We start from the raw sequence: 573,594 nt of genomic DNA on the forward strand, positions 1-573,594 counted from the left end.
ATAAATTTGCACATTAATCTGTTCAGAACCATAAGATGTCATTGTCCCCTAAGTGGAATTATTGCAATGTAGGCACAGATTTCATTTGCATGCAATCCCATTAATTAGAATATCCTGTGTTTTATAAACATTATTAGCTAAGAATTAAAAAATTGCCAGGAATAACTTAGCAGGACATTACTTTCACTCTCTAGTTGTCAATTAGAATACAACTTCATCCAAGTTTTTTTTTTTTTTTCAGCTATTACTTAGCTCAATGGCTTCAATGCTCATGGTTGCAGAACTCTGCCATGGGACATTCATGGCTATTCTGGCTATCTCATTTAAAGTACAGCGTTATAATCTTTGAAGTATATTGAATAAACTCCAACTTCAGGATAGCTAAGAATTAGACCAATGGTGAAATGCACTTACCTTTGCTACCGGTTCGGAAATGTGAGCCTCTTCTGTGCATGCGCAGAGGGTCAAAAATGGGACGTAATGACATCCTGGCAGGTGGGCGGAGGCTCCCGTTGCTGGCTCTACCAGTTCGTGTGAGCCAGATAGATCTGGTCGGATTTCACAGCTGAATTAGACATTGCTTTGATTTCAACTGTGAAACACAGTGATGTGCAGTGACAGGTCCAGCTTGTTCATTTGTTTGGCTTACATGGCTACCCATCTTCTATACAATAACTCTGGAGGCCATAACCCAGCATAACAATAAAATGTAAGCATGATACTAACAAAACTATCCTTCATGGTACCCCTAAAGCAATGCTTCCCCATACATCTAATAGCTCCAGTCTCACCAAGGCCTAACACTTGAGGGAAAAACCAGCTCTTCACAGCCTCCCAAAAGGCCTCCCAAAAAGGTGGTGACCTGCCAGATCTCTGGGAAACAGTTGTTCAAGTCAGGGAAAATGGTTCCTCTCCAGTGTTCGGCTAGATTATAATAGTTAAGGAAGGGGACTTGTAGCTCCCCCAACCTCTTGGAACTGGTGGGATGGGCAGATACCCTCAGGGATAGGTGGTTCCAACAAATATATTTCTCTTGTACCATATTTATGGAGAAGTGATAGGATATGTGAAGAAACGATTATTTGTTGTATTTTAAATTTGTTTTTGTTGTATTTTAAAAGAAGATAATACATTATTAACAATGTTTATACTTGTGGTGCAGGGGAAGTCATCTCTTTACATATTTCTTTTCTTTTTCCTTATTCCTTATTTCTTATTTTTCTTTCTTTTTTGTTCTATTTTTCCTTTTTCATTCTTTTCTGCATTTTATACTCTTCCTTTTTATTCTTCTGTCTTTTCTCAGTTTGTGTTAGTTTTTATCATTGTGATTGTAATCTTTAATAAAATGACTGTTTTTTTTAAAAAAAAAAAAGTGTTTCCCAAAACAATAATGCTGATGATGGCAACAACCAACTATTCTATCTGCAAAGTGGAGAAATGTAACGCAGGTTGTCCATTAAGCTATGGAAAAGTCAAGAAAAAGAAGTGTTAGAGTTAAAATGCAGTGGATATTAATGGAGACCCCAGGCAAACACATTCACACCATCAACAGTTTTAACTGAACCCATTCTACTATGCAGTAACAATTCTTACCTAGCTGTGCTGTAACAAATGTCCTGCAAACTTCTGTTGATCTGAAACCAGAGAACCAGACAAGTAGGAAAATGCACAACTTTGCTTGGGAAAGTAGACTGTGCATGTTTTCTCTGGTAGTACTTCTACCCAGATGTTTGGGAGAAGGAGTTATACATTTGGCTGGAAGTATTATTTGCAATATCTGAAGACACTGACTATGATCCAAAGTTCATACACCACAATTTCTTATATAGCTTCCGGGAAACTTACATTTTTTGTTTATGTTTTTAAGTGGGTTTTTTTTTTCATTCCAGATTTGTTCTATTTTATAATTTGGTACTGTTTTATGTTTTTCGATGAAAGTAGCGTGTCCTCAAGATAGAGAATCACAGGCTGTAAAATGTTCCACTTTTGCTAAGAAACAGGAAAACACCGAAAAGACTAATTCTAATTAACAATGCTACTCTAATCAACATAAATTTTAAATTCTTAAATTATAATCTGTGGGTTTGTCAATGTCCTTGCTAGGGGATACACAATTGACTTTGACCTCTGCATTGGACTTTTTTGTATTCATTTTTACTCAGAAGATGCTCTCAGGCGCAATCTTATGGGAGCAGATTTGGAGCATCATCAGGGATGGAGGAGGGTAGGAATCATTTTATAGATGAATAGAAGTAAATAAAATACATTAAATCCAATAGTCCAATGTTTTTCCAAGTCTGCTTATCAGAAAATGAAGATGATTTCTTTAAGCCCCTTTCAAAGAGAAATTGAAAAGATTTCTTTCCTTTTTTCCCATTCAAAAGCAACCTTGATTTCATGTTCTACTAAAATAAAGCACTTTTTATTACAGATATAATTTATATCCTTTTTTTCCCCCTTTTCTTATGCTTTGGTGTTACATGGAACTAAATCAAATGACCCATATAAAATTAGTATTTCAAAAGAAATGTGATAGAATGGCACAATAACAAAAGTATATGTTCAATATCCTCTTTAAGATCACCAGGGGACATGATAAGAGGAATGGTATTCAAAATATTGCAGGGTAATTTCTAGTTTTAAAATATTTCAAAGTAGGAAATGAAATGATTTATTTATCAAATGTCCTATCCAAAATGCCATTGCAAGTCTACATGATGTGCAAAAGTCATCTGTGGAGACTGATAATGCTTTTGACAAAAGAAATGTTGTACCAGAACATTCTAAATTCCTAAGTGAAGAAAATCCTTGAAGGCTCATAATCTCTTTTGATATCTCTAAGTAACAATTTAGAAAAGGATTAGGATTTTTTTTTTAGAAAAGCTAAGAACTTATGTTTCTAGATGAAAAAAAATGATAGCAATTTGTATGGTTTGCTTTTATTAGAGTGTTTTAGAATGAAGAAAACTATGTTCAATTTACCTTTAAGGCAGCATGAATTCCAAGATGACAAACTTCAGTTTCAATGAATATAAACATACACATACACACAGAGAGAGGGAGGGAAGCAGGCAGGGAGGGAGGGAGGGGGGGGGAGAGAGAGAGAAAATCCAATGAATCCACTAAATCAAGAGAATAGTTAATGTGATTACTGGAACTAAAAACAAATAATTCTGTGCTATGGTTTGGATCCAAATCCAGAGCAGACTTATTGAAATTAGTAATTAGCTATAGTACACTCTATCAAGATCACAAAAATGTATCAGACATTTTATTCAAACAATGAATGTCTGAAAATAGGAGATCAGTGAAAATGGACATTCATCTGTTCATGTTTGTTAACAATCACTAATGTATCATTTGAGAAAGCTAGCAAATGCCAGTTTAACACCTTTAATTTATATTTGCAGATAATCTCAACAAACAGTATCCTTGCTATTACAAAGTTGAATGTTATATTTTATAAAGCTCATCTTATTTATTCATATAAAAAATCCATGGGGCAGATAGGATGGATTGATTCTATTTGATCAGCAGAGAATTGAAATAAGTTGCTTTATTCATGGTTTCCATTTATCAGTTGGGATTTTAATTCAGGGAACATCTTTCAATCCAGTACTGGAAAGTCTGGAATATATGCATGTTGTTAATTAATAACAATTTATATACATAATTTTATTAATCTTATGAAAAATATAAAATAGAAATGAAAATGAAAATAGTGGGGAAAGGAGGGAGGGAGTAGGGGACAGATGAAAGTGTAGGGGAAAGGGGAAAAAGAAAGAAAAGTATTGACTTCTGATTCTTTTTAGCATGATACAATAAAATAATATTACAGCCTCAACTTCTTAGTTTTATATACTTAGTATATACTAATCAGCAACACCCAAAGTGAAAGTTTCATTTTTCCCCCATATCAAGTACAAAATTCAGAAGCAATTTCCAAGTAGTAGCAAAACTGGGTATCTTTTTTTCTTTGATTAGAGCAGTTAATTTGGCCATTTCTTCTAGCTCCATCAGTTTTTCCAACCATTTATTCATTGTGGCAATTAAAGTATCTTTCCATTTTCATGCATAAAGCATTCTTGCTGCTGTCCAGCTATATCCTCATTTTTTTCCAAGTTCTTTGTCCATTAAGTCTAAAAGAAAAGTCTCTGTTTTGATTTTTATATTCATTTTAAGAATTTTCTGTATTAAACTATGAATCTTACCCTAGTAATCTTTGCTTTATCACAAATCCATCAGAGCTGGTAAAAAGTTCTTTCTTTACATTTACATTTCCAACATACATTTGAAATACCATTGTACATCTTTGACAATTTATCGGATGTTAAATAAAAATGGTGATATGCACACTCTTCATAGCCTAGAAAGTAGCAAGTTGGTTCACCTGGAATGCATACACCTGTATTGCATATATTCATCATGGTTATGTGACTTAGGTGTGGAATGGAAGAAAAGTGCCCCATTCACTTTCCATCTCCATATTGTGTAGATTTCTTAGATGCTGACATTTTTGAAATGTCATAGTTTATGAGGAAAAAATGGTAATCCAGATAACATGGCAGGCCACTGTGACCTTTCCATAAGAACTTGATATGAGTTCTCAAATAAGCTTAGGAAGGAATTTGGAGATAAAAATCAGGTTCTAATAAGTAATTGAAGGCTTCAAAGGTCAGAATTTTAGCAAAATTTGTCTGAATATATTGAAGCCACCACTCTTTATATTAGAAATGCCATTGTGCAAAACAACTTTTCAGACTGCAAAAATAAAGTCAAACAGGATTGACAATTTTAATTTAAAAATTGTCATAATTTTCCTAGTGGAGATTGAATAATTACATTTAGAGACCAACAAATACCGAAATTGGTTGCCTGGTATATGTAAGTAAATTCTCACTGGCTTTTATATATAAGCAACTGTGTCAACACATCAAGCATTTTAGAGAACTCTACATTTCAAAAGCATTGGAGTGTGATACATGCAATAGCAAACATTCCAGAAGAATTGGTGAAAGAATGGGTATGTACTGAATACAAATCTGATGTGAAAGATGATAAAAGATGAAGAGCAAAGCTAACAGGACACAAGAAAGAGACTTTATTAGGACTTACTTTGTGCCAGGAAGGAAAGCAAAGGAAGCTCACTTCTCCACTCTGATTTCATATGTAGATAGCTGGGCAGTGGTCTATTTCAGGTGACCAGATCCCTGAAAGAAGGTGTGAAGAAATACCTGCAAAGTTGTTGGGAGGAGTTTTCTCAGCACTGTCAGGTGCAGTTGTTCAGCTTCAGCTGCATTTGGATACCAGCAAAGCACATCCTATGCAAGTGCCCAAGGATAATCAGGGAAGAGTTTGAACCAGTTGACAGGGAGAGAAGAGAAGAGAAGAGAAGAGAAGAGAAGAGAAGAGAAGAGAAGAGAAGAGAAGAGAAGAGAAGAGAAGAGAAGAGAAGAGAAGAGAAGAGATCCTGCACATTGGTCATCTGTGTTCGGGAAGTGGTATGTAGTAAGAATCACTACCTTCTCACACACTATCTTGTGCAAGAAGGTAGTGATTCACCCCTTTCTCAGGAGGTTCTCCTTGAATCCAGTGGTGTTTTTTTATTTTTTTATTTTTATTTTTATTTGATTTATATGCCGCCCTTCTCCGGAGACTCAGGGCGGCTTACAATGCGTTAAGCAATAGCCTTCATACTTTTGTATATTTATACAAAATATAAATGAATCCAGTGGTGTTAAATAATGTCCAATCAATCTCCAACCTTCTATTTATGTGCAGATGTGCAAGATTCTGTTAATATACTGTAACGTATAATAAAGTTAGAGCTAGTACTTCTGGATGTTCATCATATTTGGACTACCTTGCAAAGGTGATATCAATATTGCAATTTTAAAAGTATATTTCTCCCTCCTTGCCTTTACAATCCAAACAACTAGGGAAGTCCCTTCTGAGACCTTTGGCATGTCCCCATTGATTCTGTGGGATAAACTATTTCTTATTTGACTGCTGTCTAGTATGCACTTCTTCTATCTGTCTCTCAAGGTCATTTCCACATAACGTTAAAATGGTCCCTGGAAGCCTTTCCATTCAAACTGTAGTCAAACTTCTGTAACTTTTGCCTTGGTGAGGTTAAACTAAACTATATTCATGAAATGAACACAATTTTCTCATTCATCTTATTCAGTATTTGGATATCAGTTATTAGTAATAACTCCAATCTTACAGATGACTTCTGATTTGTAAACAATTACAAAGACTTGAATTAGATTGAGAAGACAATTTAACCTAATGTCTATGGAGATTCTCAGTCATCCAGGTCGTGGTTGTCCCAAAGGCGCTTTCTCAAGAGGCAACAGGACTTTCTTGTCTTTTCTTTGAAAACATTTCGTTTCTCATCAAAGAAGCTCTGACTGAATGGTCAGGAATGGAAGGATTTATATTCCTTGCAGATAGCTGGTCATTTGCATTCTTTTTAGAGAATTATTGAGGCCAATTGGAGGTTTGTCTGTGTCCTCAGGATCACTTGAGTAGTGCAAATGGGTATGAAGCCTTCTTGAAACTACTGAAAAGACTGTGTTGTGGAGCTGTGCTTTCTGCGGGATGTTTTTCTATGCCCTGCATCTTCACTGTTGAGCACAGGTGCAGGCTGTTGGGGATGAGTCTGTGTTGTCTGCATCTGGGGGAAGGGGGACTGTTAGAATGCCCTCTATTGAGGGCTTCTCCATCAATATGCTGAGTGGGAGGGGCAGGTATGGCGGGAGCAGGGGGGCGTATCATGTGGTGGGGGCACGCACTCGCTATCTCCGAGCGATTGCATGCCCCGGTCCCCTTAGCTCTTCCCGTTCCTCAGGCTGCTTAGAGTCTCAGGGCCCGAGTCTCCGGCTGATGTTGTGTAATGCCAGGTCCGTAGTAAATAAAGCCCCCCTCATTTGTGATCTTATTCAGGAGGGGGGAGCGGACCTGGCAGGTATTACGGAGACCTGGTTGGGCCATGAGGGGGGGTTCCCCTCATGGAGATGTGCCCATCAGGCTTCCGTGCATTTCATCAGCCGAGAGCTCAGGGCAGGGGCGGGGGGGGTGGCGGTCATTATAAGAGAGGGTCTTGATCCGAGGGAGACCACTGTGCCTCAGATAGCCGGATGTGAGTCCCTTTTCGTGAAGTGGGGTCGTGGGGTGCAGATGGGTCTGTTGATCACGTACCTGGCTCCCTGCCACGTGGCGACGACCCTGCCCGAACTCCTCAATGTTATAGCTGAGGTGGCGGCTGATACCCCCAGACTTGTGATCATGGGGGATTTCAACCTTCCATCCATCGGTGAAACTTCTGAGGTAGCTCGGGAGTTCATGGCTTCCATGACGGCCATGGACCTGACCCAAGTAATTCACAGCCCTACTCATATGGGGGGACACACTCTGGACTTAGTTTTTGTCTCTGGTCAGTGGTTGAGTGGCCTTGATATAGGGGATATAGATACTGAACCCTTGTCATGGTCTGACCACTCGCTCCTTCGACTTGACTTTCTGACCGCCGCACCCCATTGCAGGGAGGCAGAGCCGACCAGGTGGTTCCGCCCCAGGAGCCTGATGGATCCTGATAGGTTCCAGATGGAGCTTGGGCCATTTCCTGAAACTCTAGCTCATGACTCGGCTGATGACCTGGTGGCCGCCTGGGATAGTGTGGCTGCCGGGGCTTTGGACCGGGTCGTGCCTTTGCGGCCTCTGACCCGGCACCGAACTCACTTAGCTCCTTGGTTCTCTGAGGAGCTGAGGGAGATGAAGCGCCAGAAAAGACGCCTAGAGAGCAGTTGGAGGGCCAGCCATTCCGAATCCGACTTGACACTGGTAAGGTCTCATATTAAGACCTACCTAGTGGCAATAAAAGCGGTGAAATCTAGCTATTTTGCCGCTCTTATCGCGTCATCAGATAACCGCCCAGCCACCCTGTTCAGAGTGACCCGCTCCCTTCTCCATCTGGGAGCACGGGAGGACCCCTTGCAGGGCCGAGCTGAGGATTTTGTACAATATCTGGATGATAAAATAACTCAGATTCGGGAAGACTTGGCCGCTGACTGGGTTAGTTCAGACGAGATGACTGAGGCAGGCCTTGAGAGTGTTTTGGGGTGGAGTTCCATCAGTATGCTGATGATACTCAGCTGTACATCTCCACCCCAGACCATCCCAATGATGCCTTGGAAGTGATGTCCCAGTGCCTGAGGCCGTGCGGGCCTGGATGGGGAGAAACAGGTTTTGACTCAACCCTTCCAAGACCGAGTGGCTGTGGCTGCCGGCGTCCCGGTATAGCCAGCTGATGCCATCGCTGGTTATTGGGGGCGAATCACTGGCCCCCACGGAAAGGGCCCGCAACTTGGGTGTCCTCCTGGACGCACGGCTGTCTTTAGAAGGGCATATGACGGCCGTGGCCAGGGGGGCTTTTTATCAGGTTTGCCTGATATGCCAGTTGCGCCCCTTTCTGGATTGGGACTCCCTACGCACAGTCACTCAAGCACTCGTCACCTCTCGTCTGGACTATTGTAACGCTCTCTACATGGGCTCCCCTTGGGGTACACCCGGAGGCTCCAACTGGTGCAGAATGCGGCTGCGCGGGGGATTATGGGAGCGACGGGGCGCTCCCATGTGACTCCTCTCCTGCGCGAGCTGCATTGGCTTCCGGTGGACTTCCGGGTGCACTTCAAGGTGTTGGTGATCACCTTTAAAGCGCTCCATGGCTTAGAGCCAGGGTACTTACGGGACCGCCTTCTGCCACCAATAGCCTCCCTCCGGCCAATTCGCTCCCACAGAGAGGGCCTCCTCAGGGTGCCGTCGGCTAGACAATGCCGGCTGGCGACCCCCAGGAGGAGAGCCTTCTCTGTGGTGGCACCTACCCTTTGGAACAATCTACCCCCAGAGATACGAGTGATCTCCGACCTCCGGACTTTTCGTCGGGCCCTAAAAACTCATCTCTTTCAGTTAGACGGTCTCTCTTGATTTTATGATTTTATGGTTGATTTTAAATTTTGATATGGATTTTAAATTGATAAATTTTAAACTATGGGCCAAATTTAATTATTTTAAATCTATTTTTAATCATACTTTATGTATAAATGTTTTATTTTGGCTGTTCACCGCCCTGAGTCCGAAAGGAGAAGGGCGGTATAGAAATTTGAATAATAAATAAATAATAAATAAATAAATCTCAAACTGAAGCACAAATGGTTCCTGTAATCTGATTTTTTCTTCTTTTTTTTCTGGAAATCCATTCATACTCCCACACCATTCAAAAGGTGTTCATCCCAAAATGCATAGCTGTCTATGGAAATTCTCAGTTGTCCAGTTCGTGATTGTCCCAAAGGTGCTTTTTCAAGAGGCAACTGGACTTTCTGTTTTTTTTCTTTGAAGACATTTTGCTTCTCTTTCAAGAAGCTTCTTCAGCTCTGACTGGATGGTGGGGAATGGAAGGATTTACCTTTCATTTTTCCTTTCAGATAGCTGGTCATTTGCATTCTTTTAGAGAGTTGTTGAGGTCACTGGGAGGTTTGTCTGTGTCCCCAGGGTCACCTGATTAGTGCAAATGGGGGTGAGCCTTCTTGGAACTGAACGGTATGGGAGTATCAGCCATTAATTTATTTTAAAGAAAAGTGCTCACACTGACTCCATTCATCCGAATTGCACACAATAAAAATGGGGCATAGATGTATAAGACAGTTAATCTTTGCCTCAGTGAGACTTTTTTTACACAAAGCTGATGCTGTACACCTCACTGAGATAGAAAGAGCACATCATCTTCCTCATCAAAGTGCTTTGACATCTGTGGTCATTGCAGCCAGAAGAAGCATCTGTAGACTTGCAGGTTTTTTGTTTCCTTTTAGAAATATAGGCATTTTTCAAAGAAGCTGTTTCAAAACAGATTTTGGAACAAATGTTCAAAACCTACATCTCCTTCAAAATCATGCATAGCTTAATATAGAATGTATATAGGGGAACGTTTGTTTGTTTAATGGAAACAAACCTAGCTTTTTCTGCAGCTTGTGGGATGTTGGATGATGCTCCAAGAGATACAGTTTCCTTTCACAGATGGAAAGTCGGTGTTAAGGTTATTAGCTGAGTCCCCACCAATGAAACCTCAAAGGAAAACAAGGAGTTGACAGGGAAAAGGCAGAAAAAAAACCCACAAGGAACTAGAAAGTCTTCAACTAAGGAAAACAGCTTTTATCTAAGCAAAAGCAGAAGCTGGTAGTTAAGATTGACAGGAAAGGACAAGAGGCAAGAAGTCTAAGAAGCTTACTAACAAAAAAAACATTTCGGCAAAACCTGAAACTGAATGCTAGTTTTCTCCTCTGAATTAAGCAAGGATAAATTTAAACTTTCAGAGGCCTTCCAATGCTTCTTTCATGATTTGCCCAAAAACATACGAACAAAGAAATATGTTTTTGTTCACACAGACCTATTCCTGCACCCCAAGCTTTAACTGCACTCCTCGTTAACTCTCTAGTTACTTGCAGAGCCTCAGTATCTGTTTTGATCAGGAGCAGGGAATTTTATCATCACCAGAGTTATTGAAAACACCATTTTGCCTCTCTTTACTAATATACAATAGTCAACATATGGTTCTATTTCTTCCTAAAGGCATAGCCATATCTACAATTTAAGTTGCTCCTGTCCTCTGCTCGCTCTAATCCAAGTTTTGACAAAAACTTGAAATTTTAAATTGGACTACAGGGGACCATGTTTCTCCCCTATTCCTAGGCCTCCTATTTTTCTTTTATAGCAAAGAAGAGATATGGATATGTAGATATAGGTGTATGCAAATATATATGACTGTAGTAACATATGAATGCACTTGTGGCAGTCCCAGTTGTCCTCATTAGGTAAATTGCATGTAGTCACAGTGTCCAGCAATCATGTGGTTTGATCTGAAAAAATGAGATCACCATTTTTTTTACTTTCTGCTGGCTTCCCCATTGATTTTGCTTGTTAGAAGCTGGCAATGCAGGTCACAAATGGTAATCATGTGACCATAGGACACTGCAAAGTCATAATAGTCCCACCACACACACACACATTCCTTTTATGTTTATTGGACAAAGAACCTAAAAACAAATCTTAAGCCTTTTTGTTGTATATGCTGCCTGCAGCGAGAATGCTTTGTGGGCAAAAATGGAAAGAAACACTAATTCCCACAATGGATGAATGGCAGGAAAAACTGTTGGAGCTAGCAGAGGTGGTCAAATTAACTGCAATAATAATAATAATAATAATAATAATAATAATAATAATAATAATAATAATAATAATAATAAATAGTTTTTTTTCTTTTTCCCCTTTACCCCATACTTTTCTCTTCCCCTTCTTTCCCTCCCCCGTTTTCCTACTGTCTTTATTTTTATTTTTAAATTGATCAAAAAATTATATATATGTTTTCTCAGGTTTTCGCGGGTGTTTGTATGTAGGTCTTTGGTTATTCGGGTCTTCTCCCACGTAAAATTGGAAGTGTCTTGGCGACGTTTCGACGAAGTCTCATTCGTCATCTTCAGGCTGGTGTTCTCGGCTTCGTGCTACAGTTATTGCTACAGAAATTTAATGAGCAAACCCCTTGGCTGATAATTTTTTAAAAAATCCTGGGCAAAATCTAACTTCTGGAATGAGGTCCATCTTGAGATCTGGATTCTTCTTCCCTATCCTGATAGTATTCTGGAAGGCCCTGAAGATCTTGCTGTTTTCCCAAACCTTGGGGTACGGTGAATGGAAAGCCTTCTAGATAAGTTTGGGATCCGGATTGCCACTTTATTTTCTTTCCTTATTATATTTTTAAATTTATCTTGTTGCATTTATATATGAGAGACTCAGAGTTGTTCTGAACTTGGGTAGTACTAAAGTTGAAATAAATATAAATAACAACTCAAAAAAAGAAAACTCTTTTAAAAAAAACTTTTCTGCTGGTTTTTAAATTAATTAATCACTATGCTATTTCTGCAGTACAACTGTGCATATGTATAGGTATATATGAATGAATCTGTGTCTGTGTTTCTGTGTATAATTACAGAGAGAGAGAGAAATTGTATGTATGTGTGTGTATCTATCTATCATATATATATATATATATATATATATATATATACATATATATATACATATACATACATATACATATATATATATATATATATATATACATACATATATACACACACACACACACACACATATATATATATACATATATATATATATATTTATATATATATACATACATACATACATATATGCATACACACATATACATATGCACACACACACATATATATATGGTGTGTGTGTGTGTGTGTGTGTGTGTGTGTGTGTGTGTATATGTAGGTCTTTGGTTATTCGGGTCTTCTCCCACGTAGAATTGGAAGTGTCTTGGCGACGTTTCGACGAAGTCTCATTCGTCATCTTCAGGCTGGTGTTCTTGGCTTCGTGCTTCCAGGAGCAATGTGAGATCGCAGCTGTCTCTTCCTTTTAACTGCTAGTGGGGGTGTGAGCACAACCAAGCCCCCACCCAAACAGAACACACCCCCAGCCAATCAGAGCACAACCAACACCCCATCCAATCAGAGCACAGCCAAGCCCCTAACCAATCAGAACACACCTCCACCCAATCAGAACACAGCCAAGTTCCCACCCAATCAGCTCACACCCCCACTAGCAGTTAAAAGGAAGAGACAGCTGCAATCTCACATTGCTCCTGGAAGCATGAAGCCGAGAACACCAGCCTGAAGATGACGAATGAGACTTCGTCGAAACGTCGCCAAGACACTTCCAATTCTACGTGGGTCTTGCTCCCGACTCTAGGGGGCAGTACTCATCTCCGTTTCAAAGCCGAATAGCCAGCGCTGTCCGAAGACGTCTCCGTGATCATGTGGCCGGTATGATTAAATGCCAAAGGCGCATGGTACGCTGTTACCTTCCCACCAAAGGTGGTCCCTATTTTTCTACTTGAATTTTTTATGTGCTTTCGAACTGTTAGATTGGCAGAAGCTGGGACAAGTAACAGGAGCTCACCTGTTCATATATATATATATATATATGAAGTCACGATGAGAGATGAATAGCGTATATAGAGGTACATAACTGAGTGCTCAGGAGAATAATGTTCAGACAGGATAAGTGACAAACAGAAGCCATGCTATTTACAAGGGAGTTTCTTCAGGATATAATTGATAAAAGTTATCCAGCATTCCCGGCAGAGGGAGCACATAGCTCATGGACACTGTTGATCTGTCTGTCCCCATAAGAACATGTGCACTAGTGCTGTATTTTATAAAAATTCATTAAAACACCCAAAGGCATGGCCAAACAAAATTTCAAAACTATGATGGAGGATAGCTACGAAGCTTGCTTGTATTCATTTGTACAGACTTCACAAGGTGCATGGCAGGAAGCCACACTTAAACAGATTTAAAGCTCAATATCCAGATATACTGTTTAAGAATAATTCTGATACTTTCAAAACTTATTGGACAGAGGGTCACCAACAATGAATTTAAGGGGTGAAATTTGTCAATAACCTTTTAAAGTAGATTGATCTAAAGTCTAAGAACTTGTAGGACCTACTGGGGAAGAATATTAGCCAAAGTTTAAAAGGTAGCACGAAGCTCTAGCATCCACAGCAACCAACCTTATCTCTAAATGTAGAACAGCATTCTTAATACATGTTGAGAATACAAAGTTAGCTTTAATGAGGGACAACTTCAAGGATGTCAAGTTTTCTAAAACTACAGTCTTGGACATCATAGAGAAGTTGAGAAATGACCTTCGCTATGAAGATTTTGCATCTTGCAAAGGATAAAATAAGCTCCCTTCGTACAGAAAAAAATCTCAGAATATCTGAAGAGCTGGGCTGCATAATACTTCTTTTTCTTCCTCTTCTTTTATTTATTTCATTGTCTTTTTAATTAATAACAAAAAAAATCAAAACACAAAGATAATAATGCTGGAGGTACATACATTATCAAAGATAAGAGGGGGGAAAAAAAAGATAAAAAGTGCTACCAGATACTTGCCAGATATAAAAAATGTTCTCTCCAGGACTGGAACAGCATTCCATAAATGCACAATTAAGTTACCAAACATAGATTTTATCATAGTTTTCTTCACATACTAAGACTTTAGTTTTCTGAGAGTTTATAATTAGATTTTCCTCCAGAAAAAAAGGGGTAAATTTGTACAGATTTCAGAGAAGTGAAAGGGGGGGCGGGGGAGGCTAAAGTGCTCAGTGTCCTTTTCTTCCCATCCCAAAGATGGATCTGAGAGATGGATCATAACATCATCTGAATACAAAATATCTGTAAATACTTGACTTGATAATTCAGACGGATGTGAGTGAATCCAGAAAGGGTCTGGATGACTGGGCTAATATACATAATATATGAGTGAAAAAGTAGGACAACAAGCATGGACCCCTGCCTCACCTACTTCTGGGTAGTAGCAACTACAGAGAGATGTCTTCCTTTGACTACCAAGGTGGTACTGAAATAAATGGATTGCATGCGAAGTAATATTTTAACTACCAAGAATCTCCTTAATTTTTACCATAGTCTCATTGGTAAAATTAAAATTGAAAACTGGTTAGAAATCGAAGATAGTGAAAAGGGGATTTCTAGGCTGGGAAGAGTATCTGGTAGGGGAATCAAACAATGGTCAAGAATTGATTGGTACCCTCTAAAACTGGCCTAATCCTCAACAAAGTTTTTTTTTTCTTATTATTACTATTTTTCATCCAATCCAATAGGTGTACAGTAGGTAGAAATATCTGGCATATAGCTTTATGTTAATCATATTGAAGGATCTTTAGTTGATGGACTCCAGTCTATTTTTATACAATGGGGTAAACATGGAAAATATACTAATATGGATTAAGAAAGCATCCAAGAGTAGCGCTCAGGAATCCTAGTTCTCCCTTAGTAATTTCAGGGGAATAAAATCTCCTCTAAAATTTTTCCAAGCCTAAATTAAGAAATAAAATCTTTGATATCAGATGTGGCCACAAGAGGCTAGTCAAGAAAACATTTCAGAGAAAGCAGATTTTCCAAAGGATTTTCTAGTATAAAAATACTCTAGAAATAGTTTTCTCAAGTTTCTACAAAAATTTAGCCATCTGGACCAATACATCTATCATTAAGATATCTGTTAACTAAGTACCAGGACCAAGAAGGATTCTTGAGTTTAGCAGCTGTAGTAAAATTTCCTAATCCTGTCTCAAATTTTCCTTTGATGCCAGAAGGTTTTTGTGGATCTCCTTTTGCTCTATAAGTTATATGTTCCAATATTCCGGAACAGCTGCTAAGTCAGAAAGTGTTTACTGCAACCAAGGTCTCTTTTGCTCTGCTATAATCAATATCATAGCAAAGCAAAATGAGGGAGGCTAGAACAGTGTGAGGGTAATTTTGATAAAGGAGCCCAAACAACAAGGACAACCAACCGATAATAATTTAACACCTGCTCAGGGGAATCTGCTAGGCCAATTGAGGGAAACTGAAAGAATGATGCATGTCTGAGAGATCCAGTGTGCTACACTGGAGGACCACTTACTTTGAAGATGCCCTTTGTTTTGCTATAAAGACTATGAAGCTTTCTCAGAATGTCCTGTCATCCATAAGCAGAATGCCAAAAGCACTGATAAAATGGCTCCAACTGCATCATGCTTGGATGCATAAAAAGACAATGTTTAGTCATAATTTCAATGGAGGCACTCTAGAGGAACAGCTTCTCTAGTTCTGTCTATGCAGAGTCTTATTTTCTTCAGGAATGATAAATGAGTTAGAAACGGTAATGAAAACCATGAAGGGTAGCTGGTGGTGGGAGATAGACCTTAGTTTAAATAATCTCTGTGAGAAGTAGAGAATAACACTATTGTTTTTCTAGTTCTGTTTGATGACCCCATTCAAGCACCTCAAATCTATTGGAAGCTGAAATGGGAACTGATGCATTTACAGCTTTCTTGACCAGTAAAAGTTTTTTTTTATTGAAAAGTGTTTATCTAGCTTAGATAAAGGTTGAAGTCTGGGACTGGCACTATGGCATTTCTACCTTTTGCCCATTTGCTCTAGGCAGATTTCCTCTCATAGCTTCTCTTAAGGGGATATATAAAACCAATTAGAATATATGAGAAGCATTAGCTCGTTAAAGGAGCAGCCATTCTTCTGTAAAGAACAATGAACTGCTGAGTTTGGCTTGCAACATGCTGAAGTGCTCATTGAACAGGAGCACTCTAGGCAATGCAACAGAGAAAAGCATACTTCAGAAGTGGAACAGAAAAACAAAACATGCCCTGAGGTACTTTCAAGGTGAGTGGGGAATTAATGAAGGATGATAGTATCTGCTTCTATTCTTGCAGAAATAGTTGTCTGGCCTGTTTTGGTAATGGGGCAATCAAGCAGTGTGGATAAGCCCCAATTGTTGTTATTATTTTAACTAAAAGATGGGGGAAATGGTTTTGCATTTTCATAAAACGTCACTCATTTTGTGTTGCCTCAATAAATGTACGAATTAGAACATAGGCATAATTGAGTATTTGCGTTTCTCAGAATTTTTTTTAATGTACTATAGTTCTTCGAACACACACACATACATGCATGCATATATACTCTGTTTCCCTGAAAATAAGATATCCCCTGATAATAAGTCCAATTGGGCTTTTGAGCGCATGTGGTAAAATAAGCCTCCCCTGAATATAAGCCCTCCCAGAAAAGAAGCCCTCCCCGAAAATATTTAAACACATGCACAGCTGGTCCCTTCCATTTCCTCTGGTTAGGGTTAGGGAAATAGAATTGGAAATCAGGTAAGATGGCAAGAGGAGGCCCGTCTTGCTCCACGCGGCCCAAAATAATAAGACCTCCCCCAAAATAAGGCCAAGTGCTTATTTTGGGGTTCAAAAGAAATATAAGACTGTGTCTTATTTTTGGGGAAACGGTACATACTGTGTGCACACCCAGAAATCTTAAATGTTCATTTTAAAACAATTCAACAAGAATTGAATAAGTTTTACAGAAGCAAGACCAGCTTGAAAAAAAATGTAATGACTCCAGTTTTCAGAAATTATCCCAGTTTAATGAAATAGGCAGTAAAAATTAATCCAAGAGTTAGGCATGAGTTGCCTGCATATATTCTTATAAAACATAGAAACAGGGTGAGTTTCAGGGGCATCATCAGACAGGGTGTTTTGTTTGTGTGTATTTGTAAAAAGTAAAGATTGTGCATGTAAGAATGTGACTGAAGCCCTACCCTTTTTAAAATACATGTCAGAGTCACAGTATTCATCTTCATTTTGTAGGGAAAAAAATATCTCCCCTTGTAGACACCTGTTAAGCTTCAACATCTTTTGACTATAGTTCCATCATTCTTACTGGAGGGGAGTGATGACAGCTGAATTCCTGAAAGCTTAACAGGTGCCTGCTTGCCTACCTTGCCTGCCTTGGTTTAGCATCTAAATGGCCAAATTAAAATGCACTAGCTAAACCAAGTCTTCAGATAAGCCTTGTTGCCCTATTCATCTTAGCTGATTTTGAATACACTCATTTTTTCCCCCAGCTTTAGAAACTTCATTGGCATTTCAGAGCCATATTAAGCAGCAATCAGGTTGCATTTTTCACTCTGCTTAATGACATGTCTCATGACTCAATGTCGGCAAGGAGTCACAGTGTGTACTAACTTATGATGTGAGTTTATCAGCATATGTAAATAGTGATGTCTTCAAACAAAACCTACATGATGCCGACTTCATTCACCAGTGCTCCAGGTATTGTTTCTTATGCTTTATTTCCCAAAGGGCTTCAGTAAACCAAGATGTAATCTGGGATTGGTCCCCAGAATGACTTAGGACAACAAGCAGTTTCTGAAGTTTTTCAAACTTTTTTCTTCCGTGGAATCAGGGAAAACACTGTCCCTGAGTTTTACTAAGCATTGTGAAACCACAACATTCTTTCTTCTTTCATCTATTCCTATGACTTGAGAGTTTTGCATAATGTAGTAGATTTAGAAATAAAGAGAAAACATTTTAAACAAAACCTCACACCTTTATTTTGGTACAAGGAAATACTGGATTTATACTTTGTATGATTAATAACATTCAGCAAATTTCATTTTTGTACTTAAAGGTTAATTTTAAAACTATTTTATGCCTGACAGCTGATTACATAAATCAGGGGTATCATCCACCTTGCCCCTAAGTTTGTTTTTCACGTAAGCATAAACTAAAAAGCCTAATTTTCATTGATTGACATGAAGGGGAGCACAGCTTTTCATCTACTGACAAATATGTCTAACAGTCCTATCCTACTCTTAGGCGACTGTGTCCAGTGGTGGTTTAGATGGAAGGGATAAAGGCAGTGGTGGGTTGCCCCCGATTTGGACCGGTTCGCAAGAACCAGTAGTAAAACCAGCAGGAGGCTCCACCCACTGACCCGGATGTCATCATAGGTGATCTGTGCATTCGCAGGCGCGATGCAAACCAGTAGTAAAGGTAAGTAGAACCCACCCCTGCATACAAGTGTGTGGAAGACTTATTAGGAATTCGAATGCTACGGAATGCTACCAATGCTATTGATTCAGAGATAGAATATTATCTATGTCATAGATGTAATTCATAACAAAATGCAGAAATCATTTGAATTTTATTTCTAAGGACATTAGGACAAATGATTCTGTGAAACTGAGGATGGATGCAGATGGTCTCAATCCCTCTCTCCTTTACTTTAGAGGTATAGGAATGATTCAAAAGCTGAATGCATGTTTCATATGTAGATATGTTGTGGGGTGGGGATCCCCATTACTCAGAATAGAGAGCTGTATGGATTTAAATGCCAGCCAAGTGTTTGATCAGCCAAATCTGGGTGGGGAGAGAGAAATATTGTCTGGTCAATTTCAACAGAGAGAGTCAGTTTTGATAAGATTTTGCATTTCTAGACAAAAGATCCTTAGTAAAGCTGCCAATTTTCATCATAAGAAGGGTATTTCTACAGAAAAGACATTTCACAAATACTTGCCTTTGAAGAAGATCTTGGTATTTTATCACAGGTAGCCCAATAAAAAAGACAATGCTTTTATTGTCAAAATCATTATTACAGGATTGACAATATCAAGGACTTTTGGCTGGGTAAACACTACTGCCTCCAAAGACATACACAATTGGCAAAAGAGGAGAAAATTGTTTGTAAAGATAATGTATGGGATGACACATGTGGGGTCTATGTCTTTAACCTTTACAAAAAGGTCAAAAGGGAGAAGGTGGACAATGCCAGGAAAAGATTTAAAGCAACTGAAAGTCACTTCTGTGTTCTGAATTCATTGCCCCACCAGTGGCAGGCATGAAATATATTGTTTATGACTTTGAATGTTTTCAGGCAGCAAGTGATGAAAGTGACACAACACACGTTTCTCACAGTCACAGAAGGGGGCATTGTTGTATGTTACCCTGGTATCTATCCATCTGGTTCTGTACATGTATTGGGAGAAAATGGCAAAAATCACATTAGCACCATTAGATGGCTACTGGTGGACATAGAAAAAAGTATTCCGCCTTCTTCATTAAAATGGTTGATGTATAAAACATATAGCAAGAGGAATATTTAGCATACATTTCACGGGGCTGAAAAGACAGTTATAATTTTTTTTGGGGGGGAGAGGCTTTGCTTTCAACAACACCCACCACAGCTTTTTCCCTCAGTGATCTATATTTTATTGTGCAAAGGACTTGACATGCTCATGAGATTCTGTAAATCACGTTAGGTTAAAGAAGAGTACCTCAAGAGTCACGTTTATACTGAACGCAGGATTAGGGAATACAAATAGGATGACAAGATGACTAATACTTCTTTGAAGCAGCTTGTGGTTGAGAAGAGTAGTTACTGATCCCCTTGAATGTGAAATATGATTTGGGGGGCAATGGAACAAATGCTACATATCTGCATTTCACCCCAAAACTAAATCATAATATTAAAGAGTAATACTGTTTGTAAATCAGTCTATTGTGATACCGTTTGAGGAACTATTCACTAGCTCAGATATTGCTATGTAGAATACAATTGTCAAGATGCCCTTGACGTTACTGTTCTTGTTGGGAACATTTGTTTTGATTTAAATTCTTTCAGAAGTTATTGCATTATTATTTCTTTTATCTTCACTTGATCTAGGTTAGAATTTCAAAAAAGGTCTCAGAAAGATAAGTCTTCTAACAACAGAAGTATTAAAAGACTTAGTCTTCTGAGTGATAGAAGTGCGAAGGAATAAAATAATTGCTTTTCTTCCATGGAAATGAATTAAGATGGATATCAACATTTTCAGTGCACCATCTATTTTATACATGGGAGAAAACTGGCACATCTAATGCCCCACACACTTTTCCCATGGTGTTCTTCCACAATTCCTGTTTCTTCAAAGAGCTAGTTGCATGCTCTTAAACATTGGGCTGCACTATAACATCTTATAACCTGCTCTTACATATAAGGTATTTATGTGTTTACCTTGAAGAGTTTCATAATTTCTATCTTGGTCTTCCTTTCTGGTTTTGTTGTTGTTGTATGTTTGTGATTGGCTGCAAGTATAGGAAAAACTTCTCTCCTGTCCTTTTATTTCTCCCTGCACTTTTCTACCACCCAAAAGAGATACCTGGCCTACAGAGATCAAGACTTAATCATGAGAGTGCAGACACTAAGCAAGGTTACATGCTGCTGGCATGAAAGTATTTTGAAGTTAGTATGTATTCATTTAGAAGCAGACCAAACAAATATGCAGCTATACATTTGAGGATAATTGGTGGAAAAGATGGAATTAGCTGTTTTGGATTCAAACAAGAGGCAAAGGATGGAAAGGTAAATTTGCTTCTCACTTGGTACTAATAAGCAGTACTACAAAAAGACCGTAACTGTGCCAACTCTCATCCATTAATGAGAGTTAGCAGAGCAATGGAAACCATCTCAGTGTCCTGTGCCAATATGTTCCTTGCTTTGACTCCCAACTTTAAGGACAATTCATGGTTCTATATATTAGCATTTGATTTTTGTCATGACATATAGTGAACTTCAGTCAAAGCAACCCATTTGAGTTAAATTTTTCAAAGCACAATGCCAATAACTCTTTCCACTGATGTCAGCATATGGGTCTGCAGGACATCACATTGTAATAATTAAAAAATCCTGTAAGAAAGAAATTGACATGATTGCCTATGTGAAATCATGGTTCAAACATATTAGTAGCTAGAGGTTCATTTATTTTTCTAAAACCTGTAGGGGCAGCTTGGCATGGGCTAAAAGAAAGATATAGATGCTATTGTGCTCTTTTGCATAGTAAACATCAACTGGTGAAATTACAGATTATTCCAATCAAATAGAACTGGAAATCTATATAGAAAATAAGCAATGACTGCTTCATGGACTGCTTCATGGTCCTGAATTGCTTTTCACTAGGTAGCAGAAAAATCCAACATCAATATATTATCTGTGCCTGCTCAAAAGTAAAATTTGATAAGTAGAATTCAATGTCACAGTTCTGGAGAACCTTCCAGAGAAGATTTTGAAGCTGCAGAGGAGGCAATACGCATTACATTTCCTCATTTCTTCTCTGTGAGGAGAGCCAGTTCTGTTCACAGAAATACAGTACTGGATTCCATTAATTGAAATCCATGGAATTTACTTCCATGCATGGGACTGCATTAGAAAAGATCATTCAGCATTATAGTAAAAGAAGATGTGATTTTTATTATGATTTTACACACATACACAGAGAGAGAGAGAGAGACTGACTTCCCTACCCTCACCTCCACACCAGCTCCATTCTTGAGTACTGCCTTGCAATTCTCAATTTGTAGAATTCTCAATAATTTGTAGAAATCAGACATCATGGTAAACTTCAACTGATCCTTCTCCCCTTTCTCCTACAGCTCCCAATCTCCCACTTTGATCTTTCCCTATTTTTGCAACTGAAATATATTATCACAAGCATTTGAAATTTAAATATATGAGAACCAATCCCCAAGAAATTTCACTGGGCTCATCTAAAATCTTTGTGTTCTCCAGAAAATACAGTACAAGTTTCAATCAAGGAGAAAATATCTGCATGGTAAAATTCAGAAGCCTTACTATTTACTTTTATGTGAAGTTTTCCATAATAACTGGAGAATTTCCAGGGGGCGCATCAATATATCCCAAATAAATTTTTACATTTCACTAAAACAGTAACTCTAATAAATATGAAATAGGATTGAGGTAGAAGCTTTTGAATTGCTCTATTGCCAATGAAGTTTTCTAAGTTGTGTTTTCATGAACATTTTTTTATACCCAGATTCAGAATAAAAATTAATTTATACACTTCTTGGACAATCGTTAGTTCATAAACAATATGTGAAGAAAGGAAAAAGTATTTTAATAACATGCTGTGTTGTTTTATTTTCATACTGAACATTATTACTTTGGTGTAATTCACATACAACAGGCCACAAAGGCTTGCCTTAGGAAAAGGAAACCAAGGCCTGCCTTTTCCCCATAGATTATTAGCCAATAGAAATTCAATTTCTATCATTGCAATTATGTAGAGCAGGGGTGTTAAACTCACGTTGCCATGAAATAGTCACATGGGAGTGACCAGTGCATGATGCATCTGGACCATGGGCCGGGAGTTTGACAGCCCTGATGTAGAATTTTAAATAAGAGGTAGGAATTACCATGACACTATGTTTCCATCATTCTGCTAGAGAATTATCTGTCCATTGAAAAGAAGAAGGGTAGAATGGAACACCCTGCAAGCATATTAATTCTCAGAGATTATTTCATATTTGCCAATTCTGGTTAGAGATTCAGAATAGTACACAACATTCTGGAGGACATACAGTTCCCTTGATGCTGCTATTAGGATAACAGTAACTGTAAATGGACATTTGCCTGCTAAAAATTATATACTTTCTCTAATTAATTAGATATATATGCAAGACCATGAAAGATTGGACAAAGTTATCTTAAACCCTCTGAGATAGGCATAAATCCTGTTTGATACTAGAAGTCTGTGCTCATCTGTCTTGAACTTTATTGTCAACATTCCCACATCTTGAATAACTACACTTTAAAAAAAAATCAGCTATGACCAACTTGTGTTTCAGAGGTAATTCAGAACAGCCTATTGCCTTCCTCTTAAACAACAGATTGTGAACTAAAATATGAAGCTGCTTCCCAATGGAGTCCTAAGAAAATATTAATGCAGGCTGGTAATTAAACTATAAGGTGACTTTAATCTGTCTCTCAGCAGTACTGGGAATTCTACTAGAAGTTTCTTGATGAGGGCACATGATGTACCTGGCATCTTTATCTCCATATTTGTGAAAGAAAACTCTAAGATTGTTGATGCGAAAGAACTCTGCTTGAAGTCTGGAGTGCTGCTGCTAGTCAAATTAGTACAGTTTTGACCCCACTGGAAAAAGAATAATGCTTGGTATATCTTTCTTATCACTATCATGATCTGATGGAAACTTCATTGTGTTTTTGTATGTACATGTATACCTGTCCCACATTCATGGATGGAGGGGGAGAGAAGGGAAGGAAGGGAAGGAAGGGAAGGGAAGGGAAGGGAAGGGAGGAGCACTATGCAAGGAATATAAAGTGTTTATATGAGCCAGTTGGGGGCTACTTGATTAAGCTTATGGACAGATTAAATCTACCTGACATCTCTTCAAAAGCAATAACAAAAGCTCAAAACCTGTAAGTGTTGATTTGGAACAAAATTTGGAACATTTGTTCTGAAAGGAGAAACCCTGCCAAATTTCAGACAGGTAGGTGCAAGGTTGGAGGTGTAGAAAGCTATTTATAGATTTGGAATTAAGAAATATTGTTTAGTAGGCAATTTTATGGAAACTTTAGTAATTGTAGATGCACTTTGGCAAGACACCTGCCTAAAATCAGAAAAATAAATGCAAAATATTGGGAGATAGGCTCTTTTCATTTCAAAGAACCACACAATTAGTCCAAAACTTCCCAATTTATTGTCTAGTTTCTGAAATTTATTTTTAATTGATTGGTTTATTCCTCTGTGTCCAATTCAGTTTACTAACTTCCAAAAATGTGTACCAAGCATGATAAGCTTTGTCACTTTTCATAGTTCAGACATAGGAAACCTGTAGCCATCCAAATATAGTTACCTTCCAACTAGTTTTCTAATATTTATGGTATAGGAATTATATAAAGTCTTATAAATTATTTTTTAAAAAACCTTTTCTTTTTCTTTATTTCAGCAGCATACAATCCAAGAGTACAAAGGCAGGTAACCAGGTACTCAGATAATCATTTCAGAATGAGCAGTATGAAAGTTTAATCAAGTTACTCAAGTTTGACTTGCTAACCCAGGGTTAACATTTTGCATGTTTAGAATCTGCTATTGTCACTTAATCAGTTTGAACTAGAAGCTATGAATACATTCTCTGGTACCTGGTAATATTATGTTACCCTGTTTCCCCCAAAATAAGACATCCCCTGATAATAAGCCCAATCGGGCTTTTGAGCCAGTGGTGGGTTTCAACTGGTGTTACCACTGATTCACTTCATGCATGAGCTTCGCGCACATGTGCCAAACTTGCACTCCATGTATTACAGAACAGCTGAGACGCGGCAATCTGCTCTGCCACACCTTTCAGCTGGGCTAAAAATGACCAAATATAAGGTATGTATAATGCAGGGGCGGGCGGGAGGGCCAACATAACCGTCAGAGAGAACCAGTTCGCTCTCAGGTCACCATCGTCGCTACCGGCTCGCCCGAACTCTGTTTCTTTGGAATAAAATATAAGAAACCTAAGAAAAATGCTGCAAGATATATAGCATGCAAATATGTTGACCTCTCTAAAGAGTTCCAGCTTTCATCTGTTACATTGAGTTAGAATTTGTAACTTCATGGACATCTTCTTGCCTTTTAATTATTTAAGTATAAGTATAAATTTGGCTTTCAGAACAGAGGACCTCAGCCTCAAATTTTATATGAGAAGGAAGGAAGGAAGGAAGGAAGGAAGGAAGGAAGGAAGGAAGGAAGGAAGGAAGGAAGGAAAATTTCAGAGTTTGTATACCATTTTGAGTGTGTGTGTGTGAGAGAGAGAGAGAGCGAGAGGGGGGGGGGAGGGAGGGAGATTCTATGACTGTCCTTGGGTGTTCTGATAGAATGTACTGATAAGATGCTTACTCTATTAAAGCTATGATTCAAATTTTCATGCATCATTTGACAGAGAAAATGAGAATATGTAGAAGTAATAGCTAATGTAAAGTATATTAGTCTGCAGTGCAGTGAGACAGGTGAGAAAATGAAGTTTACATGTTGATGCCATAGGGAAGAATAGGAAGACACAAAAAGAGCTTTTTCAGATATACAAATTTGTAATAGAATAACTGTACCTGACTTGAACTATGAGTGAGAATGTTGATTCCACTCCTTCCTTCATAAAATTTCTGATTTTATTTTGTTCCTGATTAAATTTTGATTGGAATGTGAAGCCATACCCGCCCCCCCCAAAAAAAGGGGGGGGGTTAGGTCATAAAGAAATTGAATTTCTTCTGAGTGATTTGTCCAAATTCATCATTATTTTTTTACTTATTTACTATGTAAAAAAAGAAGGCAATTCACTGAAGAAGGCCCAGGGTTGAATACTCTTCTACAACCTACATATACTTATACAGTCTAGCAGTTTTCTTGACTATTCTTTGTTCAGTTGTTTTCTTCTCTTCAATCTTATGTAATTGCATCTTTTCAACTCTTTAATCATGTTTGAGCACATCTCCAAAACACTTCAGAGCTGGAAGAAATCATTCTGCAAGTATCTACAAATATATTTCTAAATAATAATAATAATAATAATAATAATAATAATAATAATAATAATAATAATACAAAAAAACACCTTACTCGGAACAGCTTACATCCTCCGACGATACCTTAACAGTTCCTAGGTCCTTGGTTAGGACTCGAGTTGCTGAGCTATTAACCAGCCTCAAAGGCTGTGAATCTCACTAAAGATTAACCAATATAATAATAATAATAATAATAATAATAATAATAATAATAATAATAATAATAACAACAACAACAACAACAACAACAACAACAACAACAACAACAACAACAACATCCTGTCTCATCCAACTATGCATGTTCAATTAATTCTTGACTATCTAGTTTTCTGATTTATATATTCAATAAAATATTTTATCCAGGAATGGGAAACCTGTTACCATTAGATGATGCTGGATTATAACTTTGCCTCTGTAAAGGGCTATCACTTGTCACTCATATGTAAGACTGTTGAATTCATGGAGGCAAATTTTTTGGCTAGTTTACTCAACCAGATCCATTGTTAGGCTCAAGGTTGATTCATCCCTCCATCCTTTCAAGGTCAGTAAAATGAGGAGCCAGATTCTGTACCACTTAGAGAGAGTGTTAAAGCTCTGTACTTAGACACTGTGAAGTCTAAGTACTATTGCTATTGCTATAATGACCAGTCATGAGATGAGTTCACTCTAGGGCCTTCATTTGAATAATTGAGCCATTGTCTAAAGAAGAGTTAGTTGAGGGTCTTTCTGGAGGGGAATTTTTTTTTTATAATGCTTCTTTATAATCTTCTATTACCCCAGTATCTGACTCTAAACTTAGCTGGAAAAAGCCACCTTTGTGAGGATCACTTTAAGTATTTAAATAACAGCCCTCTTTCTCATTATTTTCTCCATCATTTTTCTATCCGCCTGCAGTAAGTACTCTCAGCTTTACTAATTGGATGCCTGTACTATAGTACAACTTTACAACTGGATACCTGTATTATATATTACAAACTTATTTATTTGTAAATAGGTTTGTCAGATAAGAAGCTTGGAATTCCACTTTTCGTTTACATTCTTTGTTATCAGCACACCACACTTCTGCAGTAAATGTAGCTTGTTGCAGTCAAACCATAGCTGATACTGATGCTGTATGCTTCAATTTTCAACAAAAAAAAAAAAAAAAACCCTCCTACCCAATATTTATAGAATAAATTTTAAAATTATCAGATGGAGCTCACATAGAGTACATGTGTCGCCATCTCACTGGAAGTTCCCCAATTATAACTTTATGATTCTTAACTGCTGGTTTCACTGGCATAATTTGAGGAACTCAAATTAAGTGACATATGGCAGAATACAAGCATCCCACCTCTGTTTTAGTTTAAGCTATGAAAATTGGCTTACAAACCATCCTAAATTTGAGGAGGAGATGAAATAGCTGCAGTACTTTGAAGGCACATATAATTTCCTTTAGCTACATGAACAAGGTGTACCTCAAAATAAGTTTTGCAATCATTCATGGGAGTACAACGCATACAAAACAATAACACATATTAGAGAAAAGTTGTTATGAAACACTACAAAGCTTTGTACAAAATCAGTGTATCAGAATTTAGAATATATACACACAAATAAAAAAGCGTATGATTTCTCTGCGTTTTTCTAAGTTTATAACTGCTGCCAAAAAAGGGGCATGAACCAATTATAGAGTCTAATTCTATCTGTAATTGCTTACCCCCTTCAAAAGTTTAGGGATGGAGAAGAAGATAGTCTCACTGAAGTACGGAAGAATATTGTACACACATCAAAATGCATAAAAACCACCTGAATATAAACCCTGATGGTTTGAAACCAAAGATTGGTGAGAGTTAAAATGATCTGTTGCACATTCAGTTGTGAAAGTGGCTTCCAGTGACAAAATATATTACAAGCATTAAAACACCTCAGTTTTTGAGGCACATCATCATAGCAGGCAATCATAATGTATTTGATTTCTACAGCTCTTCATTGCATCTGTAACTTGATGGCACTCATAAGCAATAACCTGAATTGCCTTTCAGAAAAGCCATTTTCCTTTATTTACAAAAATGGGAAATAAATAATTTTAGTCATCACTAATGTCATAACGAAATAAGGTAAGCATGGCAAATATATATAATGATGCAAAATATTGCTGGTACTTAAACCTGAAAATATGAATATTCAGTACATCAAGATTTGTTCAATAAAAGTTCACTTTGGTAATATTTTTCTTCCTGAAAGACTTCCTTTCTCTTGAAGAAGAGTGTATTTCAAACAGAAAGCTAATCAAGGATAAACCAAAAGAATTAAATAAAAGTTTCATGGAAATTCTAACATTCCAGGGATCCATTCAAAGGTGAATTTTCTTTGGAAATTGCTGGTGCTGACCTTAAGGAACAATTCATACAAAACAGGTGAGTTGACAGTCAATCTATACTGTCCTTTGATTTTAGTTGCACTAAAGTTGATATTCTGTTATATTAGTTGATATTCTGTTGGGAATTAAGAAAAATGAAGAAAAGCTTAACACATTTATGTATTAAAGATTAACGTATGACACCTGAGATAAAGACTCTCTGGATTTAACTTAAAATGAAGTCTCAAAATGAATTTCTGAGTTTCTAGTTGGAAGAACTGGGCTAAAAATTAACTAATTAGTTAGAAATTTGTTGGAAAACAACTAATCTTTCATTTAAAATAATCCTAGTTATGCCCACTATTCAAACGATCTTATGGTAACTTCGGTTCATAAAAGCAAGATAAATCCAAAGTAATTAAACCAAAGCAATAGAATGTGGTACTTAAGGAGAGAATGAATGCTAACTGGATACAGTTGAGTGGCAGCTATGAGGCATGTTGAAGTGGTATGATTAAATAGAGAGTGTGAATAAGAATTGAATCACAAAACAATTATATGTGGAAGGATGAATGAGTCAAGCAGGGGAATGTACACCCGTGTTTCAAAAACATGGCTATCATAACTGGGAAGGATCTCCTGCATCTTCCCATAATGCATGTCTTTCTGATGTAGGATCTCTTTTCACTTCCCAGATCTTAATATTTAGGTAGATGCCATACATATTAGTTGAGATTTGGGGCTCTAAATGTTTAACTCCCAAGGAATCATAAATTAGAAATCCAGCCATTAATCTATGGGCTATCAATGTAGTACTACTTTTAAGGGGTTAAGAGGACTTTGAAGGCTCTTTTTAACCCACTTTCCCAAAGCTGGCTGAAGTGTTTCCAGATGGCTAACTTTAGAATCACCATAGCCTTTGCTGAAGCTCCCCAACCTGGAAGACTTTTAGCATGTGCTAAGGGAGCTCCAGCCAAGGTGCCTCCAGGACTGCTCAAGCTGATAGACGTCTTTCAGTTGATCTCTCCAGCACACGCTCCAGCCTTTCTTCACATTACTCAGCCTGCAAATTTCTTCTGCATCCTGAATGTAATGTACATTTTAAGAATCTGGCTGGTGTTTCTCCTAATACTGTTATCAACCCACCCACCCACCCAACCTTCAATAGAGGCCCCACATTCTCTCTTTTCTTACAGCAGGATATATAGATACAACTTCCACAGACATTTACTCAGTAGAAATGTAATCTAGTATGACTAACTAGAAACACTACACAGATACAGACATACAAATACAAATAAAAATACAAAATGGATTATGAGATAAGATAAAATTACATTTTTATTTCTCTGTTGCTTTTATATTATTCATCTATAACATGGGCATTGAACTCGCCGCATCACGTTGCCATCACGTGACATATTATGACCTTTTTCCCTTCGTGGAGCAGGGGTGGGTGTGGCCTGCATGTGACGCATCTGGCCCACAGGCCCCCAGTTTGACACCCCTGAGCTATAATGACACTAGAATAAAAATATGTTTGAGTGTAAAATAATGTATGTGTATGTGTGTGTGTGTGTGTGTGTGTGTGTGTGTGTGTATACACACAAATACATACACTGGGAATAAACTATCTATGCTATATATATATATATATATATATTCCATATAGATGATGATATAGATATAGATATATACACTTAGATAATTATGATCATCCTTGGAGACAAAATACAAAACCAATAACATTTTTCAGTCCTGTAAATATTGTTACTGCAGTTCTTGGTATCTTGTAAAATAAATACAAATCAGATCTTTTGTTTCCAGTCAGAAGATTACAGACAAAGTCAAAGGAGATCTAAGGCAGTGAATAATTTTGCAGATTTGAACATATCATATCTTAAATTAGACTATTGATCCAAATAGACAAGAAATGTTGTCACTGACAATATTTCTCTAGCGTGTCTAGCAAATTCCTATTACCTGCTGCCAATCCCTTTAGCTGGAGATGATATAGCTGGGATCTTTTCTATATTCATCATCACTGGCTGTGTTGTGTCTTTTCCTTAAATAAGATTCAGAATGCTATTTGCATAATCTGTTAATTTCTGAGTTCCATTATAGTATAGAAAAGAGGCAGAGTTAATCACAGTGAATTCATATGCCATATCTATCTGTATCACACAAACATACACCCACCCACCAAAATTTAACTGCTGCAGATTGTTGAACTATTATAATTAATCCAGCTCATGTTTATAATCTGAAGCCTAGCTAATTACAAATAATGTTCTTGTATTAATAATGCAGAGGAAGCTGTTTCTATAACTCTACAAGTTTATTTGTTTTTGTTTTTTTTACTGGCCTCTGACAAGTCTCACCTCAAACCTCAACAACTAAAGGAGCGTTTTCTCTTTGTCTTCAACCCATCCACCCACCCTCCTTTTTGTCATCCTTATCTTTCTCTTCACATTTCTTGTTCTTCTTTTTGCCTTTAGCAAAAAGAAGCCTTTCCTGGCTTCTCCTTCAAGCATCTTCTATTGAGGTTCCTTTTTTCCCAATATCCAATAATTTTATTAGAGTTTACAAATTTGTATTTATAAATACAAAGATAGTGTCACTAATGCTAAGAAAAATATAAGAAGAAAAGAAAAAAAGTGCAATGGGATAGAAAAAAGAAAATATAAAGGAAAAGGTATATACTGTAAAATAGTGGCAACCCTCCTTCTTGGCAAAGATAAACAGCTTCAGTAATTTAATAACTTCTCTAATATTTCTAATTAAAAATACCTTCCTTTATATCATCTCATATCAATAATCAAATTATAAAAACTCATCACTCTGTTTTAATCAGCAAAAGTTAGTTAAGAACTTACAGAAATTGAAACATACCTCATGTATTTTAACCTTAGTCAAATAAATTAATTTTGTATTCCAACTTACCTCTTTCTCTAAGAAATAATGCAAAAGAATCTTTCCCCATTTATAAACAGATCATTAAAGCCTCATCATTCAGTCAAATGATCGGTCAAAAAGAAATTCCATTAATAACTACCAGAAACCACAACACACATATATTTGGTCCTCCGGTTGTGATTCAAGGTGTTGGTGACCACCTTTAGACTGCTCCATGGCTTAGCCCCTGGATACCTACGAGACCGCCTTCTGCCACTGAGAAGGCCAGTACGCTCCCACAGAGAGGGGCTCCTCGGGGTGCCGTCGGTCAAACAATGTCAAGTGGTGGCCCCTAGGGAGAGAGCTTTCTTTGTGGGAGCTCCTGCCCTCTGGAACAAGCTCCCCCTGGAGGATTCCGGATTTACGTACTTTCCGCCAGGCCCTCAAGACTTTTTTATTTCAACAAGCAGGGCTGGCCTAACCTCTCCAATTGTTTAATTTTAATTTGAATTTTAAAAGGGGTATTTTAATTGTTGGGCCAAAATTGTTTAATATATTTTTTAAAACTATTCTTAAATTTTTGTATTTTATGTGTTTACCTTTGGCTGTTCACTGCCCTGAGTCCTTCGGGAGAAGGGCGGTATATAAATTTAAATAAATAAAATAAATAAATAAACAAACAAACTCTGGTCAAACTTTATATTTCTTCCACCATAATGGATGCATGTTTGAAATTGTTTGATGTCTTAATTACTAAAGAAGATGCACAAATAATAAATCAAAAGTATTATTTTGAAAATCTTCTAACCCTGTATCTACAAGAGTGATGTATTAAACTACTGCAGTTATTTCTGAAAGGCTAAAAGAAAAGGCTAAGAAATAATTTTGTAGGACATTATTTGATGGGACTAACAGTCAAGGCTTTTAAAAATAAACCTCCTATTTAGTTTCTCCTATTTAGCTTCTTTAAAGCTGTGGTGACACAGTGGTTAGAACGCAGTACTGCAGGCTACTTCTGCTGACTGCTGGCTGCCAGCAGTTCAGCAGGTCGATTCCCACTAGCTCAAGGTTGACTCAGCCTTCCATTCTTCCGAGGTCGGTAAAATGAGGAACCAGATTGTTGAGGGCAAGATGCTTTCTCTGTAAACCACTTAGAGAGTGCTGTAAAGCACTGTGAAGTGGTATATAAGTCTAGGTACTATTGCTATTCTCTATCTCCTCAGTTACTGTTATTGTATATGGGAGTGGCCTTGGGACACAGAAGAAAGAGCCTCAGAGCAGGCAACCATCATACAAAAGGGAGTGGGAAGCATCTCAGAATGGACCTGCCCTTTTTGGAAAGTAAAAGTCAATGAGGGAAGAGATGCTTTCAGACTTGTAAGTTCTGTTACTGCAACATTAAAATAAAGGCTTGTGCTTCTGTCTGAACTGCTTCAAGAGGCTGACAATTCCAACCATTTCTTGTAAAACATACTGTATGTGAAACCTTTTATTCTCCTTTCCTTCCCCTACCCATATTTCACAATTCTTTTTCCAAGGAGGACTTAGAATCAAATTTCACATTCTCTTGGTAGACAGGGAAGGACAGGCATTTTGGAATTTGGCCATTTATGGATTTTCAATATAGAAGTATGGAAAAGGGAAGGACTCTAAGCCTGCAGACCTCTGGCTTTCCTTGAATACGGTTAACTTTCTTGATTAGCCATGAAATATTCATTCTACAGATTGTAAGAAAATTTGACACTTCAAAACATAGAACAGAACATTCTGAAACTCATTCATTTCTGTGGTGTTCCCAGCAGATAATTGCCACTCTTAAGCACGTGATGAATATGGCTTAAGAGAGAACTGAAAAACTATCAGAAAGATTCCTGGCTAATCTTAATAGATGAATTTTTCACTAAGAACAGAAGCCACTTAAAACAACAGCATGTATTCCCTATTAAAAAATATTCAATAAAGTAAGCCAATATGTTCTTCCATTTGGTCCTGCAAATTTCTGCTCATAGTTGGAATTGAGTACAAAATGAATTATTTAACCTTATAAAAGCTCTTTCTATTATGAAATCCAGCAATAGGCAAATGGTTTGTTTTGCCTGCTCATATAGAGAGACCTTTAGTGAAAGAGTGGTAGTGATGTGGAGCATTTCAACTCAAAACTCCCTCCCTCCCTCTCTCTCTCTCCCTCTCTCTCTCTCTCTCTCTCTCTCTCTCTCTCTCTCTCTCTCACACACACACACACACACACACACACACACACAGACACACACACACAGAGAGAGACACACAGACACACAGAGAGACACACACAGAGAGACAGAGACACAGAGAAAGACAGAGACAGACAACATTTAGATGAAAAGGTGAGGATGCCTAAATGCTTTCTTATTAAACAAGTGGATCACTATCTCAGTGGCTGCCATCAAAAATTGCTTTGGGAAAGGAAATTTAATGTAATTTACTTGAAATGGATTAAATACAATTGAATATTTAATGAAGCAGTGAAGAATTTTCAGGTTGATGTTTGCATGTTTACTTCCCGTGAATTTAAAGATTTCTCTGTTTTATCATTGGTTAATTTTTTATAAAAGTCATTGGGAATATATCTATAACTTGGATGAATCATATTTGATTCATCAGGAACTTCAGCAGGTGGTAGACTCTTGTCTTAAATGGTCAAGTCTTGTTCTCATGCAAAATCTTAACATGTTTTGACTTTAATTTTTATGGCTTAGCAGATGGATATAAAAAGTTAAGTTGCTTGAATGGCATGGCATGCAGATCCTCAACATAGATGCAACAGAACAACTCAGGCAACAGAAAACTGTTAATTGTTTTGTGTTTGACCTCAGGGGCAGGGTGGGTGTGTCCAGGCTGTGGGTGTCCAGCTTGACATCACTTGTGTCAGCATCTATGGTGGCTTGAGCACTCTGCCAGCGAAAACAGGCTCCCGAGCTCTGTTTTTGGCTGTGATGGCCTCCTGCCACCCTCTGCTAGTGAAAATAGAGTCGGGGCGGCCACCCAGGCCCCATTTTCAGCCACGACTGAAAACGGAGCTTCCCCCAAAGTCCCCCAAGCTCTGTTTTTGCTGGCAGAGGGTGGCAGGAGGCCGTCGTGGCCGACAATGGAACCTAGGAGGGTTGCACGTGGCCCTCCCGAGCTCCATTTTTGCTGGAAGAGGCATCATGAGCCGGTTCTTCACTGTTTCCAGGAAGCCCTGTGGGCCAAATCTAAACACTCTGTGGGGTGAATACATCCCACAGGCCTTGAGTTTGACATGTTTTAAGGTGAAAAAAACCTCACTTTTCCATGTAATGGATCCAGACCTCAGCTGAAGCATTATAATATAAGAGTAGAAGGCTACAATTAGGCATGTGGAGATCAGGAGAAATTCTGACCATGGCCATCCTTAGACTAATTTGTACATTTTGTCAGTAACTGTTAAATATTTTTTTAAAATAACTTTTATGTTGTTTATATGGATTTTCCTGAAGCTACTGAATCTAGACTACAAAACAGCAGATATCCAGTGCTCTGTGGGGACTGGTTTACTGAATGAAGGCAAATATACATATTCCTGGATCCAATCTGTGTCAGTAACCAAGATCAGAGGTTTTATTTTCCAAGCTTTTGGACTCATGCTGGAGCCCATCTTCAGAGAACTTCTCTCTAGCAGAGTGAGTGCTTTGGGCTGTTCTGTGTGTGGTATTTATATAGTGCCTGTTGAATGTGGCTTTTTAAATGCTGTTGTTTTCTTGTGCTGCCAAGCCCTTCCTTCCTAAGTACTTGATAAGCTGATCGTAAATCAGTATTCCTGTGGACTGACAAGAGGCCCATTTCCCAGGCTTCAATCACTTCCCTGGCTGTGCCTGCTTGTCCAACAATCTTAGTAGCTGCAAAAATGTATGTTCTTGTTCATTGCAGTGTGAGGCTACCAATCTGTTTGAGCTCTTCATCTGACCGCTTGCTTCTGTTCTTGAAATCTGGTGGTTAGTTTCCTTCCCACCTGTCCTACATAGTGTTGTAACCCGTCAGTGGCCTTGCAGATTGTAGCTGATTCCGACAATGAGGAGGCTGGTGTGGTGCTGTGCCAACAGCCTGTGCAGCTGCCGCTCGAGTCGGATAGTGAGGAGGCTAGAGAAGATGTGATGCCAGAGGCAGGGATTCAGCCAAGGCCTTCAGAACCTCCAGAAGCTCCTTTAAATGAAGAGGACGAAGAGGAGGAGCCTCTTCTCAATGCACGGGTGCGCAGAACTGCCAAAAGGCAGGAGTGGCTCCTCAGGAGGAGGTCTCCTCGAGAGTAAGGCTTGGGGCTAATTGGCCACTCCCTTAGCCTATTTAAGGAGGAACGCCAATTGCAGCAAGCTGTAGGGAACAACTTTAGTTCACTCTCCTCCGCGTCTGGATTCTCTGCAAAATTGCTTCTGGGCTTTCTGCCAACCCTAGTAGGACTGTGATTACCTTATCTTAGAATTCTTGTAGGCTGTTTGAAAGTTTATAAACAGCCTTTGGTTGAAAAAGACTGAGTTATTTGAGTAAAATAAGCTTTGTATAGATTTTGTGTGTGCTGCGTTCTTTGGGGTCCGTAGCTGGGGCAGAACACATAGTCACAGGGGCAATCCCTATGGACTGGTTTAAACCAGTTGTGGAGCCACCTTTTTTAGTCACACTAGATGCTGTTTTAGGACTTCTTTCCAGAGCACGATACCATAGTCTTTTGAGACTGAAGGATGCCAATGGAGTCACCTAATGGACATCCTATATAACCCACACTTAACTAGTTTATTCATCAAACTGTCATGGGGTACTTTGTGAAAATGTTCTGGAAATAATATATTTTAACTTGCATGGCAAAATGAAGTCTCATAAGGTTTTTTTTCTTGGCAAAACTAGGTTAATTTATAATAATCATTTGAGAGCGTTTCTAACCATGGTGCTTTTCTTTTCCCACGAGCTAATCAAACTAGCAAAGGACATGCCAAACTAACAAATCTAGCACAAATAAAACTTTTTTTTTAATGCAAATGATCTATGTACAGGTCTATGTAAAATATGGTTCACTGTGATAACCTGCATTCATCTGTTCTGCTGAGTAAAGGACACCACTGGAGTAAATGATCAGATTAGTCATGTCATTAATAAAGGTAGGGCATAGAAAGGCAATATTTGCTAGGATCTGAAATACTGCAGCATTCCCTAAAATCTCTATAATGCAGCTCACCAAGACAATTCCAGAGACTAGTCATTCGTGAACTACCAGCATACAGAAAGACCTGTAATTACATTTATGCTAATTTTGGTAATGCTGCAAATGAATAACAAATCATTGTGAGGGCTTCTAATTAGAAAAATATACATGGAAGTTGGCATGTGCCAATGTAATTTGCAGAAGAGAGGGAGGGAGGGAGGGGGGAGAGGGGGAGGGGGAGAGAGAGAAGAGAGGGAGGGAGGGAGGGAGGGAAGGAGAGAGAGAGAGAGAGAGAGAGAGAGAGAGAGAGAGAGAGAGAGAGAATGCCCTAGTTCTCTAGTTATATGATTTTTTAAAATTCAAGAATATCAATGTGATTGGGGAAAAGATGGACAGTATTTCTCTTGGCATCTTGCTGACTTTTTACAATTTTCTTTAGGAAAAAAGAAAAAAAACCCAAAAAGTGACATTTTCCCCACCTAATAGCAAAGAATAATTAGATTGCAGCATTAGATTTGTCTTATTATTTAATGTACCTTTAAAAAAGGAAAGAAAGTATATGTTATATCAGGATAATATACAGCATAATTCCGCTAATTCACTATAAATAGGTTTCTAGGTTCTTCCAAAATTACTCATCCAAATCTTAATTACCAAAAATGAAAGTATCCATAGTATTATATTCACTGAAGGAAGTAAAGATTATAATGTTAAAAAAAATGCTCAGTTTAATTTATACAATGGATGACTGGTCATTGGCTAAACAAATTACTTCTCCATGTGTATTTGGTCCAGTGAGACTACGGTAATTGAATTTTCCCTAATATGAGTTACTTCCTTGTAGACATGGCACAGAATCTCACATTCAGATCTACAGAGCCCTGAATCTCTGAAGCATAACATAATTGTACATAGTATACCTGTGTCTCCAAAGAGATCCAAGCTCCAAAGAGATCTAAGCTGTGTCTCCAAAGAGATCCAAGCTATGACTTCATTTTGTCCTTTGGGAGAAAGCCATATGTAGATCATAATGTAGGGAGAGCCACAGCTACTCAACTGCGCAGAAACATGCATGCTATATTTCAGCAGAAAAATGCGGAATTTGCAGGAAACTTTTTTTCTGCCCTTCCTAACTTTGTTTCTTGATGGACTAAAGAACTTTCAAGCAACCATTAAGAGTGCTGACTTAAATCAGTTTGCAATTTAATTTGAGTCACTCATGTTAAGGTGTGTCACAAGTATATCAAATGTTACATATATCAACATTCAATATTTCTTGTAGCAATCCATTATGATGTAAGTTGTAAGTTATGGTCAGAAGAGCTTGAAATAGGAGGAAAGATAGTTTCACTGCCTTCTTATTGGAATTTGAAAGAGATGATGATGATCATGATGTTGATCCAAAAGTCCCTTTAATTGTAATCCAAAATTAATCATAAATTATCATTATCACATTACTACCTTACCTTTCCAATACATATGCATCATCTGCCAGCATTAAAAAAAGAATAAAAGCATTTTAAAGAAAAATATAAAAAGCAAAAATGAATATAGATAGATGATAGATAGATGATAGATAGATAGATAGATAGATAGATAGATAGATAGATAGATAGATAGATGATAGATAGATACTAAGAATTTATATTAATATTTTATTTATTTATTTATTTTGTCAGATTTATATGCCGCCCTTCCCCCGTAGGACTCGGGGCGGCTCACAACAATAGAAAAACCTGACAATAAGTAAAAATTAAATAGTATTAAAACCAAATTAAAAATCCCCAAATACCCAAATTAAAATCCGTGGCAGATCAGGGAAGTTGGTGGAAGAGCCATGCCTTTAGGTCGGCACGGAAGGTGCAGAGGTCGGGGGCCGTCCAGAGCTCGGTGGGCAACCCTTCCAGAGGGTCGGTGCGGCCACAGAGAACGCCCTCATCCTGGGGACTGCCAGCCGACACTGTCTAGCTGAGGGGACCCGGAGGAGGGCAGCCCTATGTGAGCGCACTGGGTGGTGGGAGGCCAGTCGGAGGTGATCCTGCAAATACCCCATGCCCGTGCCATGAAGGGCTTTATAGGTGAGTACCAGCACCTTGAAGCGAATCCGGAGGACCACCGGCAGCCAGTGCAGCTCACACAATAGTGGTGGAATATGGGAGTAGCAGGACACACCCGTAACTACTCGCGCGGCCACATTCTGGACCAGTTGGAGCCTCCAGGTACACCCCAAGGGCAGCCCCATGTAGAGGGCATTGCAGTAATCCAACCAAGAGATAATATCAGATTTCCACATCCATACTGCACCCACATGCATAATAATCACACCAAAAGATTTTAAGAAAGTTACTGTAGTGTAGTGTATAATTTGTTGGACTAAGAATGAGAAGCCCCAGGTTCAAGTTCATTCTTAGCCAAGGAAACTTATTAGATGAAATTAACATTACCAATCTTCCTTTCTATCCTATCCTAACCTATCTCACAAAGTTTCTTTCTTTCTTTCTTTCTTTCTTTCTTTCTTTCTTTCTTTCTTTCTTTCTTTCTTTCTTTCTTCTTTCTTTTTCTTAAAATACTAATATTAGAAGTTACAATAACTGTACAAATATTGGAGATGAGGCAAAAGACAAGGTCGCATTCATACATGCCCATCCTTCACACATTCACACCTTACATTGTTTATGTTGGCTGCATGAAAAAAGAGAGATACACAGATGGCAAAACATAGAAAGATGAAAATTGTTTTAACAATGAAAATATCCTCAGCCACCTTGCATAATTGCCCAATCCATATAATTATGGAAAGTAGCCCCCGATTTCCCCAGAAATATTGAATGCTTCTATCTAGCATGTTGTTTTCGAGAAATCAGGGACTGAGCATTTAATATCAAGCAAATTGAGCAACATCCAATTTTATTCAAAGTTGTAATTCCTTCTAACATCTTGCATTGTTTCCTGAAAGAAAGACATCAGTAAGTCCGATGCAAAATATCCAATAAGCTTATAAGAACTGTCAAATTCATTTAATCAAATCACAACACTAAACAATAAACTTATACATAATATATCGTTCAAAAGCAGATGCTTAAACAGTCAATCTTTTATGTTCCATCCCTTAAACACTGAAATATTTTCCTCTCCTCCAATGTTTGTTTATTGGCTCAGGGGATAACATTTATTTTTAGACACCATCAGACTCGCTGACAACATTTCAATTAAATGTTACCAGATCTGGGTTGGAAAGATTGAGGAGACTACTACTACGTTTTTGTTTTTTTCTCCTGTCATCAGCTGGATATTCAAGGCTTGTAGCCCTAAGAACAACAGTATGGACAAGGAAGAGAGAAGAAAGATTTTTAAATTAGGATCTAAGCAATATTTTAAATTATTTTCAAATTTTCCACTAGATGGGGCCATTACAAAACAATTTCCCTAAAAGGCCAGCTGAAAAAAAGCATTTTTGTTCTTTTTCTATTATCTATTTCATGTTTTATTAATTTCATGTGCATATTATTACATGTGAATAGTTAATTTGTATTAACTAATTTGAATTTCAAATTCTTAAACTGTGTCACCAATGTTTATTAAACAATAAACTTATACATAATATATCGTTCAAAAGCAGATGCTTAAACAGTCAATCTTTCCAAGGAAATCCAGTTGCCTTTTTGGAAAAAAACACCCTTGGGACAACCATGACATGGATGATTGAGAATCTCCATAGACACTTAAACATAGGTTATAATCCTATGAATACCTATTTGGTCACACATTCCATTCAAGAGAACATGATTTACTGCCACTCAAAACAATATCAACGCCTTTACACAATACCAAAAGAATCCCACCCCCATTTATTCTCATACCTATGGAGAAATAAAATTCCTCACTTGCTACCTTGTCTGTGGGCCATGGGCCATTGCAGAAAGCTATTTATTTGGAGAACATAGGATAGACATGTACTATACATGGGCAAGTATTTGAATTCAGATTGTGAAATGTAAAAAGATAATAACAGAGGGAGTGGGGAGTGGGGAGGGAGAAGCATTTATAAAAGCCCTAGTACCAAGTTTTACCAAGAGGACTTCAGGTGAGAGACAACCCATACCAGAATAATTAAAAGTGCTTTCAACTCCTTCCATAAGAAGTTGGATAGAAAGCAGTGAGCCTTTATTAGGCCCTCAACTAAATCTATGAATAAGAGCAACAACCACAGCCTTGATTTAATAAATGAACTAAATAACAAATTGCTACTAAATATCAATAAGAATCCCAAAACCTTCATACAAACGCCTCTACAATTATATCTTAAGTCTATCTTCCCCCTATATTTCATTATACAGTTCAAAAGTGTTGCAATCTCTTCCATAGCCCAAAAAGGAAAGTCTCCAACTCCCCCCTCTTGCTTTATACACCTTCTATATCTACATTTCTTGTTTTGTTTTCTTCTATGTTATTTTCTTATTTTAGAGCATTTTTCAGTAATGACCTCTGTATATCCTGTAGCAATGAAAAACAGCCAATAAAATGGACTCAGTTGCTTTAAGTCAGGCCTGTCAAACTGGTGGCCCATGGGCCAGATGCGTCACGTGCAGGCCACACCCACGCTGGGTCCGCAAAGGCAAAAAATCACATCACATGACACAATCGAGTTTGACATCCGTGCTTTAAGCCCTTACTTTTGAAATATGTGAATGAAATCCTCCTCTTTTTTTGTATCACTAATACCTACACCAGCATCAGGTTTCTGAACCTCATTTAAAGCCAGGGACAGCAACTTAACCTCTCTTTTATAATGAAGTGTGACATGTTAAGAGGAGTGATAGAAAAACCAAGAACAGGTCATGTTTGCCAACAAAGGGCTGCGTGCAGTATTGAATCACCTGCTAGGCCCAAACAAAGATCATTTTCCAGCCATAGTAAAACTATGGTTGGAAAAAGTGCTTTGGATTGTTCTCAAAGTTATTATGATTACAAAGGATTCTTGAAATACCAAGTGGCATATTAAATGAAGTTAAAACAAAACATCAAACATGCAGCAAATATTGAATTCTACAAAGAAGAGATAAGAACCAAAACAAAACCCTCAAAAGGGATGTTTTCTGAATGTGAAGAAATTAATTAGCCAAACATTCTTTTTGGACCACATCATATGGTGAATACTGCAGCATTTTAGAGGTCAAATATTGTCAAAACTTTTAAGGCGAACAAATCCAGCATCAGATATTGATGTTCAGAATTAGCTATTTAGCTATGAAGTCCAGCCTTTTCTCACATCAACTGGGTCTGAGTATTGCATAAAGAGTCTGCCTGGAGTTTAACAATCTCTTAATTAGCAGAAATTCATTATTGACTTGAGAGGACCTCACCCTAGTTCTTCTTATAGCTTTGGTGACCTGAAATATGATGGATAAGAAGGAAGAAATCACTCATTTTGAAACCAGGTAATATCATGATACCATTCAAAATGTGACTGTGATTGGTTTTGTCCTCCAAAGTCCCAATAAACCTCCAAACCAGTATTTTCCAAAGATAAGCATGAACTTCAATGTCTCTCCTTTCAATCTAAAATATACTTGACTTGCTATAATGAGAAATAAGGGTAGAATTCCAGAATCTTCCCACTTCTGAGTCTAGACTCATTTGCAGGAATAATCAATCCTCTTACAAATCGAGGCAAAGTAGCACTTTGTAGTTCGGCATGTACTGTTTTCGTGTTCCTGAAGAAAAAGAAAGAAAACTCCTACTCAACTCTGCTGGAGTATAGCAGCTATTTATGTGAGAGGTTTGTGGGTTGGCAATAAAAAGTTGTACAGAACTTGTTATAATCAGAACTCCAATTAGCAATTTTCAGATAAAAAAACCCCTGAGTTTTAAGAAATTTGAAAAGCGATGAAGAGTCTCATGGCACCTTAAAGGCAAATAATGTTTAAGGAAGAAGTATTACTCAACTACAGCCTGCTTAAACCCATTGGTAGCTCACTGACAGAGAGCTATCTAAGCTAGAACTCTTTTCTCTAAAATTTTGGTCCAGGGTTCTCCAAGATTCTTTTGCAGGTTTTTGAGATGAGGAATGATCTTCACAAAGAATAGGTTTTTCTATTATAGCCTCAATATTTTGGACTTACCATTCAGACAAGAGGGAATTTGGCCTTCTTCCCTACTTCCTTCTCTGAGAAAGTTACAACTTTCAATATTAAATTGTCACTGAAATATGATGATGAAATATCTTTAGCTCAACAATACCTGCTTCAGGATTCTTGTGGGATTAAGGCATGGGAAATTTGTAGGAAAATGGAAGGCATGGGTTATAGTCACAATTCTCAATTGTTTACCAATTCTCAAAGGTAATGCAACAATGTATTATGTAGATTCTGCTTATCTCCCCCCCACCCCTTCAATTCTTGGTATAAAGGGTCACAGATACAAAATTAAGGTCATAAATTTCAACAGTCACCACAGAATAGAAGAACAGAACTGGGTTCAGCATGCTTTTGCCATGAGGATATCTCTTTCCTTGCTACACAATAGCTTCTTACTCTGCACCATAAGTAGATGACAATGGCTATCTTTCTAAACATGCAATGGTTAAAAGGACAGAAAGGCCAGTGATAAAAGAAAAGAAAATAAGGATAAAAGGAAAGTGATTTAACTTGAATAATCCAGATAGACAATGAACTGATCTTGAAACATAGTTTTGAAAGAGTCTAGACCAGTGCTTAATAAATTGGAAACAAAGTTCCTCCTACCATAGCATGGAAAAGGATTATAGATAAACTGGAGTATGACTTAGAAATGGGCAGATTTCAGAGCAAACAGAGCTTGACAGTTTTGAGATGTCTGTCATCATGGTCAATAAAGCATGATAAATACATAGTAAAATATTTTCAAAGTCAACAGCATATAAAAATGCTAACTTTGTAAGTTTTGAAGTTACACCGTTATCCGTAACCCAGTTGTGTGTGAATGTATGTGAATAAGTGTACGTATATATTCTCTCTTCTCTCTCTCTCTTTTCACACACACATATTCATGAGAACTTCAGAAAATAAATACTTTCCAAATTCTCCAAATCATTAATGCCATTAAATATAACTAATGATTGGGAAGTTACATCGGCATCTTAAAAGTACTTAATTCCCTTCATGCACAATAGAGCTATTTGTTATTCAAATTGCAGCAATCATTGTAAGTGAAAGTGGTTTTAAAAGAATGCCAAGTCATTAATGAAAGTCCAAATTTTGAAACAAAGTAGTACAAATCTTTCCAACAAAGAAGTAACTAATATGCATAGAACATCACTGTGGGTTGCACTAAGAAACAATAAGAAAAAAGGTGGCAGGAATGACTCTAAAGGTAGCAAATGTTCCTCCCAAAATAGTTTCTCTCCCTGTCCCTCCGAGTGCATCAACAAAATGTCAGACAACAACACATTATATTATAATAATTACTGAAACAAAAAAACTTCATCCATTCTGATGCTTCAGTATAAGCAGCCAAAGCTAACTCCAAAAGAGATATTGGCCAGAAGATCCTAGCTAGGTAGTGAATTGGGTGTGCAGACCAGAGGTGGGATTCACTTACCTTTCCTATCGGTTCGCAAATGTGAGTGCACGTGCCACCTCTGCGCATATGCACGGCCTTCTGCGCATGTGCAGTAGTTGTGCATTACGTTTGGACAGGTGGGCGGAGCCTCCAGCAGTCGCCGTTACCGGTTCGCGCGATCTGGAGAGAATCAGCTGAATCCCACCACTGATGAAGACCCTTCTTTTCTGCAGTGTTCAGCCAATGAATCCTTGGCAGAGAGTCAGTTTGGTTTAGTGGTTAAGACACCAGGCTAGGAGACTGTGAGTTCTAGTCCTACCTTAGGCATGAAAGCTTGTTAGGTGACCCTAGACAACTCAGTCTCTCTCAGTCTGTCACAGGGATATTGTTGTGGGTAAATAGGACAAGGAAGGGGTATGAGATATGTTCACCACCTTGAGTTGTTTATAAAAATAAAAAAGTGGGATATAAATAAAACTAAAAAATCTTCACCAACTTGTGCTAGGACATGTTCCATACGGTGTAATGAGGAAACAAAACTAGCCTGAAAATTAGAAGATTTGACCCAATCAAAAAAATATGAATACATATGAAAATGTCACAAAAGTAATCACTGACAATCATAAAGCTTTTTTTGAAACAAAATGCCTCAGGGAGAAGCAGATTACGAAGCATTCGGTAAGACTTGCCTTTCATAAGAACAATAGCAAGAAGATTTCTCCCCCCCACCCTAATACCGAGGAATAGCGATGAGGCTGTCATGAATAATCAAAGTCTGTTGACACAAAGGAAGTTGTAAACAGATTAGCTTCTTGTCTGAACCATTCAGTTTTATTGATAAAGTAAATAAAGTAACATTAAGAACATTACTTCTGTAACTATTATAACAAAATCTTTGTTCCCCTAACAGCATTCTTTTCCACTCTTTTGCGCCTTCAGGTTATTTATTTTAGAAAATCCATTATAAAAGAGTAATGTGAATGATAGTATAAAACTATCCATCTATGATCCTATAATCAATGATAGCATAAAGTGAATATGCAGCAGTGGCCCCCAACCTTTTGGGTACCAACCACCAGTTCTGTGGAGAGAGGTTTTTCTGTGGACCGGAGGGAGTGTGGTTTCTGTGTGCTGCCTGCATCCTGTGGATGGGGCTTTGTTTGTTTGCATGGCCCGGTTTCTGGCATGCCACCGCCCAATGCCGGTCCACTGACTAGGGGTTGGGGACCCCTGATATACATTGTATACAATGCTAAAGTGTAGTACACAATGCAATAATCTATAGTGTACAATGTATAGTACTATAGTATACTGTACTGTACTAATACTAGACTAGACTAGACTAGACTTAGTATATTCAAAGTTAGTATAAAGCCAATGATAATATAAAATGACCAGTCTATAGCTACCATATTTGGTTGCAAAATATCAGGTGTCACCTAAATGGCAGCAAATAATGAGTTTTCGTTGCATCTTTTTTGCTGCCATCATCTGAATATTATACCTATATATGCAGCCATAATTTATATTTAGAGTGAAGTTAATCTAGTACTACTTAATTATATTAAATACTTATTGCTAAAACAGCATAAGTAGGCAATCTTATATTGTACTAATATTTATATTTTACTTTCCTTGCAAAGAATTCAGAATAGCATTTGTATGATAGGTTTGGCTGAGTTAAACCAAGAATATCCAGAAATGAACATTTTAGAGATTCCTTCTTCCTGAGATGAAAAAATTAATAATCATTATCTGGAGTAAGAAGTTTAGCAATTAAGATAGCTGCACAAACTTTATTTTCCTGCTATTGAATGCAATGTGAAGTTAATAAAACATTTTGTACACACAGGCAACAAACAGCAACAGCAGGCCGACATTTTATTTCATTGCAAAATATAGTATGGAGTTAGTTTACAGTCTCTATCCAGGATTTAATAATGGTAGTTTTAAAGTACTTGTGAGATCCTTAGACATTTTATAAAATCAGTTATGTAAAAGGTTTTGCTTTGCTTTGCCTCAGTTGCTTTTTTAAAATTGATATCAAAATGCTTACTATTAAATGTGGCTTTAAAACAATTGAGATGTTTGCCAAGGAGCAAAACTTTTAAGTTTTGCTGCTTGTATCATTGTATTGATATTCTTGACACTTTGCTTCTGTATTTGAAAATTCAACCTGTTTATGTAGTGTGAGGTGTATTGATTACTCAGCATGCAAATATGTCTGAGGATGGGGACTGATGTAATGATTGTTAAAGATACAGATGGTTCTCTTTGTAAAAATCTACAGGTATTTTTCTTCATAATTCTTAGACGGGAGAGGAAGAAAATGTCATTTTCAAAATAACAGAATAATGGAATTGGAAGGGACCTTGGAGGTCTTCTAGTCCAACCCCATGCACAAGCAGAAGACCCTATACCATTCCAGACAAGTGGCTGTCCAGTCTCTTCTTAAAAGCGCCCAGTGATGAAGCACCCACAACTTCTGAAGGTAAGCCATTCCTCTGGTTAATTGTTCTCACTGTTAGGAAGTTTCTCCTTAGTTCTAGGATGCTTCTGTCCTTGTTTAGTTTCCATCCAATGTTTCTTGGAAACCTTGGAAAATAGGTTGACCCCTCTTCTTTGTAGCTGAGCCCCACAAATATTGGAACACTGCTATTCCCTAGTATTTCTTTTCACTAGACTAGACATATCCAAGTCCTGCAACTGTTCTTCATATGTTTTAGCCTCCAGCCCCTAATCATCTCTGTTGCTCTTTTCTTCACTCTTTTCGGAGTCTCTACATCTTTTTATAATATGGTGACCAAAACTGGATGCAGTATTCTAAGTGTAGTGTTACTAACAGTTTATAAACAATACTAATACTTCACATGATCTTGATTCTGTCCCTCCATTAATGCAATCTAGGATGGTGTTGGCTTTTGTGACTGCTGCTGCTCTTTTGACAGCTGCAGCACATTGCTGGCTCATATTTAAGTGATTGTCCACTAGGACTCCAAGATCCCTCTCCAATATGAATGTTTTCTCAGATATAGTATATGATTGTTCCACTCTTTCATCTTCCTGATACTACACCCCCGCATCTATATTTGTAAGACAGTTCAGAAAAAAAATGGATAGAAGTTTAAGTGGGATATTACTTCTTAACACCATTGCTTCTATAGCTAAGTAAATTGTTAGCTATTCACAAGTTCATTTTACAGATACCTATTATTATGATGGGTTGCACAGTCAGCTAGATTTTTAGGCTAGATTTGGCATTTTGATCCACCTGTCGAATAATTCCCAAGGACCTGTGATAGGCAGTGTTGTTTTTTTATGGTGTTAAAGGTATTGTATCATCGCAGGATGTAAGGTGTTCCAAGTAAATCTGCCTTTTGTAATTGACTAACGATAATTTCATATCTTTCAAAAATCCTGGCGCCCTGGGGAAGTGCCTGAGGATTGGAAAAGGGATGATGTAGTTCCCATCTTCAAGAAAGGGGGAAAAAACCAGGCCCAGGAAACTACGGACCAATCAGTCTAACATTAATACCTGGGAAGATTCTGGAAAAGTTAATAAAAAAATAGATCTGTGAACTACTTAGAAGCAAATAAAGTTATAACTAGTAGCCAGCACAGGTTTGTTAAAAACAGATCATGCCAAACCAATCTTATCTCATTCTTTGATAAAGTCACTAAATTAGTAGACCAGCAAAATACTGTGGATATAGTATACTTAGATTTCAGTAAGGCATTTGACAAAGCAGACCACAACCTACTTCTTGGTAAGCTAGAAAAATGTGGAATAGACAACATCACCACCAGATGGATTTGTAGCTGGCTGACAAACCATACTCAATGAGTAGTCCTTAATGGTAGTACATCCATATGGAGAGAAATAAGTAGTGGGGTACCACAAGGCTCCGTCTTAGGCTCAGTACTCTTCAATATCTTCATAAGTGCTTTAGATAAGGGAATAGAAGGGGAATTCATCAAATTTGCAGATGACACTAAACTGGCAGGAACAGCCAGCACCCCAGAAGAGAAGCTCAAAATCCAAAAAGATCTTGACAAACTTGAACAATGGGCCCTATCCAACAAAATGAATTTTAATGTGGAGAAAAGCAAAGTTTTACATTTAGGCAGGAAAAAAATCAAATGTTTAAGTACAGATTAGGTGAGATCTGGCTCAAAAACAGTAACTGTGACTAACAGTTCACTCCACCAACCTTGGGGTCTTAGTGGATGATCCCTTGAATATGAGCCAGCAGTATGCAGCAGCAGCCAAAAAAGCTAATACAATCCTGGTTGTATAAACAGAGGCATAGAATCAAGATCACACAAAGTATTACTACCGCTTTATAAAAGTCTAGTAAGACCACACCTGGAATAATGCAACCAATTTTGGTCACCATACTACAAAAAAGATTTTGAGACTTTGGAAAAGTTCAGAGAAGAGCAACTAAAATGATCAAAGACCTGGAGACTAAAATATATGAAGAACGGCTGCAGGATTTGGGTTTGGCTAGTCTAAAGAAAAGAAGAATTAGGGGTGACATGATAGCAGTATTCCAGTACTTGAGGGGCTGCCAAAAAGAATAGGGGGTCAAATTATTCTCCAAAGCACCAGCGGGCAGGACAGGAAACAATGGTTGGAAACTAATCAAAGAGAGAAGCAACCTGGAATTAAGGAGAAACTTCCTAACAGTGAGGACAACTAATCAGGGTTGCAGGAGGCCAGAAATGGAGCTCGAGAGCCCGTTTTCGCTGGCAGAGCGCTCGGACCGCAACAGGCACCCCCAAAATGTGTAATGTTGAGCTGGCCATGCCCACCCTGGACACGCCCACCTTGGCCCCCCAAGGTCAAAATCAAACCTGATGCGGTCCTCAGTGAAATCTTTTTTTTTTAAAACAATTTTTTATTTTAAAACAAAAACAAAACATAAAACCATCATCATTCCAAACAATTACAGACAGTGTATCGATCGGTTAACCTCCTTTTGTGCTCAATCCCATCTTCAAAATATCAATATATGACTAAAGCTTATTTTCCATAGAAAAGAATTTCACATATTTTATCTTAACTTCCACTTCATATTTCATATTTCATCTCCATGTTTTATTATCTATCCATTGATAAAACAAATCCCATATCAAATAATATTGTTTATCTTCCTGTTCTCTTATTTCAAATGTCAATTTACTCAAGTGAAATCATATTTGACACCCCTGGTATAGTCCAATGAGAAGTAGTTGTCCCAAGGGTGCTTTTCAAAAGGCAACTAGACTTTCCTGTTTGTTTTGTTGAAAACATTTTGCTTCTCATCCAAGACATTTCTTCAGTTCTCCATGTAGTTCGACACCTTCACCTAGTGTCGACCAATTCTTGATTTCATTGTCCTTTCCTCCACCATTTTTGCTCTTGTCACTGCGTTTTTGTATTTACCAGATGAGCTCATATTTTTGGACTTTCAGACTTTCCGTAGTTTGCCAAGTTTGTTATCAGTAAGCTAACTACGCATATCCGCATTCCTTTCTTTCTACTTCACTTTTTCTTTGTTCTCTTGCCAAGAAGTCCGGCTGCAGAGAGGTGGCCGGCAGGAACGTTGCCAAAATGTAATTATTTAGATTAGTAAGATGTTTTATTTTCTTTATAACAAATAAATGAGTTTTTCTTAGAAAATATCTTCGGGGTTTATTTTCTTGCAAAAGTATGCTTCAAGGGAAAAGTCACGATCCACGTCTCTAAATCAAGATGCGATTACCCAAAAGCAGAATGGGATTAATTAGCGCCCTGACAAATTCTTTCATTTTTGTTTTTTATTGTTATCCACCTCCTTATCCCAACTGTTTTCTTGTTGTATTTCTTCAGGTTATCCTATAGCTGCACCCAGAGTTGCACTGTTTCTTTTCCTTGTCAGGTGTTGGCTGATTCATTGATAGAAACATTTCTGATTTGACTGAAATTGGAGATTCTCCTTACAGTGTGCAGTTCACACTATATTGTATTTTCTGATCTGGTCAGAAAATAGCTATTTATTTATTATTTTCACAACTTCCTTGATCTTCCTTGTTTCTAGGTGATATTTCTTTATCTTGTATTTCTTATCTTTCTTGTTCTTCAGCTTCTTTTCTTTCATCTGTTCTAGCTTGCTTGCATCTAATGTTTGCTTGCTGTTCTTATTTTCTACCCTCATCTTTGATTTTGGTGGTGCCCTGTTTGGAATTTTTCTTGTTGATTTTGCAGATATTTAGTTACCAGTGCAGTGGGGCTGTACATGGATCTATATGTATTGTTAAAATCCTATTGTTTCACTTGTTCCTGCCTTCCTTAAAGCTAGTCAATGACAGGAATGTAACAATGACTTCACAAGCTATTGTCCTCCCTCCATTCTTTAGTTTGTCAAATCTATGTTTAATTTTTGGACTTTTCCAATTAAAAAAATATACTAGGTGAATAAGCACATGTAAAGCAATTATTCAAATGACTGTTTTCTTACCCATCAATATAACAGCTTGATAGAGAGCTCAGCAGGACAGACCACAAAATGAGATGAAAGGAAACAAACACAAAATCTACAAATTCAATAATAATCTTCTCCCAGTAACACCATTCAAATGTGTTTCAGAGTTATTGTATATATTGTACACACCCACCCCAACACCCAATATATACAGAACAGTATATATTCCTTGATAAACCAAGCATGTGTTAATTTTTCCTATTCAGCTCTATATTTTTATCATTGAATTTTTCCATGTGAAAAGACAGAGAGATTTTCACTGTTTTTATTTTCCTTCTTTTTTTTTTTAAGTTTGATTCTCTTTATACTTCGTGAAATTGATTTGTCTCCTAGTGGACAGGGAGTGATTTATTTAGTAACATGCCCCAGTGTTAAAGGGCCAGGAGGTAGTACTATATAATGTTTCGTTTTTATATGTAGTTCAAATTTTATATTTGAGAAAAGGCAGTTGAGTATCAGAGCCAGCCCTATCTTTCTCACTCATTGGTTGTAAAGACATACTAAAAAGGCCTTAGGATACAGATGGAAGAGCCACAAATTAGACAATGGTCAGTTAAGCAGCAACTGAGCCTGCCGAAAGAATGTGGGTATGAAAATATTTCAAAAGAGAACCTTCCTCACAGTCTAGTTTGTTGGACTGTAAAGGCAAACAGGGAGAGATGTACTTTAAGCAAGAATTTATTATTTCAACCTTACCGTGAAGCTAGAACAGTACTTCTAGATATGCTTCTATCTTAGATTACCTCACAAAGCTGACATTAGATTTAAGCAGGAGGTATTGTGGGAAGGGACTCCCTCCCAGAAGACAAATGGCAGAAGCAGAAACTACCGAGCTCCTACACCAAGGTAGGAAATTGAGGCCAGGTTGTGTTGACCCAGATGGACTCTAGGAGAAAAGTTTGAGATCTTTCATACTTTTACCTTTCTGTCTTGCTACTACAAAATTCATAATTATAAATTACATTTCTACAACTAGATCATTCAGGTTACGTGATCCCTAACTTGGTTGGAAATTCAGTATCTAAATCTAGGAACAAAGAATATAGTTTCAAAATCCAGTTGTTGATAGTATTGTTGGCTGCTTGACCAGGAGCTGTAGAACGTAATCATTTAAGCCAGGAGGCTTATTAATCATAGAAGATGCTGACACATAAACTTTTCTATTAATTCTGCGGCTGAGCAATTTTACAAGGTCTGTGGATATTGTTGATAGTTCCAATTAATTTATTTTTATAACTCATGCCCTTAAGTCCTATCTTTTAGAATAAAACCCTGCATAAAATTGAACTCAGCTCTTCCATTCTGGACATTCACCACTAATTGTTTTCTTGAACATATGGAAGGATCAGCTGACGTTGATGCAAATGAAGTGTCTGATTACCATTTCTTCTTATCAGCCAATCTGAATCATACAGGAAGCTTAAGTGAGCCAAATAGATGTGGCAGTAATGACTCATCTCCATATTTCTAAGAGCCATAGTAAAGCTGTTCTTAATTAAAAACTGGGGGAACTGTAATGGATTGTCCTGCGCACAGAGTGAAACTATTTTCTTCCTTTTCAGTCCTGATAACAAGGCCATTTTCACCTGGATAGTTAGAAACTTTAGGCAAAAATAGTTATTATTTTTTCTAAGGCTTCTGTTTCCAATATATTTTGGGGAAGGTGCAGAGTATTTGGACTGCAGATGGTGATCAGCCTGCTTTTTGTGTTCAGGCCTGTATGAATAACTATTGTCCCATGCACCAATAAATAAGAAAAAATAAAAGTATGCTGGGAGCACATGGAAATTTGAAAATCTTGGCACCCCAGATTCTGTCTAACATATGTCTATTTAGAAAGATATTCCACAAAATTTAGCAGCACTAACTCTGAGATAAGTGGGCATTACTATGTCAGTGAATAGTACATTCAAATTCTACCCTAATTAGACTTATCAAATAGCTTGTAGATACTCAAAAATGGACAATAATTGATTTTTAGGCTATGCTTGCTGGGCAAAGGATAGGAGGACAAAAAGAGGACATATCTCTTTTTTTCTAGATGTCTGATAGCTTTAATCCTAACTATGGGGACAACTGGGGAACGTGGGTTTCAATTCTAATTGTACAAAAAATGTACAAGTAAAATTTTCCTTTTGGCTTGTCTAACTGCATTCTATCCTTTCTACCTGTATATCATACCAGTATCAAAAATTGGCTCAAGAAAGCGGCATGGTGGCCTAGAGATGGAACTTTTGCCTGCCAATCAGGAGGCTGTGGGTTCGATCCTAAGTACTAGCAAATATTTCTCTCTCTGGGTGCAAAGAGAAAATATCTGCTGTGAGCTCCATATAGGCATCAGAAGGATACCTGGCCAGTAAACGCTCAGCTCCATTTAGTCACCCCGACTCCACCCTGATGCAAGGAATTACAGGGTTGTAAAAAAAAAAAAAATAGAAAATGGCTCAAGAAGGAAGGAGACAGATAGCTTAAATGTAGAAAAATATAGCTGCCCTCTCATCAGGTGTTAATGCCAGAGGTGTGACATCTTTTTTTTCTTGTGTTAATACATGGATTTGCAAATGTTACATTATATTGACTCTGATGTGCCCAAAGTCATCAACAGGTAACTCCCTAGGGAACTGTAAATGAGACCCAGAAATACTTCTTGAAACCAACATAATTGGTGCATCTGTTGATCCATGCTGCCTCCTTACAGGACTAATTATCCTGAAAATGCATTTTGCTTTCCTGAACAGATGACTGCTTCTTAGGCACACCCAACAATTCCCAGTTTTATTTAACTGGCAAATTAGAAGCCACTTTTTTCAACTTTTTAAAGGGGAAAAGTACGGAGACTCTCCCCCCCCCTTCCCACTGTACACACACAGAGAAAATATTCCATCTGTGTTTAATAAAAAAGTTTTGAATTCTACCATTGGTTAAATGGCTTACTAAGACTGAGTAAAGATTGTTTTCCACAGGAAAAGAAATGCTTCCAATCCATGCATTGGAAGTTTTTATTAATTTTGTAATGTGTGTTTCTCTCTGTGTGTGTTTGCATGGCAGATGTGTGTGCGTGTATGTGTATGTATACGTGTGTTAGGATGGGAAAGTTTCTTCTTTGGAAGAAAGGGAAAAAATAACATTCAAAGATGATTAAGGTATTTCTTTCAAGAAAGGGCTAAATAGTAAATTGAGTATCTTCTCTCTCTCTCTTCTCTCTTCAGTTGTCACAGAATCACTTAGCAAGAGTCCAGGAACAAAGGAAACTATGACATGATTTCCTGACATTGAGCATATATTTTAGAAAAAGGTGAGGAATTGTGAAATCTAAATTCATGCTCAAAGTTCCAAAGCTAACGTATTAGAGCAATGATTTTTAATAATGAAACTTTTTATTAGTTTTATCAACATATAAAACACAAAACAAAAGAAAATAACGAGAAAGTAAGAGAGGAAAAGAGGAAGAGGAAAAAATGTAGGGTAAAAAGGGGAAAGCAATGTTCCTCAACCTTGGCAACTTTAAAATGGGTGGACTTCAACTCCCAGAATCTGCCAATTTGAAAAATACTATATTAAAGTCATGATATAGAACCTACATTCCAACAGTTATCAACAGATGTAAATTTTCTTTCCCCCCCTTCTTTCTCTCCTTTGTTTTTTCCATCTTGAGAGAGCAGGACATCAGATGGCTATGATGCAACATTTTTCACCTAGTCATTTATGTCTACTTTCCTTTAAGTTTCCTCTCCACCTCTTACTGGTCTATAGTGAAAATTGAAGGAGGAGAATTACTGAAATTGGAAGTCAGTTAGGAGACAGATGCTATTGATGAAGGTATCAGTGGAAACCCTTAACCTCGGAGAGTTAGGATCAGTTGTGGGATTCAACTGGTTCACACCATTTTGGACAAAGTTGTTAAATTGCTGGCTGGCCCCTCCTCTCTCCGCCCCTTCCAGAACTTCCCATGTGCCCTGTTTTTGCTCCCAGGAGGTTGCAGGGAGGCCTACTAGGCCCAAAATGAGGCATGGGGGGGGTGCAGCGCAGCTCCGCTGCAGCCCGTTTTTGCTCCTAGGGGCCTGAAATGAGGCCTACTAGGCCCAAAATGGGGCGTGGGGTGGTGGTGCTCCCCTCATGGCCTGTTTTTGCTCCCGGGGGGTGCAGGAGGCCAAGTGCTGCCTGTCATATCCCCTGGCCACGCCCACAATGGCCACAGCCACCCAGATGGTCATTAGGGTAGAGAATCGGTTGTTAAATTATAAATTGGTTGTTGAATCCCACCACTGGTTAGGATGCCAGGAAAAAAAAGATGAGGATCCCTTTAGTAAGTTATTTTTGCATTAGTGACTTATTTAATTTATAATTGTTCTTCCTCCAAGAAACAGATGATCCCATGATACTTTATGTTATCTTTACAAAAACCTTATCAAAACTAGTAGCTGGTCCAGTTTGCTTCTTGCTTGTGCAGGGGACTCAAGGATCCCCGTCCAAAGCTAGCTCTTTGTTACCCTGCTTTCATAATAAATTATCTAATATGTTGTGCTTTAAGAAAAGGCAAACATGTAAGTGAAAGATGATCTAGCAGCTTCCTGGACTTATAGCAATCAAAACTATATAAAATTATGCCTATAATTTAAATTGTGTTTTAATTTAATTTTATTGATTTGATGACAAGACTAAAATTGCAATATGAAATCTCATTATCAAAATTATTCCCTCAGGCAGGGAAAGATTGCCGTTCTGTCTGCTGGGTAATTATTCAAAAGAAATTGGACAGATCATCATAATCCCTGGAGCTGTGTACTGGATGTCAATGAAGAATTTGATGTAAGTTACCTTTGTTTATATGATTTGTCAACTTCTAGCCAAACAATGGCTTCTATTTTGGCTGAATGAGCCTTATGGCATTGATTTTTAATGATTCAGTGACAAATATTTCACCTAGTATGCAGGAATGAGGGTGCCATTCCTTTCTGTCTAGAATCTTCAGAATCCATATTTCAAGCTGAATTTCAACAAGATCATAATCCTGAATACCATTCTGAAAAATATAATATGTCTGACACACAGCCACAACTTAACAAGGCCCTATTGTGGCACATGTATCTACAATCCTACCTTACTGTTTAATTAAAGGAAATTCAGAAGATTATAAAAAAAAATATATCTAGAGTTGGAATGCTTATAGCTGGATTAGGAAATTACCTCAAAACTAAAAGATGTATTTGTTTACAATACAATACCCCCAAACTGAAAGATTGTATTTGTTTACAATAAACAAAAAGAAAATATGGTTAGATAAGAGGAAGAATGCCAAAAACAAGGGATAATGAATGTCTGGAAATGTATATATCAATGTATATCAAGATATCAAGATATATTGAATTTGTGAATGTAATATAGATTTACTAAATATATGTATAGCTGTTTATCAAGTAAAATACTGTATACGTGATATATAATGAAATAGGAGATATGTAAATTTGTATATAGATTAAGGAATATATTACTTATTAACTTGAATTTGATGCAAATGTTAGAAACCAGAGATGTTGAGAAATGTCCATTGTTTTACTTTTAAAACTAATAAAATATTTAAAAAAGAAAAAGAAAAAAAGGAAAATATGAATTAATGTTTGGTATGATAGTTTGTACGGTTTCACCTTCATAGAGACTTCTACAGCTTCCTCTACAGCACACCCAAAGTAGATCTGTGATATCCATTAATACCGTACACTTTTTATCATGTAACTTTCCAAAAACCTTAATTGGTAATTCCCTTGGGCGAAATACCAGCTTTCTCTAGGGCAGTGGTTCTCAACCTGTGGGTCAGGACCCCTTTGGGGGTCGAACGACCCTTTCACAGGGGTCGCCTAAGACCATCGGAAAACACATATTTTCAATGGTTTTAGGAATAATTTTATGGTTGTGGGTCACCACAACATGAGGAACTGTATTAAAGGGTCACAGCATTAGAAAGGTTGAGAACCACTGCTCTAGGGCCTAGGATTTTTTGGCTCGAACTCTTGGCGCTGCCTGTTTCTCCACCAGGGTTTCGCCTCTGTATTATTACGCCTCAGCACTTTGGGCCACGGCCCCTCTGTTCCAGTCCCTTCACCGCGGCCCATTTATCGCAGTACAGCTCGCATTGGGCTTTTGGGTGCAGAGGACAGTTCGAAGCCAGCCAATTGGTGCAGGGGCTTGGGGGCTTTGGGAGTAGAGCAGGGGCTGCAGTTCAGAGGGAGTCTCTATCAGTTTGGAACCTCCTGAGGTGGCTGAGAGCAGTGCGGGGGAGGGATCCAGCCACAAAAGATGGGGGAGAGGGACTGTAGAGGTTCCCAGGGCTTCTCCCTGTGGAAGAGGGGGCTGGGAGGCAGCAAAGGTTTTTCTACTCTGACCGGGGCTGCCCTAGTTAGCAGCGCTTGGGGCTCTGAAATCCCTGTCCCGGCCAGGAGCCCCTCGCCTGTCAGTTCGGAGCCTCCCGAGGTGGCCAAGAGCAGTGTTGGGGAAGGAGGTCTGTAGAGGACGAGGGATCCATCAGGTGGGGCTTTTGCAACTAGTTGGTGGAAATGGCTGGCTTTTGCTTTTGCTTTTGAAGATTTTTTGCTTTTCCTTCTCCGGTTTCTGAAGACCCACCTGTCCCAAGAGCCCTGCTCTCTTCTAACCCCATCCCTACCTCTTCATTCTCTCTCTGCTTCTCCCAGATTTCTGGGAGTGAAGTACCTGGCATTTGTCAAAACATATGTCTCACCTTTGATCGGAGCCTCCCCCTTCTGCCTAAGAACATATCTCAGCTTTGATCTGTTCCCGTCACACCAGGGGGCCAAATGGCCAAAGATAAGAGATTAGACTGATAAGGCTAATGAGGAGGATTCTGTCCTTTTTGCAGGAATACACAAATCTAATTAGGAAGCCAGGATGTTATTTTATGATGTTTCTGACTGTATAAAAAGGAGTTACACCTTCTCTAAAGTGTAGCTTCTGTTTAAGTTTCTTGTTTGGCATTTATGAGCTTAAACTTATTGGACCTTACAGATGGAAATGAAGAGGAGTGAGGAGCAACACTAATTCCAATCACTTATCCTTTTCACTTTCTCTGCTCATGTTCCTTTCAACCTCCCCATTAAATTCCAGGGAAAAACTGTCTACCCTGACCTGGGGCTCTAGCCCTCCCAGGGATGTTCCCAGGGGGAAAGGAACCTGAGCAGAGAAAGAGAAAAGGATAAACGATTGGAATTAGTGTTGTTCCTCACTCCTCTTCATTTCCATCTGTAAGATCCAATAATAATACATTTAAGCTCATAAATGCCAAACAAGTAACTTAAACAGAGGCTACACTTCAGAGAAGGTGTACCTTCTTTTTATACAGTCAGAAATGTCATAAAATAACATCCTGGCTTCCTAATTAGATTTGTGTCTTTCTGCAAAAAGGACAGAATCCTCCTCATTAGCCTTATCAGTCTAATTCCTTTCCTTTCTTTCTCTTTTTCTTTCTCTCTCCCCCCCCCCACTTCTCTTCTCATTCGGTGTCAGGGAGGCAGGATCAGGTATAGGAGAGTTTTCACACCTCCCCTTCCTTCTCCTGGCCCTTCTGAGCCTCCCTCTGAACTGCAGCCCCTGCTCTAACTCTCCCTCCCTCCCTCCCTCCCTCTCTCTCTTTCTTTCTCTTTTTCTTTCTCTCCTCCCCCTTGCTCTTCTCTTCCCCTTCAGTGTCAGGGAGGCAGAGTTTTCACCCCTCCCCTTCCTTCTCCTAACAAGCACCTGAGGCTGTTTAGCCTTGTCCTAGTAAACTCCTTCCCTTTTCTGGGAATTTTCCTTTCTGTTAGAGGCACCAAAATAATTCAGATGATATAAGGTCTCCTGCTAGAGCAGTGGGTTGGACTAGAAGACGTCCAGGGTCCTTTCCAGCCTGAATCTATGTCTAATTATAATAACATCTGGGAACCCCACCTAATGGATCCCTCGCCCTTTACTGCCCCCTCCCCTTGTCTTTTGTGGCTGGATCCCTCGTCTTCTATAGCCCCCCTCCACACCTACCCCGCTGCTTTCGGCAGCCTCGGGAGGCTTCGAACTGACAGGCGAGTGGCTCTTGGCCAGGGTGGAGGGGCAGAGCCCCAAGCGCTGCTAACAAAATACCTTTGCCACCTTCCAGCCCCCTCTTCCACAGGGAGAGGTCCTGGGAACCTCTACAGCCCCCCTCTCCCATCTTTTGTGGCTGGATCCCTCCCCCACGTTGCTCTCAGCCGCCTCAGGAGGCTCCGAACTGACAGAGCCTCCCTCTGAACTGCAGCCCCTTCTCTACTCCCAGAGCCACCAAGACCCTGCACCGATTGGCTGGCTTCAAACTGTCCTCTGATCCCAAAAGCCCAATGCGAACTGTACTGCAATGAATGGGCTTGGCGAAGGGACTGGGTTGGAGGGGCCATGGCCCAAAGTGCTGAGGAATAATAACGCGGAGGCAAAACCCTGGTGGAGAAACAGGCAGCACCAAGAGTTCAAGCTGAAAAGTCTCATTCCGCTTTCTCTAACATCAACCACCAAGCAAAAAGCCTCTCTCAATTAGTATGCACAACACTCTGTTACTTAAACTCCTCACTGATTTATATATTTATTTTAGATACTCTTTAATATTATGAGTTGAATATTTGTTCTGTGGCATCTTAGTGCCACTAGTTGGCATGGAGTTAAGATTTTTGTTGATTATACTTGAACAATTGGAATTTGAGAAAGGTGTTTTGCTGTGGGAACCGGAGCAGAACCTGTAAAGTACTCCAAGATCACAATGGGAGGAGAGGAAGCAAGGAATCAGGCTCCTCTAAGTAGGGCAGTCCTTGGGAATGGCATTCTTTGGCACATGAAGAAGTAAAATGTATGTTCTCCTTTTACACTAGTTCTTCTATCACAGCCAACCTAATCGCAGAAGTATTGTTACAGGAAAAATAGAGACATTATATAAGCTGTTTTGAACTCCTGTACAAAAAGTGGGATATAAATCAAATGAATTAATAAATAAATAGATAATAAATCACTAGCAGAAATGCATGATTAAATCAATTTAAGTAAATTCAGGTTCATGATTATGTACTCTCTAAGTCCACCATTTGATCTTTCCACTACTAGTTGGTAGCATTTTTTTTCTATCTTAGTTGTCTGACTGCTTATTAAGCTGACTGATAGACTGCAAAGAAGGAAACTAACATGTGTAACAACAAAAGAACCGAGCTTTATAGCAACCCTTTCATGCAGTTTGTGAAATCAAAAGAAATATAGTCAATGTCAGGGGCATGTGCTCTGCAGAAAGACTCATTCCTTGATCAACTCATTTATAAGGGCAGTGGAGCGTGGGAGGGAGAACTGCTATAGCCACCAGTGGTTTATCAGTGGATAACTGCAAACTTGCTTATTTCTCCTTGAATGACAGAAATTCATTTTAGCAAAATGTGCATATCATATTAGCACCTACCTAATGCAAAAATGAATGGGAATAGCATGTGGAAAATTGAAAATTTACACATAGAGAACATATTATCTTTTTCTTTCATTCTAGGAGGAAGCTGAGAGAAATAAGTTTATAACACACTGCGAAAATTAAGCAGGAGTGAGAGGAGGAATAAGAGGAGGAGACTATTGTTGATCTGCACCTTACACTGACAGTCATCTCATGCCAGTATTGTACTGTAATGGAGCTTAGACTTAGAAGACTTCATACAGCTCTCAAAGGGTCATCACTTCCATTATACACTAGATAAACATGAATAAATAAATAAATATAAAATTATGCATAGTATGCATATTAGACCCCAGACTAAGAAACTTGCTGGGTGGACAGACACAACCACCAATCCCTTATAGTAAAATTTCATCTGATTTAACCATAATATTCTGATGTATAAAACTTCTGACCATGTCTTAAGTTCATTTGTATTTAACCAACACAATCATTTGTAACTAACTTCAGAGAGAAGCACGGGGTTAACCTACTTCATATTATGTGTTCTCCCCTGTCTGTGGGGGCGGGGAGCACGCAGAGATGTTAAAATCTGTAAAATGGCAGGCAGGCCTTTGACTACAATGCTGCACCTGGCATCTTGCAAATTTTGACACATGCACTCACACAACACAGGTAGACACCTCTGCCTTGAGTTACTTATAAAAATAATAAAAGTGGGATATAAATAAAATAAAATAATAAATATAAATATAAATGATAAAATATAATAAATATAAAATAATAAAATAATAAAATAACAAACATAGCATAATACAACACAGCATAAAACATAACACAAATAAAATATAATATGAAATACAAATATAAAATAATAATAAATAGTAAAATATCCCCATGTACAATGGATCTGGAAGAGAGTTTTTTCTCTATTTGATAGTGTATATCCTGTATAGTGTTTTCAATAAGGCTGGCTGATTCCTCATTAGGAATCACTAAACATAAATAGCCAGATTTTATTTTGTGGGATGCAAACTCTCTATTGGGAATTTAAGTCTTGTACCACTCAATTTATATAACATTTTATATAACACTGTATAACAATTTACATATACAATATGTTAGCATTAGAACCTCTCCGTGCTCAGTATCAGAAGCAGACTTCCTATTCTTTTCTCTTCTATTGAGACTTCCTATTGTAACTACGGTACATCGTATTATATCTGAACAGACTTACTATTGTACAACAGAAGGACTGAATAGTTTGTTAAGCCAAAGGCCACATTTCACATGGCATGCTTGATCTGTACTCCACTACAAATACACAAATAAATAAATACACTAACAAACAGGAAGCAGCAGGTGAAGCTAAGCAGAATTGCATCAGATACCTGTACAATGAGCACAGCCCCCCCCCAAGGCAGTGTGCTCTCCCCACTTCTCTTCTCTCTGTATATCAATGACTGCCTCTCTAACGATCCATCTGTTAAACTACTGAAGTTTGCAGATGACACAACAGTGATCGGTCTCATTTGAGACAATGATGAATCCGCATACAGATGGGAGGTTGAACAACTAGCCTCATGGTGTGACCGGAACAATCTGGAACTGAACACGCTCAAAACCATAGAAATGGTGGTAGACTTTAGGAGAAACCCTTCCATACTTCCATCTCTCACAATACTAGAAAACGCAGTATCAACAGTAGAGACCTTCAAATTTCTAGGTTCTACCATATTGCAAGATCTAAAATGAACAGCTAACATCAAAAACATCATCAAAAAACCACAACAAAGAATGTTCTTTCTGCACCAACTCAGAAAGCTCAAACTGCCCAAGGAGCTGCTGATACAGTTCTACAGAGGAATTACTGAGTCTGTCATCTGCACCTCTATAACTGTCTGGTTTGGCTCTGCAATCCAACAAGACAGACACAGACTTCAGAGGATAATTAGAACTGCAGAAAAAACAATTGCTACCAACCTGCCTTCCTTTGAGAACCTGTATACTGCATGAGTCAAAAAGAGGGCTATGAAAATATATACAGACCTCTCACATCCTGGACATAAACTGTTTTAACTCTTACCCTCAAAATGACGCTATAGAGCACTGCACACCGGAACAACTAGACACAAGAACATTTTTTTCACAAACGCCATCACTCTGCTAAACAAATAATTTCCTCAACACTGTCAAACTATTTACTAAGTCTGCACTACTATTAATCTTCTTATTGTTCCCACCACCCATCTCCTTCCATTTATGACTGTATGACTGTAACTTTGTTGCTGGTATCCTTATGATTTATATTGATATTGTTCCTGATTGCTTATTTGTACCTTATGACTATTATTAAGTGTTGTAGCTTATGATTCTTGATGAACGTATCTTTTTTTTTTATGTACACTAAGAGCATATGCACCAAGACAAATTCCTTGTGTGTCCAATCACACTTGGCCAATAAAAAATTCTATTCTATTCCAAATAGAAACCTTCTTCCCCTTTCCCCCGCCTCCCCAAAATCCATCAGAAATAACAACAATCAGTGTCAACAATGGTTATAGATTATGAAAGTTTACACCTATTTATTGAAACACACTTCCAAAACATTTGTAAAGTATTTTCTTGTTGAATAGATATTATGAAAAATGTAACTACTAGACAAAAACTGAGCTGTAATCACAGCAGTTTCAGAATCTTTATTTTTCATTATGAAATGTTTGGATCAATGACAATGTTTTCTAATATATTACACTAGTTTATTTCTTGATATTAAACATTAAGGAAAAGATAGTAAAGCCAAGTAATCTGAAATATCATACCAGGCTTATTTAAAACCTTTCCAGTTTATAAATATAAAACAATTTTTCATTAAGCCTACAATCAATCATTTCCACATAACTTCTCATGCTCAATCACTTAGACAAAAAAACCTCCCAAAATATAAGGTACCAGCGTTCTCCCAGCTTCCGCACATATTACTAAATTACTCCTAAATTAATCACTCCTGAGTGGAATGGAATTACTCCGTTCACATGAGGGATCAAGCTGTTCTTATTTCCATTATCTCTACTTTCAGCTCAAATTTAGTTGAAAAGCAACATACACATAGAGTTCAACCATATTCACAAGGAAAGGATCATGATTGCTTAAACAAAATGTGTTTTCAAGATGAGTGTCTTCAAACTGAATTCAAGAAAGTACCTCACAAAAAGGAATTTTATCAGGTTTTATCAGCTCTATAATTCTCCCCTGTGCATTATTTGGAAGCAGAATACATGTGTATCTTCTTTGTGACAGTACTTGCCCTATAGAACAGCATGGCCCTTAAGAATAGGATGGCCCTAATTTTGCTGGCTTTTGAAGATCATTGGCATTGCACAGGATAGTGGATGAGACTGTGTTGTGTGTCTTATGTTAGAGGTTTATTAACTTGTGTGTTGCCATTGTGGTCTCTGCTGATCAGGATGTCCAGAAAAGGTAGCAAGTAGTTGTTTTCTTCTTCTCTTGTAAACTAGATTCCTTTAAAAATGTTATTGATGGTTCTGTGGGTGTTCTCTAATTGGTCTTTTTTATTATGGTGAAGGACAACGTTTATTATCTTGGCATATGTTTGTTCTTTATTTTTTAATTAAAAAAAAATAATTGTGAGATTCCCATTCATATGTGAGTGGCTGAATGAATGCATGAATAAATGAATGGTACTTGCTTCTCTTTTCTATGACTTGGAAGAGGGGACGGGAGGTGAATGAATGAATGAATGTTTCTTGCTTCTTTTTTCTATGACCTGGAACATAGGAAGGGAGATTATCAATTCCTTTCTCTTCACTAACACAGATGAGGTGTAAGTAAGAATGATGTTTGTTTCTTCTCTTTTCTTTTCCCTTCAATCTGAGGTTACAGAAATAAATTTAAAAAGAAAGTTCCTTCTTAACTTTTTTTTTTTCAATTTTCAAAATGAGCTTAAAAAATACAGCAGTCTTACCAACCATGCTGAAATCTCGTCAATACTATGGAATTAGAATAAACTTGTGGTGCTTAGATTTAGGGAGGGGATTTACATATCCCAGTAACTTTTTTAGAATAGTATTTTAATTGCCATTTTTTCTCTCCCCCTACTTTCTCTCTTTTTAAAAAAAAAAATAATAGAGTTCCACATGAGTGTAATCCTCAAAGAGATTTAGATATTCATTAAGCCATGAGTCTTTTACAGTGAAAAGAAATGGGAACTTTAAGGAAGGCGTGATGCTTGACGAGATTTCATAAAGAGGATTAAGTTCTACCATGCCATTAAAAAAAAATATTTCTAACAAATGCTTTTGTATTGTTCAGGACTGCAGAAAGTTGGTAAGTGAAAGGCAAGATGAGACAAATACAGCTCGGGAAGTATAAAAAGCCAGCAAGGTGGCCTTGAAGCAAATATTCAGAAACAATTATGTAAAGAAAGAGATGAGAAGAATTGGGACAATATTAAGAAGAAATGCAGGACAAGGTAGGATCTCATCTGCCTCAAAGAGCTGACAAGAAGAGACAATTCAGATTGCAAGCCCATTTTCATTTATATAAGATTTTAGTGAGAGTCCAATAGATCTCAAAAGGTGAGTTATTATATCCTCTGCTTCTGAAGTTCCAGAAATTCCGTATATTAATTATGCATGGTATCATAATCACCTTAACCCAGTTAGTTGATTTTATGATGCTTTGAGAAACTCCCCCAAACTTCAGCCAATAAAAAGACAAGATAAAGTATAATGCAAATAGGGAAATACTTTATAATAATAAGCAGAAATCCCATTCTAAACTTTACCTGCTGAAAGACATTTTTGTTGGATTATTTTCATAATATGATATGCTCAGATATGCAAACAAAAGTGCATTAAATGGTACTTCCCCTGCCTCCTCATTGCATTTATATTGTAGGGGGAAAATAAACATAAAATCACAAAATCTTAGACAAGGTCATTTATCAGCTATCATGGATATCATAAATAAACATATGAAGCTAAATACCTGAAAGATTAGGAAATGGCCCAAATAAGCTTTCTTTACATTCATTAACCTGAAAAAGATGAAGAAGACAAGCACTGGATATGAATGTGAAATGAATGACATCTCGCGCTAACTGTCAAGCCAAAAAACAAATGCAAATGTGATCAGATCATGATCTTCCTGACTAGCAAAAGTGGAAACTAAATGCCTTTGTATCATCAAAGGAAAAGACTCCTACATATTGAAGACTTTCAAATTCAGCCTGTGTGCCATTGCCTTTGTTACCAGCATTATTTATTTATCCTTTTGTTTGTCTCTTAGTGTGAGTGACATTCATAACTTTTCAAATAGCCCAGGACAGCATTTATGAATCATTTGCTTTAACGTCCAATTTATGATTCATTTGCTTCTAGATTGAGAATTAAATGGCACCAAAGATGCAGAAGGAAGCACCATGCACTAGTTTTTAATGGTGCTGCTCATTCAAAGTAGCACACACATATACACTCACACTCCTGGAGTATGCAATTAAAATGTTTTGCCTCAGAAAAAGATTGATTTTTATTCTAAACAATTACACAGCAATATTTTGATGCTTTGCTTTGGGAATTTATTTTAGCTCGTTCCTATTTTATAAAACATTTCTTTTCCCTTTAAGCCAAATCTGTAAATCATTTGTAGAGGTCACTTTGACACATATAATTACATAATTTAAAAGAATACTTTAAATGCCTGCAGGTTATTCAAAGTATAATTGATTTGAAGAGGCATCGGATAGCAATTCTGTCCGTTTCAAAACTTCTGAAAATCCTCAAAGCACAAGCAGGGATTTTGTTGTTATTGTTTCAACATAATGAAGTCTTAACCTGTCTAATTCTGGAAATATATACCTATGTAATGTTGTACAGTTATATTTTCATTATATTATTGTATTCATTATCTAGAAAATCTGTTGTCTACAAAGCCTGTTATTGTTCTCTTTTATTATCTGCCTATCAGTAATGGAATAACTTAGAATGCAGGAAAAAAGTAATTATTCAGAAGATTTCATTTCTGAACTTTGCAGCTGTATTTGATATATACAGTATATTTAAACTGTGCATTTTTCAATTAAAAACAGAACAATTTATGGGATGGAACTGAAGAAATCTATTCATTCTCATTTGTTTAACATAAAACCAAATAGCAATAGCACTTAGACCTATATACCACTTCATAGCCATCTCTAAGAGGTTTTTACAGAATTCACATATTGCCCCCAACACTCTGGGTCCTCATTTTACCAACCTCAGAAGGATGGAAAGCTGAGTCAACCTTGAGATGGTGAAATTCAAACTGCCGAACTGCTGGTAGCTGGCAGTCAGCAGAAGTAGCCTGCAGTACTGCATTCTAACCACTGTGCCAGTATGACTATATATATTGCATAATTCATTTTCTTCACCTGTGTTGTTTATTTTGGTTTTGCTATCAAAGAGAAAAAGCAAAGAATGTTATATGGGACTATAGACCTGAATCACAATATTTTATTCCATTAAATTTTCTGGAATGCTGATTTTCTGACAGACTTGACCACTTCAATTCTCAAACAAGATACTAGATTTTTTTAAAAAATAAAAATTCTAGTATCATCAGAAGTTCTATTATTTATTATATTATCTCAATTGTCCTGATCTGAATACACCACTGTAATAGACATAACAGGGATCTTACAAAGTCAAACTACTTAACAGATATTTCTTATCATTTGCTTTGCTGTCAAGAAAACAAAGAAGCTTAAATATTGAAGTATTTTGGTTCTTACACGGTCACAAACTGGAAAAATGTTGTGCTCTAACTGTTTGGCATTGTGAAACAAGAAATATCTTCCTCTCCTAGAACCTCCTCTTCATATAGAAATGGGTTATACCATGAATCTCCTTGTACATATTAAATAAAGTGCATAAATGAAATTTCAAAGGTGCTTTTTCAAGAGGCAACTGGACTTTTCTGGTTTTCTTTGAAGACGTTTCATTTGTTTTTTCTTGAAGACATTTTGCTTCTCATCCAAGAAGCTTCTTCAGTTCATTAGAACTGAAGAAGCTTCTTAGATGAGAAGTGAAATGTCTTCAAGAAAAAAACAAAGAAAGTCCAGTTGCCTCTTGAAAAAGCACTTTTGGGGCTACCATGATCTGGTTGACTGAGAATCTCTATACACATGTGCATAAATGAAATGTTTATGCATGACCAACATATAGTAAAAACGATCCTTTGTAATGCAGACCAAAGATTGGAATAGCTTAGGTAAGAAGAACCTCAGAAGGAAAATTGATATAAACCCATCAAATTTACCCACTCTCATCAAACACTGTGGACTACATTCTTAAAACTTCTCCATATCATCAGTAGGATATTAGGAAACCTAGTGCATTGGACTGTAATGGGTTAGCTAAGGGAAGGAAGAGTTGTGCTTGAGAAGAAATGAAATCAATACCTCAATACAAGGTAATGCACCAGTCCATTCCAAGGCAATCCTTTAGACTTGGCACACTGAAAAATCTGAAAAATCTATCTATGCACTGCAACTACAGGGAATGTAATAAAAATTACTGCTGTTCAGTGGCTGTGTCAGTCCTTTGGAACAGCCTATTTGTGCCCATTTGTGCTCCTGTCCTGATTGTTTTTTAAAAAACTACTCAAAACAGAGTTCTTTCAGACCTTGCTGAGGAAGCCAGGAATATATACTGTATCAGAAAAATCTCATTTTATTTACACTACCTAGTAGTAGATAACTCAGTTTCTCAAGAACTTCAAGTTCCATCAGTCCCAAACAGCATGCATCTTGACAAAAAATATAATGAGAGCCAAAGTCCAAAGATTTCTGAGGATATCTACCTCAGAACAGGGCCGGATTTTCCTATAGGCTAACTAGGCTTCAGCCTAGGGCCTCAAGATCAAGAGGGGCCTACATTCAAATTGTTAGCAAAATTAAAATTACACTTTCACTATAGGTGAAAGGGCCTCATAAGTGGAATAGCCTAGGGCCTCTTTTCATCTAAATCCGGCCCTGCCTCAGAAAGGTAGATTTACCATTTTTTCTGTAAATTCCAAATCTGGAAGTTCATAAGCCTCCTTTTCTGCATTAAGCCAAATCTTAGATTTTTGTTAGAAAAGGATAAGCAGAGACAGCATGCATTTGGGGAGATGACCTTATGACATTCACTAAAAAAAAAGATACTAAGAACATCTTATAATATTCATCTTTTTCTTTTTTAAAGCATTTTAAAAAGAATTCTTGCTTTGCCAAAATAGTTAACGTTCACTTTATTTTTTAGCCACATGTTTCAATGCAGTATCATTTTCTAGTGTTAGGGATCAAGAATATTGCATGTTCTGTATTGCGCATCCTGCTATGCTGAGAATGCAGATGGTTTTCAGGCTGGGGGCTACACTTGGTTTCTATATGATATGCAAAACTTGCATACAAGAAAACATGTGGGAGCCAGAACAAAAAAATAGATGGAGTTATAACAAAAACTAAATTTAATGCAACCAAAATGGCCATCCCACCTATACTTTCTTGTGCTTTTCTGAGCTATTTAACACAAAACAAAGAGTTCACAGATGTAACCTTAAGGATATTAACAACCACAGCAATTGACACAACCATGTTGGATACTTAACAAGAATTCCTAGTGGCAAGTTCACCATTTACTAAAAATGGATCATTATTTTATTCCATAAACTGACCTATTTGGGTACGTACAACATCCCTTTTTCACAAATGGACACTGAGGAAAAGTTAGCGTGCAATGCCAAGAAGTGATTTATGCATGAGAATCACATGCCTCAGTGCTTCACAATTACAATGTTTTGTCAGCCAGTACCTACCGAGGCTGCTCTAAGGCTGTATTTGTTTGTGGAAGAACTTATATCATTTTTATTTGCTGTTTATCAGCTAGAAAAGCTACACACTGTTTTCTTTACCTTAAGTCAGAAGGTAAAGATATGGATGAACAGGAAGTAAATGATATCCACTTTGCTCTCTGAACAATGATTCTTCTGTTGAAATACAGCCCAAATATTTTTGTCTTAAAATATCTCTCTTAGTGATGTGCAGAGAATATACACACATTTAGAATTTTTACAATGCTGTACTTATGCAGAAAGTGCTCAAGAGACACTTTATCCATGCTTGTGGTCATTACATAACCATTCTGGAAAATTGTATTTACCTACCCTGAAATGGGTAATTTTTTTTTCTACTGTGTTCACACAGAGTCAATAAAGTTCTGACAATGATATGGTTATAATCACCATCTTGACATTTTGAGTCCACCTCCTCTCCGACATCCATTCACCATATTTCTAATGCTTTGCCCAGCAATCCAAAATCTGTGTAGTTTCATAACTCCATCTAGGTATTAAATTTTCAGATAAACCACTTCTGAAAGAGCAGGTAATATCCAAAGCATTTTGTGATAAAGGCAGCAGTCACATTTTCCAAGGGAACTAAGAAAACGTCCACTGATTTAAAACATAATCTTTTCAGTCTCTTTCTATAAATACACACATTGATGTAAGCATTTTGGCTTCAGCTGACAGCCGCAGAGGGGGAATTGTGTAGAAATCATTACAGATTAGAAGGAATATTCTACATAAGAAAATGGCTTTTATTCATTCACACAGCTGACAAACAAAAAATAGAGAACTAAAGAAATTATCAGTGCATGTGGCTGGAATCATAGCTGCTTCCTTACAATGAATACAACAGTCATTTAAAACACCGTCAAATGCAGTAAACAATCATCACATGCATGAATAATTTAGTTGAGCAATTTTGGCATCATTTGATTTGTACACATAAACTGGTAGCAGTTTTTTCAAATAATATAGAAAACATAACCTGTACATTTAATGCGAATAATAAGTTAAAACATCTCTCAGCCTTGCTCCTAACTTATTCCTCTGTCCTATGTATGTCAGCTTTTCTATTAATCAATAATATAAAGCAAATAAGCTTACATATTAACTAATGTTACAGAAGTAAAAATTATATAAACATCCCAACTCACACTAGAAACTTTGGATGGCACCTTTAAAAAGGCTGAGGGCTGACTATGTTTCTGTGCAGCCTGATTCTATCAAGAACTGTAAAGAAAGATGATACCATTCACATGGCTTCATTTAAAACAAAGATATTGTCTGGCATATCACTGGCCATCCAAAGTGACTCCTACAATTCCACAACAGACATTATCACTAAAGCCCAATCAAAAACATGATCCCTGTTTTTACCTTTTGCTTATCAGATTTCTGTCTCTTATTCAATAAGACTGTAGGCTAGTGAGTCTTCATACTAACTACTCTTCATGTATACACAATACACACTGGAATTTGTATTCAAGACTAAAACTGTTGGTTTACACTAAACCGAAAAAAATCTATGGATTGCTTTGGGAATCCAAGTCTTTCTCCCAGAGAAACTGTTGTCTCCTTTACTCCAGAAATCTGGAGATATATAATACTTATTTTCTGTTTTGACATTCCAAGTGATCTACCATCAAAGGAATAGACTGGGTAATCATCCCAAAGCACCTGCAATGCTATATCTTCAGAGTCCACACTCTTCAAGCATCTTTAGTAGTCCTTAATTTAGCTATTGGTATTGCATTCAGAAATAAACTTTTTTCCCCAAAATAACTTGGTGTTCTCAATGAATCCTACAAAATCTTCCAAATTCCTCCTTCCTGTACAAATTTTAATAAATATTTAAAGGCAATTGGTTTCCACACCATTTTACATTCTTAGCATTTGGGATCCATTTTCCATTTTTCTATTTGTGAAATGTTTTAATAGTGTGTGGTGAAAAGGTGTCAAATTGAAACAAACAATGGTTTGAAAATAGCATGGAATTAAAAATTCTGGAAAAATATATGTTGTGTATAAAAATATAATGGGCTAAAGGAGGCAATAAAAATACATGGCTGATTATTATTGCTCAAAGCTTAAGCAAGCAACAAACTTACTGAGCTTTTATTTGGAATTCCAATTTTAAGATAGTAGAAAAGGGAATTGTCCGAAACTTCCTTACATTATCATTTTATTTGCACAAACCAGAATTTTATAAATCTGGAATGCAGAACTTACAATATATACTATGATATTGTGGTCAGAAATGATTGCAGAGTGGTTAATTGAAACCAAAATAACAAATATGATTTGGAGTACAGCATTACTATTTTTCTACTTTCTATTAGCAAACCATAGCATACTTGCTTAGCTTTTTATATATATATATATATATATAGTTCTGCTAATTTTAATTCCAGGATCTGAATAATTATTTTAAAAAAAACTCAGACAATTTTTCAGAATCATTCCTATAATTTCAATAAAACAGTTGTTCTATTAACATCCATTGACCATTATGTTCCAGTTCTCAGAAGAGTCCAGTTATACTAAATTCATCACCAGTCAATTCCAAAACAGTTATTTGTATAAAAATGTCTTTCCATCACTGAACCATGTGATGTATCAAAGTTGTGTTTCTTCTCTGGTGTCTTGCCCAATGGCATTGCAGAAGCTGTTTTTCTGGCTAGATGCACTTTTGGGAACATATGACAATGGATCTGGGCGGATCAAGTATCTAAACACAACAAAGAAAGACCATTCTCATTCATCAAGGTGTAACACACATACAAAAAAAAAAAAAAATCCAGATGAACAGAATATTCTACTCTAAATTCTGCAAATGTACTTTAAACATGCTAGAATACTCTTTACTTTAGACTAACTAAAAAGATTTCTGTAACTGATGATTACAAGCAGCATGTTTAAATATATATATAAAACAAAGGAAGATAATCAAGTAGTGAGATCCAACAATTCACATTAGTACCTTTCTCCAAACCTAAAGATCCTATTAAACAATGCCTTGCCCAGCATTAAAAGTTTGTGAAGTGTTTTGTTGTTGTTTTTGAGCTAAGCAACAGCACATTATCTTCTGATTCATTACTACTTCTTTCATTGGCTCTAGTCCAGATTTTACTTTGCCAATTTTCCAAAGGCATTTAATGTATAGAATAACACATCCTTAACTGGATGTGTGAATTAAAAAATAAAAATAAAACAGGAATAAAAAAATAGTGCACAATGGGAGTGGCTGTGATTGCCCTGAATCACCAGGATCATCCGAACAACTGGAAATGGCAAAAAAGTGAAGAGCAGACTGTAAACATTTTTATTCTTTGGAAAATTTATTTTCAAAGTTAAAAGATCAGGGTTTTTTTTTTTTTAAATTATTCCATGAAAATACAAATCAGAAGTCTGGCAAATACTATATACTTACACAACATCATTCAGCTCAAGTCGGGTGTCTGGAGAAGGATTGATCAAAATGTATGAAAGGGTGTTTTGATGATCATTCATTTCATCTACAAGGGGGAGGAGAGAATATGAAGGCTGTTTTGAATAACTGATCATAACATTACTGGGATGAAAAGGTCATGTCTCAATCAAAGTTGGTCAAATCAAAAGCAATGTTATATTTTTGCAATTTTTTAAAAAAACAACAAGAAAAGACAGAAAAGCAGAAAAGCTCATAGATGATCAATAATATATGACCAATAGCTCATGGTTATGTTATATGTTGTGGCCAGAAAAACTTTTTTTTAAAAAGGACTCTTTCTTTTTAATTGTAAGCAAAAATAGAGGGAAATGGTCACTTTTCTTATAATTATCTTTAATGCATAAGATACAATACTTTTATACCTGGTAAAGTTTACCAGGTATTGAGATATGAACTCAATATGAACAAAGGTCCAGCAAATTCTTAGTATGTTTCTTTGTAATCAATTCATTTTAAAAATGTTGAATCTGTTTCCAGAATCTAATGCTACTGCTGACACCTTTATTCTTCAAAGTTTGAAAAGCTATGGCCTTCTTAAATAGTCTTGAGGAGACTAATCTGCTTGAAATTTGGTGAAGTTGAGCCCCAGGGTATGGAAAATTGCCAGATTGTTTTACAGAATAGTTCAGCAGTAGTGATTGTTTTGGGAATAGCTAAGCAATATCACTTCCGCTTGGGAAAATATCTACAATGTAAACTTTGGATTGAATTTATATTTGTTTGTTTGTTTGTTTGTTCGTTCGTTCATATAAAAGTGAGCTGGCTTTCTCACTTTTACATGATCCAAGGTGGCTTACAATAAACGAAATAAAAACAGCAGCTGGACATAATTTAAACTATCATCCATACAACCAAGAGACAGGGTCAAATCCAAATGCCCAGGTCTCAGGTTCAGGCACAAAACCATGTTTTTAAGGTCTTGGAAAAAAGGCGAAGTGAGAACTTCCTTGGCATGTGCACATTGGAACATCATTCTCAAGGGGAAGAATGTTCCAACGGCACATGCCAGGACAGAAAAGGGTCTCCTTCTATCCTCTGCCAGCTAACACTCTGTTACTGAGCATATTTTCTACAAATATTGGAACTGTTTGTCTGGACTGCTGGAGCAGTCTTTGATGATAACTTTGCTACTGAATTTTGACATGAGTGATGTGTTCAATTTTTGACCTGGGCTGTTTAGTTGACATCTTTTGCTTCTCTCCTGCAGAACACTGAGCAAGCTTTAGTACTGTACTTATTATCTACATTCTTACTCTGAGGGAAAAAGAGGAGAGGAATTTATCTGTTTGGATTTTTTTTTTTTTTTTTACAAAAAGAGAGAAAGATTTAATGTCTTTTTTCAAAAGCTATAGTTGTTTCCATTTGCCTGTAAATAATTTAGTGAAGAAATTTCAGGTGGTATCTTCTTAATGGAAGCTTATTACCAATCAAATACCACTCTAAAGCATTAGTATTTAATAAAATATTATTGTAGCATGAGGAGAGCCAGTTTGGTGTAGTGGTTAAGAGACCAATCTAGAAACTGGGAGACCATGAGTTCTAATCCAGCCTTAGACACAAAAACACCTGGGTGACTTTGGCCTGGTTACTTTCCCTCAGCCCTAGGGAGTGGATTTGAAGACATGCACACACACTGCAGGAAATTTAATAGGAAGGTCATTTATGCATGTTGAAAGACATATGTTCTAATTCTAAAGAGATGGATATATAAATGTATGAAAAAAATGTCAATTTGTACATTTGATTTTACTTGAAACATTTAGTTATCTGTAAGAGAAGGTGACTTTTACCCATGATTGCTAAATTTTCTCAGGAACTTTTGATGAGAGAATATTTACCATTTTAGTCTTGATCCAATGAACTTCCCTAACGTTTATCTATCCCCACCATATGTACATTGGTGTGGGTATATATATCACAGTATCCTACCATATCCTGCTGTTGAGAGTCCCAGATGTTTCATTCTGTTTTTCACCAGTTCGGCTAGTTCTTGTCTTTCTGACCTTCTGTAAAGATTCATTCTCTGCTGACTTATTTTCTCTGCTGTTTTTGCTGAATGCTTTGGTACTTTTCTGCTTAGCCGTCGAGCCCACTGCATGCTTTTTCGTCTTAACAAAGGATGATCTGACTGATCACTTGATGTTGAGTTACGGTGGTTGCTACGGTAGTTACATTGTTCTTTACTATCCTTGGTGTCTTCCCACTCTTCCACGCTGATAGAAATTTGAGACTTTGAAGAGAAAACCATGACAGAAATTAAATTCTTTGGGGAATACTTTTCCACCAAATAAGTAATCTTGCCTTAAATTTCTTATGCTATTTCCCATTCTTTATTTTCTTGATTCCAATCTTACTAGCCTTGCCCAAAGGTTTTCAAACTTTTCTTCACCATGGACCCTCCTTTAAATGCCTTTTGTGGCCATGGACCATGGTCATGGACCCCCATGACTAATCTCAAGATTTAAATCATAACATTTCTTCAAATCTTCACGGACCCCCTGTGATGACATTGTGGGCCCCCAAGACTCCGCAGACCACTGATTGATAACCACTATAGCCAATATCCACCACTATGAAATCACAATATGATTTATGCAAAGAAAAAGATGTGTTTATGCTTTCGATACTTGCTTAATCAATATTATGCAATTATATATAAAAAGCCAAGTATGTTTATATGTACGTTTATATAAATTCGTAACTTCATATTTTTGTACCCACTAATGCTGTGCCTAAATTATGTACACACACACCCACCCAGAGCCAAACACTGAAGATTCATGAATTTCTCTTCATGAATTTTTCCATTCTACTATTATGCTCATTCCATCCCCCCATTCCTTGATATGAAGTACAGCAGGGGTATCAAACTCAAGGCCTGGGGCCTCTCCTGAGCTCAGTTTTCACTGGCAGAGGCCTGCAGGAGGCTATCGCAGCCAAAAGAGCTCGGAGCCCATTTTCGCTGGCACAGCACTCGGGCCACCAAAGGCGTTCCCAAAATGAGTGATGTTGAGCTGCCCATGCCCATCCTGCCCACGCCCACCTCATGTCCCCAAAGTCAAACACAACCCTGACGCGGCACTCAATGAAATTGAGTTTGACACCCCTGAAATACAGTATATGTAAAGCTATGTATTCAAGGAAGCTAAATCACATCCCTGCTTTTAACAACGTCAGTATCTATGTGCAGAAGCACATACTCCATATAGTGGAGTAGCTCAAAAAACCCACATATATCTGCCAATCTGTTTAGTTATGTTAAACACATAATCCTGAAGACTCTTAAATATGCCAGTGATGCATGTTTACAAAAGTATATAATATTTCATCTTGCATTATGACTGTGACCTATATTGTAAACTACTTACTAATGAAACTATTTGGAAGAGATTCCTAGTAGGTATTAGAAGCATATTAAGCATAGAAGCTTAAGCTTAAAGATTTTATTGCTAGATCCAATCTGGGTGGGTCACTGTGACCAGAGGTTTATTTTTCTGAATAAGATGAGGTCCAGACTTGTTCTGGACCTCATCTTCAGGGAACTGTAGAACCCTGAAGATGGGCTCCAGCATGAGTCCAAAAGTTCGGACCCAAATTGGATCTTGAAATATTATCCTGGGACACATATATTTGTCTGATTTTACTTTTTAGGCCAACACAAGGGACATAGTAACACATGACAGATACTTACTTGTGAAGCAATTTCTCGAGACTGACAAAAAATGGAAGTCAGAAGGAGAAAAGAAAACAAAACACCATTCAAACAAAGTTTCCAAACAAAGAAAACACAGACAATTTCATGATATTATGGTTGTACAAGGAAATATAGAGTTAAATCCTTGCATAGTATGACATGACAAACTTCAGGTTTGAGTAGAGGATAAATCACCTGATCAACCAAATTTCTTTATTGCCTTTCTTCTGTTTCTACCAACTGTAATATGATTCTAATTCTTGATCATTTTAATCAGTATGGACTTCAACTCTCAGAATTCTCCAACCAGCCATGGAGAAATGGCTGGGAAATTCTGGGAATTGAAATCCAAATATCTTAAAGTGGCCAAGGTTGAGAAACATTGCTCCAAATAGAAGCAAAATTATACATATGATATGGAAAGTGGTAAAAGATCAAATTCCTATTGAAATTTATTTTAAATCAAGAATATGATCAAGAATATAATAAATTTAATGGGGTTTTTTTACTAATAAATGTTTATACCAATTTTAACATCAAAGAATTTGTTTCAAGTTTGTTTTACATTAAATCTTAACAAAGAGGGAAGTGAATTTATTAAAACAGTGAAGCCTTCATATTATAGATTAAGGCTCTTGCCTTAGTAAATAATATTTGAATGGACAATTAAAAATACAATTCAAAATTTTCTTAAGCATTTGAGAAAACACATCCCTGAATTAACTTCTATAACAGCTGAACTGTATTCTAATACAAGAATAATTATTTCTGTGCTTAATATATAGATGAGATTATTCTATATTTCCACATTTCAGTGTTACAATCCATTCCAGTTGTGCAATTTATGTATTTGCAAGTAATTTAAAATGGTAACTCAGGCAAATAATGCCAATTTCACACATAAATAACAGATTCAAATTAAATACTATGCTACATAGTTGAGATAATAAAATTCTTCCCAGCTAGAATGTTTTAGATTGCAGGTCCATAGGATGTCCATAGGATTCAATGCTCTTTCATAATATACTGCTCAAAAAAATAAAGGGAACAAAAGCAGAAGACATCCGAGATCTGAATGAATGAAATAGCCTTATTAAATACTTTGTTCTTTACATACAGTAGTTTATACACTGCTCAAACAACTAAAGGGAACACAAAACTACTGTATGTAATGAACAAAGTATTTAATAAGGCTATTTCATTCATTCAGATCTCGGATGTCTTCTGCTTGTGTTCCCTTTATTTTTTTGAGCAGTGTATAATAAAATATATTACATGGATGAGATCTTGACAGGCATCCCATGACATGCCAGGTTGCATATGACTAGATAGTTAGATAGCTAGATAGCTAAATAAATAGATGTTTTCTGGGATTATGAATTAGGACCAGTCACAAGAAGGGAGCTATTGCCTATCAAGATCAGGGTGTATCCTCCATTGTCCCAAAGTACAAGACATAGAAGAGTAAATTTAAGTTACAGCACAGTAGATTCCTTCTAAATGTTGGGAAAAACCTCCTTATGTTACAAGAGGTTCGATAATGGGACCTATTAGCCAGGGACTGGTGGGTTTTCCTTCCTTGCATCAGTTTGAGGGAAGACTAGACAGCCATCTGCCAAGTGTGCTCTAATCTGGATTCTTGCACTGTGGAGGAAATGTGTTTGGTGGCTCCAGTTTGCATCCTTCCAACTCTGGGATTCCCCTTCATTAAAAAAGTCTACCATTAAAACAAAACAAGTTTAACAAAATTGAGATACTAAAAAAAAGAAAGAAAAAGAAAAGAAAAGAAGCTGTTGCATTTCTAACCCTTATTAGGGTTAGAATTAGTATTCCTACTGAGTATTCCTACTCAGCATAGGAATATCAAGAATAGATGGATAAGAATATTGGGGCAATGCTAGCATCAGTACCCATGTCTGCACTGCTCTAGTCCTCATCCAAATGGGTGGAACATTTACACAGACATATATTAATGGATGGTTGTAACACATGGACTAAATATGTATTTGAGCTAACAAGAGTTTTTACAAAATGATGGCATACACATTATGACAAATACATAAAGATTCATATATATCCCCATTATCAAATCTTGTGGACTATTAAGTCAGAATGAGAGCCAGTTTGGTGTAATGTTAAGGCACTAGGCTACAAACTGGGAGACCATGAATTCTAGTCTTGCCTTATTACAAAGCCAGCTGGATGACCTTGCCAGTCATTCTTCCTCAGCCTTAGGATGAGGCAAGGACAGAACAGTAGGATTATGCACTTGACAACACACAATTCTGCTTTATTTCATGAAAACTTGCTTTGCTATAAGCAATTTAATATTATTCATTTAATACTAAATACCAGTTCAAGCAATCCAAGAGAAAATTACCAAATTCTGCAGATAAATTGGGCTATTTAACCAAAATATCTTCTATATCATAGCTTTAAAGCCATTACAGTTTGCATAATCATGGCATGCTACATTTCTTTATGTACTGAAGTGAAATGGAACAGTTATGCATGAATATTTAAGGTTAGTATCAGATTGAAAATTGTCCTCCAAACAAACTTACATAATTATGGATCCCCTCCACCCTCCTTGCTGTCTTGAATTTTCATTTCAATTTATATTTCTTACAATATTATGATTGCTATATCTCCAGGTAGATGGCCATAGGAACAAGTTCTTTATATTTGCTATGGTTAAGTTAAATAAGCATATTTTTATTTTATTTTTATGTTGGCATAATCCAATAACAACAACAAATCAGTTAAGTTCTCATATCCAGTCTCTTGCTCACCCCTTTCCCCTCACCAATTATTATTTAATCATTTAATCATCAAAGCACTGTTATTTCTTCCCTTAAATACTGTATCTGAGAAATGGCATATGTTTTGGATGAGAACTTTGAAAGCTTCAAAAATTATACCAAAATGTGAAGGCTTTTGGTATAATTTTTTCTCATTTGGAAATAAGATTTGAACAAATGGAAATCCGAAAGGTGCTTTTTCAAGGGGCAACTGGACTTTCTTGTTTTTCTCTGAAGAGGTTTCACTTCTCATCCAGGAAGCTCTTCAGCTGCCAACGTTTCCTGGATGAGAAGTGAAACATCTTCAAAGAAAAACCTGTATGAATGAAAATCTCCATAGACATTTCATGGAAGTATGCTCTGGATATAACGTATAGGCTTCTTCAGATGCACTCTTTGAATTTTCATGGAAAGAGTTTTACTTTCACATGTCAATTTGTAGGGATAACTATGCTTATGAGGACAAAGGGGAAAAAGTCAAGCTTTGACCTCTTTCTCTATATACTCAAATATTCTTGTAGAATCTGTAAATAGATTCATATGTGCCTGATTTTTCAGTAACTAAATGTGAGCCGAGTGATTCCCAATAGAGAGTCAGGATATAGCTTTCTTCTAGCAGAATTTACCAGAAAAAAAAAAAGAAAAGCCAGAGCAGAGAATCATGTAAACACATTATTCTCGGAACAGAGGGCTAGGACCTAAACCAATTTATATCTTTCACCTTGGCAGAACAATTTGGGAAACATTAATGTAGAATATGTATGTGATTCCCAAACACATAATAGATAGATGTCAGAGGCTAAAATCAATGCTGTGTGAATCATATCCATAGCACGTCAACAAGTATTTTAAGATACTTGCTCATATTTTATGTGTATCATGAAACAGAAGCATTCTATAAGGGATAAATATAATCCCACAATGAAATATCAGTCAGTATGAGTGAAAAGTAAGTGAAATATTGCTAAATAAGATTACTCCCCCACAAATCATTACAAATATTTCATGGGTCACATTCTTTACAAATGTCTGTATGAAAATGTCCAAACCTCAGATGTCACTAATTTCTGTGATTCGGTCCTGTAGATTCCTATAGGAATATCTCCAGTCGAAGAACAAAGCTTCTGATAAAGTCTGGCATATGTTCTGATCCACAAATCATCTTCTGTGATTTTCATCTAAGCAATGAGAACAGAAACAGCACAGCTCAAATCACTGATTTATTTATTCAGTCAAACGGGATCACCCAAAATATTACACTAAGCAACAAATCTTACAAAGCAAAGCATTATTTATTGTACTCTACAGTCCTTCAGTCCTTCCTGAGCATAATGTATGATATCAATCCAGATCTAGGTTCCAGAAGTGTGTAGTTATTACATATACCATATATCACAAGGCAAACAAAGTACAGAAGGAAAAGTGCAGCTTGTGATTGAAAAAAATCATCACAAACTTTGTGCTTTGCATTGTTACAGGTACTATTTAAATTTAAATGAAGCAACTGCAGTACATTTTAACTTATTGTAGAATGGCCCAGTGGTGGGATTCAATTTTTTTAACAACAGGTTCTATGGGCGTGCTTAGTTGGGGTGTGGCTTGGCAATCATGTGACTGGGTAGGCGTGGCTAGCTGGTCACGTGACTGTGTAGGCGTGGCTAGCTCATCATGCGACCGGGTGGGCGTGGCTATGTGCATAGGGACTACTCAGAGGGCTGAAAAAAGTCATTTCTGACTGGGCCTCGCACTTTTGACCGGTCCTCACACTTATGACCATCCTCACATTTATGCCCGTGCAGCTTTCTTAACAACCATGTCACTCATTTCACAACTGCTTCTCTTCACCATGGTGACAAGATAGGGCAAAAACGTAAAATGTGAGGAGAGTCGTAAGTTCGAGGACTGGTCAAAAGTGTGAGGACCAGTCAGAAATAACTTTTTCAGCCCCATTTATTGGAATAAATAGTAGTGCGGAGGGGCGGGGCAAGGGGCGGGGCGAGCCAGCAATTTAACAAAGGGTTCGGCCAAACCCCCTAGAACCCCCAGAATCCCACCACTGGAATGGCCTATATACTAGGGCCATCAAATACGTCAGGAAAAAATGGGTTGATATGCTGGTTTGAAAGTTGCTTCAGTCTGTCTCTGCAAATACAGTTCACACATCTCTATGTATGTTACATTCTATGTATGTTACCTCAGCTTCTTTCCCTCTCATCACTTTAGAACAGGGATGTCAAACTTGCTGCCCACGGGCCGGAAGGTCATGTGCTGGCCACACCCACCCATTTTAGCGCAGGAGAAAAAAGTTGTGATACGTCACATGACGACGTGTCATCGCAAGTTTGACACCCTTGCTTTAGAAAGAACTTGTCTTCCCAATAAAATAAGTTATAAGTGCTTTGTAAATAGTCCTTTTGAACATATTTTCTGTCAGTAAAGAAATGGCAACCATTCCTTCATGGAGGCAATACCCAGCTACCCCCTGCAGAAGAAAAAGAGCAATATAACTATTTAATCGAATAGTTTAAAAGTGTTAACTTACAGAACAGAGAAATCCAGATCCTGGTGTAGTATCTAGTCCCAGCAGAAGTCTAGTGATTGAGATCATGTAATCCTTAACGAATGACTAAAGATTTAAAATAATGTAAGAAATGTTTAAAACATTGCCTAAATCATTAATATTCACAAAAGAAAGTGTACATACAAAATTGCCGTTTTTGTGGGCGGCGGATATTCATTTGATAGAGAGAAACCTGGCTTTATGACTTATGCAATGCCTGTCTTTTGAAAGCTATAGATGTGCTATACCCATAAAATGACTTATTCCTCCAACCTTGGCAAGCTTTTTAATTCTTTTCAAGGTTTCTAATGGATGGCAAGTACACTGTACTAAATAGTACAGTTCATCCTTTAATTCATACAGTATGGTCTAAATAGGCCCTTGTACACCTGACAACATAAGGATCTCAGTTAATTCAAACCTTGGAGAATTCCTTGCCCTGTGCATGGATAAAAATTAAATGATAGAAAGTTGCCCTAAGAACTTTGCATTCCATTACAGAGACTCCACTGGCAGTTTGGCTCAAAAGGTAGTAACAAGAAAAAGGGTGCCCAAAGCAAAACAAGGAGGAAATAAAACCCAAAATGGCTTTTATACATTTATACAATGTATACATTTTATACATTGACTCATTTACTCAATCATGTTTATATAACTGGATAACAAGCCTGCTAGAAACAGTAGGTAGTTTCTGGTATAGTAATACTATGCTAGAAGAAAACACAAATTGTTTAAAGAAGAACAAGGGACTGGAGACCTGATTGGCTTACAAGCATGTTGCAAAATGTTTTCAGTGTAAAGCCTGATGGATTTCCCCGGTTGGGATGGTGGAACTATTTTTAAGTCAGGGAAATAATACATGGTCAAATGGTGAATGCCTTGAACCTAATCCAATCCTATATTCCAGACCTGTCTTTTTCTTGTACTTTTTAAAAATGATGAAAAAAAATATAAATTAATGCAGTTTGATAAGATGCCCAGACTCATGATGGTGATGTTTATGTGGAGTAAGATGCCTTTCTATGCAGTAAAACTTGTACTCTGGTTATCAAATCTACAGGTTTTTTTTTTTAAACTGATGAACTCCTGTTTTTCAAAATCTTTCTTTTCAAACAAATAATCAGCTTTGGAAAAGACAAGAACACAATTTAGTTGCTCAGAGGTGAAACTCAGGTCAGGAAAAAAAACCAGCATCATTTTTATTGTTAATGGCAGCAAACATCTGAAGCCTAGTTGTACTATGATGCGGTTGTTTGAAACCTCATAGCTCCCTAAACACAACTCAGTAGCAGCATATTCATTAACTCTGTGGTAAGTACTGTGATGAAAAATGAATATCTTGAAATTGTCTGTATTGCGTGCCCAGCTTTTGTTCCCCTGACCCTAATTTTTGAAAAATGGTCTCCCATTTAGTTCACATGCCAGAACAAGATAGCTGTTTGGCTGCAATTTTAATGGTATAGATATGTTGGGCTATATCTAGAGCAATCCTAAAAGTTAAAAAATGATAAATATGTATGGATGTGGATGTACTAGTATGTCTACACAGCACATTCAAATATTTAAACAAATATGCAACATGGAAATGTTATTAAATGACTGAATATTAGGCATTATTCATTATTATTGGAAAATCCAAAGAGTTACACTTCCAAAATAAGGAAATTAAGTATAAGATTTATAAGCTTTAAGAGCTATGTGTGATGTCTTTCTTGGACGACTCCCCAGATTCTTCCTCAGAGGTCAGCTCAAGGGAGGATGAGCTCATTCCTGGCATGTGAGGAATGGAGTTGATTAATGGCTCTGAACAGCTGGCCGAAAGAGAATTGGACGAGGCTTGGGGAAAGCTTACAGAGGCAGACAGCCAGCAAAGAGTAGGAGGAGCTGCCTTCTGCACCTGATCTGAGAGCAAGCAGGGCAGAGAAAAGGCATGAGCAATGGAGGTCAGCCAGATTACTTGGGAGGAAAGGGCCCCACCCATCTTAATCAACTGCACTAAAAAGCTTGCTATTTATTACAGTAGGTAGAGGGACACGTTGCTGGGAGCAATAAGTTGGTTTTGTAGGTGTTTGTTTGATTGTTGTGCTTCCTGCTTCATTATGTTTGGAATTGTGTTTTGGAGACTTTGAACTTTTCTTGCCAAGTGAGCTCTTGTGTGTGTATTTAAGTTTTGCCTGGTGGATTTAAGTTTGTTTGGTGGACTTATTTGTTTGAGCAACTTCCAATTGCTTTATGGACTATTGGCCCATTGCTTTGTGGACTAATCTTGGCCTGCTTATGGCTTGGCTTATTTGGGACAATTTTGAGTCTTCGTTAATAAACTCACTAAACCACGGTTACGTCTGTGTGGGTGAGTGGGGCAGCACACTATGTGATAGAGTAGTTTTCAGGTGTTGGACTAAGAGCCTACCCTCAGGAAAGAAAAATCTCTCTGTAACTTTGGACCAGGTCCTTTCTTAGTCCAACAGGGGAAAAATAGGAATACTGTGTATATTGTCATGTGGTCCTGATGAAAACAAGGATAAACAGAGTTCTCTTTATGGCTCAACTTGGTTGATAGAGGAATTCTTAAGAACATAGGAATCAAAATGATTTGGTATTTTTTTTTTAAAAAAGAATACATTTTACCCTTCACAGTACCTGATACAGCAAGGTGTCCAGCATGCTGATACTGAAAACTCTGCCAGCAGCAAAGGGCAATCGAAACATGAATGCCAGGTTAGAACCTTTCTCTCGTTCTTTCTGTTTCACATCAGAGTGAAATATATGGAGGGAATTGGGGGAGGGGAGGTGTTTGGAGAGGTGGAACAGAAAAAAACAAAAAGACAATGTTAACATTTTAATGCCTTAAATAAATTGCACTTGAGAGGGGTCCATGAGAAACATTACTGCCACAGTAAACATTTCCTTAGTCCTTGCTGTGAATTCATTAATTCACTACTCAAGGCGGTAATGGTGTATCTCAAGAGCATTTCTTCTTTTTTTTTTTTTCAGGACCCAACATTTTGAGAGTTATCTTCTGAAACAAACAACAATGAAATAGGACACTTGTGCATACTTATATGAACTTGTGCCGCCAGTGCGATACAAACCAAATTCCAACATGAATTAAACTATTGGGAGTCTCACAATATGAGGGTATGTCACTTTCCAGTCTGCAAAGAGCTACCCAATACTTTGAATATCATGAGCGGTGGTTTCTCTATCGCCAGTACTTGCCGATCCACAGGAAATTCCTTGCTGAATCTGCATCTTGGCATGGTTATCTATTTCAGTTCATGTGGGCTATAAACGAGACCTACATGACATCATGATCAATCTCTGTGATTGAGAAAGGACACCTACTACATCTCTGAAAAATAGACTGCAAATGGCAGACAAGCTATCTCTTAAATAAGCTTTCTTACCATTTGATAGTAATGGCTGTAAAATTAATAAAAGAAATGAGAACATTTCAATTTCCTAAAATACTACATAGCTATTGATTTAAAAGTTGTAGTTTTCCTACTAAGGATTCCTTTGAGTATAAGCAAAGATTATGGTTTCCCGTATTAATTGCCTATTATTAGCACAACACAATGTTCTTTTAATGATCTTCTGAATAGGGGCCTGTTTTCTATATTTTCCTACTTCATTTAAATTGACACTTAATATACAGTGTACGAGATTTATTTTAGAGACTTCCCTAAGGACTTCCCTGAGCAATTTTAAATTTCAATCCATTTGCTTTCAAGGCCAATATTGTAGGATATGAAATATATTTTCCTGCAAAAATGGTGAGCAAGAAAATAAACTGTAATTTTATAAAAAAATCATTCTCCATAGTTTAACAATATTGAACATATCTTAATATTAACATATAAATTGATTTGCATTCCAGTTTGTATATTTTACAGTAAGATATTATTGAAACTATAACGCTCACTACCACCAAACTAGTCATCCATCTGGGCTGAGCCCAAAAGTAACATTATACCCAAAAATGAAAAGCAACTATGATAAATCAAATGAAAACATGAAAAATAGAGCATTTGACTGCTTAACGGTATCACAATTAATACAGTCAACCATTTTATTAATTACAAAACCAAATCTGAAATTTATCAGTATAAAAGTCTTTCTGGTGGTGATGTTAGTACTGCATTTCAAAGAGTATAAAGCATATGTCCTGATTAGAAAACAAAGATCTATTGTTTGCTGTTGGAATAAGGGATGTACTCTAATTACATTTGCTATTATCAGATTCAGATTAGATCAGAGAATTTATTATGGTCAATGATCAGGAAACAGGTAACAAAGAATATGATCCCAAAGCAAAATCAATTTGTAACAGTTAATAAACTGAAACATTTATATAATCTTGAGTTAGCTATGGATATCATTATAAAACTGATGACATAACAGCAAATGTGACACAATATCAATTGTACCTGCAGGAAGAAAACACATGCAGAGATATATCAATATTTTCTTTCCAGTAAGGACAAAGTTAGGGTATTAAAACAAGCTAAAATGAAAGCCTCGTGGTATTTTGCAATCTCTTCATTTTATTAAAAAAAAATTATCCAAGGAAAAAGTTTTCCTTAGGTTTTATTTCTTTGGGTTCTTAGCATTATTTCTCTGTAAATCAATATCTATTATTTACCATTCTGCAATATATTTAACTTTGGAGAAGTCCAAGGATTGCAAGATAATTTAAAAAGACCATAGTTGTCTAGTTTTATCTCCAAAGTCTTCTTTCAATTTGAGTGAAAGTTATCTAGTCGACTCATAAGGGCTAAACTTGTCAATTGAAGCCAATAAGTGATCTTGCTTATCCAAATCTGTGCTTCTCCTGAAACAAATTCTGTCTCCAAGCTATGAACAGATTAGCAGATTCCAAAGAAAGCCTTCAAACATTTGAATTGAATTGTTTCTAAAGAGAAAAGTCCTTGAAAGAATGTATGTTATATAGCACTTTGGCAACTCCCTTGTTTCGGAAGACTCAAATGACAAAGAAAATTGGGAAACCCTTTTTGAGGGAGAAGAGAGAGAGTGGGTGGAGGGGGAGAGAGAGAGAGAGAAAAAGAGGGAGAGAGGGAGGGAAGGAGATAGTATAACAGAGTTCGAAGGGACCTTGGAGGTCTTCAAGTCCAACCCCCTGCTTAGGCAGGAAACCCTATACCATTTCAGACTAACGGTTGTCCAATCTCTTCTTAAAAAGTTCCAGTGTTGGAGCATTCACAACTTCTGGAGGCAAGTTGTTCCACTGATTAATTGTTCTAACTGTCAGGAGATTTCTCCTTAGTTCTAAGTTGTTTCTCTCCTTGATTAGTTTCCATCCATTGCTTCTTCTCCTGCCCTCAGGTGCTTTGGAGAATAGCTTGACTCCCTTTTCTTTGTGGCAAGCCCTGAGATATCCGAACACTGCAATCATGTCACCCCTAGTCCTTCTTTTCATTAAACTAGACATACCCAATTCCAGCAACTGTTCTTTATATGTTTTAGCCTCCAGTCCCCTAATCATCTTTCATCTTTGTGGGAATAAAGTGGGAACCTGCCTGTTAATTACAGTTGAAGATTGAAGACTAGGGTCAGAGACTACTTGGATTAACAAATTAGACTAACACACTTCGTATAAATTTAAATCATAGCAAACCAGAAATAAAGTTTTCATACATTCATAAAATATAAATTCTGCATAGATGATTAGTTATATAGCATGTGAAGTTTTCATGCAAGTATCAAGATTTATGACCACATATTCCAAATGGGCAGTTATTCTCTTTCTAGGCAGCTAAAGAAACTTAATCTTTTTCTCACACACATTTAAATAAAAACAAATGTCATGTACATGTTGAAAGATTAAATATTTGCATAAGTCTATGTACCTTCCTACATTTTGATTGTAATTCTTTTTTATCTTTTTCCCTGCAGTTATTAATCATACAAGCATTTTAGAATATGATCATACATTGAATTGAATCAATGAGTTGGAACCAAATGCCAACCAATGAACTTCACAGAAAATACTATTTAATGTATGCTTCATTTGTTCTAAACATTAATTCAGTTTTAATTGCAAATATTAGGACCATATTAGCAGTATTTTCTTTTAAAGAAAATATTGGATTGCCCTCTATTCTTTTTTATTTGTGATTTTCAAAATAAAATCTACAATACTCCATAATTAGTTTCATTTTATCCTATCTACATTACTCAAAGAGCAGGAGGACCTTACAAAGGTAAAAATGGAGGAAAAAGTGAGGCAAAACAGCTTTGGTAAAATATGGACATGGTTCTTTTAATTTTTATGTTCTTGCCTGCTTATTCTGCTTTGTTTTCTTTTAAGGTTTTCCTCTCTAACTGCTGTGAAGTAATCAAAGATTATCTGCACTATGTCTGAGCTGTTGTAATGTTTCTTCCATTTAAAGGAATACTGGGGAGAAGTATGGAAATACGTCTGAAAATACTCTAAAAATACTCAGCCTCTCACACTAACAAATCAATGGCACTTCTTTTGTTCTGAAATTGGGTTTCCGGGGTGGAAAAAAATTACTTATTTGCTGGACTTCTTTTAACAAACTGGTAGAATTTGGTGAGCCCAAAATTTCTCTTCTAAGAATTGGCTTCTTTCCCTTTGCCTGTATGTTTCTGATAAGACCAAAAGATATGCATACCAAACTATAAAAACCTGAAATAACCTCACTCCTGAAATCATAGGAGTGAACCTTAATTGGACCTTAAGTTTTCATTTTAGAATTGTATTCCAGTAAATATACTAATTGCATTTTAGTTAACTTTATCAATTGCTTATCATTTTTGAAGTTTATTTGTAAGCAGTAAAATGTGGGCTGGAATATCTTTAACTATTACCAAATTTATTGTAACCTTTGTTGCAAACACTCCCTCCCCCTCAACAAAAGTAATAATACTGTAGCCCCATAAATACTTGTATTTCATTACTTATTGTCATATTATTGACAATCTTAGGGATCATTTTATATATCTGACAAAAGGGTCCTTCCTTCCTTTCTTCCTCCAAAACTCAGCTGGTACAATTCAGAAAAATATTACAGGATTAGGTTTCCTTGTCTTAATTCTTATGTCCAGTCTTAATATTTTTTTGCCCTTAATAAATCTGAAAATGAGACCAGAATTTAACACTGATTTCTTATGATCACACATTTCCCCCACAGCTGCCAGCAATTGTGTGATAATTTAAGCTGCAGCCTAGTCCTTGGTATGTGATATGAACAAAATGTTCTCCTCTTTCTGTTGTCATACATAATGATACAACCATGGATATGACAAGATAGAAGTATACATCACCCAAATCTCCAGTAAAGGGGAGGGAGTGTCTATTTGCTACTAGATTAAGAAAAAGAACCTCCCATTCCTTAAAAGTACTTAATTCTCAAAATACACACTTAAACAGAATGAAGAAAATTCATTAGCCTTCAATCTGCGGGTTCTATCTCCAAAAAGTAGTGGATTAAGAATATTTTTATAAAAAAGGTTCGGCAGAAGGGCGAGCTTCTATCAGTTCATACAAAAATAATGTATAACATATTAATTTGTTTGGGCTGCTGTTGCTGTCAAGCCCATACCAACTGCTCATAACCAAGAATGCAAAGAGCTCATTAGTCAGATTTATTGAAAGAAAAATATCTATCTTGGAAACTGGATATTCATACTTTCATTCTCATTTACCTGTGAGTACACTAAAGCTTTTTTTTTTTTTTTTTTTTTTGTAATCATCTTTTTAATAGTCCCCTTGACAGGGTTGAAATGTTCCCCCCTGCTTGCCAGTTATAGAAAGAATATACAACTGTTAGAGTTCAGCAGTATTTTGCAAATAGCTATTCCCATTTCAGGTTCATAAAATTTCATTATATCTGCCTTACTGTCTGAGTTTACTCTTTAAAAAAAAATAATGGCTCTTTTAACAGCTTGTTTATGATTGTTTTACATATGGAAGCCATCCAGAGTCTTATGAACGGGTTGGCACAGAAATTATTTTAAACAATCAACTAAATCCTCATATTTATGGAAATGACTTTGTATCCTAAACTGAACGCATTGTAAACAAATTTTTAAAAAATTCTGCAAAAGTTAAGGTTGATTCATACATATTTGCTCATCACTTTATGGTTCTTGCATGAGTTTCTTGAAGCATCAGAGCTGAAAATACAGGGAAATGTTTAATTTCTCTTCACTTCACTGAAGTTATTTCACATAACCAGAAGCTCATCATCAATTGTATTATATTGAAATAATATACTCACTGTTGTGAACTAACAACATTCTTAACTGTTTTAATCCTACTGAACACAATAGGAAAACTTTAATTCTGTATAATAGGGATGGCCAACTTGTATAATAGCGATGGCCAATTTTAAACATGGCTGGGGAATTCTGGGAGTTGAAGTCCACAAGTCTTAAAGTTGCTGAGGTTGGATACCTCTGCTATCTAGGATAATAGCTAGTTCCTCTTTTTAGCAGAAAATTAAAAATAAAATACCCGTCTTTCCTGGAATATATTCATCTTCCTAATCATACATAGAAACATTGGGGGAGGGGGTTCACTTGAACTTTAACTGGTATGAAGCAACCAGAAAAGTTAGAGTTTGACTTTGGGCATATGAATCCTCACATTTTTCTGCTGAACAAAAGGCTCTTGCTTGATCAGTTGCCAACTGTGATTGCTTAGCTATTTCCAAAGAGAAAAACAAGGGAAGTTACAGCTGTAGCACCAGATGGAGTCCTCTTTCTGACTTAGGGAATTCTTGCTTCAGAAGCCCATTAAGCCACCAAGTCAATTTTCCACGTTTGGTTATACACTTTTGCTGAAGGCAACAGTTGCATTTTGGAGTGCCTTTGTGCTGCAAAAATCTACCTCAGGAATTAACAGTCAGCTACGCATCGTATCACACAAAGCAATTTCCTGTCAAATATTTAATTGCATTTCATTGTGTACAAGGGAATTCTGGGAAGCTTAATGAACTGCAGTTCTACCAGTGATTGCTCACTGAAAAAGGTGGGGTGAATTAAAATACATCAATAAACACAGCCCCAAGCAAGAAAAACTGAGCTAATTTTTCAGTTTATGGGCAAGTAGAATTAGGCTGTGCTTAGTAGCTTTCCACAAGCATTCACATTTTTAGGTTAAGAATGGGCCATCTGCTGCCCCCAACTTAATTGAAATACCTTTTGCAAGCAATCAGTTCAGATATGGGCCAAGATCAGTCTCCCTCTTGGCAGTCTGTTGGAAAAGAACAGAGGGAGGGAGGGAGGGAGGGAGGAAGGAAAGAAGGGTGGGTCACCCTTCAACACTAAAGTTATATTCTTTATGCATATGCATTTCTGGCAATATGTTGGAATGAGTCATAGGAAGTATTCAATATGACATATCATATTATGAGAGGTGAGCCAAATTACATGTATTTCTGCAAACACAAAACCCGCATATATTCCGCCTCTCAAGACATAAAGGAATAGATCTATCAGAATAAGAAATTACTAACTGAGTTTGCCACTGTGGGTATCATAAGTATTTCTGCCAGGAGCCTTCTATGTCTCAATACTCATGAGCACTGCAGTGAAACTGTGAAGGCATGCATAGTTTCTTTTCTGGATCATGGCTCTCAAAATCTTCTGCCCTCTGCACAAGCATGAGGAACTGAATAGAGTATTATTACATTTTGGCTTGGATTTCTGTGTGGTAAAAAAACCTTGAAACCCTGCACGGAAGTAATAAGCAGCTTTGAAATATAAACTTTATCTAGAGATAAAATTCCTGGACTGTAATCATGAGTATCTTTGAAAAGTAAAAGATTGTTTTAAGAAAGGCCATTGCATTCATTCTTTTGTCCATAGCTATCAGTCAATGCATTCTTTTAGGCAGATAGCACATGGTTTACAATTTTCAAAAATACAAAGAAAGGTGTTATCACTTCAGCCCACAGCCTATAGAAATCCAGTAATACATAAGCTTGTATACTCATAGGAAAGTACTTAAATAGCTCAAAATATATTTTAACTTGAGAACTTTAAAGGAATAAATAACTTCAATAGTAATGGATGGGTAATCTCTTAAACATAACTAAACAATTGGAGTTATTTTCTCTATGTATTTAACTCGAAAGGATAAGACAAGAATGGCAAATACATTTATGGAACAATCTGATTAACATAAGAAATTTTAACCCCCTCATTTCAGTGGAACAAATAAGGAAAATGCTTTTGCTTTGGGGCTCACACTAACTGAGAAATGTGAAATTATGCAAAATATACTTTCATTTCTCATTTCAATCAGATTTTCCCAGTTCTTTTCCAGGAACAAACTGACTGGTTTAATCACTTACAGGATTGCTATTATGGGGGTAAAATGAAGGAGGATTCCCATATAAACTCTCTTGAGGTCTTGGGGGAAAAAATCTGGGATATTTATTTATTTTATTTATTTATTTGTTTCCATTTCTATACCGCCCTTCTCCAATAGGACTCAGGGCGGTGAACAGCCAGAGTAAAAAACAGAACATACAAAATTTAAAAGCAGTTTAAAATGATTAAATATTTTTGGCCGTAATTTAAAAACAACCCAATTTAAAATCAGTTTAAAATTTAACTCAAGCCAGCTATAAATCTAACAAACAAATGGACCACACAAATAAAACCCTTAAAAGGGGTGGTGGTGTTAAATAGGTGGTATTTAAACTTACACTTTGTTTAAAGTCCATAATAAGTTTGCATGGAACAAATAACAGTGTTTAGTTCCCTAAGTGATATTGAGAACTTCTTGAGTAACAGTGATATGTTATCAGTCTTAATTATACTTTCATTTTTAAAAAATTAACCAGGATTCCCTGGTTAGATTATACCTTTTTAAAAGATTGCAAATAACGCAGTCACCAAAACAACCAAAAAGGGGAAATGCATGATTAATAAAAATGCATGGGGTCAGACAAAAATCCTTTTCCTTGAAATCACCCATGTAAACAACATAGCTTTAGAGAATAATGAGTATCTCCACCAAATACAAGCCTTGCTGTTTAATTTTAAAGATATGTGTTGTCCCAAAGGTGCTTTTTCAAGAGGCAACTGGACTTTCTGCTTTTTCTTTGGAGACGTTTCACTTCTCATCCAAGAAGCTTCTTCAGCTCTGGCTGGATGGTTGGAATAGAAGGATTTATGCTCCTTCCAAATGACCAGTTGTCTGCAAGAAGTATAAATCCTTCCATTCCCCACCATCCAGCCAGATCTTGGATGAGAAGCAAAACTTCTTCAAAGAAAAACCAGAAAGTCCAGTTGCTTCTTGAAAAAGCACCTTTGGACTAACCTTAAAAACCTAACATCATATGTGGTTGCTTTCTAAACCTGTTTTTGTTAAGAATTTAGAGGAGAACATGTCCACACAAATACACTATTAACCAAACATGGAATGTCTTCTGTGACTTCTTTTTAGAAATAAGATTACTAAATGTCAGAATGATTTTTCACTTTCCCAAGTGTTTAATAAGAGCAACCGCAAAATAGCATCTTATGCTATTTGTACATTATGTACCTCACTTTTATTTCTGAAAATATATACAGGAAAAGCTAGTTTCCACTCCAATAAAAGTTGCTGTGAATCCATTTATCCGGATCCTGTTGTGGCCCGCCAGCTGCCAACAGAGCTGGCAGCAGACTCAGACGATGAGGAGGTTGGGGAGGAACTTGGGCCAGTTCTGGAGTCTGGGGAAGGCTATGATGGATGCTCTGCGTCGGACGCAGAGATAGATCCAGGGCTATCCGACATTTCCCAGCCACCGGAGAGGCAGCTGCCTTTGGAGGCTGATATGAGTGAGGAGGAAGAACAGCTGGGGCCTGTTCCAGATGCACGTATGTGCAGAGCTGTTAGGAGAGGTGAACAATGGAGGACAAGAAGTTGACTCGGGAGGCAAATCCCATGTGGATGCTGAATGGCCCCTCCCTGGCTGGGGAATAAATAGAAGGAAAAGGAAAAGGGAGTGGTTGTCGTAGGAGACAACAATTCATATTTCTGAAGATTTTACTCATTGTGTTTCCTGCCACAAAGACTGCTTGCCAGAACTTAATTTGCAGCCTTTCGGCTGGGAGCAAGCGGCCTTGCAATTATCACAAAGGAACTGATAAGGTCTGTTACTGCATTTAACTCCTTGAAGGACTATTGCCTGGACTTCCCGGTATGTGAATGCATTAAACAAATCAAATAAACTAAACTAATTCATAAGAGATAAATAAAGAGGGGGTTTTCGTGACCAGGAGTCTGTTTCTTGTTTCTGCTAAGGCTGGGTCAGAACAGGTCCAGGGTTAGATATAACTTATGAAGCTTGTTCCTCAAGACACCTTTTCTCACATCCAAAACAGCTATTTCAATATTTTGCATTGCTTGTACAGTATAAAATATTAGATATGACAGCAGCTGAAGACCAACAGATGTGAAAGGCAACAGATTGGAGAAGACCTCTGCATGCACTCACTATAGACTATAACAACTACAAGGGTGATTGCTCAGTCCATGGTTTAAGGCGTGAGACATACAGTCACAGTTTCATCATTAATCATATGGTGAACTAGGAGAACATGGCTATATATAATAAGAGAGGAGGAATGGGTAGTAAAGAATGTTTGGAAGACCCAAACATACGGCAGTGGACAGGAAGGTAAATTGTGGCACTCTTCAGGTTTCCCACATTAATGCCAGAGAATATGAATAACAAACAGGAAGAAAGTTACAATAAGAAGTCTTTAAGAAGTTACACAATTGTGTTCAGACTGTGCTTCAGTTTATACTAGAGACAATATCTTCTTCTTCTTCCTAGCATTATTCGCTATGTCAGGGTCCGCTTATATTAGAGGCAATATAATACTGTGTAAATCTTTCCTAGAAATAATTAGGGCAGACATATAACTCTTCCAATCTTCACAACAACCAACTATGATAGTAGGTACAGTGGATATACTATCAATGTAAAAAGACCAAATGTGAGTTTCAATAAGCGTAGCCGGGATTCTGAATTATACAATTAACTATAACTCAGGATCTTCTGCAACAAGACAGACTTCCATAATCTTTAAAAGACATACCAAATTTGGCCTCAGAAATTCTCATCAAAACTTTCAGAATATAAGTTTTATTATGAATATTTTGATATTCCCATGAAACTTGATTTCAATTCAGATAGTCTACGACTTATGACCACAACTGCGACTGGAATTTCTATCATAAGTGGTTAAGGTCATAAGTCAAGTTAAACCCAATTTTATGACAATTTTTACAAAAGTTATTAAGTGAATCACACAGTTGTTAAATGGATGCAGCTTCCCCTATGGGAATTTTTCCCCAAAAATTATTTTAAATCCTGGACAGCAGCCTAGCAAGATTCGAACCCTGGATGGGAGACTATAAAAATCAACAATTTCCCAGATTGTTGAATACAAAAGTGAAAATATTGCAAAGTAGCAAAGTATTTGTAACAATAATATATTGTTCTAAACAATCAAAAAACCATAGCAGAGTATAACATCGTCTCAGATATGCACTAATATGAAAACATATAAACAGGATAGATAAACAAAGAAGGCAACATTATAGTATAACACTGTGTACAAATATAGGCTTAATATGGCTATATGAATATATAACTGCAAATATATGCCATTTATTTCAAGAAGCCATGGGTAACTACAGTAACTTTGAAAGAAAAATATACAAATCAAATTATCTTTAATTTGGTCCTACACCAAATATAGTCAAACAACAAACTGCTAAATGTGTTCTGATTTCTATTTTCTCCAGCCTTTGTTATTGGAAATGCCTGTTTGTATATTGATATAAACAATTAAAAATTGTACAGTTTCTATTAACTGTAAATCAGCATGTCAGGGCTACAGCAATTTTTAAAGACGATGGCTTCAAAACATTTTGTCTCTATAGTTAAAATTGTCGTTTATACATGAAGTTAGTCTCCCACATTCTGAAGAGGGTTCTAAAGGATATTTCCAAGAAACACATTTAGTTTACATAGAGAGCTTCTCATTTTCAGCATTCTGAACTGAAACAACTCTAACACTTTTATGAGTCCAGGCTGTAGAGATAAAAAAAAAAAACCAGTAGTGTACAAATTATCATGAAAGAAAGCTTATTTACTATGGTCTCTATGAAGAGAGCTAACTACATGTGTTAAAGGGTATGTGTTTTAAGTATTTTGTAAATTGGTATACTGGCAATATTTGTCGGCTGAAAATAATGACACTTTTTATTTCACAGTACAGTACAGAAATCAATATTAGACCATTGACAGTTCATGAAATATCAGAGATGAACTTATCAAGGATCCAATCCTATCTTTAAAATATGCTGATATGCCAACAAAGCTAATACATTTACATTCAAATTGTTGCATTGAAAACTCACATCAGCATATCACATTTCTCCTAGAATTTGGCAAAACTGACAAAACTAACATCCACAAATATTAATGCACAGTAAACGACACCATTCCTTTGCTCACTATTAAGAAATTCTTTACATTGCTTAGTTGCTATTATGGCAATATTTTAAAATAGGCAACTTATTTCAATAATTGATTCATATAATATATGTAACAGAGAGGGAGGCGGCATATATCATTCACATATAACCAATTTATATACTGACCATGTTTCGGAATAAAATTCTTCCTTTTGGACACTGAATGTTTAGTAAGAATTTGATATATATTATAGATAATAGGCTTTAGTTATTCCTGGTGTCTTAGCTAAGAGAGATGTGATACTTTTGAATAAAATATTTCTCCAATACAATCAGTGTAATAGCACATGAATTATTAGTTTAATCATATTGGCACCATTTGAGAAGATAAAATCTGTTTCTGTGAAGCTTTCGTCAAAAGGCTTATAGAAGTACAGAGAAACACATATAAATTGTGAATAAAGAGGCTAAAATGATGGGCAATTATATTACACATTATATTATTATATTACAATACATTATATTATAAAGTTACAGTCATCTTTTGTGGATGGAGAGGATTCAGGCTGGGAGATGCAGTTAAATAATTGTTTCTCCGCAGTCTAAATTAGATGAATGTCCTGGAAGTAAAATTAGCCAGTTTGGAAAATCAAAACTGTTTTGAATAAAATCCTATTTAATCCTTTTCAAAGTTGGAGTAGACCTAATCAGCTGCTATAAATAATTGTTATTTGAAGCGGTGCGTTTTTATAGAAATTTCAGAGCAGCAGATGTATCAATTGCAAAAGGCCAGAATTTATATCAAAATCTATTTTTAGAATTTGTGTCAAAGACTGAGTTCAGTAAATAAAGCGCCGATGAAATTTATGACTGGATGTGGCCATATTTTCAACCACCTGGTATAATATACAATGTACATTAATAGTTGACTTTCCTTCTCTGAAGCCAGCCTACTCATCTTCTAAAATGTTTTCAAACTTACCATAATTATCTGCAAATAAGATTCCCAGCATAAGTGTACAAATTATATTTAAACTGATTGATGAATAATTGGAAGGGCTAGACATGGTTCCATTCTTATGAATAGAGAAAATAACAGGTAGTATTTCTTCAAGAAGACATGCTGTTTTATTCATTTATATCTAAAACTGAGTCTGAATAGCCATCATTTCTTTTATTCAGATCAGACGCTATATGTTCCCCACCTGGAAACTTGCCATTTTCATTTAGGATATCACTTTAGTAAACATGACTAGAAGAATCCATTTAAGCAATGCATCCAATGCATTAAGCAATTATCTCAGGAATAGCACAGGGTTCTGTCTGAGACTATTTAAAGGGATCTTTCTCAAACTTCAGCTTCAATATGACAATCTATTCTTGTTTTGTTCTTACTAATGCTTTACACTATCTTTTAAATGAAACAGATCCACTGGTAAGGATGGACAATTATTAAATCTGTATACTCTGATTTTCCAAAAGTGCTTTTTTGGTTAGTACACATTTCCCTAAAAAATCAGCGCTTGGATTTTAAATGATTCCATTTCATTACTAAGAAGATGCTTTTGTATATTTCACTACAATTTGGTACAGCTATTTCAGTGGGTTTAAAGTTGTTAAAAAAGACTGAAACTTAAGAATCTCATTTATATTCAGTACAGGTATATCTAAGTGCTCCTTAATTATCCCTTTCTGTTATTTCCATATTCATATTGGATTAATTATACAGCTCCATTTTTTGAGTAGATATGTAATTCACTGGTATTTAACCTTAACATTACAGTAGTATATGGTTTCTATTAATTCTATGTCTACTCTTATTTACAATGATTACATCACTAATACTTTTGACTCAGTAAACATAATTAATTATAATGGCTTCCTGACAAGGCTATAATATATTTTGTCCCTTTTCATCCCTCTCTACCAACTTCTCTCTCTCTCTCTCTCTCTCTCTCTCTCTCTCTCTATCTATCTATCTATCTATCTATCTATCTATCTATCTATCTATATATATATATATATATATATATATATATATATATACACACACACACACACACACACACACACACACACACACACACATATTGCTATTGCTTCTAGGAGCAATGTGTGTGATCGCAGCTGTTTCTTCCTTTTAACTGCCAGTGGGGGTGTGAACTGATTGGGTGGAAGCTTGGCTGTGTTCTGATTGGGTGGAGGTGTGTTCTGATTGGTTGGGGGTTTGGCTGTGCTCTGATTGGATGGGGGGTTGGCTGTGCTCTGATTGGATGGGTGTGTGTTCTGTTTAGGTGGGGGCTTGGTTGTGTTTTGGTTAGTCTGAGTAGCAGGGGGATTAGAGCTGGTGAGCTGTGTTGCTGTTGTTTGGCTTCGTGTTCGTGGCCGTGCTACCTCTTCATGGTGGGTGTCAGTCTGCTTCATGCATGGATTGGAGGGGTTTAAAGGGGATAATGATGCAGCTGTGGTCTGGCTTCTGGTCCGCGGTCGTGCCTCATCCTCAGTGTGGGTTTGAGTCTGCTTTCTGCGTGGATGTATGGTGGTTACATCCTGTGTGACTCTCGTGAGTGTGGGTCTGGTGTCATTCTTTGTGTTGGGGACTCGTTTGTCAATAAGGGCGGGTTTCCAAATGGCTGGTAGGCGGGAGGTATCATCTCGTTTATTCATGCTGTGTGGACATTTTTCTATCTTGATGGCTTCTCTGATTATTCTGTTGTTAAAGTGTTCAGTTTTGGCGATAGTTCTGGTCTTTTTAAAGTCAATATCATGTCCTGTGGCTTTGAGGTGTTGGACCAGGGAAGAGGTTGGTTCCTCTTTTTTGACTGAGTTCTTGTGTTCTTCAATGCGTGCACTTATTCTTCTGTTGGTTTGTCCGATGTATGTGGTGGGGCAGGCAGTGCATGGGATTTCATATACTCCTTGATTTTCTAACTCAATTTATACACTTTTATTAACTTTTATTATAGATACTCATAACTTCATAGATGTAAAAATATCTGGATCTCCCAAGTTCTGACATATCCACAGAGATAAGCAAACAAGAAACTTAATCATTATTTTCTAACATTTATAACTAAAGTCTCTTTATTTTTTTTCACTAGTAAATTGGTCTAGCTTGTTAGCTAAGGGTACAATATCACTAATTAATAGGAGCAGATCCCAGGGTTATTTTTTAAAACAGTACTACTATTTATTTATTGTTCATATTTATATAGCTGCCAATCTCACAAACAAATGACTCTGAGCAGCATTCAACAAAGCTAAAAAACAGTGAATATTTACAAACAAGGATATTATTACTATTATTAAAAGCTCTAAAATTATGGAAAGCATAAAGCTAAAAAGGAATAAATAGTGTGCAAAGGACAGATATTAACAACAGTGGAGCCACCTCAATATTTCCTTGAGGTCTCCGGACCTGATGGCAAAACCAGATCTTGAAGGATAAAGCCAGCCTCACTTCGGAGGCGTGAATAGGAGGAAGGATGGAGTATAACCCAAGGAGCAGATGCCCAGAGAACACTCACCACCTAGGACACTTCAGGCATAGCCCTACAGTTGGTGACATACCCTGTCTGCTAGATCTGGTGGGATGGCAGATGTAATCGGGAGAGGCGGTCCCTCAAATAATCTAATCCCATGCCATGTAGGACTTTAAAGATCAAAACTAGCACCTTGAATTGGACTGGAAACTGATTGGTAACCAATGCAGCTCACAGAGCAGAGGTAGTATATATAATATGTTCATCTAGAAACTGTCTGTGCTGCTGTATTCTGCACCAGCTAAAGCTTCCAGATTACCCTCCAAGGGCAGCCTTCTATCTATGTGGTGACAATACCACAGAACTATTAAAAGTTTCATTTATCAAACGCAGAGGGAAAATTACTGTAATCAACTTAGCTAATGTAAGTGGAATTTGAAAGATTAGTTTTAGTTCTTACAACTTCAAAATTATGCTCATTTGTATTTCCACCTGCAGTGGTCCAATAAGATTAATTTCTTAAAGGTCTTATTCTGCCACTGTATAGAATGTGTGCATCATTTGCTTTCCAGATTAAGGGAAGAATTTCTGTCTAGGGAAGTGTACTGTACTACTGGCTTCTGCTGATTACAAACAGTAGCCTTTCTTGTTAAGTAGCCACTTTGTCATAGTTAGCACCATACGTTAATTCTGCCACTTAAATGCTTGAACTACTGAATTTATAATCATAATCAAATTGTCTCCTGTGAATGTTATTTTTAGTAAACCTCAGCATTACCAGTTTCATTTGCAACATTTAGGCTGTACTATCAATATCATTAATTCTGAAAATTTTGCAGATTCTTTTCACTTTCTTTTTGAAAGGGACATGCACTTTTATGTATGTGGATGGTACTTATTGCCTCAACAAAGGTTTCTATCATAACTCAAACAAGAATCATGTTATATCTCTCCTGATTATTTGCAGTATAAGAATTTATCTTTTTTATCATCATTTAAAACAAATACAACAATGCACAGTTTCAGCTGATCTTTCTTTTTGGCTAGCTGTTTGGCATTGACAATTGCTGTAATTGCTGTTGAAAAGTATTGTTCCACCATTTATTTTGACCATTTCTGTTTTAGTTTAATTATGCTTACTGACTCTTATTTGCAGTGGGCATGATATTCTGTGTATTCAAAATGGCAGAATTAATACTTAATAACTCAGCATAATGATGAGGATTAAAGGATTCTCAGAAAAGAGATGATGCTTTTTTACTAGGCCTAGTAGAGAATCCTGCACACATAACACTATGACAAGATTTACCTATTGTTTTCTTATAATTTCATCTTTGGGGTTCATTCTTGGTCACTTTTCTTTGGTTTCCCATCGGTAATTTTACTACTTGATCCAGCACTCCCTTGAATCATATTCCATGGGTATTTCACAATTATATCAATTAGGCATAGACTATTTTGAATTATCAGTTTCCAGAGCAAATTAAAAAAGACAACTACATCTGATCCGCGAATCAATAAATTACATATATTTATTATAATGCAATGAAGCTTTCTTACCTTCTCCAATTTTGATAGAGCAAGAGAATAACAATCTTTGGCCCTGAACTGCATGAATCTCATGTTGGCAGGATGAGTTAATTCAGTAATTATGCTCAGATTGGAGAACAACCTAAACGTTTTTCCAAGGAGATAAGATAGTTATTCTTCTAATAATATCAGGTGAGCAAACATGGTAACATAATACAAATTAATACAAGTACTCTGAAAGTATAATTACTTGCAAGGAAATGCTACCTACAAAAAAGAAAGAAAGAAAAAAGAAAACAGAGTGAAAATAAAAAGGAAAGAAAGAAAAATAGAAAATATTCAATGCAGATATAATATCAATAAGTGGACAAAGATATTTCAAAAGTTCTACAGTTAGTGCAAAAAATGAAAAAAAAAATCTGAACTGAACGACGGTGTCTCCATTATTTAGTTATTTGAAGATCTATCTATCTATCTAATCTTTTTAGATGTCCAAAAACATTCCTTCTGCCTCATGGCATTTCCAGCCCTTATCACTAGATTTGTCTATTCTGAGAATTATAAGCAGAATTGTACACTATCTATAAAACATTTTATACCAGTTTTCTCTTAAGTATTAGTCAGTGTAAATTGTACAGATTTGTTCCAGCTTTTCCCTTTATTGTATTTGCAACCAATTTATCATTCAATTTTAGATTTGTTCTATCTCTATATTACATGCCCGTGATTCTGTATGAGTATTTCAAATTCTGTCATTTTTCCTCCTGAAAATGCCACCTGTTGGTGGAAGCTAATTAAATCCTATAATGGGATAAATGTCCTGCAGAGATTCAGAGGAGCTCCCTTTCGCCTTTCCGCTCCAATCCAGGAGCCCTCAAGCAGTCGCATTCACGACAAACCATTTAATACCAAATTTATATTTTGCTGATAAAGAAATAAAGGGAGACTAGTATAGATCTATTTCAAGCTTTTTAGCTTTCATCAGCTAGCCATACCTTTACTCGGATTTGAACTTGGGCTTCCTACATGTTAGGCAGTTAAGCTGATGAAGGGAGGAGAACTTGTGGCTCAGAAGGTTAATTCAACTGTATACTTGTAATTATACAAATATCAAGTTTGTATAATTGTCTGAATGAGCTATAAATACTTTTACCAATATAACATTATAACCAGGGGTGAAATGCTCCCGGTTCGGACCGGATTGCCTGATCCGGTAGTGATGGCAGGTGGTGGTTTGGAAACCGGTAGCAAAACTCCCTGCACCCCCCCACCCCCACCCCCATGCCCAGCTGAGCCGCACGATCATCAGAGGCTTTTTTTTTCTTTTAAAAGCATTTTTTCATCGGAAGAGGTTGTAGAAAAAATACTTTTAAAAGTAAAAAAAAAAAAAAGTCTCTGATGATTGCACGGCTCAGCTGCGATCATCAGAGGCTTTTCAAATCATTTTTTTCTGCAACCTCTTGGCCGAAGAGGTAATAAAAAAAATGCTTTGAAAAGTCTCTGACAATCCCAGCTGAGTTCCCTGATCGGCAGAGAGGCATTTTTTAAAGAGCCTCTTTGACGATCCCAGCTGAGTTCCCTGATTGGCAGAGAGGCTTTTCAAAGCATTAGAAAAAATGCTTTGAAAAGTTAAAAAAAAAAAAAGTTGGCCACGCCCGCCCAGTCACATTACCCCCCACCAAGCCACGCCCACAGAACCAGTAGTAACAAATTTTACATTTCACCCCTGATTATAACTATGTTGAGATTTAACTTGCAATTGTGCTTTTTGAAAACATTAGCCTTCTAGTCAAGAATCAATCAGCACTTTGCATTAGCATTCATTGAGAGGTTTTGTTCATTATCTAAAGAGACATTTAAAAAGTATTTGCATCAAAGTTCAGATGACAAGGTCTTTGGGATAATATTCTTAATCCTTATGCATAGGAGATGAAAATAAGGTTTTGTAACAGGGAAGGAGATGTTGTGATAATAAGGAGCAATTAATTTGATTAAAGAAATGCATATTCAGATCCTTGTATTCTATTTTCCATTTGGTCCGCTCCCCAAATGGAATACATATTCCCCAAATATATATTGGGGAATATATATTCCCTAAATGGAATAAAATTACCCATGGAAATTATAAATCACTCCTTAAATAGTAACATCTTCTTCACAAAACAAGAAATTTATAGTAGCATGAGGATACTGAAAGAGAATTCAACAACATTTCTAAAAATGATGCATTTGCTTTTTTCTTGAAGAAGCATGGATTTCTCGAAAGTGAAATGCTAACTGAGATGATCACAAGACAACTGTAGTTATGATAATTTGATATTTAAGTTCCCAGGCCATGTTATAGTACTTAACCACTATTCTTAAAGTTGAGGACAAGTATCAGTGTTTTGTGATTGTTGGCTTGACATGATAACTGAGTGACTTTCTTAATATGGACACTGAAAGCCCAACATAGTAAAAAAAATGAAAGGAATAACCCGGGCATTTAATGCAGCGTTCTTAAAACACAAATAATGTTTATGTAACTATTAACTGTATCAGTGATAATAATGATGCCACCTGCATTTTGTTTCTGCAAAAAATCAAAACTATAAAATAAAGCTAACTAGTCTCTACCACACTAACTCAGTACAATTGTAATAAATAAACTGTAGTTTATTAGCCAAGACTGCACTCTTGTGGATTTTAAAAGTAGAAAATGGACAGATTTTGCAAGTATTGTATATGAAAGAGCAAGAAAAGTTAGTATCAGATCATCTGCCTCACTACAGATATATTTGTAGAAGCACATGGTTAATAAGAAGCTTGAAAATGGGAATAGAATGGAATTATTTACATACTTACTTGGGAGTAAATTTGCTGGACCCAAACAGATTTCAAAATACAATGTAACATATGAAAATTAATTTTTACCTAATTGTTATGCCTTGATGCTGTGTATGATTTTGTTCAAGTGGGTAACTGAATCTACCTTTGGCTAGTTAGTTAGGTGCCCTCTTAGTTAATTTTGATTCCTGCTGATTATTTTAATTTATTTTACCACAGTTATATGCTCAACCAAATTCAATCTTTGTGCAGCACACAATCAAATCTTGAACTATTTTTAGTCATAGTTTCCAGCTCTTACAGTTTCTGTAATCTCTTTGATCCCATTCATCCTTCTTACTGATTTTCAATCATGTCTTCTACTTCCCCAATCTTTTGTGTGTGTGTGTGTGTGTGAGAGAGAGAGAGAGGGAGAGGGAGGGAGGGAGGGAGAGAGAGAGAGAGAGAGAGAGAGAGAGAGGGAGAGAGAAAGAGAGAGAGAGCTGGAGCCAAGTGCCCAATAAATGTAAGTAAATAAATAAAATATATAATGATCTGCTTGTACTATAAGTCCAAAGTAAATGAGTTTCTGCATGCTGATAATTGTTTCAAGGAAGAAGTCAGCCTTAATGTGATCTCAGACTTATTGTTCTTCAGTCTGTGGTTCTCTCACTATCTCAAAATCCATAATACCTTATTCCTCTCACTCTTTCACAGTTCTTCCTCACATCTGGAAAGGTGATTTATTGAATTGCTTAGATCTTTGTTATCAATGAAATGTTCTCATTCTTCATGATGTTGTTTAAACTTGTCATCTTTATAATTAATTTCCTTTTTTTAATGTGTATTCTTCAATCTCAGTTCATCTTCCAGAGGCTGGGAGTTTGAGGATTCTGTGCAGTGTCCTAGCTATTACTAGCACTTCAGTCTTCTGGATAGAGAGATCTCGTGTTGTTCTTGGGATCTGATGGAGTCACTCTTTCAGCTTAGAAATCACAGCCGCAGATGCTCCAACTGGCCATACTGACATTATTATGAGATTATCCAACATCTTACTTTTAATTATATAGTTTATTTTAATTAAACTGACAGCAATTAATGCCCAGCCAGAACAAATAAACAGCTCAAAGTACAGAAAATTTGCAGCAGTCTTTAAAATAATACTTTTTTCTTTTCTTTTTTTTATCAATGATGCATATTAAATTATTTTGACATATAGATAACTTTGCCAATATGTGATTTCTAAGCTATTAAAAAGGGACTGTTTAAACAGAGCATTTTAGTATTCGATTCTGTAAAACTATTTGCATATTAAAGTTCCATCTTTCTAAACTTTTGATGTTGGCTAGATCCTTACACTTCAAGCATCAAAATTGCTAATATTCGTTTTTCTAATAGTGTGTGAACTGTATCTATTATGTCAAACTTGAACTGAAATCTTTAGTTTTTAATTGTTTCTTTTCTTTGTACAAGGAAAATCCCTACATTTTTCTTTTTGTGTAGTTGCCAGTACATGTAGAAAGGCTGCCATCTAGTGGTTGTATGCTATAGTTAAACTAGGAAGAATCCAAACTCTTACAATTTCATTACAAAGTAATCACGCCTGCAAATGTTTTTACATTAAGGATATGCAATTTTTATTAGCTACTCAAGTACCTTTTCTGAATTGTGAAAGTAAGCTTTAAATTACATTTTTACAGGATCTGTTGGATATTTCTCTAGTGATGTGAAAATTAGTGTTAAATTAAGAAGAAAAAGAGACTACTGAACTGAGAATAACTGCAAATAAACTGCTAGAAGGCTTTTTTTTTTCCTTTGGGTAGAAAAAAATAAGAGTTGAAATAATTATGGACACTATAATACAAAAGTAAACATTTTTACCTCTATTAACATTCAGATTCCGTGTTGAGTGTTTTTATCACTATTAATATTCCAAGTTACAGATGAAGAGACTAGGCTTAAGTCATGCCCCATATATCTGGCTACTTTTGGGAACAAGTTTCCAGAGTAGAATCTTTTCACTATTTTTTTTTAAATCAAAGAATCTGAAGACAATTTTTCCAGCTGTGTGAGTAGAGGAGGTGGAAGAAAATGCTAACGGAAAAAGCAGCCCCCCGATGAAAGGCCTTATTAATAAGTATGCAGGACATTTTTATAGAAAAATGACGTAAAAAAGATGCACATGCTAATGAACTAGAGAAAACCTGGGCATTTTATGGGTCACACACCAGAACTGGCCCGTGAGCAGTTCCAGTCTGGCCCACAGGGTCGGTACTGTTGATATTGTGGGTGGGGAATCAGCAGGATGGCATTGGCGGTGGGTGGGTGGGGGGCATTAGTGGAGGAGGCGGGGGACTGTTGGTAGAGGATGGGGCATCAGTGCAGAGTTGGCAGCAGAGGCAAGGTGGCAACAGCAGTGACCCTTCACAACAGTCCTAGCTTCTCATGTGGTCCCTTGTGAAAATTAACTAGAGTCTGCACCACACAAACAGACATAGAAACGTTGTTAGATTCTTCTGTAGAAGAGACTGCTACTGTAGTGGTGACAGGTATCCATCCTATGCCAGTGGTTAAATCAAAGAAGAACGTAGACCGGCTAGAAATGGGGCTAGACTCAGATAACTGGGCCAATACCATTAGAGAAATGTTGAAGCAACAGCAAGGGGAAATATTTTGATTAATTAAAAAAGAGAAAGAAGAGCAGTTTTTGGGGAAGACAGAGAGGCAATCAAGTAATGGTGACAGCAATAATCTCTAATTTAATTTAGGGAACTCAGGAAGAAAAAAAAAAAGATGCACATACCATTGAACTTTTATAGGTGAAAAAATAGGCAAATTCCATTCCACAAAGATGTGAATGTTAATCAGACTCATGCAGAGTTGATTTCCTAATCTGCTCCACCTAGTGTGATTGGCATGAAACCAGAGGTGGGTTTCAGTAGATTCTGACCAGTCCTGGAGAACCAGTAGCAGAAATTTTGAGTTCAGAGAACCGGTAGTAAAAGTTCTGACTGGCCCCGCCCCCACCTATTCTCTGCCTCCCAAATCCCAGCTGATTGGGAGGAAATGGGGATTTTGCAGTATCCTTCCCCCAGAGTGGGGTGGGAATGGAGATTTTACAGTATCCTTCCCCTGCCACGCCCACCAAGCCATGCCATGCCCACCAAGCCACACCCACAGAACCGGTAGTAAAAATTTTTGAAACCCACCACTGCAAGAAACTCAACTGAAATACTCCAGTAATGCATTTCTCCAAGGCACATGCAGCCACAGCCCAACCACCTTCTTTGGAAAAAAAGAAACTGGATGAGCGTTGTCCATTTGAGTCCAGCAACAGTTTCTTGGAGGAGAAAGTATAATTCTATCTCCTATAAGGCTAACCACACCACTCCCTCCCTAAAGGAAGCTAACACCATTGCATAGACCCAACCATACTAGAAGAGGGGCATAAGTTGCTTGATTTGCCTCAACAAACAATGTATGCCCTCCAAAACTGCTCTTGGAGAAAATGTACCTATACAGATGACTGATTTATAGTCTGAAAGATCTAGTGCATTTCTTTGGGAGTTTCAGGCTCAAACTATGTTTCTCTACAAATGATCATGCAGCTCACTTCTCCCAAACAAGTAATGTCTCCCTAAAACAAAGTGACTGGGTAATTATCTTGGATATGGTAAAAGTGGAGAAATAGTTAAATATCACCTTTCTTACTCTTTTTTATTTATTTATTTATTTATTTATTTATTTATTTTTACAATCCTGTAATCCCTTAATTTGGGGTAGAATTGGCAACTGGATGGAGCTGGCTGAATGCCCTTCCTGACTCCACGTGGAGTTATTTTTTGCACCCTAGGAGAGAAACATCTGCTGCTACCTAGGATTGAACTCTCAACCTTCCAAATGGGAGGCGAGTGTCATCACCAATAGGTCACCACGCTGCTCATGTCACCTCTCTTACTATCATGATGTAATCCTGAATATGGACTCTCATATGTTCTTGGACAGATTTAGTCTTTGTCATTCTCTAAAGGTGCTCTAAAGTTCTCCAAAGGTATCCTAGAACCAAGGGGTACCCTGGAATCTTACTCTCTTAGAGTTTTTTTCCCCCAGTTAATCTTGTGACTCCCTCTTGTGTATAGAAGAAGTATATTGTGTATTATCTGAAATATTTGGCCTGAGGTTCATATATTGAAATAAGAAGAATATCCCAACAAAGCATATCCTTTCTATGCAAACCTAGTCACCTCCCAGCCTCATACTCTTCTTTTGTCCTTCTCATTTGTCTCTCTCTTTCCTAAAGACACCATGTATGAATCTCACAGGTTTGTTATGTTATGATGATTGTACTTCAAGGTCAAAGTCATTTCTATCTATGGAAGTTCAGATATTAAATACAAATGACTGTCAATGAAGTACAATCATCATAATATAATAAACCTATGAGATTTACATAGAGTGTTTTTTGGAATAGGCTTTAAATAGGTCTACCTGATGACTTTGATGGCCAAAATATTACTAGAGAAATGGTTAATAGAAAAAAAAAACTACCTCTGTCACAAAATAAGGTCTAAAACAGTCTGAACTGAAACATGTTCATGTTAGACTTCTGCTAGCTCTTCATTAGTTGTTGGCCTTACTAATTCATTGCCTCAGTTCCTCAAAATAACAAGAAGATATATCTGAAGCTTGATTTGGGAATGATTATCTACACAACTTGAATTATCTCTTTTCTAAGAAGAGATAGAACATCTGAATCAATCTGTTACATGATTTCCTCACCTACACTAAATTGTATGCCTGGTTTCACACACAAGGTTTGCACAAACTTAATGCAGTGATCCAAACGAAAAATATAAAAACACTGTTTACAGAGCACAATTCTCTTTTTCAGCCCTTTATGTGCTAGAATTGGTTTGGCAAGCATGTCCAGCTGGAAAAGAAGACCTTAGTTAAAAAAAAAATGTAAAAGTCTTCTATAATTCTAGCAGCAACATAAAATGAAACATATTATGAAGAATATTATCTTTCCCAAAAACATTTCCAGAGTAAGATTGTGGAATAGAAACATCGTCCTCAATTCTATTTGCATTGCTGGTTCTTGATAAGACAATATCTGTCATGGAAAATACCTGCATGAGATAATATGTCCACGAACTCTTTGGTAGCCTTTTTCTTAATCAGAGAAACTGGTATACAGTGGGTCTTTAATAGAACTTCTTTTTTAGAGTCTTAGCGTTTTGGCAACTTGTTCAGCCTGGGAGGCAAGCCATTATCCAACTTAGCCACCTCCAAACCTTACTCTGTTCTTGAGACTTCTTGTTTGTCTTTTGTCTCACAACTGATATCATTTTGTCCAACAGGACAACTGGTAGTAGCAATGCTTTTTTCTCAAGACAGAAATATCTATGGAATGAGAAGAAAGGCTTCTCTTTTGTTATACTAACCTGCTTTTTTCATTTCCATCCATAGTTGAACTCAGCTATGGGCAAGCAATCCAGCTCTGAGTTTGCCAGCCTTTTGTTTAATCCAGAGGAACCTCTTTGAGTCATCTGAAGCTATCAGACAATGGAGCAGTATAGCTTTGAACTGTTTTGAATCCCCTGCTCCAAGACAGCCATGGTTTCAGAGAGCCAGGGAGTGCACTGACCAGATGCAGCCAAAAAAGCACTGGCAAGAAATTATTGATAAGGATCTACTATACTGTATATCTTCCTTTCCCTCCAACTGTTTGAGGAGTCATCTAATAATGATCTTCATGACCCAAACTTCTGAACATGATATAAAGGAAAGGGGAGGGGGAAGGGAATTTTCTTCCCCCTCTGCTTTTTTAAAATCCAGAATCTTTCTCTTATTCTCCCTTCCTACACAAAGTAGCATTTATCCAAAGGTACTATCCCTTAGCATATACCATCTTTTTTGGACCATAAGACACTCCCCCCCCCAAAAAAAAGTGGGTGGAAATTTCTGTCCATCTTATAGACTGAATACAGCACTGTTTTTTGCCTCCTGACCACCCCCCCGGGTGCATCCCATTGTTGCCAAAAATGGGCCCATTTTTGGTGAAAACGGAATGCGCAGAGGGTTTGGGAGGCCTGCAGAGTGCTCCTAGGGGCTGGAAAGGGCAAAAACGGAACATGGGGGGGGGGGGTCAGGAGCCCTGCAGAGTGCTCCTTGGGGCTAGGGAGGGCAAAAATTGGAACTTGGGGGGGGGGTTGGAAGGGCAAAAACAGGCCAATTTTTCGCAAAAATGGGATGCACAGAGGTTAAAAACTATTTTTTTTCTTGTTTTCCTCTTTGAAATCTAGGTGTGTCTTATAGTCTGAAAAATATGGTATTTGTGTGTAAGTATGCATAAGTGAACATTGCATTTCATAAATCTAAAATGCTGGCTTTCTTTGCTGTTCCAAGAATCTTTACAATTCTCTTCCTGCCTTCCACTTTCATAATTGTACACAGGAAATGCTTTCGTCAAACTTTCCAATTTTCCCATCATTCTTTAAATTCAGTATGTCACTGTTACAACTTCCCTCTTTTTTCCATTGAACAAAACACTCTTCTTTTGGAATGCTTTACTATTTTATCAATGAACAGAATAATATTCTAATTTTTTCACAAATTATTTGATTTTTTGATTTTATCATCCCAAATATTAGTTGATAAATGGTTTGGTTATTAACTATAGTTTCATTTCTGTATCTTGAGAATTCCTAAAGCTGTTTAATAATCTATATAATTCGAATAGAATTGGCTTTAAAAAGGCCCAGTTTATAAGGAATTTCTCACTGCTGCAGAAGCTAGGCACGGCATATAGATCAAACCTAACCAGGTTATGTTCATTGATGAGCAGCAAAAGGACTACTTAGTAACCAGAAACTTATTAAAAGCAACAAACACAATACAATTAATTAGCAATGGACATCTGCTTCACTGTGAGTTACCCACACAGATTACCAAGAGGTTAAATACAATATAGTAATTTATTATTTGAAAATTATTCATTTGTAGGATTACTAGGCAAAATGCCCAAAAGATATTGTCTACTGTGAATATTTACAGTATATGCTCAATAGAGATGAAGCATCAAAGATCATCAGAAACAGATGATGAAAGGAAAGTATAATGTATTCTTACATCCTGGAAAATTCTGACAAGGATATGTTTTATGCACCTATGTCGTGACTGCTGGAGATTTAAAGATGAGAATAAGGAAGATTCTTTCATTAAAAAGATGTTGTGACTCCAACCCCCGAGGCCGATTTATCGGAGGGAAAAGGCTCCGAACATGAAGGAGAGGAGTTGGCCAGGTCTCCCCCTCCAGGACCCTCCTCTCTGGCAATGCCTCAGGTGTCTCCCGAAGGAGAAGAGATTGGCCAGGAGCCAGGTATCTCTTCACAGTCGGCCAGTGACGGAGATAAGTCTTGGCTGGATCCACACCAGCGTTGGAGAGACAAGCGCACGCAGCAGAAAAGGAGGCATGCCAGAGATTAAGCTGAGTCACTGGACCACACCCCACAGGGGATAAAAGGGGGTGATGTGGCCATTCAGACCCTGTGACGGACAAAACTAAACTACTAGCGAGTCACATTGTATCTTTGGAAACAATGTTATCTGCCTTGGATTTAATACGGACTGAACTTGACAATTTTTAACAGTGTGTATCTTGTTTGGTTTTATCTGCCGGAGGAACAACCCCTCCCTTTATGAGTAAAGTTCTTGGCAAGCAGCTACTGGGTTGCTGCCAATCCTCTTATCGAAAGAATTTGTTGTCTGCCAGTTTTATTTTACCCCTGGCTGTCTGTCTGTGTGCGTGTGTGAGACAGGGACAGAACAAGAGACTCCTGAATGCTATGAAACAAGATTGAACGCATAAAAAGGATTTAAGGAGGTTTTTGATGCATTGAATGTTTTGGGGGGAGTGACTTTAGCTTGAATATATGGTTTTTGGATTACTGGACAAGAGCGGGACTTGAGACAAGATGTTACATCAGGACGAAATGAGTGGAATTTGGGAAAAAATGGCATCGATGTTTCAAAACATCAAGGACATTCTGATAGGAAATCACAAGGAGATTAAGAACTTAATATATGGCATGAATGAAAAGCTGGGAAATATTATACAAAGGACAATGAGTGATCAAGACACCCAGGAAAAGGAGGAGTCAACTGAAAGAGCAGATGAAAAAACAGAACCAGCAAACAAAACAAGATGACAAAAAGGACGCAATAACAAAAACAACAATGACTGATGAAATAAACCAAGGGAAAAACATTTTAAGACATTTAAAAAGGGAACCGGAGATGCAGGAAGACATTTTTGAAAGGAAGACAGGGGCGTGGGTAGATATTTTGGAAGCTAGACAATGGAAAAGGGCAGAGATGGGAGAAATGTTTGAAATGAATAGTCAGGACGTAGATGCAGAAAGGATAAAGATCCAAGAGAGGAATATGCGAGGCAAGTTAAAAAGCAAAAAAATAAAGCTTTAAAGTGGGCAAGAGATGAAGGATAGAAAGGATTTGTTCTTAAATATAATTATGGTATGATTAAAAGTTAGAATAGGTATAGAAATAAGAGAGAGGGGGAATATTAGTATTTTTATACAATAAGACAAAAGTAATAATAAAAAGGAAAATTAGAAATTGAATAATGGTATTATTATATATGTTTAAACAATATTGTGATTGATATTGGCGTAATGTATTGAAACATTGAAAAGTTAAATAATGAAAGTCTACAATTTAATACAAATACGTGTATGTGTATTAATACTAGAACTACATAAGCTTGAGGAATGTAACAAATATGATTAATAGCACTATTTTTATTTGTACTAAAATGTATGATACCCAGATGCCACTCTGTTCATGCATTGATATGGATATATTGTAAAATAAAATAAAAAATTTGAACAGATGATTTCACTCATAACATTTGATACCCAATGGAAACTATTGTTGCTTCCTAAACCAGGTTTAACTTAATACACTAGGACTCGTGGTGTAATCTTGGGAAGAAATTGATTTGTTTTATTGCTTATTTTTTCTATATAATATTAGATCAAGTGAAATATTTTATGGACAGATTAATCACTAATGTCACTAATAAATGTGATATGATCAAGTCTATTTATATTATTAAAATTATACATTTTTATGGAATGTAAATAGAACAGTGCATTTCAATAGAAACAAGGGAAGTAACTAATTGTGCAGCCACTTACCTAAAGAGAGTTTGTACATTTACAATTGTCTTAGCATCTGCCATGTATTCTTCTTCAGCACTCATAGTGCTTTCCTTGTCCACCACAACCATATTGGCAGCAAATGTCACACCACATTTTAGCAAATCATCTAGACTTTTGCAACAGGACAAAAAGTTACATGAAGTCAAATAAATATTGGTCATAACAAGTTAGCCATATATTTTGACAAATGCTTAGTGTTTTATAAAATAAAGTAATTGTGACTAAATTGTAATCATAACGTTGTTCTTAGTAGCTGCTTGGATAGATTTTATCTTCCCTACAGTATTTTACAGTTGATAGGATTCATCCCATATTACCTCTTGGAATGTCATAGCCTTATTTTTTTATATAGAGAGAGGATATTTTTTATAATTTGTAGGAATGAATGAGACAAATGGACAAATTCATGCCATGTTTTCAAAATGCTTAATTTGTTCCTCAAATGATGTAGTGTGAAAAGGCGAGCAGATATCTAAATCTGGTTCCATTTTATTTATAACAAACAAAGCAGGAACAGTTTGAGAATGCATGTTTGTTCTTCTCCTCTCAAAAAAAATTCAGTTAGTAACTGTGATTAATTTTATCTGCAACAGTTTGTTTATAGTTAAAAGTTAGGTTTTGTACATTGCTAATGGAAAGTAAACTGTTAATGTAATTTAGTACCAGATAAGTACAGCCTTAAGTTCCCTTTAAATGAAGCTCTGAAATTTACTATTATTATTTACAAGTTTTTATTAAATATGAACATTAGTTAATGATAGAGAGTGTCATAAACTATATAACCATAGGTAAGTGAGGAAGAAAAGAGAATTACTTAAAGCAGGAGGGAGAAATTGTGCAAAGGAATGTTATAATTTGTTGTGGATTTAATTGCCCAGTAATTCTACTGATAGCCGAACTACCTTCTGGATAATAATATTATCAATAAACAGAAGTGACTAAACCTGCTAGAAACAATGAAAGATGTAACATTTACAGGCTTGAGCATTTATATTAAAATTCTATTTTAAGTCAAAGAATCGTATTTCCTAAGAGCTTAATTAAATTCCATTCTAAATCATTATGATGAAATGATTTTTCTATGCAGTATTAATCTGCATCAAAGGAGGGAGACAAAATGTAGAAATAGTTCACATAACATAATCCAGACAAGGCATGGTATAATTAAAGCTTCTTGACTCCGGTGACATTTTTGGTAGAGAAAGCACATTCCTACCATCATAGGCCATCTATTCTCGCTCACTACAGCCAGTTGATATCTTTTATTATTTCATTCTCCACATATTTCTTACTTAGATGAAATTATATGTATCTATTACAGGGAATCCTAGACTAAGGACCATTCATTTAAATACTGTTCAAAGTTATGATGCTACTGGAAAAAGTGACAACCAGTTCTCGCACTTACAACTTTTGCAGTGTCCTTATTGTTATGTCCTTATAAGGACATCCGCCCTGATTGGCTGCCAGCCATCGGGCGGGAGATTTGAATCCCTGTCTAGGGGCGGTGCGTCTGCCGGGAGCGAATATAAGGAGAGCTCCGGCAGCGCGCCAGCAGTCTTCTTTTACTTGTTACATTGTAAATAAAGTTGTTACATGTATCGAGCTGGTCACGTCTTCTGTTCCTGCGCCTGATCTAACACTGGCGACGAAGGACTAGAGAAGAGAACCTGAGAAAGACTCACGGCACGATCGCCCAAGAGCTGAAGTCACTTCACCACAGCGACTTCCAGAATGGCTACATCGCAAGCCCCGATGACCGCGCTGAACCCGTTCGACCCATCCCGGGAGAAGTGGAGGTCATACATGGTCCGATTCCGGCAGTTCCTGCGAGGCAATGGATACCAGAACCTCGATGATGAGAGGAAAAGAGCCCTCTTCCTGGCTCATTGCGGATCGGACGTCCTAGAGATGGCGATGGACCTCGTGGCACCTAGGGACATCGAGGAGATGTCCTGGAACGACCTGCAGGACGTCTTACAGGAGCACTATGCACCTACAGGCACCCCCATCGCAAACAGGTTCACCTTCCAGCAAAGAAACCAGCGGGAAGGTGAATCCATCAAAGAATTCGTGGCAGCGCTTCGCCAACTCGCTGCCAACTGTGAGTTCGATAATGTGGACAACGCCATCCGGGACCGCATTGTTTTTGGAATGCGAGATGTGGGGCTGCAAAAGAAATTCCTCAGCAGGAAGAGGATTCCGCTTAAAGACGTCCTCGACGAGGCAACAGCGGCGGAGACGTCCGAACAAGCAGCCGCCGCAATGGTAAAAGCAAGAGGGATCCATAAGATCCACAAGTCGGGCCCAACCTCATCAGACGAGGCAACCACTCAATCCGAGTCTGATGAGGAAATGGCCGTCCACAAGGTGTCCCGCCCTCCCAGGCGGGAAACACCACAGCATGGCGACCGTGGAGAGCGATGCGGCAGCTGCAGAGGCGACCACCCCAGAGCAACCTGCAGATGGAGGGACGCGACCTGCCGCCGATGCCTGAAGAGGGGCCACATCGCCGAGGCCTGCAGAGCCACAGACCCAGCCCCGGAGCCGCCCAGACCGCGATTCCGGGAAAATCGCAAAGATAATCAGAGGACATCCAAACGGTCCTCAAACCAGTCCCGGCGCGGGGAGGAGGAATATCCCCGAAACAGAACGGTGCACCAGACCACCACCATTGCTCACACAAGCGACGAGGGGACCACCAAGTTCCACGTGACGCTGCTAGCAGAGGGGTCTCCGTGCAAGATGGAGGTAGACTCCGGATCCGCCTTCTCCATCATGGACTGGCAGCACCTACAACAGCTGAAACCGGCATACAAAAGGACCCAGCTGAAAGCCCCGAAAGACAAACTTGTGGACTTTAACGGAAACCCCATTGAAATCCTAGGCAGAGCAACCATCCATGTGAAGTACAACGACTTCGATGGAAAGCTACCCATCACCATTGTGCAGCACAGCCGACCGAACCTGTTGGGCGTGGAGTGGTTCAAGCCTCTAGGACTTTCACTCCAGGGCATCCACGAGATCCGCAGGGACGAACTCGACTCCATCATCGAAGAGTTCAAAGAAGTCTTCGATGGTAAGCTGGGGAAATTTGTGGGGAGGCCAATCTCTTTTAATCTGGACAAGGGAATCACCCCAATCAGGCTCAAGCCCCGCCGAGTTCCATTTGCCCTGCGGCCTAAAGTAGATGAACAGCTGGATAAGCTGATCGCCCAGGGCGTACTGGAACCGATCGATCATGCCTCATGGGAGACCCCCATTGTGACCCCACTGAAGCATGATGGGTCTGTGCGCATCTGTGCTGACTACCGTTGCACCATCAACAAGGCGTTGGCACAGAGCGCATACCCAGTCCCAGTGGTGCAACATCTGCTGCATTCCCTGGGATCTGGATCAATTTTCGCGAAACTGGACCTGGCCCAGGCTTACCAGCAACTGCCAGTGGATGACAAAACGGCGGAGGCCCAAACGATTGTCACGCACAGAGGGGCATTTAAATGTAACCGCCTCCAATTTGGAGTCAGCGCTGCCCCTGGCATCTTCCAATCCATGATGGAACGCCTTCTCCAAGGCGTTCCAGGGGTGGTGCCTTACTTCGATGATGTACTCATCTCCGGTGACTCGAGACCCCAACTCCTTGAAAGGCTCAGGCTTGTCCTGCAGCGGTTCAAGGCCAAGGGTTTGAGGGTCAGGCGGGACAAGTGCATCATAGGAGTACAGGAAGTCGAGTTCCTGGGCTTCCTCATTGATAGCACAGGCATACACCCCACCAAATCAAAAGTGGAAGCAATCCATGAAGCTCCAAGCCCAAAAAACAAAACGGAGCTTCAGGCTTTCCTTGGGTTGCTCAACTTCTACGCCATTTTCTTAAAACAGAAAGCCACAGTTGCTGAGCCACTCCACCGCCTGCTGGGGAAATCGGCTTCCTGGAAGTGGGGCCAGGAAGAGGAAGCAGCATTCCGGGCCATCAAGGGACTATTGACGTCCAAAAGCGTCCTCATCCAATACAGCGAGACGCTCCCCATCAGACTGACCTGCGACGCGTCGCCCTACGGGGTGGGGGCAGTCCTCAGCCACGAACTGCCCAATGGCTCGGAAGCCCCAATCGCGTACTTCTCAAAGACTATGTCCGGCGCAGAACGGAACTATAGCCAGCTGGACAAAGAAGCCCTGGCCATCGTGGCCGGAGTGAAGCGCTTCCACGAATACCTCTACGGAAGACGCTTCACCATAGTCACAGACCACAAGCCTCTCCTGGGACTCCTCGCAGGCGACCAACCAACCCCGACCTTCATGTCCCCAAGAATGACGAGATGGGCCATCTTCCTAGCTGGCTACTCCTATAGGCTCGTGCACCAGCCAGGCACAGCCATAGGGAACGCTGACGCCCTCAGCAGATGCCCGTCGAAAAAGCCGGTCGAGGACCCAGCCCCCACGCTCCACCTACTTCACATTGATGACGACGCCAGCTGCCCGGTGTCATCCGCAGATGTGGCCGTCCACACCCAAAAGGACCCCACACTCCGCCAAGTGAAGTCATGGATCCTCAGAGGGTGGCCAGCGGAAAAGCCAGAGGAAAGGTTCAGCCCGTTCGCCAGGAAACAGGAGGAGCTGTCCACCATCAAAGGCTGTCTGCTATGGGGAGACAGGGTGCTGATTCCAAGCACTCTGCAACGGCGGACGCTAGAAACCTTACACAAGGGGCATCCGGGCATCGTCCGCATGAAGGCCCTGGCACGGAGTTATGTCTGGTGGCCCTCCATGGACAGAGACATTGAACAATGGGTCTCCAGATGTGACCCGTGCCAAGAAGTCCGCCCAGCGCCACCGCAATCCGAAGTCGCGAAGTGGGAGACCCCCAGCAACCCCTGGTCGAGGATACACATTGACTTCGCGGGTCCGATGCAAGGGCGACACCTCCTCATCGTGGTAGATGCCTTCTCCAAATGGCTCGAGGTGGTGCCCATGGCATCTACCACAACAGACGCTACGATCCGAGCCCTGCGCCGCCTGTTTGCCACACATGGTCTACCGGATGTGCTGGTCTCAGACAACGGCCCCCAGCTCACATCCCTGGCCATGGAGTCCTTCCTGGCAGGACTGGGCATCCGCCACGCCCTGTCCGCCCCTTACAGGCCGGCCGGAAACGGACAAGCCGAACGCATGGTCCGACTGACCAAAGAGGCCCTCACCAAGATGGGCCCGGGGGACTGGCAAGAGCGCATAGACAATTTCCTCCTCACACAGCACATCACGCCACACGCCACCACCCACAAGAGCCTGGCCGAACTGTTGATGGGCAGAAGATTGAGGTCACCCTTGGACCGGCTGCACCCCCAATACAGCCCGGAAGTGACCGCAACCGCCAGCCGCCCGCTTCGCGCCTTCAGCAACGGAGATTCAATCTTCGCGCTAAACTTTAGCGGCTCTCCTAAATGGCTGAAAGGGAAAATTGCCAGCACAACCGGCCCCAAATCCTACATCGTCGAGTTGGAAGATGGACAGTTCACGAGACGCCACATCGACCAACTCCGAAAAAGGTGGGGGGGGGCACATGAAAACCAGCCTGACGAGGGAGGCCTACAACACCCCGACGAGGTAGGCCTCCAACACCCCGGCGAGGTAGGCCTGCCACACCCAGACCAGGTAGGCCTACAACACCCCGACGAGGTAGGCCTACAACACCCTGACGAGGTAGGCCTACCACACCCCTGCGAGGCAGAGCAGCACCACCCCGACAAGGTTGGCCCAGCCCACTACCAGATGCTGTCACATCGGCAGCCCAGCGAGGTAGACCGGGGCCAGCCCCACGGGGGATGGCAACACCAACCCAGCCAGGTGGGCACCGGGCACGGCAAGGCCAGGGACCACCAACCCAGCCCGCAGGTAGACCGGGACCTGCCCAGAGGAGGAGCAGCGCACCCCACCAGTTACAGCAGCCTATGCCAGCCCAGCCCGGGAGACTGCAGTTCCAGGCGAGTAGACCGGGACCCAGCCAAGATGGGCACCCCACGACCCACGGGCGAGGGTGGCACACGGCTCACCGACGTGGGGGACCCCCGCCCATCACGGAAGACAGCCAACAAACGACACCCTGACCCGGATGACCCCAGGCACCACCCGACGGTAGACCAGGGACTAGGGGGAAGGGAAAGCCGACAACAACCCGGCCAGGTAGACCTGCACCACCCCGGCAGGGGAGACCTCTGCCGCCCCGCAGAGGTAGTGCCGCAACAACAGCCCGACCAGGTCGACCACCACCGACCAGACGGGGTAGACCAACGCCAGCCCGACCTAGCCGACCAACGCCACCCCTGCGAGGTCGGACAACGCAACACAGGCCAGCACCACCCGCAGCCGGCGGGCCGGTCCAGAGGGCACCAAACAGAACCACCACCCACCCAGCACCAGGCCGAACCGCAACCGAACCACAGCGCCCGGGAGACCAGGGAGGAGCAACCGATGGACTTACCGAGACTCAGACGCTCTTCCCGGGTCGGAACCGAGCCACCGAGGCGAGGCGACAGATCCACAGGCCAGGAAGAAGACCACCAGAACCAGCCATCCAAGGTCTGCGGTCCGGCCGGAGGCGCTGGGGGTGACCCCGCTCACTCGACAGCCGAACCAAGCCCGGTTCCGGAGAGGGAGCCGGGAGATGACAGAGCCCCGTCCATCCAGGTCGGAGACGGAGAACAAGTGAGACTGCGCAGGTCAGCTAGGGTGCCGAGGCGTCCTACGTACCTGCGGGACTACGTGACTTTTGTGAACGAGATTGACAGTTCAGACTAAGGGGGGAGGAGTGTTATGTCCTTATAAGGACATCCGCCCTGATTGGCTGCCAGCCATCGGGCGGGAGATTTGAATCCCTGTCTAGGGGCGGTGCGTCTGCCGGGAGCGAATATAAGGAGAGCTCCGGCAGCGCGCCAGCAGTCTTCTTTTACTTGTTACATTGTAAATAAAGTTGTTACATGTATCGAGCTGGTCACGTCTTCTGTTCCTGCGCCTGATCTAACACTTATGGTCACATGATCAAATTTTAGGCAGTCAGTAATCAGCATGTGTTTATGACAGTTGAAGCGTCCCAGGGCTATATGATCACTGTTTATGATGTTCCTAGTGGGCTTCAGGCAAGCAAAGTCAATGGGAAAGCTGGATTCACTTAACAGTTACAGCAAAAAAGGTTGTAAAATCAGGTACAACTCATTTAATAACTGCACTGCTTAGTGATGGATGTTCCAGTCCCAATTGTGGGCATGAGTTGAGGACTACCCATTATTTATATACACATTCTCTCTAGGATTAACTCACCTATTTTTCAATCTGAGGGAGGAGTTAACACTATATAGCAGGGGTGTCAAACTCAATTTCATTGGGGGCTGCATCAGGGTTGTTTGACATCAGAGGGCCGGGGGGGCATGGAGTGTGGCCAGGGTGGGGATAGTCATGGTAGACAGGGCCAGGGGTGTGTGGCCATGGTGGGTGTGACATGGGACTCGTGTCGGGGGGGGCACCTGTGGTGGCTATTTTGCTTCTCATCAGAACTGAAGAAGCTTCTTGAATGAGAAACAAAACATCTTCAAAGAAAAAACAGAAAGTCCAGTTGCCTCTTGAAAAAACACCTTTGGGACAACCATGATCTGGATGACTGAAAATCTCCACAGACACCTTACTGTAAACTGAGCATATGAGGGATCTAGGTTGCATGCTCCCCCCACCCCACACCCTCAGTCTGTTGAAAAATTGTTTTCCATGAAACTGGTCCCTGGTCCCAAAAAAGGTTGGGGACTGTATGGTAAAGAAAAGAATAATATGGAACACTGACTTTTTGTTAAAAGTGCCATGGTAGCAAGACAAGTAGCATAATGAAGGTGAAGGATTGGATAAGCATTTCTTTTAAGTGACAATGTATTTTGAACTATATCTCCCATTGCTTCTCTTGCTTTGTTCATTATCAACATAATTGTTCCGTGTATTACATCCTTTAATCTGAGTGCTCAGTTTTATCTAAAATGTATGAAATAAAGTATGAGTTGCACCAAATATGTTAAGAGGCATTTTTCTTATACTAATGTTCTTTGAGGAGGTACTAAAGTAAAGTGAATTCTCTGCTGAGTGTAAAATGAACCAATTAAAACTGTGCGTTGTTGCCATGTAATATATGAAACAGCCTTTGGGTACAAATATATTCTCTAATAAAAAGTATTAGAACATCCTTATATAGTATCTTTCCCATCTTTGAGAAAAATCGGAAAGATACAAATATTTTTTTTAAAAAAACATTTTATTACAGGCTATTATAAACAAAAACAAGATACTTTAAGTTTGAGGTATGCTAAGTTAAATCTGAGCAAAACAGGATAAACAGCAGTCAAGTGGCAGTATCTTGAAGGATTTTTCTTCTTTGGGACCATAAAAACGAAATGAGTATCTCAAAGTGAAGCATCCTGTTTGCTTAATGATAAATTCTACATTATCTTAAAATAGCAGCTGCTGGTTCAGCTAAAATTTAAAGTTTTGTTTTAAAAGAGTTTTTAAAGGTAGGATTGGGAGCTCTAACTGTTTGTAACAACTGCAATTCCAGTTTGGATAATCCAGTGTGGAGGTGGCGATATCCTAATGCAGGGGTCCCCAAACCCCGGTCCACGGACTGGCACCGGTCTGTGGCATGCCAACAACCAGTCCGTGCAAACAAGCAAAGCCCCATCTGCAGGATGCAGGCAGCATGCAAAACCATACCCTCTTCGGTCCATAGAAAAATCTCTCTACATGGAACTGGTCCCTTGTGCCCAAACATTTGGGGACCACTGTCCTAATGCACAAGGCAGCCTTTGGAGAACACCCAATATGCATTCTATCTGAGTATTTTGCATATAGGGTTTAATCAATTAATTAATAAGTTTGCATAAGGACTTAGAGATGAGAATTCCTTACTATACATCCAAACAACAGTTCACCAGGTTCTAGAAATAATTCAGAAGTGGATGAAAGTGGAAAATTGGTCAATTAGCCCAGCTCAATTCTTGTGCAAATTGAAGCTTTTTAGAAAGATGGTTTTCCAGTCCCAAAGGTGCTTTTCCAAAAGACAACTTGACTTTGTTGTTTTTTTTTCCTTGAAGGAAAAAACAACAACAAAGAAAAGTCCAGCTGCTTTTTAGAAGAGCATCTTTGGGACAACCATGACTTGAATGATTGAGAATCTCCATAGACATAGGTCTCCAGTGTTTACTTAACTCAATCAGTTATGGAGAGCTGATGTAATCTCAGCAGATCTACTGTGTGTACTGTGTACATATACTGTCAAATATAGAGTTACTATATATAAATGTAATGAATAAATGAATGAAGACTGAATTGCATATCAATTCAACTGTAGATGACCATGTATAAAACTAGAAGTCTCTTTTTAAAAAGGAAAACTTGATAAGCAATGTAAAAGGTTCAGTATGTTGAAGAACAAGTAAGCATGCAACGATACAACTTCAAAACACTAGCACTACATAAAAGCATGCAACTACATGGTACTGCACACTACAATACACTACAATATTTAGTGTACCAAGAATCATTTTACCTACTTGTCAATAGAGCCCACCATGTAGTAAACCATTGGAAACCAACAGATTGCATCCAGAAAATGCATATCTGGCCTAAATAGCACATGGGTCACAAAGTGAAAGATAGTATCACAAAAATTGTGTGGGTACTGGAAATTATTTAGTAGTAATTATGTTAAATACAATTGGAAAGTGGAAAAATCTCTAACATTGCTAATGTTTCATTCTAATAACCACGTTTGTTTCTTTTCTGCTTTTTCGTTAGTTTGAAAAATCTTACAGTATGTAAAATTCTGCTTGGTTTTTCATACACATTTCTTCTGATAGATACATTTTTAGAGACATTCTTACCTATTGAGAATCTTTTTTTTTTTTTTTTTTTGGTGTGTGTGAAAAATTCCTTCATATATTTGGCGATTATTTTAATAATTTCTCTAATGCAGTTATGTACACATTTCTGCCTCAAGTAAGCAGAAAGACCACTTTGGTCTTGCAGGATTGGCACCCTCTGGGTTCCCTCTATTAAACAGTGTCATCTATCGGGACTGTTCAAGCCTGCCTTCCTTGTACCTGTGCCTGCGCTCTGGAATGAGGTGCTCCCTGAGACCCAGATGCCACCCCACCCACTTGGCTGTTGCCTTTGGAGAGGGAGGGCGTAGCCCCATCTTTCATTTCATCTGGTCTGTCACACTTGCCATCTTTTATTGATATTGATGTACAGGAAGTCCCTGAGTATAACAGTTCATTTAGTGACTCATGACCGTTTTTCACATTTACGACCGTTGCAGCATCCCCTGGGTCATGTGATTAAAATTCGGTTGCTTGGTAACTGACTCATATTCATGATGGTTGCAGTGTCCTGGGGTCATGTGATCAACTTTTTGCTGCCTTCTTATAAGCAGAGTCAATGGGGAAGTCAGATTTATTCAACAACCATGTTACTAACTTAACAACTGCAGTGATTCACTTAACAACGTTGGCAAGAAAGGTCATAAAATGGGGCAACATTCACTTAATGACTGTCTTGCTTAGCAACAGAAATGTTGGCCTTGATTGTGGTCATCAGTGAAGGACCACCTGGAATAATTTTGTTTGATGGTTGTGAGATGCGCAGAGTCGTTGGGAGTTGGTTATCAATTTGAAACAATGTACACATACAAATAAAAGCTACATTTGGGCTTGCAAAGCTGTTTGAAAATTATAAATTTGCTTAGGGCAAAGAAGGCACGGTCTATTGTGCTTAATAGCTATTATGCATGTTGTCTGGACTGGATTTCTCATTATCTCCCAATTTTGTATGGGAAGTTATTGGGGATGTTTTTATCTTTAAAAAATTGTGTTAAGTTTATTTTAGAGTTTACACAACAGTTTACAAGTATTTACAGTAATATGGTGAGTGCAAAAAGAGCTGAATGCAATGGTATCAATTCAATGGAATTTAAGCAATAGTGAAGACCACAAATAGATATTTCTTACGCTTCTGGGGATGACTAAGGAACTTACATGTAAACCATATTTATTACAAACATAAAAATGATCCCTAACATATTTGTTATGCTTGATGCTGGATCTCATAATAACTAGTGCTGGAAACGCTGAAAAATTCCCTCCAAAAAAAGAAAAAAGAAAACACAGCTAAAAGCCATAAGGAAATGCAATTAAAACTATAATAAAGAAATTATATATCAAAAATCATGTAAAGCATTTAAAATATGAACCTTAAAAAATTCAGTTAAACACTAGAGGGCTCTATACTTCTACACTAAAAATATTAGTCCACAATGAGATTTGCAATTAAAGTTGGATGTAATATTAAAGACACCAACACACACACAAACATATATATGTATATATATGGATGTGTGTGTGTGTGTGTGTGTGTGTGTGTGTGTGTGTGTGTGTAAGAGAGAGAGGGGGGGAGGGAGGGAGGGAGGGAGGGAGAGACAGAGAAAGAGGGAGAGGGAGAGGGAGAGGGAGAGGGAGAGGGAGAATGAGAGAGAATGACATATCCTATGCAAGAGAGATCCGAAACATCTATAAGAGTTGACAGATTCAAGATACCAATGGCTGTATACGGGTAGTCCTTGACTTATGACAGTTTGCTTAAACAACAGTTTGAACTGATACCTCTGAAAGTCAGTTAGAATTTATATTTATAAATTTATAATTTATAACTTTATATTTGAATTTATGATCATGTGTTTGCAATTCGTGTGCTTGACTTTGGCTCCCCATTTAGGACTGGTTGTGGCATTCAGTGGTCACATGATCACAATTTATTATGATTTTTGTTGGTTTCCGGCAAAACTTGCCATTGGTAAAGCTGGATTCGCACTTACAACTGCATGACTTGATTTACAACCATGATACAAATTATTGTAAAATAATTGATGACTCAATTTATAATTTACAGTGATAACTTATGATGGAAATTCCATTCCCAATTTTGGTCAGAAGTCAAGAACTATTTGTAGTTGAATTTTTCAGCATTATATGACATAAAGTAGGAATGAGCAACAGTCAGGTTCATATCAGGTTTTGTACCTGTCAAGGGCTACATTTCAAAAATACTGATCCATTATTTGACATTTCATGGATTTTAAAGGCTGCAGTAAGTATATCACGAGAAAGTTCCTAGAACTCTAAGAACTTCAAAAGAGATGGTGATAGGCTGTATTTTTTGCACCTCTGGAATAAGAAATAAAAACCTAATCCTTTGCTGTACTCTGAGTGCTTAAATTAGCCAGAAGTTTTTGCTAAAGAAAGAATAACAATCTATGCAAAAATAAATGTGAAGCAACTGGGCACATTTAAAGTGTTCAGATATAACTTTCACTAGAGACATATTGTTAATATATTTTATTGGACCAAAATAAAAAAGCAAATTAAAATTCTGACATGACGGTCTGCCAAGCCTGGATCCCAATTGGAATGTTTTAAAGATTCAGCAATTCAAGTTTTACAGATTTTCTTTATGATTTCATTCCAACAGTGATGTCAAAATTAGATTTCTTTTTCAAGAAAATGGCATCAAGATCTTTTGCTTTTTACAATGGAAAATTATCCCTAATACAACTTATTTTCAATGGCAGTAGGCAAGTACATAAAGCCCACAGCCTGGAAAGTTACTTAAATAGTTGAGGCAAAACCTCTCCAATTCCAAGTAAAACAGCAGTAGTGGTACGAGGAGGATAGTTCTGATATAATAATCATGAAAAATTTGTTTATCCTTACTATGTGTAGGAGAAAAGGAGGTGGAACTGGAGGGCAGGGCAAAACGTGTCATCAATTTAGCCTCTCAGACTCTTAAGTCTCATCCCCACCCTTGAATTCCATTGACTTTTATGTAGCACTAATTTAGTACTGACCATTAGCTGACCAGATTCTTGTGTATAGCCTTCAATAAACTGTTTATATTGCAACCTACACGAATGGTCCTGATTCTTTGTGCCTGATACTATGGCATCCAAAGTCATTTGTCTGTAGCAAAATTATATCTTGGTATTTCAATCTCTATCTTTGATGCATAAAATAAAGTTCTCCTATAAATGACTGTCTCAAAGTACCAGTGATACAATCCTTCTGAATTAAAACACATTTATTAAATTAGGTATCAACAATACGTAATACATGCAAAGTTCCAAATCTGACTCTGTAGCTCTGAGATAAAAGAACGAACATTCTACTTACGGATTATCCAGCAGCAACACAATTGGATTGAGTTCTTTCTTTGGTCTGTAATAAGCCCTGAGAGGTACAATAAAGTTGTAGAGTCCGTTTCCTGCAGTCTCTGCAGCGACTATAATGATTCTGTTTTTGAATCCATAAGCTTTGGCATCTTCATAGTAATTATGCTGGCATCCCTAGAACCAACAGCAACAGATTGGACAACAGTAACAGAGTTGGAAGGGATCTTGGAGGTCATCCAGTTCAACCCCCCTGTTCAACCCGCAGACCTATACTAGGGATTTGAACCACCGAACTGCCGACCTTTCTGATCAAAAAGCTCAGTGTCTTAGCCACTGAGTCACCAATTAATTAAAACAGACCCCCCCAAAAAAAATAAAAAAAATAACAATACAATATCTATCATCTGTTTGTTGTAAAATTTTCTAGCTTCTCAGAAAATGTTTTTAAAGTACGAAAGTATACCTCAAAGTATATCCACAGTTAGATTGAAAGTATTTGTAGCATTTTATGTTCAGCTTTTAATCATTGAAGATATATTTAAATTTTCACTAGCTCCATTTTTAAGGAAAGCCTCAAATTATAAACACTGATGTGTGCTGTATATTTGACTTGATTTTTGAATGGAAGATATTTACTGTCACTGAAGATATTTGTGTATATATAACACATTTATTGACACTAATTCTTGGCTAGATTGGCAAAAGTTTCATTATAATCAACCTCCCCTGAAAAACATGGAAGATTTGGTTTTATATTTGCATGGTGGGATTGGAAATGTATAGGAAGGTTATATAATCTGGCATGCAGGTAATCCTTGATTTACAACCAAAACTGGGACTGGAATTTCTGTTGTTAAGCGATGCAGTCTAAATCATGATTTCAGATGACCACGTTGCTGGGTGATGACAAACCCAGAAATCCTAATTATTGTCATAATTACAGATGTGTAGGTCCTTAAGAAAGAAGAGAAGGAAGTAACAGGTAAGAAGTGCAGGGCTGCCATAATGGGGTGGCAGAGTCCCTGGGAGGCGCAACACAGGCTGCACATCTGCTGGGGGCAGTGGTGGGTTGCCCCCAGTTCGCACCGGTTCTGTAAAACTGGTAGTAAAACTGGTGGGAGGCCCCACCCACCGACCACGACGTCATCAAAACGCATCTGTGCATGCACAGAAGAGCACGCGTCCCCGCTTACTCAGCTTAGTAAAGGTAAGTAGAACCCACCCCTGGTTGGTGGGTTTAGTGTGGCACGAGTGCAAGGATAGACTGCGACTCAGAGGCTTCTTGGTATGCCCCAGCTCTGGGGCTACAGAAAGCCAGAGCTGCCACTGGAAGGCTCAGTAGCCTTCCATACATAGGGTCAGACCAGGAACTTCCTCCTCAGCAACAGGAAGAAGATGGACGAGGCAGGTTCTATGAAGTACAGGATGGGGACAACAAGGGTTTTCAATGTGGTGGCTGGCCACAGTATGAAGCTTGAGGAGGCATTTGGCAGTGGCAGCAGTAGCATTAGGACTAAAATAGAGGCCTAGGAAGTGAAAGGGTGGCCCCAAGGATTGCCACAGTTCAGGATGGCTGAAAGGACATAGGTGTGGGGGGAGATAGGGGAGAGTTGAAGTGCCCTGCAGTTTTAAGTGTGGGTGGGCTGTCAAGTTGATCACGATACAATGTTATATGGACATTTTAACAGCCATAAGTCCATTTTTTTTTCAGCATTGTTGTAACTTTGAAAATTCGTAGACTGAATGGTTGTAAGCCTAGAACTACCTGTACCAAACAAGAGAAGCATTTTCTCACCATGGACAAGAAAATCTTTTCCTTTCTCAACATGCATTGCCTCATGCTGAAATAAAATTAGGCTGTGCTTAGCTATATATAAGCATACAAAATCTTAAACAAACAGAATAAAGCTAGAATTTGAGTATGTTATGTTTCAATTCTATTACTCACAGCAGTCACTGAAACTTGAACCCAGCCCAAGTTTTGAAATGAAATAATACTTTAGAATGTGGGCAGATTATCCGCTTCAATTTAATATGGTCAAAACCGCAGTGTTTTTAGAGTCTTATAGTTGATTTATCAAATAGAATGGAGAATAAAACCACAACCTGTAGGGACTCAGTATTAACTGTGCATTCAAAAACGTGGCTTAAGTGCTTTTCCTCTTAAAACAAATATATGCACAGCAGTATTATATCTACATACCTTGTCTAATCTCAGGCAGCAAAATGGCACTTTTTCATGGAGCAAATGGCAGAAAGTAGGTGAACTTCCTATGTAAGGTGAATAAGGGGGATAGCCTTTTAAATACCTAGAACAAAGAAGAATCTGGTCTCATTTTTTTGCATTTAACAGCATATGCACACCCGTTCATTGTGTTTCTTTTGCCACAGATGTACAATGACTTCTCTTTTTTAAGCAGACATTGAGAGATACTCAACACTAAACCCTATAACTCTGAAGCAGCACTGTTTCTCTGTGTTAAATCTCTCTCTTCTTGAACTTTCTAATGTTCAGCCTTGACTCAAATATGGATGATGTGTATTTGTCTCTATCTCCTCCCTCTGTGTGTAATAAACTTGTTACTTTTTTAGAGCATTTACTGTACCTTTTTGCCGTATTCCTAGACAGTCTCACTATCCTTAAATGTGAGACTTGGTTCTCTTGCTAGTTATATAAGTTAAATAAGTGGCTGTATTAATGATAATATCGCCGCTCTTGTGATCTAGGATTATTTATTTCGTTTTTAGCCATGCCTATTGTTTAACTGAGTGGCCCCCAACTTTTTGGGCACCAGGGACCAGTTCCATGGAGGTTTTTCTGGAGGGGGTGTAGTTTTGCATGTTGCCTGCATCCCATGGATGGGGCTTTGTTTGTTTGTGCAGCCCATTTGCTGGCATGCCGTGGACCAGGAGCTGAGGACCCCTGGTTTAACTTATTTAATGTTGATTTTATTATATGTCACTTTTATCAAGAGGGGTGGCCATAAAAAAAACTGATACATAAATGAAAAAGATAATAATACAACACCTAAGGTGGCCTCATTTTGCTTTGATGAGACACTTTGGGTTGCAAAGGTCACAGCGTTGAAATCAAGTGGGGGTCTAGTTTAAGCAACCTAGTTTATCTCCATGAAGGTTCGGTGGCATCACCTCATAGGTTCACCCAGCACTTGCAAAAGCTTCTCTACATAGCACATGCACAGAAGTCTCTTCTGCTTTTGCAAGCACCAGGGGAAGCTGTAAAGGAAGCCTTGGAGAACAATCACCAACAGTGACATTTCTAGAGATGTTTTGCTGAATCCTTTGTCAAACCAAAACAATTTCTTCAGTATTTACACCGGCATAAGAGTTACTCTGATTCCAATAAATTGCACCTGTGCTTGGTCATTGTCATGAGGTGTACTATATAAATGAATGGATTTGGGAGTGCCTTTTCATTTTATATTTTAATTTCAGTTATATATTGTAAAAACTGAACTTTTTAATACTGTAAACTGAATGTATTGTAAAAGGGGCACAAGGGCTCAGCTTGCTTGTCATGCTGAGCTTGTCAGATGGAAAACTGACCTCCTGGTTCGAGACCCAAGCACCGCATGACAGGGTGAGCTCCTATTACTTGCCCCAGCTTCTGTCCACCTAGCAATTTGAAAGTCTGCAAAGGTGAGTAGATAAATCGGTACCACTTTTGGTGGGGAGGTAATAGAGTTCTGTGTACCTCGGCGTATAGTCATGCTGGCCACATGACCATGGAAAGGGTCTTTGTCAGGGGTGAAATGCTCCCGGTTCGGACTGGATCACCTGATCCGGTAGCGATGGCGGCGGGTGGTTCGGAGAACCGGTAGCAAAAATCCCTGCGTCCCCCCCCCCCACCATGCCCAGCTGAGTTGTACGATCATCAGAGGCTTTTTGTTTTTTTTTTATTTTTAAAAGCATTTTTTCTACAACTTCTTCCAACGAAAAAATGCTTTTAAAAGTTAAAAAGTCTCTGATGATCGCGCGGCTCAGCTGGGATCGTCAGAGGCTTTTTAAAGCACTTTTTTCTGCAATCTCTTGGGCCGAAGAGGTGGTAAAAAAAAATGCTTTGAAAAGTCTCTGATGATCCCAGCTGTGTTGCCTGATCGGCAGAGAGGCTTTTCAAAGCATTTTTTTCTGCAACCTCTTCGGCCAAAGAGGTGGTAAAAAAAATGCTTTGAAAAGCCTCTCTGATGATCCCACTGAGTTGCCTGATCAGCAGAGGCTTTTCAAAGCATTTTTTTGCAACCTCTTCAGCTGAAGTGGTTGTAGAAAAAATGCTTTGAAAAGTTAAAAAAAAAAAAGTTGGCCACGCCCACCCAGTCACATTACCCCCCCCCCACAAAGCCACGCCCACAGACCCGGTAGTAACAAATTTTACATTTCACCCCTGGTCTTCATCCAATGCTGGCTCCCTCGGCTAAGAAACAAAGACGAGCACCGTCCCTTAGGGCTGGACACGACTAGATAGGGGAAACCTTTATTTTTACTTTATTGTGAACTATAAAAGTATTATGTAGCTTTGCTGCTGTTTCTCGTTGTTTCTTAATTTCTTCTTTCTTGTTACTATCCAACCCTTCAGACTAAGTCTGCACAACATATGGCCTGTCAGTGGTTTTTTTAAATTAATAAATTCACTGTGGCCACTCTGATGCTGTCACTGCTCTGCTAGTGATCTGTGTGTGAGGTTGTGGCTGGTGAGGGCATTTTTAATTCATCAACGTGGTCCATTCCCCATTACGGGTTGCATAGGCCTACTTTAGACTAAGCACAAGCAGCCCTTGTTTAGCAACCATTTAGAGTTATGGCAATGATGAAAAAGTAAATTTGTGATCATTGCAGGAGTATAAAGCAAGGAAAAACTGAATTAAGATTACAAGCACAGTCGCGGTTTTACTAGGGGCCACTTCATTTAACAACTGAACGGCTGGTCCTAATTGTGATTGCTAAATGAGACTACTTGTATATATTGTGGACCTGTCAACTCTCAAAACGACTTTAGCAGAAGCCGTATTCTTTTTACTTCATTTCTAAGTTGCCATGCATATGGGGGTAGGGGGAACTATGGGGTGAGGGATAATTTCCTCGCAGGTGCCAGACATAACAGCAATAAGGCCGGTGGGAATCAAGGTCATCTCAATGAGAGCCCTCCCTCAGCCGAAGGGAGTAGCTGAGTAGCCTGCCATCTACCTGGTTGGTCAACATGAGCAGTGACACTGGGTGTGATATCTATTTCTTTTATTATACTGAAAATGCGGGAAATATTTAGAGTTGGAGTCACATATGAACGTAATGATATGAAGTACCCAATAAAATTGATTTTTGCGAAAAGCTACAGTCTCAAAATTTTGAATTGATTGGGACCATTACTCGGTACCATGGCAGAACCTATCTGGAGATGTCTCAAATGAACTCTGTAACAAGCTACTAATTTCCCTTTTCTGCATTGTTGTTTAAAAACATAATCAATTAAAAGCACACTTTACATACTCCAGACCATTCAACACTTCTTCATCGGAGGGTGTGGCTTCATCTTCGGACTGGTCACTTAAGAGATCACAGCTTTGAAGCGCTGAAGTGTCTGCAACCTCCAGAACAGGTGCAATGCTTGGCCTTCTGCCCGTTTTAGGTGCTTCTGAAGGAAGAGTTAATGTAGCTGCATTTGGAGATCTACAGCCTGTATCTTGCAAATCTATAGCAACGGTACCTGGGGGTGGAAAGAAGCAGACAAAAATGAAAATGATTTAGGTTTTGAAGGGAGGAGGGAAAGCCATATCAACATTCTGTTCTCTTCTGTTCTCTTTAAACTCTTCATAAATGACTTAGATGAGGGAATAGAAGAGGAAACTCATCAAATTTGCAGATGACACTAAGCTGACAGCAATAGCCAACACTACAAAAGACAAACTCAGGTTCCAAAAAGGTCTTGACAGACTTGAACAATGGGCCCTATCCAACAACATGAAATTTGATGTGGAGAAAAGCAAGGTTTTACATCTAGGCAGGAAAAACCAAAGGCACAAGTACAGAGTAGGCGAAACCTGGCTCCAAAACAGTAACTGTGAGAGGGACCTTGATGTTCTAATGTACGATCACTTAAACATGAGCCAGCAGTGGGCGGCAGCAGCCAAAAAAGCTTATACAATCCTTGGTTGTATAAACATAGGCTTAGAATCAAAATCATGTGAACTATTAGTACTGCTTTATAAAACACGGAGTACTGCATCCAGTTTTAGTTAACATATTATAAAAAAGATGTTGAGACTTTGGAAAAAGTGCAAAGAAGAGCAACTAAGATGATTAAAAGCCTGGAGATAAAAACATATGAAGAACGGTTGCAGGAATTGGGTATGGCCAGCCTAGAGAAAAGAAGGACTAAGGGTAACATGATAGCAGTATTCCAGTATTTGAGAGGCATCCACAAAGAAGAGGGGGTCAACTTATTTTCAAAAGCTTCAGAAGGCAAGACAGGAAACAATGGATGGAAGCTAATCAAGGAGAGAAGCAACCTGGAATTAAGGAGAAACTTCCTAACAGTGAGGACAATTAACCAGTGGAATTTTTTCCTTCAGAACTTGTAAAGGCTTCATCATTGGAGGTTTTTAAGAAAAGACTGGACAGCCACTTATCTGAAATGGTATATAGCAGTGATGGCTAACCTTTTTGCTGTCGTATGCCAAAAGCGGGGATCGCGCGGGGGGTATGTGTCACGCGAGCATGTGCCCACACTCATAATTCAATGCTTCTCGCTGACCCCCCCGCTCCCCCTGCTTTTGGCACGTGATGGCATGGTGGGCCCAGTAGGCCCGTTTTTGGCCTCACCAGGCTCCAGAGGCTTTCTAGGAGCCTGGAGAGGGTGAAAACAGCCTTCCCCACAGCCCTGGAGGCCCACCAGAAGTCAGGGGGGTGGGAAAGGCCATTTTCGTACTCCTCAGGATCCTAGAAAGTCTCTGGAGCCTGGGGAGAGCAAAAAACGGGCCTTCCCTAGCTGAGCTAGGGCAACGCTCGCGTGCCCACCAATATGGCTCCGTGTGCGACCTTAATAAATTCTGATTGATTAAGATGTGACCATGAAAACTAAAAAGCCTAGCAAGGAGGAGTGTGCAAGAGACTTTAAATGCTAACAAACCTGAATGCAAAGATTGTTTTGAATATTCAGAGCTGGAAGCAAAAAACCCCATCTGAGTGTTTTCTTTCAAATTCAGAACAAAAGTATACACTCTTTTAAACAATGTGATTGGACCTTAGATTTGTTGCTTGTGATTGGGTTCTTTCTGAGTTTTTCCTCCTTCCACACTATAACCAGTATAGCAGCAAAAACTAGTCAATATTTCCTGCTCATGGTTTAGACTGAATGGTATGATATGAGGGCGGAGTGGAATGTTGTGGCAGACCAACTATTGCTAAGCATATGGCTTTCCCAAAAAAGAGCCATTTTAATAGGCAGAAAAAAAATCTATTCACAGCTGCTTCCCTGTAGATAAACTGTTATTGTCTTTTTAAATCCTTTGGTGAGAAGGAGAGACATATGGATATGTTCAAAGAGTCTATAAAAGAAAATAGGTAATGGAAGGAAAAGGAAGACAGGTACATGAATTCAGATGATTCACTGAAAAGTATTGCCAAGGCTGAACATTATCGATTCAAAAGTCACTACCAGGACTAGAGTGAAGGTCTAGCTTTGCTGCATAGCTGCACTTGGTATATGCCTTATTTCAATATATTTAAGGATAGATTTTGCTGCTTTGTTGAGCCAGGGTCTGGCATATGTATGTGTATTATTTGTGCATGAGTAAAGCAGACACTTTTTTTTAGCCCACTAAGCAAAGGTTGCTACTCAATTGTAGCAAAGACTACAAGATCAGTTGGTATGCTGGACTTTTTGGTAGGCTTGTGAGGCAAACAAAATGTTGTAGAAACAAACCAACAAAAAAGACTTTGCTTGGTGGTTGAGATTAAATATTAGACCATGCTGATTGTTACCTTCCACCCAACCTATAGAAAAAATGGTCAGGAACTGTAATTAGAATCAGAATCAGAATAGAGCTGGAAGGGACCTTGGAGATCTTCTAGTCGAACCCTTGCTTAAGCAGGAGACCCTATACAATTTCAGACAAGTGACTGTCCAGTCTCTTCCTAAAAACCTCCAGTGATGAAGCACCCACAACTTTTGATGGCAAGCTGTTGCACTGGTTAATTGTCCTCACTGTTAGGAAGTTTCTCCTTAATTCCAGGTTGCTTCTCTCCTTGAATAGTGTTCACCCATTGTTTCTTGTCCAATTACAGTGGTTAGATGCACAGACGTTTAGACTGGATTTGCATTTTTATCCACCTTTTATCGAGTCCTTCCCAATAATCTGGGATATACAGATGTTGTTTGAAGATGTAAAAGGTCTAATGAAAAGAAGGACTAGCGTTGACATGATAGCAGTCTTCCAATATTTGAGGGGCTGTCACAGGGATCAAGGGGAGACCCATTATCAAAAGCACCTGAGAGCAGGACAAGAAGTAATGGATGGAACCTTATTAAATAGTGATCCAACTTAGAATTAAGGACAAATTTCCTGACAGCGAAAACAATTAATCAGTGGAACGGCTTGCCTTCAGAAGTTGTGGGTGCTCCAACACTGGAAGTTTTTAAGAAAAGAATGTACAGCCATTTGTCTGGAATGTTACAGGGTCTCCTGCTCAAGCAGACAGTTGGATTATAAGACCTTCAAGGTTCCTTCCAAATCCATTATTTTATATTCTGTATCATTACATGATGTAAGCTTTTCTAAGTAAAGCTGTTTTATTGCAATTGACTGCTGGTGATTTTGTCAATGTAGATGGAGTTCAAATAGTATTCCAGTTGCTTTGGAATTGCACCCAAGCTGCCTATAATTAATAGCACTAGTATTGAAAATATTTTAAAAAAACCTAAATAAATATTTAAACTCATCATATTCCATCAAACGTATGAGAAGAAGACTGTATGATGATCAAGGTATAGGACTTTTCTTTTTCCTTGAAGTTGCTGGTATACTCAGCTGCCAGTTTAGTGAGTTCTCCAAGGCCTTGCAGGCAGGCTGGAGCTATCTGAGGTGCACCATCTGATACTGGAGATTATTGGCTGTGGACAAGCATTATTAGATGGGAGCGGGTGGCATTGTTGGCCCACTGGCACTGACAACATTTCCTCCTTCTGCTTGTTTGCAAATTCCATCCTCTTTTTATCTTTTATGACCCCCGTTGTCACCTCACTTGAATGGTCACCACATAAAGACTGTTTATTATTGAGAGACTATAATTCCAGAAGAGAAAAAGTAAACTATATTTTGTTTATGTTATGTTTCAAGTTAATCCTTGTTCAGAGAAATCTTACACGAGTAAGAAAATAGACACAAATAAAGTAGTCATCACATGACACAGCAGCAACAAAAACTTCTTGGATCAGTCAGGGGAACAGCTACAACACCAGAGCCAAGAAGGACAGAGTATGGGAGACAACAAACAGAAGAATAAACTGGAGAATTCCCAGAAACAGAGGCTTGCTGGAAAAAGCATGCAGTCATCCAAGAAGTGAAGCAAGGAAAAACCAAGATGGATGTGGATGGATAAAGACACTAATGCTGGGTGAAGTCAGTGAAATATCTCAGTGACCAGGCTGCTAGATAGACCAACAATAGAATGAAGTCTTACACAAGAAATGTGTAACTAAACCTAATCCCTTGACAACATTATCACTCTTACCCTTAAGTACTTTCCCTTGAGACAATATGCTATTGTTAAATGCCTTAGCTTAGGGAGTAGCTTAAGTAACAGAAGACTGTTTATTATTGAGAGACTATAATTCCAGAAGAGAAAAAGTAAACTATATTTTGTTTATGTTATATTTCAAGTTAATCCTTGTTCAGAGAAATCTTCCACGAGTAAGGAAAACGACACAAATAAAGGTGTCCTTTGACAGGATTATTCATTGCTTCTGTCTTTCTATTCCACCCTTTGCGAAATAACCTACCGCAATATAGACGATGTGCTGACATCGCCTTCATTTTGCCAGTAACTGCAAAGCCTGAACAACAGTACCCATAATTATGATTTCATTTACTTTAAGGAGTCTGGTCATCAGGAAGGCATTTCTCAGAATGGGAGAGTGAACAATAAAATCAGTTTCATGTTTGATTCAGTAACATGGAAACTTGGGCTGATGGAATGAAAAGTAAGCACCATTTCAAATATAATTAGCTTGTGAATGATAAACCTTTATGTATCAGTTATTTAAATGGAAAATTCAGTATTCTGTTTCTACCACCCCAAGTCCATTTCACTGGGTGGATTATTTGAAGAAGACTAAAAATTTATATTTATGAATTCTTTTATACTTTACATACTCTTCTAAAACTGTCAGCATTCTCAGGTAGACCAGACAGGGAATACAACCTGATGGACTAATTCTGCTTTATTGTAAGATTAAACTAATATAATTTTGCAAGTCTGAAGGTACAAATTTCTCACCGTCTCTTTTACAGCCTGAGAAGTTAGGGAGCTTCCTTTCTGACTCTTTTTTTCTGCCTATTATGCAGCTTATTTAATCATTCCCTAGGCAGCATCTCTTCCCCTCCCCCTCCCCCTCCCCCGTTCTCAAGGTCTTTTTCATATACCAGGAGTCTACAAACTTGGCAACTTTAAGACTTGAGGACTTCAATTCCCAGAATTCCTCATGCTGGCTGTGGAATTTTGGGAGCTGAAGTCCACACAAGCCTTAAAATTGCCAGGTTTGGAGTGTCCTGCCATATACCATTACCTTACTGAGGCAACATTACTTAGTGTGGCTTACCCATACTAGCAATTATGCTGTGCACTGGTAGCCGAGAAGGACCATGATAAAACAATCTTGTTTGGTGATTTTTCTGATGATGCTCTTGTTTCTTAAAAGCAGAATTTTCTTCTTTTGTGATGTTAATATAAAAACATATATCTGAAGAGCTCATAATATACCGGGGACCTGGGTTCAGCAAAATATTTTTGTTATCTTCCCTCCTAACACCGATTAAACAAACACCAAACCTAATGTCAAAAGTAAAAAAGAAATGTTGTTAGGAAAAAATTGAAAGGCATACAATATATGTGCTTACATCCATTCCTTCACATCTCATATTACAATAAAATCAAGAGAGACAATATGAAAATATTTTAGATTCATTTGGGCTGCTTAAGACTCTGTATACAATTCAGGTCTAGAGCAATGAGTTTTTTTCTGCTTTTAGAAAATGTAGTGGCTTTGTAAAACATCTCAAAGAAAGGCTCTCCTGAATTATAAAGGCCTCCCTTCCCTTCACTAAAATTCAAGCTTCCAATGAAAGATATACTGATAAGATATACTGATAAAGATATACTGATAAGTCATCTACCCTGGCCTCTTATAATCATCCTTCGGGCGTGTTTTGTTTTTGTTTTTTTGCATTGTAATGTTTAATTTGAGGAAAGAAGTCAACTTAACAGCCTCAGATTCCCAAATAATCAAGATTACTTCTACAGGCTACATCCAGAAACATTCCAATAGCCCCTCAGCTGTAGGCTCGTCTTCTTACATTGAACCAAACAATACTATGAAAACCCAGTGGAGCAAAAATTTATCAGGCTATACAATAAAAAAAGAAAATGAAACTATTGGGGAAAGGGGGGAGGAAAGGGGAAAAAATGTAGGAGAAAGGGGAAAAAGAAAGAAAAGCATTGATTACCAACTCTTTAGCGCAATAGAATATAGTAATAACATTGCAGTCTCAGTTTTTTACTTTTACACGTTAATATATACTAGCCACTTCAGTAACAACAAACCTATCTAATCAATGGAACCCAAAATCAAAAATTTCATTCAAAAGGGGAATTTTTAAAAGGATCTTGATTGCATTTCAGTGTAAGAAACTAAACCTACCTTTTGTGTGCATGGAAAGATGCGTATGTGAAACTCTTTCCTTCATATTCAGCAAAAAACACACTCTCCTCTAAGTTAATATGATATACTTCATTCCCTGAGCATCTCCCATACATTTTCTGCCACTGTTCTGGTGACTGTTGGCCCTCTCTGAAACACAGATATATACAGTGAGTTAGCATTAATCTGTGCATGTAAGCGGTAGATATATATAACATGAATAGAATCCCAAATGTGATTTTCCAAAAGGCAACTGGACTTGAAAATGTTTCACTTCTCATCCAAGAAGCTTCTTCATTTCTGAACTTCAGAACTGAAGAAGCTTCTTGGATGTGAAGCGAAAGGTTTTCGAGGAAAAAAACCCCAGTTGCCTTTTGGAAAATCAGCTTGGGACAACTATGACCTAGATAAGGGGTGTCAAACTTGCAGCCCATAGGCTGGATGCATGATGCACTGGCCCAGCCCTGGTTTAGCAAAGGGGGGGGGGGGAAAAGTTGTGACATGTCATGTGATGATGATGTGTTGTCGTGAGTTTGACACCCCTGATATAGATGATTGAACATCTCTACAGATATGACCTGCATGATTGAGAATCATCATAGTCCCATGCCCAACTATGTTCAATCTTACAGCAAAGATGGCATCCTGCAGCAATACTTAAGCACTCAGTTCTGGTCTGCTGATATCACAGAAAGCACAACCTGAAAAAAAATGGAGATTTCTTTTTCCCCATTACAGACCTTTTTTTTTTAATCTGCAGTATACCCTTTGCCCTTTGAAACATTTTGCATTATTGGATAAAGTTACTGTTTGGAAAGTTCACAATGGGGAAAAGGTCAGGAATTGTTTTGTTACATTCCAGATAAACATAGATAAAATGCAATTTGAAATTAAGACAGAATAGTAATTAAATGATCATTGAAACAATATTTTTATGTTAGCATAAAGTCATATGTTAATGAATATGACTTACTGATTTACTGAAAATTGCTAGATTTTCAACGTGACTTACCAAAAATTGCCAAATTTTCACCAGTTCAGAATTCTGCATATACTTGGCTGAGCATAGTAATGCTAATGAAGTTACTGTACCATTTTTCCCTCTGCCACTTTCAGCTGGCAGGCAAGGCTGCTTTTCAGCTTGCCAATAACATGCACCTAGATATTTGCCTGGCTCAGTATTGTGGCAAGGTATCCACCTTGGGATATACTGACCAGCCACACAGAAGGCTAAACAGGTTTGTGGGTTAACGTCAATTTTTTATTTCTAGCTTTTCCCTAGCTTTTATTTCCAACTTTTGTATGTTCTTTATTAAGTACTCTGCTATATAACTTTACCCTGAAATTCACACCTTTTGCTTGACAGACTCTTTTGTTTTAGAAGCTGGAGGGCTGGTAGAAATCTATCAGCTACATCTTTTGTATTCTTCTAATGGAAAGTTACAGTTGTTCCCTGCTATCTAGCTTTTTAAGGTTTCATCAGGGATGGAGGGAGGAGGGAAGGATTCATAGGTTAAGAAACAAAAGTATAAATAATAGGATTTTACAAAGACGTACAAATTAGAGGTTTAGGGCATTTCATGAACAGCAGTCAACTTTTTTCCTCAGATTATAATACAAACAATCTATTTCACCTGCTTTGATTGGAAAAAAAACATTTTGAGAAAATGGGTATGATATTAGATATTTGTAAAAATAACATCCTTTTGCAAGTACAGTTAATAGATTTGGTGGGGGAGCATTTATATAATATGACAGATCTGTCTTCAGAAGTATTCACCTTCCTGGAGTAAATCTCTCTTCTTGGCCTTAATTATAGTTAGTGTACATGGGATATCACATGTCGATTTTAGTATCTTCAAGAAGTGATTACCTCTATTATTTATATACCAACCTTCTGAATATTTTTTTAAAAATAAATACAAAGTAGTTTTTATTATGTTTATTTTTTTTTACCACAGCAAATGGACAATTTTAACACTATCTATTTAACTGGGTGCATAGATAGATGCATTTACTTAAAGCTAAATTGAATACCATTTAGCAATAGCAATAGCAATAGCACTTAGACTTATATACTGTTTCATGGTGCTTTACAGACCTCTCTAAACGGTTTACTCTCTAAGAGTCAGCATATTGCCCCCAACAATCTGGGTTCTCATTTTACTCACCTTGGAAGGATGGAAGGCTGAGCCAACCCTGAGCCTGGTGAGATTCGATCTGCCAAACTGCTGGCAGCCGGTGGTCAGCAGAAGTAGCTTGCAGTACTGCATGTTAACCACTGCGCCACCGAGGCTCTTAAGTGAATGAAGGAGCTTTTTTCTCCATTGCTAGCCAGTTTAGGAATCTTTTATTCCATAATAACCATGTGAAATGGAGTAAAGATTTCAAAAACTACATTGGGTGCCAATACAGGAAAGCTATGCTATCTATCTCTCAGAAGAAAGAATACAAGATGAAGTCTTGAATCTTAGAGGCTTGGAAAAAGCACACAGGAGAAAACTCTGAAAATAATTAACCTAGTCTTTCCTAATTTGTTGACCTCCAAAAGTGCTATACCTTATTCCCTGTAACTGCCAGTAATCGCCTGTGTTTGTTATAATTATAAGAGCAGAAAGCACAAAACACTGAATCAGTCATGGATAGGATCAATGTACAGTCTTTCCTGTTCAAGGAATAATCAAAATAACAGTCACTTTCACATGTTCACTCCATCCAATGAGATAATTGTTATACTTACTGCCCTCTTGAAGTATGAACTAATAAAGTGATAAGCGTTGATGTAGCTGGGCAAATACAGTTCAAAGCCAACATTGCATATTTGAATTCCTCTTCACATACAACATGATCTGCGGAAGAAGAGGAGGAGGAAGAGGAGAAAGAGGAGGAGGAAAACAACTTTTGTTTATTTGAATTGCCAGCTTGCATCCTGGAGACTAAAATTGGTCTGTGAGTTCATTTGTGAGTTCATTACTTTGGCTGTACACCGCCCTGAGTCCTCAGGGAGAAGGGCGGTATATAAATTCGATATAAAATAAAAATAAATAAATAAATAAAAATTTGTTGTTTTATAAATTCTAAGGAAAAAGAACAGAAAGGTGTGGAAAACAAAGGTACCATAATATGGTATTATACCTCCTTTATTTTTGTGTACAAGATGGCAGTTAGAGTAAAATGTCTTCCTATCAATGAAGTTCCACTTCTAGAATGTATTCCCAGGAAAAGACAGTAGTCTGATATGGTTTAAAAGCTAAGCAAAAGCTATTTAAAAAACAACATCCTAGAAATTAAACACAACCTAGCTAACATATGACCTTCTTTGCATTTCACACACACCAAAAACATTTCTACAGGAACGGATACAAACCAACAGAAAAAAGGACATGTCGTTAAGCTTAAATGAAGATGTGAATGTGTAAAACCTCAACATGCTCTTCTATGTGAAGTTTTCAGATTTGTTTGAAAAAGCAGCATATGAGGAGACTTGGTGGCACAATGGTTAGAATGCAGTATTGCAGCAAACGGATTTTGAACGCATGGAAATAAGGCCAAGCACTTATTTCAGGGTTCAAAAAAATATAAAACAGGGTCTTATTTTCAGGAAAACACGGTATTTCAAGAGCGGTAGGTTTGGAAACAGCTTGCACTGAAACTATTCTGTGCATTTTCATTGCTTGGTAAATTTTTGATAAAAAATAATTGCTTGGTTCCTATTGTAGCATGAGTAAGCGTATCAATATGATAATAAAATGCAGGATTTTATTAGAATTGACAAGGGTGAAAGAGTTTACTGCAGATATCCAGTTGCTTTTAATGGAAATTTCATGAGTTTTGAACAAAAGGGATTTATGTTGGCAAAATGTAACGTGGAAAATAATATGAACAAGAGAGATAAATCATTTATTTAGTGCAATTCATAAACCACAAAGATTGATTTATTCTAGAGTAGATAACATCCATTTATTTTCACCTCAGTATTTCCCTACAAACCTCCTGACTGAATTAAGCATTTAGATACTTGAATGGGATTGAAATATAGTTTTATAAAATAAATCTGAAAGAAGAACTATATGCTTTTGCTAACGTGGAAGATAAGTCTAATGTCCCGCCTAAAAGCACTGCTATAGTGAGAATGTGAAATAGTTTACAAAAATAATACTCACTGCAATTAGATTTATGGGAACACCTTTATTTACAGGAAATTGCCTGTGGATCCTATCTTTTGATGTCTTCTAGAAATATTATGTACTGGCTAGCCAGTAATCCAGAATGCCAAATAAAGGGGGAAACAGCTAGAATGTAAGTCACAAGACATAATTCTTTCATAGCAGGGAATAGGTCCTCATTTTATTAAGCCAAATTTAGAATAGACAGCCTCCAGAATCCAGCAAGACCTATTGAATAATTCTACACTTCAGCTAGCAAGGCAATTACAGTTTTATATCCTGGTGTCATGGATGACGTCTTTCTGCTTTAGGTTTTAGTGACGGGGGAAAAAATAGTTCTAGGGCAGCTGATAAAATGGTGGAGTTATGCATACATTTTCTTATCTGAGAAGATTGAGAGCAAAACCAATCTTATGAATGAAATTTTACTTCTTTTAACAGATGCCACAGGAAGAGGCTCTGAGTTTGATCACAACCGAAAAAATTTTTTGTGGACACTTAACAAACATGCTGAATAGATACAATGTGTGGTGGAATGTAGTCTGGATTTCCCAGGAGGTTGGGACTACATTCCAAAGAAGAAAGACATCACCAAGAGAATTTTGATAGTTTGATTGGGAGAAAGAAGGTCAAGATAGCTCCTCCTTAGATGTTTTCAGAGTATATCTTTAATGAAGCAAAGCAGTTTGCTTTAGTTTGGTAAGATTTCTGTCTATAGGTGAGAAACAATAAAGAAAACTGCTGAGAAGTAATTCTGTGTCTCTTTTTTGGTTTTTGGAGCCTGACACAACATTGAATTATTGACCTCCTTACCACTGGAGACAGAGTTGCTTGCACGAAAGTATCTTTTACAAAAATAAGAGGGCAAAAATCTCGATATTGTAACTGTTTACACAAATTTTTAAACTTTCACAAATATTATTCTTATATAGTAAGAAAGGAAAGCATGACCTAAATTACATATCTGCATGGTTGATTAATAGGTAAATACTTCAAATAATTTTATATTTGAAGTATGTGATGACAGTTGACCAAAAGTCAGATGTCAGAATTTCAGATGAAATGAAATTCATCATTAAGAAGACTGAGCAATAATTTTTGCTATTTAAATTAAGAGGGGATGGCATTTCTGAAAATCTTAATCTTAAAGGGCACATTTGCATAAAGTTGCTGAATCAAGCTGAGAGTTTGTAATGTAGAAAGGGTGCTCATTTCTAGAAGGATCTACAGAAACTGTACCAAATGAGAACATAATGGATGAGGGGAAGCAGGGGCAAGAAGGTAAACAGATTTGACTTTTCCTTGAGCTGGAAGTAATGAACCATTAATCTTAAAACAATACAATATATATTCTGGACGTATTTATTTGGCCCTAGCATATTTCAGTCATAAAATTTACTTTTTAATGCTTTCATTTTCTGTTTTCTGTTAAGTTTTTGTTTAAAATCTGTACACAGGAAATAAAAAGATACAAGCTGTATCTTGTATTGTCCTAGTGGATTATAGTCACCTCTCAAATTGCTTTTACTTGCTTACTATGCCACAGAATACCTGGCTAAGAGAAGCTGGGCCTGTGGTGGGTTTCAAATTTTTTTACTACCGGTTCTGTGGGTGTGGCTTGGCTTGGTGGGCATGGCTTGGTAGGCATGGCAGGGGAAGGATACTGTAAAATCTCCATTCCCACCCCACTCCAGGGGAAGGTTACTGTAAAATCCCCATTTCCTCCCGATCAGCTGGGACTTGGGAGGCAGAGAATAGATGAGGGCGAGGCCAATCAGAATTTTTACTACCGGTTCTCCGAATTACTCAAAATTTCCACTACCAGTTCACCAGAACTGGTCAGAACCTGCTGAAACCCACCTCTGAGCTGGGCTGATCACCCGCCTTCAAAGTTAAATCCTTATTACAAAAGGTCTCTAAATCACAGCTCATTTTAGCTCTGTATTTTTTGCAGTCTATGGGCTCTCAACATAGGATATTGCTTTAGTTAGAGAAAAAAATAAGGATAATATTTGTATTTTTTACTTGATCAAGATTAACATCAGACCAAAAATCGAGTAAACAATACCCGAATCAAGGAACTGCCAAACAAGTTAACAGGTTAAGCAGCTGAACCAAAGAAATGCAAAGATCAGCCCCATCAACACTGACAGGGCAAGCCGCTAGAATATAAACTGAGAGCAAACCCCACTTCTTACTAGCACTGATGGTGTTACATAGTTTGGGTAAGGAAATGTTTGCAAGGAAACAACCAAGCTAAGAGACTCCTTAGAGAGAAAAAGGCAGGGCTGGTCAACTAAGATGATGATTATGTAATGAGTAATCGTGCAAGTTATCCTCCCCCACTATTGTCAATTCTAACTTCCCACTTTCAAGTGTCCCAAAGGTAAAGGGTTGGCTGACCAACCCTCTGACCATTGCACGGGCTTGCTCATATGGTACGTGGTAAAACACAGTAGTAAAAGTAGCAGCAGTTAGTAATATTGCCTGGTCTTCTGTCTCAGTTAGTGGGTCTTCCAGTGGTCTTGTTGAGTAGAAAAATCTAAAAATATATGCCACTATATGTTTTGTATGTTTTACCATTGTAAGTTATTATACCTTTCTTGACGTTTAGAGGTATCTAAGATACAAGCACAAGAAAACCAATGTCCAATCATTTTATTGATGTATATTCTTTCACTTATATTCCATTTTGAAATCTTTTAATTAAACACGGTGGGTGTTATTATGAAGCTGGTGCCCCGTGTTCTTGGAGAAAAGCCAAACTTCCCCCTTTATTTGTTCATAAAAATGGCTTGCAGGACTACAATCTGATACATGCAGAGGAGTTTCAACTCAACAAAATATTTTCCTTAGAGACAAATATTGTAGAAAATGCATTCCAGCTATATATGGCACACACAAAGCTACTTCACTTTTGTTTAACTTGAGTAAATAACAGAACATTAATATTTATTATTCAGTATGCAAAAGACTTCACAGATGGGATCAGGTGCAGAAAATAAAAATTAAATGTCAACCCTACCAGGATAACAAAGAAAACACTTAGGGATTTCTAATGGAAAAAAGAAAACTACATGGAATATGATAGAAAAGTAGTTTTCAAACTGTGCTTGGAGAAATCAAAATTATTTTGTAAGTCTATTGATGATTCATCAATTTTTTTCTAAATATTCTAGTAATATTAATCATAAAATCAGTATCATAAATTTGTTAATTATTAATAGAGTTCTTTGGAAGGCTTACATTAAATCATAAATTTTGCACGGACTGTATCATGGTATTATACAGTTAGGTGTTTTCATACTAAATGAATAAAAAATGTTTCTATACAAGTGGGAAGTCATTTGTTTATAGCCTAATTTTTTCCCCACTACAAAACATGCATTTCCTTGCTTTGCTCAAATGATTAATTATGTGAGCACCTATCTGCATTCTAACTGGCATGGTCTACGTGCAAATTTATCACTGCATTTCTTGTTGGTGGAACTTGGTTTTATTTCAGGCATGAACCTCCTGTTCAGTCAAGACTTTCAAAGAAACAATGTGTGATTCACATTGTTCAGGCAGTTGCAAATTCATTCTCCAAGAGCAGGTGGTCCCATCTGATCTTAAAAAGGTTGTGTATCCAGTGAGATCATCCAACACCACAGGGTCAGATATCATCCATACACTGATAATAATCAGTTATATACTTCGACCTCTGGTCGACCCAATGTTCTTGTTAAGACTCTTTCTCAGGATAATGAGCACTGCTCTACTGTGCTGACTACATTATCAATAGTTTTCTGGGTGCAATTCAAGGGGCTGCTTGCCATATACAAAACCTTTCATGGCACAGGGCTGAATTATTTGCAGAATTTCCTGTCTTCAATTATTTCTGCTTGTCCCACATGTTCAGACAAACTTGGCATGGTTTTAGACCCCTTGATTAAATAATGCCATTTGATGTGAACCAGGAAATGTGTCTTTTGCTTTATCTGCTCTGTGCAACACCAAGTACCAGATTTTTTCTGACCATTATGGCTTTTGTGCTGCATTAATAACTTGGCTTTCCTCCTGTTCCCAAGTATTGAGGTAGGAAATTAAGTGAGCCTGTTTGAAGTCTTGTTTTGATGTGCATATGTGTGTGTTACTCTAAACACAATGGGACAAATTGAATGAATGGGGGAAAAAAAACCCAACTCAAGTATTTGCATCATTCCACCTAAAATTAGATTGGCCCAAACTCTTCTTAGAAGGCCATTCACACTTGGTTTGCCATCAGGCTCTATGGAATCGTGGAGTCCATTTACCGTATTTTTTGGTGTATAAGACGCACTTCCCCCAAAAAAGTGGGTAGAAATGTCTGTGCATCTTATACAGCAAATGTTGCCGAAGCCCCACCAACCCACCGGTCCCCACCCTTTGGCCTCTGCCTCCCAGCAATTTGCCTCCTTGCAACAAACTGCAAACAGCCTGATCAGCTTCAGCACAGCCTGATTTAGCACGAGCAGCTGATTGGTGGTTGGATCTGCCTACCAGAATACTGTCTATCAGCTGTTCCAGGCTGCAGGGATTGCCACTGTCCATCACCGCTGCTGCCTAGCTCCACTCCTTGCGCCCCATTTTTGACCTCTGTGTGCCCCATTTTTAACCCGTTCTAGGCGGTGGGGCTAGATGGCAGGGCTACCTGTCTAAACTGCATTTTCCAAACAAATGTGATAATGGTTACCTGCAACTTTGTTCTAAAAACCTAAAATGGCAAAGCCCACAGCTGACATTTGGTAGGTTGATTTTTTTTGTGATGAATTCAAGCTTCCTGCAGCACAGAAAGGGGAAGATATTTCTTTGGAGCTCTCCCTGGATTTTCTGAGTTAGAAGTGATTAAAAACCATCTTCTGCCTGACCTAACTTTGCACTGGTATCTGGCTAGGTTAGGGTTCTGCTGATGGCCTTCTTTATTTCTGATAGGTGTCCTCTTTTTGCAGTATCTTCAAATGAAACAGGATTTCAGCTAATAGAAATTACTGATTCTAATAATCAGTTTCGGGCCATTTGTGGGGCCTTAAGAGTTTAAGGGTAACTTTGAATTAAAACAAAACAAAATGCACTATGAGATTCAGTGAGTTTGTTTGTTTGTTTGTTTTACTGAGTTTGAGTAGAGTGATCTATGAATGCTGGGGAATAAATTAAGTCTTGTGGGCCACAATTGGCCTGAATGTTGCCCACACCATTCTTATTGCAGAAAACATTAAATGGCATTGATGAGAACAGAAAGAATTATCCAATTCTACATCTCAACAAGAATCAATAAGCTATCAGACTTACCTGCAAATTTAATATGAAACTTATTTTCAGGCTTCAGTATCTGAACATACAATGGACAATTTGGAGCAAAATCTTTAACTGCCCAAGCTCTTAAAATGGTTTGATGGTCCTAGAATAAAATACAAGACAGCACATCAGAATGTTTAAGACAAAAATACAAAATTGACTATATTAATGAATATAAATGCTCATGTATAGCTGACAATGTGCTATTAAAAAAGCAAAAAACTAAACAAAACAAAACCCTTTATTTGACACATGCTTTGCAAGAAACAAGTCTTTTAGCTTCTAGTTTCTATACTTTAAACTATTTTTCAAACATAAGAATATCCCATACTTTTGTGCCAATTATAGCAGAATTCATAAGTAAATATTGCTGTTAAAAATAACACAAAATGATTCAGACCAGATTTTCCCTTAAATGACTTTAATGTGATTTACAGTCTGAGCTTCTGGAGCTCAGGTAGATCATGAATGTTTCCAAAGCAATTTCAAAACAGGATATCTTACCAATGCAAATATTCTTTTTAAAATCTCTATTTAACTTATATAATGCATTTTTGAACATTATCATCTCTACATGGGCACTTTTAGATAGTACACAATTTGAACTGGGAGCCACTGGCTTGTAGATCCCATTGCATAAGACTACACTATATCACAATGTCTATGGAGATTCTCAGACTTTTGTCCCAAAAGTGATTTTTTCAAGAAGCAACTGGGCTTTCTGGGTTTTTTTTTTGAAGACGTTTTGCTTCTCATCCAAGAAGCTTCTTCAGTTCTGATGATAAGCAAAATATCTTCAAAGAAAAAGCAGAAAGTCCAGTTGCCTCTTGAAAAAAGCACCTCTGAGACTATCTCAAAATATTACCTGTTTTATTATGACATCTTTGAAGAGAAATTGGACTGCATTACTAGTTAAACAGTTTTCATAAAAATAAGAATCCCAATAGCAATGACAAAACCATATATGCAGCAGACATCTGGCCAATAATTTTCTGCAATTTCTATATACTGCCATATAATAAACAGTATTGTTACATCCAATGAAAGTGAGAAATCAAAGGCTTGTTCCCGAACTCTATTATCCTATTCCATCCCATCCCATCCCATCCCATCCCATCCCACTCTACCCTACCCTACCCTATCCATTTGAAAACCTCAGAATATTTTTTCATGTGCAAGGAAACATTCCTTTGTGGAAAGTTTGCTAATGATTATAATTCGAGGAAATGCATCTCTAGCATAGATAATTTTTCTGGACAAAAAGGAAGAGAATTTTTTTCTGCTACTCATTCAGAATGCTTAGAGCCTTATATCACTGACCTTAAGAACTTAACAACTAGTTGCTACAAATTTACATAAACAAGGCTCAGAAGAATGAATAGATATAATTAAGCAGTTGACCTGAGGAAAAGATTATTGTTTGGGGGAGAGAGGGAGGGAGGGAGGGAGAGGGAGAGGGAGATTTACATATACATGCATAAGGAAAGCAGATTGTTAAGTATTTGGAATCAAAACAGTTTTAACAGAAAATTTTCACAGATGCAAATATACACAAATGGAAATTGTTGGAAGAATTATCAACAGAATAATAGATCAATTAATTCATTGTATTTTATTTTTTTAAGATCTTCACTTTCATTTCAGTACTTTACAACCAGTTGCTCTTAGCAAACATAAAGAGCTTGACTGAAAAGTTCTATTAGAAAATCACAAAATTTCAGCACATTAAAATGTTCCTTTTCAAAATGCTTCTAAATTCTACAACATTGTTCTTTTGAGCTCTATATCAGTCTTTTTATATTTTTAATTGTCTTCTAAAAATTACAAGACAGAATAATTTACAGAAACTAATGATGCTAGGAAATGAAATGGATTGTCTAGTCATAAAGTTGCTTGGGTAAGAAAAGAGAGAAAGAGAATAGTATAATTCATTTATATTGTGGATGTCAGCAGATAAGAAAGGCTTCTATGGTCTGATAAAGAAAGAAAAAAATCATTTGAAAAGTTAAGGACAATTAATATTTTTAAATTAAAGGCATTATTCCAACAGAAGTAAGATGAAGTATTTTGGCTTAGAATTAAAAGCAACATAGCATGGCTAAATTTCAGGTTTTTGAACTCTTCAGGCATGAATTCAATTGATTGGTAAATTTCTGTTCTCAGCTGAGAATGCTAAAGAATAATAAACAATCAGAGGGGGATGTTTTCAAAACAGTTTTAGCAGGTGGGCTTTATATTGTAATTTCCTTGCTGAGCTTCAATAAATGATGCTTGAAATTGAACACTGACCAGTCTCTGTGACAGCTGACTTTTAACTTCTCCAGACCATTTCTTGTTGTCCTTCTCACCTAATATTGAGAGCAACTGATCTACAATGAGATACTTACTACCAATGTAGTGTTATGTTGGGTCTGAATTACTTCTATACCATTTTTATTGTTTGAAGCTTAAATCCCTGGATCTTACTAATCTTACTTCCCTACTTTATACCTTTTGCCTGATAGCCTGAAGATTATGATAAATACATCAAGCTAAAGTACAATTGCTAAAAAATCAAAGTGTGTTCTCTATCTAATCACAGCTTATATGGACAGACTCCTGTGAAAGTAGACATTAACGTCATTTTATTCTAATTGATTTAAGATGGAATTCTTTCCAGACAACTTGTCTGGACAAATTTATGGTTCATCCCTGACAATACAGAGCTGACCTAATTTCTGAATGTTCAGGAAAAAAAGTATTACACTTACAGTCACACAGACTTTTACTGGATTAATATCCAGTATTTCTCCTGAAATCTTGAAAATCTGCAAATAGTCTGCAATAGCCTACATGGACCAACAATTTGATTGGCTAGAAAACAGCTATCCCAATAACTTTAATTTATTTTAAATTTAAAACAGTATTACATGATATAAAACTACACATTAAACTTTGCTTTTATAAAACCATCTTGATTGGGTCATATCTAAGATTCCTATTTAGCTAATTTTCAATTCTCTGTGTTTTTTATTCATTTGTTAATATCTGTCGTACAAAAGTATATTGTAAATAAAATCCTGGAACTAAAATAGTTTGGGAGAGGAAAAGATCTTTAAAAATAAGGACAAATCAATCCTGTATGTTTTATTTATGCTCTTGATGCATTTTGAATAATTCTGTTTTAAAGGGAAGTTTAAAAATGTTACAAGGAAGATGGCCTTATTTCAGTCAAGTTAATCAATGAATTATTACTGATGTTGTTGCTTTTGGGAGGGGAAGGAGGTTGCAGATACTTAGTCCTAAATGAAATGATGATTTCTCTTTTCAGGAAACAAAAATGTGTTGTTGTAAAAATAGAGCAATCCCAAATCTCACCAACCATCCCAAACTATCAGTTATAAAATCTCTCTCGTAGGCATTTATTCATCAGATGATGATTAGATGATCCATGAAAATATATGCAATAATAAAATTAGTGTTTAAGATTTCACAATTCTTTCTCTTTCTCCTCTAAATGATTAATAGTTACCTCTTTGCAAATTATTTGATTTACTTTTTATGATACGATAATAATTCTCACTATACATAATTTGGAAATAAACTGGAAATACAACTATTCTCTTTGAAATCATAGTCATGTGTGCAAAATTTCTACCTAGTTCTCTCTGTGTTTCTGATCAGCAGAATGCATATTATATAAATACAGCTTTGTTATTTTGTATAAATCATTAACATCATCATTATTGCCACCATCACTGGCACTGTTTTCATATAGCCTAAATTCTAATACCCAGCTTCTTGATGTAGGAAAAACACTGAGAATTTAGACATGTTATTGTGGAGAACTAAATGAGTTCTTTAAAACATGAATGTTCATGCTCCCCTTAAATAAAACTGTCAGGATAGATTATGATAAAGTAATAAAAGCAAAAAATGATAGATATAAAACTAATAGCAATCAAATGGAAAAACAGCTAAAAGCAGCAGTTAAACAACAGTGCAGTTGATGAAAGATACAGGGCTTTGATAGATTAGAAAGCAAATCACAGTAATTTGATGATAAATCTACTGTGAGCCTTATGCTTTGTCTCAGTTATCAGTGACCATATAGTGTCATTTTACCACTAATATTTTTATTTCTTTCCAAATAGTGGAAATAAATAGGTTTCAATCGGCATGGAGTTTTATGCAACCACATATTTTCCTTTTGGTTTATTTTTTCTGTGTGCAATCAAGTGAGACTCAGAAGAATCAAACGAAAGCTAGGGGAGAAAGATATAATTTATGACCAGCAATTTAGCTGAAGTTACATTTTCTGGACTGAAGTGCAGAAGTGACATATTTTGCAACATTGTTGTGCACCTCATAAAGTTGCCTCCGGTGATATGGGTGACTATATAAATTTGATTAATATATAAATATACTAAATATAATACCATAAAAAGGGGGAAGCGTTAGTACAAGCAGTGCCGCCACGACAAGGCCCTTCCCCATAGGCACTGGTTATAGGGGGGAAAAAAGATACAAAAATGATATTTGGCTCCAGTGATACAGCAAAATCTGGTCTTATAATCTTTCTTTTGACAAATGTGGTATAAGCCAGTCTTCCTTCCTATGTAAAATTACCCAACTCCTACAGCAATTACCACTGGCACATAAATCATACATATGTTACTGTGGATACAATGGACAAGAACATAGGCCTGGTACTCCTACATGTACTCCTAATGTATGAAATTCAAGTAAAGCAGAATTGTGAAATCCATCCCAGTTCTTTTCTCTATCTGATTCTGATCAGAAAGTCTAGAGGGTTTCCTAAAGACTGCCCCCAAAATAGCACTTAGATAATTAAAAAGGAATGTGGTAGCTACGGTGCCCACAAATTAAACATTGTTTTTAATTTCAGTATAATGGCTTCAATCTTGCAGAAAGAATGGCAAGGTATTTTTAATGTCTTGCTTTTTTTTTTCTCTGTATGTATAATGTAGGTAAGGTTGTCAACATTATATATCAGGATAAGCAAAATAAGAACCAGTCATTCATTCTTCCCACATTCTGAACATTAGACACCATTTGGAATATGCAAGGAATTAGAAGAGCAAATATTTCCTACCAAGCAACCATGTTGCCAGAAACCCTGAGATAGATGAATCTGAAAACCTAAGCTAACCAGCAGAATGTGAAATGTGGTAAGCAAGCAGAACATCCAGAATTCCCAGGTTGAAATGAAACATGGCTTTCAAAAACATACTGTAAATATAGCTTGAATAAACTATGTGTTAAAGAAATCTAGGATCCTCTGGAAATTTATTAAGAGCTTCTCACTTAGAATAATGGTAGGACAAGCCTAAGAAACTCCTTAAATAGTGCTATTAATATTTATTCATACTACAGAAAACACTAGACCGTGTTGTCATTCAGGTCAGAATATATGTTAAATCTGATCTATATAAAGTGTTCTCTTATATAGTTCTCTCTCCCTCTCCCCCCCTCCTCTCTCTCTGCCTCTACCTAGGATCGAACTCACAGCTTCCTGATTGTATTTAATTATATATATATAATAAACTATATGATTCAATTTTTTCTGCAATATGTGACTGAACAGATAAAACAATATGTAAAATATTTCCTGAAGGTTAAAAAAAAAGAGGAAGAGAAAAAAAAAGCTAACTTAGAATAAGGATAAGTAATGACTATTACTTAGATCTTCCTTGAGTGATTTAGCTATTCTACTGCCTTTGATGGAATTGTTTCACAATATGAGGGTATTAAACTCGGAAGTCTAGTTTTAAAAATAGTCTGCTTATAAGAGAGCAATTACTATTCTAATCATTTTATTGTAAAATTGACTGTATGAAGTCACGATACTAATATAGGTTCATTTATCATATTTTAAGAGGACTTAATATACATTTTAATAATATATGTCTTTATATATATATAGAAGACTCAACAGAATATATAAACATATCAGTTCAAAAAACCCACAAAACTCTACATTGATTATGTGCTGTCTAATCAATGTCGATTCATAGCAACCACATACCTCTTTTATTTCTGACCAATTAACTTAACCATAAAAAGATAAAAATACACATATAAAACAAATCTGTAAATGCAGATATAGATATATTTGGAACCTACCGCTGCAGTTCTGTCCACTTCACAACGGCTGCTTAAAATAAAACAGGCCTCCGCATTATCCATTCTAAAAATCAGAAAGTTTAGGGGGGAAAATTAGGAAACTGCTTTTAACATACCCAGGAAACTTCTAAAGATAGTTTAAATAAGTGCTTGCTTTAAATGTAAACTTTAGGCCAAATTAAAAAAAAATTTTTTTTCACTTTTTAAAGAGAAAGTAAATCATATTAAACAAAATATATACTTCTTTTAAAAATACATTACATAAATATAAAAATAAGGCATCAAATTTAAACAGAAATTATACAGCTGTATTTTTCTCATTCTAGATCAGAGTAAAATTCCTATATTAGACCATGTGATATGATGTGCATCAACTAAAAAAAAAAAAAAGGAAGCAAAATTGGGGCTATTCCCTGCAATGGTATTTTTGTCAACCAGAATATATTTTAAACTCATCTATTCTGCATATCACAATGTGGATTCCATCAGCTAAGTTTGTAATGTACAGATGAAACTCGAAAAATTAGAATATCGTGCAAAAGTTCATTTATTTCAGTAATGCAACTTAAAAGGTGAAACTAATATACGAGATAGACTCATTACATGCAAAGCGAGATAGTTCAAGACTTGATTTGTCATAATTTTGATGATTATGGCTTACAGCTCATGAAAACCCCAAATTCACAATCTCAGAAAATTAGAATATTACATGAAATCAATAAAACAAGGATTGTACATAGAACAATATCGTACCTCTGAAAAGTATAAGCATGCATATGTACTCAGTACTTGGTTTGGGCCCCTTTTGCATCAATTACTGCCTCAATGCGGTGTGGCATGGATGCTATCAGCCTGTGGCACTGCTGAGGTGTTATGGAAGACCAGGATGCTTCAATAGCGGCCTTCAGCTCTTCTGCGTTGTTTGGTCTCATGTCTCTCATCTTTCTCTTGGCAATGCCCTATAGATTCTCTATGGGGTTCAGGTCAGGTGAGTTTGCTGGCCAATCAAGCACAGTAATCCCATGGTCATTGAACCAGGTTTTGGTACTTTTGGCAGTGTGGGCAGGTGCCAAGTCCTGCTGGAAAATGAAGTCAGCATCCCCATAAAGCTCGTCTGCGGAAAGCAGCATGAAGTGCTCCAAAATCTCCTGGTAGACAGCTGCGTTGACCCTGGACTTAATGAAGCACAGTGGACCAACACCAACATGACATAGCTCCCCAAATAAACACAGACTGTGGAAACTTCACACTGGACTTCAAGCATCTTGCAGTGTGTGCCTCTCCATTCTTCCTCCAGACTCTGGGTCCTTGGTTTCCAAATGAGATGCAAAAGTTGCTTGCATCAGAAAAGTGGACTTTGGACCACTGAGCAACAGACCAGTTCTTTTTTTCTTTAGCCCAGATAAGACACTTCTGACGTTGTTTGTTGTTCAGGAGCGGCTTGACGAGGAATACGACATTTGAAGCCCATGTCCAGGATCCGTCTGTGTATGGTGGCTCTTGATGCACTGACTCCAGCCTCTGTCCACTCCTTGTGAAAGTCCCCAACACTTTTGAATGGCCTTTCCTGACAATCCTCTCCAGGCTGCAATCATCCCTGCTGCTTGTGCACCTTTTTCTTCCACACTTTTCCCTTCCACATAACTTTCTATTAATGTGCTTTGATACAGCACTTTGGGAACATCCAACTTCTTTTGCAATTACCTTTTGAGGCTTTCCCTCCTTATGGAGGGTGTCAATGATGGTTTTCTGCACAACTGTCAGGTCAGCAGTCTTTCCCATGATTGTGATTCCTACTGAACCAGACTGAGAGACCATTTAAAGGCTCAGGAACCCTTTGCAGGTGTTATGGCTTAATTAGCTGATTAGAGTGGTACACTTTGACCCTAGAATATTGAACCTTTTCACAATATTCTAATTTTCTGAGATTGTGAATTTGGGGTTTTCATGAGCTGTAAGCCATAATCATAAAAATTATGACAAATCAAGGCTTGAACTATCTCACTTTGCATGTAATGAGTCTATCTCATATATTAGTTTCACCTTTTAAGTTGCATTACTGAAATAAATGAACTTTTGCACAATATTCTAATTTTTCGAGTTTCACCTGTATGTAACAGCATTCCAGATTTTGAGACATGAAAACAAGATTTGCATTCATATGCAATGACACATAAGAAATATGTGTAAAGTCACTTTTTGAAAAAAGTTATAGTATACAATGCTTGTTCCATTGAACAGAAATGATTTGTTAATATTGTTGATTTGGAACAAATCCATAAACCAACCTACCTACCCGCCTACCTTCCTTCCTTCCCTCCCTCCCTCATGGCAACTTACTGTATATATTATACCTTAACAACAGATACATGAACCAGATTTAAATTGATTTACAAATACTTAATTCTACATTACAAAAAACTGTAAAATTATTTATTATCACTTGAACCAGGAGCCTGGTTTAGCTCAACAGACAGAAGCACTGTAATTTAACACCAGCTGTCTGCAATTAAAGTAAGATCGAATCTCACCAGGCTCAAAGTTGACTCAGCCTTCCATCCTTTCTAAGGTAGGTAAAGTTTGTGGGGGCAATAAGCTGACTTTGTATAAATATACAAAAGTATGAAGGCTATTGCTTAACGCACTGTAAGTCGCCCTGAGTCTCCGGAGAAGGGCAGCATATAAATCAAATAAAAATAAAATAAATAAATAAAAATAAAGTTGGTACATGAGCTGTCTTGGAGCCACTTTGGTCGTTTCAATGAAGAATTATAGAAAGCACATTTACCAGCCTTCTCGCTGTGTTCTGTTCTTTACTCAGAACTATATTTAGGGCCATTACAGAAATCCAGAGGCTTTTTATTTATTTAAACTACAGTACAAGGGGTAGGAGTTTCAGGACAATTGGCAAGTAAAGGACTGAATAATGGAGTAAGGCAAAGGGTTCTGGAAATTACTAGTTTAACCAAAAAATAAAGGAAATAAAGGCATTAAAGAAAAAGGGGACTGAACATAGGAAGTCTAACCCATTATCTTAAATGTTGCTATATACTGCACACAAAATGGGTAACAGGCAAAATCAGATGGATCATGGTATCAAGACAAGTATAACATAATAGGGATTATAGAAACATAGTAGGATGAGTTCCAGCAGTGGAATAAATTTTTAATGGGTAAGCTAGCTTCAAAGTAAAGGGCAACACACGAAAATTTGTCATAGATTTATATATTAACCTCTATGAACAGAAGTCCACTGATCTGATGTGGAAACCACTTAGGTTAAGATAAAAGGATGATGTAACAGAAGAACTCACTTGTTAAGAATTTACTACAGACCACCAAATAAATCAAATTAAAACAGATAAAGGAATCCTCAAAAAAACCCCAAAACAGGTGTGATGGGGATACTTCAACTACCCTGTCATTTATTGGGAGACTAATTTTGCCATAAACAAGTCAGAATATTTGATTGTATTGGTAATAATTTTCTCCTTCAAACAGACTCTGTTAAGTAAACAGAGCATCTGCTATCTTGGATTTGGTCCTTACTAATAAGAAGAGCTGACTGAAGATATTAAATCTGAAAGAACTTTTGGTGCAAGTAACCATGTTGTTAAAAATTTTTTAACAAAAGACCTAGTAAAAAATAAACCATGGCTAACAGAAAGAACAATTTGAATAAAATAAAATAAAATAGAGAAAATGTCACAGGGAGAAACACTTAAAGCCAAACATGCTGCTGTAACCAGCTGGGATTTCTTAAAATGAAGTTAAGAATAGTGCAATTTCAAACAATATCAATGAGAAAGAAAATTTAGGAGATGTTGTCAACCCCTCAAGGTAAGCCACGTGAAGACTACATTTTATTGATATTGATCAATTTGAACAGAATCTTGAAAGGCTGAGTTTTTCCCGCCTACCATCTTATACTCTTAATGAATTAGGAACAAGTCAGTATTAGCTTCTTTCTCACAGCTTCCGTTTCCTGGTCTTAAGGTATGTTTTCACAATAGTCATCTCTGCCTTATTTCTTTAATATTCTAAGATATTTTTCTAGGGAATTTAAAGACATCCTTACTGAATTGTACCTTCCTTTATTATATTTAATCCCAGTGTATGCTATTCAAGATTTTATATCCTTTGAATGTAAAAACAGAAGTAGAAGTTGTGGTTATCTGTTTTCTTGTGATCATCTGTTAAGATTTGTCTATTTCGAGTAAGAAGTGAGCCAACCCAGCTAAAGACCCTTTTCAATAATCTTTGAGTAATTCTGGAGAACTGAAGAGAAGCAAAGGGACATATTTTTTAAAGTGTACTCAAGAGAAACAATCCCAGGAATTATAGACCAATGAGGCTCACCATCAATACCTGGAAAGATGTTAGAGCAGATAATAAAGCAGGCCACTTATAACCATCTTGAAGACAATGTAGGGATTGCTAAAAGTCAACATGGTTTCATCAAAAATATAGAGCATGAGACAGACCTTATTTCTTTCTTTGACAAGGTTATTTCTTTAGTGGACAAAAGAAATGCTGTGAATATAAACTCTCAATTTCAGTAAAGCTTCTGATAATCTTTCATATGTCAGTCTCATTTCTAAAAGCTTTTAAAAGTGGTTTCTATGGCACTACAGTAAGTTAGTAACTTACTAACTTGGATGTACAAAAAGGTACATCCAAACTTCATAAGATTTATATGCCAACCATCTCACACACAGTAGACAACACAGTATCAACAGTAGAGACCTTCAAATTTCTAGGTTCTACCATATCTCACGACCTAAAATGGACACCCAACATCAAAAACGTCATCAAAAAAGCACAACAAAGAATGTTCTTTCTGCGCCAACTCAGAAAGCTCAAACTGCCCAAAGAGCTGCTGATACAGTTCTACAGAGGAACTATTGAGTCTGTCATCTGCACCTCTATAACTGTCTGGTTTGGTTCCTCAACCCAAAAAGACAGACACAAACTTTAATGGATAATTAAAATTGCAGAAAAAACAATTGCTACCAACCTGCCTTTCATTAAGGACCTGTATACTGCATGAGTCAAAAAGAGGGCTGTGAAAATATTTACAGACCCCTCGCATCCTGGACATAAACTGTTTCAACTCCTACCCTCAAAACAACGCTATAGAGCACTGCACACCAAAACAACTAGACACAAGAACAGTTTTTTCCTGAATGCCATCTCTTTGCTAAACAAATATTTCCCTCAACACTGTAAAACTAGTTACTAAGTCTGCATTACTATTAATCTTCTCATCATTCTTATCACCCATCTCCTCCCGCTTATGACTGTATGACTGTAACCTTGTTGCTGGTATCCTTAAGATTTACATTGTCTGTTTCCCTATTACTATCATTAAGCGTTGTACCTTATGATTCTTGACGAATGTATCTTTTCTTTTATGTACTTCGAGAGTGTATGCACCAAGAAAAATTCCTTGTGTGTCCAATCACACTTGGCCAATAAAGAATTCTATTATATTAACCCTGGCTAACTAACAACCAAAAAAAATCACTACAAATATATTTTTAAAAAGTTCATCCGTTTTTTAAAAAAACAACTATCACACTCTTGCCAAGGAGCCATAATAATCCAATCTCAAAATACACGTATGCTGGGTTCAACCCCAATGCCAGCCCAGCAACTAGAGGATGAGCCAAGTCTTCATAGCTTTCCAAAAGGCTAAGAAGATGCCTCCAATCTCAAGGCAGGCCATTAGGCAGGCACTTCTATCGAAAAGACATGTATCCTAGGTCCCCCAGATAAGACTGTTTAATAGAGGGGATGTGGAACATATCACAGGCAGATACCCTCAGGGACAGGTAATTTTGCAAATCTTTAAGACTGCGGGGTTATCCTACCTTGTTTCATCCACCAGTTATCCCCTCATTAAAATATAAAGCAAAAAATCATCATAACCTGTGGTGGCAAAGTTAACAGCATTTCCTCCAGCTCAATTATGTTGAATCTGAAGCAGCTCTCTGCCTTTTTATTGCTCTTTTCTATGGAATTATCAAACACGAAATTACCTCCTTTACTTGACAAAAAGGAAATATATGATTTAAAATTATCATGGTGTTATTTTAACAAAAGATGAACTTGAGTCCCTTATATACCTTGTTTTTCAAAGGGGTTAAAAAAGAAGAGTATACAAACTGAGATGCTGAGGAACAAAAAAACTCAGTGTTTTATTTTTTAAGTTAGTATAGCCAAAACATACTAAACACTTCATTTACTAGAAAGATTATTAGAGAATGTGATTATAAGATGCTCATTATAAAAAGAGAGAAGCTCACTGCTGCTTAGCAACTACTACTACATTTCTTACAATATGGTCTATTAAATTCCTACATTTATGCTGTGTTTCTTAAAAATGGTCTTTTAAACTGCTTCCTATAGTGTTTAAAAATGATAAAAGTACATTCAATTACATAATTTGTAAGGAGAAATATACATTTTAATGGTTGCTTTGCTTTGAATTTACTAAGGCTAAATAATACTGCAGGTATGTTTAAATGACAGTTTTAAAAAAAATCACATTTACTATCTAACTCAGAGAAAATCACAAGATTCTTTTTAGCAAAATAGGGTATCAATCCATGCATGTTTATTAGTGATTGAAAATAAATTATCGCAATCACTAATAAACAGGCAGGGACAGATCCCCTAATTTACATTTAAAATTGGAAATGTTTTGAATTTTTTTATTTCTTATTTAATGATTTATTCATTAAATGGCATATAATACAGGTAGTCCTTGACTTGCAACCACAATTCAGCCCACAATTTCCATTGCTAACCAAAGCAGTTAAATGTGTTTTGCTACATTTTATGATTTTTTTTATCACAGTTAAGTGAATTACTGAAGTTGTTAAGTAAATCATGTGGTTATTAATGAATCTGGCTTCCGCCATTGCTTGTTGGAAGTCAGCTGGGAAAATCACACATGGTGATGACATGATCCCAAAACAGTGCAATTATCAAAAATACATGCTAGTTGTCATGAGCTCAAATTTAGATCATGTGATCATGGGGATGTTGCAACAGTAGTAAGTGTGAAAAACAGCCGTAAATCACATTTTTCAGTGTCATTGTAACTTCAAATGGTCACTAAATAAATGGTTGTAAATTTAGGACTACCTGTATTATTTCTTTTGAAAATTTGTATTCCTGTATTATTATTATTTTTATTATTTATTATTAATCCAATTTATATGCCTCTCTTCTCCGTAGACTCAGGGCGGCTTACAGTGCATTATAGCAATAGCCTGCATACTTTTATGTATATACCTGCTTATTAGGACTTTTGGCCCCCCCAAGTGGTGTTGTTCTATACAAAGCTGGCTTATTGCCCCCACAATCTGCATCCTCAATTTACCTACCTCGAAAGGATGGAAGGCTGAGTCAACCTTGAGCCTGGTGAGATTTGAACTCGCACTAATTGCAGGCAGCTGGCAGCTAAGTGCTAGCACTTAACAGTACTTAGTTCGCTGCACCACCAAGGCTCTTTTCTACACCATTTTTAAAAACAATCAAGAATCATTGGGAGTTGGGAATCAAATAGGTTTCATAAATAAATAAATATCCATTCTTAATAGGAAAACAAACATCTATTTTATAAGAACTAATTATGCAAAATGATTATGTATTACTCCCATATACTCAAGCAGCTGCAATCCCATAACTATATATCTAGGAGTAAGTTTCACTGAAGATTACTTCAGAGTAAAATATAGAAGATTGCACCACAGGAAATTTTGCAGCTCCTAAACTTGGAAATCCTGGAAGTCATAAGAATTAAGTGATACAAATTATAAAATAATACTTAACATGGTTATTGCAATGCTGGTTTTGTTTCAAATGGGTTCCTATCTTCATTATTCCATAATTTATTTTTAAAATCATTAATAAATATTAAAGCAGTGGCCAGGCTGTTGTTAAAATCAAATAGTATAGGTCAGGGGTGTCAAACTCACGTCGTCACATTGTGATCATGTGACATATCGGGACTTTTTTCACCTTCGCTAAACCAGCGGTATGGGTGGCCAGCATGTGACCCATCTGGCCTGCGGACCATGAGTTTGACACCCTTGGTGTAGTTAAAGCTAAAAATGATTGAAGATTAAAAGGAAATGAAATTATGGAAATGCTTAATCCATCTGCATGGATTAAGTCTTTCACATAGATTTTAAGAATTCTTTAAAATCAAAATATAACTTCACAATTAATAGAGATGAATGCCAAAAAGAGCCTATTTGGTCTACCAGGTTAAAAAGCATGAGCCTGTGAGTTCTAGCCCTTTCTTAGGCATGAAAGCTGGCTGGGTGATTTTGCACCAGTCATGTTCTCTATCAGCATAAACCACCTCATAGGGTTGCTGTTGTGGGGGAAAAATTATGAGATGGGTGGCATATAAATGTAATAAATAAATAAAATATTAAATACGTTTGTGCCTCCATTTTTTTTTAATGAAAATAATCGAGGGATATAAACAAAACAGATAAATGAAGTAAAATGAGAAATCTATGAATCAAATCCGCCCATACTACATATCATGGTCCCACAGGGACTCAAATATTTTAAATTATTTTTTGTTTTTTTTTAATGGAAAATGTAAATAAAGATTATTTTTTTAAAAATAAATAAATAAATTTGGCACTGTCCGAGAATGGACAGGAAGGCAGAGTCCATATCGAAAAAAGATACTGAATTACTAGCTTATATTGAGACTCTCCTTTGTTATGACAAAAAATCTTGGTGCACAAAATGGGATTAAGGAAAACAACATAGTGAAACTTTAATGAATGCTTGCCCCAAGGTGTTTCAAAGAAAGTGTAAACTTTTAATAAAAATATAGCTTGAAGCATTGGAGACAGAGTTATATGAACGCCGATCAATTCTGTTCAGAAGTAAATTTCCAAAATAGTTGGAAGGAAGAACACAGCTGATAAGAAGCACACAAAGAAATGTTTTTAATTAAATATCTGTTTAGCATTAGTTGTTTATTTATCTGTTAAATTTAAGGACTGCCCATCTCCCTCTGTGACCCTGGACAGTTTATATCTAAAAGCATGTAACAAATGTTCTCTGGGATATCCAGGAAATTTGAAAAAAAGGGTCTTTTAGTGAATTAGTTTTATGGTAAGATCATAAGTAACCAATATATTCTTTTAAGATCCTTATCCATTGTTTGGTACCTACTTAGCTCTCAGGAGATCTTGATCCTTCAGTGCTGAACCTTGCAAGTAGATGACTCTTTGGGACCACATGGGAATTTGAAGCACTCTTCGAACCTGAACATCCATCTCAGTGGGACACAATATAACCACATAGTAGTCCTATAAAAATGCACGTTGTAAGAATCAAAAAGAACTAGAAGAAATATTACATGGTTATATTTCATGGATATTTTCCATTTAAAATTTGGAAAAACTTAAGAGTTGAGAGAAGGATAGTTGAAGGATAATTTATTTTTTAACATTTCTAAAGAAGAAAAATGTTCCTGCTATTTATTTCAATAATGATTATATTGATGCCAAAGTTGCTCTGCCAGATATCAACCTGTAATGCTTAGCCTCATGGAGAGATGAGTTTAAATCACTTCCTCTGGCAAAAAATGTTAAGCATTACGCACGCTGAAAAGGAATCTATGTTCAACAGCAGAAAATGTCAGCTTTGGTAGCTACTACACAGATCTCATTAATCATTAGAAAAGGCTCAGAATTGGCTCTAAAGAAACAACATAAGTCTAGTAAAAAGAAGTGCTGGATGTTTTATAGCCCTTTTCTAAATTTTAGAATAACTTACATTTAACAGATATAAGTCTTTGACCCATGATACTGCTAAGATTTCAGTCGTATGTGTATTTAAAATGTTTAAAAATGAGAATATTTCTGGCTGAATTGAGATAAATGCTGATCTGCTTGACTTACCTGGAGTCTAGGATGAGCATAGAATTCATTTAGAAAATCCATAAGCAGGTCAATCTTAAGAGAACTGACACACAAAACAACATGTTTCTCTGTCTGAGCTCTATGTCGGCTATAATTTCCACCTGATTTTTGTCTTTCCATCCACAAATAAGCCAGTTGCTCAAACTGCAATAAAATAAATTTCAAGATGAAATATGGCCTCAAAAAGTCAACAAGGAGATGCTAAAAAACCATATAGTCCAACTGTCTAGAGCATGGTGGGGAACAGTGGCCCCTTTATGACTTGTGGACTTCAACTCCTGGAATTCCTGAGCCAGCATTTAGGTTTTTTAGAAGCCTAGCCAGAGGTGGGTTCCATTTACCTTTACTACTGGTTCGCAGAGGAAGCGCGCACTTGCGCTTCTGCACAGATCATCCATGATGACGTTGTGGCGGGTGGGCGGAACCTCCCGCCGGTTTTACTACCGGTTCTATAGAACTGGACCAAACCGGAAGCAACCCACCACTGAGCCTAGCCCTAAAAGCTCAGGAATTCTAGGAGTTGAAGTCCACAAGTCATAAAGGGGCCATTGTTCCCCATCTCTGGTCTAGATATTTGTTTGTTGTGATTTTATTTAATATGGCTCACAGTAATATCTCACATGCAGAATAAATAATAAGTGAACAAAGAATAACCTAGCAGTACACATTTCAGTCAAACACACTTGAATATTAATGTGTATTACCATATCACACATACTGTATTTTCTAGTTAGCTGAGTGTGGGCAGCAGTATGTTTGCTTTCTTGGTTCTTCTGTAAAGATTTTAGCTGTAATTTATTAATTTGTATGTGCACTCACTTTGACTTAACTCCCTTGTTGATGAGAGAGTCAAGATTTAGTGTCAGAGAAGACAACCTCTAAAAAAGGAATCGTGGCTTGTATTTCCATAATAATTCTTTGATTATTAATAAATCAAAGTAAAAAAAACAAGGTTTTTTTTTTAAAAAGAACATCACAGCCATAAATGATTATTAGATGGTGAGCCATTAGAATGGAAGGCAGATGCAAGATATTCAGGAAGCTGCATGAAACAGACCCAAAAGAATTAAATTACTGAACACCACAAAAATAGATGGGGTTCTGGAAATAGAAATAAAAAAGGATTTGGTGTAATGATAAAATGTCTAAAATTAAAATTACTTCTAATAAAATTAGAAGTAAATATATATGTACCGATAGAGGAAAGTATTTGTAGCTCAGGGTTGAAACAAGGGGTCCTTGGTACAATCGGAACTCATGGTTTTCTTGCAAACATTTCATTTACCCAAACTAGATAACATTATCATGTGTATATAATTTTGCATGGAGATAATGTGATATTGTTGATTAGAACCTGAATGATTTCTGATAAAGTTTGCAAGGAAGAATATGGATTTGAAAATTAATATATCACTGACCAAGGAAGCTGTTTTTGACAAGAGAAATAGAACAATTCATTTTGTTCATTTCTAAATAGTAAAACAGCAAAGCATATGTAGATGAACCAGTGTAGCTTAGTAGAATGTTTACTAAAGATAACATAGATGGAGAAATTTAAAAGGCACAAACAAACAATGAAACAGTGGATAATATTGTAGGCTTGTGTAAGGAATTAATATTTATTGAAGGAGCTAAAGTAGGGAAGAACATGCTTTTTCCTAATTTGTTATCTGAGTATTAAATATAAGTTTACAATTTATTCCTAAAGCAAAATTGTTAATCCTCTTACTCCCACACACTTTCATATATATTATATTATATTATATTATATTATATTATATTATATTATATTATATTATATTATATTATATTATATTATATTATATTATATTATATTATATTATATTATATTATATTAGAGTTGGAAGGGACCTTGGAGGTCTTCTAGTCCATCCCCCTGCTTAGATAGGAAGCCCTATACCATTTCAGACAAATGGCTATCTCTTCTTAAAAAATTCTAGTGTTGGAACATTCACAACTTCTGGAGGCAAGTTGTTCCACTGATTTGTTCTAACTGTCAGGAGATTTCTCCTTAGTTCTAGGTTGCTTCTCTCCTTGATTAGTTTCCATCCATTGCTTCTTGTCCTGCCCTCAGGTGCTTTGGAGAATAGCTTGACTCCCTCTTTTTTGTGGCATCTTTTTTGTGGAACACTGCTATCATGTCATCCCTAGTCCTTCTTTTCATTAAACTAGACATACCGAATTCCAGCAACCGTTCTTTATATTTTGTAGCCTCCAGTCCCCTAATCATCTTTGTTGCTCTTCTCTATGCTCTTTCTAGAATCTCAACATCTTTTTTACATCATGGTGACTAAAACTGGATGCAGTATTCCAAGTATGGTCTTACCAAGGCATTATAAAGTGGTATTAACACTTCATATGGTCTTGATTCTATTCCTGTTTATGCAGCTTAGAACTGTGTTGGTTTTTTTGCCAGCTGCAGCACATCGCTGGCTCATTTTTATTTTTATTTTTATTTATTTTTATATGCCGCCCTTCTCTGGAGACTCAGGGCGGCTTACAATGCGTTAAGCAATAGCCTTCATACTTTTGTATATTTTATACAAAGTCAGCTTATTGCCCCCACAAACCGGGTTCTCATTTTACGCACCTTAGAAAGGATGGAAGGCTGAGTCGACCTTGAGCCTGGTGAGAATTGAACTTGCAGTAATTGCAGGCAGCTGGATGTTAAATGCTGCCTTAGTAGGCATTAGCCTCCTACGCCACTGGTTGTCCACTAGGATTCCAAGATCCCTCTCACAGTTACTACTATTGAGCATGGTACCACATATACTGTACTTGTGCATTTGTTTTTCTTGCCTAAATGTAGAACCTTACTTTTTTCACCATTCAATTTCATTTTGTTAGATAGTGCCTAATGTTCAAGTCTGGAGCCCAATGTTAAAGTTATATTATACTATATTATATTATATTAAGTGAAGTATACTAATGCTCTACTGTAAGTAGAGAACAAAGAAATTATTTTATATATAAATGAAGATTTTGAGATGATGATGTAAAATACAAGTATAGTCATTAAAAATATTCAAAATTAAAATGCTATTATTTTAAGTTTTTTTTTATAAAGAAAATAATATTTTACCTGTATTGGTAATACTACAAGGGCAACACAGATCATAATTACAACCAGCAATTTGGAAGGCCAGATCTTGGGAGTAACATCCCCAAATCCTACAGTGGAAAATGTCACTATGCAGAAATAGAGGGAGTCAAAGAGAGTCAGCTTGTTTCCTGCTCGTTCCAGATGTTGAATTCCACAAATACTATAGAAAGAATGGGTTAAAAAAAAATAATCTGTAACTAGATGCATTACAATTCTGTTTGGTCAAGGGATTAATTATCTCATAAACACATTTGTATTAATGTAAAAGAAAAATCAAAGTATTGTTTTATATTTCACAAAAGTCTGTGAGTTTCAAAATTAATGAACCAATGTTATCATTGATCTCAAACACTGACATATATATGAGACCCAATTAACTGAATGTAACAAGAGAAAAAAATGCACTTTTTCATTTGAAAACACTGAGCAACTTGAGATCATATGAAAGCAATGTGTCTCTTAAATAGCCATTATGGTCACTTAATGATCATAAAGTTGCCTTTCTGGAAAGAATGTTAAAATTATAATCTTTCCTATTATAGGACCTATAATAGCTATCATAGCAGCAGGCAGAAGACAACTGAACTGAGATTTTACAGCATTAAACGATACTGAACAGATAGCCTCAATTACTAAATACTTTTGAGCAGTATTTAGAGACACAGTGTTAGCATATGCAAGCATGTATATATCACTCCATCCTATCCTTATCCACAGTCAATTTAATGAAATTGAACTTGATTATCTATTATCTAAACTTGATAATAAAACCTAAAAAGCTTGAATGTGTAGTTATACTATATTGCACAACTTAACGAAGTGATTCAATACATAAAACAAGCTTGGATATCTTCAGTGCAAGTTACCTCAACAATATTCATTTATATTCAGTGTTCTGCTATTTCTTCTCTTGGCCATACAGATATGTCATTTTACTCAAATTGATCTTTCCACAACTTGAATGGGTCATGGCTGAAGCTATCAATGTTTCCCTGCCTGAACATCCCATGATGTAACTCCCACAATATGTGTGTGTGTGTGTGTGTGTGTGTGTGTGTGTGTGTGTGTGTGTGTGTGTGTGCATGCGTGCGTGCATGTGTTTTAGAATTATACTTAAGGGAAAAAGAGTGGTAAGGTTAAAAAATTGGGCATCAACCACTTGAAATTAAAAAACAAAGTGAAATCCCAAAAGAAAATAATATTCTGAAAGAGTTCTGAAGCCAGGTTTTACAGATTTATGATTGAATGCACAGATCACGCTTTGTTCAAAGAACTCTCTTGAGCAGACTTAGAATCCCTTTGAAGAGTTCTTAAGGGAATTGAAATTTTTGACACTATAATAACAAAGGCAGTCACATGCGGGGGAAAAACAAACGGATATGTTCCACTTGATCATTTCCCAAATGGCCCTATGCAGTACGTTGAACTCTGTGGCATGGAAACCTGCTTGGGATTTCTCATTACTGAAAAGAACAGCTTTTCATAGATAATTAAAATTGTTTTCCTTTAATAAACTCTTCTCCATCTGAATTATTCTTTGATACTTTTTTCAAGAGGATGTGGAAGAACTCGGAGTTATGAAAGGGAAAGATTCATCTTTAGCTCATCAGTGAATGGTTATGTACTGGAGAGTACTCACTTATGTACTCACTTATGTACTGTCTGAACTTTGGAATATTGAGTCATTGTTTGCTGTTTTTTTATCTTTAGTACTTCCCGTAAAAAAAAAAAAATTGCACTTCATGTTTATCCCCAAAAAACCAAACAAGCAAAGAAAAAAACATTTCAAGTATTTATTTCCTGAATGTAAGGTTAAAGTTTAACCATAAATTGGAGAAATCATGGCACAACAGCAACTTTCCTCATGTTTAGAACAACTGTTCTAAATTCTGGCTTTAGTCAAAAAAATGGCTTCCTCTCCATAATGTTAACCATAGAATTGAGGTTTGATGAAGATATTGGGGGGCATGTGAGTCATGCCTTTTTGAACAGCTGATGGAGAAAAGCTCTTTATTTGATTCTCATTAGATGTAAGAAATATACCTTTCTGTGCTGTCCTATCATTGTGGAATTCTTTTTTTCACAAAGTCCATTGAAGATCAGTCCCTGAACAGGAGTTGACTAAAGTTCTATTTGTTCATTTCAGAATGCTGAATGCTCACTGGCAAATTTAAAATGACTGTCATGTTTCTTCTCACCCTCATTATAGTACTTCAAGAGCAATTTCCTTACAGCTGCAGATATTCGTAGCCTAACAATAGCACTTATTTTTAAAAAGGTTGTTCTTCCAAGATAAAACTATTCATGGAAGATCTCAAAGCTAAAAAGATACATGAAAAGTTACAGTGAGATGCAAAATGTATAGCAATTTCTCTTTCATCTCCTTTAATTCTCCATGGTCAGCACTCCTAGTTTGAAATGTCTAAAATTATGGAAAAACATAATATTGTAGAATGTTCTACAGTCTAATACACAATGAAAGATGTTCTGGTAAGAATATTCAAGGCATTCTACAAACATTCATGAGATTCTAAAAGGACTCAAATGTACAATTTTGGAGAAATTGTATAAGGTAAAGGACATTTCTGACAATCTTCACTGTGACTGTTCACTATTTTTCTAGCCTTAGGTCTATTTTTTCTCTGGAAGAAAATTTTAAAGAACCAGGCTGCTACTTTGTTATTGCTTGGATCTTCTTGTTTATAATATAATCACCTGATTTTAATTTTGATTTATTTTAATACTGATGTAACATTTTAAACTAATGAAAGCCATTTCAATATACAGATTTATATTATTATTATATTTTTAAAAATAAAACTAATGTTTTAATGTTCGTTTTCTTTTTCCATCTTTTTCTTCTCATCTTGTTTTTCCCCTCTTTGGAATTGTGAAATTAATGCTTTAATAAATTAGGAAAATAACACAAGCATGACAAAGGAATATTAAAGCTTTTTGGACTGCAATTCCCAAGAAGAGGCAAAAAACTACAGAGTAACAACTATAGCATAAAAGAAGGTAAGCTAATGGTTATTAAGCAAAACTCCAAAATACAATTACGTGGCACAATATGAATGGGACTGAAACATAATTTTAAGAACAACTACATTGCATGTGAAAACAATAATTAACAAAAAAAAAAACCCCTTCAAAAACCATTTCATGTGACATGACTTAATGTCCATCAATCGATGGATTTAATAATTTGCAACCCAGGCACAACAAAACAAAGCACTGCTATATACATCTAAATTTAGGTATTCTGATACTATAAAATGGAGTTGGAAGACAATGTTGTCCTATTCTGGTACTATTTTTATTTCAATGTACATTTGCCTAAAAGAGGGAGAGTATAACAATCAAAATTGTTAGCTGGTATCTTTTATTTATTTTTATTTTTTTATTTTATATCAAATTTATATACTGCCCTTCTCCCTGAGGACTCAGGGCGGTGTACAGCCAAAGTAAAAACATAAACTACAAACATTAAAATACAATTAAAAAGATATATATATATATATATATATATATATATGGCCCCATAATTAAAAACAATGACAAACCAATTTAAAAACATTTTAAAAAGTGTTAGGCCAGCCCGGCTTGCTCAAAAAAGAAAGTTTTAAGGGCACGGCGGAAGGCACCAAGGTCTTGGATTCTCCTTATCTCTGGGGACAGCTGGTTCCAGAGGGTAGGTGCCCCCACAGAGAAGGCCCTCCCCCTTGGGGTCACCAGCCTACACTGTTTGGCTGATGGCACCCCGAGGAGGTCTTCTCTGTGGGACCGCACAGGTTGATGGGAGGCCGTTGGTAGTAGAAGGCGGTCTCGAAGATATCTAGGTCCTATGCCATGGAGCACTTTAAAGGTGATAACCAACACCTTGAAGCACACCTGGAAGACCATTGGGAGCCAGTGCAGCTCTCGCAGGAGAGGTGTTGTATGGGAGTGCCATGCAGCTCCCGTAACTACCCACGCAGCCACAATCTGGACCAGTTGGAGGCTCCGGGTGCCCTTCAAGGGGAGCCCCATGTAGAGAGTGTTGCAGTAGCCCAGGCAAGAGGTGACGAGGGCATGAGTGACTGTGCACAAGGAATCCTGATCAAGAAAGGGCCGCAACTGGCAGATCAGGCGAACCTGACAAAAAGTCCCCCTGGCTACAGCCGTCAGATGTTCCTCCAAGGACAGCTGCGAATCCAGGAGGACTCCCAGATTGCGAGCCCTCAATAGTCAGTGATGGAGTCAATTGACTATATCGGGATGCCGGGAACCACAGCCACTCGGTCTTGGAAGGGTTGAGCTTGAGCCTGTTTCTCCCTATCCAGATCCACACAGCCTCCAGGCACTGGGACATCACTTCAAGGGCATCGTTGGGGTGGCCTGGGGTGGAGATGTACAACTGGGTGTCATCAGCGTACTGATGGTACTTTACCCCAAAGCCATGGATGATCTCACCCAGCGGGTTCACATAAATGTTGAACAGGAGGGGCAAGAGGACCGACCCCTGAGGCACTCCACATATGAGAGGCCTCGAGGTCGACCTCTGCCCTCCTGCCAACACAAACTGCGACCGGTCTGAGAGAAAGGAGAAGAACCACCGTAACACGGTGCCATGGTCGATGGTATCAAAAGCCGCTGAGAGGTCTAACAGGGCCAGAACAGAGGAGCAACCTCTGTCCCGAGCCCTCCAGAGATCATCTACCAACGCGACCAATGCTGTTTCCATGCTGTGTCCGGGCCTGAAACCCGACTGGAACGGATCTAGATAAGACGTTTCCTTCAGGTACTGCGGAAACTGTCGTGCAACCACACTCTCAACAACCTTCACCACAAAGTGAAGGTTGGAGACAGGATAATAGTTGGCTAATACTGCCGGGTCCAGGGAAGGCTTCTTGAGGAGAGGCCTCACCACCGCCTCTTTCAAGGCTGTGGGGAAGTGACCCTCACTCAACGAAGCGTTGATAATTCCCTGGAGCCAGCCTCGTGTAACCTCCCGGGAAGCCAATACTAACCAGGAGGAACATGGGTCCAGTAAACATGTGGCAACACTAAGTCTCCCTGAATCCTGTCCACGTCATCAGGGGTCACAGAGTCAAACTCTTCCCAGATAACATTCTCAAGACTATTCCTCGTCACCCTGCCCGAATCTACCCAGTCAGAGTCCAAATCCCCCCGGATCTGAGCGATTTTGTCATACAGATATTGTCCGAAATCCTCAGCCCTGCCTTCCAGGGGGTCCTCCCGCATTCCCAGATGAAGCAGGGAGCGGGTCACCCTAAACAGGGTGGCCGGATGATTCTCTGATGATGCAATAAGAGCGGAAAAGTAATTAAACTTTGCCGCTTTTATCGCCACTAGGTAGGTCTTAATATACAACCTTACCAGTGTTCAGTCAGATTCAGCGAGACTGGCCCTCCAACCGCTCTCCAGGCATCTTTTCCGGCACTTCATCTCCCTCAGCTCCTCGGTAAATCAAGGAGCCACAAGGGATCAGCACCGGGTCAGAAGCCGCAAAGGCACGACTCCAGCACGACTCCAGCCGCCCGATCCCAGGCAGCCACCAGGTCCTCGGCCGAGTCATATGCCAGATCCTCAGGAAATGGCCCAAGCTCCATCTGGAACCTATCAGGATCCATCAGACGCCTGGGGTGGACATCTTTTTGGCTCCGCCTCCCTGCAGTGGGGTGTAGCAGTTCGAAGGTCCAGGTGAAGGAGAGAGTGATCTGACCATGACAAGGGTTCCATGTCTATATCCCCTATAATAAGACCACTCAACCACTGGCCAGAGACAAAAATCAAGTCCAGAGTGTGTCCCCCCCTGTGAGTGGGGCCATGAACTAACTGGTTCAGGTCCATGGCCATCATGGAAGCCATGAACTCCCGAGCCATTGCAGACATTTCACCAATGGACGGCAAGTTGAAATCACCCATGACCATAAGCCTAGGTGAATCAACTGCCACCATGACTATCATGTTGAGTAGCTCAGGCAGGGCCGTTGCCACGCGGCAGGGAGCCAGGTACGTAAGCAAAAGCCCATCTGAACCCCATGACTCCATCTCACAAAGAGGGATTCACATCCGGCAATCTGTGGCACAGTGGTCTCCCTCGGACCAAGACCTTCTTTAATAATAACCACCACCACCCTGCCCCTCCCCTGGGCCCTTGGCTGATGGAATGCTCTGAAGCCCGGTGGGCACATCTTGACCAGAGAGACCCCTCCCTCCGGTCCCAACCAGGTCTCCGTAATACCCGCCAGGTCCACTCCCCCCTCCTGAATAAGATTGAGAATGAGGGGGTCCTTATTTACCACGGACCTGGCGTTGCACAGCATCAGCCGGAGGCCCAGGTCCTGAGTATTTGTGCCACCTAGTATCCGAGAGGAGCTTTGGGGACCGGGGCATGCAATTGCTCTCAAACAGCAAGTGCACACCCCCAACACATGATATGGTCCCCTGCTCCCGCCATATCTGCCCCTCCCAAACACCGTGCTGATGGTACATCCCTCATTAGGATAGCCCTCCGTCCCCTCCCCAGTTCCTCGTCCTGCACCCTCCAAACCGTTACCCCGTGCCGTTACCCCCATCCCCTTTGGTCATCCTCCCAGTTCCCCTTAAAAGATTATTAAAAGCCCTAATTAAAAAAACCCCTCAATCCCCGCTTTAAAACATGCCACCTCTCGGGGCTCCAAAGCCCGTCCTTAAGGTAGGCCTTCGATAAAGTGGAAGGCCATCACCGCGAGAGGGGGGCATCTCGCAGCGCAAGCAGATCTGCTGAGGTATAAGCCTCAGAGGATCTTCCTACATGCATTATCTTACTTCTTTTCACTTGTATGCTCCAAAGAACAGATTTCTGCCTGCCTATCCTGCTGCTTCACTTGAAAAATCAAACACATAAATTGGATTCTGTCTGTAATTTAGAGTGAAAACTATTGTAATATTGCACTTTATGTGATTGTGTAGCCAGTGATTCTTGAAAGCATAATACATCTCAGTATTGTTCTGCAGTTCTGTCAATAGTAGTAAACACTAAGAGCAAGAATACAAAATAATAATATTTGCTATTATTTTTAAGATGAGTTATTGATGATGTGCTACTTTTAGATATAAGCAGTTTCCTTCTGCAACTATAGACACAGTCTGTACAGCTGGATTGAAACAACAAAACTGTGCAACTACGTCATGCCACACTGGCAGGTCATAATCTAGAAAGCAAGATCAATTATTCAGAATACATACATTTATTGCAATGAGCATGGAATTGGATTACAGAATCCTGGGATTGGCTGTGCCAAGTTTTATCAGGTTTTTTTTAAATTGCCTTTGATCCTTCTTTTAACAAAATGTTGGTTTTATGGGGAGGATATTAATTACCTAATTGATACCACAAAAATGTTAAACTAGTCATCTTCAGTAATATTTTGAAAATGTCCACATCAAAAAATTACCTCACAAAATAAAAGTTTAATAGATCATTCTCAGGGTGTAGTTATAAACAATAAAGAAGAGGTTATGCATATATATGCCTAGTCCTATTTTCAGAATCACATCGAAAGGTATTAACACTAATCTGCTTTCTGCTAATTTAATTGGCAAGAAATTTAGTCCAATACTATGTCCAATTTCTTCATTGATAAGGCCTGTCCTGGAAATTTTGTTTTTCCATAAGGCAAATTTATGACATAGAAGTGACCCTTCCCTACCTTAAATCTCTTGCCTTGGAATTTACAAATTATCTCTTCTTCCATTCACATGGAAAGGAAGTAATTTCTGTCAACTCTATCAGCAACCCATGGAATTCCTATAAACTTATAAATGCACAGGTAAATGCCAAGAGGATGACACACAAAATCATAATTTTGTTTTATGTAAAGTCTTCACTACATAATTGAAGTCAGAATGCAGCCTTTAGCAAAGACTTAATGAGCAATGTGTAAATATATGATTGATTTGTCAGGCTTGGCTCTTCTTTAACATGCAATTATATGGAAATTAAAAAAAAGGTCACAATGCAGCATTTATGGCAACACTTTCTTTACAGGCTAACATAAACTGTTTCCCACACTTTGGAAAGTGACAGGTCATCATTCGTGGGAAGGACATACTATGGCTCACTGCAAACTGCTTTTGCAATTGTGGTCTGCAAAGCATAAAATGTAAATTTCTAATACTGAATTTTACAGTCTATCCAAAATGCTGGGCCTTCACTTATTGAATTTGTTTCTAAGCTAAACAGGAATATAAAAGCTGTTATATTGTGAGCCATTAAGGTCCATCTACCAAAGACTTTATCAGCCCTATTTAGAACTTTAAACTTGCAAGACAGATTATTTACCATTAAGCTAAGCACTTGCATTTGTTACACAGCAATACTTGGAAAATGTCACAAGATTTAACTGTTGAATTATATTATATGGTACATAAATATTAACTATTGCTTGCCAAATCCATGTGTCTTGCCAATAAATAATATATTACATATATTAATTCCTCCTAACCCAATATTTAAAGATATGCTGAATTCTAGCATTGCCTATAGCATTTTCTTACTTCAGTGTGTGCGTGTGTGTGTGTTTGAATCAGTTTTTGATACCTGCTGATTGTTTGGAGTAGTCCCTGAAGTTTTCTTAGCAAAGTTTTTTGAAAGTAGTTTCCTTTGCCTTCTTCCTAAGGCTGAGAGAAACTGGCCCAAGGTCACCCAGCTGACTTTGTATCTAAGATAGTCTCCTACTTTCTAGCCTGACGCCTTATCATCACTCTAATAAACTGGCTCTCATCATGGAGTTTAGGGGAGAAAAAATGAATAACTTTACTGCTGTATATTATGGTTTTTATGCTTGACACTTTGGTAGATGTGCAAAGTCTTTGCAAATCTTTGGGACGTAACGCTCAATATGCTTGATGAATGAAACAGAACCTAATGTCTATGCCCAACTTAGCAAACACTAGTCCAGGCACAAATTTTGGAAAATTATTTCTCTAAAATGACCAGAAGTTCATAAAAATGTTGCTTCATAAGCCTGGATAGATAACAAAGCCAGCAGCAATCCCACGTTCTCCTAAAAGTAACTCGATAGAGACTGCCATGGGTATCAATTAGCTGCTATTTCACACTACTGGAGCACAAGCCACTCTATAACCATAGTCTGTCTACTATTCAAGATGCCCCACCTAAAAAATTCTATCAAGAATTCTATCAAGAATTGTATATTATGTAAATGGTGCAACTCCTCTGTGAAATTATTAAAAATAAGGCATGATTATAAATGAATTATTTGAGTAATTTATGCCAAAAGGAAGATACTTCAAATAGATGTTAATCCCCAATGCATATTTATGACATCCAAAACAAGGACTACTTTATTCAAAACCTGTGATAAATACATCAAGTAGACACAAAGCAAATTGTTAAGCAAGAGTGCTCATATAGTTAAAGAAATCAAAAACTTTGATAGACAGTGAGATTAATTTTCTGTCAGTAAAATAAAATCCCATTCCTGTTACAAAACAGGTAACCCTTTGAAAGCACAGGTCTTCTTAAAAAATTCATTATATTAATCTTTCCTAAACATATTGGAGAATATTCATGTTTGAAAGCACAGAAAAATTTGAAAATAAAGGTATTGGTGTAATGGATAAAGAACAAACCCTCAGTTCTGCCCTATAAAACTTGTCTTTCTCTCAGTTCATATTATGAGGCATAAGAGAGTGAAAAAATAAAAGTAAGAATTCCTGAAATGATATATGATATCACATGATAACCCAGAGTGCCGTATAATTTGAATCATAATTGAGAAATGATCAATCAGCTCTAATATTCCATCTCATAACAAAGCAGCAGAATGGGGCAAATAAATCAAACTATGTTAATTGGTGACCTACAGGTAGCTAAAACTGAGATGTGTCCATCAAAGACCCCGACCCTGTATTTTATAAAACTGTATTTTATAACATGACAGAAAAGTAACATGATTTACATTTTATCACTTTATATGCCTGCATGGCCCATACTATCTAGTTAAACTAAAATAAACTTTATTTGCATGAAATCAAAATTAGCTTTTGTTAAACTTTATTAGTCAGATTAAAATCCTGCTGTTAATTGAAAAACGCTGAATAGTTTACCCAGGCATCCTTTTTATTTTTATTAAATCAAGTTTATTGAATTTTTTTCTGCATCCTTTTTTATTTTATTCACAATTTAGAACAATTCAAAACTGACTGAGGTAAATCCAGTGAGCTCCCATCACTGAAATTGGGCTTGAACCTAAATGAATACCCTAACCTCTAAACCGCACTCAGTCTTGTGTCTTTTTTTTTTTTTTTTTTTTTGGCTCTACCCAGTTCTTCATTCTGGGCCCAGTTTACTATTTTCTTCTCCCCTAATGTTTTCCTACAAGTGCTGGGTCTGTTTTTTTTTTTTTTTTTTTGTGGGGGGGGGATGCAACAGGAAATAACCAACTGGATTTTTACCTGAGCCTGATGTTGTGGGCTGAGACAGACTAACTGTTATGTTTTCATGCTTAAGGAAAACTAGAATTCATAGTCTGCTAGTTTCTAGGCTGGTGCCTTAATCATCAGACCAAATTGGGTCTTTGGGTCCAGCTTACTATGTGCTATTATAGTATGACCCTATTTAGAAACTCATAGAATGGAGATAAAATAAAGAAAATAGTGAAGAAATATCAATTTGTTAGTTAAGTAATTTGCAATTGCAATTAGCTTGAGGGGAAAATAGTTGGCACCTCATTCAAAATGGCCTGTTTTACCAAGCTGTCTGTGCATTTTTGTCATTGTTATATAATAAAGTAATAAAGTATCAGATGAGAGAAGGAGAGAGAGTAATGTAATGATGGAGAGTGGGCCCTCTCCATCATTACACGTGGAAAATTGACATTATTAAACATTCCTGTCCACATGAATGTACTTCCACATGAAACCCACTTTGATTAAGCTGATTTTTGCAACAAATTTTCAAACAAACAAGCTAATATCAAAAAAGTATCAGAGTGTGGGACTTCCGGTCTGGCGCCGCGGTGCTACAGTCGGGGATATGGCAGGCTCTAACGAGCCCACGAAAACCCCGACTGACAAACCACTGATTGATCAGTCTTTGAACCGACCCAGTCTTGCAGGGATGGGGAGAGAAGGCCAAGAGGAACAGGCAAGTTCCTCGGAGGCCAGAAGGAATCCTCAAAGTCGGCGGTGGGGATAGGCAGCCATGGCGGCTGTCGCAAAGCCGCAGCGGACTGTGAAAATATCGTGCAGGAGAGAAGAGGAAAGGACGAGTTTTTTCGAAGCTGGGTGAGTGACACCAACCCAGGCAAGAAACAACGTAACTGCATGGATTATTACAAATAAGACCCCAAATTTTAAAAAGCGGCTACAAAGCATTGGGGCTTGAAAATTTGATAAGGAGAAAAAATTGGAAACAAAGACCCATGATAGAATTTGTTTAAGTACAACTGATCTGGAAGAATTGGCTTTTTATGAACCAGAAAATTGGGTTTCTCTTTTATTTTATTTTTATTTTATTTATTTTTTTATTTTACTTTGATTTATATGCCGCCCTTCTCCGGAGACTCAGGGCAGCTTACAAGGCATTAAGCAGTAGCCTTCATACTTTTGTATATTTTATACAAAGTCAGCTTATTGCCCCCACAAACCGGGTCCTCATTTTACCTACCTTAGAAAGGATGGAAGGCTGAGTCAACCTTGAGCCTGGTGAGAATTGAACTCGCAGTAATTGCAGGCAGCTGGAAGCTAAATACTACCTTTAACAGTAGCATTAGTCTGCTGCGCCACTCAGGCTCAGGCTTAATTGGAATAGATTGGAGAAACATTCTTTTTTTTTCCTTGGGAGTTAATAACTGTGAAAAGTTAATGAAGAAAGACAGGCGGATGGTTACATAATAGCTATGGAGTCTGCAGTGACTAAGCGGAATGTGGATTGAAGAGATTTCCCTTCTGTTCGGAAAAGAAACATTTTGAATGGCGTTTTACTTTGGATTACTTTGAATCTAAAGTTAATGGACTCTGGAGATTCCTATTCTGTCACTGGGTGATTTTATGAAGAAGAAAGAAGAAATACTCTGGATTTACTAGAATTGAAATTAACTGGTTTAGCAAGAAAAAGGTGTGGCGCAGGAATAAAAGAGAAGGAAGTTGATGTATTATATATGGAATAGATGTTACTAAGCATTAAAGTGACACACAGAGTTTTCAACTTGGATGTATGGATTTTTAAGTGGAACACTTATGGACAGATAGGGAAAAGAAGAAATAAAGTAGATAAAATTGAAATGTAATGTTTTAAAGCTTAAATATATAAATGTTTTTTGGATAAAAACAGGAGGGCTTTTGGAGTAATAAGGATGAAAAATAAGAGATGGTAACTAAAATAGAGGATTGATGTTTAGGTGGTTAAAGATAATAAATAAGAGTATATACTAATATGAGATAACTCCAAGAAAATTTAAAATGTTAGATGTAATATGTTTTAACTTTAACTTGTAAACAAACTTCAGACTGGTGAATATGATTGATTAATATTTTATTGGATGTAACTACAAGATACACAGACTTCAGTTATAAATTGTGATTACTGAGAATTAATTTGGAAAAACATGCTGCAAGATACATAGACTTCAGTTACAAATTGTGATTTAATTCAATGTAAACTGGAAATGATTAATATTATGAAACATACTGAGAATTAATTTTGGAAAATATGCTGGGAAACTAACATATAATAGATAAATATATTAAAATAAGAGATGATGGGCAGCAACTAAATAAAAGTTTGAGACTTTGAGGAGAATATGATAGAAACCAGTAAAAATGGAAAATGCTGGAAATTAGCCAAATAATAATGGGAGAGTTGGAGGAGACTATGCTGGAAATCAGCCAAAAATAGGGGGAGTTTTGGAGAAGACTATGCTGGAAATCAGCCAAACAATACGGGGTGCTCAGGAGGAGACTATGCTGGAAATCAGCCAAACAGTAGTTGAAGGTTTGGAGGAGACTATGCTGGAAATCAGCCAAAATAGAATATGCTGGAAATCAGCCAAACAAAAACTGGAGGTATGGAGGAGAGTATGCTGTAAATCAGCCAAAATAAAAGATGCTGGAAATCAGCCAAACAATAGTAGGAGTTAGGTGTAATAGATAAGCGGGGAAAAATTAAAGATAAATTGATAAAGTTTAAGATTTTAATATTTGATGAAATGGGTCAAGAGACTAAGAAAAATGAATAGAACTTTGTTTTATAAACTGGAATAAAAATAGAGTTGTATTGAATTTGAAATTAAGATTGTGGTGATAAAAATGTAAGGTAAATAATTAAACTATGAGGTTAGAAGATTGTTAAAATTTATACTTTGATATTGATGTTAAAAGATGTAAGGAAGAAAAATTGGAGAAGAACCAGATACAAGTTGGACATGGATATAAAGATGAATTGTTTATTTGGAAATTAAATTTGCAGTGATATAATAGATCTGTTTAGATTAAGATGCTAGAATTTATGTTAAAACTCTTTTTTCTTCTCTTCATGTTTTGATTTTTATGTTTAAAAGATGTAATGGAAAATGGGAATGGAGCTTGTTAAAGGAATGTAAGCGTTGTACCTATCTATGACTGGATCGAGACTTTGTTCTTGAAAGTTATATTTTATGTTTTATGTTTGAGAAAAAAAAATTCAAAAAAAAAGTATCAGAGTGTGAAAGCTTTCTATGTCCTCATTAATAGTTGGATGGAAAAGGAGTGAATATAAAGTACTTGGAAGGTGAGAAGATTCGATCTTGACACAGAATGTCTCCCTCTGTTTTTATGAAGATGATTAGATTGTGATCAGACTATAAACTAGGATACTGTCAAGCACCTGCCACTTTACAGTGATACCCAACCGCATGGCAACTGGTCTTTTGAGATCTCTGCCTCTCCTTTGTGGCTTTGGCATATGTTCATGACACGAAGCAAGAATCCAGTGCTACCCATATATTAAGGCCTGAAGCAGTACAGTTAAGAGTAGTACAATCTCTATACAGTTTCCTGGCAGAGTATAACAAACAGTATATGTAAGCAATTATCTAAAATATTAATATTTACTAGTAATCCTTTAAAAATATAAATGCAGTAATTAAAAGATTCAAAGGAACAGCAATATAAACAAAAGATAAATCAACAGAGGACTGTTTTAAACCAGCCTGAATATGATTTCAATTACCATGATAGATAATTGCTTTATTTCCTTCACTAACAACTGTGTCATTGGTATTTTTGTCAGTATTTAGTCTATTTTTTCCCCACTCTACCAGGGCCAGAACAAGACCAGAATAAAATGGCACATAATAAGCTGGTGTCTGCAGATGCAGAAGGCAGCAATAATTGGTGTAGGTCAACTTGCCTTTTTTCTTCATCTTTTCCTGTCACTTACAAAACATAGGCTTGAATCTGAACATAATGTTCCCTGGCAAGCAGCACTAGCCTCCTTATCAGTGATAGACTGCTGTCAAATATTTTGGTTTCCAGTAACTCAAGAAAGGGAGAAGACTTAGGGAGAATAGAAGGCATAGTTTGTAATATTGTTATCAGTCGTTAGCAATTAGGTATTCTATAAAGATCAAAGGTAGCAAATATTAGAAATGCAAAATGGTGTGACTTCAGTGTTTTATAAAGGTTTGAAGAGAAAGTTCATTTTAGACCTCATATTTGATTTCAGGATTCATGTAATCATAACAAGAAATAAGTATAAAATATTGGAGGGAAAACCAGATTTAATAACCCTATTTGTCAGGTTTCTTTAAATCTTTTACTGTTGTGATTTGTAATATTTACCTGCATCCCAATGTTAGCATTGTATAAAGAAAAGTTTCCCCAGAAATAGTTTTCCCCACTGGACCAATTCCTTGGGAAGACATACAGCAATATAAACAAAGGGGGCAGAGGTTTTATCTCCCACTTAATTAAAGGAATATGTACCTGAACTGTAATATGGAGATTATTTACATTTATTTTTTAGTATTCTTTTCTCTGTCATTATTTATTTTCCTAAACAAGACAAGGTTAGAATTTTGGTTTTAAATAAAACAGTAATAATTAATTACATGGAACTTACCATGTAAAGATAAGACACAGCAATGTAGATATTAAAATCAGAACTTGATTAAACATTGCAGATTGTGTGCGCTGGATGGCTCTATGAAGATCATTCTATTTGAAAAGTCCAACCAACAACAAAATTAAGGAACCAGGTCATTAAATAAAATGTGAAGCAGCAGTCAAGAAATATGCAATTTTTTAAAATGAAAAAGGCAGTACAGCTAATTAATGAAACAGTTAGTTGGGCTTTCTGAAATGAGGTGCCATCAAAGCTAACATTACCACTAAATCACGGGGTGCCCTTTCATACAGAATATCAGAAAATGGGTCAATAAACATCAACTAACCATATTTGAAACCATAATTCCTTAAAATTACATTGTAATTTGAGCCACTGATAGTTTAAGAAGTAAATAAGAAGACTAGATTCAGAATGAAAAACAGTGGGTAATTTCGCTTCAATTTTACAAAATTTTCATGACAGGAGAAAGAACACAGAATTCTGCATATTTTGTATCTTCTGGGGTTAAGGCAAATTTATAGAATGAATTACAATAAGCCAACTACAGGTAGACCCTGACTTACAAGCATTTGTTTTGTTTTGCAAGCTTCAATGTCACTGAAAAGTTACTTACAACCAGTCCTCACACTTACAACTATCACAGCATCCCCAGGATTGCTGTGATCAAAATTTGGGTGCCTTGCAACCGGAATGTTTTTATGACAGTTACAGATGGCAAAAAAGATGTGACTCACTTACCAACCCCCTTGCTTAGCAATGGATATTCTGATTCTAACTGTGGTCATAAGTCAAGAACTACCTGTAGTATGTAGTCACAGTATGGCTAACAATAGATTTATCTGTGACCAGATTGTCAAAAATCTGTAAAGCACATAATAATTAGTGTTATTTCTTTTTAGCAGATGGAAATCAAAATTAAAAAATTAATGGGACTGTTCAATAAAATCTGAATTTAAATGAAAATTTTTGAACCGAAGCTAATGTTTATAATCACATTTGCCTAGATTCCAACAGTACTGAAATCTGCATAATATAAAAAACGGAGGACCATTATGCCTTTTAATAAGAACTTTTGAAAGGATCTTTTCAAAATGAATGCAGGCCTCTAAGCCAAGCATACCAAGCATAAATAAATATAGTTCTTTGGCCATTTCCCTATATTTATTTCTCTCCTCGCCCCATTCTGCCTAGGAGCATAGTATAATAGCCAAGTATAATTAGTGTTTTTTAAGTTGGGACATGAAAAGATCCTCAGGTGGAGGCTAGAAAAAAAAAAGGAATCAACTGAATTAATGCTGGACCAATAATTTTATTATGAAAATAAATAACACATTTGACTTCCTACACTAGATATATCACAGGAAGATGGAAAATGCCAGCAATACAACATCAATGTTCAAAAAACAAATAAGCTAACATAACTGAAGTTAAACCAATTTATTCCCATTAATTTACAGTGGCTTGAATTTAAAGACCATGATTTACATGGACTATAGAACAGACCTTTTTTGCTTTGACTCATAAACAGAAAATATGAATTTCCCCTTCAAACAAATCTTAGCTACTTTGTCATACTTACAATCATATTCTCCAAAGCATGTTTAGCAAGCCAACAATTTAAAAACACTGGGATAAATAAATTCCTTAATGCAGGACAGAAAATCTAAAGGAAAAAACACAATATATTACATACGTCCTCCAAACATTCATTCACTGTAATTGCATCTAAATACAAAAAAAATGGAAATACATCTAAAATAGTTAAATTCATATATCTGTGTTTTTTGACTTGACAACAGCAGAGCTAGCAAACTATAACAGAAGACAATTCACCTGAGTAGGGACAATTTTGATATATTTTTTTTTCAAAAAAAAAGACAATTTTGATATTTGATTCATTCTTTTTCAATCCCAATTCTTACTTTTGATTAAAATTATTGTCCCAATATAATCTCCAGAAACTTACTTCTGAAGAGAAGTTTACATCTAAACCAGTGGTGGGATTCAAGTAATTTAACAACCAGTTCTCTGCCCTAATGATTTCTTCCAACAACCAGTTTGCCAAACTGCTCAGAAAGTTAACAACCGGTTCTCCCGAAGTGGTGCGAACTGGCTGAATCCCACCACTGATCTAAATCAAAATAGATAGAACTAAATTAACCGTGGGTTAATGACTACAATTTGTGCTTCCCTAAGTTTAAGTGTACTGTAGTTTGCTTGCTTGAGTTAGGATCAAAAAGTTACAGACTGGTGTATATATGAGTGTGGAGGGGGAAGCTGATGATTAAAAAAGATTCCATAAGGCACTTTTGATGATAGTGCATAAAATGAACAGCAGATATCAGATTTTACAAGGGCATACTTTATTTTAAATTCTGATATCCATCAAATAGAATCATCTGCAAATAACATGTAACACAAGTAATTTTATCATTCTTCAAAGATCATATATGATAGATTATAAATTGACTTGAAAGGCACAATCTGCATGGCAATGGGATTAATGGAATGAAATTGATGAAAAATGTATTTTCTGTTGCCTTTACTTGCAATCAGAATCAACCAATCTTATCTCCAACGGACCTGCCTCCCTTCTCAAATTCTTATACAAAGAGTTGTTTCAATCTCTACTATGTATGTAACTAATAAATAATAATACTATAGGGAAAATGAATGAGGCTTCCTAAGAACTAGAGATCACAAGTCATCTGTCCATATTAAAAGAAAAAGAAATCAAGTCAAGGAATTTGTGCTGAGCATTAAAATTGGATGGACCTCATAATTTTTCCATAGATTCACAGAAAACTTTGCTTCAAAGGTTTTTCATTTCATGAATATAATTTTCCAATCTTCTAGTCGCTGTTTCCTTCCCTCTCCCATAAAAATCATAGACACTTACTGTAATGATGAAAGGAATAGCATTGATGATTTCCAGCAGAAAAGGAATGCGTACAACTTGTTCCCATATGTTTCCCTTTTAAAAATCAAGGTAAAATAAAATGCAACACTAACAGTCAGCAGTGATTTTTTTTCCCATAGCAATACCATAGTTCATCATGGGTGATACATAGCAGCATACGGGATTTATATATACTGTAGTTCACTGAAAAACATTCTAATTTCTTATTAGGCAAAATAAAGCTCTACATAGCAAATCCTTTTTAGAAGAAGGAGCTGTAGTAATGTCATGTTTGACTAGATGTAAACCAACCAGCTCTGTCTTCTGTTCAGGTTAACTTAATATTCTCTAGAGAGCTCTATTTCCTAATAGCTACATGTACAGTAAATATCTTTGGCATGAGTTTTCATGTATGTATGTATATGTGTGGGAATTTGTACCTGTATATTTAATGTAGATATTTAATGTAGATAACAAATATATAGATGTTTATGTTGCTCTCAAAAATGGCCAAGGAATGTATACCAAAGCACTATTTCTGTTAATTGTACAGTATTAGCAAAACAAATAAATCTGAAGAATACTTATTTAATTTGAATATAAGAAGCATAGATAATTCAACCATTTTCTAAAATTCCCATTTTTTTTATCATTGCCATTATTAGAAGTATAAAATGCTTCCTAATATTTAAAAGGATACATATAAATCTTACCACAAAAAAACATATTAGAGATTTCATTCAGAGTAATAAATATTCAATTACATTTACAAGTCAAATATGATCAATATAGCAACAATATATTTTAATTTCTAATAAGTGCGTGCAACAGAATTATACAGTATCTGCATTCTTTTTCCTGATATTAAAATGCTACATCTCAAAAAATAGTATGTCACAGTATCTGGCAGAAATTTGCTTGAAAAAAGTGCTACCATCCACTAAAATCAAATCTTTCTTTCTTTCTTTCTTTCTTTCTTTCTTTCTTTCTTTCTTTCTTTCTTTCTTTCTTTCTTTCTTTCCTTCTCTCTCTCCCTCCCTCCCTCCCTCCCTCCCTCCCTCTCTCTCTCTCTCTTTCTTTCTTTCTTTCTCCAATTTATATAGCTACCCATCCAGGGGTGAAATCTAGCAGGTTCTGACAGGTTCTGGAGAACCGGTAATGGAAATTTGAGTAGTTCAGAGAACTGGTAATGGAAATTTTGAGTAGTTCGGAGAACCGGCAAATACCACCTATGGCTGGCCCCAGAGTAGGGTGGGAGTGGAGATTTTACAATATCCTTCCCTGCCAACCCCACCAAGCCACACCACACCATGCCCACCAAGCCACGCCCACAGAACCAGTAGAAAAAAAAAATTGGATTTCACCACTGCACCCATCTCATCACACAAGTGGCTCTGGGTTGTGCATAACAAAGCAAAAACAATTAATACCAATATTAGTTTCTGAATAAATATTTAGAAATTAATAAAAAGATTTAAAGTGTTCATAGTACTTGAAAGAGAGAGTTATATATTTATCAGGATGTACATATATTTAATTGCTAGGGTTTTTATTGCATCAGATTTTAAAAATAGAAAATTCTGCTATTATCTAAATATTATACTTGAAGACTAAATCTACTGCTATGCCTAGAGTATCACCCTGCAAAAGAATGGATCACAATGTAATTTGGCTCTGGAAGAATATAATAATAAGTACTTACTTTGTAACTGAGATAGCTCAGTAGCGTAGTTTCCAACAGACTTATTAAAGCCACTGATACCTAGAGGAATAACATGCATTTGAAATTCAGCAATTTCTGAGGACTAAGCAAGCATAGAAAAAATAAGTACAGGATTCAAAAGGAATAAAAACTATGTGAACAACAAGCACTGAATGTAATCTTTAAATTTTCAAAATCCTTCCATTTCTTAATCTGTGCCTCTTTGTATAATTGAGATGATAAATGCCTTTGCATTTTGATTATCCAAACCAACAGTGCTTTTTATATGTTCTGTTTTTTTTCTTGAAATTGGCCGATATACACATAAAGATTATCTATTTTCCACAGCATTGTAGACATTAATCATTTAACAACAGCTAATTTGTGAAAACGAAGTATTGATCCATACAATAAGCCAGTGAACAGAAATGGGTTTTGCCATATCAGACTAAGAATGATTTTGTCCAGAATTTGATTTATTTCTGTATTCTTGTTCCAATACTGACCAACTTAATACCTATGCCTTGCCAGAAACATAGTATGAACATTATAGCTTCCTACTGCTATTTGACAACAGTGTCCAATATTCAGATACCTTCCCTTATTTTTATGCAATAGACAATAATTAACATGAACTGAAGGCAGCATTACAGAGAATCAGTAACATTAACGTCATATACAGAATTGATAGAATTGTGTTTCATCCACTACCTGAGTCATTTGCCAATATACATGTATACTGAAATTAATTGTAGTTGCAGAGTAGCATTCCTCAGTGGCTTATATTTACAAAATCATTATAAATGCCAAGCTATATTATTCAAGCTGATACCTTGATTCCCAAATAAATTTGACTCTTTGCACATCTTAAAATACAGTATGTTATAAAAGAATTTTACTACATCACTTCAAACTAGCAAAGCCCCATTATTTTCAAATCTGGTATTAAAAATCAACAAATGGCTTAAAATAACTGCTTAGCTACCCAACCTTCTAAGAACTGGTATTTGCAGAACATGTCATTACTGAGTATGGAATTCTAAATAAAAGATTAGAAAGAACAACTCTAATTTTAAACTGCCATCCCAAGTTAATGAATGACCATAAGTTAATGAAAGAACTTGGAACAAAAGCATAATCAAGATTCAGCACAGATATTACAAGTTGTGAAGATATAGAAACATCAGCAAGATTGAAAAAGTGTTGAAATGGCTCCAAATAAGTAACACTAATTCTAGCTGAAGTGAATTAGCTGCTGAAATTTGCAAGCTTCATTTTGGTGACAATGTCTTCAGAATTCTAAGCATCTCAACTCCTTTTTTACGATCCCATAATCCCTTAATTTGGAGTAGAGTGTGAGCAACTGGATGGAGCGGAGCATTTACTGCTTGGATGCCCTTCCTGATGCCACATGGAGTTCACAGCAGATATTTTTTTCTTTGTGCCCTGCTGCTACCTAGGATTGAACTCTCAACCTTCCAAGAGGGAGGCAAGTATCTTCACCACTAAGCTGCTCAATTCTAAGCATCTCAACTTCACTGTTAATTATTTAGAGGGCGATAAAATCTTACAACAGTTGTATGTGCAGTTTATTATGGGCAATGTGTTCCCAAACCAATAGATTTAAAAATAAGAAGTCATGTCAGCTATAGAAACTACTATTACTATCCAACCAAGAGGATGTTCTCCATTGTTCAGCAGGGCTGTTCCTGCACTCCTATCTTCATGTGTTAGAAAAGATGTGAATGAAGGGAAGGATTAGGTTTGAAGAATTTCCCTTAACCTTACAAGGAGAAGGAAATTCTGTAGTGCTACTACCTTCCTGTCAAGGAAAAATAATATGATGCTCTGGTAGGAAGTACCTTTCCATTCCAAATGTGCTCAGGCAGAGAGATAGTCTAGATCTCAGTACCAAATAAAAGAATTAATGTTATTAATGCCACAAATTGGCAGCATTTGTTTCTTATTATATTGTTATAACAATTTATATTGCCATCCATCTCACAACTGTGTCAAAAGGTGGCAAAGAAAAGTAAATATATGAAGTCAATATTCCAAAGTTGATACAGCAGCAATTTCAGAAATATAGATTTAAGTAAACAGGATAGATAAGGAGGGCGGGTGGAGGGAGAGAAAACATTTTCTTCCCAGATCGTTTTGAAGGGCCATTAAGCAGCACTGTACAACCACAGACTGCACAAAATGCACTAATACATCTAAGTGGTAAAAATGTAATCATAGGAAAAAGATAATTAGCAGGCAAAGAAACAAGCCCTGAAGTAAAATTAGTTCTGACGATGCAATAGTAAATCTATCTTTTAAAGTTCTTTACAAGTGACAAAAGGCAAATGATGGAGATGATATAATCAACGCTGTATAGTTGGGTTTTGAAAAAGCTTCTGACACAAATTTAGTGGTCAAGGGATAAGAGGCACTGTTCTTTATAGATTGTTAACTGAGTAGGGGGGAAAACATGAAGTGAAGTGTGGGGATAAATGAGCAATTTTCTCAATGGAAGGAAATAAGAAGTGGAGTGCCACAGAGCTCTCTGCTGAGATTGGAGCTTCTTAATTTATTCATAAATTATCATGATTTAGGCTAAACACACTGAGCTGCCTAAATTTGCAGATGATACTAGACTATTCAAGTTGATGATAATGAAAGTGTGAAGAGCTACAGAAAGGAAATTTAAACTGGATGAGTGGGCAACCAAATGGAAAAAACAGTTCAATGTAGGTTAAATGTGAAAATTAAGCATGATATGCAGAAAATGGACAGGGAGATTTTCTCAAAAATCAGGAGAGAGATTATTCAATGAAACTGTTTAAAGTTTTAAATTTAATACAGTAACCACAAGCAAGCACATTTTTCCACACAGCCTAGAATTAATTTTTGGAGCTCCATGTTACAAAACAGGAGGATGGCCACTAGCTTGGCTTGTTTCAATACTGAATGGTTCATAGAGAATAGATCTGCAAAGGTTATTGGTTATGCACTGTTACGTAGGCTTGGAGCCATCAAATATCAGTGGCAAGAGAACAACAGTGCAAGTGTTGTAAACCTCCCCCTCCTGCTTTGAACTCCACTGAGGCATCTGGTTGGCTACTGTGACATCAAAGTGCTACACTGAAATGGTCTAGATCGATATATGAATTTCTATTTTATCTTCTTATGGTTTTACTGATACCATCCAGATTGAAGCTCTTTTGTAATTGTGCAGTTCTTGGTGTTCTCTGAACTTCATTACCACATATCATCAGTGCATCTTTTTTAATTAGTTCTACAGTTAACTAAATATTACTCTCAGGATATAAAAGTTGCAAGAAACAGCAGTCATACATCTATCTCCAGATATCTCTACACATCTCTTGTGTAACATCTATTAAGTCTTCTATTGTGACTTAGTAAAACAATAGAAGTTTCCTCTTCTGTCATCACTGAACAAGTAACAGGAAAATCCTGAATGCCAAGCAAATAGATTGGCAGATGATGCTATCAATATGGCACTGCACTACATCTTGCAACATCTTGAATTCTCAAGGATTCAAGTCCTTTTTGTTGACTTGAGCTCAGCTTTCAATACCATCATTCCAAAATTAAAATGACATTACTGTAGAGCATTGCATACCAAAACAACTAGGCACAAGAAACAGTTTTTTTCCCCTGTGCCATCATTCTGGTGGACACCTAACTCTTACAGTACTGTCTAATAGTTATATATATTTACCTATGTTGCATGGCTGTAGTATTACTATTAACTTTTTTATCTCCTGTACTACCTCCTCTTATTGTTGTTATTATTATTATTATGATTGTTATTACTCTGTTGCTTAGAATGTACACTGAGAGCTTTTTGCACCAGAGACAAATACCTTTCCTAAAACTGATACAGCAAATCCAAGAGGGAAGTAATCTGAGAGTAGGTGAGGTATGAAGTAATTGTGTGAATTCACAGATGACTGTGGTGAATATTACCACAGTAAATTACCAATTTTTCATTAACTTTGGGGTTCAAATACATAGCTGGGTCATTCTTTCCTGAATGAGTAAATGATGAAATGACTGAAAAATGAACAATGTGTTTAAATTGTTTTTTTTTAAAACTCGATAAATGTGAAGGTTTAAATCCATGTCCTTGCCTAATGTAATTTAAGTAGTTTTCAAGTGAAGGGCCAGTGTGTCTCAGGGCCAAGAAGTCATGTTGTGTCAACAAGCAACACCCCAGATTCAGTGAGAAGTGCTGGGGGAGAAGGGCACCATAATAATTAAACTTTGTAAATTATTCTGGTTTTAAATTATGATACATTTGAACTTTGATACTGATTTTATTGTAATTTTTTTTTTGTTTACCAAAAGTCTTATGGTTGTGATGGTATAGAAACAGTAAATAAATTTCACTGGGTGCAAAGAGGGAGCTATATCTTCATGTTGACAGGGTATTCAACTATCTCCAATAGCTCCACAACATCATGCAATAATTTTTTTATCTAGGCATACAGTTAAGGACAAATCTAAGCCACTGCTTGGGAAACAAAGTTATTATGAGCCAGGTAGGATAATACCTTGAAGGATTGCTATTGAAACTATTACCATTCTTTGTGTGCTTTGTGACTATTGTTTGTTTACATATTGCCTAAATACATATTTATACTGCTATATATAACATTTATTATATTTATTTATTATGTTATATTTACATATTGCATAAAGATAATGGTTGAAAAAACTGGGAATGTCTAATCTAATGAGAAGAGAAGGTCTAGGAGTGACATGATAGCAATCTTCCAATATTTAAGAGGCTGCCACAAAGGAGAGGCAAATTCTCCATAGCACCTGAAGGCAGGACAAGAAGTAATGGATAGAAACTTATCAAACAGAGAGCCAACCTGAACTGAGAAGAAATTACCTGACAGTGAGAACAATTCATCAGTGAAACAGCTTGCCTTCAGAAGTTGTGGATGCTCCATCACTGGAGGTTTTTAAGAAGAGATTTGACAGCCATTTGTCTGGAATGTTATAGGGTCTTCTGCTTGATCAGGGGATTGGACTAGAAGACCTCGAAGGTCCCTTCCAACTCTGTTATTCTGTACCAGATTGAATTATGTTATCATCTGATAAATCTGGCCGTCAGGAAAGCCTTCAGAATCTTATAATACCTTCCACATTATGAGAAGCTTGTGCCTGTACCAAGCAGCTCAGATAAAAATGACTCTGAAGTGAACTTCCCATCCACATATGAAAACAGTGATGGTAAAGAGATATGGAGTTGTGAAGGGAATTAAGTCTAGTGAAATTCCTTGACACTAGGTAGACTCAAGGAGGAACAGAAATTTTCTGAGTCTGAAAAAATAGAATAGCAACACTGTGCCCATTAGGATATATTTGAAGATGAGCCAATTGAGCATCTGAAATTGTAGCTGTTGTGTAGGTTATTACATGGGCTCTTATTCTTGTTGGGAAGGCAATCTTAATTATACCTGCAATATAAGGAGCTGTAGCAACAGTAGCATTTGTCATTGCTGCTATTAATTATAATCAGAACTGTGAGAAGGGAAGGGTCTCATTGACTCATTAGCCAAAGTGTTATTCATGTGAAAGAATGGAAGTAATGAATACCATACTGATAATAAGAGCATTTAAAAAATATTAAAATATTTAAAATATTAAAAAAATATTTTTGATGGCAAATGTTCAATAGAGTTTGACCTTGCTTTTTAACCCTATTTCTGATGAATGTGCTCTATGTTTTTATTGAGAGTTGTATAACTCTGGAAATCAGGGTGTTCTGGTGAACTCAGTATATAAAACTTATAACCTTATGAAACAACCAAACATAACCCCAAAATCCTTAATTAAAGAAGTCCAAGTACCTTGAAAGTGAGCCAAATGGTCTTCAAACAGTAAGTATACAGGAGGATCAAGGTCAAATATTAAGTCTGATCCTGCAGTTCTGCTGTGCTGAATCAGATGTTGCTAACATCTAATGAAAGTTCCTGAGTACTAAATAGCATGCTTGTTCCCTCTGAAAGTCTGGCGGCCTTTAGTTCAGTAGGATAATAGGCAGTAGGATAAACAAATGAAGGAAGCTGAATGATGAGCTGAAAAAATTGTACTATTTCTTTTATTTGTCTGACAGATGAGATTGGATTGAGTCTATTTTCTGCTACAAAACTATGATATTTGGGCACACATGTTTGACAGCTGACAATATGAACTGAAGCTCAAGAAGGGGGCAGGTTATATTTGTCTAATTTTCTGACCTTATCCTGGGCAAAAAATGCTATCAAGGTTAGGAATTAACATTGCTATTGTTGTAATAGAATCAGGTGCTAAAACTGGAAAAAGAATATCTCTTCATTGACTCTGTAAAGTTTTTTGAGGTGGCAAAACTTTGATATCATAGAAGTGTTTCCCCGGGAGAATGTTGCTTTCTTCAGAAACTGTAAGGTACTGAAGCATGGCTAATATGTAGACCTCTTGTATTAACTAGAAAGACAGGGTCTCTTCTGTGTGTGGGTGCCAATACATTTCAAAGTTAATGAGAGAGGTACTATAGTCATATACTAATTTGCAAATGAGACTAATAATTATTGCAAGCCAATTCAGAAAAAATCTGGCATTGTTCATAAGAATTTATTGTGTCATTTTCACCAAATTAAAAGGAAGCAGTATAAATGAATCCTAGAGATCCTAACTAAGAAGGGTACACAAGAGGGTCAGGCATTGCACAAGAATTCTGGAGTGGGCCTCTCATGCACCCACAACCCATGGGTCAAGGAAGATGTGCAAAATATGTTATAGCACAGGTCAGGAAATTGACTTTCTGGGTATAACAGTAGGGAAGGTGTCAAATAACAATCACGTGATTGCAACTATTTGGCAACCAGTTGTAAGTGTGAACAGGTAGCCAAGCAACCAGTTCTCGGTCATGTGACTGTAGGAGTGCTGTGGCAGCCAGAACTTGGAGGATCAGTTGTAACCACCATCTGTTTGGTTCTGTCATATTTCAAATAATTAGTGAATGAATGATCATAGGCTGAGTATATCCTTTCCTTGTTTAGCAATTGCAATCCATTCCTTAAATTAGAGGAAAATGTTTGCTAGGTGTGAACACGTAGCTGAGACAGAAAGAGAGAAGCTGCAAAGATCATGGATTGCTGCAGGTCATTTAGATAAAGCTCTCATTCAGCTTTGCCAGCATTATTCTCACTCCCACATGCACTGTTGTTAGGCACAAAATTTGATTATAAGTGCACACATTGGTTGGGATTTTAAAAAGACAAAAAAACAAAAACCCTAGTATCGTATTTGCAAATAATCTTTAAACAAGGTAGACATTGAACAAGGAGTGGTTGTATCTTCTTGACTGATAATCATAATAATCATCCTAAATTTCTTCAGTGAAAAATATTATAAAATATACAATATATATTTGTAGAAGGACCTTTGTACTCACAAATTTGCCATTCTGTTAATAAGTACCCATCTTTTACTCTAAAATGTTATTAAATGTATGTAAAATCTATAAAAATGAAAGTATACATTACCTGTAATCCCCACAAAGGTAAGCTTCGATTCACCCAAATAATAAGTGACCTGAAAAATTGCAGCAACAAAGGGAATTAATTCATGTATTTATTTGGGGGGAGGAGAAAACCTTATCTGAACAAGCTACTCTCCCTCCACATCCAAATTAACACTTTGAAATTATTATTAGTTTCCTTGAATTCTACTCATGAATTCAAAATATTTCGATTTATGAGAGAAGAGCAGGAGGGAAAGTTAAGAAACTGATTAGATGTTTCAGATAATAATGCATGAAATAATCCATGGTTCACTTTCCTATCAAATGCTGCAATCACATCTAATGTCATAAGTGACTAGTTTATCTTTCTATGGGATTCATTACTGCTCTTCATACATTACTCATTTGAATAGTAGGCATAAAATAGAATGATTAGGAGCAGTTCTTATTTGGGGCCAAAATAATACTGCCCCCTCAAAAAAGAAATTGGATTTTTTTGTTGTTTGTGTTCATTTGTATGCTGCAAGTAGCAGCTATGTTCTTGTCTTTGTTTTCAGAACTGAAATAAACCATGGCTTCTTCAAATATATACATATGCAATACTTATTCATACATTTTTCTATGTTCTTAGCAATTTTTCTCTGTGAAATCCTGCAGATTTATATAACTTGAGGAAAATTTAAGATATAGTTAAGGTAATGCATTAGAATAATGGTAACAGTTGTACATTACTTCAAATTTTGGAAACGGATCTGCCATGAAGTAGGGGAAAAGTTTATTTAATAGTCAGTACTATTTTTTTTTAAAAAAAATTAAGTGATAGAATGTCTAATAGACCCTGAAAACAGAGAGGAGATAACAGGGTTGGTTTTGCTGCAGTATACCTTGCAAATACAGCCAATGTATAACCTATGAAGCATTTCAGCTTGACTAATCAAAATAAAATTTCCTTCCTGATATAGAATCCAGAGTGCTTTTATATGATTATTAAAATATTTGTAAATTCTAAATTCAATTTATTTTAAGTTTGTTTCAAAATATTTCTTCCTATCCACATCAGGCTTGAGTTCATTTGGGGGTAACTACAATCATGTAGCTACCCATTTTGCACAAAGGACAGCTCCTGCTAATATCAATAAGTATATTATTTAGAAAAAAGAACCTAATAATTTAAGTTAAAAACATCGATTTGCTGCTATAAACACATCCTTAAACTTACCAATCTATCTCTGCAGAAATGTTGTTTTGACTGGAACATCCCTGGTTTAATTCCTTGCTAGCAGACATCCAAATGTAAAATCCATTTTCATTTAGAAAACAGCATAATATCATAACGAAATAGGTTATGAAAAAAAAAAGAAAGCCAGACAAAATCATTAGTTTGTTATAATAATATTTTAAAGGGTTGTAAAATATCATTCAGGTTAAAATTTTAAAAATGAAAGACGATAAATGAGGGTTATCATGGATGAGGGTTGCTTGGTTATTGAAGAAATATACTGTCAAACATATTGTATTTTAAAACATTTTAAGATCTTAACATGGGATATTTAGAACACAGAACTAAATGAACTCTTATGCAACATAACATATATAAGAACATATCCTTGCTTAATTATGTATTTTTTAATATACCAAAAACAAAACAAAACAAATAATAAAAACACTCATATTTCAAAGGAGTTGCTATGAAGATTTTGGCTGGCTGCGAATTATGGGAATGTAACCATGTAAGTCAAAGGGAGGGGTGAGGCACAGGATATCATAATATCAATGCACAAATATTACAAATTATGTAATTAGCATTATTACAGAATTAACATAATTTGCATGACAACATGGTTTTGTTCACTATCATTGTAAATTGTACTGGATGCTCACAGATTTAATGAAAGGTGCTTTTCTTCTAGCAAAGTTGGTTCAACTCAATTTAAGAAAATAATGTCGTGTAACAAAGCAACTCAATATGATTTGTTTCATATTGAGATAACAGATAGTTCTGAAGAGGGCCAAGGTATAGAGGGATTTCTGGGTTAAATCATACACGATTTTAAATTGTATCTGAAAGCATATTGCTAACCAATACAGAGCCCACAGCAAAGTTATTGGCATGTAAGCATTTTTATAAAGGCCCATTATCAGAGATAGAGATAAACAGTCATAGACTATATATATATAAACGGTGTGTGCGTGTGTGTATCTAAATCTAAATCTAAATCTAAATCTAAATCTAAATCTAAATCTATCTATCTATCTATCTATCTATCTATCATCTATCTATCTATCTATCTATCTATCTATCTATCTATCTATCTATCCAGACAGAGAGGTGTGTATATGTATGTGTGGTTTTTTGTATGTGTGTGTATACATACATACATACATACACAAACAAACACACACACATACACATATATATATCATATATCTATTCCATAGATAGATAGATAGATAGTTTATACATGCACACACACAGAGAATATATAATGAAAAATCTCTGTCTGTCTGTCTGTCTGTCTGTCTGTCTGTCTGTTTCTTTGAGAAAATTACTTAAAACCCCATTGACTTCATAGACAACTAGGAATTCATTTGATAAATTTACTAATTGAAAAATACCAATTGATCTACAATATAATTATAGAGACTTCTGTTAGTAACCATTTTAAATGATTCATCATGCTATATAAATGAACTGATAAGCAGCTGGTTAATATTTTTTTGTAAAAAAAAATCATGAATGTACTAAGAAAACCTCTGCTTTCTGCTTTATGTACATTATATTTTGCAATGCCCTGTAAATATTATATATTTATTCAATTCTGCTGGAAATGAGTGATGCAGCCTGTATGATTAGAGAGAAGCTGTAATGAGAACCCATTTTCTATTTAAGCAACCAAAGTTGCTCTGGGATCTGGGATAATATTTGCACAAGTTAGAATTATGACAAAAGTGCTTAAAAATACAAGAAATAGGAAGAAGAGGCTTAGGCCATGGTATCTAAAATCTAGCATTTGAAACTTTAATATTCTTTTTCAGTCTTAAATTTAATGCACTTTACTAAAGCAAACAAACCCAAGCCACAATTATTCTTCCAGTTGAGGAAAATGTCTATATTAATCATAATAATCATATTCTAATGGTATGAATTCAAAGGCACAAAATCCAAACTCAGTATATATTAAAGTCAGTCTCATTCAAATCAGTGTATCTTTTAAAACAGGGGTGTCAAACTCAAGACCCATGGCCCAGATGCAGCCCACGATGACACCGGATGCGGCCTGCATGGCCATCCTGAAAACTGTAAGGGTCCGGCCCGCGTCACTTCGGCCTGGCCCACGCCATCCCAATCTGTGCGTGTGAGCACAAGCCCAGTTCTCCATTGTTTCCAGTGGGGAAAACAGGACAAAGCAAGTGGGGAAAAATATTTTCCTTCGCTCTATTTCCAGTCTGAATTAGACCATGGCAGGATCCCTACAGGAGAGCCCATTTAAGGATTATGTATATAGAAAAGCAACTAACTTACCTCTGCTCTTAAACATTAAAGTTGTTACACATAAAAAACAGAGGAGCTCTGATCAACTATCAGAGCCATCATTTTGACAGTTTTGCACTGTCAAAACTGTTGTACTGTTGTCTGTGGACACCCCCATGAAATGCAAGCATGGGGTAAACTGAGCCTGGTGTGTTCTCAGTCTTTTAAGTGACCACAAACAACTCGGAAAAGTGGCATTTGATCACAAGGCGAGCAGGCATCGAGAAATGTTTCCCCTTTTGCATTTGAGCATCCAAGAAGGGACAGGAAAGAAAAAGAAAAAGAAGAAAAGAGGGGAAGGAAGAAGGAAGAAGGAGAATGAAGAGGGAAGGAAAAAGAAGAAAACGGAAGAAGGAAGGAAGGAAGGAAGGAAGGAAGGAAGGAAGGAAGGAAGGAAGGAGATAATGAGAGAGTGAGGGTTTGAGGAAAATCCTGGCTTACCACTTGGCCACCAGCAGCCTTGCTGCCTTTTGCCATCCCCTTGTCCCCTCCTCCTGACCTCTCCTGATGGTCTGCCATCCTATCACTGAGGATGCTTTGGTTACAAAGCTGTGTCTCCTCGCAAGGAGAGAGAATGGGCCTCCCTCTGACCCACACACTTTGCCCTCCCGCACACAACATGAGCAACTTGGCCAAGGAGAGCGAACACAGCAGCAGTGGGAGCTGGCCATGCCCACCACAGCCATGCCCACCACAGCCACGCCCACCACAGCCTCCCCGAAGTCAACCACAATCCTGATGCGACCCTCAATGAAATTGACTTTGACACCCCTGTTTTAAAAGAAATGTTTTTAATTGTTTAGGACATTTTGTACAAAAACATATTTCCTTAGTAATAGTATGGAGCCAACCAATATGCTTGCTAAATAGAAAAATAAACATTGTCAGAGTTATTAGTAGCCTCTTTCAAAAGTAGTAACAGAATAAATAATACAGGGGGATGCAAAATCCTTCAGTAAACATTCACAAAAAAGATATTCAAATCAACTGCTCGATTTCAAATCAAATCATGATTTATTTGACAAGAGGAAAGCCAACTTCACCAGAGCCATAGGCTGCCAAAAGCACAGCTGCTCCCGTGCTTGTTTTCCTATTTTTCCACCTTTATTATCGCCTTTGCTGGATTTTAAAATTAGGGGCAAAGAATGCCTTTCAAATGAATTCAGATGAAAAGTGGTTCCATATCAAGATTTAATATTAATTAATGACACCTACAGGGATAATGTATTAAAATGCATGCATGCAATTTTGTTAAAAAGCATTGTTTCTCAAAAGAAAAAAAAATCTCATTAATATAAATGAACCTTGGGGGGACAGAATCTGAACTTGTTTTCAAATTAACAGAGGCCTAAAATAAAACAACAAAAAGAAAACAGGCAAATACAAAGAAACAACTGTAATTTCTAATTCAGCCTGGCTCTCTATAGGGCAGAATCCTATTTTTTAATTATTATCGACAATCTACTTAGGTTTTGGACTGTGTTTGGATCTTCCTTTTGGGTGCCAATCACAATATAAAAACGTTAATGTCAAAACAAAGATATAATTAGTAGTAATTCTGGGAAGGTATGGTGATTTAAACATATATTATCCTCCTGACTTTACAACTTTTACATTGGAAAAAAATATGAATTGGAAATAGCTGCAAACTATGTGCCAATCTCATATTTAAATATTAGAAATTTTTCAGTTAACCTAGAAAATAGCACAGCTATACACAGGAATAATAACGATATCCCTGGAAACTGCTAAGATATCTAGTAATGGGAACTTCCATTCACACCACACTAGTTTGCAGCAATCTCCTGGTTCCTCCTACTATTTTATTCATTAATTTTTATTTATTAGATTTATGTGCCAACAGTCTCATATACCAATATGTCATCTACTTGGTTGTTCTCTCCCAAGAGATGAGATTCAATATGGACATAACTGTCATTTTTGAAATAATTATTTCAGTATTATTAGGTTATAAGCAGTGCATTTTATATTCCAGCTATTAAAATAAACAGCTCTGGCATTCTTTCTTTCTTCTTTCTTTCTTTTTCTTTCTTTATTTGAATTTATATACCGCCCTACTCCCGAAGGACTCAGGGCAGTGAACAGCCAAAAGATAAAACACACATAATACAAAATTTAAAAACAATGTAAAAGCACATTAAATAATTTGGCCCAAACAATTTAAAACACCCCTATTATTTTAAAACAAATTTAAAATTAACAATTAAAAAGGAGGTTAGGCCAGGCCAGCCTGTTGAAATAAACATGTCTTGAATTCTTTGAAGAGTTATGATCCTAGAAGATACAATAATTATGGGAAACAAATACTAACTTTTTCATTAAAATCACTGCAATTTTTTTAAAAAATATACAGGATAAAATGTACAAATGATGTTTTTATTGGTCTGTTAGAAGTATATGATCAAAAGAAAAGGGAACTATAGTTAGATGACTGAGAATATTTAGATTGAGCTGTGATGCATTTCATCAAAGTGATCAAAGTAGTAAATTTCTAAAGTTTAATAAAGTTTCCTGTATACTGTATCTGTTTGAAACATAATTAAAACAAAGGCAATAATAAGGGAAGGGAGATACCTCTAAAATGATAAACTGCACAAAGTAAAGTACCTATGCAATGTCTAATTTCTCTACAAAGTCAAGCTAATGCTGTGAACTTCATCTGAAGCCAATACTAAAAGTTTCTTTTTCTTCCCAATACTATAAATGTGTGACCAAGACAGAGTTGCATACATAACTGTATGTTTGCATATGTTTAGGCATCCTGTTTCACAGCTACATTCCAAGGACAAGACAAAAATCCAATTAATTTTAATTGAATAAATAATTACTGGATGAGATTGTCAATATAAAGGCATCACATGTCAATAAATCCCTTAAGACAGAAATGGATACACAACTGTGTTTGCCTATTTCTATAATTCTGAAGCTACATTCCAAAAATAAAACAAGGACTAGGGGAAAAAAAGCAATTATTTTTAATTGAATAAATAACTAGTGAATAAAATTGTCAATTAAAAGCACCTCATTTTAATAAATTCAATAAATCCTCCCCAACTGCATTTAACAATAATTCAAACCATTATTTCCTAAATATATGCACATGCACTCACACATATTTGCGAAGGATGAAAGGAAGGAAGAAAAAGAAAGAAAGTTGAAGGAGCAAAATAGGCCACTATTGAAGTGACTGGAAGAAATAACTGAGCAGGGAAGGAAAGAAAGCGCACAAGATTTTTTTATAGAAAATTCAACAATGTTGCTATGCTTAGCAGGTGCAGATGTATACATGCATATTCTATAGTAAATTTAATGTCACTTACTCCAGGTTAGAATGCATCGCCTTCTTTTACAATGGGAATTTATCTGTTTTTCTCAGCTTATTCTACATGATGGTAATAGAAATCTTTGAGGTAATAGAGATGTCATTCTCTCCCCTTCCCCTCCCCCATGTAGTTTGAAAAAATAAAAAACACCTCAACAGCATAATGCATGGGTGTCAAACTTGCCGCGTCAGGTGACGTTTCATGGCATTTTTCCCATTTGCGGAGCTGGGGTGGGTGTGGCCTACCTGTGACGCATCTGGCCTGTGACACCCCTGGCATAATGTATATTGGGTTGTGAGGCAAATAGAGGTAGTCCTCAACTACCTATGTTCTAAAAAACAGTATGGCCAATGAAATTGTACACTGTATTAACAGAGGAATAGATTCTGGATCACATGAAGTGTTACTACTGCTTTATAACACCTCGATAAAACCACACTTGGAATACCGCATAGTTGGGTCACCACAATATAAAAAAAGATGATGAGATTCTGGAAAGAGTACAGAGAAGAGCAATGAAGATGATTAGGGAGCTGGGGACTGAAACTTATGAAAAACAGTTGCAGGAATTGGATATGTCTAATCTTAGAAGGACTAGGAATGACATGACAGCAGTGTTTCAATATTTGAGGGGCTGCCACAAAGAAGAAGGAGTCAACCTATTTTCTGAAGCACCAAAGGCAAGACAAGAAGCAATGGATGGAAATTAATCAAGGAGAGAAACAACCTAGAACTAAGGAAATTTCCTTACAGTGAGAACAATAAACCGTGGAATGGCTTGCCATCCCCAGGAGGCTATTAAAAAGAGACTGGACTGTCATTTGTCTGGAATGGTATAAGAGGCTGGACTAGAAGACCTCCAAGGTCCTTTCTGACTCTGTTATTCTATTATTTTAACTTACAACCATTCATTATAGTGACCATTTGAATTTACAATGGCACTGAAAAAATGACTTATAACTATTTTTCACACTTACAACCACTGAAGCATCCTCATGTTCACATGATCAAAATTTGGGTGCTTGGCAAATGGCATGTATTTATGACAGGTGCAATGTCCCGGGCCATTGCGATCACCATTTGTGATCCAGCCAGCTTCTGAAAGCAGTCATAGGGGAAGCCAGATTCACTTAAGGACTGTGTGATTCACTTAAGAACTGCAGTGATTCACTTAACAACTGTGGCAAAATTGGTCATAAAATGGGGCAAAACTCATTTGCCTTGCTTAGCAACAGAAATTTTGGACTAGCTGTAAAAACCTTGGCGCATTTACTCTATATGTACCATTGGTTTCAATAGCACTTTTTGTAATCTACTCATTATGCAATCCTGCAAACACAATCAGGGAAGAGTTGAGAGTATGTTAGCCTGTTTATTGTTCTATTTAGTCAAAGTAAATGCAAAATCACGATTTAGCAGTACATATACAAGCTTGAATGAATTCAATCAAAGCAATGAGCTTGGGTGCCCTTTTCCCTCTCCTTCAGCAGTCTTTAGTTTTCTTTCTTGTGAATGTTAGCTTGCCATTTAAAAAAAAAAATCAAAGAGTGGAATTTGAAGTAAATGATTTGAAATTCCCTTCTTTAGAATCAGCGATTTGAAGCAATGCTGTATTCAGATCTAACAAAGCCAGTTTTCATGAAAAAATTAAACTAAACTTTAAAATGTATCTCTTATGGAGCCAAGGGCATCACAGTATTAGTCTCTTTTCCTTATTGTAAGCAAAGGCTTATGCAGAGAGATTTAAAGCAGGATAGTGCTTTGAAGGGAAAGTTTTTTTTCTGCATTTGGATAAACGCTCCCGTTGCAAACCAGTAGTAAAGGTAAGTAGAACCCACCCCTGCTGAAGACATCCATTATAGTGCCAGTCCCTAAGCAGACAGTAGTGGTATCTCTTAATGATTATAGACCAGTAGCTTTAACATCTGTTGTCATGAAATGTTTTGAGAGACTGGTGTTGAACTATATTAAGGCTAGTCTTCCATTTACTTTGGACCCATACCAATTTGCATATAGGGGTAATAGATCAACTGACGATGCTATGTCTATTGTTGTCCATACTGTATTGAATCATTTGGAACAACAGGGAACATATGTAAGGCTGTTATTTGTGGATTATAGCTCTGCCCTCAACACCATTATATCCAATAGGTTTTCTTAAAATGTCCAATTTGGGTATAAATCAGAGGATTTGTTTGTAGTGTTATGTGAATTTCGTTGTATGGGTATACTGTGTATATATGTACAATGACAATAAAGTTATACTTACATGCAAAAATCCCTTTAATAAAACAAAGTTAGGTAAGTCCTCTGAATAATATTAACAGCAGCAATAATAGCTGCAATGTCAACAAGATGGATAATAACCAATTAAAAACAAACAAAATACCAGAATGTGAGGGACAGCCAATAGTTATACATATTTTCATAATAAAAATGCAAAGAAGCAGCAGCCAAATAAAGTAAACACACAATCTCATAGTCAAGCCCTATGTCCTGGAAAAATAATTAAACAATAATTGAAATAAATATAAGTCCTTCAACAAGGCAATTTGAAAGCTTGTTAGATGTCTAGCCAAAGATCAGATTTTACAATATTGCCCAGCTCTATTCAACTTCTTCCATTACATCCCTTACTGGAAAAAACATGTTTTCAAAATCTTTTTAGAAGTATTAAAATCAGTTGTTGTTTTTCAGGGAGATCAGAGCCTCGGTGCTTGAATATCTTTGGCTGTGAAAAAGGGAGAATAAAACACTTCCCCAAACACCTGCAATACTGCATAGAGAAGGATAGCAAGAAGTCCTAAAAAACCAAAACAAAGTTTGAAGAAACTTGTGATAGATGGGCATAGGAAAACCAGAGAAGAACAGCATGAACAGACAACACACACACACATACACAAAAACAATACCTAAACTGACTCAGGGGGGAAAGAACTAAAGTTCCACAAATAAACTGTTATAACAGTAAAGATCTGACATAGGCCAAGCTTCATCATGTATCTCACTGCCTCTAAAGTCAAGAAATGGAGGAGCTGATAAAGATATTCATGATAAAGGGCTTCCTGTCTGGCTTCCGTCGCCGCCAGACGACGCCAGCCCCGTTGCCTGTAAAGAGCCGCCTTTACATCTGAAAGGCGGCTTGAAAAACTCCATTCCCTGAGGGAAATGTGAGACAGAGCAGGCGAGGGCAGGTAGAGCTTTCTGCGAAGTCCCCAGAGTTTTTTTTTTACTCTTGGGGACGAGCAGGTTGTGGCTCCCTATTTCCGCTCGCCGCTGCTCCGGGCTTCGGGAGAACTCTGCCTTTTTGCAGAGCCAGGCGCTGGGACCGGACTAATCAATGAAACTAACAGATCATCTGAATAAGCAGGATGAAATTCGGATCGGGGATCCTAAACTGCAAGTATTCTAACCCCAAGACTGATTTTAAAGTTAAAGAAGAGTGAAAGGAGGAAAAAGGAGAGTTTAAAATGGCGACTGACTGAGGCTTGAGAAAAGCTGAAAGTGAAAGTCCTTCCGTTTGAATAGCTTATAACGTTACAAAGTTACAAAGTTACAAAGTATCTAGCAAAAGTGCTGGTTAGAAGTGACAGGAAAAATTCTTATTTCATGTTTCTTCCTTCTTAGGGATTTGTTATTGATATTGTTTGGAGAGAAGTCTTTTTCTTTAAAAGGAGAAAGGAAAAAAAATCTTTTGTGTGGCAGGATGGCACTAAAACTGACAAAGCGAGATAACCAAGCCATGGGGGGGGGGGGCTCTCCCATTTATAAATCGCATGAACAAGTTGAGAGTTTGCAGATGCAGAAGAATGGCCTCATAGACCTAAAGAAATTTTTACTGGAGGAGATGGCAAGACATGATAAGACTGTGAATCTGAATCTTGAAAATTTTAGACAGGAAATTAAAGAGTTGATTCAACAAAAGTATGATATTCTGAAGCAACATATGAAAAGTTTTATAGAAATAATTCTGAAGATGGATGAAATTATAAATTCAAAAATAGACACTAAGGAAGTTGATGATAAGATTTATAATTTGGATAATAAAATACAAAGAATTGAAAATGATTTAATAAGGATTCAAGAAAAAAGCTCAGAAGTAGAGTTTAAAAAAATAAAGGAAGCTGACTATAAGACTTACAATGTGGATAATATAAAACAAAGGATTGAAAATGAAACCACAATAATGCAATTCAGAGTCATGGAATTTGCGGTTAGAATTAGGGGAATACAGGAAGATAAAAGACAAGATTTGAGAAAGATGTCTGCTGAAATTCTGGCTGGGATTTTAAAGGTTAGCCCTGAAGATGTATCCTGCAAGATTGATAAGGCCTACAGAGTTAATTCTTGGGTGGCAAAGCAAAGGCAGTTGCCTAGAGATGTGGTGATTTACTTTACTGATAAAGAAATAAGAAATGATATTGTGCAAAAGTCTTTCAACTCCACTCTTGAAATGCATGGAAGGAAGATATGGATATTTAAAGAACTACCGCCTAAGATGTTAAAAGGTAGAAAAGATTTTGGATTTTTGGTGACTGAACTAAAGAAACAAAACATCCCATTCAGGTGGGATGTCCCAGTTGGTATAATATTGAGATATCAAGGAGAATGATATCAATTAAATACTGTTGAAAAAGCGGAAGAATTTTACTATAAGGTTTTCAAAATGGGTTTAACATCTCCACGTATAATACACGAGGGGAATAAAGAAAGGCAAAATCAACAAGAGATTGAAATTCAGGCTAAGCTGATGGAGGTGGAGGTAACGGAAAAACAACAAATTACAGAGGTTTTTGTGGATGAGCCGCTTCTGGATTCTCCTTTGGAGGCTATAGTTGGATTACCTATAAATACAAGAGAGGCGGCTTCGGATTCTAATGTGATGACTTATCAAGCTACAGACCAGCATGGAAACCAAACAGTTGATATACAACTCATAGAAAGGAAACCAGGATGGAGATCTAAGCCACAAAAAGTTAAGAAAAGAAGAAGCAGGTCCTACAAAAATAAAAACTTTTAGACCAAACAACAGTGTAATGCCAGTTACTCAAGAGACGATTGAATATTTAGAAATTTAGTTGAGGCAAAGTATTGGTTTATATTATCCTGAGGAGAGTGACAGATCTCTGTAGTGCTGTACTCTTGGGATGTGAAGATGGCCATAAATTGAGTGGATTGGAATTTTCTATTTTGGATTCTTTGACAAATGGATTACGTTTATGCTGAGCTATAAGGCAAGAGAACTATGGGATTGGGGCATGCAGAAGATCTGGCTGTTACCCCAACATGGAGGTTGGAATTAATAATCTAGATGGATGACATTATAGATGACACTATATGGAATATAAATATAAAGTCACTCGGGTGGTTTCTTTTATATATGAAAATATTTACTATTGATGGGGGCAGATGGTAATTGAAGATACCAAACATACTGTTGGAATTAGGATGTGATGTTACCCTAACATGGGTAATGGAATTAACAATCCAGCCATGAGACATTATAGAAGATATCATATGGATTACAAACTTAAAGTCAATTGAGGATTTTATATATATATGTAAATATTTTTTTTTTTTAGTGGAACGGGTAGAAGAATAAAGATATTGAAAATATTATGTATGTAGACCTGTAGGAAAGTGGGTGGAGATAGGTTAGTTTACTGATTGTTTAGTTTAGGAGAAGGGATGTTATGTTATATTAATATACGTAAAAGATTTGAATTAAGAGATATATGTATGGGGGAGGAGGAAATGGATAGATTATGAGTTGAAATTGCTAAATTAGGATTTATTATATAGTTTTACAGCTGAAAGTTGCTTTGAATGTTGCTTTGAAATGTATAGTATAAGGGGGATATAATGATATTGTTAGAAGGATAGATTATGAGTTGAATAGATGAAATTGCTAAATTAAAATTTATTATATAATTTTACAGTTGAATGTTGTTTTTGAAATGTATAGTATAAGGGGGATATAATAATATTGTTAGAAAGAAAGGGTTAGTATATGGGGGGTGGTACAAAAGGATGGTAAAGTAATATATAATCTGTTATTAATTTGGGTTTTATTTTGGAGAAGCCACAGGGGGAGGGGAGGGGGAGGGGGGGGTTAGGGTGGAGGGGGGGGAAAGGGGGAAAAATTTGTATTTGAAAAACTTTTTCAATAAATTAAAAAAAAAAGATATTCATGATAAAGGACCAAGTTATTTGATGGACTGCTTCTTGCTGAGTATATCTGCCTGGCCTATCACGTCTGGCAGAAGATGTATGTTGCAGGTCCAGTTTACTAAAGAGCTACATCTTGTGGGATCCCAAAGATGAGTCTTTATTGCCATGGCATTTGCCAAATGGAACATGATCCCCCCACTGTGATCAGGCTATTTTTGCAAGTGCTTCAAGATTTGGCTAGTTCATCAGACCTAGAGAGAGATCTCAACTGAGGCAGGACTATTTAATGATCCAATAATCAAATACTACAGAAAAGTACAGAAGTATCAACACAGATGGAAAGACATTGTACAGATAGTCCTTGGTTTACGACCACAATTGAGCCCAGAATTAATGTTGCTAAGTGAGAAAGTGAATTTTGCTCCATTTTACAAATTTTCTTGCCACATTTGTTAAGTCAATCACTGCAGTTGTTAAATTAGTAACACGGTTTTTAAGTGAATCCCCACTTACTTTGCTTGTCAGAAGGTCGCAAAAGGCGACCTTGAGACACTGCAACCGTCATAAATATGAACCAATTGTCAAGCATCCGAATGTAAACCATGTGACCATGAGGTGCTGCAACGGTCATAGCAGCGGTGAAATCCACTTACCTTCGCTACCAGTTTGGGAACCTTCTGTGCATGCGCAGATGGTAAAAAAACAGGATATAATGATGTCCCAGCGGGTGGACGGAGCCTCCCACTGCCGGCGCTACCGATTTGGCGAGAACCCAGGGAGGGATTTCACTGCTGGGTCATAGGTGTGAAACAATGATCATAACTGCCGTTATAACTTTGAACGGTCACTAAATGAACTGTTGTAAGTCAAGGACTACCTGTATTTCGGTCATCATATAGAAAAATAGTGCATTATAATGTATATTATGTGAGATATAGTAGCAACAACAACCAATCTTCTGGTCTCCTTAACAGCGGTATTTTACTTTATCAACAATCTGATAATTAAGATTTGCCTGTAATATTATAGTCCTCTCTAACTGCACATAATGAAATGTGAAATTGGATGACAAATGACAAATGACAATTAAAAATATGTTAGGAGATCATATATTATGCATGACTGGTCTTAGTAAAACAATTTCTCAGGCATTTTGAGAGAAAAATTAAAAGATTACCATCCATGTTGCTGATATGGATCATCCAGAAGCACCCGAACTATATATAACATGCAGCTTAAAAGTTTGAGTGAAAAATTGAATAAGCGGATTCTCAGGCCTGTTGGGGAAAAAAAGGAAAGTGAATCAAACTAAATTAAGGAAAGAATACTTTCAAGTTACTAAACTGACTGAAAAGTAATATCCTTGGATCTGTCAAAAATTGTCTAAAATATTTAGAATGTTAAAATATTAATAAATGTATTGATTTCAACTTTTACAAAACTATTTCCCCCTTATCTTTAGACTACCTTCCTTCAAGTGGGAAAAAAGGAAAGAGAAAACAGATTAAAGCATTAGTAGACATCCAACTCTATTCTTTTTCTTATTCATGCAGAATCAATTTACTCATTTCAAAAAAAGGGGGGGAAACAAAAGTAGGTAAGCAAGCAACAACAGCCACCTGTGAATAGCTTAAATCGACAATGTTATTGACTTCCACTTATATTACGAGAGTCTCTGCAGACTGCCTGCTGTTCCCTGGGAACAACCAGGTAAGGTTTCATGGGGAAAGGGTTGAGCCTTATGCCTCTTGATGCTACACAAGGACTCAAATTAATCCCCCTGTGGCTGGCAGTTTCCAAACATTAGGGTGGAATGGGACAACTTGCCATGGCCAACTCACTGTTGCCAATTCACCACAGCCAACTTCCCACAGGACAACTCACGAGCACCGCCCCGTGCCTCGTTTTGGCTTCCAGGTTGGTGCAGAAGGCTTTCCAGGCCCAAAACGGGGCGCAGGGGCAATGCGCAAGCCCCCCCTGCCCCATTTTTGGCCTGGAAAGCCTTCTGCACCAAACTGCCCCCCCATGTATGTGCCCCACCTGCTGCACATGTGCATGCACATTCCCACATGCGCCCTGCCCCCCCGCACATGCTTGGAAGAGACCCAAACACCAACTGGCTGGTAAGAGGCGGAGCTGGGCTGGGCTGACGGCTGGTGTGCTCACAGAGAGGGCTCTGCATGCCACCTGTGGCATGCATGCCATAGGTTCGCCATCACGGTCCTAGACCCACATTAGGGGGATCCACAGTGATGGCTAAGGGTTTCAAAATGGTAGGTATAAACTAGATAATCAAAGCCACACCCCTTTTTAATGTGTATTACATTATTCGCATTGTAAAAAAAGGAGTGAGGGTTGGATCATCTGGTTGCATCTATCACTTTGAAGCCAGTACCTGCCACTTCAGACACTCTCAACTTTCTCCTGGGATGAAATCATGGAAATGAAACTACTCACATAAAACTCAAGCTAATATGTCTTGTCCTCCATCACTAGGCCAAAGAACAACAACTTGCCTATGAGGCAGAATCCATAAAATGTTAATTGATCGTTGTTACCTTTATTATTTTGCACAATTTATTTATCTATGGAATACTGTGGAAACAATGTAAGTTATTTAAAGTACACTACTGTGGACTAACAGTTCATAATCTTTGCAATGCAAAAAAGTAGTCATGGATACAATCTTATGAAGCAATGTAAACATTTCTGTAGCACACCAAGTTAAATACAATTAAGTTTCAAATGTACTGTACATTTAAAGTGAGAAGATGGGGCGTTGGTCTTACCTGAGACGCACCTTCTCGTTGGGTGGAGACAGCAGCCAGGATGGGGTGTGCTCATCTGCTATGCTGATAGACTAAGCCAATCAAAGTTGCCAAGTCCCGCCCTTGTTGCCGGGCAGACCCAGCTTTTGGTGAAGGCAAGAAGAGAGGCTCGGCGTGTGGGACACTAGCTTAAAGAAGGAAACACAAGAGATAGAGGACAGACTGGAGAAGGGAGGGTCTGGCTGCTGTCTCCACCCAACGAGAAGGTGCGTCTCAGGTAAGACCAACGCCCCTTCTCCATTGTGAGGATGGGACATACCAAAGATACAAGTCCCTAAGAAGGGGTGGGACCAGTCTGGTCCGAAGCAATCCCCCCTTCAACCACCCGCTGTAATACCCTACGATCAAAGGCGGCATCCGCCGAGGCGAATTTGTCCAGTTTATAGCGTTGGATAAACGGGGATGGCGAAGTCCACGTAGCCGCTCTGCAGATCTCCAGCAAGGATGCCTGGGCCGCCCAGGCAGCCGATGTCGCCGCACTACGGGTAGAATGAGCCGTTAGACGAGGAGGCCGTGGAAGAGCGCGAAGTTCATAGGCCTTGGCTATCGTTTGGCGAATCCAGTGACCGATGGTAGAGGCCGACACCTTATTGCCCAAGGAACATAGCAAGAAAGACACAAAGAGTGATTCTGTTTTGCGGATAGTCGCTGTTCGCTAAATGTAAATCCGCAGAGCTCGACGGACATCCAGAGAATGCCACCGTCGTTCGAGCCGGTGAGACGGCTGAGGGCAAAAGTTAGGCAGCACCAGTTCCTGCATGCGGTGGAAGGTGGTATTTACCTTTGGCACAAAGGTGGGATCCAGACGGAGTACCACACGGTCCGCGTGGAATACACAGAGGTCCTCCCGTATGGAGAGGGCAGCTACCTCTGAGATGCGTTGAGCTGAGGTGATCATCACCAGGAACGCAACTTTGCACGTTAGAAGCCGAAGGCTCACTGTCCGTAAAGGTTCGAACGGGGTCTCCGTGAGCGAATTAAGGACTAGCGAGAGATCCCAAGTCGGGTATCTATGCAGGACTGGAGGGCAGAGATTTGTCGCACCTCGTAGGAAACGGCGAATTACTGGATGCTGAGACAGAGAGAACAACGATCCGAGTGTAAGAATAGACGAGATCGCTGCCACCTGCCGTCGCAGAGTGTTGGGTGAAAGGCCGCTAGCCAGACCGTCCTGCAGGAATACCAGGATGTTGAGGATCGATGCTCGAAGAGGTTGAACCCCCGTATGATCACACCAGGCACAAAAGGCCCGCCAGGTGGCCGAATAAATCCAGTTCGTCGAGGGCCTCCGCGACACTTGAATGGTGTCGATTACGTTGGCGGGTACGTTGACATCTGCGAACGATTGCCGCTCAACCGCCAAGCGGTCAGACGGAGCCACCGCAAGTCCGGATGCCTCACGGTCCCTTGTGTCAGTGCGTCTTCCAGTTGGGGCAACTGCCACGGGCGGCACGTTGAGAGACATGAGGTCGGCAAACCAAGGTCTGCGAGGCCAATACGGAGCCACGAGAATGATCTCCGCCTGTTCCATCAATAACTTGTGAAGCACCCGGGGAACGAGAGAGACCGGAGGAAAGGCATAGAGGAGTCCTGGAGGCCACGGGGAACAAAGAGCATCCACAGCCTCCGCATGAGGCGATGGGTACCGTGATAGGAAGCGTGGCAAGGTCTATCACCAGAATCCCGAAACGTGCCACGATCGATTGGAAGATGTGCGGGTGAAGACGCCATTCCGCATGATCCAGTCGCTGACGGCTTAGCCAGTCCGCCTGTAGATTGGTGGCACCGGAAATGTGTTCCGCCCGCAACGAGGTGAGGTTCATCTCCGACCAGACTCCCAGCCGCCATGCTTCTTCCATCAGGGACCGAGATCGAGTGCCCCCCTGGCGATTGACGTGAGCCTTCGCCGTAATATTGTCCGTGAGGACCAGGACGTGTGACTTGGATACAATGTGACGGAAGGCTCGCAGGGCCAGGTAGACTGCCCGTAGTTCTAGCCAGTTGATCGGACGACAGGATTCTACGTCGGTCCAGGTGCCCTGCGCCATCTGACCCCGACAATGGGCCCCCCAGCCGTGAAGGCTGGCGTCTGTTGTCACCACCACTCTCTGCGGGTCAAAGAAAAAACAACCCCGGGATAAGGCTGGCGACTGCCACCATGCTAAGGACCTGAGTACCTTTTTGGGGATAGGAGTGGGAGAACGGGAGGTGCCTCTGCCTGCCTTCTGCCAGGGTAAAAGGAACCACTGAAGTTCCCTTGAGTGGAGCTGGGCCCATGGGACGATAGAGATGGCTGAAATCATCTTCCCCAGGAGCTGGGACAGGACGAGGGGAGAGACAGACCTGGTACGTTTAACCTTAGCTACCAGCGAGCGTAAACTCTCCTGACGCTCACGCGATAGGTAGACCCTCCCCTCCACCGAATCTATCAGAGCCCCGAGATGGACCAAGCGAGTTGAGGGAATCAAATGGCTCTTCTCCACGTTAATGGAAAAGCCATGGGAAGCCAGAGTACGGATGGTAAGTTGCAGGTCACAGAAAGCCCCCTGATGAGAGGATGACAAAATTAGGATATCGTCCAAGTAGCATTGTAGACGAATAGACTTGGACCGGAGAGAAGCTGCCAAGGCAGCCAGTATCTTGGTAAAGGTACGAGGGGCCGACGAAAGACCAAAGGGTAAGGCCCGATATTGGTAATGTTGCCCTCCATAACAGAATCTAAGGAACCTCCTATGGGAAGGGAAAATGGGAATATGGAGATAGGCCTCGGTGAGGTCTATAGAAGAGAGGAGGTCGCCCCTCCTAACACCGTCGAGAATAGACTTTAGAGACTGCATTTTAAATTTACGGTATGCGACATACCGATTAAGACGCTTGAGGTCCAGAATGGGTCTCCACCCCCCCCCCGAAGACTTTGGTACAAGAAAAATGCGGGAATAAAACCCCGTGCCCTGTTCAATCTCGGGCACGGATTGGATAGCTCTGATTGAAAGGAGATGCTGAACCGCCGAATCCATAAGGGATCTCTTCTCGATGTCATGGGACAGCGGACAGCGCACAAAGAAATTCGGAGGAGGGGAAAGGAATTCAATGGCCAACCCAGATCTTAGGGTGGCCAGGACCCATTTATCGGAGGTGGACTCCTCCCAAACAGGGGTGAAAAGGGCCAATCTGCCCCCTATGGGAGGATCCGGGATGCAGTTAACAACGGCGTCTGGGGAAACGACCTCCTCTCCCTCGAAAGGGCCATTTAGAGACAAAAGTCCTACCTCTAGGAGCTCTGTCCTGAGTCCCCCGTTGTCTGGGTTGAAAATACCCATGAGGTCTGGAAGATGAAGAGGCAAAACTGGCACCCTCATAAGACCGAGATTGGGGCCTGGACGGGTAAGGATGGAACCTAGGTTCCCCCCTGCGGAAGACAACCGGAAGAACCTTTTTCTTATCCTTCGTTTCAATGAGGAAGGATTCTAAGGAATCCCCAAACAACTTGGAGCCGCCAAAGGGAACCGAAGCCAATCGCCATTTGTGTCTGGCATCGGCTTGCCAATGGCGGAGCCAGACCAACCGACGCGCAGAAACAGAAGAGGCAAGGGATTTAGCTGCAAAGCGAGCGGCATTGAGGGTGGCATCCGCTGAGAATTGAGTGGCGGCTATGATCTTGTTTAGTTCCAGCCGAACGCGTACATCCTCTGTAGCCAAAGTGTCCTGGAGCTGGCGAAGCCATAGGAGGGTAGTGCGGTTAAAAAAGGAGGTGGTTGATGCCGACCGGATGGCCCAAGCGGCGCCCTGGTGAGCCCGTTGTAAAACCTGGTCAGCTCGTCGTTCTTCAGGACAAAGGCCCTCGGCGGAACTCCCGGAACTGCCGCCTGAGGTAAGAGAGCGGCCACGGGCGCGTCGACTGCTGGCACCTGGAGAATAGAGTCCAGATCCGAAGCCACAGAAAGATTCCGTTTGTCCATTGAAGTAGGAGCCGGGGCCGCTCCAGGTGAAGACCACTGCTTTCGAATCACATCGAGGAACAGAGGTGGGGTCGGAATGGTGTCCACCGGTCGTGACGGTTCAGCAAACAGAGGGTTCAGAGCCCCCTTGGACACAGATGAAGTAGCTGGAGATGGTTTAGGCATATCCAGTTGGGCAGTAGCAATAGCCTTGTGCAGGAGGGATTTAAACAAGGTTTGAGGAAATAAACCTGAAAAAGCGGGTTGATCCGGGGGAAGATCTTCATCTTCCGACAACTCCATATCCAGACACGCATCGTCCGCCACAGAAGAGGAGCAGCTCGCAATAGAGGCTACCGGGAAGTCCGGGGCCTCGATTGACAGGACATCATCCGGATGTACTTCCACTCCCGAAAGGGTTGCCGCAGAACGGATGGAATCTGCCCTGTTGGAGGGGAGGAAGTGGGAAGCCAACGATTGCTGCACCGCAGCCGTAATCATTTGCTGAATCTGGTCAGGCAAAGGAAACTCGCGTTGCTGAGTTCCGTCAGATCTCTGATCAGGTGGTGAAGTTTGAACCACCGGATCAAGGGCGGCTTGTCCTGACAGGGAAGTAGATGAAGGAAGAGGTGCAGGAGCAACCTCCGAGCCCCACAGAGATTCCGGTTGAATGACCGCTGGGCAATCCTGCAGAGAGACTTGGTCTGATTGAGCCCTCGTGCCTGATGAGATAACCCCCCGGGGGGAAACAGGGGTCGCTTCCTTGGTGGAGGACTGATGCGTGCTCGCTTTAGCGCAAAGCTTTTTGAGGACCTTGTCCCGGCGAGCTTCAGCACGGGAGGTCGTGAGATGGGAGGGTTTGTGACGCGAGCGAGGAGCGTCAGAGCCAACAGATCGAGAAGGGAGGACCGCAGAGTGGTCCTTTCTGGCTTGCAAGTCCCCCCTATCATGGGGGCTCTCAGAGCGACCCGCCCTCCGGCCATGTTTTCACTTCTGCAAGGCTTTGGGCATCTTAAATCAAGTACTATGCCTCGCCCAATATGTAGCCGGGGTAATTAGAGATAATGTGTCAGAAAGCAGGCCAAGACCTGGAGGCCCGACAACTGAGAATTCCTGAGGCAGAGGGCACAGACAGAGAGCCTCAATCAATGGGAGCGCAGGAAAAAAACTCCACTGAGTAAGGGGATGCCCAGGCCCACACCAATAGGGGATAGTCGTCTAGCTCACCCTTAGGAATTGCGCAGGGAAGGGAGTGCGAATCTCCACGTAAACTAACTTCCCGTTTCGGGAGATCGTGCACTGTTGCCAATGGGGGCGCGAGACCCCTCTGTAAACTGTCAAAAAACAGCGGACAGGCAATCAAACAAAAAAACGTTTCTACAACGCAGCCACGGCAACCAAAAGGGCCTCTTGCAATTGAAAATTTGCGCCGAAAATAGCAGTGGTCTGCGTGAAAACTCCCCCTGAGCGCCTTTCGATCTGAGACACAGGCGCTCAAGCCGGCACTATCGGGGGCGCGAAGCTCCGCTTGTTAGCCCTAAACTGCTGAGAGGTTTGAAAGCGGAAAGGAGAACGTTGCTATGAGGAAGGCAGCCGTTGATCAAGGCGCGCAAAATGGCCGCAGGAAACAAACGCACTGTCGGGGGCGCGAAGCTCCGCTCGTCGGGCCTAAACCGCTGAGGGATTTGAAGGCAGAAAAGGAGGACGGCGCAATGAGGCAAGGCAGCCGTTGATCAAGGCGCGCAAAAACGGCCGCAGGAAACAAACGCAGGGGGGCGCGAAGCTCCGCAAAGGGCCAAACAGCAAAAAAAAGGCCGAAGAAAAGCTCGAAGCCTCCTCTACGGGGGCGCGAAGCCTCACAAAGGGCTAAACCGCTAAAAGGGGCCGAATTAAGGCTCGAGGCCTCTCCCACGGGGGCGTGAAGCTCCACTAACCCTAAAAGAACGCAGCGGTTAAGCGCTAAACAATAAAGCAAGGAAAAACCCTTAAACAACAACTAATAAGAAAGAGAGATTCCCCAGATAACCAGGCAGGGCGGTTACTGGGGCTTCCAAGTCTTACAGTTTAAATCGAAATCCAAGCGCAGTCCAGAAGCAGTCCAAAGTCAACCAATAATATCAATCAGAATCAGAAAGTTATTCAGAGGAAGGTAGAATAGTAGAAATTTTGCTAGAGGAACAGTCCCACACGCCTGTCTTCGCTGACAGACTGAGCCAAAAGCTGGGTCTGCCCGGCAACAAGGGCAGGACTTGGCAACTTTGATTGGCTCAGTCTATCAGCATAGCAGATGAGCACACCCCATCCTGGCTGCTGTCTCCACCCACAATGGAGAACACAGTATCTAAATAGCTAATACCGTTATTATAAATGCATAATATTTTATGTCATGGAGGATTTTATATGCTAAAATATATTATTATCAATAATGACTAAAACATGCGCATATATGTATATATAGAGAAATGCAAATTAAAGTATGCATTTCTTTTTGGCAAACTAATGAGAAGACTCGCTGAAATGAATTTAAATATGTACTTAATGCAATCAATCAATCATCAATGTTCCTCTCCATGCATCCTTAATCAAGGTAATATTCAACTTAAAATAGGAACAGGTGGCTCTCTTTTGTCATCTATTATCAAAAAGCTGCTTTAGCTTGTAAGCAACATAGACTGAAAATAAGCTAGAACTCATCATCAAAGCAAAACAAATATCAGTATTTGTGGCAGCAAGAAACTCCAACCGAGACAAGCAAAAGTCCCACTGGTGTATATCGGATCCTGCCTTTAACTGGTCATTGCAACTAACAAGGGTGAGAAATTCTCTGATATATTATTCATCTTTTTTTTTTCCTCTTTGCATTATTCAGTGATTGCTTCCTACTCTGGCAGAGTACCATCTGGCAGTGGCAAATGATGAAAGTTAATGGCACTGGAAGTTTTAATAACATGTGCAATGAACAATTAGATAGTGTTTTCAACATGTTTTAGAATCAGAGTTTTAATATCTTCATTACTGTGCAGTTACAGTACACTATGAGGCTGCCTCTATCATAACCATAAATTCCTGTTAAAAAAGAGGGCTGTTATTTGAAAGTCACCAATACTCTTTACTTTAGTTAAAGTGATAGATAATTTAAAATTTGTAAATTAAACATTCTATGACGGCTGATACAACTGATACCCTCCAATAGGAGTTAAAATCCTTTCCACTGTAACCCTAACCCTAATCCCAACTACCCACCATTTTGTGTGCTTTGACTGGGAAACCTAGTGAATACTCTCACTCCATATGTTCCATTGCTCATTTATCCTTGTAATCAACCCTATGAAACTGATTATGTTGGGAAGTAACGTAAATGAGCTTCATGGCTGTGAAAATCCTGCCTAATTCTTATAGGTAGACCTCACATGAACCTGCACATTGCTCCTGAAGAAACTGAAAAGATTCAAAGATGAATGAAGGGGTCATTAGATTTAATGCCATTTCAATGTAATGAAGCTATACCAACAATATGTTTCAGACATTTGGAGGCCAATACAGTGAAATAATTTAAGTAAATATCATCCCTTTTTCTTCTTATTTACCATAATCCAATAATCAAATAATCTCACATTATTTTATCCTTCTAGTTCCAGAAGCTTATTTGGACACAACTTCCTCTTTTTCATTTTATATTATTCATATTCTAGATAAGGGGTGTCTTTTATATAGATATTGTAAAATCTATATAAATCTATATTGCATCTATCACTTTGAAGCCAGTACCTGCCACTTCAGACACTTTCGGCTTTCTCCTCGGATGAAGTCATGGAAATGAAAATACCCACATAAAACTCAAGCTAATGTGTCTTGTCCTCCATCACTAGGCCAAAGAACAACTTGCCTATGGGGCAGAATCTAGAAAATGTTTTGTTTTTTTTAATTTGATTTATATGCCGCCCTTCTCCAGAGACTCAGGGCGGCTTACAATGCATTAAGCAATAGCCTTCATACTTTTGTATATTTATACAAAGTCAGCTTATTGCCCCCACAAACTGGATCCTCATTTAACCTACCTTAGAAAGGATGGAAGGCTGAGTCAACCTTGAGCCTGGTAAGATTCGAACCTGCAGTAATTGCAGGCAGCTGTGTTAATAACAGGGTGCTTTAGACCACTGTACTACCAAGGCCCTAATTGATCATTGTTACCTTTATTATCTTGCACAATTAGATAATAAATCTAATTATTATTCATCAAATATGCAGAGGAATATTCTCTCTCTCCTTCTGGGATGGTCTACAACAGGAGTGTCAAACCTGCAGCCTCTGGGCTGGATGTGTCATGCGCTGGCCACGCCCATCCCTGTTTTAGCAAAGGGGGGAAAGTCGCAATATGTCATGTGACGACACAAATTTGATACCCTGGTCTACAACCTATACATTTTTGTATCACAAGCTACATTATGACCATCTTAAGCAGAACATGTCATTCAGGATTTTGTTCCAGAAGTATTTCTAAAATGAATGTTAATCTATCAAACATATGGAATCCACTGTTAAGTTGTAAACAGATTGTGTCAATGATTATTGTGTGTTAAGTTTTGCATCTCTCTGCCCATGTATGGTACAGAAATCTGCATCACTGTTAAATATAAATTTCACTTATTTTTGCTTCCTAACTTAAGAGACCTTAAAAACTATTCCTTTATTTTACTTTCACATTTTTCTCTGTCTTCCTAAAGCCCAGAAAACTAATATTGTCAAATTAATATTACAAAACAACAACAGTCATTCTGAATGGTAGTTTACTGAGAATTAGATAAAATTAAGAACTATACTGTATGGGATTATCTTCATTACAGATATTTAGGATAGAATCCAAACAATAATATTTTCACAAGCTTCTCAAAAGTTTATAAATTGTTACCTTAAAATTCTGGATTAGTTACCAAGTACAATTAAGGAACAACTTCCATATCTTTGTGAAAAAAAAGCTTTGGGGAAAGCCTGAAGGCATTCAATGAAAATTCAACTGTAATATACTATATTTGAATATTATGTAAGACTTTAACATACACACAATTCTTGCTTTAAGGAAGATATAAAGTCATCTGAAAATCTTTCCTGAAAATTAATATGCTAATATATTTTATGGAAATAAAAGTAAAAGACAATCTTTTGTCAATTAAGCTTGACCAACAGTCACCTACTCTCAGAAAGACCCAAGGGAAACAAACACAATGGGTTTTAGTCAGGTCTGATGATAATTCCATATATTTCCAATTCACTTACAGTTTTGTTGCCTGTGGAGATTCTCAATCATTCAGGTCATGGTTGTCCCAAAGATGCTTTTCAAAAGGCAACCGGACTTTGTTTTTTTTTTTCCCCTTGAAAATGTTTTACTTCTCATCCAAGAATTTTCTTCAGTTCTGACTCAAGGTTCTCATCCAAGAAGCTTCTTAGATGAGAAGCAGAACAGTTTTAAGAGAAAAAAAACAAAGAAGTCCTGTTGCCTTTTGAAAAGCGTATTTGGGTCAGTTATGTTGCTTTTTATTAAAATATCAGAATTAATAATTACATGAATTCAAAAAGGAAACTAAACAGACTATCCCAGATCAATAAATGCAAATCCTTAAGCATTTCCTATTGAAGTTTATCAATCACTTAAGCAATTTCCCATTGAAGTTTATACTTCCACAGCTATTTCCCTGTACAAAGTTAAGGTTGAGGAAGCCAATTTGGATGGTACTCTCTAAAGCAGTGGTCCCCAACCTTTTTATCACCGCGGCCCGCTGAGCGCGCGCAGGGGTGGGGGCACGGCCCAGGAGCTTTTGCGCACGGCCCATTGCGCACGGCCCAGGAGCTTTTGCGCACGGCCCAGGAGCCTTTGCGCTGCAGCGTTTATGTCCCCCGGCCGCTGCGCGGCCCGGTGCCAGGTACTCCACGGCCCGGCACCGGTCCGCGGACCGGGGGTTGGGGACCACTGCTCTAAAGGACTTATAGAGTTCACAGCTTTCCAAAGATGTTCTCAAGACATTTTTTATTCTAAACTCTTTTTGACATACATTTGTTTTTACTTCATGAAATGACCTGGGCAACTGAAATAATTGTTCCCCTGTGTCCTCTTCTCTTAAGTGAGCTCTGAGGAGCAGTTTAATGAATGGAGTAGGAAAATGAGAACAGCAAGTACTGGAAGAATTGCAGTGAATCAAACCAACTCTAATGAAAACTCAGGACTCAGTTCTCAATACCTATGCTATCAACAATAAACAGTTGTTTCCTAACATTTCTGTTGGCTCACGATGTTGTCTAGCAGAGATTTCTCAGGTCCAGTTTGTAGTAAACTCACCTGTCTGCCACAATTAAGACACTAATTCACTTATTTGCATAAGCAATTTGAGGAAAGAGCAATTCCTGTTTCTGCTTGACTTGCGATTCCACACCCATATCAAGTTAATCTATAGAAGCCTCCAGAACATGTTTTGCTTTCTGCTGTTGCATGCCTTGATATATGGAACTGCAATTGATTACACATGTATTCAATTTTCACTCTGGCTATTGTTTACCATGTTGGAAGAAATATCCTTCTGGGTTCAGCTCCAAGTGGGGAAAAAGACACTGGAAACATGGAGACTGCTTGGAAAGATGGTTTAATGGTGGACAGGATCACATGGTTTGAGTTCCTGAACAGAAAAGGGGCGGAATACAGCGAGTCCATGGGTGTTTATGCTCTCCCTGGCTTTGAACTTCCTGGAGCCCAGAAAGAGTCTCCTGATTGGTTGTCAGACTCCCAGGGGGTGGAGGTCTTAGCTAGCCTTGCTGGCTGATATAATCTTCCCAGGTGCCATGTGGTGAGTTTCTGCTGCTAGATGGGCCCTATTGTGTTAGTTTCTGTGCTAGATGGGCCCTATTGTGTTGCAGATGAGTTTCAAAGATTGAAAGATTGAGTTTCTGCCACTTGCCCATTGACAAAGGTGTGGGGTGGAGGAGGCAGGAAGCTGCTTTGTCTTTAAAACATGTTTCTCCATTTCTCATCCAGGGAAATATAATATTCTGCCTTTTTAATATTTCCTAAAATATTTCATTCTTCCAGGAAAGGGGTAGGTGCTAACTTCCTACAACCATGTATAGACAGATACTGAAGGGAACACCTGTACCAGGACTGTCAAACTCCCGGGCCACAGGCCGGATGTGTCATACGCTAGCCACACACACACACCCAGTTTAGCAAAGAGGGAAAAGTCCCGATACATCACGTGACATCACAGTGACGACGTGATTTGACACCCGACCTACACTAAAAGAAAAGGGTTTTAATTATCATCAGCTAAGTATAGGCTGCTCACAGTGACAATTGCAGGCACAGTTTCGAAGATTCCATCCTTACACAGGACTAGCTTCAGTTTATTAGACTACTTTCTGTTTAAATCATTGTAATATGTTGTAGCTGAAGCTACTCCTTTGGGTAGATTTTGAATTCTATTGTCTATTATGCAGGCTTGTTTAATTTTGTGGCTATTTATTGCATTTGTATTTTAACTGCTTTATTCATTTTGTGTGATAAATAAGATTATATGTTTCAGTGGAAATATATAAATAGTGGCTTTAAAGATTATGTTTATAAAGGTTCAATTGCAAAATAGATCATGAATTACAACAAATTATCAAGCATAATGCACAAATTAGGGACTTATTCAAGAGCAACAGATCATAACCTAGTGGTAAATTATTCATTTTGCTTTTAAGCAAACACGATATAATGCTGAGGAATGCTAGTTAAAAGATATAAGATAATTAAGATGGAGGGGTGGGTATATTTTTGAGATAGCAGATAACCAGTGCTAGTTGTGATTATTGGCTTTGAGTTCTGACTCACTCATTCATATTTGCCTTTCTGTAGGAGTATTCATCTCTATTTATGCTGGGATCCCATCTTTCTTGGCAGCCCAAAAAGACAGCTGCCTTTTTCCTCTGTCACAGGGCTGGCACAATTTTAAGTTCCATTTTGAGAAATGTTTCACTGTAGACTAGATTGATTGCCTTGATCCACCCCAAATCCTTCCAAAATAGCTCAGCTCATTTTAGTTTGACTAAATATAGCTGGGGGCAGGGAAAAAGGACACAGCAATCCTTCATTCTTTTGTGTCTAATTTGTTCAGCACTTGAAATTTTAAAGTCAGCATGACCATATACTTGAAAACTAATTGTGAAAATTTTGAAACAGATCTAACTGATCTGTTTATATTTATATATCAAATATGTATGTTTTCCCGTATATGATATTGCTCAGAGCAACCAACATTTAAGACAAAAAAATATAAAATTACAAAAAAAAATGATAACATAATTCAGCATAAAACATATCCTGAAATCAACGAGACAAAAAAAAAAAGAGGAAACAGTATTAAGCATCACATTTTATTTGTTTTATATTTATCTTTTTTCAATATACATTATTTTACTTTTATTATTAGTTGTTTTTAATATTTGTTGAATTACAGGGTATCAGTGCTTAAAGTATATTTACATTTCAGGGAGGTTTCATTAAAGGTGAATCCTAACACTTATTATGTGACATTTAAAGGGCAGAAGAATGTACCTGGTCAAAATTTTGAGAATGGATTGGCTAAAGATTTAAGTAAACAAAATAAATGTATCAGTAAAAATTCCCTTGCAATCAAGGAAATTATTCACATAAGCATAGGTTTGCAAATGAATCAACAATAAAATGTACTGCTTAATCTATACAAGTGAAAAAAATTGACTGATGAATGCTATTTATTTTTTTACTGTAAACAAACCATATCCTCATTATTCAACATATATTACAATTAAAAGTTACTGAACAGAAAAGTATAAGCATGCAACATACTATTAAAGGATTAAATTCAGTCCACGTGGTTACCCTGCATAGTGAATCATAATTGTAGATTTTTAAAAAAAGAGTTGCTTTATGTTTTGTACTGGACACCCAGCAAGTATTTATACTGAGAAGTGACAAAAAGTCCAAGCGTAGCATCATGTACATGTACTCCATGTAGAAACATGTTTCCTCTTGATGCATTTCCTCTTGATGCAAGAAAAGTTTCTGTTTACCAGATTAACAGCATCCTTTCTCTTACTTTCTTCCTTATATAAACTTGCCATCTATCCAGCATGTATACTCATACAATATTCACCATCAACCTTCATCAGAAAAAAAGTGACATTTGTTATTTAGTCTAATCAACCTTCATTTCCTTCTAATTAGCTAAAAATTTCCATTTGCTGCCATTATAATTTTATTCAGCAATGTTATTGTCATGAAAAAGGAAAAAGTGATAATTATAGCTTACAGCCTGTTTCTGTTTTATAAAAGATAAATTGATTGAGATTCCCAACTTGATTTTTTATCAATTGACATAACTTTTCTTTAAAAAAAATGGAAAACTAGCAGATACTGTAATCATATAAAAATGAAGCCACAGAAATCAAGAAAACCTGATCATTAAAAGGAGTATTTATTTATTTATTTATTTATTTATTTATTTATTTATTTATTTATTTATTTATTTATTTATTTTTCCATTTCACAAAATACCCAACTGTAGGCATATGTATATGCAGTCTTCTGGAGTGTGTAATTTATAGGTCTCAGTTGGCTGATCTATTAATCCTAAACAATGTACATTAATTCACTCTTCGGGACAAATTAATTCTGAACGATAAGACCATCAACATACTTTTTTTTCATTTTCTAGAACATCAAAGTTCACATAAACTGATAATAAGCTATCAGAGTATTCTCAAGAGATTTAAATGAAAGAGTATTAGATTTATGAAAAACCAACCAAAGGTTTTAAAACTTGAACAACATTCCTAAAATATTGTCTTAGTTTGAATAGTTTCTTAAATATTAGCAAGCATTTTGTAATTTTTTTTTACTAAAAAATTCAGTAAACAGTTTCTTGGTTGAGCAGATGTCAATCAAGTTTTATATTAATGCAATTTTGCAAGAAAGGTAAAGAAAAATGAAAGAAAATATGATCAAAATATATAATAGAGGAATTAAATGATCTTGCCTAGACAGATTTCAAAATAGAAAAAGAAATCCATATATACAATCTCAAGTTTCAAAGTCCTGGTAACATAAAACACTGCAGCCAACCAGTTCTTTTCTCTATGTCTTCACACCTGCATCAACACCTATAATCAGAGGTGGTATTCAGCAGGTTCTGACCAGTTCTGGAGAACTGGTAGCGGAAATTTTGAGTAATTCGGAGAACTGGTAAATGCCACCTCTGACTGGCCCCGCCCCCATCTATTCTCTGCCTCCCGGGTCCCAGCTGATTGGGAGGAAATGGGGATTTTGCAGTAACCTTCCCCTGGAGTGGGAAGGGAATGGAGATTTTACAGAATCCTTCCTCTGCCACACCCACCAAGCCACATCCACAGAACTGGTAGTAAAAAATTTTGAATCCCACCACTGACTATAATCAATGAATACCATGCTTAAATTTAACTACAATATGCGGTAGACATCTATACCTAATTTACCAACTCTAGTTAAAAGGTGAGTTTGTTCAAGTTAAGTATAGATCTAGTCACAATACTTGTGTAGATTATCTCCACCCAGTTCACAATATACTAAGCAAGAAGTTTCTAATTTGCAACAAGTAACTGCCCAGTTTAGCAAGAAGCTGATCTAGGAAAATGGAAGCACTGTCATTCATCAGAAGTGATAAGTTTTGAGAAACTGCTAACTCCGTGGATCGGTTTGACTAATAAGCCACCAATTGCATGCTAATTAGCAAAGTTTTTTCTATGCCAGCCAATAAAATAGTAAACTGGATACCTGCCACAGTCAGAGATAGACAAGCTCAGGGAAAATCTCTACAAGAAAAAAATCCCTTTTTATTAATATTTGAAGACAGCAACTATAAAAATAGTCACAGGCTTGGCACAGGTTGAGACCAGGTCTCCAACAAACCAGCAGGAAAATCATGGTTTAAAAAAACAAGAGATGCAGTGAGGTGGAATTCAGAATTCTAAGTACGGCATGACAAGTAAACTTGAGAAAACTAAGACTTTTAAAAGTTGCTTTTATAGTCAGGGAGGGAGATCATTAAATAAACTAAGCCAAGCTCTATTAAAATATAGTTTACTCATCTGCTGGCCTACTTTTTTGGCCAATCAGTCTAACTTATCAAAGTGCCGGTACAGAGATGTGGGAGCTTGTTGGATCTACCCTTGCCACAGTGGAGTCATTGGCATCATATTGCTAGAATCACCTTCTCCAGGTCTCTCATCCCGATACCCATAACTCTATTTCCTTCTCCTCCTCTTCCTCCTGGTCCAACAAGGCCATAGCAGAATTGTAAAATTGTATTACCAGTAATCATTTTCAACCATTATTTTATATTCCTAACCTCTCAAAACAGAAGCATTTTTGTTGGGTGATAAAAGCCTGTTCAGGTAGTCCCTATACAAATATGCTTGTTGTGAATGTTACGTATAATTTAGCGGATTTTCTGTTTTGTTTGGTCCCAATGAAATTACTATTTTATTCATGAAGGGGGGTTGCATAGATTCATCTGTCATTTTCATATGTCACAGTACTGTAAAGTTGGAGAGCCTCTGGACTATGGTTGTTTAACTACAGTTACATTAACAGTGTTGCAGTGGTTAGAGTACAGTACTGCAGGCTACTTCTGCTGACTGCCGGTTGCCTGCAATTTGGCAGTTCAAATCTCACCAGGTTCAAGGTTGACTCAGCCTTCCATCCTTCGAAATGGGTAAAACGAGGACCCAAATTGTTGGGGGCAATATGCTGGCTCTACAGCTTAGAGAGGGCTGTAAAACAGTATATAAGTCTAAGTGCTTTTGCTATTGCTATTCTGGCATCTCTTATGATAATGTTTAAATTAATAGGTCAAAATCTTTTGTTCACACTATACATTAAGCATCAAAATCTTGTTCACATCAAGCTGTGGTACATCAGCCTATTCCTTGATCTCTCACCCTTTGTTAAGTTAAAGCCCACCAGCTGCACTTATAAAATTTTTCTTCTCTTTTCTTCCTCATACATCCTCTTCCTTCCTTTTCAAAGGAAGCTATAACTTGCTTTAATCTAGATTAAAGTTAATATCAACCCTACTTAGCTCCAAACCATTCTTTAAAGCCGTGGTTACTGTGTTTAAACTTTTGTTGAATATAGGAGTGGGCTTGTGTCCTGGCACTCAGAAACCCCCAAAATCACAATACAAATTTGGAGGCAAAATCACTTATTTTCTGGTCTACCCATTTATTTTGGCAGGCACTGGTCTACTCATGTATTTTTGCAGGCACTGGTCTACCCATTTATTTTGCAGGCACCGGTCTACTCATGTATTTTTGCAGGCACCGGTCTACCACCAAACTGCCTTTTACCACTGATCAGTTGTAGGGCGGCCCTTTGAAGACCCGCGGCAAGAGTTTAAACAGTTTTTTTCCTTATAGCCCATCATCTGGGACTCAGGAGGCAGCAATAGATTGGGGGTGGGGCCAAATAAAAGGTAAGAATAACGCGGGGGGAGGGGAGCAACCAGAACCAGTTCGGTGATGTCATATTGTCACTGCTACCGGCTCGGCAGAACTGGGAGGAACTCACCACTGGTAAAGGGGAATTTAAACTTTCTATGAAGCACCCCCTCATTCTTGGGTCAGGAAATAGTATTTCTGCATCAAGTCAGTAGTGTGAAGGGGAAAAGAAAGGGTTAAAAAGAAAAAAATGAAATAAAATTTCTATTTGAGCGGTGGAACAAAGTATTGTACTATTAATTGTATCTAAGACACCCTCAGTATAACATCTGCAGTACAGTAGGCTATTCCCTTTGTCTTCAAATAAAGAACTGAAGAGAAACAGGTAGAACAAAACACTGATTGTCAGATCCCTGAATTCCCCAGGTGTTCACAAATCCCAGTAGATGTAATATGTACCCATTTCATGCAGCTATCAGGCTCTAATTATTGGGAGGAATTTCTGTTACCCACATGCTTAAATAAGAATAAAGCACTTACTTGATCTTTGGTTTTTGATGAAAAATAGTTTTAGTCTCTCTTTAAAGGTATTGTCGTTCATGTAGAATTCAATCTGTACTCTAAAACATAACCAGACAAAATGATTAGTCATCAGTCTAATTAAAACAGATTGCAACATATAAAAATTGCCTCCATGTCTTTTTGCATTTAATTATTTATGCAGTAATCATTGCTTTTTTGTTCTGCCTTCCAAGCTCAAGACAACTTACATGGGGTTTTCTTCTAATGTACCCACACATACAGTATTACCCCCACATGACATAGGTTACAAGTGACTAGGCCAAGTCAGCCAATGAGCTCCATGGCTGAGAGTACAAAGTTGTGCAACCTGAGTCCCAAGAGCCACAATTAAACAAGAACACCTTGCAGGTATGTTTCAGACTTCTCAAAAGTTATTGCAGGACTGTAGGTGATAGAAAAAGAAATTACTGGTGCACAGCAGTGGTAGTTAAGGCATCAAGTTAGAAATAAGGAAACTGTGAGTTCTAGGGCTGTTTTAGGCACAAAGCCAGCTGGGTAATCTTGGGCCAATCTATCTCTCTAAACAAATACTGTAGTTTTCGACTTTCAAACACAATTGGGACCAGAATTTCCATTATTAAGCAAGGCGGTTGTTAAGTGAGTTGTATCTGAATTAACAACCATTTTTTGCCATGGTTCTTAAGTGAATCACTTCAGTTATTAAGTGAATCATGAGGTCATTAAGCAAATCCAGCTTCCCCCATTGACTTTGCTCATTGGAAGCTGGCTGGGAAGGTTGCAAAACGTGATTACATGAGCCTAGGATCTGCAATCATTGTAAATACACACCAGCCATCAAGCACCCAAATTTTAACCACGTGACCGTGGGGTTGCTACAACGGTCATAAGTGTGAGCACCAATCGTAAGTCACGTTTTTCCATGCCGTTGTAACTTCTAACAGTCACAAAACAAATAGTTGTAACTCAAGGACTAGCTGTACTGTATATCTTAGACTAAGCATGATTATAAAGTAATTTTTTAAATCCTCTTTGTTTGATGTCATGTCACCTTCACTACCAAGGACTTAACATTTTAAGGGAAATGTTAAACAAATGAATAAAAGCATACAAGTACACAGATTTAGGCAATTTCATTTCAAAGAGAAGTAGTACTTTGTTTTATTCACAGGGTTTTGAACTACATACCTGTATTTTCAGGAACAAAAATTATAGCATTCATGTGACATAAAAGAATAGGACCTTGCCAGTAAGAGAAGATATTCAGTGCTAATTAAGAGAGCTCAGTGTAGGAGCTAATCTTTGTTTTATGAACTCCCATGATGAGAGTGCTGATTGCCTAATACTGCCCCCCCACACACACTTTTTTTTTTTTTGCTACTTCCCATCCCCTAGCAACCATAACTGCCAGGAACATTGGCATATCTCTGTGATGGCTTTTAACAACAACAACAAAAAAAAAGGATGTGAAAAGCAGCTCATTTAACGTTCTCCTATCCTTTTAGCATATATATGTTGAATTATTGGTTGCTCTACTACACTATTTGCTGTCTCTAAGTTCCAGAAAATGTTACATGAGGAATACAGAGTAAAAACAAAAAAGGGAGATTGATAGTGAGTAGTGAAATAAAGAGGATTCAGGCATCATTCTGGGCCATGGTTGCTTAATCACAGATCTGCTGAATAATCTATCAGTAGCTGGGCTCATATAGCGCACTAAACCAAATGTGCCTTAAGCCAAAATCACATTAAAGTGCAAGAATTGTCTTCCTTCCATTTCATGGAAAATCATGAAATGTTGGTTTGCCATTGTCTTCTTCCAGCATGCTTGCTACCCAGAGTAACCTTAGAGTCAGGTGGTATCTGGATCTAATCACATAAATAAATATTTTCTTTACTTCCCAAACTAGCATACAATCTTAAGATTTCCTGGTGGGGATCCAAGTATTAATCATATCCTAGTTTGCTTAGCTTTTTTTAGAACAACCAAGGACTCTAGACAATATTACTTAGTGCTACATAAGAATATAGGTAGGTCTGTGTAGGCTTTTCTTCAGCAATACCTACTGATCATTTTTCTATGTCAGCTACTGTACTGTATCTTCCTCGGATTTGTCAGGTGCCTCAAAACTCTATATTTTGGTTGGTTTCAACTAATAAGAATGAAACCTTTTAGTGTTTTTAAAAATGTATCGTTCTTGTATATTTACATTTGATTTCCTTTTTCTTCTTTCTTTCTACTGGTTTCTATTGTAACAATTACAATAAAGTCATTTGTATTTGAATATAGGCAGGTATGTACTGAGGCTTATATTGTATGTCATTCTAATCCATTGGGATTCTAAAAGCACAGTTGGATTTGAAATGGTGAGTTTACAATATCGTCCAATATTAAACCACCTTTAGGAAAGCATAAAGCAGGCTGCTCCTTCTTGCACGCCAGGTACTTATGCAGCCTAAACCGTACAGGAAGCTCATATAGTGTTTTCCTTCTCTATAGTAGCATGATTTTAGCTTTCAGAGGATTTATAACAAGATGACAACAGGTTTTTTTTTTTTTTTTTTAATGAAATCATGAAAGTAGCAGAGGAACAATTGTGGGGAGAATGGTACTGATTACTTTCCAAGTCCAGGAGCATGGTAAGAGCCAGGCTAAATTCCAAAATAACATTTTCCTAGATGGTATGAGGATGATGGACTAGAAGATCTCCAAGGTTCCTTCCAACCCTATTCTCGTTGATCCCGGCTCCAGTGGTCAGGATCGGGTAATGCCATGATCCAGTTATTGATTGAGTCTGCATAGCTGAGAAGCTCCTCCCCTTTGTCCTGCTTCCCAGCTTTCTGACTCAATCCGGTTGAGAAAGGCACGTTTGAGCCTTGCTCTGGCAAAAATTTCCCTTTTGCCTCCAGTTTATTTCTAGCTCCCAGACCTCTTGGTTGAGCTCCCAGCGCGAAGGGGTTCGCACCCGAGACCGCTGGAGGCCAAAAGAAAACTCTTTTGGCTGTGAGGCCTGCTGGTTCCCGGCTGGTTGAGCCTGGTCCTCACTTCTGCGTGGAGGGCTATTCCCTCTACCACTGCAGCCTTCGTGGCTGGAACCTCTTGCCTGGCCAGGCTGAGGTATCTCTGCCAGCTATCTGGGATCCGATAGCTGTAATACTGCTGCTGCTGGAAAAGCCTCAGACAACAACGAGCTTGCAGAGTGCTGGATTGACATCAGAGCCTTCCTTCGGCTCGTTTGGGACAGCGCAGCGGCGGAGCGGCTTGAATCCACAGCCCTTGCTCCGTGGGTGGATCAGATAGCCTGATCTTCTCCCAGGCTCCTGGAATTGCTTGTGAGTAAGGGGGGGGAGTTTGTTCCCCTTTTTAAACGTTTTTGTTTCTCCTGGGGCCAAATTAAGTTCCGGCAGCCATTTTAGAATTCCGGTGGCCATTTTGGAACAGCCTCATGGCATTAGAGGCCTAGCCAGAACTTCAGGCCTGCCTTAATTCTCTACCTTGCCCTTTATTACAGCACTATTGGAGGCCTATTCTTCTAATAAAAGGAATTACAGGCCCTTCAGATGGCTTCCCAAAGGCCTGCCAGGACATCCAAGCACCCCCCACAACAGGAGGAATTCAGCTCCTCTGACCCGGTGCCTGCTAAGAGAAGCAGGAAGACCCACCATACTTCCAGGGGGCCCAAGCCCTCCCAATCTGCAGCTATGTCAAAGGAAGAGCTCAAGCGCCACAAGGCTATTGAAAAGGCCATCCAGAAGGCCATTCAAGCAGCTTCCTTACAGGAGAATGTATCTCTTAGCCCCCATCCCTCTAGGGTGGTGACACCTTCAGCTAGCACTGTACCTCTTCCCACAGGCCCAGAACCTGCTGCTTCCCCTGCCCAGCCGCAGGGGGTAGATAACCCAGGGCAAGCTCTCTCCCCTGCCTTATCACCAGATAGGGACTCTCCCTTGCCTGAAGGGTTGAAGGAAGTTAACGCAGCCTTATTTGGGCCCCAACCTGAGGTTTCTTCTGCCCCTTCGCAGCCCCAGGGGATTCCTGTACAGGTTTCCACACCCTTGGCTCCCCCTGCCCCGGCCCCTGAGCCCCAAATAGCTCCAAACCTGGCTTCCTTTATCCGAGAGGCCATTAGGATGGGGGTTAGGGAAGAAATGCAGAGGACCTCTTCATGGGTGTCCAGCCATTCTTTTTCACAGGTGGATGTTGAGGGCTCTATTCTCTCTGTAGCAGAAGCAGCCCCTCAGGGTCCTGAGTCCCCTGCCCATGCAGAGTCCACTGATCATTCTGATAAGGAATCCATATCCGCCCCTGATCCTATGGATCAGGATTTGTCTGAGGACGAAGACTTAGGCCCTGACCAACCAGCATTTGTGGGGCTCTTTAAGCCCCAGCTCTTTCGTTCCCTACTCCACAAGGCCAAGGCCATTACTGGTTTGGGCTCTTCTCAGGCCTCTTCTGTCAACACGGGGGAGGGTCCTTCCTCATCTATACCCCTCTTTGAAGTACCTACCATTGAATCTGAAGAAATCCCGGGCCCCAAGATTTTTCGGGATGTTTTACAACGCCAATGGGCGGCTCCGGCGTCTGGCCCCAGTCCCAATGTCTTAGACAGACGTTTATATAATTTGGCTCCTGAATTATCTTCTCTCCTGCAGGTCCCTTCTGTGGACCAGCCTGTGGCAGAACTATCTGCCCCCACTAATTTGACAGGGCCACCTGAGGAAGGCCTACGCCCGGAAGATAGGCGCCTGGAACATTCCCTTGTTAGATCTCACCAGGCTACTGCCTGGTCGGTCAAGGCCTCCTTGGCCGCCTCCTTTTTTAACCGGGCCTCAATTTTGTGGCTCCGCCAACTCCAGGCCAGGCTCCCTGTCTCTGATTTAAGGGCCCAGCAGGACATAAGCAAAATCATTGCAGCCCTAGATTTTTCAGCGGATGCAACTTTAAATTCTTCCCGCTTCGCTGCTAAGGCCATTGGCTCTTCCATAGCTGCCCGGCGTCTACTCTGGCTTCGCCAATGGCAAGCCGACGCCAAATCTAAATGGCGTCTAGCATCTTCCCCCTTCGAAGGCCCTAAGCTCTTTGGAGCCCCTCTGGAGCCTCTCCTCATAGAGTCCAAGGACAAACGCCGTATTCTGCCCAGCTTGTCTCGGCGTTCCGACTTCAGGTCTCAATCCAATTTCCGTCCTTTCAGACCTTCAGACGGGGGTTTCTCTGGGAGCCGTCGCCAACGGTTCCCCCCACCTAGGCAATTTAGACCCCAGGACCGCCAAGGTCCTCCCCCTAGAGGTCAGTCCAGACGGCCCTTTCGAGGGAGCAGGGGGCGGGGGTTCCGTAGATCACGCTGACGGCTTGGCCCAGCTTCCCATTGGAGGCCGCCTGGCTTCCTTCGCCAGCCAGTGGGCAGCTACCTCGTCGGACACCTGGGTCAGGGAGACCATCAGCTCTGGCCTCTCTCTCGAATTCCTCTCCACCCCCCCAGAGAGATTTCTTCACTGTCCCGTCTCCCGGAACAGATCCTCCCGGCTCCTGGTGGCATCAGCCATTCGTCACTTGTTGGTCATCCGAGCCATCGAGCCGGTGCCCCAGGAGCAGCTCGGACAAGGCTTCTATTCACGCTTGTTCGTTATCCGGAAGTCTTCGGGGGGATGGCGAGCGATACTAGATCTCAAATCCCTGAACCGCCGGATAGTGTACCGGCGGTTCAAGATGCAGTCCCTCCAGACCATCTTGGAGGGCATCAGACTTGGAGACTACCTCTCGTCAATCGACCTGACGGAGGCATATCTCCATGTACCCATCCTCCCCGCCCACCGCAGGTTTCTCCGCTTCTGTTTCCTGAGCCAGCATTATCAGTACAGGGCTCTTCCATTCGGCCTCTCATCGGCCCCCAGGGTATTCACAAAATTGATGGCCGCCATCGCGGCCCTCCTCAGGTCCATCCCCATCCGGATGCAGTTCTACCTGGACGACCTTCTGGTCCAGTCGGTCTCGGAGAGTCAGGCCCTTCAAGATCTCTCAACGACTCTCAGAGTCCTGGAATCCCACGGATTCTCTATCAATCGGACCAAGAGCCATCTGGTCCCGGCCACGCGTCTCCAGCACCTGGGGGCGATCATCGACACGAGCCTATGCAAGGTCTACCTTTCCCAGGATCGCCTGGCCAGCCTGCGGTCTCTGGTCAGGGCAGTGAAGGCAGGGAGGGGCTCTTCCCTGGCTTCGCTCTCCCAACTCCTGGGAAAGATGGTCTCTTGCATCGGCATAGTTCCCTGGGCACGTCTACACTGCAGGGACCTGCAGTGGTTCCTCCTACCTTACCAGAAACGGGGGTTGGGGTCCTCCCTCCGGCGGGTCCATCTTCCTCCCAAGGTGCTCCAGTCCCTCGATTGGTGGTCCTCGGGAGCTCTTCTCCAGGGGCGGGAGTTCAGGGTTCCTCAGTGTCTTATACTGACTACAGACGCCAGCCTTCACGGCTGGGGGGCCCACCTATCCTCCTCCCTCGCCCAGGGTCGATGGACCCAGGCGGATTTAAAGCACAACATAAACTGGTTGGAACTCCGGGCCATCCACCTGGCCCTACGAGTCTTTGCCCCCGAGGTTCAGGACAAGCATGTCCTGGTCAGAACGGACAACGTGGCCGCCAAGGCCCACGTGAACCGCTTGGGAGGGACCCGCTCTCGGCATCTCATGGAGGAAGCCGAGAGACTGGGCTCCTGGGCAGAGTTGCACCTAAGGTCATTGAGGGCAACTCACATCTCGGGGGTGGAGAACTCTCAGGCGGATTGGTTGAGCAGGACCACGGTGGACCCCGGGGAGTGGGCCCTGGAACCTGCTCTCTTTCGGGAGATCACATCTCGCATGGGAGTTCCAGTCCTGGACCTCTTCGCCACACGGAGCAATCGACAGACCCAGAGGTTCTTCGCACGGTTTCCGGAACCAGGAGCGGAGGCCGTGGATGCTCTACACAGTGTCTGGCCTCCCGGCCTTCTATACGCCTTCCCTCCTCTCCCCATCGTGGCCAAGGTCATCAGGAAGATGTTACAAGAGAAGGCAGAGCTGCTGCTAATCGCCCCCCATTGGCCTCGCAGGCCTTGGTTCGCGGACCTGAAGGCTCTCTCGGTTCGGCCTCCCTGGCGCCTTCCCCCGGACAAAGTCATCCTTCGCCAGGGCTCACTTCTTCATCCGGACGCCGCATGGCTGCAGCTAACCGCCTGGCGATTGAGCGGCGTCTGCTGAGCTCCCGGCGTCTTCCTCCCAGAGTCGTCGCCACCATCCAGGCAGCCCGTAGACCCTCGACTACTCGCATATACGACTCCACCTGGAGGACCTTTTCATCTTGGTGCGACAGCCACTCCATCATTTCTACGGCAGCCTCTACGGAGCAGGTGCTCATCTATCTGCAGGATCGTCTTGACTCAGGTTTGGCACCCAACACACTCCGCAGGCAAGTAGCCGCTCTCTCCTCTATCCTTTGCTGTGGCTCCCGGACCTCCCTATCCTCCCGCCCTCTAGTTAGGCAGTTCCTCAGGGGGGCCTCCAACATTCGCCCGGCCCCTCTTCATAGATATCCTACCTGGGATCTTCCCCGGGTCCTAGAGGCTCTTACCAGAGCTCCATTTGAGCCCCTAAGGGAAGTTGGGCTTCGTTTTCTCTCTTATAAGGTAGCCTTCCTCCTGGCCATTACTTCGGCCAGGAGGATCTCCGATTTGGCGGCCCTTTCAGCTCGGGAGGACTTATGTATCTTTCACCCCGACAGGGTGGTCCTCAGATTGGACCCCACCTTTCTTCCCAAGATCAATTCTCCTTACCATAGGTCCTTGGAATTAGTGCTCCCTGACTTCTGCCCCAATCCCGTCCACGCCCGAGAAAGGGCGTGGCATACCCTGGACGTCAGGCGGGCCCTTCGCATCTACCTGCGACGGACCTCCTCCCTACGCCAGTCGGAATCTCTCCTGGTCTCATTTCAACCTTCTTCCCTCGGCAGGAAAGTTTCATCGGCCACTCTGGGCCGTTGGATTCGGGCTACCATCGCCAAGGCGTATGAAGTCCTCTCCCTTCCGGTGCCTCGGCACATTACAGCCCATTCCACACGTAGCGCTGCCACTTCAGCGGCGTGGGCCACCCAGGCATCCTTAGAGGAAGTCTGCAGGGCTGCCGCCTGGACTTCCCCCACTCCCTTCATCAGACACTATCGTCTCGATCGGTTCGCCTCGGCCGAGGCGGCCTTCGGACGTAGGGTGCTCCAACAGGTGCTCCGGGTTCCTTCCCCACCTGCTCGGGCTAGTCCCTCCCTATAGGGTTCTGCTTGGGCATGTCCCGATCCTGACCACTGGAGCCGGGATCAACGAGAATGGGCGTTGACTTACCTGAACGCTTCTTCTCGTTGTTCCGGCTACAGTGGTCAGCCCCTCCCTGTCTGGGCCCTCGTAGGTGGGAAGTTTTCTGTGGATCTGTCTCTTCCCTTGTTTTACAGCTCAAAGTGCCTGTCTGCGTCGTCGTCTTTCATCAGAAAGCTGGGAAGCAGGACAAAGGGGAGGATCTTCTCAGCTATGCAGACTCAATCAATAACTGGATCATGGCATTACCCGATCCTGACCACTGTAGCCGGAACAACGAGAAGAAGCGTTCAGGTAAGTCAACGCCCATTCTATGATTCCTTGATTCAAATAGCATTTAGTCTATTGATAGTAATTTTGTCAAGTGTAGGTTTTAATGCCTATACTTTTATAATTTTATATTAATGATTTAATGCAATTCATTATTATTTTGATTCAGGTGCATGGCAACCATTGTGCATTTACAATGGCCATAGCATTCCATGATCACTTAATCACTATTTGAAACCTTCCCAGCTGCCTTCAACAAGCAAAGTCAATGGAGAAGCTGGGAAGAGAACACAAGTTGTGGTCACATGATGTCTTCTTTAATATATATGATTTGTTTAATGATCACAACTGGGACTGCCGGAATTGTCATTGCTAAACAAGGTGGTCCTCTGATGTATTACTTAACAACAGCTTTGCTTAATGACGGAGCTGACAGTCCCAGTTAAGGTCATAAAAGGTGATTACCTGTATGAAAGTTGTGGGTGGAATTTGGAATACAGTACGTATGTTAAATAACTTACTCTGTAATCAGTACAGATTTTTCTCAAGTTGAAATGGATATTTTTCTATCTAATTCTCAACAGTGGTGATCTAATCAATTTAAGTATATTCTAATATCTCAGTATGGACCAGATGCTTTGGCTGTGTCTGAGAAACTTAAGCTGTTAATACACTTGATGGAATCAATATCTGAAATTAAAACCACATCCTTTTTATATTAAAAACTAAAAGAGAAAAAAAAGTTAAGGTTGACATTAAGAGCATTTGTGGTTCATGGATTAAAGAACTGGAACAGCCAATTAAAGAACACCACTAGCTGCAAATCTTTAAAATGCTAAGAATGAGTCAGTGAATTTGAAACTAAAACTGGTTCATGAAAAGATTGTATTTTAAGTTTATTGAACACTATGAAGGGGTTTGAAAGGATGGATGTCAGATTTTCTCTGTTAATACCGGTAATGTAAAAATTTTGAGGGGTCATTATGAACCACTACTATCTTTTTGGAATAATATTTTAATGTACATAAATGCATTTTGGGGATTTTTTTTCAGTGTTAAATACATTAATATTAAATTATTAATTATAATATTAATAATATTAATATTATTAAACTTGAAAACTGGTTATTTTTGAGAAGTTATAGTTGTATCAGTCTTGAGATATAGCTAAGAGGACTACTTTTGAGAAATTGGAAAAGTAGTAATACTCTTGATAATAAGAATTAGATTCAAGAGAAGCATGACTTTTTGAAAAAGCAATTTTATCTGTTAATCAAAAACTGACTAAAGATGTTTTTCTGCGACATAGGTTTTACGATATTTTGTAATGTATAATAATTATTAGTTTTCATTTGATGCATAATTAATATATGACATATATTAATAGCATATATTTGTGCTCTTTATTTTGTTGTTTTTCGTGTATTTCTTTCCTCTTTTTTTGTATTATTTTCTCTTTCTTTTAACAGGTTTCTGTTTAAACCTGTTAAAACAATTATAATTTTTTAAAAATACAAATGTAAATTGGGAAAAACTATACTATGAATATAAGTGAATTGGAACACTGTTTCAAGGAGAAGCATTTGCATGTTATCTGTTTATAAATAAGAGCTTTGATTTTACTTGAAACTATACAGAACAGCAACATGTAGCCATCATCATTCTCATAGCAGCAACATTCTGATCCATCCAAATTGCATCCACAAATCCAATATTTTTGTGTATCCAATTTATCTCACACTTAGCTATTCAAAAACTACAGAGCTGATCGTGTGAAGTTGGAGTGGAGCTTACTATATTCTGAATTCTTTCGGGATTTTAAAAATGAAATGCAAGAAAAGCTTATTTGATTTACAGAACTATTATAAAAATACTTTTTAGCAATTTAGCCTAGTCATGGAAAAATCAAACTAAAATATAAAAAGAAATTAATAAAAACTCTGTGTCTCTGAAGAAAACATCAATAAAATTTGTCATATTTAGAATTATTAATTTTGTATGAAAGAATCATGCTAAAAGCTCAGAATAATTGGAAAGCAACCAAATTCAGAATGAAAGTAATGAGTAAATTATAGATAAAACTTTCAACCCTAAATTCAAAGACTTCAAAAGTGATGTAAAGCTGTACTAAAAAAAAATGCAAGCCTGTCAACACTTCACTCTTCAATTAACCTGACCTTCTATTAAAACTTAGATTCACAGTTAGCTGATTAGAACATTTCACAACACAAGACTCGTGTTAAAATCCATCTTTATACATCTATTCATGACAGTGTTTCTTTAAGAATATTTGCAACTTAAATTAGCATGATTTTTGCAACTATGCGTCTGAAGAGGCTTAGATCTCAGACCCTGTTTCTTTCCTTTTAGCCTCTTTTGCATGAGTTGTAGTGTGCATTGACCAGATGGACAGCTTACTTTGAAACTCTTCCAAAGTGCAATTTTAACAGTAATCTTAATTGCACATATTTACTCTTAAACTAATCCCAACTGAACCGTTAATGCATACTTCTGAATACATAAGGGGTTGCTGTTAAAGCCTAAGACTACAACTACAATAGAACCAAATATCTCATCAACATACTTAGACTAACTAGCCCTATGGCACCAACAAGATTTTTCATCATTATTACCAAGCATGGTCTTTATCGTACCATGATCATACAGAAGTTATAGTGAAGTACTGCAGGCTACTTCTGCTGTCTGCTAGCTGCCAGCAGTTTGCTAGTTCGAGTCTCACTAGCTCAAGGTTGACTCAGCCTTCTATCCTTCCAAGGTTGGTAAAATGAGGACCCAGATTGTTGGGGGCAATATTGTTGGGGGTAAAACTGCTTAGAGAGGGCTATAAAGCAGTGTGAAGTGGTATATAAGTCGAAGTGCTATTACTATCATTTCCACCACTGAGTATCAAGTTTATTTCCAAAATCAGATACTATTTATTAACTCACAAAGAGAATTTCTTAATATTATTTCCAGATTAGTTTATATTCTGAGAGGGGGTTATTTGATTCCAAGAATGTTTTTACAGAAAATGGAACTATCAATTAATGAGAATTAATGATAATTTAGTTTTCCAAATCTGAACCTAGAACACGCTTCACTGGAGTTAAATATTAAATACTGGAAGCCAAAACTCAGTGTCAATTTTCTAATATGGGCAAATTTGGAATAGACATATGTAATACATTGGTGAAATGGACAGTGTTAGGATCAAAATTGACAAGAACTCAAATATTTCTGTTAACAATTTGTCAATTAGAAAGTTATGGGATGCAATGTCTAGTAAAGGAAGATCTGACCCTTTTTCTTATGCTAAATTGACTTTAGGGGAAACTTCAATTTTAAAAATTGGGGAAATTATGGTGTTTTGAAAAAAAAATGGATAGAAGCAATGATATTGACTTTGGATCAACTGAAAAAAATGATATATTATGGACTCTAAGTCTTAAAGCTTAGTCCCCATTCAGTCTCACTATGGTTCTTGGAGCAATCTTCTTGGCTTTTTCAGGGCAATAATGTTCTGGATTGCAACTAGGAATGTATTTAAACTATTATAAACAGTACCCAAAATCTAAAGATCAAGAAAAAGAATCTTTTGGGCCAATAGATACATTTGAAATGCAGAGAACATGCTACTGAGTGATAAAACACTGAATGATTTCTATAAAAAGTGTACTATAACTGATGGTATCTCTCAAAGCAATTCAACAATGACTTCTACAGGGAAATGCAGAATATTGTAGAATATCCCAGGTTTATTTATTCCAAAACCTATCAAGATGCCATAGCAGTCTAACCCTGCACTATGAATGATGTACCATGAGCTGGCAATACTCTTTCAAGCCCTGCAATCAAGATGAAGATGGAGGGGCCAGTGTTAGCAGAGTCATTTCACACATTTCAAAAGCCCTGTTCTGATAATATTTTTGCATATGGATCAACAGATGAGGAATTATAAACAACATTTCTTTTAAGACATACTAACTGCATCACTGACAAGCTGATACAGCTTGTACAGTGTGCTTGCTGTGGTACAGCACAAGGTACAGTGTGCTTGCTGTGAAGAACCTGCACAGATATGTAAGCTTCCTATGGCAAACAATAACAATACACCTGTGAATTAACAGCTGTTCACTGACGTCTTCAAAATTGGGATTTAACAAAAGAACTCAAATTATAAGAAAAAGAAATATCCATTTATGATGTGTATAAAAGTAGAACTGTTTGTCTTGGAAAATAGTAGATTGCATTTAGATAGCACTTTTAAACAGAAGTATTAAACAATAATAGATTAACTTTGAAGTTCCTTCCAACTCCATGAATGCAGTTTTTTTTTTCTCCATTAAATATATCACACACAAATCTTCTTCAAACTTGTTTTCTGGAGTGCTTGAAATTGTTTATTTTCTTTAAGTTAAAGCTGATGGTTGACAAGAAATAATCAGTGGGTATTCTTTCAGATTTATGATAAACTATCTTCCTGCAGCAAGGTTATATTATCGGGATAGTTCCTTTGATCTGACTTTAATAGAAGGTTTCAAGAGAAGTATCAGCTGGGGCAAACAATGAAAGAACAAATGATAAGTTCTGAACATACTAAAATCAAAGTACTTTAAACTGAAGAAAGAGTTCTTTAGAAGATAAAGTTTACGTAACGGATTTCTTATTGAATGTGTTCTGAATTGTGTGGAGCTTCCCAAACCTGGATAAATTAGGCAAAATTGGTTTTTCTTTGGATAATGACACAGAGACTCATAACCCAATCACAATTGGCTTAAAGTTTTTTACCTACATTGCATAAAAAGGACTTTCTGATAAGTAGCTTTGGGTAATGAAAGAAAGAGTTCAGGAAGCACTATTTTAGGAGGTCCAGTGTTTTCCTGCTTCAATGCAAACCAGATAAATAAAAAATGTATTTGTGTCTGCAGTTCTATTCTCATGACTTGGGTTTTTACAATCAAGCCATTTATGAGTTTTTTCAAAGATCTCTTGCTTCAAAGAAATATTAGGCAAAGGAAAATAATAAAACCAATAAACAGTAGCCTGGAAACCAAAGTTGCTGTTTGAAAAGAAATCCAAAATTAAACTGAGGTAAAATACATATGATGGAAAATAATACAAAATATTAAATAAAATGATTCCTGTACTGTAGAGATGGTAGCTGTTCATAAACATCAGCCTTTTCAGTATAATATCAGGACAATACGGTCACAGTAAAAATATAATATATAATATATACGGTATAGGTTCACTACATCAATAGAATGCAGTGTTATGCCACAGCATTCTAATATATTTATTGCTCACATTAACCGTTCGCTTTGTTAAGGATATGTCAAGATAGTTGAAGCTGCCTTCTGTAAGTTATTTAGTCCTGAATTTAACAGGCTAGAGTTTCTATTAATTGGAAAATTGGCGATAAATTGTAATTCCACCATCACTCCCATCCCGACAAAACAATTTTTTCCCTTTGATATTTCTTTGAATACATTTTTGGAAAACAGATTGCATTAAATTGCCATTAACATTTCAAAATGCATACAATATTTTCTGGAAGAATTAATTGAGTAAAGTCACTGTTGCTCTATTAAATGTGGAGCATGTAAGCACATTAAGAAATAATCTTTTAGCACGATTATTTCAATTACAGTCCATGCATAAAACTGCAGTGAGAAAAACTATCCCACCTCCATGTGGGATGTATGTAATCCATACATTCACACCAATAATTTTTAAACAATTAAATAGTATGTATGATCAACTTTCTAAATCCTTATTTTGAAAGTTTAGGATTTAAACATGACTAATACTTACAGAGGGATGTCAACTTGAAAAGTACTGCTATGTAAACTAGCATTGAATATAGTACAACAATCTAAAATGCTCTCTGTGCTGAGGAGAAATCTACCCGTTTCATGTTTTGAAATGCTTCAATTACACTGACAGAGAAGTAAAGTCAAAAATGAATGGGAAGTTATTCAAATGTTTATGTGACTGTCACCTGTTACCTTTTAAAAAAGCAAATAGAAATTCTGTTCTGAGGAAAAAATACTAAGGAAATCTAAGCCAAGATCTCTCAAACTGTTTAGATAGGGCTGTGAAACTCCTGGCCCACGGGCCAGATGTGTCACACGCTGGCAATGCCCATGCCCAGTTTAGTGAAAGGGAAGAAAGTCCCAATACATCACGTGACGATGCTGTGACGCCGTGAGTTTGACACCCCTGGTTTAGATGGAGACACTACACAAGTGTTTTTACACCACTTCTCTACCTCTGAAGCAGTGAGTGATGGATTAGGAGGACTTCTGACATTCTGTACACTGCCATTACTGACAAGTAGACAGTTCTTCCTTCTCTACTGAGTCTCCTATTTACATATTAGAAAAAACAAAGCACTGGATGCACCGTAGAGCAGATTTCACAACTTCCCACTATTTGAAAGGAATATTGTTAATATTATAGGACATAATAAGTATGAACAAATCCATCCTTTTAACTACAAACTCTAAATAGGAAATTTCCATTTTTTTTATTTATTTTTTTTGTGCAAAGCAGTTGTTGAGAAATATATTTCTTTCTTTTAGAAATGAGTTAAGACTCAAATCCCATATTTTGGATGGAACAAAGAAATAGGCAAATTTTTCTCTAAAAGTGCTATAGACAAGGCTAATATATTTCACAAAGAATCTTCAATTATTACTTGGGTCATTTTTTCACATTTGACAATCTACAGGTTCCCTAGTAAACACAAAACACAAATGAATATCATGTCTGCCAGTTAGATTTCTTTTAAGGAGGGATTCAGCCAGTACATTTGTCTCAACAATCCTCAATATAATGTGAAATTCACCTAAATCCATGTAAATCTACTTTCTTCTCTAAATGTAAGGTTCTGACCATAAAAAAATATCATATCATATTTTTCTTCTATTTCCACTGATGAAAAGATTTCAAAATTTGTTTACAGTTTTTTATTAGACTAGTCCTGATAAAAATATTGCCTAATTATGAGTTGTATTTTTTTCTTAAAAACTCAACACAGCTTATCTTATTTCCTAGATAAGATAATCAATGCTCATTGGTGCCTCAGAAGCAGGAAATATATATATATATAGTTATTTCAGAACACTTTTCTGGGACAAATATTCACACATAAATACTAACATGGATTAACATTTAGGATAATTACTTATACAATAAAATTATACTCAGATTTTTTTTTCATTAAAAGAATGTCCCCCAGCATCTATCCTCTTGTCACTCTGGAGGTTTCTATTAGAATAATTATTTTATTAAAGGGCATTAACGTGTCTTCTGCAAACCACTGAGTTTCCAAAACCTCAAAGACTATTATCAAAATTATAAATACTTCCAAAGAAAAGCAGGTTGCTTCTTTGTTGTATAGAAAATGGCATCACATATGTCCTTAGAAACAACTAACTATATTTACAGCAGATGAACACATAAGTATATACAATGAAGGCATAATATTTATATCAAATATATCAATATTCAAGTATCCATTGTTTAATATTGCAATTCTCTTTTAAAATGTCGTGCCCAGAGCATTTTAAAGATATTATAGCAATCAGTAAATGGGAACTTAAAAGTTCCTACAGTGCCAGGGAATCACAAAAAGTAGTTTTATTTTCTTTACCACATCAAATATTATTTCTAAGGAGTCTTACAATGTGGTTCTAAATATGCGGCTTAAATTAAAAAAAAATAACTAAGTACAATCTTTCATTTGTTTTTAAATGACTTTTAATAGCAATCAGATGCTCAAATTACTTAGAAAAATTGCCTAGGTAATTACCATGAGCACAAGTGGGAAATGGTCCACTATAAACACAAAATTTATCTCTAGGAACCTGAACTTTTGAGAGGGAACACTTAATTTTTTTGAATCGTAATACACAACTCAACTATTTAATTATTCTGTTCATCTTCAACAGCAGGAATAATTTCAATCTTATCATTGTGTAACAGGATAGAAAATCATTCAACCAGAGTAACTGCTGTATAAATTACACTAGATGTACCATAAACAAGCACAGATACCGATTTTCCATCTGCATTAGAAACATTAACCAGCAAAATTACCTCTGCCTAGAATCCAGTCCGGGAAATTTCTGTCCTGGAAAAGGTAAAAATATGGATCCATGAGAAACCAGTTTGAGTGACATAACACTTTTCTTCATTGATTTTTTGAAGAAAAGTTGATATCATCCTTTATTCCAAAATATGAATTTAGAGCTTTTATTCATTTAGTTAGATCTCTTTATCAGCACAGCCTTTTCAGTTGTTGAGCCAGTTGAATATTGTATCCTTATAACAACAGCTTTGAATTCAATGCTCTATAGACTATTAAGACTAAAACAGGAAGCCCAGTCCACTGATTAATAAGATTATTTTGCAGTGTTCTGCACAATCATTGGAACTAAATAAGTTGCCACAGAATAACATTTTTTTTTGCTTTATTTCCCTTTATGATTTATAAAGTGGAAGTTCATTGTCCTTATGTTCATTACATTAGTGAAAGGTGAATCTATTGTTATGCAACACAGAGACTATATCATGTTCTAATAACACAGCATTATGAAATAGATGCCGTAACATATTTGAAACTGTTTGTTATTACTAATTATATCATGGTTGATGGAGAAACTGGCTTGCCTTAAGTTTTTACCAACAGATGTCTTGGAGGGTAGATTTAGTAACACCTCTACAGGAGACGTACAGTATGTCTCCGTACATCTCAATAAAGATTGAGACCTTGACTTGTATTTTGTTGAATTGCTTTTTTATTAATATATCTGTGCAACTCTAAAAGTCTGCTCTATTTTATTCTCTCTTTCTCTCCCCCTCACTCCGTCCCTTCCTCTCTCTCTCTCTCTCCACATTTGGTGCTACAGTTTAATTAATCTACAAAGGACTCTTCAATAAATTGGATAGTAAGAATTAGTGAGACAATGAATTTTATACAGATCTTGCCAACATGTTCTTTGTGTGGATGTCCTGATTTTGGACTGGCCAATAAGTGTAACCAAAATTTTATTAATTGATGATTGAGGGGAAACCATACGTACTAATAAAATCTCAGGGGTATTTTAATTGAATGAGAAAATAATGTCTACCACCATCCCTTCTATTTATATAAGTAATACAGAAGCATTTCTATCTGAACAATACAGGAGACAAGCAAAATTAGTCTATATGCATTTAATAACATAACAAATTATTGTTCCCATACATTTAGTCACATCATTTGGTAGGTAGCCATAGGAATTTCTAGATTCACATTCAATAAAGTATTGATAAGATAGTCAGTAGCTGCATATTAAAGAAAAGCAGAAAAAAATAAAAAAATAACAATCACACTCTCAGTCAAGAAAAAGCCAACATAATAGCTAAATTCTGTTTCACAGACACTTAAAACCAATGTGTTAAAACAGTTACAAGTCATATTTTTAAAAGAAATAGATTGCTTAAGTTGCACCCATATTTATCACCACATTTTGCAATAAAATGGTAATAAAAAGTTATTTAGAATACAATTGCCATAATTTGCTATTTCCTATAAAATGAGGACTATTAGCTAAAAGAAAGAAGCTGATCAATTTAAATTTGGAGAAAATTGCTAAATTGATAGAAAATTTAAAAAAGATCCATAATTAAAGGCAGTATCATAATGTTCACCAGAGTGGAAGACTGTAGAGACTGTCAAGCATTATACTGTATTATGATGCTGATAGTATTCAGTAGATACTAGAGCAGAATATAATCCAGTGACAGCTCATTGATTCCAAATTTCTGATAGGGCATACTCCATGGCAATCAATTTGTGGCAAGCCCTCCACAGCAATGTATTATTTATCCATTGTGTCTCCCAGGATTGCCTTTGTGAGATGGGCAGCTATGCAAATATGATTAATAAATACAAATACATAAATGTTGTTATATGGATATTTTTTAAAAATTCAAAATACCCATTCACTGCACAACTGACATTATCATAAATTATGAAGATTTCGATGTTGTGATATTCTTACTGAATTACACAAGGTGTACTGGGAAATGTCACATTTGAGTACAATATTGAAAATTTTATTTGCCAGTTATTGGAATTAGTAGCTGCTGTAAATGAAGAGAAGGCACACTGGGGGCTAAATTTTCTTTTATATATAGATAACTGAGGTGCATTTTAACTCAGCTGAATTTATTGAATTATTGGAACTCAATAAAGAATTAGAGCTGTTGCTGTAAGTCTGTTCCTAGACTCCCTCATTGTTTTCCATGTTAGCTGAGGATGCTGGGATAGTGCCTCAATATTTAGTGAGCCAAATTTTCTCTTGTTCAGCTTCATAATCAAGGATAAGTTATTGATATAATGATGTTCATTTTCCATATAGACATTTGGGAAGAAAGGGAAGAGCAGGATGCCAGAATGAACAATTGTTTTTTATCTGCCACACAGCTGCAATTATATAAGTAAAATGAGTGAACAAAGCTCTTAGAAGTCTATTTCACAGGCATATTTTTGAGATCAATTTTAGACATGGATTGTTTATGTATCGATTGACAGTGTTCTCCCTAGCTTGTAAGTACAGATGTACTTGGGCATTAATACACACAATGGAGGACAGGAAAAGAAGGCTTGTTCACAACTCTTAGCAATGTGACATGAGTATGTTGTGTTATAATAGACTTCAACAATATTTTCCTTTCCCTGCTATTTACGTTTGAAGTATTAATGCAGAAGAACAGTAGTGTTCACTCCTGAATAAGGTAGTCCATCAAGAAAACATGTCCCCTCTTTCCTGAATGATCTTACCAGCAGTAAAAGTCTCCCTTTAAAAACTGACTACAATCATGTGAAAAAGTACACCCCATGTAGTTTTTCTTTTTTAATATATGAAGATATACCATTGTTATCTTCATTTAAACAATATATTCAACAAGTTAATCTTATCATCTCTCTCGCTCTAATCATTGAATTGTTCACGTGAGATTGTCTATGTCAGCGGTTCTCAACCTGGGGGTCGCGACCCCTTTGGGGGTCGAACGGCCATTTCCCAGGGGTCGCCAAAGCCCTCTCTCGCCCCCCCCCCCCGCCTTCACTCACCCTCTGCCTCTGCTGGATCGCCCGGTCGCCGTTCGCTTACCCCGCCCACTCCCAATCTATTGCTGCTCCGGAGTCCCAGCTGATGGCTAGAGGGAAAAAAACTTTAAATTCTTGCCGCGGGGCTTCAAAGAGCTAGCTGCAAAGAGGTAAATTCCTGGAGCAAGTTTTTTTCCCCCTAGCTATACTGAAAAGAGAAAGCGAAAGCAGGGTCTTAGCTGCAACGTGACAAAATGAGGCAGAGAGGTTTCTTTTTCTTTTTCCTCACCAAAAAAGGTAGGTACAAAACTGCAAACAATGGAAAATTTAGGGCAAGAGGAGGTTCAAGATTTTAAAACACAAAAGAAAAAAAGCTCTATTTAACTAGGGAACTGTAATAATTGAGATACTATTAATTGTATATTGTGTTGAAAGCAGAAATGGTTAAGTTGTGGTTTGGAGGAATATATGGGGGAAATTATTTGGTTTATTATTATTGGTAAATATAATTAATTGATTTGTAAGAAATTGGATTGCATGGAAATAATTGGAATATTCATGTTCATATTGATAAATATACAAAAAAGATAGTTATATAACTAATTGATTTATATTAAAATGTTGAATTTGTATTAAACAACTGTATTACATAATTAACCAATGTGAGGATGGATATAAAAATAGATGACAATGCGAAGGGGTATAATATAGAATAGAAGGGAAAAATTGAATTTGATTAAGATTAGAGATGAGGATGAAGGGTAATATTGGTTTTTTTAAAAAATAGTTGAGGAATAAATATGGTAAAAAGGAAATATAGAAATTGTAAATGTAATTGAAATGACTAAATACTGTGTTGGAAGAAATATCCTTCTGGGTTCTGCTCCAAGTGGGGAAAAAGACACTGGAAACATGGAGACTGTTTGGAAAGATGTTTTAATAGTGGACAGGATCACATGGCTTGATGGGGCCCATTGTGTTAGTTTCTGTTGCTATTGTGTTGCAAATGTCCTTTGACAAAGGATTGACTTTCTGCCTCTGGCCCATTAACAAAGGGTGGGGGGCAGGAAGGTGGGAGCTGCTTTGTCTGTAAAATATGCTTCTCCATTTCTCATCCAGGGAAATATAATATTCTGCCTTTTTAATATTTCCCAAAATATTTCATTCTTCTAGGAAAGGGGTGGCTGCTAACCTCCTACAACTGTTTAAATTTGTGGACCGGCCAAATACTCTGTTCAAAGAAAATATGTTGTATGTTTGTATGTGTGTTTCTAATTATTGCTATTTATTCCTATTTGTTCTCTTTTATTCTTTAAAGTTTAACAATTCATTCTTTATCTTAATATCTTTATATTTGTTTGGGGTTGGCTTTCTTCCCTTTCATCTTTTTTATTGTACAGCAATCTTTCTCCTCAAACCTACCACCTTTGTCTTTTCTTTCTTACTTACTTTCTCTTCCCCCCCCCTCTTCTTCTTCTCCCTACTTCCTCTTTCTCCTTCTCCTCCTCTCTTCCTCCCTCTCTTACCTTCACTCCTATTCTAATTTCCCTTCCCTTCCTTCATCCCTCTCTATTGCTGTATCCTTTTATGCATATGGACTACTCAGAGGGCTGAAAAAGTTATTTTTGACTGGTCCTCGCACTTTTGACCAGTCCTCGAATTTATGACTGTCCTCACATTTTACATTTTTTGCCCTATCTTATACCATGTTGAAGAGAAGCAGTTGTGAAATGAGTGACATGGTTGTTAAGAATGCTGCACAGGCATAAATGTGAGGATGGTCATAAGTGTGAGGACCAGTCAAAAGTGCGAGGACCTGTCAGAAATGACTTTTTTTCAGCCCTCTGAGTAGTCCCTATACACATAGCCATGGCCACCCGGTCACATGACCAGCTAGCCACGCCCACTCGGTCACATGACCTCCAAGCCACGCCCACAAAATAAGCCATGCCCACAGAACCGGTAGTAAAAGAAATTTAGAACCCACCCCTGGTTGGGGGTCACCACAACATGAGGAACTGTATTAAAGGGTCGCGGCATTAGGAAGGTTGAGAACCACTGGTCTATGTGCTCTTTAAATTCTTTTTTTATTTTACCTTATTTGCTCTAGCTTTCTTTTTTTTATTATTATTATTAGATGCAGTAGGACAGGCTACATCAGTTTATTTCAATACTGAACACTTTCTGGAACAAGTAAAGAGAACAGAGAAAAGAAACAAATGACACAGAAGGAATTCAGGAATGACTGTCACATCAAAGCTTCCAAAGCAATTGAAACATTGTCTATTATTTATCAATGAAGAATAATTTAAATAAATAAATAAATCCAATAGTAATAGTAATGGAAGAATTTTTGCTTACATGAATTGAAAGATGGGATTTACAAATAAGAAATCAAGAATGACAATTGCACTTCAGTAAGGCATTGGACAAAGTATACCACAGCCTACTTCTTGGCAAGATAGAAAAACATGGGATAGACAGTATTACTACCAGGTGAATTTGCAACTGGATGGTCAATCACACTCAATGTGTAGTCCTAAATGGAACTATCTCTTATGTGGAGACATATGCAGCGGGATACCCCAAGGTTCTTTCTTAGGCCCAGTATTCAAGATAGTTTAGATGAAGTTATAAAAAGGGAACTCATCAAATTTGCAGATGATACCAAGTTGGGTATTAGCTAACACCTAGAAGTTAGGGTCAGGATCTAGAAGGACCTAGACAGACTCAAACATGAGTCCTAGTCAGGCGCAAGAAATCAGGAACAAGGATTGTTCAAATGAGTTCACCTTTATTCCATGCTATCTCTAAACAAAAATCTGAACTACTAACGTCAAGGCAAATTGGCAGCACATAAGAATCAATTAATTTAAGGAGGGCTGGGTGCAAAGGGAACCCAAACTGATGAGGCCTTTGCCCTCTCCATAAGTCTCAGCCTGGTCATCTCCTACAGTCCTATCCAACAAAATGCAATTCTATGATGAGAAAAGGAAGCTTTACACTTAGGCAAGAAAAACCAAATGGACAGGTATAGAATAGGTGGTACTTTGTTCAACAAGAGTAACTGTGAGAAGGATTTAGGAGTCCAAGTGGATAACCACATAAGTATGACCAGCAGTATGCTGCAGCCACCAAAAAATGCAGTCCTAGGCTGTATCAACAGACAGACAGTATAAAGATCACTTGAGGTGTTAGTACTGCTTTGTATTGCTTTGGTAAGAACACAGTTGGAATACCACAGTTGGTCACTATGATACAAAAAAGATGTTGAATCTCTAAAAAGTGTGTAGAGAAAAGCAACAAAGATGATTAGGGGATGGAGGCTAAAATGTACAATGAACAGGATATGTCTACTCTAATGAAGATTAGCACTAGGGTTGACAAGATAGCAGTCATCTAATATTTGAGGGGCTATCACAAAAAAGAAGGGGTTGACCTATTTTCCAAAGGAATCTGAGGCAGGGGTGAAATCTAAAAATTTTTGCTACCGGTTCTGTGGGCGTGGCTTAATTAGTGGGCGTGGCTTGGTGATAAGATGACTGGGTGGGCGTGGCCAAGTCAATGTCACTTCTTTGCCCTTTTTTAACCTACAAAACGCAACACAACACAGCTGGCTCACCCACAATGTAAAAGCAGCTGTGCTAGACCCAAAATGGCCCCTGCAACAAGCAGGAACCTCACACAGCCACAAAAAGCCCAAAAAACCAACTTTCACACTTTACACACACAAAATTCCACATACAGCTTTGTGAGATTTTGTGTGTTTGTGTAGTTAGAGTGAAACACTACAGAAACACACTAAATCTCAGAAACCTGCACAAATATTATTTTATTTTATTTTTATTTTTATATAAAAGCAGCTAAATTTAAAACGTCCTAAACTTTAAATGGCTAGGTCTAAAAAAAAGAACAACTAAAAAAAAAACCAATTAACTATTTTTTTTTAAAGCTCCCAAAGGGGGAAAAAACTTATCCAATAGAACAGGGGTCTCCAACCTTGGCAACTTTAAGACTTGTGGACTTCAACTCCCAGAATTCCTCAGACAGCTTTGCTGGGAGTTGAAGTCCACAAGTCTAGGCAGGAAGGCAGGCAGGCAGAAAGAGCTGCTCACCGATGAGCTTGATTCCAGGCAGGGAGATTCAGTTGCTTGCTGATGCATGGATTGCGATCGTCATGCGATCAGCAGCTAAGGTAAGCAAGCTGGAGGCTGGGAGAGGGGGTGGGGAGAAAAAAAGATTAGCAGGCAACTCAGCTGGGATGTCAGAGCTTGGCTGGTCAGAGCCATTTAAAAGGAAAAAAAGGCTCTGATGATCGCGGGGCTCAGCTGGGCATGGGGGGGGCGGGGGCAGGGATTCTCCAAACTGCCCGCCGCCATCGCTACCTACTCGCCCAAGCCGGTCCGAACTGGGAGCATTTCACCCCTGATCTGAGGGCAAGTTACAAAGTAACAGATAGAAACTTATCAAAGAGAGATCCAACCTAAAACTAAGGGGAAATTTCCTGACGGTTAGAACAATTAATCAGTTTTTAAGAAAAGATTGGACATCCATTTGTCTGGAATGGTATAGGGCCGTGATGGCGAACCTATGGCACGCGTGCCACAGGTGGCACGCGGAGCCATATTAGTGGGCACGCCAGCTCAGCTCTGGGGTGCATGCGCGTGCCGGACAGCTGATTTTCGGGCCTTCTGGGCCCACCAGAAGTAGAGAAACAGGCTGTTTCCTGCCTCTGGAGGGCCTGGTGGGGGGTGGGGAAGGCTCGTTTTTCTTTCTTACCTGATTCCAGATCCTCTCTGTGTATCTGGGAAGGGTGAAGGCAGCCTTTCCCACTCCCTTGGAGGCCCTACAGAGGCTGAAAGGGCCCATTTCCCGACTCCCGGTGGGACAGGAAGTGACATTTTTTCCTGTCCCCAGCCTCCAGAGACTCCTAGAGAGGCTCCTAGAAACTCCTAGAGAGGTTCTGGAGGCTGGGGACAGCAAAAAAATCACTTCCTGTCCCACCGAGAGTTGGGAAATGGGTCCTTTCAGCCTCTGTAGGGCCTCCAAGGGAGTGGGAAAGGCTGCTTTCGCCCTTCCCAGATACACAGAGAGGTAAGAAAGAAAAACGGGCCTACCAGGCCATCATGTGCCAGGAGTGGGGGTGGGTGGGGTTGCGTGCGCATGCGCGTGGGCATGTGCATGCGTGACCCTCCCCCCCGCCCCCCCTCTCCTGGTACGCGATGGCAAAAAGGTTAGCCATCACTGGTATAGGGTCTTCTGCTTGAGCAAGTGTTACTAGAAGACTTCCGAGGCCCCTTCCAACTTTATTATTTTGTATTCTCTACTATTTTTCAAGATCACCAATAAGGTTTTACAACATACTCTGCCCGAGACTGCTGCTGTCCCTCCAACCATTTTAGCTTCTACTAGGGAAGGACATGACTAGAATATCACAAAAAAGACTGCCACAAATTTTATATCTAGACAATGCATTTTAACAGCACAGATTGTTCTCTTTAACTTAGACTACTTAACAACAATAAACAACGTGAGTTCCTTAAAGAAGTCTTTTGAGGCTTTTACTGAGAAACAATTAGACAAACTGACTGCACTTAAGAAAGCACAAACTAACAGTAAGACAGAGCAGCCTGCACCTAATAGCAAAAAACATTTTAACTCCAACTGTAACGCCAATAGGAGAGAGGATTCCTCTTTATTCTGGGATGAAAAGAGAGAGTGAGGAATTAATAATAGTTGCATGCTTGAAACAAACCAGGACTCCCTATTTATATTAATAGAGCTAATAGGGGTTATTAGGGTACAGAGACAGCAACTGTTTTATCTTTAAGCCATCTTCACCACTGTCAACTCCTTCTAGCAGACTTCAGGCAAAAAAATGGCTACCCACTAAAGGAGAAAATAAAAGTTTTGTTGACATTTAAATGCTATAGAAGTTCTGGTATGAGGCTCAAAATGAAAAGTTTTCTTGATACAGTTTCAGATTTCCCCATTATGACTGTTCCAGGATAATACGCTCACTTTTTCACCCATCTGTGCAAGTTGACCTTCTAGGTAAGAAAGATCAGCTGTCCACTGCAAATAGCTCTGACAATTTGGCCTTGACAAAAACCATCTTGGATAAACATCTAAAGTCAAGTGGTTACAAAAAGTGACAGATGAAGCTGTAGAAGTACAGCTGATTCATTATTTTGGAGCACAGCCAAATAGTGAGCAAGATGAAATATTGAGAAAATTAAGGAATCTACAACAGACACTGTTAACCACATTTATAGCAGCAAAACCTCTGTTTGATTTAGGGGCAGTATGTCCTGAAAGGTTTGCAATAACAATAATAACAATCTACAAAACTCTCTGATACACTTTCCCCCCCTAAAGAACGATTCTCAATAGAAAAGCAAACAGAAGTAAAATGATCTGGCAATCTTAACAGATTCACAGGGTTTGAAGTTGCAGCACCCAATTAATAACTCTATCTCCCCTAATGTAAGATCTGGTCCATGGAATACTAATGCTTTGCTTCTCTATGAGGTTGCAGTTGTACCAAATGGACAGGGGACTCCAGAGAAGAAAATTCTATTATAAGCAAAGGGAGTCAACATGGTGCAGTCATATAATTCTAGTAAACTGTTTCAGAGTGTAGATTCTGCAACGAAAATTCAAGTTGCTAATCAGTATGTATACCTGAATATTTCATATCTACAGATGAATGACTGAATGGGATACATTATAACCCAGTCCTAACTAGTTTCTCTTCCTGCTCTCCTACAGGTATGATTAATGATATAATTATTTGTAATTTTAACTTGGAATCTAGCAGAAGGGAAAAACGAACTATGTGACCTACCTGAATTACTGTCCAATTTTGGTCTGACTGCAGTGGCTGATTAACAGTTGAAGATGAATAGATTTCGGTTCCTGGTTCTAAATCCTTTTTCACCTTGGCATGGAAAGTAAAAGAGAAAGGCCAGGCAATAGAAGGATTAGCCATATTATTCAGGGAAGAGCCAGAATGTGAGGGCATGGGTCGGAATTGATCATAACATATCTTTGCCTATTTGCTTAGGTGTCAAATTCCAATATAAGGCTGCTGTGATTATGATGTTACATATTTGCAGTATATACTTCCACAAATGTCTACGTATTATAATCCTAATCCTTAGAATTTAGAACAAACCCTGACAAAGTTAACTTCAAAAATTCCTAAACAGTTATAACTGAGATTTCAGTGCAAGGCTGAGGCCTTCTATACAAGATCATATTAATAACATGAACATACCAAAGAATTCCACATCCTATTACTTTCATGGTCTTTTTTTCAGTTGTTAAACCTAATAGGCAAGTGTAATCTGCAAATTTTAGGAAATAAGTACCAAAGCTTTGTTTATCCATGGTACTACAGTGGAAGAAGCGTGGTGCCACAATGGTTAAAATGCAGTATTGCAGGGTAATTCTGCTAACTGTCAGCCATTCGATTCTCACCAGCTCAAGGTTGACTCAGCCTTCCATCCTTCTGAGGTGGGTAAAATGAGGAGCCAGATTGTTGGACGCAATAGGCTGACTCTGTAAACCGCTTAGAGAGGGCTGTAAAGCACTGTGAAGCTGTATATAAGTCTAAGTGCTATTGCTACTCCTTTACTTGCCATCAAGATAAATCAAATAGCACTTTAGAGTATATTTGTCTCCTAAATAATTATATGTCCATTTTCTCAGATATTGTTTTATGTAAGAAAGGATAGCAACCATCAAGTTACTGTAAATTTCTATGGTCACTCAGACTCCATATCACAAAGGATAAATGGGTTTCACTTCATGTAGATGTCCCCAGGACAGAAAGATAAAATGAACCAGAGTGGATGCAATGGCTTTGATTGAATATATTAATTCTGATCAAGCCTATCTTTGATAGACAGTTACTTCATCTTTTACAGATGTCAATTCTGAATTTACAGCCTTTGAAAACCTGACATCAGAACTAAGAAAAATTTTAACTAAAAAGATCCTCCATGGAAGGTCCTCAGTGGTTTGACTCAGAATGTCATTCTCCGAGAAAAAGATTAAGGCTAGCTATGTGTCTAGCAGAGAACCATCCATCAGACAATAACCACATTGTCATGCTAGAGTTTAGACAAGAGTATAAGAAAATTATCAAGGGTAACAAATCTCACCATTCTCTCTGGTTAAATTTAGAGTTAGCAGCCAAAAACCCAAACCCAGTCTTTTTTGTAGGAGTGGGGGTGTATTAGGTTGCAGGACTATTGAAGTACTGTAGGTTTTCTTTGGACATCCCTTCTTGTAGGAGAAATATTTCACAATTATTCACTGCCTCAAGCAATGGATTACAGGTGTCACAAAATGACCTACAAAAGGCCTGTAGCCATTCTCTGTCCTGGCCTCTATTGAAGATCAGTACTCATTCAGACTCTACAAGACCAGTAAGGCTCCTGAGAAAGATCTTCTAACCTCTGGATTATTCATATTAATTGCTGGTTCTTTTATTTGAAGGTTTATTTATTCATATAAATAATTCCTGCTAAATTCCAGCTGGATGCTCTCTATTTAAACAGATCTCATTTACAGAAAGGGTGATAAGACTGATTCCTCAAATTACAAACCAATTAGCGTAAGTGGTACCTTAGCAAAATTGTACCAAATATATTTTATATAAGATTGAAGACTAGGTAATTGAAAAGGGCTTGTTAGCGGAAAAGCAACAGATTTAAGCCTAGCTGCTCTACTATTGATAATTGCTTCATTTTGTCACCTAATAGAAAAATACACAGCTAAAAGGAGCTAACTGTTTGCAACTTTTATAGAGCTCAGGGCAGCATTTGCTTCAATATATAGGGAAAATATCTATAGCCCTAAGCATGGAACCAGACTCCTCACTTTAACCAAGGCATTATATTCAAACTCATACCTAAAAACTGCATAGCAGGAGTGAAATTCTGACAGGTTCTAGAGAATCGGTAGCAGAAAATTTGAGCAGTTCGGAGAACCGATAGAGGAAATTTTGAGTAGTTCTGGACCCAGAGTGGGGTGGAAATGGAGGTTTTGCAATATTCTTCCCCCAAGAGTGGGGAGGAAATGGGGATTTTGCAGTATCCTTCCCCTGCCATATCCACCAAGCCATGCCCACAGAACCTGTAGCAAAAACATTTGGATTTCACCACTGCTGCATAGTTTCCTAAAGGGATAATTAGCACCAATAAAGGGATTAGACAAGGATCTATACTGACTCCCATTTTGTTTAATCTGTACATTAACAATATCACAAAATCCCTTCAATCAACCAACCTGATTATGTTTAAAGTTACAAATAAATATGTAAACATTCTGCTTTATACAGATGTCATGCATCCAGATAGGAATGAGAATACTGCTGCACAAATGTAATTCATAATGTGCAGTCAATTATTTATAGATAATTGACCAAAGTAATTGTTTACAGGAAGAGGCAGATTAGGTATAACTGAAACTGGATTGGGAACATAGAGACCAGGTTAGGTCTATAAGTTCCTCACTCCTGTATTTTAAGGAATACAGAATAACAGAGTTGGAAGGGGCTTTGGAGGTCTTCTAGTCCAAGGAGTTTTTTATGGCTATAGCATAAGCCAATGCTATAACAGCTCAGCAACACAACTACCCAGAATTGGAATTCTGTAATTCCAATATAAAACTACAGAACATCAAAGTAGTGAGAATGTATACACACTCCTTTATTGGAACAGATATAATCTACTTTTTTGAAATGGATCTTGAGGGTGACAAATCTACATCAACTCTAGCTGTGAGGACACAGTTGGGTGTATCCCCTGTACAAAGTCATTTAGTAATTAAAGAATACAACAATTGGCTGAAAATCTTATTTATGGACCCAGAGAGATTACCAAAACTGTCTTTCAAAGAGCAGAGGCATAATATGCCTCCTCACATTTGCACTGACAACTTTCAAATGCCATTTCACAATATGGATTTTCCATCCAATTCCCAGTCCGAGCAGATTCAATGGTAACATATGGGAGGTTCCATGGAATTCCTTTTGAAGAAAGACCATATACCTGTAGTGCATCAGCTATTGAAGACAAGGCACTTATCCAAACTATATTCTACAGAAAGGGCCATTTATTTATATTCTTACTTAAAAACTAAAAAATATTGGGACATACCATAGAAACCCTCTCACTTCCTGCAAGGAACAAACCTGCATATCATTAGCAAGACTGCAATTTTTAGGTCAAAGGTCATTCTGAAGTGGACAGACTATCTAAGAATACTTTCTTTAATATGATCTAGCTGTGTGGTGATCTTTTAAAATCTCTTCTCAGATTCATAGGCATCTATAATCTTATTGAAGGCCTCAGAAAGCTCCTTCAATTTAAGAGTGGTGATACTACACACTTAAAACAACAAAGAGCAGATCAAACTTATCACCTGAGGTTTAAGTAAGATAGGTCCCTTTCAGATTCTCTCTAACCTGCTTTGGTTTTCCTTATTCTAATTTTAGGTATTTGAGGTAATGATAAATGTACTGATTTTTTTCCATATGCAAAATTTGTAAGCATGTTTTATATTTAAATTACACATGGGCTACAAAATGTAAATGATCAATAATATTTGTTATATTGTATCTCTTATTAATATTGTTGAAATTAAGATCAAATATATGTATTTTGAAATATGTTTGAAAAGTCAAAATTTTCAATGGGGTATACTTTTTCACCTGTAGTTGGGATGGAAATGCAATGCAAAATTTAACTCTTGAATTCTTTGTAGAAATCTGGTTAAGTTATATTTGGGTAAGAGGAAGTGATTTTATATAAACAGATAACTATGCTAAAAACTTAACTCCATCCAGTTTTGCAAGCAATATTTTGCAATGGACTTTTGTCCCTCCTGAAAAATTTATGTGGGCCTCAAATCTAATCCAATAGATTAATTCTTTTGTGCAGATGGGAAGAGGAAATGGAAAAATACAGATGCCATTTCATCAACAGATTCAATGAGATGTAATTGGAAGAATACTACAGCCTTAAAACAAGTTTAAGATAGGACTGAACCAAAAAATAAATGGACCTAAGAAAATATCAATGTATCAGATGTGCGTGCCAATAGATGAGTATGTAGTTTATCTTCATGATTCTTGCCATCCCATAATTAAATCAACTTTGTTTTATTATATTTATTGTGAAGCTAACCTAGTTTGTCTGGTTTTGATTGGTTAAGATTGGCTTTGCAACTAATCCAAGAAGCAGAATATATGGAAAGGAAAAAAAAATTGAAGTACCCTGTTTACCCCAAAATAAGACATCCCTGATAATAAACCCAATCAGGCTTTTGAGTGCCTGGCAATAAGGCCAAGTGCTTATTTCAGGGTTCAAAAAAATATAAGATAAGGGAAACACGGTAACAGCAAATTATAAAAAAAATAAAATCTGGGAAAAAAGGATTTCACATTTTAAGAAATCAGTTCTTCTCTATCTTCCTCAATCAAGTTCTGTTTTATGTAAAAAGAAAAAGGGAAATAGGAGAATAATCCATACGTTCAGTTAGGTTCAAGATGTAGAAAACAATGGATAAGCCATTTAACACAACTGCAATAAGTTTCTGGGGAAACAAACCAGTATCCATATACTTTGTCCTCAGATGCCCTGGTTCAAGCAATATGGCTCGCAACGCTGTTCATTTCAAAACAGCAGGTGCACTTAATTTTAAACAGGTTGTTTAATAAAGAGTAGATTAAAAATGCAGCAAAAGTCCCAATCACATATAGGCAAATAACTTGGGATTCTGGAGAATATATAGTTTGTTTTTTCACATAACAAAATAGATAGATGGGAATGAGATTCAAGACTCTAACTGGTTATTTGTGATGGATTTACTCAAAATGAAGTACTTCTCCCTGAATTCTGGCACACAGAACCAGCTACCGTTGGTTTTAAGTACTTCTTGGGAACAACAGCAGAATAAAAATCATGTGTTTCATGTTAATTTCACAGAAATCCAGATGGCCAACAGTTCATTTGGCAAAGAATTATCAAATGCATTCCAATCTATCATAAGTAGTCTATGTCCGGAATAGAAGAGGGGGAAAGTCAGACATATTCCAGACATCTGGAATCAAAAAAGTAATGCAACTAGGAGGGGATTAATTTTGCAATATTAGTTCAGGACAGGTATTGTGATTCATTCTTTGCTTGACATAGAACAGTTTAAAAAACCAATGACAATCATTGGAGTTTTTCAATAAAGTTAGTTAATCTAGAGTTTAATTATGAATTTAATATACAAATTATTCAGAAATCTTTGTTTCTATATTCTGAAATTATTATTATTGTTTTCAATTATTTTGACTCCTAGCAACCTTATAATTTTGAAAAAAGAAAAAAAGAGAAAGCTGCATTTATTGACATCTTTTATTCCTTGATAATATGTTTTAATGGAAGTATAATCAAAGAACTGCTGAGGAAGACCCAGAACAGGTGCAACTCATTTGGAATGGCCAAGATGATTATCACCTTTCCTTTAAATATATGTTCACAATTTAAAAATATGTGTAAATGTACTCATTAATATTAAATTGTTAACACTTTTTTTTACAGTAAAACGAGTACATTATTATACTACTTCAAAATAAATCTCTAGGGAAATATAAGGAACAGGTAAAGTCTTATTCAAGTTGACTTTAAAAATACATCCTTGCAGACCTTTTGGCAATAGTAAAGTGAACAAGTTGTTTGCTTTCTATCATTTTTGACTTCACAGACTAGCCTACAGCTGGGTCCCATTCAAATACTAACCAAGTTTGAACACTAACAAAATGAGAGGAAACCGGAAGCGTCGCAGCGATACTGGTTGGGAAATAGCGAAGCTCCGTCGAGCTTCGCGAAAACCCAAGATGACAAACCACTGTTGGGGAGGTCTTCGGACCGGATCCATCTTGTAGGGATGGGGGAGAGAGAGAGGCGCCTCGGAAGACCAAGGGGAAAAGGAAAGTTCCTCGAAAGGTCGGAGGCAGTTCTTTGACCCGGCCAGGGGGGTGTCAGCGGCCATTGAAACAGCCACTACAAGCTGGGGCAACCGAACTAAGAATTGAGCAGGAACGGTGATGAAATGGAGTATTGTTACCAAGTGAGTGATTGGCCAACTCACAGGTAAGAAGAAAAAAAAATGTAAACCTTAAAAGAGGTCCCAACCCAAAATAAGCAGGTAATTGGAATTTGGGAATTCAAAGTGAAAGAAAAAAAATAAAGAGGAACTTTAAAAATAAAAGCCCTAAAAGGAGAACTAACCACCTGGATTTATAATTGGACTTGGAAGAAATTAAGAATAATATAAAGAAAAGAATACTAAGAGAAAGCATTTTTTAACAATAACAAGAATTAATTGAAGAACAGGAAGTACTACTTTTGTGGATTTACAATTGATACCTTTGCCTGGGGATTTATGGATTGGAGAGAGACATCTGCTGGCAGGAAAGAAGTATTGTAATAAATAGACACAAATAATCATGGGAAGCCTTTTAAGGTGTGTTTGTTTATACAGCTGGAGCAAGATTACAAAAATAAATTGACAGAATAAAATCTCAAACTGGAAAGACTCAAATGACTATTTGAATTGGACACTATTTGGAAAGAAGAAAAAAAGACATCAAATGGACTTGAAGCTGAACTACATATAACCTAAAATAATAATAAATTTAAAAATTATTTCTTCTTAAATTGATAATATGAAGAATTGGGAGCATGAGTATGAGGAGCTGAGGGAGATGTTGCAAAAGGCAAGAAGCATTTAAGGGAAATAAAGAAGCAGAGGATTGGATAGAATACAAAAAAAGAAAGGTAAAAGATAAGTGAGAAACAAGAATATAATGTTGGAAAGAAAATAATTGAAGGAATATATATATGATTACACTGAGATCAACAGTGATAAAATAAAAATAAATAGGAGGGACTATCTCTCAAAAAGAAGAAAAGAGAAGGAAATGGGAAAAGAGTGAGGGGAGAACTAAAAGGGTAATAAATTTGCAGGAAGGAAGATACAATAAATACAAAAAGAAAAAGAAAGAAATAAGAGAATGGGAGAAAGGGAGGAAAATATTAAGAAGTGGAATTCTGGAGAATTTAAAAGAAAATGGCTAAAAGGGTAGTAGAAAGGGAATTAAAGCATTAACATGTTGATTTAAGGGAATGGTATTAGTAGTGGAAATTGTATGTTAAAAACAAATTGGAATAGATGTATAGATTATTGCAAAAGGGAATACTAAATTGAAATTAAGACATAAAATTGAAATGTTAGTAAATATTGTAAGTAAATATAAAATGAAATGTATGTAAGGAGTTAAAAAAAAGAAATATACTTTATAATGTAAACGGATCAATAGATGCAATGTGAAAGATGGAAAGGTTTATATTTTGTTGTTTGGGGATTTATGGATTGAGAGAAACACCTGCTGAGGGTAAAGAAATGTGTGCCAAAGATTGAAAAAACAAAGGAATTCATTTAAATTAAGAAATAAATTTGAAATGTTAGTAAATGATGTAAGTAAAGATAAAATGAAATATATGTAAGGAGTAAAAAAAAGGAGTATATTGTTTAATGTAAAATAGATGAGAAGATACAGGTTTATATGTAAAAATAACAAAGTAATTGAAATATTAGAAAAAGATAATTATTGAAGTGGGAATAAGAAATTAAGAATTAAAGAAAATAAGAGGTGGAAGGTTAATTAAGTTGAAATACATTGTTAAGAATTAAAAAACTGTCACAAGTAAATGCCTTATTCTCTAATGGAGGAATTGTATATACACGGGGTATTAGGGGTTAATTTATTCTTCCTTTCCTAATTTATTCATATGTAACCACTCCCATCCTTTACTCCGCCTTGTTAATATAAAGGGAGTTGTATGCACCTCCTCCTTGCTTCTATCTACTATCATTCAGAGAATATAGAATGCCTACTGTAAATAAATAGTGTTAATGTTTGAATACTTCATTCTTGAATCATTTATTGAGTCTGATCCTTAAAATTACGCAACATTCTGGTAGCAGAGGATGGTTGAATTGACTCAATAAAAATCAAATATGCCTAAGAGAGAAAACTCCACAAACAAAAGAGAAAGACCCAACATCAGGGCACACAGTAAAGAGATGGAAACGGATCAAGAAATGATCGATGAATCTACAACTATAATATCAAAAGAATCTGAAGACTGCACTACAGACAACGAGGAGATAATTGATGAAACTGATGACCAAGAAGAGAACGAGATAGAAAACAACGAACTCAGGTCAGAGATACTGAGACTTTTGAAAAGTCAAAATGATGACGAAAATCTCATCGCGAACCTCCGAGACATCATAAAAAACAGCGGAGCAGCGAGAGAAAAACACACCGTAACAGATGAATCTAAAGAATCAAAAATGGTGAGCGAATTGCCCGTAGATAAGAATATAACAAAAAAGAAGACTAACGGTCCCACACAAAATTTTGAATGGCAGCCATCTTGGTTTCAACAGACCACTAAGATGAGCAAAGCAGAGCCAATCAGAAAACAGAATTCAAAATGTCTGGCGCGAAAAGCCCTACATAATGCAAAAGACAAAAAAGAAAAAATCTATTCTTCAGAAGAATCTGACACAGACATCGAAGAAACTTCAATCGAAATGCAAATAGAATCAGCAATGAAAACTCTTTTTGCAACATTCGGTCCAAAATTAAGAATTACAAAAGAATCAACAAAAGCTAGCAATCGAGAAATAAAGAAAAGACAAGCAAGCAAGCAAACATCTCAGAATCTACCCGCTTCTATCCAGACGACGAGAGCACCGACGCCTGAACCCAGAGAACCCTGCAAATACTCCCCCACGCCACAGACGATTCCAGGAACCAGAGATCTCAACAAGAACTACTTCAGCGAAAAGAAACAAGCGCCTGCCGTCACCTGGACACCCAAGATCGAACCAGAGACCGAATCATTAGAGGAGGAACACTACGAGGGAGCTGAAGCAGCGAGAACCTCTTCCGACAGCTTCAGAAGCGAAATGAGCAACGTGCATGCGCAAACACACGCAGACAACTACGGAAGACATGAAGAGCAGCGAGAGCCATTCAGAGTCACTGCAAGCATACCCACACCATTCTGCAACTATCAACACTTGCAAGATCATGGACTACCTCCAGTTGTAAGTAATGGAACAAATAATATTGGGAACCTGCCCAATGATTTCCCAAAACTGAGAATAGATGGTATTAATTTGCAGGAATGGTGTCAACAACTTCAGGTTGTTTTTCTAAAAGAGAACTTATTATTCTTTATAACTAACCCCCCCAAAAGACCTTGGACTCTAAAATTGGACTGCCTGCATCACAGAGCATTCTACTTATTAATATCTAGTATATCTCCTGCTATGTACCATAGTATTAAGCATAATTTGACTGTCTCAGAAATTATTCAATGCATGTTCAAATTGTTTCATAGTGAAAGTGTAGCAACTACTACAAGAATGTCTAAAGATTTCTTCTCTGCTAGGATAAAGCCAGGGGTTACTATAAGTGAACATTTGATATCTCTAAACAAAATCAGAGCAGAGCTGCATTTAAGGGGAGAGGTAATTTCAGATCAAACAATGAAAAGTGTTATCATTAATTCATTAGACCCATCGTGGGATAACTATATATCACATTTAGACACAATTAATTTAGGATACTTATCCATAGAGAATTTATCAAATAAGCTAATAGCTGAAGATAATTCAAGAAGGAGTCGCTATAATAATCACATAGAACATAGACAAAGTAAGAGAGTAGTATTTCAAGAGAAATATCGAGAATCAAATGAATGTCACAATTGTGGATCCAAAGAACATTGTAGAAGAGATTGTACTAAATTTCTTAGAGAAAGACAAAAACATGACTATAGAAGTAGATACCATAACAGACAATCATCCATTGATAGACTTAGATATAGAAGCTCACCTAATTATAGAGAACATAGAGGGGGCAGGGATAATTCGAGAGATAAAAAATCTGGATCACTAAATGGATTAAATAAACATAATATAACTAACATACAACATTCAGGGGATAATGATTGGCTCATTGATTCTGGGGCAACTAATCACACAACACATAACACAAATATATTATCTTCATTTGTAGAAGATAAATTTGTAATTAAGGTAGCCAATCAAGAAAAGGTCCAAGTTATTGGTAGAGGAAATGTAAACTTACCCGGTCTAGGAAAAATAGAGGGGGTATTATTAATACCAGAAATACCTCATAACATACTTAGTGCAATAAAACTAAGTAGAGATTCTGACATAAACATAGTATTCTCAAAAGGAAAAGCAACATTAGAAAAAGACAAAACAAGCTTGGGTAGTGTGACTATCAAAGGAGGTCTACCATATTTAGTTATAAAAGAAAAATGGTTACACAATATTGATTCTAACATGGAAGATGACAATAACATAGAGAATGAAGACAATAGCAATAGTGATAATGAGGAACATGAAACAATTCATAGCCACAAAGACACATCTATTAATGACACATCCAATAACAAAAAACCTACAATTGGAAAACCAATTCACGATGAATGTGAGCATATTTTACATAGGAAATTAGGACATGCTAGTTTTCCTGTAGTACAAAAAATGATTGAACATGCTGAAGGTGTTAAAATAAAAAAATGTAAAAACTATTTGGAATGCTCAGTATGTAAGTCCACAAAACTCAAAACTAGTCCCAAACCAAAAAAGGCAACAAGATCAACTAATCAAATTTTCGATTTGGTACACATGGATCTGGTTGGTCCATTAACACCATCAATCACATATAGAAAACGATACTTTCTGACTATTGTAGATGACTATAGTCATTATGGATTTGTCTACACTTTAAAACACAAAGATGAAACATTTCAAAAATTTAAAGAGTTTTATAAACGTGTAGAAACACAACATAATATTAAAATAAAACAAATCATGACAGATAGGGGATCTGAATTCATGTCAAAAGAATTCTCCCAATGGTTAAAAGACAAAGGGATGCTACATTTCACGTCTAGCCCCTTCTCTGCATTCCAAAATGGAGTAGCAGAGAGAAAGAATTCAACACTACAAACCATGATTAGATGCACATTAGAAGATGCTGGCTTAGGAAAACAATTCTGGTCAGAAGCATTACAATACTCCAATTATACACAAAATAGGACTTGGTCCAGCATTATAAACAAGACACCATACGAATTAATGTACAAAAGAAAACCCAAAATAACACACATGCACATATTTGGAGTTACAGCGGATGTACACATACCAAAACAATTGAGGCGTAAAGGGGAGAACGTATCCAGAAGACTTAGATTCATGGGATACGAAACAGGCACAAAAGGGTACAGATTTATTGATAGTAACAACAAATTTATAATTTCTAGAACGGCTGTATTTCATGAACAGGCCAATTGGTCTAAAATACATCTTAATGAAATATTCCCAACCACAAATTCAGACACTGAGCATAAAAATAAAATAAATAGAGAAGAACACAATCACAACACACATAGAAACAAAATAAAACATGGACAAATAGTCAACACAGAATAAAGACAGATTCATTAACAAAAAAGGAGGCAAGATACCTACACGATAACGATAGCAAACTAGAAAAAACAATCAGATGTAACAGAAATCAGGTGCCAAGCAAATACAAAGATTACGTAATGTACATGGATAGTGAAGCATCAACGCCAAATACATACGAGGAAGTATTAAAGCTCCCCACTGAAGAAAGAAAAAGATGGGAATCAGCCATGGCTAAGGAAATGGACAGTCTACGAGAATTAAATGTATTCACACCTACTCCTGCACCTAAGGATAAAACTATCATAGGCACCAGGTGGATATACAAAATTAAAAATCTAGAAGAAGGCAACACATTGTACAAAGCTAGATTAGTTGCACAAGGTTATGCTCAAAAATATCCTGAGGATTACACAGACACGTATTCTCCCACAGTAAGAACTGAGAGTGTCAAGACAGCTTTAGTCATAGCATCTGCACTTAACCTTGATGTATTTCAATATGACATACAGACTGCGTATCTACACGCAAAACTTGATAAAGAGATATATGTAAGGGCACCTCATAGTCAATACACAAACAAAAATGAAACATGGTTATTGAATAAAAGTTTGTACGGATTGAAACAATCTGGCAAACGTTGGTATGAATGTTTAGTCAACGTACTCAAAACTATGAATTTCAATGCCACCACTGCAGACAACTGTTTCTTTGTCAAAAAGGAGGGTGATTCCTTGGAATTTGTGTTAATTTATGTGGATGATATTTTGTATATCGGTAAACATAAAGAAAAAAGAGACACATTTGTAACAAAACTAAATGAACATTTTTCTTTAAAATCATTGGGGAAGGTAAATAAATATCTTGGAGTTCAAATCAGTAAAACTAAAAAAGGATTCAAACTTTCTCAGAAAGATAAAATTATAGAGCTCCTAAACAAGTGTAATTTGAATGATGCTAAGTCTTGTGACACCCCTATGCAAACAGATTTCTTAAGGAACATAGATGAATCATCCCCTGAATTTAAGGATAATAAACTTTACAGATCAGTTATTGGTTCCCTTTTGTATATTTCTAATTGGACTAGACCTGATATTGCTTTGCCCCTCAATCTATTATCCAGGTACGTTAGCAAACCCTTAATGTACCATTGGGAAGCTGTTAAAAGAATATTGAGGTACTTAAAGCACAGCTTAGACTTCTGTTTACTACTGGAACCTAATAATGTCAAAGAGCCCGTCCTCACTTGTTACGCTGATGCGGATTGGGCAGGTGATACCATATGTAGAAAAAGCACATCAGGTTATATATTTTTTCTTAACGACTGTCCAGTTTACTGGTATACTGGAAAACAGGATTTAGTAGCTACATCAACAACTGAGGCAGAATATGTTTGTTTATCTAAAGCCTCCAACAATCTTGTATGGTTTAATGATTTGTTATCAAATATTTGGAAAAATCCTTCATTACCATTTGTCATACATGAAGATAATAAAGCTGCTATTGAGATATCTAGATCTGATGCTATTGGACAAAGATCCAGACATATAGATATAAAATTCAAGCACGTGAGACAATTATCTCAAGATGGATTTATTAAAGCAGTTCATTGCGAAACATCAGAACAAATAGCTGACATTTTAACTAAGCCTTTACCATCTAAACAACACAAATATTTAACTTCTAAATTGCAAGTTTTGTATTGTTCTGAATCTGAATGTAATTATTGTTGTATATCGAATCGGCATTTAGAGGGGGATTTGTCACAAGTAAATGCCTTATTCTCTAATGGGGGAATTGTATATACACGGGGTATTAGGGGTTAATTTATTCTTCCTTTCCTAATTTATTCATATGTAACCACTCCCATCCTTTACTCCGCCTTGTTAATATAAAAGGAGTTGTATGCACCTCCTCCTTGCTTCTATCTACTATCATTCAGAGAATATAGAATGCCTACTGTAAATAAATAGCGTTAATGTTTGAATACTTCATTCTTGAATCATTTATTGAGTCTGATCCTTAAAATTACGCAACAAAAACATGATGGGAATCTCGAGGAATATATTCAATAAATGAAGAGAAAATCGGGAATGCCTGGACATCATAGAAAAAAAACCCACTGAATTGAAAATGAATAGAGCAATAGAGAGAAATGAAAGGAGTATGGAGATTGAAGGAAGGGAGAAGGAGAGAGAGGAATAGAAGAAAGGGAAGAGGAGAGGAAGAAAGGAAGGGGAAATAAGAGTAGGAGAGAAGGTTAGATAGTGGGGAAGAAAGGAGGAGGGGGAGAAAGGAAGGGGAAATAGAGAAGAGGAGGAAAGGAGGGAAGAAGAAGGTAGGAAGGATAAAAGAAGGGAGGGAGAGGAAGAGGAAGAGGAAGAGAAAGAGAAGAAAAATTGCTGTAAAACAAAAAAGATAAAATAGAAGAAAGGCATCCCCAAACATATTTAATATACTAGGATAAAGAATGAATTATTAAAAATTAAAAGAGAATATATATGATTAAAAATGGAGAAAATAGAATTTGAGGGTGAAAGAAGATAACTGTTTATATAAACAAGAATAGAAATATTAAGATTTGATTAAAAAATATGGAAAAAGAACACTGGCAGAAATTGTAACTTGTAAATTGTAAAATATATTTGGATATGACAAGTTGTATATGATATGAGATATGATATATGATATGATATATGATATATGATATATGATATATGATATGATATGATATGATATGATATGATATGATATGATATGATATGATCAATACTCTTTCATAAAATATGTGGGTGTGTGTTAGGGAAAAAATTAATAAAACTTGATTTAAAAAAAGAACACTAACAAAATGATCTGGGTGCATCCACCTGCTTAAATAGTAAATATATACTATAATATGCTTACAATATTTACATGGACTTTTAAAATCTTATTTTATTGTTTACTAGATTTATGACTGGGTTTCTAACCCATGTTTCCCTCATCAGATTTTTTTTCCAATTGATTAGAGTTTATATTTATATTTATTTTATTTTAATAGTTGGATTTATATGCCGCCCTTCTCCGGAAACTCAGGGCGGCTTACAATGCATTAAGCAACAGCCTTCATACTTTTGTATATACCTGCTTAGTAGGGCTTTTTGCCCCCCACCCCCGAGCGGTGTTCTATTTTATACAGCTTATTGCCCCCACAAACCAGGTCCTCATTTTACCTACCTCGAAAGGATGGAAGGCTGAGTCAACCTTGAACCTGGTGAGAATTGAACTCGCAGTAATTGCAGGCAGCTGGCAGCTAAGTGCTACTTTAACAGCAGTTTAGTCCACTGCGCCACCAAGCCTCCTTATATGTTATATTAAAGGTGGAAAAAATTCTAAAGTAATTTATCCCGGCATTTTAACAGGGGTGGGTAAATATCCACTATCTATATCCTCTGTATAATTCTTGAAATTGTAAGATCTATAGGAAATTTTGGCAACCTATTTTTTTTTGACAGCATTCATTGACTTCTCTGCTTCCCTTAAATTATTAATATTCAATAAGGTTATGTCACATGTACACTAAATGAAATTGTTCCTTCTCTCTTGTTCTCCCTGTTTCCTTATTATGAGTAAAAAGCTGGTTTTATGATTTATGGTTATATTTAAATGTGAAATCCATTATCACCAACTATTATATAACAAACCAATGATTACACATTTATAATTCTTTCTTTACTCAATAACACTTGAGCACACATTATTGCAGCACTTTATTTATATTAGAACTCATATTCCAAATACGTTTTGTTAGCTAATGCTCAATGGGCTTTGATATAAGTACAATACTTTACATTAGCTATATTTTTACTCTTAAGACTGCTTTGATAATGACATACTGTACTTTGATTGTTAAAAAAGCACTTACTAAGGACAATTTTATATACAAATTAAAGCTGAGGGCATTTTTCTAAATGTCAATAAGTCTTAGTTTTTCCTGCCAAACTTGTATAAGAATCAAAACAGTAAGATCTGCTTTCTTTTTGAGACATTAAGTCAGTGTAGCCAATTATTACAATAAACATTTGTAGAAGGAACACCTGCAGGAGGAAGGATATTTATTATTGATATCTGGTCAAGAATATTTTTATCATTGACAGACTTGGCATTCAACTATACAGCCTTAAGGCCTGAAAAACTATCATCAACAAAATCCCTCCAACTGGCTGAAAGAAATTGGGATCAATCCTGTTATGTAATAAAAATAAATAAAAGCAAGCCAAAGTAGGCTCATCTTTACATAAGCACCATACTTCTTCCTTTCTTAAAATATGGGCAGTCAATCCATATCTAGTCAATGACTTTCTTATTAAATTACCAAAAACAATAGTATGGAAATTATGAACTACAATGGAACCATATTGCTCAACTGAAATCTGGATATACTGAGCGGTCTGAATTTTTTTAGAACTAATATGAATAATTGATGAAGATAGCAAGGTGCAAGGATAAACAAGTGAATGGGATCTGGTTGTATATTAATGAAGCGAGTCTTATTACTATCTATATTTATATTTACCTACCTACCTTGTAGGAGAACCATGTTAATCTATGGTAATAAAAAAAGATCAAGAGACTAGTTCTAGTATCTTTTTAACTTAACAAATTTTATTAAAAGTGAATTGCAGTTCACAAAAACTTTTAATAAAAAGCGATAGTCGAAAAGGTGCACCAGTATGTGTGTGTGTGTATGTGTACGTACTTTTAGAAGTTTACTGGAAAAAAATTTGGATTCTTATCAGGGGGCCAACATCTACTGTCTAAATGCAATTCTTTTTTGGAAAGATAAAAGTGTGGATTTAAATTTCTCCTACAGTAGAGAGGGCAAACTTTCCATTTTATTTCTCTCTTATTAGATTTTCAATAGCAAGCCCTTCTTAACTACTTTAGAGATATTGTACTGACACTGATATTCACTTATTATGAGCCTTAACAAAATATTTTCCCTTGGCAACTAATCACATGCTACCAATTTCTCACAGGAACCTAGTTGACTAATCTTTATGAGCCTTTTAATTGTGGAACAGCCAGGTGAATATTCCCTTCTGCCAAACTGCCCCATAGGTAATTATGTTCTTAAATATCTTAGCTACACCTTCAAAACACTGCATTATCTATATATTGGTTCTAGAAACTCTATATTGCTTTTAAAAAAAAACTTATCTGTATGATTAGATGCCTCCGAGAATTTTTCAGAACAAAATGCATCCCTTTTTGTGGTCTAATCATTTATCCAAAATTTTGGGAATCAAGCCTAAAACAAGAGATGCATAGTAAATCTCAGTGTTTGAACAGTAAAGAAATAACAACTGCTACATAATTCAAACATGGAAGAGAGAACAAAGAGGCAGCTCGTTTCTGGCCGTGACCTTTAGAGATAGGTCCACAAATCTAACTAATACATTTGTGTGTTTCTATCAAGATAATTTAATTAGATTCAGCATTTAGGCAAAGCTTTGTACAACACAAAACATCTGCTTTCTGCTCTGACAGTGAATTATAGATACTAAAAAGTTCCCTCAGAATAGCCAAAATGTCCAACAAAATTATGCAATCCATAACCATTAGCCAATTACATGGCATAACATCATGATGTTACCAAATAAATTATCAAGATAGTTTTATTTGCTTTAAATTTGGCAGCAGGTGACAAAAATTGCATGCTAGGTTATCCATGTAGGTAATTTATCACACAAATGTAACTTTATATAAATAGAACAAGAATTTAGTAATATTAGTAGATTACTGGAGTTGGGAAACATTTGAAAGTAATGAGAATTTTGTAAAGTGAGGATTTTATGTATCTTTAATAGTTGCCAAACTCCAATGAAGACATGTATATCGAAATATAATGGATTGTATATGTAAAGGAAGGAGAAAGCAAATATATATTTAAAGGAGTAAAGCCTATCACGATTGCAGCGGGGAGTGGATATGCCTCTCAAAGGCCAATAAAAGTTAATTGGAAAACTAGCATAAGTAACTGTGCAATTACATATATAAAAGAATTATACTGAAGAGCAAAGATGGAAAATGCAATTTAATGATGGAAAATTAGCTCTGCAGTCAGAAGAAAAAGCAAATGATAAATGTTGAAACATGATATGCTAGGAGATGACTGGAGAAACAAAAGAGAGAGAGAGAGAGAGAGAGAGAGAGAGAGAGAGAGAGAGAGAGAGAGAGAGAAGTTTTGATATGCCTATACTGTTCCCAGTATAGGCATATCAAAACTCCAAACAGAGGCTTTTATGCCTTCTGTGAAATAAAGGATGTTTTGTCTTGCATGTTGTGCTTCTTCCTCTGAAGACAAGTATATAAGAAACTCCCAGCTTGTCCAGAAGACAATTCAGGCCTTGGGAAGGAACAGAACAGAAAGGAATATTATCTAAAACCTTGTTTTAAACTTTTTAATAATGTTTGGTATAAAATTACTGTATTGAGATTGCAATTTAAAGAAAAGAAAGGGGTCAGGAAAAACGCAGGTAGTCCTTGACTTACAACCAAAATTGAACCCGAAATTTTGGTCATTGTGGTGCTAAATTGAGTCACCCTGTGATCCAACTCAATTTTACCATTGTTTTTACAATGGTTGTTAAGAATCTCCACAAAAATAGCTAAGAATTATCAATACATAATATTACACATACTAACCGCTGCTAAGATTGCTTTGCACAAAACTGGAAACAAATAAATACCCCCTCAGATGAAATAGTAATTAGAAAGATACTTGAATGTGCTGAAATGGATACGATGACCATGGAGTTAAAAGAAAGAGAAGAATCGGACCATTATAAAACTTGGAGTAGATTGTACAAGTGGCTAGAGAATAGAAGCCAAAACAAGAAATAAAAGTTCAAAAACTATTGACTATAATATAAAGATATATACATATATGTATATATGTATAATCAGAACGGTTATACTTAGTATATTATTATAATATAATTATTATTTTATTACTAGAATTGTTAAAATCTATGAGAAGGCAAATATTGAACAGTGAATTACAAAAGCAGAATATACATGCTGATGCGGAAAGCTGTAAAACTGTATTATACTGTTGTGTTTGTTTTTTCTATTTGTATTTGTCTTATTTTTTTTCCTTTTTTTTTTACTTGTGGTTTTTAAAGTTAGAAAATGTTCAATAAAAACTATTTAAAAAAAGAAAAGAATCACGAGTTATTAAGCAAATCACATGCTCGTAAATCCTTATCCAATTTTTTTATCAGAAAACAGCAAAAAGTGTCTGAAAAAAGTGAACTGCAAATTTGAGCTGTTTGCCAAGCAACTGAAATGCAATCATGTGATTGCGAGAGGGGTGTGTGTGTGTGTGTGTGGCGCAGCAGTCATAATTCTGAGGATGGGTCATAAGTATCTTTTTTTGAGATATTTGAGACTTGTGACTTCACTTGTTAAGCAACTAGCCATAACAATTTTGCACCAGTGATGACTTTATAAGGAGAACCCTAAGGGCTCTAAAGGAAAAAAGAAAGACGGATCTGTACTCCCAACCGGTTATAATGTTCAACTTTGGTTTGTGAAGAACGTAATTCAAATCTGAATTAAATTTTACTGCAGAGTATGGTTTATATGCATTGATAATAATTGGTTTTATTTGTTTACCACAAGGTGGAATTATACTGCCAGTAGAGAGGCTTATTCATATTCAAAGATCTATTCAGTCCCTTTTTAATTTTTGATTACAGATTATCACAGTCTTCTCATGTTGAGAGGGGCAGTGGAGGATCACCCAAGAGAGAGAAAAGTCTTTATATATTTTATTTTTACCTTCTACAATATCCAGTTTGATTAATAGATGGAAAAACTTATTATTATTAAAACTTAAAACTGTGCCCTGCATAGCCTCTCCTATCTAAATGGGTAAATTTTTTCATTTCTTGTATAGTTTACTGATTGATTCAACTTAAAATAAATGTTGGATATACAATCACTTTCAAGACAAAACTTCTTTGATAAAGTAGAGAATTTTTTATTTTATTTTTTTTTATTTGATTTATATGCCGCTCTTCTCCGGAGACTCAGGGCGGCTTACAATCCTTATTGCCCCCCCAAAAATGGGTCCTCAATTTACCTACCTTAGAAAGGATGGAAGGCTGAGTCAACCTTGAGCCTGGTGAGATTCGAATTTACAGTAATTGCAGACAGCTGTTGTTAATCACAATGCTATCGGTCTGCTGAGCCACCAGGCCCTTCTTGTTAAAAGAATTTTATATCTATTACCAAAGTCTCCAAGATTTCCAACATTAATAGCCACATAAATTATACAAGTAAGCTGAGCTTGGGTATTGTGAGATACACTGAGTAAATGTCTCAGTAATGCAGATTTATTCTTGGGTATGGAGGAAAAGTTGTAGTCATGGTTATTTAACAGTTGCAGGAAATTCTTAAAGATACGTTCTCCAACAATCTACAAAAAGCTTTATTTGTTGAAAAACAAAGGAAAAGAATGCAAATTTTTATATGCAGCACAAGAAGGATGTTAAAGGTAGCTTAAATAAACCACCTAAAGAAAAGAAATAAAGGAATTGTGGCAGGTGCTTATTTATATTCTGCTTCCTTTATGATTCTTTTTTACATATATGTATATAACTTGCTCCGTTATATGTATATAATTGCTTCTGATTTTTCCTTCTATATATGTAATTACACTATACTAGTGCCTTACACCTAATTTATCAGACTTGGTTTTCTGGTGAGCAAATCATAAACATTAAAGTGGTACTCCATGGTGCTTGGTAGCTAGTATTCAATGGTATTTAGATGTTTACATTACTGTTTATAGTTTATAATATTTGATGAAAACCCTGTAGTGCTGGTGATTTTACTGGCAGATTTACAAGGAGAAATATAGCAGTGGTGGGTACTTTTTTCCCTTAGGCATATGATACATAAAACACTATGATTTAATATTTTCATGTAGTGGTTCAGTACATAGTGCAAAATGTATTTCAGTTACATTTTCAAATGTAACTGAGCCTTGGTAGTACAGTGGTCTAAGGCACCCTGTTATTAAGCTGGTTATTAAGACCAGCTGCCTGCAATTACTGCAGGTTCGAATCTCGCCAAGGCTCAAGGTTGACTCAGCCTTCCATCCTTTCTAAGGTAGGTAAATTGAGGACCCAGTTGTGGGGGCAATAAGCTGACTTTGTATAAATATACAAAAGGATGAAGGCTATTGCTGAGCACATTGTAAGCCGCCCTGAGTCTCCGGAGAAGGGTGGCATATAAATCAAATTAATATAAATAGATAGATAGATAGAGATAGAGATAGAGATAGAGATAGAGATAGAGATAGATAGAGATAGAGATAGAGATAGAGATAGAGATAGAGATAGAGATAGAGATATATATTTTAACGAATCTTAAGCAAAAGAATTTATTTTGAATTGTTTCAAATACAATGCTTGTAATTTTCATTGTAACCCTTATGGCTCTATGGCCCAAGCCCAAAAACAGCATAGTGTGTTCCTATCGAGTCCAATCCTTTATTTGCTTACACCTAATGGACAGAATCTTGCCAAACTAAAGCTATAATCCTCTACTCCAATACATATATCCAGAGAGATACTGGAGAATGACTACCCTTAATCTCTTCTCTCCTCCCCTATGAAGCTTGGGACTGTACAATCTCTTAATTTTGGGCCTTTCTTTAATGGAATACACCACCTCTTTCCTCGGAAAGTTCTACGTTGCCAAAACTCCCCTCCAGGTGCACATTATTTCATACCTCATATGTTACGGTACTACTGTACTGTATTCCAGGAAGATTGCAAAGGTGATACAACTTATTTTCAAAAGTAAATTTTGGACTTCTTTGTCTTTAAACCATTATACAAAGAAACATGAAAGATACTGACAACATCATTATTTTTCTTTCTTTTCTTTTCTTTTCTTTTTACCATAAGCCATTAGTGCTGATAGAAAATGTTTTTCATACACGCTAAGAACTAAACCAAAAATAAACATTAAAAAGTAAATGACTATTTCCACTTACATAGTGGACTACAATAGTTGATATTTCCATTTGAATAAATTGAATTCAATTTTTTATTATAAACTCTAAGAAAGTTTCATCAAGCACGAATAAACTTTAGTTATTACTTTAGGAACTGCCTCATAACATGGTAAGATGGAAACAACTGTTAGTCATTAAAAATATTTATTCTGAAATACCAGATGTGGAAAAACAGATTCTCAGATTGCAGAAGCTAAAAGTGAAGCCACAAAATTAAATTAACTAATAAAATGTCCACTGACAAGGCCAAGCTTTATTTATTTTCATAAGGCTTGAAAGTACTTGCTGACTCTTACATAACAAAGCTAAGGGGTCATGGGTGCAATCATAAACAGGGGATAAAATTTAAAAATTTGCAGGGCAAAATAAATAGCCATCAAAAATTTAAATGAAAAGACATGATGATACAATTATCTCATTTATTTCATTACTTAAAATGTTATTTCAAATCTATCTGCTTAAATAATGAGTCTAAATCAATTTTGCAGAAGCTTACCTCGTTCAAAAACTGTATCCCTAAATTCCAGAGACTGTACCACACTCTTGCCATTTTTAGTTTACGTGTACAGTCTATAATATATTACAGTGTATTTATACTTTATTTATATTTTACTCAAAAAAGCACACATGAAAATCTGTCCAAATTTTATCCTGGAATGGGACAACTCGCTGCAGCCAACTCGCCACGGCCAACTCGCCATGGTCAACTCACACGGCCAACTCACTGTGGGACAACTCATCATGGGACAATTGAACAATTCAATTTAATTATTTAAAATAAATTGCGAAGATGTTTCCGAATAAATCTCCAGTATGTTGGAAATGTAATAAGAGCTATAGAACATATTACCATCTTTGGTGGATGTGTCCAGCTACAAAGAAATTCTGTCAGGTTCCAAACAGAATGCAAAAGAAAGGACACAAACCTGGTCTGTTGCTGCCTTCTTTTATTAACTTCCTGGCACATACTGACAATCTCTGTTGAATCTTTTGTTAGGGCTACATGCCCATGCTCCCTGCCACCTTTTGTACAATAAACACCACCCTTCCATCACTCAATCACGCGCGTCTTTCCTCCCACGTGTCCCAGAGTAATTGCTCTTGGCATTAAGCCAGCATAATAGTTACACCCCCAGCTTGCCTGCTTGCCAAATCGGCTGGGTTCTCCCTCCTCCAGCCCCACCCACTGCCTTTCAGGCCTCTTTCGGCCCTCTCTGCCGTCTTGGATGATATCATCACCACGCCCCTCAGCTGTTTGGCAGCCACGTGGCATCCTGGCAGTTCAGCGAGGTTTCTCGGGCCGGTCGGATTCTGGTTGCTTCTGACACAGGTGGGGTTCGGCGTGGCCACAGAGCTTACATTTCCCGATGTTGTGGCAATGTTTTGGCTGGGCTTGGTGGGATGGTGACTGTGCTGGACGTTGGATGCACGGCTCACTCCGAATGGCAGCTCCAGCTGACCCGCCGGAGCTGACACTAAGATTAAGAAATGGTTAGAAAAAATAACAGAGCAACCTATGGATGGAAAACCAGTGACATTCCTATTAGGAATATTTACAGAAAAATACACCAAAGAAATAAAATATTTGATTTTACATATTATAACAGTTGCACACATATCATACGCACAAAATTGGAAAAGGAAAAATATACCAACAGAAGAAGAATTGATAAAAAAAATCCTAGAATGTGCCAAGATGAACAAATTAACAAAAGAGCTTAAAGAAAAGGAAGATACGGAATATTATATAATCTGGAACAAATGGTATAAGTGGCTAGAGACTAGAATAAAAATAGGCGTGAATTTGAAAATAGAAAGAACGAATATGATAATGTACAGAATGTATAAAATCAATATGATTGTTAAGAAGTATAATGTAATTAAAAGAGAAAGGGACAAGAGAAAGGGACAAGAAGAAAATGAAATAGTATAAAGGGAATTGGGGGAGAATGTAAATATTAGAAGATAATCATCACGAAATAGCTGTAAAAAGAGAGTATATACCGTATTTTTTGGAGTATAATTATATATTATGCTCCATATAATTATAATTATATAATTATAGGTGTTATTTATCACCTTTAAAGCGCTCCATGGCTTAGGACCTTGGTACCTACGAGACCGTCTTTTGCCACCAATAGCCTCCCACCGACCAGTTCGTTCTCACAGGGAGGGACTACTCAGGGTACCGTCAGTCAAATTATGTCGACTGGCGACTCCCAGGGGGAGGGCCTTCTCTGTGAGGGCTCCAACCCTTTGGAATGAACTGCCCCCGGAGATACGGAATATCCCTGATCTCCGTGCTTTCCGCCGTGCCCTCAAGACCCTGATGTTCCAACAGGTGGAGCTAAACATATGAACATGTGAATGATTTTTTAAATGTGATCTAATTCTGGGTTTTATTTAATTGACCAAACTAAGTAATAATTTTAATTAGCAATTTTATGATGTTTGTGTGTCTATATTTTTCTTGACTGTACACCGCCTTGAGTCCTATGGGAGAAAGGCGGTATAGAAATATAATAAATAAATAAATAAATAAATAAATAAATAAATAAATAAATAAATAATAATTATATAATTATATATTGAGGGCCGAAATTATTTAATGTCTTTTAAACTGCTTTTAAATTTTATATGTTATGTTTTATCTTGGCTGTTCACCGCCCTGAGTCCTTTTGGAGAAGGGTGGTATAAAAATCAAATAAAATAAATAAAATAAATAAATTTTTATATATTTTCCCCCCTAAAAGGGGGTGAAAATTTAGGTGCATCTTATACACCGAATGTAGCCCCGCCCACCCATTGGCCCCCACCCTTTGGCCTCTGTCTCGCAGCTGTTACCTCCTTGCAAGCAAACAGCAAGAAAAAACAGCTCCTTTCAGCTTCAACATAGCCTAATTAGCACAAGTTGATTGGATCGACCTCCCGATTCTCAGTTGATTTGCTCTCAGCTGTTTTGCGCAGGGCTCTGCTGTTTGCTGCAAAGAGATAAATTGCTGGAGCAGATTTTTTTTCCTTGTGCTAATCAAGCTATGCTGAAAACAAAAATGAAAGTAAAGCAGGCTGTTTGCTGTTTGCTGCAATGAGGCAAATTGCTCAGAGGCAGAGGCAGAGGCAGAGGGAGATTTCTTTTTCTTCTTTTCCTCACCAAAAAAGGTAGGTGTGTCTTATATTCCAGTGTGTCTTATACTCCAAAAAATATGGTATATATGTTTTGTATTTGGTGTTTGTCATATTGTGTTATAATAAAAATAAAAAAATAAAATAAAATAAATTTAAAAATATTTTAATTTTTGTCATTCACATTTCATTTTATCCCTCCTTTTGCATCCTTTCTTTAATGACTCTATTCCACCATTTGTTTGATATTAGTATAACTCTTGTCCTGCAGCAAGTTGTCTCACAGGAAGTTGGCTATGGCTAGTTGCCTCGCAGCAAATTGGCCGCAGCAAGCCATTTTATCTTCCAATTCCACACTTCAGGCTAAAGACAAAAACAAATTCTTGGACCATAGTGATTCAGGGCTGAGTTCTCCATTAGGCCAGGATGATAACTATGGTTTTCTCAACAAGTCATAATAGTTAAAGTTTCAGGTAAAGTCAAATTGTAACAAGTCAATTAAACTAATTATATTATGGCTTAGAACTATGAATAAATCAGGTCATTTTCTCCTTAGTTCAATGAGAATTTGACTTTTTCTAGAACAATACATTAACCAATTGTCAGCCTAAGTCCAAGAATGACATTGAACAATCCAGCCAGAATTCAGTTCTTTATTTGCTTACATACAATAGACAGAATCTTGCCAAATCTTACTATTCATACCCTGGGAGATTTTAGGGAATGGCTAACCTTACTCTCTTCCTCCAATCCAGCTCTGGGCTATGTTGCCTCTTGTCTGCCTCTTGTCTCCTTTGAATATGTTCCCTCCTTTCTGAGAAATGGCCACCACTGTAGTCATCTCATCACACACACCCATAGATTTCATCTCTCACACCACTGCAGCTCACTGGCATGTATTACATATCTTAGTGGCAATCTTCAGTTCTATTGCATAAGTGCTTTAAAATTTGATAAAGGCAATATATAGATAATTAGGTAAATACTTAATTCATCCATTACTGTTTCTTAAAAACGGTAAGAGCCCCCAAAATATAAGCAGAAATGATGTTTCATTTTCAACGACAGGAAACATTGCATTAAAGAATGAACCAAATCAAGATCTCCAAATCAACTGCAGATGTTTCCAGAATAATGTGTTTATAAAAAGCATTTCCCCGATCCTCAACTGAAAGGCTTCCTAATGACTTACGCACAAGTAAAAGACTAATACTTTTCTATATGTTTATAAAGTAAAGGCCCTAGTCCAAAGTGGAAGAGAAAATCAAAGAGAAGGAGGGGGAAGGGAACAAACTTAATTAATTAAATAACTGTAGCGAACAATATGAACAACTTACGTACCTTCCGCCAGGCCCTCAAGATGCTTTTATTCCAACAAGCCGGGCTGGCCTAATTTTTAAATTTTTAATCATTAACTTTTAACTTTTAAATGTCCAAAACGGGTAGTTTTATTTTAATTAGATATGGGCCAAATTATTTAATATTTCTTAAATTGTTTTTTAAATTTTATATTTGTGTGTTTTGTTTTGGCTGTATACCGCCCTGAGTCCTTCTGGGAGAAGGGCAGTATATAAATTAAATAAATAAATAAACAAACAAACAAACAAGTGTAGGACTGGAAGAAGCCCAAAAGAATTAGGCTAGTAGAACAGCATTACTTTTTAAATTCCTCTGCTATATCTTATAAGAAACAGATATTACATTGCCTGGTAGTTTTATTCTTTAAAAAAATACAGTGGGATAATCAACTCTGGTAATCAAATATATAAATTAGTAATAGTAGCAGAATAGATATGTGAACAAAATCTTAACTTAAGAAGAACATTTTACACCAGTATTAATGGAATGAGCACAGTATATTTAAAATGAACAAGATTTTTTTCACAGTGAAAATTTATAATGAATCTTGAAGATCAACAAACCTAATTTCTATTTTACTCTGCCTGCCTGCATGTACAGTAACAAAATATAATTTTTATTTTCTAAAAAGTATTATAAAGAAATTGATATTTTGAGTCAAGCATTACTAATAGTAGCAGTTTATGAAATCTAAGTCAATTTTTTACCTCTCTCACGGCAGGGGTAAAATAATTGATGTTCGACAGTTTAAGCTAATGCACAAGATTAAAAAGAACTGGTGACAAAATGACAACTTCTATCATATATTGTGTTGGCAGGGGGGCAGAGGTCGACCTCGAGGTGCCTTGTTTGTGGGGTGCCGCAAGGGTCGGTCCTCTCACCACTCCTGTTCAACATTTATGTGACGCCGCTGGGTGAGATCATCCGTGGATTTGGGATGTGGTGTCATCGGTACGCTGATGATACTCAGCTGTACATCTCCACCCCAAACCACCCCAATGATGCCCTTGAAGTGATGTCCCAGTGTCTGGATGGGGAAGAACAGGCTTCGACTCAACCCTTCCAAGACCGAGTTGCTGTGGATGCCGGCATCCCGATATAGCCAGCTGGTGCTATCGCTGGCTATTGGGGACGAGTCATTGACCCCCACAGAGGGGGCTCGCAACTTGGGCGTCCTCCTGGACACACAGCCTTCTTTAGAAGAGCATATGACGGCTGTGGCCCGGGGGGCTTTTTATCAGGTTCGCCTGATATGCCAGTTGCGCCCCTTTCTGGATCGGGATTCCTTATGCACAGTCACTCACGCTCTCATCACTTCCCGCCTGGACTACTGTAACGCTCTCTACATGGGGCTCCCCTTGAGGAGTACTCGGAGGCTCCAACTGGTCCAGAATGCGGCCGCGCAGGTGATTAAAGGAGCGACATGGCGCTCCCATATAACACCTCTCCTGCGTGAGCTGCACTGGCTCCTGGTGGTTTTCCGGGTGCGCTTCAAGGTGTTGGTTCTCACCTTTAAAGCGCTCCATGGCTTAGGGCCAAGGTATTTACGAGACTGCCTTCTGCTACTGATAACCTCCCACCGGCCAATACGCTCTCAAAGAGAGGGCCTCCTCAGGGTGCCGTCGGTCAAGCAATGTCAGCTGGTGGCCCCCAGGGGGAGAGCCTTCTCTGTACTCTGCCCTCTGGAATGAGCTTCCTCCCAGAATACGACTGATCCCGGATCTCCGCACTTTCTGTAAGGCCCTGAAGACGTTTTTATTTCAGCAAGCCGGCCTAGCCTAATTCGTTTTTTTATGGGTTAGTTTTTAATTGTATAGCTTTGGGGTTTTAAATTGGGGGCCGATTGATTTAATTTATTTTAGCTATTTTAACTTTTATATTGTATGTATTTTAATTTCGGCTGCTCACCACCCTGAGTCCCTAGGGGGAGAAGGGCGGTATACAAATTCAACAAATGAATAAATAAATAAATATATGAGGGCAAGGAGGGAAGGATTTGAAAAACTCTTACCTTAAACCTAACCTTCCAATACATTATGGGCAGTCTAAACCTACCAATGCAGTACTAGCAGTATACTTCACACAAATACAACAACACACCAGAAGTCTGCTGTACAGCCGGGATTCTTTGTGTCTTTAATTTCATTCATTCATGGGCCTTACCGCACAAGTGCTGTAGGCAATGCATTAGGAGGAAGCAATCAGATAAAATAGCCAGACTAATCAGTAATAATCGATCAGTAAAACAAAGGAATCTTTTCAGAAGTAAAGTAACAGCAGATGACTCTTCAATTCTTCTACCCTCATTGTTTAATCATTTGAGACAGGTGCTTTGCACTGCCTAAAGGTAGGAACAATTTTGGACAGATGTTTGACTTTTTGATTTATCTGGGCCAAACTCTAGCTTGCTTACAAAAGAAAAACTCTGCTTGGGAAATAGTGTTCAGCAGTGTGATTTCTGGCTAATCCAGACAAAGAATGATTGAAGCCGGCTGACAAGAGTGGTAGCTACAAACCATCCACATAAGAAAGGGCATATATAAAATCATTCTCATTCATGTTCTTAACAGAAAACTTTGGTTGTACCTGTAAAATTTGATCTCCCCACACCTGAGATATGCTTTTGAGAGCAAATATAATCACAAAAAGCATTCCCAAATAGCATTTTGGCAGCTTTAATAACATTTGAAGTAATCTTAGTTGGGATAATATTCATAATATTAAATTATTTTTCTATTTTCAGACAGTTGCGAAGATTTCTCAATTGGAATGAATGAAAGGAAGCAAGGAACACAGTAATATTAAGACTGACAGCCCAAAACCAGATTTGTGATTAAAACCTCAAAATGAATTTTGCAAGCCTTATGTTTTTTAAAAATGTTTCTTTTCACATTTATGGCAGCAGTTCTAACATCAGTAACTGTGATTTATGGCTCCTGGTTACTCAATGGAATTTTCTTGCCTCACATCTATTTAGGCTGAGATCTGGAAGAGTTAAATACTAAGCATGCTCATTTCCTTTCTTTTTTCACATGATTACTCTTTGAAAAACTGACTGAAAGGGAAAGAATAGAATAGACTATTAAATATTTTAGCAGATTGCAGCCCTAAAGGAAATAAACCCATAATAAACCATAAAATTAACATGAAATACTGTTTCAGGTTCATTGGTTTTCTTCACTCACAATCAAGACATCCAGTAGAGAAACATAGAAGGACATATGGATCTGGAAGGCAAATATGCAACAATGAGAAAAATACATGGAGGAAAGGCTTCCTTACATTTTTGAACTTAATGCAAATGATTTTACTAATCAAATATTGATGGCACTAACAGATGCCAAATTTACCTGAAAGAAAATTAGATTTCCCCTAAACAATTTATCATTAAAATAGGTGGATCATATTTGATTCGCTGATTCATTTAATTAACACAGACATAGGAGGAATTTCTACAAAGCCATTTATCTAATTTGTGCCTTCAATAAGATTTACGCCAACAATTTCCTGGATGACAGCCCACACTCAGTTATTGCATCGCACTACTGTCCAATATAATACCAATAATAAAAGGAAATAGGCATTGCACATTTTCATTACACATATTTCTGAGTTCCCTTTTTCACAAATTGTGATTAACATTCAACTAGGTAAAAGACAGCAAATAAAATTGCTTTAGATTCCTACCAATGCTTGCTCTCAGACAGGTAGTAGTTTATATACACCTTTAGTTTTATGAAATGTACTAAAATGGAAGAAACCTTAAACATTCATTTTCAGTAAGACTTAGCAGCACATGAAATAACCTTCCTGCATGGCACATAACACATTTAAGCTCCTAATAAACAGTTCTGAGCTTTATATATTTGCAGTGTTTCTTCTTAAGTTTCCAAGGTGGTTGAAATGTGCAAAACGATTCTTTCAAAAAAAAATTCCAATGTCTGAACACTTATAATTCAAAAAACAATAAAGCAACTTGGTACCAATAACTATAAAATAAAAATGACAAAGTTCAAACTATTTTAACATGTTTTTTTAAAGAAGGAAAAATATACAAATTAAATAAGTAAATAAACTATCATACCCTCCCCCAAAAGAGTAAATTAGAAGATCTTTGAATTAGGGAAATGAGTCTTGCCTCCCATTATTTGGTCTGTTGTGTGGATGTTTGGGTGGTTTAGGGATGGAGAATCGTGGTGGGTGGGAGTGTGTTTGAGGATTATGTGTGTTGGAATTGGTCTTTGGGTGTTAAGTGAATTTTGTTGTATGGGTATACTGTTATAATAAAATTTATTATTTTATTATTTTAATTAAAAGAAAAAAATAATTATTTAAATATAATATTTTGTCTCACTAAAAAAAATCTGATGAGCAGATACTGATTGATGAGATGTTGTTCTTATTGTTTCTGAAGAATTTTATGATCTGGTAAATGGTGGCTTTCCATGTTCTAAGAAGGAAAAATATTTTTTTTGTATTGATGTCAATATTCAAATTAGCTTATTGTGTCTCTATACTATATATATAATTTATATGCCACCCATCTTACTGTCAAGCAACTATATGTTTCAGATTCTTCAATTGGAAGAAATTCCAATTGAAATTCAATTGGAGATCTTGGTTGGAACTCAATCAAGAAATACGCTAAAAGTATTAAGTTAAAATATAGTATATTTGCTTGGTTTGGGCTTAACATAATATGCAGACCCAATCTGTATTGAGATTGTAAATTTCATTAGGAAGAGGCTTTGTATCACCTGAAAATTTATTCTAGTTGTCTGATCTTACAACTTCTCTGTCTGATCCCAGTTGACTTCTCTTGATGATTTTTCCTACTTTATTTCAAACTAGAGAAAGAAAAATATGCTCCTTTTTTAAAATTCCTACAGCTCTGCAGTTTTCTATGAGAGGAATTCTAACCTGCCGGATCAAGCAGCGCGCTGGAGAATATCAATATTCTGTTCCTGATTTTTTATAAGAAATTTAGAAAACATCTCCCTATATTGATTTTAAGGTTAATATTTTGTAATTTTGTTTTAGTTGTATAAGCTATCTTTAAGCAATTTTATAAGCAGATTGGGAAAATATTAAATATGTCTGTAATGGAAAATTCTATTGCTCATTTAGAGGACTGAATATTTCCCCATTTATGTAGCATTAGGAACACCATATAAATGCCTTCATGGTAAATAGCATTTCAGTAATGATCCTCAGCTTGAGAAAGACAATGAAGGAGCAATTCTTGGCTTCACAATATCTTTCTGTGCTCAGAAACTCTGCAAACAACAGTACACAAGAAAATGATGATGTGGAGAAGAAAGACTACACACATTTTCTTGGAAGTAAAACACAAAAAAACAGCCACTGTCAAGAATAAATGCACAATATAAGAAAGATACAACACAAGAAAGATACATATTGGAATGGAGAAGATGGGATTGATTATATTCAAAATAAGTATCAGAAAGAAAATATCAAATAGCTTATGAATGAATGTTAAATTCTAATCATAGTGGAGTTAAGGTTTCAGGGGGGATATTGTAGTTTAAGAATAGTTAGATTAATTTAGCTTATGATTGTTAATTGAAATACCCTGTATTTTGCTCTGGGAAGTCTGGGGGGGAGGGTGGGATGGGAAGGGGGGTGGGAGGGGTGGGGGGAATGGGGCGGGATTTTCTTTGTAAAACTTTTCAATAAAAAAAAAAGAATAAATGCACTATATTCACTAGTTCCCTAGGCAAAAACATCCATCCATCCATTCATCTATCTACAGGTACAAAAGCAGTCTTCACATATAATTTAAAGAGGTTGCACAGACATTTTGTAAATAGGCCACCTCCATAATTTAACATTATCTAGTTTGCATCTAGACCTTTGCCTTACCATTTTTTTCTATACTTGTCATGGCATTTGTAATTTTTGTCTCTCTTTTTCCCATGGATGCTAACATTTATTACATCTATTTCCATTCAATTTCTTCAACCTATCACTATAATTCCACTATAAATCCTTAAAAGGTAACTGTCTTAGGACATTCCCTCAATTCAGTTTTGTCTCAGATTATTTTTGTTTCATCTAATTTTTTTCTGCTGGAGTTTTTCTCTTTAAGCTCTTTTCTCCCTCTTTCAAAAAAAAACTTTATTTTCATAAATGCTTGCAAGTCTGACTTTTATACAACCTACTTTGGGAATGATATAGTAACTAAAGGAAGACATTAATGTCTCTGCATGATACTTTATTGTATAAAGAAAAGTCAGACCCATTTCAAAAGTTGGCTGATACCTTCATAATGAGAACAGATGTGCAATGTAACAAATCAATAAACATTTCCAAAATGCTTACAATCAATTATGTAGCTAATGTCTGCTGTTTTGGATTTCTTTGCCTCTCTGAAACATAACTGGACTACTACTCCATTTTCATTAGATAGTGCATTAATAAAGCATCAGAGTACTTAAGACAGGAAGCTACAGAATATATCATCCCCATATAATAGCACTTCATTTGGAAGAAACACTGAAAGAGCAGAGAGTTTCTACTTTAGAGCGGAAAACAAGTTGAGATTTGTAATGTTGTAGCACACATGTAAAATCCAATTTAATCCATGAAATCTCATTGTCTTCTCAGCTTAGCCTTTGTCTCAAGCTTACTGAAAAGATAAAAAATAGTTAATCCAAGTATACTCCTTAAAGTTTCTTGGAGATTAATGGGGTATTACAAAAGCAATGGTACAGAAAAAGATGTATTTGTTCCGAATAAAATGGAAGATAAACCTGATGCTCTACAGTGAACACGGTACCCAACTAATTCTAGCACCTGATGTTATAATGTAAATTATAATGTACAATGGGCAGCTTATTTATGCCTTATTATTATTTGTTTATTAAGTAGTATTATTTAATATTAAACTCCTAGCCCAATACTCCCAATTCTGAAGGAGTTACAGAGCTTAACAACCAACTAGCAGCTGCAAAGAAAAGCTATTAGTATGCTAGTTTTATTTGTTCTTCAGATCTGTTCATAACTTAATAGAACACCTACACTTTTGACAGCCTTTGTATTTTAATGTGATTTCAAGACGAACCCTCATGTCCTTTTCCTAACTTGTACTTCTATTGCTATGAAAAGGATCAACTGAATAAATATGATTTAATCTGCTGAACAGGATTACAAGACTTCTATTGTTAAGGAGATCTGAACTGGACATCATTTTCAATTCTGAAACACAACTTGACTAAATCTTGCCCAACAATGGAAAACAGTTTATCCACTTATCAGAGTAACTGTGGTGGGAGGGAGGGAGTGTCTTCTAGTCTGGTATGTGCGAAGTAGGAAAAAAACCAGCATAAATGTGTAGATTACTCTGCAAGAATTCTAAAGCAATTCATTCGATCTTAGATGTAAATACATGTAATTTATATGATAGTGTTGACAGTGAGGTGTGTGTATGTGTGTGTGTGTGTGTGTGTGTGTGTGTGTGTGTGTGTGAAATTATTTAAGCCCAGGAACAAAAATGAAGCAAGTATACCAGGGACAGTGGTGGGTTCCTCCCGGTTCCGCCCGGTTCCACCGAGCTGGTAGCGGTCACCGAACCGGTTCTGCCCCCCCGCCCATGCCCCCATGCCCCCCCTGCATTATTCTTACCTTTTATTTGGCCCCGCTCCCAATCTATTGCTGCCTTCTGAATCCCAGCTGATCGGCTAGAGGAGAAAAAATTGTTTAAACTCTTGCTGTGGGGCTTCAAAGGGCCGCCCTATAGCTGATCAGTGTTAAAAGAAAACAAATGAGTAGACCTATGCCTGCAAAACTAAATGGGTAGACCAGTGCCTGCAAAAATAAATGAGTAGACCGGTGCCTGCAAAAATAAATGGGTAGACCAGTGCCTGCAAAAATAAATGAGTAGACCGGTGCCTGCAAAAATAAATCAGTAGACCAGTGCCTCCAAAAACAAATGAGTAGACCGGTACAGCTCTGCAAGCAGTTAAAAGCCTGGAAGACCAGTACTGCTGCTAAATCCTAAAGAATTGTCACATGACCATCAAGCCATGCCCACAAAATAAGAGTTCAAGCCACACCCACAGAACCGGTAGTAAAAACTTTTAGAACTCACCCCTGACCAGGGGGCATATGCCACCAACACCCTGATCTATAATATTGATACTGCCTTCTACATGATTGCCATGTGAAAGAACTTGCTTGCTTGCTTGCTTACTTATATGCTATCAAATCATTAATCAACTCTTAGCCACCATCAATAGATTTTTCTCATGATGATATGTCTCTAATCTGATCCTTCAACTGTTCCAACTGTGTACTCATCAGTCTATCCACCTTGCTGCTAGTCATCTTCTTTTCTTCCAACATTCCAAGCATTAGAGCCCTTTCCAGAGAGCTAGGTTTTCACAAAATGTGTTTTTAGTACATTAATAGGATCTGTTGCTTTTAAATTTTCAAAAACATCACCATGAATTTGTTAATGTTTTAACTGCTTTGTGGAACAGGAATAACTATAATTACTTGTTCTCCTGCTGGTATAAAACAATATGGAATTTCAATAGTAAAAATTGTTCTGCTTGTAGCACCACAATAGGTAATCAAATTGTTACCCTGTTTCTTTAATGCTTCACCTGCAATTTAGGTGGGACAGACTACAACTTTTAAATAAATAGTTGTACTTTCCCCTTTTAATCAAAGTTATCAAGATTGTGAGATTTTGAAGTGGACAGTGCAGATGTAAAGAAAAAATTGGAATAAAAACAAAGCTTTTTTTTATTTTAATAGCAATATATTTCAGACCAGTGGTGAAATCCAATTTTTTTTTACTACTGGTTCAGTGGGAGTGAGTGGTGAGCGTGGCAGGGGAAGGATACTGCAAAATCCCCATTCCCACCCCACTCCTGGGGGAAGGATATTGCAAAATCTCCATTCCCACCCAATTCTGGGGCCAGCCAGAGGTGGTATTTGCCGGTTCTCTGACCTACTCAAAATTTCCACTACCGGTTCTCCGAAGTGCTCAAAATTTCCGCTACCAGTTCTCCAGAACCTGTCAGAGCCTGCTGGATTTCACCTCTGTTTCAGACCTACTGTAAGATATTAAACTGCACATTTTTGTTGCATCATGGATATTTTTATTTTAAATGATCATTAATCTTTTGGGGTTGATCACAAATAAATAATAACATACATAAGCACACTTTGGGGAGCAAGACACCTGAACCAATTCATGGAAGACCTAAGTCTACTTACAACTGCTTGTAATAATTAATAATTAATCAACAAAGAAACAGAATTGGGAGTAAATTACTCCGTATACAACTGAGCACTGCAAGGAAAGAAAGCAATCCTGATGCATCTATGTAAAGACAAAATTGGAATAAAAACAAAGCTTTATTTATTTTAATAGCAATATATTTCAGACCAGTGGTGAAATCCAAATTTTTTTTACTACCGGTTCAGTGGGAGTGGCTTTCCTGACAACTTCATCTAACTGGTTCAAGCTGCTCATGCGGCCCGGTTCTGAATAGGCCACGGTCCAGTACTGGGCTGTGGCCAAGAGGTTGGGGGCCCCTGGTATACAGTGTAACCTCAACTCACAGAAAATGCACCAAACTGAGCAATTCTTTGTTTTTATTCAGTGTGGCATAATTCTAAAATATTCCCTCATTTCTAAAGTAGCAGAATTTCAGAGGATTTCTCAGACACTCTATCATGAATGAGATACAAAGTGAAATTATCCACTAGGCCCAGTTCCCTGGGGAGAAAGACTCAAAAAGCCGTTTGGTTGAGGCTGTTTGTGTGCAGGGCTGAATGCTCTGTAGCTAGACAAGCTTAAAGGTGATATATGTACCCCTGTGTCTGTAAATGTAAGTCTATATCAAGGAAGAAAGAGGTTGCAAAATTAATATACTACCTTGAAACAGGTATATCAATCTTCTCTAGCAAGAACAGCTAAGAAGCATAAACATTTTGAACATTTAAACATTTAAAACATTTATGACATTTTTCATCAGATGTTTTATTTTGAATATTTATACCTCTAAGGTTGAGCAAGGGCTTGTGAGTTGTATAGTAAGAAAACACAGAAAATGCAAAATGTGATTATAATAATTCAGGGGGGAAAATGAGGGTGATATTTTTGCACGGATGAGCTAATGAACATATGGTCACCTCTGCCTCTGATAATCTTCTGAGGAGGATTTAGGACTTCCAGAAGATAGTGGCTTACCTGCCAGCTATCAGAGAAGAGTTTAAAGATATCATATCTTTGAGACAGAACACAGCTGAAGATGACCATGTAGTAAAATTCATTTTCCTCTATCCTAAGAAAGCAGAGGCAACTGAAGCTGCTGGAGCAAATTGCTAGCAGAGTCAGGGTTTCTCTGACACAGTAATCAGGGAATAATTAGGGAGATGTCTGCCTACCCACTAACTTCCCTAAGTATTATTTGAAATTGAGACTTTCTCCAAATATCTCATAAATGTATCTTGTAGCCTGGACTCTAGGAAAATCTTAGGACCAATTTATAACCACCTTGAATACCTGTTTCAACAAGTCTGTTGCCAATGAATGTAAAAAAAAAAAAAATCCACCCCAGTCTCAACTATGAACACTGTCAATCACAGGTTATTGCTTTGGGGCTCTACACTTTGTTTGTCTTGGCAACATTAGACTGCTATGCCAATGTTTTATAACTGAATTATTGACTCTATTGAATTATTGCAGTCCTAAAACAGGATGCATTTATTATGGTAGATATGAAGGCTGTGGGCAAAGAGAACAAATGTACAGTATATGCTCTATGCAACTGTGATATTTTTTCTTGCTTTGCTTTCATATTTCTATGCTACGTTTTTGTTATAAGCTACTAATTGGCAGGGGGGAAGGGATATTAATTTTTGTGGCATCTCATATTCCAAACAATATGCTTTTGGTCCTTGATTCAACAGTCAATGTGTAGTTTGTTTCAACACAACTTTCCTGAAAAAATAATAAAATAACTTGTCAGGTTCTCTGTGCTGTTTATAACAAAATCCTTGCCAATGCTTTTGTAGCTGACATCTGATCTGAGGATGTTTATAGTAGTTCTAGCAGCACAAATAAAATGCTCTGGGGACTTTCTGCTCTGCCTTAACACACGCTGCACAATAATCATTTATAAACTAATATATCCGTTACTCTATCTTAGAATAACTATTATTAAGATAAAAGCACTCAGTACAATCCCCCCTAAATAGAATTCACTTTTTCTCTTAAGCTATATCCAGGTGCAGCAAGTTGGCTGATTTTTGTTCCTTAACTGTTGCTATCTAAAACAAAGAATTCCAACTGGCAGGATCTAGGGGAAGAGCCTTCTCTGCCATTGTCCCCACTCATGGAACGAGCAATACTTGCCAATTACCCAGAAAGGCAATTTCAGCACCCAAAAGATCCATGTTTTTTTCTAATTATGGCATTTATCACCCCTTTTTCAGTTATCAGTTCTTAATACTTAAAAAAATGTAGTCACAAATCTGAAATGGCACACTTCTTTACAAAAACCTACAATGGCTGTCTGATGGGTATTAATTATTTAATAGGTAATGGAATGAAAAGAGATAGTATGACAAGGGACACCGTTAAGGCAGAGAACATCATCGGTATTTTACTACACATTTTGTGGTGCTCTTAGGCAGAATTATAAGGAGGTAAATATAAAAATGACTGTATAGGAGATTACGGGCACAAAATTCCTGATAAAGGCAAGAGTCCAGATTTCAAAAATAGCAGAGAACATACAATGTGTTTGCATTTCCTGATTAACTTAACCCCATTTTCTGAATTCACAGCTAAACAGGAACCTATTCACTGCTCAGTTGACTCCCTCAGTGCAAATGCTTGGGCATTCTAATTTACATTTATCACACAAAGGCCAATCGTTTCATCACTGCTCTAATCACAATGGCAGCTAAGCTAGCCAGGACCCCGTTGGAGTTCTGAGTAAGGATGACTACTATGAGTACTAAACGAGGCAATTGCCGGACAAAGGTGCTTCCCAAGGAACAACATAGTTCAGTTATCTAGGAAGCATTTGAGTTGTTGATCCTGAGGAAGTGGCCATGGTCCCTGTCACTGTGAGTTCTGCTCCCTGAATTCTGGACCTAGGCCCTTCCTGATTGGTAAAGCACTTCCAGGAAGTTGCATGTGGTTCAGTCGAAGAGAAAGTTAATGTTTCTATGTAAGAGAAATATGTTTGCCTTCGGGGGGAGGGGTGCCTCCTTCTCAAGAGACCATCCTTTGGCCCAATTGTGTTGGACAACTTTTTAAGGAAGAATATAGAGAAGATGGTGTGTGGGAAGGGGGGAGAGGTGGATGAGGTGGCTTATCCAGACCCCTTCAATTTGTATTTGGGCTAGATTACAGTACCAAGATAAGCACGAGCTGCAGTTGTGGATGACCTTTGGATGTCTCAAGATGGGAATAATGTTTCCGTGCTGGTCCTCCTCCTCTTGGAGGCTGTCAATATCAACTATAGCATCCTGGACTGACTCCAGGGGCTGGGGCAGAGTTTTGCGGTGGTACTCTTCCTTCTTCAGTGGCCAGTTCTAGTTAGTATTGCTAGAGTAGACTAGTATAAGAGAGTTGGAAGGGACCTTGGAGGTTTTCTAATCCAACCCCCTGCTTAGGCAGGAAACCCTATACTATTCCAGACTAATGGTTGTCCAATCTCTTCTTAAAAACTTTCAGTGTTGGAGCATTCACAATTTCTGGGGGCAAGTTGTTCTGATTAATTGTTAATTAATCAGATTAATTGTTCTGTCAGGAAATTTCTCCTTAGTTCTAAGTTGCTTCTCTCCTTGATTATTTTCCACCCATTGCTTCTTGTCCTACCCTCAGGTGCTTTGGAGAATAGCGCGACTCCTTCTTCTCTGTGGCAAGCCCTAAGATATCGGAACACTGCTATCATGTTACCCCTGGTCCTTCTTTTCATTAAACTAGACATGGTAGTCAGGAAGAAGTCCACCTCCAGGCCTCTTTTCTGTTGGGTGTTTCACAGCTCTGGTCTCTTGCCTCTCCTGTTTAACCTCTACTTGAGACTACTGAGTAAGGTCATGCTGAAAGCAGAAGTTGCCGTATCATCAATACCAAAGAAAAATACAGGAAGCTGAATATGAGCAGTCAGTACTAAGCAATATATAAACAACTGTTTTAACTGAAACATGGTTACAAATTAGGATGCTTAGATCCGTGCAGCTCAATTCAGCTATGATTTCAAATGTTGGATCAAGTGCTTGCTACCATACCTTTTTTGTATTTTCTCTCTTGCTTACCACACTGCAAATACCTATTACTTGGAAAATTAAGTCTGTAATTTCAGCTATTTACTATCAATTGGAGGTCATTTTTCCAGATGATCTGCCAACCTAGTTATTAGTTATTAAGATACTAAATTTACCTGACAGGGCCAGACTTCCACCCGATTAGAATCATCTGTGAACCAAGCAATCAATCTTCTAGTAAGAATAAAAACTCTTGAAACAACAAAAAGATAAAATCATATTTCAGCCAAAAACAGGCTTGGATACTTTTGAAGGTTTGACAGATATTTTTCTTTTCTTTAATATACAATTACCCTTTTGCAACACCTAACCACTATCTGGTTTTGCTTTCCCATTTCTCTTTCCTTTCCAGTTGAGCTGCCCTTTTTCACATCCAGCATGCTATTTCTGCACAAAGGAGGGAGGGAGGGAAGGAAATATGTATATTTCCTTATGCTGTGTGTGTGTGAATGTGCTATTGATGCTACGGTGGCTTTATTTCCATGTTAAGCACAAGTCCTCCTGCCTGACAGGTATGATGGGAAATCCTGGGCAATTTAGAACTTTCTGTGATCAGTAGAAATTATGTCTCTTTAAGACCAGCCGATTTTGCCATATGCGAATCATGTATATTATTTATAATTGCAAAATGGGCAGTCCCCTTTCTGATGCAGATCAGCCCAGACACGGACAAGTACACCAATTCTGTGACACCCCTGAAAGAGAGTTTCAACAGACCAGTCAAACAAACGACTGCCAACTGTGAAAATCCATCATATCTCACCGAGTAAATGCTCAGTGTGGGAATATACCAGAAATGTTCCGCTATTAGCTCAGGATGTGGGCTGGAATGAAAGAAGCTTAATAGGCCAGTTTAAAGAGAGACTATCAGATGAAATGGAGGACAAAGTCATTTGTTAAGGCACCCCCGAGGCTTCATCCGCTATACTAAAAATATATTTAGTTTTCTACTGATTCCTCTGTTTTGATATTGTCTTTTGATGTTTGCCTGTTGGACATTGTCCTTTTTTTTAGACATTGTCTAAGTCCAGAACATGGAGCCATTTTTGGTGTTTCATCAGATATGGCAGAGCCTGATATGAGATCCTTCTTTTGTTAGCTAAAATTCATGCTTGTGTTCCAACAGTTTCAAGAAATATCTAGAGAGATTTCAGCTATTCACATATTCACAAAAAAAAAAAAAAAACCACCCCTCAGTTTCCAATCATGGATGATAACCAGTTCCGAAATGCATTTTTGGCAGATTTGGTTATTGTGATATATTTAGACAATAACTGATGACCCTTTAAATTTGTCTGACTCTGTCAAAGCAAAATAGCTTAATAGTTTTGGTAGGAACAGGGAACAGAATGGTAAAAGTGAGCAGTAAGCCATGGCTATTTTATTTGTCTCTAGCTGGCCTTCATTAAGTGGAATGTCAAATTTTAAGTCTGATCCCAGTCAGCCAAACTTCCTATTTGCCTTGACATAATTTGCAGTTGATTATCACAGCAAAATGAAGTATACTATAGTATCCCTTTTTAGCATTGTGGTTTGTGGAGAGAGAGAGGGGGAGAGGAGTCTGCAACGTATAAAAACTACAAAATATGCTAGAAAAGCAATCCAGCAGGCATCTATTTGGGCAATAAGAAACAAATGGTCTTGTAAATCTTTTGGCAGCAATAAAACAACAACAACTATAAGTAGAAATATAATATTCCATGGGAGAAATTACAGTAGTAGAGGTGTAGAAATAATGGAAAGGTTTTGATTGTTTTGGCACAAGGGTACAGTAAATGCAGCTGGCTAGAAGAATAGCTGTAGACCTTGGAGGTTTGTTATTTTGATAGTTGCCTAATGGTGAAAATTGCTTTCTGTTGCTGAAATTTTCACTTGATTATCCAAGCAGTTTGGCAAAAGCACATCTCAATTATGTCTGATGCCAACATAGTGTTTCCACTGGTATTTTTACCTGGGGATTTGGCACAGGTTTTATCAAGGGAGCTACTCTGTGTCAATCCCCTGTACTTCTTTTTGTTCAGCTGGCAGAATGAAGTGAAGTGCAAACCCTGAGAAATGGCAATCCAGACACACTTGTTTTACTGCCTGTCATGAGAACAAATTAATAATTGTCAGGGAGTGTAAGTGTATGGTAAGTTGCTTTGATTTTTTTTTCTTCCTTTTCAGGGTGGAAAGTGTCACAAATCATAGCATTTAACTGGAAGGAAGATGATACTGATTGGAAGACAGTAAGATGATATAAAACAATACAGCCAAAAATCCTACACAGTGCTCAGTTTTTCCATCTTAGTACTGCTGATTGCCAACCCATGTGTTCCATATTGAAAATTATCTGGTGCAGAATGCAGCAGCACAGGCAGTTTTGAATGCTGCTAGCATTGCACATGTTGAGTGAGATGCACTGGATACCAGTTTGCTTCTGGGTCCAATTCACGTTCGATTGCCATCTTTAAAGACATTCACAGCATGGTATTAGATTACCCAAGAAACCATTTTGTCCATTACATAGACCTATTCCATTTGATTGGGCAGGAAGAGCATGTTACAGACCCTGTTGTGGGGTCTGCCACTGGCCCCTCCCTTTGGAACACTTTGATCCCTGAGGTGAGGCAGGCCATCAGTCATCTGGACTTCCAGGAAAGCATTAAGACCTGGCTCTGTCAACTACCATGGGAATCCAATAGTGGTATGTAATCCTGGGGGAGGGGGGGGCTGGTGTTTTAAGGGTGCCCCTCCATCTTTTTAATTGTCTATTTTTTATGGATTTCATAGCTTTTTATCTGTAAGTGTACACATTTGATCAATAAGTCTTCAATTGATCCAAGAAATGTGATTCTTCTCAGAGAGGGAGGAAGGGAGAGAGAGGGAGGGAGGGAGGGAGAACGAAACTTCTGACAAACTGCAAAACTATAAGATGTGGATAGTCTGGTGTTTTAATTTGATTTAATTTAATTAGTTTTTTGCAAATGGAACTATTGAAAGAGGCCAGAGGAGTGGACATAATCTGCTGCTTGCCATGATCATGCTCTGTCTGGGTAACCTATCCAACAAATTCACTAAGATGAGAGGTTGAAACAGAAGTGTGCAATGAGGAAGATAAATGTTTAGACTAGGAGGAAACCAGATGCATTTTCAGCATGGCTGGATGCTGCAGGCAAAGTCTCCAAGATTTATCTGTACAAGAATGAGAAATGATCTAATAAACCAAGCTTCTTCAATGGTCATGTGCATGGAAGAAATCTGGCAGAACGCCTGATGTGATTTCCACCAAATTGGGGACTGGCTGTTCCTGCTATTGACAGGTTAGTAGAGTGCTTGTAAGAGGCTTTAGGAAGATCCAATTGATCTTTCACAAGAAGCTGAGCATTCTGCAAATACTTGGGGGTGGGGGGTGGGGGGATAGAAACTCCTAGAACAGAATAGTCTGAGAAAGCATTTGGTAGCAGACATGCATATATATCCTAGAAAAGGAAAGCTGGGCAGAGACATAACATGAGTGGTTATGAGCAAACTGACCTATAGATAAAAGAACCTGTTGGAAGTTGCAAGCAGTATCTTCTATACTATGTATTATGTCATATGTCTTCTTCATTCTTCCAAGCAGTTGTGAATCACCTGTAGAAGGCAGGTGAACATCTGATAGTTGAAACCACCTTTGAAACTAAACCTCTCAAAAATCAGATGATTAAGGAAATCATGATTTCATATAACATTTTGAATAAGCAGACAAGTGGAAAAGAAGTCACAGCATGAAATTAAATAAACCACCATGGAAAAATGCTGTTCCAATATCTTAAGAAATTCAAAGAAGTTCATGAAGAGGATTGCACTGATATATCTTCATAATTATTGCTTAGAAATATACCAATGCTATAAAGCAGTCTATTGTTACATTATTTAATACTCAGTGTAAACTATTATAAATTGTTTTAATGTCATACAAACCAAGGGTACATTTTATGGCAATGATTTTCATATTAGTTCTTCCATGACAGTAATTATATAATTAACTAAAAAAACCAAGATACCAAATAGAAATGTACATGATCAACCAAGAGAAGTAAGAAAACAGATATATTTTAGGTGCTTCTATCTATAGGTAGTCCTTGACTTATGCATGATCACTTAGCAACTTTTCAAATGGACCCTGAAAAAGGGATTTACAACCCAAATTCAAAGTTCTGATTCCACCCCTGCCCCAGTCACTAACCACATTTTAGGTGCCTGGAATCCAGCATAAATGTTCACATTTATGAATATTTGCAGCATCCTGCAGCAGATGCCCACAATTTACCATTCTCTCCCCCCCCCACCCCTCAGAAACCAGTTTCTAATTTCTGGCAAAAAATATGTCCCATAACGAACAATTGTGTTTGTCAATGACCACCACATTTGCAGTATGACGGCCACATCAGCAGAAAAGGTTGTAATTTTGAGTGAAATTTGATGTTGACCCACTTTATAACCACAAAGACTCATGGCCAAAATTGCGGCCTCAATTACAGTCATAAATTGAGGGCCATCTGTAAAATAGAGAATTGTCTTATCATTCTTTCATGAATTATTTGCCTCATATGTTATTCTGCACTTGAAGTGGTCTATAGAAAACATATAATTGCTCTTCCACTATTGAATTTGGAATGTGGCCCTACTTTTTCTCTGTTCATCATGTATATCAATAAACTGAAGTAATGACTATATAGTGGAAGGAAGGACATTTATGCGCATACTTTGAATATGTTATTTAGTTTATTTATATCATGCCTTTATTTTTTTACAAAGAGCCCAAAGTGGCAAACATATTGAACACATCTTCCTCCTCCTATTTTCCCCACAACAACAACCCTGTAAGGTGGATTGAGCTGAGAGACAGTGACTAGCCCAGAGTCACCCTGCTGGTTTTCATGGCTAAAATGGAACTAGAACTCACGGTCTCCCAGTATCTAGCTTACTGTCTTAATCACTAGACTAAACTAGCTCTCTGATATAACTAAATGAATGTAGGAAAACTACATATACTATCCAAAAATTCTCTTCTCTTTCAAAATAATTTTGAAATCAAATTCTTTTCCATCAAATTGAATTAGAATTGAAAAAATATAGAATATCTGCTTGGTATTCTTGCAACTTGATGTCCATCAGATAAATTCAACTGTCATGATTCCTGGCAAAAAAAAAAAAAAAAAAATTAATGGATTTATTTATTTATTTATTTATTTATTTATTTATTTATTTATTTATTTATTTATTTATTTATTTATTTATTTATTGGTTCGATTTATATGCCGCCCTTCTCCAGAGACTCAGGGCAGCTTACAATGCATTAAGCAATAGCCTTCATACTTTTGTATATACCGGCTTAGTAGGGTTTTCAGGGGGCCCCCAAGCGGTGTTCTTTTTTATATAAAGTCACCTTATTGCCCCCACAATCCGGGTTCTCATTTTACCTACCTCAAAAGGATGGAAGGCTGAGTCAGCCTTGAGCCTGGTGAGATTTGAACTTGCAGTAATTGCAGGCAGCTGGTGCTACTTAACAGCACTTTAGTCTGCTGCGCTACCAAGGCTCCATATGTTTATATTGTTATGATTGCTTGTTTCGAAATGTTAGTTCACTTTTTGAAGGCACTCTGACAAAATAGCTCTTAGACAAAGCAACAATGTAATTTATATCTGTCAGGATTCATGCTGAATGAATGGTGCAAGAGACACAATTCTGGCACTGAATATCAATTGCAAAGATTTTTTCCTTTAGAAATCTAGTTCTGCTATTGCTTTTAGACATAAAAATACCCATTCAGTTGTAGAAAGTCTGGATATTTGAGAAAGAAAACCTCCTACAGAACAGCAATCTCTTAGATATTTGAACAACCCTTTTCTTTTTGGCATTTAAAACATAGCTATTGAAACAAGTCCTGGAGTCTGCATACATATTTTGTGGATAGTGTATTGATTGGATCAATATACTTCTTACACAATGCTAACATTAATAATACAATTAAATATACATAATCTTTGTCTTCCAACTTCTAACCTTAATAAACACATTGTAATTATAATAGATTCTTTTATATATCAGTGTATATAATATATTTCCCCAATTTGTATTCATTTTTTTCCCCATTTGTTGGGGTTCTTCTACATTCACATCTTTGTCTTTAAACAGTACCATTCTCTCTTTATGATTCTTTATTACTTTCTCCATAAATATATTAAACATCAATAACATTTCTTCATACAATGTGTTTGTTGTCCCCTGCTGAATCCCTAATATTTTAATATCTTAAATATTACTCAATGTTTCCCCATAATTCCAGTATCTCAATTTTCTAGAAACACCAATAAAACCAATTATTAATAAGATTTAATCAGTCCCGGAGTTATATCTCTTAAGTCCTCTGAATTTGTTCAGTGACAATTTGAAGTTGCACCAGGACTATAAAAAGTTATGACCATTTTTCATACTTATGACTGTTGCAGCATCCCCATGGTCACGTTATCATAATTCAGATCCTTGGCAACTGGTTCCTATTTATGACAGCTTCACTGTCCCAGGGTCATGGGATCACCTTTTGCAACCTTCTGACAAGCAAAGTCAATAGAGAAGCCAGATTCACTTAACAACTATGTTGCTAACTGAAGTGATTCACTTAACAAGGTCATACAATGGGGCAAAACTCGCTTAACAACTGTCTTGCTTAGCGATGGAAATTTTGGGCTCAATTGTTATCGTAAGTCGAGGACCACCTGTATTTTTTTTCCTCAAGTTACTGAAATAATTAATTGTGACTTATCAAATATATTCTATTCCTGGTTCTTATATAGGTATTTTTATTACGATGTTATTTTATGAGATCAATTACTTTTGTTTTTATCCTGGTTTATGGAGGAGAAATTGTATGCCACTCAGAATCAGTTTTGAAAGAAATGTCCTATGAGCTCTGTAAATGAATAAATGTCTGAATACATACCTCCCTCACTGAGAGCAGTAAACACTTAAAGTTTGAAAAAGACATCTGTTGCAAGCTGCCACAGACCCCACTTATATAATATTCAAGTTCTCTTTCTGCTTTCCAAGTTAATGATTCTATTGATCGAGGCTCATGAGCTTCCAAGGAAACCCAGGCTTCTCCAAAGTCAAACATCTATTCTTCAAGCTTTTTCATAATAAAAGTAAACAGAGAAGTTTATATTGTATTGACAGCTAGTAAATAATGAACATTTCTAATCAAGACGGAGCACATTCAACAATAATGGTTAAAGGCTGTTTATACAATTCTTCAGTATGTATTTATATTTGAGAAAGGGAGTGTAAGCACATAAATTTAAGCAGGCAGTGTGGGCAAACGTACTGCATGAATATGAAATGCATATTTGTATATGACATATACAGATTAAAGGTAATTCTCGATTTATGGCCAGTAATGACCGTTCAGTGTTACAATAGTTGTTGTGGCCCATCAGCTGCCAGCAGAGCTAGCAACAGAGTCAGACTAGGAAGAGGGGGAGGGGGAGGGGGAGCGTGAGCCAGCTTCAGAGTCTTTGGAAGGCTCTGATGAGGAAGCAGAATCAGAGGCAGATGCAGAGCCGAGGCCTTCTATCCACCCACAGGTGGAGAGGCAGCTGTCTTAGGCCCTGCGCTGAGTGAGGGGGAGGAACAGATGGAACCAATCCCAGATGTGCATATCCATAGAGAAGAGAGGAGAGCAACAGAAAGCAATAAGCCAGCTCTCAGTCATAGACGCTAGCCAGCCCCTGCCTGGCTGGGAAATAAATAGTAGGGATTTGGGAGTGGCCTGTTGTCGCAGACAACCGTTTGTTTTCCAGTGTACATCAATCAAGTTGGATTCCTTTGCTAGAACCAGGTTTGTTGGGACAAATTGCTCTATATTTTAGGTGCAAATTGAACTGCTGGGAAATAATAGGAATTTGCCTCAGCCAGTGTGAACAGGAACTGTTTCTGCTTGGCTTAATCATTGAAGGACTTTTTATCTTGAGTTCTCATGTGAACAGAGACTGTTCGTACCCTGTTTCAGAAGATATTCATTTGTAATTATTTTTGGTTTTGTCTATCCAATGTGAATAAAGACTATTCCTGCCCCGTATTAAAAAGGAGGTTGTTTTACTCATGAGTAAGTAGTTTCTCACTGCTTGCGAAGGCTGAGTCAGAACAATAGCCTGGGAAAGGGTGCTTTACATAAAGCACTTTTGGCTTTAAAAATGTTGTGCTGTCCTCTCCCACTCTACATTTCAGGTGCTTGGCAACTAGCTAAAGTTTAAGATTGGGTGAAGCATCCTGTGGTCACATGACTGTGATTAGTAATTTTTTTTTTTTTTTTTTTTTGCTGGTTTCTGGCAGTTTTTGTCAGTTTCTGGGGGAAAAATGTCCATTCAGGAAAATGGATTCAGTCTTAAGACCATATGATTCGCTTGAAAACTGCTATAAAAATGGTCACAAAATTGGGTCCAGGCACATGGATGCCAGAACGTATGACAAACGTCCAGTCCCAATTCTGGTCTTAAGTTTAGAACTATATATATATTTGTTCTTTCATGTGTTGCAGATGTCAAGAACATGTAACCTCTGTAATATCCTATAATCTACTACATACTACTAAAATTCTCATGTCTGTTGGTAACCTTCAATTGAGTGAAACTGGAAAGTATAAGAAAACAATTATTCGACTAAGGTTACTGAAATGAGCTAATTTATAGAAAGCCAGGACCCATGATTCCCATTGCAATACAATTTTACCTTCCAACTATACTTCCCAGAAACCCATCTCTTGCATGGCACAAGGGAGGATGGGAGGAACCATATCCACACTCTCTTTCCCGCTTCCCCATGGCCCATGCACCCGATTTGCTGGTGACAAGGCCAAGCAGATGAGTAACAATTGGTGCTTTGGAACTGAAACTGAAATTTGAAATCTCTTTAACAGTGGTGGATGGCAAGGGAAAGATGGGGAGCAACATGCCTGCTGGAGTGGAGCTGGCTGGGGGACACAGACAATTGACGGGTGTGTTCTGTTCTTCTCTGCAAGGAAGGAACCCTTGAGTAGATGTTAGATTAGGAAGCAGAGATAAGGTTTTCCTCGTGGTCATAGCTCCCTTTATTACCACTCCTCCCCACAAAATGGCAGAACATTTGCAGGTCAACCAAAAAGGAGTGATTTCCAGTGCTGCCAGCTTCCTACAAACAACAGAAAATGGGGAAAGCCAGCAAGTTGGTAGTCTCTCCCACTCCCACTGCTTTTTTGCCTGTCAATAGTCATTCTATTTCTCTGGCTAAGGAAATATCTCTGAAAAGTTGACCCAACAGGTCACCGGTTGTCTACTAGTCAAAGAAATAGTCAAGACAATTAGCCCTGCCCTGGAGGTTCGGTAATGAGTATAAGAATATTGCAAGCTTCATTATGACTTTGTTCCCTCCCCCCTCCCCCCCAATTGTTCTAACAGTTACTAGATTCCCTAACCTATGGGCATTACAGAATTATGTTGAAGATAGCTGTCCATTATTATAAGTACTGTAATTCATTTATCGCTCCTGTAATATAATATAGCAACATTCAGGAAACATTTTATTCAGTTATTGACTCTGTTAACCATCAGTGCAAAGCAAAGGATAGAAAAGGAGGAGGACTGGGCAGGCTCAAATTCAATACAGCAAAGTTGTTGCTTATTTTATAATCTAGTAGTAAACTCCATTTTTGAAACTAAATCTTGTGTGTATCTACTCATTAAATCCCATTCTACTCAAAGAGAATTACTCCCATATAAATCTTTTTTTAGGCTGGAATTTTGCCAGTTCTCTAAGATTTATACCTTAGATTTATTAAGTCTAGTAAGCAGCAGTATCCCAGGGCACCGAAGCTAGAGCATGCTGTTCTAGGGAGAAATCCCAGAATAGACAACAGTTATTAAAATGACAAAATACATGTGGAGTTCAAAGATATAATACAAACAATCATGGTTATACTCAAGAGTTACAACTAATGTTTAAATCTCATTTAAAGCATTAATATAAATTGGAAAAAATGTGTTCTTTCAAATTTACCATAATTTTTCAAATACAATTTCTTAGTGTATTTTTATCAACAGTGGGAACATTTAGAAATCATATAAATTGATTTCCTAAACTGTCCGTATGGCTTCATTATGGTATAATTACTTTTATTTATACTATGGAAAATCCATCTCTCTCTCTCAACCATGTGCATTTTTGGGATGAAGAGTCTGTTAGCAAGATGTTCTTTCAATTCAATGGAATCTCACTAATGTGGGATTTCATGGGTTCTTCTATCAGTTTCCTTAAAATAGCTGACCAGTCAAAATTCTGACTGTGTTTATTATTAGCCAATATAGCTGTAGAGAATATAGAGGATGGCCTTGACAAGCAGATGGAAGCTGTGTTACCAAGGCAACTATCAAATCAAGGTGGCTTGAGCCCATACCAAAAAAGTGGTTTCCAAAAATTTCTCAGACAGCTTCCCCTTTCACATGAAGGTAAAATTGGAAGGAGGGGAAGCACATTCAGGACATTGCAAGGTTCTTTTTTAATGGTTATTCTAATAAAAGTAGTCTTAAACAACACAGTGTCCAGGTCTTAGTCTGATCTACCCTCACAACTATAAGGGTTGCACAACTTCAGTGCAAGTCTTCAGTGCAAGTATTTTCAACCTAGACAAGAAACAACTGCACTACACACTTCCTTGTATATTCCTGTAATATAGCTTTAATTCTGCCAAATAATTTATGTGGCACATTCCTGATATAATGCTTTGAGTACTGTACTCTGCAATTTGACATTCAGTATATAACTAGTGGTGCCTTTTTGACTCAGAGCACATAGAGGAAATTGCATGTGGAAAAGTCCCATATTGTGTAAACAACCACAAAGTTTCTTTCTCTGGACATGATACCACTGTGGGAGAAGTTTACTTCCCACAGTGGTAAGCTTCTTTTCTTTCTTAACCCAGTGCAGCGTTGACCTACTGATAAGCCTCTAGTGTCAGGGTCCATCTGTAGGGCAGCTAAGACTCTGTATCAAGTCTGAATGACAGTCTATCAATCTCCATTTCATTGTTACTCTACTACCTAGTGCAGCCAATTATCTAATACAGCTCTGGATTCTCCCCAGCCTGTGGCATCTCCCAAGACTCTAGCCAAAGAACCACCCCACAAGGCGTCTGTTTACATTACAGTGTCTATGTCCAAAAACTAAGACTGAAAGAAACAGCACTGAGGGAGGGAGGGAGGGAGGGAGGGAGGGAGGGAAGGAAGGAAGGAAGGAAGGAAGGAAGGAAGGAAATGTTAGCCAAATTCAGATGAATCCCAATTGATTTCTGTCACCCGTGCACATTCATTTCAATTGTAATATTCTATACAGCTGCTTCCACCACTTCCCCACACAAAAATGCCATGTACAAAAATTCCATGTAAAGTCACAAGTACACTTATAAAATTACCTCCAGGAATTGCCCACCTAGCATTTTAATTTGCTTTTATTATTTGAATTGGAAGAAGAATGGAAAAAATATTCCAACAAAAACACAAGCCATGTAATCCTAGAGAATTTCAGTATCAACTCCATCTATACAAATGTACAACTGTAAAGCCTGAGCTACAACCAACCTCTTCTAAAATCTGAATGGGACTAACACTGGTGGTACAGAGCGATGAGCTCTCCAAACACCGTTCCCTTCATAAAATGAACAACTTATGAATCACCTTAGCACTGAAAGAAAAATGTTAGCACGTAGAGGGATGTCAATTAATTTAATTTGGCATCATTAACATCCATGGCACTTTACAAAACAGGGACAGCTGTGAAAGGAGAAAGAGTAACAAAGCATGAACATGAACAAGAGGGCAAGTGTGAATAGTGTTTTCTCTTTGCATAGACAGAAGCAAGTCTCTATCCATGTGTTCATATAATCCTTTAGGAAACGTACAAAATGAATCACTGCTGTCAGTGACATACTTGCGACTTACCATTTATCAATGTTGGACATCACTCTATAGCTGAGCTATCTGCTTCCCAAAGGATTACAATGTTAGGAAATATGTAATGAAGAAAAATTTCCGATCAGTGAGGGCTGACAGTTTCTATGGCAATGTTACCAATTTTTCCCTAAAAGCAATCATGTTTCTATGAAAATATGTACACAGCAGCCATCCACGTAAATGATAATATCATGGCAAAAACAAAAGTTATTTCTTAATTGGCTTAGCCTTTTGCAATTCATATCCATGAACAATATTTCATTCTCAACTTAAATTGCAATTTGCTTTCAGCTTTATACAATTTCCTCCACTCTTTAGTTTTTGATTGCAGCACATATTGTTATATTATAAACCCCCCTAGATATTTCAAGCAAAAGATGACAAACATTTCCAGAAACACAATACCAATAATTCAAGGAGGCAATAGACACGTTGGTATTCTTTTTGGTAAATGCTTCTGAGCTTCTACAATTCAATAATCGCATGCTCTTCAACTCAGAAAACATGTTATATTTTCCATGTTTCTTTAATTCTGTTCTCAGTTCTTGGCAACCAATAACACAAGAGTCCTTCTTCAAAAGCCAGGGATGAATACATAAACTTCCACAGGAACTTTCATTTAAGGTATGCTGTTAGCGGCATGTTGTTAATTGCTAAGGTGGATAATCAGGTTCCATACTTTATGAAAAAGTCCTTTCATCTCTCCAAATTTCTATGTGGTGATCAGAAATATTAAAGCCAAGACAGAAGAATAGAATTCCCAAATCTCATTTTGTTGGACTTGTATTAGTCAAAGTAAAAGCCCAAAACATGTGAAGAAATAATTTTAAAATTTTGGGAGTCTTAGCATGTTACAGGACCAAAAGGTTTGCAAATGTATTTTGGGAAGTACATAATAACCTGGCATTTTTAGCTAAAACAAATCACACACCTAATTTAGTGAAATAATAACATAGAAAGCTGCTGGCACCTGGATGTCTAACTAGATGGATTAATAAGTTTATTGTTCTAACCACAGATCATAACAATTAACATACTATAAAATAAAGTAACAGTAGAATAGTAAGATTATAAAATAAAATAATAAAGAGTATTATATAGGTCAAAACAAGATATACCCTACAACTACAAATTTAAGCATTTGTTTCTAAATAACAGCAAAATAAAAGTCTCAACGTGGCTGTTCATAGTTGGAAGCATTGTCTGCAAAAAGATAATTCAATTGTTCTAGGTCCAAGCCCTTGAGTTCTCCTACCATCAATTATTTGACCATAATCAGATTATAAATGGAGCAATGGAGGGCATAATTATAATTAATTAATAACGGGGAAGGAGAGGGCATTTACAACATTTCCTTTTAAGATATGTAGAGGGCATTGGCTATAGACCAAGGGATGTAAAAGCCCTTCTCAATAAAGCACTGGTAATATTAACCTGGTACTGGGTGAAGTTTCTATATTGTTTATAGCAGTGGTCCCCAACCTTTTTATCGCCGCGGCCCGCTGAGCGCGCGCAGGGGTGGGAGCACGGCCCAGGAGCTTTTGCGCACGGCCCATTGCGCACGGCCCAGGAGCCTTTGCGCTGCAGCGTTTATGTCCCCCGGCTGCCGCGCGGCCCGGTGCCAGGTACTCCACGGCCCGGCACCGGTCCGCGGACCGGGGGTTGGGGACCACTGGTTTATAGTGATGGTACCAAGATAAAAGTTTGGATGATTGTACTGCAGTGGCATCTTTATTGCCATCCCTTTCAAAAAACTTATCTCTAACATTTTTTTCTGTTCCAAGACATTCTCCTAAAGATGGTAAGGAATACATTGATAAGATGAGTGACAAAATTTAGTTAATTGATTCCCAATTGGGTAATGGAGAAAACAGTTTTGGCAAGGTGGGATTCTTGAAGGTTTTCTACAGAAGGTTCTTTTAATGCCTAACAATGCAAAATGTATTTTAATGGGGATGGAAGATAATCTCCATCCTTCAATAAGCAGCTCTTGAGGAGGCCCATCTTCTTTATGAAGTTGTCAAGTTTTAACCATAGTATGTGGAAGTCATGATCTGGCAGTCACATATCACTAATCCACAATAAATAGTTTTACATATCATGTCAAGCCAAACCAGACAAAGCTCATTATAACTAGGCATATAAAACATATTCTTAGGGACATTTACTGAGATCAGATTTTTCTTACCTGGTTGTTACTTCATAAGCATTTTGTTAGAAAAACAATGATTGAAGTTGCATTTTGCCTGAAATAAGATTCTCACAGAAATGCAATCATCACAAGATTTTCCAAATGAATGTAAGTTAGTTCAAAATTATGTTTAATTAAGTTTCATATGAATAATGGAAAACTTGACCAAACTGAACACATCTGCTTTATATAACATATAACTTTGATTTTTGTAAAGGATGTGAGCTACTGAGTAATTGAAAGCACCTATTAAGTCTATCAAGGTGCATGATGTGTCTCTAACCGTTATATATCTCAATTTAAACAGGATGATTGATAAATATTCCTTAAATTGACATCGTTTTTATACTATTCACTTTTAATGATACAGCCAGAATCATTTGTGCATTTTTTGTAAATCAAGTGGCTTGGTCACCATTAAACATCAAAATTGAAAGGAAAAAAAACACGAAGTGTCTCCCTTAGCGTTTTTCTATTTAATAGAAATTTGTCTTTTATCACTTCTTGACTCCTATTTCAATATACAAAAGAAAATCCTCTTCATCAGAAAACTCAATGAAAATTGAAAATTCACATAGCTAACCTTAGTCATGCTTAACCATCTTACTAATAAACCACAATCCAATGTATGAACGCAACCAATGAGTGACACAAGGAGAATAAAAAATTTAGCTGGATTTAGTAAACTATCCTAAATGTATGTTCACCAGAATTCTTGAAAGAATGACCATCAGATTATCTTAATTGGAGACATTAAAAAATTGAGGGTTCATAGACCTATATGTTATGGTCATGTAACCAGTTGATACTTTTTTAAATATGGTATTAATATTCATGGGAAAATCTTAAAATGTTAAATAGATTAATGTGATTTTAAATTACATTAGCCACCCAGAATCACACTATTAGGGAGATAGGCAATATATAAATTTAATAAATAAAAATGAAATAAATATACTAAGATTTGCAATCTGATTACATATAGTTGTATCGTACAGAGGTCATTAAAGGAATCATATTCAGAAATTAGAAAAATATTACAGAAGTAATGCTTTTGGAAACAAGTAACTTATCTGTTTTGGAAAAAGCAATATTCTTTACTAATCAAAGGATGAAACAACCTGTACTATTTTAGCAGCGTGTATATTTTGCAATAATATTTTGTATTTGATTATATTATAGTACCGTATGGTACTTATTAGTAATCCAGTCATTACTGATCAATCAAAGGTAGATTATCATTTTTAGCTCATGGATGTTTTTCTCCTTTTCATTTTTTGGTTTCTATCAGTTTTTAAAGTTAGACTTATATTTCACATTTTTTTCTAATTTAATAACTTTTGAAAATGGTTATCAGAATTCTGTAGAATAGAAATTATCGCTGCTCAAAGCTTAGATTTATAAAATTGCTCAGAGGCCACCTCCAATTTCAAAGCAATGAAAAAACCTGGAACTAGCCACACTTACTAAAGGGGTGAAGAAAGTCAACACAGTGAGTATTAATTTGGATACCTGATCATGACATGAGGTACTGTGTGTACTCCAGAATACATAGGAAAGGCAATGGTGGTGTTGCCACCATTATATTATAAGATATTATAAGGAATTTAACAGAAAGGAGCATCTTTTAGGGACACTTTGTGTTTTTCAAACATTAGATAATCTTGAGATGTCACAGAATCATCCATTCAGCTTTGTAATTTGTTTTGAATGCCCTATTACCCAGTAATGTGCAATAATCAACACATTCAGAAAAAAAGGTCTGACCTAATTATGAGTTTCCTGAAGTCAAATACTAAGGAAGGCCAGAAGATCCATCTCTCAATATTATCTACCTGTCACTACTATAATGATATTCTACGGATGGTATCATATGGCTACAATATCAATTCTCCATGAGATCCAATTCTTTACACGCTTACCCTGGGATAAGCTACCCTTAATGCAATAAGCATTATTTCTAATAAACATGGGCATGGATATTTTATACCATATGGTAATATACACTTGTGTTAAAATACATTATAAAAGGAACAAAATTATTTAAAAAAAATATTTTAAATAAATAAATTTATTAAAATAAAAGGCAGGGTAAAAGGTTATGTGTTTAAATCTAGCAGCACAATGAGAAAATTTAAGACAGTGCTTTATGTTTTCCACTGGAATCAAAAAGGAATCAATATTTATTTCAAGGAAAATACATTAAATTGCACATACATTGTAGCTCCGGCTTTTACCAGTAAAAGGGATTCAGCCATAAGCACAGAATTTTAGCCTATCTAATTAATATTAAAAAAGCAAAATGGAATTAAGTATTGATGGACATTATGTACCTCCATCAGGCAACTGTAGTCCAATGGTCTCAGTGATTTGTCAGGAAAGACCTGATGCTTCAGCAATGATAAAGCTAAGTAGATGTAATTTTTTCCATACTTATTTCAAGCTTCTGGTTGGAAGACCACTAGAGTCTAATAAAAGAATGCAAATATATTTAAGAGAAGCTTCTAAAACTGACTCTTGTGGGTTTGGTTTTTTTTTTTTTTTTTGAAATGCCTTACTTATATAAATGTTCATTATTTTTCTCAGAGAAAGGACACCTGATGCCAAAGCAGCATGCTTAGCATGGTCCTGCATTTCAGAAAGCCTACACAGACGGGAAGAGAATCATTATTAGCAGATTAACCTATTCCTTCAAATAGTAAAGTTAACTGATATTGATGTCTTGGCCAAGAATTAAAGGACTGGTGAACATCAGTCTTCAGACATTACAAAATGTGGAGAAGTAGGAAACACCCAAGAGGAAAGTGAGGTATAAGGGGATATGGGCATTGGATAAATAAAAAACAATAGTGGAGAAGAAGAGAGCTAACTCACAGAAACCAGTATTAGTAACAATTTCATACATACATATTACACAGGAAAAACCATACTCGTTCAGGTTGCCATACACACTTCCGCAGCAGATGCATGCATTGACAACAAAAACAAATATGTAGAAGTAGCATGTGCTTTGTGTACAAATGGCTGAAGAATAAGGAGATCCATAAAGGTTAGGAAATAAATTATTAAAATTCATCCTTAGGCGTATACAGTATGGACATTATGCAAGACATGTGCAAAACGTCAGGTGCCTAGATGCATTTATCCATGCACTCCAGAATTATACTCTTTCTCAAGCCATTGCAACGTAGAAGAAATAGAAGCCACACGTTCCCTATTTCTAGGAACACCTCATATTACACGCATCATCCCTCTTTCCCTCCCCTCCCCTTTCTCTATCTTTCTTTGCACAAATGCTTCACCTCGCCTACTCACCTCTCGTCGTTCTGCCATCCCTGATCTCCCAGTAGCAAATCCCGGAACCTGTATCTTGGAGGAAGCGGAGGAACCTCATTCTCCAGGTCTACCATCCTGAAAGGGAGAGGAGGGTAAAAGCACTCCTCGCAGGGATACTAAGGGCAGCAGCAGTAAAGAAGCAAGATGAACACGGGGAGCCAAAAACCGAGACTTAGCCCGCGCTTAAAAAAGGAGGACCCAGGAGGATGCGATGCGACCAGGCGCTTGCTTTTTCCGCACAAGCCGAACATGCAAAATCTGTTGCACCTGCTGGCAAAGTTATTTAAAAGCCTCCCCCCCCCCACCTCCTTCCTTCTTTGCAACCTATATCGCAACAGGCGGCAGAGGAGGGAGGGGGCGCGCGCGAACGCACCGCAGCCAACCGGCCAGCGTCTCCAGATGCACGCGCAGGTCTCTCAGCCTGCCGGGATCGACAACAAAGGGTTGCCTGCCGTCGTTCTTGCTTGCCATCCTTCCCCGGCCATGCAAATGTCGTTTGGAGCTGCCGCTGAGAGCTCGGCCAATCGGGATTGGCCCTCAGGAGCTTGACTGTGGTGACGTACCGGGAACCTCGCCTTCTCCGCCAATAGCCTTTTCCTCCCTTATTAATATTCGTCGGCTGGAAGAGGGTAATTCTCTCTCTCCAGGCCGGAGAAGGGGCGCGGTTGGGTGAATGGAGGTAACCCCGGAGTGTTGAGTGACAGGCGCACCGCCTTGTAAAGTGGCCCCTTGAGTGACAGTGGCGCCGCCTGTAAGGCAGCCCGCCCTGAACTGTGCTTTAAGTGCTTCGGTTTCCATTGTATAAGAAAGGCAGCTGGTTGGCAAGTGTCGCTTGTGCGGCCAGGTGTTCAAACCGCAAAATAGCATTTCCCTCTTTCCTTCTGGCTGGAGACAATAGAAAGGGCGCGCGCCCTTCGCCCGGAAAGCCCTTCGGAGCTCCCAATCCTAGGCGCGGAGTCTTCCCCGACTCAGCGCGGGCGAGAGAACGGGAATCGCCAGGCAAGACGGGAAAAACGTTTCCTACTGTGGTTCTCTTGGTCGTATTTTCTGCACCACCTAAGTCGCTCGTAGAAGGGTCTCTACCGCCTTCGGCAGCACGCTTTACCCGAGTTTAACTCAGAACTACGGCTAACTTTTAAGTTTCTGGGTTTGCACACCACCCACCCACCCACCTGCGCTGGATGAACCTCCGCAGGCTAAACAGGTATCGTTTCTAGCTCCGAATGCTAAGGCTGCTCCCCCCCCTTCCCCATCTTGTGATACACATACACTATATAATGGTATATTGTGAGTGTGTGTACCTATATGTCTGTGTCACGTGAACACGCGCGCGCACACACACACACACACCCCTTTCTCACCACTCCCGCTCAATGGCCACATTGGCTGGCTGGCTGGTTCTCTCACACATGCACGCTCACACAGTCTTTTTCCCACCACTCCGGCTCAATGGCCATATTGACTGAAGACGGTGGAAGCTGTGCAAAACGCACCTAAAGGGCACCAATTTGGGAAAGGCTGCTGTAGACGGAGCGGAGTAAAGATTCAGCAGCCAAGTGGCTCTTGGTGACTCTTCTATCAGGAGAGGGAGGGGAACAGAATGGCTCTTTCGGGACAGCTCAATAGGCCCCGCGCGGCCCTCTAGTGAGAGAACTGGGGCAGTGGCTGAACAGTATATGGAGAAATATACTGGACTGGTTACAAACCCCATTTCTGGGCCATGCGGCTGTTACTTTCTTATTTTTAAAAAGCGTTTACTATAGTAAATATGTGGCTCATTTCTAATCGTTTTGGAAAGTACAGATGTTTACAACCTACACTTGATTCTGCGCCCTTAATAGCAATTTGAAATGGAACTGTTTTCTTAGTTCCTCCAATCCTAATTGTTTTGAAGAGGAAAAATGTTGTATTCAGATTTGTTATTTGGATAGATTGGTGGTCAAGAATACTTTGTTGAGACATTCTCCTCTCTAGCAGTGTCCGTACTTATTACACTAATATTGATCTCATTGTAATAAATCTTGGTGCTTTACGATAATTTCCATATGTATTAAAAGCTATTTTTGTTTTTAATCATTTGTTTTAAGGATTGTAAAATGCCTAGTCATATAAGGGAAGCAGCCATATAATCCTACAAATAAATAACTATACCACTTTGATACTATGAATTGTCACCTATTTTTATAATAAGAGGTGCATTTTAGTGCTTTGCAAAGTATTTCTCTTCCATGGTAATCTGGGAACAAGGCCTCAAAATTCATTTGGTTACTAAGTGGCTTAGATTTTAGGAAACGTTAATATCACAACTTTCATTGGAATTGTAGTGAAAAAAGATTAAAGTACAATTTTGAAGCTATTTCCCAACCTCTTTCACTTCCCCATATAATCAGGCTTGGCAGGACCTAGTGTGTAACCCCTTTCAGAGAAACAAAAAACAGGAAGAGCACTCTGGTTAAACTGATGCTTGCACATTTTCAAAGTAGCTAGACCAGAGGTCACCAACGTTTCAGACCTCAGGGATCACTAAATTCATAATTTTAAATCCCGCAGATCATTAATATGAATCCAGCGCACACTCACTCTCCCTCCCTCTCTCTCTACCTCACCTTTCCTTTTTCTATTTCTCTGTCCCTCTCTCTCTCTTTCTCATCTCTCTCTCACACAAATCTCTCTGTCCCTTTCTCTCTGTCTTTCTGTTTTTCATCTCTCTCATTCTGATTCTTTGGTGCTCTCTGGGTCTCGCGAGTGCTTCTTTGGCCTTTGTTGGTGCTGGACGCACCTCAGTCGTTCGGGGAGACACACAACCTGTTCTCCGCCCCGAGACACTTGCCCGACCCGGCTGCGGCCAATGCCCTGCGTTGTAATGGGCTCCAGGAGGAGGAGGGGACGCCGTCACCCCCATTGTGAAGCACGCTAAATTTAACTCTGCTGTGCAAGGCGCTGCAAGAGCAGCGGGCAGACCCTGGAGGTGCCAACAGCAGCAACAGAGAGAAATGGCCAGGCCGGTGTCTCGGGGCGGAGAGGAAGTTGTGAGTCTCCCCAAGAGACAGAGGTGCGCACAGCACCAACAAGTGCCGGAAGAAGCGCCCGCGAGACCCAGCAAGAAATGAAGCAAGTACAGGGGAATTTCACTCTCGCTCTGGAACATGGAGCGAGTCTCCATCCCATGCCCTTACTTTCTCAGGCCAGGCGAGGAGTGACTGGGAGGGGTAGGGTGGGATGGGGTGGGGCCAGCCACTGGTGGGTTCAGCCACAGCAGGGGGATGAAAGAGCCACAGGTTGCCAACACCTGTTTCTTTGGCCCACCTGTGCTGTCCCCCCCCCTTGCCACAACAGCATCATTACCTCATTCCAGCTGACGAGGGCTGCGCTACTCCTTGCACATTGCACCACCTGCAAAGTTGCACGTACCATCCTCTATGGCAGAGATTTCCAGCCCCACCACGAGCTGCCTGGCTGGTCCCATATTCCAGAGCTCTAGTCACAGAATTGGCCCATTGGTCATCCTGGAGCAGCTCCTCTGCCCGGGTGCACTGCGGACCACCAAAGTTTTCTCGCGGACCACCAGTTGGTGACCGCTGAGCTAGACTATGTATGCATGCCATATTAAGTTGGAGTTTATTATTCTAGTGCTAATCCATATAAAATCAGCCTTTAATAAGATTCAGTATCTTATTAATGCTATTTTAATTTTGTCCAGATTATTAGGACCAGTTGGGTATGCTTTCATAACAGAAAACATCTTTCACCAATTCAGGCTGCTTTAGAATTGTGCCCATATGCTGACAGAACTAGGATTGTTTTTTTGTTTTTTTTAAAGCTTTAAGTTTGTAAAATTCAAGATCTAGTTTGGTATAGTAGTTAAGGAATCAGGCTAGAAACCAGGAGTACTAGTTCTGCCTGAGGCACAAAGCCAGCTGGGTGACTTTGGACCAGTCACTTTCCACCCTAGGAAGGAGGCAATGGCAAGTCTCTTGCAAAATACTGCCAAGAAAACTGCAGCAACCAATCCAGGAATCCAAGAGACAGCACCAAAAAAAATGTTATGCTGTAGGCTCACATTAAAAACTAATATGAAAACAAAACTGGCAAAAAAGGAGGATTCAGGGCTCCACAGTGAATCTAAAAAGTCTATACTCCCTTGTTAAATGCCAGATTTTTGAGATGTAAAAAAAACACCAAAATAAATTACTTCAGAATTTTCCCATCTTTAACATATAAGCTATATAAATCAATTGAAAAACTGGAAATGTCTAGTGGGGGGAAAAAATTAAAACTAAAATAATGTGGCTGCATAACTGTTCACACCCTCTTACATGTAGGATGTGGCTCTATTTAGAATTAATCACATAACAAACTGATGTTAAATAGTCAGTACATACCTGCCATCAATTAAAGTGATTCTAATCGAGCCCATATTCAGTTCAGTTGTTCCAGTAACATTTTTTTTGACATTTATTCAGTTGACTCTTATAGCAAATGCCATGGTCTGCAAAGAGCTTACAAAGTGTCAAAGGGATCTCATTCAAAGTTGTCATTTATTTTATTTATTTAATTTGTCGAACATGTACTAAATAACAGGTATAAGTATAAACATGGACATGAACAAGGAATGAGTACAAGTAAATGGGGACAGTAGGACAGGGACAATAGGCACGATGGTAAGCTTATGCATGCCCCCTTTACAGACCTCTTAGGAATGTGGTGAGGTCCACGGTAGACAAGTTGAAGCTGTGGGGGTTAGAGGATGTAACAACGGAGTCAGGTAGAGCATTCCAGGCGTTGACCACTCTGTTGCTGAAGTCGTATTTTCTGCAATCAAGTTTGGAGCAGTTTACCTTGAGTTTGTATCTATTGTTTATATTGCGGTTGAAGCTGAAGTAGTCATTGACAGGTAGGACATTGTAGCAGACACTTCTGTAGTACACTTAGGTCAGACAATAGGCGGCATAGTTCTAGGTTTTCCCATCCCAAAATTTTGATCCTGGTGGCATAAGGTATTCTGTTGTGAGCAGAGGAGTGGAGTACTCTTCTCGTGAAATACCTCTGAACTTGCTCAATTCTGTTAATGTCCAATATACAGTGTGGATTCCAGGCAGATGAGCTGTATTCGAGAATTGGTCTGGCAAAGGTTTTATATGTCCTAGTTTGCAGTACAATGTTACAGAAGAAGAGGCTTTGCAAAATAAGGTTAACAACTCTTAATGCCTTTTTGCCAATGCTGTTACAGAGAGCTCTGGGGCTTAGATCATTGAAGGATAGAAAAATACCAAGGAATTGAATATATCCGTGATGGCAAACCTATGGCACGCATTTCTGGGGGCCGGAAACAGCCCGTGGGACTGGAAGTCGGCAAACGGGCCGTTTCCGGGCTCCAGGGGGGGTGGGGAAGCCCGTTTTTGCCCTACCCAGGCTCCTAGATAAGCTCTGGAGCCTGGGGACAATGAAAAACGGCCTTCCGGTCAGACCATAAGTCGGCAAACGGGCCATTTCCGGGCTCCAGGGGGGGTGGGGAAGCCCGTTTTTGCCCTCCCCAGGTCCTAGATAAGCTCTGGAGCCTGGGGACAATGAAAAACAGCCTTCCTGTCAGACCGTAAGTCGGCAAACGGGCCATTTCTGGCCTCCAGAGGGCCTCTGGGAGGTGGGGAAGGCTGTTTCTGTCCTCCCCAGGCTCCTAGAAAGGCTCTGGAGCCTGGGGAGAGTGAAAAAGGGGCCTACCGGGCCCACCGGGCCATCACGTGCCAAAAGCGGGGGGAGCGCAAGGGAGTCACATGCACATCTGCGGGGAGCGCATAGAATTATGGATGTGGGCACACACGTATGCGACCACCACCACCCCTGCCCTCTCCCTGCTTTTGGCACACGATGGCAAAAAGGTTAGCCATCACTGGAATATATCATAGAACATAGTGAAGACATCATCAAGTGGAGAAAATATGGCACAATAGCAACATTACCAAGCACTGGATGTCACTCCAAGTTTAATGAAAAAATAAGAAGAAAACTGGTCTGAGAGGTTGCCAAAAAGCCTACAGCAACAGGAATTTCTGGCAAGTACTGGTTGTGCACTACATGTGACAACAGTCTTCCATCTTCTTCATACATTTGGGCTGTGGAAAGATGAAAGCCTTTTCTTAGAAAGAAAAACATCCAAGCCCAGCTATATTTTGCTAAAAACCTATAACAAGTCTGACAAAAGCATGTGGGAACATGTGTTTTGGTCTGATGAAACCAAGGTTGAACTTTTTGGCCATAATTCCAAAACATATATTTGGCATAAAAACAACACTGCATCACTAAAAAATACATAATATCTATAGTGAAGCATGGTGGTGGCAGCATTATACTTTGGAGCTGCTTTTCTTCGGCTGAACTGGGGCTTTAGTCAAGGTGGAGGAAGTTATGAACAGATCCAAATATCCATCTGTTTCAGCACAAAACCTTCAGACCTCTGCTAAAATGCTGCAGATGAATTGCACCTTTCATCATGATGACGACTCAAAGCATACCTCCAAATCAACAAAAAATGGCTTCACCAGAAATAAATCAAAGTTTTAGAATGGCCCAGCTTTGCCTGGTTCTAAATCCAACTGAAAATCTGTGGGGTGACCTGAAGAGAGCTGTGCACAGGAGATGTCCTCGCAATCTAACAGATTTGAAGTACTTTGGCAAGAAAGAATGGACATGCTGATGAAATCAAAGTGTGCTTAAGCAAAGTATTAGTTTAAGGGTCTGTATCTTTATGCAAACATGTTATTGTACTTTTTTTCCTCCTAAAAATTTCACTTTGTTTTTCAAATGACTTATATAGCTTATATGTTATGTTAAAGGTGAGGAAAAATCTGAAGTTATCTTGATTTGATTTATTTATTTTTTTACATCTGAAAAACCTGGCATTTTAACTGTGGTATGTAGACTTTCGTTTTCACTGTATGTGACTCATATGGTACATGATGCCCATTCCTGTCTTATGACACCCATACCAGACTGTTATACTACACTAAACTGGGCTGCTCTCAAAGTTAGACCACAATTACAGTATCAGTTAGTCAGAATGTGGGAGGCAATAGTCAGCAGGCAAGGAAATCAGTGATACTACCAGAGCATGCTAGCAAGGCTTCTGCATAAGAGCTATTCTGATATGACTTTATTGCCATAAAATTCCCAAAGAAAAACAAATTTAAACTACTGAATAAATATACACCTATACACTAGTTAATAGTTCAAAAATTACATGGTTTATAAATCTGAAGAATGGCATAAGTATTCCTGAATTTTAACATGTGAATGAAAGACCCTTCTCTGATATCATCTTCCAGGGAAATTATGATTAGATTGATTCAATGCTTTCTCAATGATAATGAATCTGGACTTTTCTGTCTCCATAATTAAACCTGAGATTTTGGTGAACTTTTTGTAATGTTTTAATTTTTTAGCTAACATTCATCATTTGGGTTACTGCTTTTATGCATGAAAGTTCATTTGACATTTTACAGACAGGGAAAAAAATAGAAAAATCTTACTGCTTCAGTGTCTTCCTATGTAGTCTGCAATAAATGTGAAACACTACAGATGTTTGCACCACTTCCTTATTCCAGCATGAAAATATGCCTCATCTATAAATTTATAGATTAAGTTTGTATGTGATTAATTTATGATTTTTTTTATGTTGAGTGAATTCTGCCAAGGAAACACTTAGTTAGCCATGCTCCATCTTTAGCATTAAAATGTTATAATGGTATAATATTTAAAGATAGAAAATTGAAGCATTTTCTATCTTTAAATTGCTGACCAGACATTCATTTTGCAAATTCAGCATGCTGTGGTTTTACCAAACCAGATGGTATCCAAATATCTGAAACAAATAGTTCTCAAATTTTGCTTAAAAGTGCAGCTTGGTTCTATAGAAAAAATTAGGAAATGTTTTAGGTTAAATACCAGATGCTTAAAATAACCCATACTGGATTGGTTGGAAACATACTTGATTCTTATTGATAATTGATAAAAATAATCAAAAATGAACAACGAGCTAATAATCTAAGGGAACCAGAAATCATACACAAAACTAGTGATAAATTATACAGTGAATATACAACAGTCCAAAACCCTGATTTTTCAACATTCATTAAAATTCTACGTATAAAAGGTGAGTCCTGCTATTAGAGAGAGTGAGGCAGCTATATCAGACAACTGATTTTAGTTATCCTGAAGATAGACAATGGACCAAAAGAAAACCTTATGTAAAGGAAACTCTTTTTAAAATGTTAAAACTCTAATAAAGTGATTGGGTCTGTTTGCGCCCACAAGAAGACATAGCCGTCCTTTCTTCCAATTAACTCAGTTTTGTATCAGTACTACACAACATTTGTCCATAATGCAATGGTCATTTTTCTTTAAAGCTTCCAACCATAGCAAAGGAATCTGCCCTTTTTAACACTTCCTCGCTGTTGATCTCCCAACCTCTTCAAAGGGTTGCTTATTTATTTTTATTTTTTGGGGTAAAAATCCAGAGTGGTTACTGAAGTCAAAACCATTATTGCCTTGTCCATGAATGCTTACTTTTACCCTTTATTCGTCCTCTACAAACAATCCAAAGAATCATAGAGTTGGAAATAATTTTGCAGTTTCACCAATCAACGGCTCAGGAGAAAATGGTTATGGCCCAAAACTTCTGCAGGTGCATAGCAGGAAAGCACAGGTGGACCGGGGGTGGTTCAAGAATGCCATTGTGCATTCTGTCTCTCAATATTTGGTTTGTAACTTCTACACATTCTGGGACAATCTGGTCATGCAAATCAGCCTAGTCTTAAACTGCTTTACATAACTACTTCTGAATACTCTGTTGGATTAACAAGATTTTAAAAATATTTTATTATTGGTTTTCATTCTGTAAAATTGCTACCCAGCTAATTTTTGATTGACATGTACATTCTTTTCTTCAGTTACTTAAAGAAAATGAGATGGTATATCATAGGCTAGCTTTTGGAAGTTTCCTAATATACTGTATATATACAGTATCACCAAATCTACCATCTATGTCGCTTTTAAGGGCCAGCCCTCATCTCTCATGGTGCTTTTATAGCTAAGCCCCATTCCCTTTTGCATAATTTGTTCTTTGTTTTTCTTATAAAAATCTGTACCAACTAGCATATTCTCTTTATTCACTCTAGTTCTGGGAACTTGGCCAGAAACATCCATATGAGGCATTGCTGCAACATTTTTTAAGAGTTCTAACTGGTTTCATGTGTATTTTCTCCACAATACTTACAATAACGTAACAAATTATTCTTATAATTTTCATTTTTCAGATGCAACATTGCAACTTCCTTATGGTTGCCCAGTGCAATCAAGTATTACTTACAACTATCATATCCTACAGCTTTATCAACATTACCACAACATTTAATTTCAGCTTCTTTTTTAATCTTACCCACCTCCTTTATGCAAGCTGCATTCTTATTATACTTCTTTGGATTGTCCCCCAGATGCCCAGAATTTCATTGTTTCGTCTTTGTTAGGTGTTGACTGATTGCCTGCAGTCTCTCCATGATGGATGAGTAGAACATTTCTGATTGTTATTATTATTGCCATTGGTGACTTTTGTTTCTTGAAAAATGTTAGGAAAGGTCCCCTTTTTGTTTGCTTTTAAATAGATCGCCAAAGTTTTGTCAGTCTGAATGTTTTATAGTCAGCCTCAAACTGATACCGCATGCTATAACTTTAGAACTCTGGTAGATCAATTGTCAATACTTAGAAGATTTGAAAAGATGTATTTCTTTCTCTTCAGGTATTTATTAAATGTGTGAGTATGTTACTTTGAATTTGTGTTTTAATTTGTATAGCCTGTTTTATTTTTAAATTTTTGCTAGCTGCCTTGAACGCTTGCCAGAGTACAAAGGCAGGGTGGAAATCAAATAAATAAATGTCAACCTGTTTTCTGTTTAGTATCTTTTTAATTGCATTTGCAGACCACCTTAGGTAAAAATCTTTGTTGTGAAAGGCAGCGTAAAAGACTGTAAATCAGGAAGATGAGAGGAAACAAGCAGGGGATAGAAAAGATCTATTGGACTTGAAGCTTATCTGAGGGTCTAAAAATATATTAGAAATGTATTGAGTATTGCTTCTAAATATAATTGCCTTATATCTCTTTAGCTTGCTCTTCAGGCATACATCAAGCCTGCAGCTCAGACCTCAGTTTCATTTATATTAACAATAACAGAGAAAAATAAATGTTTCAATATTTTATTCCTAGACTAGATCTTAATAATATTTTGAATTGGTGATGAAGCAATCTCAATCAGATTGGAATGGAGTCTGTATTAGAATAAAATTAAGATATAGTAGTGGTTTATTATATGACCATAATATTTTCTGATGGATTTACAAAGTAGTGTTAAAACAACAGTGTAGGTATTTTTTTTAAAAAAAAATCTGTTGAATTATTGATTCTTTCTAATCTAAGAGCTGAACCATGAAACTCAGGTTCAGTCATGCATAATCTTTTAATCCTTTTCTGTTATGGTACAATATATTTCAGATTTCAAAAATTGTAGCTTTCTTTTCAATGAATTAATATAGTGGCAATATTTAGTAATAATTAATTTCTAATTTCAGTAGTTCAGAGTTCCTGAGGCCCAATTACACAGAAATTAAAGTCAGGATTAAGAAAAAGTGTCTCAGGGGGCTAAATTCAAGAATTCTTATGTTCTCTCTCTCCCTCTCTCCCTCCCTTCCTCCCCCACCCCACCCCCCTTTGTCACAGACACACACACACACACACACACACAGTTGGAACAGGAACAAAGAAAGAAAATGGAAATACAAAAAAGATAGGATATCATCTTAAACTGTTCTTCAGCCTCTTTGTCCCGTGTTTTAATCACCATATATGCAAATTGTGTTGATTAAAAGAAACTAACCAGGTCAGGGACTTCCCCCTCCCCCCCAAAAAAAACCCCTGTCATTATGGACAAATGATTTGTTTAACAACTATAGAATTCACTTAACAACTGCAGATTAGCTTAATGGTGACTTATTTAACAACTGCTATAAAAAATGTAAAATTGGGTTGGTCAATCTACTTAATGACTGGCATGATTTATTATTGTAATTCTGGGCTTAATTACAGTTATAAGTCAAAGACTCCCAGTATTAAAAGCACAGAAGTATTAAATGTCAAGTAAATGTGTTTCTGCATTAGTCTGGACTTGCCCAACTTTAGAATCAACTACAATAATAATGTGTGCTATAGATAATGAGACTGTTTGGCATTTTTCTCTTGGAACTCTGATATCAGAATAAGTTAGTTTGGAAGTCTACTTCTTCAGATTCCACAACTGTTCTCTCCAGATCAAACTGCTATATGGTTGCTGCAAGTTTGAGTGTCAACAGGTGTATATATCATTGTTAGGTGACCTATGTCTTCTGGTTACTTAGGATACACAGAATATAAACAAAATGTTTTTTTAATTGATTTACCAGGATTAAGTTTGAATAAATGACAGAAGGTGTGATGTTTGTCCTAATTGTGTACTTGTGTGTGTTTATAACCTTAGCTTAGAGACAGGCAGTGCTTGGCAGTCTATAAATACAACATCTATACTTGGTTCTTGACTGTTTTTGCAGGGCCAGAACCAATATAAACGAACATAGAGTCTTAGATGAGGTAATTAATGAATCTGCCAGACTGCGTACCCTAATTGTTGATATGTCTGCTTGCTATTTTAACTACTCTGGTAGGAATTTAAATAAACAAGCATGATTCAGTTCTGAGTTGTTTTTGAGCAAAGGCAGCATCTGGGACTCCGAGGATTACCTCAGTTAAAGATGGGTGTAACAAAATATTGTAGGCTATAATGAGAAAAACTTTGCTCAGTAGTTCTACTGTAATTTACTGAGAGTCTTTTTTCATGAAAGAAGAAAATGAGCAAGTTAAACCTGCAGTCCTGTACTCACTTAAGGAATCAAAATCACTGACACTTGCTTTGGTAACATCATATCAAGTTTTAGGTTAATTGTTTCTCCTCTTATAGTGCTTAACCAAATACATAACAGCAGGTATCCTTAGGTTGAGTAATTCCTTGCTGTATGTTTTAGCAATAAGCAATAGAGTTTACAGATTCTAACTAAACAAAATTCATTAAATAATCAATTCATGGGGATCTTAATTTTTAAATACTCATTGCCAATTTACATCACTTTCCAGACATATGGCTGGAAGAGAAGGAAGTGGTTCTAAATGAAGATGTCAGCAATTAAAAGCACTAAGGAATGAATTTGGTTTATAAACAGTAAAGACTGGACTTGAAAATCAAATAATAATATATATTAATATTAATTCATCCAGGAATGTTAGCATTTAGGACAGTGTGGTTACCACAACCAGGTGTATGCCAAAATGAATTGATCCTTGTATCAAATAGATCTATGCAAGACAATATAGAAAATAACCATAGGATCTTTGGTCAAGTGAGATACAAGGTATTGCTTTTTCCCTTGACCATAATATTCCAAATTTTCAGAGAAAAGACAATGACAATATCTACCTTGGAGATGCCAGTAGTCCCATTTTTACTGCACAGCTAGTCCTCGCATAGCAACCACATTTGTAACATAGTCACTAAACAGAAAAATCACATGAGGTGTGACTGGCTTACAGTCTTACTCCCCATTGGTTGTTAAGCACAGCTGCATAGTTGTTAAGCAAAAATTCATATGACTGCAACTTATAGTTTGATTTCTGCTTTCCTATTAATTCTATTTGTTGCAAACTAATTGTGAAGCACTTAGATGATGATTACCTGACTACAAGATGCTGCAGTGATTGTACCTGTGCATACTTGTGAAACACATGAATGCTGATCATGTGGCTGTGCAAAGCTGCTGTTGACTTCAGATTCAGTCATCCCATGTTTAGCATGGAGCTGATAAGGACTTGATCCCTGAATTTGAGAGAAAGAAACTTTTACCTTTGCAAAGAGGCTTCTTTGCCCATATGAAAATATAAATCAAATAATTCATGGAAAGAAAAAAAAAACTTTATTAAAGAATCATGTTTTTTGTAGGGCACAGAAACAGATGATGCATATGTTTTTGTATGTAATATGTAAGAAATCAAGTGATCAAATAAAAGACATTGATAACAATTGAGACCTGAATGATAGAAAGCATTGATTCTACAAAATATTCCACAAGTGGCAAATTTATGGCTTACTTTATTCTTTCCCAGCTGGATTTGTATCTTTCTTAAATCTTGTAAGCCTGTTCAAGGACTTTCAGAATGTGTTCTCCATTGTGTAGTTGCTGAGAAAGCAAGTTATCACATACTATGGAAATGACCTTCTAAAAAGAGAAAAACATGCTTCCTTAAAGATAAAAAAAAAAAGCCCCAAATTGTCATGTTAAAAGTGTTAATGTTCCATTTTAAAATGCTAATAATGAAACCTAAAATTTGAGGCAACACTGCAACATGCTATAGTTGTAAATGTGAGGATTAATCACAAAATTATTTTTTAGCACCATTGTAACTTTGAACATTTGCTGCATCAGGCAGTCGGTAAGGGAGGAATACTTGTACAGGTTTAGACGATATATTTTAGTACCAAATTGATTATTTTTCACTATTTTTAAATTGTTCTTTTAAAATTATATGGCCTTAATAATCCGTATAAACACTAATCTGCTACACAACTATAGGACTGAAATATGGGCTACCCGATACACATTTACTATGTCAATAACAGCAACAAGAGTGCTGAGGAGAGGACTTTCCACAGTCCTTCAACAGATCCTTCTATTAAGAATCAATACATCAGCTGGTGTAGAATCGGAGCTTTCAAACTTTTTCATGTTTTGAAATCTGTTCCTTAAAATAACCCAAACCTCTTATCAAAAAGCAAAGTTCTATTGATAGAAAATTGGCTCCTGTAGAATGATTTTTAAATTGTGTTGTATTTATTTTTGCACTTAATCTCTTACAAAATTCCCATCAAGTTGTCATGGAACCCTAGGGATCCATAGAACAGCTTTAAAAAACCAGATTCTGGAATTTTTGTAAATCCAAATTTTACTAGGTAGCTTGTTTTGAGCAATTTTTATTGAAGGGGTTAATATATATGATAACTATTTTGGTTATTGATAATTATATTAAAAATGAAAAAATGGTTTTACTTCCTCTAGAATAAGATGCCAACATGGGTGATATACTGGCCACTAAAAATGTACACATTAAGTTAATGGCAAAGTTATTTCCATTTACTTAGTTTCTGTTCCTTTTAATTTTATTTTCTTCCACAGGATAAAAATTGTGTTGAGATATACCTTACACAAAAACTGATATGGAATAGTTTTCATAAGAACTATAGCCCTTGAAGATTCTTATCTAAATTGCCATTAATGAGACAACTAGCAGTTACAGGGAAATTAAAAGCACATAAAAGAAACAATTACTTTATTTACTAAGAGTTGTATACTTCCTCAATCCTAGGCAATTTACAGTAGAAATAACAATGCAGTAGAACACTCACAAAAAAGCAAACAACACACATTCTGATAATAAACATAACCTCAGAAATCAATGTCGGGTGCTCCCATACAAATCACCAGATAACAATTCAATCCACTAATATAACAGTGTTCCCCAACTGCTTTATGGAGCACCATCTTTACGGCTATCCGACCAAAACCTGTTCCAAAGCAAAGTGGTCATGGTTAAGAAAACCTGCAACTTCCCAAGGACTGGAATTTACAGTATGTTTTCCCAACCTGACTCTATCTGATGAGCAGATTCCACTTGGAACAGATAGTTTGGAAGGAATCCAGGGCGCAAACCAGCAATTTAGATTTCATCCAAAAGCATACTGGTACTAATGCAGCTCTTGCAACATAGGTACTATCAATTGTATTTTATAGCTCCTACAACTTCTGAATTGTCTTTAAGGACAGTACAATAATTTGTAAAGCAAATAAAAGTAATCCAAGTATAGAACGTAGAATAATAGAGTTGGAAGGGACCTTAGAGGTCTTTTAGTCCAACCCCCTGCTCAAGCAGGAGACCTGATATCATTTCACAAATGGTTGTCCAGTCTCTTTTTGAAAGCCTCCAGTAATGGAGCACTCACAACTTGATAAGGGGAATAAAACACAACTTTAATGTACTTGTTGTGACAAAGGCTTCATTCAAATTATTTCCTTTTTTCATGCATTCACCATTTCTTAATGTAAAGAGAATCTTATCATAACCCCTCCATTCTTTTGTCTAGACACTAATATATTATAAATCCCCTTTGGTTTAGTAGGTGAACTATAACATTTCTTTGAGAATGAGATCCTATTTTACTTTAAATCATTGTGCTGATGATGATCAATATGGGAATGAATCCAACCTCCCTTTTTCAAATGTACATAATGTTCTACTTTTTAATGTAGTCATGAGAAATTTGAAATCTGCATTATCAGGTACTGTAGTGGTTCTGTTATTGAATTTATGAGGGAGACCTTAGTTCAAATTCCCACTTAAGTGTAGAGCAAAATGGGTGACTTGGGGTCAGTTACTCTCAATCTAATCTACCTTACACAATTCTGTAAAAAAACATTTACGGGAGATCTTCAAATAGACTAAGAAAAATAAGCCTCAGAAAAAGAGAGAAATGCCTATCAACACAATTAATACTTTGCTTCAGTTTAAATTAAACCAAGCTTGCTATGCTATCTGAATCCAGGCAAACTGCAGTTAATCCTAACAAATGCTTCTGAAAACAGCATAGTTTATTATTTTTCCTTTTTTCCCGTTTCTCTGATGACTTAATGAGATTGAAAGCTTTTATTTACATATTAGTTTCTACTTGTTCACTGAAAAAGTAGGAATATGTTGTTTAGATTTATCTTGGCTGCCCGCTCCAGAAGATTGAGAGTGGATTATAATATCAGAATAGATAATTGAAATAGATAAAAGCGTAACAAAAACACAACAGGAACTCCATAAACACACTAGCCTCAAGTCTAGGAATGGAGATGGGTTTCCAGAACCCCAAAAGAGCAGACACCATTTCTGAGGAAATGCTGATTCAGAGGTTAGGGGCAGTGACAGAGAAAACACATTTACCACTGTCCTACAATATAACAATGTTTAATTAAGCAGGCCTAGAGCACACCTGATCTGCACAAATGTACTGTCATAAATGACTGGAGGTGGGCAACCCTCCCAGATAACTGGGCACATGAAAAATTTTATAGATGAGAACGAGTGTCTTGAATTGCACCTGGAAGCCAGCTGTCAAATAATGTAGCTCATGTGGGAGTGATGAAATAATGGTTATTCCAAATTGTGATTTGTTGAAATAAGTAAAGTTCAACTCTTCAAGGAAAACATATAAATCAACATTTGTTAATTCTGTTGCTGTGTTACTGTGTAGTCATTTACTTTTTATGTTCTTATATAAAATCGTTGCTCTGGAGTTTTTTCCCCAGGAAGTTCAATAGGTGAAAACAAGTGTAAAAAAAATATCTCCGAAGGGAAGTCAGAAAGAAATCTTATGAAAATAATACAAACAATTACAAATTTCAGAAAAGTTGGCCAACAGGTAGAAGTTAGTGGAGAGTTCAGACAGCCAAAGAACGAATCTGAAGAAGCTCTAGGTGAGAGAATTGCAACATATGGTATTTCTAGATATAAACAGAAGGCTGCACTGTCAATAAACCTGGATGTGCTGAAATTATAGTTATATTCTTAACTTTGACTAAAAGAGAATAAGATGGGTGTAGAAAGATATGGGTTTTTTTCAAATTATAATTGCTACTATAGTTAACGCTTCCAGAAAAGGATGCATCTACTTCCTTCACTTATGTGGAAAAAAAAATTAATTGCTGGTTTTTAGGCTTTTGTTTGTTGATCTTTACCCCATGTCAAACCTTTTTACCAAACTATTCCGTTCATAGTTTAGTTTAGTTTAGTTTAGTTTATTTGATTTGTATACCGCCCTACTCCCGAAGGACTCAGGGCGGTGAACAGCCAAGCAATAAAATACATAAATACAAAAATTTAAAAAACCAGTTAAAATCAAATTAAATCATTTTGGCCCAGACAAATTAAAACACCCCAATAATTTAAGAACAGATTTAAAATTTATATATTAAAAGAGGGAGGAGATTAGGCCAAGCCTGCTTGATGGAATAAAAGAGTCTTCACAGCGCGGCGGAAGGTGCGCAGATCCGGGATCCTCCGTATCTCTGGGGGGAGCTCATTCCAGACGGTAGGTGCCCCCACAGAGAAGGCTCTCCCCCTAGGGGTCGCCAGCCGACATTGTTTGGCTGACGGCACCCAGAGGAGTCCCTCTCTATGAGAGTGTACTCGCCGGTGGGAGGCTATTGGTGGTAGTAGGCGGTCCCGTAGATAACCAGGTCCTAATCCTAGTGAATTAACTGAGTCATAAATATATTACCATAGTTAAAAAGGCTTGTTTTAGAGGCATCCAGGCAAACAGAATGTGTCCTTTATAACAGTGCAAAGGATCATAGATTGGAGATGCAGGTGAATTGATAGACTAGCGTGTTTAGCCACTTGTCAGAAGTTTATCTGTGGAGTAGGAGGGGGTTTCCTGCCTACCTTTCCTTACTAGGTGGTCCACAACATATTATTTGCTCTCTTGTGCCCTTCTTACATCGCTGGTCTTTCTCATTTGTTGGCTCATCTCCTTTACTTTCTCACTATTTTTTCTTTCTTGCATTCTCTCACGCTAACCCTGTTCATAATTCACTCTATTCACCTGTTCCATTGCTTGCTCTAAAATCCCTGCACTTTTACTCAGTCATCTGTTGTATCATTCACACCATCACCTATTTGTCCTCCCTCGCTTGTACTTCTCCCACTTTACTGTTTGCATATTATCTTCTCTGTGGTTTCCTCCCTCCTCTGTTATTAACTCCACTGCTTACTCTCTCATGGTTATCTGTCTCTCTTGCACTCTGAATCACCTTTGTCCCTTACTCATCCTCTCTTTTGTGAGCTCTGCTGTTGTATCTTAATCTCTCCCTGAGAGAGATTAAGGGAAAAACACCGGGGAGCTTGGTCTGTAATGAAATACCTTCTGGATTCTTCTGCTTTCGCCAATGTAATGCATCAAACAGGTTGCATGTTAATTGGGATATTTATCTAGCCATGTAGATAAAGGAGCTCTTACACTATCTGATTAGTACTTTGCATCAAATGTCCAGTGCCTAATCAAGCCTACTGCCCAAGCCACAATATTAATGGAAGCAATGATTAGAGCAGGGCTGTCAAACTCCTGGCCCATAGGCCAGATGTGTCACACGCAGGGGTGAAATGTAAAATTTGTTACTACCGGTTCTGTGGGCGTGGTTTGGGGGGGGGTGTAATGTGACTGGGTGGGCGTGGCCAACTTTTTTTAAAAAAAAACTTTTCAAAGCATTTTTTCTGCAAATGCAAAAAAAATGCTTTGAAAAGGCTCTGGCAATCAGGCAACATAGCTGGGATCGTCAGAGCCTTTTCAAAGCATTTTTTTAACCACCTCTTCTGCTGAAGGGGTTGCAGAAAAAAATGCTTTAAAAGTCTCTCTGACAATCCCAGCTGAGTTGCCTGATCGTCAGAGAGACTTATAAAGCATTTTTTCCTGCAACCTCTTCAGCGGAAGAGGTGGTTTAAAAATGCTTTGAAAAGGCTCTGCCGATCAGGCAACACAGCTGGGATTGTCAAAGAGACTTTTAAAGCATTTTTTTCTGCAACCCCTTCAGCGGAAGAGGTGGTTAAAAAAATGCTTTGAAAAGGCTCTGACGAACCCAGCTGTGTTGCCTGATCGGCAGAGCCTTTTCAAAGCATTTTTTTAACCACCTCTTCCCCGGAAGAGGTTGCAGAAAAAAATGCTTTGAAAAGCCTCTGAGGATCCCAGCTGAGCTGCAAGATCATCAGAGGCTTTTTTTTTTTACTTTTAAAAGCATTTTTTTCAGGGGAAGAAGTTGTAGAAAAAAATGCTTTGAAAAGTAAAAAAACCAAAAGCTTCTAATGATCGGGCGGCTCAGCTGGGCATGTGGGGGGTGTATGGATTTTTGCTACCGGTACTCCGAACCACCCACTGCCATCGCTACCAGATTGGGCGATCCGGTCCGAACCAGGAGCATTTCACCCCTGGTCACATGCCCATGCTCATGCCCAGTTTAGTGAAGGGGGGAAAAAGTCCCGATACATCATGTGATGCCATGATGATATGAGTTTGACACCCCTGGATTAGAGGGAAAGGGCTATTCACAGCTGCCCAAAATAAGCTGGGAAAATTCCAGCTCCTGCTATATCATCCCCATAGTCACTACTGAAGCCCCATAAATTGTGTATAAAGCAAAACATGTGTCAAACAAAGATGGGAAACATTACTTTTAACAGTAGTTCAAGTAGAAACTTAGCCTTATCTATACCTAAAGTTATGAACATATCTTTTAAGATGCAGTTAGGGGAATGTATGGATGAGTTCTGCAGTTAAACTACATGTGCAACTTTACCCCACAAGCTTGGGCTACAGCCCATGTTAACACACTTTCTAGTATAATTACTGTGTTTTAGTAGTTTGCATTTGCACTTTCCATAAGTTAGTGTTTTCCACATTTTGTTTCTATATCATCCGTGGTTTCAGGGTGAAGTACCATCTGTACGCTGACGACACCCAGATGTACATCTCCACCCCGGACCACCCCAACGATGCCCTTGAAGTGATGTCCCAGTGCCTGGAGGCCATACGGATCTGGATGGGGAGGAACGGGCTCAGGCTCAACCCATCCAAGACCGAGTGGCTGTGGTTTCCGACGTCCCGATATAGTCAGCTGGCGCCATCGCTGGCTACTGGGGGTGAATCATTGGCCCCCACGGAAAGGGCTCGTAACTTGGGCATCCTCCTGGACTCACGGCTGTCTTTAGAAGAGCACTTGACGGCCGTGACCGGGAGGATTTTTCATCAGGTTCGCCTGATTCGCCAGTTGCGTCCCTTTCTAGATCGGGACTCATTACGCACAGTCACTCATGCCCTCGTCACCTCTCGTCTGGACTATTGTAATGCTCTCTACATGGGGCTCCCCTTGAGGTGCACCCGGAGGCTCCAACTGGCGCAGAGTGCGGCCGCGCGGGTGGTTATGGGAGCAACATGGAGCTCCCATGTAACACCTCTCCTGCGCGAGCTGCACTGGCTCCCGGTGGTCTTCCGGGTGCGCTTCAAGGTTCTGGTTACCACCTTTAAAGCGCTCCATGGCTTAGGACCTGGTTACTTACGGGACCGCCTACTACCATCAACAGCCTCCCACCGACCAGTACGCTCCCACAGAGAGGGGCTCCTCCAGGTGCCGTCAGCCAAACAATGTCGGCTGTCGGCCCCTAGGGGGAGAGCCTTCTCTGTGGGGGCACCGACGATCTGGAATGAGCTCCCCCCAGAGATACGGAGGATTCCAGATCTGCGCACCTTCCGCCGCGAGTTGAAGATGCTTTTATTTCATCAAGCTGGCCTCGCCTAAATCTTCTCCCTTTTAAGTCTAAATTTTAAATTTTTAATGTATTTTAAAATTATGGGTATTTTAAATTATGGGTATTAATTCAGCCAAATTTATTTAATTCATTTTATTCGATTTTAAATTTTGTATATCTATGTGTTTTATTTCATGGCTGTGCACCGCCCTGAGTCCTTCGGGAGTAGGGCGGTATAGAAATTCAATAAAATAAATAAAAATAAATAAATAAATATATTTTTATTAGGGACACAACCATAAATTCAACAAGTGCATATTTTATGTCATGGTCAATTTAATACCAATCATTGTGATTGTAGTTATTGTCCTATCATGTGTGGGTGACTTTGTGTTTGTGTGTGTGTGTGTGTGTGTGTGTGTGTGTGTGTGTGTACACACACACACACACACACACACAAAATCGCCTACAAATTTAAATAACTTTAAAGATAATAGAGAAAGAATTGCAAGGCAGCATAAGATTGCATTTAGATTTAACTAGAGGTTGCAACACAATCTCCTCTGCATACCCAAACACCAAAAATACTGAAAAAAAAGCCCTACTAAAGGCAATGTAATTCAAATTATCTTGAATTATGCAGCATAAATAGACATTTCAAACAATTTCTCCTTATATGTTAACTTGCCAATTAGTAAATCAATTTTCAATTAATAATTGCTTTTTATTGCTATATACCACCATTGTGGTACATTGTAGAAATTGTGCATGAACAATTAAAGGGTTGTGCAAACAAAAAGCATTTGCACATGCAGAAATTGGTGAAATTTAGCCTAATTTGGAATATGGAAATTGGTGGGTATTTTTTTGGAGAAGACAGCAAATATCTTTCTATCTATGGAGAACTTCAAAATGATGTTTCATTCCACTGAGTCTTTACCTGAAGTTCCTTTCAAACCAGTTGCAAAGCAGTATCCTTCCTTACAGTGTGGAGGAAGCATAGTATATGCTTCATTTTGCTTGGAAACAGTAGCATCTGTCCAGCCACAAAAACTGCTGTTGGTAGATCAGACCAGTCAATAAAGATGGCTTAAGCCTTAACCTCACCTCAATTCTTCATTAAACTCAACTTTTTAATGTTCTTTTTGGCCATTTAATGTATATATATACATACACACATACACAATGTGCCTTAAATGATGATAAATTGTACCTCACACAACTCTTATTATGGGAGTTATTAAACTCCTGCGAGCTCAGAATATATATATAAAAAATGGAACACATTTGCAAAATTCAAGGAAATTTACATGATCTGATTACTGATTAAGGTTCCTCTTACCTTCACTACTGGTTCGGAACTGGGAGCGTGCACGCATGCACGCTTGCTTTGCTCACATGCAGTGCTTCTGCACAGAATCTTCTGCACATGTGCAGAGTGACCATGATAACATCCAGGTGGGTGGGCAGAGCTTCCCGCCGCCGCCACTACCAATTCGCCCGAACCTATGGTGGGGGGAACCACTGTTACTTTTGTTATGTGGATTTCATTGGATTTCATTGAAGACACTTGCAAATGTCTGCAAGAAGTTCTGCCATAGAACCAGAAGCAGCCTTAGGACCAAAGGCATGAATAGGTCAAGAACTTACTTGCAAATAAATACGATTTGAATGATACGGTCATGTCTCATTTTAACATACTTTGCTTTTAATATAATTTTTAATACAAGAAGACAAAATTTGCAACAGGAAATGCATTGCATCATATGTTCCATCTTAAACTTCCCTGCTAAATTGGTAGTGTTCAATTTTAATTACCATTAGAAAAAGAGAACTATGAATTTTCATGTGCCATATTTAAAACTATATGGGGTTATTTCTATTCATTCTCCTTTAGAACTCTTAAAATTCCTGGAGAAAAACTTTATTAGAAAGAATAGTTATTTCTTTTATGTTCACAAACCAAAATATCAGGGAATTCTGATATCAATTATTGAATTATTTGCACAATAACTCCTAGAAAAAAAGAAGAGTTATTTTCTTCCCCACTGGAATTGATAACTTATGACCTGTTTCAATATTGTTGCAGTAGCCATTCCCCATCCGATGCAGTCACATGATCAAATTTTGGGCACATAGCAACCAGTATACATTTGTGTCCATTTGCAGCATTCTTTTTTTTTTTTTTTAATTTGATTTATATGCCGCCCTTCTCCGAAGACTCAGGGCGGCTTACAATGTGCTCAGCAATATGCTCAGCAATAGCATATTGCAGCTTGTTACATGGCTGCAAGTTTTAGTATTTTTTGTTTTTGTTTTTTATTTTGCTGGAAACCAGCACTAACTTCCAGTTTCTAGCAAAAACAAAAAACAAAAAACCCCAAAACACCCATTGGCCAGAATGGATTCATTTAATAACTGCTGCAGAAAAGGTTGTAAAATCAGGCACGGTCATGTTCTGAAGCACTTAATGCCTATTGTGATTTACAACTGTAATTCCAGGCTCAATTACAGTCATAAGTTGAGAACCACCTGTACTGCAATGCTATTATCTTTTACTTTTGAAATAAGTACCAGTGAAATAATGTAGATATCTAGTCAACTGTGTTGGATATGCCACATCCACACTTTTAAATCTGGGAGCTGCTTTTAATAGACAAAGTGTCACACCAAATATGAAACCAGGCTTAATTTCAAGAGCTGCTTTTACTTTTTACTGCATTGTTTGATATCGTTGGTACTTTTACAATGTTGCAATGTTTGATTGGCAAATATTGCAAAAAGATTGTTTACACACTGTTCCGAGAAGAGACTCCCTCTGGCCAGTCCTTCAGCCAAAAACAACTATAAACTTCATTTGAGCTGGACAAAGTTTAAAAAGAGAATGAAGCAATAGACTATCTAAAGTAGGAGGCATTTGCAATGAAAACTAATGAAACTTTTTCTAATGAAAAAGTAGGAGGGATGGGAATGGGAGAGAGAAGCTGAAGAAAACATCAAATACGTATTAACAGCAGATTCCAAAATATGAAAGCAGAAAAAGTAGATATTTCAGTTGCATTTATCAAAAACAACATGTTAAATTTCCTATATATTTCTAGACATCATTGTATGGAATTTTCTTTGTTTTACTGATTTCTACCATGCTATTAATTGAGACTTAAGGGGTGTGGAAACAGGGTGGTTAACCCTGTTCTCTTTCATCTGAATTGAGGGTGTGGCTGCCTGAAGATAATTAACATAGTGAATTTGAACATTTTTAACCAATGCAAGTTGCAGCGGTGGGGTTGACAAGTGTCCATATGTTTAAGTTTGTAATATAAAGATTGAAATGTTTTTAAAATCTCTTTGCTACTCTAACTCTTACATTAGAGAAATTTAAAAGATTGAGGTGCAACAGTCAGAAGAAGAGTGATGTAACCAGTCCCTTGCTGATGTTTTAAAAAATAACACAACAATTATTAATCTTTCTCTACTTCAGAATTATTGCCATTTCTTCATCTGTCTGTTTGCTTTTCTTTTCATGCAATTACTATCTTTTTTATCCATCCAGATGGGACCATATTCTGTGACTGGAGATAACAAAAACATTAAAACTAGTAGTGGCAGGATACCTTTTTAAATCAGGCCTTCAATATCTGAAAAACAGCAGTGTTGTTTTTATACACACATTTTAAAACTATATTCACTAATGGGATAGCCAATATTCCCCACCCTATTCCACAAGCAGACATCAACTCATCTGGCCGTGAGACAAATACTACCTACCACACCTGAGAGAAGAAGATTAGCTTGGAGGGCTCAGGGAACATTGTAGAGCACACACAATTGCTCCTAGAATGTTTAACCAGTTCATTATTTTTCTGTCCATTCATCCAACCTGGGACCTTTCCCATTGGTGTAATTAAGGATACTTTGGAAGAAACTAAATTGGTAAAATATAGTATGAATCATCAAATAAACATCAACAATGTCAGAACAATCTTGGATTCAGCCAGAATGGGATGTCCTCTCTTGTCTGAGGTGGTTGCCCTGCTCTTTCTAATAATGCGGCTTGCCATGCGATATGGTAGCAAATATATTAATACAGATATCTCTTATTCAGAAATAATTTTATTTATTTACCTATTTCCTATGTTTATTATTTTTACAAGTAACTCAATACAATGAACATAGCCAGAACATCTCCTATTTTCGCACAACAACAACCCTGTGAAGTGGGTTGGGCTGAGAGAGAAAGACTGGCCCAAAGTCACCCAGCTGGCTTTCATGGCTAAGGTGGGACTTGAACTCATGGTCTCCTGCTTTCTGCCTTATCTACTAGACCAATGTTGTTCTCCCACCCATCCCTCCCAAAAAGTCTTATTTTTAAAAAATGTTTACATATGATAACCCAGAAAGGAAATTTGTTGAATCTTGTTTATTTATTTCTCAACAAGTAATGGGTAACATATACTTTCTACTATAAACCTAAACACACATTATTTGGAAATATGTTCCTTGAACTCAGTAGAATTTGATTCCAAATAAACAAATTAGGAATCATGTTTTAAATTGCTTTCAGAAAAATAACATATAAAGAGGGACCTTTACCATAATACTGTTCATTTAAAGAATATAATAGCAGAAGCTCAACTTTCATAATAATTCCTGTTACACCCAATGGTATCATATTGACCTTCGGCTATTTCTCACCTCTTTTATTCATTACAAAGAATACAAGGGGACTGCAACTGGAAAGACTAATCCCTACGTCATTCAAAGTTATAACTATTAAGAAAACAGCTATTGCAAGATTAGATGTTAACTGCAATGAGAATTATTTATCAGTGAATATGCACAGGTCTGTTCACTAGTCCTACTGAATTTCTGAGAATGCATTACTAGAAATGAAAATCAATTCTTCTTGCATTGATTTCTGAAAATTCTGTGATGTTGGAATATGTCTCATTAAACTCAATAGAATTTGGGTCAAAGTAGCCGCCCTAGAACTGAACTTCTAAGAAGCTGTTCTTCTAATGCCCGCATTCAAAAGTAATGCTAAACATAAAAATAAGCTTAGCAAGCTTTGATTTTGTATGCTATCTTGAAGGCACAGGACTAGCCAGGAGATAGGCTTCTGACTGGAATGCTCTGACTGTAGCAAGTGCATGATTTAGCAAATGTTTTTTGTGTATACAATTGCCAGAAACTTTTATATTAGCACTTATATGAAATTGAATATTTGTGGATGAAGTAAGTCACCTTCTTAGAGAAGTAGGAAACAACATGGCAAGTAAATTCAAAATTAACATTATGAGTGGCATACAAGGAAAATCAGTTAAAGATGTTTTATAGATGGCATTTACCACTGACAAGAATCGCAAAGATGTTTCCAAATAATGATCCAACATGTTGGAAGTGTAAGAAAACCCATGGAACTTATTACCATCTATGGTGGACATGCCCGGCAGCGAAAAAGTTCTGGACAAATATAAAAAAATGGTTAGAAAAAATAACAGAGCAAACAATAGAACACATTTACGAGAACATATACCAAAGAAATAAAATATCTGATTTTACATATCACATATAAACAGTGGCTCGAATAATATATGCACAAAAATAGAAACAGGAAGAAACACCAACAGATGAAGAAGTGATAAAAAAAAGTTTTAGAATGTGCTGAGATGGACAAATTAACAAAAGAAATTAAAGAAAAAGAAGAGACATATTACTTTACAATTTGGAACAAATGGTATGAATGGCTTGAGAGCAGAAATAAAGAATAACATAACGGGGGAGAATATAAAATGTAAAATAAGTATGCAAGAAATATATATATACAAATATATATAAAATGTATATACATTAGTTAATTGCTTTAAGGGGGGGAAAAAGTTAAGCACTAATGGATTTTTCAGGCATCTGAAACAAATATATAGAAATGTATAAAATTAAGGCTATTAGGATTAGAAAATATATTGTAATCAGTCAAAAAAGGGACAATGAAGGAAATGAAACAATATGAGAGACATGGGGGGGGGGGAATTACAGTGGAAAGCACACCATGAAGAAACACTTGTTAAAAAGAGGATATATTTATATGTTGTATGTTATGTGTTTGTCATAATGTGTATTAATAAAACAATAAACCTCTTTTTTTTTTTAAAAAAAAAAAAAGAAGTAAAGTCACCTAGAGAGGTCAGCTGAGGTAAATGATTTTGAAGATGGTACTATTTTTGATCTCCCAAAGATGCTATGGAATGCATGATTTAGTGGCTAAATGGTTATAATTATGGGTTGGATGAGCATGACCAGGCAAGGTCACGGCAGCATGGTAAGAACATATCTAACTTTGCATTGTGCAAGCAGTCCAGTTTGGAAGCTCTCCTAGACTCAGTGTCATCCAAGGAGTGGGTGTGATCAGGAATGTTTTCTGTCACCATAGGAAAGTACATTATGTAATGCTGTTTGAGGAGACTAGACCTTGCTACAGCTACTGACTTCATAGGGATCTCTATTCTCCCTTAGTATAAAACAGTTAATATAACAGTGTCTTTAAATATACTTTGAGTTTGTATAAAATGTGCTCCCTAAGTACTGATAGATCTCAGACTGCACAAGTTGCCACTGTTTTTTCTTCAATTTTGGTTCCAAATCCTAAAAGATTCATATCAAAGCTCTTTGAGGGGCTTTCTATTTTTTGATTTACCTCAGAAAGTCACTACTGAGAAGACCCCAACTGAAAAATTGGGGTCCTCTTCTTCTTACTAATAAGTGCATTTGTGGAACCAAGTGCTAACTGACATCTATTAGACCTCATCATTTCAAACCATCAAGTAATCCTGAATACCTTGACTTAAAATTGAATTATACAAGTGAAGCTATAATATGCATAATGTTTGTTTTTAAGTGACTTAAGTTCAATTGTATTGCTTTTTTATCATTCTTCTTACAGTACTAATACCGTGTTTACCACAAAGCATCTATAATTAAAGAAAAATTACACAACTTTCAAGTAAATAAAAATAATAAAATAAGTCATTGTTTTAATTCAATTATGTCATACAACTTTCAAAAAGGATTGCTTGAAATATGCGTTCCAGGACTTGTGAAATGAACCTGACGGCTGACTGGAAATGTCTCATTTCTGTCTGATGATAGGGACTTATCCCTTTTGATGAAATAATCTGTTATGGGCTAAAAGCCATAATCATTATGGCAAGGGTTTAAGTATGCCTTGGTAATTATACCTTTTAATAGCATAGATATTAAAAACATAGATTTGTTATAGTTTTAGTTTTTGGAGTAGAGTTGTATTTATAAAAATTATATTGCAGAATAAAAATGAATTATAATGGTACATACTTATTATCAATGAGTACAAACTGTAGAATGTTGTACTCATTGATGGACCAATGGTAGATCAAGCCAAAACCACCCAGTCCAACATTTTGTTCTCATAACAGCCAATTGGATGCCAATGAAAATTCACAAAGTGAACAAGATGTGAATTTGCAGCTACCCAGATTCTGATTTTCAAGGTGAGTGGCCATACAAACATTTAAATAGCTAAATGATTGAGACAGAACCTTTTTGTGGATGATAATTTGTAGGTATAACTGTAGATACATATACCTATTATTAATGAATGCAAACTAAAATTGTTGTTTGTGATTCAAGTCAAACCTACCTACTCCAACATTTTGTCCTCAGAACAGCCAACTGGGTGCCAATGAAAATTCACAAAGATGACAACATGTTGTGGTTGCAACTGCCCAGAGTCTGGTTTTCAAGGTGGGTGGCCATAAAAATGTTTTGGATAAATAAATTAAATGAGATAAATAAATGAATCTTTCTGTAGACGAGCCCTAGCAATTGGAATTGACAGGCTTGTTACTAATACAGAGGAAAATCATGATTTAATAGCCTTATATTCTATGAACCTCTAATCTGAAATTAGAGAATGGGCTGACATCTGCACTACGTTTTCTGGTAGCAAATGCTCTAGGTTGAGCTTCGCTTAAACTCTCTCCATTCAATTTAATTGAACAACAAAAAGAAATAATAATAATAATAATAATAATAATAATAATAATAATAATAATAATAATAATAATAATTTTATTTCTATACTGCCCTTCTCCTGAAGGACTCAGGGCGGTGTACAGCCAATTTAAAAACACAAGACACAACAATGATTAAAAATTAAAATAATTAAATAGATTTGGCCGATTTAAAACCCCAAAAATTTAAAATACACCAATTTAAAATTATTATGTTGATAGCCCGGCCTGGCGGAACAACAGGGTCTTCAATGCGCAGCGAAACACCCGGAGGTCGGAGATCTTACGTATTTCCGGGGGCAGTTCATTCCACAGGGCTGGGGCTCCCACAGAGAACTCAGACATAATTTGGCTGATGGCACCCTGAGGAGACCCTCTCTGTGGGAGCGGACTGGTCGGTGGGAGGCTATTGGTGGCAGAAGACGGTCTCGAAGGTACCTGGGTCCTATGCCATGGAGCGCTTTAAAGGTGGTAACCAACCAAATAAAGTTATTCTCTATATTTATCAGGATTATTTCTCTTTTTTTCCCCCAGAAAAATATTCAGAAAATTTATATGACTGCTCACCCAAAACAAATAACTTTTGCTTAAGATCTGCAGCTTAGAAGTCCTAGACAGATATCAGCAAGGCTCCAAAGGATAGATCTGCTACATTGCCAATTTATATGTGAGAAACCTTGGTTGAATATCAACAAGAAGTGGTTAATAAAATGGTGTGAATTATCTTTCAACGTCTGATTAGGTCTCCTATTCAAAACTTTAAGGAAATACTTTATCTATTATGTTTCTGGTGAAAAGAAATCCATCAACATTAAACAAGAAAATTTACTGGCAAAGATTAATGAGTATGAGTATATTGCTCATACATTATCAGCATTTCTTCTTTCCTATCTTGCATAGGTTAAAGTCTCTGGCACATGTAAACATTTTGAATAACCATATTAGAATGTAAACAGTACTGCTTTCATTTTGCTTTATTGTTATGAACTTTAAAGAAGAAAAGTAGGGAGAAAGTCACATGTCATACTTCTACACACATTGACCTTTTTAAATTCATTCCAACCCAGCAGGATGTTGGAAATGAGGGGCTCAAGATTTTGTCTGCATTTCAACAACACAACTCTCAGAAAAATGACCAGAGCAGGCTCAGTTTGGGATTGAGAGACAAACTAGCAAAAGAAAAATCAACTCTGAAAATAGGATAGGTCTAATGAGGGATGGGGGCTACAAAGGAAAAAACAATCTGAAAAAGTTTCCCTACTGCATTCTTATGGGTAAAGAAGCTGGGCAGAATCAGAATGCTGGTGATTGTACCCACCCGATCAACATTCTTGCTATTCTTTCTTGCTCATGTGATCCAGGGCAAAATGAATGTAGCTGCCTGATGCTTCCCAGTGTACACATAGAAATACTTAGTATAATATAAGGATAGAGCAAAAACATACCGATGTAACATGTTACTTTATTCTACAGAAGAAATACAGATACAATACCTCCACTGGCCATGCTAGCAAAGGATTAGAAAGAGTCTCAGAAGTCATGCCATGCCATGCCATGCCATGCTTGCTCAAAGGAAGGGAGGGAGGGAGGGGGGAAGGAAGGTTTCCAACCCTCACTGCCAGCTTCATTCTGGCAGAGAGAAAGTCAAAGGGGAACCTTGCAAGGAAGGTTGCAACCTATGTGAGTAAGTCTCCCAACTCAGGCACTCTTCTCCAGTCCTTTTGCGCTTGCCCAAACAGGTTATAGGTTGTCTAGTATTTTGTCACAGGGATATCCTCATATCCCCAGCTACCATAGCAATTGGTACTAGGTTTGGAAGGCTGATCTAGGCTGTAGCAGAATTTTTTCCTCTTGTTACTTTGTGAGTTTTGTAAAAAGTGGAACCTTCCAAAGTCATTCTTAACATCAAACTACAAATAAATTCATTTTTTAAAAGAATTCTGATAATGTGAAGGCATAACATGGAAGATTGTGGCACTCCTTTAAAATAAGTCTTTTGCAATGCATGGGAATTCATACACAGTATTTCTCTTAATCCATTAAAGTACTGTAATTGTGTCTTTTTCCAAACTCATAGGGGTTCATTTTTTCTCAAATGCTCATTTTTTCCTAGATCATGAGGCAACTGTACTAACCTAGAAAAAGATATAACTACTTTAATGTTTTGCTTCTTGCACTTTCCTATTATACCATGAAGCACATTTTTAAAAGTTAAATATAGCCCTACTATAAAAAATATTGATTGTTCCTATGGATAACATACAAAACAAAATTCTAACTCTACATGAAAGCTAAAAACTACTTTGATAGACATGGCTACCTTGCAAGTCTATTGTTTCTTCCTCTTCTCATACTTCAGTAAATTAAGGAGGCATGTGTCTGAGCCACTTCCAAATATTATCTTATTGCTTTGGATTTAAAAAAAAAATGTTTCAGCCACTTTTGCCTGAGTAACAGTTTCTGCATTTCTGTCTGGCTATCTTCTGTACACCCTAGCCTTACTCTCAGTATTCTTATGCATACTAACTCTTTGACAACAGGAAAGGGGCAGAAATTCTCTGGAAAGATTTCTGTGGTTGCTTTAGTGAATATAATCGTACGTAGGAATGACCTCCGGTAACATGTAGAGAGGAAGGGAAGAAATGCTAAAGGATCTTATCCTGTATTACTGCTGTGCTATGGAATAGGTCACCCCCACCTTTTCTGTTTTCTTTCCCAAAGAAGTTCCGCTTTAGCCAAGTCCTAATCAATTAATAACTGACTTTCATTCCTCTATGAGACTTCTTTTGTTAGCTTGCTTTATTTTGGAAACCACCTATTTTTATTGCTACTCAGAAGAGCAGCCTACCAATCAAATCAAATGTCTTAGAATCTGTTGGGTCAAAAAACTCTGTATTAGAGGAGTGGGGGAAGGGAAGGGGATGTAGGGAAGGGGAAGGAGAGGAGCATGAGGAAAGTTGAAAAGGATAAAAGTAGAGAGGAAAGAGAAAACGAAGAGAAGGTTGTTGTGGTTTGTAGAAGAGATGGAAGGATAGAAGAGCAGTCCAGAGTATATCTTATACCAATTATTTAAGACAGAAAAATGAATTAATATGGACTTCAAAGATAATATGTATGATTGATACTGGTTAAGAGTTTATATATGTATGTTTATGAGAAATAAAAATAGAAACTTTTTAAAATTAAAAAAACTCTATATTAATGGAACATTGGATTCAGGCAAAAAAAATAATGAAGCGAGCCTGGAGTTGCTCTTTGCTTAATTCCCAAATATTCAAAGTTACTTTAAAAAAAAAAAAAAAAAACAGTTTTATGGTTAAAAGGCTTTGAGCAAATTGGCTCCTGAGCTAAATATGCAATTCGAGGCATTAGTAACTGCAGTTTCTTTTTTCATAGGGCCTTAACGGATGGGCTGACATTACCCTGGGAAAATATAATAGAGATGTGAGTCAAATTTAAGAGGGCCAGTTTGGTTTTGTGGTTAAAGCTACCTGGATTAGAAGCCAGGGGATTGTGAGTTCTGTTTTGGGCCAGGCACGCACTCTCTCAGCCTTAGGAAGATGGTAGGGGCAAACCCCACTTCTGAAAATGCTGCCAAGAAGATTGCCTGGACTTGTTCAAGCGCTCCATGGCATAGGACCCGGGTACCTCTGAGACCGTCTTCTGCCACCAATAGCCTCCCACCGACCAGTCCGTTCCCACAGAGAGGGTCTCCTCAGGGTGCCATCAGCCAAGTTATGTCGGCTGGCGACGCCCAAGGGGAGGGCCTTCTCTGTGGGAGCCCCAGCCCTGTGGAATGAACTGCCCCCGGAAATTCGTAAGATCTCCGACCTCCGGGTGTTTCGCTGCGCTTTGAAGACCCTGTTGTTCCGCCAGGCCGGACTATCAACACAATAGTTTTAAATTGGGGTATTTAAATTTATTGGGGTTTTAAATCTGAGCCACTTTATTTAATTATTTTAAATTTTATATTGTTGTTTTGTCTGTGTTTTTAAATAGGCTGTACACCGCCCTGAGTCCTTCGGGAGAAGGGCAGTATAGAAATAAAATTATTATTATTATTATTATTATTATTATTGTTGTTGTTGTTGTTGTTGTTGTTGTTGTTGTTGTTCTTGTAGTTATAAAGAGGTAGGTCACTCAATGAACCATAGAAACAACAGTTTCTTCATTAAAGAGGGCCTACAGTGTGTGTAAACATGGCCAGACATTGCATTTAGAACTGCTCTTTGGTAGTTTATTTCTCTATGAGCAAGGTATATCCACGAACACACCCAACTAATTTTCTGAGGCATTCTTTATAATTTGCTGTTCTGTGGTGCATGCTCTTTAATAAGAGCCACCCCCTGGCAGCACAGGGTACTCACCTTTCCAGTCACAGCAGACTCATGCAAAAGCAATGCATTCGGCATTCAGCAACCAAGAGGTAACAGGGAGGGCAAAGTATTGTTAGGTTTGCTGTTTAAAGCACCGGTCCAGAGAGGAGTAAAACTGTTGTCAACTTTGCCAAAAGGGCAAAATTCTGTGACAAGAGAACCCTTTCACTGACAGCTTCTGCTTTTGTGGTTCTGTCTATTGTTAAAAACTGAAAGATGGAGAAAAACGGGATTCCTTTGAACAACTCGTTTCTAATGCTGAAAGAAACCTAATAACAATGCCCCTGTTTGTTAAAGATGAGATTACTGAGAAGCCTGAGAGATTGAAAGCAAACAAGGAAAAGCTAGTTGAGAAATTGGGGAAGTGTGTTTGTATATAATTTACATAATTCTCTGACCAATACCAAAAGAAAAAAAAATGCACCAAAGCTGAAAGGAAGAAAGAAAAGATTGGTTGCCTATGTTGCAAGAGGATCAAGGGGGAGTGACCGATGAAGAAAAAGCTCAAAGTAGGCTATTCTTTGGAACAGTCAGAAGAGGCAAAGAGTAAGAGGGGATTTGAGACAAACCTAGGAAGCCTTGCTGTAACAGGGCAAAAGTGCCCTGTGCCCGGCTCTGGAATGATTTTCCATTTTCTGGGTTACACTGTTCTGGTCCTGTTATTGGCATGCTTTACTGCTGTGGCTGGTAAGTCAAAAGTTTAAGTAGATATAGCATTTGATAATAGCAGTATTGGGGGGAATGGAAAAGCAACATTTAAATAGACAATATTTAAGCATAGGTTTTTTTTTTAAATGGAACCCTAAGCATTCCAACATAAAGATACACATCAGTTTTAGGCACTCTAGATGAATTATTTTCTAGTTTTCGGTGTGGAATTATTGGAATAGTTTGAATCTGCTTTGATTTCAATAAAATTCTGTCTTGTAATCTTCACTTAGTCACATATGAAGTTTGCATTATCTTGTTAGATTTGCAGACTCTAACCTATATACAAAGATAACAAAAGCAAAAAGTTCAGGTATTTGGACATGAATGTTTACATTATTTTTATCATTTTCTGTCCTGGATTAATCCAAAACAATTTTTTTTGTAATTTTGTAAAAGTAATTTTCATTGACTGTAAGGAAATTAATAATACAGTCAGAAATAAGAAAAATAGCACAAATTTGTTCATGACTATTTAGAAGTAAATCCCATTGGTTCTAATTGACCTTATTTGTTAAGTATGCATAAAAGTGCAACATGTACTGAGCTATAATTAAATTCCAAAGGCATACTGGTAAGACTGATTTTTACTAAACGACACAGAGTGTAGTCTTAAATCTAGCACTAGCTAAAAATTGCAGTCATTGCTATTAAAAGAAATGGAAGAATTTTTCATGCAACTTTATGCAATTAATGAAATATTAAAATTAGCCAGATTATTTCATTGGATGCCTACATACTTACCTGAGAGTAAGTCTAACCAAAGCCTGTATGATTAATCTTGACTTGATGCATATAGAATTTTCTTGCTGAAAAAAATCACACAGTAGAATTCTAAATCCACAAGAGAGTTGTCCTTCTTATTGTTTTTGGGAAATTAAGTTGAAATCAATATTAATGTATTACATTATAAGGACCTGTGGTAGATATTTCCTTGTTTGTGATTTATTTAGTCTTCTATCATATTATCACTGAGAACAATAATGAGGACAGGCTTCATATTAATTGCCTGACTGATGACTGGATGCTACTGGAAGACCATCTAAACTTCTAGTGAGAAAATGACTATAGCATCACATATAATTTTATTTTGTATTATACAGCTGCAGTTCTGTATTCATTCTAGTAAACTTTGAAAGGACATTACATTGATATTTTTTCTACTTTTGTAATTTGTTTATACAGATGCAGCTACATTACAATAAAAAGTATAACATCTGTATTATTTTATTTCTCTGCCTGCTCAATATCAAATATTTCTTATATGACAAGCAGAAAATTACTAGGCAACTGACAATATGTACTGATTTTTTAAATATAACATGACTTTTTAAAACGTATGTTCCTCCTACTCGATAGTAAATAGCTATTTCAAGAATTGCCACCTTTCCCATCCTCTTGAAATATTTATTCTCAAATTTACATGTTTGTTTCATTAGATCCAACATAGTTCTAAACTGTATCAGTTATTGTAATAATAGCAGAGGAAAAAACCTGATTTCAAGAATGTATTACTTATACAATGCTTCTGGAAATGGGCATCTGTAATTATTCCAAAGTGAATGTATGAATTTCCACTTCTTTTGGGTGGTTGTTGGGGAAGTAATCAATGACAATCATAGTCACAGCTATAATGCCTGAGCAGCTTCTGGGTTTGAGAGCTGCCAAGTAGAATGTCTACCAATTATTATCTTTCTTTTTTAGATGACTTATACCTGTTGACAAAAAAAATTTAACAAGAGGGGGGAGGGGTCAAAGGGATGTTTCATCTCAAATCCAGATATTATTATCTTCATTATCTCTTCTTATTGAGATAATACACCATTATTTCTCTTTTAGAACCAAAAGTTAAATTCATTACTTGCATGAAATCAATCACTGTATAGATTAATAGAAGTACATAAACACAAGAATAATTTGTAACAAATTACTCTCTCTTTCAGTTCTCATAGGCTTACTTAGAAAATGCAATATTTTGCTCTATAACCCAACAACCAGAGAGGTTTTTTTAAAAAAACCCAATATATATTAAACTTGACACAATTTAACAACCAATGGCACAGTCTTTCTGCTTCTGGGCTGTTTTTTTTTTTTTTTTTTTTTGGACATTCCCCTTGCTGGCCAAGATCCAAATCCTGTTTGGTTACTCACTGCTTCTTTCAGTCACAATTCATTCCCCAGCTATCACACACTGGGCAATCCTTATTGTCTTGACCTCAGTACTGTTTCAGGTTGTTATGCTAAGGGGACATCCTTCATGGATGGAAATTGCCTGCCAATCTATCATTCTTGAATTCCAAGCTGCAGGTTGGTGTGCAGTTAGGGCACATGACACTACCATACTGTGTTCCTTTCCTTTTGCTCTTAAGCAATCCTTCTGTCACTCTCTTAACTGGAATGTTTTGTCTTCTGCGTCCCTTTTCTCTTAAACTGCCTTGCTTATGAGTGATCTTTCATTTTAAAGCTTTCCCCCCTTAATCTTGAATAATCCATCAATCTCACATAAATTGCTGACTGCATTTTGTTAATGCAGCCTGTAAGCAGGGATAATGGCTGAACTAATCATAATGCCACATATAGATATTGTTTCCCACAACAGAGCTGGAATAACCAGGTTACAATTAAAATGTGAAAAGAATCTTGAGGTCCCAGAAGCTAATAACCTCTGATTACTAAAATATTCAGTGTATATCCTATCAATACAGATGTTGAAACTGTTGGGCAGTATTGGGGTTTAGGGTTTAGTGACTGTGATCTAGCCAATAGATTTTCTGATGTTTCATCAGCAACCCTGACCGGCATCTTCAGAGGCAAGGTACACAGACCAGAGGCAGCTGGGATGGGACTGACTGGCCTCTTGTCTTAATAGCTAGCTATAACGAATTCTGGCTGGTCTTTAGTTGAGCTGAGTTCTGATTAGTGCAGGTTGAGTAGGCCATTGAGATTCTTTAAAATGCTCTTTGCAAACATGCTGGTGGTAGATGGAATATGGCTGTGTTGGGGACGGGACTAATCCATGCATGTCAAACAATATTTTAATAGGAAGGAATCCATTTATGTTCTATGAATGGATATAATGTTATAAGTAAGGTTCTAACAGTTATTAGTTGCTCATTAAATGTTCTTAAGGATAGTACAGGTAGTCTTTGCTTAATGATCAGTCACTCAGTGATACCTACAACTAGGTTCTGGATTTTAGATGGTGCATACACAGACATGGACACGGACACACACACACACACACAGAGAGAGAGAGAGAGAGAGAGAGAGAGAGAGAGAGAGAGAGAGAGAGAGAGAGAGATATGACTGCATTTCAACACTTGGCAACTGGTTGTAGTGTTCTGCGGTCACATGACCTGATTCATGAATTTTTCCAATTTCTAGCCTTCTCATCTGGTTTGTAGCAAAATGAATGGAGTTGCTTTATGACCGTAGTGTTCAGTTTATGACCCTTGTGTTGGTTTAATGACCACCATAAAAAGATTGTAAAATCAGGTTGGTCATGTTGGTGTCTTGACTTTCAACTGTGATGATTTACAAGAGAATTTCTGGGCACTATTACAGTCATAAGTTGAGGACAACCTACACTAAAGGAGGAATGTCTGACACTTTCAAGGAGATGTGGGGGTTTTTCATCTGTATATAGTTAAGGATTTCAAGTTGAAATTAAGTAATCTGCTGGTAGGTTTTCTGAAAAAGAGCATTATTTCTTCATTCAAAATGTCTTTGAAAATGTTCTCATTGTGTGTGCAAAAAAAAAATGAAGCAGAGTAGAAAAGAACATTTTGTGAAGTAGAAATGCCATTTAGCATAACCCAAGTTCAACATCATGGCTAGTCAGTGAAGCAAATTAAATAAAATTTTATGAATTTAACATTAAAAGATAATTCATTGAGTATAGGGAAGCGGTTGGTATTCCTTTCTTCAAGAAACAAAATTCTGTCATCATTACTGTGAAAATATGCTTAAAGGTACCTAGTAAAAAACTTGAGGCCTAAATAAAATTCCTCTGGGCTGTGCTGGGCTGTGCTGGGCTGTGCTGGGCTGAGGCTGCAGCATATGCAGAGGTATGGGTATATATATAACTGAAGACACAACTATAACTAACACCGTTGCCATCCTATATTCTCCACAATTGCCCTGTGAGATGAATCAGACATAGAGACAATGACTGGTCCAAACTTACTTAGCTAAGAGAGCTAAGTAAGTTTGGACCACTCATTGTCTCTAAGTCTGACCCATCTCACAGGGAGATTTCATGCCTAATGAAGCCTAGAACTCACAGTCTCCAGGTTTCTAGGCCAGCACCTTTACCACTATGCCAAACAGACTCTCTTGATCTTGCATCTTGATAAATTATTGAAATTGTTAAGGGAGATAAATGAAAATTAGATCTTTTTTTTAATAGTAGTTTCAAAACAGACCTCTTAGTTTTACTGGGTATCATTTAATGCAGGGGTGTCACACTTGCGGCCCTTGGGCTGGATGCATCACGCGCTGGCCATGCCCACCCCCGTTTTAGCAAAGGGGGGAAAATTCGCAATGCATCATGTGATGACAACCCCTTATTTAATGTATCTCTTAGAATAAGCAATTTGGCTATATGATACTTCGAGACCGACTTCTGCCACCAATAGCCTCCCACCGACCAGTCCGCTCCCACAGAGAGGGTCTCCTCAGGGTGCCATCGGCCAAGTTATGTCGGCTGGCGACACCCAGGGGGAGGGCCTTCTCTGTGGGAGCCCCAGCCCTGTGGAATGAACTGCCCCCGGAAATTCGTAAGATCTCCGACCTCCGGGTGTTTCGCTGCGCTCTGAAGACCCTGTTGTTCTGCCAGGCCGGGCTATTAACATAACGTTTTAAATTGGGGTATTTTAAATTCTGGGATTTTTAATTGGAGCCTAACTATTTAATGATTTTAAATTTTAATTATTGTTTTGTTTCTGTGATTTTAAATAGGCTGTACACCGCCCTGAGTCCTTCGGGAGAAGGGCGGTATAGAAATAAAATTATTTATTTATTTATTTATTTATACTGAATTATCATTTTTAACAGCCAAAACCTCACTCTCTTTGAAACTGGTGCCATTTTTCTCCTTTCTTAGAACTATATTTTGTGAGTTCCTATTTGGATTTGACTATTTGAACAACTACTTGAGTAAAGTCAGTTTGATGTAGTGGTGCAAGCTAGAAATTGGGAGCATGTGAGTTCTAGTCCTGCCTTAGACACGAAACCAACTTGGCCAGTCACTCTTGCTCAGCTGTAGAAAGAAGGCAATGGCAAACCACTTTCAAAATCTTGCAAACAAAACTGCAGGAACTAGTCCAGGCAGTCATTAGAAGTCAACAGTAACACAAATCTACTAAAAAACAAAAAACAGATAACAAAAAAGATCAGAAAATAGATTATTTCTGGCTTTGAAGTATTATTCATTGCAGAAAGAACTGATAAAAAATAATAGCAAAAGATTTGCCAAATCATCATTTCTCATATCAACAACAGAAGAAAAAAAGATAACATATATAAAGTTGATTATGATGAGCAACCATTTGTATGTTAGTCCATAAGAAGAAGATCCAAGGACCACAGCTAGGTAATACTTTTTAGTTGGATCAAACCACCTTTTGGAGCATCAAGACTCCCAAGGTTAGATTGGCCACAACCCTATTGGCCTTTAGGACTTCCCTAGAGACATGGTTGTGCCATCAGGCTTGGGAATTCCATACAGCAGGCAAAAACGGCCTTCCTCACCCCCCAAGAGGCCCTCCGGAGGCCGGAAACAGCCCGTTTCCCGACTTCCGGAAGGCCCGTTTTTTGCTCTCCCCAAGTTCCAGAGACTTTCTTGGAGACTGGGGAGGGCGAAAACGGCCCTCTCCATACCTCTGAAGGCCCTCTGGAGGCTAGAAACAGCCCATTTCTCGACTTCTGGTAGAACCAGAAGGCCCAAAAATCAGCTGGCTGGCTCACACATGTGTGCTGGAGCTGAGCTAGGGCAATGTTCGCATGCCCACAGATATGGCTCTATGTGCCACCTGTGGCACATGTGCCATAGGTTCGCCATCATGGCCATAGAGGTTTGGAGCCTGTAAAAGGGCTATATTGTTCACAAAGGCTGCTGGCTGGTCTTCTCTCGCATTTTATATTTCTGGTTAATTTGTTTTAATTGTTTTTATTTTGTTTTTATTTGTTTTTTATGGTTTTAACGTGAGCTGCCCAAACTCATGATTCTGACATGGCTGGCTATATAAGTTGAAGAAAATAAATAAATAAACAAAAATGATCCAATATAATACATGAAATAGAATTCTCCAGAACTTTTAACAAGGAAAGACATAAGGAAGGCAAAACTCAGTTGATAATAGCCATTGTCAATGTTCAAGTTCTTCAGACTGAATCATTTGTTAATAATTATAATCACTGACACAATTAATTGTGTAAGACTGAAGGAAAAGGTTGTTCCTCCAGTTATGAAAAGACAAAGACCATTAGTTCCTCTTATTCATCTTTCCTTTGGAAAGTGTTCTGCCCCAGTTACGGACCCCAAAGAACACAGCACACAGAAAGTCCTTTCAAACCTTAGTTTACTAAATAAACCAGTCTTTTATAACAATGGCTGTTAATTAATTGCATTAACAGCCGCCAAGAATTCAAAGAATAATAACTGAAAGCTTACTATGGTTGGCAGAGTGCCCAGAAGCAATTTGCAGGAAGCTGATAAGATAAGCAAGACAAGACACGAAGGTATGTGAACGAAGTTGTTTCCTACAAATTGCTTCAGTTGGCGTTCCTCCTTAAATAGGCTAAGGAAGTGGCCAATTAGCCCCATACCTTACTCTCAAGAAGACCGCCTCCTGAGGAGCCACTCCTGCCTTTTGCCAGCTCTGCACACCCATGCATCGAGAAGAGGCTCCTCCTCTTTGTCCTCTTCACTTAAGGGAGCTTCTGGAGGTTCTGAAGGCCCTGGCTGAATCCTGGCCTCTGGCACCACATCTTCTCTAGCCTCCTCATTGTCCGACTCGAGTGCCAGCTGCACAGGCTGCTGGCGCAGCACCACACCAGCCTCCTCGCTGTTTGAATCAGCTACTAGTTGCACAGGCCACATACGGGCCACAACAGAAAGGCACACAAAATGATGGTTCAAATTTTGAATGATTTCTAAAGAAATTGACACACTAATCCATGTTAGGGGAATGCGGTAGCTCAGTGGCTAAGACGCTGAGCTTGTTGATCAAAAGGTTGGCAGTTCAGCAGTTCGAATCCCTAGTGCTGCGTAACGGGTGAGCTCCCATTACTTGTCCCAGCTTCTGCCAACCTAGCAGTTTGAAAGCCCGTAAAAAATGCAAGTAGAAAAATAGGGACCACCTTTGGTGGGAAGGTAACAGCGTTCCGTGCACCTTTGGCATTTAGTCATGCTGGCCACATGACCATGGAGACTTCTTCGGACAGCGCTGGCTCTTCGGCTTTGAAACGGAGATGAGCACTGCCCCCTAGAGTCGGGAACGACTAGCACATATGTGCGAGGGGAACCTTTACCTTTACCTTAATCCATGTTATAGGTGGACTCTTTTATGATGGTTTAGGTATTTGTGGATTACAGTCCAATCCACTTTGAATTATAGTCCATAAACATTTTTACTGCAATGAAACTTGTAGTCATTCACTTTGAATGGCCTTTTGGCATTTGGCCTCTCTCTGGTCAATCACAATATGTTTTTACTATGTAACAGCACCCTCTGGTGACCAAATCATTGCTTAATCTTATAGGTTACTTAAAAACATAAGAATCTTTTCTCAGGGATGGTCTTCAGATTATTGCTGTAGTTTGGATAGATAAGTCACATGTAACAGTTGTGAAGGGCAACATTTTATGTGTCTAATTTGTCTAATTACTCCCATTAAAACTGGAGCATTTTGTCTGCAATATTCTACTACAAAGTTCCTTTGAAGTAATTTTTTCTTTATATTACTCTCTGCAATTCTATCCATATTATTATATTTTTTTTCTGTATTTTTTAATAATTTTCAATAAAAAATTTAAAAAAAAAAAAAGAAGTAATTTTTTCTTTATATTTCAGACTAGAAGTATACAGAATTGTTCGTTAAATGTTTTAATCAATTGAATTGTTGCTATATGTAACTATATGTGGTGGAACAGTTGGGCATCAGAATGAAAATATTAGTCACAATTTGACATGAATCAATAATTGAGAATAAAAATATTTCACAGCAACACATGACTTACCTGAAATACTGTCTGGTGGCTCAGTGGCTAAGATGCTGAGCTTGTCAATCGAAAGGTCGGCAGTTCAGCGGTTCAAATCCCTAGTGCTGCATAATGGGGTGAGCTCCTGTTATTTGTCCCAGCTTCTGCCAACCTAGCAGTTCGAAAGTACATAAAAATGCAAGTAGAAAAATAGGGACCACCTTTGGTGGGAAGTTAAAAGCATTATGTGCGCCTTTGGCATTTAGTCATGCTGGCCACATGACCACATCCACATCCGTGGACCACATGACCATGGAGACAGCGCTGGCTCTTCGGCTTTGAAATGGAGATGAGCACCGTCCCCTAGAGTCGGGAACGACTAGCACATATGTGCGAGGGGAACCTTTACCTTTGCCTTTATATGACATATTCTAGGTGTGATGTGATGTGGTGATGGAGGAATGCAATCAAACATCATTGCAGTTGCCAATTTAAAAAAATAGATAACAGTAGGAGGCATCAGGTTAGAAACCAGAAAACGTTTGCGTTTGGCAAAAAGCTTTGGGCCAGTCATGCTTTCTCAACTCTGGGAAGGAGGCAAATTACTCCTGAAATCTTGCCAAGAAAACTGCAGTCCTTAGTTCAGGAAGTTGCCAGGAGTCAGCACTGATGAAGGTGGTATGGAGCAGGGGTGGGTTGTAAATTTTTTTACTACCGGTTCTGTGAGCGTGGCTTGTTTGGTGGGCGTGGCTTGGTGGTCATGTGACAGGGTGGGTGTGGCTTGGTGGCCATGTGACAGGGTAGGCGTGGCCAACTTGATGTCACTCACATCAAAGGTTAGGGTTAGGCTGCCTGGCCTCTGCTTGCCTCAAAGGTCTCAACGAGATACAATTTCCCTGTCTATTTATTTACTACTATTGAACATCCAAAATATACTATTTAATCCTATGTATATATGCCATTTGTGTAAATGCATATTACATAGTATAGTGCATATAGGCACACAAAAAGATACATTATCTACTATATATACTGTATGTGTATCTACACACACACACACACACACACACACACACCTCTTCTAAAACTATACACATTCAACTTCACTTACTACATTTGGAAAAACACACCCAGAGTCCACTTTCTGTCACACATGTAACTATAACTTCTGTACATTTAGAACATTACACACACCTTCAGATGTTCTTCCGTAGCCTGCACATGACTGTTAGAGCCAGGAGAGATCATGGATAGAGTAAAATGTGGTGAAACTCACTTAACAACACTCTTGCTTAGCAACCAAAATTATGGACTCAATTCTGGTCATAAGTCAAGGACTATCTCTGCCTTCCTCTGCATGGTAGCCTTGTCCTAGTAAACTCTTTCTCCTTTCTGGCAATTTTCCTCTCTGTTAAAAGCACCAAAATAAACCAGATGATATGAGGTTTCCTGCTGGAGCATGGGGTTGGACTAGATTGCCTCTAAGGTCCCTCCCAGCCCTAGATTGCTGTCCTGTTTCAAAGCGTATTCTGAAGCCACGTCTAGTGCCAGGGTTTGTGGTCCTTCCTTCCTCTTCTCTCTCTCTCTCTTCCCCCCATCTTCTTCTTTCTTTCTCTGTCTTCTTTCTTTCTCTCTCTCTCTTTTCTCTCTCTCCCTTTCTTTCTTTCTTTCTTTCTTTCTTTCTTTCTTTCTCTTTGTCTCTCTTTTCTCTCTCTCTGTCTTTCCTTCTTTCTCTTTCTTTCTTTGTCTCTTTGTCTCTTTTTCTATTTCTCTCACTCTCTCTCTCTCCCTCCCTCCTTCCCTTCCTCCTGAAATGTCAGCAAAACCCACCATTTTGCTCCTAAAGTGGTTTGGGCAGGGGTCTCCAACCTTGGCAACTTTTAGTCTTGTGGACTTCAACTCCCAGAGTTCCTCAGCTGGCAAAGCTGGCTCGCTGTCTCACATCGTTTCTCAGCCCGAGCAACAAAGCCCCCACCCTCCAGACCTTTGGTCTCCGCAGCCTGTCAGGAGAAGGAAGAACATGCGGGAGGGCACTGTCCAGCCAGGTCAAGTGCAGGACCAAGTATTAAAGGAGGAACCATCTGTGCTTGGAAGAGGATCGCAGGGGGGGGGGGCAAATCCCATCCCACCCAGCTTCCCTTTTACCTTTCTTTAACGCACCCTGCTTCCCTCCCCAAACCTTGGGAGGTGGCGTCCTCTGCGCTGCAAAACCCTCGAGGCGGCTGCAGGAGGGGAAAAGGGAAAAAAAAAAGCCTTGGCCTCTGAAGCCTCTCAAAGGAGGCTTCCATGTGTGTGTGTTTGACGGCGCTGAAGTGAGCCACGGGATCGGCTCCTTGCCTTCTGCTGCCACTGCCTCTTCCTTCTCTCTGCCAACAGAAGTCGGAGAGGAAAAGACAGTTGCTTTGCCGAGTGTTTCGCCGCATTTCCAGTGAGGGTGGCTGACTTGGGATAGAAACGTGGAGAACCGCTCGGCAAAGCAATTGCCTTTTCCTTTCCAACTTCTGTTGGCAGAGAGAAGGAAGAGGCAGAGGTGGCGGCAGCAGTGGCAGTGGAAGGCAAGGGGATGATCGCAGCCAGCGTGGTTACCAGCGGGCTCCCTTCATGTGGCTCACTTCAGCACCACCAAACACACACACATACACAAGCCTCCTTCAAGAGGCTACAGAGGCCAAGGCTTTTTACCCCCTTTTCCCCCTCCTGCAGCCGCTTCGAGGGCTTTGCGGTCCGGAGAACGCCACCTCCCGAGGTTTGGGGAGAGAAGTGGGGCACATTAAAGAAAGGTAAAAGGGAAGTGGGGTCGGGGTGGGTGGCAAGCTGGCCATGGGGACACAGGGAAGGCAGCATGGAAGGAAGGCAAGCATGGCAGGGCTTCAGGAAGGGAGTAAGCTGCCATGCATGCCTGCCTTCCATGTGGCCTTCCACTTGCCTGACTTCGCAAGCTAGCTACCGGAATGCTGGGAAGGCAGCGTGGAAGGCAGGCAAGCATGGCAGGGCTTTGGGGAAGGGAGTAAGCTGCTAGCTCTCTTCCCCACAACTGGGTGGCCCTGCCACGCTTGCCTGCCTTCCCAGCAGTCCCCGGGGTCATTTTAAAATCTGTGCATGTCAGATTAAATCTATTTATAGTAAATAGCATCAACAAATACATCCCAGAGAAAATTAGTAAAGAAAATATTTATTTGATTATACATGTAATAACAGCTGCAAGGATTGTTTTTGCACAAAATTGGAAAGCAGAGAAAATACCTCTGGAAGGAGAAGTAATTAAAAAAAATTTAGACTGTGCAGAAATGAATAGATTAACTTTGATAATTAAAGAAAGAGAGGATTCAGAATATTTTAAGATACGGGATCAATTTTACCATTGGTTAGAAAAGAGATATAGATAAGCAAACTAATAGTTATGTAAGAAAATGGTATAATTAGAATATTGTACTTTTGGAGAAATGTTGTAATAGACAAACTGAAAATGAAGACAGAAGAAACAACAAAAAGATGAAGTCATGGAGAAAACACCGAGATGTCACATGGAAGGAATGACTGATGTATTAAATGTTTGTTTGTGTATAAAATTTTAAAAAAAAAATCAAAAAAACCCAAAAACATATATGGACCAGCTTAAATCTGCCTTCCAATTGTGCATTAGCTAGAGAATCCAGATGGGTAATTTTAAGCTAGTCATTCTGTCTAGTCATTCTCTGTCAACCTGGGAAGAAAGCAATGGCAAACCATCTCTGAAAATGTCATCAAGAAAATTGCACGTTTTCTCCATGTAATTGCCAGACATACCCAAAACTGTTCTTTTAATTTTAATTTGTTTCCTGGCAACTGTGGACCTATTTCAGGACATTGAAAGCCTCATGCATACTAATGGTCACATTTTAAAGTCACATGCAATATGATTTGACAGTGGAGAATATTGTCATCAATCTTTTACCCTGCATAGATCACTCTTCGATTGCCTTTGAGATAGTCCAAAGGCAATCGAAGAGTGATCTATGCACTCTTCGTGAGGTGAGTGAGGTAGTCCAGGTCAGGAAACTAACTCCACCAATTTGACTGGATCTTTATTGGTATAGGCCAGTGATGGCTAACCTTTTCTGGACCGAGTGCCCAAAGCGTGCACTCGTGCCCAAACCCCCAAAATGCAATGTGCATGCAGCCCCTGTGCATGTGCCCCACCCCCGTGCATGCGGCCCCTGCATGTGCCCAGTGCATGTGTACCTCCTGCAAGCGCCTCGCCCCCTGTGCATGCTGTCACCCAGCACATGCCCCGCCCCCTGTGTATGCATGGCAGAGACCCGAACACAAGCTGGCCGGCGGGAGGCATGCATGCATGCACAGCGGAGCTGAACTGGGGCAACGGCTCGTGTGCCATCAGAGAGGGTGCTGCATGCCATCTCTGGCACACGTGCCATAGGTTCACCATCACGGATATAATCTTTGAAGTCTAGCTTCAATGTTTGTTATTACAGCCAGGTTATTACAGCCAGGTGCTGCTGCTCATCACACTGTGCACAACTACTATAATGGCCAAAACCATTTACACTCCTTATCTCACTGATGCAGCCATGGCTTCTCTCACAACATGGCCAAGGCCTCCATTCATGTGCTTCCTGGGCCTCCATTTACATTCTACCCGAGACTTCTGCTCATGCCTCTCCCAAGGCCCTTCTTTCATACTGGCATAGCATCAGAGGGGTAAAAATCACAATCATTAATTGTTAAGACAACTAGGAGATCAGTCTCTTTACACAATTGTAAAGGCCTAGGCACAGAACCACCCCATTAGGGCCTCATGAGAGGGCAAGAATGTTGCAGAGTAGAATGTTTCTACTATGGCAGAAAAAGCTTGCCTTCTGGGCCCAACTAGAATTTCTTAGCCGATGGCTCCCAGAATATACTAGCCTGCCAGGTCAGATCAGATGGATAAAAGTGACCAGGAAGAGATCTTCATCCAAGTAACTCAGTTCCAAGTCATAAAAACAATTTTAAAGGTGATAGCCAGCACATTGAATTGCACCTCGAAGAACATCAGCCACCATTGCACTTCACAAAGTAGTGGTGTTACATGCACCAAGTAACCAACACCATTTACCACCCAGGCTGCCTTATTCTGCCCCAGCTGAAGTGCTTTTCAAGAGCAGCTCCATGTGGAAAGCACTGCAGTAGTCCAGATAGGAAAGTACAAAAGCACAACTGACAGTGAGCAGGTCCTCCTGGTCCAATAATATCCTCCCAGAAACGTATTTGGTTCCCACGCTGATAATATTTGAGAAGTGTTTAAAAACCTTTGGGACTAAACACATTTCGTTTGGTTTAGTTTTCTGCTTTTTAGAATAAATTGTTCTGGAGTTAAGCGGCCTCTAGATCTCATATCTGAATACAATATAAATAAAATATCTACCAAACTGGGGGGAAAAGCTGAAATTAAAAGTAAAATATTTTTTAAAAGCTATGGAACAAGATTTGACAGCTAGGTTTTGCTAAATGCTGTTTCTTTTTCATTGGCATTTAGCTGAAAATGCATGTGGACCACCTGATAGAAGGGAACGTGAACAACCTATGGAAGAATTGACTGCAGAGACATATGAACATGGACACATAATATCATATAAATGCCGCCCTGGATATGCTAAAGCTTGGCCTATTAAACTTCAATGTAATGATGGAGTCTGGCAACGATTGCCACCTACTAAGAACTGCACAGGTAAGAAATAAAATAATGTTTTGCAAAAACCTGTGAAGAAGGATACTGAAATGTTGAAAAAGTATTTTTTACCATTTCCGATTAGTATTTTTGATTATAAGCCATCAAGCTGATGTTGGCTCTTAGTGGTCATGTAGATAGATTTTTTTCCTAGACAATCTGTCCCCAACTTGTCTCAGGTTTCCAAAAGTGAAGTCATCATTGCTGTAACTGTGTCCATTCACTTTACTGCCAGGGTTTGAAATGGACTCCTAACATTAGAACCACCATTAAAAAGGTACAACAAAAAATGTTCTTCCTGTGTCAACTCAAAAGGTTCACACTGCCCCAGAAGTTATTGATACAGTAATACAGAGGAATTACTGACTCTATCATTTGTACTTCTATAACTGTCTGGTTTGGTACAACAACCAAACAGGACAGGTACAGACTCAAATGAATAGTTGGGACTGCAGAAAAAACAATTGCAACCAGCCTGCCTTTCATAGAATATCAGTATATTGAGCAGAGCAGAAAGAAGGCTGAGAAAATAGCTACAGACCTCTCACATCTGGATATAAACTGTTTCAACTCCTCCCCTCAGGATGTCACTATAGGGCATTGTGTGCCAAAATAACTAGACACAGGAACAGTTTTTTCCCTCATGGCATCACTCTGCTGAATACCTTATTCTCACAGGACTGTCATATATCTAAGTATATTTACCTATATTGTATGTCTGTAGTATTATTATCCTTCTCATCTTCTTTAATATTTCCTCTTATTGGTAGTATTATGATGATTATTACTCCGTTGCTTTGCACATACATAGAGCTTTTGCACCGGAGATAAATTCTATTCTATTCTATTCTATTCTATTCTATTCTATTCTATTCTATTCTATTCTATTCTGTTCTGTTCTGTTCTGTTCTGTTCTATTCTATTCTATTCTATTCTATTCTATTCTATTCTATTCTATTCTATTCTATTCTATTCTATTCTATTCTATTCTATTCTATTCTTCTACTTTCCCCAATATTACAAACTTCTTCAGAAAGCTAGGTCTTTGCATATGTTCAAAGTAGGATTCACCCAACTACTAGAGCAGGGAGGCAATGAATATTGCGGGTCCCAACCCCTAAGGAGGTACACCTGGTGGGATTCAGAAGAAGGGCTTTTTCTATGATGACTCCATCCTTTTGGAAAAGAAATTAGACTAGCTCCCACTTTGACACTCTTTCCCTGAACATTTGGTTTTGCCAGATGGCCTGGGAAAACCAAAGTGGAATGACCCATCAAATGGCTAATTTGACTGTGTGTTGTCACTGGGATGGATAGGACTGTTATTGTTTTTTTGGTTTTTTTATTTTATTTTCTATGCTGTGCTTTTATTGCTTTTAAGCCACCTAGAGTCACTGTGAGCAAGTAGGTGGCTGTATAAATTTTCTAAATAAATAAATAGTCTGTTTCCCTTTATATTGTGTTTTTACTTGATACTGAGTGCCATGAATTACATTATTATAATTAAAAATAGAAGTTGCCTTTCAGACTGAATGCCAGAAGGATTTCCATGAGTAAAAACTTTGAATTTGCCATGTAATGTCTTAATGAAAGGCATTTCATATAATTACATATCATTCAGAATATCAGAATGTACACAGCAATGAGGTGAAGCAGGAGTGCAGGAATTCTGAAAATAGTAAGACCAGGTTTAGTTCATAATAACAGTGAGATAGGAAATGTGAAATAGGCAAGGGGAGATTCAAGCTCTGGGCAGTCTAAGGGCTTCCCAAATGCTAATTTTCTTGTTATATTGTATTGTATTACATTTTATTTTAATTTTCAGGAAAATCTTGTGGCAGTCCTGGAGATTCTGATTTTGCCAGTTTTGAACTTACCCAGGGAGAGGATTTTACTTTTGGTGCCCGTGTTGTTTATACGTGTCATGAAGGGTAATGTTTTTATAATTGTTTTTCCCTGTTCTAATTATTCATTATATACAACCTGTGTATTAAGGAAAACAAAAGCTCTGTCTCCCAAAACGATAATGCATTTATATTGTCTTCTAATGTGGGAGTTTGTAACATATCCCTATAGAATCCTCTCTTGCCTGCATGTAGATCTTGATATGTGGCTAGTCTACAAGAGAAAAAGGAAGCCAAAGAGAGATAATGGGGCGGGGGGGGGGACCAGTTCATGTCATTCAAACACACAGATAAATGCACAGTTTGGTGTAGTGATAAAGATGTTGGCTTAGAAACTAAGAGACTCTGAATTCTAGGTTTCCTTTTGGGGAACATAGTAGGCAGGAATATTTGATATGTTTGATACTTTGAGTCATATTTCAAAGGAATATTTATACTGACGTTGGAAGTGTTGAATAGAAAGGTTAGAGAAGAAAAAAAGATAAAAGGAATGAAAATTAGAAAGGAAGAATTTAAATTACAAGCCTTTGCTGATGACCTGGTTTTTATTGTTGAAGAACCATTAATATCAATAAATAAATTGATAGAAAAAATAGGTGAATTTGGGGAGGTTGCTGGTTTGAAAATTAATAAAGAGAAGACGAAGATAATGACTAAAAATATGTTAAAAAAACAAAAAGAAGAATTGAGGGAGATCTCCAAGATGCAGGTCACAAATAAGGTAAAATACTTGGGGATTCAATTAACAGCAAGATGTAGTTCTCTTAAAGAAAATAATTATAATAAGATTAAGCAACAGATAGGACAGGATCTGGTGAAATGGAGAAACTTGCAGTTATCTTTGATTGGTAGAATTGCAACTATTAAGATGAATATTTTACCTAGAATCTTGTATCTTTTTCAGACAATTCCTGTAAAGCTGGGTAAGGAATATTTTGCAGATTTAAATAAAATGGTTTTGAAATATGTTTGGCAGGGAAAGAAGGCAAGGATAAAATTCAAACTGAATATTTGATATGTTTGATACTTTGAGTCATATTTCAAAGGAAAGATAAACACACACACATGCACATGAACATACATACACACATGTATATATGCATACATATATATACACTTTAAGATTGGGGCAAGAAGAGAGTTTGATGTAATGTAATCTATAGCTCTTGTCTGGCCATCAAGAGGGTAGACACTGATTTAAGAAACATCTCAACATTAGCAGAAGTCCATCCTTTCCATCTTTAGGCATTCAGTGGGATTCTAGATCTATTCAAGTAAAAATTATGGACTTGTTCTTGTTAGGGAGTAAAAAGCTAACACCTAAATAAATATCATATTGCTTTTTTTAAAAAAATGCTTGTGCTTATACAAGTACAAGCAACTGAAATATGAGAGTGCTGTCCTCAACCCTGATAGACAAGTCATCTAATTCCACTCATTCCTTTATTTTATATATGAAATCCTTATTTATTCAGATGCAATTATTCTCAGGAAATATAATACTGAGTGTGTGATCCTCAAATGTCATGGATTTTTTTAGCTATAATCCTCCTGAAGTGTATTGGAACACTTCACTCTTGGAATCATAAAAGTGGAAGAGGCTCAGTGAACAAATACCAATTAAAACATTCATCTACAATATATAGCTGCCTAGACTTCACTTAAATAACTACAATGAAGAAGAGTGCACCAGTTCTATGAATAAATGGTTTTACTGTCAAACCAATTTGAAGAAGTGTTTTTTTCCCTTAAGATCGAGTTGCAATCTTTTCCGTATTGTACCTTAAAAGCATTATTCTGTGTTATGTTGATTATTTCTGATGTATGGCAGTGTTACCCTTTTTCATAGACATGTTGGGTCTTGCTGTACTGGATTGGGTGATCAAGCACTTTTTCATAAAATTGTGCAGATATCCATTTTATTAGAAGATGGATAGATGGTCTGCTTTCTTTTTCTCATGTTCTGCATTACTGCAGAATATTTGTGCTCATCTGAATAATGTACATACAGTATACAGCTCCTCTTACGGGAGGTTGGGTTATTATTTTAGTAATGGAACACTTGGTTAGTGTGGTTGGTTTTTGATAGACTTGTGTTTCTAATTTGCTGCCATTTCTTCTGCTAATGAGGACATCAAGGAAATTAAGTGTGTTTCTTCCATTGTGGATTTAATTTCTTTGAAGATGATGTTGAATATTTCATGCGTCTTCACTAGATGTTCCTTTTATGTTATAAGGAAAGTGTCATCTACATACCAGATGCCTTATTTTTGGTTGTATGTGTTGTAGCTATAGCCTCTAGACACTGCATTACAGTCTCTGCTATGAGTCTAGAGAATGAAGATTCCATGGCTGTACCTCTGATTTGTTGGTATATTTGTCCATCAAAATGAAATAAGGTACTGGCAGAAATTGATGAGGTTCATGATTCTGGGAATTTCATTCTTAGTGTATTTAGTTGGGTCAAGTGTGTTGTGGAGTATTGCTGTCATGGATTATTTCTATGGGTCTATCAATATAAAGAGTGCTGTGACATCTAATGAAACCATAATCTCATCTTCTCTTATTATGTCTTTGATTTTTCTGACGGCACTGTAGTTAAGGGAATATTTGCTTCTCTCTCAGATGTCCAAGCTTTTTGTAAGGCTATGTTGTATGTTGGGATAATCTCCCTGATAATGAGATAGTGGATAAAGAACTATGTCATGTTTGTGTGTTTAGGAGGATCCATAGAAGTTTGGCTTGGTGGAACTTGGAAAATAGAGAGTTAAAAACAGCAAGGGCTGAAAAATACAGTGTTATGCTAGGGAGGCCATTAATTTTATTGTCAAAAATCCAATGCAGAAAATAATAAAATAAATATTTTTCCTGAGGAGCAGCAGTTTGAATTTGAGGACATCTGATAGATTATAAATCTTTAAGGAAATTTACACCCTTTGCCATAAGCTAACCATAATAACATCAGATTGATATGATCCAGACAAACTACAACTTTCAGTTTTCACTGTATTTTATATCAAAGTTTTACTGCTTTCTTAGTAATATCTTAACTTTCTTTTATGCCACATGCCTTTTTTTACAATATTGGGATTTCTGCATTTCAAATTTATAACTCAAAGCAGCTCAATTTGTTTTTCAAAGTGACCTTATTTTTCATTATTGACTAAAATGTTTATAGACATAAGCTGTATTTGTGCAATGACATACTGAAAAGAAATTCTGCACTTTTTTTACTTTTGAATTTGTGTAAGAAACCCGAATATCATAGCCATATAAGTGAAAATAGACAACAATATTATTGTTGTCTATTTTTTATTTTGCTTTCTTCTCCTGTATTTTAGTGATATAAACATCTGACTGTGCTGGTTTCTTGGTGACTGAACGTAGAATTACCCCACTTGTTTCATCTGAATTTATTTTATTGCTTATTGGTTTTCTCTGGAATATAATACGTATTTTTGTAAGAGACATAATTTTGCAGTGTTGCTACACAATGTTATTATACTCTTAAATTTTATCTCTCTCTTCCAAATTAAATATTTGGACCACATGAGGGCACTCCTATACAAGGGATAATTAATTGAAAGTTTCATTTATACTTTTTGAGCATTTATACTTTTCACTGTACTACATATGTACATGTTTGTATTTGTCTGAGAAATCCAAACAAGACATTTAGTCTGGTTAAAACAGACTGCAATTTTAATACATTTTAGATTTATATAAGATATGCTATATCTTGTATTTTATAAAATATTGTAATTGTAATATCAATAACATATATCTTTTAGCTGCTGATTTTCATTTAATATACCTCTTACTACAAGAGGGAGCTCTAATATAGAGAATGCTTCCTGGGATTTTCATTACACATCTTTAAAATACTTTATTACAGTGAGATACTAGTACTGAGTTGTTTTTTTAAAAAAATCTGAAATTTTGTTCCAGTGCTTCTTAAAATATGGAACTTTTTCCCATGGGATACAATATTTCCTTTATATCAGGGCTCACCAACCTTTCAGACCTTAAGGACCACTAAATTCATAATTTTAAATCCCGCAGATCACTAATATGAATCCAGCATGCTTTCTCCCTCCCTCATCCCCTCTCTCTCCCCTACTCTGTCTTTCCCTCTCATCTTTCTCTCTCTCTCTCTCCCCCCTCTCTCTCGTTTTTTTTTTTTAAACTTGAATATCAAACTCTATTTTGGAAATACAATAGTGTATATCCAGAAGTGGTTTTGAATTTGGTGATATTTTCAAAACTTTTGGAGTGGAAAATAAATTTAAAAGTTGGGGAGAATGAGTTTCTCATCTTTTTCTAACTCTGGGAATAAATACCAAACTTGTTTCAGGTAAACTCTTCTACATTTCCAAGAACGATCAGTAATAATTAAAATAATGCATCTTCTCAGTATGTTCTAAATTATTATAAAATATGCCTTGATATATAATCCTTTTGCAGTATTAGTGTGTTTAGTTCACTATTTTTTTTAATTATTAGGTATAAGATGCTCAGCCAACATAATTACCGTGATTGTCGAGCAAATGGATGGACCAATGAGGTTCCTCATTGTGAAAGTAAGTAGGCTCTCAACATTATTAGGGATCAGAGTAGTAAAAATGACTTCAATTCCCACAAACTGCCATGGTTATCAAGCAATATCATTTCTGACTTTAGTTGTGAGTTTCAAAACCATTCAGTTTCTCTTATTGATTCCCACTGAAATGAACTCTTCACCTAAATTTTTGTAAATCAAATTTTTTTAATAATTTCTGCTACTATCTGTTTCTTCTAAACAAGTTACATATTGTTTCAATCTTTTCAAATAATGAAATGAATTTGTTTTCTGAAGTGGGAGAGTTTGCTTCATTATATTTCATGTTAGGCATTTAAAGTCTATATGCCAAAATCTAGAAAAAGTCAATACTTGTAGTCTTAGCGTGGTGCCTCTTCCTTAGTTTCTTGTCATGTCTGTTGCCTAGTTTCTTCTGTCACTTCCTTGCCTGTTGTCCATGTTTTCTTTAAATGTTTCTAAGAAATCTCATGATACTAAAACTGAGTTAGTCAGAACCTCTTGTAGGAGATGACTGGGCTGAGCCCAAGGGAGGGCTAAAACACATCATATGTCATGAGACCCTGCACACCCATAAAAGATCTAAGTCCAACCCACCTTGAATGCCTCTCTTATCTCCCACATATTTCTCTTAACAGTCAGTTGGGCAGATTCTTGTAGAGAGCTTAAGCTTTCATTTGAGCTGCCTCATCTCCTGAATTCTCGGGCGCTTGATACCTCTACTATTTAAAATTAAAAATCTCTCCTTCCAATTTGTCTCAACAAAATGATATCTTTTTATGCTTTAGCTTTTCAGTCAAAAATATCCCCCCCCCCTTAGGTAGTATTCTGATTGGAACTTATTTATATACATCTGTGTTGACCTTCAACCTGGTATTAAAATGCTTCTGGAGAGCTTAATCTCTTGTTTTCCTCCTAATAAAGTACATAAGAAAATCCCCTGATGCATTTCTTAACTTTGCATAATGCATACTGATCCCGTATACATTATCTGTCTCTGCTTGCATATCATCTCCATCCTATTACAGAAATTTTGTAAAGATTGGACAACCTACTGTTGTTCTGGGGTCTTTTGAAACCACTCTGAATCTCAGGCATAATTCTTTTCCTTCTTTAATTCCAATAGTGCCAAGATTGTGTAAATCTTTTTTCCACCTTTCTGTTTATTATTTCTGCTTTGTTTTCTTTCTTTCTTTTTTTATTTGTTTCACCTCTCCAGTCAACTGTCCTAGAGATTCTTCAAGGTTTTTTTTAATCTCTTCTTTCACTTCCTCCTTCATATTTACAAATCTTTCTCCCAATCTTCCTTAAAATGTAGCCATGTCTCTTTTAACAGATTCAGATAAATTCTTCTCCAACTTTTCAATTATTTTTTTTAATCTTTGGAGTGATCATCTTTTTCTTGGGTGCTCTAACAATCCCCTCCTTCCTTTTCCAAGTTTGCTGATTTTCCAGTAGTATCCATTTCATTTATTTGTAATCCAGAAAGAGAAAATGAGCCAAGTACAAAAGTAAAAGGGAGGTTTCTTTCTCTCTTCCCCCCATTTGCTTTTTCTGTATTACCTTAAGCCTTTAGTCCCTTCTGACACTTTGAAGTTCTAAAGACACATGTTCTGTTTTAAGATTCCTTCAGCTCATTATTTTGAAAAGTCTACCAATTGTCTCTTCACTAAAACTCTAAACAATCTGTATTCCCACTAAGATATATATTTCTTAAATAATTTGAAAACTTCTGTATAAAAGGAATATTTCAAATTTCACTGTCCTTTTTATCCATTTAAAGCTTATTTAGAACAAACTCCTGTCAAGTTTTCTGCAATTGATTTTAAATTTTTAAAATTGTTATTTTATTTGTATCTTTAATCCAGAATGAAGGCTCACTCACACTCACCAAGTAGTTAATTGTTCTGCTATTCCAAAAAAATATTTTTCCCTTTAATTAAAAATAATTTTGATACAAATGTGCTTAAGAAAGTGAAGTTTTAAGTAAACCAATGTCCTTAAAGGCTCCACTGGGGATCTGAGCTCTTTGACTTTCCTGAGTCTTCCTGCCACTCAGATTTACAAATCAGCTGCAAGGCCCTTAAAGTCCAGCTGTTACCTCACATGGAAGAGCATTCCAGAGCACAGTGAGAAGTCTCTTGGTCTTTCCTTATTCAAGGAGGTTCTGGTGGCTCAGGCTTGTCATCCAAATTATCAGCCTTCCTCATATTATCTCCACTCCTTCAGAGACATCCTAGTCTATAATTGTTTTCACTTGGAAGTCTCATGCATTCTTAAATTGTAAATTGTACTGAGATAGGTCTGCTTATAGTCTTTCCTTAAAACATTAATTTATATATGAACTTTCTTCTAGAAGATTCAGAATCCTTTATCACTTGTGCAACAGCCACTTTCTGGATTACCACAATTAAAATAAGCATAAATGGTTATAGATATAACCTCTTACCTTTTATTCATTACTTCAGATTTAATACGTTACCCATCTTGTTTTAGACGATATATATTTTAACTTCCTAGATTGTAATATTTTAGATGTATACTTGCACAGATAATTAAAACACATAGACAGATATTTAAAAATTAAAATGTAGTACGTTACATTTTTATTTGTCGTTTTATTTTTGTTTCACTAATATTTGTCTCGTCTATTTGATTTTTATTTTTGCATTGTATTTTTTTTTCAAATTTTACCGGTCATTGACCAAACACACAGTATTACTATTCGGTTAGTTTCATTTCATTTACCATGATTTGGAAATTGAAGTTAGTTATTTTTTTTTTAGTGAAATCTCATTTTTGGCTCCTTTTCAATTTGTAATTCAAGATCTTCTAAAAGTACCATTACCAGCTAGGTATTTTAAAGCCCTGCATAGCATGGCTCAAGTCTACTTGAGAACCCATCTCACCCTGATGGGACTGGTCCATCCCCATGTCAGCAGAGAGGGAATACTGAGGATTCCATCAGTTAAATAATTTTGGCTGGTGGGATCCAGAAGCCTTCTCTGCCATGGCTCCTGCCTCTGGAATATCTTACCCCCTGAGGTGAAATTGACTCCCACCCTCATTAGGTTTTCTAAGAGCCTTAAGACCTGACTCTGCTACATGGCTTGAGGACCCAATGGAGGAGTATCATACTGGAGGTGTGTCTGCCCCCCACCCCTGTGTCTTGCTCCCTTCTTTGCCATCTTGCCATCTTGCCTCCTTGATTTTATCTATTAATGTTTTAATTTGCTGTGTTTTATAGTGGATGATTTTAATGTTTTTCAGTTGTAAAAAGCCACCCAGAATCATTGGATATGAGATGGATGTCAAACAAATTTTATAAATAAATAAATTCTTCATCCTGTACTTGTCATTTAATTTTTATATCCTAAGTGAAGAAATTTGTGTTTGTGTCTGTGAAAGTTCATTATGTTAGTTTCATATCATCCCATCTAAATAATTTTAATGCTATTTTTCTATTAATTATTCCATCTAATTATTCTTTCATATTTACATTTGTTAAGAATGACCTCATGTCATCCAAACCATTAAACTACTGAATAGTAAAAGACAGTTATGGCATCTCACCCCTTTATCTCCAAATAGTCATTTATTTATTTATTTATTTATTTATTTATTTATTTATTTATTTATTTATTTATTTATTTATTTAGTCATTCAGCCCACATTTTTTTTTTTTAATTTGATTTATATGCCGCCCTTCTCCGAAGACTCAGGGCGGCTTACAATGTGCTCAGCAACATTTAATTAGCTTACGTAGATATCCACTTTGTGAAAATATAAAAGTATATACAAAATGTATATATTGTATATACAGAATATACAGAGAATATTTTCAAAATTCGAAACCATAAAAAGCTTGATAATTTTTGCTTTAACTAATCTTTTTGTGCATTTTTCTTTAAAATGCCTCAGTATTAGGGTTGGGTATATGAGTGACATAAATTATTTCTTTGCTGATGTCTTTATTGGTTAAATATATTCTACATAAACATTGTTACTATTTCTGCAATAATAATGCACTTCATGGTAATCTATCTCCCATTATTTGCTCAATTACCCAATGTGATAGAGTAGAAGATTTCTATGCTGATTGAGAATATGTCCACTTATCTATTTTTAATAGATTTGTATTTTCTAATGATCACAGTAAGATTGGTGAAATGACTTTGTTTTTGTTACATTAAAAAAAAACATTAAATTTGCCATTTTGCTAGAAACTATACTGTGCACATCACCAGATTGTAAAATATTTATGATTGGTCATTTCCCTCCTTGCTTCCTTTTTTCTAAGTCTGAAACATTTCTTAATTAGCTTTATATCACAATATTACTTTATTTGCAGTCAACAAATGTCCTCCAATAGCACCAGCAGGAAATGTGAGGATTATTCAGGGTGCAAAATCTCAAATGAATGAAGATTTTTCATCTGGTGATCTAGTGATATTTGGATGTATTGGAAAGCTCAAAATAAAAGGAGCTAATAAAATTACTTGTACAGCTGATGGCACTTGGAGTGCACCTGTTCCAGAATGTATAGGTGAGTGAGGGGGAAGTTAAGTGAACTCTGAGTTGATTATTACACTCCTTTGTCATGGTTGGATCACTCTTTGATTGGCTTGGAGTTCTATGGGCTGTTCCCCACTACAGAAAGACTGGACCAATTTGGTCTGCCTCAGACAACTGATAAACCCCAATTGGTTCTAAATGGAACTTTCTAAGTGAAACGGGAGAAGAGAGATCTAGAGTACCATTGGAGGACAACAAGAAATGAAGCCAAGTGAGTGTGAGTTACTAAGACCTATCTCATGGTGGTAAGAGCAGTGAAGTGTCCATAGTATTCTGTTCTTATTGCACTTAGTTGGTGGTTTTGTTCAAGGCAACCCAGATACGCCTTAGGAGGATTGTGAGGAATATGCTAGGCATATGTTGGATAAACTTTTTGGATTCACGCTATACTGCATTCTAACCTTGAGGGAAGCCCCATGGAACTAATTGAGACTTAGTCTAGTTTCATTGTCTGGGAGGAGTTTAAAACCTATTAATCCTGACCGTTAGTTTGGCCATCAGTATAATACATCCATGTATTATACATACATCCATGTATTATACATGCATCCATGTTCTTCCTGGTAGGCTAAGACCTCCTATCAGGTGAGACATGGTGGGGTTCTGGTTCCAAGTAAATTCCTACTTGGGAAAGAAGATGGTCCTTCACTTAAGGAGCCAGCAGTGTACTCTTTTCTCAAGAAGCCACTATTAGCTGGACAAATATTGTCTCATATTGTCCCAACCTACCCTTCCTGGGGAAGGTTATTAAGAACAAACAATTGCTTCAAAGAACTGTGGAGGAAGTTCTGGACTTTTTCAGTCAGATTTCAGACCTGAGTACAGAATTAAAATGGAATTGATCATACCTGTGGTGAGAATAGGATGCAGCCATCCTTTCTCTCCTTGGTATTTTAGTGGCTTTTAATCGGGATAACTTCTGGGCTGGCTTCAAAGATTGGATTGGGGAGCACTGTGTTGTACTAGTTCTTCTCCTTCCTCTGGGAGAGTTTTAGTCAGCATTCATGGAAGGAGAGGTCTAGTCCACAGATACTGCTTTGCAGTGCTCAGCCCCCTCCCCACTTCTGTTTAATATTAACATGAAGAAACTGGTTGAGGCTGAAGGCATTTCATTTGATTGTGAAATAGTAGATTTATTATTATTCATCCCAATGAGTATGAAAAAGACCACTTATTCAACCTGATTCTACCTGAATCATATTAGGATGAAAAATCAGATTAAAATTAGAAAAATATCTCTTTCTTCTTTAATCTTTTTACTAATACAGCATTTTTTAATTCAAGTGAATAAACGGAATATTAATGAAAAAAAACTTTTATTTGTATTTTATATTAGAAATAACTTGCCAGGCAGACTATATTGAAAATGGAAACGTATTATCTCCAAAGATCATTTATAAGGAAGGTGAGAGAATACGATTCTCCTGTAATGAAGGATACTCACATGTTGACAGACAAGATGCCTTATGTACTGAGACTGGATGGGGTACAAAGCTTCAATGTGAAGGTCTGTATGTGATTCTAATGGTCATGGTTGTTTTGAAATCTTACACACATTTTAGTCTTCTTGCTATGCATGCCTAGAATTGCAGCTCCAATCAATCTGACCTGGTTAAAAACCTTGTGGTAAAATAGGGAAAGAAGTATTTGTATGTCTTTATTTGATTTCGTTTTTATCAGACATACGGAGAGCAAGAATAACAAGCATTGTCTTAGAAGACTCATCCTTCCTTTTTTTAACAAGTAAAAGAAAATATTGCCTCAATTTTCGTCTAGATATATGGATTATTTACATCATACTGAATTGATTTCCTAAACTAGCTATGATTAGTTTTAAAGGGATAACTCAAAAAGAGCCACTAAGTTTATAATTTCAACATTTTAATAATCCTTGATTAATTAAAAACTCAGGATTCATGGCTTTCTGGAATTTGTGGAGTCAAATAGCATATTATACTTCCTTTAATCTTAATTAATCAGACTTAGAAATGTCTTTCTTCAAAGAAGGACTTTATTCTTCTGAAGATCATCTGAGGCAAACATTTACTTTGGTCTGCAATCTATCATAGTAATATGACTCAGCAATAAATATGGGGCCAAATAGAAATGAATGTTTCATGTAGCATTTCTTCGACAGAGGAACATAATTCATCAAGACTGTTTGTGTCTAAGGCACAAAGTGTAGAAAAAGTAATTGTTTCTTTTAGGGAAATTTGGGTGATAGTCCCACAAGGGGGCAACTCAATCTATTTTGAAGATATGTGCAAAGGGCAGAACTGATCCACAAATCAGTTGGCTAACTTTGTCTCAGACTGAAATCACCTTATGACTTCAGCATTGGTGGTTCTTACATTTGGGCACTAATTTCACTCTCTTTTTTCCCCTTAAGTGTTGTAAAATCACATTACAATTTTACAATATATTAATTTTTACAATATATTAATTTTACATTAATGGTAGATTTTAGGAGAAACCCTCTTATACTACCACCTCTTTCAATACTAGACAACACAGTATCAACAATAGAGTCCTTCAAGTTTCTAGGTTCTATCATATCTCAAGATTTAAAAGGGACACCTAACATCAAAAACATCATCAAAAAAGCACAACAAAGATTGTTCTTTCTGCACCTACTCAGGAAGCTCAAACTGCCCAAAGAGCTGCTGATTCAGTTCTACAGAGGAATTATTGTGTCTGTCATCTGCACCTCTATAACTGTCTGGTTTGGCTCTGCAACCAAACAACACAGACACAAACTTTAACCGATAATTGGAACTGCAGAAAAAACAATTGCTACCAACCTGCCTTTCATTAAGTACCTGTATACTGCATGAGTCAAAAAGAGGGCTGTGAAAATATCTACAGACTCCTCACATCCTGGACATAAATTGTTTCAACTTCTACCCTCAAAACGATACTATAGGGCACTGCACACCAGAACAACTAGACACAAGGACAGTTTTTTCCCAAATGCCATCACTCTGCTAAACAACTAATTCCCACAACACTTTCAAATTATCTACTAAGACTGTATTACTATTATTCTTCTCATCCTTCCTAGTACCTATCTCTTCCCACTCTTACTATAAGCATGTTGCTTGTATCTTTACGATTTATATTGTTTTATTGTTTCCTAGTATGATTTGATTGCTTATTAGTATCCTATGACTATCTTATGTTAGTATCTTATGATTCTTGATGAATATATTTCTATTCTATTCTATTCTATTCTATTCTATTCTATTCTATTCTATTCTATTCTATTCTATTCTATTCTATTCTATTCTGCTAAGCAACAAAGTGAGAACAGAGCATCAGCTTTAGGGCAAGGATCCCCAATGAGGTCCATATTAATTTATCAATGGTCGATAAATGGCTGGATAAATAACTGGTGGATAAATGATGAATCAACAGTTGGAATTTAGATTGCCAGGAGAAATATCAACAACCTCAGATATGCAGATGATACCACTCTAATGGCAGAAAGTGAAGAGGAACTAAAGAGCGTCTTGATGCGGGTGAAGAAGGAGAGTACAAAAGTTGGCTTGAAACTCAACATCAAGAAAACTAAGATCATGGCATCCGGCCCTCTCAATTCCTGGCAAATAGATGGGAAAGAAATGGAGGTAGTGACAGATTTTATTTTCCTGGGCTCCAAGATCACTGAAGATGGGGACTGCAGCCATGAAATTAAAAGATGGTTGCTCCTGGGGAGGAAAGCTATGGCAAATATAGATAGCATACTAAAAAGCAGAGACATCACCCTGCCAACAAAAGTGTGTATAGTCAAGGCCATGGTTTTCCCAGTTGCAATGTATGGCTGTGAAAGTTGGACCATAAGAAAGACTGAGCACCAAAGAATTGAAGCCTTTGAACTATGGTGCTGGAGAAGACTCCTGCGAGTCCCTTGGACTGCAAGGTGATCAAACCGGTCAGTCCTAGTGGAGATCAACCCTGACTGCTCTTTAGAAGGCCAGATCCTGAAGATGAAACTGAAATACTTTGACCACCTAATGAGAAGGAAGGACACGCTGGAGAAGAGCCTAACGCTGGGAAATATTGAGGGCAAAAGAAGAAGGGGACAACAGAGAACGTGGTGGCTGGATGGAATCACTGAAGCAGTAGGCGTGAGCTTAAATGGACTCCAGAGGATGGTAGAGGACAGGAAGGCCTGGAGGAATGTTGTCCATGGGGTCGCGATGGGTCAGACACCACTTCGCAACTAACAACAACAAAATGATGAAAAGTCATTTGCAATCAACTAATCTTTCTTCACCTATTGAGAGTTTCTCAAGGACCTGGAGCAGATAAATGTTCTTGTTGGTTAAAGATAGACCACCTATTTTTATTACTGTTGGACAGTATTACTTGGTCTGTTGTGTGGATGTTTGGGTGGTTTAGGGGTGAGGAATTGTGGTGGGTGGGGTGTGTTTGGGGATTATTATGTGTGTTGGACCTGGTCTTTGGGTGTTAAGTGAATTTCATTTTATGGGTATACTGTGTATACACATACAATGACAATAAAGTTATTTATTTATTTATTCATTCATTCATTCATTCATTCATTCATTCATTCATTCATTCATATTCCTCCATAGAAATTAAGTGTTTCCCTCCAGAAGTGACGAATGGCTACTTTCAATATAGACGAGATCACTATATGTACAATGATGAAATTGAAACAATATGTAATGAAGGGTTTGTCTTTGGAGGCCCCGGAAAGGTTTCCAAATGCACTGCAACTGGTTGGCATCCTCCTCCTGTCTGTAAACGTAAGTAACTTTTTCTATGAAGTTTCTTTCTAGAGCAGAACTTGCTTCATTGTTTATAAATAATATTCTTATAGTTATGCTAGATGCAGTGAGATAATTATGGTGGGAGGAGAATAGTTTATTATAGATACCAGTAGTTACAGCATGATTTCTGTAATTTTTTCATTAAACAATCCTACAGTTTTGTATAATAATCATAAAATTGTTCCACAATAAAATAAGGAAAAACAAGATAAAAATGGAAAAATAGCATGATGCTACAGTATAGAAAACTTGCACCATGCTATCACTAACCAGTAATTCATAAGCCATCTGAAAACTGTAGGGACTCAACTGAATTTTCAGGGACCTGATTAATTAATGTCCGTCCAAAAATCACCTATTTGACAAACTCTGGAAGGAAGGAAGGTGATCGTTGAAGCTCCGAGCCATTTTCCTGCCTAGCAATCTACCAATGGTGCTACTTTGGAACAAAGATTTATTAGTCTTAGTCTAGAAGAAACGCTCATGTCTCTCTCATTCCAGCTTGCAAGGGAATGCTGTCACAAAGTGGCAAGTGTACTTTGAAGTAGGCTGTGGAGTGTGCTAAACAACAATGCAGTAGGAAAACTAGGTTATTTCCATGGGATATTCCTCTATAAGATGATAAGGAGGGCCAGAGAGGTCAAAGTATCTGCCACGTTACCTGTTCACCCCAGGTAAAATTCTTACACTTTTCAGAGATAGGATGACCCTGGGCCATACAGGAGTTGGTAGATCAGGTATTCATGAAACTGCCCTTTTCAGGTACATAAGCAGCCTGATGCCAGGTCTGTTGTATACTTGACAAAACAAAGTGTAGTCCGGATGTACAGAAAAAAATTCCTTCTATAGTTGGTTAGGTGGCCTAAATTGGAAAGGCTGTGGAAGATAGCTAATACAATGTTTCCCTGAAAATAAGACCCTGTCTTATATTTTTTTGAACCCTGAAATAAGCACTTGGCCTTATTGCCATGCACTCAAAAGCCCAATTGGGCTTATTATCAGGGGATGTCTTATTTTGGGGAAAACATGGTAGTATCCAGGGAAAAACGAAGATTCCTTGTGTAGTGAAGCATCACAGAGAGACTGCACAGCACATCAAAATTGGGTTTTGATAGGGGTTTTAAAATGATCTTAGTTGGATGTTTTAAATTTGGCCGAATGATTTAATTATTTTAATAAGCTTTTAATTTTTGTTGTACATTGTTTTTATCATGGCTGTTCACCGCCCTGAGTCCTCCGGGAAAAGGGCGGTATACAAATATAATAAACTAACTAACTAACTTGAAGTACTAGAAGAAATCAGAAAATATCATTTTGATACAGAGTGAGAAATGACGGCAGAGCTGATTCTTGCAATGGGACAGGGACAGGTTGGGGACAATGCTGTGTATTCATACCCTCAATGAACTATTACGGGAGGCCTCTTTGCTTCAAGAGAAACAGAAAATGTTGATGAGTCTATAGGAACACATGCAGTGAAATTTGCTAGCACCTGAGCAGACCTACTTTTTTCATGGCACATGAACAGAATGATTGCAACAAGTGAAATAAAATCATAAATTGAGGAACTTAACTTTGATTAAATGAGGAATGGAAGGAATAGTACTGAAATGGCAGAACAGAAGGCCTAAACTCCAAAAAAGTTTGTACAGAAGTGGCTGAAGGAATGAAATGAATAGTTTTAAAGAAGGAAAGGAAAAGACAGTAAAAGTTAAAACTGTCTCAATCTAGAAAAATGGAAACACAAGGGTCTTATGTCCTGGCTTGTTTACAAATACTTGAGAAACACAGTGAGTATAGTTCAGGCCCTATAAAGGTTGTCAAAAGTCACAAACTATCTAAACACTCTTAAAATCTGTGTTGTCCAAACACAGTCAATAGTGACTTATCCAAAAGTGAAATTAAACAGGGATCTGGGTATTCTTTGCAATTCTGATGCCAAAACAGATTTGTATAAAATTGAACATTAAAAAAAAAATCCTTAAAGAGGCAAGGCGAAACAATGAAAGAAAAAATAAGTTAGCTAGAAGGTGGCCTAGTAATTAAGCTCCGGCAGCACCTTCCTAAAATGCTCCAAGTTTCCTGCACAACTACCACTGAACACAAAATCTATAACTCAAAAGAATTTGCAAGTCTTCTCAAAACAAAGAATTCTAAATCACAATGAGATATGACATCTAGTATTATGGTAATATCATTATCAGAATAGAGTCTTCAGAAAAAGATACTCTGAAGTTTTTTTGGTGAGGTATTTTTTGGTTCTGCTTAAATTTCTAACCTGCTTCAATATCCAGTTATTGAATCAAGGTTACCAAATTGTTTCATGGGAAAAAAAGGGAATATAAACCTCTCTAGTCCTAGCCTGTAGATGTAGCTATAGTGTACTATGAGAAGTCCCTCAAATGACTGGAAAATTTTGGCGGGGAAAAAAAAAACCTCCAGAGGAAAGATCAAACTTTGGTCAAACCAGAAATTCTGAAATTCTTTCTGTTGAAAATCTCCTCAAAGATACTAGTGAGGTTTTACATTCTCATCAGAGATCATAAGACACTTATTAAAATTATATCTTGCGAAGCTGCCCGAGATAAAGCTGAACTTAAACATTGTGTCCCCCTAATTTATATAGTGATTTTGAAACAATTCAGCATTATCCAAAAAACGGACCTCTAAATTCAAATACATTCCTGGCTAGACATTCTGCCTCTTTCAATATAAATCTGAATCAAACCATCTTCTGTTTCAAGGTTCCTGGAGTTTTCTTGAGAGGCTGCTGGGAAGATGGAAGTTCTTCTCCCAAACTGCATCCAAGTGCTACTTTTTGTCTTAAAACACCTAACTCTTTCCCCTGCCCAGCAGGAAGTAAGGGTTGGGCAGGGAAATTCAATACGCAACCAAAGACATATCTACTGGATTGTGAATTGTATTTCAGAGGCTGCAATCTGCTATTCAATCTTTAGTAACAATGGGACATAGCGCTACTTTACCTATCTAATGATATCCTTGTACCTGAAGGGCACACGTTTCAGGATCTTAAGCTTAGAACTGGAAAGAGAAGAAAGGAGTAAAGGCTTAGGGAAAAAGCTGCACACATTTTCTTGATGTCAAAGTTTTGTTTTGTTGTTTACTGTAAAGAGTCATTCCGTAAAATATTAGCTGAGGAAAGCATTTTCTTTTAGGACCAAAGCAATATAAGATAGTCCTCAGCTTGTTATTGAAGTACACCTTGTTAAAAGTTCCTTGGTGATGAATATTTATTTTTATTTATTTTATTTATTTTATTTGTCAAGCATGTATAAGATAACAGATATAAATATAAACATGATTATGAATACAGGAAATGGATACAAATAAATGGGGACAGTAGGACAGGGACGGTAGGCACATTGGTGCGGTTACGCACGCCCCTTACAGACTCTTAGGAATGGGGTGAGGTCAACAGTAGACAGTCTAAGGTTAAAGTCAGTGGTGGGATTCAGCCAGTTTGCACCACTTCAGGAGAACCGGTTGTTAACTTTTTGAGCAGTTTGACAAACTGGTTGTTGGAAGAAATTGTAAGGTCCGGCTATACGCTTAAGCTCTCAGTGAACCAAAAAGAAAGACTTAAACGGAGGCTTGAATAAGAATCAACATTTAATCTTTGATCAAAGACAAAAGGCTGGGTAAAACCATTCCAAACACATACAAAGAGATATGTATATGGGAGGGTTCACACCTTCAGAGAAGATGTAACCACTTTTTATACCTTTAAAGCAACAGTTAGATCCCCACTCTGGCCTCTTAATTTATGTTTGTGTATCCTTTGTTGCCCTGCAAAGGAATCTAAACTTCCAATTAGTCTTATCTTTGTTTACTTAATTGGCCACTTAGCCCCTGGCTCCTGAAGACAAGATCTTATCCAGATCAAACATAAATTAGGATTGAGATGTAAATTACCCCTTTGTTGATGGCTGGAGTTCCAACAGATACGTACCATGTTTTTAGGTGGCACAGAAAGAGATTGATATGAGCAGGTCAAATGGCAGGGACATACGTTTGACAAATACCAGATACATTTCAGAGGCCTAATGACAATATGTTTGTAACAGGAGATACAAATACAAAGGAATAATATATGTGATACAAAAAGCACAATATATATGTTACAGGAACCTAATGATTACAGAATAACAAGCTTTTACTAAATCTAGTATATCAGTATTTTATTTTCTATATTATTGTTTCCCTACAAAATCATCAGGGCAGAGAACCGGTTGTTAAATTACTTGAATCCCACCACTGGTTAAAGTTATGGGGGTTTGGGGATGAAACCACAGAGTCAGATAGTGAATTCCAGAATATATCTTGATGTATCAGAATATATCAGAACTCTTGATCATTTAGTATCGTGGGATTCAACAGACCACTCAAAGGTTGCTGTATGAATGAACCTAATCTCTCTGGAATATGAAAACCACACTTGTGCAAGTTTCATCAAAAGCAATACCTGTATGCATCAGCTGAACGTGTTCCTAGGAAGGGATTTGCTGCCTATATACCATTCTACTGTAATTATTCACCACTAGTAATCACTAGTTAGTAGCAGCAAAACATTTAAAAAACAAAGAGGTACACTTTTAAACTAGAGTGCAGGAGAACATAAGAAAACAGCTAATCATGAGAGACAGATCGAGTGGGAAGAACCTTAGAGGTTTAATTTTAGAAATCTTAGTGATGCTAGGCCCAAGATTACTGAGGAGAAGCCATTCATGCAGGAAAGCACAGAAAATCCTGCACATTGTGACGAGGCTCTTTTGGAAGTATTGCGGATCTTCCGCAAGGAAAGAAATGTTACTTTACCTGTGTCTCCAGGAAGGTTAAAAACGTACTTCTTTCTTACTTCTCACTTAATACTTTTCATTAAATATATACTCTAGAGCCAGTTTGTTATAATTGTGAAGGTGCCAATCTTGAAACCAGGAGACTGTGAGTTGTAGTCCTACCTTAGTTATGAAAGCCACTGGGTAATATGGTGCCAGTCACTCTCTCAACCCAATTCACCTCATAGGTGATTGTGGTAGAGAAAATAGAAGCTAGAGGTATAACTATGTTTGCTGCCTTGACTCATTTATGAAAAGGCAGGATGAAAATATAATAATCACAATAACAGCAAGAATCATAATAGTTGGACAAATCACTGTGCAGTGATAAAAAGAAGATAGAAAGACATTCAGTCCCATTTTACAGTATAAGATCAAAGATGTCAAATCAACATCATTCCATTCTCCCTACAGCCCTCACAGATTGTAAGCAGAAGAAATAAGGGCCTTTGTTTCTCCCTTCGGTCACTGTCATTCTCTATTCTTTCTTAGATGCAGGGCAGAAATTCAGGTCAGATTCTGGTATTGCAACAACATTTAATAAGAAGTTCGTCTCTGATGCTAGCACAGACTAAAGCAAAGCAAATGAACTGATAGAATATTCTGAATTATGGGGGTGCCTTACTTTTTTTTCTATCCCTTTTCTTCAGGAAAGGGCTGTGACTATATCCGTATCGAAAATGGAAGAATGGCTGATCATTTTGAATGGAATAAACCATTTCCAATATGGCAGGGACAATCAATTGAGTTTTATTGTTATGGTGGTTATCTGCCTAAAGACAAGAAAACATGGCAAACAGCAAGGTGCATCAATTCCCGCTATGACCCAGAACCAAAGTGTTTCAGTAAGTAATTCTTTCCCTTTGCAGTAGATATTGCCAAGTACAAACAAAACAGATCAGATGCTTTCCTGACCTTGTTTTAACTTGGAAGAAGTAGCATCCTATAGAGCTGTGATGGCGAGCCTATAGCATGTGTGCCCGAGGTGACACGCAGAGCCATCTTTACGGGCATGCGAGCTGTCACCCAACTCACCTGCAGCTGCGCATGTGCGTGCCCCTCATATGGTGTCCGGGCCTTCGGTGCACATGTGTGCAATTCAGGTGACCCACCTCATCTTTGGAGCTTCCTGCGCATGTGTGTGCGTTTGCACAAGTGTGAGTACTTCTGTGCAGTGTGTGCGTGTGCACACATGCATGCACATATGGTGTGATTGCGCACACAGTGCATGGGGGGGCTGTGCAAAACCTGTGCAAAACCTGTGCAGATGGTGTAGTTGCATGCACAGTGCATGGGGATGTGCACAAAAGCTCTGCGCATGCGCAGATAGTCCGGTTGCATACGCACCACATGGAGGAGCCACGCATTAGGGTGGATAGCACGCACATGCGCAAAGCGCACAAAGCACTTACCTGTTCAGCACTCGATCAGTAAAAGGTTCGTCACCGCTGCTATAGAGATTTCAGCCTGTTTGGTTCTTCTGCCTGCTGGGGTGATGCTTCCACTGCTGTCTCTTCTCAAGGGACCCTAAAAGTTGTTTTGGAGCCTACAGTTTGTGTACTAAAACCTTAAATGAGAGAGGTAAAAGCTGAGTCTTTTATAAAATATAAACAGCAAAATAGGGATCTTCCTCATCAGCTTCCTCCTCTCTTCACGTCTTGTCTGTGAATTAGATACCATGCATAGCATGGATTAATTTATGGTTCTTGGATTAACCTTCCAAGAACCATAAATGATGAAACCAAGTTGCTCTTCTTTGCTTTTAGAAATCTGTGATCCTGCTCAACATTTTTATCATGGTCGCATCATTTATAACTACTGGAACACATACATAGAAGGTGACAACGTTACATTTGTTTGTGATATGGGATATTCTCCTGCAACCCAGCAATCATCAATTACTTGCACAAAAAAGGGATGGTCACCTGCTCCAAGATGTATCCGGTCAGGTAAGCTTTAGGAATGTCTGCTAAAATTGCCTGACCTGGGGTAAAGATATGTATAGGTGTTTATGTATATGCACATATTTGTGCCTATCATTTATTTATTAAACTTACTACTACTAGTAGTAACTTAGTAGTAAACTTACTACTAAGCTACTACTTAGATATATTGAATATTTGCAATAAAAAGCTACCTTTTGATTAGAAGAAAAATATTTCAGTTGAAGTTTGTTAACAATTAAAAATTGTTTTCATTATATTTATTATTTTTTAAAGAGAGTCTGATGTGTTTTGATGTGCAAAGGGGATTTAAGTTTTCTCCAATGAAGATCTGAGGCCCAGTATCAATTGTATTGGGCAGTATACAAATATAAAAATAAATGAATAGGGGAATGGCAATTATTAAGGAACAGTAAAATAAAGAAAAGAGTAGTAAACATCAAAATTACATGATAATACCTTTTAATATATATTTTGCAACTAAAACAATTCACTGCATCTAACACATTTTAAAAACTTAATGTGTGTGTGTGTGTGTGAATGATAGTATTTGCATAAAAAGAATTAGGTCTGTGCTTTCACAATTGTATAATGCTACAGAAGTCTTAAAATATGACTATCCTCTAATTGTTGTCAGTGAAGTTGTATTGTGTCTAAAGGTTGAAATTGTGGCAACTGGAGAAAACTTTGTTAATCTAAGACATTTAGTTGCTAATCTGATATTGTCACCCATTAAACTCCAAAAGATTTGGACCAGAATACAGGACATTCAAAACACAAGTGAGAATCTTCGGCCCATGATGCACATGTAGGAATTCCAATACAGACTCAGATCAGGCCACTAAAATATGGAATACATATAGCTTATATGGCAGTATAATTTATTTTATATAATTAAAGGGCAAATTAGATGCCTTAAGTTTCTATAAGAAAGACAACCATGAATCTGCCTAATCAGATACATTTATTTCCCCCCTCAATCTGCCTATGGATTTTCCAACAAATCTTTTACAGCTTTTCTTTGCAGCCTCATAGCCATTTATTCATGATTTTGAAAAGAGGCAATCTTCCTCTGTCTCCACTGGTTTCCCAGGTATTTTACAAAGAGTTCACATTTTATAAACAGAAGAATTCACATTGTATACTTCCTTTTTCCATTAGTAGTTGAACCCACCTGTACGAAGGTTTCTCTATCCCATGGGACTTTTCGATCGCAACAACAGAGTTTTCAGATCAATGCTAAAGCAAAATATATTTGTCATGATGGCTATACAACGTCAAAAGGAGAGACTGAGGCAGAGACACAATGCCTTAAAGAGGGCTGGAGCCCAGAGCCAGAATGTATCAGTAAGTAAATACAATTCCATTCAATTCAATCCATAGATTGAAACTGACTGGCACAGACAAAGACATGGAATCTTATTCAGTGAAGAATAGCCTGATATCATAACAATTTATTTATTTTGTCAGGCATGTATTAGATAACATATATAAGTATAGATATAATTATGAATACATGAGATAGATGCAAATAAAAGGGAACATTAGGACAGGAATGGTAGGCATGCTGGTGCGCTTATGCACGCCCCTTACAGACCTCTTAGGAATGGGGTGAGGTCGACAGTAGACAGTCTAAGGTTAAAGTTTTGGGGGTTTGGGGAAGAAACCACAGAGTCAGGTAGTGCATTCCAGGCATTGACCATTCCTGGCCAATGCTGAAGTCGTATTTTCTGCAATCAAGTTTGGAGTGGTTTACCTTAAGTTTGTATCTATTGTTTGCTTGTGTATTGTTGTGGTTAAAGCTGAAATAGTCATAGACAGGTAGGACATTGTAGCAGATAATTTTATGGACTATGCTTAGGTCAGACCGAAGGCAGCATAGTTCTAAGTTGTCTAAGCCCAAAATTTCAAGTCTGGTGGTATAAAGTATTTTATTGCGGGTAGAGGAATGGAGGACTCTTCTCGTGAAATATCTCTGGATTCGCTCAATTGTATTAATGTCCGATATGCAGTGTGGGTTCCAGACAGATGAGCTGTATTCGAGAATTGGTCTAGCAAAGGTTTTGTATGCCCTAGTTTACAATACAATATTACCGGAGAAGAAGCTACGCAAGATTAGGTTAACAAATTTTAATGCCACTGTAACAATGCTGTTACAGTGAGCTCTGGCACTTAGATAATTTGAGATGAGTACTCCAAGGTCCTTGACAGAGTGAGGGTCGTCTACAAGGTCGTATCCGCCCAACTTGCATTTTGTGTTTTGAATTTTTTGGCAGTGTGTAAGACAGAGCATTTGTTGGTTGAGATTTGGAGTTGCCAATTGTTTAACCATTCTGACAGATAGTCAAGGTCTTTTTGTAGGGTAGCAGTATTGTGGTGGTGTTGAATAGTTTTACATCATCAGCAAAGAGAATGCTGTTGCTTATAAATATGACCATAAAGGTCATTTATGTAAAGTATAAAGAGTGTGGCTCCTAAAATGCTTCCTTGGGGGACACCGCTGTTAACAGGTGCAGGGTTTGATAGGGTGTTCCCTATTTTGACTACTTGTTGCCTATTTGATAAGAACACAGCTATCCACTTATGCAGGGATCTGGAAATGCCATAAGATTTTAGTTTTAGAAGTAGTTTGTCGTGTACTACTGAATCAAAGATTTTAAAAAAATCAAATCAAATTTGTAAATGTATCTCTTCAAGAAGTCTAACTATAAGCTCATAGTATAAAATTATTGTTTTGTTCATGATTTGATAAAAATAACTTGCAATCTAAATATGTGTACCCTTTTATTGTAAACATACAATTTGCATTTTATTTCCTGTCCTCCCAAGAGCTTATGCCACAAATATCCTATAGATGCAAACATAAAACATATATTATGGATTTTCCATTTACAGAGAGTTAAATATCCTTAAACTTGCAAAAGGGCAAGAAAACTTGTTGAACATCTGCCATGTTCTCTTCACAACATATAATAAGCACAAAATTTACTTCAGATTCAAAAACAAAAACTGTTGAAAGACACAAAGTGCTCACATAGCGACTTGTCTGCAGGGTAGGTAGCCACAACTACAGCACAATCCTGAAAAAAATATGTATATGTGTTCAGATGCTTGAATCATGGAAGGGTCAGTGAAGTAGTCTGCAAGACCAGATTGTCTAATGTGACCCACTAACTTGGTTAAAAAGCAACTAACTATGTTTGCCAAAATCACTAGTGTGAAGCAGTGAGAGCTTATTTATAGCAACTCATCATTTGCTTTGTGCATGTGCCTATACCTAAGAGGTCATTCCTTGGTGAGAATTGTTGAGCTTATAACTTAGACTCATGAGAAAAGAATAGTGAGACATTAATAATATTCACTCTTTGATTCCACAGAGACATGCTTAAAGCCACCTGGAGGTGATTTTAGTTTCAACACAACTAAGTCTGTTTTCTTTCCTGGAGACAAACTTCACTATGAATGTAAAGAGGGTTTTGAAATCACTAAAAGTACCATCGATGACACCATAGCATGCACTGAAAAAGGATGGGAACCTACTCCTAGCTGTGTGGGTAAGTTAATGAAACACCAGTCTGATTATCCAGTTGTCTAAATCAGTTCATCAAGAATATTTTCCTGATGATTTCCATAATGTTGCATTTATATTTATATATACTTAAAAGTATTGTAATCCTAAATTATTTTTCAGAAATTGGCTTTTCAAATAGAAACTAAAAAAAAAGTAGAATAATTAAATTGTTTATTTAATTTTCTCCCCTTTGTTCTTCCAGTAATTTCTAAATATTAGCTATAACTTTCTCAATAATAATCTATTTATCATATATTCACAGATGTTAAATAAATAATATAAAATAATATAAATATTAAAATGGATAACCATATCTCATTATAATCATCCATCTATAGTTTATGCCTGGGAGATTCAGCAAGGTGTAATGGTACTGGACTAAATGCAGGGAAATCCAGTTTTAAGTCTTCCCCTCAATTCAGAAAACAGCTGGGTAACCTTGGACCAATAAGCATCAGGCTGTGAAACAAGCTGAAAAATAAAAATCCTCATCACATTGTAAATTGACAGCTTTACTGTGTGACTAGGCAAGCACAATGCAAAACAAGCAACACTAGGAAAAATCCTAAGAAGGAAGATACCACCAATAACATGGCCTAATTTAATGATTTTAGGCATTGCCAAAACATGTTTGATTGAAACATAATCTGATTTAATATCTGATAATAGGTTAATTTACCCATTTCTTTTCTATACAAATGCAATTTAGTCCAATGTCCAAGATATAACTTTTATTGAATAATGCGAAGTTTCATATCTATTGAAATACTGTTAAAACAGCTTTTATTGTTTAGAAAAAATGGGGATCTCGAATTCCTTATTTGACCTATTCTACTTGACATTGACATTTATTTTGATGGGTAAAAAGGTAAAGGTAAAGGTTCCCCTCGCACATATGTGCTAGTCGTTCACAACTCTGGGGGGCGGTGCTCCTCTCCGTTTCAAAGCCAAAGAGCCAGTGCTGTCCAAAGACATCTCTGTGGTGATGTGGCTGGCATGACTAAATGCCAAAGGCACACGGAACGCTGTTATTTTGATGGATATATATGTACAAATCCAATTGATTGATTGAGAAATATTTTTAAAGATTAATCACAAAATTGTTAGTTTCATAAGACTTGATAATCATAATAATTAGGTGCTGCTAAAGCTGAAAATGCTGAATTGTGGCAGTTTTGAAATGGTCCCATTTCTGGAATGGCATTACCCTGTCCCCCACTCTATAAGGAGCCCAAAGGGCAGAGCAGCTGATTCTATTTCCCAAACACAAGGTAATCTGCAGCTCTGTACAACAACCTTCTCAACCACCTTTCCAAAACAAGGTTAAATACTGGGCTAAAATTGTCCAATATTTAGCAGTGGCTAAAGTCTCATACAGGCTTCTTTAATGAGACAGAAGGGACATGTATCTATAGAGAAGATGGCTGAACTCCCATTCCTAGGTACCTGGTCCACTTTGTCAGGTCCAACAGTTCAAACTGCTTCCAAATAAGAGACTTCTTCCCAGGCATCCACTCTGGACCTGCAACAAGGCTGGCATCTAATTGTGAACTTATCTGAGCATTTTTTTTCTAACAGATTCTGAGCAAATTTCTCCATATGCTCCTACAAAACATTTTTCAAACCCCCCTTTATTCAAAAGGACTTGTGTCACCCTTAGACAGGGCCATGGAGCAACTATCCTAGTGCATGTAGTAGGGGTATAGAAGCATTGAAGCTTCATCATCCTTACGGCCACACGATAAACCTTAATAGAGGCTCTAACCCTTATTTGGTCACATTTGTTCTTTGCTGAGTGCCATAAATACTCTAGACATGTCCGATCTTCTGTCCGATCATCTCCCTCAGCTTTTTCATAAGCCATGAGAAATGGCAGGATTCTTGAGAGGAAAGGTTGCATTGTTGCTATCTGATACAATGCCTCAGCCCCCCACCCCCCATTCCAACCAGTGACCAAGTCTTTGGATGGACCGTAAAGCAGATGAGCAGGAATAACCGCCCAGCTCTCCTGAAACCTATGTATCCATCATCTAAGACAGACCAATCTAATGGACCTATAGAGGCACTAGAGAATCCCATAGTAATCAGGGTGTGATTTAAGATACTGGAAGCTCTCCCAATTCCAAATCACACAGCCACTACTCCAAGGGAAACCAGATCTGGAGTGTGATCATTATCCCATGTTGGGCTCTGGATGATCCGAGATAAGCCCATGACCATCAAGATCACCATGAACTCCTGAGCCATCTGATCCCACTCCCAGAGAAGGCAAATTGAAGTCCTCTAAAGTCTGGGGAACCACATTTTCATCCTAGAAATGGAATGAAGGAGCTCAGGTAGGGAGTTTATTGTACAGTAGGAACTACAGCAACAATCCCAGTTAATCATTAGAGTGCAATTTACTGAACAGGGTCTCACATCTGGTAACTTGTAGAGTAGTGCCCTCAGAAGCCATAAGGTATTCCTGGATGACAATCTACTGGGAAACCCTGAGGAATATATAGTCGAACTCATATTGCACTTAAGGAATATAAAATAATGTTTATTTTATATATAAACATAAGTGTTTCAAACTTTCTGGCAAGCAGTTTTATTCTGAAATAACCTTATTCTATTTTATTCAACATTTGTATAGCCATAGTATGTAATACTCCATTTTTGGAAAATGGCACAATTGAACCAAGAGAGGACATATTTTACCATAAAATGGTGGTACATTTTAAATGTGATGAAGAATTCACAAGAGTTGGCTCTGAATCTGCACAATGTTATCACTTTGGATGGTCTCCACAGCCTCCAATATGTAAAGGTAAAAATGGGCAATTTAAAAATTATTACTGTATTTGAGGTGTGAAGAGAGAAATTAGGGGATAGGTTTTTCTAAAAATATGTTCTGTTTCTTAGATTGTATAAGGAAAGCTAATCAGTGGCCAGTAAACAGATTTGTCTTAGCAGGATGTATTGAATGGGTCTCTCACATCTTCATTTATACATATACAACTGTATTGTTAAATTGTGAAAAGAAAATGTTCATATGAATAGTAATATTAATTGTTTTTCAGGTTTTTTTGTATTTTAGAGGCAAGGGGGTTATTTCTTCTTCATTATATTAATAGGACTTTTGAATGTAATTTTAACATAACCAAGCACAAAAAGAATTCAGATAGCAGAATTACAAATCTATTGTAATAGTAAACTGACCAGCTACACAAAATCAGAAATGTATATTGCAAAAGGAAAGAAATGACAATTCTCCTGTATTGACAAGTAGCAGCTGTATTTGAAGTCCATTTCTTTATTGTAATCATTAAATAACATACAATTTTTTACTGAACTTTATAAAAGATTACAATTATGACAGTAAAAATACAAACTAAAAAAGGAAAATAGAAAGTGCAGGAAAAATGAAAAAAGAAACAGATATAGAAAAGAAAAAATATTAAGAATATCATAAAGAAAAATATATAAAGAAGTAACAGAATAACAGAGTTGGAAGGTAACTTGGAGGTCTTCTAATATAATCCCCTGTTCAAGAAGGATACAAAAAGAGATAAAATGATCAACAAATAATAAAAACATTCCATTAACACCTTATATGAAAATAAAATGGTGGTAAGAAACTCGTCATTTGAGAAATCTGGTTTTCCTGACCAAAAGGCAGAAAGGAAAGATCTTAGCTGGTTTTCTAAAGGTGTTTAAGGTGAGGATCAATTTTACATTGAGGGAAAATGTTTCAAAAAGGCTGGTGCATCCCTCAGAAAAGCACACAACCTGGGTGCCATAAGATGACATTATTCATTGAGGGAAATCAGATCAATATATACACTTGGGAGCAGTTGGCCCTGCAAGTAGCCAATCCTATCCCATGTAGGGCTTTATAGATTGTAACTAGCACTTTCAATTCCACTTTGAAGCCTATTGGGAGCCATGACAGCTCAGAGTATATATGTCATATGGGCAAAATGAGAGACATACATAATTACCCACATCATTGCATTCAGGACCAAGTGAATTTTCCAGAATTTTCATAGTCCCATGTATAGCACATTGCAATAATTCAATCAGAAGGTTACTAAGGCATTAATGACTGTGAGAATTACCCCTATAAAAACTAAAGAAGTTGACCTTGATAGAGAGAGAGAAGAGCTGTTATTAAGTCAGCGAGGAAATAAAAATTGCAGAAGCCCAAATGAAGGGGCAGATGTACAAAAACCAGTTTAATTTACACAACATATAAAAGAAGGAGGAGGGGAAAGACATTCAAATCTGCAAGTTAGCTATATGCAATATTAATAAAATGCATTCTAGCCTTCTATGATGTCTCTTTCTTGGTCTGAGTCAGGATCAGTGGTGGGTTGCCCCTGGTTTGGACCGATTCACAAGAATTGGTAGTAAAACCGGTGTGAGGCCCCGCCCACTGCCCTGGATGTCATCATGCGCATGTGCAAAAGCTTCTGCGCATGCGCATAAGCAAAGCATGCACACAAGTGAAGCGAGCGCGCACACGCGTGTGATCCTGTTGTGAATCGGTAGTAAAGGTAAGTAGAAACCACCCCTGGTCAGGATCAAGCACAATTGGTATGCAAGATGAAGCTTTGCAAAGCTCCCCAGCCACAGTTGCCACTTCAAACAGGAGCCATGTGTGCAAGAAGTATGAACTGAACCCAAGCAAAGAGGTGCAATTCCACTCAGAGTCAAGGTTGATATCTTTCCAGGTCTAAGACTGATAAGGTAAATAACCCATAGCCACTTGATCTTGTTTAGGCTGGATCTAAAATCTGTTCTTCCCTATTCAGACCCTCACATCCATCTGAACACTGTGACAAAACTGTGACAGTTTCACTTGAACAACTAGGGACAGAAATGTACAACTAGGTATAATTAAAATAGGATAATACTGCATAGAAATTGGTGAATGACCTCCCCCAACAGCTTCATAAAGATCTTTAGAAAGGGATGGGGCTAAGGCTTTAGTCACCCCACTAAGCAAGAGGTTCAGACTACACTGCTCCACCTTACATTGACTGGAACCAGCCCTGGAATAAGAAGAAACATCTCAATAAGTGCCCCACTTCCCAAGTTCCTAAACTAGTCCAGAATGTTACTGTGATTGAAGGTATCAAAGGTTCCTTTTCTTTCAGCCATGGATGACTCAACAACAAAAACTACTTACTTCTGAGTTTTCTTCAGTATTTAATCTGAAAGAGAAAATTGTCTTTACTCTGATATTTAGCCAACTGGCCCTCTTGGGATTCCTTCTAGGCATTTAAGATAAATGCTTGACCATGTACAACATTAATTTTCTTAAAATGGAGCACTTGGTTCTAAATATAACTTTCCTCAACTTTCTAATACATTGTTCATTCCCATGTTTTATTCATTCATTTTTCTCCTGTTGGTTAGTACCAAGTCAGGAGAGTTGATCCTCTTCTAACTTTCCACATGCTTTGAAGAAGACAATTATTGAAAACTCACATGTAGACTTCGCTGAAGAGCATTTCTAGCTATTACTACAACTTTATATGTCTTTGTTCACATGTCTTTGCACCTTTTTGAGGGTAAGGGAGGAAATGAGTAACGGATAGCAATAGTAGACACAAAAACCTACTTAGTTATGTTTTTAAAGTTATTTCTAATGTATACTCTTGGACACCAGACCTATATTGACATTTTTAACAAACATTGTCTACTACTGTTCTTCTACTGCTTTTGGTCCTGAGGTTGTTGTAATAGTTGCAATAGATATAACAATAATAAAATTCAAGCATATCCCTGTGGGACTTGAGTAAACACTCAAAATAAAAGTGATATTCTCTTTTTTCTAGAAAATGTTAAACCTTGTCCGGCAATACCCATAATTTCAAATGGCATAGTTACTGGTGAACCTAAAGCAGTATTTCAGCATGGTGATCGATTGGAAGTTCAGTGTGAGATCTCATTTGCACTATATGGATCAAAAATCATAGAGTGTGTGGATGGTGAATGGGCACCCTTACCATCATGCAAAGGTAAGCAGCAGCTGCTTGAAAGATGTCTTCACAAGAAGAAATATAAGCAGACAGACTTGTAAATGTAACATGGAAGTTTCTTGCACTTATCTGGGAGGGGGAGTGGTGGTGGGAGTGTTCCATGGTGTGCAAACTGGAATCTTCCTTCAGAACAGATTCCAATACATTATTCGAAGAGAATGGAAAGGGTGAGATTACTTGCCAGTGTTTAAGTAATAAAATTATAGAGGAATTAAAGTGTTCTGATTTAGTCTAATAATCTCATGAGTCATGAATATATTCCTGTGCTTAGTTCTAATACTTGAGTCTTTGTTCCTTCCAACAGGAAGTAGAAATTGAGAGCTGTCCTTCTCTCTGTAGCATTTCCATGGCTCCATCAGAACAAATAGTAAACTCAGACATTGCTAGAGGTAGCATGATATTCGGAAAATTTGGGACAAAGTATTGGAAATAAAATGAATGTGGGCTAATGTAGCTAGCTGGTTCACCAATTCATGTTAAAAATACCACCTCAGATTTTGAGACTTCAGTGTTGCAAATTAAATAATGACAAAAAATTGCAGCAAATGATTTAAATAATTAGCAATAAAAATATTTAAGTCATGGTAATATAGTACAAATTGAGAGTTAGCAGTAGAATGTGGATGTTCACATATATTTGCCTCCTTCATTTGACCAGAACTTTCTGTCAGAGATATTAAAGGTCTCTAACAAAACTGAAAAAATATAAAACTGTCCATAATGTTTTATTTTTATTTATTTATTTATTTATTGATAATGGAGTTACAGTGGGTACATGAAACAGAGCGGCAAATTGTTAGAAGAAGCTAAATTATTAATACCTTTATGTAATAATACCTTTTCTGCTGCTTTCAACAGAGGAAGTAAAAACTTGTGGACGACCTTCAACAAGTAAAAATGGATATTTTCTCAATGTTAAGTCATCCATATACAGGCATGGTGACACCGTGGAATACAGATGTCTACAACGACATTCCATTATTGGGACCAACCTAGCTAAGTGTCTTCATGGGCAGTGGGAAGTACCTTCATGTCTTGGTAAGCTAATAAACCTACAGAAATGAATTTTAGGCTTGTCTTGGAATACATCAGTATTTATTATTGACATGATTGCTCAGAAGTGTGATTCAATGGGATAACAATGGGAATTGCTGCTAGGAAGTATAGGTTATATTGAATTGGTTTATGCCAGTATGGTTCACAGGCATCTTATTTTTCCTGTCTGATCCCTATTTAAAGAGGATTTTCATAGGGCCTATGAAAAAGCAATATTTTAGTGCTTTTGAAAATGATTCAATCTGAAATATAATCCTGGTGGGATTATGTCTTTACCGTTAGACAAGAAAAATCAAATGCATAGGTATAGAATAGGTGGCATGTAGCTCAACAGCAGTGGACAACCACTTAAATATGAGTCAGCTGCCAAAAAAGCCAATGAAGTCCTAGGCTATATCACAGAGGAATATTATCAAGGTCACATGAAGTGTTAGTACTGCTTTATACTGCTTTGGTAAGACCATATTTGGAATACTGCATCCAGTTTTGTTACTTTGATAAAAAAAAATAAGATGTTGAGACTCTAAAAAGGATGTAGAGAAGAGTAGCAAAAATGATTAGGGGACTGGAGGCTAAAACATACAATGAGTGGATGCAGGAACTGGGCATGTCTAATCTAACGAAGAGGAGGATTAGGAGTGACGTGACAGCAGTGTCCCAATATTTGAGGGGCTATCACAGAAAAGAGGAGTCAACCTATAGTTTTTATTGAATAGTTTTTTTATTGAACGGTTTTCAAGACAGTCTACCATAGATTAAGATTCCTATGTTCCTCACAATAGGGAAGATCTATAACTGGTAGCCTTGAAATTCAGAGTGGGATCAGAAAGGAAAGGGATAAGATTATCCAGGTTTATTGATTTATTGGTTTGTTTGTTTATCAATCCAACCTGTATGCCGCCCATCTCATTAAAGGCAACTCTCTGCCTTATCTCTCTGAAATTTAATTTGAGGAGCACATCAAATCTAAAATCCTATATAGAAGAGTAGAAAGAGATGTCTATAATCTGTTAATCAGAGTAGATAACAGATGAATAAACCATATATTGATCAGTATATTTTTGATAGATGTACTTGGAATATAAAATCAGATAATCTAGAAGAAGAAGAATGGAGTATGTACATAGAAGGAAGAATAATGGATTTATTATATAAATACTTATGTAACAATATTTGAATTGTTAGTTAATCCACGAAGTTGTACACGTCCACAGTATGCAGTCTTTCAACCAACTGTTCAGACTTCAAAGCAGTTTAAGACCAACCAGTTTGCAAAGTACCGCTGTGGTTCCAATCTGCATCAAACAAAATGTGTTAATGGATTATGGCTTCCTGAGCCACGGTGTAAAGGTATCGTTTGCATGCTACGTACAAGTTTATAGTTTCTTCAATAGGATGACGTTAATCATATCTAAAAAATAAAAATGGGGCACACTTGAGAACTGTCTTCCTATGTAACATCTTTTGATGGCACACAGTTTCTTCTGCAACACCCCTTTAAGGTCCCATGAGCTGTGCATGCTTTGTCTAATCTGATGTGCAATGAGAAAAGATAATTTTGCCATGTAGAAAAAATCCTTCTCAACAATCCAAGGATAAAAGGAAATACAGCATTAGTCTTAAAATCAGTTGGTTTCTTCCTTAGCAGCTATTTTGTTTCCTTCACAGCAGCCACTCCACCTCAGTTGTGGAACACAGATTACTAGCCTACATTGGACAGCATACTTTTTGCCGACTTTTCCCCATTAGGCAAATTCAGTGATAAAATGTCATTTGTCACATTACAAAGGTTCTTCGCTTTGAGTCTTTTGTGTCTTCAGCAACCTAAGTGAATTTACATAGAACAAAAGCATGCAAATCTAGTACGGAATTCATCTTTGACTTTTGCTACTTGCATGGAGACATCCATACAGATTTCTTGACCTAGCAAAAAAAACCTCAATGGAAGAAGTTTCAGAATTTCTGCTGCTTAAGAGGACCATCGGATCATTACATCACTCCTAGTTAATTCCAAAAAAAATCTTCAATAAGGAAAAATCATTCATTTTTTTCTATTTATTGATAAATATTTTGTTGGAAAACAATACATACAGTATATTCTGTCCTTCTACAAATTCTTCCAAGTCAGTTAATTTACAATAAATGTAAAAAAACCTATAAATTGATAAGAAACATATTGCAATAAAATGTAACTATTTTAATATTCAGGTTACAAACCATGTCTTCATTCCTTTCTAAAGTTGTAGGAATCTGGGAGGCATCCTAACTACATTTGCATTAATTAAATCTTATTTTTGTTTAGTTCGTAGAGAAGCAAACATTGTGGTGAATGGGTAAACTTTGCCTGGATTAGATGAATGATTTCAACTAGTTACCTGTCTTTGTGGTAATTGGTGGCCTTTCCTCATACTATAGTTCGATATCAGCTTGTTCAGCTTAATCTAATTTATGATCAATCCTGCAAACTATTTTTATATATGCTAAAGAGCAATACAATTAAATTTCACTAGTGTATAAATGTCATCGCTACAAAACTTTGATGACTCCTTCTGCTTCACCAATTGTGGCCTTAAAATAAAACAATCTTGCAATAGTGACTTATATTGCTATTTTATGTAATTACCGTCTTTCCCCAAAAATGCAGCCTACCCCGAAAACAAGCCCTAGTCCGATTTTCATGACTGTGCCTAATATAAGCCTTACTCCCCAAAATAAGCCCCAATTAAGCCCCGCCCACCATCTGGTTATACAAAGTGGGGCAAGGCACATGTGTAAAAATCAAGCTAGGGTGGGGATGGGGGGTGGAGCTGCCCCACACTCACTTACCTTAAGATGGCCACAGCCAAACCTCCCACACCTGGATAAATGTTGCACCAATGTCTGACTTCTTCTGTGGATGCTTGTGGCTGCTCGCGGCTGGAAGCCATGTGGGGCATCATGCTGGTGCCGCCAGTCACGGCAGGACACTGCAAGGCTCGTTGTGCCGGTGCTGCTGCTTGCAGCAGGGCACTGTGTGCCACATCCTGCCACTGCTGCCACTCACACGTGCAGCCTCACGCCGTGAACAATGGCATCAGCACACTGAGCCATGCAGGAGGCCTGGCTGCGATAGTCCTAAAATAAGCGGGTAAGACATCCCCCAAAAATGGGGCCCAAAAGAAAATAAGACCAGGTCTTATTCAGTTAGAACAACACTACTGTGTTTCCCTGAAAATAAGACCAGGTCTTATTTGTAGACCTGGTAACTGTTTAATTGGTTTTGATCTTATATGTCTTTTATTATAGTTGTTTTATAAGTAAGTACTATTGAGAGTTTCATGATTGTAGTAAAGTTCTAGTGTGATAACAGGGAACAAATGGCTCTTTTGTGAGAGTTTTCTGGTGAAATGTTTAAAGATGAATTATAAGTACTAGGTAACAGCAAAGGGTTAGAATTGGAAGAAACAGACATCATGATTTAAATTTAGGTCCTGAAATATTAGTTTGTGGAAAAACAGACTGGAGGATATGAAGACAAATGTGAGAGCAGATAGCAGAAAAGAATGATTGAGAGAAAAATAGATAAAAGATTTGCTATCGTCTGATAGGAAATGATATCTGTAGTTTTGTTGTTGTTGTTATTTGTTCCCCAGTTGGTCAATCCTGGCATTCTGTATCATTGTGGAAAGGGAAATCTATGTAACAATGACTGGAGATCTAATCTGAGCATGCTGTTAGGTGCTAAATCTTGGAGAAGATTTTTTCAGGATGAAGTGATTAGTCAAGGATTCTCACTATGCAAGCAGTCTACCTCATAGATAATGAGAGACTGGCAAAGGAAGGAATAGCACATAGGGCCTGTCATTGGTTCCCAATAGATTTCTGGGTCAATTCTTAATGTTGATCTATAAAACCTATATAGTTTGGGACTTGGATACCTGCAAGTCTCTAATTGCAGTCAGCCAGTTTACATGGACAAAGTGCTAGTGGAACTCAACTTCCATGAAATGAGGGGGGAGGACTGAGATATAAAGTCACTGTTTCTCAATAGTAGTATCAGTCTTATGGTTATAGCATTTTTCTTTTGGAAAATGTTCCAAACTGATCTCTTTCACAGAACATTTATGGACTAATTGCATGTCCTGTATCTTAGATTTATTGTTAAGGTAAATTAAGGACACTATTATTAGTGTCCAATTGCTATTTGACTTTTAAAGTGATTAATTTTTGCATGCTGTTAATTCTTATCATAAGTGTTTATCTGCAAAACACTGTCAAACAAACAAATATCTCCTGAAATTTAAGGCAAATATTGACTGACAGGAATAAGGATAGAAGCCTTGGATCAGCAGAATCTTATGGCTGTGATACACAAAACTAGTTCCCCAGGATCACTTGAGGACATCAGCAGTCAAGAAAAATGAGAGCCACAAATTTCTGTAAGACTCAGTTGCCAAAGAGAGAAGAATATCATAATCAAATGTATGGAAAGTTTCTAAAAATCTAAAGACTACTTGAGATTATGATATTTTATTTCTTTATTTGCCAGCTCTGCTACACAGCCATTTACCAACTGGATGAAGAAAGCCTGATTTAAAATAAGTCCTGATAATTGTATCATACAAATATAATTAGAATTTCAATCTCTTTGTGATTATGGCATTCTCAATTGCAGTAAACAAGAGATTTGACATAAAAGCCTCCTAAGAAAATACTTAGGATTAATCTTCTTTGGGTGAAGTAGAAATGAGATAATTTTCAGCCCTAATCCTAATCAAGTTCTAATCATAAACTGTTTTGTTAAAGGAATCTGCCCTTTACCACCTCAGCTTCCCAATGCCATCAATATACCCGAGGTGAGACTCTACAAGAGCGGAGACGAAGTTAGCTTCAAGTGTCAAGAACATTTCCTTCTTCGTGGCCCACAAAAGATAAAGTGTAAAAATGGAACATGGCAAACACCTCCACGCTGTCTTGGTTTGTATGCTCAGTTTTACCTTTATTTTAAAGAAACTGGACATTATAGATAAAGTAAATATCGCTTCTTATAGATAAGAAGCAAAATGGTCAGGATAATATTCAGAGCATGGTTTATGGAATTCTTCACAGCCATTTATCCACAGTGGCCTCTCTCTATATTTGTGTACTCCAGGGATGGGTTCTACTTACCTTTACTACCGGTTTGCATCGTGCCCATGCACTTCTGTGCATGTGCAGATGGCCTATGATGACATCCGGGTCAGTGGGCGGAGCCTCCCACCGGTTTTACTACCAGTTCTTGTAAACTGGTCCGAACCGGGGGAAGCCTACAACTAGTGTGCTCTATTCCAAGGGACTGATCAGGTTCTTTTGCACATTGTACATGGTGCCTTTATCTTTCTCTGAGAGTCAGATCAGAGTTTGTTTATTTATTTATTTATTTATTTATTTATTTATTTATTTATTTATTTATTTATTTATTTATTTATTTATTTTGTCACATTTCTATGCCACCCAACTCCCAAGCGACTCTGGATGGCTTACAACAGAGAATAAAACAATGCAACAATATCCCAGACAAAAGTTAAAAGAAGACATTAAAACATTAAAACATTAAAATGTTAAAACACATAAACTCCAATTTGTAGCCGGGTCTCGCAAGATCACTATAACGAGATCAATGGCCCCAGGCCTGCCGGAAGAGCCAGGTCTTCACTGCTTTCCGGAAGGCCAATAGGGTGGGGACGGTCCGGACTTCAGGAGGTAATTGGTTCCAGAGAGCCGGGGCAGCCACAGAGAAGGCCCTCCCCCATGGGCCTGCCAGCTGACATTGTTTAGCTGACGGGACCCGGAGGAGACCGACTCTGTGGGATCTTACCGGTTGCTGGGAGCTATGTGGTAGAAGGTAGTCTTGAAGATAACCTGGTCCTGAGCCATGTAGGGCTTTAAAGGTAATAACCAACACCTTGAATTGCACCCAGAGACCAATAGGGAGCCAGTGCAGCTCGCAGAGAATTGGTGTAATGTGGGTGTATCTAGGTGCACCCACTATAACTCGCGTGGCTGCATTCTGGACCAACTGAACACTTTTCAAGGGTAGCCCCATGTAGAGCGTGTTGCAATAGTCCAAACGTGAGGTGACAAGGGCATGAGTGACTGTGAGGAGAGCCTCCTGGTCCAAGTAGGGTCGCAATTGGTACACCAGACGAACCTGTGCAAAGGTCCCCCTAGCTATAGCTGTCAGATGTTGTTCCAATCTCAGCTGTGAGTCTAGAAGGACACCCAAATTGCGAAACCGTTCTGAGGGGGGCACTTTCTCTCCCCCAAGAACCAAGGATGGACAATCAACATAGTCTTTAGGGGGCAATACCCAGAGCCATTTGGTCTTGTCTGGGTTAAGTCTGAGCCTGTTTACTCCCATCCAGATCCTCACAGCCTCCAGGCACCAGCACTTCACATCTACCACCTCACTGAACTGACGAGGGGTGGAGATATACAGCTGGGTATCATCAGCATATTGCTGATATCCTACCCCTGTCGTCAAATGATTTCACCCAGTGGTTTCATGTAGATGTTAAATAGGAGGGGAGAGAGGACTGAGCCCTGAGGCACCCTGCAGACGAGGGGCCTAGGGGACAACCTCTGTCCTCCTACCAGCACCGACTGTGATCGACCAGAGAGATAGGAGGTGAACCACCACAACATGGTGCCTCCCACTCCCAGCTCTCTTAGTCGCCCCAGAAGGATACCATGGTCAATGGTATCGAAACCCACTGAGAGTTCAAGTAGCACCAAGATAGAGGAATGACCCCTGTCTCAGGCTTGCCAGAAATCATCCATCAGCGTGACCAAGGCAGTTTCTGTGCTGTAGCCAGATCTGAAGCCGGACTGAAAAGGGTCCAGATAATCCGTTTCATCCAATGATCGCAGGAGCTGAAGTGCCACCACTTTCTCTACAACCTTTCCCACAAAGGGAAAGGTTCGAATCTCTCCAAGGCTCAAGGTTGACTCAGCCTTCCATCCTTTCTAAGGTAGGTGAAATGAGGACCCAGTTTGTGGGGGCAATAAGCTGACTTTGTATATAAATATACAAAAGAATGAAGGCTATTGCTTAACGCATTGTAAGCCGCCCTGAGTCTCCGGAGAAGGGCGGCATATAAATCAAAAATGAAAAATGAAATGAGATTGGAGACTGGACGAAAGTTTTTTAATTCTGTTGGGTCCAGGGAAGGCTTCTTGAGGAGGGGCCTTACAACTGCTTCCTTTAATGGCTGCGGGAAGGACCCCTCCCTCAAGGATGCATTAACTAAAGCCTGGAGCCAGCCTCATGTCATCTCCTTGCTGGCCAAAACCAGCCAGGAGGGGCATGGGTCCAACAAACAAGTGGAGGAGCTCATCGCCCCTACAGTCTTGTCCACTTCCTCAGGAGTCACTGGCTCAAACTCCTCCCACACAATAGGACTAAGACCTGCCCCCATCATCTCGGTCGGTATTGCCCAATCAGAGTCCAGGTCCATCCGAATCTGAGTGATTTTATCCAACAGAAACTGCACAAATTCCTCAGCTCTACCATGCAAGGGCTCCTCTCTTCCCCCAACCTTAAGGAGGGAGCAAGTTACCCTAAATAGATGCAATAAGTGTGGAAAAATGTGAACATTTTGCCACCTGTATCGCCACTAAGTAAGTCCTAACAAAGGCTCTCAAAAGTGTTTGGTCGGATTCGGATTTACTGGTCCTCCAGTGTCGCTCTAGACGTCTCTTCTGGCGCTTCATCTCCCGGAGCTCCTCAGTAAACAAGGAGCTTTCCTGGATCCACTGTCATTGAGAGGCCACAAAGGCCTCTATACCCCTTAATTCCAGATCATATCTCCACTGCTCCGAGAGAAATACCAGGTCGAGCGTGTGTGTCCCCCCCCCCCATGGGTCAGACCCTGAACTACTTGGGTCAGGTCCATGGTTGTCGTGGAAGCCATGAACTCCTGAGTCCCATCTGAAGAATCGCCAAGTGATGGTAGGTTGAAGTCCCTCAGTACCATAAGCCTGGGGAACTCCACCGCCAACCCAGCTATTGCCTCTAGCAGCACAGGCAGGGCTGTTGTCATGCAGCTGGGAGGCAGGTATGTAAACAACAAGCCCAACTGAACCCTTGAATCCAAACTCAAGAGGAGAGACTCACACCCAACAATCTCCGAGGCAGGGATCCTGCAAGGACAAAGGCTCTTCTGGACAATAGCTGCCACCCCTGCCCTAGGCAGATGTGCCCAAACCCGTCTGGGCACATCTCAGAGAGGGGAACCCCCCCTCCTGGCCTAGCCAGGTCTCAGTTATACATGCCAGGTCAGCCCGCTCCTCCAGGATTAAGTCCCAAACGAGGGGAGCTTTGTTAACAACAGACCTGGCATTATACAGCAGCAGCCTGATGCCAGGGCCCTGACATCCCAAGTCACCAGGTATATGAGGTGAGCCCGGTGAACCAGAACCAAAGGGGCCGGAACAAGTAATCGCTTTGACGTAGCGAGTCCTAGTTCCCCGAGAGCGGCCTACCCCTTGGCTCCCACCATATCTACTCTCCCAGTCATAACCATGATATTCCGGCTGTCTATCCCCCAGAGATCCCCTTCCCCACCTCAGTGGCCCCCCACCTTCCCGGCAAACAAGGCATCGCATTCATACCGAACCGGGGTTCCCATCTGAGCCCCCATCTGCTTCTGCTTGTACACTCAGCAGAGGAGACTCCATTCCCTTCCCCCGACTCCCTCATTCTCCCTAATTCCAGCCACTCCAAACCTGTTCCTTCCATTCCAATAATTAAATTCTAACCTATCCCTAACCCATTCACACCCACAAACATACACATCCTCTCAGGATAAAATTAATATATCCAGCAACAAATGGATATCTCACATCTCATCAGCGTAACAGCAAAAAGTTCCTCCGAGCTCACCCAGGCTTTGTTAGGGACAGTGATAGCGTTGTGATAAGATGGCTTCACCTCACCGGCTCGCAGGAAGACACCGTGCTTGTTGCAGCCCACACCAGAGAAGAAGTGTTTGGAGTCCACCGCAATGGAGGTGCCTTTGGGAAACTCACCATAAAGGCCTCCTCCTCCTCCGTCACCTCCTCCTCCACCTCCTCCGGGGCCCCCGCCACCACCGCCCTCCTCGTCTTCATCGGCGTTGTAGTTGTCAATCAGCCTAGCCAAAGCGTCACGGAACTCGATGAGGCCCCAAGCTGGCAAGGGAATGGCCTGGCCACTTTGGAGGCCTGAAGGCCCCCAGGGAGACCGGCCTTGCCGTGCCCATGCCCGGGTTGGTACATGGATGCTAAACCTATTTCTTTACGTTTCTGCTTTGACCTGTGTCTGTATATGGTGGCAGGCATAAGGGCTGTATATGCTCTACATACTCCATTATGGATCACTTGGCCAAGAAGGAGCTTATGATGGAAGGGTTGGCAGCATCTTGAGTCTTTCACAACTACTTTTCCATTAGTGGCTGCTTTTTGCATAAAGATTTGCTTTTTGAATCGTGTTTCATTAAAACAGATTTGCTATATAGATACAATAAAAATGTTGTTATGATATTTTATTTCTTTCATTAACAAATCTTCCTGTGGTTCCTGTTTCTAGATTTACGATGTAAATCTCCTCCTGAAATTGACAATGGTATAATAGACATTGGGAATCGCACAGTGTTTTTACCTGGTGAAACTGTGGAGTATCGTTGCTCTTCAGGTTTTGAAATTAGTCAGTTAAAAACTGTAAAATGTGAAAATTTGAAATGGTCTGAGCTACCCGTTTGCAAAGGTAAGAAATAGTAATTTTTTCTATTGAAATGCCAACACTGGGTTTGAGTTCTAAAAAAAGTTATCCATGCATTTTTTTTTTCATTCCTATGCTGATATTAGAAATGGGACAATGAAGATGCATAAACGAGGAATTTGGAGTTTTTGTATAAATATTGAAATTTCACAGGTCTTAAAATGTCACATTTTGAACTCAAGCATTAATCTCATGTGAAATATCATGTATACTTTCAGAACTGTTCTTATCAGAGCAGGATTCTGACTTCAAAATCTCTCTTATTCACAATTTATAAAGGACTTAGAAAGTGTCATGTGAACATCATACAACTGCATCATCCCTCTGTTGTTCAGGCAAAAAAGCCCCAAAAAACACCACAACCACTATTATTTTTTGAGGTGAACCTGCAAAATAAGGGTCACTGCTTTAATAAATCAGCTCAAAGATTGCCTTCCCTAAAGGCCTCTTTACCACTCCAGAGAAGAGATGGTGAATGTATATAGATTAGGCAAGTGCCATATGATAATAATAATAATAATAATAATAATAATAATAATAATAATAATAATAATAATAATAATAATAATAATAATAATAATAATAAAAAAGCAAAGTAAGTAACAGTGCAAAGCTTTTTTTTTTTTTGCCCTGTCCATGTCTAATCTTTACTAGCATAACTTTCCTTTATTTATTTATAAAGCACTTTATTTTCAGTGCTATTCTGGCTGCCCTGTTTTCTTTCCTAGATATTTGCTAGAATTGCTGGGCCTTTTTAAGCAGGAGACCATTATGCTTTCCCTGGGAAAAACAAAGACCTTTCTCTCCAATCTACAGGAATCATTTCTCACTAAGTCTACCAGAAATACATAAAATCTCTCAAAAGTTTATCTTGCAAGACAGGGTGGAGGGACAAAGCTTGGGGGCTCAGACATTCATTTTTGGGTGGCTTGAATGCAAAATTGATGGTTAGAGGATATTGCATTTATGGAACTAAAAGTGACAAAGGCTGGAGCATGTCATGCTAGTGTGTGTGTGCGTGCACACACTTGTATAAGATTTTACAAAAAGGAAAAGACAAACCTAAAAGAAATAAGAAGAATAGGTCCAATAATTAAATTTAATGCATAATTCCTAGCTTGACTTCTTAATTATTTTTGTCAGTATGACCTGGTGCTTGAAGCTAAAGTCAGCTGCTGGCTTTCCTCAATTGTTGTTAGCTTTTTGTACATTTGCTTTCTATCAGGGCCTCAATGGGACATAACTTCTGTCTTCAGTTCAATGCAGGGGTGAAATCTAAATTTTTTTGCTACTGGTTCTGTGGGCGTGGCTTAATTAGTGGGCGGGCTTGGTAAGGTGACTGGGTGGGTGTGGCCAAATCAATGTCCTTTCTGGATCGGAACGCCTTGCGCACGGTCACTCATGCCCTAGTTACCTCCCGTATGGACTACTGTAATGCTCTCTACATGGGGCTCCCCTTGAAAAGCACCCGGAGGCTCCAACTGGTCCAGAACGTAGCCGCGCGGGTGATTATGGACGCAGCTCGTTACGCCCATGTAACACCTCTCCTATATGAGCTGCACTGGCTCCCGGTGGTCTTCCGGGTGCGATTCAAGGTGTTAGTTATCACCTTTAAAGCGCTCCATGGCTTAGGACCTGGGTACCTACGAGACCGTCTTTTGCCACCAATAGCCTCCCACCGACCAGTTCGTTCTCACAGGGAGGGACTACTCAGGGTACCATCAGTCAAATTATGTTGACTGGCGACTCCCAGGGGGAGGGCCTTCTCTGTGGGGGCTCCAACCCTTTGGAATGAACTGCCCCCAGAGATACGGAATATCCCTGATCTCCGTGCTTTCCGCCATGTCCTCAAGACCCTGATGTTCCAACAGGCGGAGCTAAACATACGAAGATGTGAATGATTTTTTAAATGTTATCTAATTCTGGGTTTTATTTAATTGACCAAACTAAGTAATAATTTTAATTAGCAATTTTATGATGTTTGTGTGTCTATATTTTTCTTGACTGTACACCGCCTTGAGTCTTACGGGAGAAAGGCGGTATAGAAATATAATAAATAAATAAATAAATAAATAAATAAATAAATGTCACTTCTTTGCCCTTTTTTAACCTACAAAACACAACACAACACAACTGGCTCACCCACAATGTAAAAGCAGCTGTGCTAGACTCAAAATGGCCCCGCAACAAGCAGGAACCTCACACAGCCACAAAAAGCCCCCCAAAAAACAACTTTCACACTTTACACACACACAACACAACACAACACAACTGGCTCACCCACAATGTAAAAGCAGCTGTGCTAGACCCAAAATGGCCCCTGCAACAAGCAGGAACCTCACACAGCACAAAAAGCCCAAAAAACCAACTTTCACACTTTACACACACAAAATTCCACATACAGCTTTGTGAGATTTTGTGTGTTTGTGTAGTTAGAGTGAGACACTACAGAAACACACTAAATCTCAGAAAGCTGCACAAATATTATTTTATTTTATTTTTATATAATAGCAACTAAATTTAAAACTTCCTAAACTTTAAATGGCTAGGTCTAAAAAAAGAACAACTAAAAAAAAACCCAATTAACTATTTTTTTTTAAAGCTCCCAAAGGGGAAAAAAACTTACCCAATAGAACAGGGGTCTCCAACCTTGGCAACTTTAAGACTTGTGGACTTCAACTCCCAGAATTCCTCAGCCAGCTTTGCTGGGAGTTGAAGTCCACAAGTCTAGGCAGGCAGGCAGGCAGGCAGAAAGAGCTGCTCACCGATGAGCTTGATTGCAGGCAGGGAGATTCAGTTGCTTGCTAATGCATGGATTGCAATCGTCATGCGATCAGCAGCTAAGGTAAGCAAGCTGGAGGCTGGGAGAGGGGAGGGGGAGAAAAAAAGAAACTTTTTTTCTTTTACATGGCTCTGGCGATCCAAGCTGAGTTGCCTGATTAGCAGGCAACTCAGCTGGGATGTCAGAGCTTGGCTGGTCAGAGCCATTTAAAAGGAAAAAAAGGTTTTGATGATCGCGGGGCTCAGCTGGGCATGGGGGGCGGGGGCAGGGATTTTTGCTACCGGTTCTCCGAACTGCCCGCCGCCATCGCTACCTACTCATCCGAGCCGGTCCGAACCGGGAGCATTTCACCCCTGGTTCAATGGTCCTTCAGAACCTGGCCCCTGGTTCCCTCCTTTGAAGATAAAGAAAAACTTTATTTAAAAAAGGTTTTAATACTTATTTTAATAATTTATATAGTTGACTATCTCACAAAAGTGACTCTATGCAATGAACAGAGAGTTAAAACTAAAACACAAACACTATATGAAAATCAAACATATACGCACAGTCTAAAAATCACTCTATTTCTAAATTATAGAACTGAACAAATCAATCAGCAGATTTCTATTAATTTGCTTTTAGAATGTTGTTTTAATAAATTCCCGAAATACCTCAAAACCTTTTTTGTGGTTTCTCTTTAAGAAAATCAGGCCAGAGAAGCATTTATGCAAATCTAAAACCAAACTTTAATCAATTTCTTCAGGTTTTTTCCCTTGCTAAAGAAAATGTATTTAAGTATATGCATAATACAATTATACTTAAATCATGCAATATTAATGTATGCTCTTATGACTTAATTGTATAGATTATCTAGTTCATTTAGTGACCGTTCAAAGTTACAATGGCATTGAAAAAAGTGACTTATGATGATTTTTCACACTTACAACTGTTGCAGCATCCCCATGGTCACATGATCAAAATTCAGATGTTTGGCAAGTGGTTCAAATTTATGACGGTTGCAGTGTCCTGGGCTCATGTGATTCCTGACAAGCAAAGTCAATGGGGAAGGCAGATTCACTTAACAACAACTTAACAAATACAATGATTCACTTAATAAGTGAAAGTTGTAAAATGAGTCAAACTCACTTAACAAATGTTTCACTTAGCAGCATAAATTTTGGGCTCAATTGTGACTCAAGGACTACCTGTATTTAGAATTTTATTTTAAAAAATGCATCGGACTTCTGAAACAGACAGTCTCCTATGAATGAATTCTTTGCAAAGGTTAAGGTAAATAGGTGAACAGAACTCTTGCATCTTAACTTTTTAAAACTGTTATTGATAATTATATGCTTATTTTTTAATATTTAAAGAAATCTTGGCATAAATTGATTTATACTGAAAGTTGTTTTTTCATTTTTTCCCCAGAACAGTCATGTGGTCTGGCTCCAGTAATCCCCAATGCTTCACTGGAGCAAGAAGATAGCGAACAATATGATTCTGGAAAAATAATAAATTATACATGCAATCATGGATTTGATACTAAAGAATCTACTAAAAAAACATGTAGAAGAGGAAAATGGGTAGGATCCTTCACTTGTAAAGGTACAGTAATTTTATTTTTGAACTTCCCAAGGTAATTGTTTTTGAAGCAACATTGTTGAAAAGTGATGCTTAAAAGAAAGAGGCCAAACTTGCTGTCTTTCAATCTATGCAGACTCAGACAAATAGGTATTTGTTGTTCCAGAGATTGAATGATTCTTTACATTGTGTGGGCAAAGAAGACTAGACTAAAATAACCAATGGAAGCATTATTGGAACTGATCAACATGTGAACAATATTGTGACTTTAGCTGGCCTAATATTGATGATATATTTTGTCATAGTTTATTTTTGGCCTATATTCTCTTGAATCAGTTCAGAAAATTGAAGTCTTGTATCCTCTATCCATTTAAACCAGAGCCTGGTTTAGCTCTGCAGACTAAAGCACCGTAATTAACATCCAGCTGTCTGCAATTACACCAGTTCGAATCTCCCCAGGCTCAAGGCTGACTCAGCCTTCTATCCTTTCTAAGGTAGGTAAATTGAGGACCCAGTTTGTGGGGGCAATAAGCTGACTTTGTATAAATATACAAAAGTATGAAGGCTATTGCTTAACACATTGTAAGCCGCCCTGAGTCTCCGGAGAAGGGCGGCATATAAATCAAATTAAAAAAAAAAAAAAACGTGTCCCACACCCCGTATAGTTGAAAATGCTGAAATTATTGAAGATACAATGAAGAAGTACCTGAATGGTGAGAAAATAAATTATCAGTGTAATGATGGTTTTGATATACATGGATCAGCTGTTGTAACGTGTAGACAAAATAACTGGTCACGCTTGCCAAGATGTGTAGGTAGGAATGTATGGTCTATAATATTTTTGGTGAGATTCACAAAATTCACATGGAGAGTACATTTTTTAAAAAAGCAGAAATTAAATATTATTAATCTGAACCATTCACCCAAAACGAGCTGATCCTGTGTTGTTGCTCTTAATTTTCCTGTTTGATAAATAGATAAGCCTCTGGACATTTTGATACACTCATCATTTTTCCACCCATCCCCAATTGCCCAACTTCCAACCCACAGTCCAGCATTCCCCCTCAGGTGGCCTGCAAAAAGGAGCAAAATATAGCCTTTAACTAGTCAGGAAAAAAAAATAAGTTACAACTTCATTGCAGGACTATTCTTCAGAATAATTAGAAAGGATGGGGAGACTCTTGCCAATGGTAACTGGTATCTTGAGCTCTAGAGGGTAGAGACACTGAGAGCTGGGAGACAGGATGAAGCTGAACTTCCTCTAATTTGAAATGTCTTCTTTTCTGTTCAAGAAAAAATGCAGCTCAATACCCTTGGTAGTATTTCCTCTGCTTCAGCATTTCCTAATCGGAGGGTGGGGGTGTCAGCCTAGATATCCAGTCTATGTGAGGTCATGGAAACCCAGCATGAGGGACAGATTTTAGATTAGTACAATATTTGTGTCTGGAAATATCACCTGTGGTTGACTTGCCTACCTTGAATGATCAAGTTTGTATGCGTATTTATTTTTCCTCCACTTCTACCCCATCATAATCTAGAGACTGTTAGCTGCTTATATAGAGTATAAAAACCAAATATAAAATCCTCAGTATAATCAACTGTAAAAATAGTAAAGCAACAGAATGGAGTAAGCAACCTTTAATCTGTTGTCTCTCAGCCAGATCTGATGGTTTCCGAACATCAGCAAAGAATATTGAGACTATCTCCCTCACAGCCTAGGGTAGAGGATCACAATTTGTTTGTTTGTTTGTTTGTTTGTTTGTTTGTTTGCTTGTTTTGTAAAGCATGTATAAGATAACAGATATAAGTATAAACATGATTATGAATACATGAAATGGATACAAATAGATGGGGACATTAGGACAGGGACGGTAGGCACATTGGTGCGCTTATGCACGCTCCTTACAGATCTCTTAGGAATGGGGTGAGGTCAACAGTAGACAGTCTATTTACATCCATTGCTTTGATATCAATTGCTTTGATATCCAGCTTCATGACAGACTGATTGGAAGGGAAAAGGCCAGAATAGTTCATCATGCAGGGGTTCACTAGATAGCTTTTTTTCTGCATGTAGTTCATAGAAGGATTTAAATTTCTTGCAGAATAATCCAGTTATTTATTTATTTATTATTATTTACACAAACACAACTCTGCCATTAATCTGCGGCTGATCAGATATTATGACAGTATTGATTGAAAGCACCCGGTTTCATTTCTTCAAGATCAGTAGAAACAGGTGCTGTAGGAGGAGGAGGAGCTTCCTCTGTCTGTAGCCTCACACTCTCCTCACCTCAAAGGGAAGCACCCTCAAGCCTGCAGCATCACTCTTGTATTTTCTGTGCTATAGGATGTGGGTTGACAGTTTTGGTTTCAGAATAATAATAATAATAATAATAATAATAATAATAATAATAATAATAATAATAATAATAATAATAATAACTTTATTGTCATTGTACGTGTATACACAGTATACCCATACAGCAAAATTCACTTAACACCCAAAGACCATGTCCAACACACATAATAATCTCCAAACACACTCCTACCCACCACAATTCCCCACCCCTAAACCACCCAAACATCCACACAACAGACCAAGTAATGTTGTCCAACAGCTCACTGATGGTGGCCCTTTAGTTCATTGTTGAGTGCAATTATAGCTCTGGGTTAAAAACTATTCAGAAAACATGTGGTCTGAGTTTTAATTGTTTTGTATCTTCTGCCGGAAGGCAACAGTCCAAAAAGATTGTAAGCAGAATGGGAAGAGTCTCTGAGAATGTTATGCAACTTCCTCAAACAGCGAGATTTGAAAATGTCATCCAGGGCTGGTAGCTGGAGCTTGATGATATTCTGGGCAGTTTTAATGATTCTCTAGAGCTTTTTTGTCCACTACAGAGCTGTTCCCATACCATGCAAGAATGTAGTATGTCAGGACACTCTCAATGGTGCTGCAATAGTAGGACAGAAGCTGAGATAGATTTATCTTCCTGAGCATTCTCAGGAAGTACAGCCTCTTCTGTGCCTTCTTCACAAGCTTGTTAACATTCATAGTCCATGAGAGGTCCTTCGAGATATAAGTGCCCAGAAATTTAAAACTACCATCCCTCTCCACCTCCTCACATTTATGTACAATGGTAAATGTACATCTTTCTTCCTCCTAAAGTCAATTATAAATTCTTTAGTTTTTTTGGTGTTAAGTGTAAGATTATTTTCTTGACCACAATGTCAGCCCTGTACTTCTTTTCTGTAAGCAGACTCATTGTTCTTATTAATGAGCCCCACCATTGTTGGGTCATCCACAGATTTAATAATTGCATTGGTGTTATACAATGGGGTGCAGTCATGTGTGTACAGGAATAAAGGAAAGGGCTTATTTATTTATTTATTTATTTATTTATTTATTTATTTATTTATTTTGTCCCATTTCTATGCCACCCAACTCCCAAGGGACTATGGGCAGCTTACAACAAAGAATAAAACAATGCGAACAATCCCATAAAAAATGTTAAAAGAAAAACATTAAAACATTAAAAACTTTAAAAACGTTAAAACACATGCATTCCAATTCGTGGCTGGGTCTTGCAAGATCATTATAACGAGATCAACGGCCCTAAGCCTGCCAGAAGAGCCAGGTCTTCACCGCTTTGTGGAAGGCCAATAGGGTGGGGGTGGTCCGGACCTCAGGAGGTAATTGGTTTCAGAGAGCCGGGACAGCACAGAGAAGGCCCTCCCCCGCGGGCCTGCCAGCCGACATTGTTTAGCTGACGGGACCCGGAGGAGACTGACTCTGTGGGATCTTACTGGTCGCTGGGAGCTATGTGGTAGAAGGCAGTCTCAAAGATAGCCTGGCCTTGAGCCATATAGGGCTTTAAAGGTAATGACCAACACCTTGAATTGCACCCGGAGACCAATAGGGAGCCAGTGCAGCTCGCGGAGAATTGGTGTAATGTGGGTGTATCTAGGCGCACCCACTGTAACTCGCGTGGCTGCATTCTGGACCAACTGTAGTCTCTGAACACTTTTCAAGGGTAGCCCCATGTAGAGCGCACACAACCCTGGGGGGCTCCTGTGCTTAGTATCAGAGGAGAGGGATGGTGAGATCCCATCCTTACTGACTGTGGCCTATCTGTCAGAAAATCCTTCATCTAAAAACAAATCCTCTGATTTATACCCAAATTGGACATTTTAAGAAACAACCTGTTGGGTAAAATGGTGTTAAAGGCAGAGCTATAATCCACAAATAACAGCCTCACATATGTCCCCTGTTGTTCCAAATGATTCAATACAGTATGGACAACAATAGACCTAGAAGCGGGAGCACGTTTTCAGACATTTGCTTTAGGAAAACCAAGTCCATTTTATTTGAATGGGACAATTTTTTATTTAAATTTTAGATGTAAGATGTTCTTCTCCCCATCGAATTCAAAATGGTCAGATTATTGGTGAAATAAAGGCAAAGTATTTGCCCCAGGAGAAGGTGCAGTATCGATGCTACACAGGTTATGCTCTTCTTGGATCTCCTTTCATTACATGTTCGAAGAATGGTTGGACAGAAACACCACGTTGTACAGGTATCTATGTGCAGATCTTCACTATGTAGAAATGAAGATAGAATTGGAAATGAATTTGCTTTTACTTCACTGTCTCTTTCATGTTATTTTGAAAAGGTTCTATCATGCTTTTTCAATATTTTATTGCTAGAATTGTAAAATTTAATGTCCCTGTTGAACTGTGAAAGCACAATATATTTTCATTAACATTGTCCCTCTTCTACAAAAATTTGAATTTCTACTTATATAAATCTATTCAGTTCATTTCATAGCTAGAAGTCTTTTCTCATTTGAAAGAGTATGTGACTTTTGGAGCACAAACATGGATTTCTATTTCAAAATTAGCCTTTCCTTCTCAGTCCTATGATGTCATAGAACATAAAACTGGTTGTTATTTAAAAAATCTCATATATATTACTTATGTTAACTTCTCCATCCGTTTTCACACTTATAGTCATCATTCTACCAAGATATGTAGATTGACCCATTTGCTTAATTTCTCCATTTATTAAAAAATTTGTATTCTCCTTTCCCTTTCAAATTTAATCATTTGAGGGTTTCCTACATTGCTCCTCATTACACCATCCACATGACTAACATTCACTCAAATCATTTACATTCTCAGCCAAAATAGTGACTTCACCCATAAATGAAATTATGTTCACATTCATGTCCCCAACCAATGCAGGCCTCCTTATAAGCGCTTATTATACTTTTATAAAGGAATATATAATTATTATGCAACACCATGTGTGTGTCTCACATATCCATGTCTAACGTCCTGCTTAGTTAAGTGCTCCCTTGATTGTCATGCTTGCTTTCTCTCTAATACCTCTATTATCATATTCAGCAACCAACTTTCAACTCTACACAAAATCTTCCATAATTTCAAGCCAATTTTCCATTATTTCATAATTCACTTATTTTCCTCCAGGGTACCAAGGCCTAGTCAAATACTGTAACCACTTATCATTGAAAGCACATTTTAAAATTTCTCCTGATGTAGCATCAAATTTTCCCATCCCTACCATTTTTCATCATTTACTGCCTTTTTCTGACTTTTCTTTTGATGCTAATATCAGTAGCATTCAGTTCCATACCTTTCAATTCCATCCTTCAATTTATCCCTATTATTTGCATTATAACTTATATAATGGAAAGGAGGACTTGGGCAATCATCTTCAGGGCCATGTGGAGGAATTTGTGAAATATCTGATGGGAAAAGTTGCTTGTATCTATTCTCAGTAGGAGACCAAACATAGAGCAGGTCCATTAGAGATTCCCAGGGAATGGGCTTACCCAGGTATCTGGGAACAGGTTGATTCTGTTAGATCTTAAGAAGTGGACAGGGTCCTTAGAGCTGTCAGTGCAAGTGCCTGCCTATTAAATTCATATCCCTCCTAACTGGTGAAAGCCTCCAGTGGTGATCAATGCATCACTGCAGAAGGGGGCATCCCTGGGATCATTTAAGGAGACATTAGTCTGTTCCCTCCTTAGATGCTGTGGGTGCCTGGATGGGGGACAATAGGCTTGAACCCTGGTAAGACTATGTTGCTATGGCTTGGAGCTTGGGATCTGGGAATTTAAAATCTTCAGTTCTGGATGAGGTTGGGAGTTACAACCTGTGGGTTCTTGTAGACTTACAATGGCTGCTCAACAGCACATGTAACTTTTCTGTTACATGAGTTGCACTAGTTGCTGTTTGCTTCCAGGTCCAATTAATATGTTAGTTATCATCTTTAAAGGCCTTCATGGCACAGGGGACTATGTCAACCCAATGGGATTGACCCACCCCACTCACTCTGACAAAAGGAACATCCTGCAAACCTCCTCAGTCAAGGAACTTTGCTAGCAGGATCTGGTAAATGATCTTTCTCTGCCATGCCTCCACAATCTGGAAAATCTTGCTGTTGGATGTGAGATATGCCCTCACCCTCTAGTCTAGGCCTTATGGATTTGCCTCAAGACCTCGGTCAGCCAATTGACTTGGGGCCATGATGGAGCTCTTTACACTGGAAGTGACTGGTGAACTAAGAAAGAAGGTTCTACCACTGTGATGCTTATGTACTAGTTCCTAGTTTTAATCGATCTCTATTAATTTTAATGTTTATAATTTTTTAATGTTTTTTCTATTCTTGCTTTTATTGTGTTGCAAGCCTCCCATCACTTCAATACTGAGATGGATAGCACAACATCCAGTACAACTACACAATTGATTTGTGCAGAGTTTGAACAGTTATTAATGGAAAATGGGTAATAAAAATAAGAACACCTTGTGGGGAGATGCCGTTTGTCCGAAAGCAATTGCTATTTGTTTAAATACAGATCTGACTTTAGGTATTAAGAAAGTAATGACTATATTTTCTGAAGTTGAAAGACAACACTAGGGACAACAGTAGTAATCATTTTCTGCCTATCAATTGACCAAGCTGTATGATATTGTTACTTTTTAAAAATAAGAATTAGTATAATTTTGAAATGACTATGTTTCTTATGAATTTTGAAATGAATATGTTTCTTATGAATATGTTTAAAATGTGTCTCTGTGTGTGAATACACTATAATATTTGTAATCATGAGGACTCTTGCTCAATAGATTCTGTATCTGTTATAGATATTGGGGGAAAATGTGGACGTCCACCTTATGTGGAGAATGGAGACATTGTGGACTCACCCAAGCTAATCTATTTACATTCTGAAAGTGTAACTTATCAGTGCCAAAATTATTATACAATGCAAGGTTCTCCAAGAGTGACTTGTCAAAATGGTCATTGGTCACAAACACCAACATGTAGAGGTATAAGTAATATCTTTAATTCTTTATAGATTTAATCTTTATAGAGAAATATTTTATTTTGGGAATGGAATAAATTTCACACATCAGAGATGTTATGTCAGTATGTTAGTGCCAGAAAATATTTTACTTCCTTGTAATTGAATAAAAGTAGTAGTATTATGAACCAAGATAAAGTAACTTTCTCAGGGAGAAACTGCTTCATAATGGAGAATTGTACAAGATCTTTTGCCATGTAGAAATGTTGTCCTCATTTTGTGAAACCCTCCTGGTGAAATTCTGCTTTCCCTAAGCTATATTTCATAACAGACATCTTTTTAGTCAGTGGCATGATTGATAAAATTCAGATTTTAGTTTACTTGAATTCAGTAGGTAGATTTTATTTTTCTTAGTATTTCACAGATCAGAACACTGGGCCCTCCATTATCATCATCATGCCATCAGTCAGTCAATCAATCATTCCTTGAACAAAAATTACAAAAAGTCATGTTTCCCAACAATCCACTAGGGCTCTTTTTGAATGATAGTATAAGTTGAATCTCTAGGGAACTAACATTATTATTTTTAAAATAGGCTAAGAATGGATGAAGACTCTGTTGACTTAATCACATCTACCCTATTTAGTCAATGTTGAAAAAGAAGATATGAGGTGACATTGTAAGAGAAGTTGCCTGAACCTGGTCTTCTCCTAATCCAGATATTCAGTATGAGGAAATTTGGAAGAAGGGGACTAAAATGTTTTTCTTTTTCCTTCTACACATTTTATTTTTTTTATTTTATTTTATTTTATTTTATTTTATTTTATTTTATTTTATTTTATTTTATTTTATTTTATTATTTTATTTTATTTTATTTTATTTTATTTTATTATTTTATTTTATTTTATTTTATTTTATTTTATTATTTTATTTTATTTTATTTTATTTTATTTTATTATTTTATTTTATTTTATTTTATTTTATTTTATTATTTTATTTTATTTTATTTTATTTTATTTTATTTTATTTTATTTTATTTTATTTTATTTTATTTTATTTTATTTTATTTTGAATTTGTATACTGCCCTTCTCCCTGAGGACTCAGGGCGGTGAACAGCCAAGTAAAAACATCAAGTACAAATATTAAAATACAGTTAAAATATACATATATAAATTTGGCCCCATTAATTAAAAACAATAAACAAAACACTTAAAAACACTTAAAAAATTAGGCCAGCCCGGCTTGCTGGAAAAGGAAGGTTTTAAGGGCACGGCGGAAGGCACCGAGGTCTTGGATTCTCCTTATCTCTGGAGGCAATTGATTCCAGAGGGTAGGTGCCCCCACAGAGAAGGCCCTCCCCCTGGGGGTCACCAGCCTGCACTGTTTGGCTGATGGCACCCCGAGGAGGTCCTCTCTGTGGGAGCGCACAGGTCGATGGGAGATCGTCGGTGGCAGCAGTACCGACACATGTGTTACAGTACATGTAACACATGTAACATTGTCTTGCTTAAAAGAGTTTTAGTTCATGACTGATAATTAGTTCATGAGAGACAAAATAAAATAAAGAGGGGGGAATCCATTTACATAGATCTCTAATCAGTTTAGCCTATTGCAAATTTCTAACCTAAATTTTAATTGCTTTATCAAATGAATTCCTCAGTGTAAAACTTTCTATTTGTCATCTGATCTGTGTCCTTTTTCAGTTGCTTGTACAGCAAGTCAAGAAGATATGAGAGAACACAACATAAGGCTGAAGTGGGCCAACGGGGATAAAATATATTCTACGGATGGAAATGTAGTGGAATTTGTATGCTTAAGAAACTACATACTACATCCAGATACCAGATCATTAAGAGTTAATTGTGTGGATGGGAAATTTAACTATCCGCGTTGCATTCCTGTATGTATATTTTCAGAAAAATACTTTAATTCACCAATATTAACATTTCTTTCGCTTGTCTATATCTATATACCTATATATCTATATCTGGGCATTAAAAAAATCACTTGAAATATTTAAAAGACCTAGGTCTGGCAGCTAAATTTGTCGATGTAATGTTTTCTAAGGTAACTTGGTCTTCTGCATTTCTTCTAAATCAGAACACTTCTTAACAGACTTGATTTAAACATTGATCATTAATAGACAGACTTGAACATTGGGTGCTATCTAACAAAATGAAATTCCATGTTGAAAAAAGTAAGATTCTACATTTAAGCAAGAAAAACAAAATGCACAGCCATAGTGTAGGTGGTACCTTGCTCAATAGTAGTAATTGTGAGAGGGCTCTTGGAGACAATAATTTAAATATGAGCCAGCAGTGCGCTGCAGCTGCCAAAAAAAGTCAACACAGTTCTAGACTGTATAAACAGACGGATAGAATCAAGATCACGTGAAATGTTAATACCAGTTTATAATGTCTTGGTAAGGCCACACTTGGAATACTGCAAACAGTTTTGTTTGCCATGATGTGAAAAAGATGTTGAGATTCCAGAAAGAGTGCAGAGAAGAGCAATAAAGATGATTTGGGGACTGGAGACTAAAACATATAAAGAAGGGATGCTGGAATTGGGTATGTCTAGTTTAATGAAAAGAAGGGCTGGGCTGACATGATAGCAGTGTTCCAATATGTCAGGGAATGCCACAAAGAAGAGGGAGTCAAGCTATTCTCCAATGCAACTGAGGGCAGGACAAGAAGCAATGGTTGGAAACTAATCAAGGAGAGAAGCAACCTAGAATTAAGGAGAAATTTCCTGACAGTTAGAACAATTAATAGGTGGAAAAACTTGCTCCAGAAGTTGTGAATGCTTCAACACTGGAAGTTTTTAAGAAGAGATTGGACAACCATTTTTCTGAAATAGTATAAGGTTTTCTGTCTGAGCAAGGGGTTGGACTAGGAAACCTCCAAGGTCCCTTCCAACTCTGTTGTTTTATTAAGATTCATTTGTTAAGCACTATGGGGACGGGGTTAATACTTAAAAACAATGAGGAATGGGGCTGGAATGCTGAATCTGCCAGCATTTCATCTCTTCTGGTCTGTTGATCAATCCTGACAGATTCCAAGATGAAGACCTCTATGTTAAACCCAGTGGGCTATTTTCACTTATTTCATTGGCCGCAGTCAACAAATTTAGTTGCCTCAAAATGAATGGTTCCAAGTGAACACACATACATTTTACTTTATGTATTTCATTTGCATGGATATTGAAATATTCTCCTGGCTTTTGAACTTGCATATGCAATTTACTCACTTGTGTGTCTAGATGCATATTTATAAATACTTATCAGAAGCCACAGGACCAGAAATCCAGTGGGCTATATTCATTGATTTCATTGGCCTCAGTCATCAAATTTAGATGCCTGAAAAAGCATTGTTCCAAATGAACACTCATACATTTTACTTTATTTATTTCATTGCATTGATATTGAAATATTCTCCTGTCCTTTGAACTTCCATATGCAATTTACTCACTCATGTGTTTACATGCATATTTATAAATACCTACCAGAAGCCGCAGGGCCAGAACAAAAAATAAAATTACTAAATTAGTAACTGTTGATAATAGCAATAGCAAAAGCTCTTAGTCTTATAGACCACTTCATAGTGTTTTACAGCCCTCTCTAAGCGGTTTACAGAGTCAGCATATGGCTCCCAACAATCTAGGTCTTCATTTTATCAACCTTGGAAGGATGGAAGTCAACCTTGAGCTTGTCGGGATCAAACTCCTGGCAGAAGGAATGCAGAGTTAGCCTGCAATATTGCATTCTAACCACTGTGCCACCACGGTTGTGTAATCATACATTATATATTACATGTAAAATGAGATATCCCACGAAATATTTCTAAGCTTAGAATAAATGGAAAAATAGATTGAGCAAGAACACTCTCTGAAATGAATTGATTGATTCATTATCATTGATTGACTATCTATTAGTAAATGAGATTCTATTGACTTCCAGAGACTACTAGATCCAACCTAAGAATTACTTGCTTTCTGTTGAAAACTTTAGGGTGCACACTGATTGAATTTGTTGTACTGAGCACAATGAAATCAATGAAAAGAGCTCATTGGAGTTAAATTAGACTTTTCAGTCATTTCATTCTCAGGACAGAGGGATCTCCTGGTCTTCAGTTTTGGAATCTGACAGGATTCAGCATCAGATTAGAAGAGATGAAATGATGGGCAATGTTTGTGCCTCCTTGTCCCATGCCTCCTTGTTTTTAAGTATTAACCCCACTCCCCATAGAACTTCTTTCCCATTGCTCTAAATGGAAGGAATTTCATTTGGATCACAGGAATCCCCCATTATATGATGAGTTTGCATTTGAAATTGCAATTAATACAAATGGTATTGGTGAAATGCAAATTTTGCTGAAATGTACATGTAAATATCAAATATATGTATAGTGTACATTTTATTGGAAATCTTCCTAGTTAACAAAAAATGATTTTTTTCTTGGCATTGCTGTGCTACAGTTCCCAGTATTCTTCTATTGGCTGTGTTGTCTGAGGATATTGTGAGTTTGTTAATTCACTGCATTTGTGTTCCATCTTCCCTCAAGTGTATCCACTGTGAGGATGAATTAAAGTTTGGTAACATCTAATTCCCCATTCCTATATTTAAAATGTTGGTGTTTTGAGTTCATTCTGACTGCCAGAGCTTATATCCCAAAATATAAAGAATGCCCAATTAATTATTACAGTCTATTACATGTCATTGTGTCAAAAGTAATCTTAAAAAAGATAGAAATTGCTCAGTGAAAAAACGGGCTAGAGTTCTTGAATCTCTTGAGTAGTTTTAACCATTTGATTTAAAAATGGTGATACTGACTTTCAAAATTGTCTTGGCCATGTTGTTTGATATCTCAAAAATTATTGCAGGCTGCTTTCTGCTGCAGATCATATGAATGAGTTTAAAAAATAATTACATAAAATGTACAGATGCAAATTTATTTATTACTTACTGTTCACTTTTTATTTTAGAGAACTGCGTAAATGAAGAACAGGATATATACAGCACCCTTTAAACCAGAAGATGAACGTCTGAAATCATGTATCATTCTCTTTAATATAACCATATGAAGCTGGATTGTATACAATTATAAATGGTGGATCCAAACCTAAAAGCCTACTCTGTAAAAGACAGATTTTACCAACTGAAATTACTGTGAAAATGATAACATTTAAAAACAAGTTTATAGAACATCTTTAAGGCAGATAAAATATTATAATATAACCTTATAAATATATTTTTAAAATGCATATTGAGTGAGGAATGTAGATTTATATATATAAATTTACTATATATATATAGTAAACATTTGATTAATCTGAATTATCAATCAACAGCCCATCTTAAAGGCATGACAATAGATAATTGAAATTGATGTTTTTACATACAATATAGAGGTGTTAAGTTCTTTTAAAAAAAAATTTTTAATCCATTAATCATTTTTGCTGCCAAACAATTTGCAGTATATTTTATAAAGATACATTTAATACTTCAGTTTACAGTCTAATTCAAGATCCAGAAAGAAATTGGTGCTCTGGAAATGTTGCTCTGGAAATAGCCAAATGTATTTTGATGATCAGAATTTGATGGAAGTCCACCCAGATGGATTTCTATACTTGTTTTTGTTTTGGTTTGCTTTTGATTGTTTGTTTTTACAGTATGAAATTATATAATTATAAGTAATTAAAAATTAAGATAAAGTTTAGAAATTGGCACAGGCCTTCCCAAACTACATTCCTTCAAAAGGTGTTATTTAACACAGAATGGGCTAGAATTTGCCATGATATAAATTCAGTCTTATTCATTGTTCTATACAAAGTGAACCCATTCAAAACAAACTTTGTAGCACCCTTTTGGATTGCCAAATCCCTTCATATTTTTCATTACTATAGACTAACAAGGCTATGCTTCCTTTAATGAACAAAGTGAAGAGAATTTGTCCTTTTTGAATATGATAGAGCTGTTTGGTGGAAACTTATACAGAAGTATAAGATGTTATCTCAATGGCCTTTTCTAAACATTAATTGATTTGCTAGATTAGGTCAGCCGCTGCTGCAGCTGATGGAATACAAGTAGCCCTCATTTAGCATCCACAATTGGAGCCAGCAATTCAGTTGTTACAAGAAATAGTTGCTAAGTGAACGATTGTGTGACTGCAAATTTATGTTTATGGTTTTACTTCAGGCCTATCAAACTGGCAGCCCGCGGGCCGGATGTGTCACATGCAGGCCACACCCATGCAAAGGCAAAAAAGTCCCAAAATGTCCTGATACATCACATGACACAATCGAGTTTGACACCTGTGCTTTATAGCATCAGATGGATATGACCCCATATGCCCAATTGAAGAGAAAGGTTTCTGGAACTTGACTCACAAGGAAGCCAGATAACAGGGCAGATCTTGTAGCCTTTAATCCTGCTCCCTCGCCCTTTGGAATATTCACGCTGATGCTGGGATAATTCATAAGAAGAGAATGTTTATAGTTGCATTCATTTGAGAGGAAGGGATTACAAGAGAGTAAGCAGGCACACCAAGGGAAGCATACATTGAAAAGCATTCACTCTTTGCCTAGTGCTATTCATGAATCATTTCAGAGGCAAAGAAAAGCCTTTAGCTGAAACCTGGTTAAAGCATCAGTAGCAGTGCAGACAAAGGGTTCCAATCAACTAAAATGACAAAACTGAGCTAGTTAACTTGCAGTTAGCACTTTTTAGGGAAGTGCTCCACCGGGGAGAAAAGCAGCTCAGAAAGAATAACCTGTTTAGTCAATCTCTCTGCTCTGCAAGAGGTGGAGAAGAAAAAAATGGACCAGACACAGGACATCTAATCTATATAAATAAAAATGTAAATGTCCGTTTGTACATAACCACACATCTCCGAAAGTTCTTCACCGATTGCTTTCAAATTTTGACACAACGTTGCATTTGACTACGGGCGTGTTTCTTTATACCTGTCCATATACATGTCACACCTGTGACAGGTAAAAACATGAAAAACATTGGAAAACATTAAAAGACATTGACAAACATTGAAAAACAGCGCCATCTGCTGGACGTAAAACCAACATGGCAGCCTCCCAGCCCTGATTACGCTCAACAGATTTCTGCTCCTTATATTTAGACTCTCCATATTGCTTTCAAGAAACTGCACATTTGGAAGGCAGAGTGGCCCGAGGGCCATATCCTGCCACCAGGTTCGGGAGGTAGGCAGCCGGCTCCCCGCCGGAAAGCCCTCGCCTCGCAGCCAGCACTTCTAGGGCTCAGCGAAGCCTGTCCGAGCCTGGCTCTGACCTCCCCCTCCCCCAGCCACCCCATGAACTAGCCTCGCCCGCCGCTGCTGCCCATTCCCATCACCAGCCGCTCTCAGGGCTCCCTCCAAAGAACACCTGGCAACGAGGCTGCCTGGGTCCGCCGAGCGGGAACTCTCCATCCCTTGCCTGGCCCGAATCGTGCCTGGCCCAGCGCTACCATGGGCCCCGAGGTCAGAAAGACCAGCTGCTAACCGGCGCTATGCGAATCTGGTCGGTGAGCAGGAGATGGAGGCAACTGGAGCCTCGGGGTCACCTTTGACCAGTGCTGCCTTTGATTCCCAGGTGGGCGCTCTGGCAGTTCACGGAGCCTACATGAAAATATCGGCTTCTGGCAGAAAAGGGGTTCCGGGGAGGCTTCAGGGGGCAGAAACGGGCAGGAGGGAGGATGGCCGGCCCTCCTTCATTTCGCCTGGAAGAGCAGGGGATTTAATCATTCCCCTGCCCTTGGCAGGCGGGAGAGGAGAACTACGCAGCAGGGGTCCAGTGGGTGTGTGTGGCTCCTGGCTTTGCCGCTTTCTTCCTTCAGGTGGGAAGCCCCAAACCAGCCTCGAACCCCTGCCACACCCCCTCCCTCCCTTCCCTTCCCTTCCCTGCTATTCATCTCCCCGTCGAACCCCCAGAGAACATCGGTGTAGGGAGGACAGAGGGGGCCCCTGAGTTTCTCCTGTGGTGCGGAGAGCTGTGAAGGCCTGGCCTAAAAAAGTAAGGGCAATGGCAGGGGATGCAGAAGAGGCTGGGCCAGAGACAGAGATAAACAGAGAGAGAGGGAGAGTGAGACATAGAGAAATAGAGAGACGGGGAGAGAGAGAGACATACAGAGATACAGAGAGAGAGGATGGGAGAGAGAGAGACAGAGATATAGAGAGAGGGGGGGAGAGAGACATAGAGATACAGAGAGAGGGGGAGAGAAACACATAGAGAGATACAGAGGGGGGAGAGAGAGACAGAGAGATACCGAGGGGGGAGAGAGAGACAGAGAGAGATACAGAGAAAGGGGGGAGAGAAAGACAGAGAGATACAGAGAGAGGGGGAAAGAGAGACACAGAGATACAGGGGGGAGAGAGAGACACAGAGAGATACAGATGGGGGAGAGAGAGAGACATAGATATAAAGAGAGGGGGAGACAGGGAGGATTTTGTGGTTCCCATTGTTTTTTAGCAACCAGTTCTCTGCCCTAATCACCAGCTGGGTAGGCGTGGCTCGCGGGCTGTCATGTGACTGATGAAAGTGAGTGACGTCGAGTTGGCCACGCCCATCAAATGTTCGTGGAGAGTTTGGAACTTCAGCCTCGCTCTTTTAGCCCAGTGGAAGCACCAGACTGGGCCACAGCAACGCGTGGCCAGGTACAGCTAGTTGACAATATTGCCAAACAAATGATGTGCAGAGGGATGCTGCAAAAGTTGCAAGAGATTTCTACCCAATGAAGTACACCAGATCAAGAAATCAGCTCCATGGGAAAAACAGAACTAATTTTTTGTGAGATAGACCATAGTAGCAGTATCTTGCAACTCTTCTTATCTTTTATCTTCCCTCCTTACAACCATCTAAGTCAGGGGGAGTCAGTTTGATCCTTTTCTTACTAATTACCATATTTTTCTGACTATAAGATGCACCCTTTTCCCCCAAAAAAGAGGGTGAAAATCTGGGCGCGTCTTATACTCCAAATGTAGCCCCGCCCAGCTTCTCAAATGGACGTTTCAGAGGCTGAAAAAAGCATCAGAAAAGAAGCCCCCAAACAGAGCTTCAGAGGCTTTTATTCTGAAGCTGTTTCAGAGGCTTTCAGAGGCAGGAAAAAAGGCAAAAAAAAAAAAAAAAGCAAGATACAGCGCTCACAACCAAGGAACCTGTTGCTAAAATTCACCTCTGGAAACAGCTGATTGGGGGTATTCCGGGAGGCAGATGCACCTGCCAATCAGCTTTTTTCTTATTTTCCACCCCAAAAACAAGGTGCATCTTATACTCCGGTGCGTTTTATATTCCAAAAAATACGGTATCTCCTTTCCTGGGCTTTATAAAAAGTTTCTGCCCTTGTTATTTCTATAATTGTTTCTGAATATTCTTTCTAAGGTCCTTTCCACGATTCCCTATAGCAAAGGATGCAATATTCCAGGGTAAATTGTTTACCTAGTTGGTCCCTATTGGTTGGGCCCTATTGGCTCACATATTGAACTGGAACTCTTTCACACACACACACACAAACAGATGAATGTCATAGGAATCTATGATGGGTGAGCATGTGGAACCTACATCTAATACTATGGTTAAATCTTTATAACTGCATCACATATGTGGAAATCATTAGAAACTGCTTAAAGGAAGATACAACAAAAGGAAGTGATATTTCTGCTTTTAAAGAATAGAAGGCTGAGTGAACTAGCCAAACAAAGTCATGCCACTGCTTTAGCTGTTCTGTTTGATAAATTAAAGGATCACAAGTATGCCAAATGTGATCCTCATCTTGAAATGGCAATTGGGACCAGAATTTTCATCACAGAATGGCAAAGTACAGGTAGTCCTCAATTTATGAGCACAATTGAGCCCAATATTTATGTTGTTAAGTGAGGAATTTGTTAAGTGAGTTTTGCCCCATTTTATGACTTTTCTTGCCACATTTGTTATGCGGGGTGCCGCAAGGGTCGGTCCTCTAGCCCCTCCTGTTCAACATTTATGTGAAGCCGCTGGGTGAGATCATCCATGGTTTTGGGGTGAAGTACCACCAGTACGCTGACGACACCCAGCTGTATATCTCCACCCCAGACCACCCCAACGATGCCCTTGAAGTGATGTCCCGGTGCCTGGAGGCCGTGCAGATCTGGATGGGGAGGAATAGGCTCAGGCTCAACCCATCCAAGATCGAGTGGCTGTGGTTTCCGATGCCCCAATATAGTCAGTTGGTGCCATCACTGACTATTGGGGGCGAATCATTGGCCCCCACGGAGAGGGCGCGCAACTTGGGTGTCCTCCTGGATTCACGGCTGTCTTTAGAAGAGCACTTGACGGCCGTGACCGGGAGGATTTTTCATCAGGTTCGCCTGATCCGCCAGTTGCGTCCCTTTCTGAATCGGGACTCCTTACGCACAGTCACTCATGCCCTCGTCACCTCCCACCTGGACTATTGTAACGCTCTCTACATGGGGCTCCCCTTGAGGAGCACCCGGAGGCTCCAACTGGTGCAGAGTGCGGCCACACAGGTGGTAATGGGAGCGACATGGCGTTCCCATGTAACACCCCTCCTGCGTGAGCTGCACTGGCTCCCGGTGGTCTTCCGGGTGCACTTCAGGTTTTGGTTACCACCTTTAAAGCGCTCCATGGCTCAGGACCTGGGTACATGCGGGACCGCCTACTACCACCAATAGCCTCCCACCGGCCGGTACGCTCCCATAGAGAGGGGCTCCTCCGGGTGCCTTCGGCCAAACAATACCGACTGGCGGCCCCCAGGAGGAGAGCCTTCTCTGTGGGGGCACCTACTATCTGGAACGAGCTCCCCCCGGAGATACGGAGGATCCCGGATCTGCGCACCTTCCGCCACGCTTTAAAGACCTTTTTATTTCACCAGGCGGGCCTGGCCTAATTTTCTCCCTCTTTTATAAAAGATTTTTAATTTTTTAATATTTTTTAGTATTTTATATATTCAAATTTTAAAATTGGTTTTAAATTTATTGGGGTTTTAATTTGTCTGGGCCAAAACTATTTAATTTGATTTTAATTCCACTTTTAAATTTTGTATGTATGTATTTTATTGTTTGGCTGTGCACCGCCCTGAGTCCTTCAGGAGTAGGGCGGTATAGAAATCAAATTAAAAAAAAAAAAGTGAACCACTGTAGCTGTTAAATTAGTAACAGGATTGTTAAGTGAATCTGGTTTCCTCATTGTTTGTCAGAAGGTCCCAAAGGTGACCACATGACACCAGGACACTGCAACTGTCATAAATGTGAGTCAGTGGTCAAGCATCCGAATGTAAATCACATGACCATGGGGATGCTACAACGGTCATAACTGTGAAAAACGGTCTTAAGTCACTTTTTTTAGTGATGTTGTAACTGCTTCTTTCTTTCAGGTTGGATGAAATAGGCTTGCAAAAATAACATGCACTGTTCAGTATGAACAGAGGTTCAGACCAGAGTTTTGGTAAACATTGAAAAGTTTAGTGTCAAGAAAAAAAATTAACTCTATATGACAATGAGAACAGACACGCATTACAACATTAAAGTATCTTCCACTCCAACTGAGCTAATTAATATTCAAGGGATTTTTTTTTGAAAAGTTTTTTTTATTTTTTAAAACATGAAACATAAAATACATCTTTTTAGAGCAAGGATTTGATCCGGTATAAAGTAAATACAATTACTCACATTCCCTCAACCAATTTTGTTCCAAATTTTATCCATTTACCTCTTTAAAAAAAAAAGAAAAAGAAAAAAAAAGAAAAGAAAAAGAAAAGAAAAAGAAATCTTATTCTAAACATTTAGATTTTAAACATTCTACTATGTCACCCTAAATTCTAAACAATTATTTCCAAATAGACATCATTCCAAATCTTTGTCATTTTAACAATCAATATTTCATATATATTCCTCATTTCTAAGACCCATTACATCAAGTTTGTAACTCTTTTAAATGACAACTAATATCCATAATCTTAACGAAGAATATTTTCCTCTCTCCTCTCTTAATTGTTTCTAAATCAATCAACATTTCCATCTGCATTTTGTCATTCCCAAAATACTTTATTTTAAAGTCTAATATTTAACTGATTCATAATTTAAATAGCTATTTCCCAACAGTGTTTTCCGCCACTTCTATCTCTATTTATTTAACTGGTTCACAGTTTGGCTTAACTATTCTCAAGTATTGTCTCCTCTACTTCCTCCTGAATTTATTTTTTGGCTGGTTCGCAACTTAATCAGTTGCTTTCCAGCGATGCTTTCCTCCACTCCTAACTTTACTTATTTGAGCTGGTTCACAGTATAATTTAACTGCATACCAACATTATCTCCTTCAATCCTCCTAAATCTATTATGAAACTGGTTTGCAACTCAAATAGTTGCTTCCCAGCAATGCTTTCCTCCACTCCAACCTCTATTTTTAACTGGTTCACAACTGTATTTCAGTTGCTCTCCAGGTATATTTTCCTCCACTCCTAACTTTTTATTTTTTGGCTAGTTCACAGTTTTGCTTTAACTGTTACCTAGCATATGCTTCCCTCCATTCCTAACTCTAATAGCTGGTTCACAGCTTTATTGGCTATTTTCCAGCCCATGCTTTCTTCCACTCCTAACTCTTATTTTTATTTTTAACCAGTTTCTAGTTTTGCCTTAACTGTTCTCCAGTATGATGCTTTCCTCCACTCCTACCTTATTTGTAAGACTAGATCACAGCTTTACTTTCACTGTTCTCCAGAATCATGCTTCTCTCCACTCCTAACTTCATTTGTTTAACTCATTCATAACATTTTATTTTAATTATTGTCCAGCTTTATGTTTTCCTCCATTTCTACATCTCTTATTCAATTATTTAACCTTAAATTAATTCACAATGTATTACTCATATTCATTTTTAAATCCATTCCCCTCCATGTTTTTAACTGATTAAAAATAAAAAAGTATGTCGATGAATATCTTAGCTCCTATTCTCTCCTAGGCTTTCTCCTGTGCCATATTTATTTCCAGTGAATATCAACATTTTAAATCACTTTAAAATCAATTTTCTATAACTATTAAATCTGTAATCAATTCTTCTTAATATCCAGCACCTTAGAGAACATTTTCTTCTAAATTATTAGGTCTATAAATAGAGCTTAAAAATTCCAAATTTAAAAAAGTATTAAAACATCCAAAAATCATAATTTTCAATCATTTATACTAATTTTTTCCAAATCAAATTGTTGTATATTCATAAAATCAACTTAAATAAAAATAATAATGAAAAAAGAGAGAGAATAGTAACAATATTAATAATAGTTAAAATAAAAACAAAAGAAAAAAACAAGAATACAAATAGGAAGGAGAATAGAAATATAACAAAAGAAATTGAAAAGAGAATTAGAAAAAATTGAGAGGGGGAAAGGGACAAAGAAAAGAAAAAAAAGGAAAGAAATAAAATAAAATAATAAAATAATAAAATAAAATAAAATAATAAAATAAAATAAAATAAAATAAAATAAAATAATAAAATAAAATAAAATAAAATAAAATAAAATAAAATAAAATAAAATAGAATAGAATAGAATAGAATAGAATAGAATAGAATAGAATAGAATAGAATAGAATTGAGAGAGAGCCCAGAGAAGAAGGAAAGTATCTCCTAAAATTATTCAAAGATCAAACTCCCAGACACCATTACATCCATTTAATTCAGACTATGGTATTTTGTTATCTTGTTACTTTATATTCCATTTTTTCCCCTTCTCCAATCTATCTGAGTATATTTATTTTCCATTTCAATGTCTTCAAAGTTATAAGTTCTATAAAGTTAATTCTGAATTGACTGTTCCATATATGGTATCATCATGTTCTTCTTTTGTTGCCACACCCTTTTTCTCTTGTTGCCATGCTTAATAAATCAGTTTTCATTATTCCATTTAATTTCTTCTTTCTGATCTTCAGTATCCTCCAATACACAGATTATATGTCCAAAGTCAAGCCTCTTGAAACTTTTCTCAAAATAATCCACTTTAAGTAACAAGCAACAAAGTTTCTCTTTCAAGTAACAAGCAGTCTGGAATTTACACTTTCATTTTTCAGCTGGAAGCCATCTTTTCCATCTCCGTTTGTCTTTTATCTTTACTTTTAAAAGCATATTTATTTCCTCTTCTCCTTTCTCTCTCTCAAACATAATCCAATCTCGTTTAGCCACAAGAAATAGCCAGAAAAATAAAAAAAGAAAACCAAATCTGTAATGAAGTCATTTCCAAAAAGTCTATAATTAATGCTGTCTATCAACAGGTCTTTTCTCCACCATTCATTTGAGTCTTTTTGCCCCGATGTTTCTCAGCCGCTGTTAAGGCTGGGGCACACTTTTTGTAAATCCAGCATTTATGGGCAGTTCTTGCCTGGGCAGAAGTCAACTCACCCAGCTTTCAAACTCCCTGCTCTGTTCTCCGCTTCTTGCTTCTCCTCCTCTCCTCCAGCACGATCTTTGTTCCTGGTTGCCGTGGTTTCAGGACAGCTGCCATGGCTGTTGTTCCACTGCCGCCGGCATGAAGGGAAAGCCTCCGGCCCCGAGGAAACTGCCCGTTCCTCTCGGCCACCCAAGGGGTTCCTTCTTGTCCCCCTGTCCCTTCAAGACAGGGGAGGTCCAAAGACCTGTCGGCGGCAGCTTGGCAGACGGGGTTTTGGCAAAGCTCTGCGGAGCTCGCCATTTCCCCGTCTATATCTCTGCGGCGCCAACCGGAAGTTTCCAATATTCAAGGGAATTTCTGTGTGTTCCTGCACTAGAAAGGAACACCCTTAAATGAGAAAAATATCTAAAGAACTGAATATGCTTTTTAGCAATAGCATTTAGACTTACATATCACTTTACAGTGCTTTACAGCCCTCTCTAAGCGGTTTACAGAGTCAGCATATTGCCCCCAACAATTTGGGTCCTCATTTTACCCACTTCGGAAGGATGGAAGACTGAGTCAACTTTGAGCCTGGTGAGATTTGAACTGTCAAATTGCAGGCAGCCGGCAGTCCGCAGAAGTAGCTTGCAATACTGCATTCTAACCACTGCACCACTGTGGCTCACTACTGCACCACTGTGGCTGACTCATTTTAATATTAAATTATTAAATAATAAAACATGTATAATATTTCAATAATATTCTTGAGGATATTGTGTGATGCAAATCAACTCTGGAATTTAATGACTAGGACATTCCGAAGGAAACATCAGAGATATGATACATTTTTGTGTCAATCGATCAATCTATTCAATTTAATTCAATTTGATAAAGGATCTGAACCAAACAAAATGATTAAATGATACATAAACATCAGCAACAGAACATTTTTCTAGAGACCCACATAAACCTATTACTCAATGGAACTCAGAGTCATTTGTTTATAAATACTGAGAGATGATATTCAAAATATATATTTATATATATTCAATCAGTCACTCTGGAATTATTCCCCTGAATCCTTCTATCTAGCCTTTTCACTATGCTGAATTCAATATGATTTGATTACTTTAAATTTTTGACCTCCAAAACTCTCTCTACCCATTCCCTTAACCCCCAATTTTTAAATCATTCCCTACTTTGCTATTATTCAGAAAGTCACTCTGTCATTCAAAAGCCAAATGTGGCTCTAAACAAAAGTTTTGCTCCTGTACTATCAAAATAAATGGAATGGAGAATAGGATTTTTCACTATCTGCATAGAGTGAGGCAATATTCTAGTCTGACTCTTTTCTATGAAAGCCTCCTTAATTTTCACCAGAGACTTGTATCTCCAAATGAGTTGCTAACTCTAGTCCAAATGCAATAACAATGGTGAATAATCATTCAATAATCCTATCATTTCATCAAGGACTGGAGACTGACGTTGAAACCACTTCCTAAAATCTTGCTAAAAATCTGCAGGGATTAGTCCGGGCAGTTGCCAGGAGTCAACACTGACTCGAAGGCATAAAACAAAAACAAAAAACTTCCCTAGGCTCACAACTAGGCTTTTGTAAGAGCCTGTAGTACAGTGGACTAAAGCACTGTTATTAACATCTGCTGCTTGCAATTACTGCAATTGCAGTATTACTTTTATTGCAGTTACATACATGTAACTGTATAAAGTGTATAAACTACTGTATAAAGTGTATAAACTACTGTAGATAAAGAACAAAGTATTTAATAAGGCTATTTCATTCATTTAGATCTCAGATGTCTTCTGCTTGTGTTCCCTTTATTTTTTGAGCAGTATATTTAGAAAATCCATGGAATGCAGATGGTAAATTCATCTAGTCAAACTGGAAAGACGCTTTGGCTGTAGTACAGAGAGCATTGTTCAGCTATCACTGTGATTGAATGGGGCTTGTACAGGATACAGTTATATGGCAATGCACTCTTATTTTCTCTTCTTGAAAGCATCTAGAATTATTATTTGAAATTCTGGCTCCTACTTGATATGAATATCATTGCTCAGGTAGAGCCAGGGGTTGCTGCTACCATCATGTGCTTATATAGTTGCTACAACAGCACTGAGTCTGCCTTATAAATTTTAGTTGCCATGACCCTTTCTTCTAAATTTGATACTGTCTTCAAACTCTATTTGTTGCTTCTGTTAATTCAGGCTATCTGATAGTAACTGAAAGAATTTCATGCGGTATGTATTTATATATTAGATAAACAATTTGAGATATGCTGATGATACAGTTCTGCTTGCCAGTAAGCATGAAGACCTTCAGCTCATCAACAGAGTCTCAGAAATATCTGAAAAAATATGGCTTGAAGCTTAACACCTCAAAAACCAAGGTCATGGTCGTCAGCAAACAACCCATTAATTTACCACTGATAAATTCAGAAGGAATACCATTAGAAAAAGTTGAAAGGATTACATGAAAGCTGGGACATGATCAGTGAAGTAAAGACAAGGATAGAGAAAGCTCGAACAGCATTCTTCAAAATGAAAAAAGTCTTCTGCAGTCATGACATAAGCCTAAGACTGAAAATCAGGCTTGTCAGATGTTACATCTTTTCTGCTCTACGGAGTAGAGAGTTGGTCTCTGACAGAAAACTACTTGAAGAAACTGGAAGCATTTGAAATGTAGATTTACAGACGACTGTTACATATAAGCTGGGTTAATAAAATCACAAATGAGGAGGTGATAAGCTGCCTGGGAAAGCAAAGGGAAATAATCAAAGCCATTAAAAAGCAAAAGTTAGAATATTTTGGACATGTGATGCAACACCCAGAAAAATATAGCATCCTTCACTTAATCCTCCAGGGAAACAAGGATTGAAGGAAATGAGGATTGAAGGCAAACGAGGTCCAGGCAGAAGAAGAACATCATGGCTTCAAAACCTAAGGGACTGGAAAACTCAGCAGCACTTTTTCATACAGCTGTTGATAGAAATAGGATTGCCAACATGATCACCAATGTCCGATGATGGATATGGCACAACAACAACAAGAAGAATGTATTTATATTTTATATCTCTGTGTTGTATATAGGATTCTGAGCCCAAGGGCATTCCCTTTTCAGCATTTCCAAGCCTACTGACATAAAGAAGCATTGGGACTTCAGAACAGAGTCCTACTGTTTCATCAAAGGTTTGGTTCAAAGGAAAAACATTTTTGCAAAAGGAGGCATAGATGCCATGCTAAAATGCTAATAATAAAGCCTAACATTCTACATAATACCACATCACTCTGTCAAATTTTACTCTGTGCCAACTTCCTCTTCTGAGGGTTTGCCCATCTGCCTCCAATTGTTTCTGTCCACATGGTATGTTACAATGGGGTGGATGCCCTACACCTACCTTCATTAAATGCTGCCAACTTACGGTACTGAAGAAGTGTGCCGTCTCTTTCATGGGCCCCACCTTTAGAAACAGCAACACCCATCCCTGTCTCCTTTATATCTCCCCTCTCTTCCTTTGGCCTTCAGTATGGGCTTAGGCCTATGTTGGCCTATGTTGGTCTAAGTATTGGTCTTCCTACATTTGACACATTAAGATGGTGTCATCTGCCACAATTCTGCCTTGAGCAGACATTATTAAATGAGGTTCTCACAAATAAGGTGCAAATAAGGGACCTTGGAGGTCTTTTGTTCCAGCCTTCTGCTTGTGCATAAGACTCTATACCCATGATGGTGAACCTATGGCATGCGTGCCCAAAGTGGCATGCAAAGCCATGTCTCCTGGCACATGCGGCCTTACCTGTTTGTCTTCTGAGTTTCTGGAGCTCATGTGCATGTGACGATCAGCTGTCCTTCGCACACGCGGCAGTGCCAAAAACTGGTGTGTGCATGTGCACTGGCTAGAACCCAGAAGTTCGGCTTTTCCAGAACGTGGCCCTGATGACAGCGTACACGTGCAATGTTTCCACACTACCTTTTTGGCACTTGGTGCCAAAAAGGTTCACCATCACTGCCCTGTGCTATTCTGAACAAAAAATTGTCCAAACTCTTCTTTAAACCTTTAGTGATGGAGCACCCACAATTTCTAGGACCTCAGCATCTTTTTTGGATTGTGGTAAACAGAACCAGATGCAGTATGGCCTCACTAGTCAGCAGTACTACCAGTTCTCATGATCTTGATGATATCCTTTTGTTGATGCATCCTTGGATTGCATTGGCAGCTGCAGATACTGTTAGCTCATACTTAAGTGATAATCAACTAGGTAATCTAGGTCCCTCTCACAGCTACTACTACTACTACTACTACTACTACTATCACCTCTTCTATACCTGTGCATTTGACTTTTCCTCCCTAGGTGCAAAACCTTACTTTTCTCACCATTGACCTGTTGGATAGTGCCCAAAGGTCAAGTATGTCAAAATCCTTTTGAATCTTGAGTCTATATTCTAAAGTGTTGCAACTTCCCCAACTTGGTGTCATATGCAAATTTAATGAGTTCTTCTTCTATACTCTCATCTGAACCATTTATGAAGATGTTGAAGAGTAATGGGCCTAAGATAGAGCATTGAAGCTCCCCATTGCATGCTCTCCTCCTTATAGATGTAGTTCCATTGAGAACTTGACATTGAATGCAGTTGGTCAGTCAATTGCACATCCATCTGGTGGTGATGCTGTCTCTCTCACATATTACTATCTTACCAAGAAGTAGGCTGTGGTCTACTTTGTCAAATGCCTTACTGAAGTCTAAGTAAACTAAATATGTCCACAACATTTCCCCAATCTAGTTTAATCACTTTGTCAATGAAGATAATAAGGTTTAACTGGTATGATCTGATTTTAGCAAACCCATGTTGGCTTCTAGCAATCATTTTGTTTGTTTCTAGGTGTTTGCAGATCTATTGCTTGATAATCTTTTCCAGAATCTTCTCAGGTATTAATGTCAGGTTGATTGATCAGTAATTTTTTCGCTTTTTGAAGTTTGGAACCACATCAGCTGTTTTCCAGTCCTCTGGCAGTTTCACTGTGCTCCAGGAACTCTAAAAGACTTTCCTTAGTAGAGACAAGATCACATCTGCCAGCTCCTTTGGTATCCTGAGATGTAATCCATCTGGTCCTGGTGATTTGAATTTATCCAGATTGGATACATGTTCTCTTACTATTTTCTTTCCTATTTTGATCTGCATTCCTATTCTGTTTTCTTCCGTATTGCTTTTGATAGGCTGGACTATTATAGATTGGACCTCTAGGTGTGTTTTTTACTATGTTAATGATACACTTTGCTTACTTCCAGACTCCTGTTTAGACATCTTTATCCGCTTAAGCATAAGCTAAATACCATATTATTTTCCTTAATTTCAGTAATGGGTTCACTTGCAACATATCTTAGCCAAGTGTCAAAGTTCACAACCTACCAGTTATATAGGAAACATTTGTGGACAACCTATGGGGTGTTTGTGGTCGACCCCTCTAGTTCTTGCCAGTAGGTGTTAAAAAGATGTTACTTTTAGCAGGCAAAGGCACAAATAAACTAATCGCTTTAACTAAAGTCAATTAATAGCTTACAAAACTCTCTAATTATTTATAAATAAGCTAATATACCACCATATCTTCAAACTGGAAGTGTATCAAGCTACAAGTAAGAAGTGGACAAATTTCCACTTGACCTATACTCTGCTACATAGAATGATGTAGATGGCCTTGAAAAGAATATTCAGAAAGTTACAGAAACATGCGCAGAATTATTAGGAAAAGGCTCAGACTGCCTCCCCCTAACTTAGGGGTGTGTGAGAAGGAATGAAAGCTTATCAACTGAAATTTGCTGTCCCCCCCAGAATGGAGGGGGGGTGTCTTGGAGTTCAGTTTATAACATCAAGACTGTTGTCATCTAGTGTCCAGTCAGAAGCCAAGCCAATGAATTCTTTAGAATTCAGAGATGATACAACCACATCAGGATGAAATGCCAAAAATGATTTTATGGATTTAAAAACAGTAGAAGAAGAACCACTGTAATTAGTGGTTTTAGTACATTTCATTCTATTCTGTGTCAAATAAAGTTTATGAAGGAATGTGGTTTGGCAAGCCCTGCATCAATTTCTAAGATCTAGCTTACTGTACTTTTCGAAGTATAAGACACATTCCCCCCCCCCCAAAAGAAGGTGGAAATATTGATGCATCTTATACACTGAATACAGGCATTTTTGGCCTCCCAAAACCCCACCCGTGTGTCCCATTTTCACCAAAAACAGGCCCATTTTTCAGAAAAACAGGATGCACGGAGGATTTAGAAGGTTTACAGAGTGCTCTTGAGGGCTGGGGAGGGCAAAACTGTGATGTGGGGGGGGTTGGAAGGCCAAAATGGGCCCATTTTCTTGAAAAATGGGGGCATTTTTGTCCTCCCCAGCCCCCAGGAGCACTCTACAGGCCTCCCAAACTCTCTGTGTGCCCTGTTTTTGTGAAAAACAGGCCCATTTTAATGAAAAACAGCTCGTTTTTGGCCTCCCCAGCCCCCAGGAGCACTTTGCAGGCCTCCCAAACCCTCTGCAGGCCCTGTTTTTGAAAAAAAACGGGCCTGTTTTTCACAAAAATGGAACACACAGAGGGTTTGCGAGGCCTGCAGAGTGCTTCTGGGGGCTGGGGAGGGCAAAAACGTTTTTTTTTCTTGTTTACCTCTATGAAATCTTGGTGCGTCTTGTACTCCGTGCATCTTATACTCCAAAAAATACAGTAATTTTAATTGTTAATAAATAATTATATAATTTCATACTGTTAAAAAGAAAAACAAAACAAAGAAGAAGACCTTGTACCTATTTGTTATTTTCCTGTGTTACACCTCAGAGTAGCAGAAATCCATTTGGCCGAGCCTCCCTCTGATTCTGAGCGTCAAGCTATATTAGGCTACCTCCAGAACAACCTAAGGAAGACTAGACTGCTTCTGGATCTTGGATTGGACTGTAAAATGGAGAGTTTACTGTATACCTGTTTCTTTACAAAATATATTACAATTTGTTTGGTGAAAAAAACATTTATTTATTTATTTTTATTTTTTAAGGAACTCAGCACATCTATAAGCTAAAAATATTAATTACAATTATCTATTATTATTGTGTTAAGATAGCCTGCTGACTGCTAATTCTGATTAATCAAATGTTTACAGATAATATATATATTTTTTAAAAATATAAATTCCTCATTCTAGATGTATCTGCCTTAAAGATACTCTATAGACTTGTTTTTAAATGTTAACTTTTTCCCAGTTGTTAAAATTTGGTTTTTGCAAAGTAGAATTTTAGGTTCAAATACATTGTTGATAGCTATAGACAATACAGTTTAATGTGGTCATATTTTAGGAGAATGATAAATGATTTCTGACATCCATCTCCTGGTTCAAAGAATGATGTACATGTTCTGTTGTTCCTTTAGTTAGATCTGTAAAATACAATGTGAAGAATGAAGAAATAAATTTGCATCTCTACATTTTATATAATTCTTTTTTAAACTGATAGATCTTGATCTGCAGCAAAATGCACTCTCTGATAACTTTATGTTATTAAATTGATTCCATACATGAGCAAGAAGCCTCTGAAATGTCAGCATCTCAATTTGTTAAACCAATTACTTAAAATTACTCAAGTGACTCAAAAATTGTAGACCATTCTGTCACTGGGCAATGTTCTCTTTAAAAAAAAAAGAAAGAAAGAAATTACTTTTTACAATAACATGTAACAAATTTAAAGAATGTTTATTAACCATCCTTGATATTTTAGGATATGAACTGTGGCTGTCAGAGTGATCCCAAAGCCCAAGATTTTAAAAACAGGAGTGGGAAAGTAGATGTTACCAAACTTTAATTCATCCTCACAGGGGATACACTTGAGAAAAGATGGAATACAAATGCAGTGAATAAATAAACTCCCATTATTCTCAGACAACACAGTCCAATAGAAGGATACTGGGAGCTGTAGTCCAGCAATACCAAGAAAGCCTCCATTTTGTCATTGATTAGAAAGAAGCTCCATTACAGAAATAATTGGTATTTGATTGTAAATCTCGATAGAAATTGGTATTTTACTACTCCTATTTGTATTAATTGTAATTTCAAAGGGAAGCCCCACGATACAATAAGATTCCTGTGATTTAAATAAAATTGCTTCCATTCAGAGCAATGGGAAAGAAGTATTACAGGCATAATACTTAAAACAAGTAATGGGGTAGGGAGGAGAAAACATCTGCCATTTCAGGACACGTTGCTGAATCCTGGAAGATTCTAAGACCAGGAGATTCCTCTGTACTGGGGCTGAAATGATGGAACCTCTACTTTAAACCCAGTGGGTTATTTTCACTGATTTCATTTATTCCATTTGCATTGATATTGAAATATTCTCCTCCCCTTTCAACTTGCATAAATGTTTATAAACATCTGTCAGAAGCTACAGGAGCAGAACAAAAAATAAAATTAACTGAATTAGTAACCACTGATAATCATTCATTACATGTAAAATAAGGTATCCCATGAAATATTTCCAAGCTTAGAATGAATATAAAAAAGATTTAACAAGAAGACCCTCTGAAATGAATTGGGCGAGATAGATTATCCATTACTAAATGAAATTCTATTGACTTCAAGAAACTACTAGATCCAACCGAAAAATTACTTGCTTCCTACTGAAAATTTTAGTGTGCACGTTAATTGAATTTGTTTCATTGAGGACAATGTAATCAATAAAAATAGCCCACAGAGGTTAAATTAAGAGTTTTCATTCATTTCAGGCCTAGGACACAGGGATCTCCTGTTCTTTCTCTTGGAATTTGCCAGGATCCAGCAACAGACCAGAAGAGATGAAATGATGGGCGATGTTTGTGTCCCATACCTCAATGTTTTTAAGTAACATCAACCTTAATAGTGCTTCTCTCCCATTGCTCTGAACAGAAGGAATTTTATTTAGGTCACAGGAATCTTAAGAAGTGTTTTGATTTAGAAGAATTGCCAAAGACTGAGTGGGAATCCATTGCATCCACAAATTTAGCTGATAGACTTAGGCCTTTTGAATATTTTAAATGATTTTTTAATGCATACAGTAGATATAGATATATAGCTTTATAGCTGTAGACAAGGGAAAGAAATGTTAATATTGGTGAATTAAAATATTTTTCTGAAAATATACATACAGGAATGCAATCCGGATAGTCAAATTTCCCATCCACACAATTAACTCTTAATGGTCTGGAATTTGGATGTGGTTTATAGTCTCTTAAACATACAAATTCCACAATATTTCCATCCTCAGAATATATTTTATCCGCGCGCTTCCACTTCAGCCTTATATTGTGTTCTCTCATATCTTCTTCACTTGCTGTACAAGGAACTGCAAAAGGATACAGATCAGATGACATACAGAAAGTTTTACACTTAGGAATTCATTTAAATTTAATTCATATTAATTTAATTTATGAATATGAAATATGAATTAATTCAATTCATAATTTAATTCAATTAAAGTTTAGGTTAGAAATTCTATGTTGCAACAGGCTAAAATGATTAGAGATCTATGTAAATGGATCCCCCCCCTTATTTTATTCTGTCTCTCATGAACTAATTATCAGTCATGAACTAAACCTTTTAAGCAAGACAATGTTACATGTGTAAAAGTAAGGGAAAAAATATTTTAGTCCCCTTCTTCCAAATTTCCTCATACTGAATGTCTAAATTAGGAGAAGACCAAGTTCAGGCAACTTCTCTTACAATGTCACCTCATATCTTCTTTTTCAACATTGACTAAACAGGGTAGATATGATTAAGTCAACAGTGTCTTCATAGACACTTCACTTAGCCTATTTAAAAAATAATAATATTAGTTCCCTAGAGATTCAACTAATACTATCATTCCACCCCCCTCCAAAAAAAAGCTCTAGTGGATTGTTGGGAATCATAGCTTTTTGCAATTTTTGTTCAAGGAATGATTGATTGATTGATTGATTGATTGATAGTGTGATGATGATTGGAGGACCCAGTGTTGTCATCTGTGAAATACTAAGAAAAATAAAATCTACCTACTGAACTCAAGTAAACTAAAATCTGAATTTTTTCAATCATGCTAGTGACTAAAAAGATGTCTGTTATGAAATATAGCTTAGGGAAAGCGAATTTCACCAGGAGGTTTTCACAAAATGTGGACAACATTTGTAAATGACAAAAGATCTTGTACAATTCTCCATTATGAAGCAGTTTCTCCCTGAGAAAGTTACTTTGTCTTGATTCATAATACTACTACTTTTATTCAATTACAAGGAAGTAAAATATTTTTTGGCACTAACATACTGACATAACATCTCTGATGTGTGAAATTTATTCCGTTCCCAAAATACAATATTTCTCTATAAAGATTAAATCTATAAAGAATTAAAGATATTACTTATACCTCTACATGTTGGTGTTTGTGACCAATGACCATTTTGACAAGTTACTCTTGGAGAACCTTGCATTGCATAGAAATTTTGGCACTGATAAATTACACTTTCAGAATGTAAATAGATTGGCTTGATTGAGTCCACAATATCTCCATTCTCCACGCGAGGTGGACGTCCACATTTTCCCTCAATATCTATAACAGATACAGAATCTATTGAGCAACACTCCTCATGATTACAAATATGTCTGTTGTTGATTTAGGAAAAGTTTATGATAAAAGGAACAGGCTTGACATTATGGAAGATTTTGTGTAGAGAGATATAAAGCAAGCATGACAATCAAGGGAACACTTAACTAAGCAGGAAGTTACATTATATATTGTGTCCTCTCATATCTTCTTCACTTGCTGTACAAGCAACTGCAAAAGGACACAGAACAGATGAAACATAGAAAGTTTGACCCTGAAGAATTCCTTTGATAAAGAGATTAATGTTTAGGTTGGAAATTCTATATTGTAATGGGGTAAAATGATTAGAGATCTGTGTAAATGGATTTTTCTCTCTTTTTGCCCTCCTTCTCCATTTTTATTTTGTCTCTCAGCTGTTATCAGTCATGAACTAAACACCTAACACACACAAACCTCTTTTAAGCAAGACATTATTGTATTTGCAAAAGGAAGAAGGCAAATATTTTAGTCTCCTTCTTCCAGATTTTCTCATACTAAAGGTCTTTGTTACACAAGTTCAGCCAACCTTTCTTAAAATGTCAATTTATATATTCTCTTCAATATGGGCTAATCAGAGTCGATGTGACTGAATCAATAGAGAGGAGAGTCTACCCTCTGTACTTAAAGTGCCTATATAAGAAATAGCAACATTATTTTATCTTCTGGAGGTGTGTCTCCCGATTTCCAACTCTGAGCAAAAATGATTCTTGCTGCCGTTAAGATGTGTGTAATTAAGTATTTTTTTTCTTTTTCATAATGGGTTGTAAATATTCCTAATAGATAGGTTTCTGGTTTCATTGGTATTTTCTGGCTTGTAATTTCTTCTATTTGGTTTTTAACCATCTTCCAAAACTGTTTCACCTTTTGACAGGACCACCACATGTGGTAATATGTTTCTTTTTGTGTTTTACATTTCCAACAGTCTGGGGAAGTGGTGGGAAACATTTTTGCTAAGCGTGCAGGGGGGAGGTGCCACCTGTAAAACATTTTATAGATGTTTTCTTTATAGGGTACAGACATTGTTAGTTTGGTATTTACTTTCCATAATTTTTCCCATTTATCCAATTCAATACTATAACCAAAAAATTTTGCCCATATAATCATGTTTTCTTTAACCATCTCCTCTTCTAATTTGTATTTTAATAAATAATTATAAATTTTAGTTATTTGTTTATCATTTGTTCCCAATAAATTTTTATCTAATTTGTTTGGTTCTTTTTGGAATCCAAATTGTGTCGAGTTCATTTTGTATCTAGATTTTATTTGTAAATATGGCCACCAATCAATGTCTGTACCTGTTCTTTCAATTCTTCTCGTGATCTTAGTTCTCCTTTACTGTTCAATAATTCTTTGTATGTTCTCATTTTATTCATGTCCATCGCATTGGGATATATTTATGCTTCCATCGTTGAGAGCCATTCTGGAATTTTATCATAATGGTTTTTCCTGATCTCTAGCCAAGTCTTTAGGAGTGTTCCTCTAATAATGTGCCTCCGGAAGTATTCATGTTGTTTGTCTCTCTCCTGCCATAAAAATGCGTGCCACTCTTTCAGTAAGTCGAAACCTTCTATTGTTAATATCCTTTTATTTTTAAGCTCTATCCAGTCTCTTATCCAGATGAGGGATGTTGCTTTATGATATATTTGCCAATCTGGTAGCCCTAGTCCGCCTTTCCCTCGTGTATCCTGGAGGTGTTTTAATTTAATTCTTGCCCTCTTTCCTTGCCAAATATAGTCCGCAATCATTTTATTAAAGTCCTTAAAGAAAGCTCTTCCTGGGTTTATCAGGATCACTTGGAAGAGATATAATATTCTTGGTAGTATATTCATCTTAATGGATGTGATCTTCCCTAACAGTGATAGTTGCAATTTACTCCATATTTCTAGGTCTTTGTTTATCTGTTTTGCCAAATTGTTGTAATTGTCCTCCTTAAATGTTGATCCTTTGTTCATGAGCCAGATTCCCAAATATTTTACTTTTTTTACTATTTGTATTCCTAATTCATCCTCTAATTCTTTTCTTTGTGAATTTGTGAAATTTTTCGTTAGTACCTTTGTTTTTTGTTTAATTTTAAGTCCGGCCAATTTCCATATTGTTCTATTTTTGCCAACAATTTCATTCCTGTTTGTGCTGTTTGTTCTATAATGAATAGTACATCATCGGCAAATGCTTGAAGTTTATATTCCTCATTCTTGATTTTTAATCCCTTTATTTCTTTATCTTTCCTAACCTCATTTAATAATATTTCTAATGATAATATAAACAGTAGAGGAGATAGGGGACATCAGAGTCACGTAACTTGTTCAACAAAACTTCTAAAGTTAAAATAAACAACAATGGCGACAAGGGACAACCCTGCCTAGTACCTTTCTCAATTTTAAATGCATCTGTTAAACCTCCATTAACTATTATTTGTGCTGTTTGTTCCTGATATATTGCTCTAATTGAATGTATAAAATACTCCCCAAAATGCATTTTTTTCTATTATCTTAAACAGGAATTGCCAGTTCAATCGATCAAATGCTTTCTCTGCATCCAAAAATATGAACGCTGCAGGGATCTGGTTATTTTTTTCCAAATATTCCAATAGGTTTATAATTTGTCTAACATTATATTTCATCTTCCTCCCTTTTATGAAACCTGATTGGTCATTGTGAATAGCTTGTTGCATAACTGGCATTAATCTATTCACTAATATCTTAGCAAAAATTTTATAATCCGTGTTCAAAAGTGAAATTGGCCTAAAATTTTCAGGTTTGATACAGTTTTGATCTTCCTTTGGAATCAATGAGACAAAAGCTGTTCTCTAAGAGGGTGGAACTCCTCCCCCTAATTGAATTTTACAAAATAAAGCTCTAAGCGGTTCCACCATTTCAAGCTGTAAATTCTTATAATAAACAGCTGTTAATCCATCTGTTCCTGGGGCTTTCCCTGTTTTTAATTGCTTAATTGCCGCAACGATCTCCTCAGAAGTTATTGGTTGATTCAATCCTTCCCTCTGTTCCAACGTTAATTCCGAGATATTTCCTTCCTTTAAATATCTATCTATATCTATACCTTGTATTGAGTCACTAGCATATAACTTTGTATAAAATTCCAAAAAGGCCTTTTTAATCATATTCTAAGCAGCTCTACTTTCTTATGCTTTAAATAGCGATAAATAACTTTAAATAACTCCTCTGGAGTCCTGAGCCCCAGCTGTCTACCTGAGCACCTTCAGGAGGACTGAGAAGACTCAGGGAAGATTGCAGAGATAAAGCGGAAGGGAGAGCCCATGGCCAAGTCCAGCACAGGCCCAGGGAAGGCAGTGCAGGGACCAGCCCTGGCCATCTTAGTTTTCTTCTTTATGGCATGTGTATTTATTTGCCCATTAATTTGCCTATAATTTTGGTTATTCCTCTTTATTTGACAAGCAGATATTCTACATGTTGTTTAAAGAATGTTATTTTCATGGTTCCCACATACTGTATCTAGAAAGAATCTTTTCAAGGTGAATGTATGGAAATGCAATGATGCAATCATGTCTATTCTGTTTGCAAAGTACATCCTCCTATCATATCTGCTAAAATGTTCTGAGTGAGATGTCCCTTAGGCAAAACTAATTAGAAAATTATGTAAAATAATGTTTAAAAGTATACTTGTACAGAATTAAAGATATAAAGCCATTCTACAATAATAGAAATGATGCAAATTCTACTTACCGACACATTTCGGTGAAGGTGACCATCCATTCTTTGTGCATTCAACCACCTTTTCTCCATTATCTGGTTCAAAAGTAAATCCACTATCACACTGAATTTGAATTAGATCCCCATCATGGTATATAGTTCTTTGAGGTTTGAAAGAACCATGCAATATACTCGGAGAGTTACATGTAATTTCTAGAGAAAATAAATCATATAGTATATTGAAAAAAGAAAATCTTGTACTCATATCAGATTATGGGCATTTCTTTTTATTAGCACAGAACAATAACAAAATTTTGTGTGTGTGTGTGTGTGTGTATCACCATGATATATTAATCAATATTACTATATTAGTAAACTACTAATATCTTGAATTCACAAAGATCAACATGGTGCAGAAATGGCAGGTGCACATAAACAAACAAACAGACATTTCCATAAAGTTGTTTTGATGAGTGTGGTGGAACTGCTGGTTCTGGGAAAAGTTCAACAGCTAGAATTATAAAATGTTCCTCACTATACATACACCAATCTGCTAGTCCTAAGATTAGAAGCAGGGCATTATTCTTTAACAGTAACAAAAGGAGTTCCTATAGTATTGTTAGAAACTGACTTGGAATTTCTATTAGTATTGATATTTAGATTTTGTTATGGTAAGAGTTTATAAATTCTTTAAAAATAGAAACATGCAGTAGCTTAGCCATGAAGTTTATTGTCAGCAAAAGCAATGACTGTACCATTTACTGCTATAAAAATATTACTCTGTGGCAGAGGTGGTTTCAGCAGGTTCTGACCAGTAACTGGTAGCGGAAATTTTGAGTAGTTCGGAGAACCGGTAAATACCACCTCTGACTGGCCCTGCCCCCATCTATTCTCCGCATCACGAGTCCTAGCTGATCAGGATGAAATCAGGATTTAGCAGTAACCTTCCCCTGAATTGGGGAGGGAATGGAGATTTTACAGTATCCTTCTCCTGCCACGCCCACTATGCCACGCCCACCAAGCCATGCCACGCTCACCAAGCCACACCCACAGAACTGGTAGTAAAAAAATTTGAAGCCCACCACTGCTCTTTGGATATATTACCCTACATTAAGGAAAGAACAGCCTTTTGGGGAAAATTCTCAAGGGTACAGCATGCAGTTTTTGCACTAATTTAGCCATTAAATGGCCAAAGGATATGTCTTCCATTGCATGACTGTCTTTTTCATTTCTGCTTACGGAGGCAAACAGGCACTTTTGTCCAGGTCCCATCATCACAATAAGATCTGTTCTGGCCTTCCATGGCATAATACATTTGGCATCTGAATTCTACTAAAGAGCCAGATCTGTACTGCTGCTCAGATAAAGGAATAATGTCTCCGTTCTCAATCCTGGGTGGATCCCTGCAGTTTTTTCCTCTTTCTATTAAATAGAGAACAAAAAAACCAAAAGGCCAGGAAATGCTAGCTAAAGTGGATGACATTTCTTAAAAATAATAATTACAAAGAAATTGGTTTAAAATTATTACAGATTCTACTCATTTTTCCAATAAAATCAGGTACTATCTATTTTTAAAGTGGAATTATTTCATAAGCAAGTTAAGTATTTGTGAAATTTCAACATCAAAACACAAGCTACATCTCAACAGAGCTACAATGCACCCGCTGTCTGAACTGAAGAAGCTTCTTGGATGAGAAGCAAAATGTCTTCAAGGTAAAACAAAGAAAGTCCAATAGCTTTTTAAAAAAGCACCTTTGGAACAATGTAGCTGTAACTGCTCACAATCTATTTTTCTCTCTCTATTTCTCTCTCTTTAGGCTTCCACCTACATATGAAGGGACGAGTGACAATTTTTAAAAAATATCTTCTGAACTAATTTCTTGTAAGGCTATAAAAGTTATCATAACAATCTGATAATTAAATGTCTGCAAACAAAGAATAATAAAATATCCTTCATCACCTAAATATTCTGGAATTTATGGAATTATTAAATAAAATCATAATCCCAATCAGTTCAATATTAACATTGACCATATGATAAATTCACCCAAGCAATTTCAAACAAAAGAGATTTTTTCATCAGGCAAAATATGGGACTCTTTTAATGATATGACATCAGCATATTTTATATAACCTTTGCAATTTTTGAGACCTATTCTTTGCCCACTAATTTTATGCATATCTTCAACCACATAGAATCATAGTTCTTAGCTGAAGTTCAAGATTTTGGACTGAACCTTAGAAACAATTCAGATGTTTGGGGGAAAATCTTTTCCCCAATGTTTGCTTCAGGTTTTTTATTTTAGATTACAACTACTAAAATTCCAAGACAAGATGTGAATTATTACCATAACAATCTGAAAATTCAATGTATTCAAACAAACAAAGAATAATAAAATATCCTTCATCACCCAAACCTATGGAATTATTATTTAAATAATAATACCAGTCAGATCAATATTAACATCTATATGATTAATTCATCCAAGCAATTTCAAACAAAAGAGATTTTTTCAACATGAAAAATATGGGGCTCCTTTATTGATATGACATCAACTTATTTTTATACAACCTTTGCAATTTTTGAAACATATTCCTATGTCTACCAATATTATACGTATCTTCAACCACATGGAGTCATAGTTCTTAGCTGAAGTTCAAGAGTTTGGGAAAATATCACAACATCCTTCCCCAATCTGATGTGCTTCAGGGTTCTTGTTTTAGATTACAATTACTAAAATTTTAAGGCAAGGTGTAAATGATGTCAGTGAAGATTAAATCATGTTTAAAAGAATGGGACTTTAGAAGCAAATGTTCATGTTTGTTATATTAATTATTTTAATTAGTTACGATCGCAGAGGAATCCATCATATTGATAGCATGCTTACCGGAGATACATAACGGGAAATCCATGTAACCATCAACACACTCTCTGACTGATGGAACCACGAGGACATATCCTTCATTGCACTGAAACTGCAGGCTATGATTACTTTGAATAAGCCGAGCTTTTCTTTGATTCCCAAACAGAAACAAGTTTTTTGCTGCTAGCTGTTGTCTTGTGATACTGCAGGGTGCTAAAAAAGGGAAAAGAAGGTAGATCTTCTGAAGGGAGATAATTTGTCCATTGGTTTCCCTCTGTTCTACTACCAAGAAAATCAGCCTGGTTTACAAATCAGAACTGAAAGTTCCAGGCGAAAATCCAATAAGCCAAATTAGAGCACAATATTAATAATAAACAAGTTATGATTCTGCAATAGTTTTAGAAGGATCATAGAGGACTGGCTTGTAGGAGCATGTAGGAGCATGCACAAACAGATGATGTTGTTTCTTTCAAGCTAAGAACAAACAGCCCAATTCAGAATCTTCTGCAAAGACGTTTTGAGTTGGCTGAATTGTAATGCAACAAAATTTCAGACGCCTGGAGTATTCCATATTCTATTGAAGTATGATGCAAAGCTTCTCCACTTATCTAAGCATAGGAGATTGCGACCCTTGATTTCACTTTTTTTTTACAATTTTAGTTTATTCAAAAGACTAAAATATAAAATTCAAAAGAAAAAAAATAAACAGAGGCAAAACTAAACTAGACAAAAACATTTAAAAATGTGAATTAAAAAAGGACATAAACACATATTGTATCCCCCTTAGTTGAACACTGACAAATCTATTGCAACAATAATAATCCCCCCCCCTTTACAAAGCAGGTTCAGAATTTATAAATTTGTACATCTATTTGCAATCCAATTGATCTGTCATGCATTACATATAAGAAATAAAAACTGTTAATAGGTTAAACAACAGCAAAGTTAAAGTTCAAACCACTCATTATATTAACTGATTTGTTTGCTCATTCAAACAAATTGGGAAAAATGAGACACAATTTCATTTTTCTAGATTTCTGTCTGACACCAGGACAGTTTTGGCTTCAGTATAGAAGGGAAAACCTGGATCAAATAAAAGCTACTTCTCAAAAAATTGGGCAACTGCAGCTCTTTTCCTATTGACTGAATTCCATATTTTCTCCCATGTTTACACTAGTCAAAGAAAGCATGATGGCTCACCCAAGCATTTTGGTGGCTGTGGTGTCCATTCCTGTCCCTTACACTGAATCCATTCAGGTCCTTCCAAGACATAGGAAGGGTTGCACCTGTATTGCACTCGGTCGTTTTCCAGGTACTTGGCTTTCTCAGCGCTCACAATTTCCCCAAAGTCAATCTCATCTGGTTCTTCACATTCTGAAATTATATTTACATTAAATTATCTTACCTGCTTCAACAAGCTTGCTCTTCCTATCTACTCTTATGACCTGTGAGATAACAAATTTCCCTCCTAGATAATTAGTTCCCACTTTTGTCTAAACTAATAAACCAATACCTGTTACACACTTAATCCATGTTACACGTAGTTCTTGACTATTGACTCATTGCTTAGTGACATTCGAAGTTCCAAAGGGGATATTTACTCATTTATATTATATTATATTTTATATTATATTATATTTATATTATTATAGTCATTTATAGTGTCCTGCAGTCACATGACCCTGTTTTATGTCACTTTTGCCAAAGAGTAGTATAAGTAGTATTTACTTCCAGTTTTTAGCAACCCCCTGCCCATAGTGAATCATTGCTTCTCTTAACAACTATGGATTTGCTCAATGACCATGGAAATTAGTTTAATTTGTTTAATGGCCAGTACAAAAAGGTCATAAAATTGAGTCAGTCACTTTAAGATCATAACAAGTTATGATTCTGGACTTCCGGTTGGCGATCCGCGGTGATATGGCATTGAGTGAGTGACTGCTGCTCCTCAACTCCACTAGTCACCGTGTTCTGGGGAACCCTTCGGGGGCATGGAGCCTGGAGAGCCCCGCGGACGAGAGAGTGAGTCGGGTGAGCGTGAAAGCGGAGTGCAAACGCCAATCACAAACTGGGCGGCTCTGTCAGTCCAGCACGCGTGAGTCAGCCAACTAATGGTGGACCCGAAGCTGCGGTAACCAGCAACCAGATAGGAAGCAAGGGAGATCGGAGGCTGCAATGTTGAAATCGGACCAATGCACCTTCCCTGCCTGTGTGAAATTTGGCATCAGAAGAAGGGGTCAGTGGAGTCGGGGGTGAAGGGCTCGGAGAGGGAAAGAGCGGCGATTGCAAGCAGAGAGCAGATTGGAAAGATATAGTGCCCGACAAGCCGGCGAGGAAAATAAAAGAGCTGATGTGTCGAAATTACGTGTGCAAAGAGAAGATCGGTGAGAAGAAATAAGAACTCAGAAAATATTTCTTTCCTTTTGTTGACTATAGCAGCAGATCTATCGGAGGCTGAAGCTAGGTGGATAGTGCTTGATTGTTCCAGGGAGCAGGAAGCACAGCCATTACAGAGATTTGACTGGAAAACAATTGAAACAGCTGACTCATAGACAGTCTGGTAGCAAGAAATACTATAGAGTGCTGGCTTTGATAAATAGACTTGGTGAAAAAAAAGCAGCCTGAAGAAGATTGGAGGCTGAGTAATAAAGAACAATTTATATTCTAAAAGGGGAAAAAAGGGGAAAATTGTTATTTTTTGACAATCTTTTCTTCAATATCCTGATTGTTCAAATATAACTACTAATAAGAATTGTTAAATCCTTTATTAATTAATTATTAGATTTGGTATATATAGTATATATCCTTAAATTTAATATCATACTTAGTTTTTAGACTCATTCATCTATTTAAAATTGTATTTACTTCTATTTATAGTATTTATAGTATTTATTCATATTAATTTATATATAGATAGCCAGGAATTAAGCTTGATATAGAAAATTAAGTTTTAGATTTTAAGCATTGCATTATTTTGATAGTTGTGTGATGTTATATATTATTTATAATATCTAAGTTATTAAGAGGGGTAAGATAATCATTGTATGTTAGTAGGACTTGAATCAAATTTTTTGTAAACAAATTCATATTTTTACTAATCAAGTTATTAATTAACCAATTATCAATTACTAAACTTGCTAACTACAAATTAATTATAAATCATGAATTAATCTTTATTATTAATACTACAAACCAAGTGACATTAGGTAAGACACTGTTGGAAAGTGACTTAGATTCTTAAACTGATATTGACTGACAAATAGAATTTACCTTTTCCTAAAGAACCAGAAGACAAAATAAAAAATAGATAAATATCAAACAAGTCGAGGCGGCAGCTGGTGAATGAGAATTTGGAGAAATATCAAGAAAGTAATTAGAGAACAAGAAACAATTTTGAAAGAAATGACAAGCATGTCATCAACAATTGTGAAAACAGGAAAAAAGACTCCATCAAATTCCACTATAACGATGACCTCTCCAGTTACTCAGAAATCAATGGAAGGATTGGCAAAAATGGAAAAACACATAGCAGCACCAACAATATAAACTATGCAATCATCATTGACTCTAATCCAAGAAACCATGATGGCCATGCAGGAGAAAATGTCAAACAATCATGCCAAATTAAAAATAGATATCCATGCATTGGACCAGAAGATGAACGAGATCCAAGTCTCAATATTTAACAACGAGCAAAGAATTCAGAAAGTGAAAACAAGAGTAGAACAAACCGAGAAGAAACTAGACACCGTAGACCAAACACTGACAATGTAAAATAGAGAGCTAGAGGATTCGATAATCCAATTGGAGATGGACCGGGCGGCCTTCTACCTGCATTTCCAAAATATCGCCGAAGACAAAGAGGAGGACCTGGGAGAGAAGATGGCAGAGCTGATTGCAGACGTACTCCAACAAGATAAACAAGAGATAATTAGAGAATTGGACGACGTATCTAGAGTACAGACAAATTACGCAAGGAGGAACAGGCTCCCTAGGGAGGTACATGTAAAGTTTGCAAGGAAAAAAGTGAAAGACATTCTATATAATATGGCGAGGGAAGAACCAATAACTTACAGAGGAAAAGAAGTGATAATCCTAAAACAGGTACCAAGAAGAGTAAGGGAGGTGAGGAAGGACTATAAATTCCTAGCTGTACAATTAAATAAAAGAAAGATATTATTTAGGTGGCTCCTGCCAGAAGGGATGTTAATCACTTGGCAAGGGAGGAAAATAAAAATCGACAGTTTGAGTACAGCACAAGACTTCCTCGATCAGTTGAGAGGCGCGGAGGAAGAACAGAGCAGTAAAGAGGAAATAGAGACAATAGCAGTAGAAGAGGAAACCTCGCACCACCAAAATATTAAGGAAGGAATCGCGGAGGAGAAGAGGATAGAAGAAGAAGCCAAAGGGAAAAAAGCAAGACCAGTAAGAGCGGTACGAACAAACAAAACTAAAAACTAGACAAGGAAAACAGGAATGAACGGTCTGAAATTAATATCAGTAAATGTTTATAAATATTAAGGAAGGAATCGTGGAGGAGAAGAGGATAGAAGAAGAAGCCAAAGGGAAAAAAGCAAGACTAGTAAGAGTGGTACGAACAAACAAAAACTAAAAACTAGACAAGGAAAACAGGAATGAACGATCTGAAATTAATATCAGTAAATGTTAATGGATTAAACGATTATAAAAAGAGGAAATTAACACTAACAAACTTAGTTAAACAAAATATAGATATAATCTGTCTACAGGAGGTCCACATAAAAAAGGAAGAGGGCAAATGTTTAGAATACAAAAAATTTGGTCAAACTTTTACTTCCCTAGCAGAAAAGAAGAAGAGGGGGATGGTAATCTATGTAAAGAAAGGAACTGAAGCAGAGCTAAAGTTTAATGACACAAAGGGAAGAACTCTTATGATTGAGATTAGGAGAAGGAATTCCAAAATACTGTTAGTGGGTATATATGTACCAAATAAAAAACAGGAAAAGTATTTCAAGAAACTTCACGAGCAATTAGGAAAAATGGAATATAATGAAATTTGCATGATAGGCGATTTTAATGGTATTGTAGATTTGGATAAAGACTATAAAAGCAATAAAATCAAGAAAAATAAAAGGGCAAATCTACCAAGAGCTTTCTTTGATTTAGCGGATGAACTGAATTTAATTGATATATGGCAAGCCCTACACCCAAATGACAGACAATATACATTTTATTCAAATCCACAAAAGTCGTGGTCTAGAATAGACATGGCATGAGTCAGCAGGAAGCTGGGATTAGAAATAGGAATGGCAGAAATTAACCCGAACATCTGGGCAGATCATAACCCCTTAGAAATAAGGTGGAAGAGTATAAAGAGAAAGAAACAACAGAGATGGAGGTTTAATACCAAATTATTGAGTGATAAAGAATGTGTAAAAAAACTTAAAGAAGAAGTAAAGACTTTTTTCAAGGAAAATGAAAATCAAGGAACACCTCGTGCAATAGTATGGGATGCAATGAAGGCCTATTTAAGAGGAGTTGTAATTTCCTACAGTGCATACAAAAGTAAGGATAAAAGAAAGACCCTGGAAGACTATTTAAACCATTTAGGAGAAGCGGAAAGAAAACTCCAAGAAAACCCGGCAGATGAAACAGCTAAAGAAAGCTGGCTAATGTGGAGACACAAACTGAACATCATTGACCAAGAGGAACTAGTGCAAAAAATAAAAAGAACGAAACAATACTATTTTGAGAATGCCAACAAGTCGGGCAGGTGGCTAGCCTATAAATTAAAAAAGGAAAATGAAAAGGGGACAATTCATTTATTAGAAGACTCTAAGGGCAAGCTATTGAACAAAGAAGAAGATAAACTAGAAAGAGCCAGGGAGTTTTATGAGACCCTATACAAAGAAGAGGAGGTTCCAGAAGGAAAAATAGAGCAATATTTGGCAAATGCAGAGCTTCCGCAAATAACAGAGGAAGAGAGAGAAATGCTTAATAGAAAGATAACAGCTGAACTAAAAACAGTTCTCTCTAAACTTAAGAATAATAAATCGCCAGGCCCAGATGGATTCCCAGGGGAAATATACAAAAAACTAGAAGAAATAATAAGAAATAAAACTAGTGGAAATTTTCAATGACGTATTGATGGGTTCTAAAATCCCAGAATCGTGGAAGGAAGCGCATGTCACACTAGTGTCGAAAGAAGGTGCCGACCTAAAACAAATTCGGAATTATAGACCAATTTCCCTCCTAAATACTGACTATAAACTATTTATGAGAATAATGGCGGAAAGAACCAAAAAAATACTAAGCATTTGGATACATAAAGATCAAAATGGATTCCTCCCGGGGAGACAAATCAGAGATAATTTGAGAACTGTGTTGGATAACCTAGAATATTATGAAGAACACGCCGAAAACCAGATGGCCTTAGTGTTTGTCGATGCCCAAAAGGCATTCGATAATTTAAATTGGAAATTTATGATAAAACAAATGGAGGTAATGAGATTCGGAACAAATTTTGAAAAGATGATAAAATCTATCTACGATAATCAGAAGGCGAGTATCTTAGTAAACGGAGACAGGACAAAGTATTTTGCTATTCACAAATCAACTGATGAAAAATCTTGTATTTGAAAAGGGGATTGGAATTATAAATCCATGATGTTCTTAAAGAATCTGGTATTACAAATGTCCAGAAAGCCACAAATGAAAAATGGAACTCTTTGCTTTTGCTAAAAGTAACTGGTCCTTTAATGAATGCAGCAGACACTGTTTTCCTTAGTAACCCCTTGATTTTTTTTTTTCTTAACTTACCATTTTGAGAAAAGCAGCCTGGCCAGAGAAGAAAAGCAGCAACCAGGAGCAGCCAGGCCTTCATAGTCCTTCAGGTAATCTCCCAACTACTAAAATTCAGTTCAGCCGTTTGGCTCTTTTAGCTGATTTCTCTGAGCTACTATCATCCCTTTCTTCTTTTTGCTTGTTGGTTTGCTTTTTGTTAGGGAACTTGTGAAGAGGAAATATTACTGGGACAAGAATTTGACCTTGATAGCTAAAAGAGAACTTCATGAGAGCTTTGTGAACTTTGTATTGTGATTGTAACCACAAACAAATCAAGCAACAGTTCAACTTTTTAGGCAGTGCTTCCAATTCTTCAGAAGAAACATAAACTCTACTTCAACAGAATTGTTGATCAATTCTGAACTTTCCAAGGTCTTCAGTAGAAGCAGCTAACAACCAAATAATTATACATGACTTCTATGAAAAATTCTTGGCCATTTTTCCATGTCTTAACACTATGTTTTTATTGTAAATCATCCAGAGTGATTCAGATGAAAAGGGAACTGTAGAAATTTGATTATTAAATAAATTACATTTGATATCTGACATATTGTCTTAGGCCCAGAACTCTTCAATATCCTCATAAATGACTTAAATGAGGGAATAAAAGGGGAACTTACCAAATTTGCAGATGATACTAAACTGGCAGGAATAGCTAACACCTAGAAGATAGGCTCAAGATCCATCTGGATCTTGACAGACCTGAACACTGGGCCCTATCTAACAAAATGAAATTCAATGTAGAGAAAAGTAAAGTCTTACACTTAGGCAAGAAAACCAAAAGTACACATATAAACTGGGTGAAACTAGGCTCAATAGCAATAACTGTGAGAGAGATCTTGGAGTCTTAGTGGACAACCAGTTAAATATGAGCCAGCAGTATGCAGCGGCATCCAAAAAAGCCAATGCAATCCTAAATTGCATTAACAGAGGGATACAATCAAGATCAAGTGAGGTACTTGATACCACTCTATAAAGCCTTAGTAAGACCATACCTAGAATACTGCATCCAGTTTTGGTCACCACACTATAAAAAAGATGTTGAGACTCTAGAAAAAGTGCAGAGAAGAGGAACCAGGATGATTAGGGGACCGGAGACTAAAACATATGAAGAACGGTTACAGGAACTGGGCATGACTAGTCTAGTAAAGAGAAGGACCAGGGGAGATTTGATAGCAGTGTTCCAATATTTGAGGGGCTGCCACAGAGAGGAAGAGGTCAAGCTGTTTTCCAAGGCACTCGAAAGCCAGACAAAAAATAATGGATGGAAACTGATTAAGGAAAGATTCAACCTAGAAATAAGGATAAATTTTCTGATGGTGAGAACAATCAACCAATGGATATTTATCCTTCATCATGTATCAATGTTTATACAACGATATTTCATTTTATTTCCTTATTTTTGTATCATTGGGTGGTATTCCCTTATTTCGTGTTCTTTTTATCTAACCAGTTGTACCATTTTTGCCAAATTAAGTAATAATTTGAATCTTCTTTTTCCTGTATTTCTTTGGTAAGTTTGTCCATTTCCGCACATTCCATTGTTTTTTGTATTATTTTTTCCTCTGATGGCGTATCCTCCAGTTTCCACATTTGTGCGAAAGTGATTCTAGCTGCGGTCAGGATGTGTATTATCAAGTATTGTGTCTCTTTTTTATAGTCCTTTGTCAGTATTCCTAATAGGTATATTTCCGGTCTGAGGGGCACTTTTTGGGTGGTGATTTCTTCCAGCTGATTTTGAATTGTTTTCCAAAAATTTTTGACCTTTGGGCATGACCACCACATGTGGTAGTAGGTCCCCTTCTGTGTTTTACACTTCCAACAGTTCTGATTAGTATTGGGGAACATCCTTGCCAGACGTGCAGGGGGGAGATGCCACCTATAAAACATCTTGTATGTATTTTCTTTGTAAGGCATTCGATAATTTAAATTGGAAATTTATGATAAAACAAATGGAGGTAATGAGATTCCGAACAAATTTTGAAAAGATGATAAAATCTATCTACGATAATCAGAAGGCGAGTATTTTAGTAAAAGGAGACAGGACAAAAATATTCCAGGTTAGAAAGGGGGTAAGGCAAGGATGTCCCCTGTCACCATTATTATTTATTTTGGCTCTAGAAGTCCTGCTATGGAAAATTAGAAACAACGAGGAAATAAAAGGTTTAAAGATTAGGAAAGAGGTTTACAAAATGCAAGCATTTGCGGACAATGTAGCCTTAATCTTAGAAGATCCTATAGAATCGGGACAAAAAGTGTTAGAGGAATTAGGCGAATATGGAGAGGTGGCAGGCTTCAAATTGAACAAAATTAAAACCAAAATACTGACCAAGAACATAACCAAGGTTCAGAAGAAAGAGATAGAGGAATTGTGGGATTACAGGTTGTTAAAAAAATTAAATATCTAGGAATTTGGATTACTGCAAGGTGTTCATCCTTAAAAGTTGATAATTATACCCCTCTAATTAGGAAAATGAAACAAGACCTAGACAGATGGAAGAAAATAAAATTGTCACTTTTGGGCAAAATAGCTGCGATTAAGATGAACATTCTCCCCAAAGTACTATACTTATATCAAAATATACCGGTGAATTTAGATAATTTTTTTTTTCAGAACTAAATAAAATTATCAGGGAATTTGTATGGGAGGGGAAAAACCGAGGTTCTCTCTTAAAATTCTACGGGGTAAAAGAGATATAGGAGGATTTGGACTTCCTGATTGGGAAACATATTATAGGGCAGCTAAGCTAGTTTGGATAAGGGACTGGGCCACCCTGGAAAATAAGAGGATTTTAACTCTAGAAGGCCACGATTTACAAAAAGGGTGGCACACATACCTATGGGACACAGATAAGAATAAGAAAACATAGTTCCATAGACATAAAATTAGAGATTCATTGATACAAACATGGACTGGAATCAGGCAGAGATATTATTAAAAAAGTCCCAAGATGGCTCTCTACGATGGAGGCCCTGATTTATCCCTATAGATGGGGAATGGAGAAAATGTGTAGGTATAAAGATATCTTAGACGAAGGAGGAAATCTTAAATCAAATGAGGCCCTGAGAGAGCAAGGAATAAATTTAGACTGGTGGACCTATCTACAAATAAAATCCAGGTATCAGAAAGATAAAGAACAATGCAGTTTTGAACTAGGATATAATGGGTTGGACAAAGTCTTGATGGGAACAGGTAAAAAGATCCTGGCTAAATTATATAATTATCTATTAGATGAAGACAGGGCTGAGGATATAATAAAAAATCAAATGAGTGCATGGGAGAAAAATATTGGACATGACATAAATTTAAATGAATGGGAAGGGGCATGGAATAAGAACTTTAAATTGACCAGAGCCACGTCATATAAGGAAAACCATTATAAAATGCTCCACAGGTGGTATTTAGCCCCGGCTAGGCTAGCAAAGATGTATCCCAACATGCATCCCAATTGTTGGAAATGTGGCTATGGTCAAGGCACCTTCTTTCACATGTGGTGGACATGCCCTGAGGCGAAAGGATATTGGAGTAAGATCAGGGGATGGTTACAAGAAATAATTGGGGAAGACATTGAATTGACTCCGGAAATATTTCTCCTGGGAATAGTAAAGAAGCCAAATGAAAAAGACAAGATCCATTTAATAATACACATAATTACAGCTGCCAGACTGGCCTACACACAATATTGGAAAGAGAAAATCCAACCACCAGAAGAGCAATATAATTAGGAAAATACTGGAGTGTGCAAAGATGACCAAATTAACCCATGAACTAAACAATGATGAGAATTCAGAATACTATACCGTGTGGGGAAGGTGGTATGAATGGATGAATGATAAAATGAAAGGAAGAGAAAAAGGTGTGTTAAATAAAAGCAAAAAGTAATCAAAATGACACCAGAAATATATTTTGTATATAGTTAAAACCACTGCACATCCGATATTAATGGAAATGTTAATATATATATATGTTTATAAACTCAATAAAATTTCTTTAAAAAAAAAACAAGTTATGATTCTGATGAGTAGGCTCCAAATGGGTCATAACATAAGGACTATCTATAATACGTAAACTTCCCTTGCCTAACCTAAACAAATCTGGGGATAGGAAGGTAGAGAGAGGTTGAAGCGCTATCAAAATTGCCCCTCAATGCATCCCTTTTGTGTGTGATTCTGTGGAATTCCATCCTTGCCAGTACTTTGATTTACCCTGGGTGATCCTGGAGAAATCTTTCTGACAGTTTTATGTATTGGATTTTCATGATTAAACCTTTCTCCGTTGTAATCACCCTGTCATCTTTCATCAGCAATATCTGACCAAAATTTTTAATGCTGCCAAAAATTTCTTTTCTAGAGAAATTAAACCGTTGCTTACTAGTATTGGCCTTGATATTAATTTCTCAATACACATTATCTGTAGTTTGTTTCTTTTTATCAGGTCTAAATGCTGTCAACTGAGAATTTATTCTGTAGTTTTTAACTCTCTCATCTTGTTCTTCCCTTGTTGTTTTTCCTTGTTTTTCCTTTTTAGAGATATGGAACATAGTAGGGCTCAAAGAGAATACAATAGTGGGAGAGTATACACACCGGAAGTGGTATTCATCTGGTTCGTACCAGTTTAGGTGAACCGGTAACGGTGACTGCAGGTGGGCCTGCCCCCCCCGGTGTAATGGCGTCCTATTTAGCCACATTTTCGAGACTGGGCGCATGCACAGAAGGCACACGCACGAGCAAAGTGCATGCAAGAAGGCTGGGCGCATGTGCAGAAGGTGTGCATGTGAGCAAAATGCATGTGTGGAAGATGCACGCAAGCAAAGCGAACCAGTGGTAAGAATATGTGAAACCCACTGCTGATAAACACACAAATATTATACTCTATAAAGAAAGCAAATATACTTTTCAAATCAGCCATGCTGGGCAGAATCTCATGCCAACGAGTTACCAGTTCATTTTACAGTTATTGGAAAAGGAATACCTTCTATGCTCTCTGTTGATTAAGGCCAGTTCTCCTCTTTCTTTTCCTTCATGAATGACTTTTGCAACCATCAGAAACAGTGATAAATATATGATTGGCTCAAAAATATGGCTATTAGTATGAATATCAGCAAATATAGTCTTCGCTTCAATATCTTGTGAAGTCAATATTATCCTCCTTGTCTTCTCGTGAAGGATACAAGCATTATGAATTTAGACATCCACTATTTTTTTTTTTTGTATTTATCCTGATATATACCCAACTAAAATACATCTCTACAATTTCAATCACTCTGATTTATGAAGCCTCATCTTAGACATGGTAATTACTTGGTTATTATCATATCAATTTCTTTATTAACTGAAACAAAGATCCTCAAAATGGGTGTGAATTGATAATACTAATGCAAAGTATTTTGCTATTCACAAATCAACTGATGAAAAATCTTGTATTTGAAAAGGGGATTGGAATTATAAATCCATGATATTCTTAAAGAATCTGGTATTACAAATGTCCAGAAAGCCACAAATGAAAAATGGAACTCTTTGCTTTTGCTAAAAGTAACTGGTCCTTTAATGAATGCAGCAGACACTGTTTTCCTTAGTAACCCCTTGATTTTTTTTTTTCTTAACTTACCATTTTGAGAAAAGCAGCCTGGCCAGAGAAGAAAAGCAGCAACCAGGAGCAGCCAGGCCTTCATAGTCCTTCAGGTAATCTCCCAACTACTAAAATTCAGTTCAGCCGTTTGGCTCTTTCAGCTGATTTCTCTGAGCTACTATCATCCCTTTCTTCTTTTTGCTTGTTGGTTTGCTTTTTGTTAGGGAACTTGTGAAGAGGAAATATTACTGGGACAAGAATTTGACCTTGATAGCTAAAAGAGAACTTCATGAGAGCTTTGTGAACTTTGTATTGTGATTGTAACCACAAACAAATCAAGCAACAGTTCAACTTTTTAGGCAGTGCTTCCAATTCTTCAGAAGAAACATAAACTCTACTTCAACAGAATTGTTGATCAATTCTGAACTTTCCAAGGTCTTCAGTAGAAGCAGCTAACAACCAAATAATTATACATGACTTCTATGAAAAATTCTTGGCCATTTTTCCATGTCTTAACACTATGTTTTTATTGTAAATCATCTAGAGTGATTCAGATGAAAAGGGAACTGTAGAAATTTGATTATTAAATAAATTACATTTGATATCTGACATATTGTCTTAGGCCCAGAACTCTTCAATATCCTCATAAATGACTTAAATGAGGGAATAAAAGGGGAACTTACCAAATTTGCAGATGATACTAAACTGGCAGGAATAGCTAACACCTAGAAGATAGGCTCAAGATCCATCTGGATCTTGACAGACCTGAACACTGGGCCCTATCTAACAAAATGAAATTCAATGTAGAGAAAAGTAAAGTCTTACACTTAGGCAAGAAAACCAAAAGTACACATATAAACTGGGTGAAACCAGGCTCAATAGCAATAACTGTGAGAGGGATCTTGGAGTCTTAGTGGACAACCAGTTAAATATGAGCCAGCAGTATGCAGCGGCATCCAAAAAAGCCAATGCAATCCTAAATTGCATTAACAGAGGGATACAATCAAGATCAAGTGAGGTACTTGATACCACTCTATAAAGCCTTAGTAAGACCACAGTAGTAGAATACTGCATCCAGTTTTGGTCACCACACTATAAAAAAGATGTTGAGACTCTAGAAAAAGTGCAGAGAAGAGGAACCAGGATGATTAGGGGACTGGAGACTAAAACATATGAAGAACGGTTACAGGAACTGGGCATGACTAGTCTAGTAAAGAGAAGGACCAGGGGAGATTTGATAGCAGTGTTCCAATATTTGAGGGGCTGCCACAGAGAGGAAGAGGTCAAGCTGTTTTCCAAGGCACTCGAAAGCCAGACAAAAAATAATGGATGGAAACTGATTAAGGAAAGATTCAACCTAGAAATAAGGATAAATTTTCTGATGGTGAGAACAATCAACCAATGGAACAGCTTGTCTTTGGAAGCTGTGGGAGTTTCATCACTGGAGGCTTTCAAGAAGAGATTGGACTGCCATTTGTCAGAAATGGTGTAGGGTCTCCTGCTTCGGCTGGCAGTTGGACTAGATGACCTACAAGGTCCCTTCCAATTCTGTTAATCTAAGTATCTATTTTGGTGGGATGAAACCCATGAATGGAATGTACAACTAGAGAGATTTAAATTATTTAAAAGAAACAGACCTAATAAAAGGAGGTGGAGTTCTGCTATATATAAGAAACAACCATAGTTCAACAAAAATACAACAGAATAATGGTTAAAAACATCTTGAATGCATTTGGGTCAATATAAAAGGAAAAAATAATGACTTTACCATAGATATATAGTACAGTCCACCCAACCAACCAACCAAACAGAAGAAATAAATGAGCTTTTTGCTAATCAGTTAACTAAGGTATGTAGGAATCACATCACAATAGTAATGGGGACTTTAACTTCTCTGACATCAATGGGAAATAAACCTAGTGGAAGATCAAACAGATTCCTGACAAATCTAGCAGATAACTTTGTGTCCCAAAAGGTAGAGAAGAGAACTAGAGGGTCAGCCATACTGCATTTCATCCTCAGTAACAGAGATGAAATATAGAAAATGTTGAAGTAACAGGGACCTTGCTGGAGAGTGACCATGTATTATTTGAATTCAACATTATGCAAGCTCAAGATCAAAGTCAAACTAAAGTCTTGGACTTCAAGAGAACTGATTTCAATAAACTTAGATAGAGCTTGGGAAGGATTCCATGGATGAGAATCCTCAGGGGAAAACAGCCCAAGAAGCTTGGGAAACTTAGAAAAATGAGATTATAAAAAGTCAGTCTAACACAATTCCAATGAAAAAGAAAAATAAGAGATCTCAAAAGAAACTAGCATGGCTGCACAAAGAACTCTCTGATAAACTGAAAAACAAAGATGAAACAAGTATAAAAAGTAGAAAGAGGGGCACATAACTAAGGCAGAATATCAGCAAATAGCCCAAACCTACAAAGCTGAAGTCAGGAAAGCTAAGACCCAGAATGAACTAAGTCTTCCTACAAAAGTCAAAAATAACAACAACAACAACAACAACAACAACAACAAAAGCTTCTTTCAACATGGAAAAAACAAGAAAAAAGTCAAGGAAACTATTGGTCCATTAATGGGAGAAAATGGCAAGAAAGTGATGAGAAACAAGGAGAAAGCAGAACTTCTTAATTCATTTTTGGCATCTGTCTTTATATAAAAGGAAAAAAAAGACCAACCTATTAAAAAAATACTGTAAAATACAAATTAGGAATGCAAGTCAAAATAAGCAAGAAAATGGTAAGAGATCACTTATCCACTCCAGAAGGTTCAAATAACCAGGACCAGATAGATTACACCCCAAGGTTCTGAAGGAATTGACAGATGAGATCCAGCACCTTTGAACCATATCTTTCAAAGATCCTAGAGCACCAGAGAACTATCAGACAATTGGAAAAGGGCTGATGTAGTTCCCATCTACAAAAAAGGAAAAAAATGGATCCAGAAAACACAGACCTATCAGCCTGACATCAATACCTGGAAAGATTCTGGAAAAGAAAATTAAGCAACAAATCTGTGAATACCCAGAGGTAAACAAAATCATAAGCAGAAGCCAACATGGATTTGTCAAAAACAGATCATGCCAGACAAATCTGTTTGCATTCTTTCACAAAGTGACAAAAATAGGGGACCCAGGGAATTGCTCTGGATATAATTTATTTGGACTTCAGTAAGGCATTTAATAAAATTGACCACAGCCTACTACTTGATAACATAGAAAAATGTGGGTTAGACAGCATCATCACCAGATGGATTTGTAACCCACTGACAAGCAGCACTGAACATGTAGTCCTTAATTGAACCATATCTACATGGAGAGAAGTGAGCAGTGGGGTACTCCAAGGCTCTGTCTTAGGCCCAGTATTCTTCAATATTTTCATCAATGACTTAGACAAGGGGATAGAAGGGAAACTCATCAAATTTGCAGATGACACCAAACTGACAGGAATTGTCTACACTCCAGAAAATAGGCTCAAGAACCAGAGCTTGACAGACTCAAATACTGTGCCCTATCTAACAAAATGGCATTCAATGTAGAGAAAAGTAAGGTTTTACATTTAGACAAGAAAAACCAAATATACAAGTGTAGAATAGGTGGTACCTGGCTCAACATAGTAACTGCGAGAAGGATCTGGGAGTCCTACTGCACAATCATGTGAATATGAACCAGCAGTGTGCTGTAGCTGCCAAAAACCCCAATGTAGTCCTAGGCTGTATTAATAGAGAGATAGAATCAAGATTACATGAAATGTAATACCAGTTTATAATGGCTTGATAAGACCATACTTGGAATATTGCACCCAGTTTTGGTTGCATTGCAATGTAAAAAAGATTTTAGAAAGAGTGCAGAGAAGAGCAACAAAATTAATTAGGGGACTGAAGGCTAAAACATATGAGGGATGGTTGCAGGAATTGGGTATGTCTAGTTTAATGAAAAGAAGGACTGGGGTGACATGATAGCAGTGTTCCAATATCTAAGGGGCTGCCACAAAGAAGAAGGGATCATCCTATTCTCCAAAGCATAATAAATACAGAATAACAGAGTTGGAAGGGATTTGGAGGTCTTCTAGTCCAACCATCTTCTCAAGCCTATAGCACCGTGATGGCGAACCTATGGCATGCGTGCCACAGGTGGCATGCAGAGCTATATCTGTGGGCACACCAGCCATTGCCCTAGCTCAGCTCCAGTTCACATGCTCGCGCTGGCCAGCTGATTTTTGGCTGGCCCTGCCCATGCTGCCCCTCCCCTCCCAGGAGTCTCCATGTGGCCCATTTTGGATGCCAGATAAGTACAGGGTTCACGTGGAGGCTCTGGGAGGGCGTTTTCGGCCTCGGGGGGAGGCCATTTTTGCCCCCCCAGGCTCCAAAGAAAGCCTCTGGAGCCTGGGGAGGGCAAAAAACAGGACTACCAGGCCCACCGGTAACCTTTTTGCCGTCGCAGGCCAAAAGCGGGGGGAGTGTGGGGGGGTTGTGCGCACATGTGTGTGGGGACATTGGAGGGCATTGAATTATGGGTGAGGGCATGCATATGCGCAACCCCACCATGCTCCCCCCGCTTTTGGCATGCAACGGCAAAAAGGTTAGCCGTCACTGCTATAGCATTTCAGACAAATGGTTGTCCAATCTCTTCTTAAAAGCCTCCAGTGTTGGAGCACCCACAATTTCTGAAACAAAGTCATTTCATGGATTTATTATTTATTTATTGACATTTATTATGTCAATATTTATAGAAACCTCAAGTTTGCAGATATCCAGTTCTTCTCATAAATTACTCTGGAGTTTAACAATCTTCAGAGAAATGCAGTTAAACATTAGTCAATCATATCAGGGAAAACGTTTGTACACTTTGATACCTGTTTTCCCCCTCAAATATTGCAGATCTAGAATGGGTTTGCCCTTCTACAAATATCCAGAAGTACTGTCAAACCTGATTATGAGCATAGCTACACTTAATAAAAATTGAACAGACAGCACACCACAAAAGTCTCACTTTAGGATTCAGATATTTATTAGAATTTAAAGCATAGCAAACATAAGGCACTTACAGTAATCACATTGCAATGAGGGTCAATCAGACAAGCATCTAAAGGGATGGCTTGATACCAATTGACCAATTGACCCATAGTTCAAACAGCAAACACATAACTTTTGGGATTTTCCACGTTGTCATAGCAACTGCCCTCCAGCACGCCACCCCAATGCTATTTCAACCCCACCCCAATGTTATTTCAACATTTCTATTTTTGTACACGCTATAACCAAATAGTTCCCCATTTTCCACAGCACCAGCTCCTCGCATCCTGAAATATAAGGAACCACACACCAAAACATTAATGTAAACTATCATTTCATCAGATGCACATTTTGATTACAAATTTTCTTAATACTTTATACTTGCAGCAGTTAATTAATGTCAATATTGAACCCATCCCAGGCCCCCCAAACCCTACTGGCTAGAAGAGCATGTAAAAGGTACATCAACACCAGTGAAATTGCAGGTCTCCATTACAAACATATTAATGTTGAATACAATAACCATCACCAGTCATCAATAGGAATTAATCAAAAGCTTAGGCATACAGAATGATTATTTTCTCCTCACAGTACAAAATAGTATCAACTCCCAGAGGCTAGAAGAACAGAGAAAATTTATTTATTTATTTATTTTATTTATTTTTAAATTTGTATACCACCCTTCTCCGTGAGGACTCAGGGCAGTGAACAGCCAAGTAAAAGCATAAACTACAAACATTAAAATACAATTAAAAGATATCTATAAATTTGGTCCCATGATTAAAAACAATAACAAACAATTAAAACATTTTGAAAAGTGTTAGGCCAGCCCGGCTTGCTGGAAAAAGAAGGTTTTAAGGGCACGGCGGAAGGCACCGAGATCTTGGATTCTCCTTATCTCTGGGGGCAGCTGATTCCAGAGGGTAGGTGCCCCCACAGAGAAGGCCCTCCCCCTGGGGGTCACCAGCCTACATTGTTTGGCTGATGGCACCCCGAGGAGGCCCTCTCTGTGGGAGCACACAGGTCAATGGGAGGCTGTCGGTAGCAGCAGGCGGTCTCGAAGATAACTAGGTCGTATGCCATGGAGCGCTTTAAAGGTGATAACCAACACCTTGAAGCACACCCGGAAGACCACTGGGAGCCAGTGCAGCTCCCGTGACTACCGCGCGGGTAGTTATGGACCAGTTGGAGCCTCCGGGTGCTCTTCAAGGGGAGCCCCATGTAGAGAGTGTTGCAGTAGTCCAGGCGAGAGGTGACGAGGGCATGAGTGACTGTGCACAGGGAATCCCGATCAAGAAAGGGCCGCAACTGGCAGATCAGGCGAACCTGACCAAAAGTCCCCCTGGCAACAGCCGTCAGATGTTCCTCCAGGGACAGCTGCGTATCCAGGAGGACTCCCAGATTGCGAGCCCTCTCCGAGGGGGCCAAAGACTCACCCCCAATTGTCAGTGATAGAGTCAACTGACTATATTGGGATGCCGGGAACCACAGCCACTCCGTCTTGGAAGGGTTGAGCTTGAGCCTGTGTCTCCCCGTCCAGATCTGCACAGCCTCCAGGCACCAGGACATCACTTCAAGGGCATCGTTGGGGTGGCCTGGGGTGGAGATGTACAGTTGGGTGTCATCAGCGTACTGATGGTACTTCACCCCAAAGCCACGGATGATCTTGCCCAGCGGCTTCACATAAATGTTGAACAGAAGGGGCAAGAGGACCAACCCCTGAGGCACTCAACATATAAGAGGCCTCGAGGTCGACCTCTGCCCCCCTGCCAACACGAACTGCGACCAGTCTGAGAGAAAGGAGGAGAACCACTGTAACACGGTGCCCCCCATCCCCAACTCTTCCAACTGGTGCAGCATGATACCATGGTCGATGGTATCAAAAGCCACTGAGAGGTCTAACAGGAGCAACCCTTGTCCCGAGCCCTCCAGAGATCATCTACCAACGTGACCAATGCCGTTCCCATGCTGTGCCCGGGCCTGAAACCCGACTGGAATGGATCTAGATAAGACATTTCCTCCAAGTACTGCGGAAACTGTCGTGTGACCACACTCTCGACAACCTTCGCCACAAAGCGAAGGTTGGAGACAGGACGATAGTTGGCTAATACTGCCGGGTCCAGGGAAGGCTTCTTGAGGAGAGGCCTCACCACCGCCTCTTTCAAGGCTGTGGGGAAGTAACCCTCACTCAACGAAGCGTTAATAATTCCCTGGAGCCAGCCTCATGTAACCTTCCGGGAAGCCAGTACTAACCAGGAGGGACACAGATCCAGTAAACATGAGGCCACACTAAGTCTCCCCAGAATCCTGTCCACGTCATCAGGGGTCACAGAGTCAAATTTTTCCCAGATAACGTTCTCAAGACTATTCCTCGCCACCCTGCCCGAATCTACCCAGTCAGAGTCCAAATCCCCCCGGATCTGAGTGATTTTGTCATACAGATATTGTCCGAAATCCTCGGCCCTGCCTTCCAGGGGGTCCTCCCGTGCTCCTGGGTGGAGCAGGGAGCGGGTCACCCTGAACAGGGCGGCCGGATGATTCTCTGATGACGCAATAAGAGCGGAAAAGTAATTAAACTTTGCCACTTTTATCACCACAAAGTAGGTCTTAATATGCAACCTTACCAGTGTTCGGTCAGATTCAGCGAGACTGGCCCTCCAACCGCTCTCTAGGCATTTTTTCTGACATTTCATCTCCCTCAGATCCTTGGTGAACCAAGGAGCCACGAGGGATCGACACCAGGTCAGAGGCCGCAGAGGGACAACTCGATCCAAGGCCCCACCAGCCGCCCGATCCCAGGCAGCCACCAGGTCCTCGGCCGAGTCGTGTGCCAGATCTTCAGGAAATGGCCCAAGCTCCATCTGGAACCTATCAGGATCCATCAGGCACCTGGGGTGGACCCACCTAATTGGCTCCACTTCCCTGCAGTGGGGTGTAACGGTTCGAAGGTCCAGATGAAGGAGTGAGTGATCTGACCATGGCAAGGGTTTCATGTCTATATCCCCTATAATAAGACCACTCAACCACTGGTCAGAGACAAAAATCAAGTCCAGGGTGTGTCCCCCTCTGTGAGTGGGGCCATGAACTAACTGGGTCAGGTCCATGGCTGTCATGGAAGCCATGAACTCCCGAGCCATCTCCGACATTTCACCAACAGATGGCAAGTTGAAATCACCCATGACCATAAGCCTGGGTGTATCAATTGCCACCGTGGCTATCACATCGAGTAGCTTGGGCAGGGAGCCAGGTACGTAAGCAGCAAGCCCATCTGAACCCCATGACCCCATCTCACAAAATAAGAAAGTGCCTCCTTATCACAAGGACACAAGATCTACCCTTCCCCTCTTACTAACCAGGAGAAAATATGATTTTACATTTTATTTTTATTTTTCACTTTTTTGTCTTTTAGAGAAAATATGGTGTTAATATTTTAAATTATTTTCTTGAATTCAAAATTCTCATTTTTATAGGTATTTATAAGAAGTATTCTTTGCTGCCAATTCCCTCTACTTTTTCTCTGAAGAAAGCAATATGTATTATTATGCAATTTGAATTGAGTCAAAAAAAAAAAATCCTTGACTTAAAAAAAATGTAAACAGTGTTTATGTCCTCTAGGTTCTGTAAAGGGCAGAGGGAATGGCTTTTGTGGACAAGAAGAAGAGCCATTACCAAAGCAGCTGTCAGATAAGAGGAACCTGAAACCAGGCCCAGAAAGTAGCTTGAAGGAATGTCTCAGACCAACCGCTTCCTAATCCACATGAAGATAAAAGGAGGGAGAGGGAAGCACATGTAAACTTCCCTAAGGATTTCCCTGGTTTAGAACAATTGCAGAAAACCAAAGTGTTCAGAATTCCATTTTATTCAGAGACATCTCTTTAGGTTTGTTAAATATTTCGGGCAGGGATGAAATGCGAACCGGTAGTGATAAAAACTAAAAAAAAAAAAAAAGTTGGCCATGCCCACCCAGTCATATGACCCGTCCCCCACCAAACCACACCCACCAAGCCACACCCACAGAACTGGTAGCAAAAATGTTTGCATTTCCCCACTGATTTCGGGTGTTTTTCAAACCGTGGATTTAAAAACTCTTAAAATGTATAAAAACTGTGTGAGCTCATCCAAGCTTTCTCCCTCTTCATTATCTGAAGGAAACCTCTTGGCTCAAGATTTTTTGAGAAGCAGCCATCTTCTTCCCTTTAGGAAGGAATGTCAGTATAATAATTTATATTAAAGTTATTTCTAAAAGACTGCACTAATTTGGGCATAACCATCCAGCTTCCTAAAAGAGTGATTCTATCCAAAGTGGGATAAGGAAAAACAGCTATTTAGGCAGTGATGAAAACTGCAGTGATGAAAATTGGAATATTCTATTTGCATGCTGCTAATAAAAAAATGGCAAGAAAGCAAGGAAAGAAAGAAAGAAAGGGAAAATGTACATATATTAATGCAATATGAATAGTTCATTTTTCCACTTATGCAAATAACTCTAAATCAGCCTGCTGCCAGCAACAGCCTCCCACCGGCCAATACGCTCCCACAGAGAGGGGCTCCTCAGGGTGCCGTCGGCCAGACAATGTCGACTGGTGACACCCGGGGGAGAGCCTTCTCTGTGGGGGCACCAGCCCTCTGGAATGAGCTGCCCCTTGAGATTCGTCTCATCCCCGACCTGCGTACCTTTTGCCGCGCTTTGAAGACCCTCTTGTTCCAACAAGCCGGCCTGGCCTAATACGAATTTTAGAATGGGTGTATGTGTGTTTTAATCTATGGGCCAAATTTTTATATATTCAATTTTAAATTTTGTATATTTATATGTGTTTTAATATGGCTGTACACTGCCCTGAGTCCTTCGGGAGAAGGGCGGTATAGAAATCTAATAAATCAAATCAAATTAAATCAAACTCTAAATCAGGGATGTTAAATTCACGTCATCACGGCTGTGTCATGTGACGTATCAGGACTTTTTCCCCCTTCAGTAAACTGGGTGTGGGAATGGCCAATGCATGACACATCTGGCTAGGAGGCTGGAAGTTTGATAGCCCTGCTCTAAATGGTCTGAAATATGAGTGTGCTGATAACCTCTTTTAGATTGAAATTCAATTGTACTTTCATCTTCAGAATATGTTTGGTCCCATTCCTCCACCTTAGCTATATTTTGTTGCATCTCAAATCTTCTTCCCTTGTTATTTGAGGAACTGCAAAAGGGCATAAATCAGATGCTAATTTTACCCTGAATAATTTGTTTGAGAATGGGATCACTGTTTAGATATAGAAAAGTCTATGTTGCAATAGGGCAAAGTATGTTAGAGAGTTTATTCCCTTCCATATCTCCCTCCACATTTTACATTACTCCTACAACTGTTATTAGTTATTAACTAAACTGCCTGACTCGCTTAAACAATATAAATAATAAGCAAAACAATATTATAAATATATGAAGTAGAAAGAAAGATATTTTACATTATCTCTTACATATATTTATTAATTTACTCACAGTATATGTGAGATTTGTTAGGTTATCCAGCTTCTAAATTACTCTGTGTTATTTACAATATATCCAATACAGAAGTTTTAAAAGCAGCTAAAACAACATGAGTGCTTGTACCAAAACTGCAATATCACTGTTTAGAAAAATTACTCAACAGGGATTCTAACCCTAGAATATTCTAACCCTAAACCTGATAACAAAGCCACGTTGCAATGGAAAATCTCCCTTATACAAAGACCAGGTTTGGTCAATTTCTGCTATGATATGGTTGAAGGTTAGGGTTAGGGTTTTTTAAATTTTTAAATTTTCTGGGTTTCAAAAGCATTTTTGCTCCCTATAGATTTAAGCATTAAGCATGTAAGAAAAAAACCTAGTGATTCTGGACAAATTGGCTTCTTACAGATTTCTTATTACACAACCCTAGAATCTTTCAAGCTAATAAATATTATTTTGATATTTCTGAGTGAGTTTGTATGGTTCCCAACCTGTGGTCATCCAATGATAGAAGTTAGTTATTCTATCAACAAATAATGAATAATTAAATGAATGAATGAATCATGGGTGAAATCCAGCAGGTTCTGACAAGTTATGGAGAACCAGTAGCGGAAATTTTGAGCAGTTCAGAGAACCGGTAGCGGAAATTATGAGTAGTTTGGAAAACTGGCAAATACCACCTCTGGCTGGCCCCAGAGTGGGGTGGAAATGGAGATTTTGCAATATCCTTCCCTGATCTGTCCCCGTACCCACACACACACCCACACAGCCAGTCGAGGGTTAAGGAAACACTTTGGAACGCACCCAGGTCTTATCTCCGACTTGGCAGCGATAGACACACCGTCTGCCAAGTGACTTTATTTTCAAAGTAAAACAGAAAGATAAATACTCAAGAGTCCAAATGTCCGACACTTTAAATCTTTCTCTCAGCAGCTCCGGACGAGGCTTTAGTGACTATCCAAGGTTTGCTTTGTTCGTCACAAGGATCCTTTGACCACTACCCTCTATTATATAGTCTCTGGGGTGTGGTCCAGTGACTCAGTTCTAATCCCTAGCACGCCTCCTAAGCTGCTGCAAACGTTTATCACGCCTTCGGAGGCGTGCGTCCAGGAATGATGTTTCCTCATCACTCGGATTCGAATCAGCTGTCTCTTCTCCCTCGGCCGGCACTTGAGACAATGCCAGAGGGGAGGGGCCTGGAGAGGGAGGCCTGGCTGACTCCTCTTCCTCATGCTCGGAGCTTTCTTTCTCCGATGGGACAGGCTCAGAGGGCGGGGCCACAACATTCCCCCAGGAGTGGGGAGAGAATGAGGAGTTTGCAGTATCCTTCCCTGGAGTGGGGTGGGAATGGAGATTTTGCAGTATCCTTCCCCTGCCACGCCCACCAAGCCATACCATGCCCACCAAGCCACGCCCACAAAACCAGTAGTAAAAAAAATTGGATTTCACCACTGGAATGAATGAAAGATGATTAGTGTCCTCTGCGTTCCTCATGGGAAAATTTAATAAAATGAGAAAAAGATGTAATGTGAGAAAAAAATCTTGTTTGGCTCGGCTTCATTATGACGCATCCAAAATCTTTTGTCTGAAACTCCTCCTCCTCCTCCTCCTCCTCCTCCTCCTCCTCCTCCTCCTCCTCCCTCTCCCTCTTCCAAAATCAATCCAGTAGGAAAAATACACAATGTTGTCCACAAGTAATTGCAATGGGTTGTTAAAATTGGTGAAATGTGTACTCCTCAACTTGTTGCTCTACAAACTTCACAATGACACCAGGGAAGTCGAGGGTATCTGGTGGTCTTCCATAAGAATGAAAAAATTCACCATATCCAGGAGATGGATATTGTCTATGTAATACACCACTCTTTTCCCCCTCCTCCCCAGGTTTTTTTTTGGGGGGGGATGATGAATATTTCTGATACCCCTTTCCAAACTTCCTCTTCAATCCTCATGTGATTGCACCCTTAAGATATTTTTCCTTCCTTTTACTTTTCAACACATCTATATGCTAAAATTATCAATTACAATTATCTATCATCATTCTTTAAGATGAGCTGCTGTTTGATCATTCAGATTAATCAAAAGTTTAAAGGTAAAATGTATATATAAATTCTTCATTCCTCACTTGAGATAAATTTTGAAAAAGTTATTTATGATGTTACCTTATATTTTATTTATTTATTTAGAAAATTTACATTGCCGCCTATTCGCACATGGATATTATTTTATCTGCCTTAAAGATAGTCTATAAACTTGTTTTTAAATGAGATCATTTCCCCAGTAATTATAGTTGGCAAAAATTGTCTTTTACAGACTAGGCTTTTTGGTTTATAACTGTATGCAATCCAGCTTCATGTGGTCATGAAGAGAATGATATATCATTTCAGATATTCATCTTCTGGTTTAAAGGGTGCTGCATATGTCCTGTTGTTCATTTACTTAGACCTGTAAAACAAAAAGTGAACAGTAAAGAAATAAATTTGCATCTGTATATTTTATGTAATTCTTTTTTAAACTGATTCATCTGATCTGCAGCAGAATGTAATAATTTTAAGATATCAAACTACATGGGCAAGAAAATTCTGAAATATCAGTATCAACATTTTTACACCAAAGAAATTACTCAAGGGACTCAAAAGTTATTAAATTAATAGCCTGATTGTTAAGTGAATCAGGCTTCCCTATTGCTCGTTAGAAGGTCACAAAAGGTGATCACATTACCTTGGAATACAGCAACCATCATAAATATGAACCAGTTGTCAAGCATCTGAATTTTGATCACGTGATCATGGGGATGCTGCAAAGGTCATAACTGTGAAAAATGGCCATATGTCACTTTCTTCAGTGCTGTTGTAACTTTGAACGGTCTCTAAATGGACTGTTGTAAGTCAAGGACTACCTGTAAAATGTTCACTACAGAAATGTTTGATATTTACGTGCAAATCACAACAAAAATTTGTATTTCACTAATACCATTTGTATTCATTGCAATTTCAAATGCAATCCCCATGGTACATAATATTCCTGTGATCCAAATGAAATTCCTTCCATTCAGAGCAATGGGAGAGAAGTACTATGATTCCAAAACTGAAGACCAGAAGATCCCTCTGTCCTAAGGCTGAAATGAGTAGAAACTGTTATTTTTCATTGATTCTATTGTCCTCAGTACAATAAATGCAATCAGTGTGCACCCTAAGTTTCCAAGAGAAAGCAAGTAATCTTTAGGTCAGGTCTGGTAGTCTCTTGAAGTCAATAACATTTCATTTAATGATTGATAATCTATCTCATCCAATTCATTTCAGAGGGTCTTTGTGTTCAATCTATTTTTTCATTTATTCTAAGGTTGGAAATATGGGATACCTTATTGTACATGTAATGAATGTTTTACAGTGCTTACTAATTCATTTAATTTTTTTTAAAAATCTGGTCTTGGGTCTTTTGACAGATATTTACAGGTAGTCTTTGACTTACAAAGGTTCATTTAGTGACTGCTCAAAGTTACAAAAAAAATGACATGACTATTTTTCACACTTATGACCGTTGCAGCATCCCTATAGTCACATGATCAAAATTTGAATGCAGGCAATTGTATCATATTTATGATGGTTGCAGGGTCCTGGGATCATGTGATCACCTTTTGTGACCTTCTGACAAGTAAAGTCAATGGGGATGCCAGATTTACTTGTCACTAACTTAACAACTGCAGTGATTCCCTTAACAACTGTGGCACAAAAGGTTGTAATATGGGGCAAAGTGGACTTAACAAATGTTTCACTTAGAAACAAAAATTTTGGGCTCACTTGTGGTCATAAGACAAGGACTATCTGTACAAATATGTATGTAGACACATGAGTAAATTGCATATGCAAGTTCAAAGGGAAGGAGAATATTTCAATATCAGTGGAAATGAAATAAATAAAGTAAAATGTATGGGCGTTCATTTGGAAACATTCATTCAAAGGCAATGAAATCAGTGAAAATAGCTCACTTAGTTTAAAGTAGAGTTTCCATCAGAGGTGGGTTTCAGCAGGTTCTGACCAGTTCTGGAGAACCAGTAGCAGAAATTTTGAGTAGTTTGGAATACCGGTAAATACCACCTCTGACTGGTGGCCCCCATCTATTCTCTGCCTCCTGAGTCCCAGCTAATTGGGAGAAAATGGGGATTTTGCAGTAACCTTCCCTGGATTGGGGAGGGAATGGAGATTTTACAGTATCCTTCCTCTGCCATGCCCACCAAGCCACACCCACCAAGCCATGCTACGCCCACCAAGCCACACCCACAGAACCGGTAGTAAAAAATTTTGAAACCCACCACTGGTTTCTACTCATTTCAGCCCCAGGACAGAGGAATTTCCTGGTCTTGGAATCTGTTAGGATTTAGCAACAGACCAGAAGAGATGAAATGCTGGCAGATTTTTTTCCCCCTGTCCCATTCCTCTTTGTTTTTAAGTATTACCCCCGTCCCCATAGAACTTCTCTCCCATTGCTCTGAATGGAAGGAACTTTATTTAGATCACAAGGATCTTAACAAGTGTTTTGATTTAGAAGAACTGCAGAAGACCAAGTTACTTTAGAATCCATTACAACCACAACTTTAGTTGCCAGAGTTTTGGCCTTTTAAATATTTAAAGTGCTTTTGTCAATGCCTAGATATATAGGAATATAGCTATACTGTAGATATAGACAGAGGAAAGAAATGTTAATATTGGCAAATTAAAGTATTTTTATGAAAATATGCATATAGGAATGCAATCTGGATAGTGAAGTTTCCCTTCCATGCATTGAACTCTAAATGAGCTGGAACTTGGATGTGGTTGATAGCCTCTGATACATTGAAATTCAACAAGATTTCCCTTCTCTCTATATATTGAAAGCTTTTGCGTCCACCTGAGCCTTATATTGTGTTGTCTCATATCTTCTTCACTTGTTGTACAAGGAGCTGAGAAAGATCAGATGACATATAAAAAATTTTACAGTAAAGAATTCCTTTGATAAAGAGATTAAAGTTTATGTGAAAAATTCTATGTTGCAATAGAGTAAAATAATTAGAGATCTGAGTAAATAGATTTTTCTCTTTCTTTTCCCCTCATTTTCCTTTTGTCTCTCAGCTGTTACAGTCATGAACTAAAGCACCTAAGATCCACAACGTCTTTTAAGCAAGACAATGTTCCTTGTGTAAAAGGCAGAAGAGTTCTAAGAGAATACAATAGTGGAATAATATACAGACACATACAAACACACAAAAGTATTATTCAAATATAAATTTCAAATCAGCCATGCTGGGAAGAAACAGGAGAAGAAAATAATTGTAGAATAACTATCTCTAACCCTTCAGCTATCAAATTTGAAAGTAAGAGCCTGAAATGAGTTAGTATTAGCTATTTATTGTAACAATTATCAGTTAATTTTATAATTACTGCAAAGTATAGAATACCTTCTATACTCTCTGTTGATTGAGGCCGGTTCTTTTCTTCCTTTTCCTTCATGAATGATTTTTGCAACCATCAAAAAACAGTGATAAATATATGATTGACTCAAAAGTCTGATTATCTATCTGAAAATATAGTCTCAGCTTCAGTGTCTTGTGAAGTGAATATTATCCTCCTTGTTTTTTTGTGAAAGATATAATCACCAATTTAGACATCCACCAATTTCTTTGCATTTATCCTGATATAAACCCAACTGAAATACATCTCTATAATTTCAGTCACTCTGATTTAGGAAGCCTTATGTTAGACATGATAATCACTTGGTTATTATCGCATCAAGTTCTTTATTAACTGAAAAAAATGCCTCCAGATGGGTTTGAATTTATAATACCGACACAAAATATTTTGCTATTCACAAATCAATTACTGAAAAATGCTGTATTTGAAAAAAGGGATTGGAATGATAAACGATATTCTTAAAGAATTTGGCATTACAAATTTCTAGAAAGCCTCAAATGAAAAATTGAACTATTTGCTTTTGCTAAAAATAATTGGGCCTTTAATGAATGCAGCAGAAACTGTTTTCCTCTTGATTTCTTTTCTTAACTTATCATTTTGAGAAGAGCAGCCTGGCCAGAGAAGAAAAACAACAACGAGGAGCAGCCAGCCCTTCATAGCTCTTCAGGTAATTTCCCAACGACTAACATTCATTTCAGCAGTTTGGCTATTTCATATGATTTCTCCAAGCTACTACCATCCCTTCTTCCTTTTTGCTTGTTGGTTTGCTTTTTGTTAGGAAATCAAAATATCTTCAATGGATCAGTCTGAATTTATATCATGGCAAATTTTAGCTCATTTTGTGTTAACTAAAATTTTTTGAAGATGTGTAGTTGGAAACCCTACAGCAATTTCTAAGACATAGCTTAATCTTGTTTTACTTATTATAATTAAAACCTGGCTCTGCTGATTGGCCTACGGGCATTGGATTGGGGTGTTTTATACTGGAGGTGGTTAGTTGATTAAGAGAAGTCTGCACTTTCACCCCATTGTCTATTGGTCCCTTCCTTGGCTATTTTGCTAATTTAGTGTTAACATTTATCATTTTATTGCGTTCATCGTTTATATTGTTATTTGTATGTTGTTGTAAACTGCTTGGAGTCACTTGCTGGAGAGATGGGCAGCATATAAATTTAACAAATAAATACATTTTTATACAATATCTTACTACCCAAACAGAAAAATAGGAAAACAAAACAAAACGAAGAAAAATAAAGCATTATATCTGTTTGTGATTTTCCCATGTTAGATTTTAGAATAGGCAGAAATCCATTTGGCTGAACCTCCCTCTGATTATGCACATCAAGTTCGATTATGCTAACTCCAGAGGAGCCCCAGGAGGAGCAATCATTGGGGATTTTTGATTGGATAGTGAATTGGAATGTTTACTGTTCTACTCTGTTTCTTTATGAAATAGATTACAAATTGTTTGTCAAGAAAAATCATTTTTGAATTTCTTTTATTTTTTTGAAGAATTCAAGAATCTACATGCTAAAATATCAATTCCAGTTATCTATTGTCATTGCTTTAAGATGGGCTGATGGTTGATTGTTCAGATTAATCAAATGTTGCATTATAATATTTTATCTGCCTTAAAGATGCTCAATAAACCTTTTTTAAAATGTTATCATTTATGTAAAAGACATAAGAAATAGATGACAAAGTTTAATAAATAAAAGTATGACATTGTCATACTTCTAGGCACATACATACCTTCATCTAATCATAGCATAATTCCCTGTGGAGATATTATTCTGTTTTCACGCCTGCTCCTGAATTATCACAAATTCAAGAAAAATATCTATAGCAAAGCACAATAAGCAATTTCAAGTCAGGCATTTTTAGCTGCCATTCCTAAAACTTACCTGTCAGGATACAACTTGGAGCAGGTGACCAGCCATTTTTTGTGCAAGTGGATGTTGACTGCTGGTTTGCAGGAGAATATCCCTTATCACAAACAAATGTAATGTCGTTACCTTCTATGTACATGTCCTGATAAGTACTAGCAAAATGACCATTATTAATACGTAGAGAAGTATCACATTTTTCTGAAAGCAAAAATAACAATTGGGTTTCATCATTCATGGTTCTTGGAAGGCTACTCATACTATGCGTGATATCTAATGCACAGAGATGAGAAGATATGAAGAAGGAAGAAACTGAGGAAGAACACTAGTTTTCTGTTGGTTTGCTTTTTGTTTTAAAGACGCAGCTCTTCCCCTCTCTCATTTCAGTTTTTAGTACAAATACATTTACAAACTGTAGGCTCCAAAACAATCTTTAGGGACCCTTGAGAAGAGATAGCAGTGGAGAGCAGTACTGCAGGAGGCATATGTACTGAAGAATAGGCTGAGATCTCTATTGGATGCTACTTCTTCAAGATTAAAGCGAGGTCAGAGTAACATCTCCCTCTTCAAGGTTAAAGCGAGGTGAGGGTAGCATCTCCCTGGCCTGTTTTGTATACTTGGCAATATCTACTGCAAACGGAAAAGAATTACTTACTGAAACATTTTAGTTCTGGGACATAGTGGGATTTGATGCATGTTGCTGCTTGCCACATTTCCTTGTTTGTAGGCAGAAAACCATGATTACAAGAAAAATAAATTGATTGTCCCTCCGATATTGGAAATGGTCTGTATAGTTCATATGGTTTGGCCATTCTTCCATTTTCTATACGGATATAGTCACAGCCCCTTTCTGAAGGGAAGGGATAGAAAAAAAAAAAGTAAGGCACCCATAATATTCAGAATATTCTATCAGTTCATTTGTTTTCCTTATATCTGTTCTAGCATCAGATGTGAAGCTTTTAGCTATGTTGTTCTAATGCATTTTCAGAATCTGGCCTGGGTTTCTGCCCTGCATCTGAAGAAGGAAACAGGAAGTGACAGTGGAAGATAGGAGAATAAAAGACCTTTATTTCTTCCACTTACTATCTGTGAGTACTGTAGGGATAAAGTAGTGATATTGGCTTGACATATTAGATCTTAAACTGGAGGCATTGTAAAGTGGGATTCATTTTTACAATTTTTTTCTGCCTTCCTGTTTTATCACTGCACAGTGACTTATCAAAGCATTATTATTGTTGCTGGTATTATATTTTTATTTTATCCTGTATTTTCATATATTTCAGGCAGCAAATATAGCTTATCCGGGGCAGCCTGAGAGGGGGGGGGCGCAGAGGGCCAGAGCATCAGCACTCCCAGTTCCTCCGCCTCTCCTCCTCCAACACCAACTACAGCGCGTGCAAAGTTAAAAGTGTGCATCTTCCCCCTCCCCTTCAAATGACTGATCAACTGCACACTCCCATTCCCTGCTATGCAAAATGCTTTCCTCCCCAAATCCACAAACGTGGCAGGCGGTTGGTGCTGCCACCTGAAAATGCTTTCCTCCCTGGTTCTCAGAAGCACATTGCAGGGGAACCGGCCATCACCTGAAACATGGCTCTGTGAATTGCATCAGGCCAATGGGCAGGGGTGGCTGGAAAGGAGGGATGGTTTATTTTAGGGGCTCCCAGGCGCAGAGAGGGCTTAGGTGGTGGCAGCAGTGGTGGCAGCTCCTCACATTGCTGGGGAGTGAAGTCATCATGGTGATTATCTGCCCAGACCTGCCCGATGGGTGGCCAGAGGAGGGACCAGACGCAAACCATGGGGCCCACCTTTTTTACCGAAGCCACCGGGCAGATTCCCCCACCCCAGACTGTCCCAAAGAGGCTTGGTCCTCAGGCTGTGCCCCAACCCAGATCCCCGCTGTCTGGAACTGCCCAAAAATGTGACACACAGAGGTTGAAAATATCCGAAGGGTGGCGGTGGGCAGGGCTACATTCAGACTATAAGATGCACACAGATTTTCACCCTCTTTTGGGGGGTGAAAGGTGCGTCTTATAGTCCAAAAATATGATAATTTAGTGTTAACATTTATCATTTTATTGCGTTCATCTTTTATATTGTTATTTGTATATTGTTGTAAACTGGTTGGAGTCACTTGCTGGTGAGATGGGCAGCATATAAATTTAACAAATACTGTAAATACATTTTTATACAATATCTTACTGCCCAAACAGAAAAATAGGAAAACAAAACAAAACAAAGAAAAATAAAGCATTATATCTGTTTGTGATTTTCCCATGTTAGATTTTAGAATAGGCAGAAATCCATTTGGCTGAACCTCCCTCTGATTATGCACATCAAGTTCGATTATGCTAACTCCAGAGGAACCCCAGGAGGAGCCATCATTGGGGATTTTTGATTGGATAATGAATTGGAATGTTTACTGTTCTACTCTGTTTCTTTACGAAATAGATTACAAATTGTTTGTCAAGAAAAATCATTTTTGAATTTCTTTTATTTTTTTGAAGAATTCAATGCTAAAATATCAATTCCAGTTATCTATTGTCATTGCTTTAAGATGGGCTGATGGTTGATTGTTCAGATTAATCAAATGTTGCATTATAATATTTTATCTGTCTTAAAGATGCTCTATAAACCTTTTTTAAAATGTTATCATTTATGTAAAAGACATAAGAAATAGATGACAAAGTTTAATAAATAAAAGTATGACATTGTCATACTTCTAGGCACATACATACCTTCATCTAATCATAGCATAATTCCCTGTGGAGTTATGACTCTGTTTTCACGCCTGCTCCTGAATTATCACAAATTCAAGAAAAATATCTATAGCAAAGCACAATAAGCAATTTCAAGTCAGGCATTTTTAGCTGCCATTCCTAAAACTTACCTGTCAGGATACAACTTGGAGCAGGTGACCAGCCATTTTTTGTGCAAGTGGATGTTGACTGCTGGTTTGCAGGAGAATATCCCTTATCACAAACAAATGTAATGTCGTTACCTTCTATGTACATGTCCTGATAAGTACTAGCAAAATGACCATTATTAATACGTAGAGAAGTATCACATTTTTCTGAAAGCAAAAATAACAATTGGGTTTCATCATTCATGGTTCTTGGAAGGCTACTCATACTATGCGTGATATCTAATGCACAGAGATGAGAAGATATGAAGAAGGAAGAAACTGAGGAAGAACACTAGTTTTCTGTTGGTTTGCTTTTTGTTTTAAAGACGCAGCTCTTCCCCTCTCTCATTTCAGTTTTTAGTACAAATACATTTACAAACTGTAGGCTCCAAAACAATCTTTAGGGACCCTTGAGAAGAGATAGCAGTGGAGAGCAGTACTGCAGGAGGCATATGTACTGAAGAATAGGCTGAGATCTCTATTGGATGCTACTTCTTCAAGATTAAAGCGAGGTCAGAGTAACATCTCCCTCTTCAAGGTTAAAGCGAGGTGAGGGTAGCATCTCCCTGGCCTGTTTTGTATACTTGGCAATATCTACTGCAAACGGAAAAGAATTACTTACTGAAACATTTTAGTTCTGGGACATAGTGGGATTTGATGCATGTTGCTGCTTGCCACATTTCCTTGTTTGTAGGCAGAAAACCATGATTACAAGAAAAATAAATTGATTGTCCCTCCGATATTGGAAATGGTCTGTATAGTTCATATGGTTTGGCCATTCTTCCATTTTCTATACGGATATAGTCACAGCCCCTTTCTGAAGGGAAGGGATAGAAAAAAAAAAAGTAAGGCACCCATAATATTCAGAATATTCTATCAGTTCATTTGTTTTCCTTATATCTGTTCTAGCATCAGATGTGAAGCTTTTAGCTATGTTGTTCTAATGCATTTTCAGAATCTGGCCTGGGTTTCTGCCCTGCATCTGAAGAAGGAAACAGGAAGTGACAGTGGAAGATAGGAGAATAAAAGACCTTTATTTCTTCCACTTACTATCTGTGAGTACTGTAGGGATAAAGTAGTGATATTGGCTTGACATATTAGATCTTAAACTGGAGGCATTGTAAAGTGGGATTCATTTTTACAATTTTTTTCTGCCTTCCTGTTTTATCACTGCACAGTGACTTATCAAAGCATTATTATTGTTGCTGGTATTATATTTTTATTTTATCCTGTATTTTCATATATTTCAGGCAGCAAATATAGCTTATCCGGGGCAGCCTGAGAGGGGGGGGCGCAGAGGGCCAGAGCATCAGCACTCCCAGTTCCTCCGCCTCTCCTCCTCCAACACCAACTACAGCGCGTGCAAAGTTAAAAGTGTGCATCTTCCCCCTCCCCTTCAAATGACTGATCAACTGCACACTCCCATTCCCTGCTATGCAAAATGCTTTCCTCCCCAAATCCACAAACGTGGCAGGCGGTTGGTGCTGCCACCTGAAAATGCTTTCCTCCCTGGTTCTCAGAAGCACATTGCAGGGGAACCGGCCATCACCTGAAACATGGCTCTGTGAATTGCATCAGGCCAATGGGCAGGGGTGGCTGGAAAGGAGGGATGGTTTATTTTAGGGGCTCCCAGGCGCAGAGAGGGCTTAGGTGGTGGCAGCAGTGGTGGCAGCTCCTCACATTGCTGGGGAGTGAAGTCATCATGGTGATTATCTGCCCAGACCTGCCCGATGGGTGGCCAGAGGAGGGACCAGACGCAAACCATGGGGCCCACCTTTTTTACCGAAGCCACCGGGCAGATTCCCCCACCCCAGACTGTCCCAAAGAGGCTTGGTCCTCAGGCTGTGCCCCAACCCAGATCCCCGCTGTCTGGAACTGCCCAAAAATGCGACACACAGAGGTTGAAAATATCCGAAGGGTGGCGGTGGGCAGGGCTACATTCAGACTATAAGATGCACACAGATTTTCACCCTCTTTTGGGGGGTGAAAGGTGCGTCTTATAGTCCAAAAATATGATAATTTAGTGTTAACATTTATCATTTTATTGCGTTCATCTTTTATATTGTTATTTGTATATTGTTGTAAACTGGTTGGAGTCACTTGCTGGTGAGATGGGCAGCATATAAATTTAACAAATACTGTAAATACATTTTTATACAATATCTTACTGCCCAAACAGAAAAATAGGAAAACAAAACAAAACAAAGAAAAATAAAGCATTATATCTGTTTGTGATTTTCCCATGTTAGATTTTAGAATAGGCAGAAATCCATTTGGCTGAACCTCCCTCTGATTATGCACATCAAGTTCGATTATGCTAACTCCAGAGGAACCCCAGGAGGAGCCATCATTGGGGATTTTTGATTGGATAATGAATTGGAATGTTTACTGTTCTACTCTGTTTCTTTACGAAATAGATTACAAATTGTTTATCAAGAAAAATCATTTTTGAATTTCTTTTATTTTTTTGAAGAATTCAATGCTAAAATATCAATTCCAGTTATCTATTGTCATTGCTTTAAGATGGGCTGATGGTTGATTGTTCAGATTAATCAAATGTTGCATTATAATATTTTATCTGTCTTAAAGATGCTCTATAAACCTTTTTTAAAATGTTATCATTTATGTAAAAGACATAAGAAATAGATGACAAAGTTTAATAAATAAAAGTATGACATTGTCATACTTCTAGGCACATACATACCTTCATCTAATCATAGCATAATTCCCTGTGGAGTTATGACTCTGTTTTCACGCCTGCTCCTGAATTATCACAAATTCAAGAAAAATATCTATAGCAAAGCACAATAAGCAATTTCAAGTCAGGCATTTTTAGCTGCCATTCCTAAAACTTACCTGTCAGGATACAACTTGGAGCAGGTGACCAGCCATTTTTTGTGCAAGTGGATGTTGACTGCTGGTTTGCAGGAGAATATCCCTTATCACAAACAAATGTAATGTCGTTACCTTCTATGTACATGTCCTGATAAGTACTAGCAAAATGACCATTATTAATACGTAGAGAAGTATCACATTTTTCTGAAAGCAAAAATAACAATTGGGTTTCATCATTCATGGTTCTTGGAAGGCTACTCATATTATGCGTAAGGTGACCAGACGTCCCGCTTTTGGCGGGACAGTCCCGATTTTTAGCAATTTGTCCCGCGTCCCGTGGCGTTTTAAAAAAGTTCCGATTTTTCATTCTGCCTCCTGAGTCCCAGCTGATGGCTAGAGGGAAAAGAAATGTTTAAACTCTTGCCGCGGGGCTTCAAAGGGCCGCCCTACAGGTGATCAGTGTAAAGAGTTCCTGGAGCAGATTTTTTTTCCCCTAGCTATGCTGAAGAAGCGAAAGCAAAAGCAGGGTCTTTGCTGCAACGTGACAAAAGGAGGCAGAGAGAGATTTCTTTTTCTTTTTCTTTTTCCTCACCAAAAAAGGTAGGTTCAAAACTGCAAACAATGGGAAATTTAGGAGGAGAGTTCAAGATTTTAAAACACAAAAGAAAAAAAGCTCTATTTAACTAGGGAATTGTAATAATTGAGATACTATTAATTGTATATTGTGTTGAAAGCAGAAATGGTTAAGTTGTGGTTTGGAGGAATATATGGGGGAAATTATTTGGTTTATTATTATTGGTAAATATAATTAATTGATTTGTAAGAAATTGGATTGCATGGAAATAATTGGAATATTCATGTTCATATTGATTAATATACAAAAAAGATAGTTATATAACTAATTGATTTATATTAAAATGTTGAATTTGTATTAAACAACTGTATTACATAATTACATAATTAACCAATGTGAGGATGGATATAAAAATAGATGACAATGGGAAGGGGTATAATATAAAATAGAATGGGAAAATTGAATTTGATTAAGATTAGAGATGAGGATGAAGGGTAATATTGTTTTTTTTTAAAAAAATAGATGAGGAATAAATATGGCAAAAAGGAAATATAGAAATTGTAAATTTAATTGAAATGACTAAACACTGTTTAAATTTGTGAACCAGCCAAATATTCTGTTCAAAGAAAATACATTGTATGTTTGTATGTGTGTTTCTAATTATTGCTATTTATTCATATTTGTTCTCTTTTATTCTTTAAAGTTTAACAATTCATTCTTTATCTTAATATCTTTATATTTGTTTGGGGTTGGCTTTCTTCCCTTTCATCTTTTTTATTGTACAGTAATCTTTCTCCTCAAACCTACCACCTCTGTCTTTTCTTTCCTTCTTACTTTCTCTTCCCCCCACCCTCTTCTTCTCCTCCCTATTTCCTCTTCCTTTCTCCTTCTCCTCCTCTCTTCCTCCCTCTCTTACCGTCACTCCTACTCTAATTTCCCTTCCCTTCCTTCATCCCTCTCTATTACTGTATCCTTTTATGCATATGGACTACTCAGAGGGCTGAAAAAGTTATTTTTGACTGGTCCTCGCACTTTTGACCAGTCCTCGAACTTACGACTGTCCTCACATTTTTCGTTTTTTGCCCTATCTTATCACCATGGTGAAGAGAAGCAGTTGTGAAATGAGTGACATGGTTGTTAAGAATGCTGCACGGGCATAAATGTGAGGATGATCATAAGTGTGAGGACCAGTCAAACGTGCGAGGACCTGTCAGAAATAACTTTTTTCAGCCCTCTGGTTAGTCCTTTTCTGCATATGGTCTACTCAGAGGGCTGAAAAATTTATTTTTGACTGGTCCTCGCACTTTTGACCAGTCCTCAAACTTACGACTGTCCTCACATTTTATGTTTTTTGCCCTATCTTATCACTATGGTGAAGAGAAGCAGTTGTGAAATGAGTGACATGGTTGTTAAGAATGCTGCACGGGCATAAATGTGAGGATGGTCATAAGTGTGAGGACCAGTCAAAAGTGCGAGGACCTGTCAGAAATGACTTTTTTCAGCCCTCTGGTTAGTCCTTTTGTGCATATGGACTACTCAGAGGGCTGAAAAAGTTATTTTTGACTGGTCCTCGCACTTTTGACCAGTCCTCAAACTTACGACTGTCCTCACATTTTATGTTTTTTGCCCTATCTTATCACCATGGTGAGGAGAAGCAGTTGTGAAATGAGTGACATGGTTGTTAAGAATGCTGCACGGGCATAAATGTGAGGATGGTCATAAGTGTGAGGACCAGTCAAAAGTGCGAGGACTTGTCAGAAATGACTTTTTTCAGCCCTCTGAGTAGTCCCTATACACATACCCATGGCCACCCGGTCACATGACCAGCTAGCCACGCCCACCCAGTCACATGACCTCCAAGCCACGCCCACAAAATAAGCCACGCACACAATGGTGTCCCTCTTTACCAATGTTAAAATCTGGTCACCTTAACTATGCGTGATATCTAATTCACAGAGATGAGAAGATATGAAGAAGGAAGAAACTGAGGAAGAACACTAGTTTTCTGTTGGTTTGCTTTTTTTTTTAAAGACGCAGCTCTTCCCCTCTCTCTTTTAAGTTTTTAGTACAAATACATTTACAAACTGTAGGCTCCAAAACAATCTTTAGGGGGCCTTGAGAAGAGATAGCAGTGGAGAGCATTACTGCAGGAGGCATATGTACTGAAGAATAGGCTGAGATCTCTATTGGATGCTACTTCTTCAAGATTAAAGCGAGGTCAGGGTAGCATCTCCCTGTCCTGTTTTGTATACTTGGCAATATCTACTGCAAACGGAAAAGAATTACTTACTGAAACATTTTAGTTCTGGGACATAGTGGGATTTGATGCATGTTGCTGCTTGCCACATTTCCTTGTTTGTAGGCAGAAAACCATGATTACAAGAAAAATAAATTGATTGTCCCTCCGATATTGGAAAAGGTCTGTATAGTTCATATGGTTTGGCCATTCTTCCATTTTCTATACTGATATAGTCACAGCCCCTTTCTGAAGGGAAAGGATGGGGAAAAAAAAAGTAAGGCACCCATAATATTCAGAATATTCTATCAGTTCATTTGTTTTGCTTATATCTGTTCTAGCATCAGATGTGAAGCTTTTAGCTATGTTCTTCTAATGCATTTTCAGAATCTGGCCTGGGTTTCTGCCCTGCATCTGAAGAAGGAAACAGAAAGTGACAGTGGAAGATAGGAGAATAAAAGACCTTTATTTCTTCCACTTACTATCTGTGAGCACTGTAGGGATAAAGTAGTGATATTGGCTTGACATATTAGATCTTAAACTGGAGGCATTGTAAAGTGGGATTCATTTTTACAATTTTTTTCTGTCTTCCTGTTTTATCACTGCACAGTGACTTATCAAAGCATTATTATTATTATTTTTTTTTTTATTGAAAAAGTTTTCAAATACAAATTTTTTTCCCCCTTTTTCCCCCCCCTCTCCCTCCCCCTCCCTAACCCCCCCTCCCCACCCATCCCCCCCTGTGACTTCTTCGTAACAAAAAAACCCCTAATTCATAACAGATTACTTACTCCCTCCTCAAAATACTGACCTTTACTTACTAAAAATATTATAAATATCATAACATCCCCCTTTATCCATACGTTTCAGAAAAGAAGAGAACAAAAAAAAAACAAAAAAACATTATACTATAACTATTATAAAATAACTTCTAATTTAACATAATAGTGTTTTATATCTATATATTATTACAACAATTCAAGACCACCTTCCACTTTAAAACTATACGATAAATCCTACTTTAATATTTAATCTTCTATATATATTACTATAACATTTCAAAGCGGCCTCCCCTTAAAATCTAATTTAACATTTATTCCACTCTATCCATTTCCTCCACTCCCCTAAATATATCACTTAAAAATCCCTTTTCTTAAACTAATCAGTCTGTAGTTAGCTTATTCACCCACTGTCCTGCAAATTTACCATACACAACAATTCTTAATATCTTTAATTCACTGCCCACACTACTTAAATATATATATATATATATTCCATTATATCTAAATAAAAAAAAAGAAAAGACAATAACTTTAAATTTATAGTCCATATAATATCTTCTTTGAGGTCTTTCCGCTGGATTGTTAAAACCAACATCCATAATAGGGTAACATAGCTTACTGATGCAACAGTTTATTCAAGATCTTCAATCATATCTGCCCCCATCAGTAATAAATATCTTCTTATATGTATAAAAGTAAAAACAACCACCCGAGTGACATTATAATTATATTCCATATAATAATAATTGTGGGTTTCATCAGGATTATTGATTTCCATCATCGTAGTGGGTAACAACCGGATCTTCTGCATGCCCCAGCATGATTCTCTTGCCTTATGATTCAAGATAATTATAATATATTTATCAACACAAAAAGAAATTTCAAAGTAGATAATTCAAATCCATCAGTTTGAGGCTCTTTCCACGTCCCAAAATTACGGCAATGCAGAGATCTGCCACTATCCTCAGGATGATATTGACCAATATGTCGCCTCCTCTATGTTTTCACATAATTATTCATATTTTAAAGTCACTGGCTTCACTGTTGCTTGAGTTAGAAATTTCTATTTTTATACAACCTATTTCTTTTTTTGTTTTCTTTTTGTGGGTTTGACTTCCATCCTGGTTTCCTTTCTACAGATTGTGTGTCAACTGGTCGGTTTTCATTCTGCTTTGTAGATTGGTCGTGTTGATTTTGTTTTGGTGTCTCATGTTTCTTTTTTATCCCTTGTATATCCCCTAATTGGTTTCCATGCTTGCCTTGATAAGTCATCACATTAAAATCAGATGGCACTTCTCTCAAATTTGTAGATAATCCAGCTGGGGTGTCCGGTAAATCCAAAGGCAATTTATCTGGTACAGTCTCTGTAATTCGATATTTTCCCTTTATTTCCAGCTCCTTCTGCTTATCCTGTATCATTCCTGAAGATGTTAAATTCATGTTCAACCTATTTTGATAAAATTCTTCCGCTCTTTCAATAGTATCTAACTGATATCTTTCTCCTTGATGTCTCAGTATAATACCAACTGGGGCATTCCACCTATATGAGATATTTCTCTTTTTTAACTCAGACACCAGAAAACCAAATTTCTTCCTTTCTGCTAATATCTTAGGTGGGAGTTCCTTGTAGATCCATATTTTTCTTCCATACAATTGCAAATTAGAATTAAAGGAATTTTGCACAATATTATTCCTAATTTCCTTGTCCGTAAAATAAATCACCACATCTCTAGGCAGTTGCCTTTGCTTAGCAATCCAGGAATTTATTCTGAAAACTCTGTCAATCCTACAAAACACTTCGTCAGGTTGAACCTTTAAAATCCCAGCTAGAATTTCAGAAGATATTTTCCTTAAATCATCTCTATTATTTTCCTGCAAACCTCTCAGTCTTATCGCATATTCTGTAAAATTATGTTGAACCATTAGAACTTCTTTTTCAATCCTCTGTTGCAGATTTTCTACATTACCAGACTTTTGGTCAGCATCCATTTTAGGTTTTTCTTCTGAGCTATTATCCTGAATGTTTATCAAATCATTTTCAATTTTTTGAATTCTATTGTCCAATTTATCTTGAATTTCATCCATTTTAGACTCTAGTAAATTAGTATTTGTATCCAACTGTATCATAAATTCTGAAAAACCATTAACCACTTTTAAAATTTTTTGCTCCAAAAAGTCAAACTTAGATTTTACCAGTTCTTTAATTTCCTGCTTAAATTCTTCAAGATGCTGATTCACAATCTCATCCCTTCTTTCAATCTCCTCTAAGAGAAATTCTATTATATTAAAATCAGGTTTCTGAGACTGAAGAGTTAAAACTTGTTCCTTTAAATTGTGGGTGAGGGAATTCCCCCCCCCCTTCTTGTTTATCTGACTTTGTAAGTCTCAGTGCCATGTTTCCGCCCAGGCAGGCTTTGTTAAAAAGAAAAAAAAAGAAAAAAAAAAACAAGAAAAAAGACTTCTTTCCAGTCAACAACAATATCAAGTCTCCAGAAAAAAAAAAGAAAGAAAAACACAGGAGCGAGGTTTTGTCTACAAATGTAGCCAGTGGTATTTATTCCGCTACATTGTAATAATAGAAAACGGAAAGACTTTTCCTTTCTGCCTCTTCTCCAGCTGCTGCAAGCGCCATTTTAAAAAACTTTTTTCCCCTCCTTTCCTTTCCTCTTTTCTCTTAAGTTATTTTTTATTTTTAAAAGATAAGTAAAATACTTGCGGTTCAGTATTACAGATCCAGCTCACATTTTCTTTAAGTAATCTGTTAGATTCACAGGCTTGCTCTTGACGCCTGGCTCTGCATTAGCAGAGGTCTCCCAAAGCCCGGAGCGACGGCTGGGGATATGGGGCATCTCATCCGCTCTGTCCCAAAAGAAAAAGAAAAACTTTTGGGACTCTGCAGAGAGTTCTACCCACCCCTGCCGGCTCTATCTCCGTTTCCTCATGGAAACGGAGTTTTTTCGAGCCGCCGTTCCGTTGTGAAGGCGGCTCTGACAGGCAGTGGAAGCTGACGATCCCAAAGGAACGTCTGGCGGCGGCCAGCAGCAAACAGGAAGTCTTAAACAGGATTCATTTTTACAATTTTTTTCTGCCTTCCTGTTTTATCACTGCACAGTGACTTATCAAAGCATTATTATTGTTGCTGGTATTATATTTTTATTTTATCCTGTATTTTCATATATTTCAGGCAGCAAATATAGCTTATCCGGGGCAGCCTGAGGGGGGGGGGCAGAGGGCCAGAGCATCAGCACTCCCAGTTCCTCCGCCTCTCCTCCTCCAACACCGACTACAGCGCGTGCAAAGTTAAAAGTGTGCATCTTCCCCCTCCCCTTCAAATGACTGATCAACTGCACACTCCCATTCCCTGCTATGCAAAATGCTTTCCTCCCCGAATCCACAAACGTGGCAGGCGGTTGGTGCTGCCACCTGAAAATGCTTTCCTCCCTGGTTCTCAGAAGCACATTGCAGGGGAACCGGCCATCACCTGAAACATGGCTCTGTGAATTGCATCAGGCCAATGGGCAGCGGTGGCTGGAAAGGAGGGATGGTTTATTTTAGGGGCTCCCAGGCACGGAGAGGGCTTAGGTGGTGGCAGCAGCGGTGGCAGCTCCTCACATTGCTGGGGAGTGAAGTCATCATGGTGATTATCTGCCCAGACCTGCCCAACGGGTGGCCAGCCGCAAACCATGGGACCCACCTTTTTTACCGAAGCCACCGGGCAGATTCCCCCACCCCAGACTGTCCCAAAGAGGCTTGGTCCTCAGGCTGTGCCCCAACCCAGATCCCCGCTGTCTGGAACTGCCCAAAAATGCGACACACAGAGGTTGAAAATATCCGAAGGGTGGCGGTGGGCAGGGCTACATTCAGACTATAAGATGCACACAGATTTTCACCCTCTTTTTGGGGGTGAAAGGTGCGTCTTATAGTCCAAATTTAGTGTTAACATTTATCATTTTATTGCGTTCATCTTTTATATTGTTATTTGTATCTTGTTGTAAACTGCTTGGAGTCACTTGCTGGTGAGATGGGCAGCATATAAATTTAACAAATACTGTAAATACATTTTTATACAATATCTTACTGCCCAAACAGAAAAATAGGAAAACAAAACAAAACAAAGAAAAATAAAGCATTATATCTGTTTGTGATTTTCCCATGTTAGATTTTAGAATAGGCAGAAATCCATTTGGCTGAACCTCCCTCTGATTATGCACATCAAGTTCGATTATGCTAACTCCAGAGGAACCCCAGGAGGAGCCATCATTGGGGATTTTTGATTGGATAATGAATTGGAATGTTTACTGTTCTACTCTGTTTCTTTACGAAATAGATTACAAATTGTTTGTCAAGAAAAATCATTTTTGAATTTCTTTTATTTTTTTGAAGAATTCAATGCTAAAATATCAATTCCAGTTATCTATTGTCATTGCTTTAAGATGGGCTGATGGTTGATTGTTCAGATTAATCAAATGTTGCATTATAATATTTTATCTGTCTTAAAGATGCTCTGTAAACCTTTTTTAAAATGTTATCATTTATGTAAAAGCATAAGAAATAGATGACAAAGTTTAATAAATAAAAGTATGACATTGTCATACTTCTAGGCACATACATACCTTTATCTAATCATAGCATAATTCCCTGTGGAGTTATGACTCTGTTTTCACGCCTGCTCCTGAATTATCACAAATTCAAGAAAAGTATCTATAGCAAAGCACAATAAGCAATTTCAAGTCAGGCATTTTTAGCTGACATTCCTAAAACTTACCTGTCAGGATACAACTTGGAGCAGGTGACCAGCCATTTTTTGTGCAAGTAGATGTTGACTGCTGGTTTGCAGGAGAATATCCCTTATCACAAACAAATGTAATGTCGTTACCTTCTATGTACATGTCCTGATAAGTACTAGCAAAATGACCATTATGAATACGTAGAGAAGTATCACATTTTTCTGAAAGCAAAAATAACAATTGGGTTTCATCATTCATGGTTCTTGGAAGGCTACTCATACTATGCGTGATGTCTAATGCACAGAGATGACAAGATATGAAGAAGGAAGAAACTGAGGAAGAACACTAGTTTTCTGTTGGTTTGCTTTTTTTTTTTAAAGACGCAGCTCTTCCCCTCTCTCTTTTAAGTTTTTAGTACAAATACATTTACAAACTGTAGGCTCCAAAACAATCTTTAGGGACCCTTGACAAGAGATAGCAGTGGAGAGCATTACTGCAGGAGGCATATGTACTGAAGAATAGGCTGAGATCTCTATTGGATGCTACTTCTTCAAGATTAAAGCGAGGTCAGAGTAGCATCTCCCTCTTCAAGATTAAAGCGAGGTCAGAGTAGCATCTCCCTGGCCTGTTTTGTATACTTGGCAATATCTACTGCAAACGGGAAAGAATTACATACTGAAACATTATTTTTCTGCCTTCCTGTTTTATCACTGCACAGTGACTTATCAAAGCATTATTATTGTTGCTGTTATTATATTTTTATTTTATCCTGTATTTTCATATATATTTCTGTATATTTCAGGCAGCAAATATAGCTAATACTCCTAGCTCTTACTTTCCCCACCACAACCAGCCAGTGAAAGGCCCAAAGTAACTCAGTATCTTTCATGCCTAAGGTGGGACTAGAACTCACAATCACCTTCTTCTGCATTCTTGGGCTTAGCATTGTTAAGTAAAGGCTTAGATTTCTCAAATTATACAACTAAGCTTCTGTTTAGTGTAAATCTTGCTTAGCTGTTTTCTCATCTGCTAAGTTTCCTTGTTTCAAAGTTATTGTAGAAGTTAGGGAATGCAATGATTAAGTTCAGCTTGATGCAGGTTTGTAAGATATAATTCTTTAAAAAAAGTATTGTGATTTCTGATGAGAAAGTAAAACCTCACTAGTATCTTTAAGTTGATTTGGGACAGAGAATTCCAGAATTTGTGATTTGTCTAGAGCATCTACTTCATTCATTCATTCATTCATTCATTCATTCATTCATTCATTCATTTTCTATTGCTGCTTAACTTAATCAAGTGACTCTGGGCAGCTTACAATTCTTAACTTCTAAAACAATAAAAACATCCAAAAGTTAAATACAAACAGCAGCCAGGATCAACTAACAGTAAAGCCAAAAAATGGGACTCTTAACACATTCCATGTCCCAATAGCCAAGTTTTTTAAGCCTTGTGAAAACAATTTGGGTTGAGCACCCTTTGAATGGTGTGGTAGTAGAAATGGATTTCCAGAGGAAAAATTGCAGAGTACAGGAACCAGGAGCACTACTCAGGTGACCCTGAGGACACAGTTAAACCTCCAGGTGCTTCAACAATCCTTTAAAAGCATGCAAATTACCAGCTGTCTGCAAGGAATATAAATCCTTCCATTCCGCACTATCCTGTCAGAACTGAAGAAGCTTCTTAGGTGAGAAGTGAAATGTCTTCAAAAGAAAAACAAGAAAGTCCAGTTGCCTCCTGAAAAAGCACATTTAGGACCACTGTAGCTAATATTACTACTGCTGCTGCTATAATTACAAAAACAACTTAAAAAAAAGATTAGGTGGTTAAAAATGCCAAATACCTGGTAGACTGCAATAAAACATACTACTACTAATAAGAACAAATACATACAAAGGTGGAGTTGGGAAGACAGCTTCAGACAGCAAACGCTGCCTTGGCAAAAAGCTGAAGAAACAGTGAATCATCTAGTTAGCTGCTGCAAGAAGATTGCACAGAGAAACTACAACAAAGTTATGACAAAGTATCCACAATGATGTATTGGAAGAACTGAAAGATATACTACTTGCCTGCAAACAAGAACTGGTGGCATCACAAAATAGAAGAAGCAGCTAAACTGCTCTGGGACTTTAGAATTCAAACTGACAAGACCTGCTACATAACACCCACACTTAACAATTGTTGGTAAAAAAGACAAAGAATTCTGGCTGGTTCTCTTCTGACAGAAAAAGAGAAGAGAAAGAATTAGAGAAAATCACAAAATACAAAGACCTTCGAATAGAAATGATGGGTCAATAGTGAAGCCACAATTCCAGTCTGAAACAGAAATGACCAAAATATTAGACCAGATTTCTCAGAACACTTTGAGGTGTTTTGCTATTCTGAAAAGAACTATAGTATCAGCTGTATACAGGGCAATGCTGCAATCCCCTAGTTTAGGAGGATGGAAAAATCATTTGGACACCTCACCATACCATTGATATAGAATTGAAAAACAGGTGAACCAAAATATATATATCTTTTGAGCTGTAAGTAGTTTTGAGAGAAATTCTTGCATATTGTACCTGACCGTGAATGTCATATTGGTGTACAAGGCATGAATTAAATTTAGACGTATATATTGCTTTATAGTGCTCTACAGCCCTCTCTAAGCGGTTTACAGAGACAGCATATTGGTCCCAACAATCTGGGTCCTCATTTTACTGACCTCAGAAGGATGGAAGGCTGAGTTAACCTCAAGCTGATCAGATTCAAACTCCTGGCAGTGAGCAGTGAGGATTCTAATCACTGCACCTCCACAACTCTCAACAGGGAAGCTTATGATCAATTGATGCAACTTCTAGCTTCTCCCATAATTTGGTCCTTTATACAGAATCAAAAGCTGCCTTAAGATCAGTGAAGGCAACATACAATGATACCGCATGCTTGGTTGAATATTTTTCAATCAGTGCAAAAGGAGCAAACACTGGTGCCCATTTCTTCTCTAAAACCAGCTTCTTTCATCTCTTTTGCTTTCTTAAAGACTGGGACTTGCCAGGTCCTAGGCTCAGATTGTAGGGTCCACTATGTTTCAGAACAGAAATGACAACACTAACTGAGCATAGGTAAGCCCTACAGAACAGGTGTCAAACTCACAGCATCAAATTGCTGTTGCATGATCTTTCATGACATTTTTCCCATTTGCTGAGGTGGACGTGGGCCACTAGTTTGACACCCCTGGCTTAGAGTTTAAGACTTATCTTGTGGCAATAAGGCTTATCTTGTGAGGAAGTGTAGTTATTTCTCCACCCTTATTATATCTGCAGATAGCTACCCAGCAGCCCTATTTAGGGTGATGAAATCCCTCCTGGGCAAGCATCCCTTAAAGGGCGGCTATGAGGAATATTTTAAGCAAAGGGTGCAATTCAAGAAGCTTGTCCTGATTCAGGTTTCAACCATACCCATTCAAACATGATTGCTATGAAGATTATCTCATCAGCCTTGGAGTAAACTTGCTAAAAGTGAAAAAAACAATATAAATAAAAAAAAACCCTTTCTTTTAACAAGAATATGCAGAATAGTCCAAAACCAATCCAGAGTTCCAAGAGCCAGGTTAGGATTGTCATCCAATCCAGAGGTCAAAGACTTCTTACATGAACAGAATTCACAGGAACATCACACAAGAGCCAAAGATCAGACACCTTCCTTCCAGGGTCAGAGCTGCTTCTTAAATCAGGATGCAGCCAGCTATCACTAATTAAGATATTAATTCCCTTGCTGGGAAGATGCCTCAGTGATGTTGCTCTTCACACTAGTCACCAGATAAGGGCTTAAAGGCCTTATATCAACATCTGACTTCTCCAGTGATCCAGCTGGTACCTGTTTTTCATCAGTCTCATCTGATTCTTCACTTGGTGTCTCCTGTGGCTCATATTTCACAGGTTCAGTTGGATCAGCTTCCTCATTCTTCATGACAGTGCTGGTCATTACCTTTAAAGCTGTATATGGCATGAGGACCAGATTATTTGCAGGACTACCTCTCCCTAAGGACATCTGCCCATTGTACCAAGTAGGATACATTGGGCACAATCCTAGTCCCTGTGCTATATAAATGAAATAAATAAATAAATAAATAAATAAATAAATAAATAAATAATAAACAAATGTCTGTATATCAGCAAGGAAATGAATGTGTTTGTACTTCTGGAATAATGCAGTTGTAATACATTATCCTGTCTTTTCCCTTCCCTCTCTAAAGCTATGCATGTCATACTATAACAATCAATGTTTCCAGCTGTTTAGCAACTTTCAGCCCTGTTTCTTCTGTTCAAAGTTTATGAAACAGTAGGTTCACCTGTGTTTTCTCCTTTATGACATGTGTATCTATTTCCCCATGAATTGGCCTATAATCTTGGCTATTCCTCTTCATTTGACAAGCAAATGTTTCACACTTTGTTTAGAGCATGGTACTTGCATGGTTCCCACTTACTGTATCTAGAAAGACTCTGTTCAAGATAAATTCGTAGAAATGCACTGATGCAATCTTGTCTATTCTGTTCTCATAGAACAGGGGTGTCAAACTCGTGATGACATGCTGTCATCATGTGATGTAGCGCAACTTTTTTCCCCTTCACTAAAATGGGGGTGGGAGTGGCCAGCACGTGACACATCTGGCCCACAGGCTGTCAGTTTGACACCCCTGTCATAGAACATTCTCCTACCATATGGAAAATCATGTAAAATAGTATTAAAAAGTGCCCTTGTACAGAATTAAAGATATCAACCATTCTACAATCATGGTAATGTACACTAGTTCTGCTTACTGATACATTTTGGTGGAGGTGACCAGCCATTCTTTGTGCATTCAACCACCTTTTCTCCAGTATCTGGTTCAAAAACAAATCCACTGTTACACTGAAATCGAATTAGATCCCCATCATGATATATAGTTCTTTGAGGTTGGAAAGTACCATTAGATATTCTTGGAGAGTTGCATGTAATTTCTAGAGAAAATAAATCATATATTATATGAAAAAAGGAAAACGTGCACTCATATCAGATTGTAGGCATTGATTTCTATAAGCACAGAAAACAATATTACTATTTTAAATATCTATATAGCACCACAAGAACATATTAATCAATAGACATACCTACTGATGGGCACAATTAATTTAAAACTGCCAGTTAGTATCTAAAATATACTATGAAATTAGTCATCTTGATTAAAGTGCTTTTACAGTAGTAGCCTTGTATTTATTTGAAAGATCATAAATAAATTCAGAAAGTTATTGTAATTATTCTTCCCCTTCACTTTGGTTTTGAATTGAAATATAAAGCTACAATTTGATACCCCTTTACCCCTGTACTTGATACCCTCATTCTTTCTTTTCAGTCTCACTGTTGAGCCCAGTAGCATTTTCAGCCACCAGAAAGGTTACAAATCAGGGGCTCCACATTGTAGTAGTTCCTCTCCTGCCTGAGATTACAGTTTCAATTAATGGTGACCGGCCTTCAAATTCTTAGTGATGGAGCTTTTATTACTTGTGGAACTGCTAAAATTGTGAAATGTCCCTCATTAGACATTCACTAATCTACTCGTCCCAAGGTCAAATGCAATGTTCTCTAGCAGTAACTAAAAAGTTCCTATATTCTTGCTAGCGATTACATTGGAATTTCTTTTGGTATTGGTGTTTAGATTTTGGTATGGTAGCAGTTTATAAATTCCTTAAAAACAGAAATATGTAGTGAGTCAGGTATGGAGTTTACTGCAGCAAAATGAATTACTGAACCATTCAATGATATAAAAATATTGCTATGTGCATATATTACCTTACATTGATGAACAATTCTCAAGGGTACAATGTGGCAGTTATTGCAATAACAGCCATGAAATGTCCAAAAGGTGTGTTGTTCATTGAACTACTCCCTCTCCAGCAATATGCAGTCTTTCAGGTTTCTCCTATTTCAACTACATCCCAAGAGTTTCCATTGGGCCCTTGCAGAATGGAAAAGTGCAGTCCAGGGAGGTTTCAGAGAGATAAAAATATCTGCCCCAGTAAAGGACATAAGTAAACGATTGTAGTTTCTTCCAGCTCTAATGATAAATAGACTCAAACTGAAGGGCTTTGGTTCTGGATTAGTGATAGCAGGATTATAAAATTAAACTTTTTAAAGTCACCTTTGCATTTAGGAAACACTGGTGGTGTCCCATCACAATGGATTACAAAAGCTGATTGGAAAGAATTTGCTGCCAGGACATATCCTGTTCTACAGGTGAGCTCAATAGAATGACCATGTTGCACAAATATATTTTCAGGTGCACCTATTTCATCTTTAACTTCCATCTTCTGGCTTTCCAGTTCAGTCCTGGGGATCATACAAGGATCTGACATGAGAAAGAAAGAAAATCCTGTCAGGATCCAAATGCATCATATTATCATTGCAAAATGCTAATAGTAGAATTTAGCTTTCATCGACAAGCTACTTCACCTCAGATACAGAAATGAAATCGAATATAAAGGAGAGCTGATTCAGGCAAGCCCAATTAAATGAGAAAGAAGGCAGTGAACTTTAATGATTAGAAATGCTTATGAAAATTGAATGAAGATTTTCTTTTCTACTTACCAAGGCAATTGGGCACCTTTGTCCAGGTCCCATTGTTACAAAAAGATCTGTTCTGGCCCTCCATGGCATAATATTTTTGGCATCTGAATTCTACTGAAGAGCCAGATCTGTACTGCTTCTCAGATAAAGTAGTAATGTCTCCGTTCTCAGTCCTGGGTGGACCACTGCAGTTTTTTCCTCTCTCTATTACGTGGAAAAAAACCAATAGGCCAGGAAATGTTAGCTGGACTTACTGACATTCCTTAAAATAACAATTACCAAAAAATGGTTTAAAAATATTAGTATTTTAAAGTAGAATTCTTTCATAATTTATAACTTACTTATTAAGTTAAGTATTTGTGAAACTCAAATAAAAACACAATCTACAACTCAATAGAGCACAAATGTACCCAAATGCTCATGACCTCTTTTTTTTCTTTTGCTATACATTGATACATAGAGCATCGATTGTACTCTGTGTTGACCAACATCTTGACAGAAATATATGATGTAATAGTATGTAGAAATGATCTCAGGACAAAAGGAAAAGAAATGCAGCCAAGGGAACCGTCAAACAAGAGGCAACTTAGTCCTTGCCAGGAACAGACCAGGCAAGTGGATGAGGAGAGACCCTCCCAGTTTCAAGGGCTGTAAAGGACACAGGGGGGAAGGAATGTACTTTAGGATTGCAGGATTCTATTAATGTAACTCTATAGAAAATTAGAATTAGCTAATCTGATCATTCATCCTGTCTGGGTCTACCTTGCCACACTGACACTCTCCATTAAAGACCGTAAAGGATAATATTCAGTTAAATTAATTCTTACACATAGATAGAGGTGCAAATAACTGCATAGTAATATCAGCATTATATAATTGCTTATTCCATTGGAAAAAAGTAAATTAATACACACAGGATCTGTAATGCTCTGTCCCTCTTATATAATATTTCCAACTTTATATTTTGTTGTTTCACTTGTTTTAAACAACATGCTAACAATTTATCTGTTTATTCAATTTACATCACTTTCCGATTATTTTATAAATATGTTTCTTAGGAGAAATAGTTCTATCAGATTGAAAATGCACAAGATTTAGACTTCCACCTACAAATAGCAATAGCACCTCACAGTGCTATTCACACTGCTTCACAGTGCTTTACAGACCTCTCTAAGCAGTTTACAGAGTCAGCATATTGCTCCCAACTATCTGGCTCCTCATTTTACCGACCTCAGAAGGATGGAAGGCTGAGTCAACCTTGAGCCGGTGAGAATCAGCAGAAATAGTCTGCAGTACTGCATTCTAACCACTACACCACCATGGCTCTTATAAATGACGATGAAGGGGCCGAGTGACAATCTGAACTAATATTTTGTAGGATTACAAAAATTAACATAACAATCTGAAAATTCAATGAAAATTCAATCACCCAACCTATGGAATTATTAATTAAATAATAATACCAGTCAGATCAATATTAACATCTATATGGTTAATTCATCCAAGCAATTTCAAACAAAAGAGATTTTTTCATCATGCAAAATATGGGGCTCCTTTATTGATATGACATCAACTTATTTTTATACAAGCTTTGCAATTTTTGAAACATATTCCTATGTCTACCAATATTATACATATCTTCAACCACATGGAGTCATAGTTCTTAGCTGAAGTTCAAGAGTTTGGGAAAATATCACAACATCCTTCCCCAATCTGATGTGCTTCAGGGTTCTTGTTTTAGATTACAACTACTAAAATTCTAAGGCAAGGTGTGAATGATGTCAGTGAAGATTAAATCATGTTTAAAAGAATGGGACTTTAGAAGCAAATGTTCATGTTTGTTATATTAATTATTTAAATTAATTACGATCCCAGAGGCATCCATCATATTGATAGCATGCTTACCGGAGATACATAATGGGAAATCCATGTAACTGTCAACACACTTTCTGACTGATGGAACCACGAGGACATATCCTTCATTGCACTGAAACTGCAGGCTATGATCACTTTGAATAAGGCGAGCTTTTCTTTGAATCCCAAACAGAAACAAGTTTTTTGCTGCTAGCTGTTGTCTTGTGATACTGCAGGGTGCTAAAAAAGGGAAAAGAAGGTAGATCTTCTGAAGGGAGGTAATTTGTCCATTGGTTTCCCTCTGTTCTACTACCAAGAAAATCAGCCCAGTTTACCAATCACAATGGATAGTCCCAGGTCAAAATCAAATAAGCCAAGTTATACCACAATATTAATGATAACCAATGTGTGATACTGCTACAGAGAGGACTGGCTTGTAGGAGCATGCACAAACAGATGGTGTTGTTTTTTTCAAGCTAAGAACAAACAGCCCAATTCAGAATCTTCTACAAAGACATTTTGAGTTGGCTAAGTTGTAATGGAACAAAATTTCAGACAGATCGAGTGTTACATATTCTGTTGAAATATGGTGCAAAACTTCTCAACTTATCTAAGCAGAGAAGATTGGCTCTTGGATTCCTTTACTATTTCATTTTATTATTTTACATGTTATTTTATTTTATTTTTACAATTTTCCCTTTATTGAAGAGGTTAAAATACAAAATCCCAAAAGAAAAAAAAATAGAAACAAAACAAAGCCAGACAAAAACATTTTAAAAAGGGGAATTAAAAAAAGGACAAAAACATATAATATTCCCTTAGTTGAACACTGACAAATCTATTGCAACAATAATAACTCTCCTCCCCTTGCAAAGCAGATCCAAAATTTCTAAGCTTGTACATCTATTTGCAACCCAATTGACCTGTGATACAGTACATATATGAATATTTTTAACAATTTAAAAAATCTGGACTGCATTCTGCCACCGATTGCCTCCCACCGACCAATACGCTCCCACAGAGAGGGCTTCCTCAGGGTGCCGTCAGCCAAACAGTGTAGGTTGGTGACCCCCAGGGGGAGAGCCTTCTCTGTGGGGGCTCCAGCCCTATGGAATGAACTGCCTCCGGACATACGAAGGATCCCCGACCTCCGTGCCTTCCGTCGCACTCTGAAGACCCTATTATTCCAGCAAGCTGGACTGACAGGATAAAGGTTTTTTAAATTGGGTTTTGATAGGGGTTTTTAAATGATCTTAGTTGGATGTTTTAAATTTGGCCGAATAATTGAATTATTTTAATAAGCTTTTAATTTTTGTTGTACATTGTTTTTACTATGACTGTTCACCGCCCTGAGTCCCTCGGGAGAAGGGCAGTATACAAATATAACAAAGTAAAGTAAAGTAAAGTAAAGTAAAGTAAAGTAAAGTAAAGTAAAGTAAAGTAAAGTAAAGTAAACTAAACTAAACTAAACTAAACTAAACTAAACTAAACTAAACTAAACTAAACTAAACTAAACTAAACAACAGCATAGTTAAAGTTTAAACCACTCTGTAAAAGTCTGTTTTGGTATTTACCACAAATCACCCTGGTCCTTATCTCTTGAGTCCAGGGTCAAATACCTTTGTTTGGTTGTTATAATATAACCTTTCCTTAGGTTTTTAATTGGGAACTATCCCAAGAATTGCATCTCATTTCCAAAGTTCGCAAGTCTCTGTGTAAGGACCTGCACCAACTGTTCCCTCAGGAAAGCTTTGACTGTTTGCTGCATTGAGTTGAATCAAAAGGATTTTTACTGACAGAAAGTGGTTGCAGTAAAATCAGGCAGAATATTTAGGTCGCATGCAAAGCACAAAGCAAATCTTCCATTTACCCAAAACCCAAACCCCCTGACCAGTTCACCAATGTGATGCCACAGGGATGTTTTGACAATGCTGAAGTGCTTGGCAAGTAACAAGTCATTCTCAGGGCATGATGGCCTTGGAATCAAGCTGGAACCAGCTGAGAGAGAGTCTGCTCCATCTCTGAAGACAATCCCCCTCCCTGATTCCCAAGCAGTTTAGCAAAAGTGAAAGCATGCAAAAAATGTCAGCAAGCCTTCCTTCAACAGAATGGCAGGACATAATGGTGGACCTGACACTCTGTTGTAAATATCTCTGCAACATCCATTGTTGAATAATTCTCCTTAACAACACAACATTGCTCAAAGTCTAGTTCATCCTTCATCATATCTATTGTCTCAGCATTTTTTATATTGGTGCTGGCCTCCCGGGAGGTTACACGAGGCTGGCTCCAAGGGATTATTAATGTTTCTTTGAGTGAGGGTTACTTCCCCGCCGCCTTGAAGGAGGCAGTGGTGAGGACCCTCCTTAAGAAGCCTTCCCTGGACCCGGCTGTATTAGTGAATTATCGTCCAGTCTCCAACCTTCGCTTTGTGGCAAAGGTTGTTGAGAGTGTGGTGGCGCGACAGCTCCCCCAGTACCTGGAGGAAACGGTCTATCTAGATCCGTTCCAGTCAGGCTTCAGGCCTGGGCACAGCATGGAAGCGGCATTGGTTACGTTGGTGGATGATCTCTGGAGGGCTCGGGACAGGGGCTGTTCCTCTGTCCTGGTCCTATTAGATCTCTCAGCAGCTTTTGATACCATCGACCATGGTATCATGCTGCGCTGATTGGAGGGGTTGGGAGTAGGGGGCACCGTGTTGCAGTGGTTCTCCTCCTTCCTCTCTGACCAGTCGCAGTTCGTGTTGACCGGGGGACAGAGATCGACCTCGAGGTGCCTTGTGTGTGGGGTGCCGCAAGGCTCAGTTCTCTCGCCCCTTTTGTTCAACTTTTATGTGAAGCCGCTGGGTGAGATCATCTGTGGTTTTGGGGTGAAGTGCCATCTATACGCTGATGACACTCAGCTGTACATCTCCACCCCAGACCACCCCAACGATGCCCTTGATGTGATGTCCCGGTGCCTGGAGGCCGTGCGGATCTGGATGGGGAGAAACAGGCTCAGGCTCAACCCATCCAAGACCGAGTGGCTGTGGCTTCCAGTATCCCAATATAGTCAGTTGGCACCATCGATGACTATTGGGGGCGAGCCGTTGGCCCCCACAAAGAGGGCTCACAACTTGGGCGTCCTCCTGGATACACGGCTGTCTTTAGAAGAGCATATGATGGCTGTGGCCAGGGGGGCTTTTTATCAGGTTCGCCTGATCCGCCAGTTGTGTTCCTTTCTGGATCGGGATGCCTTATGCACAGTCACTCATGCTCTCGTCACATCCCGCCTGGACTACTGTAATGCTATCTACATGGGGCTTCCCTTGAGGGGCACCCGGAGGCTCCAACTGGTCCAGAATGTGGCCGTGCGGGTGGTTATGGGGGCGACTCGGCGCTCCCATGTAACACCTCTCCTGTTCAAGCTGCACTGGCTCCCGGTGGTCTTCTGGGTGTGCTTCACGGTATTGGTTACCACCTTTAGAGTGCTCCATGGTTTAGGACCCAGATATTTATGAGACCGCCTTCTGCCACTTTTAGCCTCCCACTGACCAGTACACTCTCACAGAGAGGGGCTACTCAGGGTGCCATCGGTCAAACAATGCCGACTGGCGGCCCCCAGGGGGAGACCCTTCACTGTGGGGGCACCTACCCTCTGGAATGAGCTGCCCCTGGAGATACAGCGGATCCCGGATCTTCGCACCTTTTGCCGTTCCCTAAAGACGTTTTTATCCCAACAAGCCAGGCTGGCCTAACTCTTTTAAATTGTTTTAATTTTTAAATTGTTTAATTATGGGTCTTAATACGAGGATGCTTTTAATTGTGGGCCAAATTAATTTAATTGGATTTTAATACTGTTTTTAAATTTTGTATTTCTTGTGTTTTATCTGTTGGCTGTTCACCACCCTGAGAAGGGTGGGAGAAGGGCGGTATATAAATATAAATAAATAAATAAATAAATAAATAAATAAATAAATAAATAAATAAATAAATGTTCATATTCTTTTCAATCTTTTCTGGCAAATCTATATTTTTTTTTCAACCAAATACTTTCTTCTTCACATCTGACAGAAACTGATTGAGTTCCAATTTCTCAAATTGCAGATTGAGTACAATTGTTATTTCCTGCTTTTGGTTCTCATCTTGAGTTTGCACAAATGTTATTGACCCATCAATTTTTTCATTATATTTTCAAATAAAACTTGTAAGTTGGAGAACATTCTTTTTTCATTTCCTTCCTAAAAAAATATTTCATTTGAAAGCATGAAAAACACTTTTATTCTCTATTCAAGGACAAGAGAAGCAGATAAGAGAGCACAAGCTTCCAATTAAATATTATTTAATTCGACCAGCTGGTTTGGTTGTTCATTCAAGCAAATCAGGAAAATGAAACACAGTTCATTTTTTCAGATTTCAAACAAAAAAGTTGACACCAGAACAGTTTTGGCTTCAGTAAAACCTGGATTCTAATTTAAGCTAATTTATTTAAAAAATAGCAGCCGTTATTCTCCTATTGGATGAATTCTGCATTTTCTCCCAGGTCTACATTAGTCAAAGAAAGCATGATGGCTTACCCAAGCATTTTGGTGGATGAGGTGTCCATTCTTGTCCCTTACACTGAATCCATTCAGGTCCCTCCAAGACATAGGAAGGGTTGCACCTGTATTGCACTCGGTCATTTTCCAGATATTTGGCTTTCTCAGCGCTCACAATTTCCCCAAAGTCAATCTCATCTGGTTCTTCACATGCTGAAATTATATTTACATTAAATTATCTTAACTGCTTTGACAAATTTGCTCTTCCTATTTACCCTTATGAGATGTGAGCTAACAAATTTCCCTCCTAGACAATTAGTTTCCACTTTTGTCAAAACTAGTAAACCAGTACCTGCTACACACTTAATCCACACTGCAGATAGTCCTCGACTAATGACTCATTGTTTAATGACCTTCAAAGTTCCAAAGGGGACACTTACAACTTGGATATGAAATTCCAACAGTTGCCCACCCCGATGGTGACATGACCACATTTTGGTCACTGGGAAACTGCATTTATAATGTCCTTCAGTCATTGTGACCCTGTGTTATAACAGTTTTGCCAAAAACGGGCACTGATTCCCAGTTTTTGGCAGACCCCTGCCCATAGTGAATCGTTGCTTCTCTTAACAACTTTGAATTTGTGTAATGACTACAGTAATTTGCTTAATAGCCAGTACAAAAAGATCATAAAATTGTCATGTGAGTTGACTCACTTTAAGACCATAACAGGTTATGACAGTGATGGGGAGGTTCCAGGAGGGTCATAACTCAAGAACTACTTGTAATATGTTAGCTTTTCTTGCTGATGCCTAATCTAAGCAAATCTTGGTATAGGGAGGTAGAGAGAGGTTGTAAGGCTATCCAAATTTCCCCCCAAAACATGTAATTCTGTGGAATGTTGTCCTTGCCAGAACTTTGGTTTACCCTGGTTGGTCCTGGAGGAATCTTTCTGACAGTATTATGTATTGGATTTTCATGACTGAACCTTTCCCAGTTGTGATCAACCTGTCTTCTTTCTCTGTGTACTTTGTCAGCAACATCTGACCAACATTTTTAATGCTGCCAACACTTCTTTTCCTAGAGATATTAAACCATTGCACTTACTAGTATTAACCTTGATTTTAACTTCTCAATACATATTATCTATAGTTTGTTTCTTTTTATCACGTCTAAATGCTGCCACACAGAATTTATTCTATAGTTTTTAACACTCTGATGTTCTTCCCTTGTTCTTCTTTCTTTTTTAGAAATACATAACATAGTAGGGATCTAATAGAGGAATAATAGACACACACACAAACACAAACATGCACACAAATATATTATAGGATATAAAGAATGCAAATGTACATTTCAAATCCACCATGCTGGGTAGAAAAAAAGGGAAGAAAATAATTGCCAAATAACTATCTCTAACCCTTTACCTATCATATTTGAAAGTAAGAGCCTGATATGGGATAACATTCCCCCATTATTGTACTAATGTGATATCAGTTAATTTTGCAATTATGGACAAAGGAATGCTTCTATGCTCTCTGTTGATTGAGAACATAGAATGAGAACAATCTCTCTTGAAACTGCTAATTCCAGTTCTCTTCTTTGACTTCTTTAACCATGAAAAAACAGTGATAAATATATGATTGGCTTAAACGTTGGAATATTACTATGAATATCAGCAAATATAGTCTTAGCTTCAATGTCTACTGAAGTCAATATTATCCTCATCTTCTTGTGAAAGATATAATCATTGTGAATTTAGACATCCACTGATTTCTTTGTGTTTATCCTGATATAAACCCAATGGAAATACATCTCTATAATTTCAAACACTCTGATTTATGAAGCCTCATCTTACACATGGTAATTTCTTGGTTATCATATCAAGTTGCCTATTAACTGAAACAAAGACCGTCAAAATGGGCATGTATTTATAATACTCATACAAAGTATCTTGCTATTCACAAATCAGTAGTTGAAAAACGTTGTATTTGAAAAGAGGACTGGAATTATAAATCCATGACATTATTAAAGAATCTGGAATTACAAATTTCAAGAAAACCACAAGAGAAAAATGAAATCGTTTGCGTTTTCTAAAAGTAACTGTCCTTTAATGAATCCAGCAGACAATGTTTTCTCCTTGATTTCTCTTTGTCTTAACTTACCCTTTTGATAAGAGAAGCCTGGCCAGAGAAGAAAAACAGCAACCAGGAACAGCCAGGCCTTCATAGCTCTTCAGGTAATTTCCCAACCACTAAAATTCAGATCAGCAGTTTGGCTCTTTCAGCTGATTTCTCCGAGCTACTATCATCGCTTCCTCCTTTTTGCTTGTTGCTTTGCTTTTTGTTAGGAAAGCTGTGAAGAGGAAGCATTACTGGAATAAGAATATGATCTTGATAGCTAAATGAGGACTTCATGTGAGCTTTGTGAACTTTGTGTTGCGGTGGGACAGCAAACAAATTAAGTAATAGTTCAACTTTTTGGGCAGTGCTGCCAACTCTTCAGAAGGAAAAAAAACCCTCCATTTTCATTCCAGTGTTGATCAATTCTGAACTTTCCCAAGGTCTTCAGTAGCAGCAGCTAACAATAAAATTATTATACATGATTTTTATGAAAAATTCTTGGCCATGGGAACCATTTTCTCATTCTTCCATGTCCTAACACTCTATTTTTTATTGTAAATCTCCCAGAGTGACTGAGATGAAAAGGGCACTGTAGAAATTTGATAATAAATAAATTACATTTGATATCATATGTCATATCTACTTTATATTTATTATATCTATTTATAGAAATCTCAAGTTTGTAGATATCCAGTTCTTTTATTAAATTACTTTTGAGTTTTACAGTCTTCAGCAACATGCAGTTAAACATTAGCCAATCATATCAGGAAACTGTTGGTACAATTTGGTATCAGTTATTTTTTCACCAAATACTGCAATAGGATTGGGTTGAACTTCAACAAATATCTAGAAGGTCAAAACACTAACAACTCTGTGTTATACAAGAGAGAAAATAAGATATTGCTTCCTTATCAGAAGGATACAAGAGCTATCCTTCTCCTCTTATTAATCAGGAAAATTCCCTTTTAAAAATTTGATTTTAAATTTCATTTCCCTTTTTCCTGTTTTGTCTTTAAGAGAAAATATGTTGTCAATATTTTAAATTATTTTCTTAAATTCAAAAGTTTCATTTTTATAGGTGTGTATAAGAAAAATCCTTTGCTGCAAATTCCATCTAACTTCTATGAAGAAAGCAATATGTATTATTATATTTCTTACACAACTTGAGTCAAAAAAAATCCCCTCATTTTTTTTTAATGTAAATCGGGAATCCCCAACCCTCTGTCCATGGACCAGCATGGGCCTCGACATGCCAGAAACTGAGCCGCACAAACAAATGAAGCTCCATCCAAATGGGGCAAAACTCACTTAACAAATGTCTCACTTAACAACAACAAAAATTGGCTCAATTGTGGTCATAAGTCGAGGAATACCTATATAAAAGCAGGATGTTTTTAATTGCCCACTGCCCATTTAGTATTAATTCAGAGGCTGCAAAATATAAAACATAGTCCATTATTATGGTATCTCTACTACCATGCTTTAGTGAACAATACATAAAAACCAGTTACTTAGCAGTCAGGTGTCTGTTGCTGAAAGATAAAGATATTCTCCATTTCACAGGCTTGGTAAGCCTCACAGGAGATGTCTTCTGTTGTCCACTGTTGCTAATCAGTAGCATTACAACACAGTTTGCAACATCCATGCAAGCTGGGCATGAAGTAACCATTTTATTTATCAAAGCCTCAGCACCAGGTTTTCTTGCCTTCTATGAAATTATGTCTTGAGTTGCCCCACATGTTAGTGATGTCTAACTTTGTAAAAAGTTTTGGAGACTCATTAAACTCTTCTTTGGAATCTGAGGCTGCCATATTATTTCTCAAAAGCAGGCTGGAGTTTTTAAACTGCAGAACTTCAAATACAGGTTAAGGGCCTGTGTAGAATCACAACTCTGCCAAATCTGAACATGCCCAGTGACCATGTTTGGAAATACATGGACACCCACCCCACAGCCCTGTGTGCAGAACATCTTCAATGGATCAGTCTGAATTTATGTATGTATGCATGTATGTATGTATGTATGTATGCATGTATGTATGTATTGGATTTATATTGCTGCCTATTTAAACATGGTGAATCAAGGCGACTTACAAGAATATAAAAACATTGTATAGAAACAATAAAACCAATAAAAGAGAGAGTCATATATAATAAAATAAAATAACCCCCCACCCCCTGCCCCGCCAACAACACATCTTACGAGCCATTTAATGGGCTCCATCCCGCTCTGCATTCTCCTTGGACCAAAGAACCCCAAACCCAGAGCCACTCAGTCTTGCCAGGGTTTAGTTGCAACCTGCTGCTCCTCATCCAGCCCTAACAGCCTCCAGAAACTGTGAGAGAGAGGACACAGTATCACTTATCTCACCACAGGCTGAGACATGCAGCTGAGTATCATCAACATATTAATGATACCTCAGTCCATGGTGGCGGATGATCTCACCCAGCGGCTTCATATAAATGTTGAACAGGAGCAAATTGCAAATTTTAGCCCATTTTGTGTCAACTAACAGATTTTGAACGTATGTAGTAGAAAATCATGCAGCAATTTCTAAGATGTAGCTTAATCTTTTATTTACTATAATTAAAACATGGTTCTGCTGATTGGCTTGGGTTTATTGGATGGGGGCATTTCATACTGGAGATGATTAGTTCAGAAGGAACATCGAACATAGAATAATAGAGTTGGAAGAGACCTTGCAGTTCTTCTAGTCCAACCCCTGCTCAAGCAGGAGACCCTGTACCATTTCAGATAAATGATTGTCCAGTCTCTTTTTGAAAACCCTCCAATGGAGCACCTATAACTTCTGAAGGCAAGTTGCTCCATTGGTTGATTGTTCTCACCATTACAAAATTTCTCCTTAGCCCTAGGTGGCTTCACTCCTTGGTTAGTTTCCATCCATTGTTTCTTCTCTTGCCTTTTGGTGCTTTGGAAAACAGTTTGACACCTTCATGTTTGTCGGAGCCCCTCAAATATTGGAACACTGCTATCATGTATCCCATAGTTCTTCTTTTTGTTAGACTAGACATATCCAGTTCCTGTAACTGTTCTTCATACATTTTAGCCTCCAGCCCCCTAATCCTTTTTGTTGCTCTTCTCTGCACTCCTTCCAGACTTTCAACTTCTTTTCTGTATTGTGGTGACCAAAACTGGATGGAATATTCCAAGTGTGGTTTTACTAAGGCTTTGTAAAGTGGCACCAGTACTTCAAGTGATCTTGATTTGATCCATCAATTAATTAAATCAATCAATTAAATTGCATTGGCTTTTTTGACTGCTTTTGCCCACTATTTCCTCATATCTAAGTGATGGTCCATTAGGACTCCAAGATTCCTCTCAAAATTACTGGCATTAAGCCAAGTTTCACCTAATCTACCTATACAGTTGGTTTTTCCAGAGGTGGGTTCTAAAAATTTTTACTACCGGTTCTACATGGTGGGCGTGGCTTATTTAGTGGGCATAGCTTGATGGTGGGTGTGGCTTGGTGGTCACGTGTCTGGCGTGGCTTGGTGGTCACGTGTCTGGGCGTGGCTTGGTGGTCATGTGACTGGGTGGGTGTAGCTGGTGGTCATGTGAATGGGTAGGCATGGCCAGCTTGACGTCACTCATGTCAAGGGTTATTATTATTTATTTATTTATTAAAGGTATTTATATGCCGCCATTCTCCCAAAGGACTCAGGGCGGCGAACACAAGTTAAGAAACAAGTACAATAAAATCATAATTTAATCCAAATAATTAATTAGTAGTAAATAATAAAGCCTGGAATCAGTCTCAGCCTATTTGTTTGAAAAGCCAAGTCTTCAAGTCCCGACGGAAGGAGCGGAGATCAGGAGCCATCCGGAGCTCAGTAGGCAATTCATTCCAGAGGGTGGGAGCACCCACAGAGAACGCCCTACCCCTGGGCACAGCAAGGCGACATTGGCTCGCCGTCGGAACCCTGAGGAGAGCGGCCCTATGTGAGCGAACAGGACGGTGAGAGGCAGGCAGGAGAAGGTCATGCAAATATCCCGGACCTAAGTCATGAAGGTGAGGACTAGCACCTTGAAGCGGACCCGGAGAACCACTGGTAACCAGTGCAGCTCATGCAGGAGGGGTGTTATATGGGAGTAACAAGGGGCTCCCATAACAACCCATGCAGCTGCATTCTGGATCAGCTGGAGTCTCCGGGTGCATCTCAGGGGCAGGCCCATGTAGAGGGAATTGCAGTAATCCAAGCGGGAAGTAACCAGGGCATAAGTGACTGTGTGAAGGTCATCTCGGTCCAGGAAAGGGCGCAACTGGTGCACCAGGCGAACCTGTGCGAAGGCCCCCCTGGTCACGGCCGTTAGATGGTCTTCTAGGGATAGCCGAGCATCCAGGAGGACACCCAAGTTGCGAGCCCTATCAACGGGTGCAAGTTTTTCCCCATATATCAAAAGTGATGGAGCCTCTGAAACCCGAGATGCCGGCATCCACAGCCACTCAGTCTTAGAGGGATTGAGTTTGAGTCTGTTATGGTTAGGGTGCCGGTCTCTCCTCACCTCAAAGGCCTCAACGAGATTCAATTTCCCTGTCTATTTATTTACTACTACTGAACATCCAAAATATACTATTTAATCCTATGTACATATGCCATATGTGTACATACATATTACATCGTATAGTGTATAGGCACACAAAAAGATACATTATTTACTATATATACTATATGTGTATGTATACACACAGAGAGCTCTTTTAAAACTATACACATTCAACCTCACTTACTACATTTGGAAAAACACACTCAGAGTCCACTTTCTGCCACACATTTAACTATAACTTCTATAGATTTAGAATATTACACACACCCTCAGATGTTCTTCCCTAACTTGCACATGACTGTTAGAGCCAGAAAAGATCATGGATTGAGTAAAATGTGGTGAAACTCACTTAACAATGCTCTTGCTTAGCAACCAAAATTTTGGGCTCAATTCTGGTCATAAATCAAGGACTATCTCTGCCTTCCTCTGCATGGCAGCCTTGTCCTAGTAAACTCCTTCTCCTTTCTGACAATTTTCCTCTCTGACAGAGGCACCAAAATAATACAGGCAATGTAAGGTTTCCTGCTGGAGCAGGGGGTTGGACTAGATAGCCTCTAAGATCCCTTCCAGTCCTAGATTGCTGTCCTGTTTCAAAGCGTCTTTGGAAGCCAAGTCTAGTGCCAGGGTTTGTGTTCCTTCCTTCCTCTTCTTATTTTCTTTTTTTCTTTCTTTCTCTCTCCCTCCCTTTCTCTTCCTTCCTTCTTTCTCTCTTTCTTGTCTATCCTTTTCTCTTTCTTTCTTTTTCTTTTTCTTTCGTTCTTTCCACTCTCTCTCCCTTCCTCTCCCTTCTTTCTTTCTCTCTTTCTTGTCTCTCCCTTTCTTTCTTTCTTTCTTTCTTTCTTTCTTTCTCTTTCTCTTTCTCTTTTTCTTTCTTTCTTTTTTCTCTCTCTCCTTTCCTCTTTCCTTCTCTTTCTTTCTTTCTTTCTTTCTTTCTTTCTTTCTTTCTTTGTCCCTCCCTTCCTTCTTTCCTTTCTCTTTCTTTCTCTTTCTTTGTTTTTTCTTTGTCTCTTTTTCTTTCATTCTTTCTTTTTCTCTCTCTCCCTTCCTCTTTCCTTCTTTCTCTTTCTCTTTCCTTCTTTCTTTCTTTGTCTCTCCCTTCTTCCCTTTCTTTCTCTTTCTTTGTTTTTTCTTTGTCTCTTTTTCTTTCTTTCTTTCTTTCTTTTTTCCCTCTCTCCCTTCCTCTTTCCTCCTTTCTTTCTCTCTTTCTCTCTCTCTCTTTTTTTGTCTCTCACTTCCTTCCTTTCTCTTCCTTTCTCTTTCTTTGTTTTTTTGTCTTTTTCTTTCATTCTTTCTTTTCTCTTTCTCTCCCTTCCTTTCCTTAGGCTAGACATACCTAGTTCCCTGAACTATTCATCATATGGTTTAGTCTCCAGAACTCTTATCATCTTTGCTCTTTTCTGCACTCTTTCTAGGGTCTCAGCCAGGGGTGAAATGCTCCTGGTTTGGACCGGCTTGGGCGAGTAGGTAGTGATGGCAGCGGGCAGTTCGGAGAACCGGTAGCAAAAATCCTTGCCCCAGCCCACCCATGCCCAGCTGAGCCGCGCAATCATCAGAGCCTTTTTTCCTTTTAAATGGCTCTGACGAGTTGCTAATCAGGCAACTCAGCTTGGATTGCCAGAGCCATGTAAAAGAAAAAAAGTTTCTTTTTTTCTAAACCCCCCCCCCACAGCCTCCAGCTTGCTTACCTTAGCTGCTGGTCGCAACGCTGTAATACCTGCAATCTATTGCATCAGCAAGCAACTGAATCTCCCGGTCAGCGCTCCAAACTATGATTTCCCCAGCGCTGACATGTGAGATAAATCGGAACCTGACACTCCCTGCCTGCAATCAAGCTCATCAGTGAGCAGCTCTATCTGCAACTTTAAGACTTGTGGACTTCAACTCCCAGCAAAGCTGGCTGAGGAATTCTGGGAGTTGAAGTCCACAAGTCTTAAAGTTGCCAAGGTTGGAGACCCCTGTTCTATTGGGTAAGTTTTTTTCCCCTTTGGGAGCTTTAAGAAAAATAGTTAATTGGGGTTTGTTTTTAGTTGTTCTTTTTTTTAGACCTAGCTATTTAAAGTTTAGGAAGTTTTAAATTTAGCTGCTTTTATATAAAAATAAAAATAAATTAAAATAAAATAATATGTGTGAAGCTTTCTGAGGTTTAGTGTGTTTCTGTAGTGTTTCACTCTAACTACACAAACACACAAAATCTCACAAAGCTGTATGTGGAATTTTGTGTGTGTGAACTGTGAAAGTTGGTTTTTTGGGCTTTTTGTGGCTGTGTGAGGTTCCTGCTTGTTGCAGGGCCATTATGGGTCTAGCACAGCTGCTTTTACATTGTGGGTGAGCCAGTTGTGTTATGTTGTGTTTTGTAGGTTAAAAAAGGGCAAAGAAGTGACATTGACTTGGCCACGCCCATCCAGTCACCTTACCACCAAGCCCTGCCCACTAATTAGGCCACGCCCACAGAACCGGTAGCAAAAATTTTAGATTTCACTCCTGGTCTCAGCATCTTTTTTGTATTGTGACAATCAGAATTGGATGTGGTATTCCAAGTGTGGCCTTTATATTGTAGTATAAAGCAGTACTATCACTTCTCGTGATCTTCATGCTATCAGAATACAGAATAATATAATTTAAAATTTGAAATACAAATCTGCCTCTTTCTTTTGAATCTTGATAATGTTAGAATCATACTCGTGGTTTTCTCCCACTTTTCTCCATGTAAATCAGTTAATTATTAGAATGCAGTATTGCAGGCTAATTCTCCCAACTGCCGGCAGTTTGATTCTCACCGTCTCAAGGTTGACTTAACGTCCCATCCTTCCGAGGTTGGTAAAATAAGGGCCCAGATTGTTGGGGGCAATATGCTGACATTTGTAAACTGCTTAGAGTGGGCTGTAAAGCATGTGAAGCGGTATATAAGTCTAAGTGCTGTTGCTATTGCTATTTGGAATAGGAAGTTCAATTTGGTTTGTAGGTTCATTTTTACTGTCCTGATAAGTCCTAACCAATGAAGTTTTAAGTTTCTCCAACTATCATGATTTTGTTTTATTTTCTTCCCCATGATTTGTTCTGAAATATGCTTTTGTTGTCAAATAGAGACCCAGATATTTCAGGGTTTTTTTTTTCCTTATCTCACAACGAAATGCTTTTATCAGAAAGTCATCTTCCTATCTGATCTTATTATTATCTTTGTTTTTGTTTTGTTTTTTTCATTAATTTTCTATCCAGAGACTTCACTGAAGACTTCAGAGATCTTTTGGAGCTCATAGAGCTCTGTAGTTGAATAATAGTTAATACTACATTAGCCATATAACATTTCATCTTGTATTCTTCTCCCAGAATATTTGTATGTCTTTTTGAATCCTGTCTGAAAATTTCTAAAGCAAATAATAATGGAGAAAGTCGGCATTTTCGTCTCATAGCTTTATTTATTGGAAAATTTGAGGAGAGTGTTCTATTTGCTACAATCTCTTTGCCATCAATACATACACTCCAACCAAATTTTAAATTCTGGTAAATTTCTGTTAATTTAAAAATATTTTTATCAAAAGCTTCTTTTATTTAATGCTCTTATTTGTGATGCTGATTTCTTGAACAGTTGGTTAAGGGTGTCTGATTCATATTTTTCTTCCTTGCTCTCTCTTGACTTCAGTTGTGAAAATCTTTTCCAATTCCAAATCTCCTCTTATTGTATTGCTGTAACCAAACAATTTATTCTATTCTATTTATTCTAAATAATGGGTAGTCAATGGGATGGCCATTGCTTCTAACAATTTCTTCCATAGCAATTCCCCCCCCCCCCCATTTGCTTAACCCCCTTAAGCTCTCTTTTCTTTAGCCCTCTTAAAATCTTTCTCTAACAAATAGCTAAGAAACCATTCAGGACATACTTCCTTTCTCCCCTTCAGCCACTTCCTCAGATTCTACAAAATAATACAAATTGTTCACTGTTACATTGTGTCCTTTGGTACCAATTAGTGGACTGTATCATGTTTGACCCGTAGCTTTTTCTTAATCATTAAATGCAAAGCTATAAATAGTGGGGAGAAGGCCAGAAAGAAAGATATTTGTGGGGGGGGGCTTCGAGTCAGTGTTTAATCCTGACAACTGCCTGGACAAGTACCTACAGTGTACTTGGCAAAATTTCATAAGTGGTTTGCCATTGGCTCCTTCTGAGGGCTGAGAAGAGTGACTGGCCCAAGGTCACCCAACTGTCTTTGTGCCTAAAGCTGCACTAGAACTCACTACACCAAAATGACTGTCTTAATCTTTGATTTAGTCTCCAATAAAATAAAACTCCACAGCTAATCTAAAAGATCTGATCATGAAGCCCAAAAATAAAAGTCATATAATTTGGAGAATCAACCCGAATAGATTCCTATCTACATTTTTTTCTTGAGTTGGATAAGGAAGCAGAAATGCACTTTTCCTGTAGAAAAAACAACAACATTAAAACTGTGGGAGGTCCAGATAACAATTTTTTTAATGGACTAAATCCTGCCTGCAATTCACTGATACCTGAACATAAAAAAAAAATATTTAGGTTATTATTTTTCAACTGTACCACCTCCTCCCTTTTAAAGCCCAGCTTCAGATTCATGCACATTCCTAGGATTTGATATTCCATCCACACATCCATTCAACCATTTGCAGAGAGGGCCTGCTCCCTTCCACGCACAATACTGCATTTTAATTCAGTTTTGTATCGTTGCTGCAAAGCTTCTAATTTGTCATCCAGGCCTAGCCATTATCTGTTTCACACAGAGAAATATTGTATAAATATGTCCCTCTGAAACATATTTATACAATAACTTATGGTCAAAAAGGAAAAGAAAGGGGAAAAAAAAGAAAACGAAAGCCTTCTATCTGTTTATGATTTTCCCATTTTAGATGTTAATAGGCACAAACCCGTTTGGCTGAACCTCCCTCTGATTATGAACATCAACTCCAGAGCAACTGATTATGAACATGCTAACTCCAGAGCAACAACAGCAGAAGCAACTGTTTGTGGATTTTTGATTGGATGGTGAATTGGAATGTTTACTGTTGTAGGAAGTTAGCACCCACCCACCTCCTAGAAGAATGAAATATTCTAGGTAATATTAAAAAGGTAGAATATTATACCTCCTTGGATGAGAAAAGAAGAAACATGCTCTTGGAAAACAGCCCCCACTTTTGTTAATAGCCCCAGAAAGACTGGTGCCAACCTATCTACAAGACAAAAGGCTGGGCCAGTTTATCTACAAAACAAAAGACCTTTACCTTCAGGACATAATAGGATTAGCCCTCACTCAAGATCCAAACCAGGAAAAAGCCAATAAGCCATAATAGGAATTGCCCAAAGTCCCTTCATTAGCTCACCCAGCAAGATTCAGCCAAGCTTGGGACTCAAGACAATTTACAAAGTAACCCTTGTATGGACCCATGGGAGTCTGACAACCAATCAGAATACATTTCTTACACAGGAACAGGAAGCTCCAAGGCGGGGCCCAAGAGAGGGGGACTCTCTCTCTCTCTCTCTCTCTCTCTCTCTCTCTCTCTCTCTCTCTCTCTCTCTCTCTCTCCCCCCCCCAGGTGCTTGATTGCCCAAGACCTCAAACCATGTGGTCCTGTCCACCATTAGATCATATTTCAAACAGCCTCTGTGTTTCCAGTGTTTTTTCCCCCCCTTGGAACTGAACCCAGATGGACATTTCTTCCATATACCTTTGTTTCTTTACAAAATATAATACAAACTGTTTGGTAATTTTAAAAAATCATTTTTCGAATATTTTTTTAAGAATTCAACACATCTACATGCTAAAAATATCAATTACAACTTCTATTGTTATTGCTTTAAGATGGGTTGATGATTCATAATTCAGAATAATCAAACGTTTGCAGCTAAAATGCAGGGGAAAAATTAACATTTCTCACTCAAGATGAATTTAAAAAATATATTTATAAGGTTACATTATAATATTTTATCTGTCTTAAAGATGGTCTGTAAACTTGTTTTTAAATGTTATCATTTTTCAGTAATTACAGTTGGTAAAATTTGTCTTTTACAGAGTTAGGCTTTTAGGTTTGATCCACTGTTTATAATTGTATACAATCCAGCTTCATGTGGTCATATTAAAAAGAATGATACATGATTTCAGACATTCATCTTCTGGTTTAAAGTTTATGTCCTGTTCTTCATTTACTTAGATCTATAAAATAAAAAGTGAACAGCAAAGAAATAAATTTGCATCTGTACATTTTATGTAATTCTTTTTTAAACTGATTTTAAACTGATTTCAACTGATTCATCTGATCTTCAGCAGAAAGCAACTGTACTCATTTTAAAATATCAAACGACATGGACAAGAAGATCCTGTAATGTCAGCATCACCATTTCTTAAGCCAAAACAATTAAAGTGACTCAAAAATTGTAAACCATTTTATCACTGCAATATCTTTCTTTTTTTTTAAAGTGACTTCTGACACAATGACATGTAATAAACTTTAATAATTTATTAGGTATTCTTCATATTTTGGGATATCAAAATATTCATTCTAACTCTGGCAATTAGAATGAACCTGAAGCATCAACATTTTAAAAATAGGAATGGGGAATTAGATGTTACCAAACTTTAATTCATCCTCACAGGGGATACACTTGAGGAAAGATGGAATACAAATGCAGTGAATAAACAAGCTCACAGTATCCTCAGATAACCTAGCCAATAGACAGAACCTGGGAACTGTAGCACTGCAATGCCAAGAAAGTCTCCATTTTTTATTAACTAAGAAGATTTCCAGTAAAATGTTCAGTATAGAAATATTCGATATTTACATGTAAATTTCAGCAAAATTTGTATTTCACTAATACCGTTTGTATTAATTGCAATTTCAAATGCAAACCCCATCATATAACAAGATTTCTGTGATCCAAATGAAATTCCTTCCATTTAAAAGAAGTTCTATGGGGACTGGGATTAATTCTTAAAAACATGGAGGCATGGGACAAGGAGGCACAAACATCGCCCATCATTTCATCTCTTCTAATCTGATGCTGAATCCTGTCAGATTTCAAAACTCTGTCCTTAGAATGAAATGACTGGAAAGTCTAATTTAACTACAATGGGCTATTTTCATTGATTTCATTGTGCTCAATGCAACAAATTCAATCAGTGTGCACTCTAAAGTTTTCAATAAGAAAGCAAGTAATTCTTAGGCTGGATCTAGTAATCTCTTGAAGTCAATGGAATTTCATTTAGTGATGGATAATCAATCAATCATGTCTAATTCATTTCAGAGGGTCTTTTTGTTCAATCTATTTTTCCAATTATTATAAGCTTAGAAACATTTCATGGGATATTTCATTTTACATGTCATATATAATGTATGATTACACAGCCATAGTAGCATAGTGGTTAGAACGCAGTATTTCAGGCTAACTCTGCATTCCCTCTGCCAGGAGTTTGATCCTGACAAACTCAAAGTTGACTCGGCCTTCCATCCTTCCAAGGTTGGTAAAATCAGAACCAGGATTATTGGGGGCTGACACTGTAAACCACTTAGGACTGTAAAACACTATGAAGTGGTTTACAAGTCTAAGTGCTTTTGCTATTGCTATTATCAATGGTTACTAATTTAGTTAATTTTATTTTTTTGTTCTGGTCCTGTGGGCTTCTGATAGGTATTTATAAATATGCATGTAGACACACAAGTAAGTGAGTAAGTTGCATATGCAAGTTCAAAAGCCAGAAGAATATTTCAATATCAATGCAAATGAAATAAATAAATAAAATGTATGTGTGTTCATTTGGAACAATTCATTTTGAGGCAACTAAATTTGTTGACTGACACCAATGAAGTAAGTGAAAATGGCCCACTGGGTTTAAAGTAGAGTTTCTACTCATTTCAGTTCCAGCACAAAAAAATATCCTGGTCTTCATCTTGGAATCTATCAGGATTGATCAACAGACCAGAAGAGATGAAATGTCAGCAGATTCAGCATTCTGGGCCCCATTCCTCATTATTTTCTTTTTTTTTTTTATAAAAATTTATAAACTTTATTAAAACAGATATAAAACATATAAAACACATATGACAAAAACATAAAAATACATTATACAATAAACATTTATAAATAATCAATCATTTGAAGCGTTTGTTTCGTAATGGTCTTTCAAGTAATACAGTTATACTTATTCCCTTAAATCTTAATTTAATAGTTTCTTATTGCCTTTTTTCCCTCTCCTCTCTTCTGCTCTCTAAGACTTCTGCTTTAACAATCTGTATATTATATATTTAGATTATACCTTCGCTTTCTGAGTTTCTCTCTGTAGGTTTATTCGCCCATAAGGAAGTAATTATATGCACATTTGTACTTCTATTCTATCTGACTTCTAGTTATATTTCTTCCTTAGTAGCCCTATGCCATTGATATCATTTATGCCAGACTTTATAAAATTCAGTGTCTTCTTTTTCCTTTAGCTCTTTTTTCAGCCTGTCCATTTCGGCACATTGTGTGATTTTATCTATTATTTCTTCTTCCGTTGGGGTTTTTTCCAATTTCCAATTTTGGGCATATATTTCCTTGCTGCCATTAAAATATGTATTTACAAGTATTTTATTTCTTTGGGGTAAAATTTTGTGAAAATTCCTAACAGAAAGGTTTCGGGTTTCTTATCTATTTGTAGTTTAGTGATTTGTTCTAGCCATTTCTTAATATTGGACCAAAATTTCTTTGCCGCCGGGCATGTCCACCATAGGTGGTAAATGGTGCCTTGTGGATCCTTGCATTTCCAACACGCCAAACTGTTTTTCGGGTTTATTTTGGCCAATCTTGTAGGAGACATATGCCACCTGTAAAACATCTTTAGCTGGTTCTCTTTGTATGCCACTGCCAATGTTGTTTTTGTATTCGTTTGCCAGAATTCTTCAAATCTCTCCAATTCTATTGAGTATTGAAAGTTTTGCATCCATTTGATCATCGTATTTTTAACTATTTCCTCCTCCATCTTGTATCTCAACAGAAATTTGTAGATTTTACTAATTAATTTCTCTTCAGAATCTAATATAATTTTATCTAGTTCCTGTTTTTCTTTACATATTTCATACTTTTTAATGTATTCCTTATGTTTGGATTGTATCTGTGAGAAGGTCCACTAATCGATTTCTCTATTTAACTCTATTTAACTCTGTTTCCAATTGTTATTTGGATTTCAGTTTTCCTTGGTGGTCAATTAGGTCTTTATATCTAATTATATTTTTGGGTTCTGTTAGATTTGGGTGTTTTAGTGCCATTCCTCATTATTTTCAAGTATTAACCCCATTGCTCTCCCATTGCTCTAAGCAGTAGGGATTTTATTTATATCACAGGAATGTTAACAGAATAAACAGATTTGGAAGGGACCTTGGAGGTCTTATAGTCCAACCCCTTGCTCAGGAGGAAACGCTATACCATTTCAGACAAATGGTTGTCTTCTTAAAATATTTCAGTATTGGAGGATTCACAACTTCTGGAGGCAACTTGTTCCGCCTATTAATTGTTCCAACTGTCAGGAAATTTCTCCTTAGTTCTAGGTTGCTTCTCTCCATGATTAGTTTCCATCCATTGCTTCTGGTCCTGCACTCAGGTGCTTTGAAGAATAGCTTGACTTCGTCTTCTTTGTGGCAGCCCCTGAGATATCAGAACACTGTAATCATGACACCCCTAGCCTTTCTTTTCATTAAACTAGACATACCCAATTCCAGCATTCCTTCTTTATATGTTTTAGCCTCCAGTCCCCAAATCATCTTTATTGTACTTCTCTGCACTCTTTCTAGAGTCTCAACATCTTTGTTCAATTGTGGTGACTAAAACTGGATGCAGTATTCCAAGTGTGGTCTTACCAAGGCATTATAAAGTGGTATTAACACTTCACGTGATCTTGATTTTATCCCTCTGTTTATGCAGTCTAGAACTGTGTTGGCTTTTTTGGCAGCTGCAGCGCATTGCTGGGTCATATTTAAGTAATTGTCCACTAGGACTCCAAGATGCCTCTCACAGTTACTATTATTTAGCCAGGTACCACCTATACTATATCTGTGTTTGGTTTTTCTTGCCTAAGTGTAGAATCTTTGTTTTTTCACCATTGAATTTCATTTTGTTAGATAGCACCCAATGTTCAAGCCTGTCTATTAATGTTCAATGTTAAAATCAAGTCTGTTAAGAAGTGTTCTGATTTAGAAGAAATGCAGAAGGCCAAGTTACCTTAGAATCCATTACATCCACAAATTTAGCTGCCAGAACTAGGTCTTTGAAATATTTCAAATGATTTTTTAATGCACAGATATAGATATATAGGTATATAGATATAGACAAGTGAAAGAATTGTTAATATTGGTGAATTAAAGTATTTTTCTGAAAATATACATACAGGAATGCAACGCGGATAGTTAAATTTCCCATCCACACAATTAACTCTGAATGATCTGGTATCTGGATGTGGTTTAGAGCCTCTTAAGCATACAAATTCCACTACATTTCCATGCTCAGCATATATTTTATCCCCGTTGTCCCACTTCAGCCTTATGTTGTGTTCTCTCATTTCTTCTTGACTTGCTGTACAAGCAGCTGAAAAAGGACACAGATCAGATGACAAATAGAAAGTTTTACACTGAGGAATTCATTTGATAAAGCAATTAAAATTTAGGTTAGAAATTATATGTTGCAATAGGCTAAAATGATTAGAGATCTATGTAAATGGATCCCCCCCTTTATTTTATTTTGTCTCTCATGAACTAATTATCAGTCATGAACTGAAACTCTTTTAAGCAAGACAATGTTACATGTGTAGAAGGAAGAAGAAAAACATTTTAGTCCCCTTCTTCCAAATTTCCTCATACTGAATATGTCAGATGTAAATGCCTTATTCTCTAATGTGTAAATAATGTATATATGGAACATCAGGGGTTAACTTATTACTTGAGCTTTAATGTATTCATATTTTACCACTCCCATTCCTGGCTCCGCCCCTTGTATATAAAAGGAGCCATCCTCCCCATTTTCCTGGCTTCTATCTTGAATATTCAGCGAATATAGAATGCCTATTATGATTAAAGAGAATTATATTTAAACCTATAACTTCTATTATCTTTATTGAGTCTGATCCTGAAAATATTGCAACAAGCTGGTAGCAGAGGATGGTTAATTGACTCAATAAGTAATTAAAAATGTCCAAGAAAGATAGGCCCAACACCAGGGCCTACAGCAAAGAAATAGAAACTGATCAAGAGATGATCAACGAATCCACTAATGCGATTTCGAGAGAATCCGAAGAATACACCACTGAAGAAGAAGAACTGATGAGTGAAAATAACGACCAGGAAGAAATCGAGATAGAAAATAACGAACTCAGGTCAGAAATATTAAAAATACTAAAAAGCCAAAAGAATGATGAAAGCCTCATCGCGGACCTCCAGGAGATGCTGAGGAACAGCGGAGCAGCGAGAGAGAAAAACATCATTAAAGAAAAACCCAAAGATCAAAAAACTGTGAGTGAAATGACTACTGAGAAAATAGTTGTAAAAAAGAAAAGATGTGACCCCGCGCGAAATTTTGAACGGCAGCCATCTTGGTTTCAACGAACTTCAAAAGAGAGTGAAGCAGAGCCAATCAAAACGCTCAGTTCAAAATTTCTGGCGCGAAAAACGCTATCAGACGAAGAAAGTGAAAAAGAAGTCTCAAACTCTTCAGATGAACCAAAATCAGAAAGTGAAGACGATTTAACAAAGTCTCAAGTAGAGTCAGCAATGAAAACACTTTTTGCTGCTTTTGGGCCAAGATTGAAAATTTCTAAGACATCAACGAAGAAGCAAGCAATCAAACCGACAACTCAAGACCTGCACGCTCCCATCCTGACTTCGAAAACGACGACACCCGAGCCCAGAGAGCCATGCCGATTCCGTCCTACACCGCAGACAGAATCGAGTGCCAGCACACACAAGAGAAAGAGAAGAACCGCCGTCATCACCAAAGCCCCAAAAACCGAGCCGGAGACCGACTCATCTGAAGAGGAGCGGATCGAGAGAGCTGAAATGGAGAGAACCTTCCACAACGGCGCCAAAGAAGAAATGAGCAACGCGCATGTGCAAAACTACGTAGACGGCCCCGAAAGACTTGAACTGGCCAGAGAACCGCGCAGACTCGTTACAAGCATCCCAATGCCGTTCTGTAATTTCCTGCACTTGAGAGACCACGGACTGCCTCAGGTTGTAAGTAATGGACAAAATAATGTGGGGAACTTACCCAGTGACTTCCCAAAACTTAGAGTTGATGGCATTAATTTACAAGAGTGGTACCAACAGCTTCAGGTTATTTTTATGAAAGAAAATTTACTATTCTTTATAACTAGTCCTCCAAGAAGACCTTGGACTTTAAAAATAGACTGTTTACATCATAGAGCATTTTTCATAATAATTTCTAGCGTGTCTCCTGCAATGTATCATAGCATCAAACCAAACCTAACTGTATCAGAAATAATTCAATGCATGTTTAATCTATTTCACAGCGATAGCGTAGCCACAACCACAAGAATGTCTAAGGATTTCTTTTCTTCTAGAGTGAAACCAGGGGTTTCTATAAGTGAACATTTGATAAATCTAAACAAAATAAGAGCTGAGCTGCAATTGAGGGGGGAAGTGATTTCAGATCAAACTATGAAAAGTGTTATTATCAATTCACTTGATCCATCATGGGATAGCTTTATGTCACACTTAGATACCATTAATTTGGGATATTTATCAATAGAAAGTCTATCTAACAAATTGATAGCAGAAGACAATTCAAGAAAAAATCGTTCCAGTAACCAAACAGAACACAAATCTTTTAGGAAAGTAGTCTTTCAAGATAAATATAATGAAGCCTTTAGATGCCACAATTGTGGATCCAGGGAACACAGTAGAAGAGACTGTCCCAAAGTCCCAAGGGAGAGACATAGGCCAGAATATAGGAGCAAATACAATTACAGACAATCTTCCACAGATAGACACAAATATAGAAGTCCACCAAACTACAGAGAAAGTAGAGGGGGTAGAGAAAATTCAAAAGAGAGAAAATCTGGTCACTAAATGGGCTAAATAAACAAGACAGCACCAAAACACAACAAGATGAGAACAATAATTGGCTTATTGATTCTGGTGCAACAAATCACACCACTAATAACAAAAGTATATTATCTTCATTTACAGAAGATAAGTTTGTGATAAAGGTAGCTAATCAAGAAAAGGTTCAAGTATTAGGCAGAGGAAATGTGACCTTGCCTGGTTTAGGGAAAATAGAGGGGGTATTATTAATCCCAGAAATACCTCACAACATACTAAGTGCTATAAAACTAAGCAGAGAATCTGACATCAATATAGTTTTCTCAAAGGGGAAAGCAACTATAGAAAAGAACAAAACAAATGTAGGCACTGTGATGATAAAAGGGGGTCTACCCTATCTGATAACCAAAGAAAGATGGTTACATAACATTGATTCAAATATGGAAGATTGTATTGAAGCAGATGATGAAAATGTCAGTAACAGTGACAATGATGAATGTAAAATAACTCATGATAACAAAAATACACACAATGAGAAGAAACCAAAAATAGGTAAACCAATTCATGATGAGTGTGCTCATATCTTACATAGGAAGTTAGGACATGCAAGCTTTCCTGTAGTACAAAAAATGACTGAACACGCAGAAGGTGTAAAAATAAAAAATTGTGAAAATTATTTAGAATGCTCAGTATGTAAATCCACCAAACTAAAAACCAGTCCTAGACCAAAAAAATCTAACAGATCAACTAACAATATTTTTGATTTGGTACATATGGACTTAGTTGGTCCATTAACTCCATCAATTACCTATAGAAAACGTTACTTCCTAACAATAGTGGATGATTACAGTCGCTATGGTTTTGTTTACACATTAAAGCACAAGGATGAAACCTTTCAGAAATTTAAGGAATTCTACAAACGCATAGAAACACAACATAATATCAGAATAAAACAAATTATGACAGATAGGGGATGTGAATTCATGTCTAAAGAATTCTCCCAATGGTTAAAGGATAGAGGGATGCTACATTTCACGTCCAATCCATTTTCTGCCTTTCAAAATGGGATTGCAGAGAGAAAGAACTCCACACTACAAACCATGATTAGATGCACATTAGAGGATGCTGGTTTAGGCAAACAATTTTGGTCAGAAGCCTTACATTATTCAAATTACACTCAAAATAGAACATGGTCCAGTATTGTGAATAAGACACCATATGAGGTGATGTACAATAGAAAACCTAAATTAGCACACATGCACATATTTGGAGTTACTGCAGACGTGCACATACCTAAACAATTGAGGAGAAAGGGAGAAAACGTATCCAGGAGATTAAGATTCATGGGATACGAAACTGGAACCAAAGGGTACAGATTCATCGATAATAATAACAAATTTATAGTATCCAGAACAGCTGTGTTTCATGAGCAGGCCAATTGGTCTAAGTTGCACCTTAATGAAATTTTTCCTAATAAAAGCAAAGATAATATATCTTGCGAGGAAGGAACAACAGAAAATCAAAATATTAACAAAAGTAAGAACAAAACCAAAACTTGGACAAATAGTCAGCATAAAATAAAGACAGACACATTAACAAAAAAGGAAGCCAGATATTTGCATGACAACCATAGCAAACCTGAAAGAAATATTAGAAATAATAGAAACCAAATACCAAATAAATACAAAGATTATATTATGCATATGGATGGAGAACAAATAACACCTAATACATATGAGGAAGTATTGAAACTTCCCCGTGAAGAAAGAGAAAAATGGGAACTAGCTATGGAAAAAGAAATGAAAAGTTTACAAGGATTAAATGTATTCACACCTGCGATCGCACCTAAGGATAAAACAATTATAGGTACCAGGTGGATTTATAAAATTAAGAATTTAGAAGGAGGTAATACCTTATACAAGGCCAGACTAGTTGCACAAGGTTATGCACAAAAATATCCAGAAGACTATACTGACACATATTCACCCACAGTGAGAACAGAGAGTGTCAAAACAGCTCTTGTAGTAGCATCTGCACTCAATCTAGACGTGTTTCAATATGACATACAGACTGCATACTTACATGCAAAATTAGATAAGGAAATATATGTAAGAGCACCACACAGTCAATACACTAATAAGAACGAAATTTGGTTACTAAATAAGAGTCTGTACGGATTGAAGCAATCTGGCAAAAGATGGTACGATTGTTTGGTAAAAGTACTAAAGACCATGGATTTCAACGCCACCACTGCTGATAACTGTTTCTTTGTAAAAAAGAGTAATGATCATATTGAATTTGTATTAATTTATGTGGATGATATTTTATATATTGGAAAGCATAAAGAGAGCAGGGAAATCTTTGTAAATAAGTTAAACGAACACTTCTCATTGAAATCACTAGGTAGAGTGAATAAATACCTTGGTGTACAAATTAACAAAACAAAAAGGGGATTCAAACTTACTCAAAAAGATAAAATCATTGAACTCCTAAACAAATGTAACTTAAATAATGCCAAAACATGTGACACACCTATGCAAACTGATTTTCTTAGAAACAATGATGAATCTTCCCCTGAGTTTAAAGACAACACATTTTACAGATCAGTTATAGGTTCACTCCTTTATATATCTAATTGGACTAGGCCAGATATTGCATTACCTCTCAATTTATTGTCAAGATATGTTAGCAAACCAACCTTGTATCATTGGGAAGCTGTCAAAAGAATTTTAAGATATCTGAAAAGTACATTAGATTTTTGTTTAATATTGGAACCCAATAATGACAAAGAACCAAAAATTACTTGTTATGCTGACGCAGATTGGGCTGGTGATATATCATGCAGAAAGAGTACCTCTGGTTATGTTTTTCTATTGAACGATTGTCCAGTTTACTGGTATACTGGTAAACAAGAACTGGTAGCCACCTCTACCACAGAAGCAGAATATGTTTGCTTGTCTAAAGCTGCAAATAACCTTGTATGGTTCAATGATTTGATCACAGATGTTTGGAAGAAACCTACTTTACCATTTATTATGCATGAAGATAATAAAGCGGCCATTGAAATTTCTAGATCCGATGCAATTGGACAAAGGTCCAGGCATATTGATATAAAATTTAAGCACGTGAGACAACTATCTCAAGACGGATTCATCAAAGCAATACATTGTGATACTTCTGAACAATTAGCTGACATATTAACAAAACCCTTACCTTCTAAACAACACAAATATTTAACTTCTAAATTATATGTATTATATTGTCCTGAATCTGAATGTAACTGGTGTTGTATAACGAACCGGCATTTAGAGGGGGATTTGTCAGATGTAAATGCCTTATTCTCTAATGTGTAAATAATGTATATATGGAACATCAGGGGTTAACTTATTACTTGAGCTTTAATGTATTCATATTTTACCACTCCCATTCCTGGCTCCGCCCCTTGTATATAAAAGGAGCCATCCTCCCCATTTTCCTGGCTTCTATCTTGAATATTCAGCGAATATAGAATGCCTATTATGATTAAAGAGAATTATATTTAAACCTATAACTTCTATTATCTTTATTGAGTCTGATCCTGAAAATATTGCAACAGAATATCTGGATTAGGAGAAGACCAGGTTCAGGCAACTTCTCTTACAATGTGACCGCATATCTTCTTTTTCAACATTGACTAAACAGGGTAGATTTGATTAAGTCAACAGAGTCTTCATCCATACTTAGCCTATTTAAAAAGTAATAATTTTAGTTGCCTAGAGATTCAATTTATACTATCATTCAAAAAGAGCCCTAGTGGATTGTTGGGAAACATGACTTTTTGTAATTTTTGTTCAAGGAATGATTGATTGATTGACTGACTGATGGCATGATGATGATAACGGAGGGCCCAGTGTTCTCATCTGTGAAATACTAAGAAAAATATAATCTACGAACTCAAGTAAACTAAAATCTGAATTTTATCAATCATGCCACTGACTAAAAAGATGTCTATTATATAGAATTTCACCAGGAGGGTTTCACAAAATGAGGACAACATTTCTACATGGCAAAAGATCTTGTACAATTCTCCATTATGAAGCAGTTTCTCCCTGAGAAAGTTACTTTATCTTGGTTCATAATACTACTACTTTTATTCAATTATAAGGAAGTAAAATATTTTCTGGCACTAACATACTGACATAACATCTCTGATATGTGAAATTTATTCCATTCCCAAAATAAAATATTTCTCTATAAAGATTAAATCTATAAAGAATTATAGATATTACTTATACCTCTACATGTTGGTGTTTGTGACCAACGACCATTTTGACAAGTCACTCTTGGAGAACCTTGCATTGTATAGAAATTTTGGCACCGATAAATTACACTTTCAGAATGTAAATAGATTGCCTTCGGTAAGTTCACAAAGCCTCCATTCTCCACGTAAGGTGGGCGTCCACATTTTCCCCAAATATCTATAACAGATACAGAATCTATTGAGCAACAGTCCTCATGATTACAAATATTATGGTGTATTCACACACAGAGACACATTTTAAACATATTCATAAGAAACATATTCATTTCAAAATTATACTAATTCTTATTTTTAAAAAGTAACAATATCATACAGCTTGATCAATTGATAGGCAGAAAATGATTACTACTGCTGTCCTTAGTGTTGTTTTTCGACTTCAGAAAATATAGTGTCATTACTTTCTTAATACCTAAAGTCAGATCTGTATTTAAACGAATAGCAATTGCTTTGGGATAAACAGCATCTCCCCACAAGGTGTTCTTATTTTTATTACCCATTTTCCATTAATAACTGTTCAAACTCTGCACAAATCAATTGTGTAGTTGTACTGGATGTTGTGCTATCCATGTCAGTATTGAAGTGATGGGAGGCTTGCAAAACAATAAAAGCAAGAATAGAAAAAACATTAAAAAATTATAAACATTAAAATTAATAGAGATTGATTAAAACTAGGAACTAGTACATAAACAACACAGTGGTAGAACCTTCTTTCTTAGTTCACCAGTCACTTCCAGTATAAAGAGCTCCATCATGGCCCCAAGTCAATTGGCTGACCCAGGTTTTAAGTCAAATCCAGAAGGCCTAGAGGGTGAGGGCATATCTCACATCCAACAGCAAGATTTTCCAGATTGTGGAGGCATGGCAGAGAAAGACCATTTACCAGATCCTGCTAGCAAAGTTCCTTGACTGAAGAGGTTTGCAGCATGTTCCTTTTGCCAGAGTGAGTGGGGTGGGTCAATCCCATTGGGGTGAAATAGTCCCCTGGGCCATGAAGGCCTTTAAAGATGATAACTAACATATTAAATTGGACCTGGAAGCAAACCAGCAACTAGTGCAACTCATGTAGCAGAAATGTTACATGTGCCGTTGAGCAGGCATTGTGAGTCTACAAGAACCCACAGGTTGCAACCCCCAACCTCATCCAGAACTGAAGATTTTAAATTCCCAGATCCCAAGCTCCAAGCAGCCATAGCAACATAGTCTTACCAGGGTTCAAGCCTATTGTCCCCCATCCAGTCACCCACAGCATCTAAGGAGGGAACAGACTAATGTCTCCTTAAAAGATCCCAGGGATGCCCCCTTCTGCAGTGATGCATTGATCACCACTGGAGGTTTTCACCAGTTAGGAGGGATATGAATTTAATAGGCAGGCACTTGCACTGACAGCCCTGAGGACCCTGCCCACTTCTTCAGATCTAACAGAATCAACCTGTTCCCAGATACCTGGGTAAGCCCATTCCCTGGGAATCTCTAATGGACCTGCTCTATGTTTGGTCTCCTACTGAGAATAGATACAAGCAACTTTTCCGACAGGTAGGGCTAGCTTCATAATTGAGTTTTAAATTCAGAGTTCTTAAATTTTTGGGTTTTTTAGTTAATTTTGGCCTTAAATGTAATACTTTTAATAATTTTTTAAATTTTAATTGTGATATTTGTATTGTGTTTTTACCTGGCTGTACACTGCCCCGAGTCCTTTGGGAGAGGGGGCAGTATAAAAATTTAAAAACTAAAATAAATAAAATAAAATAAATAAATAAATAAATAAATATTTCACAAATTCCTCCACATGGCCCTGAAAATGATCGCCCAAGTCCTCCTTCCCATTATATAAGTTATAATGCAAATAATAGGGATAAGTTGAAGGATGGAATTGAAAGGTATGGAACTGAATGCTACTGATATTAGCATCAAAGGAAAAGTCAGAAAAAGGCAGTAAATGATGAAAAATGGTAGGGATGGGCAAATTTGATGGTACATCAGGAGAAATTTTAAAATGTGCTTTCAATGATAAGTGGTTACAGTATTTGACTAGGCCTTGGTACCCTGGAGGAAAATAAGTGAATTATGAAATAATGGAAAATTGGCTTGAAATTTTGGAAGATTTTGTGTAGAGTTGAAAGTTGGTTGCTGAATATGATAATAGAGGTATTAGAGAGAAAGCAAGCATGACAATCAAGGGAGCACTTAACTAAGCAGGACGTTAGACATGGATATGTGAGACACACACATGGTGTTGCGTAATTATTATATATTCTTTTATAAAAGTATAATAAGCGCTTATAAGGAGGCCTGCATTGGTTGGGGACATGAATGTGAACATAATTTCATTTATGGGTGAAGTCACTATGTTGGCTGAGAATGTAAATGATTTGAGTGAATGTTAGTCATGTGAATGGTGTAATGAGGAGCAATGTAGGAAACCCTCAAATGATTAAATTTGAAAGGGAAAGGAGAATACAAAATTTTTAATAAATGGAGAAATTAAGCAAATGGGTCAATCTACATATCTTGGTAGAATGATGACTATAGGTGTGAAAACAGATGGAGAAGTTAACATAAGCAATATATGTAATATATATGAGATTTTTTAAATAACAACCAGTTTTATGTTCTATGACATCATAGGACTGCGAAGGAGAGGCTAATTTTGAAATAGAAATCCATGTTTGTGCTCCAAAAGTCACATACTCTTTCAAATGAGAAAAGACTTCTAGCTATGAAATGAACTGAATAGATTTATATAAGTAGAAATTCAAATTTTTGTAGAAGGACAATGTTAATGAAAATATATTGTACTTTCACAGTTCAACAGGGACATTAAATTTTACAATTCTAGCAATAAAATATTGAAAAAGCCTGATAGAACCTTTTCAAAATAACATGAAAGAGACAGTGAAGTAAAAGCAAATTCATTTCCAATTCTGTCTTCATTTCTACATAGTGAAGATCTGCATATAAATATCTGTACAACGTGGTGTTTCTGTCCAACCATTCTTCGAACATGTAATGAAAGGAGATCCAAGAAGAGCATAACCTGTGTAGCATCGATACTGCACCTTCTCCCGGGGCAAATACTTTGCCTTTATTTCACCAATAATCTGACCATTTTGAATTCGATGGGGAGAAGAACATCTTACATCTAAAATTTAAATAAAAAATTGTCCCATTCAAATAAAATGCACTTGGTTTTCCCAAAGCAAATGTCTGAAAACATGCTCCTGCTCCTGCTTCTAAGTCTATTGTTGTCCATACTGTACTGAATCATTTGGAACAACAGGGGACATATGCGAGGCTGTTATTTGTGGATTATAGCTCTGCCTTTAACACCATTTTACCCAACAGGTTGTTTCTTAAAATGTCCAATTTGGGTATAAATCAGAGGATTTGTTTGTGGATAAAGGATTTTCTGACAGGTAGGCCACAGTCAGTAAGGATGAGATCTCACCATTCCTCTACTCTGATACTAAGCACAGGAGCCCCCCAGGATTGTGTGCTAAGCCCTTTCCTTTATTCCTTGTACACACATGACTGCACCCTATTGTATAACATCAGTGCAATTATTAAATTTGCGGATGACACAATAGTGGTGGGGCTCATTAATAAGAACAATGAGTCTTTTTATAGAATTGAAATACAAGGGCTGACATTGTGGTGTAAAGAAAATAATCTTACACTTAACACCAAAAAAACTAAAGAACTTATAATTGACTTCAGGAGGAAGAGAGATGTACATTTACCATTGTACATAAATGGTGAGGAGGTAGAGAGGGATGGTAATTTTAAATTTCTGGGCACTTATATCTCGAAGGACCTCTCATGGACTATGAATGTTAACAAGCTTGTGAAGAAGGCACCGAAGAGGCTGTACTTCCTGAAAATACTCAGGAAGATAAATCTATCTCAGCATCTACTTCTGTCCTACTATCGCAGCACCATTGAGAGTGTCCTGACATACGATATTCTTGCATGGTATGGGAGCAGCTCTGTAGTGGACAAAAAAGTCCTACAGAGAATCATTAAAATTTCCCAGAATATCATCGGGCTGCAGCTACCAGCCCTGGATGACATCTTCGAATCTTGCTGTTTGAGGAAGTTGCATAACATTCTCAGAGACTCTTCCCATCCTGCTTATAATCTTTTTGGACTGTTGCCTTCTGACAGAAGATACAGAACAATTAAAACTCAGACCACATGTCTTCTGAATAGTTTTTAATCCCAGAGCTATAATTGCACTCAACAATGAACTAAAGGGCCACCATCAGTGAGCTGTTGGACAACATTACTTGGTCTATTGTGTGGATGTTTGGGTGGTTTAGGGGTGGGGAATTGTGGTGGGTGGGAGTGTGTTTGGAGATTATTATGTGTGTTGCACATGGTCTTTGGGTGTTAAGTGAATTTCGTTCACTTACAATGACAATAAAGTTGTTGTTGTTGTGATGATGATGATGATGATGATGATGATGATGATGATGATGATGAAACCAAAACTGTCAATTCACATCCTATAGCACAGAAAATACAAGGGTGATGCTACAGGCTTGAGGGTGTTTCCCTTTGAGGTGAGGAGAGTGTGAGGCTACAGACAGAGGAAACTCCTCTTCCTCCTACAGCACCTGTTTCTACTGCTCTTGAAGAAATGAAACCGGGTGCTTTCAATCAATACTGTCATGATATCTGATCAGCAACAGATTAATGGCAGTGTTGTGTTTGTGTAAATAAATAAATAACTAGATTATCCTGCAAGAAATTTAAATCCTTCTATGAACTACATGCAGAAAAGAAGCTATCTAGTGAACTCCTGCATGATGAACTATTCTGGCCTTTTCCCCTCCAATCAGTCTGTCATGAAGCTGGATATCAAAGCAATTGATATCAAAGCAATGGATGCAAGTAGACTGTCTACTGTTGACCTCACCCCATTCCTAAGAGATCTGTAAGGGGCGTGCATAAGCGCACCAATGTGCCTACCATCCCTGTCCTAATGTCCCCATTTATTCTTATCCATTTCATGTATTCATAATCATGTTTATACTTGTATCTGTTATTTTATACATGCTTTACAAAATAAATAAATACATAAAATAAATAAATAAATAAAAAATGTGATCCTCTACTCTAGGCAGTGAGGAAGATAGTCTCAATATCCTTTGCTGATGTTTGGAAACCATCAGATCTGGATGAGAGAGAACAGATTAATATAAAGGTTGCTTAGTCCATTCTGTTGCTTTACTATTTTTACAGTTGATTATACTGAGGATGTTATATTTGGTTTTTATACTCTATATAAGCAGCTAACAGTCTCTAGATTGTGATGGGGTAGAAGCAGAGGAAAAATAAATATGCAATCAAACTTGATCATTCAAGGTAGGCAAGTCAACCACAGGTGATATTTCCAGACACAAATATTGTACTAATCTAAAATCTGTCCCTCATGCTGGGTTTCCATGACCTCACATAGACTGGATATCTAGGCTGACCCTCCCACCCTCTGATTAGGAAATGCTGAAGCAGATGAAATATTACCAAGGGTATTGAGCTGCATTTATTCTTGAACAGAAAAGAAAACATTTCAAATTGGAGGAAGTTCAGCTTTATCCTGTCTCCCAGCTCTCAGTGTCTCTACCCTCTAGAGCTCAAGATACCAGTTACCATTGGCAAGTGTCTCCCCATCCTTTCTAATTATTCTGAAGAATAGTCCTGCAATTAAGTTGTAACTTATTTTTTTTTCCTGACTAGTTAAAGGCTATATTTTGCTCCTTATTGCAGGCCACCTGAGGGGGAATGCTGGACTGTGGGTTGGAAGTTGGGCAATTGGGGATGGGTGGAAAAATGATGAGTGTATCAAAATGTCCACAGGCTTATCTATTTGTCAAACAGGAAAATTAAGAGCAACAACACAGGTTCAGCTCATCTTGGATGAATGGTTCAAATTAATAATATTTAATTTCTGATTTTTTTAAAAAAAATGTACTCTCCATGTGAATTTTGTGAATCTCAGCAAAAATATATATAGACCATACATTCCTACCTACACATCTTGGCAAGTGTGACCAGTTATTTTGTCTACATGTTACAGCAGCTGATCCATGTATATCAAAACCATCATTACACTGATAATTTATTTTCTCGCCATTCAGGTACTTTTTCATTGTATCTTCAATAATTTCAGCATTTTCAACTATAGGGGGTGTGGGACACATTTCATCTAAATGGATAGAGGATACAAGACTTCAATTTTCTGAAGTGATTCAAGAGAGATAGAATATAGGCCAAAAATAAATTATGACAAAATATATCATCAACATTAGGCCAGCTAAAGTCACAACATTGTTCACATGTTGATCAGTTCAAATAATGCTTCCATTGGTTATTTTAGTCTAGCCTTCTTTGCCCACACAATGTAAAAAGTCATTTGATCTCCAAGGGGGTGGAGAAGGCTGTTTTCGCCCTCCCCAGATGCATAGAGAGGATCTGGAGCCAGGTGAGAAAGAAAAACGGGCCTACCGGGCCATCACGTGCCAGAAGCGGGGGTGGAAGAGGGGATTGCGTGAGCTGCAGGGCGGGGCGCATAGAATTACAGGTGAGGACATGTGCGAGAGTGAACCTCCCCCCCCGCCCCCCCCGGCATGCGATGGCAAAATGGTTAGCCATTACTGGCCTATATCAATAAAGATCCAGTCAAATTGGTGGAGTTACTTTCCTGACATGGACTACCTCAAAGGCAATCAAAGAATACCAAGATAGATGAGAATGGGCATCCAGAAATGCAGCCATTTCTCAATCAGATTCTATACTGCAAAAGGCAATTGATTGATTTGAAAAAGATCAAATGGCTCCCATCCAGGAGAAACTCTAAACGCATCCCTCTTTTCTTTTCTTTTCTTTTCTTTTTTTCAAATATCCTACTGTTGCCAACATGCTTTTCAAAATGAAGCCTTTTTTTAAACACATTTGAGAACTTCCCATTACACACAGAGGGAATCTATTTTATCCTGGAACCAGATTATAAATTTTATTTTTCTTTTATCTTATTGATAAGGTCACAAGACTAATCAATTGATGTTCTGTTCTGTTCTGTTCATAATCATAACATTCTTTATTTTCTTGTTCTACTGAGTTCCAATGAACCCTAATATAAAGCTCCCAATTCTTCTGCCAAACCTACTAGTCACACAAGACTGTGAAAGCTTAGAGAGGTAACAAGAGAGGAATATGTGAGGAAGGAAATGACTTTATCCAGCACTTTTATTATTCTGTGAGATTGGGAAGCTGTTGGAGGAAAAGCAGTAGCTCTTTATCTACAGAACGGGACAACAAAAGGGGCCTGCATAAGCGCACCAATGTGCCTACCGTCCCTGTCCTAATGTCCCCCTTTTATTTGTAACCATTTCATGTATTAGTAACCATGTTTATATCTATATCTGTTATCTAATATGTGCTTGACAAAATAAATAAAATAAAAATAAAAAATAAAAAGATGCAGCAAACTCACCATGGCCAACTTGCTGCAGGATAATTCAACAATTCAATTTAATTATTTAAAATAATTTTAAAAATAATTTTAATTTTTGTCATTCACATTTCATTTTGTCTCTCCGTTTGCATCCTTTCTTTAATTATTCTATTCCACCATTTGTTTGATATTAGTGTGATTCTTGTCCTGCAGAGATTTGCCCCATGGTGAGTTGGTCAGGTGTGATTTGTCCCAGGTGTGTGGTCAGCCCCCAGGTGGTGTAGAGACTTGGACTGAGACTGAGGGAGCTGAAGTGACCCATAATATTTTCCCAATTGGAGAAATCTATAAGAGGTGGTATGCCAGCTACCTGCCTAACTGAGCCAGTGAAGTTCAAGGCAGGGAACTACGTGGAGACTATTTAATTTATTTTAATCCCTGGCTATGACTGAGGCCATGGTCCTAGGCCTGGCATGGTGGCAAAAGTGGAACCCTTCTGTGGATTGGGACAAAGATAGGCGGGGGATGCAGAAAAAAGCTTCTAATTGGCAAGGGCCATGGAAAGTGCAGAGGACCAGCCCTGCACCTGAAGTTAGGAAAGTAAAAGCAGAACCTGCGAATACACTAAGAAGAGGAGATGGGTAAGAACTGCTAATTATGGCAGAATATTGTGACTTGGCTGAGGTTTTTAGTGAGATAGAGTCAGATGTGCTCCCACCTCATCAACCCACTAACTATGCATAGAGGTCATACCGGGAGCTAAACTGCCCAAGCCAAAGATGTACTTGATGACCCCCAAAGAGATAGATGCATTTCAAGCATTTATAGATAAGAAGCTGGAATGGGGGTTCATTCAGCCAGTGAAATCAAGAATGGCTGCCCCGCTACTCTTCAAGGAAGAGAAAGAAGGGTCCCTTAGGTTTCACGTAGATTACAAGGGGCTGAACTGCTTATGTGTCTCCCCCTAATTTTCAGAGACATGTGTCCCTGAAAATACAACCTTCCCTGAAAACAAGCCCCAGCCCGATTTTCACATCTATGCCTAATATAAGTCAAATCCCAAAAATAAACCCTAGTTAAGCAACACCTACTATCTGGTTGTACGAGGTAGAGCAAGGCGTAGGAGTAAAAATCAAGCTACGGCAGGGGTGGGGGGTGGAGCTTCTCCATGCACTCCATAACCACTTACTTTAGTACCATTGCAACCAGGTTTCCCATGCCCTGACACCTGTCATGCCACTGTCCAACTTCTTCTGCAGCTGCTCACTGGTCGTCCTGCTGGTGCTGCTGCTCATGGCAGAATTCCGCGAGTCTCATTATGGTCATGCACACAACAACACAACACACCACGCAGCCTTCTGCCGTGAGCGGCAGAACCAGCGTGATGAGCCATGTGACATCCTGCCATAAGCGGCATTATGAGCCTTGTGGCATCTTACAGTGGTGTGACAGGTGTCAGGGTGTGGGAAGCGTGACTGCAATGGTCCTAAGGAAAGGGGGTGAAACATCTCCTGAAAATAAAACCTGGTGGTTATTTTGGGACCGAAAAGAAAATAAGACAGAGTCTTATTTTTGGGAAAACATGGTAGGTTATTTAGCAAGGGGGAAAATCTTCACTAAACTGGACTTGAGGGAGGCATACTACCAAGTGAGGATTAAGAGGGAGACAAATGACAGTGTTCAATTGTCCCCTAGGATGCTACCAATTCTGGGTGATGCCAAGGGACTCCCACCATTTTCATGCAGTTAATAAACACTGATCCACATTTTGTTGAAACACGTTTCTTGCATACATCCCACATGTATTTCAAAATAAAGAATCTTTTTAAGGTGAATGAAATGATATTGTTTCAATGACTACTTCAGCTTCAACCACAATACATGAGCACACAACAGATACAAACTTAAAGTAAATCCCTCCAAACTCAATTGCAGAAAATACGACTTCAGCAACAGAGTGGTCAATTCCTGGAATGCACTACCTGACTCTGTGGTTTCATCCCCACACCCCCAAAACTTTAACCTTAGACTGTCTACTGTTGACCTCACCCCATTCCTAAGAGGTTTGTAAGGGGCATGCATAAGCGCACCAACGTGCCTACCCACCCTGTCCTAATGCTCACTTTTATTTATATCCATTTCATGTATTCATAATCAGGTTTATACTTATATATGCTATCTAATATGTGCTTGACAAATAAATAAATAAAAGTGTAAAATCTACCAAAATGTTCTGGGTGAGATAAATCCCTTGGGCAAAAATAATTGGAAAATTATATGAAATAATGTTAAAAAGTACACTTCCACAGAGTTAAATATCTTAGCCCTTCTATAAGTCTTAGCAATACATGGAAGTTCTACTTACTGACACATTTTGGTGAAGGTGACCATCCATTTCTCGTGCACTCAACTACCTTTTCTCCATTATCAGGTTCAAAAGTAAATCCACTGTCACACAGAATTCGAATTAGATCCCCATCATGGTATAAAGTTCTTTGAGGTCGGAAAGAACCATTTGATATTCTTGGAGAATTGCATGTAATTTCTAAAGAAATAAATCATATCTTATATTGAAAAAAGAAATATGTACTCATATCAGATTATGGGCATTGCTTTCTATTATCAAAAAAAACAACCCAATATCATTATTATTTTAAAAATATCCAATGAGACCATTTTCATTAGCAGTCATGCATACTGATGGGCATTAACTAATTTAAAACTGCAAATTAGTATCTAAAATGTAGTGTGAAATCAACCAACTTGATTTAAAATACTTTTAGTGGCCCTTGGCTACTATTTATTTGGAAGATTGTAAATAAATTTAGCAAGTTGCTATAATTATTCTTCCCCTTCACTTTGGCTTTGAATTGAAATATAAAGCTACAATTTAATATCTCTCTTCTTCTTTTTTTTTTTTTTTAATTTGATTTATATGTCGCCCTTCTCCGGAGACTCAGGGCGGCTTACAGTGCGTTAAGCAATAGCCTTCATACTTTTGTATATTTATACAAAGTCAGCTTATTGCCCCCACAAACTGGGTCCTCATTTAACCTACCTTAGAAAGGATGGAAGGCTGAGTCAACCTTGAGCCTTGGAGAGATTCGAACCAGCAGTAAATTGCAGGCAGCTGATGTTAATAACAGGGTGCTTTAAACCACTGTAGTACCAAGGCTCTTCTTGCTATTCAGTCCCATGGTCAATCCCAGTAGTGTTTTCAACCACCTGCAAAGATTGCAAATTAGGGGTTCCACATTGTAGTGGTTCTACTCCTGCCTGAAGCTACAGTTTCAGTTAACAATAACAGGGGAAAGAAATCAGGCCTTCAAATGCTTTGCGATGGAGCTTGCAGGGCTTGTTCCTTTTCCCATTCTGTTCAAATTCTGCTCAGAATTAGGAGCAGTCATCTATCCATGATGATAACTCTCAGGTAGTGGATCACCAACAACAATAAAGATGGACAATTAGGGTGATGATGGATGCATTGCTGGAAGACCTGAAGGATAGAGTGGGACAAATTCCCTGGAGACTATCAATCTATGTGATTTCTGAGAGTGGATACCACCTTCTTGGCATGTAATTAAACAATTAATTATCTCCTCCTGGCATTGCCCCAGGGATACCATCAAAACATCAACTGGTCTAGAATTCAATACCTGTACGATCAATATATACTCTTAGATCTGCTACATTACATCATTGCTACAAAAGTTGCAGTGGCTACCAATGTGCCTCTGAGTACAATCAAGGGGCTGGTCATGATTAGTTGCTTATAGCTTGAGTTTGGGCATCTATGACATTGAGTTTTCCAGATAACCAGGGTTTGTTTAACCTGGATGGCAAGAGTTCCCAGCTTTCAGGTTAGTCAGGGAGTGATATCACATCTTCTCCTTGCAGCTCCCCTCCTTAGGAACAGCTGCCCTAAATAGAGAACGGCAGTCACTCTCCTGGTTTTCTTGAAGCTAGTAGTGAGTGTAGGACCACATAGATTTATGTCTACGTGTATGCATTTTTCTTATGATTTATTCTTAATCATTATGTTATTGGATTTAAAATTTTTGATTATTTTATTGTTATTTTAATATCTGTAAACTGCCTAGAATCCATAAGAATCAACATGGTACAGAAATAGCATGCATGAATAAACAAAGAAACTTCTCCATGAAGTTCTTCTAATGCCTGTGGTGGAACAACTGGTTCTGGGAGAGGTTGGGCCACTAAAATTGTGAGCTGTCTTTCACTAGACATCCCCTAATCTGCTAGTGCTAAAATTAAAAGCACAGCAATATTCTTCCCCACTAATTAAAGAATTCCCTATAGTCTTGTTAGAAATGGAGTTTGAATTTCTATTGGTATTGATATTTAGATTTTGGTATGGTAATAGTTTATATTTTTATTCTTTAAAAATGGAAACAATAGCTCAGCTATGGAGTCTATTATCAGCAAAAGCAATTACTGTATCTTTTAATGATATAAAAATATTGCCATGCAGCTCAGTAGTGGTTTTCACTTACCTTCACTACTGGTTCGGAACTGTGAACTTGTTTCGTTCACGCACGGCACTTCTGCGCATGCACAGATCATCCGTGATGACGTCCGGGTAGGTGGGTGGAACCGGGGTGAACCAGTAGAAACCCACCACTGATTCAGATTACCCCTACATTGATGATACAGCAGACTTTTGGGGGAGCATCTGAAGAGTGCAGTTTTTGCACTAACTTAGCCATTAAACCACCAATGGATGTGTCTTTCATTGCACCACTCCTCTTCAGCAATCTGAAACTTTTCAGATTGTCCTATTTCAATTACATCCCCAGAATTTCCAATGAGCCTTTTCAGAATAGAAAAGTGCAGCCCAGCTGGGAATGCTTCAAGTTGGGATTAGAATTACCAGTAAAACACATAAATAATTGCATCTTATTTTAGCTCTAATCATAAATAGACTCAAACTGGCCCTGGATTGGTGATAGCAAAATTGTAAAATTAAACTTTTTGAGTCACCTTTGCATTTAGGAATCACGGGTGGTGTCCCATCACACTGGATTACAAAAGTTGATTGGGAAGAATTTGCTTCCAGGACATATCCTGTTCTACAGGTCAGCTCAATGGAAAGACCACGTTGAACAAATATATTGTCAGGCACCTCTATTCCATCTTTAACGTCTATCTTCTGGCTTTCCAATTCAGTCCTGGAGATCACACAGGGATCTGAGGTGAAAAAGAAAGCAAATCCTATTTGAGAAGGCTGTCGGGATCGAAATGCACCATATTATCTTATTGCAAGATTTACCTAGATTTAGCTTTCATCTAGTGCAGTGGTTCTCAACCTTCCTAATGCCGCGACCCTTTAATACAGTTCCTCATGTTGTGCTGACCCCCAACCAGGGGTGAGTTCTAAACATTTTTACTAACGGTTCTGTGGGTGTGGCTTATTTTGTGGGCGTGGCTTGGAGGTCATGTGACTGGGTGGGCGTGGCTAGCTGGTCATGTGACCGGGTGACCATGGCTATGTGTATAGGGACTACTCAGAGGGCTGAAAAAAGTCATTTCTGACAGGTCCTCGCACTTTTGACTGGTCCTCACACTTATGACCATCCTCACATTTATGCCCGTGCAGCATTCTTAACAACCATATCACTCATTTCACAACTGCTTCTCTTCAACATGGTATAAGATATGGCAAAAAAACGTAAAATGTGAGGACAGTCGTAAATTCAAGGACTGGTCAAAAGTGCGAGGACCAGTCAAAAATAACTTTTTCAGCCCTCTGAGTAGTCCCTGTGCACAAAAGGACTACCCAGAGGGCTGAAAAATGTGATTTCTGACAGGTCCTCGCACTTTTGACCGGTCTTCGCACTTATGACTGGTCATCATTTATGCCCATGGTACCATTCTTAACAACCGTGTCACTCATTTCACAACTGCTTCTCTTCACCATGGTGACAAGATAGGGCAAAAACGTAAATTGTGAGGACAGTCATAAGTTCAAGGACTGGTCAAAAGTGCGAGGACCAGTCAAAAATAACTTTTTCAGCCCTCTGAATAGTCCATATGCATAAAAGGATACAGCAATAGAGAGGGATGAAGGAAGGGAAGGGAAATTAGAGTAGGAGTGAGGGTAAGAGAGGGAGGAAGAAAGGAGGAGAAGGAGAAAGAAAGACGAAGTAGGGAGAAGAAGAAAAGGGGGGAAGAGAAAGTAAGAGGGAAAGAAAAGACAGAGATGGTAGGTTTGAGGAGAAAGATTGCTGAACAATAAAAAAGATGAAAGGGAAGAAAGCCAACCCCAAACAAATATAAAGATATTAAGATAAAGAATGAATTGTTAAACTTTAAAGAATAAAAGAGAATAGGAATAAATAGCAATAATTAGAAACACACATACAAACATACAACGTATTTTCTTTGAACAGAGTATTTGTCCGGTTCACAAATTTAAACAGTTGTAGAAGGTTAGCACCCACCCCTTTCCTAGAAGAATGAAATATTTTGGGAAATATTAAAAAGGCAGAATATTATATTTCCCTGGATGAGAAATGGAGAAGCATATTTTACAGACAAAGCAGCTCCCACCTTCCTGCCCCCCACCCTTTGTTAATGGGCCAGAGGCAGAAAGTCAATCCTTTGTCAAAGGACATTTGCAACACAATAGCAACAGAAACTAACACAATGGACCCCATCTAGCAACCGAAACTCATCACACATGACCTTGGAAGCATGTGACCTGGGAAGCACATGTGACCATCAGCCAGCAAGGCTAGCTAAGACCCCCACCCCCTAGGAGTCTGACAACCAATCAGGATACTCTTTCGGGGCCCCAAGAAATGCAAAGCCAGAGAGAGCATAAAAACCCAAGGATTTACTGTATCTGCCCCTTTTCTGTTCAGGAACTCAAGCCATGTGATCCATTAAACCATCTTTCCAAGCAGTCTCCATGTTTCCAGTGTCTTTTTCCCCACTTGGAGCAGAACCCAGAAGGATATTTCTTCCAACACAGTGTTTAGTCATTTCAATTAAATTTACAATTTCTATATTTGCTTTTTACCATATTTATTCCTCATCTATTTTTTTTAAAAAAACCAATATTACCCTTCATCCTCATCTCCAATCTTAATCAAATTCAATTTTTCCCTTCTATTCTACATTATATCCCTTCGCATTGTCATCTATTTTTATATCCATCCTCACATTGGTTAATTATGTAATTATGTAATACAGTTGTTTAATACAAATTCAACATTTTAATATAAATCAATTAGTTATATAACTATCTTTTTTGTATATTAATCAATATGAACATGAATATTCCAATTATTTCCATGCAATCCAATTTCTTACAAATCAATTAATTATATTTACCAATAATAATAAACCAAATAATTTCCCCCATATATTCCTCCAAACCACAACTTAACCATTTCTGCTTTCAACACAATATACAATTAATAGTATCTCAATTATTACAATTCCCTAGTTAAATAGAGCTTTTTTTCTTTTGTGTTTTAAAATCTTGAACTCTCCTCTTTTGCCCTAAATTTCCCATTGTTTGCAATTTTGCACCTACCTTTTTTGGTGAGGAAAAAGAAAAAGAAATATCTCTCTGCCTCATTTTGTCACGTTGCAGCAAAGACCCTGCTTCCTTACTTTCAATTTCGCTTTTTCAGCATAACTAGGGGGAAAAAAATTTGCTCCAGGAATTTACCTTTTTGCAGCTAGCTCTTTGAAGCCCTGCGGCAAGAATTTAAAGTTTTTTTCCCTCTAGCCATCAGCTGGGACTCCGGAGGCAGCAATAGATTGGGAGTGGGCAGGGTAAACGAATGGCGACCGGGCGATCCAACAGAGGCAGAGGGTGAGGGTGAGTGAAGGCGTGGGGGGGGTGAGAGAGGGCTTTGGCAATCCCTGTGAAATGGCCGTTCGACCCCGAAAGGGGTCGTGACCCCCAGGTTGAGAACCGCTGATCTAGTAGCTACTTCACCTCAGTTAATAGAATTGAAATCGTATCCAAAGGAGAGCTGCTGCAGGAAACATCAATTAAATCTTCTTTTTATGAGAGAAAGAGAGAAAGCAGTTATTCTTAATTATTAGAAATGCTCATGAAAATTAGATGAAGACTTTCTTTTCCGCTTACCAAGGCAAATGGGTACTTTTGTCCAGGTCCCATCATCACAAAAAGATCTTTTTTGGCCTTCCATGGCATAATAAGTTTGGCATTTGAATTCTACTGAAGAGCCAGATTTGTACTGCTTCTCAGATAAAGTAGTAATGTCTCCGTTCTCAGTTCTTGGTGGACCACTGCAATTTTGCCCTCTTTCTATCAAATATGAAAGGATGAAGATGAATAAATAAATAAACTTAGAATTTCTTCTCTAAGAATTAACAGGTTAAACTGATCTAAATAATTTAAATGTGTGTGTGTGTGTGTGTGTGTGTGTGTGTGTGTGTGTGTAATTTATATAATACACACACACCTTATATGTATTATATAATTCCAAATTATACTTAAACATAATCTGTCATTATTATAGAATCTATGACAAAATTTTACAATATCAAATTTTCTTTACAGAAAAGAATGATCTTTTCAAAAACTGATGTTATACATTTTTGAATCCACTTCTTGATATTTAAAGTAATAGCAGTTTTCCAAACTTTCTTGGCTACAGATGATATAACCCCAAGTTCCTAAGAAAGTATTAGATGCCTTCATTTTAGAATGTAATTCAAAATAGTAAAACAGCATTCACATCTTTAACATGAAAACATTTGCATATACAGTATTTCTATTTATTACAAGATTGTTCCAAAAGAAAACCAAAATTGGCTGTGATCAAATCAAATTAGTTGATAGGGTTGCCAGGTGTCCACTATTTGAGCAGATAGTCCGCTTTTTTCACATTATGTTCACTATTTTTTTTCACAAATTAGTGGACATTTTTTTTATTCAAAAGCTTTATGATGAAATGGTATGTAAGTTTTGCGAGTCAGAATTCCATGATGTTTTGCGCCATGTTCCAACACGTTGGTTAAGTTTGTTTAAAGCGGTCGAAAGACTTCTTTTAAACTGGATACCTCTAAAATCGTATTTTATTTCTCTTGGATCTGATGAGTGCCATAAGGTTATCTGGAACCTTATTTCGGATCAGGAAAATGAACTCGCAAAGGACAATGAACCAACAATTTCAGAATTGTATTTATATTTCACGCACTTCTTCATGTCAATAATGCAAGACACCCTACTGAAGCTGGAAAGCAAGAAAATTCTTGCATGTGATCTTCACATTATCATGTGTAAGCTGCGTGATTCTTTGCAAAAAAAATACGATGAGCAGTTTTTTGGAATGAAAGTTTTATTTGCCTTACGTAAAAAACATTTGCCTGAGAATGCCGTGCAAAAGTTCAAGATAGAAGCCATCAACATGTATCAAAGAGCCATTGCGTACCTAGAAAAGTGGTATAATTTCACTGATTCAGTATATGAGACGCTAAGTTGTTTCAATCTAATTGATCGCAATAATCCTCCAACTTTAGAAGAAATGACGAACATCTGGTTATTATCACCATGGCGAGAAGAACTTCCACCCAACACTCTCTTCAATGAAATTTCTGCCTTAGAAGAAGTTTATGTTCATCTGCAGGGCGATTCATCCCTTGATAAGTGGACGTACTTTTTCAAGAAAGAGCCAGCTCCGAGTTTACTGAAACTGTTCCAGTATTGTGCATCAATTCTGGTATCAAATGCAAATGTTGAATGAATTTTCAGCGTCATGGGAAATTTGTGGACTGACGAACGTAACCGACTGCTTGTACCATCAGTTCGAAGTGAACTTTGTATATTTTTTAATATTTCTCAACGTTGTACTGAAATTAAAGAATTATTCCTTAAACACAAAGAATTGATCAAAGCTGCGCAGTCAAATAAAAAATACACACAACAGCAAAGTAAAATGTAATTTAATATTTTACATATTATTATAATATATTTGATGTTTTGAATTTTAAGTAAAGTTTTGAAATGATTATTTTAATATGTGTTAAAATATTTGTAAGAAAATATATAATTTAATTGTAAAATTTTTTTTATTGTTTTACTACTTGTATGTCCACTATTTTTTGGAAGCAGACCTCGCAACCCTATTAGTTGATGTGCCCTTACCTTTCTTACACCAGCAACAAAGAAAATCTATTTCAGCTACAATCAGAAATCGTCCTGAAATAGTCTTTCAGATGTTCCACTAAACTCAGAAAAAATCCTTTCATAAATTCATTTCAAACTCAAGTTACACTTAACACAAACACTTAACATGTTTTAAAGTCTTACATAAATTGATACTCCATTATCAAATATTCCAAGTCTTCACCCCATAAGTCAGAAATATCAGCATTTTCAATTTTAAAGGTATTTTAAAATTTCTGATATGTTTCAAATTCAATTTGATTAACAATAAAATATGATTAAATTGATTATATTGATACTGTTAAATTTTGGGGCAGGAAATTCTAGCTGAAACTGTTGACATTCCTTAAAATAATAATTATAAAGAAATTGGTTTAACATTATTATACATTCTGCCCAACTTTTCAAATAAAATCAGGTACAACCTATTAGAGCAATCTCTCTCTCTCTCTTTCTCTCTCTCTCTCTCTCTTGTTTTGCTATAAGTTAAAATACTTTTTGCTTTATGTTGACTCAGATAACTGCCAAGATCTCTACAGAAATATATGAAGTAATGGTATGTGGGAATGACCTTGGGAGAAAAGGGGAAGAAATGCAACCAAGGGAACCATCAGTTTTATTGTTGTGAGCCGCCCTGAGTCCATTGTGAGATAGGGTGGCATATAAGCCGAATAAAATAAAAGGCAACTCAGTCCATGCCAGGAATAGACAGGGCAAGCGGTTCAGAAGAGACCCTCCCAGTTTCATGGGCTGTAAAGGGCACAGGGGGAAGGAATGTACTTTTGGTTTGCAAGATTCTGTTAAAGTAACCCTACCTTAACAGTAGAATTAGCTCATCTGATGATACATTCTCTACGATCTACTTTGCAAGGCTGACACATAATCATGTTCTAATAAAGACTGTAAAGGTCTTTCAGTTAAATTATTACACACAGATAGATATGATTAAATAACTAAATAGTAATATCAGTGTTATATTATTGCTCGTTCTGTTGGATCTGTAATTGAATCTGTTCTATTGTATATTCTATTGCATTTGTAATTCTCATACTATCATATGTAGATATTTTAAACTTTATGTTGCTGTCTCACTTGTTTTAAACAACATGCTAACAATTTACCTGTTAATTCATCAAGCACCTAATATTTTAATTTTAAACTCTTCAACTTTATCAGCATAAAAATAATCCATCAGCTCTGTGAGCGTAGCACAGTATACTTTCTATTTATAGGCTGATTTAACCATCAAATACTTTCCAAGTTAAATTATCTTTTAATAATATGACATCAACGTATTTTTGCACAATTGCAATTTGTGATACAAATTCCTATGTCTACCAATATTATGCATATTTTCAACTACAAGGAAACATAATTCTTAACTGAAGTTCAGTTAAGACTTAACCTTAGAGACAATTTGTAAGTTTGGAGAAATGCCAGAACATTCTTCTCCTATCTGATGTGCTTCAGATTTTTTTAAAATTTAGATTACACTAGTAAAATTCTAAGCCAAGATGTGAGAGAGTTCAGTGAAGATTAAATCACTGACAGAATCCATGATACTGACAGCATGCTTACCAGAGATACATAAAGGCAACTCCATGTAACCGTCAACACACTTTCTGACTGATGGAACCACAATGACATATCCTTCATTACATTGAAATTGCAGGCTATGATTACTCTGAATAAGTCGAGCTTTTCTTTGACTCCCAAATACAAACAAGTTTTTTGTTGCTAGCTGTTGCCTTGTGATACTGCAGGGTGCTAAAAAAAATAGAAAAGAAAAGAAGGTAGATCTTCTGAAGGGAGATAATTGCCAATTGGTTTCTCCTCTATTCTACCACTAAGAAAATAAACCAGATTTACAAGTCACAATGGATAATTCTAGGCCAAATACAAATAAGCCAAGTTAGAGCACAGTATTAATGATAAACAAGTTATGATTCTGCTATAGTTTTTAGACCTATGCTAGAGGACTGGCTTGTAGAAGCATGCCAAATGGATGTTGTTCTGCTTGTTTTAAGTTAAGAACACACAGCGCAATTCAGAATGTTCTGCAAAGATGTCTTGAGTTTACTGAGTTTAATGGGACAATTTCTAGTTTCTAATTTCTACTTTTTGCTCACATTAATGAGATTATTGTTATTAATAATGAGGCAAGTCAGTATCCTATCAGTCAATGTTCTTCCACCCATTTAACATTTCCAGCATTACAGGTTTGACAGACAATACTTTAAAGCCCTTAAAACCTTCTTTTTCCAACAAGCCGGGCTGTCCTAATTCTTTTTAAGTGTTTTTAATTGTTTTGTTTATCGTTTTAATTAATGGGGCCAAATTTATATATATATTTTTAACTGTATTTTAATATTTGTATTTGATGTTTTTATTTGGCTGTTCACCGCCCTGAGTCCTCAGGGAGAAGGGCGGTATACAAATTCAAAATAAACTAATAAATAAACTAAACTAAACTTTTAGCTATCCAGTAAATATTATAAAGCCCCTTATTGAATTGTGATGTCGTTGTTTAGTTGCTAAGTCATGTCTGACTCTTCACAACGCCATAGACCATAGCAAACCAGGACCCCTGTCCTCAATTGTCTCCTGGAGTTTGCCCAAATTCATGTTCATTGCATCAATGACACTATCTATCCACCTCATCCTCTGCTGTCCCCTTGTCCTTTTGCCTTCAATCTTTCTCAACATCAGGGTCTTTGCCCTACTTCATTTTTAACTTCATGGCTAAACTTCTTATTGCTATTATTTCGGTTATCTTGATTTCCTATTTTTTGAATTCCAATCCACTATGATGAAAATGACATCTTTTTTTGGTATTAGTTCTATAAGGTATTGTAGATTTTCAGCCTTTATAGCACGGGTGTCAAACTTAAGGCCCGCAGGCCAAATCTGGCCGATGGGGTGCTTAAACCTGGCCCATGGGACTGGCCTGGAAATATCAAAGAACTGGCCTTCAGTGCCTCTACTGGCTAAAAATGGACTGCATGGAGGCCCCACAAGCCCCCCGTGTGGCCCGTTTTTGGCCTCCCTGGCCTCCAGCAGAACTCTACTGGCCAAAAATGGGCCTTGCGGAGGCCTCATAGGTCCCTGTGGTGCAGGCTATTTTTGGCCTCCCCAGCCTCCAGCAGCATTCTGCCAGCCAAAAATGTACTGTGGGGGGGCATGCACCCCCACACCCTATTTTGGCCAGCAAAGTGCTGCAGAAGACATCCATCCCATCTCCCCCCACACTTCCCCGGCCCAGTCCTTGCTGGCCCGCAGAAAATTACAACGCTGATCTGGCCCTCAAAGAAATCCAGTTTGACACCCTGATCTATAGCATCAGTGGTTGGGGCATAGATTTGAATTACTATGATATTGAAGGCTTTGCCTTGAATTCTAACCAAGATCATTCTGTCATTTTTGAGTTTATATCCCTGTATTGTTTTTCCATTAAAATTGCTCATTCTCATCCACTTTAATTGCACTGATTCCCAAGATGTTGCTTTCAATCTTCCCATTTCATGTTCAACCAGATCCATGTTACTTTGATTCATAGATCTTACATTCCAGATTCCTATGGAATATTGTTCTTACAGCACTGGACTTTCTTTTCACCACCAAACACATCCACAGCTGAGTGTCATTTCAGCTTTGGCCCAGCTGCTTCATTCTTTCTTGTGCTACTTGTAATTGCCCTCCTCTCTTCCCCAGTAGCATATTGGACACAATCCAATCTGAAGAACTCATCTTCCAGCATCATATTGTTTAGTCTTTTGGTACTGTTCATGTGGTTTTATTGACAAGGATACCGGTGTGGGTTGCAATTTCCTTCTCAAGTAGACCACATTTTGTCAGAACTCTCCTATGACCTGTCCACCTTGGGTGACCTCACAAGGCTTAGCTCATAGCTTTTGAGCATTTCAAGCCCCTTTGCCATGACATGGCAGTAATTCATGAAGGGGTTTGTTGAATTAATGACATCCTAATATCCATAACAAGCATTAATGACATCCTAATATCCATAACAAGCATAAGGAATAACTTTGGGGAACTGGAGGAAAAGGCACCAGTCAAATAAAAGAAATCTGAGTCCTGGCCAGAAATGTTTCAGTGAAGTTTTTTTTTTTTTTTAATTTGATTTATATGCCGCCCTTCTCTGGAGACTCAGGGCGGCTTACAATGTGCTCAGCAATAGCCTTCATCCTTTTGTATATTTATACAAAGTCAGCTTATTGCCCCCACAACTGGGTCCTCAATTTACCTACCTTAGAAAGGATGGAAGGCTGAGTCAACCTTGAGCCTTGGCGAGATTCGAACCTGCAGTAATTGCAGGCAGCTGGTCTTAATAACCAGCTTAATAACAGGGTGCCTTAGACCACTGTACTACCAAGGCTTTTGTCCTCTGAATAACCTCGACAAACTGTGCTGAATTGTCTGAGCTTTTGTTATTTCCTAGACAGTTTTTGCTAAAAGGATGTAGGAATGTGATGATTTACCCAACTGTACCAGCTACAAGGATGATGGGATCTAGTTTTGTATTATTAATAGAGATGGAAAGATCATGGAGGAAACTGAGTAAATATTCTGAATAAATTGTAATTACTAGACTCAAAAGTTTTCCTTCTACAGCATTCTAGCTGGCTGAATTCCATAGCAAAAGAATTCACTTTCCTATTTTATTAACCACTGAGTCTGTAACTAGATGTAATTGTATCCCGCAGTTACTCAGCATTCTTGAATGAGCTTCCAGTTGAATATCATTTAATTATATCTACTATTTTGCTTGCTCATTCAACAATTTGGATCAGTTTAATTTTTTTTTAGCTTTCGAATGGAAGAAGATGACACCAGCACAGTTTATGGCTTCAGAGGAAAGCCTGGCTTCAGATGGAAATTCAATCCAATTCTCAAAGAATTTGGCAGCTACAATTCTTCTCCTATTGGATGAATTCAGCATTTTCTCCCAGGTCTACACTAGAAAAAAAAAAAGCATGATGCCTTACCCAAGCATTTTGGTAGATGAGGTGTCCATTTTTGTCCCTTACACTGAATCCATTCAGGTCCTTCCAAGACATAGCCAAGGTTGCACCTGTATTGCACTCGGTCATTTTCCAGATACTTGGCTTTCTCAGCACTCACAATTTCCCCAAAGTCAATCTCATCTGGTTCTTCACATGCTGAAATTTTATTTACATAAAATTATCTTATTTGCTTAGACAAGCTCACTTTTTCTATTTACTCTCATGAACTTCCCATGAACTGGAGATAACAAACCCAAGTTAGATAATTATTTCCCACTTTTGTCTTAACTAAGAAACCAATGCTTGCTGGACACTTAACTATAAGTAATCCTCAATTTATTGATCATTTGAAATGCCAGGGAACTTACTTGTGGAGTGCTTATGATCCAGATTCAAAATTTCAACACTCACCCCCTGCTTCGGTCAGATGAGTGCACCTTGGTGCTGGGCATCTGGGTTGTATTTACAGTCAATTGCAGCATCCCGTGTACACATGATCCTGTTTTATGACAGGGTCATGTGAAAATCTAAGTAAGATTCTCTAAGATTTATGAAAATCTAAGTAAGTACAAAGCATTTACTTCTCCTCAGGGCCCGGGCCTTTGGCTGATGTTGTGCAATGCCAGGTCCGTTGTAAATAAAGCCCCCGTCATTTGTGATCTTGTTCAAGAGGAGGGAGCGGACCTGGCCTCTGTATTATAGAGACCTGGTTGGGCCAGGAGGGGGGGGTTTCCCCTTGTTGAAATGTGCCCACCAGGCTTCCGAGCATTCCATCAGCCAAGGGTTGAGGGGAGGGACCGGGGGGTAGCGGTTGTTATAAAGGAAGGTCTTGGTCCGAAGGAGGCCACTGTGCCTCAGATAACTGGATGTGAGTCCCTCTTTGTGAAGTGGGGTCATGGGGTACAGGTGGGCCTGCTGATCACGTACCTGGCTCCCTGCCATGTGGCGGCGGCCCTGCCTGAACTGCTCAACGTGATAGCCGGGATGGCGGTTGATACCCCCAGATTTATAGTTATGGGGGATTTCAATCTGCCGTCCATCAGTGAAAAGTCTGAGGTGGCTCGGGAGTTCATGGCTTCCATGATGGCCATGGACCTGACCCAGTTAGTTCATGGCCCTACACACATAGGGGGACACACTCTGGACTTGATTTTCATCTCTGGCCAGTGGCTGAATGGTTTAGGTATAGGGGATATAGTGATTAAACCCTTGTCATGGTCTGACCATTCTCTCCTTCAACTTGACCTTCAAACCGCAACACGGGGCCGCAGGGAGGCGGAACCAACCAGGTGGTTCCACCCCAGGCACCTGATGGATCCTGATAGGTTCCAGATGGAGCTTGGGCCTTTCCCTGAGGCTCTGGCTCACGACCCGGCTGAAGACCTGGTGGCTGCCTGGGATAGGGCGGCCACTGGAGCTTTGGACCATGTCGTGCCTTTGCGGCCTCTGACCCGCCGCCGATCTCACTTAGATCCCTGGTTCTCTGAGGAGCTGAGGGAGATGAAGCGCCAGAAAAGACGCCTAGAGAGCAGTTGGAGGGCCAGCCTTTCCGAATCGGACTGAACACTGGTAAGGTCTCATATTAAGACCTACCTAGTGGCGGTAAAAATGGCAAAGTTTCATTATTTTTCCATTCTTATCACATCTGCAGATAACCGCCCAGCCGCCCTGTTCAGGGTGACCCGCTCCCTGCTCCATCCGGGAGTGCGTGAGGACCCCTTGGAGGGCAGGGCTGGGGATTTTGTGCAGTATCTGCATGACAAAGTCGCTCAAATTCGGAAAGGCCTGGACTCTGACTGGGTAGATATAGGCGGGGTGACGGAGACAGGTCTTGAGAACGTTATCTGGGAGGAGTTTGACCCAGTGACCCCTGAAGACGTGGACAGGATTCTGGGTAGACTTAGCATGGCCACTTGTTTATTGGACCCGTGCCCCTCCTGGTTGGCGCTGGCTTCCCAGGAGGTTACATGAGGCTGGCTCCAGGAGGTTGTTAACGCTTCTTTGAAAGAGGGCTACTTTCCCACCACCTTGAAAGAGGCGGTGGTGAGGCCCCTCCTCAAGAAGCCCTCCCTGGACCTGGCTGTTTTAGCAAATTATCGTCCTGTCTCCAACCTTCGCTTTCTGGCGAAGTTTGTTGAGAGTGTGGTGGCGTGACAGTTTCCCCAGTACCTGGATGAAGCAGTCTATCTCGATCCATTCCAGACGGGCTTCAGGCCTAGGCACAGCACGGAAACGGCATTGATTGCATTGGTTGATGATCTCTGGAGGGCTTGGGACAGGGGCTGTTCCTCTGTCCTGGTCCTGTTAGATCTCTCAGCGGCTTTTGATACCATCAACCATGGTATCATGCTGCGCCAGTTGGAGGGGTTAGGGGTGGGGGGCACTGTGTTGCAGTGGTTCTCCTCCTTCCTCTCTGACCAGTCACAGTTTGTGTTGATGGGGGGCCAGAGGTCGACTCCGAGGCGCCTTGTATGTGGGGTGCCACAGGGGTCAGTTCTCTTGCCCCTTCTGTTCAACATTTATGTGAAGCCACTGGGTGAGATCATCCATGGTTTCAGGGTGAAGTACCATCAATACGCTGATGACACTCAGCTGTACATCTCCAACCCGGACCACCCCAATGATGCCCTTGATGTCCCAGTGTCTGGAGGCCGTGCAGATCTGGATGGGGAGAAACAGGCTCAAGCCCAATCCATCCAAGACCGAGTGGCTGTGGCTTCCGGCATCCCGATATAATCAATTGGTGCCATCTCTGACTATTGAAGAGCACCCAGAGGCTTCAACTGGTCCAGAATGCGGCCGCGCGGGTGATTATAGGAGCATCATGGCGCTCCCATGTAACACATCTCCTGCGTGAGCTGCACTGGCTCCCGGTGGTCCTCCGGGTGCAATTCAAGGTGTTGGTGACCACCTTTAGAGCACTCCATGGCTTAGGGCCTGGATATTTATGGGACTGCCATCTGCCACTGAGAGCCTTCCACCGGCCAGTACGCTCCCACAGAGAGGGGCTCCTCTGGGTGCCATCGGCGGCCCCCAGGGTGAGAGCTTTCTCTGTGGGAGCACCTGCCCTCTGGAACGAGGTCCCCCCGGAGATACAGATGATTCCGGACTTACATACTGTCTGTTGGAACCTCAAAACCTTTTAATTTCATCAAGTTGGGCTGGCCTAAACTCTCCAATTGTGTATTTTAATTTGGATTTTTAATGGGGGATTTTAACTGTTGGGCCAAAATGTTTAATTTATTTTTAAATTGTTGTTAAATTTTATATTTGATGTTTTTTACTTCTGGCTGTTCACTGCCCTGAGTCCTTTGGGAGAAGGGCAGTATATAAATTTAAATATTAAATATTAAATTAAATTCTGATTTACTGCAAAACCACACCAATGGCGAACCATTGGTATACTTAACAAATACATATTCACTTAATGACTGTGATAATTCATTTAATGACCACCACAAAAATATTTATAAAATCACTCTCATGACTGACTCACTTTATGATCATAGCATGTTGCATAACTGTGATGGAAAGTCTCCATTAAGGTATAACTCAAGGACTGCCTGTAATATGTAAACTTCCCTTGCTGATGTGTAACCTAAGCAACTCTGTGGATGGCGAGATAGAGAGAGGTTGAAGAGCCAGCAAACTTGCCCCCCGAAAGCAACTTCTTTGTAAAAGATTCTGTGGCATTTCCTCCTTGCCGGTACTTACCGGGGCTAAACATGGGTGTTCCTGAAGGAATCTTTCTGATATTGTACATATTAGATTTTCAACAATAATTTTTTGTTAATTGTAATCACCCTCTCATCTTTCCCTATATACTTCCTCAGCAATATCTGACTCAAAAATGTTAAAGCTGGCAACAGTTCTTTCCCCAGAGAAATAAATCCATTTCTTACTATTAATTTATCAATATCTATTATCTATAGTTTCTTTCTTTTTATCAAGTTTAAATGGTGCCAGCTGAGAATTTATTCTATAGGCTATAATTCTCTCACCTTGTTCTTCCCTTCCCTTCCCTTAGCTTTTTTAGAGATAGAGCATAGTAGAATACAATTGTGAGATATTGAGGGGGAGAGAGAGAGAGAGAGAGGGAGTGGGAGAGAGGGGGGAGGGAGAGGGAGGGAGAGAGAGAGTTTATACAGTGTAGAGAGCACAAATATTCATTCAAAACAGCAATGGTGGGCAGAAGCAGGGAAGAAAATAATTGTAGAATATCTCTAACCCTTCAGCTATCGAATTTGAAAGTAACAGCTTGATACGAGATGGCAATCATTACCGATTGTACAAATGGTTTGTTAATTTTACAATTATTGGGAAAGGAACACCTTCTGTGGTCTACATTTACAGGATCAATACTTTTCTTACTTTTCCCCCCATATAAGAAACATAAATCAATTGATTAAAAAAGGGAAACAAGAAAGCCCAGCCTAGGCAACTGTCAGGCAACCATCAAAAACAGTGATAAATAATTAATTAATTATTTAATTATTATTTGCTCAAAGGTTCAATTAGTGTGAATATAAGTGAATGTAATCTTAGCTTCAATGTCTTGAGATGTGAATATTTCCCTGTTTTTTTCTCCTAAAGGATATCATCACTGTGAATTAAGATATATACTAATTACTTTTGTATGTATCCTGATGTAAACACAACTGAAATACATCTCTAAAATTTCAAACTTCTGACTTGTCTCCTTGGAACAGGTTATGGTTCCTAGATGATCTATCTTTTTATGCATGTATCATGTGCTATAGGGGCAGCCCAAGGCATAATGGAGGCTCTCATAAAATCATCCCATCTAGAAGGAAGACGAGAGAAAAATTGGGGGGGAAATGTAGATTCATACTGACAGCATGTACTTGGTTAAATTATGGTAGAAATATGGTAGATATATAAATTATATTTATATAATATAAATATATTCCATTTTTACATCTGTTCATTTCAACTTTTGAGGATCTTTTTTGTTTATAAGCAAAATAAACCATTAAACATAAAGTAACGTTATTAGACATGGTAATCATTTGGTTATCATCCTATCCTCTTTATTATTAACTGAAGCAAAGTCCCTCACAACAGGTGTGAATTTACAATACTGATGCAAGGTATTTTGCTATACACAAATCAGTTGCTCAAAAATCTTGCATTTAAGAAGGGGATTGGAATTATACTGTAAGTCTATGATATCCTTAAAGAATCTGCCATTACAAATTTCCAAAAAGCCACAGGTGGAAAATGGAACTCTTTGCTTTTGCTAAAAGAAATTGCTTCTTTGATGAACGCAGCAGAAGCTGCTTTCCTTAGTAACCCCTTGATTTCTTTTCTTCTTAACTTACCATTTTGAGAAGAGCCGCCAGGCCAGAGAAGAACAGCAGCAACCAAGAGTAGCCAGCTCTTCATAGCTCTTCAGGCAATGTCTGAACTACCAAACCTCAGTTCGGCAGTTTGGCAATCTCGGTGGATTTCTCCCAACTACTACCATCCCTTCCTCATTTTTTGTTTGTTTGTTTGTTGTCAAGGAATCTGGGAGAAGACAGTATTACGGGAATAAGAATATGATCTTGCCAAGAGCTAAGAGAGGATTCCACAAGAATTTTTTGAACTTTGTGTTGCAATGATTACCATAAACAAATAAAGCAATACTTTGGCTTTTCAGGCAGTGCTTCTGATTCTTATGAAGGAAAAAAAAAACACCACTTGCATTCAAGAATCTTCCCAATGTCTTCAGCAGCAGCAGCTATCATCAAAATTATTATACATGACATTTATGAATCTGACAGATCTATTTTGCATTTATGATGTATAGGAACCACACGTTGTAGATATCCAATATCTTTCTTTAAAAAAACTAGTTTTACAATCTTCAGTCAAATACAGTTAATCATTGGCAATCCCATGGGAGACTGTACCCTTTGGTGCCTGTTTGTTTCCCCTTCCCCTCCCCCCGATTCTGGAGAGCTAGGGTTGGATTTAACTTTTACAAATATCTAGGAAGTCAAAATAATATCAACTCCCAGTGGATATAAGAACAGAGAAAATAAGAAAGATATTGCCTCCTTATTAGAAAGATACAAGATCTACCTTTTTCTTCTTACCTCATTTTTATACCTGTGTATAAGAGCTATAAAAACTTGGTTTTTACCAAGTTCCCTTCCCTCCTGAAAAAGGGAATTAAATCACTATAGCTCCCCTCACACAAAAGCTCACACAATAGTGTAAAGCACCCCCATCATCAGGGGTGGGTTCTACTTACCTTTACTACCGGTTCGCAGTGGGGCCATGTGCCCTTCTGCGCATGTGCAGACGCGTTTTGATGATGTTGGGTCGGTGGGCAGAGCCTCCCGCCGGTTTTACTACCAGTTCTATAAAACCGGTGCAAACTAGGGGCAACCCACCACTGCCCATCATAGTCCCAAGCCAATTGTGTGAGACAAGTTTTGAGGTCAATCCAGAAGGCCTAGAGGGTGGGGTCATATATCATCTCCAGCAGCAAGATTGTAACCATGGCAAAGAAGGCTCTTTTCCTAGAACCTCTTAGTTGAAGTTCCTTGACTGATGGGTTCTATAGCATGCTACTTCTAGTAAATGGCTAAAATTATTCAAGTGACACAAAAATTGTAGACCATACTATCACTGAGCAATTCTTCCTTTTTAATAAATAATTATTGATACAATAACATACAATAAACTTTAAGAAGGTTTACAAGGCATTTTTAATATTAACATTGGTCCACACCTTAAAGACCTTTAGAAAAACAGCTAGGATCTTTCCTTGGCCCTTTTTTTGGTCAGGAAAACCTGAACCAGATGATTAATTTCTTATCACCATTTTATTTTCTTAGAAGGTGTAAATAGAATGTGTGTTTTTTCTTAGTATTTGTTGATTTTTTTTCTATGCTTCTTCTTGAGCATAGGGTTATACCAGGAGACATCCATGTTCCCTCCCAATTCTGTTATTCTGTTACATCTTTATATACTGTCTTTTTTCTTTATGATATTCTTAATATACCCTGTTTCCCTGAAAATAAGACATCCCCTAATAATAAGCCCAATTGGGCTTTTGAGTGCATGTGCTAAAATAAGCCTCCTCCCAAAAATAAGCCCTCCTTGAAAATATTTAAATGCAGAGTTGGAAATCAGGTAAGACAGCAAGAGGAATCCCATCTTGCTCCATGCAACACAAAATAATAATAAGACCTCCCCAAAAATAAGGCCAAGCGCTTATTTTGGGGTTCAAAAAATATAAGACAGGGTTTTATTTTCAGGGAAACACAGTATTTTTTTCTGTTTCTGGTTCTTTTTTCATTCTTTTCTGCCATTTCTTTCTCTTTTTTTTAACTTTGTATCTTTAATGTATAAAGTTTAATAAAAATGGTGTGTTGTTTAATGATTACAATAAAAAGCAGACTGCAAATACAGCTGTTACTTGTCAACACAGGAGAACTGCCATTTCTTTCTTTTTTCAATATACATTTTCGGTTTTGAGTAGGCTGTCTGTTTAAGCCTAATAAACATCTGTATTGAGAGTGTCAAGACAGTATATTACAATAGGCTCGTAATTCTGCTATCTGATTTCTTTTTTTGCTTGGTTATATTAAAACTACATTCAAAATCCTATTAATATAATGTAAAAGAAATAATCCCATTGCCTCTAAAATATTTTTCAAAAACCTGAAAAACAATTAATATTACTATTCATGTGATCCACTGGAGAAGGAAATGGCAATCCACTCCAGTATCTTTGCCATGAAAACCCGATGGACAGTACCAAAAAGAAAGAAGATATGATGCCGGAGGATGATCCCCTCAGGTCAGAAGGTGTCCAATATGCTACTGGGGAGGAGCAGAGGACTAGTACTAGTAGCGCCAGAAAGAATGAAGCAACTGGGCCAAAGCCAAAAGGAATTCAGCTGTGGATGCATCTGGTGGTAAAAGGAAAGTGTGATGCTGCAAATATTTTTTCTCCATAGGATCCTAGAATGTAAGATCCATGAATCAAGGCAAACTAGACGTGGTCAAACAAGAGATAACAAGACTGAATATTGACATCTTAGGGATCAGCAAACTAAAATGGACAGGAATGCGTGAATTTAATTCAGATGACCATCAGGTATACTTCTGCGGGCAAGAAACCCTCAGAAGAAATGGAGTAGCCTTCATGTTCAATAAAAGAATAGGAAAAGCAATACTGGGATACAATCCCCAAAATGACAGAATGATCTCAGTTCGAATCCAAGGCAAACCATTCAATATCACAGTAGTCCAAGTCTATGCCCCAACCACTGGTACTGAAGAGGATGAAATTGACCAGTTCTATGAAGCCCTACAGCACTTTATAGAATTATCACCAAAAAACCATGGTCAAAACAAACACTCTTTTCCAAGAACCCAAGAGATGACTCTGCACATGGACATCACCAGACGGTCAACACAGAAATCAGATTGACTATATGCTCTCCAGCCAAAGATGGAGAAGCTCTATACAGTCAGTAAAAACAACACCAGGAGTTGATTGTTGCAAAATGTAGGCTTAAATTGAAGAAAGTAGGGAAAAGCACTAAGCCACTCAGTCCTAAAGGAGATCAACCCTGACTGCTCTTTAGAAGGCCAGATCCTGAAGATGAAACTCAAATATTTTGGCCACCTAATGGGAAGGAAGGACTCACTAGAGAAGAGCCTAATGCTGGGAAAGATTGAGGGCAAAAGAAGAAGGGGATAACAGAGAATGAGATGGCTGGATGGAGGCACTGAAGCAGTAAGTGTGAGCTTAAATGGACTTCAGAGGATGGTAGAGGACATGAAGGCCAGGACGAACGTTACCCATGGGGTCGCGATGGGTCAGACACGACTTCTCAACTAACAATAACAATTGTCAAAAAGAAAAAGAAAGGGAAAAAAAGAAAAGAAAAATAAAGCCTTGTTTCCCATCTTAGATGTTAATAGGCATAAATCTGTTTGGCTGAACCTCCTTCTGATTATGAACGTCAAGTTTGATTATGCTAACTTCAGAGCAACAACAGCACAAGCAACTGTTTGTGGGTCTTTGATTGGATAGTGAGTTGAAGTGTTTACTGTACTATGTTTCTTTACAAAATATATTACAAACTGTTTGGCAATGGAAAATGTGAGAAAAATAAGAATTATTCCTGTAAAAGCATAACCTGAGTTACGCCATTTTAAAATCATGTTAAGGCTTTGTTTTACCTTGTATAACCTGATTATATAATTTAGCTGACATTTAAGAACATGAGAAAGGAAGTGTGTAATTCCTGTGTTTTTTAGAGGATGTTTATCTTGCAGGAAATATGTTCTTGAGTTAACTTGCCCTCATTTTTTTTTTTTTTAATTTGATTTATATGCCGCCCTTCTCCGGAGACTCAGGGAGGCTTACAATGCTTTAAGCAATAGCCTTCATTCTTTTGTATATTTAATACAAAGTCAGCTTATTGCCCCCACAAACTGGGTCCTCATTTCACCTACCTTAGAAAGGATGGAAGGCTGAGTCAACCTTGAGCCTTGGAGAGATTCGAACCAGCAGAAATTGCAGGCAGCTGTGTTAATAACAGGGTGCACTAAACCCTTGTACTATCAAGGCTCTTCCTTAATTAAAGGAAGTACGCAATTGATGTTTTTGAGGGGTATTTCTGTTGAGAATTGGGGAATTTCCAGGGTGGAATTATGTACTACATATGTTATATAAGATGTTATGTAAGATCTGAAACTGATTCCCAAGGTACTTTATTGATGTGTATTCTGATGTTCCTGAAGACTATAAAAACTTGTGTAAATTGTTTTATTTCCGTCTTTCTCTACTCCAGAGAGAAAGGCCCTTTGCAAAGTAAATAAAAACTCTGTCCTAGGATTATTTTAGTCTCTGTCTCTTTAAAACGATAATGGGGTTTATCTGTCGACCACAGAAAATCATTTTTGGATTTATTTATTTTTAAGAATTCAACACATCTACACACTAAAAATATCATTTACAATTATCTATTGTTATTGCTTTAAGATGGGTTGCTGATTGATAATTCAGAATAATCAAATGTTTACAGCTAAAATTCAGGGAAAATTCCTCACTCCAGATGCATTTTTAAAAAGTTATTCATAATGTTGCATTATAATATTTTACCTGCCTTAAACATGATCTATAAACTGGTTTTTAAATGTTATCATTTTCCCAGTAGTTACAGTTGGTAAAATTTGTCTTTTATGAAATAGGCTTTTAGGTTTGGATCCACTGCTTATAACTCTGTATACAATCCAGCTTCATGTGGTCACATTAAAGAAAATATGTGATTTCAGACATTCATCTTCTGGCTCAAAGGTGCTATATATCTCCTGTTATTCATTTACTTAGATCTGTAAAATAAAAAGTGAAGAGCAAAGAAGTAAATTTGCAACATTTTCAATTATTATCTTTGAAAATAAAAGATAAAGGAGACAGAATACTATTTAACGTGGAATAGGTTTTATCAATGGTTAGAGATAAGAGGTAGAAATTAGATGAAGAAAGAGTATTGTTATGTTTAAGTAAAATATGAATGTTGTTTATAATCATATGCATGCCAATATATAGGAACAATAGGAATAATAGGAGCATAAATAAGCGAATATAATTATAAATATGGTTAGAATTATTTTGTTATATTATTATTATTATTGCTATAAGTATATGTGTATATCTCTCCAAGGCTCAAGGTTGACTCAGCCTTCCATCCTTTCTAAGGTAGGTGAAATGAGGACCCAGTTTGTGGGGGCAATAAGCTGACTTTGTATAAAATATACAAAAGAATGAAGGCTATTGCTTAACGCATTGTAAGCCGCCCTGAGTCTCCGGAGAAGGGCGGCATATAAATCAAATTAAAAAAAAAAATGTGTTATCTTTTTTTTTCTTTCCTTTTTGTAAAATGTTATGCTCGGACAATACACTGTATTCAAAATACTTATATATAAATAAAAAAACCTTGACATTAAAAAAAAAGAAATAAATTTGCATCTGTACATTTTACGTATTCCTTTTAAAAGTGATTCATCCGATCTGCAGCAGAAAGCAGCCTGCAATAATTTTAACATATCGAACTACATAGGCAAGAAGATTCTGAAATGTCAGCATCGCCATTTTTTTTAAGCCAGATGGCTAAAACTACTCAAGTGACTCAAAAACTTTAGACCGTTTTATCACTGAGCAATTTCTATTTTTTTTTAAGATGACTTCTGACACAATGACATCTAATAAAGTTTAATAATTTATTAGGCATTCTTGATATTTTGGAATATAAACTCTGGCATTTAGAATGAATCTGAAGCACCAACATTTTAAAAACAGGAGTGGGGAATTAGATGTTACCAAATTTTAATTCATCCTCACAGGGGATACGCTTGAGGAAAGCTGGGATACAAATGAATACTGGGAACTGTAGTCCAGCAATACCAAGAAAGCCCCCATTTCCTTATTAACTAACAAAGAAAAAGTTCCAATAAAATGTCCATTACAGAAATATTTCATATTTACATGTATATCACAACACAAATTGATATTTTACTAATAGTGTTTGCATTAATTGCAGTTTCAATGAAAGTCTCATCATACAATAAGATTCCTGTGATCAAATGAAATCCTGTCCATACAGGAATGGGAGAAAACTACTATGGGAATGGGAGTAATATTTAAAAACAATGAGGCATGGGACAGGGAGGTACAAACATCACCCATCATTTCATCTCTTCTAGTCTGATCCTAAATCCTGGCAGATTCCAAGACTGAAGACCAGGAGATCCCTCTGTCCTGAGGCTGAAATGAGTGGACTTCAGGGAGCTATTTTCATTCATTTCATTGTTCTCAGTGCAATAAATTCAGTATGCACCCTAAAGTTTTCAGGAGAAAGCAAGTAATTCTTAGACTGGATTTGGTTGTCCCTTGAAGTCAATAGAATTTCATTTAGTGATGGATAGCTTTTCTTGTCCAGGCAGAGGTGGGTTTCAGCAGGTTCTGACCAGTTCTGGAGAACTGGTAGTGGAAATTTTGAGTAGTTTGGAGAACCGGTAAATACCACCTCTGACTGCCCCCACCCCTATCTATTCTCTGCCTTCCGAGTCCCAGCTAATCGGAAGGGAATGGAGATTTTACAGTATCCTTCCCCTGGAGTGGGGCCAGAATGGAGATTTTACAGTATCCTTCTCCTGCCATACTCACCAAGCCATACCCACAGAACCAGTAGTAAAAAAAAATTTGAAACCCACCACTGTGTCCAGGTCATTTCAGAGAGTTTTCTTGTTCAATCTATTTTCCATTTATTCTAAACTTGAAAATATTTCATGGGATACCTTATTTTACATGTAATGAATCATTACATACTGGCTGCCAGCAGTTTTGCAGTTTGATTCTCACTGGCTCAAGGTTGACTCAGCCTTCCATCCTTCCAAGATTAGTAAAATGTGGACCCAGATTGTGGCAGCAATATCTTGACTCTGTAAACCACTTAGAGAGGGCTGTAAAGCACTGTGAAGTGGCATATAAGTCTAAGTGCTATTTCTATTTCTATTATCAGTAATTACTAATTCAGTTAATTTTATTTTTTGTTTTGGTCCTGTGGCTTCTGACAGGTATTTAAAAATATGCGTGTAGTCACATGAGTAAGTGAGTAAGTTATATATGCAATTTCAAAGGAGAATATTTCAATATCAATGCAAATGAAATAAAGCAAAATGTATGGGCATTCATGTTAGAAGGGTTATGTCTGCAGTCTTGGCAGGATTAATTTGAGATGTATTTCCTGACTCTCGAGGAGCTGCCTTCAGCTGTGTCTGTGAGGTATTTCCGGTTCCTGTCATATGTAGATATATACCTGTAATGATGGCTTGTTAGGGTGCTTTTATTGATGATTAAACCTACTTGAAACATGTGTCAGAAGCCTGAATCCATGTTTTTTGGATACATTTGAAGCATACTCCCGAAAGCTAAGCAGTGGAAGTATGGCAGCTGCTAACAGTATACCTCTGCCTGAGCCTATGAGGGCGAGTGGAGACTGCGGTAGCAATTGGAATGAGTTCAGGGCAGAGTTTGAAGATTATGCCTTAGCTAAAGGCTTGGAAGAGAAGTCGGCAGCAGTTCAAGCTGCCACATATAAGGAGATTGATGGGCAGTGAATGTCTCCATATCTACAAACTCAATTTAACCCTTTCTTTGGAGCAAGAAAGAGATACCAAAGTTATTCTAGACGCTTTAGAGACTTATTTCAGACCTCTCAAAAATGTTATTTTTGAAAGATACATATTTGGCAGCTGCAAGCAAGAAGAAGGTGAAACTGTAGATAATTTTGTCACACGCTTAAAGAAAAAAGCAGCCAGTTGTGACTATGGTCCCTTAAGGGATGAGCTCATTCGGGACAAAATAATTTTGGGCGCTACTAGTGAAAGAAAATGCCACTGCCTCTTGAGGGAGCATAATTTAAGCCTACAAGTAGCAATTGAGATGTGTCGGACTATAGAATTTAATGACAAATGGCTGAGAGTTCTAGAGCGAGGTAAGGACTGTGTTAATACAGTCTCTAAACAACAGCCAAATATGATGACTTATCAATACAAATATCAGAATAAAAGGCAGTTTTATAATTCATCTGTGAACAATTAAGTAGCATGCAAATATTGCGGCAGTATGCACATACAAGAGAGAGGGAGCAGTGCCCAGCATATGGGAAAATCTGCAGAGTGTCTGGGAGGCTTAACCACTTTGCAGGAGTGTGTCAGGCATGGGAAAGAGAAATAAGGAAGCTGCATACAATTGAGCAAACGTTAGACTTGGAGAATGCATCACAGGAGGAGGCATTTTTGTTTATCACTGATGCGGTTTATAGGAAAGAATGTATCAGTACAATACACTCCAAGGGCAAAAAATGGTTTGTGAATCTCAGGTTTAACAACATAATTCAACCTTGCCAGCTGGACTCAGGTGCAACCTGTGATGTTATGAGTTTGAAGGACAAAATGAAATTGGCATCCAAGATACTTCTTCAGCCTAGCAGTACTAAATTGAAGTTATATTCAGGAGAATTAATGAACTCACTGGGCGTATTTCAAACAGAATGCAGCATACGTGGGGATCTTTATAAACTTGAATTTGAGATTGTGGAAACTGATCAGAAACCATTATTGTCAGGATCAACATGTGCGCATTGGGGTTGATGCAGTTTACCATTCCGACTGAGTTACACAATGTTGTAAGTTACTCCCCTAAATCTTTGGTGGGGCCATTGACAAAACAGCAAATCCTCCAAGTATACCAGGAAGTGTTTGAGGGCCCCATAGTATCTGTTCCAGGAGAGGTTCATTTTGAACTTGACCCTGCTATTTCCCCAGTACAAAGTTCACCACACAATGTGCCTATAGCTATTAAGCAGCAGGTTAGAGCACAACTGGATAAGTACGAGGCAGAAGGACATATTACATCAGTAACTGAGCCCACTGGTTGGATAAGCAACATGGTTGTTATTAGAAGGTCAGAGAAGATTAGAATTTGCATTGACCTTAAATTTCTGAATATGGTCTTGAAGCGGTCACATTAATTAATGCCAATGCTTGATGACGTTTTGCACAAGCTACCCAAAGCACAGGTTTTTACGCTGGTTGATGCTAGAGACGCCTTTTTACAGTGTAAGCTAGATGAAATAAGTAGCTACATGACTACGTTCTGGACCCCATGGGGTAGAAAGAGATGGCTTAAATTACCCTTTGGAGTTTCGGTAGCACCAGAAGTATATCAACAAAAGTAGCATGAATTACTGAGTGGGCTCAATGGAATTGAGCCAATAGCTAATGATATTCTTATAGTGGTGAAACAGACAAAGAAGTTGAGCATGATCATGATGAGAAGTTAATAGCACTATTAGATTGGTATAGGCAGGTAAAGTTAAGGCTCAGTGTTAAAAAGATGGAAACGTGGGAAAAATATGGGTTCAGAATGTTAAATTTACGCAGTCACAGAACTTGAGGGAAAATTTTTATAAAATGTTTTATAGGTGGCATTTAGATCCTAAGAAATTGTCATGCATGTATCCTAATGTTCAACCAAAATGTTGGAGATGTGATTGTTTGGATGCTACATATTATCATATATGGTGGACTTGCAAGAAAGTGAAGGCTTTCTGGATAAAAATTTGGTGGGTCATGCAAAATGTTCTGAAGAAAAAACTCCAATTTTCTCCTCAATTGTTTTTGTTGGGTATAGTTAAGGGTTTTTCAATGGGTGAAACAAAATTGATAGCAGCTATGGGTGACAGCAGCTAGGTTACTGATTGGTCAATATTGGAAAAGGGATGTCTTGCCTACTATTGAAGAATGGACTTTGAAGGTGGCTAGTTTTGCAGAAATGGCGAAGATATCAGCATACTTAAAAGACCGGACTCAAGCGACCTATGCATGGGAGTGGAAGAAATGGATAGATTATGTGCAGAATAAATATCAAACTAGGAAGTATCAGATAGCTTTTAGTTCAATGTTGTGTAGAAATGTATAGTACATAGGGGGTAGAATAGTTCAATGTTATGTAGAAATGTATAGTACACAGGGGGGAGAATAGAAGGGAGGGAAGGTATGATATAATATGATGTGGATTTGGATTTCACCATGGGGAAGTCATGGGAGGAGGGGAGGACTAGGGAGGGTTAGGGAGGGAAAGGGGGGGGAAATGGGAAAATTTGTATTTGTAAAACTTTTTCAATAAAAAAAAAAGTTACAATTTTAAGGTGCATGAAGTCCACTTCCATGGGCATATTTTGTCTTCACGAGGTTTAAAAGCTGATCCAGAAAAGATTAGAGCCATTGTGGAGATGCCATCGCCTGTTGATGTTAAATCAGTGCAGAGATTTATCAGATTTGTTACATACTGTATCTAGCAAAATTTCTGCCGCACCTATCGGAAGTGTGCCAGCCATTGAGATGCCTTCTGGACAAAGATGCAGTTTAACTTTGGCTCCCCATACATGAGCAGGCAGTACAGGAAATAAAACACTTGGTCACTATTGCTCCAGTGTTAAAATATTATGATGTTACGAAGACTATTACCATTCAAAGTGACTTGAGCAAAAATGGCCTAGGATGTTGCCTAATGCAAGAAGGTCAGCCGATCGTATACGCGTCCAGAGCGCTTTCTTCTGCCGAGTTGAACTATGCTCAAATTGAAAAGGAGCGCTTAAGTATTGTATTTGCCTGCCATTATCTTTTTGGCCGGGATATAATCATAGCCGAAACTGATCACAAGCCGCTAATAGCCATATTCAAGAAGCCCCTTTTGTGTGCTCCCAAACGTCTGCAGAGCATGATGCTTAGTTTGCAGAATTACATTCTAAATGTTGTCTATAAGCCAGGATGTGAAATGTATATTAGTGATACCCTGTGTTCTGCCCCAGCTCCGGATTCTCGAGGATATTGACACACACCAATGGTCCTTATCAAATTTATTAAGTAGCAAGAATAAACCAAAGTCTGGCAAAGGTTGGCAACCAGCCCAGAAAACAAGATACAATAGGACTTTTCCAAAAATGCTCTGATGATCATTACAAGTTGTTTCCAGCAAGAAACTTACTAACGGCGTGTGACTTAAATAGGTTAAGGGAGTGGCCAATTATCCTCAAGCCTTGCTGTCGAGGAGACCTCCTCCTCCTGAGTAGCCATTCCTGCCTTTTGGCAGCCCTGCGTGCTCGAGCATTGAGAAGAGGCTCCTCCACTTCGCTCTCTCCACTTGAAGGAGCCTCTGGAGGTTCTGAAGGCCCTGGCTGAGTCTCTGCCTCTGGAACCACATCCTCCTCAGCCTCCTCACTATCCGACATGAGCGGACTGCTGGCGCGACACCACACCAGCCTCCTTGTCTTCGGGATCAGCCTCAATCTGTGCATGTCGCTAGTGGGCCACACCACCCTGAGTAGTGTGGTGTGTTAGATCAGGTGACACTTGGAGGAGAACATGAGCATCAGACGGTCTGCTGGATGCAACAGGAACAAACTTTTTTTGCTGAAGTTAACCAAGCAGACTATCTTAATTTGCCCCTGAGTGGGAGTTCGAGCATGTGACCTCTTCACCGCATCACTGCATCATCTTCAAGCTAACGGCAAAACTGAATCAGCTGTGAATCTTTGTAGGAAAGCTCACAGTGAAGGTAAAGATCCATGGAAAGCCATTCTACATTGGAGAAATACCCCATCTGAGGGCATGGACAGTAGTCCGGCACAGACTGATGGCAAGGAGACTATAGACATCACTACCAGTGTCCAACAGGCAGCTTGAGCCCTTGGTGATACAAGGAGTTCAAGAAAAGTTATGGCTGAAGAGACAAGTGGTCAAGGCAAGATATGACAACTCAGCTAGAGATTTGCCAGAATTAAAGATCGGGGAACAGATTCGGATGAAACCGCTGCCTGGAGATTGAACAGGTTGCTGGAAAATGGGTAGCTGCTTACAACAATAGGCTCCATGTTCCTATTTGGTGGATGTTGAAGGAACTTTGTATCATCGCAATCGAGTAGACTTGCGTGTAGCTGAGCGGCTTTACATAACCTGTGGACAGGCCAGAAGTATCCATGGACAATGAGTAATGCACAGGGATGGAGCCTTAGATTAATGTTGTCCTTGTCATGGTCAGATCACTCTCTCCTTCGTCTTGACTTTTGAACCGCTGCACCCCGCCGCAGGGAGGCGGAGCTGGTAAAATGGTTCCGCCCCAGGTGCCTGATGGAACCTGATAGTTTCCAGATGGAGCTTGGGCCATTTCCTGAGGCTCTGGCACACGCCTCGACTGGAGACCTAGTGGCTGCCTGGGATAGGGCGGCTGCTGGAGCTCTGGATCGGGTCGTGCCTTTGCGGCCTCTGACCCGGTGCCGATCTCATTTGGCTCCTTGGTTCACTAAAGAGCTGAGGGAGTTGAAGCACCGGAAAAGACGCCTAGAGAGTAGTTGGAGGGCCAGTCTTTCTGAATCGGACCGGACACAGGTAAGATCTCATATTAGGAATTACCTAGTAGGGATAAAAGCAGTGAAATGTAGTTATTTTGCTGCTCTTATTGCGTCATCAGATAACTGCCCGGCCGCCCTCTTTAGGGTGACCCACTCCCTGCTCCACCAGGAAGCGCGGGAGGACCCCTTGGAGGGTAGAGCTGAGGATTTTGTTCAGTATCTGTATGACAAAAATCACTCAGATTCGGGAAGATTTGGACTCTAACTGGGTAGTCTCAGGGGGAGGGATTGGGGCAGGTCTTGAGACTGTTATCTGGGATGAGTTTGATCCTGTGACCCCTGAGGATGTGGACAGGATTCTGGGTAGACTGAATGCGACCACTTGTTTATTGGACCCGTGTCCTTCCTGGTTAGTGCTGGCTTCCCGGGAAGTGACACGAGGCTGGCTCCAGGGGATTATAAATGCTTCATTGGGTGAGGGTGACTTTCCCGCCACCTTGAAAGAGGCGGTGGTGAGGCCTCTCCTCAAGAAGCCTTCTCTGGACCCGGCAATGTTGGTAAACTATCGTCCGGTCTCCAACATTCACTTTGTGGCGAAGGTTGTTGAGAGTGTGGTTGCGCAACAGCTTCCCCAGCACCTGGATGAAGCGACGTATCTGGATCCGTTCCACTCAGGCTTCAGGCCCGGGTACAGCACGGAAATGGCATTGGTCATGTTGGTAGATGATCTCTGGAGGGCTCGGGACAGGGGGTGCTCCTCTGTCCTGGTCCTGTAAGATCTCTCAGTGGCTTTTGATACATCGACCATGGTATCATGCTGCACCGGTTGGAAGAGTTAGGGGTGGGAGGTACTGTGTTGCAGTGGTTCTCCTCCTTTCTCTCTGACTGGTCGCAGTCTGTGTTGACAGGGGGGCAGAAGTCGACCCCGAGGCCCCTCATATGCAAGGGTCAGTCCTCTCGCCCCTCCTGTTCAACATTTATGTGAAGCCGCTGGGTGAGATCATCCATGGTTTCGGGGTGAAGTACCACCAGTACGCTGATGACACCCAGCTGTACATCTCCACCCCAGACCACCCCAACGAGGCCCTTGAAGTGATGTCCCGGTGCCTGGAGGCTGTGTGGATCTGGATGGGGAGGAATAGGCTCAGGCTCAACCCATCCAAGATTGAGTGGCTGTGGTTTCCGACATCCCGATATAGTCAGTTGGTGCCATCACTGACTATTGGGGGTGAATCATTGGCCCCACGGAGAGGGCGCGCAACTTGGGCGTCCTCCTGGATCCACGGCTGTCTTTAGAAGAGCACTTGACAGCCGTGACCGGGAGGGTTTTTTATCAGGTTCGCCTGATTCACCAGTTGCATCCCTTTCTGGATCGGGACTCCTTACGCACAGTCACTCATGCCCTCGTCACCTCCCGCCTGGACTATTGTAACACTCTCTACATGGGGCTCCCCTTGAGGAGCACCCGGAGGCTCCAACTGGTGCAGAGTGCCGCCACGTGGGTGGAATGGGAGCGACACGGCGCTCCCATGTAACACCCCTCCTGCGCGAGCTGCACTGGTTCCTGGTGGTCTTCCGGGTGCGCTTCAAGGTTTTGGTTACCACCCTTAAAGCGCTCCATGGCTCAGGACCTGGGTACTTGCGGGACCACCTACTACCACCAATAGCTTCCCACCGGCGGGTACACTCTCATAGAGAGGGGCTCCTCCAGGTGCCGTCGGCCAAACAATGTCGACTGGTGGCCCCCAGGGGAAGAGCCTTCTCTGTGGGGGCACCTATCTGGAACGAGCTCCCCCCGGAGATACGGAGGATCCTGGATCTGCGCACCTTCCACTATGCTCTAAAGACCTTTTTATTTCACCAGGTGTTTTTTTAATACTCAAAGTTTAAATTTGTTTTAAATTGATTAGGGTTTTAATCTGTCTGGGCCAAACTACTTAATTCGATTTTATTTCTGCTTTTTAAATTTTGTATATATGTATTTTATTGTTGGCTGTTCACTGCCCTGAGTCCTTCAGAAGTTGGGCGGTATATAAATCAAATAAAAGTAAAAGTAAAGTAAAGTAAAAGTAAAAAATGTTGACGAGAGCTCGGAGCGAGCGAGTATACCCGATAGCAGTCGAGTGCCAGACACTCCAGTAAGCAGTGAGAAGAGCCCAGTGGTTCCAATGAGGATGGAGAAGCCCAGAGTGCAAAGAGGGCCGTTGGCACAAGAGGGCCAGTTGTGACTCGCAGCGGCCGATGTTCGCGACCACCTGACAGACTCAATTTGTAGAAAGTGTTGATATTGTTTTTTTCCTATAATTTAACAGACTCAATTTGTACAAAGTGTTAATATTGTTCCTTTTTACAATTTTGACTCTTTTGCAATGTTTTTTAATGTTTTATTATGAGACAGTTGTGTTAATATGAAAAGGGAAGATGATACAGTTGCTTGCACCAGAACTTTGCATGTTTTCACAATGTTTTATAATGTTTTAATATGTGATAGTATGAAGGGAAGATGTTACAGTAATGTTACAGTTGCTTGCATCGGAATTCTGCATGTTTCACAATGTTTTATAATGTCTTAATATGTGATAGTTGTGTTAATATGAATGGAAGATATTACAGTCACTTGCATCAGAACTTCGTATGGTTCACAATGTAATGTGATAACATTGTAATAACCAGGCTTAGGACCTCGTTATTTACGGGACCGCCTGCTACCACCAATAGCCTCCCACCGACCAGTACGCTCCCACAGAGAGGGGCTCCTCCAGGTGCCGTCAGCCAAACAATGTCGGCTGTCGGCCCCTAGGGGGAGAGCCTTCTCTGTGGGGGCACCTACAATCTGGAACGAGCTCCCCCCAGAGATACGGAGGATCCCGGATCTGAACACCTTCCGCCACGAGCTTAAGACTCTTTTATTTCATCAAGCTGACCTGGCCTAAATCTTCTCCCTTTTAAGTGCAAATTTTAAATTTTAGTGTGTTTTAAAATATGGGTATTTTAAATTAAGGGTATTTTAAATTCAGCCAAATTTATTTAATTCATTTTATTCAATTTTAAATTTTTTCTATGTATGTGTTTTATTTCCTGGCTGTTCACCGCCCTGAGTCCTTCGGGAGTAGGGCAGTATAGAAATTTAATAAATAAATAAATAAAATAATAAAATGTTTTAGTAATACAGTGTTTTATATCTTTTCAATGTATATATGTAATGCTTATGGGGTTAGTGGGGTTTTTAATGTTTTAAAACGTGATAGTTGTATTAATGAAAAAAGGAAAGATATTACAAGGGTTATGTCTGCAGTCTTGGCAGGATTAGTTTGAGATGTATTTCTTGACTCTCGAGGAGCTGCCTTCAGCTGCATCTGTGAGGTATTTCCGGTTCCTGTCATATGTAGGTCCGTGGTGAACAAGGCTCTCCTTGTCTGAGATTTAATTGACAAGGAGGACGTGGACCTGGCATGCATTATGGAGACCTGGCTAGGGCTGGAGGGAGGTGTCCCTCTCACTGATTTATGCCCCCCAGGCTTCCGTGTGCTTCACCAGCCGCGACTCCAGGGTAGGGGCTGGGGGGTGGCGGTTGTTATTAGAGAAAGCCTCAGTACCAGGGAGTACACTGTTCCTCAGATAGGCGGGTGTGAATCCCTCCTTTTGAAGTGGGACCCTGGAGTTCAGTCGGGTCTGTTGGTTACGTACCTATCTCCCAGCTGCGTAGCCTCAGCCCTGCCCGCACTGCTAGATGTCCTGGCCGAGTTGGTTGAACTCCCCAACCTTCTGGTTGTGGGAGACTTCAATTTACCATTGGCCAGGAAGACATCTGAGTCAGTCCGGGAGTTCATGGCCTCCATGATGGTCATGGACCTAACTCAGGTTGTGCAGGGCCCAATTCATAAGAGAGGAATAAGGACACTCGACCTGATTTTTCTCTCTGGACAGTGGATAAATGATCGTGGTAGGGGAAACTTGTCAATCTACCCCCTGTCATGGACGATCATTCCCTCCTCAGGCTGGACTTTCTCTCCATCATTCCCCACTGCTGGGAGGCGGAACCAATGAGACTGTTCCGCTCCAGGCGCCTGATGGACCCGGAAGGGTTCCTGACAGAGCTTAGGCCATTTCCCGCCTCCTTAACCCCAAGGCCCTAGTTGCGGCCTGGGAACAGGCCGCGGTGGGGGCCTTGGATCGAATCGCGCCTTTGCGGCCTCTGACCTGACACAGATCCATGGTTTACCATGGAGCTCAGGGAAATGAAGCGTCATAGAAGATGCCTGGAGGGCAGTTGGAGATCCTCCCGATCCGAATCTGACCGAACACAGTTAAGAACCCATATTAGGTCTTATCTTGTGGCAATGGAAGCGGCAAAATGCCAATATTTTGCCGCTCTCATTCCATCTGCAGAAAACCGCCCAGCTGCTCTGTTTAAAGTGACCCACTCTCTTCTCAATCATGGAGTGAGGGAGGACCCCTTGCAGGGCAGAGCTGAAGATTTTGTACAGTTTCTGCAAGATAAAATCGCTCAGATTCGAACTGGGTTGGACTCTGACTGGGCAGAGTCTGGTGAGGTGACAGGGGCCTGTCCTGACGGTAACATCCGGGTTGGGTTTGAGCCTGTTTCAATGGATGAAGTGGACAGGATCATGGGTCAACTGGGTGCCTCCACAGGTTTATTGGACCCTTGTCCCTCCTGGCTTGTTTCTGCAGCCAGAGAGGTGACTGGAGGCTGGATTCAAGCAGTTGTCAACGCTTCTCTGAGGGAAGGGGTATTCCCCACCACACTTAAAAAGGCGGTGGTTCGTCTCCTCCTCAAGAAGCCCACCCTTGATCCAGACTCCCTTAACAACTATCGTCCAGTCTCCAACCTTCGCTTTATAGCGAAGGTTGTTGAATCCATGGTGGCACAGCAGCTCCTGCAGTTCCTGGAGGAAACTGACTTCCTAGACCCATACCAATCGGGTTTCAGGCCCAGTTATAGCACAGAAACGGCATTGGTCACTCTAGTGAATGATCTCTGGCGGTTGCTCCTCCAACCTGGCCCTTCTTGACCTCTCAGCGGCTTTCAATACCATCGACCATGGTATCCTACTGCAGCGACTCGGGGGGTTGGGGGTAGGAGGCACCGTTTTACGGTGGTTCTCCTCCTATCTCTCGGGCCACTCACAGTTTGTATGGACCGGGGGAGAGAGATCCATCCCGAGGCCCCTCACATGTGGGGTGCCTCAGGGGTTGGTTTTCTCCCCCCTGCTCTTTAACATCTATATGAAGCCACTGGGTGAGATCATTCGTGGTTTCGGGGTGAGGTACCACCAATATGCTGACGACACTCAGCTTTATATCTCCACCCTGGATCACCCTGGGGATGCCCTTTCTGTGATGTCCCGCTGCCTGGAAGCGGTATGGGCCTGGATGGGAAGAAACAGACTCAGACTCAACCCATCCATGACTGAGTGGCTGTGGATACCGGCATCTCATGATCTAGTGGCCCCGTCACTTGTGATGGGAGGGGAGGTCCTTACTCCCTCAGAAAGGGTCCGCAATCTGGGGGTCCTCCTGGATTCACGGCTATCTTTAGAAGATCATTTGACGGCCGTGACCAGGGGGGCCTTCGCACAGGTATGCCTGGTGTGCCAGTTGCGCCCTTTCCTAGATCGGGATACCCTTGCCATCATGTCACTCATTATTATTATTATTATTATTATTATTATTATTATTATTATTATTATTTATTCGATTTGTATACCGCCCTTGTTACATCTCGGTTGGACTACTGCAATGCCCTCTACATGGGGCTGCCCTTGGGATGCACCCGGAGACTACAGTTAGTCCAGAATGCGGCCACACAGATTGTTACAGGGGCTTCTCGGTACTCCCGTGTGACACCTCTCCTGCGCGAGCTGCACTGGCTACCGGTAGTTCTTTGGGTTCATTTCAAGGTGCTGGTGCTCACCTATAAAGCCCTACATGGCTTAGGCCCGGGGTACCTGCAGGATCATCTCCTGCCATCCTCCCATCGTCCGGTGCGCTCACACGGAGCGGGCCTCCTCAGGGTGCCGTCAGCCAGACAATGTTGGCTCCCAAGGGGGAGAGTGTTCTCTGTGGGAGTGCCGACCCTCTGGAGTGGGCTGCCCACCGGCCTCAGGACAGCCCCTGACCGCCTCTCCTTCTGTCGCGAATTGAAGATGTGGCTTTTTCACCAAATGGGCTGAATCCGTAGGGGTGATTTTTAATAATTTTAATTAAATTTTTAATTAATTTTAACTAATTTTAAATTGACTTTGATGTAATTTTTTTGTTCCTTCTTGTAAGCTGCCCTGAGTCCTTCGGGAGAAGGGCGGCATATAAATTACATAAATAAATAAAAATAAAAATAAATAGATATATACCTGTAATGATGGCTTGTTAAGGCACTTTTATTGATGATTAAACCTACTTGAAACAACTCAGAGGGCTGAAAAAAGTTATTTTTGACCGGTCCTCACACTTACGACCATCCTCACATTTATGCCCGTTGCAGCATTCTTAGCAACCATGTCAATCATTTCACAACTGCAGTGCTTCCATTTACCACGGTGACAAGATAAGGTGCAAAACATAAAATGTGAGGACAGTTGTAAGTGCAAGGACTGGTCAAAAGTGTGAGGACCAGTCAAAAATAACTTTTTCAGCCCTCTGAGTAGTCCCTATGCACATAGGGACTACCAGAGGGCTGCAAAAAGTGATTTCTGACTGGTCCTCATACTTTTGACTTGCCCTTGCACTTATGACCAGTTGTCATTTATGCCTGTTGCAGCATTCTTAACAACCATGTCACTCATTTCACAACTGCAGTGCTTCATGTGACTGGGTGGGACAGCCAATTCTACATAGCGTCTTTGCCCTAATGACAGTTGGCTGCAATAGCCGTAAGTGTGAAAAATGGTCATAAGTCACTTTTTTCAGTGCCATTGTAATTTTGAATGGTCACTAAATGAACTGTTATAAGTCAAGGATTACCTGTACAAAAATACAAAAAGCTTCTTTGCTTGCAAAGCAAAGAATACCAATCCCTAAATACAAATCATTAGATTAGGAATACCTGCAAACTGGAGTTACAAATCAGGGAGGGTGCCAGAGCACCTTGAGGAATTAAAATAGTTAAAATGTAATAACTATCAGCAGCCAACTCTTGCTCATAAAGTGAAACCCTTTAGCAGAGAGGTCATTTAAGCTCTCCAGAATGAAGAAAGGAGCAAACACAGTAGCTGTTTCTTGTTAAACCAATTACCAGAACAAATAGACACAGGAACTAGCCAGATTTCTGAAGCTACTTCTTTTCAGAAACAGAGATTAACATTTTTCCTTCCAAACAAAGGAAATTATCCCATCAATAAACACAGGATTAAACATCACCAAGCACAGAATTAAATTCACCAAAAAACAGTTTTAGACCAAAAGTCAGAAAGGGTATGTAAAGTCACGTTTGAATGTCAACCTTTCTAGATAGTCAAGAAGCCTTGCTGAATGTCACTCATTCTGGTTCCTTGTCATTAAAAGCTTCTTTTCGGCAGCTCTGCTTTGTTATTCAATTATTTCTTCAAAGTGCTGATCATTGCATCCCAGC

The 573,594-nt window shown here is 38.0% G+C and overlaps 5 protein-coding genes across 9 annotated transcripts; 1 reads left to right on the forward strand and 4 right to left on the reverse strand.

The window, feature by feature from the left end:
• Positions 1-71,248: 71,248 nt before the first annotated feature.
• KCNT2 (potassium sodium-activated channel subfamily T member 2) lies at positions 71,249-310,426 on the reverse strand. Of its 3 annotated transcripts, XM_070939303.1 has the most exons (28): positions 310,332-310,426; positions 226,662-226,741; positions 208,053-208,152; positions 193,851-193,899; positions 186,304-186,363; positions 184,602-184,676; positions 183,282-183,365; positions 181,697-181,791; positions 166,564-166,744; positions 163,440-163,604; positions 162,709-162,845; positions 153,496-153,559; positions 147,364-147,472; positions 140,628-140,736; positions 137,888-138,037; positions 136,790-137,019; positions 131,461-131,677; positions 128,162-128,267; positions 125,960-126,132; positions 122,291-122,362; positions 112,689-112,823; positions 100,696-100,807; positions 83,818-83,919; positions 81,160-81,243; positions 79,667-79,795; positions 74,052-74,352; positions 72,063-72,147; positions 71,249-71,360 (listed from the first exon to the last, which is right to left on the reverse strand). In XM_070939303.1, exons 1-28 carry the CDS (start codon positions 310,424-310,426, stop codon positions 71,249-71,251), a joined length of 3,411 nt encoding a protein of 1,136 aa, XP_070795404.1. The 3 variants fall into 3 exon arrangements, with proteins under 3 accessions (XP_070795404.1, XP_070795406.1, XP_070795405.1); XM_070939305.1 differs by lacking the exons at positions 122,291-122,362; positions 137,888-138,037 and adding an exon at positions 75,814-75,834; XM_070939304.1 differs by lacking the exon at positions 122,291-122,362.
• A 33,167-nt stretch (positions 310,427-343,593) lies between these two features.
• On the forward strand, positions 343,594-418,329 carry CFH (complement factor H). 2 transcript variants are annotated; one of them, XM_070940971.1, is made up of 22 exons: positions 343,594-343,918; positions 357,658-357,849; positions 359,675-359,780; positions 364,257-364,333; positions 368,681-368,875; positions 370,241-370,411; positions 373,503-373,676; positions 379,207-379,401; positions 380,323-380,505; positions 381,661-381,846; positions 383,877-384,053; positions 386,706-386,879; positions 389,896-390,078; positions 390,958-391,137; positions 392,341-392,505; positions 395,941-396,111; positions 400,742-400,918; positions 405,126-405,302; positions 409,676-409,852; positions 412,446-412,628; positions 414,308-414,504; positions 417,588-418,329. In XM_070940971.1, exons 1-22 carry the CDS (start codon positions 343,723-343,725, stop codon positions 417,597-417,599), a joined length of 3,648 nt encoding a protein of 1,215 aa, XP_070797072.1. In that variant the 5' UTR covers positions 343,594-343,722; the 3' UTR covers positions 417,600-418,329. The 2 variants fall into 2 exon arrangements, with proteins under 2 accessions (XP_070797072.1, XP_070797073.1); XM_070940972.1 differs by lacking the exon at positions 392,341-392,505 and having other exon boundaries at positions 343,595-343,918.
• A 15,775-nt stretch (positions 418,330-434,104) lies between these two features.
• On the reverse strand, positions 434,105-451,089 carry LOC139313833 (complement factor H-related protein 2-like). The gene is made up of 8 exons (XM_070939306.1): positions 450,945-451,089; positions 445,347-445,520; positions 444,171-444,359; positions 442,522-442,704; positions 441,316-441,495; positions 437,399-437,581; positions 436,149-436,345; positions 434,105-434,408 (listed from the first exon to the last, which is right to left on the reverse strand). Exons 1-8 carry the CDS (start codon positions 451,006-451,008, stop codon positions 434,403-434,405), a joined length of 1,176 nt encoding a protein of 391 aa, XP_070795407.1. The 5' UTR covers positions 451,009-451,089; the 3' UTR covers positions 434,105-434,402.
• Positions 451,090-469,188: 18,099 nt separating this feature from the next.
• Positions 469,189-503,760, reverse strand: LOC139315038 (complement factor H-related protein 4-like). The gene is made up of 14 exons (XM_070941061.1): positions 503,548-503,760; positions 501,422-501,595; positions 496,918-497,106; positions 495,034-495,216; positions 494,588-494,794; positions 493,230-493,409; positions 488,469-488,651; positions 482,976-483,170; positions 480,133-480,315; positions 477,899-478,093; positions 477,262-477,444; positions 475,027-475,221; positions 474,390-474,572; positions 469,189-469,483 (listed from the first exon to the last, which is right to left on the reverse strand). The coding sequence occupies exons 1-14, from the start codon at positions 503,609-503,611 to the stop codon at positions 469,470-469,472; spliced, it is 2,328 nt and encodes a 775-aa protein (XP_070797162.1). The 5' UTR covers positions 503,612-503,760; the 3' UTR covers positions 469,189-469,469.
• Positions 503,761-512,522: 8,762 nt separating this feature from the next.
• Positions 512,523-553,595, reverse strand: LOC139314952 (complement factor H-related protein 1-like). 2 transcript variants are annotated; one of them, XM_070940974.1, is made up of 10 exons: positions 553,401-553,595; positions 548,041-548,214; positions 544,616-544,804; positions 540,992-541,174; positions 537,868-538,074; positions 535,232-535,411; positions 531,442-531,618; positions 525,388-525,570; positions 518,449-518,645; positions 512,523-514,248 (listed from the first exon to the last, which is right to left on the reverse strand). In XM_070940974.1, the coding sequence occupies exons 1-10, from the start codon at positions 553,462-553,464 to the stop codon at positions 514,243-514,245; spliced, it is 1,560 nt and encodes a 519-aa protein (XP_070797075.1). In that variant the 5' UTR covers positions 553,465-553,595; the 3' UTR covers positions 512,523-514,242. The 2 variants fall into 2 exon arrangements, with proteins under 2 accessions (XP_070797075.1, XP_070797076.1); XM_070940975.1 differs by lacking the exon at positions 531,442-531,618.
• Between the last annotated feature and the right edge of the window lie 19,999 nt (positions 553,596-573,594).

Source organism: Pituophis catenifer, unplaced genomic scaffold (assembly GCF_029215685.1).
Source record: "Pituophis catenifer annectens isolate HBS135680 unplaced genomic scaffold, rPitCat1.0.hap2 SCAF_3, whole genome shotgun sequence".
Lineage (NCBI taxonomy): Eukaryota > Metazoa > Chordata > Lepidosauria > Squamata > Colubridae > Pituophis > Pituophis catenifer.

Excerpts from the sequence above, each read along its gene's own strand:
- KCNT2 (XM_070939303.1), bottom strand. The coding sequence starts at position 310,426 with ATGGTAGACCTGGAGAATGAGGTTCCTCCGCTTCCTCCAAGATACAGG. Across the intron at positions 140,737-147,363 it reads GTTTCATATTAAATTTGCAG|ATCATGTTGTATGTGAAGAG; the intron begins GTAAGTCTGATA and ends CTTCTTCCGCAG. Across the intron at positions 138,038-140,627 it reads GTTCATACTTCAAGAGGGCA|AGAGGGCCAACAGTCACCAG; the intron begins GTAAGTATAACA and ends TCTGTGTTTCAG.
- CFH (XM_070940971.1), top strand. The coding sequence starts at position 343,723 with ATGAAGAAAAAGCTCAAAGTAGGCTATTCTTTGGAACAGTCAGAAGAG. Across the intron at positions 405,303-409,675 it reads AGGATCCTTCACTTGTAAAG|ATGTAAGATGTTCTTCTCCC; the intron begins GTACAGTAATTT and ends TTTAAATTTTAG. Across the intron at positions 409,853-412,445 it reads AGAAACACCACGTTGTACAG|ATATTGGGGGAAAATGTGGA; the intron begins GTATCTATGTGC and ends TATCTGTTATAG.
- LOC139313833 (XM_070939306.1), bottom strand. The coding sequence starts at position 451,008 with ATGAAGGCCTGGCTGCTCCTGGTTGCTGCTTTTCTTCTCTGGCCAGGC. Across the intron at positions 442,705-444,170 it reads TTTCCCGTTATGTATCTCCG|AAAGAGGAAAAAACTGCAGG; the intron begins GTAAGCATGCTA and ends TCTATTTAATAG. Across the intron at positions 441,496-442,521 it reads AAAAGTGCCTGTTTGCCTCC|AAATTACATGTAACTCTCCG; the intron begins GTAAGCAGAAAT and ends TATTTTCTCTAG.
- LOC139315038 (XM_070941061.1), bottom strand. The coding sequence starts at position 503,611 with ATGAAGGCCTGGCTGTTCCTGGTTGCTGTTTTTCTTCTCTGGCCAGGC. Across the intron at positions 483,171-488,468 it reads TCCAAGTTGTATCCTGACAG|AAAGGGGCTGTGACTATATC; the intron begins GTAAGTTTTAGG and ends CTTTCCCTTCAG. Across the intron at positions 474,573-475,026 it reads CCCAGAACTAAAATGTTTCA|AAAAATGTGATACTTCTCTA; the intron begins GTAAGTAATTCT and ends TTTTGCTTTCAG.
- LOC139314952 (XM_070940974.1), bottom strand. The coding sequence starts at position 553,464 with ATGAAGAGCTGGCTACTCTTGGTTGCTGCTGTTCTTCTCTGGCCTGGC. Across the intron at positions 538,075-540,991 it reads AAAAGTACCCATTTGCCTTG|ATCCCTGTGTGATCTCCAGG; the intron begins GTAAGCGGAAAA and ends TTTTCACCTCAG. Across the intron at positions 518,646-525,387 it reads ACAAACACCAACATGTAGAG|CTGCTTGTACAGCAAGTCAA; the intron begins GTATAAGTAATA and ends GTCCTTTTTCAG.